Source organism: Hemicordylus capensis, chromosome 4 (genome assembly GCF_027244095.1).
Source record: "Hemicordylus capensis ecotype Gifberg chromosome 4, rHemCap1.1.pri, whole genome shotgun sequence".
NCBI classification, from domain to species: domain Eukaryota; kingdom Metazoa; phylum Chordata; class Lepidosauria; order Squamata; family Cordylidae; genus Hemicordylus; species Hemicordylus capensis.
The window spans coordinates 33,966,199-34,525,169 of record NC_069660.1 but is presented as its reverse complement, the minus strand read 5'-3'; the positions used below and the strand labels follow the sequence as shown (position 1 = coordinate 34,525,169).

Sequence of the window (558,971 nt, the reverse complement as noted above, 5' to 3'; positions counted from 1 at the left end):
AAAATTGTTTTCCTTCCAACATAATCCATTCCTTCTCTTCAGACACCACACTCACATGGACAGCCACTTCTGCAATTATTTGAAAAGCAGTTTGGACTCAGAAACCCATGCATATGCCCTAAAAGAACTTCCTGGCTTCTTATGCCAGTTTCTAATCTAATTAGTCCAGTCTTACAGTTTGCTGTTCCTTCCAGTGTTTTATGGCATGTCATTTTGGGAAAGGGCCATAATGTTTTGCATACAGATCTGATCAAAGAGCAAGGGAGAGAAAACAGAGGTTGCATTCCTACCCTCCAAACAAACACAAAGAAGCCAGGAAAAGATCAGACTTACCAACAGCCAGCCTACCTACCCTCTAATCAATATAATTGGATTCTTCTGAGTAGCTAAAAGAAAAAGACTTCCCCATGCTCTGGGCACTGTGGCTGTCAGAGGAGTCAATCATCCTAGTCCCTCTCTGATTGGTTTATAGGGCAGTCCTAGGACTGCCAACTTTGCAAAACAAAAGTGAGCATGCTTATTGAAACTGAGATGCAATATATCTACTTCATTCTCCTTATCTATCAAACCAGTTAAGTTTGGTACTATCAAGGCAGATGAAAAGACCAATCTCACAGATCTTTAAACTAGAATCTATTTAATGCATTAGCTACTAGCATTTATTAGTTCTAGTTCAGGAATGAATTTATCCAAAGCTATAATGAAATAGAATAAGTAAGGCTATTTAACATGCACTGTTGGGAAAAGTGATAATTTGATTCATTTGGATCAAAGCCAAGATAGTGTCAGCATAAATTTAGCTCTCAGAAATTCTTGCCAATAAATATTACTCTGCCTACAGGCTGCCAGGAGATTCAGAGGTTAAAGAGCACTCTGCCAAAACCAGCATTTTTGGAAAATCGTGTGTTCATGTTGACTGCTATAGCAGAACATTGGGGATAACTTCTGAATCAGAATTGATATTTTGCATTCAGTTACTTCTCTTTTGTTTTGTACAGCATAACAGAACAAGCAGATGGTGGGTGGTAGGTAGGGCTGTATGAACCGGTTCGAGCTTGAACCGGACCCCCCAAAGAGGTGACATAAATAGCTTCCATGCATATGCAGAGGTCACACAAATGGCCTCCATACATACATGGAAGCTGAAACTTGGGCCACCCCCACCCCCTTTGCTTGTAAAGGGGAATACTTACTGGATTCCCCTTTAAAAGTAGGGCACTCGAACTGGATCGAACTGGGTCAGCCCAGTTCAACAGCTCAAACCAAACTGCTGCCAGTTCTATTAAACCAACTCGCAGGCCGGGCAGCTTGGTTCAAGTTCAGTTCAAGCTCGAACCAAACGGCCCATTCCAATTCCATGCACACCCCTAGTGGTGATGGTGGCGGGGTAGGGATGTGCACAGAACCGATCCAGCACTCATTTTCTGGAGCATGTCATATGCACACGCACGTCAACCATTTGCATAGCGATACAGAATGGGGTGCAGAGAGGAATGCTGCAGTCCTCCGTGCCTGCTTTTGGAGAGAGCACCAGTGGGGGAAGAGTGGCGGGGGGGGGGACTGGCAGGTAGGCAGTGCCTCTCCTGCCTCTTCAAGTTACCCCTCCCACCCTCCCGGGTGTGCACAAAACTGGTTCTGTGCACATCCCCAGTAGGCGGGGGGTGAGGGGTCCCACCAATCTCTTCTATTTTTAAATATGGCTAGTTGAACATGTCTTCTTGTTTGAACAAGTAAACATAAAATAAATAAAATACATATTCAGAGCAATGTCTTGATATTTTTTGCAGAGAATTCTATCACATTGAGGACTTTTTAATAGAATGAAGAACTTTAGAATTTTACTGTAATTTTGATCCTAGGAGCTAGAATTAACATGCAATTGTATTATTTGTATTGCTCACTTAAATACAGAATTATAAGCTTATTCAAACATGTCTGCTGCCTGCATATAGGAATGAAAGTCACGAATACCAACAGCTATTAGACAGGATGCCCAGTGCATCTGTGCAGGGCTTTATTTGTCAAATTAGACTTGCATATTCTCAAATCATCCTGGAGATTGAGACTTCTCACCAATAAATTATCCTATGGAAATTATGACTTCTGACCCTGTCCTTAATTCAGGCTCATTGAGGGGATTCAGTGCTGCCCCTTAGTTCTGAGCAAAAATCAATCTTACATGTTCAGAGGAATTTGCCTGTCAACTTCCAGGTACAAAGCAACAAACATACTCGGCTACTGTCGAGAATGATACCAGAGATTTAGGTCCCATGAGCCCACATCAACTTCTGATTTCCCATCTCAACACCAGCTAGCCAGCCATTGCTCCAATTAAGCACAGAAAGAGAGTTTACTATTATTCTAGTTGTGACAGTTAATTAGTCACCATACTTGAGGAAGGTTCTTCTACATATCAATGCACCCTCTTGTGCAGACAGCCCTTAAAAAGCTCTGACATACTTGGCTGCTGAGTGGCTTTTAAAAAGGCATTGTTCACAGATGTACAGAAAAATCAAGGACAAAAATAGCCTCCCATCTCACAAAATATCCCCCCCCCGCCTGTCCAGCCATTGAGACGTAATAGAATGTGAAATTTAGAGCATAATCCCCAAAGGGGATGAGGTTACTGAGCTGTAAACTTACTTGAGAGGAAGTGTCACTGATTTTACCTCTCAGGTAAGTTTATAGCTCCACCCCTTCCTAAATTTGGGATGGAGAATAATAGGATTATTGTTGCTCCATATGCAGCCTCCAGCTTCTGCTATCTAAAAGCTGAAGGAAAGACTTGTGTAGAAGCAATATGAGCCATTACCAAAAAAAGGGGGGGGGGATTAAGCATCTTCCATTTAGGACTTCTTTTAAAATTTAGCCAAGAGAGACCCAGGAGGAATCAGTGTTTTGATATCTGTATCTGATAAGTTCCATCTCTTGCCAGTGGACAAGATGCATCCTAATTAGACTGCAGAGGACATGGTCCATGAAACCAGGCTCTGAACATCTCCCTACCACCTCTCTTAATGAGGCATTCTTGCCCAAATTGTGCAGTTGGCTTCAGCTCCTGGCTGCGGAGAGACCTCCTTAAAAGAGGGCCTTTCAGGTCCTCAATGCATACTCTAGTTTTGATTTTAACTCTTCTTGAGACCAGCAAACAATTTTAAAAATTCACAGAATGACCCTGTTCAGTCACCATTTTGTATCTCAACATTCTCTCCAAAATTGTATTGCCAGCTTTATTACTTTGCTTAAGTTCCTTTAATAGGAACTTGGTTAGCAAGTTCTCTCTATTTTATGAAAAGCTTCACCTGCTGAATTGCGTAGATCAAGCTGCTGTTGATCTACCTAAGAGCAGGCACAGTGGGTATTTTCTAGTCAGCTGGCAACCCAGTCTTGCAGATTTGCACACCAGTCATTCTATGACTCCTTCTACCATGTAATAACCATCTCTTGCTGTCCCCAAATATTCAGAGTGGTAGACTTCAGCCCTGGTTTAGACTTGGAATAATAAACTAACTAGAGAAGTAGGCACAATTGCTCACCTCCCGACCCACTTCTAAATTAGCCTCTTAGTATACAAAAGAACTACGGGGGCTGAAGCAGCAAGGTGGGTGGTTAGAGCACAGGTGGAGAAATCCAGTAGGTTACAGCACAGAGTGATTATGAAGATCTATGCTCAGGCAATACGTGCAGCAAAGAAGCAGTTCTTTTCTGTGCATATTGCATCCACAAGCTCATGTCCAGCAGAGTTGCCTAGGACACCTCTATTGATTTTTTTGCAGATAAAATCTCTCAGATGCGAGCCAAACTATATCCTGTGGTTATTGCATAGTCTATTATGGAGGTGTCCAGCAACTCCTCTTGTATGGATATAGGTTGGATCAGTTTCAGTTTGCTTTGTGGCTCCTGAGGATGTGGACAAGCTGGTTGAAGAAGTTTGCCTCACCACCTGGTCTCCTGACCCTTGTCGGGAGATGGCTCATACAATCTGGCAGGGAAATTATTGGAGAGGGTCTTGTTAGTATCACCAATGCTTCTCTGAGGGAGGGCAGGATGCCTCCTTGTCTTGTTAGACCACTTTTGAAGAAACCTGCATTGGATCCCTCAGAGCTAAGCTTGTCTCCAGTCTCCCATGGTTGAGCAAGGTGATTGAGAGGGTGGTGGCTTCTCAACTCCAGTCAGTCTTGGAAGAAGCAGCTTATCTGGACCCATTTCAATTTGGCTTTTGGGTGGGCTATGGAGTGGAGAGTGCCTTGGTCGGCCTGATGGATGATCTTCAACGGGAGGGAGCATGACTCTGTTGGTCCTCTTGGATCTCTCAGCGGCTTCTGGTACCATCAACCATGGTATCCTTCTGGCCGCCTGAGGGGGCTGGGGGTGGGAGGCACTGCTTTGCTGTGGTTCCGCTCCTACCTCTCGGGTAGGTTCCAGATGGTGTCACTAGAGACTGTTGCTCTTCAAAGCAAGAGCTATTATATTGAGTCCCACAAGGCTCCATTCTATCTCCAATGCTTTTTAACATCTGCATGAAACCATTGGGAGAGATCATCAGGAGATTTGGTGCTGGGTGCTATAGATATGCCGATGACACCCAAATCTATTTCTCCATATCAACTTGATCAGGAGATGGCTTAACCTCTCTAAATGCTTGCTTGGAATCAGTAACGGCCTGGATGAGGGAGAACAGACTGAAGTTGAATCCAAACAAGACAGAGTGAGGTACTCATTGTGGGAGGTTGGAACTTAGGAAGTGGTTTAGATTTGCCTTTTCTGGATGGGGTTAGACTCCCCCTAAAAGATCAGGTACGTGCTCAGGAGTACTTCTGCACCCAAACCTCTCCCTGATATCGCAGGTTGAGACAGTGGTCAGGAGTGCTTTTTATCAGCTTCGGCTGATACACCAGCTATGCCCATTTCTTGAGATAAACAACCTTAAAACAGTGGTACATATGCTAGTAACATCCAGGCTTGAAATGCACTCTAAGCTAGGCTGCCTTTGTACTAAGGTCAGAAACTGCAACTGGTGCAGAATGCAGCAGCCAGGTTGGTCTCCGGGGTCACCCATAGAGACCATATTACTCCATTTGAAAAAGAACTACACTGGCTGCCGATTAGTTTCCGGGCAAAATACAAAGTGCTGGTTATTACCTACAAAGCCCCGAATGGCTTGAGCCCAGAGTATTTAAGAGAGGGTCTTCTTCTTCATCAACCCCACCGCCTATTAAGATCATCAGAGGCGGTTCGGTTGCAGCTGTCAGCAGGTCACTTGGTGGTGACCCCAAACCAGGCCTTCTCTAGAGTTGCCCTGAGGCTCTGGAACACAATCCCAAAAGAAATAAGAATCTCCCCATCTCTGGTTGTTCCTTAATGATTTTTTGAAAACACACCAATGTCATCCGGCTTTTAGTTTATGATGCCCTTATACAAAACTATGGTGCGGCCACACCTGGAGTACTGCATACAATTCTGGTCACCACATCTAAAAGAAGGCATTGTAGAAGTGAAAAAGGTGCAGAAGAGAGCAACCCAGATGATCAGGGGCCTGGAGCACCTTCCTTATGAGGCAAGGCTACAACACAGGTGGTGGTGAGGTGTGTGGTTAGTTTAGAAAAAAGACGACTGCAGGGAGACATGATAGAGGTCTACAAAATCATGCATGGTGTGGAGAAAGTGGAAAGAGACAAATTCTTCTCCCTCTCACATAACACTAGAACCAGGGGTCATCCCATGAATCTGACTGCCAAGAAATTTAGGTCCAACAAACGGAAGTACTTTTTCACACAATGCATAATCAATTTGTGGAATTTTCTGCCACAAGATGTGGTGTTGGCTACTAATTTGGATGGCTTTAAGAAGGGTTTGGATAACTTCATGGAGGAGAGGTCTATACAGAGGCTAATAGTGTGAGGGCTACAGGCCAACTCCAGCCTCAGAGGCAGGATGCCTCTGAGTACCAGTTGCAGGGGAGTAACAGCAGGAGAGCGGGCATGCCCTCAGCTCCTGCCTGTAGGCTTCTAGAGGCATCTGGTAGGCCACTATGTGAAACAGGATGCTGGACTAGATGGGCCTTGGGCCTGATCCAGCAGGGCTGTTCTTATGACGTTTAAAGTTTTTTTTTAAAAAAAAATTAATGGTAATTTTAATTGGTTTTATATGATTTTTAGGTTTTAGTTGCTGTTTGTTAACATTTTAAAGCATTCTGAGATTTTATATAGGGCATTATATGTTGGTTGGTTGGTTGGGGCGTCGACTCGGTGTTGACTCCTGGTGACCACAGAGCCATGTGGTTTTCTTGGCAGAATACAGGAGGGGTTTACCATTGCCTTCTCCCATCCAGTATGAGACGATGCCTTTCAGCACCTTCCTATATGGCTGCTGCCCGATATAGGAGTTTCCCATATTCTGGGGAACACACCAGCAGGGATTCAAGCCAACAGCCTCCTGCGCTCTAGGCAGATTGCTTCCCCACTGTGCCATTAGGTGGCTTAGGCCAGGGTGTTATATAAATGTGTTTAAATAAACAGACATACAGACCCAGGCCCTCCAACTCTTGATGAAAACAAGGCTATAGAACACCCCTGTTCCCTCACCCTCACGTATCAGCTGAAGCTGATTAGAACACCCCTATTCCCTCACCAAAGATCACAGCCTGAGCACTCTCTTTCCACTCTTACACATGATTGAAGGCTAGTAGCCCTCTCCAGACATTACGCTGTGTGTCTGCTCAGGTGTCTGTACATATGTAAAATGCTTTTGTGTGAATGATTTGCTTTAATTTTAAAGCGAACCTGGGTACAGCCCCATCCATTGCAGGGTTAAGACAGGAGATGTCCCGCGATCTGTACATTGGACAGCATGTGTGAAGAACTCTCTTCAGACGTTAAATCAAAGATGCTGTACGTGAGTGCAACATCTAAAATGGGGCTGCAAGTCTTGCCTTGGCCCCATCATTCACCTCCTTGGAGGCACCACACATGGATAGGGCAGTGTTTAGCTGAAGAGGCAAATGTACTTTTCTGTGTCTGTTAACGCCCCAGCCTCCCAATCACACCGATGCCTGCTGCCCGCATTAACAGATACAGCATTTGTCTCTTCAGATGAACACTGCCTTATCCATGTGTGGTGCCTCCAAGGGGGTGAGTGATGGGGCCAAGGCAGGGCTTACAGCTCCATTTTATTTAACGTCTGAGGAGGGCTTGCATGTGTGTACAGATCTGTACATGCATACATTGTACAGCAGGGCTGTCCTTAGGGCACGGCAAGGAGGGCGACTGCCCCGAGCCCCGCTGCTTAATAACCTGCCAGGTCTGATCATGTCCTAATCTAAGAATTTCCTCATGGGAGAACCCAAATTCAAGAAGTTTATTTTTAACCAAGGTCTTCCACTTATAATTAAAGTCATCAATCATTACCAAGGAAGCCAGGCCTACATTGGCAAAAAACAGTCTCAACCAAAACTTTATAATACAGGTCAGACTATTGCTGCGGAGACCGTGAGCAGTGTGGGGGTGAAGGTGAGTGACAGCCAGGGCAGGACTTCCGGTGTGCTTTGGGACACTCTGCTTGTGTAGAGCGTCCTTTTCATAACGTATGATTAGGCCAAGAATGTACTGCATGGAGCACAACATGTGGACAGGATTCTTTCTTATATGTGATTGCAAGTAACATGTAGTTTGGCTCCTGTGAGCAACGAACTCTTCAGTTTGAATTTCACTTCTGGAATGAATTCCAGTTGGGTGTCCTTAGGCAAGGCACTCTCCTTTAGCTTCAGCCCCATCCATCTGGTATTTTCTGGAGCTGGGAACTGTAGCCCATTCATGTACAGACTCTGAAACCTCACAAAGCCAGAGAGTCTTGGTGCTGCCTGACTAGCGTCATCCCTCACACAATACCCTGAAAAGCATACGAAATCCTGACTGTTTATCATTCTGCTCACTTCCCTGCCATTCAGTGATGCCCAGAATCTCCTACGCATGCCACAGCCTATTTGTAGCCACAGTATTGGTTCTTTTTTCCTGTGATTTTCATCTTTGATCCAGGCCAGACCAATAACACACTTGCTTATATTAATCCTTTTATGGTTTACTGCAGGCCTAAATGGCTGGGGAAAGGATTTGGTGGGGGGAGAGGGGAGGGTTAGAATCTTAATTTGATTAATTTTGGCTTTGCAGAGAGCTGAAAGCAGTTTATAAACATGGGCTGTTGCCTGCATAGCCCTTGTGTTGCAATTGCTTTTGTGCAATAAAAAATAATCAAGTCATGGTAAAAATCAGACCTATTTTAGATTAACTCTTGTCTTAACCTTCCTCTTAAAATACATGCTACATTTTCTTATTTCCTTTGCACTTTTTCTAATGATGTTGAGATTTTGTTCAAAAGGTTTGGCATGCAATTGCATCTTTGATGTTCGCCTGTAGTGGATAATACATGATTAGGGCTATCACCTGATTAAAGAAATCTCATGATCAGTGAGAAGAGCTCGCAGACTGTCTGTGGGGAAGGAGGGTTAAGCTCATCTCCCCTGCAGACAATCGGCTGGCAGTCCCTGGGTGGGCGGATCGCCCACCCAGACAAGCAGTGGCTCGCTCAGCAACTCCGGCATTGCCCCTCCCTGCCCCCAGGAGCCCAAATAATGCACCCTGCGAGTGCACAGTGGATTACTGGGATCCACCCCCACCCCCCCCCCGGATGTGCCAGTTGTGGCTGCAAGCAGCCGTGGCTGACACATGATTTTAAAAAATGAGGGTAGGGAAGCACTTGCTCCCTTACCTTCATTTAACTTGGAGGCTACTTAAGTGGGTTTACCACCGTGTAGCCACCGGGATCAAGCCCAATCCTGGTGGTTCACATGAGCATGCAAAACCGGGCTGGGCTCCCTTCGCCTGGTTTTGCATGCTCGTGTGAATAGCCTGGTTTTGCATGCTTTTAGTCAATGCTTGTGTGAATAGTCTGGTTTTGCATGCTCTTTGTCAATTAACAAAATTACTTTTTAATCAATTAAATTTGCATATGGGTTTAAACCATTGTTCCTAGCCAAGAAGCATACTTTCTTTGTTTTTAGATTATGCATGGATGAGTTGCGGCAAGCCTCATTTCACAAGAGGCATTCTTGCCTTTGTGAGAGAAAACCTCTTTTAAGTCCTTGGTGGCCATCTGCAATTTTTATTAGTATTTGTATTTTTTAAAAACAAACAAACAAATAAATAAATAAATCTGCTGCTCTAATTAATCAGGGGGACATTTTAGTTGCTTAAACTTAACTTATGCACACCATCTAGGGATTAGGGATGTGTGAAACAATTTAGGTACAAAATGATTTGTACCCAAATCTAGCCGATTTGGGTGATTTGTAGACAAAACAAATCACCCCGTCCTCAGTTGTCCAGATTGGGTACAAAACAAATCACCTCCGATTCGGATCCAAAAAATTTGGACATTCAGACCTCCATTCTGTGGCAAAGTAGGTTGGGTGGTAGTGCCCAATGGGTGGAAGCTACCACCTACACTTCAAAGAAATTGGGCATAGGGGTGATTTTTAATTTTTTTTGAAGTTGACACATTTCTAGACTTTTCCCCACAGGGAATAATGGGGATTTCAGCAAACTTATAGCTCCATGTGAGGGGCACCAGGGTGGCCCAGAGCTGATTGTGGTGGGTGGTAGTGCCCAATGAATGCAAGGAAGCTACCACCCAGATTTCAAAGGAATTGGGCAAAGGGGTGATATTTAAATGATTTTTGAAGTTTACGTGTCTTCAAGCTTTTTCCCATAGGGAATAATAGGGATTTTAGCAGCCTTAGTTATAACTCCCCCCCCCGGGGGGGCACCAGGGTGGCCCAGAGCAAATCTCATTTGCTACCAGAAAATCTACTCTCAGAACACCTCAGAAACAACAAAACCCAGTGCCCCATGGGCTTGTGGGTTTGAGGGTGGTTGGCACCCTACGTGCATTACACCACCACTTGCTCTGGGCCATCCTGGTGCCCCCCAAGGGGAGTTATGGGGCTGCTGAAATCCCCATTATTTCCTATGGGAAATAGCTTAAAGACACACAAACTTCAGAAATTCTTTAAAATCACCAATTTATTTGAAATCTGGATGGTAGCAGGCACTCATTGGGGCACCACCACCTGGCCCACTCATCTGCCCCTGAAACTCATCTGCCCCTGAAACCCATTTTCTGCCCCAAATCTGCCCCAAAGACATGCCATCTTCAAAAAAAATTTTAAGATCACCCCTTTGCCCAATTCCTTTGAAATCTGTGTGGTAGCTTTCTTGCACCCATTGGGCACTACCACCTACCACAACTTGCTCTGGGCCACCCTGGTGCCATGCCTCCCCAGGGAGTTATAACTAAGGCTGCTGAAATCCCCATTATTCCCTATGGGAAAAAGCTTAAAGACATGTAAACTTCAAAAATCATTTTAGAATCAGCTCTTTGCCCAATTCCTTTGAAATCTGGGTGGTAGCTTCCTTGCACCCATTGGGCACTACCACCCACCCCACACTTTTGGCCCCAGGACCCTTTTGTAAAAATCCGAATTGATTCAGATTCAGATTCGGAAAATTCCGGTACAAATCAAATCTGAGGTGATTTGGGTGGGGACGGGGGGCAGATTCAAACCCAAAACAAATCAGGGGTGATTCAATTCGAGTACAAATCAAAACAAAACAATCAATTTCTGCACACCCCTACTAGGGATGCACATGTCAGATGGTATGAACAAACAAACAAGTTTAAAATCAGTAAATCTAACCAATTAAATGTTGCCGCCCCACATATAATTCTGTATTTGGCAAAGTACATAGTGGTTTATTTATTCTCAGCAAAGATGCTATATATCAGCTTTAGCTGGTGAAAATATCAACTATAGGAGTTTCCACCACCACAGGAGTTAAAGCCTCATCCTGCATATGGTTTCCTGGTCCACCCGATGTCTCTGTGGTTATGCTAGAACAGGGGTGTCCAATTCCAACTGTTTTTGGCCAACAACTCCCATCATCCCTGGCTACTGGCCACTGTGACTAGGGATGATTGGAGTTGAGGGCCAAAAGCAGCTGGAGGGCCGAAGTTAGAGACTCACCCTGCTCTAGGAGAACATGAGCACACACTCATAAGAACATAAGAACAGCCCTGCTGGATCAGGCCCAAGGCCCATCTAGTCCAGCATCCTGTTTCGCACAGTGGCCCACCAGATGCCTCTGGGGAGCCCACAGGCAAGAGGTATGTGCATGCCCTCTCTCCTGCTATTGCTCCCCTGCAACCGGTATTGAGAGGCATCCTGCCTCTGAGGCTGGAGATGGCCCACAGCCACCAGACTAGTAGCCATTGATAGACCTGTCCTCCATGTATCTGTCTAAGCCCCTTTTAAAGCCATCCAAGCTGGTGGCCATCACTACATCCCATGGCAAGGAATTCCATAGATTAATGATGTGCTGTGTGAAAAAGTACTTCCTCTTATTGGTCCTAAATTTCCCAACCTTCAGTTTCACGGGGTGACCTCTGGTTCTAGTGTTGTGAGAGAGGGAGAAAAATTTCTCTCTATCTACCCTTTCCACTCCATGCATAACTTTATACACTTTGATCATGTCTCCCCTTAGTCGCCTCTTTTCCAAGGTAAAGAGCCCCAGATGCTGTAGCCTAGTCTCATAAGGAAGGTACTCCGGGCCCCTGATGATTTTGGTTGCCCTCTTCTGCACATTTTCCAGTTCTACAATATCCTTTTTGAGATACGGTGACCAAAGCAGTGGCCACTCATGCTGCTTTTCTTGCTCTGTGGTCAATAAATAGCCATTGGATGGAAAATAAGAAGTTCTGCTTTCCATTCCATAAGTGCATGGAACTAGATGTAACTTTAATCATCATTATTTTTATATGCAATGCAGTGCCACCCCCCACCCCCAGCTATGAACCTCACCACCTATTAAGAGCATCAGGGGAGGTTCATCTGAGGGCGCCACCGGCCCGTCTGATGGTGACTCAGAGGCCAGCCTTCTCTGTAGATGCCCCAGAGCTGTGGAACACACTTCCTGCTGAGTTTAGAGCTGCTCCATCTCTGTTGACCTTTAGGAAACAACTGAAGACACATTTCTCCAGCCAAGCTTTTTAGCTCTTTAGTGGTTTTAATGGGTAGTTATTTTAATTTGAACTTCTATATGCTACAATTTGCTTTAAAAATTTCTTGGTTTGTTTTAATGTTGTAAACTGCCTAGAGACTTCGGTAGCAGGTGGTATACAAATATGCTAAATGAATGAATGAATGCATAAATGAATAAATAAACGAACAGATGAATTACATAGGGCCAATCACCATCTCTCAGTCTCACCAACCTCACAGGGTTGTTGTGAGGGCAAAACAGAGGTGGGAAGAATCCTGCTTACTGTCCTAAGCTCCTTGGAGGAAGGGCAGAATACAGACCAAAATAACTAGAGCAGAGCAAGGTTTTGCTGAATGAATTGTGGAGTCTTGCTACAGAGCTGTGTTGCAGTTGTGGCTTCTCTCAATCCTGTTGCCTGTCTTCCATGCCTTCCAACATTTCACCAATGAAAAAAAGGACATGCCTGGGAATGTGCTGGAAGCACAGCCAAGCAATCTGGGAGGGGTGGTGTACAATGTGTATGGGGTATGGCCAAACAACCGGGTGGGGGCAGGGTGGCATATAGTTCTGACTACAACCATGCCACAGATGGAAAGCACAAATCGAAAGCAGGTAATAAAGTTCAGGCAGAGCACATTATTCCAGATTACCAAAGCAGGTGAGCTAAGCCCATAACCTCCAACATTTCACAGATGAAAATACAGATACGTGTGTAACAACCCATCCTCATACCAAGAATTCCTGCCCAAGACCCCACTCACCACGCACCACTAAAATGGGATTCTGCCCATGATATGCTGTGAACTGCATAGAGCGTTAGTGTTGTGCACTCATTGACAGGAATGTGCCCTAGAGAGACACGATGCAGCCATTTACCCACTTGGGAATTTAATTTCCAAATCCTCTGAGGAAGGAGTTGAATCCTGAAGGACAGCCCCTAGTAACTCATGTGAAAAACACCTGAACAAGGTGTCCGCAAGAGGCACAAATAAGGGACAAAATAGGGTCAGTGATTTTCTAGGGTCAGAGCCCAGAAAACAGGGACTGTCACTGATAAACAAAGACAGTTGGAGCCTATGGTATTCATGGATCTAGAAACTACATACCTCATTGAGCAACAGGGTAGAATCATGCCTGTATACCACTTCTAATATCTCTGCAGGGGCGTAGCTATCTGAGCAAGGGAGGTATGAATGTTCTGGGGCTGCCAGTGAACTGACGCCTCCTGCTGCCTCTCCCATCCCTTCCTCCCGGGGTGTGTGTGGTTCTTGCACCCCTATACCAGGTGCCCTCTTTCACAATGCCTGTCGGGACATGAGCACTTTCTGGCCACCTCAACAACTGTGCTGGGCTGCAACTCCAGACGGGGCCTGATGAGGTCACGGGATTGGAGCGGCAGGCCTGTTTTCACTGGGATAGTGAGACCTGCACCTGGACCTGCACCGTGAGGCAGAGGCCACATTAGCCACCAGACCACATTGGTTCAATTGGAGAGTAGCCAGCATGGAGTTGGGCCGGGTGTGGCCATCAAGGTGGCCACAAAGACAGGCACCACCCACTGCTGCAAAGCAATGGGGCTATGTCAGACATAACAGAGAGGTCCTTAGAGGTCTTCTGCAGCAAATACATGGGGGCAGAGTAAGGTGGAGGGGAGCAGCACCTTCACATCTTGTGCCAAGCCTCACTCCCAACTGTGCCACATGCCTGTATCTACACAAATAAAAGATGAACATTCAGGGAAGCGGGGCTAGAATCTCTTGGAGGGGGGCAGGTCTCTACAACCTTCTGCCCTTTGGCTAAAGCCCTGCTTGTGCTTCTTTTAACCATTTGGGGGGGGGCTGAGCTTCCCTGCTTCAGTTCTAATACTCGCGAAAGATTCATTTCATTGGAAAGAAAAAGATTTTCTTCTGCTCTTGCAGTGACCAACCACCTATTTGGGGCATGCCAGAGTGGGCTGTTAGCAATGTGGGAAGCATTTAAAAAAAAATAAAAATAGGACCATACTCAGCCTTTCCCCTGCTCAGCCTTTCCCCTCCCCTCCTCTGCACTCTCTTTCAGAAACTGATGTATTGCACCTATTAGTGGAATTAGAAATGATGAGACATTGACATAAACGCTCATCCCGCCCCCGAGTTAATGGAATGGAACTGGAAACCCAGTGAAGCAGGAAGCCAATGTCATCTGGTTGCTTCTATTTATACCGGGTGCATACAGTAGCACCAGGAGGATTTCAAGCATTTCAATTCACTGTGTGAAGTGAATGCAAAAAGGGGATTGTGCTCCTCTCTTGGTTGAACAGCAGCTCCACCTTTTCTCCTGAAAAGGTCGGTGCTTCAAGGTAATGAAATGTTGTTGTTTCTGGCCTTGGAGGCATAGTGTAGAGAGGGATATGCAAGGACAGCAGCAGAGGTTGGCACTGCTGAGTAGCTGCAAAGAGTCCAGGCCTCCCTGAGACCACCTTTGTTTCTACGAGGGGGTGCTGAAAAGTTCTAGGCCCAACCAAGAAGGGAATGACCTAGAGCCACAAAACTTACATTCTATTGCACATATGCACCCTGAAGTTCAACACACTTGGCACATTGTTTTTCAAGTTTCCTTAACCCTTCCAAAAAAATTTCTGATGTCTGGTCACTGAAATACTGCTCTGCTGCTGCTCACCTCCCTTTCAAACTCTTTTTAAGGTTTGGGAACAGGAAATAGTCAGATGGAGCAAGATCTGGTGAAAAGGGTGGATGGTCTATGCACTCAAACCCAAGTTCTTCAAAACATCCATCATCTTGCCAGCCTTGTGAGCAGGTGCACTGTCCTGCAAAAAAAGAACACCTTTCCGCAGCTTCCCTCGCCATTTTTCTTTCAACGCCTCCTTTAATTGGCACAGCAAGTTAGAATAATAGTCTGCATTAACTGTTTGGCCCTTCTGGAGATAGTCAGTCATCAAAATACCTCCCTTATCCCAAAAACTTTTGGCCATAACCTTTTCTGTTGACCTTTGGGTCTTGAATTTCTTAGGCCATGGAGAACCCGAGTGCCGCCTCTGCAAGGACTGTCATTTGGTCTCCGGATCATAGTGGTGCAACCATGTTTCATCAACAGTGACTAGTCATTCCAAAAAATTATCAGTAGATCACTCAAAATGCTGCAAAATCAACTTGGAGGTGTCCACTCGATATCGTTTTTCGTCAGCATTCAAACATTTCAGCACCCACTTGGCTGAAAGTTGGCACACCACTTCTTCACAGTTGAGTATGACAGGCACTTGTCACTCATTGTTTGCCTCATACACTAATGGATTTCCTTTGGAGTTTTCTTCTGCAGGAACAGGAACTTCATGATGGCCCGGAGTTCAACACTTGAAAATTACACACTTTTTGTTGACATGGTTCTTTCAATGATCCGAAAAAGATTCAAAACATAGTGCTACGATCCTGCAAATTGGCACTTTACAATATAAGAGAACCCTCTTTCCAGCTACAGTGACAAAACTATGCACAGATTTTGGGAAGTGGGTCGGGCTGAGAACTTTTCAGCACCCCCGTATAGCCTTCATACAGTAGTGCTGGAACAACTCTCCTGGCCAAGAGTATCACCTCATTATTGCCTCTCCCATCTATGGACATAAGGCCATAGCTCAGTGGTAGAGCATCTTCTTTGCATGCAAAAAGTCCAAGGTTCAGCCCCCAGCATCTCCACGTAGGACTGGGGGAAACTCCTGAGTGTGAACAGCCTGTTGACACTGCTAGCCTCTGTGGCTCCTAAGGATTTTGTCACCACTGTAGCAACACTGCTCCTCCATTGGGAATAATGGAAGCAGTGTCACTACAGTGGTGACACAATCCTTAGGAGCCACGGAGACTCTGAGCATTTGCTAGCAGTGTCAACGGGCTTTCCACACTCACAGAGCCAGCACACATGCCTTACTCTTCCATGGGTGGCACACCATACTCTATGTAAGCCAACACAAGCAAAAAATTGAAGATCTGAACTAGGGATTGTGTCAAACTCCTTTCAAGGGACGCTGACAGAATTTCCATGTAACCATTTATATATCACATTCCCCCATGCTTATTGCTGACTGCTTCACATCCCACCCACAACCCACTGGGGCAGCCCAAATGACCAGTCACAAATTGAAAGTGGCAATGAAGCCTGAATCCTCCTGCTATGTGCAGCTTCTAGAAATGACTGCTCTATCATTATTTCCTAGTTAGATTTAAACTGGTTATTGTTCATTTGGTTACTGCTCATTTAGTTCCTGTTGTTATAGTTACTGAAACATCTGTCCTGCCCTCCCACACAGAAATGTGTGTCTTAGAATATTTACTGATCAAAAGGCGGGAGGCGGAGAGAGAAGAAGACACAGAGCTGGTCTAGATATTGACTAGACACAGAGCTGGTCTACACATGCAGCAAGATGAGGCAACAGAATGGACTGCATCACTTCAGGTTGCAATTAGGAGGTTCCATTGTTTTTAAAAAAGTATTTCCTAGATGAAAACTGCTGGGGTTTGTGATTATTTAGCAAAGCACCAAGGAAGCTACCACTCCAGTTAAAGAGTGCAGAGTTTAGTTCTTATGGCTATTTAAGTAACACTGTGCGTGGCTATAGGCCACCTTCAGCCTCAAAGGCAGAGTACCAGTTGCAGGGGAGAAGCAGCAGAAGAGGACATGCCCTCAACTCCTGCCTGTAGGCATCCAGCAGCATCTGGTGGGCCACTGCGAAACAGGATGCTGGACTAGATGGGCCTTGGGCCTGATCCAGCAGGGCAGTTCTTATGTTCTTACTGTAGAGTCTAAGTTACTTAACTAGTTTATTGGTGAAGTACATTTGGAATAGGAAAGACCTATCCTATCTATCAGCTACATAATGAAGAGAGAGAGAGAGAGAGAGAGAGAGATGTTTCCATCTTCTCTCTAGGAGGAAAGGATGAGGACTGACCCACTACAGGAAGTACCTGAGGAGTCAAAGCAGGGGTCATAGAGCAGATGCAAGCAGGGACAGGTAAGGAGACCCTCACTAACTACCTCTGCTCCCATTGTCCCTAGTGGTCATTAGGATAGTTGGTGCAAAAGGCCGATGCACTGGAACTCCTACTCCCTCCCTGCAGGTAGACTGTTAGCACATAGCACTAGTGCTACACTCATTTTCTACACTCAAGTTTGGGGTTCTTCTTCTTGGAGAGCAGAAAAAATGTGATTCCCTACATGCAGCCTTCATTCTGCTACCTCAGCACTCTTCCACCTCATTCCCACTTTATTCCACTGCATGGGCAAACCCAGCCTCAGCCTCGTGTGTAGGGGAGGTGGTTAGTGTGGCAGATGGACATATGGTTGGATTTGGTATGGATTTGGTAAGCTCTAATCCCAGCATAGGCAAGCATTTCACTGCTACTGGTGTGGCCTTGGTCATGTCGCTTCACCTTTTGGAGAGGGATGGTTAAATTGAGCTGAAAAGACCTGTAAATTATTTTGTATACTGGAACGTGCTGGGGAAACACTTGATAATAATACTACATCTGATGGAGTCCCGCCATCCTCTGCATTCAGTTTTCATTTGTTATTTGCATTTTGTTATTCTCCTTGGGTCCAGGCTTTTTCAGAGAGTGCCTCCTTTTTCATGAATCCTGCTGCCTATTATGATCTTCTGAAGAGGTCCGGTTATGGTTGCCACCAGCTCGTCCTGGTCCACCAGGACCAGGCTTTCTCTGTGGCTGCCCCAGGGCTTTGGAATATGCTCCCTGCTTAAATAAGAGCATCTCCTTCTCTGTTTGTTTTCAGGAAGACCCTCATGACTTTCCTGTTCTTGCAAGCTTTTAATTAGAATTAATTTTAATAATTTTAATTTGTTCTAATAACTGTTTTATATTATTGTTTCCATTTGTTTGTTTGTTTGTTTGTTTATTAAACTTCTATACTGCCCAAACTTTTGTCTCTGGTGGTTAACAGAAAACAATTAAAACACATATAAAAAGAATGCAACAATTCAAAATCAGCCATAAAATTAAAAACACACAATTTTAAAAAGCTGGGAAAGCTTGGATGAAAAGATGGTTTTTCAGATTTTTTTTTTTAAATTGCCAGAGATGAGGAGGATTGTATCTCAGCAGGGAGCACATCCCACAATCTTGGGGCAGCAACTGAGAAGGCCTGTCTCTGTGTAGCCACCAGACGAGTTGGCAGTAACTGGAGACAAACCTCCCCAGATGACCTCAATGAATTGTGTGGCTCATAGTGAAGAAGACGCTCTCTTAAATACCCAGGGCCTAAGCCGTTTTTAGGGCTTTATATGTTATAACTAGCATTTTGTATTTTGCCCAGAAACCTATTGGAAGCCAGTGCTCCATCAACAGAGGTGTAAAGTGGTCTCTCCGAGATGACCCAGAGACCAGCCTGGCTGCCGCATTCTGAACCAACTGAAGTTTCCGGACTACGTACAAAGGCAGCCCCACGTAGAGTGCATTACAAAAGTCAAGTCTGGAGGTTACCAACAAATGTACCACTGTTTTGAGGTCACTGATCTCAAGAAATGGGCACAGCTGGCGTATCAGCCGAAGCTGATAGAAAGCACTCCTGGCCACCGCCTCAACCTGAGAAACCAAGGAGAGGTGTGGATCCAGAAATACTCCCAGACTGCAAACCTGTTCCTTTTGGGGAAGTGTGACCCCATCTAGAACAGGTAGATCAAGATCGTCTCTGGAGTTCTGACCCCGCACAATAAGTACCTCTGTCTTATCTGGATTCAGCTTCAGTTTATTCTCCCTCATCCAGCCCATTACCACTTCCAGGCAGGCATTTAGAGAGGATATGCCAGCTCCTGAAGAAGTTGACATGGAGAAGTAGATCTGGGTGTCATCAGCATACTGGTAACACCTAGCTCCAAATTGTATTTCATGTATTTTAATCTGTAATTTTTAAATAAATTTTGTACCACACCTAGAGATATACATATCAGATGGTATAAAAATTAGATAGATAGCAAAGCTGAGCAAAGAATGGAAGCCAGGCCAGAGGCAGGCAGCCACTTTTCCACAGGGCCCCTTGGGCTCTGTTCTTAGAATGGAGGCACAAGCTTAGAAGAATCACGTGGAATACCTTGCAGCTCTTCTCACGCATAGCCTAACCCGGGCTACTGATGTCCAGCCCAGATTAGGCTGCTAGGATCGGGCCTGATCCTGGCAAGCCAGCGCCACCTAGCCCGGCTTTTAAGCCCGGCTGTTAGCCGAGGTTAAGGCAGCACTTGCTCCGTTACCCCCGGTTACCCACCTCCTCCCGCTTGGAACCTTACAGTATTCATAAGATTATATTATGTAAATAATAGGCTCCTGCAGCCTATGTAGAATGCCCAGTATTCCCATGTAAGGGGAAAGAGCTACATAAGATGTTTTTGGCAAGGACATTCAGTTGGCCAGTAGGCCCAATATAAAATCTCTTCATGAATGTACTACCATCAGCATCCATTCTTATTTAGAAAAGCCCCACATGCCTGGGAAGCCTCTGATATGGTGACATATTTATAAGTCCCTCTAGGACAATACAGGGAAGCCGGTGACCCCACTGTGTTTAATAAATGAAGATTTAAAAGAGCTTATGTTACAGCCAGACTTTTTGAAGTGAGTGGAGAGCTTTGTCGGGATTAGATTCCGGCTGGAGGCATTTGTCATGCGTCTTAGGCTGACTGTAGATCATTTGTACCTCCGAGAGTTTCCACACACTTGCACTTGTCTCACCAACAACCATTAAATGAGCCTTAGCCGCAGAGAAATTATGAAGTCAAGGAGACTCAATAACTCAAGTGGCATTCACTGTTTTTGTTTCCATTCGTGGTTCACATACCTGACCTCCTATAAACGACTCCTACTTACTCCGAAGTCAAAACAGTACATGCAGGGAGGACGCTTGTCGTTTCAAGTCTCCGTTCTGTTTGTGCAACAAAAAGAAAACACATCTACTTGGTTATAACATGCTGGAATGATTCACATATATTTTCCACCACACTAAATTTGATTGCTTTATTTTCCTCTGAAAGGCTCTATTTCTGTAAAAGGCAACACACGAGGCTGCTAAGATGTGGGCTGGTTACAAGTATATGAACAGATTTATCTGAGCTAATTTTGCCAGGATGATGTACCAATTCAGAATTCCTTGTTCCGTGCAATGCTCCTTAATTACATGTGCAACAAATTTGATATCGGATATGTTCATTTTAAAAAACAATAAGGAATGAATGCTCCCATTGGGGACTGTAGCCTCAGTGATGGAGCATATGCTTTGAATACAGAAGATCCCTGGTTCAGACTCTAGCATCTCCAGTTAGGGCTGAAAAAAGACCTGATCGGAAACCTTGGAGAGCTGCTGCCAGCCAGTGCAGAGTAGACAACAATGCTAGATGGACTAATGGCCTGACTCTGTATGAAGCAGCTTCATGTGTTCCATGATTGTCAGAATCTGAATAGATTTCATATTCAGTCTGGTCAACATTTATTCCAAACAGTTTTGCATAGATTTTGACCAGGAAAATTGCAGGAAAACAAGGGTAGATTTAGGGCAAAGGAGATCTGTCCAGAATTTTGAACATGGATTAAGGCCCCTGAAGAGAGACGTCTTGTGAACTAGACCTGTCCCTATCTCAGTATGATCTTTACATTGATAGCTGTCCCACACCATTCCACTTATGCCTGAGCAGCTTTTGGCCCGAATCACTGTGCACAAGGTATTGGCATAGAGTTAAAGGGAAGCACCATCCCAAGAAATAGCCTGGATGCATTTCTGTCTGATTGCCTATTACATTAGAGAATTGTGCACTGTATCTGCAGACACGTTGCTTATTCTGGAGTACAAGACAAGCCTGGAGTACATCGACAGAGGGAGTGTGACTCTGCTGGTTCTTCTGGATCTCTCGGTGGCATTCGATACCATCGACCATGGTATCCTTCTGGATCTCCTGGGGGAGTTGGGGGGTGGGGGGCACTGCTTTGCAGTGGTTCCGCTCCTACCTCTCGGGTAGATTCCAGATGGTAGAGCTTGGTGACAGTCCTTCCTCAAAATGGGAGCTGTTATATGGAGTCCCTCAGGGCTCCATTCTGTCACCAATGCTTTTTAATATCTACATGAAACTGCTGGGTGAGGTCATCGGGAGGTTTGGTGCTGAGTGTTATCAGTATGCTGATGACACCCAAATCTACTTCTCCTTTTCATCTTCAGGAAATGGCACTCATTCCCTAAATGCCTGCCTACAGGCAGTAATGGGCTGGATGAGAAGTAACAGATTGAAGCTGAAACCAAGCAAGATGGAGGTGCTCATTGTGAGGGCTCAGAATCTGAGGGGTAAGTTAGATCTTCCTGTGCTGGATGGGGTTACACTTCCCCGGAAGGAGCAGGTGCACAGCTTGGGAGTACTCCTGGACCCTGGCTTCACCCTGGTATCTCAGGTGGAGGCCATAGCCAGGAGTGCTTTCTATCAGCTTTGGCTGATTCGACAGCTGAGCCCATTCCTTCAAGAGGATGTCCTCAAAACAGTGGCGCATTAGCTGGTAATCTCCCAGCTTGACTACTGCAATGCACTCTACGTGAGGCTGCCTTTGTACGTAGTCCAGAACCATCAGTTAGTTCAAAATGCGGCAGCCACATTGGTCTCTGTGGCAACCCGGAGAGACCATATTATGCCTGTCTTGAAACAGTTACACTGGCTGTTGATATGTTTCTGGGCACAATACAAAGTGCTGGTTATTTCCTTTAAAGCCCTGAACGGCTTAGGTCTGGGTTATCTTAGACAGCACCTTCTTCTGCAGGATCCCCACCACACGTTAAGGCCATCTGAGGAGGTCTGTCTCCAGTTACCATAGGTTCGTCCGGTGGCCACTCAGAGGCAGACCTCTGTAGCTGCTCCTGGGCTGTGGAATGCACTCCTGGCAGAAATCCGTAATTTGAGATCATTACTGTCCTTCAGGAGAGCCCTTAAAACCTATCTGTTTGGCCTGGCCTTCCAGGGTTTTTTAATGACTGAAAAACTGTTTTAAATTGTTTTAAATGGTTGCCCTGGCTTCCCAGGGTTTTTTAGCTGTTTGAATTGTTTATTTGGTTTTATTCTGTTTTTATAGTTTTGATTTTAACTGTTAACTTGTTTTATCTTGTTGTAAACCACCCTTGGGAGTAGGGAGATTATCACTGTATGTGCGTTGACCATAATATATGAATAACTGTACATGCATATGCTGTACACAGATTGTATGTGTATTGGACACAATGTGTTAATAGCATTGTTTAACTCCCTGCTGTGAGAGGTTTCAGATTTTCTGCTGACCAAACTGCTGTTAAAGGCCAGCGAACAGGTTAGACCATTTTCTGGACATGTGGCAATCCTATAGCACACACATACACACACACACACACAAGTACTTCAGAAGAAACTATATGCCACACGTATTGAAAAAACATTCTGGAGCACCAGAATGGCCAACTGGCAGGTTGAATACCACTCCACAACACAACTTTATACCCAGTTGCTGAATGAGCTAGGAGGAAAGACCCTTCAACTCAGCTACTGCTTAGCACACAAGCACAGATGGCACCTCCAACCTTTGACAGACGATCAGCAAACGGGATCATCTCCCAAATTAGTGTAGGAGGCTTCTCTTACCCCAATTATGATTGTGTCAACTGCCCTAATAACCAGTTTCACCCTTAGTTGACCTCATGTACTTAGTACGTCAATCTGAAGAATATTGTGGCCCTTGAGAATCCAGAAGCTGGCCATTCTTCCCTGATGCAGCAGATCTTTCATTTAAGGATCTGCAGCAGGTGACACCTTCAGTTCAACTATGAGAAGGATGAGGCCTCTCCTGTACTTGATGAATAGATCTATTCAAAATGCATCAGGCACATAATTCCTAAATACACTAGGGATAGCACTGGCAGCACTTTTTCTGGATTCTTAAACAAACTATTCATCTCCATATTTGTTTGGAAGACATTACACAGATAGAGGTTGCAATGGATCACCTTCGGTCAGGATCTGCCCCAGTTCAGCTTCTGAGGCATCTTCAGAGGAGGAGGAGGACCCTGACATGGCCCAAAGAGATCCCTCAGGTGAAGACCCTAACATGGCCTCTGGTGAACCTCTGGCTGGGGAGAACTCTTGACTTCACCCAGGAAGAAACCGGGTCCAAGGTGGACCCCAAGAGGACCCCTGAGGAAGACCCCAGGTCAGCCTCTGCAGAGATTCAAACTGAGAAGGACCCCAAGAGAGCCCCCGTCAACACTCTGAGCAGTGAGACCAAGGATCCCCACTCATCCAACTCCTGGGGTTTCCCACTTCCTCCAGACCCCAGTAAGTTCAACATAGAGGAGCTGCTGAGCCCCCAGTTGCCATCAAGCCCAGGCCAACTTGCAGGAGCAGCAACAAAGTGCCCACTTTGCAGCACGACAATGCTTACTAGAAAGTAGGGGTGTGCATGGACCAAAAATTGTAGTTCAGTTCAAATTCAGACTGAATCCGAACCAAACTGTATGTTGTCAAACTGGTTTGGTCGAACTGACCAGCCAGTCTGGTCTCTGTTTGACTGAACCGGTTTGGTGGTTTGAGCATGGCTATACTTGTAAAGGGGAATCTGGTGAGGAGAGGGTCCTTCTCACTGAGTAAAGGGGCAGGGGTCCTGGGAGGCTGTAAGGGGCAGCCAGGGGTGGAGGCAAGAGAGGTAGTTAAAGTATCTTACCAGGCTGGCACCAGCTCCACCACGTATCCCCCCGCACTCACCACATAGCCCAAGTGTGCACCACGATGCCTCCTTTAGCAAGCTGGCCATGCAGCGGTGGCAAGTTGCAGCCTCCAGGCATCCATGGAGGTCAGAACCACACTACCTCTGCATGGGCAGGCATTAAAGACTTGGGCTATGGACTACCCTGGGGGCAGGGGGGCAAGCAGTGGCACCAGCAGCCATACCGATTGGTTAAGTCACTTTAAACTACCAATCTTGCTGTCCCCCCACTGCCCATTTGGTACTGAACTGGTCAGCCTGAACCATGCTTGGTTTGGTTTGATTGCAGACCAAACCACTCCCGGTTCAGTTCACAATCAAGATGCTGAACCGGCCTGGTTCGAGATGAACCAGTTTGACGTTGAATGGTTAGTCCACAACCCTACTAGAAAGTGGCCTTCTCAGGAGCAAGAGGTCTACTTGAGAGGAAGCTTAGGATCAGTTCCAGTTTCAGCTGTTGATGAGCCAGAGCCTAGCTATCAGCTGGAACCCTCTAAAAAGCCTTCAATAATCCAGAATCCCAAGACAGTTGCTGATACCACAATTCTGCTAGCTGTGCTGTCTTGCTCCAATCCCCTGAACCTAGTCCCCCTGCAGAACCCCACTCAGTTTCCTACTTCCCTCTTTAGTAACCTCAGTTCCAGACATCCTAGGAACCTGGTCTCAGCAACACTGTGCCATTATCTAAACCAGAGGACCAACCAGCCCATAATCCTGGCAGCAATGCTTCACTGGGTGAGTGTTCATCCACCTCTTGTGGACCTCACGTAGGTAGGGCATCTTCTCATGCTATTCCAGGGAGATCAAAGAAAGCAGAAAATAGCATACTCCCAAGGTATATTTGTGGATTCTGGGAAAGGCTGCAGGTGTCTCCACTTAGGTAAAGGTGAACAACAGAAAAAAGTGTGCCAGTGAATCTGTTTGATCCCATATATAATCACTTAAGAAAAGTGGGTGGTAGGGGAGATTTAACTCTGTTGGAAACTAACAGTGGAGAAGACTTCCTTATGCAGTTCTGAATCAAAGCCAAAAACCAGGAGTATTTCCAGACAGCAGGTTTTATTGTGGGTTACTGCAAGTTTGAATTTGCCCCCCCCCCCAAAAAAAAACCTAATATAAAGAATTGATTGTTGTTGTTTTTACCCTGGACATAAATTAGGCTATGCTCTAATGGGCAATGAAAAATTTGAATTGTGTGCAAAATGCTCCCCAATAGCTCCCAGGGACTTTGGGGGTAAATCTGGCTGATAATGTGAATGCACACCCTCCATTCCGGAGGAGATATGAACTAAAAGCCCTGTCTGGAAATGCTCCTGGCAAAGTCAAGATAAAATACTAACTTTGACAGAGTTGATCCATCAATCCCATCTTCCCCACCTCACAGTTTGTCTACCACACACATTTCCCCCCTTCCAGCAATCGGCACCATCTTGATCAGGACCCATGAGGAAGGGCTTGCTCTAGGATCCCGTGTATTGATAACCATGTTTTGCATCCTAACTAAAATGGATATTTTATTCTTGGTCTCAAGAGATTGCTAAGCAAGCATGACAGGCAAGCATGATAGCGATGTATTTTATGTCATGTGTAGTGTGGCCCTTAGTTTGTATTTCATTTCTCTTTTCTAAACAGATGCAGATGCTTAGGAACCACATGCACACCACATGTACCAGAGAAGTGGAATTCATCTTCTCTCCACAACTGATATATTTCAAAACTCTGAGTATGAAACACAATATACTTAAATTGGCTTGTCATTCCCTCTCCCCACAGAACCTTGGAAACTGTCGTTCAGTGAAGGGTGGGCTAAGGCAGAGGTTCCCAGATGTTGGGCTATATTTGTCAGATGTGTTTTGCCACAATGGCTGGTCTCTGGGACTACATGAAGATACCACATTACTTCTGTTTTAAAAGAACTACACTGGCTGCCAATAAACTTCCAGCCAAAATGCAAGTTGTTGGTTATTACCTAAAAAGCCCTGAATGGCTTGAGCCCAGGGGATTTAAGAGAATGCCTTCTTCATGAACCCTATTAAGATCATTGAGGGAGTTTCGGTTGTTCTCCAGTTTCCCCCGCCAAAGAAAGCGTGCCACTAAAACATTTGCTCCAGACTTGCTTTTGCTGACTTAAAGTTTTGATTCTCTATTACTAGACACATTGTCCAATAGAAATGTATTTTCAATTAGGAAAAGATGCACACCGCAAAGTATTTAATTGTAATGGACTATAAGTGCTTTTTGCCAGCTCGGGTTAGGGCACCAGCTGCTCCCCTTTCCTGGAGAAGACAGCTCTGGCTGCAGCCATTTATGCTTCAATTAACATGCTTTAGACCAGTGTTTCTCAACCACCGGTCCGTGGACCAGTTCTGGTCCGGAAGGTGTGGATACCAGTCCATGAGACATCACTAATAAAAATCTCTCTCTCTCTCTCTCTCTCTCTCACACACACACACACACACACACACACACACACACACACACACACCCCACACACAAAACCCCATTTCGGGCCGGCAGGAGCTCTTATTTCCGGGCAGTTCATTTCGAGGCAGCCCTCGTTGCTGGATAACGTCCATTTCACTTCCTCGAATTGAACATTATCCAACAGTGAGGGCTGCCTAGAAATGAGCTCTGGAGAGCAGCCCGCAATTGTTTTGGGGGGGTTCCAGGAGGGGGTTGGGGGCGAGGGTGGCGACCCCCTTACTAACTGCTGGCCCGGGAAAGTGTGCATGAATAATGTACCAGTCCATGACTCCAAAAACGTTGAGAAACACTGCTTTACACTTGGCACTCCCAACCTTCTTAAACAAGTGTACCCTTTTTGTTGCATAGAGATTGTGTCACACTCAAACCCCTCTCTCCCTGCTGAATCAGGCCCAAGGCCTATCCAGTCCAGCTTCCTGTTTCCCACAGTGGCCCACCAGATGCCTCTGAGAAGCCCATCGGCAAGAACAGAAGGCATGCCCTCTCGCCTGTTGTTGCTCCTCTGCAACTGGTATTTAGAGACATCTTGCCTCTGAGGCTGGAGGTGGCCTACAGCCATTGGACTAGTAGCCATCAGACAGGTAGACATGTCCTCCTCCAAATGTACCATAGATTTGTATAAGGGCATTGATATTAGTATTTTTATTTTCAAGCCCCTTCCTAATGTTCTGTAGCATGGAGTTTGCTTTTATCACTGCTGCTGTGCATTTAGTCAACACACACTCTTAAATGTTATCGTTGAGACTGACTACTCCAGTCATTGGCTTACATCCAGACTGTTTACTCCTAAGTACTCTCACTGAAGTTAATAGGGCAGGTAAAATTGTCCAGATAGACTGTTTATGAGTAACTTAATCTGGATGTAAACCAGTGACTAGAGTAGCCCATTTCATATCTGTAGTGTGTGTGTGTGTATAGGAGACCCTCATTATCTGCAGTTTCATATATCTGAAGATGGGTCTTAGACCTGTGAAATATACACATTTTCCACCTATCCACAGTACCCAAGTGGCCAGAAATGTCTTTTGATGTCATTTCTGCCACCATTTTGAAGCAAAGCCATTTTGTTGCTGTTTCTCATTAAAAAATAAATAAAACAAAAAATAAGATTTGTGAGGCATTCCTAGAGAACAAGGTACTATGCTTTTCTACCCTTTCTGCTTTTTTGACACTTTAAGAGTAAGGAACTTAGCCCCTGGATTCCCATAGGGGTAAGGTTTCTTTATTTGCAGTTTCCATATTTGCGCTAATTGGCAGGAACAGAACCCCTGCAAATCATGAGGGCCACCTGTATACACATTTATACATAAAAACACAAATTTAAGTGTTAGATTTAGGGAGATAGGCTACTTACAGTCACTGGCTCACATCCACACTAAGTTACTCATAAGTAAGCAATCATTTAAATTAATGGGATCTATTAATTTTTGGGGTTGCAGGGGAGGTATTGCTCAGATGTGTACATTGTTTTCCAGTTGGTGAGCTATTAGCATAGTGCCTCACCACCACCCCAGCTTTGGTATACAGCCTGGGTCAAGCCCAGCCCCCAAACACAAGTCTTGCTGAATTATATGGGCTGGCCTAGAGTCTTCCTGCAGGTGAGCTGTTACAAACTGCTCTGGCCTCTGGTATGGAGAGAGTCCTGTGAGGGGCCGTGGCAGAAGCTACCTCTGCCAAAATGTGTTGTCACATCATCACAGCCTAAGAAAAGCCACCCCCACTCTCTTTAAAAGAGGTTTCAAACCACAGTCGTAGAGGACAGATTTTCACCTTCTAACCTTGTTGATGTCTTTGGGGATAAAAACTTAGAAACAGCCCTGACGGATCAGTCCTGAGGCCCATCCAGTCCAGCATTCTGTTTCCCACAGGGGCCTACCTGAGGCCTCTGGGAAGCCCACAGCAAAGAGATGAAAGTGTGCCCCCTCTCCTGTTGTTGCTCCCCTGCAACTGGTATTGAGAGAGAGATCCTGCCTCTGGACCTGGAGGTAGCCTATAGCCATCAAGACTAGTAGCCATTTGCCTAAGTCCCTTTTAAAGCAATCTCAGTTGGTGGCCATTACCACATCCCGTGGCAGAAAATTCCATAGATTAAGTATGTGCTCATACTTAAAGGATGTACTTCCTTTTGTTGGTTCTAAATTTCCTGACAATAAGTGTGAGAGAAGAGGCCCTCCCATTACTTGTCACTTATTCCTGGCAAGCCATGAGCCTTTTGGCTGTAGCCCAAGTCGCACCTCCCTGTCAGAAGAAGGCAGAGAGAAATGAATTACTTAGGCCGTGCTTCATTAGCAAGAAAAATCAGAACAAACTTCATTCAGAGCAAAAGATGGCGGTGAACGTTCCTTGGATGTCAGCTTTCTTATTCATCGTGTTATTCCCTGCCTGTGTTGTATAATACAAATATGTATATGCCACTTTCCAACAAAAGTTCTCTATACGGTTTGCACAGAAAAATAAATATATAATAAGATGGTGCCCTACCCACAACGAGCTCTAAAAAGAAACCACTGGAAGGATGCCGTGCTGGGATTGGATAGGGACAGTTGCTCTTCTCCCTACTAAATGTAAGAGAGTTGCCACTTTAAAAGGTGCCTCAAATCCCCACTGGTATGCCTCTCAGACTGTGTCTAGTTAATATATATTTGTAGTTGCCTATATCTGGTGGCAGCGATATAGGAAGGTGCTGGAGGCAGATGATCACTTCAGTGACAACAGCAAAGGCATCATCTCGTACTGTACGGGAGGAAGGCAATGGCAAACCACTCCTGTATTCTACCAAGGAAACCATATGGCTCTGTGGTCGCCAGGAGTTGACACCAACTCGACAGCACACTCCTTTCCTTTCCTTTCTTCTTTCTTTCAGTAGCATGCCTCTGTGGCCGAAAGGATGTTACATGTTTGGATTTTCTGTGCAGTATATTTACCATAAAGATATGGAAACTGGGAAATAGAGGCCAACATGATGCACAAAGCATGGCTGGTATGCGCATCAGCCAGCATTGCTGCACACATAACAGGCAGCCCTCATGGTATTGTGCAAGTGGGCAATTGTGCCACTGCTTAAAACCACGCACCTGCAATTGCACAGCGCTAAATCCACTGCAAACAATGGACATAGCCCTCCACAACTATTTTAAGTAGTTGTGCAACTGCCTGCTTGCACAACATGATCAGGGCTGGCTGTCATGTGTGTAGCAGTGATGGCTGATGGGCAATGCCAGAATTGTATTGTGCTGCATGTTCGCCAGTGTGTATGTCTTGAGTAACTGTTTAATATGCACAAATCTGATTGACTGTGTCATGTATTTGTTTGTTCCTGTTACATGCCCTTTGGCTTCCTGCAACAAAATAAATAATAACTCTAAGCTACAAAACTGAAACTTATAGTTCCCCCAAGGCCATCTGGTAAGCTTTAAGGCTGAGTATGGATGGCATTTAACAGAAATCTCTCTCATCTCCAGTCCCAACATGCTATCAAATTCACTACATTGTCTTTCCCCATTACACTCCTGGCTTGTTTGCTTGCCTCTTTTCTAAAGTGTGCTTTTCTTCCACCGTGTGTTGTTTTTGAGCTGATCCTGGGTGTCTTAGTGACAAAAGTAAACATTCTTCTTGATCCCTGAAAACACAAGGGAAGATGGTAAAGAAGTCCAAGTCATTTCTACAACCATATTGGAGTACACACGTTTTTAATGAAGTCAAATTAGGCAATGGAGCCACAAAAATGGAAATATAAGAGCCGAGCTCCTAAATTCAAACTATCTGGAATGGAATATGTCCTAATCCCACACTGCAGGGAACTTCTCTCTGGCTTTCCATGTAAGGACATGTAAGTGGATGCCAAGTGTTAATCTCCTTTTTATGAGTTATTGGACTGTTTGAAAATGGGATGAAGACCATTTGGGGCCAATGTGGTGCAGTTTGTCAGACTCAGACTGAGGACAGGAGCTGGGCTCAAATCCCCACTCAACTATAAAGCTCATTGGATGACCTTGGGTCAGTCATTTTTCCAGGCCCACAATGCTTTGCTGCCTGGAGCACCAAATAAAATGGTAGACCCTCCCCTTTCTCTTTTTTCTATTAAACCACACCCCAGATATCCCCCTTTCAAATCTCTTCTCCACCCTTCCTTTTCCCATTAGAAAGGATGAGGGGAGAGAGGGAAGTGGCAACTGTGGTTGGAGTCATGAATTGTTTGCTCTGCCCCCTCCCTCCCCTTCTGCAGAGATAAAGGAATGCCTGGAGGCAGAGGGGTGAGCCTAAGGGTGAGAGCGCAAGGGCTCTTGTCCAGCATGCTTGTCCTGTGAGAACAGCCTGTGGCTTGCAAGGAACTGTGGGGAGTGTTCAGACTTCAGGTGGCTAGAAGGTTGCAACTTGTCTCTTCTTGATGGGCTGGGAATGAAAGATTTGCATGGCCCGGGGAAACTCTGTCTCTTTAAAAACTCTGCCCACCTGGAGGAGCTGGTGCTTAGCATGTCCCTGGGAGAGCGGGACACTGGGGGTAGGAACATAGGAAGCTGCCGTATACTGAGTCAGACCATTGGTCTATCTAGCTCAGTATTGTCTACACAGACTGGCAGTGGTTTTTCCAAGGTTGCAGGCAGGAATCTCTCTCAGCCCTATCCTGGAAATGCTGCCAGGGAGGGAACTTGGAACCGGTTTGCTCTTCCCAGAACAGCTCCATCCCCTGAGGGGAATATTTTACAGTGCTCACATGTGGTCTCCCATTCAAATGCAAGCTGGGTGGACTCTGCTTAGCTAGGGAAACAAGTCATGCTTGCTACCACAAGACCAGCTCTCCTCTCGAGAGGTAGTCTGGGGGCAGCTATTTCTTGGGTGGTGGGCAGAGGGAGATATGACAGTTGGAGTCAGGCAGGCCATTACAGGGGGAAATGGTGTAGGCACCTGAGGCGTATTACTTTTTCCAGCTCTTCTCCCAATCCTGCAGCTCCAGGGAATTCTGGGAACACTCCCTCAAGGATTAGGGTTCTGCTGCTGAATGCCAGGTCAATAAATGCAAAAACATCTCTCATCCATAATTGTGGATGACAGGGGTGTAACTATAATAGGGCAAGGGGAGACAGTTGTCTGGGGGACCACTGCCTTGGGGGCCCCCCAGAGGCAAGTCACATGACTGACTCCCCCAGCCACGCATCCCCCCGGGCTTCCTTCAGTTGTATTCATCCTCCGAAATTGACGTGGGTGTTAAGACCTGGAACTACCAGAACAGCATGTCTTTCTCTAGTACCATTAAATGACTTGCATCGTCCACAATTTACAAAACCTTTTTAAAAACAACTTAGGATAAATTTTACTGTGCTTTTTGTTACCACTATTCAGCCTCATTTAAGATTTGTTTACTTCATGAGCTGAGCTTCAGTGAGGGGGCGGCCCATTTTAAAATCTTGTCTCTGGGCCCACTCCAACCTTGCTACACCCTTGGTGGATGAGCATGCTGACCTGGTTGGTGTGACTGAGAACTGTTTGGGCAAGCTTGGTGGTGTGGGTCTCTCCCAGCTCTGCCTTCCAGATTTCATGATCCTACAGCAACCCCACCTTGAGTGTTGGGGAAAAGAAGTTCTGGTCATCTATTGTGAATCCATTCCCCTCTCCAGATGCCCAGTTAGGCAATATCAGAACTTCAAGTGTTTGTCCCTGTGGGTGGGCCGATGAGGTACTGTACCATAGGGATTCTGTTGGTGTAGTGACCACCCTGCTGCACCTCAGCCTCTCTGCCTGAGCTGGCAGGGGTGGTCTCGGAGGTGGCGTTGGGCTCCCTTAGGCTTATTGTCCTGGGGCACTTCAATGTCCACACTGAGGCCCCCCTAGTAGGAGCGGCCCAGGGCTTCATGGCTGCCATGACAACCATGGGCCTATCTCAACAAATATATGGTCCTACTCATGTGGTGGAACATGTGCTGGATCTGGTGTTTGCCCAACAGGAACGGAATGATCTGCAGGTGAAGGAGTTTGATCTAACTCCTTTGTCATGGACAGATCATCTGGTGGGGTTTAGTTTGACTGCTATAACAAACCTCTGCAGGGGTGGTTGGCCAATTAGAATGGTCTGCCCCCCAAGGCTTATGGATCCACTCGGTTTCCAGACAGCCCTTGGGGAGTTTCTAGTGTCCAGAACTGGAGACTCTGTCGAGGCTCTGGTGAATCTCTGGAATGTGAAGACAGCCGGGGCTATTGACATGGTCACTCCTAAACATCCGCTCTAGCCTGGAGCCCATTCTGCCTCTTGGTTCTCCGTGGAACTTAGGGCAATGGAAGAACTTGGATGGCTAGAGCAACACCGGACGGAGACCCATAACAAATCTGACCAAACATGGCTAAAGCCCATTTTAGGGGTATTTTTGTTACGTGACAGTGGGGGCAATGAAGGAATCTTTTTCTCTGCCTACACTGCATCTGCCCAGTGTAGACCAGCAGAGCTGTTCCATGTGGCAAAGTCACTGTGTCACACAGGCCCCTGTGTGATAGGGGAAGATCCATCAGTAGCCAGCTGTGACCAGTTTGCTTGTCACTTCACAATAAAGTTGCTCCTATTTGTGCCAATTTGGACTCCAAAGGGGTAAGATGCCATCGAGCCTCATGCAGGTAGTGGTAAGACCACTATTTAAAAAGCCCTCTCTTGATTCCAACCTTGATAACTTGATCTTGTTACAACCTTGATAACTATCAGCCTGTTTCAAATCTTCTGTTTTCAAGCAAGGTAATAGAGTGTGTGGTGTCTGTGCAGCTGCAATGGGTCTTGAATGACACAGATTATCTAGACCCTTTTCAATCTGACTTTTGCTCTGGGTTTGGAACTGAAGCTGCCTTGGTCGCCCTGGTGGATGAACTACACCAGGGACTAGACAGGGGGAGTGTGTCCCTGTTGGTTCTGATGGTCCTCTCAGTGGCATTCGATACCATTGACCAAGGTATCCTTCTAGAATAGGGATCAGGGGTGAAGCATTGGAGTGGTTCTTGTACTTTATTGGGGGGAGATTCCAGAAGGTGGTGCTGGGGGACTTCTACTCAACTCCTTGGCCCCTGGCCTATGGGGTCACACAAGGCTCAGTATTGTCCCCCATGCTGTTTAACATCTACATGAAACTGCTGGAGAGGTCATCAGGAGGCTTGGACTGAGATGCCATCAATATGCAGATGACACTCCTCTCTACCTCTCTCTGACATCAGATCCTAGGGAAGCAGTGGATGGGCTGAAATGAGGGCTGGGGGGTGGGTGGGCTGCAGGTGGGCTTGCAAACTGAGGTTAAATCCAGTCAAGACAGAGGTGCTGCTGGTCAGTAGAAAAGCCAATCAGGATAGGTTAATTCAACCAGCTCTGAATGGGGTTGTACTCCCCTTGAAAGAGCAGGTGTGCAGCTTGGAGGTGTTGCTGGACCCAGCTCTGCTTTTGGATACTCAGGAGAAGATGGTGGCCAGGGGTGCCTCTTGCACAGCTTTTGCCAGTGTTCCAGCTGTCCCTTTCTTGAGAAGGCAGATCTGGCCATGGTTACCCATGCCTTAGTCACATCATGGCTGGATTACTGCAATGTGCTTTACATGGGGCTGCCCTTGAAGAATATTCAGAAACTTCATTTGGTGGAGAATGCAGCTGCCAGGGCTTTCTCTCTGGAACTGCTCACTCAGACCATATTACACCCATTTTTAAAGAACTGCCCTGGCTGCCAATTTGTTTCCGGATCCAATTCAAGGTGCTGTTTATTACCTTTAAAACCCTTAACAGTTTGGGTCCTGGATACCTGAAGGTTGTCGGAGGGGCCTTTGCTCTGTATACTGACATTGAGTGAAGCTAAATTAAATCATACATGCAGGACTGGGCCTTCCCTGCTGTTGCCCCCAGGCTCTGGAATGCTCTCCCAGTGAATGTCTGCTCTTTGACATCTGTGGCTGCTTTTTTCAGAACAACTGAAGGAGCACATTCCATAGCCCAGGAGCGGCTACGAGGAGGCCCGTTCCCAAGTCACTGCCAGACAAAGGCATCTGGAGACAGATGACCTTAATGTGTGGTGGGGATCATGCAGAAGAAAGCTTTTTGCTTTGATGTCCCCCCCTTGTGGGCTTCCCAGAAGCATCTGATTGGCCACTGCTGAAGGCAGGATGTTGGCGTAGATGAACTCCAACATTGGAAGTGTTTGACTTCTCTGCTTGTGATCTGGCTTTGTAGCTGGGCATATCAGTCTACTCCTTGTTTACAGGCTGACAGGGGTTCTGTTAGACCTCAAGCCGGCTGGCTTGTGCTCATGCAAGTTTAAAACAAGTTAAACAACCCATCACAGAAAGCTGTAAATGTTTTTTTAGTTGTTATCGTGAGCTATTATATACTGTCATCGTCCATACGAATTGAGGGTCTGGTTTCTATTGTGCATGTCACAGGAGAGTCTGTACACATTTGATATGATAAATCTGTACTCTATTTCCAAACATGTGTCTTAGCAGTTTGGCAGACATTACAAGCCCAGCTAGCTTTTATCATGAAGAAAACTCTTACCCAGACCTTCAAGCCCAGCTGCTAAAATAAACTGTTTTTATAATTTCGGAACTCTTTGAGCTGCTTGAAATGGAGAAAGACAAATAAAGATGAAAGAGAGGTTTGTACATTGTGAGATCTTCCTTATTATGCCGCAGATGTGTGTTCTTTGAGGTGATCCACATGGAAATTAATCATTGACTTCTGCTTCTGCTGGTACAGTGTTCTCTTGCCTTTTGTTGCAATAGAATTTGGCCTCCTTTTTCCTGTTTGTATCATCTTGAGATGGGCTAGAGGCCCAGACGCAATAGAGAGTGCAATATAAGTCAAGTGATGTATTAAATAAAAGAAGTAGAAATGGTTGGATATGTCATCAAGAACAGCTTTTGCATTTCACCCAGTTGGTAAAAGTCAACAGAGGATTTCTGTGGAATCCTATGCCTGTTTACTCAAAGTGGAGTTAGGCATTCCAAGACACACACACAGCTGCCACTATGTTTAATTTTCCCTTCTTCCTGATACACTAATGTATAGCATAACACGCTGAGGACATTGACACAATCAAAAACTGTGTTCTACCCAGTTTTGGGAACTGTGTGTACTCCCAATTTTTGATTGTGTGGAAGCAAGGTTAGAGGAAAACCTGGGTAGAAGTGATTGTGTGGAAGCAAGGTAGGAGAAAAAGCTACCCAGATTTTCCTCTAACCTTGCTTCCACACAATCACTTCTACCCAGGTTTTCCTCTAACCTTGCTTCCACACAATCAAAAATTGGGAGTACACACAGCTCCCAAACCCGGGTAGAACACAGTTTTTGATTGTGTGAATGACCTCAATATGGGATGTCTTCAAGATCACACATTAGAGAGGCTTTTAAAATCTTTTAATTATAAATTGATGTACTTCTTGTCTTATTTTATTGGGTTGTTGTTGTTAATTAGGTTTGGTTTAATTGATTTTATTCTATGCTGTGTGTTAAATTTTATATTGTGAGCTGCCCCAAGCAGTATAGTACTGGAGGGGCGGCATATAAACCTTTTTAATTGAATGAAATATGCATTTCCTTTCCCTTCTCAACTATGTGAAGTGGGAGGCAGGGCAATAGTCGGCACAATGACATCACTGGGAAGTCGGGAGATGGGAGCACAACAGTAGGTATCTCTGTTTGTTGGTTGCAATTTCAATTTCTATCCTTAGAAACACCACTAAATTCAATAGGGCTTGCTCCAAAGTGTCTGACATCCTGATCAATGCTGTGCTTGCACAAGAACATTGCACTAGTGCAAGGCTGTTCCACGAGCTAATTGCACAGAGTCTGGAGCTTCCATGCCAACTAGTGTTGTGCTGGTGCACACTTGTTTGCAATTGTGCAACAAGGTGAGCAACTGGTGGCACTCCTCAGGGCAGTGGCAGCTGGTGTGGGTGCCGTAGGTGGCAGCAGCGGTGGCGGCAGCAGGCACCTTTAAGTCTAAATTAGTAAGTGCTTACTTCCCATACTGCCGCACCTGAAAGCTCTTCCCAGCAGCAACACGCCGACCAGGACCTGCTGCACCGGAGGATAGACTCCACCGACTCCCCACATACATGGAGGCCATTTGCTGGGCACACAAATGGCCTCCACCAGCTGAGTGGCAGAGCTGATTCTCTGCCGCAGAGGCTGCTGTGTGGTGCAGTGCTGCTAAGAGCTTTCAGATGTGGTGGCACAGGAGGGAAGCACCTACTAATTTAGACTTAAAGGTGCCTCCTGGCAGCACCCATACCAGCTGCCACCGCCTCTGGGAACTTTTGGGAAATAGTGCGAGAGAACAGTTTCAGAAACTCCAGTGACTTTGCACAACTGTGCAGTCTTTTTGCACTAGCACAGCTTTGTTCGTTGCACAAGTGCAATGCTGGTCAAGATGTTGGCCAGTGTGAATAGTATGCCCCTCCACCACACCATACAACTTATTTTGCAGGGAGCATAAAATACTTGATTCTCATAAGAACATTTGAAGACATTCTGCTGGATCTGGCCCAAGATCTATCTAGTCCACCATCCTGGTTCCCACAGTGGCCCAGCAGACACGCCTGGGAAGCCCACAAGCAGGAAATGAAGTCATGAGGCATGTCCTCTCTGCTGCTGTTGCTCTTCTGTAACTGGTATGCAGAGAGGCATGTTGCCTCTGAACCTGGAGGTTGCATGTAGCAGTCATGACTAATAGCCATTGATAGTCATGATTGCTACATGCTACCAATCTAATAGCCATGCATTTGTCTGACCCTTTTCTAAAGCCATCTAAGCCAGTTACTGTCACCAAATATTGTGGCAGAAGATTGAGAGAAGCTGGATTGGAAGAAGATGAGCATGGTTTTAAAGTTGGAAGAAGAAACATCAATAACCTGTGCTATGCTGATACCACTCCGATAGCTGAGAATGCAGATGATCTGCAAGTTCTAGTAGTGAAAGTCAAGGAGTACCGTGAAAAAATGGGACTAAGACTAAATGTAAAGCCTCAGAATTGATAATGAAGACATTGAAGTGATGGATAGCTTCTGCCTTTTAGGATCGACCATCAACAGTAAGGGATCCAGCAGTCAAGAAATACGCCGCAGACTAGCACTTGGTAGGGTTGCAATGAAGGCCTTGGAAAGAAAATTTAGATGCTGTGGCATGTCTACACCTACAAAGATTAGAATCATTCAGACAATGGTGTTCCCCATGACACTCTATAGATGCAAAAACTGGACTTTGAAGAAGCAAGATAGAAAAAGTATTGACCCTTTTGAACTTTGGTGCAGGAGAAGACTTTTGAGGATACCATGGAATTTGTCTAAGCCCCTTTTTAAAGCCATCCAAGCAAGCAGCCAGCACCACATCCTATGGTAGAGAATTCCATAGATTAATAATGAGCTGTGTGGAAAAGCACTTCCTTTTGTTGGTCCTACATGTCCTGGACTTCAGTTTCATGGGATGACCCCTGGTTCTAGTGGTGCGTGTGTGTGTGAAATTTCTCTATCCACTCTTTCTACTCCATGCATAATTTTATACACCCCTACCATGTCTCCCCATAGTTGCCACTTTTTCAAGCTAAAAAGCCCCAGATGCTGTAGCCTTGCCTCATAAGGAAGGTCCTCCAGGCCCCTGATCATCTTGGTTGCCCTCTTCTGCACCTTTTCCAGTTCTACAATGTCCTCCTACAGTGACCAGAACTGTATGCAGTAGTACTCCAAATGTGGCTGCACCATAGGTTTATAGAAGGGCATTATAATATTAGCATTTTTATTTTCAATCCCGTTCCTAATGATCCCTAGCATGGAGTTTGCCTTTTCCACTTTTTCCACACACTGAATTGACACATTCAATGAGCTCTCCACTACAACCCCATGATCGCTGTCCTGGTCAGACACTGACAGCTGAGACTACATCAGTATGTGAAGTTGGGGGGGGGTTGCCCCAATATGCATCACTTTACACTTGCTTACATTGAACTGCATTTGCCATTTTGTCACCCAGTTTGGAAAGATCCTTTTGAAGTTCCTCACAATCTGTTTTGGATTTCACTAAATAGTTTAGCGTCATCTGCAAATTTGGCCACTTCACTGCTTAACCCAACTTCTAGATCATTTATTAACAAGTTAAAGAACACTGGTCCTAGTACAGATCCTTGGGGGACCCCACTTATTTCCGTCTATTTTGAAAACTTTCCATGTATTCCTACCCTCTGTTTCCTGTCCTTCAACCAGTTCCCAATCCACACATGCACCTGTCCCCTTATTATTGATTTATTTTATTTCTATGCTGCCTGATATATAAATCTCCAGGCGGTGTACAAGTTAAGACATAATATAAAAATATAAAACATTTAAAATTCATGAAAGAGATAATCTCAATAAATAAAACATTAAAATTTCAAATTCAATTGAAAGCCTGAGAAGACAGGTACATCTTCAGGGTCCTCCTAAAAACAAACAGAAAAGAAGATGCTCTTATTTCAGCAGGGAGCGCATTCCAAAGCCCCAAGCCCCAAGGCAGCCACAGAAAAGGCCTGGTCCTGAGTCACCACCAAATGAGTCAGTGGCAACTGTAACCGAACTTCTCCAGATGATCTTAATAGGTGACAGTGCATGACCAAGAAGACATTCTCTTAAGTACGCTGGACCCAAGTCACTGAGGGCTTTATAGGTAATAACCAGCACTTTGCATTTTGTTTGGAAACATATTGGCAGCCAGTGCCGTTCTTTTAGAATCAGTGTTATATGGTCCCTTTGAGCAAACCCAGAGGCCAATCTGGCTACCACATTCTGTACCAATTGTAGTTTCCAAACCATGCACAAAGGCAGCCCCACGTAGAGTGCATTACAGTAGTCAAGCCTAGAGGTTACCAGCACATGTACCACTATTTTAGGGTCATTTGTCTCCAGAAATGGACATATCTGGCATACCAACCGAAGCTGATATTTATTTATTTTTATTTTATTTGGATATTTATTTATTTATTTATTTATTTATTTATTTATTTATTTATACATTTATATCCCGCTCTTCCTCCAAGGAGCCCAGAGCGGTGTACTACATACTTGAGTTTCTCCTCACAACAACCCTGTGAAGTAGGTTAGGCTGAGAGAGAAGTGACTGGCCCAGAGTCACCCAGCAAGTATCATGGCTGAATGAGGATTTGAGCTCTGGTCTCCCCGGTCCTAGTCCAGTCCTCTAACCACTACACCACGCTCTCCTGGCTACTGCCTCAACCTGAGAAACCAGGGAGAGTTTGGGATCCAGGAGCACTCCCATTCTACATAACTGATCTTGTAGGGGGAGTGTAACCCCTACAACACCAGGCCATTTTGGAGGCTACCGTGCATGTGGAAATGGTCTCTGTGAGGCCTGGCATGGCCCAGGGCGTCACAGAGACCATTTGCGCATGCGTGGTGGCCATTTTTTTGGCAGCCATTAAAAAAAATTAAAGATGGCCACCACACATGCGCAAATGCTCTCTACGAGGCCCTGGGCCATGCCAGGTCTCACAGAGGCCATTTCCACATGTGCGGTAGCCTCCAAAATGGCCACCGTGCTGATCTACGGAGGCCCAAATGGACTAGAAAGGCAGCTCTGGACAGGCTGCAGTGGTGATGTGAGAGGCCGGTGGGGAGGGGGGGAACCCTCACTGCCCCTCCCCCGTGGCCTACAGGAAGCCCCCCAAAGGGGCTGAAGGTAATTTAAAAATTAAAAATTAAAAAAAAGTGTGAACTTGCATGGGGGTTCGGTTCCAGTCTGGAAGAAAACAAAGCGGGGTTCAGTTCAACCCCCAACCATCAAACCAAACCCCTGAACCGGTTCTGCACATCCCTAACTGCAACAGACCAGTATAACAGCCCAGCTACCATGGCTGGCAGTTTTTAGTAGCCTTAAAATGAAGTACCAGGCCCATTAGGTGCTAGACACTGGGCTGGTTCACACAGTCAAAAGCTGGGTAAGAGCAGCATCCAGCCAGACTTCAGGATCTGTGTGTGTGCCTGAGAAACAGCCATGTGTTGGCAAGAATTGAGTTAGGAAGATGGGAAAGTGATCACGTGGTAGCCACAATCCAGGCAGGATGGCCCAGCCAACCAACATCATTTCCCCAGCATTTTGTTAAGGGTGGAGGTAAAGCACATTCTGTGCCATCCTACCCAGACTGCAACTAGCACACGATCAGTTTCTTGTCCTCCTACCTTGGTTGTTGCTGACACTTGGCCAATTCTTGGGCGCGCTTAGGTCTAAAAGCCTGGCTCGCTGCTGCTCCCACCCGGCTTTTGATTGTTTGAATGAGCCTAATAATGGCTTGTTTCCCCATATTTAGAAAATCTAGCGTCACTCTGTTCCACCCTTAGCAGTAATTGAAGCACACAGCCTCCTTGGAAGGCAGAGAGCAGAAGTAAAGGGAAATGTGAGGTCTTTATATTAGCACCCCTGGGGATTATTAATAAGAAATTTGCCTCGAAATGGATGCTGCAAACTGTGGTTCCTTTCCTAAGCCAACTGCCACAATGATGTGACACAGCAAACCATTACTGTGCATATACAGCTGCAAAGCATTTGTTAAAACACTTGCCCTAAATAAAAAGGCAAAGACAGACTGTCAAAGAAGAAGTCTTTAAAATAAATTAGGAGCTTCCTCCCTTCCCATCACAGTTAGGCAACAGCCATCCTTGGACATTCTGCAGAATTTATCCCATACTAGAGCAAGGCTTCCCAGGACTCTTAATAGTTGTCAGCAGCAACCTCATTTGAAGAACGGATTGTGCATTTCCACACGATGACTTTCCAAAGGAGGCATATAATATCACATGGGTTGCATCTGGGTGGGAGACTACATGTGGGCACTGTGGGATATTCCCCTTGGGGGTTGGAATTGTTCTGGGAAGAGCATCTAGGTTCCAGGTTCCCTCTTTGGCATCTCCAAGACAGGACTGAGAGAGATTCCTGCCTGCAACTTTGGAGAAGCCACGGCCAGTCTGGGTAGACAATACTGAGCTAGATAGACCACAAGTCTGACTCGGTATATGTTGCTTCCTATGTTCCTAATTGTATATATCCTGTTTTGAAGGAATTGTGAGGCCATGCCCATGAAAACAGCAATAAGAGTAATATTACAGTAAGAGTAATATTCCCATACAATATGCCAACTACATATTGCATGGGAAATCTGTGACTTGATCTCTAACTTGTATATTTCTTCCCACGGGATCAACAGCAGCTTGGTGCAATTTTGAATGGAGGGACATGTTGGGGGAAAGGGTTAGCACTCTTCCTTCTCTGCTGTTTTGATCAAATTTACAGCCTTCCCTACAGCAGCATTTCACTTTTTTTAAAAAAAGGAGGGGAGAGCCAATAACAGATTTCCTGTGTAACATGTAGTTTGGCTCACAGGTTAACTGGAGCACTGCCTTTTAGAAAAACTGTAGTACAGATATGACCGCAGATGCTGTAAATAGGATAGAGGTTTCAGGCATTAGAACAGTGATTTCCACTATTTTTTAAGCAGGGACCACTTTGCTTTTAAAAAACAACAACTCTCCAACCATTTCCCACTGTGCTGATCTCCAAAGAGTAGTGCACCTTTCTCAGTACTGGGAGGGCCCTTTAAGAGAATGGAGCCCTCTCTTCAAAGCTCTATAGGGAAAGCTCTGGGAAGGGCTACACTTCCCGGCACTCTGTGCATGCCTTTCAAGATAGTGCAGGGGCTCAAGAGGGCCCCATTTCCCTTAAAAGAGCCCCGCACTAATGCTTGACAAAGAACAGCCCCACTGCACAGGGAGAATGGTCACCTCCCTTGGTGCCAGGGGGACTGTGCAAAGTCTTCCGCTTCAGCCAAAGCTTCACATGGGGCCAATGAACAATTAGTCAGGGAGCTGCTCTTGGGGCTGATGTGGGCCACCCTGAGCCTTACAATGAAGAAGGCTGCATGAGAAGATCCGGTTTGGTACTCCCCAGGAGATGAATGGCTAGAGACCCTTCGTATCCAGTCTTTGCATGTCAAGGACAAAGCACAGTTCAAATGCATCGGTTTCCAAATACTAGAATACCAGATGCAAGATATCCGTCACAAATATCAGCAGTTAGATGTCTGGTTTTGTATTTGTTTTGCACACACACTTCTTCCCTCTTCAGCTGTTGAAACACTTGGCCAGATCTACAGCTGTTTCAGATAGTAACCCTCACACCAGAATGCAAGGAGCTTGCCCATGCCAGTTGAAGCATATGGTGTCACAAAGTCCCACATACCCCAATGAAGTTTATTTACACGCAACCCACCTCTAAATATGTAGGGGGGTGGGGATATATTAGACTTTTTGCCATCCATGCACAAACATTTTTTCCAGGGCAACCCAAATCATCACTGAACCTTCTTCATAACCGGCTTGGTGATTTTAAATCACACACTTGAACAGGGGTGTAGGGAGCTTTCTGGGGGCCGGGGGACAAAGTCTGACCAGCAGCCCCCCCGCCCCCTGAGTCTTCCACAATGCCCCAAGCCACGCCCCTGCCCCTGATGTCAGATGCAAGGGGGCGGGGCCAGTGAAGAGAACCGGGCTGTCACAGCTCTGGCATAGTTCTATTCCCCCTGGCAGTGGTTGGTGGAATCACTGAAAGGGAGCTCTTTCCCCTGGAATGAGTTCCTTTTCAGCCATTCTACCAAACGCTGCCAGAGGAACTGAGGAAATGAAACTATGCCGGGGCTGCGACAGCCTCGCTCTCTGCATTGGCCCCACCCCCTGCATCTGACACTGGGGAGGGGCCAATGCCCAGCGAGGGGGAGAGGAGAGTCCATCCCTCCCCAGCTAGGGTGAAATGCTGACTGGAAAACAGAGGGGTGTGCCTGGTGCTCCCAACCAGCAGGTGCTTTGTGGGAGGGGGCAAGGGGGCACCCGGGCCGAGGGCAAGGGGGAGTCTTGGGGGGACCCCAGACCCTTGGGGCTTGGGGACAATTGCCCCCCCCGCTCAATGGTCACTGCACCCCTGCACCTAGAAATGAAAACATTTTGTTAATAAAATGGTTTGGATAAAAATAACAGCTTTTGGCACATTACAATATGTGCATAGCCTCCTGCTGATTAATGTGTTTTGAGATAAGGTGACTAAAAGCATTTGCATTATTACGCTATCTTGCTCTCTCAAAATAGCTGAAAAATAGTGTGACCTTTTCCCCATTCTGCCCACTGAAGGGCTGTGTGCATTCCAGAGGCTTGCACCTTCTTTTAGCCACACAAAAATAAAAGTCATTGCTTGATCTGCTTTGGAAGTATTTCTCACGTGAGTGGTGCACTTAATGGGGGTGACCTTAGACCTGTCACTATCTTTCAGTCTCACTTATCTCACAGAGCTGTTGAGAATAAAATTGAACAGTCCCATGCTGTGCTTGCGCTTCTTCAGGGAAGGGTGGGGTAGGTCGCAGACAGAAAGGCCAAGATGGAGATTTTTTAAAAAGACAATTCTGGAAGACATGGGACAGCAGAGGAAGCTTTTTGGGCAGAAATACTTACAATGAAAGAAACCAAAGTCAATTTGGGTGAAGCTGTTAGCACCAGAAGATAGCACACATCCATGTATTTCACCATGTGTTAATCTTAAAAGTTGCCATGACCCCCAAAATTCCAGATCTCATCTGGATTTTAAGCATCTTGTCCAGATTGCTTAGCCCACCCAGATTTGCCCGGATTTCAGGTTTCTTTTCTTTTCTTTTCTTTTCTTTAAAGCTAAGCTCTAGCCCTTGTAGAAGCGGAGTTATGGAGCAAAACGTGCAGTCACTATTCTGCTCAAAAATTATTTTCAAGCCTATTTACATAATATGCAGATTAGGCACCCAGATTTGGAAAGTCAGAATATAGCAAGCCTAGTTCATTTTACTGGTAAAAAAATTAAGCTGTGGTGTATAAGTTATATGTTATCACTTATCACTTATCACTTTTTAAAAACCTTGTTCTGGGTGATGGTGACAAGGTTTGCTCTGCACCAGACAGGCTAGTGGCAATCTACTTGTGATAACAACTTGGCTTGAGAGCTCCCTTCTGAAATTTGCCCTGGAGCAGGGCTGCACAAATATGGCCCTCCAGCTGTTTTTGGACTATGACTCCCATCACCCCAATCGCAGTGGCCAGTAGTCAGGGATGGTGGGAGTTGCAGTCCAATAAAGCTGGAGGGCTGAAGTTGTGCAGCTCTGCCCGAGAGGTTTCTGATTCCGTCCAGTCCTTTCTGTTGTATTCCTTTGGCCCAGGGGCATAGCTAGCGGAGAGGGGGCCTGTGCTTGCCCCTCTCCCTGGCCGCCCCTCGGAGTGAGGGAGAGAGATAATGAAGAAAATAGGGAGGGGTGGAGCTGGGGGCCCCGTGTTCTTTGAACCCATCCGCTCAGTTATAGCTACACTCCTGCTTTGGCCATTGTGGCTGGGGATTATGGGAGCTGTAGTCCCACAACAACTGGGGTCCCCAGTTTGAGAATCCCTGCAAGCTGTTAAGCAATGCCCACAAGCCAGCCTAAAATAAAACCTCTTTATCTGTCTGCAACCATTGCAGAGAAAGATTTAAGGCTGCATTTTAAAATCTTGTCATAAACACCAAAGGAATTTTTATGAATGAGGAAATGATTCCAGCACAATTATCTTTTTCCACAGTGGTCACCATCCATACTGTCATTCACATGACATTAAACTACTTTAATGGGTATTGTCACTTCAGGGTATACTTCGGAGCACATTGTGATGCAGTGTAACACCTGAACTCAACCTCACAAACAAGCCAAGGCGCTCTTACCCCTGGACTTCCAGGCTGAAGTCCAAGGGGCCTCCACAGCCCCTGGGCTCCCCCAAATCCTCGTGAGTCTCTCCCAGGTGGGGTGGTCGCCCGGCAGAGCATGATGATGCTTAATTTGCAGGGGAGGTGGGGGGATGCCAAAGGCCTGTAGGTCCAGGCTCCAAAATTAGCTAGGTGCACCTCTGCAAACAAGTCCACAAGTTTCCAGCCTCAAGTACCAGTTCTCACACACCTCAATTAGTTACTTTATTGGTGGCCTAAAAACAAAGAAATACCAACTTTTGCAAAGCTTCCTTGCCTGGTTGCCAGGACACAATAATTATTTGCCATATATTGCTGGGCCTTTTAAAAAAAAAGAACTCCCATAAGTGTTTCTATTTCCACATGCATTCATCACATGACAAGGAATGGCAGTGGATTGAAATCAGCTTCCTATGGCAAGACATTAAAGTGCTCAAAGTCCTGAATCTTATAATAGTTGCCATTTTGAATGGCCTTGGCATGCTATCTTTAGGATGGAAGGAAAAATGAACATTTTAACAGGCAACTGAAGGAGGCATATACTAAACGTATCTGGATATAGGTCCTGTTGTGGTTCCTACCGTTCTTCACAAAGAATTGGTTATCTACAAACATAGACTATTGCAACCCTCGATATAGTTAGGCGGCTTAAGTCTCATTGGCTTCAGTAGGATCTGAACAGCCCAGCTGCAAAGGATTGTAGCCATAGTGAGAAAGCCTATAATAAACAAACAGGTGTAGGGCTATAAAACGGAGTAAATGGATAATGCAGGAGGCTTTTCAGATAGCAGGCTTTACCGTGGGGTTACCACAAGGCTTTACTGAGAGTTTGGGGTATAACGGATACTCCAACGCAAAAAGCGGATTTTTTTTACCCCGGACATAAATCAGGCTAGGTTCCAATACGGAAGGGGAAACTTGAATCCTGTGTTAAGTGCTCTCTGAAATATCACATGGACTTTGGGGTAAATCTGGCCGACAGGTGAACGCACACCCACCCTCCCAAAGTAAAGTCGTGGTAAAGTCACCGTCTGAAAAAGCTCCAGGTGAAGAACAATGGTATGGGACTATAACATTTAGCTGTGCATTGTACGCCTGTTGATAATTCCTTCTGTTTCAGTAACATACTGCTACAGTATTAGCAATAGCAATAGCAATAGCACTTACATTTATATACCGCTCTATAGCCAGAGCTCTCTAAGCGGTTTACAATGATGTAGCATATTGCCCCCAACATTCTGGGTACTCATTTTACCGACCTCGGAAGGATGGAAGGCTGAGTCAACCTTGAGCCCCTGGTCAGGATCGAACTTGTAACCTTCTGGTTACAGGGCAGCAGTTTTACCACTGCGCCACTAGGGGCTCTTACTATTAATGTTGAGCATCTTTCTTTCTTTCTTTCTTTCTCTTCCTTCCTTCCTTCCTTCCTTCCTTCCTTCCTTCCTTCCTTCTAATTTGTAAAACAATTGTATATAATGTGTACATAAAATTATTTTGCAGTGCAGCAGAAATAAAAAGACAATATTTTTGCTTTTTAAAAAAACCCCTAAAAATGCATATTCACCCTTGCATTACCACAGTTCTCATATTTAGCTATTTCCTGTACATGTCATCTTTCTTCCATAGAACTCAAGGAGGCCAGCAAGGGGTTCTCAGCCCATCTCCTATCCAGGCACTGATCCAACCCAGACCTACTTAGCTTCAGCAAAGAGGCTGCATCCTGTGCCCTTAGACCATGCCCTCTGACCACACCCTGGTTTCAAAGACCTGTAAAGCCTGTTTGCCCTGAGGTGTCAGCGGAAGAAAAAACACTGCATTAATGCTTCATTGTCAACTGTTTTGAAAACTGTTCTCTCTCTCCAGTCAGAGAGAAAAGGATGCTACCCAGAAGGGAAGCATCTCAGCTATGCCAATTTTTGTTTCTAATCAGTGCATTCATATCTGTGGAGCTGCTTCCAACTGAGTCAGAACACTGCTCCATCAAGCTCAGCATTGTCCACCCCACACTGACTAGCAGCAGCATGTCCGGATTCCAGACAAGGGTCTTTCCCAGCCCTGCCAGGAGATGCCAGTGGTTGAACAAAGCATGTATTCTCCCACTGAGCTACATCCCTGTTCAGTCTCCTCAGAGATCATCAGACACCTCCTCACATTCTTCATTGAGCACAATGCTTAATTTATTTTGGTTGAAATCTTGCCGGGTTGGGCTTCGCAAAAGAGAGCCCAGGCTCTGCCCAACCCTTTGACTGAAGGTCCGTAAGTGTGTCACAATTTCCTCACTGGCCAGTAGGTACAGCAGGGGGTTCAAAGCACTGTTGAGGCTGGCCAAGCCTCGAGTCACTTGATAGGAGACATAGATATTTTTTAAAGTCTGCGTGCAGAATCCCTGGAGTTGCCACTTTCGGGACAACAAGTTAAGGTTCCTGAAGATGTGATAGGGTAGGAAACAGACCGAAAAAAGCACCATCACCAGCACCGCCAGCTTTATACTCCTCTGCTTGAGTTTGGGGTCCATGTTTCTGTTCCTCCAGAGGACCATGACCACATGGCAGTAGCATCCAGTAATGATGATGAAAGGGACAACAAAGCCGGTCACCGTTATGGCCAGGGTATAGGGCAGGTAACTATCCAGGTGCTTGTGCTCGGTCGTGTCATGGCACTTGTTCCCCGCGTGGTCCATTTTGCTGAAAATGAAATCAGGAGAGATCTGAATGATGACCCAGCCCCAGACCAGGATGCTAAGAGAGAGAGAAGGGCCGAGTGTCTGGCATCTCCCCAGCATCCTCAGAGGATGTACAATGCCCAGGTAACGATGCACGCTGATGCAAGTCAGAAAGCCGATACTGGCATAAAGGTTGAGGTGGAAGAGGGCCCGAGTCATCCTGCACCAGTCTCTGCTAAACATCCACACACTGCCCTGGAGATAGTACGACACCAAGAAGGGCAGAGTAACCACATACAGCAAATCGGCCACCCCTAAGTTACACATCAGCACGCTAAGGGCACTCCAGTTGCTCTTCTGAGAGGTCATGCACAGATTCCACAAGCCCAGTCCATTTCCCAACAGCCCCAGCAAGGAGACCACCAGGTAAACACAGGGCAAGAACCACTGGGTGAAATCCGTGTTCACGGGGCACGAGAGTCCAAAGTTCTCAGTAGAGTTGGCCAAGGTGGTCTCCTGTGTTCCTTTCTGCAAGTCCATAATGATGAAGCTGTAGTTGGGCAAAAGTCAGGAATCTTGGGAAGAGGATCCTTCCAGGGGGAATGACGCAGCTGGGGCAGAGGGCATGCCCACTCAGGATGGGTCTACTCTCTGGCTTTCCAGAGGAACTGGTGGGAAAGGAGACTGCACTGGTGAGCCCCAGAGGAAGCCTGCTGAAGAAGGCTCTGAGGATGGACACAACGGCTCTTAGCAACTCACCACGATGAGAACTAAAGACTTGGGCAGTCTCGTCATCTGGGATCGATGCGGGGCCCAGGAGGGAATTCAAAGGGGAGACAAGGAGCAGTTAAATTTCCAGGAGAGATTTACGGGGGTGGGATTGGAAGCAGTCTGGAGAAGGCTGCCAGAGGATAAGGATTTTCGTCGACGGAGTTAGTGACAGGCAGCAGCAGCAGCCCCTTGAAGTGCGGGGGGGGGGGGGATCAGGGGAAGATCGGGGGAGGAAGAGGGTACAGGATGGACCCCACCACGGACAGCGGCTTGGTACTTGCGTCCCGCTCGCGCCAACTTGACTCGTCCTGGGCTGGAAGGCACAGCAGCCGCCCTTCCGACGTGCTGGTGGGGAGGTCGAGGCGCCTGCCGTGTTTCGGCGCGGTAGGAGCCGCCTGCTCGGACTGGAGCTCCTCCGGGGCTGCTGCGAGGCTGCCGTCGAGGGTCGAGATTTCGACACAGGGCAAGCGAGACGGGACCGGGCTGGAAAGGAGGAGCGAAGGAGGCGGTGGGTGGCCGAGGAGAGGCTGGATCGCAGGGAGGAGCCGAGCTGGAGAGCGAAAGTGCAAGTCGGAGACAAAGAAAAGGACGGGAAGAAGACGGGAGTGGGCAGCTGCTAGCGCGGCCAGAAAGCCCCAAGTGCCTCGCACCCCTGCTCTGAAGTTTTCCTTTAAAACAGCATCGACAACACCTACAATAAACTGGCGTTGCGTGCCACTGCTTTTGCAGAGATGCTGATTCTCCCCACGTGCTCCTCCTCCTCTTCTTATCTGGAGTTCAACGCTTCTGTTCCCAACAGCCCAGAATTCTGCTTTGCACTTATTATTCTTTGAAAACAACAACAAAAAACTGTTTCATGATTTCATTGCTCTTGCAAAGATGTTCCTGGTGCCTGCCCCTGCCTGCTCTGATTTGCAAGTTGTTGTTGTTGTTGTTGTTGTTGTTGTTTTATTATTTTACACAGTCAGACAGGTGTTATTGACTGGTTTGTTTTATGCAAACATCGAGTCCTTCCCAAGGACCTAGGATGGCTGAATTTTATTGTCAATTGTTATAGATATTGTCGCAGAATATAGGCTGTTCCCAGTAAAGCTGCTTTTTGTAATTGGCTGATGGTGATTTCTGTGGCCCCTATGGTGTTGAGGTGCTCTTCAAGGTCTTCTGGAACTGCACCCAGGGCGCCAATGACCACTGGGATTATTTTGGTCTTTTTCTGCCACAGCCTTTCAATTTCAATTTGTAGATCTTTGTATTTGGTGATTTTTTCTATTTCTTTTTCTTCGATTCTGCTATCCCCTGGTATTGCTATGTTGATTATTTTCACTTGTTTTTCTTTCTTCTCGACTACAGTTATATCTGGTGTATTGTGTGGCAGATGTTTGTCTGTTTGTAGTCGCAAGTCCCATAATATTTTTGCATCTTCATTTTCTTCAGCTTTTTCAATTTTATGGTCCCACCAATTTGTGGCTATAGGTAGCTTGTATTTTTTGCAGATGTTCCAGTGTATCATCCCTGCTACTTTGTCATGCCTTTGTTTGTAGTCAGTCTGTGCGATCTTCTTACAACAGCTGATCAGGTGGTCCACTGTTTCATCTGCTTCTTTACAAAGGCGGCACTTGCTGTTTGTTGTGGATTTTTCGACTTTTGCTCTTATTGCATTTGTTCTTAGTGCCTGTTCTTGTGCAGCCAGTATTAAACCCTCTATTTCTTTCTTCAAGTTGCCATTCTTAAGCCATTGCCAGGTCTTGGTGATGTCTGATTTTCCACTTATATTGTGCAAATATTGACCATGCAGTGGCTTATTTTTCCATTTTTCTGCTCAGTTCTTGACTTGTTCTTTCTTGTAGGCCTGCTTTCTTTCATTGGTGTTGAATAGTTTCGCATTATTGACCATTTGAAATGCATCTTCTTCACTGTCCTTGATATATTCTTCAAGGCCTCTTTTCTCCTCCTCTACTGTTTGATGGACTTGCAGAATTCCTCTTCCACCTGAGCTGCGAGGGACGTAGAGCCTATCGACATCACTGAGGGGGTTGAGAGCATGATTGATGGTCATGATTTTCCTGGTCTTACGATCTATTGTCTCTAGCTCTGCCTGGGTCCAGTCTATTATTCCTGCAGTGTATCTGATAATAGGTATAGCCCAGGTGTTTATGGCTTGTATGTTGTTCCTGCCATTGAGTTTGGACTTGAGGATTTTTCTAACTCTCCTGATGTATTCACTTCCAATTTTTCTTTTAACTTCGGTTTGTGCAATGTTATCAGACTGGAGAATGCCCAAGTATTTGTAATGTTCTTTCTCTTCCAGGTGCTTGATCTTGCTTCCATTGGGCAGTTCTATTCCTTCTGTTTTTCTTATTTTCCCTCTGTTCATTATTAATGCAGCACACTTGTCTAGTCCAAACTCCACTGCTATATCGCTACTGAATATATGGACAGTGTTTAGCAGTGATTCGATTTCTGACTGGGACTTTCCATACAACTTCAGATCGTCCATGTACAGCAGATGGTTTATTTGACTTGATGTTTTAGATGTTTGGTATCTGAGGCCTGTTTTGTTTAGTATTTGTGAAAGTGGGGTCATGGCGATTACAAACAACAGAGGGGATAGTGAGTCCCCTTGGAAAATGCCTCTTCTAATGCTAACCTGTCCAAGTGTCTCGCCATTGATTGTTAACTGTGTACTCCACATGCTCATTGCTTTTTAAATTTAATTTAATTTAATTTTTAATTTTTATTATTATTTATTATTTACTATTATTATTATTTTACATTTATATCCCGCTTTTCCTCCAAGGAGCCGAGAGCGATGTACTACATACCTGAGTTTGTCTTTCACAACAACCCTGTGAAGTAGGTTAAGCTGAGAGAGAAGTGGCTGGCCCAGAGTCACCCAGCTAGTTTCATGGCTGATTGGGGATTTGAACTCTGGTCTCCCCGTCCTAGTCCAGCACTCTAACCACTACATCACGCTGGTTAAGTATCATCCCCCCACACACACTGTGACACACATGGGTTCTTGAGGACACAAACAGCAACTGAACTCACAAGAATGTAAGAATATAAAACAGGTATATTTATGCAAATATGCATTAGCAGAAATATTTCAACACACAACTTAAGTTAACACATTCCCATCCCACGTATTTCTTTCCCCACTCCTCCTCTGTCTCCAAAGCAGAGGTCACACTTGGCACCCAGCGCAGATCACAGTCACTCTCAGCTGCCTGCCACAGCCTGGGCTGGTGGACTGGCATGGTGACCATATTGGAATTTGGAACTGTGTGAAGGACTTGGTGGTACTTCATTGCCAGTGTGGTGGCTGCCAAGCAAAGGGAAGGGACTTTGCTCAACAGCCGTGGGAAAGAAGAGGGTAGGGGTGTGCACGGATTGGTGCACACTCAAACCAGGCTGGTTCGATGGTTCAATCACAAACCCAAACAGATGTGGTTCGGACCATGATCAAAGCAAACCGGGCCCAGTCCGAGGCGAACGAGTTCCAAAAGGCTTCTAAAGGCCCTTACTGGTCTGACAGTGGCCATACCGCCACTGCTAGAAGGCCTCCAGAGCTCCGCAGCAGACCGCCCAGCTGCACAATGCAGCGGGGCTCTGATACCGACATTGTCTGGCCTCTGTGCATGCGTGGAGGCCAATCAATGTCAGTATTAGAGCCAAGCTGCATGGCTGGGCAGATTGCTGGGGCATGCTGGGGGCCTTCTAGCAGTGGTGGTACGGCCACCACCAGACTGGTAAAGGCCTTTAGCAGCCTTTAGAATGATCCCCACACACCTGTGCTTGTAAAAGGGAATCCTCACCCACTTCCCCTTTACAAGCATAGCCCCCACAAACTGCTGAACCTTGGTTCTGACCTTGCTCTGACCTTGCGCCTTTCCCACATTCTCTTTTCAATGGAGTATGTGCTTTCTGAGTATACGAAGTAGTTCGGCAGTGGCATGGCATAAACAAACAAACAAACAAAAATTCTGGTCTTTGAGATTGAAAACTACCTCAATAATGGTTGGAGATTAAGAGGTTGAAAACTACCAGTATTAATTGTTCGAAAGGATGTGGTCCAGACTGCAACGTTAGATAAGCTGGATATGTCACGAACACCCGTACCTTAATGCAAACCCACCAACTTTGTCTGAAGATCATGAAGATGATGTTGACCAGAATGACATCTCCCCACCACTTCAAAAATGTCTTCAAACAAAGAAGTAAAGTCCAACATGGCCAATGACAGCCAACATTTGACTTCTTGCAACTAATAGTAAATGTCATGCTGTTTAATTTTATTTATATTCAGTTCTGCAAGAAAAGTTGACATAAGTGAACTACAGACCAAAAGCAGGGACGGCAGAGTTGCCATGGAGCACCATTTCACATAAACCTTCATTTTATGGCAAAATTGTTTTTGCTTTTTAAAATTTTATTGGTTTTTACAATATCTTAACAATCCCATTACATCTAATTAAGTAAATATTGACTTCCCGCTCACCAATCTGTGCGATTCATTAACTATACAAATCAACCATTGCTATAATAATTCAAAACATATATCCTACACATTACAAACTCAATTTTACTCTACCCGACCTGCTATTATTACTAAATTTCAAACCCTGCTGAAAAATCGATATTAGAAAAATAGTTCTTTAAGTATAGTAAGAATGGTTTCCAATCTTCTTTAAAACATTCACACCACATATGAAAAAAAGTTTCTTCACAGTGTCCACATTTCCAACATTTGTTTGGAACATTTTTATACATTAATGCTAATTTTTTGAGTGTCAAATACCACCTGTACATCATCTTGTAATAATTTTCTTTAAAAGTATAACATGCAGTGAACTTTAAATCCATTTTCCATAATTTTTCCCAAGCTGCCATATCTATATTATGACCCACATCTTAAGCCCATTTTATCATAGTCGTTTTAACCACTTCATCTCTTGTCTCCTCCAGAAGCAGCAGTTTATACATCTTAGAAACTAATTTTTCATCATTTTCACACAGCTCCTTCTCAGATCTCGACATTTGATCCTCAAATCCAACTTTAAGATCCTTCTTATAAATTTCATTTAACTGATGGTACTGAAACCAGTTACTAACCAAATTTTGTACTTCAATTAGGTTTTTTTTAACTTACAGCCCTTTTCTTGGAAACATAACAAATCCCTATAGGTACCCCATTCCGGTTGCATATTTATCTCTTTACGTGCTAAAGCTTCAATTGGGGATAGCCATAATGGAGTTTTAAATTCCAACCATTTTTTATATTTTACCCACACTCTCATTAGACTCCTTCTTACATAGTGATTAAGAAAATCTTTATGCACTTTACTTTTATCATACCACAGATATGAATGCCATCCAAACCTTCTATCAAATCCTTCCAGATCAAGTATTCTGGGATTTTTTAATGTTATCCATTCTTTTAACCACGTCAAACAAACAGCATCAAAATACAACCTTAAATCTGGCAGGGTAAGACCACCTCTTTCTTTAGCATCTGTTAAATTTTTAAATTTAATTCTTGGTCTTTCCCCTTGCCAAACAAATTTGGTTATGTCCTTTTGCCTTTGCTTGAAACAAGTTAAGGTGTTAATTATAGAAATAGTCTGAAAAAGAAACAGCATTTTAGGTAAAACATTCATCTTCACAACTGAAATTCTTCCCATTAAAGATAAGTTCATTCTAGTCCATCTTTGCAAGTCAGTTTTTACTGTATTCCATATTTTGGTATAATTATTTTAAAACAACAAAGAGTTTTTGTTTGTCAACCAGATGCCCAAGTATTAATTTTCTTCTCCACTTTCAGTTCACTTATTTCAAAAAAAATCTATCATTAGATTTCTGGTCCATATTTTTTGTCAACACCTTCATTTTAATCTTATTTATATAAAACCCGGCCAGTTGGCCAAATTGTTGTATTTTTTCCAAGAGTCTTCCGATCTTCTCTAATGGATTTTCTAGAAAAAACACTACATCATCCGCAAAGGCTCAAAGTTTATACTCCTGTTTCCCAACTTTCGGGCCTTGTATTTGATCATCTTCTCTTATATTTCTACAGAGCACTTCCAGAACTAATATAAAAAGTAAAGGGGAAAGTGGACAGCCTTGTCTAGTTCCTTTTTGTATTTTACAATTATCTAATAGTTCCCCATTTATAATAATTTTAGCATATTGCTCCGAATATATTGTCTTAATAGCCCTAATAAAATTATTAACAACTCCCATTACATCCAGTAGCCTCCACATAAACCGCCAGGAGACGTTATCAAATGCTTTCTCTGCGTCCAGAAAGATCATAGCTATCTGTTTATCATTGTGTTTTTCTTAATACTCCAATACATTCAAAACTGTTCTCACATTATCCCTTAATTGCCGTTTTGGCAAAAAGCCTGCTTGATCTTCATGAATAAAAAGTTTTAATACAACCTTCATTCGCCTTGCCAAAATGGCAGCAAAAAGTTTATAATCATTATTTAAGAGTGAGATTGGCCTGTAGTTCTTGACTTGCGTTAAATCTTGATCCGGTTTTGGAATTACTGCAATATTGGCATACTTCCAAGATTCCGGCATAATTCCTCTTTGCAAAATATCATTCATTGTCCATTGTAAAGGCTGTAATATTTGATCTTTAAAAGATTTGTAGTACGAAGCTGGTAACCCATCGGGCCCTGGTGCTTTATTGGCTTTGCTTTGATTTATTACTTCTGTTATTTTCATTATTGATATTGGTGCATTCATAATTTCTATATGATCCTTAGAAAGTTTTGGAACATTTTATGGCAAATTTGTTAGTTAAATTCTACACTGAATTTCATATTTTATAGAGAATTTGATGCTCTACCATTTTCATATTTAATATTTTCCCATCAGAGCTAGGGTTTGTGATATATATGTGGGAAATGATTTTTGGCCACCATTTCCCCAAGATGGTGGTTGATGCCCAACTCGGACTGTTTGGTACTTCTAGTATGTTACTTACAACACTGTCCTTGGCATCTATACCAGTTTTCAAAACTTTTGGGATCCCTCCCTCACTCTTTGCTAAAACGAACCTAGAATGACTGGACTACAGGGGCAGGGGCCAAAGTGATGGGACTGTGAATATAATACATGGGCAAGTAATACTTTGATCACCTTCTCTTTGTCATTTATGCTGCTCCTAGAAACTAAGATGGAGTCACCGCCCTGAAACTGTTTAAGGTTAGGGAGTAGACAAAGAAGCAAATAAAAAGCTTTCACCATTATATTCCTTACAGCCTCATAGTCCTACAATCATGTATCTCTGCCATGACCTTGGAGAAGCCTTGTTGGGCCCATAATATCAGTCAGGGTCCCTCTGCCCCACAATGTGCAACTGACACAAAATGTGCCATTACTGGGGTGGGGGAGTTTTCACAATGGAGGGAAGTAACAAGTGAGATCCCCCAGGGATCTGTACTGGGACCAGTGCTCTTTAACTTGTTCATAAATGATCTAGAAACTGGGTCAAGCACTGAAGTGGCCAAATTTGCAGATGACACTAAACTATTTAGGGTAGTGAAATCCAAAGCAGATTGTGAGGAGCTCCAAAAGACTTTCTCCAAACTGGGTAGGTGGGTGAAAAAAATGGCAAATGCAGTTCAGTGTAAGCAAGTGTAAAGTAATGCATATTGGGGCACCACCACCCCAACTTCACATATACACCAATGGGATCTGAGCTGACTGACCAGGAGAGTGACTGACCAGGAGAGAGATCTTGGAGTTGTAGTGGAGAGCTTGTTGAAGGTGTCAATTCAGTGCACGGAAGCTTTGAAAAAGTTCAATTCCATGCTAGGGATCGTTAGGAAAGAGAGTGAAAGGGGGCTTAGGCAAATTCGTGGAGTGCAGGTCTATCAATGGCTACTAGTCTGGTGGCTATGGGTCACCTCCAACCTCAGAAGCAGAATGCCTCTCAATACCAGTTGCAGGGGAGCAAGAGCGGGAGAGAGGGCATGCCCCGTAACTCTTGCCTGTGGATTTCTCAGAGACATCCGGTGGGCCACTGTGTGAAACAGGATGCTGGACCAGATAGGTCTTGGGCTTGATCTAGCAGGGCTGTTCTTTGTCCTTATGGATGGGTGACTACATGTGATTGCTGTCTGCTGTAAGATATTCCCCTTAAGGATGAGGCTGTATCAGTGATAGAGCATCTGCTTGCATGCAGATGGTCCCTGGTCACTCTCTGGTATCTCCAGGTAGGGCTCAAAGAGACTCCTTCCTGAAATCTTGTAGAGCTGCTGCTAGTCACTGTAGACAATACTAACCTAGGTGGATCAGTGGTTTGACATGGTATAAGGCAGCTTCATATGTTCCTAATATTTGAAGCTAAATTGTAGTAGATCATACTTAAGGATGTTCATGAAAATTTGTTTTTCTTATCTATGTGTTGGTGTCCAGACCTTATGAAAGGCACTGGAGGAAATTGTCTTTGATCATCAGCAGAATTAATTTATAATAATCAGAATGCACAGGTGTGTGAGGGCAGCATGTACTGTGTGCAAAAATTACCATCATATATCACTGTTTCAAATTTTCCTTTTAAAAAGCCCGGATATAAAACACTCTACAAGTGTCTTGTAGAGACACTTCAGTGAATCTTGAGAAAATATTTCTGATCTCCATGTATGATTCTCAGTTCCTTTTCCTTTTTGGTGAGGAAGCATGCTGTTCATTGCAGCTTGACATGCTAGTTGAAACCATGGTGGGAGAGGTGTAACATCTCCAACAGAACTAGCTCTGTTCTGTGGTTCATCTTGCAGAGGATGTGGTGCACTGTGGTTAGTTTGGTGAATCAAAAGTTGTGCAGGTCTGCTTCTAGCATGAAATCGGGGAAAGAAGCTGCTGCAATCTGAAATGTTTAGAGATGATGATGATGATGATGATGATGATGATGATGATAACAACTTTATTTGTTAGCCACCCCATAACAAATTGCTCTCTGGGCAGTTCACAATACAGCATTAAAACATCAAATAAAAACTCATAACACATGAAATCACAACAGACCAAAAGGGGAAGAAGAAGAAAAACAAAATACAAACTACAATACAATTTTAAAAAATATTTAAGCCAGGAGGCTAAGCGCACCTGACTACAGCCCCCAGACAGTGTGAAAGTTAGGGGCAGTTAGGTCCTCAGCAGGCCACCTGCTCCCTCCTTCTTTCCTAGCTGAACATAAGAGGCCCCTTTCTCCCGTGGCCAGCTCTGCCTCTGCTGGCCTTGGCTGCTGCAAACATCTTGGCAACCAGAGGCAAGGACATATGCATCAAGATTGTTTGGTGAATGGGGGTATTGGTTTTGCCCACATTCTTTGGCAATGCTAGAGGATCTCCACTGGTAGTCTATGGACTGCTGGGCTTGCTGTTACTATCAGGGCATAGCAAATATGATGCAGAGAAGCAAGGATGGGGCCATAGCTCAGTGGAAGAGTATCTGTTTTGCATGCAGAGGTCCCAGGTTCAATCCCAGGCATCTCCAGGTAGGGCTGGGAGAGACCCTTGTCTGAAACCTTGGAGAGCCACTGACAGTCCGTGCAGGCAACACTGAACTAGGAGGACCAATGGTGTGACTCAGGATAAGGCAGCTTCCTACGTTCATAAGCACTCCAGGGGAAACCAAGGAGAGCTGAAGGGCTTGGAGATCCATGACCCCAGTGCACACCACTATCTGTCCTGTAAAGCACTCAACGTACTGTATATACACAATCCTGTCATCTGTGATTGAGCCAAGAGTAGTCTTAAAAGGGATGCTTTCTTAGACTTATGGCATCAGGAACTTCTCAGCACTGATCAGGGATGTAGTTAGGGGAGAGGGGGTCCATCATAATCCCTCTCCCCAGTGGCCCCTTGGAGTGAGGGAGATAATGAAGAAAATAGGGAGGGGTGGAGCTGGGGGACCTTCAGGCGCTGGGGGTGGGTGGGTTCTTTGTACCTATCCACTCAATTATAGCTGCACCCCTGGCACTGATGGCCTTTGAAGCCAGAACACAGACCATTAGCTTTCTTTTAAAGTTTTCCTTTATCTGAAAAGAAGAATTTCAAATAATGTAAAGAATCAGAGGAAACCCACATGCAATTGTTTATCAGTATCAGCCTCTGCTTATAATATTTTTGGTCATTGCAGCAAGGAAGTAAGTGCCTGGAACGAGGCTATTTCTGGCATTAACGCGTGCTTTGGCAGCAGTGAGGAGGCAGGGAGGCTGAGAAGCAATGAGTCTATATTGAGACATAGGATGTGCCATGCTAGTTGAGACCAAAGCCATCATAATCAGAATAGCAAGAGCCAGAAGTTATTGTGCCATCTATGTGTGCATGTCTCTGCGATCCGCCTTCTGCTGCCAGAGAAGGTTGAGGTGGCCTCAGAGTTTTTGGCTTTTGAGGCTTACAGGAGGGCTTGCTCCATTCACCAGCCCCACCCTAGTATTGCTACCCCGCAAGGCTCAGTTAGCACCCCAGAGATCCTTCCACACCAAGCCCTCCTTTTAGACTGGCCCCTCATCACTGGCTAGTCCTCTCTTATATAGCTTCTGACAGCTGGGGCATATCCCGTGAAATCCCACCTAGAGCTCTCACGAGAGCTGCTCCCGACCCTGTGAAGCTGTTGGGGGTTGTTAATTTTTTTACCCCCCAGCAGATAATCAGCAGGGCACAAAGGAAGGCACCCACTCCAGTTACAGAGAAGTTGCAGAGTTTAGGTGTTGCAGCTATTTCGAGAAGACACATGGAGATTCTTGTAGAATAAATACTAAGTATTTATTGGTGAAGTACACTTTTAGATAGGAAAGACCTAACCCTAATCTAAAGAGCTGCATAATGAATAGGTAGGGAGAGAAAGAGATGTTTCCATCTGCTCTCTAAGAGGAAAGGAAGGGATTTTGAGACTCAACAGGAAATACCTGAAGAGCAATATCAGGGGTCATAGAGTAGAGACAGGTAGAACAGTTAGGGAGACCGTTTCTCACTATCTCTACTCCCAATGCCCCTAGTGGTCATTAGGATACCTCCTGAGGGGTATACTCGTGGGTCAAATAGGCCGTAACCCAAAACTTGGCTTTAAAAAAGCCAATCTGGTGTAAAAAGTTTATGCACTGGAACTCCATCTCCAACAGAAGCTACGCTGTCTGTTGATGGTGAGGCAACATCTCCCTGCTGTGGCCGGTGTGAACACTTCCTGGTGGGCATATTGATGTCTCCTTCTTCTGATAAGGTCCTCCCTGTAAGACCCAGGCAGGAGAAGCCCTGACATGAAGCTCACTGCATTTACCTGTGGCGATTGGCTCCACCTTGAGGATTCCCCTACAGTCACCTTACAAGAAATGAGAGGACAAGTCCCCGTCCCAAGGGGGTTACAAACTAAACTGACACCCAGGAACCATGGATGTAGAGAAGGTGAATAGAAACTGCATGAACCGGACAAGAACATGCAATTGCAAGAGTGACACTAGGGGGTGGCCCATGGGGTGCAGGTCCCCAATGATTTGCTCAGAGCCCCAAATCTCATCAGCCAACTCCCTCCTCCATGACTTCTTCCAGCAAGGAAGTGCAACCATGGAGGCACCTGCACAGAGCAGGGGAGAGAGCTCCCCAACCAGGGGCTTATCTAGGGTAGGGCAGGCAGGGCACGTGCCCCGGGCACCACTTGAAGGGGGATGCCATTTTTTAAAAAAAATTTAAATGGCTGCCAAAAACAGAATGGCCACTGTGCATGCTCAAATGGCCTCTGTGAGGCCCTAGGCCATGCCAGGCCTTGCAGAGACCATTTGAGCATGCACGGAGGCCATTTTGTTTTCAGTGGCCTTTTTTTTAAAAAAAAATTCTTTTAATGGCCACCGCACATGCTCAAATGGTCCCTGCGAGGCCCTAGAGGCCAGTGGGGGGAGGGGGAACCTTTGCAGACCTCCTACAGCTTTTAGGAAGCCCCCTGAAGGGGCTACAAGTAAATTTCTTTTTTAAAAAAACACGAATATAATATAAGTCACTGTACACATATTCAGATTGACACTATGTACAGAGAATCAGGGCTTGTGAATACTGAGCTGAAGCTTATGAGCTAGGATTGTATTCATTTGCTCTTACTTTGCTTCTTATAATAAGTGAGTTAAATGTGATGTCTTAATAACATGGCTATTAATGAGGAGTCTTTGAATCAGTGTGAAATCCTTAGTATTAAGGCCCACTGGGAGTTTCTTACTCTCTTTCTCTCATTTTAACTGTCTTTCTGAAATACTAGGATATATTCCAAGCAGTGACACAGTTTACTCTGCATATCCTTTAATTATTTTCAGAGTATCTGGAGAAAGTCAAATTCTCCATTTATTTTTAAAACTTATGTAATAGTGATGCTACAATGCATAGTAGAAAATTAGACAGGCACTTCTGTTTAGTTTCTGAAGTACACCTCCACATAGTATTTGGGTATTTAATGAGCCCCAGCATACTGAAATTTGTAATTTTCCAGCATTTTTTGGTCTGGCTACATCCACTGCTAAATAGTTTTTGAAATATTAAAAGATTAATGAGCTTGACTTGTATTTTTGAGCTGATTTTATAGTAAAGCTATCTGAAAGATGGGTGTCAGGTGTTTGGACAGGGGGCGCAATTTCAGTGCTTGCCCTAGGTGCTATTTTCCCTAGATACGCCTCTGTCCCCAACCTCACCTTGCTCTCTGCTGTTTCCACATTATATGGCACAAAATAATAAAATAAATATGCTGCATTATAATAGAGACCTAAAGAAAAATACATGATTATTCTTGTGGGGTATGATTGAGTTTAGTTATCAAAGCGGGGACTGTGGACCCAGGCCCCAGATCTTTTAAGTATCTAGTTGTTTCATTTAAATGTACTAAATTCAGCTAGAACAGGAAATGAGGACAATTCAGTCCAGCATTCTAACAGTGGCTAACAGAACATACCGTGTTTACCCGAATCCAAGACTAGATTCTCCACCCGCCCCAAGTTCTTTTATATTAGAAAGCAGAGGGCTATGTTAAATTCAGAGCCTGCTTTCTTTCAGGTAAATAAAGGTATAGTCTTCATTTAACCTGTATTTTTAAGGGAATTGTCTTAAATTCAGTCATCTTCTATTTGGATTAGTATGGTACCAAAATGAATGACAAAGAATGGCCTTTGTAATGCATTGCTTCCTTCCAAATGGCCATAGGAATGCATTGAATTTCTAAATGACTTTTAGAATCCATTGGCTGGCATGATGCACAGTTCTTAGGGACCCGGAGGGACATATGGAGCTGCTGCTGCAGAGATGGAAGCTGTGCCTCGAGTGAAAATTCTGGATTGATTTGTTCTATGATCCATTGGTTTGTTTTCCTGGCTGTCTATGGTATTCTCAAAAGTCTTCTCCAGCACCAAAGTTCAAAAGTGTCAATGCTTTTTCTATCTTGCTTCTTCAAAGTCCAGCTTTCGCATCCATAGAATGTCACGGGGAAAACCACTGTCCAAACGATTCTAATCTATGTAGGTATAGAGACACGTCACGGCATCAAAATATCCTTTCCAAGACCTTCATTGCAACCCTACCAAGTGCTAGTCCTACCCTGATTTTAATGGTTGTGTGAACCAGTTTAACATGCAAGTAACCAACTACACTGAGCTTAATGCATTCCAGTAATCATTTGGAAATGCAACTCAGAAAGAACAATGCATTGCAATGGCTATTCTCTGTCATTTGTTTGTCCCAGGGCCAGTCATGAGGAGCTGACAATGCAAAGCTGGCAAGTAGGGCAAGAAAAAATATGACCAGATCCTCTTTCTTTCTGGCATCTAGTCGTGAGAGATAAACTGCCTCTGAAGATGAATGTTCCATTCCTCAGTCAAGGCTAATCGCTACTGGCAGACCTATCCATCACCACATCTAGTAATTTAATGGTATCTATAAGTAAATTTTGTGCTGTGTGGAGACATGTCTATTTTTATCTATTTAGAATGTATTGCAGCCTTTGGCTGCTACCCTTTCCTTCATCCATGGGATGCCAAATGCAATGGAGGGCAAAAGATCATGCTGGATTCTGTATGTCCAGGAAGATGAAAGGGGTACCCAGCCAAAGGCTGCAAATGGAAATATCTCCTTTCTTCTTTTTCTTTTTTAAATTGTTCAGTTCTCACGAGAAAGTGATTACAAGTCACCTGGTGTTTTCTTCTTCTTCTGAAAGCTGCTCATAGGCAGCTGAAATGAAGGCTTGCCTTGGAGTTCCTATTTGGCCTGGTTTTTGGCTAAAAACAAGCAGCAGCCATATTGACTGTGCTGTGATATCACACTTGCTGTCTTTCTTTGAGGCCTGGTGAGTGGGTATAGTGCGTGGAGTTTCCTGTCATAATGTGACCCAAACCACAGTGATTCTGAAAAATCCAAACGGTTCTAGTGGTTTATACGTACTTACTATTACATACTTACCATTGTGTAAGAGTACAGCAAAAAAATACACTGGAAAAAATAATTGTATGAGTTGCTAAGGAAAGAATTGACAGAAAGCCTGGGTAGATACTATGAGAAACGAAAAGTTGTTCAGTGGGAAATGTGTTTTTCATGCGTCAGGACCATGTCACTGTTAGTACAAATAACTTTTACAATGTTTATTCCCTCCAACATTGTTATGTTTTTTAAAAAAACAGCATTACCAGATCTCTTTATTAAAACAAATTTACAACGCTGAACAACATTGTTCCAAGCAGAAACAGCAAAACATAATACAACAAACCCTGATTCATCAATCCATCCAAACTCTAATATTGTCTAAAGAAGGAAAACAACCAAAAGATTTGGTGTAGAGAATAAAATCTGACCCTATAACATAGAAAGCATCATTTGTAGTCTGGTTTGAACAGGACCAAATAATATGGGTTAACTTTTCTGAGATTGTGATATGTCATCAACTCTTATACCAGATGTCCATTGTCATGGTTTGATTTTTCCAATGTTTGGCTATAGGTAACCTGGCAGCAGTTACCATAAACACAATTAATTCTTTTGATACTTTTGTATTTGACATTTTTATTTCATTTGCTTCATTTTGCCTCAGAACTGCTAGGCCTCAGTGCTTTTACACCCACCAACCTTGAACCTCAGAGGGGAAGGGGCCACTGAGTTCCTTATAAGAGACAGCGGGCCCAAGATTTTTAACGGTTGTGTGACAGGCAGACATTCAACAGGTACAATTTTATCTAGCATATGAAGGTGGAAGCAGCAGCACCTGTTGATGTTCTGGCTGTCTGCATGACAGCCAGAACTTCAAGTGGTGATGTTCTAATCTCCAAATGTTGGCCAAAATCACCTACTGAGCGCTGCCTGTCATACAGCTGTTAGACACAGATTGGCGGGTAAAAACTCAGTACGTGGCATTGAGGTGTAATGGTTGCCCTTTATTTTCAAGATATTTCTCCTTCCTTGGGGGTGGGGCAGGGATGATTTCACCAGCCTTGACTCAAGCCCTTCTCAGCTTTTTCCAGGGGTGAAGACAAAGAGAGCAGGGGGTCACTGGCCAGCCAGTGTTTGCTCCCCCTTCCTAATCCACACAGTCACTCCCTTCGAAAAGGCGGGGGGGGGAGAAAGATCAAATCAAAGTGTTTTCCACCCATATTGGCATGCCATATGGGGCGGGGGTTGAGTTCATCTGGTGGCTACAGGGGGCGGGCCTTCTCTGTTGCTGCCCTGAGACTCTGGAATGCACTCCTTGTCGAGATGAGAGCCTCCTCATCTTTGACAACTTAAAAATTTTTCTTAAAGACCTACCTTTTCATCCAAGCCTTTTAATTTAATTGTGGTTTTAAACTGTTGCAAGGTTTTTATTTCTGTGTTTTAACTTTTCGTGTTGTTGTGAGCTGCCCAGAGATGGAAGTTTGGGGCAGCATACAAACAAACAAACAAACCAGGTTTTTTATTTACTGATTGATGGATGTACTTACTTACTTACTTACTAACTACATTTGTATCATGTTCTTCCTCCACAGAGTCCAGAGCTGTGTAAGGTAAAGGTAAAGTGTGCCGTCGGCTCCTGGCACCCACAGAGCCCTGTGGTTTTCTTTGGTATAATCTCTGTACACAGAGCTGTGTACAGGGTTATATTTACACCCCTGAGAGAGAAGTGATTGGCCCAGAGTCACCCAGTGAGTTCCATGGCTGAACAGGGATATGACCTTGGGTCTTCCCAGTCCTGGCCCAACTCTAAGCCTGTTCTCTTCAGTCCTCTCATCTCCACCACCCCCATGTAATCTTCCTTGCTAGCAAACAAACATGCTGTCATGCAGGAATCTGCAAATGGCAGATTTCCTGAATTTCCTAACCCTTTTTTAGTTGTTTTATGGAATTGGTGCACAAGAAGTCGCAGAAAAAAATGACTAGGCCTGTTGAGCAATGCTGAGGGAGGAGAGCTGATCTTGTGGTAGCAAGCATGAATGGTCTCCTTTGCTAAGCAGGGTCCATCCTCATTTGCTTCTGAATGGGAGACTACATGTGTGAGCAGCGTAAGGTATTCCCCTTAGGAGATGGGGCTGCTCTGGGAAGAGCATCTGTATGCTTGCATGCATAAGGTTCCAAGTTGTCCCCCTGCTCCCCACATCTCCAAGATAGGGCTGAGAGATTCCTGCCTGCAACCTTGGAGAAGCCGCTGCCAGTCTGTGTAGACAATACTGAACTAGATGGACCAATGGTCTGACTTGATATAAGGCAGCTTCCTATGTCATTATCACCTCACCCAATGGGAGAGTGTTCTTGCTTTGCCATGGAAATGTGACTCTTTAAACAGGTTTTAAAAACAAAAATGCATAAGCCCTATTAAGACATTATGTTGTACATGCATTCAGGTGTCCATGTTTTTGTGTGAATGACTGTAAAGTGTGCCATCAAGTCAATTTTGACTCCTGGCGCCCACAGAGTCCTGTGGTTTTTCTTTGGTAGAATACAGGGGGCGGTTATCATTGCCCACACAGTATGAGATGATGCCTTTCAGCATCTTCCTATATCACTGCTGCCCAATATAGTGCCAGTGGGGATTCGAACTAGCAACATTCGGCTTGTTAGTCAAGCATTTCCCCGCTGCGCCACTTAGTGACTGACTGTACATGTGTTCATTTTAATGTGCACGGAACAGAACGTGTGAGTAGGGCTCAGATCTCCAAGCTAGACAACCACCCTCATTCCATGTACAAGGTCACAGGACCCGATTGAGTTAGATGGTGGGCTTATACAGCAGGGCGTTTGTTCAACAAGTAAATATGCCTCCTCCCATGATGTGACATGCCCACACAGGCGTTTATTTTAGGCTCAAAGAGCCTGAAAAAAGTGTCACATACACTGTTAAACAAAGAGTTTCCCTTAGCATCTTGTTTAATTAGATGTTTATACTCCTCTTCTCTTATCCAAACATACTAGGCAGCAGATTCCTATGTAATGTTTTTAATATACAACAAAAGCATCTGTACTCCAACTGGGAGATAATGGAACACAACCTTCGCCATTTAGAATCTAAACTGGCCCCGGGTGCAGCACTTGACTTTTCCTCCATGGGAAGGAGTGGTGGTGACTAGACTAGTCATTTACATGGCAGGAAATAAAGGACTGCCACTGAGTGAGAGTTTGACCTGCCCCTGGATATCCCAGCTTCTCTAGTTCCCTCTTTTGAAGGGAAATGCCCACTCTTAGGATCCTTCCAGATGGCAGCATACGGCAGGATGTGAAAAGCTCTTGTGCAAGTTCTAAGCATGACTTCACTCACATTCCATGTACTCATGCTGGCTTCAGGCCTCCTTCCCAGGGAGAACTCACACTCTGTTAAGACGCCCAACAGGGACCTCACACAATTTCCACAGCGCCACCTGCCAGCAAGCTCTTGTTTTCCGAGAAAAATTGACCCCTCTTGCATTACTGCTTTTCTGTAGTATGGAAGATGGAATCAGCCCTTCTCAGAAAGCAATTGCTGGCCAGAAGGTGACACTGTGGAAATTGCACAAAATGCTGGACGTTGGAACAGAGCATGAGTTCTTGCCGAGGAAGATAGAAGCCTGTGTAAGTATGTGGAGGGTTAGTAAACTGCACAAAAACTTTTCACATCCTGTGAATTACTGCCTTTTGGAAGGACCCTTACTCACTTGTCTTGCAGGTCAAAGAACTTGCTTTCTTGCTGGAAAAAACGCCAAATAGATACAGTACTGCTGATATCCAGACTAACACTGCACTTGTGCAAACATGTTGTACTAGTGCAAGGATGTCGCCCTAGTTAGTCCTGCTAAATCAGGGACATTCATTCCAGACTAGTGTTGTACCAAGGCATCAAGATGTGCTTGTGCAGCCTGTGGGCACACTTCCTTTTCCTCAGTTCACATATGTTGCAGGAAATGATGCAAAGCTACCTACTAGTCTTGTTGCGCAAACACAATGCTTTCATAAGTGGACTGAGAACACAAGAAATTGAGCAACTTTGAGCATCTGCTGAGTGACCTTCTTGCATGTACCCAGAATGTTGGGGGCAATATGCTAAAAAAAAAATCATTGTAAACCGCTTAGAGAGCTCCGGCTATAGAGCGGTATATAAATGTAAGTGCTATTGCTATTGCTATGTGTGTATCTTTGTTCATTGCATTAGTGCAGCATTCGTTTGGATGTCAGCCACTATCAATAACAAGTGAGAAAGGTTTAGGGCTGGAGTCTGGTCCATAGTGGAATTCTTAAACTGAAGTGGAATTCCTAAACTGAAGTTAAACTGAATTCCTAAACTTGCCCCTTTTAATTTATAAGCCAAATGTAATATTTCAAACTAGTTGAACCAGGTGCAGAGCATCTGCACCTCTAGTTCACCACCACAACTGCCCCCACCACACACACACCCTGCTGCCATCACCGTCTTCTTCCGCCTCCACTCTCCCCTCCCCCTGGCCGCCAGCCAGCCAGCCTCTGCTGCCATTCCCCCCACCCCCCAGTGCTTCCTCCACCCTCCTACTGGCCGGCCGGCCACTACTTCCCCCTCCTGCCCACCTGCTGCTGCCACCATTTTCTTCCCAGACAGCCAGCCAGCCACCCACTCACCCACCCACCCTCTTCCCCCACCTGCCCAACCGCCAGCTAGCCAGCCAGCCAGCCGCTGCCACTGCTGTTTGCCGCCATTTTGTTTCCCCGCTGGCCAACTGGCCAGCTGCCACCGCCATTTTCTTCCCTCCCACCCATCCCCATCACTATCCGGCAGCTGCTTGAACTCTTGCGAGAGCTGCCACTCATGGGATTAGTGACGGGTGGGAGTGCCTAAGAGATATATTTATAAAGATAGCAAAAAGGAGTAGGAGCTTTTCTTTCTCTCACTTGGTAACAATTTTCCTAGGAAACGGTACTTTCCTGTGGGCTAGGGGATACTTTCCACCCCATCCCAGTTTTCCTGGTTATTTTTTTTCCCCTCCCCCCCCCCCATTTTATTGAAACATAAGCAAAAGAAAAGAAAAACAGTGTCATGATATTTCTTTAAGCAAGTACTAGTAAGAAAACATTCTGAGTATTTTAACAGTTCTAAGAAAATTCGTCAGCAATGATCAACGTTTGATTACATCTGATCAACACTTGGTTGCATAAAGCTGGGTACATAAAGCTTCACAAATCAAATCCAGACAACAGGAACAAATGATATCCTTGTCAGATATTAAAGTTTATAAAGGGATCCCAAGTTGACATAAATGACTCAGTTGAGACTTCATTCATATAAGCTGAAACTTTAGAAATTGAGGCATAATCCCATAATTTCAAAAACCAGTCATTTAAAGAGGGGACCTGGTTAAACGTGTGTGTGGGATTTGATCCATCACCTGTGACCAGAACCCATGGACAGGAGAAAGATTTCCCATAGAGATACTGATTAAATTCCTTAATGTTGAATGTTATTGTTTTTTCCACTTGGGAATAACCCCATTCTAGTTTCTCTTTATCTAGTGTCCTTGAGGCATATCCAATTAGCCGTTCCTCTCTATTCCCCATTTTAAAACAGCTTCCTGCTCTATGAGATGAAGCATTAGAGGGAAAGGTATTATTTTCTCCCAAAATGGAGAAGATCAAAATGAGCCAGGTGTTCAGAGGGTTTGTGTAACCTTCTAGATCAGGGATTCCCAACCTGTGGTACTCCAGATATAGCAATAAATTGTGGCTAGGGATGATGGAAGTTGTAGTTCAGGAACATCTGGAGTACCACAGGTTGGGAACTCCTGTTCAAGATTATTGGAATATTTGTTATTTCTTTCCTCAATGCAATGGGGGCCGCTTAAAAAGTGTTTAAGGGTTCAAAAAGAGCTGGAAGATTTGAGAAGAACGTGTGACAACAATTTAATATATCTAAGAATGCTCAGAGCTCTGAAGGTTTTTCGCAGGGTAAGAACTTTTTCAAAAGATGTGCCTTGTCAATCACAGAGTAGGTTGCCTCCTTTTCAGTCTCATAGCCCAAGCAGTCTACTTCAGGCCTCATGAAAAAGGGCTTGTTTAGTTGTAAGCATAGTCCTCTTTCCTCCACTTCTCGCAAGTGGGGGAAAGATGTTCCCAATTGCTTCTGCTAGTGATGAGAATATCATCAGTCCTCTCCACAATTCCAGGAAAACCCTTCAGCAGATTTTCCATGGCTTCCTCAAATATCCCAGGTGCAGAACTTCACAGAGCCGTCTATTTTATTAGTATAAATATTATGCTAACAATTCATAATAACAATGTGGGTTTATTTTTGGTAAATTGACTACAGTCCTCCTCCAGTTCATCTGCTGAGTGGCACTGCACGTGTCCAAACTGCTGAAGTCTTCATCTCCATCAAGCTCTCTAGGCAGATCCTTGTACATCCACTACTGGGGTACTGTAATTTTAACCCATTTTGGCTGAACGGATTTGGCCCCTTTCCTTTCATCATTAGGTCTTTAAGTCCTTCTGTTGCCCTTCATATTTGACAGGGACACATATCAAACCTCTCACAAGAATTGTTTTCCCAATGTAAAAGTTTCACTTTTGTCTTTACCAGTAGATTCAGATCTGCTTTACAACTGGTGACAGGGCATTTTAAGCTGCCTCTTAGTGATTCAGACCATTGGTCTGTCTAGATCGTTGTTGTACACTGACCGGCAGCTCCTTTCCAGAGTTCCAGGCAGGGGTCTTCATCTGCTCTATCTGGAGAAACCAAGGGTTGAACCTGGGAACTTCTGCATTCAAAAACTCCTTCCCAGGCGATGACACCCGCCCTGCTATCTTTTTGTTAATTACTGTAACTGATGTTTCCATATCCATCTCTATGCACACAAGTCGACTAACTCCAAAGTTTCTTAATAAAGCCTCATAGGAACATAGGAAGCTGGACTATACGTTGTCTCTTGTCTCAATGACATAGGAGGACAGACTAGTGAGTCAGAGGGCTAGAGGGTCAAGACATTGGTCATCCCTTCTCTACTGCTCTGACACTATCCCTTGATATGTAGATTGCTATTCTTAGGGACTTCCTTCCTTCCAGCCACTTCCTACTTCCTCTCCCTTTCTTCTTCCCTTCCTTCTACCTTGCAACATGCAAGCTCCTCTCCCTTGCACCATGTGTGCAGAGATGCAGAATCCATCTGCATCCAGCTAGATAGATAGATTAGAGAGTCTGTCTCCTCACTTTCCTATCTAGAATGGAGTTCTCTAATAAATACTACTTATATTGATTTGAAACTATGAACTGGCTCCAAGTTACTTTACTCTCAGCATACATGCATACCTAACTAAATTCCGCTGTGTTGTGCCTCTGTGCACTCTGCTATAATGAAAAAGGGTTTCTCTTACCAGAGAGAATTCCCAACAGCTGCCATATACTGAGTCAGACCATTGGTCCATCTAGCTCAGTATTGTCGTCACAGACTGGCAGCGGCTTCTCCAAGGCTGCAGGCAGGAATCTCTCTCAGCCCTATCTTGGAGAAGCGAGGGAGGGAACTTGAAACCTTCTGCTCTTCCCAGAGCGGCTCCATGCCCTAAGGGGAATATCTTACAGTGCTCACACTTCTAGTCTCCCATTCATATTCAACCAGGGCAGACCCTGTTTAGCTAAGTGGACAAGTCATGCTTGCTACCACAAGATCAGCTCTTCTCGCCTTTTTTTTTAGTTACACGGTACATAGTGGGCTGCTTCAGATGTAATACCATACCATGGTTTGGCCCTGCAAGAACAGGTCTTGGGCTAGCAGACGCCTTTCCACCCCTCTTTGCTGCCTTTGTGCATGGCATTGGCATTTTCCTTTCCTGGTTTGAGCCACTCATTAGAGTGGCCCATATTTGTGGTGCAAGAAGTGATGTGTCGAATGCTGCCTTACAACACAGGTGGGGGCCAGTCCCAAGAATGGATCCAGGGGGGCAAGGGGAGCTAGGGCTTCCTCAGACCAGTAGTGTGCTCCCACCTGCCTCCCCATTTCTGCTTCAGAAATCTAACAACTTGTGGGACACAGCTGGCCCACCCATAAATCCACAGCTTCTCGGATCCCTCTCAGGTTTTTTGCTGGTGCCCACATGGGCCAACCCCCTTTCAAAACAACCCTTGCAACTCTGAAGGGGAGGCTAAGGAGGTTTGCCGTTTGCCAGGCTCTGTTCCGTCCCAAGTCAAGTCAAGTCTTTATTTCGGTCTATGACCAGCATAATAGCAAAATAAACTAGACACTATGAAGACAATCGACTCCTACAAGGTAATAGGGGATTTCTATAAAGTTACCTAAAACACCTAAAACATAATACAGTGAGTAGAGCAAGCTGAAAGTTAAGACTATGAGCAGAAACTATATAATATTAATCAACACTGAGGTCAGAATGATACTGAGTGTAAAGGTGGCAAGATATCAAAATTATGTGCCTGATACAGAACGATGTTAGATCTCATACCATTTTGTATTCTATACTATGTATGACAAAATCATATCCAACCAGTGGATGCAACATACACACATAAAGGCGTTAAAATGTTCATTTCTTATTAAACTCTAAACGAATTTTGCAAGCTATCAAACAAAACTTGGCCACATTATAGGTTCTAAAATCATTCTGATCTGTCAAAAGAAGGTTAAGATTAAAAAAAAATCAGAACAGCCTGGATATGAGCTAATGTATGGGGAGATAAGCTTATGCTGAGAGTCATGGTAGTACTGACAATACAAAAGTACATGGGCCGTTGTTTCAATCTCACCAGAGCCACAGGGGCAGATATGCTCTCCATATGGAATTTTCTGGTATCTTCCTTCCATCACAGCTGTGTGCAAGGCATTGCATTGGGCCAATGTCAGAGCCCTGCGGTACTTTGGGACTGTTATCTGGTTTAAATAATTGGCAGGGAGGAGAGCTGGTCTTGTGGGAGCAAGCATGACTTGTCCCCTTAGCTAAGCAGGGTCCATCCTGGTTGCATATGAATGGGAGACTAGAAGTGTGAGCACTGGAAGATATTCCCCTCAGGGGATGGAGCCACTCAGGGAAGAGCAGAAGGTTTCAAGTTCCCTCCCTGGCTTCTCCAGGATAGGGCTGAGAGAGATTCCTGCCTGCAACCTTGGAGAAGCCGCTGCCAGTCTGTGAAGACAATTCTGAGCTAGATAGACCAATGTTCTGCCTCAGTATATGGCAGCTTCCTAAGTTCCTATGTTCCAGGGGTAAAGCTCAGAATTTGATTGCCAAAAAGACACTGGCCAGGATGGAGCCCTGATCAATTTGCCGCTCCATATCATAAACATTTTCTCTTATTTTGACTCTGGTGCTTTCATAACCCAATGTTAGCAATGCGGTGGGAGAAAAACCATAATAATATAGCTTCTTCTCCTCTATCCCTCTTCCCCACCTTGAGTGATACATGTCCTTTGGCACTAGAGGAGCTAAACCAATGGGATGTAAAACTAGCTTAAGCCAGAATTCAACAATAATAATCCAAGCTCTAGCCCCCACTTTTAGCAGCCCTGCTTCCAGCCATAGGACAGCCCTAGTTCGGTCCCAAAGATCTGCTCCAATGGCAGCAGCAAGAAGCATTTTGCTGCCCTGCTGGCACTCCAGTAATTTGCCACCTTAGGCAACTGCCTTCCCTCCTTGCTTCATCAAAGGACTGCCCCAGCAACCCATAGTTCGCTAGTGTGGATGAAATGACAGATTGTAGTTTGCCTTGAACCAGGACAGGGGTCAGGGAAGCACTGTGCATGAGGAGGGAGGAGGAAGAGGGAGCAAATAAGCCCAAGGCTCCTTGAAAGCTCATTGCTATAACACCACAGCATGGACTGGCTGTGCATCGGGCCCATCCCACAGCGCCCAGCTTCCTCTCTTCTTTCCTCCTCCTCTCCTTCTGTTTCATATGTTATTATCTGGCATGGTGGGGGGCACCCCCATTGCCTGACTGTGCCATCTGATAGCCCCTTCCACATTTTCTGGCAGTGTCCAGTTTTTAGGTACTGAGACATCCTATACTTGCTAGCCGAATCTGAACAAACTCCTCCACAATGGAGACACCTTCCCAGCGCCTGGACCTTTTGTTGTGGGCTTTGTGTTTTGTTTATAGGCTCCCTCTGGGTCTCTTTGTTTCCTAGCTCTAAATCCTTTTAAGTTCCTCACATAGCTGTCGCCAGTTCTACAGTTCTTGGCTCAGGTCATGTTTTCTGTTGCCAGCATTTTCTCATCATTCACTTCCCAAACAAACCTATCTCGCAACATATGTTCCCCCCAGGACTTTGCTAAATGAGCAGCATTTGTTTAGCTTGTAAAGCTCAGCTACATTTTCTGATGTCGGCTCTCCCCTTTTCTCATACTATTGTGGAATTTAAAATATTCCACAAAAATGTTTGACTTGGAAGTATATCATGTTCTGTTAAGGTCTTGTTCAGGTCTGCTCAACTCTGGTCTCCTGAATTCTGCGGCTGCAACAACTTTGTAGAGAGGGGGGTATGTTTTACTTCCACAGACACTGAGCAATTTTGCTTCCCATGTCTCCTAATCTGTGATCTCATTTGCTAGAAAATAGCAGCCCAGTCATTCAATATAATGCTAGGAGCTCTCTTTTTCTGCATCAAACTCCTGAGTTTTTCCATAACATGCCATTGTTAAATTTTCTCACTGATGCTTTTAATCACAGCCCCCTTTGGATGTAAATTTTATATTATTAATGTAAATTACACATTAATTTACATTGTATGTAAATTACACTGCCAAAAGAACATCCTGTCATCCAGATTCTTGTTGCTCTAGTGCAGGGTTTCTCAACGTGTGGGTCCCCAGATGTTATTGGACTTCAACTCCCATAATCCCCAGCCCCAGTGGTCTTTGGTTGGGAATTATGGGAGTTGAAGTCCAATTACATCTGGGGACCCACACGTTGAGAATCCCTGCTCTAGTGTAAACAGGTTGCAATAGTGCATGGATATTGCACTGGCTAGTTCTGCTAACTCGGGAATTTGCATTCCATCCAGACTAGTGTTGCACGGGTGCAAAAAGGTGAGCTTGAACAAGCTGATAAGCACTTTCTGCTGTGAACCCTCTTCCTCAGTCCATACATGTTGCAGAGAATAATGCAAAACTATCTGCTATCCTGGTCGCAGAGGCAGAACACTTGAATAAGTGGACCAAGAGCAATAAAGACTGTGCAACTTTGAGCCTCCACTCTGCTACATGACCTTCTTGCATGGATGCCCTTTGTTGCACTAGTGTTAGTCTGGATACCAGCCATTGTTTTATTCCTGGAAAGAAACGAAAGGTACCGATTTGACCAGCAGGAGGTGCTTGTGTTCACCTCTGCCTCCTTCACATGTAAAGCAGGAGGAGGATAGAGCTGGAATCTAATTCTTTTTAAAAATTGTATTAGTTTTCTTTTTTAAAAAACAACATACAGAAAGATCCAACTGAGCTTCAAACATCAGTTATGTAAAGTAAAGGTAAGGTGTGCCATCGGGTCGGTTTCGACTCCTGGTGCCCACAGAGCCCTGTGGTTGTCTTTGGTAGAAAACAGGAGGGGTTTCCCATTGCCTCCTCCCATGCAGTATGAGATGATGCCTTTCAGCATCTTCCTATACCGCTGCTGCCCAATATAGGTGTTTCCCATAGTTTGGAAATTACATCTGCAGGGATTCGAACCAGCAACCTCTGGCTTGATAATCAAGTCATTTTCCCGCTGCGCCATTAGACAGACCCATATCAGTTATGTACATACATGAATTGAAAAACAAACTTATAACGAACCAAAGTTATAACAAACCAAAACAAAGACCTCATAATGGTACATTCACATTTCATATTGCAGAAAACAATGAGTAGGGATGTGCATCATCACTGGATCATTCCAAAAAGATACAAATCTTTCATCATTCCAAAAGAGACAAAAAGTGACAATTTATTAATAGAGTCATATATCTGATTGTCTCTAGCTCTTATATAATAAGTGAAGTAAAGTTGTGCCGCCGAGTCAGTGTCAACTCCTGGTTTCTTGTTGATAACGCCAGAATAGGACAAAATGCCCCGAACAGGCTTTTATATCAAAAAGAGAGGCAGTGGTAGATAACATATTGCAAGAATTCAAAGTGCTAGTCATTTGCTTGAAAACTCTCAGTGACTTGGGGACAGGAGATGTGGCCCTTTGAGGAAGCACTCAGTACCAGAGCATCTGCTTTGTATGCAGAAGGTACCAGGTTTTATCCCCAGTTTCTCCAAATAAAGCTGGGGAAACTCCTTGGATGAGAAGATCAGGGTGCTTTCCAGACTGTGCATAGGAACATAGGAAGCTGCCATATACTGAGTCAGACCATTGGTCTATCTAGCTCAGTACTGTCTTCTATTGGGAGGATGTAGTGTAAAATTCCATAGCTTTTACCCTAACATTTTGAAGCCCCCGGGAGATTTAACACCACTTCCTTTGGGAAAGAGCGAGGGGAGGGGGTGGGTGACTGATGTCTTTCCCTCGCCTCCCTCCGCCCCTGCGGTGAATTTGTGCCTGGGCACCTTCCGTCCTCTGGGGGCTCAGTATCCACCACGCCTCCCCACTGTCACTACTGCTAAGTTACTAGTAACTCCCTGCTGTTACTAGTGCATTCTGAGTTTCAAAAGAGGTTTGTGATATTTTTGAGGGGACAGGGAGAGAGCAAGAGAAAGGAGGAGAGGAAACAATCCCCACACATGAGGCAAATCGGTGAGCTGGGGTGTAGTGGAGGGGGACACGCAGGGATGGAGAGCTGGTCCTTCTCGGCTCCTCTGGCTGCTGGGGTGGGCATGGCCATGATGGGGGATGTCATGGAGAGCGCCTGCACTTCTGAATTTGCAACTACTTCACTGTCAAGGAGGGAGACTGCAAAGTTGGGGGGTGGCAGTGGGGGGAGAAAAGAACGGTGAACAGTGAATTTGTGCAAGGGCACCACCAGGGCTCACAGGGAGAGTTGTGGTGGGGTGGTTGTGGGGAGAAGAGACAGAGCGAGAGAGAGGTGAGGGGCAAGAGAGACAAATACACACCACAAGGAGGGAGGGAGAGGCAGAGATGGAAATGGGGGACCAGCGTACGCCTGCAAAAAGGTGGGAGGGGGAGAGAAAAACAACCTGCAATTTTCTCTCTCTCACACACTTACAACAATTTAAGCCTGAAACATCAAGATAAGATCTGATTCATGCTGTGGCTTTGCGAACATTCCCCCATGCAAGACCGTGTCGAAATTTAGATCGTCCATACAGATATCGGGACTATACATTGCAAAGCAATTGTAAGCACACTGGAGACAGCAACTGCCTGTTAATGTAGACAATACTGAGCTAGATGTACTAGTGGTCTGGCTCCGTACAGGGAAATGGGGCTGTGAGTCACTGATAGCCCATGTGAGGTTCCAGGTTCTATCCCTGGCATCTCCAGGTAGCTGGAAAAGAGACCGCTGTCTGGAACCCTTTTCAGCTGCTGCCTGTAGGCTGTGCTGGTTGTAATGTTTAATTCAACATAAGGCAGCCTCCTATGTTGCTAACTAAAGGACCATCTCCCATATGATTCGGCTTGCCTAGGGCTTTCTAGGGGGTTGGCCCTAGAGGATGTGGAGCTCCAGCTGGTCCCTCCTCTCCTGCCTTTTGGCACTGACTGAACCCCTGGCTATTTTGGCAGGCCCTTGATTAGTTAGCTTTGATGTTTGTATATTTTCTGACTCTTGACTGTGTGTATTTTGGTTTCTCTGCTGCCGTTGGTAGAGTTTGCTTTTATTTTTATTGGATTGCATTTTGAGATATTTTGTTGTTTTATTTGATGTAAATCACCTCCTTTGAAGGGAAAGACAAGATTAAAATCTGCTAATAAAGTCACCTTAAGTGGGGCAGCGGGGAAATGCTTAACTAACAAGCAGAAGGTTGCCGGTTCAAATCCTCACTGGTACTATATTGGGCAGCAGCAATATAGGAAGATGCTGAAAGGCATCATCTCATACTGTGGGTGGGGGAGGGGGGGCAATGGTAAACCCCTCCTGTATTCTACCAAAGAAAACCACAGGACTTTGTGGGTGCCAGGAGTCGAAATTGACTTGACGGCACACTTTATCTAACAAAGATGTATTTTTGTTTTCAAATACACATTATGACCATTAAAATATGTATATTTGGATAGATAGATAGCTGACCTACAAACATTCAGCGATAGTGCTCTAATGCTGTGCTGGTGCTACAGGAGAGGGACTATTTTTGTTAATACTATTTTTGTTGAGTGTCCACTTCACTCTGACGTCCACTGTGTCCAGGGGTGCAGACAGAGGGAAAACTTGAGGAGCAACTCCTGAGTTATCTTTTTTCTTTCTTTTTTGGTGCGGGGGGTGCACATTGAGGGAGATTTGGAATATTAGGTTTGGTGGGGGAGAGTTCAGGAAAATGAGGGGGAAACTCCTCATATGCTTAATGAGGGATCCTTGACTGTGCCTCCCAAAAATATGTTCCTGAAGGCTGTGCAGCCCTCAGGGACATCTTTTTACAAGATACAGTGAGCTTTAGAATGAAGCAGATACACAAAAAATTGGACCTCCCCTGGAGCACTAGAGCAGTTTTGTAGCACTAGTACTGCATTAGTCTGGATAGAGGCCACTGCTTACCCTTCACTAACATTCAAATGTCCATGCACAATTTTCTACTTTTCTGCCTGCAGATATAGCATGAGGCCATTAGAGGGCATTTAAACTTCACTTTTCAACCCAGTAAACTCTCAGTCAGTAAATTCTCTAAATAACCCCTTGACCTTTTTCAAGTGATCCTTTAAAAAAATGTGTGCTGGAGTACCCTCTCCTCTTTGCAATGTGTATACCCCTCCTTTCCCCCCTACTTATTTTGGCTTCAGATAATAAAACATTTGGGCCTGGACATTAGGTAGTGTGCTTGTTGAATTGGGAAGGTGTTGTTTGCATGTGAACTCCATATATTTCTGAGAACTCCACAAACTCAGTTAACAACGTGAAGATACTGAGAAGGGGGTATAATTTTAATATTGATTTTTCAAAAAGACATATCAAAGGCAGTGGGAGGAGAAGGGCCTACTTGTTTTGCTGACAGTTTGAGCACATTCTACTGTTTATTTTTGGTAGCTGCTGAATATAGCTGGATAATTGCTGTCTGATTCCTTGGAGACATCACAGAAAATAATTGACTGTTCCCTAGAAACAGAGACAGTGAAACTTATCATATTAGGTCTCTTCCTCTGGGCACAAGACCTTTTCGTTTTAGTCCAGTTTCTTAAAGTTTACTTGCAATTCATTCTGGTGCTTGAATAATAAATATTCTCAAGTCATGGTCAAAGAGCTGATTGAAGGGGTGGGATGTCCAGCTTGAGGTTCTTGTCCTGAAGGAGACACCCAGCCATAAAACAATGAAGAACCGGCGGGGGGCAGAGCCAGCAAAGGGATGAGGGAAAAGGGCCAGGGTGGGCAAAGATAGATCAAGCAGGAAGAACGGGAAAACAGAATGTAAACTATGTGTGTGCAGTGGCAGGGTGGTGAATTGCACAACTGAGGAGTGAAGTTCTGGGAGGACCTTCTCACACACTTGGCTTGTTCACAACTCCCAAAACAGGGTCAGAGGAGCACCCAGCCAGGGTAGGGACGTCGTGTGCACTTCTTATCAGCAGTCATGTGAGCTCTAAGATCAAGGGAGGAGGAGGGAAGAATAGTCATGCAGGAGGCAGGAATTGAGCAGTAGGGATGTGCGAACCAGTTTGGGGGTTCAGGGGTTCGGTTCAGGAGTTCAATGGGTCGGGGTTGAACTGAACCTCTCCCTGGTTCCATCTGTACCGGGACACCACCAACACCCGGCCGCCGCGCGCCAGTTTGCAATTTAAAAAATAATAATTTTTCCCCTTTACCTCTAGCCCCTTCGGGAGGCTTCCTAAAGGCCTTGGAGGGGGGATGTCCATGATGGTTCCCACTCCCACCGCCAGCCTCAGTAATCACTGCCACGGCCTGGTTTACCACTTTGGGGGGCCCTTTTGGTCCTGAGTATTTCGGCACTGCGGCCGTTTTGCCTGCTGCCGCGCATGTGCAAATGGCCTCTGCGGGGCCTGGCATAGCCCAGGGCTTTGCAGAGGCCATTTGTGCATGTGCAGTGGCCATTTAAAAAAATAAATAAAAATGGCCACTGCATATGCGAACTCTCCCCCGGACCAGACTGGGGGCGTTTCTAAGGGGTTCCGGACCGAACTGGTCCAGTTAGGTTTGAGTCCGGTCCAGACACCAGGCTTCCCTAGCCTGAGGCAGGGCACCAAATGCCACACCCTTCTCCCCCTTTCCTTTTTTCTAAAGCAGAGGGCAGGAGGGCATTTTGCTGCCTTGCTGGTGCCTCAATAATCTGCTGTCTGAGGCAACCACCTCATCTTGCCTCATGGAAGGGCCGGCCCTGGTTCCTCCCCTTGACTAGGAACCCTGGCTGGCTAGGGTACTGAAGCTCTGGGGGAAATTACTGGAAATAACGGGCTTCTCATGTAACATATTTTCATGGTTGCGTGACTAGCACCATGGCACACTTAGCGTGCTCATAAGAATACTACGCTTCCATGCCACTGTGTGGTATGTGAGCCACAGTGTGGAGAGACTCTTAATGGTTACGACCAGCTTTGGTCCAAGTCAGGTATGCACATAAAAGGTTGTAACTAAAATACTCTAATATGATCCTGACTTGGGGGAGCAGTTAGCTTTTTCCCCTCCATGGGTTGCTTTGGAATGATTGTCTTGGAAATATACCTATGGAAAATATGCTGGGAAAGAAAACCTTACACATCGAAGCACTTGATTCTTGAGACACATGTCCACTGAAACTCTTGAGCATTGGGGTAAGAGCAAGGGAGAAAGAATGTGAGCAAACAAAGCTTAGCAAACTGTGGCCAGTTATGAAGTGATGGTGATGGGTATATTTTGGGGAAATGGGATGCAATTAATTGTAGGGACAATGAATGTAGCTTAGTTGTAGAACACATGCTTTGCCAGTATTAGGTCTCGGGTTTATTCCTTGGCAATTCCAGGTAGGGGCCACAGGGCTGAGGAATACTCACCCGAAACCCTGGAGAGCCACAGCCAGTCATTGTAGATGGCCTCGATTTCCCAACCTCGGGTCCTCCAGCTGTTGCTGAACTACAACTCCCATCACCCCCAGCCACAATTTATGGATACTGGGGATGATGGGAGCTGTAGTTCAGCAACATCTGGAGGACCCCAGATTGGGAACCCCTCATCTAGATGGAACAATAGCCAGACTCAGTATAAGGCAGTATCTTGTTCTCCTTTGGAATGTAGTCCAGGAATGAGGATTGCTAGCATCCGTTCATTTTTTCTGTGTTTCTCTTCTGCTACATCATGCTTTAGGGAAACCGCCTCCAAGATACTAAGATCAGCCATTGTTTCATATTGGATTCTGTATGAGCTCTTCCACTCAGCATGGGGTGTGAATGAATGTTGTCATACATGTCCTTCCCCTGTACAGCTGCTTTTGTGGACAGCCCCTACTTCCGGAACCTGATATATGAAGAGTGGAAAGAGGGGCCCTGTTCAGACATTGAGGCTATTCCCACAACCACCTTAAACCGGGCTAAGGGAGCCCAGCCCAGTTTCAGCTGGTCGTGTGCCACAACGGGGGCCATTCAGCTCCCAGAAGCAATCCAGCTTAAATGTCCCCAACCACCCAATGAGGTTAGTGGAGCACGTGCTCTGCTAACCCCGTTTCCTTGATCATGTGTTGCTGTGGCACAGCTCCACACCATGGCGACTCATGAGCGGCCCACCGATCGGGAGGCTGCAACAAGCTTCCCGGCATCGGGGAGGGGTGCTCCCCAGCATGCCCCGTGCACTTGCTGCCCCAACCCGCTCTGTGACGGAGCCAGTAATCATGCGGGCAGCCAATCCGGCTCCCCAGGATGGGCTACCTGCTCGTGTGCAGGATGGGCTACCTGCTCGTGTGTGGGGAGAGCAGGCTTGACCCACTCTCCCCGCAAACCCCCTTATGCCGTTTCACACTGCTCATGTGAAGCACCTCCTAAAGTTGCGACTGTGTTCAGATGTCTGTACACATGTACATGTTTTTGTGTGAATAACTGTACCTGCATTCATGTTAAAAGTGAACCTGGGTACAGGTCCCTCAAATGCATGGTACCGATTGGAAGTGTACTGCTGTACTTGCATTTAATGTAACATGTGAATAACTGCACCTGCGTATAGATCTGTACCTGTTGTTGCTAGCACTGCTCTTCTGTGGGCTCCCAGAAGCCTCTCTGCTTATGCTTGAGACCACAGGCTTGTGGATTCTCACTCTTGACATGCTCAGGAGCCTCGTGGGATTTTGAGCTCTCCGTTTGTTGGCACATGGGGATCAATCACTTAGTAGGCAATGGGACAGTTGCCCTCAGATTTAGCAGCTGCCAAAGCCAAATTCAAAGGGAACTAGCTTCGTGCCTTCTCTATGCTGGGATACCTAAGTAGACTCCAGAGTTAACTCACAAAAGTTAGTTTTTCATTCAAGGTCTCTCTCTGCACAAAGATTGATCCCCCTTTGGTCTACTTCTCCTCCATTGATGCTTCAAACAAGCTAAAAACAATTACTTCAGCAGGAAAGTCAGATAAGGCTGTGCGATGAAACTCCCTTCCTATCAGAAGTAAGCTAAGCGGACGATAGAAACTCAGAGGTGTACTCATTGAAATACTGATTAGTTTACTAGATCCTTCCAACCCAAGAAATACCATGTTTGAATGTCCATTCACTCAATGTACATAACAGGGTACGCTTGACCCATTCAAACATTGTGTTGTAGTGCAGCACAGCAAACACAAACAATGGAACCTTTTGAGATTCCCTGGAACTTCCCTATTCAAGAAAGAAGAGCAACTGGAATGTAGGGATGTGCATGGAACCATTCGGCGCTCCATTCCAGGAGCGCCATACTGCTTCCATGGACCAGCGTTTGAGCCGGTTAGAAGATGGGAGGTAGATAACTTTAAGGGCAGGAGAAGGTGCTTACCCCTCCCGTCGCATTTCCCCCACTGGCATTGTGTATTCAAACGGTCTGGTGGGGTGGCGGCATACTTCCCTGCCTCCCCCATTGCTTCCTCGGACCGGAAGTGACCAGAAGTTTCCAGTGTTCACATGCACATCATACATGCGTGTGCATGCCCTACGCGTGTGTGCGCGCACACACACATACACACACTATGTGCCCACTGGGAACTTCCAGTCACTTCCAGTCCGAGGAAACAATGCAGCAGCAGGGAGGTCTGCTACTGCCCCGCCAGACCGTTTCAATACACAGCACCAGCAAGTGAAATGCAGCAGGAGGGGTAAGAGCACCCTCCCCCACCCTTAAAGTTATCCACTCCACCTTCAAACAGGCAGGTGCCAGTTCTGTGCACATCCCTACTGGAATGTTGCCCCAGGACACATTTTGGGCTTTAATTGCCCCTGGTTCCTTGAGCCAGTGTGCTCCACTTGGCTTCCCATGTGCTCCCTTGTGTACTCCATTTGGATCCCAGTGCGGGTCACCCACGATTTGGGTGCTAGATCTAGTTGCCATTACTTTCGGCCATGTTTTGCTCTGCGTGCTAATCACGCTTCCAGACGCCAGACTGGCCCTTTTGCCTGGCCTGATCTGCCCAGCCCGCCTTGCTGTTATCAGAAGTTGGCTACTCAAGAGCAGACCCTTTTTGGATCTATCTTTGCCATCGAATCCCCTTGGTTCCCTGCTGCTGTCTGCAGCTTAGAAGTTGCACCTTTGGTTGCACCTGAGCCACGAGGGTCCAATAACTGCTAAAAGAAGGACGAGGTTGTATAGTCATCCCTGCGCCCCTCTGGGCTCCCTATCCCTGCTTAAATCCAAAAACCTGTTTCTCTCCAGCCTCCTTTCTCTGGTCAGCCTGGAAGTTTTTTTAATTTGGACACTAAGCTAAATTTCCTCTTTGCAGTTATCTGGTTAATCTTACAACATATTTATAGTAGTAATATTGCTTTAATTGACTCTCTTACTCCATCATACCCCTTACCCTCAAATAAAACCTTCTTTGTTTTTGAACTTCTGCATCTCTCTTTTCATTTCCCTGACACCAAAGATTTGCACTAAAGTTATTCTGATGTGGAACTACTCCACTCTGAGCTAATTTCCCCACACAGTGCCCCAACACAATTTTGGGGTGTTCACCCATCACCCCGGGGCAGTTCTGTTAACAGAGTGTACACTGTACACAAATTGTACCAGTGTTGAACATAAAGTGTGCATAGGGCTAGGGTGGCCACGTTTTCTTTGAGGAGTTCTAGCTGCGTTCCAAGGGCAGGAGTGCCCTCTAGGGGCGATCAGAATTCTTCTCTCTGTGCCTGAGGGAAGGCAAAGCTGTCTTATTGTCCACATTCCACCATCTCCCCCAGTTGGCGCTCTTCTGACCACTTCCCTAGGACTCAGTCTTCAGGAGGGGGCTCGTGGTCACTTGTTCTCCTCCTCCCCTATCTGGTCTCTCCTCTGGTGTGATGTGAGACTCAGGGGACCCCTCCTTAGCCCCTGCTATGCCAGGCTGAAATCACCACCAAAAGACTCTTCTATGGCCTCTCTTCATCCCACAAGACATCCAGGGTCACTCACCCAGGCAGCTGAAATGCAGGATGTTTGGGGGAAACCCAGGACTGGATTTTTTTCTTGAAAGGCTTGTGAGCCAGAGACACAGGGAAGACCAGGAGAGCTGTTGGATCAACTGCCATTTAAGGCCTGAATTATTTAGAACAAGTTAGTGTAAAAATATTGTAGAGACTGTTCAACGTGAGTTAAAATAGAAGATAGTTTGTCAGGAGGTTTGCGTGAGAATGGTCCATTGTATTCTGTCACTTTGTATGTTTTCGTCCTGTGTTGGCATTTATAACAGTGAACAGCCATTATTGAAGAGACTTTTGGGCTTCTCAGCTGCTTATAATTTCTTTCCAGCAGTCAAAACAAAGGCTTTACTACTAGCAAGAAACTGAGAGAAAAGACCCACAAGGATACCTTCAACTTTAGCCCAGCTTTGGAAGCTCTTAAAAATCCACTGTGTGCAGTAACATCTGATCTGTGGGCAGTTTTTTATTTTTATTTTTAATGAAGAAACCTCTCCCTGCCTCCCTCTCCCTCCCTCTTGTTCTTGAACTTATTGTATCATAAATTCTGGCTGACATGCTGACTAATGCTGTGCACATGCTTCTAATGACATGCAGGCAGTGCTAGCCCTGTGTGCTTCTGAAGCACGAGTGCTTTTGTGCAAAAGTACGACTATATTTGGTGCTCTTCTCTCGCTCTGGAGGCGCTTCTTTGTGAAAACAGGGGTGTCACATCCATTGGATTGGGAGTAGAGGGAAATGTCCCTGGGCCATTATAGTCCAGGGTGCACCCCAGGGTCCACCCTTGCCCTCTCTCACACCCAGCCCCCAGACTGTGAGGTACAGCCCCATATCTGCTCCAGGCAGCGCTCAGGAGAGAGAGAGAAAGGTGAGTGAAGCACCAGCTGGGAGTGAGCAAGAAGCATGTGTGAGCCCTTCCTGTTCCTGGCCATGCCCCCTGAGAGTCATTGGATGGTTATTGGAAACAATTGCCATCCACTGTGCAACTGCATCTGACAATTTGACAAATTGTCTGACAATTTTTAAAAAGCACTTGAAAACCCACCTCTTCACCCCAGCTTTTTCAGCTTTTAAAATTTGAAAGTTTTAATCTGTTTTGACTTTTAGATGGTTTAAATGGTTTTAAGATTTTTGTGTATGTTTTAACTTATGTTATTGTTAACCAACCAGAGACAAAAGTTTGGGGTGGTGTACACATTTGATTGATTGATTGGTTAATTGATAAATAAATAAATTTGCATGATCCTTGTGTTTTGTGCAAGAGCACTCTTGTGCAACTGTGCACATATTCCATCTACGGTGCTGATACAGGCGGTGTGGCTACAGTGGCAGATTAACGCATAGGCAAAGGAGGCACTTGCCTTCAGTGGCAAATTTTGAAGAGTGGCAAGTTTGTCTATGTGTTAATCTACCACTTGCACTTGGGGGGGAAACTTAAATCTACTTTGAAAACATTTAAAACCGCCGCTATGCGAAGGTGGCAGGAGCTCCTAGTGGGCTGGCCTGCCTGCCTGCCTCCCAAATCATGACAGGTCAGTGGGCCATCTTCATACGTGCGTGTGGCGAGATCATGGCAGAGACAGTGGCGAGAGCTCCTCGCATGGGCCCACCTGCCTCCCAAATGACAGGTCAGGCCATTTCCGGGCCATTTGGGGCCTCTGTGCACATGCATGTGAGGCTTGAAATGGGCTGAAAATGTTTTAAAAGTAGATCTGATCCCCCCTGCAAGCCCTATACTTGTAAAGGGGAACACCTGCTGGGGCAGCAAATCTTTCATTGCGTATGGGCGGCAACTAGCTTAATCTGCCCCTGCGAGGCTAGTGTGCACAGGGGTACTGGGCCTGGCTGGCAGCCTGTCACTAGGCCTTCAGCAAACCCCCTACGTGGCTGAATAGAAACACATCCCTGTTCCCCAGGGACATGTTTCCGCTGTAACAGAGCACTTCTGGAACATGGGGAGGATACGAAAAATAGCTGTGCTCATGTGCAAGAGCACCTGTGCTTCAGAAGTGCGAGGGCTGCTGCTGCTGCATGTGTCCTGTTAGAAGCACGCACGCTGTGTCCATCTAGTTTCTGTTTGCCTTTGAACATTATCTCTGCTGTGGGTCCCCTGAAGTGACCCTGGTCAATCCATCCTCAGGCGGTTTGTTGTTGCATTTTATTTATTGATTTCTAGCAAGACTCTATTTTGAAAAATGGTGGCTCTCTCACCTGCCCAGTCACCAGGATTATTCTTCGCTGGAGGGATAATGTAGAGGAAATAGCAAGGCAGGGTTCCATGAATTACGGTATCAGCAAAGCATCATTTCCCCAACAGATGGATTTATAATAGTAGCCACAAGCTGGCAAGGAACACATCAGCACTGCACAGTATAAAACATAAGGTCTGTTTTTTCTCACGGAACGATAACATTGTCTGGCGTAACCGCAGTGGAATCAAGGAGGAAGATGGATGTCGGCTGTGATGAGAAGTTGCTCTTGAGTTTTCTCACTCCTTTCCAGCTATGGCTAACAGTCCTGTCTCCTCTCCATTCCTAGGCAAGACTCTCATCACCAGAGAAACAAGAGCAGCCTGGGTTGATAACGATCCAGCTGCTGGGATAAAGCCAGGACAGCAACTTCTGAATGGGGCAGAGCAGTTTACAAGCGGCTTCCTCTTCCTCTCTGCAGAGACAGAGTGCTCAGTATCACTTTTCCAACATCCTCGGGAATTGGACAGAGATGTAAGGCCCAACTAGACCTTACTTTTGAAAGGCCGTTTTTGAAGTGGGGGCCACTTGAGCAAACAAAGAACAACAACAAATATTTATATATCGCTTTTCAACAAAAGTTTCCAAAGCAGTTTACATAGAGAAATAACAAACAAACAAACAAACAACCAAACAACCAAACAAGTAAGATGGATCCCTGTCCCCAAAGAGCTCACAATCTAAAAAGAAACAGACACCAGCAACTGTCACTGGAGGTACTGTGCTGGGGGTGAATAGGGCCAGTTACTCTCCCCCTATTAAATAAAGAAAATCACCATGTTAAAAGGTGCCTTTTTCAGTGCTGGGGGGCCTTTTAAGAGAGATGGGGCCCTCTCTTAATAGCTCTATGGAGAAAGCACTGGGAAGGGCTCCACTATTCCTAGCACTCTATGCACACCTTCCAAGATATGCAGAGGCTCAAGTAGGCTCCGTTTCCCTTAAAGGAGCCCCCACCCCAAAGCTGGGCAAAGTGCAGCACTACATAGTGGGAATGGTAGTCTCCACTTGCTCCTAGGGGACTGTGCAGAGTATTCAGCTTGGCTGGAACCTCACATGGGTCCATTGAGCCATTAGTCAGGGAGCTGCCATGGGCCCCCACGCCTTGCAGTGAAGAACGCTGTCCTACCTTGTCTGTGTGGGGGAAATCTAGTGGCAGCTCAAGACTTTGGCAGTCACTCAGGCAGGGCACCAAATGCTGACCCACCTTGTGCACTTCCTCTCCCCCCGCTTATTAAACAAAAGGACCTCTGCTAACTGAGCAAAGACGTACCTTTTAAAAGTGGTGATTCTCTTTATTTAGCAGGGGGAGAGCAAGTGGCCCTCTCCATCCCCAGCATGGCTGTTTCTGGTGTCTCTCTTATGTTTCTTTTTAGATTGTGAGCCCTTTGGGGACAAGGAGCCTCTCTCTATACACACACACACACACACACACACACACACACACACACCACTTTGGGAACTTTTTGTTGAAAAGAGGTATATAAATATTAGTTGTATATAAATATTACAAACAAACAAATGCCAAAAATTATATTTATTATTATTATTATTATTATTATTAGTCATAAAAGCGAGGTGAGGAGAGCACCTTGGCACTTTGCAGGCACCCCAATAATCTATTGCCTGTAACAACCACCTCAGCTTGCCTCATGGAAGAGCCATCCTGGGAAAATATGCGTGCACCACAATGCTTCAAGAGCAGCACGAGTGGCTTTTGTCACAGCAAGTATGCCATCCACAGTCACATCCAGCATCCATGCAGCACTTCAGACCTTACACTTCTTTCCTATAGGGAAACTGTCAAGTAAGAAGCACTCCAGGTTTAGCCAGAGGCTCCTCAGTCCAGTAGCAAAGAAGTCCGCCCCAAAGTAAGCCCATTTAAATTCGGCCAGGCGGTTCATTCAGTGCAAGCTGTGTCAATAAATCAAACAGCTGTATTTTGGGTCATGGAGGGGTCTGTTCTTATTTTGGGATTCAGCTGCTCACAGAACTTGGCAGCTGAATTGGAAGTATTGATTTTGTTGGAACAATTTATGCCTGACTGCAGGAGAACTTCTTTCTCAAGATCTGGCTTTCAAGCACACAGATAGGTTTGTACGTGGAGAATTTAGGTCGGAAGGAGGGGTGAGACATGTCGCAAGGCCAGTCATAGGCATTTGGAGGCTGCTAGAAGCAATATTCAAATTGCACCCTGCTGCACTAGATCCGGGGTGGTGGGGTGGTGGTGGTTCTGTGGGCAAAAGGGCTTAGAATCTAAAAAGAAACAAGAGGGAAATACCAGCAACAGCCACTGGAGGGTATGAATAGCTCCAGTTGCTGTGCCCCTGCTAAGTACAAGAGAATTTCTACTTTTAAAGGGTGCCTTTTAAATATAATTGCTGACATGATGAGGAAAATTACTCAAAGTAGTCCCACTGAAATTAAAAGGACAACTTAGGCAATGCCTAACTTGTCCTTTTAATTTCAAACGGTCTACTACTTTGAGTATTTTTCCCATCATGCCAGTCAATATAATTTATATTATATTCTATTACATTTAAAACAATGTTTAGCTGTCCTGGCAAAGATTTATCACTCTTGTATATAATACATTTTCCTGCAGCATCTTTTGGGGTTCCTCTTATATTTGTTAGTTTGTAATTAGTGCTGTCTTGTGTATAAGCAAGCCCAGAAAGCTTCACGATGAGAAAGACCATATGAGAGAACTGGGGGGAAACCTGTTTTAGTTTGGCAGCAGAAGCCTGTGTGATCTCCTCGGGGGCCCAAAAGGTCCTTGGCCTAGATAGACTAGAAACTAGAGACAGTCTATAGATAAGTTCTGCTTGGTTTTTTTGTTTTGTTTTTACCCAGTCTAAGTTTCATTGATTGGGCTTTTCCAATGAAATAAATAGTAATTAGGAGAGGTCTGTTCCGTGTTACTGTTTTCACAAATATAATACTGGCCCCCTTTCCCCTAACCCTCCTTACTGCCCCATAGCCTTTCATTCTCACTACTACTTTTCCTAAGCAAGTAAAGTGACTGGCTGATATACTGTACAACAGTATATTAGTCTAGTAATATTGTGTTTTCACTGAAAATAATGAGCCTACTCTCATGTAACACAATGTGTGCAATTTTTGCACTGGCACAGATGCAACTTTACTAGACTGAGGCACTGTTGCACAGTATGTCAACCACTGGACGACTTTTAATGGAATATGTGCTCAGTTGCGCAAGAGTGCTCTTGCACAAAACACAAGGATCATGCAAATACAGTTGTGCAATGGACGGCAATTATTTTCAAGGGCCATCCATTGCACCGCTGTGTTTGCCCAGTTCCGAAGTTTTGTGTAGGGCCACTTTTGCGCAACTGCACATTTGTTCCATTAAAAAGCAGATGGAATGTCATGCACTTATATGACCATCTTTTCTCTAGAGATGGGCACAAAATGGATTTTGTGTTTTGTTTCAAACTTGAAACAAAATGCAGGTGGCCCAAACATTCCATTGAAACAGCAGTTGACCTGGTTGTTTCAATGAAACTAAACTTGAAACGTTTTGAGTGTTTCAGACATAGGAAACAATGGGGAAATTGAAACACCCCATTGTTCCCCATGGGTAGCTCCTAGGGACACCAAAGTGGGTTGGGTGGTAGGGCATGATGGGTGGTAGGGCATGATGACCCAACCCACAAAAGAAATAGGCAAGCAGGCAATTTAAAACAATTCTTTAACCTGTCTCCCAAACCCCCATAGAATCGGAAGCCAATGCCAGAATGCCAGCCAACAAGGGGAAAACTGGCCTCCAAAATAGTGCTCACAATGTCAGAATATTTCAGATTGAAATGAGGTTGTTTTCTTCTGAGCTTGAAACAGGTCCTTTATTTTAAGGGCATTTTTGTTTCAAGAGCGAAACACTCAAAACAGTCCATTTCATGTCAAAATGTTTTGATGTTGAAACATTTTGCACATCCCTACTCTTCTCTGTTGCTGCAGCAGCAGCAGCAGCAGCAAAGTTATAGTTACCTGGGAATGCCAGTTACTAAAGGAAACCAGCTGTTATTGTTTCCCCAACTCAGAGTGGCAGCTAGGTAATTTTGGACCTTGGACCTAATGAGCTTACAGTACACTCCCTGCAAAATAAGCTTCCTCTCCGTATATATAAATTCACAAACTAACTGGAACAAAACACGTGTCCCTTGCTCCACAGTTCAAATATAAAACCAGGTTGGAAATGTATTCATTCATTCATTCATAAGTGGGGGATGGGATTTAAACGACAACACATGCCCCTTGCTTCACAGTTCTCATTTTCTTATTTTGGATACAAACCAACTTGAGCACAGTGCATTTGTTTTTTTAAAAAAATGTTTGTTTATTCAGATGTAACAGTTCCACTTTCACTAGAGGTGAAGTACTCTATGGATAGAGACAATTCTTTCAGGCAGCTTTACTGCATTAGGGAAAAATTCATTAAAAATCACAGGATTGACCAATTTCCTTGAACTAAAAATGCACAAAGTCCTGCCATCTTGGAGTACATGTGTGCTCAGTTTCAGAACTCTAATCCCAGCCATTCTGGAAATGTAAAGGGTTGGCGGGGGGATGTTGCCTTTATGAAAGCAAAGGGCAGATTCCTTCACATGGGGGTGGAATGATGGTCCAAGGAAGGGCGGGGCTTCGGTTCCAGAAGTTTTTGTAATTTTCTGCCATTAAACAAGCCACTTATAGAATTTATTTGGATGTTTTTAAACAACAACCCCCCCCCAAAAAAACCATTGCAAATCAATGGATTGACTGATCTACTTGAAAATCAATACACAATCCTGATAACCTGTACTGCATCTGAGCCCAATTTCAGAATTCTAGGCCAAGCCATTCTAGAAATATAAAAGGGGATGATTTTTACCCTTTTTATGAAGGCAATGGGAAGATAAGTCCACATGGGGAGTGGAATATAGTCCAAGGAAGGGCCTATGTTTCAGGAGTTTTTGTAATTTTATGCCATGAAACAAGCCAGTTATAGGACCTCTTAGGGAAGTTTTTTTAAATTCAAAAAATCATTAAAAATCAACAGATTGACTGACATGCTTCAAAATCAATACACAGAGTCTTGATAACCTGTCCTATATCTGTGCCAAACTTCAGAAATCTAGGCCAAGCTATTCCAGAAATATAAAAGGGACCCCTTTTCCCTTTGGGGAAAATCTTGGGGCCCTCTAGGAGACCTGGGCCACAAAGTCCATGCCTAACAGCACCCCTGCCCGACTGCCATCATCACTCCTGGTGGAGGTTTCTCTTATCTTGCCAAAGTCCATCACTTACTTACCATGCTGGCTATTCCAAACAGACCCTGGCAAGGTCCGTGGGTGCACAAGCGCCTCTGAGTTTCAAGCCTGCAGTACGGATTCTGATTCGACACTCGCGTTGAAATCCCTATGCCACACGTAGTTGAGCAGGCAGACCACGCAGTGCTCCATGCTTCACATGGATAGGGGATGGCTATCGATGCTATCCCAGGCTGCCTGTGTGCTGAGGGAGGGAGGGAGGGGAGTATTTTAAAGCTGATATTAAAGAATTTTATGGAGAGTCAGAGCTGTGGCCTCAGCCAAGTCAAAAGTTTAAAAATGGTGCAGGATGGAGGACCATACAAAATTCATATTCTTAGATTCTATAAGCAGAAACTCTTTTGAATGTGCAGTCAAAATGCACATTGCAAGTTGTAAGTCTTTCTCTCTAGCCACAGAAACATATAATCATCAACTCATAGAATGTTAGCGTTGGAAGGGGTCTTAGAGGTCTTCTAGTCTACCCCCACTCAGTGCAAGAAACTGCTATACCATCTCTGACAGAGGGCTGCCCAACCTCTGTTTGAAGATCTCTAGAGAAGGAGAGCCCACCTCTGCACGAGGAAGACTGTTCCACCATTAAATAGCTCTTTAAGTTAGGAAGTTCTTCCTAATGTCTAGCCTAAATCTGCGTTCTTGCTGTTTCAGCCCATTGGACCTTGTCCTGTCCTCAGGAGCAACGCAGGGATCGGAGGTCCTAAAATCTGCAGTGCAATGGTTGTTCATCTGTGTGACCTAGCAGTATTCTAGACGTCAGACCCGAATGCCTGTAATGAACACCCAACAGCTCCCCCCACCACCACCAATAAAAAACAGCATTGGGAGTCTGAAGATCTGAGTGAAGAGGCTGTTGATGAGGAGTGGGGGCAGGGAGGATACTTGCCTTTCCCCATCAGCTGCTTTTCAATGCACAAAATCACTCATTCCTAAGTTGCTTTACTTTCAGCATTTACCCTTCTAGCTTGAGGAGGGGTTGAGTGGAAGAACATCAAGCAGGGAAAGAATTAAGCAACCCCTCTGCTCAAAATCACAGCCTCTTGATGCTGCTTTTGGTTTTTTAGTTTTTAAAAAGAAAATGTGTGTGTAGTGCATGTGTGCATGAAATCTGCCCTTTATTCCTACAGCTTTGATGGCAGAATAGGACTGGTATTAGTGGGGTGTATTAAGTTGTATCACATTCAACTTAGTAGGAGTGCTGTCTACACAAAGTGCACATATTCTATTAAGATATCTAAACCCAACACAAAATATTAAAGGAGATGTTACTGTTAGAGTTCCAGATAACTGCAGTTACAGTTGTAGAATCTGGAGACACCTTTATTGGGAGGGAAGAATAAAATTCATGAAAACCATCTTCCCATTCAAATTCCAAGGCATCCAGGATGACATTTTTTCTGCATCCTGGACAGGACGTCCGATTCCTGGATTGCCCAGTCCAATTCTGAGCATGTGGAAACCAGCGTCCCCTGTAGCAGGGGTTCCCAGATGTTGTTGACTACAACTCTCATCATCCCCAGTGCCAATGGCCTGTGGATGGGGGTTATGGGAGTTGCAATCAACCACATCTGGGAATCCCTGTTACAGGGAACGCTGGTGGTAGTCCTAGGTATACTTTGTGGAGGTGGATTTTCTCCCCAATACTTTGTGGAGGTGGATTTTCCCCCTTATCTACACGAGCTCATTAGAACAAGAGCTCTGTACACACATTTGAATGAACCTGCGTAAGCTGTGGGAGATGCCTGCCGCTGTGATGCTGAAAAGGACTGAAATATCACCCATAATCAAAATACGGCAACAATTCAAGTTTCAAGTTCAACAGTTCACATTTCAAAAATTGCTCAAGTTTTGTTTCTGAAATTTGAGAGTGTTTTTTCCCTTGCCAAAAGTAACAACTCTCAGAAGGATAGCTGTGTTAGCTTGTTGCAGCAAAAACAATCAGGATCCTGGTGCACCTTAAAGGCAAACACATTTATTGTAGCAAAAGCTTTCAAGGACTTCATTTTTCTGGTGCTTCGCTCCAGGCATTGTAGCTACACAGTATCAATGTTTAAAAGACCCGTATTCCTACCCAGGCTGCCGAATGGCAAGTTTGGTTCCCTATATGGCTCAGTAAACCTCTTCCTCTCCTTTCTGGATCAACTCTAGACGGAGCAAGTTAGCTTCTGGACTTAGCTGTGCAGTATGTGGACAGAGAGAGCTTCCTTTTCTCTAGTGGCATTGTTGATGACCCACTTCTCTCTAGAACACTCATTTGCTGATTAGGCACCTGCAGTTTTGTGAGAGCCCCTTTTAACCAACAGAAAGTATCTCCTGTGTGGAGCAGCAGGAAGAATTGCAAGGAGCAACAGGTCTTAAAAGACAACTGCCCTTTATTGTTAACAATACGAAAGATGAAGCTCTGCAGAAGCTCCACCTCCCAGCTTCTGCTCCCCAAACTTCTAACCCTCTCCTGTACAAACAACACGGGGGGGGGGATGATGCACAAAACAGTAGGGGTGTGCAAACTGGTTCAACTTCAGCTGGGGTTCGAGTCGAACTGACTCGGTTTGACCAGTTTGAGCTCGAACCAGACTGACCCTCCAAAAAGGGGGACTGGTCCGAGCTCAACCAGCTGAACCAGGCCCAGTTCACCCTGGTTCTCCCTGGTTTGGGGATGCTTGCAAAGGGGAATCCCATAAGGATTCTCCTTTACAAGCACTGGGGGAACCCTACTAGTCTGAAAAAGGGGAGCAGGGGCAGGTGGGAGGTTACCTGATGTGCTGTGGCAGCGCAGGTCCTCAGCGGCGGCGGATTGCAGCTCCCCTAGGTTTCGCCGGCACTACTCCTATCAATGTGGGTCAGCAGGGGCCCAGTTTGGCTCCTCGACAGCCGACACTGATGGGGGGAGAACCAGTGGGGCCTAGGGGAGCTACCACCAAGGAGCCACGCTGCCGCTGTGGCACATCAGGTGACCTCCCACCTGCCTGCCTTTGATCAAACTAGTAGGGTTCCCCCAATGCTTGTAAAGGGATACAGCATCAGGGGAACCCCAGTCAGCATCCCCAAACATGCTAAACTGGTTTGATCTGGTTCAAGGCATGAACCAAACCGCTGTTCGGTTCTAATGAACGGGCTTGTGGACAGGGCAGCTTGGTTTGACTCCAGTTCAGACATGAACCGAACTGCCCACAGCGGTTCCGTTCAGCGGTTCCAGTTCAGATATGAACCGAACTGCCCACAGCGGCCCCTACAAAACAGCCATCAAGTTCGACCATCAAGCATTCTTTCTGATCCTGGTCAAAAAATAGGGTTTTTAAACTCTCATCTGCCCACCCCCAGACTTCTGACTATTGTGTCCAGGAATTCTCTCTGACAAATGTGGCAACCCTAATGCTATTCCACACATAAGCACACGTGAGTTCATTTAGCCCTAGATTAATGCCCGAAAAGAGTTTGTGTTTAGTCTGTAATTGTGGCTCAGACAACAAAATGGCAATTGCAAAAGTAGGCTGAGGCCTGAGGGAGTTACCTGCCATGGTATTCTGCAAGATCTGCCTCTCTTGCCTCTCACAAATCCACTCCTGGCAACACTTCCCTGGGACCTCCACACGTCTTGGATGAGGGCAGTCTGGAGAGGGGAGGCGAACGTCCTCGCTGCAGAGGGGGATGCACGTGAACCCTCCTCCTGTGCAGCGGCACTGAAGCTTACAGCTTGGCTGGAACACTTCCCCATCCTGGTAGATCTTGCCATTTGCTTCGCAGCTGTCATCACCCTCCTCGACTGTAGCCAACATTCAGAATAATCAGAGAGAAGAGGACAAATGAAATTTCATTCAACCTGCGAGTGAGCTCCCACCTAATATTAATTGAGGAATCCTAATCACACATCCCATGTGCTGAAATGGAAATTTGCTCCGAGCTTTTATGCATGGACTGTCTATTTCTATCTGTTCTTTTCTAGTCAAAACAAAAATTCCAGGAGGTGTGATCTAAAACCTGGTCCCTTGAGGGCCGGGATTTTCCCTATATAAACATTTCCGCACATTACGGTTAGGGCCTGCTGTGTGTCCCTCCACTGCAGGGGGTAGTTAGAACAGGGGCTTTTCAACAGTGGCACTGAGGACATGGATTACTCTCTTTCCACAAAACTTTGTCCTTCTGCTCCAACTCTGCTGGCTTTCAGGCTCCAAGTGAAAGCAGTTCTATTCCAGAGGGCTTTGGGAGGAAAGTTGAATTTCTTGCAGATCATGCTTTTGCTTGGTTTTTACTCATTAGTTATGATTTTTTGTGGTGTGTTTCTTGTGTGTGGTTTTTAAAAACAAACAAACAACCTTTTGGTAATTTATTTTGTGAAATGTATACGCTGCCTTGGATTTTGAAACAGAAGGTAGGATACAAATATTTTAATCAATCAATAAATACATATTTTTGGAGCTGAACACTGAACCTAAACACCAAAACCATTATGCAAAATTCAGAGCTTTGGTCCTAAAGACAAACCTGATGATCAGGAGAACCCAGCTGTGTGCCAGTGCCTTCTGCCACCACGACAGCAAGCAGGAGGTAGCTTGCTGCTGTACTGAGAATAATCCTTGTTGTGTGAAGGATTCCCATGGAGACAATATTCCCCAAAGCAGAAGACAGGTGCATGATTGAAAGAAAGGTTGTATTGCCATCTGGCTATTTTCTTTTGCTGTGTCAGAGTCTTCAGCTGAGAAATCAATCTGTAACATTTGAAGGGGGAGTGCCACTTTAGAAACACCCAGATTTAGAGTGGAACCCAAATCCATGAATATACCCACACCTTATGCTCTGTTTACTTTTGAATCTACTTTGCATCCAAACAGGTCAGAGTGGGTTTGACCAAAGAATATAAGAACATGTGGAGCTGCCTTATGCTGAGTCAGACTATTGGTCTATTTAGCTCAGTATGGTCTGATCTGACTTGTAGTGGCAGTCTAGCTCTCCGGCAGAGGTTTTCCCCATCACCTGCTACCTGATCCTTCTATCTGAACCTGAGACCTTCTGCAAACAAATTATGTTTTCTACCACTGAGATGGCATCTCCCCATTATATTAAGGCAGGGGATTTCAAACTTGAGTCTTCAGATGATGTTGGACTACAACTCCCACTGTCCCCAGCTACAATGGCCTGTTGTGACTGGGGATGATGGGAGCTGTGTAGTCCAACAATATCTGAAGACCCTAGTTTGAAAACCCCTGCCTTAAGGCTTTCCAATGTAGTAGTAGTAATAAAAGTACCAAATGCAGTCGATAACATCTGGTAGACTGTGGAGCTATTCCCATGATCAAGCAAAATCGAGCTAGGGGAGCCTAGGCCGATTTTGTCTGATTGTGCAAAAGGCGAGCCCATGCAAAAGGCGAGCCCGGTGGCTTCCAGGCAGTTAACCCGCCTAAGTACCCCTCCCCTAAAACCGGGTTTGCAGAGTGAGCACTCCGCAAACCCGGTTTTCAAGATCGTGAGTAGCTGCAATGCGGCTCCGCGCTGCAGCTACTCACAAGGAAACCCCCGGAGGGGAGGCGAAAAGCCGCCTCCCAGCTCTGGGGGTCTTGCCAGCATGCCCTGCGTGCTCATGCAGGGCATGCTGGAGCTTCCAGGGGCTAATTAGCCCCCGCTCCCCCCGGCCCCCACTGGATCCGTCACGGAGCTGGCAATCGTGTGGGCGGCCGGATCAGCTCCCTCCCTGATCGTCTGCGGGGAGAGTGGGCTTAGCCTGCTCTCCCCGCTCTGCTGCACAAACTAGGTCTCACTGATCGTGAGACCTGGCTCTGTGTGTAAATAGTGTAACAACAACAATAATAACAACTAGGGATGTGCATGAGACCGCGGAGCTGCGGTCCGGCACTGGGGTGGGGGGCTCTTTAAGGGCGGGGGAGGGTGTACTTACCCCTCCCGCTGCGTTTCCCCCGCCGGCGCGTTAGTTTCGGAAAGCTCTTGGGGCGGCAGGATACCTCCCTGCCACCCCTTCCCCGTCGTCAGCAAAAGGCTTCAAAAAGCCTTTTGCACATGCGCAAGTCATGTCTCAGTGACGCACGCGCGCACGTGACACGGAGACGTGATGTGTGTGTGCAACGTGCGCACGCGCAAAAGGCTTTTTGAAGCCTTTTGCCAATGATTGGGGGAAGGGGCGGCAGGGAGGTATCCTGCCACCCCAAAAGCTTTCCGAAACTAACGCGCTGGCGGGGGAAACGTGGCGGGAGGGGTAAGTACACCCTCCCCCGCCCTTAAAGAGCCCCCCCACCCCAGTGCCGGACCGCTGGACCGCCCTCATGTCCGGACCGGTCCGGAGGCCTTCAGAATGGCCTCCGGACTAGTCCATGCACATCACTAATAACAACAACAAAACAATAGTGGTGTCAATAGTTGTTGGTGCCCTTGGTGCAGTACTAAAAGAACCAGAACGCCATCTCAGCACCAATAAAATTACAACACATCAACTACAGAAGGCCACACTACTCGGGACAGCATGAATACTATGATGATATCTTTAATTCTTCTATAGTTATCCTAGACCCTTGGAAAGGGTGCAATAATCAAAGTACCAAATCCAGTCAATAACATCTGGTAGACTGTGTGTAAATAGCATAACTACAACAACAAAAAGAATCATAACAACAACAACTTTATTTGTTAGCTGCCCCATAACAAATTGTTACCAAATTGTTCTTGTTATTCCATGTTCCTCAAAAATTGATTCCCACTTGTCTGAAACCGTTGTTTATTATCTTAACTGCATCTGCATTTTTCAGATCGCAAAACAGCCTTCCTCACTACTTTATTTGCCCACCAAATATACTAACCCCCAAGATATGTCTCAAGAATCCTCAAACTGTAGTATTGTAGAAAGAAAGGCCCACGAGCTGATCACAGTTCTTTTGCCCTTTCTTGAGAGTTTTCTAAGGGGGAACAGTGATTTTGTTCCTAGTTAGGTCACGTTATTTTGCAAAGGGCTGATGTTTGTTTAGCTCACATCCCTGTCAGCTGACCTGAACTCTCCAAGCAGGACAGGAAATCAGGGCATATTTGCTAAGTTTTGTTTGCGTTCCTGCCAGCTACCATGGGAGCTCCAGAGAAAGACTAGAGAAGACACAGTTGTGATGTGAAACCAAGCTTGCACTGTGTACCTACTTCCTGAACTGTAATCAAAAATGTTGATTTATGTGACTGTGATAGCATTATCCTTTTCTAGCGAGATAGCTCACCAAACAGTGGGAAAGTCTGAAATCTGCAGCATGGCCCATTCAGAGCTCAGAAGGTTTGAAAATGCAAAATGTGGGGAGGGCAAAGGAAGATTATTGGTTCATAGGCTGCTGATATCACAATGGCCCTTAACTCTCCAGCGATGCAGCTGTTTCCTAACCAAGGCCAGCTGTCTTCCAGGCAAACAAGGCAGTCACCTACGGCGCCAAGTGGGGAGAGGTGCTAATGACCCAGGTAACGTGACACCCCCACAGGTGCGAGCAAACAAGTGGGTAGGTGACTGAGCAGGCCTTCCCATCCCTGTTGTATACCTGGCTGCCTATTTACTCCCCTCGCCACTTCTGCCTGCTGCTCTTGCCACTTCTGGCTGCTTCTAGGTAGCCAGCCTGCTGTGCGGCGTGTTACAATCACATCACCATGTCATGCGGTAATGTCATTATAATGCACCACGGCAGGCCAGAGGTAGCAAGGAGAGCATGTGGGCGACCAGGCAGGTGGCAGGGACTAGAGATGTGCATGGTCCGGAGCAGTCTGGACCAGCACCGAAGGGGGGCCTTTCTTTTAGGGCGGGGAGGGCTTGCTTACCCCTCCCACCTCTTTGCCCCCTCCAGCGCCCATATTCTATTGTGTAATTGGGGCGCTGGAAACCAGCCGCCCCAGCCACCCCCCCAGCGAGCGGATTAGGGGCAAAGGAAAGCTACTGCCGCCCTCCCACCCTCCCGCACGGAGGTCTACCCAGCCTCTTCCCGGCGGGTAGACCGGGCCTCTGGCGGAAGTTCCATTAGATCAGGTGTCCTATCGCGCGCGCGCACAAGGCCCCAGTTGGGCCTGAGAGTTTGGCGAGAGAGGAGCTCTGTTCGCGAGCTCCTCTCTTTTTTTGGCAAACAATGTGGTGAGCACTCGGGGGGGGGCGGCAGGTGGGAGGGAGTGGGGCGGGAGGCCGGCAGTAGCTTTCTTTTGCCCCTAATCCGCTCACGGGGGGGCGGCGGGGGGGGGCTGGGGCGGCTGGTTTCCAGCACCCCAATTACACAATAGAATACGGGCGCTGGAGGGGGCAAAGAGGCGGGAGGGGTAAGCAAGCCCTCCTGCCCTTAAAGGAAGACCCCCCACCCGGACCCGGACCAGCCAAGTCCGAACCGGTCTGGACAGTTCGGAGGCCTTTAGAATGGCCTCCAGACCGGTTCGGACACACCCCTAGCAGGGACCACACTCTGCATAGCCACACTCTGAGTTTTGCTTCTACATCATGAGGCTAAAGTGTGACAAATAAACTGAATTCAAGTCATTCCCTGGCATCTCCAGGGTGCTTTCCAGATTGCACGCGACAACAGCGGTAAAATGCTTTGGCTGGGCAGGATCATATTGAAAACATAAAGTAAAGGTCCAGCCGTTTGTTGTGCAAAGCCACCAGCAGGGGGAGCAGACTTTTCTAGCTTGCGCAAACCTCCTAGAACGGGAAAATACAGCTACTTTTTTGTGGTGCACATGCAACATTGTAGCACTCTAATGCAAAGATAAAATCTGAGAGAAGGCATTGGAAATGTGAACATCACTTTGCTGACAGTGCAGGGACTGCAATGTCACAACAATCCAGGAAGTACGGAAGCACACTTAGCAGATACATAGCGACACTGTTGTAGCATGTAAACTGGAAAGCACCCAGGTGGGGATGGGAGAGAAACCTTGGAAAGTTACTGCATTAAACCTTGGAAAGTTACTGTCAGTCAGTGTAGACAATATTGAGCTAGATGGACGAATGGTCTGACTCGGCATACGGCAGCTTCCTAAGTTCTGGAGTGGCTTTGATGTATCTATAGCCTCAACATTGGCACCCTTTAGACAAGGCATCAGCTTTGAATCCTATTCTGCTGCTTACACTTGCTGCTCCATGTCCTCTCTGCTATCAGCGACTAGTAAAAATATCTCACTTGTCCAGTGTTAGTATTTGGCATTTAATGGAGCCTTTTCTCACTAAATGGAACAAACTGATTCCTAGATGTAACTTGGAATAGAGTTGGAATAGGGTTGTGTTTCTGAGTTTCTAGCAGCCCTAGAAAATTCTAGGTGGGGAAGGGTTCCAATCAGACCATGGCGCAGTGGGAGGGTGGATTAGGCTGGTGCTGTTTTCCTAGCTGGATACACATTTCCTGAAGCTGTATGATACCTGCATGTTTTACCCTGCATGACAAAGGAGGACAGCATCAAGGGAGGAATTCTAATCTGAAAAACATTTTAAAATTCCTCCAGGACCCCAGCCCTAATCCGAATCTTCTCCTACCAGCCCCTGCAGCTGCTGTTATCACTGGCTGACATGCTATGCAATGTCATGCAAGCAGTGGGACGTCACATCCATACACAGATGACACACAAGAGCGCTGCTGGGCAGGTACAAAATTGCACCCAGGGAACTGCATGACAGTGAAGCCAATAAGGCAGTTCATACAATTGGTAAGAGGGTAGGACAAGTCTCCTATGAAGCTTTGAGAGCTGTGTGCATGCTCCTGGTTTTCTATCAGGAAGGAGAGCTGGTCTTGTGGTAACAAGCATGAATGGTCCCCTTGCAAGCAGGGTCTGCCCTGGTTTGCATTTGAATGGGAGACTATATGTGTGACCTCTGTAAGATATCCCCCTTAGGGGATGGGGCCACTCTGGGAAGAGCACCTGCTTGCTTGCATGCATAAGGTTCCCAAGTCCTCTCCCTGGCATCTCCAAGATAGGGCTGAGAGAGACTCATGCCTGCAACCTTGGAGAAGCCTCTGCCAGTCTGTGTTGACAATACTGAGCTAGATGGACCAATGGTCTGACTCAGTATAAGGCAGCTTCCTATGTTCCTATCATCTGTTAGCATCCCCTGCTAACTGGGCAAAGAGGCACCTTTTACCATGGTGATTCTCTTTATTTAGCAGGGGGAGAGTAACTGGCCCTATCCACCCTCAGCACACTACCTCCAGTGACTGTTGCTGGTGTCTATCTTGTGGGGTTTTTTTTAAGAATGTGAGCCCTTTGGGGACAGGGAGCCATCTTATTTATTTATTATTTCTCTGTGTAAACTGCCCTGAGCCATTTTTGGAAGGACAGTATAGAAATTGAATTAATTAGTTAGTTAATTAATTAATTAATAATAACTACATAGAAGGAGAGGGAAGTGATCATCTGTGAGACAGGAGATGTATTGGATGGTGCTGTCCTCCTACCCAGCACTTATACCCAGCCCTTTAATGAGGTAATGTCATGGCTCTGACTTCTGACTCAGAAGAGTCAGAGCAGGAATGGGAGGATTCGCCTGCTAGTGAGGGCTCAGTGGCACAGCAACAGGATTTGGCAGGGAGACCAGACTCTGGAGCTGAGGATTTGCAACAGCTGCCAGACATGATTTCTGATGGGGAGGAGCCTGGGATTTCACCTGTCTTGAGAAGGTGTCTCAAGAGGCAAGCTCAGTGGAGTCATGCAGGCGCAGGAGATCACAAGAGAGGAAGCTGAAGTGCTGACTCAGGGAAGCCTGATTGGCTGCTGGTTCTCTTGAGCCATATATATTTAGCAGTCTCTCAATTGCTCAGATGCTGTTTGCAACTTTCGCTGGCCACAGACAGTGTGCTATTTGAATTCCTAACTTTTCCAAGTTCCAGTTTGCCTTGTTTATGCTTTCCTGTTTTGTTCCAATAATTCCTTGTTTCTGGTGTCCTTCACTCTTTTCATTCTTTGCTCTGTGTTTTCTTTTCACTTATTACTCAGTTATTGTTAGAGGGGGGTACCTAGTTCAGTTCAGGGGGACTTAGTTCATTTACTATTTTCTTTGTGAGCCTATTATTTTCTTCACGTAGCTTCTTTGCTACTTTATGTTAACTCACAGGGGGAGTGCTGAAGTGGGTTGTAAATCCTGTTGGGTGAGCCGAGCTAACAGATTTACGACAGGTAAGAGGAAAAGCCATCCAACCCAGCTCCTTCTTCCTTAGAGACTATCACCCCCCTCCTCTTGCCTAGCCATTTGCTAACAGCCAATCAAAATTCAGGAGCGCACATAGCTTCAGAAGCTTCGTAGGATACTTGTCCTACCCTCTTAGCAATTGTGTCAACTGCCATATAATATATAATGGCTTCACTGTCACACAGCTCAATTTGTGCAATGTTTTGCAATTATTCAACAGCACTCGTGTGTAAATGTTAGGTTATACCTCATGCCTAATGATGAATAGCATGTCAGCCACTTTTTAAATAAAAAGACAGGAAATCTATCAATATTCACATCTAGTTTGGCCCCAACATACACGTCTAGGAGAGATCTTGTAGTCAAATAAAGGCGTGAAAGCTTGCATAATATTATGAATGCAAGGGAAAGCAAGGGAATGCTTGCATAATGTTGCATAATATTCACGTCTAGTTTGGCCCCAACACACATATCTAAGAGAGATCTTGTAGTCGAATAAAGGGGTGAATGCTTTCATCTCAGAAACATCCCGCGTTTTTCCTAGCCACATGGCCATTCTTTCTGCATGCAGTAGACTCTTATGGCTCCATTCAGTTTAAGGGAGCCAATTTTGCCCCCTAAGCTGCAGGGATTCCTCCTGAAAAGAGTAACAAGGGTACTTTGCTCACAGTTGCAGGTTCCTCTCCTCCCCATAGGAGTGTTGCTGTAATCACAGATAAGTCCCTGGCTCTTATCGCACACGTGAAGGTAGTTGCAGGGCTCTCCCAGCCTGCGGGCACAGATGTTGCAGCAGCCGCATCCATCCAGAACCAAGGGGGAGCCGGGAGGGCATTGGGGAGGGAGCCAAGGGCAATAGCATGGAGTTGGGCAGAGCTGAGCATACACCTGGGAAGAAAGAAGGAGGGAGAGCAAACTTCTGATATCATGGTATTTTTAGGTGCTTATTTAGGGTACAGTCTCCTGGATGGTGTCCCTCAGTGTCCCCTGTAACAGAGATTCCCAGAGGTTGTTGACTACAACTCCATCATCACCAGCTGCAATCAATGGCTTGTGGCTGGGGATTATGGGGGTTGTAGTCAACAGCCTCTGGGAATCCCTGTTACAGGGAACAGACATATAAGCCCTCCTAGAAATGAGTGGGAACAGCTCAAGAGAACAGAAGGCCTCCAGAAAAAGGTATAAAATAGGTTTGGCAAGAACTGTTTCTTGAGAGACGAACTCCACAAGTAGTTTAATTCACAGCAGATCAACGGAAGCCAAAAGTATGCAGCATTTTGCATGATCCTTTACTAGCAGCACTGCATAAGCAAAGGTTACTTCTCTACCAAAGGTCAACTTTGATAGATGGAACCAAGGAAAGTGTGACTTGATTGTATTCGCATTAGGCTAGTTCACACGGTCCCTATCAGGGTAGGAGCAGCAACCAGCCAGGCTAGAAAAGTCGGTGCATAGTTGGGGGGACTCAAAAGGGAAGATAGAAGGAGGGCGCTCTTCCCTCTAACAGGGATTCCCAGATATTGTTGACTACAACTCCCAGCATCCCCAGCTGCAGGGGCCTTTGGCTGGGGATTTTGGGAGTTGTAGTCAACAACATCTGGGAATCCCTGTTAGAGAGTACACTGGAGGAGGGGGAGTGATTGTTGACTGGGAGTGGTGGTTTTTCATCCACCCTTGCTTAAATGCTGGGGAGATAATCTCCCTCTGACCCAGCTCCTGCCTCCCACATGATCCTCCTGCCTTGTTCTTGAGTTCACATGATGGCAGATCATGTGACAGCAGAGCACGCCCGGCTCTTCCTACCCCGGCTGGATGCTCTTCCTACCCTGAGTTGGGTTGTATAAATCAGCCTATTATTGATCACCAGCTTCAGCATATAATTGCACAACTGAACTACCTGGCCATGGAATAGACAGTTACGTATGTTTGCATAAGTTCCTGACTGAGCATGCTGCCAGTTAGGTGCTGTACAAGTGCAGAGTCCAGCAGGTTTTCCTCTGCATAGGCAGAAACAAGAATTCATTCATTATCATTCTGTACATACAATTTCCCACCTACTGGCATCATTCATAGAAAATGCTAGAAAAGCAATATTGATCTGTTCTTAATTTAGATTCAGTGCTGAGAGGAGCAAAAAGAACTAGAATCGTCCGCCACCCTGCTATGTGGGTAAAGAGGAAACTTTAAAAACATAAGAACAGCCCTGCTGGATCAGGCCCAAGGCCCATCTAGTCCAGCATCCTGTTTCACACAGAGGCCCACCAAATGCTGCTGGGAAGCCCACAGGCAGGAGCTGAGGACATGCCCTCTCTCCTGCTGTTACTCCCCTGCAACTGGTACTCAGAGGCATCCTGCCTCTGAGGCTGGAGGTGGCCCACAGCCCTCAAAGTAGTAGCTGTTGATAGACCTCTCCTCCATGAAGTTATCCAAATCCCTCTTAAAGCCACCCAGGTTATAGGCTGTCACCACATCTTGTGGCAGAGAATTCCACAGGTTGATTATGCGTTGTGTGAAAAAGTACTTCCTTTTGTTGATCCTAAATTTCTTGGCAATCAATTTCATGGGATGACCCCTGGTTCTAGTGTTATGTGAGAGGGAGAAACATATCTATCAACTTTCTCCACATCATGCATGATTTTATAGACCTCTGTCATGTCTCCCCACAGTAGTCTTTTTTCTAAACTAAATAGCCCCAGGTGTTGGAGCCTTGCCTCATAAGAAAGGTGCTCTAGGCCCTTGATCATCTTGGTTGCCCTCTTCTGCACCTTTTCCAGTCCTACAATGTCGTCCTTTAGGTATGGTGACCAGAATTGTATGCAGTACTCCAAGTGTGGTCGCACCAAAATTTTGCATATGGGCATTATAACATTAGCAGTTTTATTTTCAATCTTCTTCCTAATGATTCCTAGCATGAAATTGGCCTTTCAAACTGAATTGAACCTTCAAAGTGGTGGATCTCTTATATTTAGCAGGAGAATCACTCTCTTTATTCAGCCCAGCAGAACATATCTCCAAAGGCTGGTGTCTCCTCACAGTCACTCCATGAGGCGAGGTAAGCTGGATGCCTCAAGCAGAAAATTATTGGGGTGCCTGCAAGATGTGCCTCGCCTGCCTCCTCCTGCTTCCTCCACCACCCACTTTTCTCCTCCTGCTTCTCTCCTCTTCCATTGCTTCCTGCCTTCGCTTAGCATATTTTCACAAGCGCTTTGTTAGAATGTTGGGCAACCTGTGTGAACACAGCCTGAAGTACTTCTTGCTCTCTGAAGAAACCAGAGGGGGATTCAGTATCCATGACAACTCACGCTTAGGCTACTGAGTTGACAAGGGCCAAGAATTGTATGAGAAGCTGCCTGAAGATATCCTCTTACAATGGGTGACTCATCTGCATTGCTTTCCTCCTCTAACCCATTTATATGGTTTATATACAGGAAAATTATGCAGAAAACAATAGCCTCAACATGAAAAGATTTTCTTTTGGATGCAAATGGGTTTGCAAACTGAAAAGGGGGGAAATGCATTTTATTGTGATGCTATTGTTTGCTGCATATAAATCACAGAATGGGGTCATTTATCTCCCTCATAGGACTTGGAAGCAAAACATATCCAGTCATTCACAAGAGCCCTGTTTGAACACACTGGCTGACATTCAGAGCAAGAAGCTGTGGTGCAGAGAGAGGAACAAACTAACAGCACTTCCAGGCTAACTGCACCAGGCAAGGGGCGGTTTTTGAAGACCTCTCCTTCCCCAGGAAGTGGCTGTGCAGACCTCAGAGACATGTTTGGGGTGGCCATTCCCATGGTGGTGGGCAGTCAACAAGGCCATGGTGTTGGCAGGTCAGCAGGCCATTACAGGGAAAGGGAAATCAGAAACTTAATAGCTGTTTCTCCTTCCAGCTGGCCTATTAGCTCTTTGACCTTGGGGAGCAGTGCCAGTGACCCACAGCACCTTACCTTGCTCTTTTGTAATCCCAGGTCAGTCTAAAACAAACCAGAGATCATCCATGATTTGATTTTGGATGAAGGAGCTGACCTGCTTTTTGGATGCAGGAGCTGTACGGAGACCTGGTCGGGGGAGGCTAGTGGTCCAGTCTGGTCCCAGCTTCCCCCAGCAGGATACTCTGTGCTGGAACAGGTGAGAGGATGTGGGCAGGGAGGTGGCCTGGCTGTGGTATACAAGAACACTGTCTCCCTTACCAGGATCCCTCTCAGAGAATTGGTCCATATAGAGTGTCTATACCTAAGCTTAGGGACCAAGGATAGATTGGGACTACTGTTGTGTATAGATTGCTTCGTTGTTCAAGAGAGTCTCTAAATGAGCTGAAGGACCTGGTTGCAGGATTGGCATTGGAGTCATCCAGACTGTTGGTGGCAGGGGACAGCAATGTTCACAATGGGACCGGGTTGTCAGGAGCAGTTCAGGAGTTCATAGCAACCATGACAACTATGGACCTATCCAAAGTGGTCTTTGGACTGATGCATGTTGCTGGTCACACACTCGATTTGGTCTTTTACTCTGATCAGGGTAGTGTTCTGTGCATGAGGACTCCTGTAATTTCCCCATTGTCATGGATGGACCACTCTGGTTAAAGTAGGATTTGAAACCACAACCCACCTCTGCAGGGATGAAGGACCCATTAGGTTATTCTGCCCGAGAAGGTTACTGGATCCAATAGGATTCCAAGAAGCCTTGGAAGGGTTTCGAGCTGGTTTCATCAATGATTCTGTCGGTGCTCCAGTGCAAACTTGGAAGAAAGAACTCACTAGAGCAGTAGGCACAATCGCTCCTAAGTGTCCTCTCCAACCTGCTTCAAAATTAGTCTTGTGGTATTCAGAAGAGTTATGGGATTTGAAGTGGCGAGGTAGATGACTAGAGCACAAATGGAGAAAGACTCGACTCGAATCCGACAGGTTGCAACATAGAGCACATCTGAAGATCTATGCCAGGCCTGCTCAACTTGGGCCCCACAGCTGTTTTTGAACTACAACTCCCATAATCCCCAGACACAGTGGCCAATAGCCAGGGATTATGGGAATTGTAGGCCAACATCTGCAGGAGGGCCAAAGTTGAGCAGTCCTGATCTATGCTCTGGCAATACATATGACAAAGAAGCAATTCTCTTTTGCCCACATTGTATCCTCAAGTTCACATCCAGCGGAGTTGTCTAGTGTTGTGAGAGGGCTAGTATGAGCCCCAACTCTCTTGAATCCAAATTTGTAACCATCACTTACCCAATGTGATGCTTTTAATGATTTCCCCCCTGTGGACAAAATCTCATATTCAGGCCAAAGTGGGTTCTACAATTAAGGCAGAGTCTGTTATGGAGGTATCCTGCAACTCCTCGTATGTGGTCAAGTTGAATCACTTTCAGTTTGTGACTCCTGAGGATGGGGTCAAGCTGTTTCGGACTGTGCATCCTACCACCGGCTCTCTTCACACTTGCCCAACTTGGCTTATTTTATCTAACAATCAGATTATCTGAGAGGGTCTGGTAAACATCATAAATGCTTCTCTAAGGGAGGTTAGGATGCAACCTTTTCTTCAGGAGGCTATCATTAGACCATACTTGAAAAAACTTACATTGGACCCCCTCAGAGTTAGGCAGCTATAGGCTCGTCTCTACTCTCCCATGTTGGGCAAGGTGATTGAGAGAGTGGTGGCCTCTCAGCTCCAGACAGTCCTGGAAGAAACTGATTATCTAGACCCATTTCAAACTGCCTTTCAATCAGGCTACGAGGTTGAGACTGCCTTGGTTGGCATGATGGATGATCTCCAATTAGGTACTGACAGAGGGAGTGTGATTCTGCTGATCCTTTTGGATATCTCGGCAGCTTTTGATACCATCAACCATGGTATCCTTCTGAGTCATTTGAGGGAGGTGGGATTAGGTGACACTGTTTTACAGTGGTTCCATTCCTAGTTCTTGGGTAAATTCTAGATGGTGTCATTTGCAGACTGTTGCTCTGCAAAGCAAGAGTTACTGTATGGAGTTCCACAAGGCTCCATACTGTCTCTAATGCTCTTCAACACCTACATGAAACTGCTGGGAGAGATGATCAGGAGACTTGGTGCAGGGTTCTATCAATATGCTGACGACACCCAAGTCTATTTCTCCTCTCAGCTTCATGAGGAAATGGCATAACTTCCCTAAATGCCTGCCTGGAGGTAGTAATGGGCTGGATGAGGGATAACTAATTAAAGCTGAATCCAAATAAGATGGAGGTACTGGTTGTGGTGGTCAAGACCTGAGAGATGTTTTAGATCTGCCTGTTCTGGATGGGGTTACACTCCCCACAAAATATCAGATATGTAGCTTGGGAGAACACCTGGATCCAAAACTCTCTCTGGTTTCTCCGGTTGAGGCAGTGGCCAGGAGTGCTTTTTATTAGCTTCAGCTAACATGTCAGCTATGTCAATTTCTGAAGGTAAATGGCCTTTATAAAGTAGTAAATATGCTGGTAACTTCCAGGGTTGACTACTGTTAATGCACCCTATGTGGGACTGCCATTTTTATCTAGTCCAGAAACTACAACTAGTACAGAATGTGGCAACCAGGTTGGTCTCTGGGACAACCTAAAGGGACCATATAACTCTGATTCGGAAAGAGTTGTACTGGCTGCTGCTATGTTTCTGAGCGAGATACAAAGTGCTGGTTATTACCTATAGAGCCCTGAACAGCTTAGGTCCAGGGTACTTAAGAGAGTGCCTCCCTTGTCATGAACTCTGTTGCCTATGAAGATAATCTGGGGAGGTCCAGTTCCAGTTGCCATCAGCTCGTCTGGTGGTTACTTGGGGCTGGGCCTTCTCTGTGGCTGCCCCAGGGCTTTAGAATGCACTCCCTGTCAAAATAAGAGCTTCTCCATCTCTGGTTCCTTTTAAAGAGACCCTTAAGACACACCTGTTTTCTCAGGCATTTTAAAATTAAAACTAATTTTAAACTGTTTAATTGTTTTACTCTGTGAAATAGTTTTAATTATTTATTCTGTGAATTGTTTTTATTATTTTTTTAAAATTCGGTGGAAGTGGTTTATTTTTTTATTTTTATATTGTATAAATAAATATTTTCAATTGGCACAGAGGGCTTCTGGAGAAGGGGAATCATCAAAAATGGCTCCTTCCCTAGTGCACTGGTGAAGTTAATCTGGATGTTAACCTGCTCCTCTCACTGTATTGACACTTCCTTGCTCTGAACACCAGCCAATATTAATTATGAATGGCACTCGTGGCTGTATCAGGGCTTAATGTGCAGCAAAAGGTTAAAAAAAAAACCCTCTCATTATACTATCTAAGATAAAAGCACAAGAGCTAGCAACCAATTTTTTTGTCTGGGAATAAAAGGATTCTGTCATTAGGACAGAATTGACCTGCCTGTACAGCTAAGTTATAATTGTTGAGGGTATATGATTTATTTTAATGGGCTTTCTTCAGTCCACTACATATTATACTTGGATGGAAATTTGTTGCAAATTTGGTACGATCTGATCGGTTTTATCTTTCCCTGGTTTAGAGAAGTGTCCTTAAGTGACACTTAGTCTAATGGTCACAGGCCTCAAGTCTGTGTCTTAGGATTCAAGTAGGCATGCCATTATAACAGTCTCAGCACTTGCAGTATGTCCAAAATTTGGAATTCAAGCAGCAGTCCAAAACCACTGGAAAATGTCTCATTTAAATTGCTTTTTGGGCTCCATTCTCTCTCCCTCCCTCTCTCGCCTATGTTGTTCATTCTAAGCAATTCTGCAGGAGGCATCAGCTGTACATGTGGCTTTCTGTATTTTTGGAGCAAAAATTGGACAACAGTTGAGCAATCTTGAAAAATAATGCCAGCTGCTTGGCATTCTGCCGTTGTAGGGTTGTAACACAGAGAACTAAGCATGCAGAAGAAACTATTTAATTGATTGTTGTTCAGAATCCTAAGCTAAGCTAAAAGAGCATGCCTGTGAAACCAGCACAATTAATGAAGAAGAGCCAGATGTGGGGGTCCCACCAAAATATGGGACCACAGATGCTAAAGCAGTTACACTGGATGTATATTTTGGCCAATGAATTTTAAAAGTTGGCTTTGTAACATGTATTCTCGACAGCATGTTCTCCATCTTCTGCATACACATGACACTTAAGCATGCACATTGAAGACCATTAGTCTTTATGACATCCTTGAATTATTGCAGTTGCCAAACTGGACTCTCTTGATTATAAATTACTTTGTAAGTGGAGGAGGCAATAAATAAATAAATACATCCTGACCATCTAAGCTAACATTTCCCAGCTTCCTTACCTTGGAAAGGAGACAGAAGGAGATCAAGAGAAGTTGGAGTTTCATTCTGACACTTCACATCCCATCCCAGGCAGTTTAGAGACAGCCTCGTGTCTGCCGTTTTTAAAGTCTGCGAGTAAAGTCCTGCAAGTGTTTATATTCTTCCCTGCTCTGATGTCACTCCCAGGCTCCAGTATAAACATGAGTAGGTTTGGACAAGCATCAAGTTGTTTCTCCCCCCTCCCCCCCCCCCACAACCACATTCCAGTTAACGTTTCCATTCACCTCAAGGTGAGAACATGCAACTCATTGACAAAGCACACAGAAGGGAAACTTTGCTGTGTGCAGGTTACAGAAGCAGGAGAGGGAAGAAAACAGTCAAGATATCAAATGGATAAGGTGCATCTCTGACTGGGCAGGTTTCTCTTGGTGTGATAGTATGTTTTCAGGAGACACAGAGCTCTTGGACGGGCAAAAGTTCTGTGTAGTGTGAAAGCTTGGACTCCTGGAGCCGATTGGCATCCAACAGCAGTTCATAAGGTAGGGTTGGATAGTTGTAAGCAGACATTGCTGATGATTGGAGACCAAGGAGAGGAAGCAGGACAGCCATTCTATGAAGTGAGGTGGTTGCCCCAGGCTTATTGGGGTATCCATGTAGCAGCAAGATGCCCTCGTGACCCTGCATTTTTAAAAAGGGGGAGGAGGTGGTGCACACAAGAGGGGTGCATTTAGCACACAGAGGTCTTGAGCCGCCACACTTAGGAACCTAGGAAGCTGCCTTCTACCGAGTTGGACCCTTGGTTCATCTAGCTCAGTATTGTCTACACCAGGGATTCTCAACGTTGGGTCCCCAGAGGTTATTGGACTTCAACTCCCATAATCCCCAACCAAAGGCCACTGGTGCTGGGGATTATGGGAGCTGAAGTCCAGTAACATCTGTGGACCCAACATTGAGAATCCCTGGTCTACATAGTCTGGCAGCAGCTTCACCAAGGTTGCAGGCAGGAGTCTCTCTCTCAGCCCTATCTGAAGATGCCAAGGAGGGAACTTGGAACCTTCTGGTGCTCTTCCCAGAGCAGCCCCATCGGGGAATATCTTACAGTGCTCACACATGTAGTCTCCCATTCAAATGCAGACCAGGGCAGATCTTGCTTAGCAAAGGGGACAATTCATGCTTGCTACCACAAGACCAGCTCTCCTCACTTAGTAATGCGAGACTTCCCTAGTTAGAAGTGGGGGCCACTTGGTGATAGCACAGAGGCAGGGGCAGCACCACACAAAGGCATGGCTGCTGGATGACCAGCAGTGCCCAGTGTGGCACCACCAGCCTATTCCAGGTGCTACTGGTCATGCACTGCATCACACTGGTAAGGCCAGGGGGCCCCTTTCTGCTTTGGTCATTACTAAAGCTTAATGCCTGCCACCCATCCCGTTATATGGGCCACCACTATTTGCATGCACCCTGTCTCTCCAGTTTAGACAAAGGTCTGGTTTACATATGCAGCAGAACAATGTGAGGAAGAAGTGGTGGAGTGGACTGTACCACTTTAGAATACAGGTTGGGGGGGGGGTGTCATGTTTTTGAATTTCTGCTGCATCAAGTTTCCCTGCAAGTAGAAAACTAGCACAGCAGAGAGTGGACTAGCCTAGAACTCTCCCTCTAAACCTAATTTGCTGGTTGGTTGGTTGGTTTTACTTGAAGGGTGGACTTTGTTTTTGTTTTTCACATAGGAAAGAATTCAAAAAGGTCTTACCCACAGCCCGAAGTGGCACAGTCCATTCTACCACCTTATTCTGTGAATTTTCTATACATGTCTAGGTCAAACACTTGATGAATCGCAGATGAATATGCCAATTCCATTGACAAGAATTGTGCCCAAGGTGATATCGTAGTCTTTGACTTGTGATGGCTCAGTCACACATGCAAGCTGTCACAGCCTGCAGCAAGCCAATGAGCATGCATGTGTGAGGCCAGTGAAAGGGCTACTAATAGTCTTACTTGCTTCATTTCTCTTCTGTTTCAATTTTACCTTCATTGTTCGATAAGATCCCATTGATTTTGGCAGGACTGATGTCTGAATAATGAATTTCGGATCAGGGTGTTGCTCTCTACAAGTCCTAGACCATCTCATGAGGAAGCTGGGGGAGAATCAAGAGGTATTTTTCATTGCAAAAGGAATGATGACAGCATTTAGGGTTGTTTTTTACAGAGAATGCTGGAGGATTAGATGGTTGTTTTGAAATCGACTCAGCTGGTTGTCTCTGGTAAACATCACAAGATCTTGTGAGGTCTGGATTGTGTGAGTGTGTGTGATTTGCTACTGATATTTGCATGAGAGGGGATGATCTGCACTGGAATCTGTCATGATTTGCACTCCACTTGCTGGTTTCTTTCATGCATAACCACGTACTTCATTAGGCTAAAAAATGGTGTAACATTTTAACCATGGTCACATACTCTTCACAAAGATCCCCAGCTTTACAATTTTCCCTACCCCCATATATATCAGACAGTCAAATGCTGGATTCACCCATCAGTCTCTCTCTCTCTCTCTCCCACCCCACCCACACACACATTGACATTCAACTTCAGCCAGGCTATCTGCCTTTTAAAAATAAATGAAGTGGCTTACATAGATTTTTACACAAATACTGTTAACTTTACCTTAATAAAACACCACATATATTTTTGAAACTGATTCAGGGGCTGGGGAAGGGTGTTGTGTTGGTAAAATCACAGTTGTTAGCCAATACATGCTTTCCACAGCAGACTTTTCCTCAGTTCAGACTGAATCTTGCTGAAAACTTGCAGAACTAGTTTTTCAGAGCATGCATAGTACAAAAAAAGTTGTACTGAATGTGGTGAGCATGCTTTCAAACTTGCCCTACTGCTTTAAAATGTTATATTTGCCTCTGCTCTTTCATAGTTGATTTTAATCTGAATGGAAAGCTTGTGCTGTCCTCCTCCTTGACTACAATTCCTTCTTCACTATCAGAGCCTTTTTGTTTTCTTATGGTGCATCTGATCTTGTCCTGCTTCCAAGTGGGTGCCCTCAAGGAACAACAAGGTATACTTGGGAAAGCACAGCAAGACTGGAGGTGCAGGACCTTGGAGAGCTCAAAGTGAGCACCTTGCTCCAATAGGATCCAGAGTTCAACCAAGGCCTCCAATGACCTGAGGACTAGATTCCTTCCCCCAAGCTCCACCCACTGTTTAGAGAGGTAAGTGTCTTAAAGGGACAATCCCCTGGTCTAAGTCTTGCACTCTTTTCCAGCAAATCCTTCCTGGGCCCCTGCCTGCACGGGAGAGCAGGCTTGGGGGAGTGTGAGATCCCCAATATAGGTGGGGATAGTTCTTCAGAAGAGTCAGGCTCAGGGGTTGTGAGTTGTGGGGACTGTGCAGTCAGGTTGATGGGCCTCAGCTCTTGCTTAGTGTCAGGGCCTGGGTCCGAGTCTAGTACTGGTCCAGCTAGCCTTTCCAGACTTTGAATGCTGCTGAGGATGTGGGTCATGACAGTCCAGTGCACCTGTGCATAAATTCACCAAGGTACCTGTTAATTTCATCTGCTAATCTTTGAGACTGATGAATTATTCCTGGCTGCAATTCAACTTTGATTCATTTTCAGCCGGTGGCAGAGATGCTAAGCATAGACACCAAGCACTAGGAACACATACAACAATAGGGATGTGCACGGAACCACACGGCGCGGTCAGGCACTGAGGGGGGGGTCTACCTTTAAGGGCGGGGGGGGTAGAACTTACCCCTCCCGCCGCTCTTCCCCCTCCAGCGCTGCGTTTTAAATTGACGTTTTCAGGGCGGCAGCGTTCCTCCCTGCCGCCCCTGCCCCCGTCGTTGCCCGGAAGAAGGAGTAAGACGAGCATGCATGCGCGCGCCGTGCGCGCCACATACATCACACACAGCGTGCGTGTGACGTAAGTAGCGTGCGCGCGCATGCATGCTCATCTTACTCCTTCTTCCAGGCAATGACGGGGGCAGGGGCGGCAGGGAGGAATGCTGCTGCCCCGAAAACTTCAATTTAAAAAGCAGCGCCGGAGGGGGAAGAGCGGCGGGAGGGGTAAGTTCTACCCCCCCCGCCCTTAAAGGTAGACCCCCCCCCTCAGTGTCAGACCGCCGGACTGGTCCGTTTCCGAACCAGTTCGGAGGCCTCCAACATGGCCTCTGAACCATTTCGTGCACATCCCTATACAACAACCTCAGTCCTAAAAACATAAGGAGAGCCCTGCTGGATCAGACAAAAGTCCATCTAATCCAGCATCCTGTTTCCCACAGCAGATACTTCTGGCAAGCTCACAATCGGAGCACGAAGGCAACAGACCATTATGTTCATCAAGCCTTTTATGGAAATGTATACTGAAGCTAATTTGTGTGTTTCCTTCTTGTTCTCCATGTCTTCTCATTCAGTACGTTAGTCCTGTACCTTCAGTACAGTACCTTCAACTACTCTTTGCTTTGCCATCAAGAAGAAAGGGGGGTGGGTCCCTCTTGGTATTCCCTGTAACAGGGATTCCCAGATGCTGTTGACTACAACTCCCATTACTCCCAGCTGCAGTGGCCTTTGGCTGGGAATGATGGGAGTGTGGTCAATGGTATCTGGGAATCCCTGTTACAGAGAACACCAGGCCCTATTATCTTGCAATAAATTGGAGAGTGTGGAAAATACTGCCTTACAAAATGGTATGCTATCGAATCAGTTCTATCTAAGAGGACCGAGTTGCTGGTGCTACAACGACGATGACAACAACGATGATGACGGATATTTATATACCACTTTTCAACCAAAGTTCTCAAAGCAGTTTACATAGAAAAATAAAGAATGCATAAATAAGATGGTCTCCTATCCCCAAAAGGCTCACAATCTAAAAAGAAACATAAGGCAGATTCCAGCAACAGCCACTGGAGGGATGCTGTGCTGGGGTTCGATAGGGCCAGTTGCTCTCCCCCTGCTAAATATAAGAGAATTGCCACTTTAAAAGGTGTCTCTTTGCTCAGTTAGAAGTACTTGTCTACTCTAGAACACTCCACACTGGCTGACATCCTGACTAATACTGCCCTGAGTCATTTTTGGAAGGGAGGTATAGAAATCAAATAAACAAACAAACAAATAAGATTTACTGTGGGAGGTCTGGTTGGCTGGCATACTGCGCAAGGGTATGTCAGTCCAGTAACATTGTGTGTGCACAAGTTGCACGGGTAAATTTAGTCAGGATGTCAGCCACTGTCTATTATTGTTTCCCATGAGATTCTTGAAACTACTCTGGATGTCCACACTAACAATGGATGTGTCCTGATCACAGTTAACATCTGACACATGGTAGATAGTCTGTTAAATTACTATCTACCACAAGTCAAATGCTAACGGTGATCAGGACACATCCATTGTTAGTTGCAGCAGTAATATTCCAAATGGAGGAACCAAAAGTCCAAACCTTGTTTTACTATCCTCTGTGCTGACAAGCACCAATAGAGACATTGCACGTGCCTACCCAGGAATCCCTGCTCCATGTGGACTCTTTTTCCACCACCACCACCACCCATCATAGTCAGGCATTTTGCTAGAAGGAATGAAGGAAGAGAGACAGATGACTAAGCCATAACTGGTCAGAAGAGAAGCAGCTCGTGGACTTTAAAGGATTACGGGTGTATGATCCAATACAGGAAAACCTGTTTCATTCTGTGTGAGATTTTTTAAAATTCTTTTGCAACATTTTAAAGCTACTTTTCCAAATGGTGGAATGTCTTAAAGTGGCTCACAGCATAAGAACAGAACTATAAAAACAAAGAATAAATACCACCAAATAAATCAGCTACACACAGTATTAACAAGACCCAGATCGGTCAAATGCCTGTTGGAAGAGAGAAAGTTCTTGCACTCCAGCTGCAAGCTTAAAGAGGGAGCTTTTCTAACGTCTTCAGGAAGACAATGCTATACTTTCGGAACCATCATAAAAAATGTCTCACTCTTACTCATTGCCATTTTAACTGCCTGTGAGGACCGAACAATGCCTGATGACTAGACCTTAGTTGGCAAGTGGGCTCATCTTGTGACCATGAGATGCATGATTGGTTGAACTGCTAATCCCTTTTGCCCTTCAGTTGGAGTCCCGCAAAATATGATCTTAGGAGTGGGAGTTGTTTGCTGAGTGACTATTCCTTTGTTAGGCTAATTGTCCAGGATGACTGGCTGATATTCTGGAGGGGAATCACCTTCTCCAAGCATGTGTGTGTGTAAAGGCTCTTCCACATTACAATAAAATGTGAGATCTGTAAAGCTTTTGTGTAAGTTCTAAGTGCAACCATGCAGCTGCTTCTGCAGGCTTCTGCATTCCTTCCCAGAGCAATCTAGCCCTCTGTACACACACCAAGCAGAGACCTCACACGACTTTCACAGTGCCACCTGCCAGCCAGCTGTTGCTGTCTGACAAGGGAAGAATTAGTCCACTGCTTTTGTGGTAACTGGGGAAAGGGACAGGTTCTGCATGGAATGCAAGAGCTAACCAGCATGTGCTGCCACAAAAATCATGCAAGGTCCCTGATCGGCATGGGTGCATAACTATGCTATGCATAGCATATTGTGTGCTAGGAAGGAGCATGGCAGCCTGCAGGAGCATCTCCATGGTGAGTAAGATCACAGCTAGAACTTGTGTGAGAGCTTTGCAAATCCCACATTTCATTGGCATCTAGAAGAGCCATAGTTTTTGGTCAAGAAACAGAGGCAAAGGGAGAGAGAGAACTAAGGGTTGCCATTTGGTGGTCGCTGAAACCGAAAGAACAGTGGGAGACTTACCTAAGTTGGGGATCTCCTTCACTGGAGTGCCTTTATGCCTCCAGTCATCCGCTGCTTGTATATTTGAACATAAAGCACTGGTCCGTCCAATGGAGTGGCTAAGTTACTGAGCTGCAAATGAGAACTTTTTTGGTTCAGCTCTCACCTCTACCATGAACTAACTAGGTAGCCTTAGATGAGATACTTCCTCTCAACCTCAACTTTAATATAGGGGTAATAGTTACAGGGCTGTTCTAAGGGTAACATCAAGCACTGCAAAGTGCTTTACACTCTCAAACAATGATATATGAGTACAAATTGCTAAGTGGTATTACCATGGCAAAGATGCTACAAGTCTTCAGTGATTTCTCATCCAAAGGCGACTAAGCTCAGTAGCGCTGCTGTCCCTAGAATATCTTAAAGCGTGAGGAAGTGGAGTGCCTGTTTGTTTGTTTTTAAAAAGGAGACCTGATGGTCCCAGGGCATGGGTTCAGGGCATATGATACAGCAGCCTTGGTCAATGTCTGCTCGTTGTCTGGATAGGTGACTGCCTGGGAATCCCATGCCAAGCGACTTGTGTTCCGTGATGGAAGCAAGGCGGGATATAAATATAAGCAACAAAGTGCTAAGGATGAGCAAACAGGTTCGACGTTGAATGTGTTCGATGTTGAACCAGTTTGGTTCAATGGTGCAGGGTCTAAACGAACCACCCCCTGTTCGGTCTGACGCCAGACTGGAACCCGCCCTCCCACCTGTTCGGTGGGGGGGAGTGTCCGTGGAGGTCCCCTCACCCCCTGCCAGCCTCCCTTCGGTCCAAAACTGGCCTGTTCGGCCCTTTCCCCCCAGCACAGCAGCCATTTTGGAGGCCTCCACGCTTGTGCAATGGGCCTCTGCATGGCCTGGCATGACCAGGAGGAGGTAAGTATATTTAAAAGTTATACATTTTTTAAAAATATTTGCAAACCGCGCCCCCCAGACCGAACCAAACTTGGAGGGGGGGTTTCGAGCGGGTGCCAGACTGAACTGGCTCAGTCCGGTTCCAGTTCGGACTCAAACCGAACTGGACCAGCTGGTTCCATGCACACCCCTATAAAGTGCCCCCTAGATCTTGCAGAGGTAACAGCCAAGGAAGGAGAGTTAGAAACCAGTGTGAATTCTGTAGCCTTTTGTGCCGTGAAACCACCCTGCTGAGATCAGGAAGTGAAAGGAAGCGGCTGCAGTTTTGTGAAAAATACCGAGGCAGAAAGAAGGCCAAAACCACAAAGGAAAGAACAGCCAATGGCCCATACTTAAGATTTTATCAGGGCTGTTCACTGACTAAGTGTCCCCCAGAGGGATTTGCTCCCGCCTCATTGGATTTCATAGCAACTCCAGGGAAAGCAGCATGGGAATCAGGCAGAAAGTCAGTCGCTGCTACCCACAGATTCCACTGCCTTTCTCTGCCAGGCAGAGCCATGTCTGCTGGATTAGCTCATTTGTTGCTACGCTAGGTGTCATTTAATGAGGTCCCAGAGACATGGATGGGCCAGATTGATTCCATGTGTAGACACAGACTGAGACACATCTAACAGGACTCAGACATCCATTCTAATGAATAAGGGCATGTGCATATGAGAGCCCCAGCCCGCTTTTTGTCACTGGCGTGGCACAAAAGCAAGTGCCTTGAAAAGTCAGATCCTGCCACACACACACCCCACCCCCGCCAGCCTCTGAATATGATTGCATATTAGAGCAAGGGCCAATCCATACAACTGTGGGTGTGATCTCGCCCAATGTAAGCACTTTTAAGCATGCTTAAAATGCTCAGCCAGAGCATTTTCAGACAACAGGCTTTACTGCAAATTTACTGCGAGGCTTTACTGTGAGTTCAAAGTTACAAAAGAAAAAAAAAAAAAAAAACCACACACAAAAAACCACCCCAATGCAAAAGGTGGATTTGTATACCCCAGATATAAATCAGGCTACACTTTAATGTGCAACAAAAAACCCAAATCGTGTTTGAAGTGCTCCCTGATAGCTCGCAGAGACTTCAGGGTAAATCTTGCCGATATGTGAACACACACCTCCATTCCTATGGAGATGCAAGCTAAAAGCCCTGTGTGGAAAAAGCTCCAGGATACTTATGCACATGTTAAAGGTGCAGGTAATCAGGATGAGAAATGCACTGTTGTATTTCCATCTTTTAGGGCTTAAAACAGCTTGGGCCCGGGGTATTTAAGAGAATATCTTCTTCATTATGAACCCCACCGTCCATTGAGATCATCAGGAGAGGTCCATCTGCATTTGCCACCGGCTCATCTGGTGGCTACTCAGGGACGGGCCTTCTCCGTTGCTGCACCGAGGCTTTGGAATGTGCTCCCTACTGAAATAAGAGCCTCCCCATCTCTGACAATTTTTTAAAAGTCTTTAAAGATGCATTTGTTCACCCAAACTTTTAACTGATACTGTTTTGATTGTTTTTAATGTTGTTTTAGAATATTGTTTTAAAATTTTTAAATTGTTGTGTTTTAAATTTCTTGGTTTTGTTTTTAATTAATGTTTTAATGTTTTATCTTGTTGTCAGAGGGTCTGCAGAGAACTGTGGTGGGTAAAAGGCAGCCAGCGCTGGCCACTCTGCCTGCCTCTTTCCTTCCTTCCTTCCTTCCTTCGGCACTCAAGTTCAGGCTTCAGGGAGGCCTGCAAGGAGGCCTCTCTGGAAGCCCCGCCCACCCGCCGATCAGCTGAGAGGCGGGGAGAGAAGGAGCTCTGGCAGCTTGCAGGCTGCTTAGATTGCCAGCCCAGAGGGCAAGCAGGGGAGAGGGCGAACAGGGCAAGGGGGACTGGCTGAGTGAGGGGCCTTGGGGCTGGGTGGGTGGCCGGGCAATGGTGAGTCATGTGACATGTCTCTGGGGTGGCCCTCGAGGCAGTGGGGCCCCCAGACAACTGTCTTCCCTTGCCCGAACGTAGTTCCGCCCATGCCTGGCATCTCCAGATAGGGCTGGGAAAGGCATCTGCCTGAAACCTTGGAGAAACTGCTGCCAGACAGTGTAGAAACAATACTGAGCTAGATGGACCAATGGCCTGACTCAGTATAAGGCAGCTTTCTCTGTTCCTAGTTTCGAGGATCTTGGGAAAACACAGCACTGAGGTCTCGATTCAGGAATGGCCCCAGCCTAGCCATTACACAGCCCTAGCAATAGAAAGGTCTTCTCGTGGGCAACATAAGTTAGGAACAGAGGAAGTTGCCATATACTGAGTCAGACCATAGGTCCATCTAGCTCAGTCTTGCCTTCACTGACTGGCAGCAGCTTCTCTAAGGTTGCAAGCAGGAATCTTTCTCAGAGATTCTATCTAGGAGACATCAGGGAGGGATCAAGATCCTGTCTTGGAGATGCCAGGGAGGGAACTTGGAAGCTTCTGCTCTTCCCAGAGCAGCTCCATCCCCTAAAGGAAATATTTTACAGAGCTCACAATTCAAGTCTTTCATTCATATGCAACCAGGGCAGACCCTGCATAGTTAAGGGGACAAGTCATGCTTCCTACCACAAGACCAGCTCTCCTCTCCTCGTGTGCCACTATTGTTGTGTGCCACTATTCTTGGGAACACTTTACACAGTAACTTTACAACCTATTTTGCATGCCAATTCATTGTTATTCATTTTTTGTAATTGTGTATTAGTTATGAGCAACCAAATTGCAATGTCTGAAATAGGAGCCAGAAGATTAGTGGTAATTGCATGCAGTATTCTATTGTCCAAATATCAATTATATAATAGTAGTACTTAAGTTTTAGCTTTCCTTCATCACCCCATATGTCCCAACTGTGTTCTATATCTTCCATACAACTTCATTATCGGCTTAATTAAATCCTGATGTTATTGTCTACATTTCCATGGTATTCAACAGCTGGAATTTCTTCCTGTGGCTGGTTGTGTAAGAGAAGAGTTGACACAAGGACTGGAAAAAAAAAATCCCTTTGCATTTGGAATTGGCAGGTTGTCCTGTGTTACTATAGGAATTGGGAAACCAATGCAACAAATCCAGCTTTTGCGTAGCTGGTTCTTCAAGCCTGCACCACTGGACTCGAATGCTGATTCAATTTTCAACAAGATTTGCCAATCAGCGTCGATACATTTGCTTTACATTAAGCAAGGAAGCATTTATTTAAATTATGCAAGCCATATTGTTATGCAAGTGGAAAAACAGCTTTATGATTGCCACGTTTCTCCAAATAATGTGGGAAGCCTCCGTTTCAAAACATACATTCCCCTTGCACTTTGAAAATGCAAATATAGTTCCCAAATGCATCAATGTCCAGAGTTTCAAGTACTCAAATACATTAGCAAAGTTGTTAGGTCTGATATAATAAAGCAAGAAATTCTAATAATATTCTAATAATATTCTAATAATATGTAACATGTACCTTCAAAACGTTCACATGGCTTCTTCACATACATCACCTCAGGCCATCTCTCTCTCTCTCTCTCCATCCCTGGAGGTAACAAACCTGGGTGGAAAAAATAATTTCCCCTCTTGTATTTTGGAGCTCACGGTGGCATTTTAGTCTTTCTAGGGTCAGTCTGAAGTTTCAAGGGGCCCTCAGCAAACTGCGGGGTTTGCTGAGGCTCCCTCTTGCCTGGATGGGCCCGAAGAGAGCGGCTCCATCACCACCACATGGAGGCCATGGGCACAGAGGTGCTCTCAGGAATCCACAGAGGGTCCTGCTACAAGACCTGGCCCCCAGCAGCTGCCCAAGGAACATAGGAACATACTGAGACAGACCATTGGTCTATCTAGCTCAGTATTGTCTACACAGACTGGCAGTGGCTTCTCCAAGGTTGCAGGCAGGAATCTCTCTCAGCCCTATCTTGGAGGTGCTGCCAGGGAGAGAACTTGAAACCTTCTGCTCTTCCCAGAGTGGCTCCATCCCCTGAAGGGAATATCTTACAGTGCTCACACTTCTAGTCTCCCTTTCATATGCAACCAGGGTGGACCCTGCTTAGCTAAGGGGACAAGTCATGTTTGCGACCACAAGACCAGCTCTCCTCTCCCTCGATGTCAACCCCAGTGGCTGCCAGTAAGTTCAGGGTCGGGGGGAACAGAAAATGAGCTGCAGGTGCAGCTTTTTAGCTCATTTGCAAATACCAGGCAAGTGGGCTGGTATTTGCCAGGTTGGGGAATGCATCCCCCAATGCAGAGAATACCAGCTTGCATGTCTGGAATTAACGGTGCAGCAGGACAAGGTGAGAGACGGAGGAGTGTGAAAGAGCCAATGCCTTCAGGCTTGTTTTCTGACCCCACAGCCACACCCATAGCAGCTGCCACTGCCCTTGACACTGGCTCGAAGCCTTTCAGTAAGTGTCAGAGAGGTGTGAGAGAGATAGCAACTGCCCCAGGTAACCATCTGAGCTTCAGAGCAGGGGATTTGAATATGCACTTCAACTTACACCTGTGCTTTCATTCTCTACAGTTTTCTTTCAGTAGAGAATGAAAACTGGCCGACATTCTAATGAGTGCTATATATCTACAGCCCAATGATACACACCTGGTCCTGGGTGCTTTCCAGCCTAGCCGCTCATCAGCAGCAAGATGCCTCCATTTGGGCAAGTCACATTCAAAATGCAAACAGTAGGGGGAGCAGTCTCGCAGCAACTAACAACCCGAAAAAACCAGCAACTTTTTCACTCCGGATATACAACGTCCCAGCTCTATTTCGCAGTGATTAAATTCGAAACAAGGCATTGGAAATGTGAACGGCACCCTCTTGTCCATGTAGGGACTGCGGTGTCATGATGCAGAAAGTGTGGAAGCACACTTCCGAGATACGTCCTGACCCCGTTGTAGGTTCTAGTCTGGAAAGCGCACGGTAGTGGCTCCGCTCTCATTTCTGAAGCACAGGTGCTGCGTGTGTAGGGTGTGTGCAGGGTGTCGTGGAGAGGAGAATGCATAGGGACGGAGTGCTGGTATTGGGGAGATGGGCATGGCCATGGGGGCGCTGTCCTGGAGAGTGCCTGCACTTCTGAATTTGCAACTACACCATTAGGTGTGTGTGATTTTTGCTGATCATCTCTTCCCCCAGAAGCACTCAGTAAAATGTGTAATTGCATCCCTGAGGACTGTGCCACCCTCAGGGACATAATTGCACATTGCACAGAGCACTTCCAGGGGAAGGGGAGATCAGTGCAAATTGCCCCCTCCATGTGTGCACACCTGTGCTTCAGAAGCAGGAGTGGAGCTGTTGTGGGCTTGCATCGTTTGGCGGCATGCCTGCAGCATTAGTAAGGATGCTGGCCACTGTTTCTGAAGCTTCACAGAAAAGTGGGCATTTTGAGGTGGGTTTGAAAGAGGGGCAGCATCATATAGGTGTTCTGAGTAAGGGGCAGCACTTGAAAAATGGCAAAGTCTTTTAAGGCAGCAAGAGACTTTGGCCCGCAAAAGACAATGAAGTCTCCAATTTCAACGCAGAGATGTATAAATGTCCCATTTTCAGAACTTGAAAGCAATTAAGGGGCTTCTTTGGACAACATTCTGATCAATTTGTCCCAATCATGTGGGGGTGGAGTGGGGGTGCATTATCTCACCCCTTGTCTGAACCAGCACGCTATCCCACCTGCCAGTGCACTATCCCACCACTTGTCTAAACCACCCCCAATGTGCAGATGAAATATAGGAGGCCCTCATTTATTGCGGGGGTTACGTTCTCAGCTACCACCGCCAATGCTGAAAACCATGGTAATTGAAAGCTTGAGGACCTACCGAGTACTGAGAAACCCCATAATTCCTATAGGAACAAGGTTTCAATGACTGTGTTTTCAGCATTTGCACCACCAAATATACATAGCCTCACAGCAAATAGCTGAAATCACGAATGGAGAATCCCCCCAAACAAGGGTTTCTTGTAATACTTTAGAGTTGTATTTAATCCACGTGCAGAGAGGTGTTTTATCCAGATTGCCCTACACATAATTAGGTGGCAGGGAGCACATTGTACCAGATAGGGGAGAGATTTGTGTGCTTATGTACCTCTCTATGTGACTAGGATGGACTGGCGGACATATAGTCTCGGACTATAAGTGGAACAAGTTTCACGACTCTCAGTCAAGCTATGTCTAAGTATCAACAATGCGTATAGTTCTTGAAGCCCTAATGTCATGCATATTACAGCATTTATCATTTTCGATAGATGAAAGAAAACATATTTGAATTACCATTCCTTTCATAGTGTCTGTCGAATAAAGATGGGGTTATTACATTGAAGATCCAATTCTCCACTACACTCAAGGATTCCCCAGAAAATTACCGTTAATTTTAAATGAAAGTTGAAGCTTTTTTTATTCTAGCAAGCCTTCCCCTAATTTTAAGCATACTTCTTGTTGATTGTCTCATTTTAATGACTACTTTTTATCCTGTGCTGCTATGATTTTAGAAGTGACTATGCTTTATTATGTTGTGTTGAATTGCATTCTTACTGTGCTTTTACAAAAATTATTTTGTAAGCCACCTTGGATTCATTGATGAAGAATGGTGGCATATAAAATGTTTAAATGAATAGACTCGGGTCGGCTGTGGGCATGAACCTTGCTCTGGCACCGGGGTGCAAAGGGGCCTCTAGCAATAATCAAAGAGCAAATTATTGAGGAGCAAGCAAGCAGGCCCTTTTGCACTGCATGCTGCCTTTAGGAGATGCTCATTGCATACCTCCCACCCTATGGCCATGCTTGTTGTCTACATTGTGGTCAGGAAGGAGCATGAACTCCTGGCCAGTGTTATACCGTAGAGGAATAGACATGCATTGGGTTTCTGTTCCCAGACAACTGGGAAGAAACAAGGGATGAAAAAGAGGAGGCTAAATTCAGTATTGCAGCAGGAAAGTCAGCAATAAATAATAAGGCAGCCAAAGACAAGAAGGAATCCATAATCCAAACCCTCAGGGACAACTATTTTAATATCAGTGTGTCCATCTGCTCATCATTCATAGTGAAACATGCTTTCAAACGGCTATCTCAAATCCTGGGTAGTAATTGTCTATCATGCTTTGCTGTACTTACTACACCATCATGGGCAGTCCAAACAAGAATGAATGTATGATCCTTGCCATCAATTAAACAGAATCCTTTGATAAGCTCTGTCTGATACTGTTACATATCAGGCAGTCCAATTCTAAAGGGGGTTGGTTTCTGCTGCAAAACATTAAACATATTATTCTTGCTATACAAATGTTTTGTCTTTTCGCATGACTCTAAAAACCAAGAGATTGATCGTGGGAATTCCACAGGGCTTTGCGGAGGAGTTGAATTGTTAAACAGGCTCTGATCAGACTGCAATTCCGGCTGCCTTTTCCCCTTGGCAAACCTCATTTTCAGAGAGATCGCCGTTCCTCTGCTAAATTATTTATAGCAGGATTGTGTCATGAATGTTGTGTGCTGGATTTCCTGTACACCATCACTATGGTGGACACATTTCCAGAGGCCATGTTTATACAGAGTTTTTAAATATATCATCATAGGCCATGTCCATGCTAGAAGTTACCTTACTTCCATCTAAGAATATAAGAACAGCCCTGCTGGATCAGACTCAAGGCATATCTAGTCCGGCATCCTGTTTCCCACAGTGGCCCATCAGATGCCTTTGGGAAACCCACAAGTAGGAGATGAAGTTGTGCCCTCTCTCCTGCTGTTGCTTCTCTACAACTGGTATTCAGAGGTATCCTGTTTCTGAGCCTGGAGATAGTCCATAGCCAACAAGACTAGTAGCCATTGGCAGATCTGTCCTCCATGAACTTGTCTAAGCCCTTTTTAAAGCCATCCAAGTTGGTGTCCAGCACTACAGCCCGTGGCAGAGAATACCATAGATTAATGATATGCTGTGTGAAAAAGTATTTTTTTGGATGGTCCTAAATTTCCTGGCAATCAGTTTCATGGTATGACCCCAAGTTCTAGTGTGTGTGTGAGAGAGAAGAACCTCTATCTACTCCCTCCACACCATGCATAATGCCATAAGGAGAGACTCTATCATGTAGCTTCTTAGTCACCTTTTTTCTAAGCTAAAAAGCCCCAGATGTTGTAGCCTTATCTCGTAGGGAATGTGTTAGAGCCCCCTGATCATCTTAGTTGCCCTCCACACATTTGGAGTACCGTGTACAGTTCTGGTCACTATAGCCTTTTGAGGTATGGTGACCAGAACTGTACACAGTACTCCAAATGTGGTGCATGTGAGACAATCTGTACCGTAGACAATCTGAGGCAGATTGTCTACAGTACAGACATATTTGTTTGCTTCCCTTTCTGTGGCCTCCCATATGGAAGCACTTCCTGTGTATTAGGTTATTCTGAGGAAATGGGCTAACTCTAGGAGTTAGAGCCAGCTCCAGATTTCAGGGGGATCTCAGCAAACTGTTCTCCATGGGCCCCCTCTGGCCTTGGTGGGCCCTGACAGCAGCATTCCACTGCCGCCACCCCCCACCGCCTGACCCCCACCCAAAGGCTACAGGCACAGAGAGAACTTCAGGAATCAGCAGTGAGTCCTTCTGAAGATCCTGGGCCTTTGACAGCTGCCCAATGAGGACGGCCCCTGTTGCCAACCCTACTAGAAAAGTCTATAAATGGGATATTAAACCAGTTAACATAAATGAACCAATTCCATCCTTTATAGACAGGGTTGCCAATTCTGAATAAAGCTGTTCCTGGAGATTCTGTCCCCACTCCCACGCCACCCAATATATTTCACAGCATCACACCATTAAAATCTCCAGTATTGCTTTCAGTAGTCACCCTGCAGACCGATGTTAATTCTTGGAGTAGACCAGGTGTGAGTCTCCAAGGGTAGACCAGACCAAGAGTAGGCAACCTTTGGTTCTCCAGCTGTTGTTGAACTACAACTCCCATCATCCTCAGTCACAATTTATTGTGGCTGGGGATGCTGGGAATTGTAGTTCAATCGCAGCTAGAGTGCCAAAGGTTGCCCACTCCTACTCCAGACCAATCCTAGAGGGTTGGTAACCCAGCCATAGAGTTAGAAAGGACCAACATACTTATCCTGCCCGCTCATCATAAAGCAGAAAGCACCACAGGGAGATTGCAGCCGAGGGTTTATGGAGCAATAACTGCACATGATTTGAGGAAGCGAGATAAGCTACATTCCTCTTTTCCCCCCCATTCTTAAAAGCAGAATCAATTTCTAATGCATCCATATATAATGTGCATTTTAAAATGCAATATGCATGTGTCAAGAGGCCACTGGGCCCCATCTCCACCGACACATCCAAAGCAGATGGAAAACTTCAGCCAGCCTGATTAGCAGGCAGAGCCTGAGAGAAACAACGGTGAAGACCAACAGGAGAAGGGGTATCAGAGTACTAACCAGTCAAGAACTCAAGACACCAGGAGGCCTGCAGGCCGCAGCACAACTGAAGAGAAAAGGGGAAAGAAACAGCTACTAGGGCAAGGCAGGGCTGAAATAAGGGAGGAAGCAGGAAGAGAGGGATGGGGCAGAACAAAGAAGGGAAGGAACAAGAAGGCAGGGTCTTGTATGGCATCAATGAAAGCAGGGCCGACCAAGGATGAGGGCAGCTCCCAGCTCCCTACAGGCAGAAAGAGATCAAGGGGAATTACAGCTGAGCAAGAGCTGGGCCGATTGGAGGGTGACAGTGAACAGAACTGCCACCCTCTGAAATTCTGAAGTAAAGCAGCTCAGCTACAACCTACAACATGCAACTGACTGAGAGCAGGGAGTGGCTAGCATCTACTTGCATGTGTCTTAAAAGAAAAATCCTCAGTTCATAACTGATGCTATATTCTACACATTGGCCAGTTTTCTAAACCATGCTGTGCTGGCACAACAAACAAAGTTGTTCTTGCACAAGAAAATTGCGTGGCTGCACATAGTCCTTGCGCTGTTACAAAAAATAAATCCTTTTAAAATGCACGAGGCAAGCCACACAATTTGCACACCTGTTGTGCAAGTACAAGCATGCATGCACTCGCACAACACAAATCTGGGGCATAAGCTTTAGACTCAGCACAACTAGCTAGTGCAATGTCTTTGTGCAAGGGCAACTTCAGGATGTTGGCCTGTATTTACAGAGGAGCACTTAGCCATGGACCGTGGGGATTTGGTCTGTGGCCTCCCATCTTCTGAGGGGCCTCCAAATGTTCTGGGGGGCTCCTCAGAACCTCCGCCGCTTCTCCACACTCACTGGGCAAGTCAAATCTTTTTTTAAAAAAATTTAAAGCGCTGCTGCATGGCAGGGATGGAAGCTGCCAGTGGGTGTGCAGGCACTATGGAGAGGGAGACGGCGGCAGAGCTCCTTCTCTGAGCCCGACTGCCTCCCAAATGACAGATCGGGCCATTTTCAGCCCATTTCAGGCCTCTGCGCATGCGCCTCCCTGCCCTGAGTGCCTGCCTGCACACCTGCTGGCAGCTCCCGTCCCCACCACGCAGCAGTGGTTTAAAAAATGTTTTTAAAAGAGAGATTTGACTTGCCCTCAAACCCTCCCCCAGCCCTCAAGTGGGGTAGGGGGCTCCAAAGCCCTTCAGGTCCAGGTTCCAAAATTACCTAGGTGCACCCCATAGTATTTAGATAGGGACAGGCCTGCTCAGTTTTGGCCCCCCAGCTGTTTTTAGACTACAGCTCCCATAATCCCCAGCCATAGTGGCTAATACCAGGGATGGGAGTTGTAGGCCAACATCTGCAGGAGGGCCGAAGTTGAGCAGGCCTGAGATAGGACTTGAGTGAAGGTGAGGGTTTGCAGATACATTCTACTGATAATAGGGATGTGCTGAAATGTGATTTGGCGTCTGAATCACAGACACATCACTTTAAAAATGAGGGCTAACACAGCCCTTTTAAAGTGGATGAGAGCAGATCCATACCTCCTGCACCTCTTCCAATCACCACCATTGCTGTAATCCCAACACTCCCCCCCCCCCCCCCGGTATGGCCGCGTACCAGCAGGGCATCTCCCAACTCCCCCTGCACGACACCGGCACACACATGGTCTCCATGCATGTGTGGCAGCCATTTGTGTGGTCAGCAACGACGCATGCACAGAGACCAGCATAGCTGGGGGGACGCATGCACAGAGACACAACGACGCATGCACAGAGACACAGCATAGCTGGGGGGGGCGCTGGGATTAGGGAATGGCAGTGATCAGAGGAGGAGCCGTTATGGACCTTCTCTCATCCACTACAAAGGGGCCCATGATTCGGGCGCCGAATCATATTTCAAGTACATCCCTAATGGATAATCTTTAAAACAGCCTGTAAGGTAGATCACTATCATTATCATCCGCATCTTGTATCAGTGCTTCAACACTCAGGATGTCAGCCAGTGAATTCAATCAGCAAAAAATTAAACACTCTGGTTCTTGGCATAGCACGCCATCTAGTGGAAACATTGTAAAAGAAATTATGTTGCCATAAAAAAATCATAATTGTATTTGCTCAGGATCACGTATTTAATTCTGCTCAAGAAGCACTTGCATCACAACTTGTTGCAAAATGGCAAAAAAAAAAAAAAAGAGGGGGAGAAGGAAATGGAGAGGAATGTGAGTCAGGCAACAAATGTGTGTTTCATTAGATTGGTAAAAGCCTCCGTGATGTTTTTCAATGACATTTTTATCCCACCCTTTGTCAAAGGTGCTCAGGGTGAATTACATGATCACATCTTCACAACAACCCTGTGTGGTAGGCTTAGAAATAGTGACAGGCCCAAAACCATTCAATAATTTTCAAAGTAAGATAATTATTTTCACAATCATCTGTTGCAGCAGCAACCATATTTTTATGGGTTATGATCGGGAGCCAAATTCACAGGGATTCTAGTTTATAACTAAAACTGTGTCTCTTCTAGGGCTGTGTGGGCATGTCGGTCCAACAGGCATGACAGACCCAATATTCTCTCTGTCAGGCATTATCGGTGTGAATTCAGTTACGGCAGCAGCAAACCCCAACAGTTAGAAGCTCTGAATGAACTTCCTCCTATGTTGGAGTTCCAACATTCCTGTCAGACCCATGTTAAATGATAACTTTCAAATAGTCCACGCAGTGCCTCTCAGCTGAGAGGTAACTCACTGGGCATTTAGGTTGGAGCCAACACCAGGAATGTCGGGAAATGTCAGATTTTTGATCTAACATGACCAGATCTGACAATTTGGGTGGGGTCCATGTTAGCCTCTCTGTCGAATCGAATCCAACATTTTTTTTAGGCTGAACAGTCTCTTCCTTTGGTTATGCCATGCCAGGACTTGATTTCTAAAAGAAGGCATCTCAGACTTGCCTGCCTTCATCTTATGGCCTTTACTGGAGACATTTTCCTCTCTAACTCCAGAGAGGTTGAGTATAGTGGTGGTTGTGTAGAAAGGAAAGTACAAAGTAACTCCAGGCCAGGTTCTGGATTGGAGGGCTGGATGCGGAAAACAGAAAGTATGCTGGTCTCCCACTGCATAGGCCACACATGATTCACTACTCTGACTTAACCTTCTTCCAATCAGCCTCGTCTGGGATTAGGTAAATGTGCAGTATTTGCTCATCAGGTGAGATGGAGTCAAATACAGAGACATTAAAAAAAAAATTAGCTGTCCTATACCTAGAACAGTGATTCATACCATAAAACAGGGAATGGCCTTCTCTGAGAATTGATTATTTTTACTTACACACTCTGGAACTAATTCTTTTCAGGGTTAAGAGTAAAGAAAGGCATATTCATTTTTAATTCACATACACAGAAATATGCCCCAGGTATTAGAAACATAGGGCACTCTTGTACCTACATATCTACATCAATACAGCTGGTTTAAAAGTCATTCCCTTCACAGGGGGCCCTGGGAACTAGAGTTCTGTGAGGTGGAATGCTAAGAAACTTCAGTAGAGAATTTCCAGCATATTTAGTTATCTTATGCTGTATTTGTGTGTGTGTGTCTTTATACATGTACACGGAATGTATACCAAAGAGGACGAAAGGTGCCACCAAGTTCAGGAGGATGCCAGCATGGCTAACAAGTAGAGTCAGGGAAACTATAAAAGGGAAGAAGATTTCCTTCAGAAAATGGAAGCCCTGCCCAAATGAAGAGAACAGAAAGGAACATAAACTCTGGCATAGGAAATGCAAACAGTCAATAAGGGATGCAGAAAGAGAGTTTGAGGAGCATATAGCTAGAAGTGTCAAGGTGGGTAACAAAAACTTCTTTAAATTTATCAGCAGTAGAAAACCTGCCAAGGAGGCTGTTGAACACCTAGATGATGAGGGCGTGAAAGGGATTATTAAGGAGGATAAGGAGATTGCAGAGAAGCTGCATAAGTTCTTTGCATCTGTCTTCATGGCAAGGGATACTGACCATATCTCTGCTCCAGAACTGAGCTTCTCAGGCTTGGAGGCTGAAGAACTGGGCCAATTCAAGATGACGAGAGAGGATATTCGAAACTGTCTTGGAAAAACTAATAATTAACAAATAGCCAGGGCCAGATGGCATTGGCCCAAGAATTCTGAAAGAACCCAATTTTGAAATTGCTGATCTCCTAGTAAAAATACGCAAGTTGTCCCTACTATTACACTCTGTACCAGAGGACTGGAAAGTAGCTAATGTAAACCCAATTTTCAAAAAGGGATCCAGAGGGATCTGGGAAATTACATGCCTTGCCTTCTGTGCCTGGTAAATTGATGGAAAGCATACTTAAGGACAAAATTTTAAAACTTATAGAAGAACAGGCTTTGCTGAAAGACAACCAGCATAGCTTCTGCAAGGACAAGTCTTGCCTCACTAACCTTTTGGAGTTCTTTGAGAGTCTCAACAGGCATGTGGATAAAGGTAATCCAGTTGACTTCCAAAAAGCTTTTGACAAAGTTCCCCATCAAAGGCTCTTGAGTAAACTTAGCAGTCATGGAAGTGACTTATCACAATGGAGAGAAGTAAGAAGTGGTATCCCGCAGGAATCTGTACTGGGACCAGTGCTCTTGTTTATAAATGATCTAGAAGTTGGGGGAAGCAGCAAAGTGACCAAATTTGCAGATGACACTAAACTATTTAGGTTAGTGAAATCCAAAACAGAGTGTGAGAAGCTCCAAAAGGATCTCTCAAAACTGGGGGAGTGTACGACAAATGGCAAATGAAGTTCAATGTAAGTAAGTGTAAAGTGATGCATATTGGGGCAAAAAAACCCCAACCTCACATATGCATTGATGGAGACTGAGCAGTCAGTGGCTGATCAGGAGAGATCTTGGGTTCATGGTGGTGAGCTCGTTGAAGATGTTGACAGGTGGCTATAGGCCACCTCCAGCCTCAGAGGCAAGATGCCTCCAAATACCAGTTGCAGGGGAGCAACAAGAAGAGAGAGGGCATGCCCTCACCTCTTGCCTGTGGGCTTCTCAGAGTCATCTGGTGGGCCACTGTGTGAAACAGCATGCTGGACTGGATGGCTCTTGGACCTGATCCAGCAGGGCTCTTATGTTTTTGTGTGAATGACAGAAGATGTGTTCATTTTAAAAGCAAATCTGCTTACAAGCCTCCACAAATGCAGACTACAGATATAAAGTTTACTACTGTATGTGCATTGAAAATAATGTGGGAACAACTGTACATGCCCACAAATCTGTACATGTGTACACTGAAAACAGACTGTATATGCATTCACACATGAATAGGGGTTTTATGAAAGTACAGTTCCCAGAATTTCTTAAACTAACATAGAACCAACTTATGGCCTTACTGTTGCTGGTGCTTACACCTACTCTCATTGCTTTGGTGCAACATGTCGGGTACTGAGGCGTGTACGGAAGGCAGCCAGCAGGTTTACAGGCCAGAGTAGGGCCATTCTTAGGGCGGGGCGACCGGGGCAATTGCCCCGAGCCCCACTCTGGCACAGGCCCTGCTCTGGGCACACTGCAGTGCAGCCTGCCCTCCTCTCTCCCCCAGTCCCAGCCACTTATCTTTCCCCACAGCCCAGCTGGAGCCCATATTTTGTGTCTGTGTGCAGCTTGAAAGGCTCCCAGGCAAACTGCTTAGTTCATTCTCTCCCCGCCTCTCAGCTGTGCGGCAGGGGAGAAAGGCAGGGCAGAAAGGCAGGGCAGAAAGGCCTCCCTGCAGGCCTCCCTGAAGTCTGAAGCTCAGGAAAGAAGCAGGCAGGCAGGCAGTGTCCAGCACCAGAGCTCTCTGCAGACCCTCTGCCCTGCCCAGCCTTAGTAATGAAGGTATGATATGATTTCCTTTTTGTGGTTATCTCCCCCCGCCTTGAATATTTAGGGATTGGCTTGTCATAGGGCTTTGGTATTGAGCAGAGATGTATGGCAGGGTGGGAAGAATATGTATATTTAAATTGAAGTGAATTGGACAAATTGTTGGTTTTTGTTTGTTTTTTTAATTAAAAACCCCATCCAAAAAGTCCTATAAGTGGCTTGGTTCATGGCAGAAAATTACAAAAATGTCTGGAACTTAGCCCCCCCCCCCCCCCCCGACCATCACGCCACCCCCATATGGAAGAATCTGCCCTTGCCTTCATAGAAAAGGGTAAAACACTCCCCTTTCTGCTCCAGGTTTTTGTTCACCTAGAATGACTTGGCATAGGGCTTAGGCATTGAGCAGAGATGTAGGGCAGGGTGGGAGGAATATGTACATTTTCGACTGGACAAATTGTTGGGTGTTGGTTTTTTTTTTAAATTGAATTTTAAAAACCCATCCAAAAAGACCAACAAGTGGCTTGTTTCATGGCAGAAAATTATAAAAACGTCTGGATTAAACAATATATAATATTTATTTATTTATTTATTTATGAATGCACTATGCTCAAGTTGATTTGCAACCCAAAAGGTCTGAGAACTGTGAAGCATATGTTGTGCTTTTTATTTTTATTTCTTTAGAAATCCATTATACGTCCAAGCTGGCTGGGCATGTCCCAAAACCTCACTCACACTATTTTCACTGTATGTCATCCATCAGTATGATTCTGTAATGATATGAAATGTTAAGGAGGCCCTGCATATGCTGATTTGCCCCCAACCCTGCACCCCACTAGGGACGGCCCTGGGCCAGAGACAGATGGGCTGGACACAGATTGGCAAGTGAGCAGAAGTCTGGTGGTGGCCCAGGGACAACCAGGCAGCCACCACCAGTTGCCAAGGCTGAGAGAAGTCAGCAGGTCTGCAGTACTTGATTGGCCCTTGAGTGTCATCTGACTTCTCCAGTCAGGAAAATCATGGTTTGTTATAGCAACCTTCTGGCTGGAATGGCCTCCTCTGACCAGCAGCCTTGGTGGCACAGGGAGCCTGTGCTTCATCCAGAGGAGAGCTGGTCTTGTGGTAGCAAGCATGACTTGTCCCCTTCGTGTCTAAGCAGAGTCCAACCTGGTTGCATATGAATGGGAGACTTGATAAGTGAGCACTGTAAGATATTCCCCTTAGGGAATGGAACCGCTCTGGGATGAGCAGAAGGTTCCAAGTTCCCTCTCTGGTTTCTCCAAGATAGGGTTGAGAGAGATTCCTGCCTGCAACCTTGGAGGAGCTGCAGCCAGTCTGTGTAGATAGTACTGAGCTAGATGGACCTATGGTCTGACTCAGTATATGGCAGCTTCCTATGATCCTAGGGTTTTTGGTACAAGGCCCACAGTACCTAAGTGGTGATGGGGATGGGGGATGGAAGGGCAGATGACCCTTCCCCAGAGAAGCAGCATCTTATAGACATATGCACATTAGTGCACCTATAATCTGTAGATGCACATACAGTTGTTCACACTTATTCAATACAGATACAGTACGACACTTCCTATCTGTACCCTGCATTTGAGGCGACCTGTAGCCAAATTCATCGTTTAAATTATTCACACAAAAACATGCACATGTGTACAGACATCTAAACACGTGCACAAAGGATGGCCCTTTTGTGAGACAAGGTGAGGTGGTTGCCTCAGGCAGCAGATTATGAGCAGTGTGGTGTTGTGGTTAGTTAGAGAGTTGGACTAGGACCAGAGAGACCTGAGTTCAAATCCCCATTCAGTCATGAAACTCACTGGGTGACTCTGACCCAGTCACTTATCTCTCAGCTTAGCCTACGTCGCAGGATTGCTGTGAGGATAAACACAGCCATTTATTATGTAAGCTGTTCTGTTCTCCTTGTTCTTCCTCCAAGGAGAACAGAGCAGCTTACATAATAAATGGATACAAGTGTAGTAAATACAAGTGCAGGATACAAGTGTAGTAAATACATAAATAAACCTGACGCAGGGAGGGAAGAGATGGTTCTCCTTCTGTTTCATATCCTTCCTTTCTTCTTTTCACCCCTATGGTGGTGGGATCCTGGCCTCAAATAGCACATGAGGCAGACCCTGGTGTCCTATTGATTTTCCACTCTTCAGAGGCCTTATGGCTGTCATCAGCACCTTGAGTGAACTATGAACATTGCGGACTATGAGAAGCAGGAGTGCCAGACTGCAACCCACAAAAATATATTTACTCTTTAACGGTCCTGGTCTGCATTGAATCAGGTCAGAGGCGATGCAAGCTCTATTGGAGCATTTTTTTCTCTCCAGAAACAATTCCTCTGATATTGGGAGCTGATTGTATCGGAATTGTATCGGTATAGTATTGAATGGGCTCACCACCTCACACTCTGGGCTCCTTAGAGGAAGTGCAGGTTAGAAATGTAGAAATAAAATAAATTTAAAATAAAATAAAATAAATGGATCACCAGCAAGGTGGCAAGATGCCCTCAACTGCTGCCATTGGAGTAGCAATGTTGGACCAATTGAGCCAATGCAAACTTTCCTTGCAAAGTTTGCATTGGCTCAGTTGGTCCAACACCACTACTCCAATGGCAGCAGTTGAGGGCATCTCAACTGCAATTAAAACTTTGCAAGGAAAGTCACTCCCCACATTCCTTGCAAAGCTTTCAAGAAGCAGGAGGAGAGGAGAGGTGCCTGCTAGTAACCTTCCCTCCTCCCTACCTCCTGCACCACTTCCCAAGCTTTCAAAAGTCAGTTTTGAAGTTGGGTGGACCCCATAGGGTCACGGGCCAAGGCAGCATTTATTGACTCACCTCAGGCACCACAGTCTCTTTGGCCATTCTTGCATGTACAACCTAATGTCTGAATGGGGCTTATGTCTTTTTGCACAAACTCCATTATCCTATCCATTCAACTAGGAGCCCCCTACCAGAGATATTGCAGTCGTAGGTTACTTTGAATATATCCTTCCTTTGCCTTCCACCTTGAAGACACTGGAAGGCCTCTCACCCATACACAATTTACATCAACCAATCCAAGGAGGGGCCCCATTCTCAACATCCCGAGCCAAGTCAATAAAGCAGCAGCTGCAACCTGTGTGTGTGAGTGTGCCTGTGTTATGTGTTTGTATGATTCAGCTGAGAAAAAATAAACTTTTGGTCTAGTCTGGTTATGAAAGCAACGATGTCGCCTGGAAACTATGTAAGGCCAAGAGAACATCCTGTATCGGGGGCGGGTGGGAATGGGAGGACGGCAGCTCAGATAGAATTCAAAATCAGTGGAAATCATTTGCGATGAAACATAATTACTCTGGCTCCAGCCATGATCAATCTCAGCAAGTGAAGGGCCTGTAAAGCGGCTGAGAATTCAAAGTATGCAGGGTAATTTGGAAAAGGTGTTTGGCTTAAAATACTACGGCTGTCGCTGCATTTGCTGTGAGAGATTGGATGGATCTGACTTCTCACAGACGGTTGCTTCTGAACTGTGATGCAGGGCTTTGTTGCTGGAGAAAGATGCCAGCATTCATAACACCCTGGAAAGAGCACCCTCTAATCTGGAATCCCTCTCCCTCAGTCCCTCCTATATCAGAACTCTTCTTAGTTACTCAGTGAAGAGGCAAACACTCTGCATCTGCTCAGGAGCACTTCTGTCTATTCTTCATATATTCCAGGTTCCCAGCACATATTCAGTTTTGAGGTAAAGAGACTTTCGGTATCCCATACATATCTGCTCAGAAGTAACTTCTATTGAGTTCAGTAGGGCTTGCTCCTAAGTAAATGTACATTGGATTGCTACCCTAGGCAAGGATTTGGCCCCTGGAAAGAAAACACATGGGGACACCAAGAAAACACATGAGGACACCAAGCATGCAAGGTGTGATCAAAACCTTTCTCAAGTGCACTGCATTATTAAAATCAAGAATGTATACAATCTATGTTGCTGTGAGCATGAATTTTGGAACACGGAGTGCAGCAGTCTGGAAATATTGGGTCCACCCCCACCTTTTAATGCAAGTTGCTAGTTGTTCTAGAAAGGGTAGCATCAGTGATCAGTCAGGCTGGAATGGACCAAGGGCTCATGCCCATTGAAAGGCCCATACGACCGATCCAGTCTCCAAAGTGCTGCTGTCACTGCCCACTGCTGTCCAAGAAGCCTCCCCATTGGGCCCTGGCTGACTGGGCAGTGGTGGGCAGCCACAACAGACATTCTTCACAACAGTGGCACCATTTTGAATTTCCCATGTCCTGTCCTCTGGGACAGAACAAGCAGGGATGTCCTTAGAGAGCGCTGTCAGGGGGCGGGGCCTGGGGGAAATCAGCCAGTGCAGGGGCCCCTTCTAGTTACTTTTAATGGTGGCAGCAAGAGCCCAGGGGCTGGAGGGTGCTAAGCAGCATGTACAATCTTCAGGGAGACATCAATACACTGCATAAGTCCCTATGTTAACTAACTAACAAACAAACAAATAAATAATGAACAGTTATGGAAATATACACAGATCTAAAGAAGACAAACCTAAAGAAATATACACAAATTATAATAAGATTATGAATGAACAAAGAAGTTCATCTTTGGTGCAAAATGAGAAATGAACTTAGAATCCATTATTACTGCTCATCTTTGTTCATCCATAATCTTCTTTGGTGCAAAACAATGAATGAACTTAGAATCCACTCTCATTTCCCACCAAAGAATCTACTCTCAGGACACATCAAACATTGAAAACAACAAAACCCAGTACCCCATGGGCTTGTGGTTTGCGGGGTTGTTGGCACCCTATGTGAACTACACCACAACCCGCTCTGGGCCACCCTGGTGCCCAAGTGGAGTTATGGGGCTGCTGAAATCCCCATTATTCCCTACGGGGGGAAAAGCTTAAAGACGTTTCAACTTCCAAAAAAATAAAATTAAATTAAGCATCACCCCTTTCACCAATTTCTTTGAAAGCTGGGTGGTAGCAGGAACCCACTGGGGCACTACCACACAACCTACTCTTCTGCCCCCAGAACCTCTTTTCTGCCCCAAATCTGCCACAAAGACACACCAACTTTTTTTTAAAAAAAGTTAAACATCACCCAATTTCTTTGAAATCTGGGTGGTTGCTTCTTTCCACCCATTGGGCACTACTGCACCCACCACAACCCATTCTGGGCCACCCTGGTGCCCCCACATGGAATTATAACTAAGGCTGCTTAAATCCTCATTATTCCCTATGGGGAAAACTTAAAGATGCATGCAAAAAAATGTTAAAAATCACCCCTTTGCCCAATTTCTTTGAAATTTGCATGGTAGCTTCCTCCCATTGGGCACCACCACCCACCCTACTCTTTTGCTCCCAGAACCCCTTTTTTGCCCCAAATTGATTCAGATTTAGATTCAGAAAATTTTGGTACAAATCAAAACTGGGGTGCTGGTGGGGGGAGATTTGGACCCAAAACAAATCGGCGGTGATTCAGTTTGGGTATAAATTGAATTTTAAAAAATCATTTGTGCACATCCCTACTTTTGAAGAGTATCACTTTAGAGTACCAACAAGCTCCAAAATGGCAGCAATGAAACTAAGATATGCAATATATCTTCCCAGACCAGGAAGCTCATTGTAGCTGGGGTGGCCAAACTAAGGCTTTCCAGCTGTTGTTGAACTACAGCTCCCACCATCCTCTGCCATAATTTATTGCAGTTGGGGAAGATGGGAGTTGTAGTCCAACACCAGTTGGAGAGCCTCAGGTTGGCTACCCCTGTCTTTTGGAGACCAGCACTGTCTTGAGGAAACTGTTGGGGCAGTCTCCCTTTCACCTTCTTAGGGGCTATTTGAAGAACAATGCTTCCTAAAGGAAAAGCAGAAAAGGCACCCAGCCCAGAGAAGGAACACTGCTTACTGGAGATAACTATTTTATCTTTGGTAATGTTGTTATTGTAGCGTTTTAAACATTAAACATTTCTTTGCCCAAAAGTCAATATAAAAGTGCAACAAATAAATATTCAAAATTAATCAAAATTCCCAATTGTTTCCTCTCAAATACATTTGGTACAAAATTACATTTTATAGTGAGATAGCCAAATTTGCATTTTGAATATGAAACCCCACATTCATGCCTTGTGGAGATTCTAGCATCTCCTTGGTTGATTTATTTTGATGGGCATGAAAAATAACAACTTTATTTGATAGACGCCCAATAACAAATTATTCTCTGGGTAGCTCACAATAAAACAACAACAGAATAAAACATACAATTAAAACACATAAAACAAACAAAATTACAGTACAATACAAAATGCAATACAATGCAAAACTATTTTAAAACGTATTTTAGAAGGCCTGGGTTAAACAGAAAAGTGAACAGAAAATATGAAATCTCATGTACTGTCATATAATAGGCCATTTGTCCTCTCTCTGTTGACGTTCCACCATAAAGCAAAGATCTTTTTGTTCTGGCAGGCTTTCTGCCTGAACAATATTTGATTTTGTTGCTGGCTCATCTCTTTCTGTTTTTACATGTTTGTATGCTATGATTGATTTCTTGTTATCTGTGGGCATTATTTTATTTTTATTGTTTTTATGCTTGGCTGTAATCTCCCTTGACTGCTCGATATTTGATAGGGTTATTAAAAATTTCATAGCAATGCATCCACCACTTCTGAGACCATGTCAGGAACTGCCAGGGAACTAATAAATCTTTAAATGGTGCTCCATGTAAGACCACAATGATTATAATATGGTTGTGAAATTGCCAGTTATCCAAGATTGGTGAGGAGTGGGGCATAACCAAGGTAGCCCTGGGACAAGATCTGAGGATGGGCCCTGTTTTATAGCTGCTTCTCTCATACACACAAGGAAATCTTATGTAGATTTAACTAAAGGTTTATTTAGCAACACCACCATTTTCTCCTCCTCCTCCCTTTTCCTTTATGACTCTGACCCCACACTCTCTACACGATGCCCCCTGGGACAAAGGTCCAAACAAACAAACAAACAAACAAACAAACAAACAAACAAACAAACTGTAAAAGATTACTGGATAGAATATAACACATCTCTACCCTTTATAACAACCAAAAATTGAACTGATTTAAAATCTAGGGACAAAGTCTTGAAGTCTTTTAGGTGTTCTCCTGTTACACAAAGTTCTCCTAAGCCTTGGGTTCTTTGGCACAGGAGCTGTTTGTTTTTCTGGCATCAAGGATTGTCCATCACTTTCATCAGCCTCCTCTGCGAAGTCAAAACTGGAGGCAAAATCGAATTCCTTTTCAGTTCCTCTCTTGAGATCAGTCTCCATTCCCTCTTGACTCATAGTATGCATGCCGGAAACACAAATCTCTGCATCCTCAGGGTGAGATGGCATGGAAAGCCCTATCAGGTGTTGCCATTGGGTAAGTTTGGTGGTAGCTTTGTGTCTTCTCAGTAGTTCAAGAGGCAATTTTCCTGTAGTAGAATGAGGAGTGGTGCAATAAGCAAACAGACTTTCATGAATTGCCGCTTTCCACAGTTGTTGCGTAGTAGCCAGTTGTATACTTTCTTTCAATAATCTGTTCATTCTTTCCACTAAGCCATTCCCTCGCGGATGGTACAAGGAAAGTGTCTTGTGTTTTATCCCATGCAAGTATTATGCAAGTATTGCTCCATTTCAAATGAGGTAAACTGGGTCCCATTGTCAGTCACTAGTTCTTTAGGAAGACCTTGCCTCACAAAAACTGCAACCATGAACTGGATCACCTTGTTTGTAGTAACATTGTCAGCTAATGAAACTTCTGGCTACCTGGAATAGTAATCCACCATCATTATAACATTTTTTTGTTTTGCAGGTTGGTTATCAAAATGCCCCATTATATCCAGAACAAGTTTTTTGCAGAGACCATTGGGATACTCTACTAGGACCGGGGAGACCCGAGTTCAAATCCCCATTCAGCCATGATACTTGCTGGGTGACTCTGGGCCAGTCACTTCTCTCTCAGCCTAACCTACTTCACAGGGTTGTTGTGAGGAGAAACCTAAGTATGTAGTACACTGCTCTGGGCTCCTTGGAGGAAGAGCGGGATATAGAATGTAATAATAATAATAATAATAATAATAATAATAATAATAATAATTTGTTGGAGACAACACAAGCCATTCAGTGCCAGATTACATTTTCAATGTCTTTGTCCATACCTGGCCACACCTGGCCACCAGAAAATTTCTCTGATTTGCCTTTTAGTCAAATTCAAGCACAGGAGCTTTACACACATGGCTCTTAGTTCGAATCTCCTCCAGAATGGAGTGTACCAGTCCACATATCATCTGGATTTACCCCAAAGTCACTGCGGGCTATCAGGGACCAGATCAGAAACTACTCTGTTTCCCCCTGCATTATGGCTGCACATTCTGGCTTAACCTGAATTATGTCTGGTGTAAAAAAAATTCCTCTATTTCCAGCAGCTTTTACAGGGAGGGGAAACCAGAGACTTCTGGTCAATCCTAAACCCTTATGGAGGGGCTATTGCCAATGTTTCGGTTTCCCCCCCGAACTCACACTTGCTTTCTTTTTATAAAATGTTTGCTGGGTGGATTTCTGGAACACAGAAAGGAGAGTTTGACAGCTCTGTCTGGTCTGCTTTTTGAGTGATTTGCAATTGCAAGGACTGGGGGCGGGGGTGGGGTTGTGGCAGATTGGTGAAATTCTGTGGAGGAAGTCCAGAAGGGGAGGGGGCATAGTGGGCAGAGCCACAGCAATGAGCCAAAGGTGAGTGGACGAGCCTCTCCCTGTCATTTGTTATGCTTCCTGCCATTCTGTTATGCTTCCCAACAAAAGCAGTATACACGCTCTAGCTTTTCACCAGTTAATGCTCTGTTTCCCTTGTCCAGTTCAGATTGCTAGGAGAGGAGTCTGTATTTGTAAGAACTCTAGAGAAGAGGAATTTGATGATAGGCCAAAGACAAGCCCAAAGTTATGAACACTGAGGCCTCTTTCAGAGTAGCAGCATTTCATTGATATTGGGTACTAGTGGATGACAATTTATTACCATGTTGGAGTTCACATCTCTTAAATCCACTCACATTCAAAGTGTACCATTTGATTTCCTGACAAGAACAATGGGAGAGACCCGTTCTGATAAACGAACAGGCTCTATGATATCAGCATGCTGTGTCTTAAGAGCTCCTCTCTAAGTGCTTGGCACAATGCTATGGGTGTATTCCTCACTTTGTATTGTGCAGGTATTCCATTTGCCTTCATCTGAATTTTATGTTTGATATGTATGGCAGTGCCAGGAGTATTAGCAAAAACATCCAGTGCCAGGAGTATTAGCAAAATCATATCAGCACATGGATGCTCCATCATCTGTAATAGGGGTTTCGTGCTATTTGGGTCTAACATGACTGTAGATCTTTCTGATGGTTTCTAGCCCAGTATTAAGACTTCTTTTTGTGACACATACACTTCTCCTTCTGCAGTATGTCCTTTGTATTCCAGGACAGCAATGAAGGATCAATTTATGACAAAAGAGGAACATCCTCATGGGTGGATGTCTGAAGACTGCAAGCACAGATCTGATTACTGAGGAGTTTCTTGTAAAGTAGATGGGAAATGATAGTGTACGGAGAACCAGAATCAGCCAGCACCCAGACTTCATGGCCATTAGGTTTAACTTGAAAGTGCCCCATTTTGTTGCACCTGTTGCAAGTGACCTTCCATACAGGACAGTGAGCGAAATTGGCTTTGTGGGCAGTCTCCACATCAGTAACATTGGTGGCTCCTCCTTTCTTTTGCTGCCACTTTCTGGGGCAATGCCATATGAGAAGAAGATTGGGTTTTGCGTGGTGTAGTGGTTACAGCGTGGTGTAGTGGTTAGAGTGCTGGACTAGGATTGGGGAGACCCGAGTTCAAATCCTCATTCAGCCATGATACTAGCTGGGTGACTCTGGGCCAGTCACTTCTCTCTCAGCCTAACCTACTTCACAGGGTTGTTGTGAGGAGAAATTTAAGTATGTAGTACACTGGTCTGGGCTCCTTGGAGGAAGAGAGGGATATAAATGCAAAATAAAATAAAATAAAATAAAATAATAATAATAATACTATAACAACAGCAACAACATTGACAATAAAATTCTGGCATCCCAGGTCCTTGGGAAGGACTCGATGTCTGGATAAAACAAACCAGTCAGTAACACCTGTCTGACTGTGTAAACAAGAAATAATAATAATAGAACAGCCTGGATTTCAGGAGGTGGGGCTGAGGGTCCCAAAGGGAATGATTTTGAGGTACCAAAGGGAATAGCAGTTTCCACTCTCCTAGCCATCTCTATAATGTTATCCAAGGTACATTTCCGTTCCAATAGCAATTTTTCACACTACTTGGAACAGTTTGTTTTTATAACCATCTTATCCCTGACCATTTTAGGTTATACTTAAGGCACGCAATGCTGTGATATACTGATTGATAGATTCACCAAGCATTTGGGTTCTAGACTAGAACCTGTAATGTTCAACAATCACATTCAAAGTAGGGTTAAAATGATCATCTCAAGCTTTAAGAGCAGCTTCATAAGAACTGGCATCCCTTTCCAAGTTGGCCTGTGCCTTGAGGGCCCAGGCAGTGAAGCAATATAGCCTTCTGCTTTGCTGGAATACAATCAGGGCTCTGTGTGGTGAGGAGGTAATTGCAGAAATAGGACCTCGATTGTTTCCAGGGAAGAGCAGGTTCTCCTGGGGTGGTGGGATCTGAGCCATGCTGCAGTGGGCACCCAGTGAACAACAGAGTCCAGGATTGATAAGGAAAAAATACCTTCAGCAGTTGTACAGGTCAGAAAGCTGGACAATCAATCAGCAGCAGTGATAGTAGAAAGCAGTGCAGGAATATAGGCCCAGTAACAGGGGCGTAGCAAGTTTGGAGTGGGCCCAGAGACAAGATTTTAAAATGGCCCCCCCCACTCACTGAAGATTTATATAGATAGAGATACACACACACACACACACACACACACACACACACACACACACACACCAATGTGCCACAATAGAACATCATCCTAAATTTTTTTTAAGTTTTTGTAAATTGTGGACTATTATTATTATTATTATTTATTCGGACAATGCAAGTCACTTAATGGTACTAGAGAAAGACTTGCTGTTCTGGTAGCTCCAGGTCTTAACACTCACATCCATTTCGGAGGATGAATACAACTGAAGGAAGTCTGGGCAGGTGAGCGGCTGGGGGAGTCATTCATGTGACTTGCCTCTGGGGGGGCCCCCAAGGCAGTGGGCCCCCAGACAACAGTCTCCCCTTGCCCTATTATAGTTATGCCCCTGCCCAGTAATGCAATGAGATGAGGTTGCAGGAACATTCACAAACTTTGCAGGCTCACACACTCAGCTGGTTCAAAATCTCTTTGCAAGATGTTTTATAGCTGCTTCCCTTATACACACAAGGAAATATTGTGTAGATTTAACTAAAGGTTTATTCAGCAACAAATCCATTTTCTCCTTCTCCTCCCCTTTCCTTTCTGACTCCTCCCCTACACTCTCTACAGGATGCCCCTGGGACAAATGTCAACAAACAAAGTGCAAAAGATTACTGGATAGTGTCATGTATATGACACCCTTGAAGGGGAGAAGTGCGATCCTGCCAAGAACATATACTTTATTCCAGTCGTGCCTCTCAGCCAACAAAATGAACATCTGTGGTCCTAGGCTAAGCTAGGCCAAGGATAGTCCAGACAAGAAAAAAATGAAGAAGAAGAAGGACTCTTTTCTCCCCTAATAAATCTTTTATTGCAAAAAGGGAAAGCAGCTTGAGAATATAATCATTGACATCAAGTCAAGGCACACATGTAAGTAGATGTTTCCAACTGCAAGGACAGTAGCAAGAACAAATAGACAAAACCAAAAGAAAATACAAAAACAAGCTCCAAAATACAAAGTATTCCCTTTCTCTCCCCCAGAGGGTCTTACTAAAGGAACAGCTTGTAGAGCTGATATTTCCTTCCCAGATATCTCCAAGCCACATTGGTATGTGGCTTGGAGATATCTTCAAGATATCTAGCCACACTAGATCTTTCCCTTCTGCGCCAACACTCTGTTTCAGGCTGTAGTTAAAGGAGTTCACTCTCACTTTCCCTCCTCCGGATTCAAAACAAAAAGCGCTGGTGATCTCATTGCTTTGACTAGGAAGGAAGAAGTGAAACCCATGCACAAAGAGGACAACAACAGGAGCTGTTCTCAGCAAAAACAACAACAGAGACTCACACCAAGACTGCACAAAATGGCTCTACTTAGGCCCCTCCCTTCCCATTTCTGATCAAACATCCTCCAAAAATTGAACGCTGACCATAACCATAGAATACAACAGGCCCCTTGGCTGCCCCCCACCATTCAAAGCCCATTCCCCCCCCGCCCCACCCCCGTCCACTCCCCTGCCTTTGTCGCCGCCACCTGCCAGGTTGGCTGGGTGATTGCCCTTCACCTGCCTGCTTTCATTGCCTGCAGCAAAGAATAAGTCTGATTTGTGTGTGTAGTGGGTCCCAGGATCTCGAAGGGACTTCCAAGTTATTGCTGGCAACACCAGACTCGGAGTGATCAGCAGTAATGGGTAGGAGTAACAGGCACCCACTGCTTGATTGATTGCCCTCTCTTTCTACTCACAAACAAATGTTGGCTAACATGCTGGACAGCCCTCTGTTGATGTGAGGAAACTGTTGGAAATTCTCTGTGGTGAGAGAATCCCTTTCTCATTATAGCAGAGTGCACAGAGGCACAACACACAGCGGATTAGTTAAGCATGCATGTGTGCCGAGAGTAAAGTAACTTGGAGCCAATCCATAGTTTCAAATCAATATAAAAGGCATTTATTAAGGAACTCCATTCTAGATAGGAAAGTGAGGATTTAGGATCTCTAATCTATCTATCTAGCTGGATGCAGATGGATTCTGCATCCTCTCTGCACATATGGTGCAGGGAGAGAGGCTTGCCATGTTGCAAGGTAGGCGGGCCAGGTAGGAAGAGAGAGAGAGGAAGGAAGTTCCTGAGATTAGCAATCTACACATCAAAGGGATAGCATCAGAGCAGTGGAGAAGTGATGACAAATGTCTTGACTCTCTAGCCCTCTGACTTACTAATCTGTCCTCCACTGTCTGAGGCAAAGAGACAGCGCAAAGTCCTTTAACTTCCAACAGAAACTGCCAGGGCTGCTGCACAACTGGAAAGGCAGCCCTGCTGGTGCAGCACAACTGGGCTGCTGTGGAATGACTTAAAGCTGCTTACAGGCTGCATTTCTTCCATGGTTTCTATTGGAAGGAGCAAAAGCATTAAGTCATGCTGCAGCAGCTCCATTGTGCCATGGATGTTCATGGGCCAGGCCAGAGCCCATTCTAAGGGCCTCCGGACCTGTCCGGACCTGTCCAGACCTGGAGCCAGTTTGGCAGTTCGAAGCCAGGGGGGTTGACCTTTAAGGGTGGGTGAGGGTCTACTTACCCCTCCCACCGCTTTTCCCCCTCCAGTGCTCCCATTTTTTAACGCATTTGGGGTGGCCGGGTACCTCCCTGCCTCCCCTTCCCCCGTTCCTCAGCAACAGGCTTCAAAAGCCTGAATGCGCTGCACACATCAGACGTGACGCGCATGCGCAATGTGTGCATGTGCAGTCAGGCTTTTGAAGCCTTTTGCCGAGGAACCCTGCCGCCCCAAATGCGTTAAAAAACGGGAGTGCTGGAGGGGTAACTACACCCTCCCCCCACCCTTAAAGAGCCCCCCTCCCCAGTGCCGGACCGTGGAGGTGTGGTTCCGTGTACATCACTACATTGTGCTACATCAACTGGTCCCTAAAGTTGACAGGCAGCCCTGCCAGGTCTCTAATGCTAGTGGAGTGCTGCCTGTCATGTCGGATACTGCAAACAGGAAATACTCATAAGGGGAAAGAGAAGAGGCAGTGCATGGCAAATACGTAAATATGCCTCACTGGCATAATTTATTCCAATTGAAGTAGGATAAAGGAACGAATGCAGAATTCTAAGTCTCCTAGTAAATGTTCCTCTGCCTCCAAAGAGTTCTATATGTCACTGCTGGTTGGTTCCATTGCATTTCTCTGCCTCTATTGGTTAGGTTTCCAGACGGGAAGAGTACAATGTGAAATAGCCAAAGCAGGACCCTGGGGAGGATATGGAATTTGAGGAATTTCCTGGTGGAATGGGGTAGCTGAAGTTTCCACTGTCTGGATCTCCAAATAGGAGATGGCAAAAGAGTTCAACACCAAGCAAACATCGGTACTGTGGAAAGCAGCAATCTGAATGCCTGTCCCCAAAGTCTTCAGAGAGGAGAGTACATAAGGAACTAATAGGAGGACCCACCAACTTCCCTGTCTATATGTGAAGAGTTTTAAACAATATGGAGTAACTTCTGTGACAGAAGAGTGGGGAGGACGATAGCTTGGAACATGCTGAGACACAAGCAGAGGAACAAAGGAAGCCACCTGACACTAAGTCAGATCATTGGTCCATCTAGCTCATTATTGGCTACACAGACTTGCAGCAGCTTTTCCAAGGTTACAGGCAGGAATCTCTCTCAGCTCTATCTTGGAGATGCCAGGGAGGGAATCTAGGACTTTCTGCATAAGGATGTGTGAACCACTGGTTTGGCTTGTTTGGTTCCCTATCCTAAAAGCCAGGAGGGGGTGAGAGAAGGGTTAGCAGAGGCCGACAGCAGAGACATTGGCGGCGGTGGGCAGTGTCCTCCAAGTCCTGCACTGGCCTCCTGAATGACAGCCCAGGCCGGTGGCCATGTGTGTGCCACTGCCACATGAGGGCTGCTAGGAGGAGTGCTGCCGGCACGTGCTAGCTGTTGGGGGGCATGCTGCCGCATCAGGAAGCTGCATGGAGCAGCAGAGGAGCAGGTAAGGACCTACTGTTCTCACTTTTAAAGGTGCCACTTACCACCTCATTCAGCACCACCCTCCACCAGTTCAGCAACTCCACAAGCTGGTTCGGCTTCAAATCTGTGCATAAATCTCAATTCGTGCACATCCCTAATTCAGTTTGACTCCTTGCATTTGTATTCTTCCCCTCTAGGCAAAAAAGGTAGACACGCCTTACTGCCACCTGTAGATTCTTTCGCTTGCTGGACCACAGACTCACTTGACATAGAGAGAAAATATACTGCTATTGTTTTCACTGTCTGCTGTTGTTTCTGTGTCCTTATTTCCCCTCTTCTCATTAGAGCACCATCTTCCTAGACTATTCAAGTGAGCAATCCCAGCCAATCAGGGATCACATAATGAACAGGATGATATGATGACGCTACATAACCCAATTTGGCTACATGCTCATATAACTTGGCAAACAAAGCCAATTCAGAGTGAGAGCTCTTCCTAGTTAGACAAACGTTCTCTATCCTTTTCAAGCCATCATCCCAAAATTGCTAAAGTGAAGCACTTATCAATCCTGCTGAAAATGTTCATGATATATGTTTCCCCTTTTTGGCTTAGCCTACTTTTATATCCCATAGAGTTAAATGGGAAACCTGAACATCCTTAAATTCTGCCCTTCACCCCTGAAATCAAAGGGTCTTTAAAGTGTCCTATTTTCTGCCCATTGTTTGTGTGCTCGGAATATCTCTACCTATAAAATGTTCTGTGCCACTTGGAAGCTCCTTTTCAGCAACGTGAGTTGGCACAATAAAGGTAGCTTCACTCTTGCAGAAAGGAAAAGAGGATGCAGGTGTTGATCCTGGGTTAGAGATGGGCCCCACCAGCATAACAGCCACTTGGAGGTGATGAACACCTGTGCCTTCATAGCATCTTGATGGATGACAAGGATACAGACAGCTGTTAATTGCCAAGGAAGTACATTCCTTTGGCTGTGCAATATATTTGCTTAATTTTTCTCCTTCCAAGCATTAAACCATAAAAACACATGCTGGGAAATAGCTGAAGAAAGTGTTGAAAGGAAAGGCAGGAAGCCCTCCGTTTTCTTTTCTAAATTTAGTCCGGCTGAATGTGTTTGTAGCATTTAAAAATAGCCACGAAGGGAATCTGCCTAGTTCCTGTTTGCTTCCATCTTCCATCCTTTTTTGCCTCTCTCTGCACTCCTTCCAGCTATGAGAAATAAACTTGGGCATGTAAAACAAACACTGCAAGATCTGGGTAATCTTCCAAGCCACCTGAAAGGGGAGTGTCTGAAAGTTCCCTGTGCTCGGGGACAAGTATGCTTGCTGTGGAGGAAATATTCATGCCAAGGCCTGTCAAATTCTATACCCAGTTCCTCTCAACTCACTGCTACAGCTGCATGCCCACCTTATTGATTTATATTAGCACATGTGTACCACAGATCCAGTGCTCAAAAAGATTAACACAATTAAAAATGAATTAAAGTATCAGCCATGCTCTGCAGCACACCGCAGGCTGCACACCTCCTGCACTGCTGTGGGTGTAAAACAATGCTGACACAGTTACACAGGAACATAGGAAGCTGCCTTATACAGACTCAGACCATTGGTCCATCTAGCTCAGTACTGTCAACACAGACTGGCAGCGGCTTCTCCAAGGTTGCAGGCAGGAGTCTATCTTGGAGATGCCAGGGAGGAAACTTGGAACCTTCGGCATGAAAGCATGCATTTGCTCAGTGGCGCACCTAGGTAATTTTGGCACCTGGACCTGAAGGTCTTTTGAGCACCCCCATGCCGTGACCCCCCACCCCACCGCAAGGCCCCTCTCAAATTTTTTAAAAACCAAACCTCCGTCTGGAGGGGGGCTCCTGTCCTAGGGGGCCTCCGTCCTGGGGAGCCACACCGCCGCCATGTGCACAATACTCCCACTGCGCAGATGCACTCAAGGCCCAGATGGATGGGCACCAGCTGCTGCACCCATCACCACTGCCACCATGGGGGTGACCAAGGCTCACTGCCCATGCCCCACCCCCAGCTGCGCACATGGGAGTCACAAAAATGGAGAGGAGTGGCGCGGTGGGGCAGCGACAGAGTGAACACAGGGCAGCAGCAGTGCAGGCAGCAGCAGCATGGGTGCCTCTGCATGCGCTCTTCCCAGAGCAGCCCCATCCCCTAAGGGGAATATCTTAGTGCTCACATGTGGTCTCCCATTCAAATGCAAACCAGGGTGGACCCTGCTTAGCAAAGGGCACAATTCATGCTTGCTACCACAAGACCAACTCCCCTCCCCTCCCCTACTCCTCTCCTCCCCAACTCTTGCACAAGTGTGACACTGTTGCTGGTTGTATTTACTGCTCATATGGGGAAAGGCAGTCTTAAGGGATGAGGGTTCCAGGCCACACATAGCTTTACAGATTAAAAGCAACACCTTGAATTGGGTCTGAGAACACACTGGCAACCAGTGAAATTGGCACTGAATAGACTGAATATACCACCTCCTAGCCAGAAACAACTCATCCTAACAAGCCGGGGAAGGGCATCAAACAAGGTGCAGCTGACCCTGGTTCCTGGCAGCTCCAGTTGCTCCTCTCTCTCCCATCCTGCCTCTCCTGGCATTGATGTTAATGGACCTGCACAGTAGGCACGTGTACGAAACTGATCTTGTGAATGCAAGATCCGCAAAATGTTCAGTTGGAACATTCCGATGGGCCAGTTGTTCTGACGGAACGGCCCTGTTCTATCGGAATGTCCCAAGTGCCATTTTGGAATCCAAAATGGTGCTCTTCTGGCCTCTGTGAATACGCGGTGGCCATTTGCATGGTGGTACTGACCATGTAAATGGCCAGCACATGTGCAATTTAAAGGGTGTTCTATTCCAAGCTCAGAACACTCAGAACAGCCTGGTTTGCTGCCAGAACATTCTGACCGTGAACCGAGGGAACTGCACAACTGCACATCCCTCTTGCACAGATCTACTTGATGAATGATTCTTGTTAACGCCAGAACAGGGTGGGATGGGAGAGACAGCAGGAATCAGAGGTAGATGTGTCTTGTTTGCCACCCTCCTGGCACATTAGGATGAGCTGCTACTGCTTCCACCACTAGTTAGAAAGCACAGAGTGGCATTCTGTAATCCTCACCACTTGAAGCTTCTGTTGTCTTTGTTGCTGTCTGAGACCATGAACAGTGGGACTGCTGCCCATAGTTTGCGAGGTAAAAAGGCTGGCAATCTTTTAAGACACAGTGTGGTGTGATGGTTCGTGCGTTGTTGTAAGGATAAACATAATCATGCAAACCATTCTGGGCTCCTTGGAGAAAAAAATGGGTTATAAATGTAGTAAACAAACAGACCTGAAACAGGGAGGGGAGAGATCATCCCCTATAGTTGTGGGAACCTGACCCAAAGAACCGGTCAAGCCATTCTACTTGTGCAAACCTAGCAAGAGTCTAAAATAACACTCCTGTGTGACTTCGTAATGTTCAGGCCTTTATGTGCATTTCCATTTGGCCAATCTGCGCAGCCTGTGAGTTCTACATATACAGCGGAAGAGACCATGTGACCACCCTGGCTTCAAAATACAGTAATAACTCATGAGACAGACCCTGGTGTCCAATTGATTTCCCACTCTTCAGAGACCTTACGGCTGTCATCAACTCCTTAAGTCCACCCAGAGGTACTCTAACCCCCTGGACCTTGGGGCCCTGTTCCATGGCCAACAAGGTCCAGGGGTCTCCAAATGGCCGGTGGGGGGCTCCTACAGCCACCCTGCTTGGCTGACAGGTGGCTGCGGGGGGGGGAGCCAAGTAATTGACCTCCCCCTCCCCCCAGTGATGGAGATGGGGGAGCGAACGCTGGGCATGTCCTCTCTGCCCAGCGGTTGCTGTGAACTGCGAGGTGCGCCTCCGCAGTTCAGAAAAAGATCGCCACATGCCTGGGACATCACAGGGAAGGAAGAGAGACAGCCTGGGTGGGGCACTGACAAGTGTGTTACCCTCTGCCCTACCTCCTCCAGGTGTGTACCATCACTAGGGCTGCTGCTGTTGCTGCTGCTATAAGTAGCTGGCTGGGCTGAGGGCGCGAGCCTCTTGGCCTGAGCCCAAAGGCAAGAGCACAAGGGCTCTTGTCCTTGTGGCTCTCAGCCTTGGCGTGAGCAACCTGGGGCCTCAGATCCTTCCCGCCTCACCAGGAAGTTGGGTGACCAAGCTGGTGATGTGAAAGCTCCAATCAGTGGGAATTCTCCCTGCACCCTTTTATTTTTTATTTTTATTTTGGCCTATGTCTGGACTTCTAAAAACCTTTTTAATGCTGTTTTATATATGGACCCTCCTAGAAGAGGATTTAACTAGTTTTAGGTCCCCCCCCCTTTAAAACTCTGCTCCTCTGCTTGCGGTTTGCCTTTGGGAGGAGTTATGCACTCAGACAGCTGGAGCACTGTAGACCAGCTGGCCGGCCAGTCAATTGCTTAGTTTTTGTTTGTTTGTTTTTCCCCCTTTGGATTATTTGGTTTTTTATAAAAGACAACAGATTATTTTCTGTTGTAAACTTTTGAGCTAACCAAAACAATGGGCAAAAAAACAAAAACAAAAAGGCAGCTATTAGCCCAGAAGTGCAAGGATGGGTGAAAACTTTGAAGCAGACACGTTTGGATACATTTATGGCAACGAAGGTCAGCAAGACACCAAAGGAGCCTGTAAGTTTGAACCACCCTGTTCCCACATCAAACAGATATGCACTCTTGGAGCAACAGGAAACTGAGTTAATTGAAGCAACAGTTATCAAAGAAAGACATTTGGAGGGGGATAATACCTTGGTAAATGATAAAGAGCTTTTAATGAAGCTATCTTTTGCATCAGCTGGAGGGATGGATCTAGAAGAGTGCCCCAAATTATCAATAGATATTCTCAGAGAACAATGTTTACTAACAGCTCAGACCGTCCTTGCAATATTTGAAAAATTAAACTCAATTAGCCAGAAGGTTGATTGTATTATGACTTCAGCTGACGCCCTTATGCAAAAGCACTCATTTAGTGCAGCTAGCTTTATCACAAAGACTTCTGTGAACAGAAATGCGGTGGGCACAGGGAGTGACTCTGGCAAGATGTCTGATACCAGAATTCTTCAGACTAAACAGGTTTCACTTCAGATAATTATTAATAAATACAATATAGGAAGGTGTTGGTCCACCCGGAAGGCTATTAAATTCTCTTTAGGTCAACTATTTTGTTGTCACCCTCAAAGTGCCGATATCTTAGAAACTGAATGGTTGCCCTCCTCCCTGAAGGGCAAAAGAATTCTGTTAACTTTCAGTCAATCTACTGTTCCTTTGATGCTTTTCAAAATGAGAGCTTCTCTGGCTGGCTATCAAATATTTCCTGTCCGTGTTTTTCAAAACACCTCAATTTTCTCATTACTACCAGCAAGGGTTAATACTGCAAGATCTTCAACAGCCAGTCTGAATTGCATAACATTGAAAGCCCACTGCGGAAAATGTGCTCCCACCACAGCCAGCTGCTGAGATAGTTTCACATAAACAAGGCCTTACAGCTGAAACTCTGGACCGCCTTTGAGAGGATAGCTTAACCTTCTCCTCAAATGATTCGGCAAAGGAGATGCAGCAAGGAATAAATGAAATCAATAAAAAATCTGTTTAATCTGAAATGGACTCTGTCCTCAGTCGAATTGTTCGCCCTCTTGCAAAAGTTGGTCAACAGCACGCTGCATGTAAGCTATTTAATAACTCTGGAATTTCAACTCCTGGAGAAATCGAGGTTGTAGGGAAAGGCTTGCAGCGATCTTTTTCTGAACTGCACAGGTACACCTTGCAGTTCACAGCAACCGCTGGGCAGAGAGGATGTGCTCAACGGTCTCTCACTTCACTGCCGCTGCTGCCACCACCGGGCAGGGGAGGAGGAAGTCGGCTACTTGGCCCACACACATACCCTGCAGCTACTCCTCAGCCGTGCGGCGGCTTTGTTTTTTAAAAATCGCAAATAGGTTAGCCATAGGGGTGTGTCCGAACCGGTCTGGAGGCCATTCTAAAGGCCTCCGAACTTCCAGACCGGTTCGGACTTGGCCGGTCCAGGTTCGGGTGGGGGGTCCCCCTTTAAGGGCGGGGAGGGCTTGCTTACCCCTCCTGCCTCTTTGCCCCCGCCAGAGGCCGTATTGTATCTAATAAATGGGGTGCTGGAAACCAGCCGCCCCCGCCGCCCCCCCCGCGAGCGGATTAGGGGCAAAAATTAGTAAGGTACTGCCGCCGTCCCTGCCGCCGTCCAGCCCCCCTCCCCCCCGAGTGCTCACCGCATTGTTTCTTAGAAAAGAGAGGAGCCCGCCAAACAGAGCTCCTCTCTTGGCAAAGACTGTGAAGCAACTGAGGACTGGGGCACGCGCGTGCGATACGACGTCTAAACTTCCGCCGGAGGCCCGGTCTACCCAGCAGGACGAGGCCGGGTAGACCGGGCCTCCGGCAGAAGTTTAGACGTCGTATCGCGCGCACGCGCGCGCCCCAGTCCTCAGTTGCTTCACAGACTTTGCCAAGAGAGGAGCTCTGTTCGGCGGGCTCCTCTCGTTTCTAAGAAACAATGCGGTGAGCACTCAGGGGGCGGGGGGAGGGGGCGGGACGGCGGCAGTACCTTACTAATTTTTGCCCCTAATCCGCTCGTGGGGGGGGGCGGCGGGAGCAGCTGGTTTCCAGCGCCCCATTTATTAGATACAATACGGCCTCTGGCGGGGGCAAAGAGGCGGAAGGGGTAAGCAAGCCCTCCCCGCCCTAAACGAAAGGCCCCCATTCAGTGCTGGTCCGGACTGCTCCAGACCATGCACATCCCTAGTTAGCCACAGTAGGTTCTAGGGCCCTCATGGTGATGGGGGGGCATCTGGTGCGGGAGCCTTGCGGAAGGGTTGGTCTGGATGCCAAAATCATCTAGGTGCATCCCTGAGTGCACCATGAATGTTGCTGACCATGAGAGGACTGCAACCCACAGAACCCTCCTGCCTCTTTAACAGCCCCACAATAGGGCTGTGCATCACACTGAACAGATAATCAGGTCTGAGGCAGTGCGAGCTGTATCAGAGCATTGTTCTCTAGAAACGATTCCTCTGATTCTGGGAGTTAACGTGATACCACATCAACTCAGTCTGGTATAGACTAGGATTGGAGGGTGGGGCACCTTAAGTGAAGAGCCGACTTCTGCAAAGTAAGTGGCTGCCTTCTCACATCCACAGCAGTGACATTTCAAAATGCCACCTTTCCTTTTCTGCTACTGCCCTATAATGAAATAGGAAAGGAAGCAATGCCATGAGGTTGCATCCTTCTCTTGGTGCATTACTGTGGGGGAAAACATTGCCACACCCTGTAACATTAGGCCATGGTTTTCCAATTTTATTTATTTATTTAACATATTTTTAAAACTCACGTCCCTGGGCGGTTTACAACAAAGCAAATAAACAGAAAAGTTAAAATGATAGCAACTTAGAGTGGATTCATGGTGTCTCATTGAAAATCTCATTTGCTATCATAGAATCCACACTCAGAATACCTCAGAAACAACAGAACCCTGTACGCCATGGGTTAGCAACCCATGGGGGTGGTTGGCACCCTATGTGCCATACACCACCACTCGCTCTGGGCCACCCCAGCACCCCCCAAGTGCACTTATGGGGCTGCTGAAAGCTCCATTATACCTTATAAGGAAAAACCTTAAAGACGCATAAACTTCAACAATTCACCAAAAATCAGCCCTCTGCCCAAATCCTTTGAAAAAATTCAGGTAGCTTCCCTGCCCCTAACCGGCACTACCACCAACCCCACACCGCTCTAGGCCACCACTTTCCCCCCGACGTGAAGCGATACACCCTTCATTATACCTAATGGGAGAAAACCTTAAAGACACGTAAACTTCAACAATTAACCAAAAATCACCCTTTTGCCCAATTCCTTTCAAATAATTCAGGTAGCATCCTAGGAACTACCACCCACCACACTCCGCTCTACGACACCCCTTTCCCCCCGACGTGAAGCTATACATTTGCTGACACCTCCATGCTTCTTTATGGAGAAAAACCTTAAAGACGCGTAAACTTTAAAAATCACTTAAAAATCATCCCTTTACCAAATTCCTTTCAAATAATTCTGATAGCTTCCTTGCCCACCCTAGGAACTACCACCCACCACACTCTACTCTACGACACCCCTTTCCCCCCAACGTGAAGCTATACATTTGCTGCAATCCTAATTATTCTCTATGAGGAATTCAAAAATACTTTAACAATTCACCAATAATCAGAGGAGTGTCCAATTGCCTTGGGGTTTAGTGGGTGGTAGGCACCCCTGTCTGTCTACCACTCACCCCGCTTTTGTGCCCCTAGGGGATATGTGCTCCACAATAGGGGATATGGACTGGTTCAGGTCCCATTATACTCTATGAGAAAAATAATTAAAAATATTTCAAATATCCATAAAAAATCATAGGGGTGTCTTATTGCTTCGGGGTTTGCATGGTTGTTGGCACCCATGGGTGCTCCACAATAAGGAATAATGGGCTGGTTGGAGTCCCATTATATCCTATGAGAAAAAAATAAAAATAATTTTCAAAAATTCATAAAAAATCATAAGAGTGTCCAATTGCTTTGGGGTTTGGGTGCCAGCTACCATCCTACCAATTTTTGGGTGTCCGAACCAGTTTGAACTGGTTCGAATTCGAACCGAACCAGGGGGTGGTTCGAACAAAACCAAAACCGAACCACCCCCTCCTGGTTCGAACCCGGTTCAAATTCGAACCGAACCGGGCGAACCGGTTTTGTGCACATCCCTACTTGTGAGACTAATGCAGAGAAGAGTGTGTAGAATATTCTGGCCCTTTGGAGAACAGGGTGCAGTACAGGAGGACTTCGTTACTCGTAGATCCAGCACCTGTAATTTTGCGTATCTCCGGTAGGGTAATTGGCACCTGACCTTGGTATATGTGAGGAAAATATGGCATTAAAGGGTTAAATCTACGTATCTGCAGATCGGCAGCGGGGGGGGGGGATTGCAGGAAATGATCTCCGGGGTCATTTCCAGCTGCCATTTTGTGTTCTGGAAACATTTTGTGGCTCCTTTTCAAATAAAATATTAAACAAAAAATTTTTTCTTTTCTTTTCTAAAAATGGTGGATTTCAGTCTTTTGGGCAGCATTGCTGGAGTGCTGGGGACCCGTGGAGCACAATAGAGCACTTTACTGTGCTTTTTTGTGTTTATTTGCCATCCCCCCACCCACCAAGCAACCTCACCCCCGGATTTGCATTGTCCCAGTACCTGAGTATTTGTAGTTTCAGCATCTGCGGCACTAGCTGGGAACAGAATCCCTGCGAAGACCAAGGCTTTCCTGTATTACATCTTACATTCTTACGCCACTGTGAAGTATGTCAGGGGTGCACTAGAAGAGGGAGAAAAATAATAACTAGCAGTGCTACATTGTGGCACTATTTATGCCCTTCAACAGAACTGGTGCCCCAGGCAACCACCTAGGTCTGCCTAGTGAACAGACCGGCCCTGTGTGCATGGCCCTACCCCTCCACTGCAAGTGCACAGCTTCTCTTCTCCCACTCCCACAGCTGGTGGCCCATTGTCCACCCTCTGTCTTCCCCTGCTAGGGCAAGCAGGACAATCATTTGGTCCTGCAGCAGTCAGAGATGAAAGATGGGCAACAGACCTGGGGAGGAGTAGAGCAGGCAGCAGAAGCCAAGGCTGCAGCCTCCTTCACAGCTTTAGAGACAAGAAGGTTCTCCAGGTTGCAGCCTGGCAACCCTCATGAAGATAGACCAGTGTTGATTTCCCCCATCAGGACACATCAGATTCACAGGCCCTTTGTAAGGGGGACAGGAGTGGGATTAGCTGTTCTCTTCCAGTGCATCAGATCTCCCTTTCATCCGACCAGACACAACACCCATGTTGGTCCTCCACCTAGGTAACGCCTTCTGCACCACTTTAGGAACATAGGGTTTTCTAGCATCACTTAAGCCCCTCCCCCTCCCAGATTTAGTGTTAAAAGGCAGCACTGTCAGGAGCTTCTAAGTAGGAAGACTTCTCCTCATGGGCGTAGATTCTATTGGACAAGGGGAGACAGTTGTACCTGGGCCCACATGGTTTGAGAGGCCCCCAAGGCAGTCCCCATTTGTCCATGCATCCCTGCTGCCTCGCCACTACTGCCCATCTTCACCGCCGGGGAAGTGGCAGCAGGGGGGCTTCCTCCCACTCTACTACCACTGGCGCATAGGCTTCCCTTCCTCCGAACAGTGTGCCTACACTGTTTGAGATTGGAGACCATGGCATGACATGACACCACGGCACACAATGGTCTCCATACTCAAAACAGTGCAGAAATGCTGTTCGGAAGAAGGGAAGTCTGTGCGCCAGCCAGTAGCGGAGTGGGGGGAAGCCAGGGAGAAGCCCACCCACCGATGCCACTCTCTTGGCAGTGAAGATGTGAAGTAGCGATGGTGCAGTGACAGCGAGGCCTCTCACCCCTAGAGTTAATTAATGGGGGGGGGCTCACAGATGAAGGGGTGTGGTTTTGGCACGGAGGGGCCCTGCCTAACTTTGTCCCCTGGCCGCCGGAAACCTTGCTACGTCCCTGCTTCTCCTTAATCAATGGGAGCTGTCACTATTGTGGGGGTGAACAGTGGTAAGATAATTCCATTGTTGTCCATCAACAATGGAGGACTCCATTGTTGCCTCCTCAGCGTGGTCTCTGTAGTAGGCATTCCCAGCTGCTGTTGACTACAACTCCCATCATCCCCAGCTGCAGTGGGGATGATGGGGGTTGGCTGGGGATGATGGGAGTTGTAGTCAACCACTACTGGGAATCCCTGCTACAGGGAACTCTGCTCCTCAGAACCTACTTGCTAACCCCTGCTAACTTGGCAAAGAAGCACCTTTTAACGTGGTGATTCTCTTTATTTAGCAGGGGGGAAGTAACTGGCCCTATCCACCTCCAGCACAGTACTTCCAGTGACTGTTGCTGGTGTCTGTCTTATGTTTCTTTTTAGATTGTGAGCCCTTTGGGGACAGGGATCCATCTTATTTATTTATTATTTCTCTGTGTAAACCACCCTGAGCCATTTTTGGAAGGGCGGTATAGAAATCAAATCAATCAATCAATCAATCAATCAAATAAATAAATAAATAAAACTTTTCCCTTGAAGCCATATCTTGAAAGAATCCAAGGATCATCATTAAGAAGAGGTGCCCTATATACTACTAGTATTTTTAAGCCCGTTATAATAACGGGCGCTAGGTTCCCCCCCCCTTTATTCCTTCTTCCTTTTCTCTTGCCCTTTTTTTTTGTTTGTTTCTTTTTTATTTATTTCTCTCTTCCTTCCTTTCCTTTCCTCTGCAGTTACCTCTTTGAAACTATGGTCTATTTTACATTGGCTGTGTAGGAAGTTGTATATCAAGTCAGAGACCCTTGATCCGTCCATCAACCTCACTATTGCCTACTACACTGACTGGCAGCATCTCCCCAAAGTTCCAGGCAGGAGTCTTTCCCAGCCCTCCCTGGAGATGCTGCCAGGGCTTGAACCTGGGGTCTTCTGCATGCAATAACTTACTATGGAGTAAGCCTTGTTGAAATCGGTAGGGCTTACTTCTGAGTAAATGTGCACACTGCAGACTCAGGCTGGAAGTATTCTACACACACCACAACCCATCTCCTTTGCAAGCTGCGGTGCGGGCGGTGACGTGACATAGACACACACTAAGCAAGCCAGCCTTGCCTGGTATATGCTTGCTGTAGTGTAGTAGAGAGAGGCTTGGGTTCGCGGGGAGAAAAAGTGCTGGTGTTTCTCTCCGGTGGGGGAAACAGTGCAGAGAGCCTGACTGAGCTTCGCCCTTGCTGGAGTGAGAGAAGTGCAAAGAGGAAAGAGTTACCTCCTTCAGTTACCTCCTTGTTCTCTCACCTGCTGGCAAACAAATTGAGGAGGCTGGGAGCAGAAAAGCCTTTTTAGAGGAACCCCCCACCCGGAAAAGGAGGCATAGGAAGAAGCTGGGCAGAGGCGCCGCTGCGGCCGGCGGCGGCGGACAGGGTGAGGAGGCGGTGGCAAGAGGACTGCCTCCCCCGCCTTCCTCCCCGCTGAATTGCCTCCCTGCGGCCGGGTAGGGTGTGCCGTCGCTGCCTCTGTGCTTCTGGTCAGATGGTGAGTGCTGGCCCCGCCGCCATCAGTGCCGCCCGCAACTGCCGTCTTCCCCTTGGCCCTGCCTCCCAGAATGCCGCCCAGAATGCCGTCCCGATTGCTGCCCGCCCCCGCCGTCTTTCCCTTCCCGGTGTCCTTTCCTCCGGGCAGACAGACGCGGCAGCAATAGAACTGGCCAGCATGGCCGCCTGGTGTCGGTGGTCCTGTCTCCCTTGGGCTGTTCTGGGCCTGCGCTTCGCGCAGGCCCAGAACAGCCCAGGGAAGCAGGGACGCAGATCCCCAACGTTCCAAGGCCACGGCCACTCACTTAGCCTTTTATTATATAGGATGATGCTGGTGAAGCATATTCACTGATATTAACAGCCATGTGCTCTATTGTGTACCATTTTGCAGTTAATAACTTGCAGCAGACTCACAATAACAATGGGATGTTCAAAATATGAAGTAAACATGCCTGCCTGCAGAAACAGATAAAGTGCTAAACGAGTAACGTTGTACTGTTACATGCTCCCTCTTTTCCTGGGCAGTGGGAAATCCAAGGGCAGCTTTACAGGGCCTAGTTTCTTTTGGATGAAAGGAGACATGGGTTGTCTTTGTCATATTTGCTTGTCCACAAATAAACAAGCAGCGCACTGTGAAAGGAAACAGACTCCTGCAGCAGGCTTCACAACCAGTAGGCCTGATTCACATTCCCAGAGAAGAAATGTGCTACTCTTCCTAGCCAGCAAGGCAGCACACCAGCCAAATCCAGCTGAAAGCTCTCTGCTTTCTGACTCTGCTTCGAGATTCAGATGGCGACTCCCTTATTTCCTGCCAAACATGCATAGTGGCAGAACACAGATCTCAGGTCTTGTGGTAGTAAGCATGAACAGTCCCCTTAGCTAAGCAGGGTCTGCCCTGCTTGCATTTGGATGGGAGACTACAGGTGAGCACAGTAAGATATTCCCCTCAGGGGGTGGGGCCACTCTGGGAAGAGCACCTGCAGGCTTGCATGCAGAAGGTCCCAAGTTCCCACCCTGGCATCTCCGATATAGGGTTGAGAGAGACTCCTGCCTGCAACCTTTTGGAAAGCCGGTATAAAAATTGAATAACAACAACAACAACCTTGCAGAAGTCGCTGCCAGTCTGTGTAGATCAGGCCTGCACAACTTAAGGCCCAGGGGGCAGACCTGGCCCACAGGGACTTTTTTGCAGGCCCGCAGATGGAGCATATTCAGCAGCAGGAGGAATATTCTGCAGCAGGAGCCATGAAGAACTCTTGGCCTGTCCTGCTGATCAGCCCAGATGCCCCCCACTTTTCTTGCTGACCCCCATGAGCTACAGCCCACTGACACTCTCCTTCATCTCCCTTGCCTTACCCTCTGACTCCAGCCTGGCATGCAGTCCAGGTGCCCCATTGACTGAGCAGGGACAGGGCCTATTTTCTGACCACTAATCTTGGTTAAAATTGGGGGTTCCTTGATGCAGATAAGAGATCCACAAGTAACTAACATATGTTTTCCTTAATATTTTAAATTATTTTTATGTAAATTAATGTGCCTGGCCCATGCAAACCAAGTCATGGGTGGTTCTGGCCCACCAAGGCATTTGAGCTGTGCACACCTGGTGTAGATGGACCAATGGTCTGACTCGATATAAGGCAGCTTCCTTTGTTCCTATGACTCCACTTCTTACTTCCTTTTTATTTCAACAGCATTGGCTACCAGTTCATTTCTAGGCACATTTCAAAGTGCTGGTCATCACCTTTAAAGCCCTAAAGCTCCTCACCACACCAGGGGCGTAGCTATAATTGAGTGGTGGTGGACAAATGTCCCTGGGCCCCTGAGAGAGGGGACCCATGCCTGGGCAGCGGGTTGCTCTCTGCTCCCCACCCCCACCTCTCCCAAGAAGAAGATGGGAGGCCAGAGACCCATCTTCACTTTTTGTCCCAGGGCCCAGTCCAACCTTTCCACATGCCTGCTGGAAATGAAGAGAGGGAAGTGAGCACCAGTTGAAGGCACCGTGGGGTGCAACAGTGTTCCTCTTTGAGGATCTGGATCAGGTAGCAGACTGGTTGCTTTGTGGGAGTGTCTCCAGCTGATGCTCTATTTGTAATAGGCTGCATCAGCTGAATGCTGCATCAGCAGAATGAGGCAACCATATGCTGAAGTGATAGAGTCCCAGAGCATGGTCCAAGGCAGGGGTGGGGAACCTTGGCCATCCAGCTGTTTTTGAACTACAACTCCCACCATCCCAAATTGTGGCTGGGGATGATGGGAGTTGTAGTTCAAAAACAGCTGGAGGGCCAAGGTTCCCCACCCCTGGTCTAAGGAGACATGATACACCCGCTTTTCAGAAGCTAAGCAGGTCTTAATGTGGTCAGTGCCTGGACTGGAGACCCATAGTTTTGTTGTAAACCACCCAGAGACTTGCATTTTGGGCGGTATATAAATATTTACTTATTATTATTATTTTTACATTTATATTCCACTGTTCCTCCAAGGAGCCCAGAGTACATAGGTGTACATAGTTTTCTCCTCATAACAACCCTGTGGGGTAGGTTAGGCTGAGAGAGAAGTGACTGGCCCAGAGTCACCCAGCAAGTATCATGGCTGAATGGGGATTTGAACTTGGGTCTCCCCGGTCCTAGTCCAACACTCTAACCACAACACCACGCTGGCTTATATATGTATTTTAAAATAAATAAATAATAATAAAAATATGCCCGCTTTGACGCACAGTGGTAGAGCATCTGCTTGCATGCAAAAGGTCTCAGGTTCAGTCCCTGGCATCTCCAGGGACTTCCGAAATCCTCCTGAAATCTCCAGGGCCTTCTGCTGGCATCTGCAGAAAGATTTCTGCCTTAAATCTTGGAGAAGCCCTGCCAATCAGTGTAGGACTGCACAGTTCAGCCCTCCAGCTGTTTTTGGACTACAGCTCCCATAATCCCCAGCCACAGTGGCCAATAGTCAGAGATTATGGGACTTGTAGGCCAGCATCTGCAGGAAGGCTAAAATTGTGCAGCTACTTAGCTAGTTAGATGGACCAATGGTTGGATTCGGTACAAGGCAACTTTCTATGCTCCTACAGTGGATTGCAGCACTCCAGACTGCAGGTGAGTCATCATATTTATGGATGCTCTCTCGCATAAAAGCAAAGCACTCCTTGCAAACAGAAAACTAGCACAACAGGTAGCAGGCAGGGCTAGAACCTTTCTCCCTGATGTTATAATTTCCTGTCGGCCGAAAGTATTTTTTTAATGGGGGGTGAGATATTCAAAAGAGGTATGTCCCACCTTTAGTAGGAAATGGTACAGTCCATTCTACCAGTTCATTCTCCTGCATGGATAGACCCAGCCAGAGAAACTCTCTTTTCTTGTTTATGAATCTTGGCAAGAACACTTTTTAAAGAAACTGAAAACGTATCACTGGGGAACGAACGACTGTAGCCTGTAGACAGCCAACAGTCTCTCGTGGAGCTGGCGCCCCTTCTGACCATTCCTCAGCTGTGATGCAAGTCTAGGCTAAAACAAGTTTCCCCCCAGAGGCAGCAAGGCAAGCTCAGATTCAAAGAGAAGGTAAGTGCCTGGGAGCAGCACTGGGTAAACGCCAGCGTTCCTCTGTCTTTGGAAAGGCATCCACTGGGGTCATGTATGTGCTTCCCAAACAGTGCATAGCTGGACTGGCAAAAACAGGAAGAGTTCAGTCAACTTCAGCTTGTGGAAACAGAATTTTAAATTTGCATTTAGAAAGCTGGGTTTTGGCAGCCATCAGCAGAACTTTACAAGGATTAGAGTGACGACTTCTTTCAAACTCAGACAAAGGGTTTGAGAGCACTCATGTCTTGGGGCTGCCTCACACTTCATGTGGCTGCATGCCTGTGTTAGTCTGGAGGGCACTCTACTCAGAAAGCTATGGCAATGGTACTGGGCTGTCATGACCCACACACCCATCCCACCCACCCCGCCCCACCTGCTCTGGATGAGACCTCAGATGAGGTGGAAGACAGGGCACAGAATCTGGAGTTGGCCTCAGAAGATCAGGACCCTCAATGTCACCGGAACATAGCAAGCTGCCATATACTGAGTCAGACCATAGGTCCATCTAGCTCAGTATTGTCTACACAGACTGGCAGCGGCTTCTCCAAGGTTGAAGGCAGGACTCTCTCTCAGCTCTATCCTGGAGATGCCAGGGAGGGAACCTGGAACCTTCTGCATGCAAGTATGCAGGTGCTCTTCCCACAGAGACCCCTTCCCACAAGGGGAATATCTTACAGTGCTCACACTTGTAGTCTCCCATTCAAATACAAACTGAGGCAGACCCTGCTTAGCAAAGGGGACAATTCTCCAAGGCGACCTATTGGCCAGCTCATGCCAAAGGTGATGGACCTTTAAGGGTGGAGGGGCTATGCCCCCCTCCGCCCCCCAACAAAAACACATACAGGATCCAGCCAAATATCAGACTTACACGCAGCCAGAGAACTCTCTCAAGCAGGGAGCTTTCCCCTACCCCTCCTCACCATGGCTGTAACTCCCTGGCTGCAGCAGCTGCTAATCAAATTGCTCCAGCATCTGATCCCTAGTGGGCGGCTGCTGGCATCGCCCACTCAAGGAAGTAGAAATTGGGTTGAAAACACAGCCCCTGAAGCCAAAAGGAACTGTATTTTTTCACCCATTTTTACTGCCTCTTGGGGGTGGGGCCAGGCCAGTCAGTGCCTCCTAGCAATCAGACTAGCTGGAGCAGCTTGATGAGCAGGCTGTTCCAGCCAGTAAGAGCAGAACAGGATGTGAGGGGGAGGAGTTGTTGGAGGAAACTCTCTGCTCAGGAGAGTTCACTGGCTGATCTAGGTTTGTTTTGTTGGGGGGGGCAGGGAGCAGGCAAGAGAGAAAAAGAGACAGGGGGCGGGGTTGGATGGCAAGGCTTGAGAAAGAGAAAGAGAAAGAGAAAGAAGAGGCTTGGTGGAGGGGGGCTTGTTGAGAGAGAGGCTTGGGGAGAGGAGAAAAAAGAGAGGCTTGATGAAAGCAAAAGGGGCTTGGTGTGAGAGAGAAATAAGGATGTATGGCAAAAGTTGGTGAGTGAAAATGAAAAGAGTGAATTGGTGGGGTGGGGGTATGTGTGTTTGTATGACAGACAGACAGGCTTGGTGAGGGGGGCATCATGGCAAGGCTTGGGGAGAGAGAGAGAGAGAGAGACCCACAATTGGCTCCACCTCTCACTATCTCTGGCTCTGTGCATCACCTGCCCTGCCTAGCGCCCGTCCCTGCCACCCAATCTCAGGCGCCACCAGCTGTCACTGGCTCTTGTTTTCCAAGAAGAACCCACCCTTCTTTTATTATTACTTAACAAGCAACTTATCAGAATGCAAGAGCTAAATGGCAGGTGGTGCTGCAAAAATCACGCACAGTCTCTTCTTAGTGTGTTTGTAGAGGAAAAGATTGCACTAGGAAGCAGCAAGGAAGCTTGCAGCAGCATGTGCACAAAGGTGCCAAGTGGACATCCTGCAATTTATTGCTGTCTGGAAAGACTCTGGGATAGGGGTGTCCACAAACTGTTCAATCCTGAACCAGTTTGCCTCAAACTAGGCTGGTTCATGAGTTTGATCACGAACCAGACCAGAGTCGGTCCAGTCTGCAATCGAATCTGTTAGAGGTTGTTGATTTTTACCCACAATAGGTAAAACAGCAGAGCACTAAGGAATGAGCACACACTCCAGTTACAGAGTAGGTAGCAGAGGATGGTTTGGATATTGCAGCTATTTAGAGAAAACACATGGAGATCCTTCTATGACTAAACACTAAATATTTATTGGTTAAATACACTTAGATAGGAAAGACCTATCTCTAATCTAAATGACTACATAGTGGATAGGTAAGGAGAGAGAGAGATGTTTCCATCTGCTCTCTAGGAGGAAAGGAAGGATTGTGACTCAGCACTGGAAGTGCTGCAGAGTCAGTTCAGGGGTCATAAGTAGGGACAGATAGGAAGACCCTGACTCACTGTCTCTACTCCCAATGCCCCTAGTGGTCATTAGGACAGTTGGTGCAAAAGGTCGATGCACTGGAAGTTCATCTCCAACAGAATCGAACCGAGCTGAGCCTGATCTGTGGCAGACCGGTTCAGGATCAAGGTGCTATGCTTGTAAAGGGAGATCCAGTGGGGATTCTACTTTACAAGCAAAGAGGTGGGGGAATCCTTGAAAAGACTTTTAGGGGACATCTGGGAGAGGGGGTTGCAGAAGGGCACTTTTAAAAGTACGGTAGATTAGTTACTGCCCAGTGGCCACCGCCACCACTCCTCAAAGCCCCATGGCGCAGCCCAAGCACATGGCGCACCTTCTAGCAACCCACCTGCACAGCGGCCCCGTGGTTCCGTCCTCTGTGAATGCACTGAGACCATTTGCGTGATCATGCAAATTTTTTTGACCACACTGTTCCGGTGCATTAACCTTTTGCACTGACTATTCTAATGGCCACTAGGGGCATTGGGAGTAGAGGGAGTTAGTGAGGGTCTCCTTACCTGTCCTTGCTTGCTTTATGACACCTGCTTCGACTCCTCAGGTCTTTCCTGTAGTGAGTCAATCCTCTTCATTTCCTCCTAGACAGAAGATAGAAACCTCTCCCTCTCTACCTATTCCTTATGTAGCTGATAGAAAGGATAGGTTTCTCCTACCTCAAATGTACTTCACCAATAAATCAATTTGGTTTAGAATCTACAGTGATCTCCATGCACTTTCTGTAAATAGTTACAACAGCTAAAATCTGCACTCTGTAACAGGAGTGATAGCTTCCTTGGCACTTTACTAAATAATCACAAACCACAAATGGCCTCTGCACATGTGAAGATACCACACAGTTGGTCTCTGCACATGCGTGGAGACTGGAACCAGTTGCTGCTGAGCAGGTGGTTGCTGGAGGGAGTGCCACATGCCTGGGTCGCCGGACCAGTAAGAACCTTAATCTAATTTTAAAGGTGCCCTTTCACCACCACCACCCTGGTGAAAATCTCCTAAAGGCTGCCCTTTAGGAGATTTTTCAAGGATTTCCCCACCCTTTTGCTTCTAAAGAGAAATCCTCATTGGATTTCCTTATTAATAATAATAATAATAATAATAATAATAATAATAATAATAATAATTCAATTTCTATACCACCCTTCCAAAAATGGCTCAGGGCAGTTTACACAGAGATATAAGAAATAAATAAGATGGATCCCTGTTCCCAAAGGGCTCACAATCTAAAAATGTTAGGTGCAGGCCTATTTACTTTACAAGCATAGCTGCTCGAACTGGTGAAACAGTTTGGTCAAACGGAATGGACCAGTTGGTCACTTGGACCAAATTGGTTCACAGACCAGCAGTTCAGTTTGAATCTGGCCTTAATTAGAACCAAACTGCACATTTTGGTTTGTACACACCCCTAATCTTGGAGATGAAGGTATTTTCCAGGCCACTCCACTTATACTCAACTTTCCATGGAGAACAGTTTATGTTGGCCAACATTTGGTAATGATCTGCCAAACATAGCAATTGCCTACTTACTACTCGCTTTGGCCACACCATACCAGTCACACTGAGTTCATGCAACATGCCTAGCATAAGAGCAATAACACTGCCTTTTTAACCCAGGAAACCTCAAGGCAGTTCCTAATCCTGGAACTGGAGCCAAGCCCCCGTATGGCTTCCTCAGCTCAGGTGCAACAATCTTTCTTGGAGCAGAGAGTGCAAGCCAGTAGTGGTTAAGGTTATGCACACTCCATACAGATACATTATAAATAGCTGAATAGAGTGGCCTATAGACAATATGCAAAGCAGACCTCTTAGCCTAGCTTCTTTTACAGACAGGCCAGCATCCTGTTAGGTGCAGGCCTATTGACTTCACAGGAAGGCCAGAGAGCTGCAGACAGCTTGTGGCTAAATGAAGACACGATTGCCAAAGTGCAGGGCAGGACTGCAAGGCAGTGAGCACACAGTGCCCTCTAATGGCCACTTAGGAAAGATGCAGCCAGAGTCATTCGCTAGTGCAGGGATTCTCAAACTTGGAGTTGCGGCTTAACAACACCTGGGGACCCAAGTTTGAGAAGCCTTGAGCTAGAAGCTATGGTCAGCTTTAAAAGCTGGGCAGGGATTCCAAAATGCTTTATTAATCTTTAATCAAAACCAATCAATAGAATTGCTTGATCAAACTTGCTCTGCTCAAGTTATCTAATTGCCCCTGCTAACTTGGCAAAGAGGCAACTTTTAACGTGGTGATTCTCTTTATTTAGCAGGGGGAGAGTAACTGGCCCTATCCACCCCCAGCACAGTACCTCCAGTGACTGTTGCTGGTGTGTGAGGCACTGCCTTGGCGTGGTTGTGGGGCTTACATGCTCTGAGGAAGGTGAGAGCTATGCCAGAGGTCCAACCATACTGGACAGGTCTCACCAGAGCAGCCAGACAAAGAGTGCCTCTCCCATCAACAATATGGTGAGATGTAACTTTAATAAATTTATACCGGATCGGTCATCGCCCGAGTCAACAAGGACCGCGCCAGGTGCTGGAGTCCCTGGACATCTGGTGGCAAGTGGGCTACAGGACTCAGGATCTTCAGTTGAGCAACCAGGGCTGGAGACTGCAGGGTTACTGGAAGAAACATCGCTTAACCGGAAAAAATATACGGAAAATGCAAACAAAGAAATAATGATCTGCTATTACAAGTCTAGTCAAAACTAGAAGAGGTTATTTTAAAAGAATGTACCAAATTTGGAAAGAGAAGCATCCAGATACAGAAACAACAGAACAAAGGCTAGCAGACCAGAGAAGATTCATAATAAGAAATAAAGTATTCACAGGAGTTGAGCTGGAAGAACTGCAAGGAGCAACACAGGCTCAAGATATGAAAGAAGAATTATCACCAACTGAAGAAGTTGCTCAGGCGCAGGTGGAGGTGGTGTTGGAAATAGAGGATGCCACTGTTGCTGAACTCTTTCAAAATCAAAACCAGGCAACCTCCCCGTTGCCTTCACCTCAAAAATCTGAATGCCGTTTAACAGAAAAGCAACAAGAACTAAAGCAAAAAATAACTGAGCACATGAACCAAACAACCACCAGGGTTCGACTTCCAGCTCTAAAAACAGTTGCCAAAAAACAACTTGCTCAGGCATTAAAATGTGTCAATGCTGCACTTGCAGAAATAACAACCAATAATGTGCAAGAAACAAACCAACTAATGTACACTGCATCAACAATAACAACACAAGAGCTTGGATATAAGATCAGTGGACCTGTAAAAAAAGAAAGTAGTACATCACCTCAATGGAAGATTAGATTAGAGAATAAAATCTCCAGGCTTAGATCAGATGCTTGTAAATTGAAAGATATGAAAGACAAGAAGCTGAAGAATGAAAACACAAAACAGTATCTAATCCAAAAATGCCATCTAGATTCAAGGAAAATTAGAGAAGTCCTGGAAATAATAAACCAGCAAATAACAGCAGTGTCAAAGAAAATTAGAAGATACGAAGCCAGAATTACACAACACAGGCAGAATCTCCAATTCCAGTTGAATCAGAGACGTTTCTACCAAAGCATAGAAGGAGAAACTGCAAGAAACCTAGAAACACCAAATAAAGAAGAAACAGTGCAATTCTGGGGGAAATTATGGGACAATCCAATAGATTATAATTAAAAAGCAGGCTGGGTGAAAGAGGTCAAAAAATGTAACCAACAAATGCAAGATCTAATAATAACACCAGAATTAATAAGTGAAAGAGCAAAGAAAATTAAAAATTGGACTGTACCAGGCGACGATGAACTGCATGGCTTTTGGCTTAAATATCTAACAAGCCTTCATAAACAACTATCAAAAGAGTTCAATCACATTTTGCAAGGAGGTGATATTGAACAATGGCTAACAACTGGGAAAACTCATCTCATCATGAAAGACCCAGCAAAAGGTGCAGTTCCAAGTAATTATAGACCGATAACCTGCCTGCCAACCATGTTCAAATTATTAACTGGAATAATAGCAGATGAAGTAATGCAACACTTATTAACTAATAAGCAGGTTCCAATTGAACAGAAAGGAAATTGCCTGAACACCAGAGGCACAAAAGAGAACCAGCATTGTGTAGTGGTTAGAGTGCTGGACTAGGACCGGGGAAACCCGAGTTCAAATCCCCATTCAGCCATGATACTAGCTGGGTTACTCTGGGCCAGTCACTTCTCTCTCAACCTAACCTACTTCACAGGGTTGTGAGGAGAAACCTAAGTATGTAGTACACTGCTCTGGGCTCCTTGGAGGAAGAGCAGGATATAAATGTAATAAATAAATAAATAATAAAAGACCAGCTGCTGATTGACAAAATGATTTTAGAAAATTGCAAGAGAAGAAAAAACAATCTAAGTGTTGCATGGATTGACTACAAGAAAGCCTTCGATTCATTGCCTCACACATGGATACTAAAATGTTTAGAAACAACTGGTGTTAGCAAAAACATTCAGATATTTATTAAAAAAGCAATGAGTATATGGAGTACACAGTTAACAATCAATGGCGAGACACTTGGACAAGTTAGCATTAGAATAGGTATTTTCCAAGGGGACTCACTATCTCCTCTGTTGATTGTAATCACCATGACACCACTTTCACAAATACTAAACAAAACAGGCCTCGGATACCAAACATCTAAAACATCAAGTAAAATCAACCATCTGCTATACATGGATGACCTGAAGTTGTATAGAAAGTCCCAGTCAGAAATCAAATCACTGATAAACACTGTCTGTATATTCAGTAGCAATATAGCAATGGAGTTTGGACTAGACAAGTGTGCTGCATTGATAATGGACAGAGGAAAAATAACAAAAACAGAAGGAACAGAACTGCCCAATGGAAGCAAGATCAAGAACCTGGAAGAGAAAGAACATTACAAATACTTGGGCATTCTCCAGGCTGATAACATCGCACACACTGAAGTTAAAAGAAAAATTGGAAGTGAATACATCAGGAGAGTTAGAAAAATCCTCAAGTCCAAACTCAATGGCGGGAACACCATGCAAGCCATAAACCCCTGGGCTATACCTGTTATCAGATACACTGCAGGAATAATAGACTGGACCCAGGCAGAGCTAGAGACGCTAGATCGTAAGACCAGGAAAATCATGACCATCATTCATACTCTGCACCCCTGCAGTGATGTCGATAGGCTATGCCTCCCTCGCAGCTCAGGTGGAAGAGGAATGCTGCAAGTCCATCAAACAGTAGTGGAGGAGAAAAGAGGCCTTGAAGAATATATCAAGGACAGTGAAGAAGACGCACTTAAATGGTCAATAATGAAAAACTATTAAACACCAATGTAACAAAGCAGGCCTACAAGAAAGAACAAGTCAAGAACCGAGCAGAAAAATGGAAAAATAAGCCACTGCATGGTCAATATTTGCACAATATAAGTGGAAAATCAGACATCAGCAAGACCTGGCAATGGCTTAAGAATGGCAACTTGAAGAAAGAAACAGAGGGTTTAATACTGGCTGCATAAGAACAAGCACTAAGAACAAATGCAATAAGAGCAAAAGTCTAAAATTCAACAACAAACAGCAAGTGTTGCCTTTGTAAAGAAGCAGATGAAACAGTGGACCACCTGATCAGCTGTTGTAAGAAGATCGCACAGACTGACTACAAACAAAGGCATGACAAGGTAGCAGAGATGATACACTGGAACATCTGCAAAAAATACAAGCTACCTGTAGCCAAAAATTGGTGGGACCATAAAATTGAAAAAGTTGTAGAAAATGAAGAAGCAAAAATATCATGGGACTCCCAACTACAGACAAACATCTGCCACATGATACACCAGATAGAACTGTAGTTGAGAAGAAAGAAAAACAAGTTAAAATAATCGACATAGCAATACCAGGGGATACCAGCAGAATAGAAGAATACCAGCAGAATAGAAGAAATACCAGCAGAATAGAAGAAAAAGAAATAGAAAAAAATCACAAAATACAAAGATCTACAAATTGAAATTGAAAGGCTGTGGCAGAAGAAGACCCAAATAATCCCAGTGGTAATTGGTGCCCTAGGTGCAATTTCAAAAGACCTTGAAGAGCACCTCAACACCATAGGGGCCACAGAAATCACCATCAGCCAATTACAAAAAGCAACATTACTGGGAACAGCCTATATTCTGCGACAATATCTATAATAATAACAGCAACAACATTGAATAAAATTCAGCCATCCCAGGTCCTTGGGAAGGACTCGATGTCTGGATAAAACAAACCAGTCAATAACACCTGTTTGACTGTGTAAGCAACAACAATAATAATATTCAAACCCACTCCAAGGGAGGTGTTGTCTACTGATGCTAGGGGAGCTGTGCTTTGTTTTTGTTATAATAAAGAATACTGGTCGTTTGTGAAGTGCTTAAGTAGCACCCTAAACTTGCTACTTATCAAAATATAGGTAAAACAATTTTTATTTCTAAAGGTTTCACTTCTTTTTTTTTTTAAAGCCTTTTAAATTGTAAGTGGTGCATGCTTCACATAGGTACATATCTGGGTACCACTTCTTGCATTCACCTAACCTGGAGGAGTGGGGCCCAAGGTTATCCTATCTACACTACAGTTTGATGTAGTGGTCAGAGTGTTGGACTAGGCTGACGAGACCTAAATTCAAATCCCCATTCAGCCATCAAACTCATCATTAGTTGCCACTAGGCTAGTCACTTATATCTCAGCCTAACCTACTTCACAGGGTTGTTGTGATGATAAACATAACCATGTACACTGCTCTGGGCTCCTTGAAGGAGAAGCAGTAAATAAATGTACTAAAGCCACCACTGAGGTCCCTCAACTCACCAGTCAAGAATGGGAAATAGGGGTGAGGGAAAGAAGCCAGCTAGAGTGGCATCCTCTGCCCCCACATTTCAACCTCATCATCATCCATACCCCACCCCTTATGGATGGGGGGAGGGAGTGCAGCTCACCATGCAGAAAGTTGAATATGTAAAGGTTACTTTTGTCCTTATGAATCCCTGGATGGCTTTAAGAGGGGTTTGGATAACTTCATGGAGGAGAGGTCTATCAACGGCTACTAGTCAGACGGCTATAGGCCACCTCCAGCCTCAGAGGCAGGATGCCTCTGAACACCAGTTGCAGGGGATTAGCAGCAGGAGGGAGGGCATGCTCTCAGCTCCTGTCTGTGGGCTTCCCAGCAGCACTTGGTAGGCCACTGTGTGAAACAGGATGCTGGACTAGATGGGCCTTGGGCCTGATCCAGCAGGGCTGTCCTTATGTTCTTTAACACTCATGTTTGGAGGAGAGCAATACAGAGCAAATCCCTTCCTTTTGCTGTAGGAGAATCAAGTACTCTGCTCATGGCTTCTGGGAGGAAAAATCATATTCAGTCTGCTAAACTGAAAGCTGACCTGACTTGAATAGTACAATCCTATGCATGCTTATTTGGAAGTAAGTCCCACAGTGTTTAATGGGATGTAGTCTCATATAAACGTGCATGGGATTGTAGCCCAAGTATTCTGGTGTATTCTCATATATTTTGATGATTAAGAGGTGGGTCGCATTTCTCCAGTGTTTAAGATTGTCAACTGTTGGCATATGGTGCAGAAGCATGGAGATCTTGTACTCATTTCAGTTTGGAAATGATGATACAAATGATGTTGAGAGATGTGTTTTGGATGCTCCGAAGTGGATTCCCAATGGACTTTTCTGGACACGGACATATTTTGTCAACTCAAATTACTATGAAATATATAACAGGGAATTCCACACTAGGAAGGAGATTGTGTTATATTCTTAGCACCATCTGCTGGCAATTTGCAGCAATACATGAAACAACCACAGAACAACTGTTCTTTTTCAATAAAAGTGGTATGAACAGTAGATGATGCTTGTTTCACTTATTGCCACAGATTGTGCTAAGAATACAACACAATCTCCATCTTTTTGTGTGGATTCCCCATTTTATTTTTCATAGTAACTTGGGCTGGTGTTGGAATATATCAGTGTCTAGAGGAGTCCAGTGTCTTCCTGCAGCACAGAGAGGCTTGAAATCTTATTTGTTTGTCTTTAGTAACCGGATTAAACTTCAGAAGATGAAAGAAAAGAATAGAGAGGCTCAGAAGTTATGCTTACAGGAGCAATCATCCCATGCCTTTAAAGGTTTAAATCTTTAAAGCCCTAAATTGCTTGGTATCTGGTTACCTGAGAGCATGCCGTGTCTCATATGTCCCAAATTGGACTTGAAGACCTTCTTGAAAGGCACTGCTCCGAGAACCCCTGCCATATTAGGTGAGGTGGGTGGCTACTAGGGAGAGGAGCTTTTCGTTGGTGGCGACCCATCTATGGATTAGCCTCCCCAGTGAGACTTGTCTGACCTCATCACTTTGTCCTTTTAGATGCCAGGTGAAGATCTTTCTGTTGACTCAGGCTCTTTAAGATTATTTTTTGTTACGTTTTAAAAGGTTATTTACTGTATTTTTAAAATATTTTATTGTAATTTGTTTTTGTGTTTTAATTTGTTTTTGTGATTTAATTGAATGTGTTTACTGTTGTGTTGTTCTGAGCCACCCAGAGAACAATTTGTTATGAGGCTGCTAACTAATAACATTTATTAATTATTATTATTATTATTTTATTAAAGGGGAAAGTTAGCTGCAGAAGACCATTCATTTTATTAATGATTTAGGCTTTCTTTTAGCTTGTTTTCACAGTTTGCCCTTAAGGTAGCTAGACCATTTAAAAATAGTCTAATAGATGTATTGTTATTCAGCAGGATTTCTTGGCTTTGAAAAGTTAAAAATTTGCCCTACTATGGCTTTGCATGTCCAAATTTAAATATATTTTGTCACAAAGACAGGTCATGAAATGCTTAAGAGCTCAGCAAATTCAGATACAGAAAGGTTTATTTTGCTTAGAGGCATTATGTAAAAATACATGGTGTCCTGCTTCAAACATGCATTTCTTAGCATGATACAAAGCACACAGAAACATTATGTTTCAAGAACATTAAAAAGTCAAGGTAAAGTTGTGCTGATGAGTTGGTGTCAACTCCTGGAGACCACAGAGCCCTGTGGTTTTCTTTGGAAGCATACAGGAGGAATTTACCATTGCCATCTCCCACACCATGTGAGATGATGCCTTTCAGCATCTTCCTATATTGCTGCTGCCTGATATAGGTGTTTCCCATAGTCTGGGAATATATCAGTGTAGATTCATACCATTTACATTCATACCATATTCATATAATTTATATTCATTCATAAACATACCAGCGGGGATTCAAACCAGCAACCCCTTGCTCTCTAGGCAAGTTATTTCCCTGCTGCACCATTAGAAGAGCTCTATTGGACCAATGCCAAAATCCATCCTGTCAAGCATCCTGCTTTCCAGTGGCCAACCAGATGCCTCCAGGAAGTCCACAAACAGGACATGCAGTCAATAGCCCTCCCCTGCTGTTGTCTTCCAGTTGGTATTCCAACGTACACTGCACCTGAACATGGAGGTTCTGTATAGTCCTCATGACTAATAGCCATTGATAGTTCTATCCTCCTCTGTGAACTTGTAATACATAGTCAAATTGTGAAGCACCCTTCAGTGCTGGGTGAAGATGCCTAGCAGTGCCCTGTCCTCATTGGTACCCCCCAAATCCATTACTAGCATTGACAGTTTATTGGGGGGGGGGGGTCTTCCAGGTCCTTCCTTGGCATTCAGTAGTCAGCACTTGTGCGCACATATCGGATTCAGAACATCAGCAGGCTGTTCAAAATTCACATGTGAAAGCGTCCAGCATCAAAACAGTCCAGTGCTGATTTTGAGTTGAGTCTCTGATATGAACAGGAGAGAGACTCACTGGGCTGATGTCAGGACCCTTTATCAGCCTCCAGAAAGCATGGTGCAGGTTGATAAACCCTGCTCTAACCCAAGCAAAGGCCCCAACCTTGCTGGAGCTGAACAAAGGAGTTGTGCAGGTTTAAGCCTGGCTGCTTTGGACTCATTAATTTTGGGGGGCAGGGGGATAATAAATGCAATGGTGAGGACTCCAATGGACCCCTTTGCAAGGGCAGACCACCACCACTGCAAAATATGGATCTGATTCTGTTCCCGGTCATACCATTGGAAAATCTGCACTAACAGGAACAGGATGGAACCTATAGACATCATTCTCACAACCAATAGTCCAGGGGTTGGGGAGATATGGGGGAAGGCAGGAACGTTCTTACCTTCCCCCACACAACTGGCTGTCAATTCCCTTCTCACCACGCCGTGTGGTCACACAAACACTGCTATAGTGAGCAAAGAGAGAGGCTGGTGTGTGGCCTCCCGGAATACCACAATGCACTGCACCAGCAGCCTAGTGCGATTTGGCCATTCTAGAGGCTCCTTCTCCTGGACTCTATGGTAGGATAGACAGCTGGCCGAATGAACAGGGCTGCCTCATGAAAGAGAGTGATGTGGGAGGACACACATGTGCCCTCCTAACTCACTTTAGCCCTGGTATTAAACCCAGGTGGGTCTCAATCCTGGCACTCCACATGACCTGTTCTACCCAGGTAGGGCTATGCAAGCCTGGGTAGGGCTGGTCATGTGAACGGCCCCATAGTCTCTTGGGCTCACTGTTGACTGACAGCTGTATTTGGTTTTATGATGAAGGTCTGCTTTGGAGGGTTTTCCCACGCTGTTCTGGATTGTACCTAGAGAGAAGCAGGCCTTGGTCTTATGTCCTTCCTTCCCACAATCTCTCCCCTCAAGGATGGTTCCGGGGTGGGGGGGACATGCACCCCTCCAGACAAGCAGTTTGCCCCCCACAGGAACATAGGAAGCTGCCATATACTGAGTCAGACCATTGGTCCATCTAGCTCAGTATTGTCTACACAGACTGGCAGCGGCTTCTCCAAGGTTGCAGGCAGGAATCGCTCTCAGCCCTATCTTGGAGATGCTGCCAGGGATGCTCCCTGGCAGCATCTCCAAGATAGGGCTGAGAGCGATTCCTGCCTGCAACCTTGGAGAAGCCGCTGCCAGTCTGTGTTGAAAGCTAAATGCTGTTCCCAGAGCAGCTCCATCCCCTAAGGGGAATATCTTACAGTGCTCACACATGTGGTCTCCCATTCAGATGCAACCAGGGTGGACCCTGCTTAACTAAGGGGCCAAGTCATGCTTGCTACCCCAAGACCAGCTCTCCTCATCTGCCCTTTATTTCTTTTTCAGAAAACTAATATGTGGGATGCAGCTCATCCACCCAGAAATGCACTTTGCCCGATCTGTGCCCCACCTCCCTGTGCCACCATTTCCTGCCCCTCATGTCACCATCAGAAGTGAATACTTAATGGTCATTGTTAGAAATTTTAATTGTTGGGGTTTTTTTTTCTTTGTCAGCACTGGGTTGTGGGAAGCCTCAGGGAGCATGAATTAACCCCTTTGCTATGGAGGATGTACCTTGGTTTGCATTTGGATGGGAGACTACATGTGAATGCTGCAAGATATTCCCCCTCAGGGGAAAAGCAGAAGGTCCCTGGTTCACTGCCTGGCATCTCCAGGTAGGGCTGGGAAGGTCTCCTGCCTGAGACCTTGGAGAGCCCCTGCCAGTCAGGGCAGACAATGCTGAGCTAGATGGACCAGTGGTCCGACTCGGTATAAGGCAGCTTCCTATGTGGAGCCTGACCAAGAACTGGGGTCAGGAAGCAAGCCAAGGGCTAGGTGGCCAGATTTGGCTTTTTAAAAGCCAAATTCTGGCTTATGGCCCATTTGACTCACGAGTATACCCCTTAGGTTCTGGCAACCCTGGCAAGGGTGAAACTGAAGGAGACAAGCCCTGAAGCAATGCTGAAGGGTCGAACCCCAGAGTAGGTCACACAACCCAATGGGGCCAAGGAGGCCTTGAACTGAGACCAAGCCTGAGCTCAGACAGAAAGCCTTCACATCCTTTCTGTCCTGAACTCCATGCCTGGCAAGGCTGCTGTAGTTTAGTTGGCTGCTACAAGGGGCAGAAGTAGGCAGGTTCTCCAGTTCCTAGTCTTAGGGTCCATACAGATGGTGATATATCCCAACATCAGTTCAAATAGCCATGGAGAAAAACGTGGGGAATCCACACCAAGAAGAAAGAGGCCATGCTATATTCTTAGCGGCATCTGCTAGCAATGGGTGGCAATCTGTGAAACAAGGGCGTATCTATAATAGGGCAAGGGGAGACAGTTGTCTGGGGGCCCACTGCCTTGGCCCCCCCCGAGGCAAGTCACATGACTGACTCCCACAGCTGCACCCCCACCCAGGCTTCCTTCAGTTGTATTCATCCTCCGAAACAGATGTGAGTGTTAAGACCTGGAGCTACCAGAACAGCATGTCTTTCTCTAGTACCATTAAATGACTTGCATCATCCACAATTTACAAAACCTTTTAAAAAATAATTTAGGATGATGTTCTATTGTGGCACATAGGGTGTGTGTGTGTGTGTGTGTGTGTGTGTGTGTGTGTAAATTTTACTATGCTTTTTGTTACCACTATTCAGCCTCATTTAAGATTTCTTTACTTCATGAGCTGAGCTTCAGTGAGGGGGGGCCATTTTAAAATCCTGTCTCTGGGCTCACGCCAACCTTGCTACGTCCCTGCTGTGAAACACAGGGAAATAGCTGTTTGTCCCACCCTTTATATCCACCTAATGGCACAGCGGGAAAATGACTTGACTAGCAAGCCAGAGGTTGCCGGTTCGAATCCCCACTGGTATGTTTCCCAGACTACGGGAAACACCTATATCGGACAGCAGCGATATAGGAAGATGCTGAAAGGCATCTTCTCATATTGCGTGAGAGATGGCAATGGCAAACCCCTCCTGTATTCTACCAAAGACAACCACAGGGCTCTCTGGTCACCAGGAGTCAACACCAACTCAAGGGCACACTTTATCTTACCCCTACCCTTTATTGTATTCATTCATATAGATAGATAGATAGATAGATAGATAGATAGATAGATAGATAGATAGATAGATATAGATATAGATATAGATATAGATATAGATAGATAGTCTTTTCTTTCACTGTCAAGAATTGCCAGAGATCGCCAGCAGATGGCACTAAAAATATAACAACTTCTTTCTTCGTGTGGATTCCCTTTGATTTTCTCTGTGGTAATTTGCATTTATGTTGGAATATATCAGCATCTGGAAGGACCCACAAATACAGGCATTTCCCAATAGCCTTTTGCTAGCCACCTTGAGAGTGTTACTCAAAGACAGGATACAAAAATAAAATGATAAATAAATGATTCAGCCAGGAGATAATGTTTGTATTCTAGCTAGGAGCACCATTTCAGATTTTGGCCGGGAGGGGGGTTGGGTAGATGCCCTGACAAAATTCAAAGACCTGCTCTGGACACTTTTCAAGATTTCATCTGAAATCCTGTGCTGCACTCTTCCTGGAACTAAGGGTCAAGCTAGATGTTACCTTAAGCATGTTATTGGGGACTACACACAGCTGGATAGGGGAACCCATTAGATCTAGACTATGGTATAGGAACAGGGCGCTTAACCAAATATTTATTTATTTATTTATTTATGCAGACCACCTTCTGTTATACAATACTATTATACAATATGCAGACAGCCTACTATTAGATATGCAAGAATAGCAGCACACACTAAATTTCTTCTAATAATCCAACTATTTATTGCTTACAACTCATTGGGAGAAAAACGAGCATCTCCAAGATGCTTTCCAGATTACTGGCTACAACAGTGTCACTACATGTCCTCCAAGTGTGCTTCCATACCGAATGTGTTTCAACATTACAGTCCCTGTGCTGTCAGCATGGTGCTGCTCACATTTCTGATGCCGTCTTTCAGCTTTTATTGCTGTGTCACAGTCCTATAACACATGTACATTGCAAAAAAAAAAAAAAACCCAACAAAACACAACAAAGCTGTATTTTCCTATTGTAGGAGTTTTGCGCAAGCAAGCAAAGACTGCTCCCCCTGCTGGTGGCTTTGCGCAACAAACAGCTTCAAGCCTTTATTTATGTTCTGAATGCGATCTGCCAAGCCAAAACATTTTACTGCTGTTGTAGTGGGTAACCTGGAAGGCGCCCAGGTAGGGCTGAGAAAAATTCCTCCCTGGAGAGCTGCTACCAATCAGAGCAGACAATACTGAGCTAGACAGATCAAAGGTACGACTCACTAGATGGCAGCTACCTAATTAACAAATATTCTGACTAGCCATTCCCAGCCCTACCTAGCCAGGACTCAGTTTACACCATGGTTGTATTTTGGGAGCTCTTTGTCAACCTGTGTCTGTTGCTCTTGGCAGACACGTCTGCCTTTGATTATAACAGCAAGACTTGGATGAGGAAAGAAACCTTTGCTTAATAGCTTGGTCATGGAAGCCATAGCAACACCTGATTAAAGGAAGATAAAAATAGGATCAAGGTCAGGCCAGTTAAAAATCACCCTGACCCTAACTGCAAAGCTCTGGGCAAGAGGATTGTGTGTACTATAAACAAAAGGACCCATGTTTACGTTCTTTGGGACGTATAGCAGCGCATGCTTTGCTGTCTCAGCAGAACCAAGACCCAGAAATCTGCAGCTCTAAAGTCTCTGTCCCAGCACGTAATTCAACCTGATTTGTATCATTCTGCTCAGCTGTTATCATGCTGCAGCTGCTCTTAACAGAACACACACATGTTTTTATCCAAATAGACAGCCAAAGACAGGAATGAAGACCTTTTGCATTTCAAATGTCCCTATCTCCTAGTGAACCCTGCAATAGATAATCTTCTTTCCATTATCTAGTGCCGTCACATTTACATATTGATAATGCTTGTTCAAAGATGCTGTGCTGTACGTGCATATGAATAAGAACATTTCCACTCAGCACAGAGAAAAATATTCAGTGGGATTTTCTTAGAATTGCAACAGGTTAGCCATGCTATTCTGTTTGGAAAAAAGGCAAAAGTAACAATAAGGTAATGCATTTCTACATGCTATATCATATTGTGACATTTACTGGACAATGACATGCAGAGCCCCAAACTATGTCAAGCTTAAAAGGCCCCATAGGATTACAAAAAACAAACCAAAAGGAAAAAAACAAACCCTAATATTCTAACAAGAAGGACAATGAAAATATAAATAAAGCCTTATTTTTACTTGGCAAAGATGTAATGGAAATCTAATAAGCTAACAAAAACAGTCATCTTGCAGTAAGCCTGTTTGCATTAGAAATGCCTTTGAATGAAATTTAGTCATTTTTTTTATTCAGAGGCCCCTCATAATGCGAAACCCCAAGCTGTAGTTTACTTAGCTTGTGCCTAAATCTGGCACTGACTGTCACTATGTTTACAGCCTCATTTTAACCATGCTTTTTCATAGGATTGAGTGCAGTGAAAATTCTGCCTGGGTTTTTTTATTTATAAAGAACAGATGAATACGCCACAATGAAATAAGCAAGCTTTCAAGTTCATCAACATTCTTCTTCGGTCTGAATGTAAAAAAAAAAAAAAAAACAGTGGGTAGGGGAAGAGAAAAGGATGATACAGATTGAGATTTTTAAAAAGAAAAAGAAAAAAGCCCAGGACTACTGATTGCGATAGTCTTAAAATGGAATGGGGGAGTGTTAGGTTGGTTCCACACTAGCCTTTTTCTTTGAAGTGACCGATCCTTTGTTCACTTTATAAGGGGAGTCCTTAAGTGGCACAGCGGGGAAATGCTTGACTAACAAGCAGAAAGTAGCCAGTTCAAATCACCACTGATATGTTTCCCAGAATATGGGAAACACCTTTATCGGGCAGCAGTGGTATAGGAAGATGCTAAAAGACATCATTTCATACTGTGCGGGAGGAGGCAATGGTAAACCCCTCCTGTATTCTACCAAAGACAACCACAGGGCTCTGTGGGCGCCAGGAGTCGAAACTGACTTGATGGCACACTTTACTTTACCACATGATGATGTCACCACTTACACTGACGCTTAGGAAACTGCCTTATACCCTCAGCCCATTGGTTCATCTAGCCCAGTATTGTTCACACTGACTGGCAGTAGGGGTGTGTGAGCTGGCCATTTGACCAGCTCGGTTCAAATCCGAACTGACCTGATCCAGGCTTGGCCTCAGCCAAACCAAGTCGGCCAAGCCCGCTGGCAGGCCAGCTCGGGGGGGGGGGGTATACTTGTAAAAGAGAATTCCCTAAACTTAAGTGAGGGGGATGCAAGAGGGGAATATTTACCTTTGGTTTCCTGCCACTGGTGACGGTGGCAGTGGCTGTGACATCGGAGGCGGCAGTGGGGCTCCTCCAACCACCACCACCTACCGCTGGCCTCCCAAATGACAGGCTGGACCTCTGCATATCTCTTCGGACCTCTAACAGGCCACAGCCGGCCCAGCCTGTCATTTGGGAAGCCATGGGGGGGGTTGGAGGAGCCCCCATCGCCGACGCCAGGTCCACTTGTGGGAAACATAAAGATAAATATTCCCTTTGGGGGGGCCCTTCTTTGTCTAGGGAATCCCCCTTTACTTGTAAAGGGGAATCCTAGCTGAATTCCCCTTTACAAGTTGTCATGGATCCGTGCTGCCACCGCTTGTCACGGCCGAGTCCCCACCAGCCCTGTGACCTTTAAGTTTAACTCCTGCCGCCACCAAGTAGACTTCTAGGCTTACTCTGGCTGAGTCTACTACAACAGCCTTCCAAACTTCTGTTGCATTAAAAAAAAAAGGTAGAGTGGTAAGGGCTTTGGGGTGGAGAAAACAGAAGCTATGGTTTTTCTCTAAAGATAAACAAGTAACCTTACTTTGAAGTTAGTTCACTTTAAATTAATAGTTCCTTTAAAAGTTTAGTACAAAACCAGCAACCAAAAGAGCATATGGAATAAACAAAAGGTGGTCAAAACACATTCAACTGGCCTGACTCTCACAGTGCCCTGACTTGGAGTCCTTTGCAATCCTTTCAGCTTTTTCAGCAACTCTGGCTTTTCCCTTGTTCGGCCTCCGGTCCAGTTCTTCACAGTTCTGAGGTTCAGCCCAGACTGTTTCTTCTTGCCTGTGGGTGTTCTAGATTAGGGATGTGCACAAACAGGTTTGTGCATTCCCGGGAGGCGGGAGGGGTCCTTTAAGGGGCAGGAGGGTGCCCTTAGCTGCTCTGCCACTCCCGCCGCCCCCGCTGATGCTCTCCAGGCCCAGTGAGTGCCTGCACATGTGTCGACCACTTCCAGTACGACACTGACTGGGGCTTCAGGAAGGTACACTGCAGCCCCACACCAAAGCTTTTGGGTAGAGCGCTGGCAGGGCAGGTAAGGGCACCCTCCCTGCCCCTTAAGAAGCCCCCCCCCACCTCCAAACTGGCTCAAACACTGGACTTTTGAACTGGTTCAGCGCTCCAGAAAAGGAGCACCAAACCAGTTCATGCATATTCCTATTTTAAATCTCTAGAGAGTTTCCACTCTCTGCCAGTGATTTCACAGCTCTTTTTAGCCCCGATTCTGATCTTGTGCCAGCAATTCTTCAGTTCTGTGCTCCTTCTTGAACTCCTTTTCCAGCTTTCTTCTGGATGCTCAGCTTACACAGAAGAGATTACAACTGTATCTCTTTCTTCCTCTGAATCTGAACTCTTCCAGCTCACCAACATGTAACTTCAACTTGTACTCCTTGAACTTCTTTTTCAACACTGAAACTCTGCGGAAGGCAGCCTCCTATATATAATATACACAAGCTTTCCTCCTATATTTTTCAAGATACCCAATCAGCCTAACACATGTTCCCTCCATTTTCCAAACCATGACTAATAAAGTCAAACTCCCATTTCCCTCAGAAATCAAACCAGTACATTTATCACCCTCAAAAATGAAACTGCTGGACAGAAGCCATAACTTTTGACCCATGCACATCTTTCTTAATACACTGAATAGCAATGCAAATTACAATACAGACAGGGGCGTAACAAGGCTGGAGTGGGCCCAGAGACAAAATTTTAAAACGGGCCCCTCGCTGATACACACACACTTAACATGTGACTTGCCTCTAGGGTGCCCCTCGAGGTGTGGGGGCGCCCAGGCAGCCGCCTCCCCTTGCCTAATAGTAGTTACGCCCCTGAATACAGAGTCTTATTTTTAAAAGAAGAGGTTTAGGCCTTGTTCCTCCACACAAGTATACCCCTCGAGCCAGTTCTTTGAAGCAGGGGATGGTCCAGTTCAAACTCGGACTGCCCAAACCAGACCAGCTCGATGCAAGCCAGCTCTCACATCCCTAACTGGCAGCAGTTTTTCCAAGGTTCAAGGCAGGTATCTCTCCCAGCCCTAACTGGAAAGACAGGGAGTGAACCTGGGACCTGAGACATTCTGCATGCTCTTCCACTGAGCTATGGCTCCATCCCCTAAATATCTTATAGTGCTCACATATAATCTCCTATCCAAATGCAAATGAAGGCAGACCCTGCTTAGCAAAGGGGACCATTCATGCTGGTTACCACAAGACCAGCTCCCCTCCCCTCGCTTGTTGCATTCCAGGTGCCATATTCTGAGTCAGACTATAGGCCCATCTTGCTCAGTATTGTCTACACAGACTGGCGGCACCTTCTCCAAGGTTGCAGGCAGGAATCTCTCTCAGCCCTATCTTGGAGATGCCAGGGAGGAAACTTGGATCCTAGATACTCTTCCCAGAGCAGCTCCATCCCCTAACGGAAAGATCTTACAGTGCTCACACTTCTAATCTCCCTTCCATATGCAACCAGGGCAGACCCTTCTTACCTAAGGGGACAAGTCACGCTTGCTACCACAGGACCAGTTCTCTTCCTGTGTTGTCTTCCTACTTTTCCAAGATCTCAATTGTGGCTTAAAAAAAAAATAACAGCCACCTTAAAATGTCAGTGCCACACCAGCCTGTCTAATATGGTCAAGCAAACAGCTATTGAGACTTTTAATTGCTACTGTATCTTTAATGAAATGCTTCCTCCATGTAGCTTCTCTGTCCTAATTATTTCTTCTTGTTCAGTGCAGCTGGGAAGTTTGTGACGAATTGCCTTTTAATTAGTCCATTTTGGGGTTTCCATTTCATTGGTTTCTATGCCCCCTTCTATAGCAAAATAATGCTATTTGTTCATGAAAGAAAGAAATCTCTTTCTCCCCATCCTGGCAGCCTTGCTCTGCCTCACCCTGCTCAATTGCAGCATTAAATCTTGGTGGACAGGCTGGTCATTTGCCCAGTTTTCCACCCAGGGAACTACCAACCCATGCACAAGGGGTTAACACCACAGCTAGGCATGGCAAAAGACAGTGGGGCAGCTGGACAGGTGGGGCAGACTGCTCTGTTGCCAGATTTGGCTTTTTTTAAGCCAAATTTTGGGTTACGGCCCATTTGACGCCAGAGAACATAAGAACAGCCCTGCTGGATCAGGCCCAAGGCCCATCTAGTCCAGCATCCTGTTTCACACAGTGGCCCACCAGATGCCACTGGAAGCCACAAGCAGGAGTTGAGGGCATGCCCTCTCTCCTGCTGTTACTCCCCTGCAACTGGAACTCAGAGGCACCCTAACCATCCGACTAGTAGCCGTTGATAGACCTCTCCTCCATGAAGTTATCCAAACCCTTCTTAAAGCCATCCAGGTTGTTGGCTGTCAGCACATCTCGTGGCAGAGAATTCCACAAGTTGATTATGCGTTGTGTGACAAAGTACTTCTGTTTGTTGGTCCTAGATTTCCCAGCAATCAATTTCATGTGATGACCCCTGGTTCTAGTGTTATGTGAGAGGAAGAAGAATTTCTCTCTATCCACTTTTTCCATCCCATGCATGATTTTATAGACCTCTATCATGTCTCCCGCAGTCGTCTTTTTTCTAACTAAAAAGCCTCAGGTGTTGTAGTGAGAACAAACTCACCTGAGGCTCATTTACTGCTAGCCATCACTGGGGGTGATGAGTCAATGGTAGGAAAACTTCCATCTATTCATCTTTCCTGTTTTGCAGCTGATAAGGAGAAGGATTCCTGCAAGGGGTGGAGCAGGTGAATGTAAGCCAATTTGGAGTACATTTGATTGTTACCTTTGTCTGACCACTTTCCACCATGCTTTTTCAGAAACAGGGCTGTGTGGAAAGACATACAGGAGGAAGAGACCTGCCGGTGTGTCTTGAGGACTACAGCCTTAACATCTCAGCTTACAAATAAATGCCTGTCTTGAGTGCCCAAATGGAAGGATCTGGACTGGGATGTCTAAAATGCAAGGTCAGGCAGATTGCCCTAGTTCCTTCTGCCACTCCCACCTTTGAGCTCTCTGCTGTCCTAATTGCTATACCAGGAATTGCTTCCCTGGGGCCAAAGATGGTCACTCTAGGCATCGTTCCTGAATTTATAGCTTTTTAAAAGTCCCTAGCCTTTTTCTTTCTCTCTTTTAATTTTAATAACAATTTGCTATGCTTTTCTCACAAATTGCAGCTCAAAGGTCTCACAGTCTTCAAACCAATATACCATAAAGAACTGAAGTAAAACCACAGTTGTACAGAGCAAACAAAGATACCTAGTTAACAGCAGCAACCTTCATCCCAAATCAAATGCCTTGCATAAAAAGGTCAGGTCTCCACTGAATGCCAGAAAGAGCATAGTGTGGGGGCCAAGTAGGCCTCCAGTGGGAGAGAGTCCCACAGCATCAGAGCTGCCATAGCAACTATTCTGGAGAGGCCCCCATGATTGAATACTCCGTACCAACAACCCCTCTCCTTCCACCTGAAAAACTAGTGTGTCAGGAAGAAAGATCTCAATCCAAGTTTTCCCCTCACACAGTATTTTTCTATATGCAGAGATGTGTGTGTGGAAGAGGATTTAATCATGAGCTCCAACTGTAAGATATTCCCCTTGTGGATGGAGGAGCTGCGCTGGGAAGAGTATCTAGGTTAGGGCTGCATATTCTGGCTTTCCGAATCTGGGTGCATAATTTGCATATTATGTAAATTGGCTTGACAATAATTTTTTAGCATTTTTTTTAGCACATAGAACAGTGACTGCATGTTTTCTTTTAATTAATTAATTAATTAATTAATTCAATTTCTATGCCGCTCTTCCAAAAATGGCTCAGGGCAGTTTACACAGAGAGATAATAAATAAGATGGATCCCTCTCCCCAAAGGGCTCACAATCTAAAAAGAAACGTAAGATAGACACCAGCAACAGTCACTGGAAGTACTGTGCTGAGGTGGATAGAGCCAGTTACTCACACACACCCCTAAATAAAGAGAAGCACCATGTTAAAAGGTGCTTCGTTTTTTGCCAAGTTAGCGGGGGTTAGGGTTTTGCTCCATAACTCTGCTTCTACATGGGCCAGAGCTTAGCTTTTAATTAAAAAAAAAAAAAAAAAGCTGAAATCCAGGTGAATATGAGTGGACTAAGCAATCTGGGTGAGATGCTTAAAATCTGGTTGAAACCTGAAATTCTGGGGGATATGGCAACTCTAGGTTCCAAATTCCCTCCCTGGCATCTCCAAGATGGGGCTGAGAGAGACTCCTACCTGCAACCCTGGAGAAGCTGCTGCCAGTCTGTGTAGACAGTACTGAGTTAGATGGACCAATGGTCTGGCTCAGTATATGGCAGCTTTCTATGTCCCTAACTTGCAATCTGAAGTGGTACAGCCTAGGCACAGGCTAGGCTGTACCACTTCACCTAGTACAGGGGTTCTCCAACTTGGGTCTCCAGAAGTTGTTGGACTACAACTCCCACCCTTTAGGCACTGTGGCTGGGGATGATGGGAACTGTAGTCCCAACAACACCTGGGGACCCAGACTGGAAAGCTCCTGCCATAGTACATTGTTGGCGCTAAATAACAGCATGTTAATAGCCGCTACAGTTTCTACAATTATATGGAAGGCAGAAGTTTCTAAAGACTTTGTAGATCTCTTTGCCCAGATATTCCAACACTAAGGAATTGGGAAATGCAAAGAAAAACTGTAACTTGCTCCCAAAAAACCTATACCTTTTTAAAAGAAGCAGCTTGGGGGTGTGTGGTTTAATCAAGGAAAATAGAAGTGAGACAGAAACACTTAGTGAGTGTGGTTGATCTTGGGTGTAGTATTGTATGTGCAGACCAGACCAGTTGGCGTCAGAGGGTGTTTCTGGGCATTCGTTTTGGTTTTTGAAGGCCTGAAAGTGTTGCGACATCTTAATTCCAGCAGGATGTGATAGATAATCCAGAGGGGTAGCTGTAGGCGCCTGCAGCAAAACCCATTGTCTTACATATGACATTTCCATGAAAAGTTCAGATGTATAGGTGCAGTGACCACTCACAACAGCAGTACTTGGCAAAAACACTATCTTCCTAGCTTTGGTATGTTAACTTTTGCTTTGAGATTGTGCAAGAGAAAGAACAGCTTGTTTCCACAGGAAACCCCCCCGCCCCACGAATATTTACATACTGCTCTTCAACCAAAATTATCAAAGCGGTTTACATAGAAAAATAAATAATACATAAAGATGGTCCCCTGTCCCCAAAGGGTTTATAATCTAAAAAGAAACATAAGGTAGACACCAGCAACAGTCACAGGAGGGATGATGGGCTGGTGTTGGATAGGGCCAGTTGCTTTCCCCTAACTTGGCAAAGAGGCACCTTTTAATATGGTGCTTCTCTTTATTCAGCAGGTGGAGAGTAACTGGCCCTATCCACCCCAGTGACTGTTGCTGGTGTCTATTATTTTCAGACAGCAGGCTTTAAAGTAAAGGTAAAGTGTGCTGTCAAGTCAATTTTGACTCCTGGCGCCCACAGAGCCCTGTGGATTTCTTTGGTAGAATACAGGAGGGGTTTACCATTGCTATAGTACCAGCGGGGGTTCAAACCAGCAACCTTCTGCTTGTTAGTCAAGCATTTCCCCACTACACCACTTAAGGTGGCAGGCTTTGCACAGCAGGCTTTACTGTGAGTTTACTGTGAAAGGGGAGGTGTGTAAAGGTGGGAAGGGGAGGAAAGGCAGCAGGTGTGCTGATATGATCCATGTGGATTTTCCCCCACTCTCTTCCCTCTGACTGCCCCTGTCTTTTTAATAGCAGAGCTCAGGACGGGAGCAAACGAAAACTGCTAAGAGACTCTTGAGGTGCCTTAGAAATGAGCACATTTAATGTGTGTCGCCTTTATTGAGCTTCCTGCTTAAAACGGGAGTTCCAGAAACAGAACAAGCCTAATCTAACAAAGGGGCGTGCGGGAGAGGGAAGCCAACAAATCCCAGACAGCAGATTCTTTTCGGCAACCTGATAGATTTTTGTAGGAATTCCTTCTGAACAAACGAAAAGAATCACTAACTTTAAAAATACAAAACTGTCAGAGCTCTTGTATCTTTTACAGCCACACATTAGGCAGTTAGGCAAAGTGGTTTTTTCCCCGTTTGTTTCATTTCCTTGTCAGAAAGCTTCATATTGCTTTCTGCATATTTGCCAGCTATGCAGATGTTAAAGGCACAGAAGCCGTGCCAGATAAGCTTATTTTGCAACCAAGTATTTTCTGGAGAATTCTGTTCACACAAATAGATATATATCCATTGATCTACAGAGTGGACTGGTCCCATTGTTTTACGGCATCATAGAATTGTGGGTATTGTGTTTTGTTTTGTTTTGAAGTTATGTTCTTTTACCCATGAAACTCTCAAGCACGTATGCTACCTCATGACTGAGAGGGAGAATATATTTATTTTGACACACTTTTGAAGCCAAATGCTGTAATTTTTTTTTAAACACTGTTTAGAAACTAGATCGAAAGTACTACTCATATCAAACTCCCTTATAACATAATGCAAATGTGTGTTTGGAATCCTGTGTCATTGACGTAAACTGGTTTATTGCAAATGTTAGACACACTTGTTAAATTGACATATTATTATTGACGTATTATTATTTAAATTGACATATTATATTATTTGCCACAGGCAAATTCCATGCTAGGGATCATTAGGAAGGGGATTGAAAATAAAACGGCTAACATTATAATGCCCTTATACAAAACTATGGTGCAACCACACTTGGAGTACTGCGTACAATTCTGGTCACCACATCTTAAAAAGGACATTGTTGAACTGGAGAAGGTACAGAAGAGGGCAACCAAGATGATTAGGGGCCTAGAGCACCTTTCTTACGAGGCAAGACTACAACACCTGGGGCTTTTTAGTTTAGAAAAAAGACGACTGCGGGGAGACATGATAGAGGTCTATAAAATCATGCATGGCGTGGAGAAAGTGGAGAGAGAGAGATTCTTTTCCCTCTCACACAACACTAGAACCAGGGGTCACTCCATGAAATTGATTGCCAGGAGGTCTAGGACCAACAAACGGAAGTACTTTTTCACACAACGCATAATCCACTTGTGGAACTCTCTGCCACAGGATGTGGTGACGGCCAACAACCTGGATGGCTTTAAGAGGGGTTTGGATGACTTCATGGAGGAGAGGTCTATCAATGGCTACTAGTCAGAGGGCTGTGGGCCACCTCCAGCCTCAAGGGTGTGCCTCTGAATACCAGTTGCAGGGGAGTAATGGCAGGAGAGAGGGCTTCCCCTCAACTCCTGCCTGTGGCTTCCAGCGGCATCTGGTGGGCCACTGTGCGAAACAGGATGCTGGACTAGATGTGCCTTTAGCCTGATCCAGCAGGGCTGTTCTTATGTTCTTATCTACTCTGCTCCTGCAGACTAAGTTGCACAGGTGCTGACTGGGAGGAGAGCTGGTCTTGAGGGAAAGTTGTGCCGTCAAGTCAGTGTCGACTCCTGGTGACCACAGAGCCATGTGGTTTTCTTCAGTAGAATACAGGAGGGAGTAACCATTGCCATCCCATGTGCAGTATGAGATGATGCCTTTCAGCATCTTCCTATATCACTACTGCCCAATGTAGCTGTTTCCCATAGTCTGGGGAAACATACCAGTGGGGATTTTGCTCCCTCTTGCTTCCCTGCTGTGCCATTAGGTGGCTGGGTCTTGTGGTAGCAAGCATGACTTGTCCCCTTTGCTAAGCAGGGTCTGACCTGGTTGCATTTGAATGGAAGTCTACATACACAAGCACTGTAAGGTATTCCCCTTAGGGGATATCCCCTCCCCCTCCCCAAGCTTGAGTCTCTTATTTGGGCAATGAAGTGATGGCAACCCAACTCCCAGCATTGAGAAAAGCACAATAGTGTGTGGAGGTCAGGGATGTAACTATAATTGATTGAAAGGGTTCAAAGAACCTGGGCCCCTAGCTCCTGAAGGCCTTCAGTTCCACCCCTCCCTATTTTCTTCATTATCTCCCTCACTCCTAGGGGCCACCGGGGAGAGGGGTGAACATGGGCCCCCTCTCTTCTAGCTACACCCCTGGGTCAACACAGTGGGAAATACCTCTTACATGGAAGGGTGTTTGGTTTTTTTTGCCAAAGTGACCCCTGCTTGAAAAACAGTGAAGATCAACAATATGGGGAATAATAAGGAGACGCAAGATACTGTGATGTAACAACACGCTCCAAAACTTCCTTCCAAGAGAGATTTCTGCTACCTCCTCCCTGCTATCTCTGAAGGCAGACGGAAACCCCGCTCCCTCAAAGGGGCCTCCCTGCTATCTCTGAAGGCAGACGGAAACCCCGCTCCCTCAAAGGGGTTTTAAACAATGGATTACTTATTTGTTTTTCCATTCTCCTTTACTCTGCATTTTTGAATATGCTGCCTTTTTACTTATTTTGTTTAATTATATTTTTGCTTGTCTCAAATACTGCTTTTTAAAAACCATTTCAGCGTTGCAGAGTGCTTTGAAATTGCATATGAAATGTACATACATGATTCTAAATGGCCCTATTCACCCCCAGCACAAGTACCTCCAAGGACTGTTGCTGGTGTCTATCATGTGTTCTTTTAGATTGTGAGCCCTTTGGGGACAGGGATCCAGGGGCGTAACTATAGGGGGGCAGGGGGGGCACGTGCCCTGGGCGCCATCTTTTCTGGTAACGTGGGGGGCGCCGCCATGACCAAATTTTTTTTTTTTAAAATTAAATTTTTTGTTAACACAAATGTTTCCTGCTCAGTGCAGCAGCACTGCAGCAGTCAAGGGAGCCCGTCGGTGCCCCCTTCCCCACGAGCGGTCCCTTCTGTGCCTCCTGCGGGCCCCCCCCCATTGCTTTGCTGGCACCTGGCGGCCAGTCAGTGGCCTGGCTTGGCAGCGGCGGCGGGCGCTTGTAAGGAAAAACCTAAGTATAATGTAGTATGTTGGGGGGGCGGCGGGGGGGCGCGGTGGGGGGGGCACCATTTCAGTGCTTGCCCCGGGCGCCGTTTTCCCTAGTTACGCCTCTGCAGGGATCCATCTTATTTATTTATTATTTCTCTGTGTAAACCGCCCTGAGCCATTATTGGAAGGGCGGTATAGAAATCAAATTCTTATTTATTTACACAGTCAGACAGGTGTTGTTGACTGGTTTGTTTTATCCAGACATCGAGTCCTTCCCAAGGACCTTGGATGGCTGAATTTTATTGTCAATGTTGTTGCCGTTATTATAGATATCGTCACAGAATATAGGCTGTTCCCAGTAAAGCTGCTTTTTGTAATTGGCTGATGGTGATTTCTGTGGCCCCTATGGTATTGAGGTGCTCTTCAAGTTGTTTTGGAATTGCATCTAGGGCGCCAATTACCATTGGGATTATTTTGGTCTTTTTCTGCCACAGCCTTTCAATTTCAATTTGTAGATCTTTGTATTTTGTGATTTTTTTCCTATTTCTTTGTCTTCTATTCTGCTATCCCCTGGTGTTGCTATGTCGATTATTTTAACTTGTTTTTCTTTCTTTTCGGCTACAGTTATATCTGGTGTATTGTGTGGCAGATGTTTGTCTGTTTGTAGTCGGAAGTCCCATAATATTTTTGCATCTTCCATTTTCTACAACTTTTTCAATTTTATGGTCCCACCAATTTTTGGCTACAGGTAGCTTGTATTTTTTGCAGATGTTCCAGTGTATCATCCCTGCTACCTTGTCATGCCTTTGTTTGTAGTCAGTCTGTGCGATCTTTTTACAACAGGTGATTAGGTGGTCCACTGTTTCATCTGCTTCTTTACAAAGGCAGCACTTGCTGTTTGTTGTTTATTTATTATTTAATAATAATAATAATAATAATAATATGGATTAATAATTGTGGACATCATGCCAAAACAGTGCAGCTAGAGCAATTTGGCAGTGATGGGGGCATGGAAATCATAAGCACTTTCAAAACGATCATTTGGAAAATCCCAGGGACTTTCTGAAGCTGGTCTCTGGCTTCCCTAAAAAGGCCAACATGAACCTTTGCCCTTCCTGTTCCTTATCAGTAATTTCATTCATTTCACATATGGGCATATATGAAGCGGAGTCAGACCATTAATCCATCTAACTCAATGCCTGTCTGCACTCACTGGCAGCAACTCCCCCGGGTTCCAAACAGGGGTCTTTTCTATCCTATCTGGGGATGCCAGAAATTGGACCTGGGACCTTCCACATACAAAGTATGTGCTCTACCACCAAGCTGCAGCTCCATCTCAACTAAAACTGCTCGAGCGGTGAATCATTCGTTATTTGTAGCTTCTAGATCATTCTCATAGTGGTCTGTTGTAATTACTCACCAGAATCCGAACCAAGCACTCAAAGTAGCATACAACCCTTAGGGTTGATGCAGGGACGTTGGCAGCTGGCCTCCCCCAGCCAACCTGTTTGGGAGGTGTTGCTTCTGGGTTTCAATGCCTTGCACCAGCATCAGTGTGTTGATGCAGGGGGTGTGGCCACCACCAGAGCATGGCTGCACTGCCTGCCACCCACCCCTCTCCTAGACAGTGAGCGGTTCATAGGAACATCGGCAGCTGCCATATACTGAGTCAGGTCCATGTAGCTCAGCACTGTCTACACAGACTGGCCGCTTAAGCAGCCAACCAGCAAATTAAACACTTGCCAAATGGGAGAGGAGTGGGCAATGGGGATGGGGTGGCACAGCTGTACTCTGATGCCAGCCGTGCCCCCTCTGTTGACATGCTGGCACAAGGGGCGTGACTGGTGTCGCAGTCCCAAAACGATGCTTGTTGCTGTCCCAGTTGGCAAGCAGTTCATTTGCCAGCTGGCTGGGTGGCCTGAGGAGTGCAAGGGGGTATCTTGGGGGCTGAAGGGGGCCTGGACCCCAGCAGCTCAGGGACATTTATTCCCCCACTCCATGGTGGCTATGCCACTGGACTGGCAAGGGTTTTAGTGAAGCACTACTCTTTTTATGAGCAGACATTAATGAGCTTGATCTCTTTTGCCTAGAACTTGAGGATAGGGATGTGCATAGAACCAGGCGGGTGAAGTTCGAAGGCGGGGGGGAGGGGTCAACTTTAAGGGTGGGGGAGGGTGCACTTACCTCTCCCTCCGCTCCCTGTCCCCGGCACTTCATTGCAAACAATGAAGTGCCTTCTGGTGGGGCAGCAGTGTACCTCCCTGTCGCCTCATCCGCTCCTCAGACCGGAAGTAAGCAGAAATACCCAGCACGCATGCACACATTGGGTGCGTGTGCAACATGCATGCACAGATGCCCAGTGTGCACGTGCACATGCCCAACGTGCACATGCGTGCCGGGTACTTCCACTTACTTCCTGTCTGAGGAGTGGACGGGGCAGCAGGGAGGTACACCGCTGCCCTGCTGGCCTGGTTTGCAATGGAGCGCTGGCAGGGGGAAAGCGGAAGGAGGGGTAAGTGCCCCCCTTGCCCTTAAAGTCAACCCCCCGCCCGAACCGGTGGGCATTTGAACCGGTTCAGAAGCCCATACAGGGCCTCCTTAACCAGTTCCGTGCCTATCCCCACTACATGTTGTGAAGAATGTATGTGATGCCATTGCTGACCAGTGACATTCCTCTGTGTTGTCATGCTGTCTTGTCTGAGACTTGAATTGTGGTGATTTGTTTTTAACTTCCGTTTCAGTTGCAACAGCAGTTTGCTCAGCATGGGTTTGCAAAGAACTATTGAGGCTTTTCTGGGCTACTGTGCCTAAAATCAGTAGCATCTTCCTCACAGCTTCAGCCTCTGTTACTACTTGCTGTTCAAGCAGGGGTGGCTATTCCATGAGGCCATTAAAAGCTTCTAGCCACAGCCATAGCCTCCAAGAAATAAAACAGAGTTACAAGTAAGTTCAAAGATTACGATTTCCATTCCTAATTATCAAGATGCCTCATACTCATATTTCTTAGACCTGATCCTGCTCTAAGAAATTCTAACTCTAACTCACCTAATCCTGTTCTAGTTCTCCATTCCCTCTCTCTCCTATTTCCCTGCATTTTACATCTCATTTTATTTATTTCCAAGTGGCCTGCGGGGAATTTGGGGGGTTCTTCTTTTTCTCATTTCTCTATAGCTTCATGATAGTCAGTCTTGCATTATTTGTCTTCTGTCTTTCCCCCTTAGCATAGGATTATAGGAGTTTCAATCAATCTTTCTTATGGTCATTGACCCGCATAAAGCTGATTACAATAAAACAGCATTAAGGGAGCAATAAAAACAAGCTATGCCTGGAACCGTGAAGACAGAAGAGAGGCTAAAAGCTATACACTGTTATACAGCTACTGTTACGCTGCAGTGAGCGATCATAAAACTACAGTTAAAATGGGTAAAATTAATGTAAAATGGGTAAGACTATATAAAAGCTTTAAGTGGTTAAAAATCTTAAAATCAATCAGTTAAAACTATAAAATGCTATGGAGTTTACTACTACTATGAATTTTTACATAGCGCTCTTCAAAACAAAGTTCTCAAAGCTGTTTACATAGAAAAATAAGCAATACAAAAATAAGCTGGTCCCCTGTCCCCAAAGGGCTCACAATCTAAAAAGAAACATAAAGTTGACACCAGCAACAGCCACTGGAGGGATGTTGTGCTGGGGTTGGATAGGGCCAATTGCACTCCTCCTGCTAAATATAAGAGAATTGACACTTTAAAAGGTACCTCTTTTCTCAGTTAGCAGGGCTTAAACTAAACTATGTAAACATACACTGTGTCAGGACTGCTGACTGTCAGAGGAGTCAGGACCCACCTGATGAATTTTACATGCTGCTCTGCCACGGCATGCAAAACTAAACTTGGCAACGTTTTGTGTAGTAGCAGGGTTAGAGTCAGAGAGCAGGAGAGAGATGAAGAATTGGCTTGAGTGCCCTGGAGACTCGATTAATAGCGGAGGGATGAAGGTGATACAAATGTCTCCTATATACAGTGTAGGAGTTTTGCATGGAGTTTAGTGGGGAAGTGTGTGGGAGAGCTTGAAAAGGAGCCCCTCTTGTTCATATGGAGCCCTGGGGGAAGATAAGGTAAATACTACTCCCTCTTTTATATTCTTGGGAAAGAAAGTTAAAATGTTGAATAGCTAGCAACTTATTTATTTAATTAGCATATTTTTATACTGCCCCAAACACAAGTTCTCTGGGCACTTTACAAGACAATAAAAACAATCAATAAAAAGATTAACATATTTCAACAATTAACAGTTTAAAAGTTAAAACTATTAAAACACAATTAAAACAATATCTAATTCAAAGCCTGGGTGAACAAATGTGTCTTGACTGCCCTTTTAAAAGTTGTAAGAGATGAGGAGGCTCTTATTTCAGTAGGAACTGTATTCCAAAGCCTTGGGACAGCAATGGAGAAGGCCCGTCCTTGAGTAGCCACCAGACGAGCCGGTGGCAACTGCAGACGAACCTCTCCAGATGATCTCAATAGGCAGTGCAGTTCATAGCAAAGAAGACGTTCTCTTAAATACCCAGGGCCCAAGCTGTTTAGGGCTTTATAGGTTATAATCAAAACCTTGTATTTTGCCCAGAAACTTATCGGCAGCCAGTGTAGATCTTTTAAGCTAGGAGTGATATGGTCTCTCCTAAATGACCCAGAGACCAACCCGGCTGCCGCATTCTGGACTAACTGCAGTTTCCGGACTATGTACAAAGGCAGCCCCACATAGAGCGCATTGCAGTAGTCAAGTCTGGAGGTGACCAGTAGATGTACTACTGTTCTGAGGTCATTTATCTCAAGAAATGGACACAGCTGGCGTATCACCCAAAGCTGATAAAAGTTAGCTAAGACCTAACTTTCAAAGAAAAAAATTCCGAATACTCTAAACAGCCAACAAAACCAGTCATGAAGGTAGGAAGACAGCAGGAGAGGGGGCACTTCCCAGTGTATTGAACAGAGTGTTGCATGTATGATCAATGGGCAGAAGTAATGGATGTGCGCTCGGTGCAAAGAGCTCCTAGCTCTCAGGGAACAAGTTCATTCCCTCAAAGCCAAGGTGGCTGACTTGGAGAAGCTCAGAGAGACAGAGTGGTACGTGGACAAGGCCTTCAAGGCTGTGATAAAGGCATCCCACTCTCAGGCTAATGGCTCCTTTGCTGTCATGGAGAATGGTGGTCCCAGAGAAATGAGGACATCATTCCGAGGAAGAGGGAAATGCTCCCTTAGAAGGGACCCTTTCTGCAGATGATGGCCCCATAACCTCTCACACGGGGGATAGTCCTCCGGTGGGGGGGGGGGCTCCTAATAGTGAGTGATGTAATCATTAGGAGTATAGACAGATAGGTCTGTGACCTGCGTGTAGACTGTATGATGACTTGCCTGCCTGGTGCAAAGGTTGCAGACATCACTCAGCATCTAGATAGGCTATTAGGCAGTGCTGGGCAAGAGTCAGCTGTCATGATGCATGTCGGCACCAATGATGTTGGGAAATGTAGTCAGGAGGTCCTGGAAGCAAAATTTAGGCTGCTAAGTAGCATATTGCCTGCCTACCAATATGCAATAAAATTGCATCTTATTATTTATTTTTCTATGTAAACCGCTTTGCAAACTTTTGTTGCACATAAATATTAGTAGTATAGTATAAGTATACATTGAAGTTAGAACCCCCAGGGTTGTGTTCTCTGAAGTGCTACCTGTCCCATATGCAGGGCCTGCGAGACAGACAGAGCCGAGGGATCTGTTGTATTCTATCCAGAACACTTTGCAGTTTGTTTGTTTGTTTGTTTGTCCCAGGGGGATACTGTAGAGAGTGTGGAGTAGGGACGTGCGGACCAGTTCAGGGGTTCGGTCCGGAGATTCAGGGGTTTGGGATATAACCTGCTTTTCTATTGTCGCTTCTGCTGATTGTTTCTCCAGCTTTCTGACCTGTACAACTGCTGAAGGTATTTTTTCCTTATCAATCCTAGACTCTGTTGTTCACTGGGTGCCCACTGCAGCATGGCTCAGATCCCACCACTACTTTTTTTCCCCTTGTCCACCCCAGGAGAACCTGCTCTTGCCTGGAAACCATGGAGATTGTATTTCTCCAATTACCTCCTCACCATACAAAACACAGAATTTACTCCAGCGAAGCAGAAGGCTATATTGCTTCACTGGCTGGGCCCTGAAGACCAAAGAATATATAAACATTTGCCATTTCCTACGTACTTGGAAGGGGATGCCAACCCTTATGAAGCTGCTCTTCAAGCCTTAGATGATCATTTCAACCCTACTTTGAATGTGATTGCTGAACATTACATGTTCTATTCTAGATCCCAACTGCCTGGTTAATCTATTGATCAGTATATCACAGCATTGCGTGCCTTAAGTGTAACCTGTGAGTTTGTCAACTTTACTGATGAAATGATCAGGGATCAGATTGTTATGAAAACAATCTGCTCCAAACTGCATGAAAAACTGCTACTGGAAGGGAAACCTTGCATAAAGTTATAGAGATGGCTAGGAGGGTGGGAAATGCTCTTCTCTGTGACAAATCGCTCTCTTTGGTACCCCCAAACCCACCTCCTGAAATCCAGGCTGTTCAGGCTAAAGCCTTCCAAATCCAATCTTCTCATATGGCAATGCCCCAGAGAGTGGTGCCACAGGGAAAGAGGAGCTACCAATACTACCAATGTGGAGACTCTGCCCACAAAGCCAATTTTGCTCACTGTCTTGCACAGAAGGTCACTTGCAACTGGTGCAACAAAAGGAGGCACTTTGCAAAGGTTTGAAAGTCTGCTGCCCACTCCATTACTGATTCTCCATATGGTCAGGATGAGGTGACTGTACCACTTCTTCCTGACAGTGTTTAAAGTGTGACAGAGTCAGAGTCTGTGTCTTCACATAGTCAAGTTAAATGTAATGGCCATGAAGTGTGGTTTCTGGCCGATTCTGATTCTCCATTTCCCATCTGCTTTACAAGAATGTTCTCAATACATCAGATATGCACTTGCGGCCTTCAGACATCCACCCATGGGTATATGGAGGTTCCCTATTGCTATAAATGGATCAAAGGACGTACTGAAGAAGGGAAAGTGTACATGTCACAAAAAGGAGTCTCAATATTAGGCTGGAAACATCAGAAAGATCTACAGATTGTGTTAGACCCAAATAGCATAGAACTCCTATTACAGATGATGGCGCATCCATATGCTGATATGACTGCTGAATGTGGAGATAGCCCAGGCTATTGTCACAGTCACTCCTAACTGCCCTCTCTGGCTTGCTGGCCCCAGTTCTGCTTTTGGTGGCGGTGGCCAGAGGTGCTTTTGCACAGCTTTGGCTGGTGGGTTAGCTGTGCCCGTTTCTCGAGAAGGAAAATCTGGCCACAGTTACCCATACCCTAATCACACCACAGCTGGATTACTATAACACACTCTGCGTGGGGCTGCCCTTGAAGAATATTAGGAAATTGCAGCTAGGGCAAAATGCGGCAAACTGGGATTTTATCCGGAGCTGCTCCCTAGGATCATATTGCACCCATTCTGAAAAAGCTGCACTGGCCACCAGTTTGTTTCCGGGTCCAATTCAAGATGCTGGTTTTGACCTTCAAAGCCCTTTATGCTTTGGGCCCTGGATATGTGAAGGACCGCCTGCTCCCAAGAGTTTCTGCCCGCATGACAAGATCATCAGAGGGGGCTCTGCTCTGTGTACCGACAGTGAGAGAGGCTCAGTTGTCGAGTACGCGGGACAGGGCCTTTTCAGTCATTGCCCCCAGGCTTTGGAATGTTCTCCCAGCTGGCCTCTGCTCCTCAGTCTCCATGTTTTAAAGAAAACAAGTAAAGAAAACAAGTTTCAGTTTTAAAGAAACAAGTAAAGATGTGGTCTTTACCCAGGCTTTTAAATGAAGGTATTGTTTTTACTGCTGCTTTGTGTTTTTATGTATTGTTTTTAATGGGCTTAAAAAAATTTAAATAGAGATATTATTTTTTATATTTATATTATCTGTACTTCTGTGTTTTAATTATGTATTGTTTTGATTTTATTGTAAATTGTTTTGAGATTATTTTAATGAAAAGTGGTATATAAATCAATCAAAAACAAACAAACAAATGCTAGGTAAAGAGCAGACAGGATATTTTAGCTGGTCAAAAAGATCAAATGGCCATACGAAAGATAGTATACACCAGGAAAGAGGTTCAGTGTATAGGTGCTTATATGCCCATGCCAGAAGCCTCCAAGCCAAGATGGGCGAGCTGAAGTACTTGGTTGCTAATGAAAAGATGGAACAGTGAGAACCAGTCAAACAAGGTTATTCCGTCCTGGATATAAACGCTATAGAAAGGACAGGGAGGGGTGAATAACCGAGAAAGACCAGAGTTCTCCACAGATACTCTGTGAATGATAATACAAGGCCTGAAAGGAAATGTGTTACTAGGAATGTGCTATCACCCTCCTGATTAAAAAAAAAACACCTCACAGTGACTGGGAGCTGCAGAAGGAAATCAGGGAATCATTATTTTATATCGTTATTTCAGCTTGTATCAATGGGAAACAGCCCCTGATGAAGCGCCTTGCGAAACAGCTACTTATCCCAGGGTGGCTGTAGTGTGCTCTCCCCTATTTGATTTGTCATCTACCATCAGTCATCACAGAGCATGTCGCTTGCTTTTTCTTGTATTAAGGACTTACTAGCCAACTTGCACAGAGCATCTGTGCGCTCTTTGGGGCTGGCTGTTCCCTTCTCCCTCCTGCCCCACTCTCCCTTCCTCCCTTCTGCCCCACACTCTTGCCTCCCTTCCCCTCCCTCCCTCCCACCCCACTCTCTCTTGCCCTCCCTCCCCTCCCTTCCGCCCCACTCTCTCTTGCCCTCCCTCCCCCTCCCACCCCTCCCTTCCGCCCCACTCTCTCTTGCCCTCCCCCTCCCCCTCTCTCTCACCCTCCCCTCCCTCTCACCCTCCTGCCCCAGTCTCTCCTGCCCTCCCTCCCCTCCCCCTGCTCCTCTCTCCTGCCCTCCCCCTTCTCCACACCCTCTTGCCCTCCCCCTTCCCCACACCCTCTTGCCCTCCCCTCCCCCCTGCCCCTCTCTCCTGCCCTCCCCCCTTCCCCACACCCTCTTGCCCTCCCCCTTCCCCACACCCTCTTGCCCTCCCGTCCCCCTGCCCCTCTCTCCTGCCCTCCCCCTTCCCCACACCCTCTTGCCCTCCCCCTTCCCCACACCCTCTTGCCCTCCCCTCCCCCCTGCTCCTCTCTCCTGCCCTCCCCCTTCCCCACACCCTCTTGCCCTCCCCCTGCCCCACACGCTCTTGCCCTCCCCTCCCCCTGCCCCACTCCCTCTTGCCCTCCCCCTCCCCCTGCCCCACTCTCTCTTGCCCTCCCCTCCCCCTCCCCCTTTAAAAAAGTTCTGCTTACCGGGCTGCCGCTCCTCCTCCCGGGCGGCAAACAGGAAAGTCCCGCTGCCTGGTTCCCTCCTACTCCAGTCTCCCACAGGCCCCTCCTGGCCTTGACGGCTGGTCCCGGTGCTGACTGGCCGAGAGCCGCCTCCACAGCCTGTCCTGCCAGCGGGCCCGCCACACCAAGTGCCGCCTCCGCGGCCTGCCATGCCCACTGCCACCGCTTGCCAGTCTTTGCGGCCGGCCACAGGCCGGCTACCTCTCCCCCACCCCCACCTTCTGCCCTGGTATCAGGGCCGGCCGCCGGCCGCCTTGCCGCCTCGGCTGGGCCCGCCACTGCTTCACCACGGCCAGGCCAGGCCCGCAGCCACCACCCGTCGTCACGCTGGGCCCACCAGCGGCCCAGGCTCGCAGCCGGCCAATTCTCCTCCTCCTGGGTGTGCCAGCCAATCAGGCGCCTCCGCAGCCCAGCCAATCTGCTGGGCTGCCGGGACGCATTTTCCCTGGCACACCCAGGAGAAATATATATAGAGAAATGGTGTTTTAAGGACTCGTGATCTACACTGCATACATCACAGAGCATGTTGCTTGCTTTTTTTTTATTCAAGGACTCATGACCTGAACTGTATGTACTTATCACATTTCTTTATCTGGAAAACATCTTGGACTCTGCCTGGATATTTATATATACCATTTATCAGTTTTTTCATATTTTTGTTGTTCTGTAGATTTATTGGTTCTGTATGCTGCATTTCTATGCTGAATTCAGTTATTTAATTTCTGTATGTGTTATAAGATGTTTCCACTGTGGAATGGCAATCTATGTGGTTTGACCACAATTGGATAAGGTATCAGTTTACCACCATTTCGGCGTCATGCCTGTCTTGAGTGTCTATATTTGGCCAGGCGGCTTTGTCAATTTCATAAAAATGATCTTTGTTACATATTTCATATCAGTTTATTCCATATCAGTTTGATTGTTTTCAGTGTGTTGAGAGTTGGTTCATTTATTTTTTTGTTCACGGGTTTTTTTGCTCTTCTTTCTTTGAAGGAAATCAGGGAGGCATCAAAGAGCCTTTAAGACCCATCTTTTTAGCCTGGCTTTTAATGATATCTAGTTTTAATTTTAATGAGTTTTAATTTTGGTTTAAGTTTGTTTGTTTGTTTAAAGTAATTATTTTATAATGTGTTTTTGATTTTAATGTAAACCGCCCTGAGCCACTTTAGGAAGGGCAGTATATAAATCAAATGAATGAATGAAATCAAACAGAGACAGAGTTGTCATAACTGGTGACTTCAATTACCCACACATAGAATGGGTAAATTCACATTCAAGAGAGGCCAAATTTCTAGATATGCTGAACAACTGCACTGTAGAACAGTTGGTCATGGAAGCAACCAGAGAGAAGGCGACCTTGGACTTAATCCTGAGTGTGCACAGGTCCTGGTATGAGATGTTAGTGTCATGGAACCTTTAAGGAACAGTGACCACAGCAGGGGCGTAGCTAGGGGAGAGGGGGCCCTCTCCGGGGGGGGGCCTCAGAGTGAGGGAGATAATGAAGAAAATAGGGAAGGGTGGAGCTGGTGGCCCCTCAGGAGCTGGGGGTCCTGGGTTCTTTGAACCCATCTACTCAATTATAGTTACACCCCTGGACCACAGCGTGATCAAATTCAGCACATATGCAAGGAGAGAATTGCCAAGGAAGTCTAACACACTTTAAACTTCAGGAGAGGAAACTTCTCTAAAATGAGGAGTTTGGTGAAAATAAAACTGAAAGGGAAAATTAGGAGAGTCACTTCGCTTCAGAATGTATGGAGTTTGTTTAAAACAGCAATAATAGAAGCCCAGTTAGAATGTATACCAAAAAGGAGAAAGGTACCATCCAGTTCAGAAGGATGCCAGCATGGCTAACAAATAAAGTCAGGGAAGCTATAAAGGGGAGGAAGAATTCCTTCAGAAATGGGAAGGCCTGCCCAAATGAAGAGAACAGAAAGGAACATAGATTCTGGCAAAAGAAATGCAAGGAGACAATAAGGGAGGCAAAAAGAGAGTTTGAGGAACATTTAGCTAAAAGCACCAAAGTGAATACCAGAAGCAGGGAACCTGTCAGGGAGGTGGTTGGTCTGTTAGATGATGAGGGAGTGAAAAGGAAAGGATTATTAAGGAGGATAAGGAGATTGCAGAGAAGCTAAATGAGTTCTCTGCATCTGTCTTCATGTCAGAGGATACCTGTGCCTGAACCAAGCTTCTCGGGGACAGAGACTAAAGAACTGAGTCAGAGAGGTGACGAGAGAAAACATTCTAAACTGTCCGGAAAAAAATAAAAATTAACAAATCGTCAGGACCAGATGGCATCTACCTGACAGTCTTTAAATAACTCAAATGTTAAATTGCCAACCTTTTTGTAAAAATATGTAAGACCCCTACAATCAGGCTGTACGAGAGGACTGGAAAGTAGCTAATATAACACTGATTTTCAAAAAGGGATCCAGGAGGGATCCAGGAAATTACAGGCCAGTTAGCTTAATGTCTGTTCCGGGCAAATTGATGGAAAGCATTCTTAAAGATAAAAATTTTAAGCATATAGAAGAACAGGCCCTGCTGAAGGAGAACCAGCATGGCTTCTGCAAAAGTAAACCTTGCCTCACCAACCTTTTGAAGTTCTTTGAGAGTGTCAACAGGCATTTGGATAAAGGTGATCCAGCTGACATAGTATACTCTGACTTTCAAAAGGTTTTCTAAAAAGTTTCTCTTCATATAATTCCTCCTCGTTAATTGTGGACCTGGTATCCGTGGTTTCACGTATCTGTGGTTTGGGTAAATGCCTCTGTGGTTTGGGTAAATGCCACCCGATCTCGGTATATGCCCCCAAATTAGGTGTTTAAGGGACTAAGAGTCACATATCTGTGGGTCAGGATGGGTGGAAATGACCTCTGAGGTCATTTCCACCTGCCATTTTGAGGACAGGAGGCATTTTGTGGCTCCTTAAAAAAATAGAGGAGGGAAAAAGCATGGTTTTTCATGAAAAGACCACTGTAAAAAAACTTTGGGGGGCATTGCTGGACAGCTGGGGACACACAGAGCATGGCAGGGCACCCCCCCCCCAATTTCAGTCCCATTTTCGCCAGTCCCTTTGCACCGTTTTCTCTATCCCTTTTGCACCATTTTCATCCTTTGTCCTAGGCAGCCCTGTTTGTGTTCTAAACATGCTACTTGTAAAAAGGATAAAGAAAATTCTTCCCCCACACAAACACCAACAGTGGCCGTCACTAATCAAATGTCTGTTGGCTGACTCCTAAATTTTGGGGCTGACTTAGATCCAAAGAAAAATGGTCAAGGCCTGACATACAGTCATCCCTCCACCCCACCATCAATATATTTTCTCTCTTCTTGTGGTTTTATTGCTGTTAACTCCCTTTCCTATTTGGCACCGTTCCCAGACTTAGCAGTTGTTTTTTCTCTCTTTTCTCTTGCAGTGTTTGCATATTTTCCCTCAGAGGGTAGAAAGTTTATTTACCTCTTGTCCTCCTAATTCATAGGCCTGCTTTCTTCTTTATAACTTAATTAATAGGGAGAGGAGAGCTGGTCTGGGAGAGGAGAGCTGGTCTTGTGGTAGCAAGCATGACTTGTCCCCATAGCTAAGCAGGGTCTGCCCTGGTTGCATATCAATGGGAGACTTGATGTGTGAGCACTCAGGGGCCTAGCTAGGGGAGAGGGGGCCCGTGTTCATCCCTCTCTCTGGCGGCCCCCCAGAGTGAGGGAGATAATGAAGAAAATAGGGAGGGATGGAGCTAGAGGGCCCTCAGGAACTGGGGGCCCGTGTTCTTTGAATCCTTTCGCTCAATTATAGCTACGCCCCTGTGAGCACTGCAAGATATTCCCCTCAGGGGATGAAGCTGCTCTGGGAAGAGCAGAAGGTTTCAAGTTCCCTCCCTGGCTTCTCCAAGATAGGGCTGAGAGAGATTCCTGCCTGCAACCTTGGAGAAGCCGCTGCCAGTCTGTGAAGACAATACTGAGCTAGATAGACCAATGGTCTGACTCAGTATATGGCAGTTTCCTATGTTCCTAATACCTATCTTATCATATCCTAAATCTTACCTGTTATTTATCTACATGGCATGTCCCCCTTTCACATGATTCCACTGAAATATTCATAATAATGGTTAACAACAATTATGGACCCACGACAAAATATGGCAGTATATCCCTGGGGTGCATGTGTTACTCAGGCCTGTGGCTGAACATGGTGAAAAAACAAAGGCAGGAGTCCCTACTCTTAACTTCATACACATTTCCCCCCATTTTCTGGAGATTTTTGTGGTGATACTGGTGGGGCACTGGAAGGGGCATTGCTATACCCCCAAAGGATACAGGTCCAGGCATGGCACTAGGACACCTTTTAACCTTATTTTTAAGTTACGACGAAGCTCACTGCCACCTTGCTGCTGCCGCTGCTTACTGCCACCACCTTGATGGTGGCAGTGGAACTAAACAGCATGCCCACCACCACTTCCCTGCTTTGCTTTTCACATGCCCAGAGGCGAGATGCTTAGTTCGAGGTGGCAACAAGTGGTGCTGAGGCGAGGTGGGGGAGATCCACCCCCCCCAAAAAAAAACATTGGGGGCCCATGCCCCCTGGGGCCCCCTAACAATGTCAATGGGGACTGGTGCTCAGTCCCAGCTCTTTTTCATCCAGGGGTCAGTTTAGTATTTTCACCAATATTTGCTGAGGTTGTAGGGAGGGAAAGGGGTCCTAGAATAGGTTTTATTTAATGGCAACTGTTTATTATTATTGTGTGACTGTGTTTGTGTGCGTGCACGCATCTACAATGAACAACAGATTAACAAATTCAGTGCACAATTTCCCCATCTGTTCCTCAGAATTCACACAAGACAGCTGTTTTTGTGTTATTTTCTCAGTTTGGAGGGGAAAAAATGCTAGATCCGCATATAATATTTTAACATCTATATTGACATCAGAATTAACACAACTGTCTGTTAAGATTTAATTATACTATTGATATACTATTGGTTTCACTTCCAAATATCAAGTCTGTGAGATGCTAAGAGGAACAAGATGTTGGTAATACTATCTATTGAGAACCTTAGCTGAACAGTAAATATTCCTTGCTTGTAGAGCAGGGGTGGGCAAGCCTTCAGCTGTTGTTGAACTACAACTCCCATAATCCCCAGCCGTAATTTATTGTAGTTCAACAACAGCTGGAGGGCCAGGTTTGCTCAGTCCTGTTGTAGAGGATGGGAAGTTAATTCAATGGCCATACTCTCCAGCCAGGCTGTCAGCAAGCTAGGAGATGGCAATGACTTATGGGGCATTAGGGAAGTGCATGGAACCAGGCGGGGTGGTTCAAAGGCAGGGGGTGCATCTTTAAGAGTGGGGTTGGGTGCACTTACCCTTCCCTCCGCTTCCCCCCCGCTGGCACTCCGTTTTCTTAAAGTCCATCGGGGTGGCAGCGTACCTCCCTGCCGCCCCATTGCCCCCTTTACTGGAAGTATCCGACGTGCCCGCATGCACCAGGCATGGGTGTGTGCATGTTGCGCCTGTCACACACACGCACCTGCCGTGTGTGCACATGTCTGCCATGTGCACGTTCGCCCGCAACGTGCGCATGCCTGTGCCCGGTGCGCACAGGCACATCGGATACTTCCAGTAAAGGGGGCAATGGGGCGGAAGGGAGGTATGCTGCCGCCCTGATGAACTTTAAGATAATGGAGCACCGGCGGGGGGGGCGGGGAGCAGAGAGAGGGGTAAGTGCACCCTCCCTCGCCCTTAAAGATGAACACACACCACCACCAACCCCCGCCTTCGAACCGGCAGAACCGCCTGCTGTCTGAACCGGTTCCGTGCACATCCCTATGGGGCATATGTTGATTAAATTTTCAAGTCAAACAACAGGACCACCATTGTCCATTGAAGTCAAGGTAAATGGTGTGGGTGGGGGTGGGGACACAACCCAAAATACTGAAATAATTATTGAACCTAGATTCCTGGCGTTCTATTTTAGCTTATTAGTTTTACTGCCTTGAATGAAAAAAATTAATCCGATCCTTTCCAATACTGAACCATACTTTGGATGGGGGGGGCTCCATATGTGGGGCCTGGGGCAATTGCTCAAAGCCTGGGACTGGGTGAAACAGGTATTTACATAGGCTAAATGAACAACCTTTCATAAAAGTGTGAGCATGATGGGATTTATCATGCTTGGAGACCAGTAACAGTATATTTCTATGGGTTTACTGCCCAGGTTTAACCTGCTGTTAGTGCTCTCTGAAACAATCTCTTACGTTCTTTACTATATCATTTTTTGAATCCCTTTTGTTTCCATGAGTATATGTACAATATGTTTACAATATTATAAAGTGAAAAATATTTAATAATATGTTTTTTAAAAAACAACAACAACCAGGTGAATTGAATATCTCTTGGCAGAGGACTCCCTGCAAGTTAATTGCACCCTTACACTGTTTGCATCATTCCATAGTGATTTGGAATTACAGCTCAGAACAAGCTACTGCCTTTTACTTAGGTTTCCCTGCGTAGGATATCCTGCTGTGTTGTTCTTCTTCTACTGCCAGTGTTGCCTGCCAGTCAATGGATGCAAGGATCTCTGCACCCTCACATGTGGAGCTGATTATTGGTGTTGGGTTGAGAAGACAGCATTTAGAATAAATTTACAAGGAAAAGTAGAGTTCAAAACCATTTGAGAAATGCTGCCCTACACCGAAAGCAAGGTGGGGAAGTGGTTATACAGTGTGTGCTGCATATGTGCAGCACATATACAAGTTCACAACATACAAGCCATGTTACATAAGTTCTTCTGCCCCTGCCCCACAACCCCATTTCTACTTAATGTCAGAAGCCACTTTGCTCTCTCTTTCTTCTTCTTCCCAATAACAGCCTTCAGCTGAAATCCTATGCATCTTTACTTGAGAGTAAGTGCTATTAAATCACAGGGACTTACTTTCAAGTAAGCAGCTTACAGGATTAGGCTGTTGGTGATGTAAATTAGGGCCTACAAATGTGCAGATTTTGAGAGCATGGTGTTCTCTTGTATGCCTGTACTATTTCCGTTTTATGTGTATGTGAGTTGCTCGATTGCAGGTCCAGCCATCTGAAAAATCACACCCCACATTAAAAGTGTTCACACCCTCATCACTAGAGCATTAACTTTTAATATGGGTTGTGATTTTCAGGGGGGAGGTTAAGGCAACACAAATACACACCTCTCAGTGTGTACTCTGGAGGGGTACTGTTATGTGAAAAGATTGCACCTGAGTAAAGAGGCACCTTTTGAAGTGGTGATTAGGATCATAGGAAGCTGCCATATAATGAGCCCAACCATTGGTCTATCTAGCTCAGTATTGTCTATACCAGGGGTTCTCAATGTTGGGTCTCCAGATGTTATTGGACTTCAGCTCCTATAATCCCCAACCAAAGGCCACTGGGGCTGGGGATTATGGGAGTTGAAGTCCAATAACATCTAGAGACCCAACGTTGAGAATCTCTGGTCTACACAGACTAGCAGTGGCTTCTCAAAGGTTGCAGGCAGCAATCTCTCTCAGGCCTATCTTGGAGATGCCAGGGAGGGAACTTGGAATCTTCAGATGCTCTTCCCAGAGCGGCTCCGTCCCCTAAAGGGAATATCTTACAGTGCTTACACATCAAGTCTCCCATCCATATGCAACTAGGGCAGATGCTGTTTAGCTAAGGGGACAAGTCATGCTTGCTACCACAAGACCAGCTCTCCTCTCCCCTTGTATTTAGCAGGAGGAGAGCAACTGTCCATCCAGCCCCAGCACAGTATCCCAATAGGAGCTGTTGCTGATGTCTAACTTGAGTTTTCTTTTAGACTGCGAGTCCTTTGGGGAGAGGGCACTATCTTATTTATTACCCCTGCTAACTGGGCAAAGAGGCACCTTTTACTGTGGTGATTCTCTTTATTTAGTGGGGGGAGAGTAACTGGCCCTGTCCAGTGGACAGTGCCCACCCCCAGCACAGTACCTCCAGTGACTGTTGCTGGTGTCTATCTTATGTTTCTTTTTAGATTGTGAGCCCTTTGCGGGCTTATCTTATTTGTTTGTTATTTCTCTGTGTAAGCCACCCTGAGCCATTTTTGGAAGGGCGGTATAGAAATCTAATTAATTAATTAATAATTTTTTAAATGTAAATTGCTTTGAGAAATGTTGAGAAGTGGTATATAAGTAGTAGTATTATCATCTCAGAAATGTTATCATTTGCTTGTTGTTCAGAGTGAAAGTATGCCGATTTGTACTGAATCACATTTTTGCCATTGTGTGGTTACATTTTTTAAAAATTCCACATTGATCTGCCTGCCTGAGCTTGTCAGCTGGCTGGGCAAGGTGACCCAACTGTGTCAGGATAATCGATTCCTTGTTAAGGTAACCTGAAGGTTGACCCTTGGTTTTTGCCTGGTGGTGTGTGTCTAGTAGCCAAGGCAGTCCTTGTGTGGACTCAGTGGAGTGTAGAGACACCAGCCCTGAAATGGAAGAAGCTCAAGTCTAAAGTCCAATGCACAATGGAGGGAAGAGGAGTCAACACTGCACCATTGAAAACATAAAAGCTGTTGGTGTGGAACTATCTGTGCATTTATTGGCCTCTTAATTCACACAATGCATTTCAAAATACATGCTGTCTTAGGAGAGAGTATTTACAGATTTCAGTTTCCTACATGTTGACGACAATTATCCTATGCACATTTTCCTATGTGTTTAATACAACAGGACTTTGAATTACATGCATAGGGATGGTGCAGTTAAAGTGCAGTGTTTAAGAGGCTCCACTTCAGATGTAAATGGATGGGTTCTGGTCTGGAGTGGTTAACAAAGACAGATGTTGAGGTTGTTCAGAGAAGCAATCAAATTGGTGTGAAGAGAGAAATTCCATGCAAAGCGTTATTAGGAAAGGGACTGTCTGAAAATAAAACTGCCAGTATCATAATTGCACATAGATCTATAATGTGGCTGCATTTTGAATATTGTGTGCTATTCTGGCTTGTAGATATCCAATCCAAAATAATCAGGGGACTGTTGTATCCTCTCAATGAGAAAAGGCTACATAAAATTAACACATTATGTGCAATACTCATAAGCTGTGTGCAGTGTATACAGGTAAGAGCTGTACATAGGTATAGTTATTCACGCGTTATGTTGAATGCAGGTACAGCAGTACAATTCCTATCTGTATCCTGGATTTGTGGGGGCCTGAACCCAGGTAAACATTTAAAATGAGTGCAGATAAAGTCATTCACACAAAAACAGGTACTAATGTACTGACATCTGAATAGGGCTCACGTTTGGTGCTTCTCAGTTTAGAAACTAAGGCAGGACATGATAGATCTCTTGTCATCCCCTTCTGGTGGATTATGGTGGGAAACAGGATGCTGGATTAGATGAAACTTCAGCAAGTTTCCCTGCAATCCTGGGTATATTCTTAGTTTGTGATGGGAGTCCTCCATGCCAGAATTAACATGAGAGATCAGGATGAAAGAATACAGAAGAATCTCGTTAATTGCTGGTTCACTCTCTGTGGCTTTGCGTATCCGCAGCCAGGTAATAGACACCTGACCTCGGTATAGGCGGCGACGGGCGGGGGAGGGGGGAGGCAAAAAAGAGTTAGGTCTGCATATCCATGGATTGGAGGTGGCCGGAAAGGACCTCAGAGGTCATTTCTGATCTCCATTTTGAAAGAGAGAGCCATTTTATGGCGCCTTTTTTTAAGGGGACAAAAGAAATGGCAATTTTCAGCCGATTTTCAACTGTTGGGGGCATTGCTTGACTGCTGGGGACCCATGGAACATGGTAGGCACTCCCCTCACATTTCTACAGCCTTTTAGCCCCATTTTTAAAAGGGCGAAACATGCGATTTTCAGCTGATTTTCTGCTCCTGGGGGGCATTCCTGAACTGCTGGCAGCCTGTGGTGCACATTAAGCCACCCAGTATTTGCGGTTTCCATATCCGCAATAGTAGATTTTTACTTTTACATTTTACTTTTACAGCAATTGCCCTCCCAGAACTATCCCCCAGGGGTTTCTGGGAGACACACTTTGTACAGTGAACCAGGCAAACCATGCTCAAAGCAGTGTAAATGTGAGTTTTTTTAGACAGCAATAAAATGCAGGATCTGAAAAGCTCTTGCGCAAGTTCCAAGCATGATCTTACTTACCACACAGATGCTCCTGCAATCGTACCCTCTGTATGCATGTTGATCAGGGATCTCATGCAATATTTGCAGCACCATCTGCTGGCCAGCTTTTGCATTTCAAGAATAATCCATCCTTTTCCCAGTTGCTACAAAAGTAGTAATTAAAAGCAAGAGTTCTTCTCTGAATACTAAAGCTGTCCAGCAGGTGGCACCGAAAGAGAATCACATGAGGTCCCTGTTCAGCTTGTGTACAGAGGGTAAGATGGCACTAGGAAAGAGAATGGAAGCCTCTGGAAATATCTGTACATTGAGTAGAATTGCACTTGAAACTTGTGTGAAGGTTTTGCAGACCTCACACTATTGCTGACTGAAAAAAACTCTTAATAGGACAAACAGCCCTTGTGGCCGAGCCTGCAACCTAGTTTGCCTATACAGCAAAACTGGGCCATTAATTTTGGTATGTGCAGTATTCTTAAACTCCACCTGCTTTGAAGCTAAAGTCTGTCATTCCTAAAGCACACCCAATGACACAAAACATTGTTAATGTGGAGTCTTTAGAAATATACCACAATGCAAAACCAAACCAAAACCAAACACAGAACCAGGAAATGCAAGAGCCAAGCCAATTCTTTACTTTTAGTAGAATTACTATTAGCCACAAAATCATCCTAATACAAAGAATGAGAAACAATCTTGTGATTGTTTCACAATCCTGTGATTGGGTGAGTGTGCTAGGAAAAGAAACTAAAAGATATGACAGCTTTTACTCATTCGAAGTATTGTTGATTTTATCTCCGTGTCATATGTTAAACAGCAGGGTAGGTAGCTTCTAATTCTAGGATTAACTGAACTTTTACGTTCTTAGCTGTCACTTCCATTGTAACTACCAGTACTCTTTGTGTTACTGAATGCATGGCATAATACATAATTCAAATACTTCATTATGTTTCTTTGCAAAGATTATCTCAAACCAGTTCAGCTCGTATCCTGACAAATTGCATATTTGTAGAATGTTGTCAGTGCCTTACTATAAAAGTGTATGTTATTTTTATGAGTATAGGGACTGGAATAACTGCAAAAATAAGTTTGGAAGCTATGCCGCACAGTATGCTCTTGAGAATTAAGAGTTTGATTTTAAACTTCCTTCTCTTGCATGTAAAATGTCCTTCTCTTTGGCAGTTATAATTAGTCGTCCACCCTGCCAGTGCACACTGGTGGACACGATTCCCTCCCCCAAACACACTAGTAGCAGGAATCAGGGGTACACATCCACCCCAAGCATTTGAGGAGCTCCTTCTCATTTTACTCTCCCTTCCCAAACTTCAAAACCCATGTCGTCAATCCACAAAGGAAACATCTCTCTCTCTCTCTCTCTCTCCACCCCCCCCCCCGCTCAGAGGTATCTTTCCTCCTCCCCTCCCAAAGTTTAAGTAAGGAGTTGCTCTTCAAAGCTTCTCCTCTATCTGCAGCCCTGGCAAGAATCCTTGATGTGAGTGACAGAAGAAGTACATTCATAAATATATAAAATGTACTACCTTGAAATAAGAGTTTTGTCATCCAAGTTCCTTCTGCAAATTTTGGGTATTTTAAGGCTGGTTGCGATTATGCAGTTGTAAAGGGAACACACTCATACTTTAAAAAACAAACAAACAAACAAACAAAAAAAAAACCAGCCTAGGGGCAAAATGGAGTAGGGGGACCTAACTGATGAATAGCTTAATATAGCTTATTAACTCTGCACAAGCCTAGGGACATTATTAATTTTACAATTATCTCTTGCGTTCTTGGTACCGGTATTCAAAACAGGCACTCAGGCTGAACCCTGGTGTGACTGAAGTACTGTACTGTCAGGAATTCCACCAAGAATGTTCTTCCCTAGTGAGGGAAACCACCTCTCACAGTAACAACTTCCAGAGGGGTAGCCTTAATTGTTGGTTGCAACAAAAGCTAACAGAGTCTGGCGGCACTTCACAAGACGAATTTGCTAACTTTAGCACAAGCTTCCATGGACTACGCCCATTTCACGAAGTGCATCTGATCCTCCACTGCTCAGGTGTGCATATTTTCCTTATGCTCACAAGCTTTTTTCAAGACCTCTTTAATGTGCAGATAAAACAAAACAGATGTTAAAAACATCTGATGGTGTGTATATGAGTATAACGCTGGTATAATAGCAATGAAATACACATTCTCCGAAAGAACACACTATGTTGGCATGCAGCTGCTCTATATATATTAGCTTCCCTGATTTTCTGCTCCCTCACATCTGCCTGCACAGCCAAGGTGAATATCTTCAGAGCAGTTGTTACTATGAAAGGGGGTTTCCCTCACTGCTTGTGGTCTATAGAGCAGCTGCGTTCCACCATAAACGTTAAAGAAGAAATGGAGTGATGAAATGCATTGGCTGAGTAAGTTTTTACTCTTTCCCTCCCATGATTACCCTCCCTTCCTATTATGCGAGGGTGGAAATTTTTACTCTCTCGCTCGGCTAACGAGATATTGGGGGTGGGGTGGGGTTGTAATAGGACTGATTGACACTGTAACAGGATTGGCAAATTACTCTCAGTTTTGCTGGGTCATGATGTTGCGTTATTAAGAGCACGTGTCAGCTACCACTGTATTGCACCGATGCTGATGTGTAACGTCGAAACGTTTGTGTATATATATATCTGTGCGCCTGTTTTCGAGAGGTCTTGACAAAAGCTTGTGTTCCTTTGGAGAATGCACATTACATCGCCACTATACCGTCTTTATACTCATAATATACACACTTTCAGATGTGCGCGCGTGTGGGTTGCTTGGCTGACAGTTTCCCCAAAGGAATCATGACCCACATCAAAGTGTTCCCATTAGAGGGGCACCCTCTGGCCTCTTCTCTAGCAGACACACACTTTCAACACAGGAAATGTGATTTCCATGAGCGGGAGGGGAGCGAAGAAAAAGGCACATGACACACGTGCCAGTGCGACATCTGAAGTGGTACAGTGCGGCGAGGGAAGAGGACTGTACCACCACCTCAGAAAGGGCATCAGCTCTGATTGGCCTGTGTCCAAGCAGAAGAGGAATCTGTCCCCTAAAGCTGGCCCTACGCCACGGAAGCTGGGGGCATACGGGGGTTAGTCCGCAGTATGCCCCCAAGCAAGCAGCTGCCCCTCCTTCCATGAGTCAGGCAGAGTTGAGCAGGATTTGCAGCCTGTGGAGCTCCGAGCATGATTGGCACCGTCCTATTATTGGCGGGGAAGCAAAAGCGCGGGGAGGTCTCTTCTTCCTCCGCCGCTGCCGCCCTTCCAGCCCCCAAGTCCCAAATCAACCGGGCGGGCTGGTCCGGCGGCGGGCAGCCCGCTGGGCGGAGCCAGCCCCGCAGAAACACGGCAGGGCGGGCCAGCCGCCGACCACAAAAGTCCTGGCTGGCTGCGAGAGACGTGCAGCAGGGACGAGATTATGGGAGACAGCATGGAGTCGGTCTTCAACAAGCCCAAGGTGAGCTGGTGGTGGGGAGAGCTGCTGGGAGCCGGGTGACATCCTTGCCCGGGCGAGGTGACCTCGGGGACTGACGCCCGCCGCCGCACTTTTCCTCCCGAGGCCACCCCCAGCCCTCTCCTCCACCGCAGGTACCACCCCCTCTGCCCTTCCGTGCCGTGTTTCCCAAGCGAAGCGTGCCTCGGGTCGCCTCTCAGGCAGGCGCCACCTGTGGCGCTCTCCTCCTGCTCCTCTTTGCACTCCGCGCCTGGCTGACCCGAGGCAGGGGCTTGGCTACCTCTGGCGTGGCTCGGGCTCCCCTGCCCCACGCGCGCCCCTCCGCCTGTCTTGGCTCCCAGAGCCCCCTTAGCCCCTTCCTAGCCGCGCGGGGACTACCTGCCCGTTGTACTTTTCCTCAGCCACCCGCAGCTCGCTCTCTCTTTTCTTCTTCCCCTTATTATGTATATACTGCTCTTTTTCCCCCAGCTTAAGTGCTGCTCTGCCACCCCTTGCCCAAGAGGTTCTGTTGCCTGAGGGTGAAAATGCATGTACCTCTGCACCCCCAGGGGCAATTTAAAAACAACAAAACGCCAGTTATTTCATGGCAAAAAAAATTGACCTTCGGTATGACTCCAGGAGCTCCTGCCTGAGGTGAGTTACCTCACCCTGCCTAATGGTAGACCTCGTTCTGCCCTTCCTTGTTCCTCTCTAAGCTCCCCTTTTAATATATTGCCCATCTTGAGTGCCCCTTCATGATTCTGCCCCCTCACTCCTTTTCCTTGAGCCTTGCCTGAGGCCCCCTTCAGTTCAAGTTCTCTGTTATTTATTTATTGCATTTCTATACCGCCCTTTCCATCCAAAGGTTCTGGGAGGTGTACAACAACCGATAACAAACAATCATTTCAAACCATTGGCTTAAAACAATTTTTAAAACACAATTTAAAACCAGTTAAACATTAAAGAACACTTTAAAAGCATTGGAAGGCCAGACCAAACAAGTTTTCTCTTGAAGGCCAACAATATTACCACTCTCAAAGGGAAGAAGGCTGGATGAGTGCTTCAGCTGTGAGCTTGGCCAGGGAAGGGAAATATTACCACTCATAAGCAAGACCTTTTTTTTAACCAAATACACTCAATGGAAGCTTATACTAAAACAAAAATGTATGTTTTTCTAGGGTGGTTTTGGGCGGGGGGATGTTGGGATCCCCCGTTGACCAAATCAGCTTGTCTGGCAGCCCTCCATCTTAAAAAAACCATAAATATGTTAAAAAATAACAAAATATGCCCTGTTTCTCTGATGCTTAAGATTAGGTTTTTTCCAGGTTCTTTGAGGTTAGAAATTGGCTGAGGTTGTCTTAAATTCATAGTCATTTTCTATTTAGGTAAATAAGATAACCAAACATACAAAAATGACTTATAGAAATTAAAATTCCCAAATTCTTCCACTATACTCAATCATATCAGTGAACCTAGATTAAGTGCTACATAAGAACAGCCCTGCTGGATCAGGCCCATGGCCCATCTACATCCTGTTTCACACAGTGGCCCACCAGATGCCGCTGGAAGCCTACAGGCAGGAGTTGAGGGCATAACCTCTCTCCTGCTGTTACTCCTCTGCAACTGGTACTCAAAGAAACCCTGCCCCAAACGTACATGTCTGTGCACACATGCACACATATATATGCTTCATATGGTCCCCTCTTGAGGGCTACCATCCCATAACCAACAATAGTAGTTTTTCTTCAAGGGATTGTTGCTTAGATGAAATGCAAAAAAGAGATCTGTAGATGCATTAGTTCAAGTGTTTCCTGTTTGAAGAACCTTCCTTCTGTATTACAAAAAATCTCCCCTTAGACACTGAAAAGTGCTGTAGGGATGGTTACCAAATAATATCAAGATCTTCTTTTGTTCTGTGGCTTCTAGTCTTGCCGGTAATTAAACAAGTATGAGTTGATTGCAGGCTAGATACATTTGAAAGAACTCATTTTTGAGGCCAAGTGAACGAATGATGTGATGTGATCAAAATAAAAGTTCAACTTTTTGGGAGACTTGCATCCATGTGGATATGTGCATGAAATGACTGGATAAAATCATGATGGCATGCAGGTGGGAATTGTGCTAAAATTGCAGTACCTAGTACGTGTGTTTTAGTGACTCCTGTTGCATCTAAACTGCACACGCCAACTACAATGTAGAGTTTTGCCTGCATCAGCTAATGTCATGTGCTGAATGTGTATTTTTGTCTAATATATGAATCTAATCCATTCAGCATGAGCAAAGCTGCATCCATTGCTGATGACCCTGCAGCTTTTTTTCAGGAACCAGGCTCATAGGCAACAAGTTGGAGTGAAAATGAAACCCAAGCTTACCTCAACCTAAGCAATAATTGATTTGGGTTATAGATCTCTGACATCTTCCTTGTCTAGTATTCAGTGACAACACATCCTGCCAGTCTGTAAGTTTCCAGATAGGGGTAGGAGGAAGTTGCATATGTTGATTTGCAGCAATTAAGTTTAAACGGCTTTTCTTCTCTGATTTTGTCAGCTTTTGAGATAGGATCTTCAAGTTGTGCACCATCTGACATATTTTGTTTGAAAATGTATATCCTGTTTTAAAAGCTGCCTAAGAAAAGAGAAATTAAAAATAAAACCTTACATGACCACAGATTAAAAATTAGATCAAATAGCAATACAGGAGTTCAGGGCAGAATAGGTAGTTTAAAAAGAGAGAGAAATAAGATGCGCAAGAGATAAAACAGCAAAGCTACAGATAAAATCAAAGTCATTGTTCATTAAAAGCTTAGGTAATTGGAGGTCTTAACCTGGTATCCAGATGTCTCTTGGGAGGGCATTTTCATAAAATAGGCACCACCACCAAAAAGATTATTTCCCCTATTACCATTACCAGAGGTGCACCTAGGTAATTTAGGAGCCTGGACCTAAAGGCCTTTGGAACCACCCCCACCCCACCCCCACTGCAAGTTAAGCATTTCTCTCACACTCGTACGTGACACACGCAGTATCCTTAACATGTCCATTAAAGATCATGTATGAAAGATTAGGTATGCAGTTTTGGAGTGCTCCTGGACCCAAAGCTCTCCCTGGTTTCTCAGATGAAGGCAGTGGCCAGGAGTGCTTTTTATCAGCTTCGGTTGATACGTCAGCTACGTCCATTTCTAGAGGTGAATGCTCTTAAAACAGTGGTACATATGCTGGTAATCTCCAGAATTGACTACGTAATGCACTCTACGTGGGGCTGCCTTTGTATGTAGTTCGGAAACTACAATTGGTACAGAATGCAGCAGCCAGATTGGTCTCTGGGACAACACGAAGGGACCATATAGCACCGGTTTTGAAAGAACTGCACTGGCTGCCTATATGTTTCCGGGTGAAATACAAAGTGCTGGTTATTACCTATAAAGCCCTTAATGGTTTAGGTCCAGGCTATTTAAGAGAGCACCTCCTTTGTCATGAACCCTACCTCCTGTTACGTTCTTCTGGGGTTAGGGTTGCCATCAGCTCATCTGGTGGTGACTCGGGACTGGGCTTTCTCTGTAGCTGCCCCAGGGCTGTGGAATATGCTCCCTGCTGAAATTAGAGCATCTCCTTCTCTGTTTGTTTTCAGGAAGACCCTCAAGACTTTCCTGTTCTTGCAAGCTTTTAATTAGAATTAAAAGCAAGGGAGGCCCACTATCTCCCAAGAGTAGTTCATGTGTTAATAAATGTGACCCCAGCTTAGTTGTCTTTCGGTTCCAGGTAAAGACTTATTAGCCCAAATTAACATAGTTTATCTTGGGTTTGGTTGTAGTATTTCTGTGGGTGCTGTCTGTGATTCTGATTGTTTTGTTGTATCATATTTATATAATATTTTGCCATATTTGTCAGAGGCCCTTTTCCAAGTGTTTTGCACTACAGGGAAGCCTATAAATTGATTAAACCAATATATATTTATGGAGCACTTCTCTTCCCAGTGGTATTGGAGGTGACGTACAACACTAAAACCAAAAATACTGTACACTAAATTACAATAAAACACATCAATAAGAGGTTACTGCTTTAATAGATAATAAAAGCAAGCTACAACAAAATACAGAAAAATGAAAATCAAATAAGCTATGAGAAGTAAGGAGCAGAGTAGAGGAAAAAGCCAATTTCTTGATCTTCTGGAAGACAGAAGTGCATAATAGTGCTTGATACTATATATTGGTGTACTTCATGGCAAGGCCTGAGAGCCAGTGGTGGCTCCCATTAACTCTAAGTGCAGCTTAGAGCAACTATGTTCATGCATGAGCACTGCAGGATATTCCCCTTAGGGCATGGAGCTGCTCTGGGAAGAGCATCTGCATGTAGAAGATTCCAAGTCCCCTCCCTGACAGCTCCAAGATGTGGCTGAGAAAGATTCCTGCCTACAGCCTTGGAGGAGCTGCTGCCAGTCTGTGCAGACAATATTGAGCTAGATGGACCAGTGATCCAACTCTGTATATGGCAGCTTCCTATATTCCTAGATTAAAGGACTACAACCACTGAACGAACAAATACAGGATTTCAGTTGCACAATTGCAGACTGCTAAGGACAAAAGCTGTGAATGGTTCAATATGTGGGTAGCAATAAGAGCAATAATTTTAGCAGGCATTGGTGCTCAACTCATTTAAAAAGGAAAAGGACAATAAAAATTTGCCAAGCACTAGATGGAATTGTCCATCTCCGCTATGGGCCTTTGAGTTCTTCACACAGCAGGCTTTACCCCGAGTTTACTGCCAGGCTGTAAACTTGAAGTTGTCCCCGCAAAAGATGCAAAAAGTGGATTTATTTACCCCAGTATAAATCAGGCTACATCCTAACACACAGTGAAAAACCCAAATTGTGTGTGAAGTGCTCCCTGATAGTTCTCATATCTGCCTGATATGTGAACACAAACCTCCATTCCGGAGGAGATGCAAGCTAATGGGCTTTTTAGATTGTCAGCCCTTTGGGGACAGGGATCCACTTTACTTATTTCTCTATGTAAACTGCTTTGGAAACTTTTGTTGAAAAGCGGTATATGAATATTTGTTGTTGTACACTTAAAAGTGTGACATGTCCTTAAAAGTGTGACATCCAGAACTGAGCACAGTACTTCTGATGAGGTATGACTAATGCAGAATAAAGTGAAACTATTTCTTTCTCTATTTTTGCTCAGCAGACTGCCATGTTTTTGCTTGTTTTTTTGCACAGATGTTCCTGTGTTTGACACAATTCTGCTATTCTTTCTTTTCTGTTGCTTTTTTTAACCAAGAAAAAAGGCACATGCCTTGCTTTATTGTAAATTGTACTATCACTGATGTGTCAAACTGAAACAGGCATCATCTGCTTTCTTCTGATACTGCATCACATGGATTAAGTTACATCAGTGGTTGGTTTCAAAAGCCACACAAAAATTTTAAGCATCAGATTTTGATATCGGGAGAGGAGAACTGGTCTTGTGGCAGCAAGCATGACTTGTCCCCTTAGCTACACAGGGTCCACCCTGGTTGCATATGAAAGAGAGACTAGAAGTGTGAGCACTGCAAGATATTCCACTCAGGGGATGAAGCTGCTCTGAGAAGGGCAGAAGGTCCCAAGTTCCCTCCCTGGCTTCTCCAAGATAGGGCTGAGAGAGATTCCTGCCTGCAACCTTGGAGAAGCCACTGCCAGTCTGTGAAGACAATACTGAGCTAGATAGACCAATGGTCTGACATAGTATATTGCATCTTCCTATGTTCCTATATGTCACATTTAAGTATAGCATAAATTGGTGGATGGTTTCTAGTGCTTAATTTTTTTAGAAATAAGGTGTGTTTTTTTTCAATATTGGCAAAAGTTGTCATAATACATGGAGACTTTTGAACTTGTACTGAAGGCAGGCAATTTGATTAAAGCTAGGAGAACTTTAATAATATTGCTTTTAATTCTTTTTAAAAATATGAATGTGTTGCATGAAGTGTAGCTTGCAAAACCTCATTTCAATGTAAATATATTCAAAGAAGGGTTGTGTTATAGAGGTTAAAATATTTTACATGTACAGATCAAATCAAAATAAGAAGAAAAATAATTATCTCCTAATGCAGAGTCTCATCATGCGATTTGGTACAGATTATCTTTATTCCTAAGGGAAATTATTAAAAAGCATTCATGTTTATTTACCATCTTATAATCTGGGGTATGTGAAAATTTGATTTGCATTTGTTATTGGCTTAGTTAAATCTTGGCTTGGTATGCAGTCTAATTCCTAAGTCTGTAGTGGGGGCGTGGGAACCCTTGGCATCTATTTCACTGTCTAGACCAAAGGAGATGATGGTTCATGTTTTCTCTGCCAATATCTCAAGTTGGAAATCTCAGTCACACTCATATCTTAAAATCATTTTGGCCCGCCCAGATGGGGAGGAGGCAGCAGTGGCGGGCCAGACTAGACTGGTTGCCGGGAGGAGGGAGGGAGGGAGCAGCCGGTCAGCTGGCCAGTCAGAAAGCCGGGTGGGGGCACGGCTGGGCCCAACTAGAGGCGCAGATGCTTTGCGCCCGGGCCCACTAGTGTCATTAATTTGCTGTGCAATTAGTCAAATCCTGCATTAATGAACCAATATGAAAAATAGAAATGGGGAGAAAGAAACATTGGTAGACTTACCGTGAAGGGTTCTTTTTCTGTTATGGGGAGGGCATCCGTTACTTGATGGGTTGTCAAGCTCTGCATGCTCCAAGACAGGGCCAATGAGAAACGAGCACTCCCTCTGACCTGCCCCCTACTTCCCAGTTCTGGTCTTGCGGAGCACAGGGAGAGACAAACAGCGTATTTTGCAACCATTGCATACACAGTAATAATAACAAAGTACTGGACCTCATGAAATATCACCATAGATAAAGAAGGAATGAAAGTAAGAAGAACCAAAGGGATAGCGTCAACTAAACTCCCCAGGAGTTGCTCCACCGCCGCATGGGTCCCCACCTCTGCATCCGCGGGCGGGCCGGATGCCCTCCCCATACCAGAAAAAGAACCCTTCACAGTAAGTCTACCAATGTTTCTTTTTCCAAGGTATGGGGAGGGCATCCGTTACTTGATGGGACATACCCAAGCTAACAACCGGGGCGGGAAGTGGATGCTTCATGACTCACACCACTTTGTAAAATTGTACGGGCAACCGCCACTTGGGGCTCGTAAAAAGACGGGATTTTATAGTGTCTGACAAAAGGGGACGAAGACGACCAAGTGGCTGTCTTACATATCTCTTCTAGCGAAACCCTAGCCGAGAAAGCCGCAGTAGTGGCCACACTCCTAGTGGAATGTGCAGTGATCTTCGGAGGAACCTCCAAATGTAAAGCCTCATACGCCAAGGCAATTGTGGCCCTCAGCCACCATGCCAGTGCCACCTTGGATACTTTTGAACCTAGGTTCGAGGGCAAAAAAGATATAAACAGAGAATCTGACTTCCTGAAACTACCTGTCCTTTTAATGTAGATGCGGAGAGCCCTCCTAACATCCAAAGTGTGCCAAGCCCGTTCCTTCTGATGGTGAGGCTTCGGACAGAATAATGGTAACACAACCTCTTGACTCCTGTGAAATACTGTATTCACCTTTGGCAAAAAGGTCGGGTCTAACTTTAACACTACTGACTCCTTCTGGAAGACACAGAATTCATCCCTAACCAATAGTGCCGCCAGTTCTGAGACGCGCCTGGCCGAAGTGATAGCCGCAAGGAACAAAACTTTAAATGAGAGAATTCGTAAGGGTACCTGACTTAGAGGTTCAAAGGGTGCCTTAGTAAGCGCATTCAGAACCTTGTTTAAATTCCACGAGGGGAACCTATGAATTGGCGGAGGATGCAGATTAACCGCTCCCTTCAGGAAATGACGGACGTCTGGGTGCAGATGTAAAGAATCTTTGGACGAAATGCTTAGGACCGAAGCTAAGGCTGATGTTTGGCGCCTCAAGGTGTTGGGGCGGAGGCCCTTGTCAACCCCTGCCTGTATGAAGGCAAGGACAGCCGGTACATCCGCACGTAATGGGTCCAACCTCGCCTTACGTGACCATGAGCAAAAAGCGGACCATGTAACCTCATAGATCCTAGCGGTAGATGGGCGTTTTGCCGCCAGGATGGTATCTTGGACTCTCTCCAAGTACCCCTTGGCAATCAACGTTGAACGCTCAACCTCCAAGCGTGGAAGTGGAGCCACTCTGGGTCTGGATGTAAGATTGGGCCTTGGCTCAATAAGTCCCTTCTCAATGGGAGCGCCCATGGTTCTTGGGTAGAAAGCGCCATCAGGTCTGAGAACCTCGGCCAGTAAGGGGCTATTAGAATGACGTCGGCTCTTTCGACAATCAGCTTTCTGACAACCGCCCCCAGGATTGCCATTGGTGGAAAGACGTAAAGTAGGCCTTGAGGCCATTTGGTGACCAGGGCGTCCACCTGTTCCGTGTGGTAACAGAGGTATCTTGAGAAAAACCTCGGGAGTTTGGTGTTCTGAGGTGAGGCAAACATGTCCACCGCTGGTAGTCCCCACCGATACGTCAACTGCTCGAAAACCTCCGGATGGAGCGCCCACTCCGCCGGGTCCAGAAACTGGTGACTCAGCCAGTCCGCCTGATAATTCAGTAGGCCCGCGAGATGTTCTGCCATTATTGACTTGCGGTGCATTTCTGCCCATATGAACAACCAGTCCGTCTCTCGCATCAGGGAACGGGATCTCGTCCCGCCCTGGTGATTTATGTGAACTTACGTCGTGATATTGTTGGTCTGTATTAGCACGTGCCGACCCTCCAGAAGACCCCGAAATCTTTCCGGTGCTAAACGCACTGCTTTTAGCTCCAGCCAGTTTATATTGTGACCCAGGTCCTCCCGAGACTAGCTGCCCTAGGCCTGGACAGTGTGCCCCCCATCCCGAGAGGCTCGCATCGGTGGTCACTATGATCTTTTCTGGGGTATCCAATGGGAGACCCTTCTTTAGGGCAGTTGAGGTCCACCAAGTGAATGACTCCTTGACTTTGCTGGGAAGCGGGACCCACAAGTTTGACCTCTCCATAATGGCTTCCTGATATGGCAGAAGTAGCCACTGAAGGTTTCTGGAATGCCACCGTGCCCATGGCACACAGTCTAGGCATGTGATCATCAGGCCCAGAATATGTGCCAATTGCATCAGCGGAGCTTTTGACTTGACTAGATAAGGGTGGAGAGTTCGATAAATTTTCATCCTCCCTTTCTGACGGTAAACTCACCAATGCCTCTTTTGTATTGAACAGGGCCCCCAGATGCAATAGACGTTGCGACGGTTGCATTTGGCTCTTGTTCAGGTTGATTATGAAGCCATGGGCCTCCAGGGTATGGGCAGTGTGCTCCACATCCTCCGCTGCTCATGCCTCCGACTTTGCTCGTATCAAAATGTTGTCAAGATACGGGTATGCGTGTATCCCCCGTATCCTGAGGTGGGCTATGATAGCCACCAGCAACTTGGTGAAAACCCGTGGCACTGACAACAGGCTGAACGGGAGGGCTCTGTACTGAAAGAACTGGTGCTCGTACGCGAACCTGAGGTAACGTCGCGATGATGGGTGAATCGGTACGTGCAGATAAGCTTCGGATAAGTCTAGTGACGCCAGCCAGTCCCCCGGGAGAATCGCAGCTTTTATGGTTCTGAAGGACTCCATACGAAACGGTCTCTTCCGCCCGTACCAATTCAGCCTTTTTAGGTCGAGAACCGCCCTCCATGAGTCGTCCATTTTTGGGATGAGAAAGAGTAGAGAAAACACTCCACCGGGGTTTTGGGACACTGGAACAAGCTCTATGGCCCGAATTTCCAATAGGTGCTGGATTGAATCTTGCATTAATTTTTTCTTTACGGGATCCCCTGATGTAGGAGTCTTGAAAAAGGTATCCGGAGGAGTGGACAGCAAATCTATGCGATATCCATTGTTTACTGTTTGTAACACCCATCGATCCGAAGAAATTCCCCCCCATGAATGCGCAAAAACCCGCAACCTGCCTCCGACAGGGTACGAGTCATTGCTTACGGTTCCGACGTTCCTGCGGGGGACCAAAGGAACCTGCCTTTTTGCCATTCCCTCTGGGCTTGGGATTCCAGGATTGGCGCCACGGCTGTCTGTATTGCGCTCCTCCGAAGTCCCTATCTCTGAATCCGTCTCGGAAACCGGACGATCCCATTCGGTTGAATGACCTGTAGGGACAAAAGGAACTCTGAAAACCTGCACCTCTGAAGGATCTCCTGTCCCCCCGTCCCACAGGCATTGCTTTTTTCTTGTCATGAGTTTCCACCAGAACCGGTTCGAGAGCTTCGCCAAAAAGCTTCGTGCCTCGAAATGGGGTGGGGGCTAGAGCCGATTTAGATTTTGAATCGACCTTCTAGTGTCTGAGCCATAAACCTCTTCTAACTGCCACACTGGCCGCCATGGAACGAGCTGCATGTTGCAAGCAGTCCAAGCTAGAGTCTGCCATAAGGGCAGAAGCTCTGGCTATCTTATTCAGACCTTGTCTCAGCTTGGTATTATCTGGTGGGACCAGTTTGGCCAACTCTTTGGTCCATAATATTGTTGCTCTAGCGAAGACCGAGTTGGTCGCCGTCGCCCTGATAATTGTCGCTGAGGCCTCGTGACTCTTCTGTAAGAGGTGGTCTGTTTTCTTTTCCTCAGGCGACTTGAGAAACTCCTTGCCTTCCTTATTGACCAAGGCACCAGTCACCAGCTGGGCCACCGGGGCATCTACGACAGGCACTGCTAATAAAGACATAATCTCAGGAGGTAAGGTATATAACTTTTTTGGAAAATGTAAAGCGGGCTTTGACGCCACCGGAACCCCCCCCCTCTGCCAACATCACTTCTTTAAACAGAGAAGGGAAAAGTACAGTGGCCGGAGAGGATGAAGTTGACGGGAAGACCTCCTGATCTAAGCCAGCCACAGGTTGAGAACCAGACTCACTAGAAACATCTTTAATAGCTCTTTTCGCCTTAGCCAATAATATTTCAAACTCAGATACAGAGAACAATCTGGTAGTGGTAGGCCTATCTGCCGGTGTCTGCTCATCGGAGAGCACCCCCTCCTCTTTTTCAGACTCCTCGGAACTCGAACCCATGTCCCGTGGTACAGTCAAGGCTTGTGGAGCGCTAGATGGTAACGTCCCTCTCGCCACAAGCTGGTCCGCCCTGGTGTCCCTAATGCCCCGTGTTTGTTCTCCTAAAGGAGTAGGCGCGGCAGACTCTGGGGGAATCTTTTCCTGGGAGATCCCTTCTCCTGCTAATCATGAACGTTTTGGCTGGGGATAAGGCTCTTGCTGACAAAGCTCCTCTTCAGAGGAGGAGATGTCATAAACCCCGCGGTGGTGTCTCTTTCTCAGCTTTCTGGCCATCCAGACACGTTCCCCCAGGGGAATAGACTGTCTAGCCAGGCTAGAACCCGGAGACGAAGAAAAAGATGGCCGACGGCCCCTCCGCGGTGGAGCCACAGGGACGGGAGCCCCTTGAGTGCTTTGCGCCGTTCCTGCGCTCTGTACCATCGTTCCCTTTCCTGACTGAGGGAGGAGAGGGATGACAATCGCCATGCATTGTTTCTGAATAAAAGCGCTCGGCCAAGAGAGTTATTTAACCAACAGCAATTCCCCGCTGGGGCCTGACGACTCTCCACCTGCCAAAACTGTTCCCCCAGTAATGCTCCCCGCTGCCTTACTCATGAGTAACAGGTTTTCCTGGTGCGCCCCGGTAGGCATCGGCACCCTCGAGTGTTCTGCGGCCGCCGGCGGGATCATAAGCTCAGGAACAGAGATAGCGGTCGGAATGGAGCCCGACAAAAGAGCGGGCGCGATTTCGGCGGGAAGAGCCGTTTGCCCTTTATCCCGCTGTTGGCTCCTAACGGCCCGAAGCTGTAGCCGCTCGCTAAGAGGGGCTTTCGCTGAGGCGGTTTTCTTTGCCTTCTTCCGCTGCTTAATCTTGTCGCCATCTGCCCCTTCCAGGTGCTTAGATTTTTTGAGCACTTTGGCAGGCTTCGATAAAGGAACAAGCTCACTGCTCTCCCCCGTAAGCGGGTTCGAGAGGGCTGTGGCGATAGGACTTCCTCACTCCCCAACTCCCGAAGGAGTTATTGGGGTCTCCTTAGGGGTATCTGATAGAGGGCCCTCTGACAGGGAGCCTCTAAGCATGTCGCCGATATGAGCGATCTCCATTGTAAAGGTAAGTGGGTCGCGCTGAGAAGGCGAGCAGAACGCGGCTGAGGCAGCGGAGGGGAGGGGATCAACACAAATGCAATCAAGGTTTGAGCAAGGTAGAAACTCACAAGGGGAAAAGACAAAAGGGCAGCAACTCACGAGACTGGGCACAATAAAGGGTCAGCAACTCCTCCCCCCCCCCCCCCGCACACAGAGAATCAAGAAGGAGAGAGAGGTCCAGCACAACGAAGAAATAGAACTGTCCTGGAGCAAAGACAGGACCAGAACTGGGAAGTAGGGGCAGGTCGGAGGGAGTAGACGACGTGCTCTTTTCTCATTGGCCCTGTCTTGGAGCATGCAGAGCTTGACAACCCATCAAGTAACGGATGCCCTCCCCATACCTTGGAAAAATTATCTTTCCCATCATAGGGGGGGAAATGCTTTTTCTAGTCTAGGGGGGGAAACCCTTCCTAAATAATGAAGACTTGCATTGTGCTCTTTTAGAGTTGCTTGCATCATAGGAACAGCATATAAATGTGATACTTCCTTTGTGCTAGGTGGGTAATGCTCTGAATTCTCCAAGTTTCAGGTTAGGTAGCTGGTAGACATCTTTGAATCAAGTGACTAAAAGCATTTGCCTCTTTAACAAATATTTCTGCAGAAGTTATATAATCAAATTTTGCTAGATAATTTTTTTTGAACACAGGCTACATAAGAATAGCCCTGCTGGATCAGGCCCATCCAGTCAAGTGTCCTGTTTCACACAGTGGCCCACCAGATGCCTCTGAGAAGCCCACAGGCAAGAAGTGAGGGCATGCCTGCTCCCATGCAACTGGTATTTAGAGGCCTTCCCTTGAAAGCTGGAGATGGCCTATAGGCACCAGACTAGTAGCCATTGATAGACAAATTCACAGAGGACAGGTCTATGCCCCTTTTAAAGCCATCAAAGCAAGTAGCCATCACCACATCCCATGGCAGATAATTCCACAGATTAACTATGCCCTGTCTAAAAAAGTACTTCCTTTTGTCGGTCCTAACATTCCCAGTCTTCAGTTTCATATGATGACCCCTGGTTCTAGTGTTGTGAGAATGGGAGATACATTTCTCTATGTCCACCCTCCCTATTCCTTGCATAATTTTATATACCTCTACCATGTTTCCCCTTAGTTGCCTCTTTCTCAAACTAAAAAGCCCCAGATGCTATAGCCTTGCCTCATATGGAAGATGCTCCAGGCCCCTGATCATCTTGCTTGCACTCTTCTATACCTTTTCTAGTTGTACAATATCCTTCTTGAGAGATGATGAACAGAACTGTACACAGTACTCCAAATGTGGCTACACCATAGATTTGCATTAGGGCATTATAATACTAGCATTTTTTTATTTCCAATCTCCTTCCTAATGATCCCTAGCATGGAATTTGCCTTTTTCACAGCTGCCACACACTAACACTTTCAACAAGTTGTCCATCACGACCCTAAGATCTCTTTCCTGGTCAGTCACTGACAATATACTATGTCAACTGGATCACCTCGATCCACATGCCTGCTGACGCTCTCAGAGAACTCCAAAAGGTTATTGAGGCAGGACTTCCCTTGCAGAACCCATGATGGTTCTCCTTCAGCAAGGCCTGTTCTTCTATATGTTTTAACCATTTTGTCTTTAAGTATGTGTTCCATCAATTTACCTGGCACAGAAGTTAAGCTAAATGGCCTGTAATCTCCCAGATCTCCCCCCTTTTTGAAAATGGGAGTTACATTAGCTACTTTCCAGTCTTCGGTACAGAGCCTGATTGTAGGGGCAAGTTATATATTTTTGCTAGGAGATCAGCAATTTTGCATTTGAGTTGCTTCAAAACTCTTGGGTGGATGCCCTCTGGCTCTGGCGATTTGTTAATTTTTAGTTTTTTCAAGACAGTTTAGAACATTATGTCTCATCACCACAAATTGGCTCTGTTTTTCAGCCTCCAAGCCTAAGAAGCTCAGTTCTGGAACAGGTATATGGTCCGTTTCTACTGCCATGAAGATAAAGAACTCATTCACCTTCTCTGCAGCCTTATCAGTCTTTTTCATGCCTGTATCATATAAGGGTCCAACTGCCTCCCTGGCAGGTTTTCTACTTCTGGTATATTAAAAGACGTTTTTGTTATTCCCCTTGACACTTCTGGCTATACGTTCCTCAACTCTCTTTTTGCTTCCTTATTGTCTCCTTGCATTTCCTTTACCAGAGTTCATGTTCCTTTCTGTTCATTTGGGCAGGACTTCCATTTTCTGAAGGAAGTCTTCTTCCCTTCTATAGCTTCTCTGACTCTACTTGTTAGATATGCTGGTGTCTTCCTGGACTTGGTGGTACCTTTTCTCCTTCTTGGTATGTATTCCAACTGAGCTTCTATTATTGTGGTTTTGATTAGGTTCCATGCTTCCTAGAGTGATTTGGCCCTCCTAACTTATCCTTTCACTTCCTTTTAACCATTTTTTAGAAGTTTCCTCTCCTGAAGTCTACAACATCTGTTTTGGACTTCCTTGGCAGTGCTCTACTTGCATATAAGCTGAATTGGATCACACTATGGCCACTATTCCCCAATGGTTCTACAACTCTGACATCTTACATCAGGTCCTGTGCACCACTCTGGATTAAGTCTAAGGTCTTCCAGTGGCATCTGTTAGGCTTCCAGTGGCATCTGGTGGGCCACTATATAAAACAGGATTCTGGACTACATGGGCCTTGAGCCTGATCCAGCAGGGCTGTTCTTATGTTCTTAGGTTAAAGTCACCTTCTCTCTGGTTGGTTCTGTGACCAACTGTTCTAAGGCACAGTCATTTAGCATATCTAGAAATTTGGTGCCTCTGTCAATACCTGAACGGGCATTTGCCCAGTCTGTGTGAGGATAATTGAAGTCCGTTATTACAGCTCTGTTGCTCTCTGCCTCTCTGATTTGCTTCTCCATCTCCAGGTCACTCGGCGTTTTGATCCAGAGGGCGATAGCATGTCCCTAGTAACACATTTCCTTTCAGTCCTTGTATTGTTACCCATAATGATTCTGTGGAGGACTCCAGTCATCCTAGGTTTTCTAGCTATTCCTATTTTCTGTTCTTTCCCTTCTTTAATATACTTTGCTACTCCACCCCAAATCCACCCACCCCCGTCCTTTCTGTAGAGTTTGTACCCAGGAGTAAGTGTTCTGCTGGTTCTCACCATTCCACCAGGCTTTGGTTATGGCAACGATATCTGTTTCCATTGGCAACTAAGCACTCCAACTTGCCATCAGACTAAAAAAATATGTTTTAAAATGAGAGGAAATGGGAAGAAAAGCTCTAAGACTGGAAACACAAATGTGACAATGTGGGCAAACTGAAGGAAAAACCAATCTAGCTAGTGGGAAACATGGCTAAGAATTACAGTTAAGACTGAAGAACAGCAGTTGCAAAACAAAGTTGTGGTCCTTTACATTACAGGAAGATCTCTTAACCTGGCATTAGCTATGCACTCCAATTCTGTGCACGTTTGCTTAGAAGTAAGGTTGACAGTTTGCCCCCAACAAATCCTGTTTCTCCAGCTTTTGGCTTTGTCTCTAGTGGACAAGTGGCAATCTTGGGCCATTTGGAGGCCACTGCTAGCTTTTCTAATACCAGATCTCTTCCCCCTTCCCCACCATTATTCAAAATTTAGCAGGCTTGTGTGATATGACCAGGCCACACCTTGGAAATCTTACGTTTTTGGATGCACTGGATCTGGAAATCCTACTCCTGAAGTTAGTCCTGCTGAGTTCAGTAGCACTGACTCCTCCTGCATGTTAGATGTGCAAGTGGCAGTGTTAGATGTGCAATTCGATCTGTTTGTGAATCAATTCATGCTGAATTGGGGTGATTCATGTGATTATAACATGAATCGAAATGCCCTTAAAATAAAGTGGCTGGTTTGCATTAGGATTGAATTATCCCTGATTAGATGTGAATCAATCCATACAATTTGAGTGTCTGTTTTGGCAGGCTTTTTGCCCTTGCTGATTGGTTTTCTGGCACTGGCTACTGATTGGCTCGAGATCTTCTTGATTGGCTTGTTCAAATCAAATGTCATGGGCAACTGTGCCCCCATTGGTTGGCTGGCTGGAGGGAGAGGGAACAAAAAAGCAGGGAATATAAAAATGTATTCAAAGGGCCTGGAAAGCGGAGAGAGCCCTTAGTGTGCCCTTGAGGAGAATATATCAGGAGAGGAGGAAGGAAGGAATAGAAGGTTTGGTTTTGTGGTTTTTTCTGCACTGAGTATAATATGCTATTGCTGCTATATTAACTGGTTTTGCTGGATCTCAGATTGACAAAGGCAGAACTTGGGTGCTTGCCTGCCTTGAGTCATGGTTTGGTTTGTGTTGTGGCAGAGGGGGTGTGTGTGAGAGAGATTTTCTTGGTGATTGCTGTGAGATGAGCTTCATGTCTGGCCTTGAGAGACCTGACTTGTGCTTCATGCTCTGCAATCTGCATTGCATGGTGTACTCGCTCAAAATGTGCCTGAAGGCATTGCTGTAGTTTAGCTTATGGCTATGCTTGCTGTTGCTAAGGGTGCTACTGTGGCAGCTGTTGCAATGCTGGAAAGCAAAAACAGAGTCATAATTGTGTGTGAGAGAGCAACTTGTGCCAATGATAGTGCCTCTCTGCAGCAACATGACTGGTGGGGGTTCTGGGTCAGTGATTCCTTTTTGACTAACTTGGACTCTGTGTTTTGCAAAGTCTGTTCTGTTGGGAGGGACTGCATGTGCTTCTGTTCTGCAATGTTTTTTCAAGACAGGGTTGCAAAATGTGTGCATTGCCTATTTTTCCCATAGAGAACAGTGAGGAACTCAAATTAACCATGGGTAGATCCTACGGACACCAAAGTGGGTTGAGTGGTATAGTGTGACGGGTGCTACCTACCACCCAGCCCACAAAAGAAATGGGCAAGTGGGGGATAAAAAAATAAAATAAACAAGACCCCATAAGATCCTATAGGTTTTTTTGGGGGGAAGTGTAAGTATTTTTTAAAAAATCATCACCTTAAGTGACGCACAGGGAAATGCTTGACTAACAAGCAGAAGGTTGCTGGTTCGAATCACCGCTGGTATGTTTCTCAGACTATGGGAGACACCTTCATCGGGCAGCAGCAATATAGGAAGATGCTGAAAGGCATCATCTCATACTGCACATGAGGAGTCAATGGTAAACCACTCCTGTGTTCTACCAAAGAAAACCACAGGGCTCTGTGGGTGCCAGGAGTTGAAATCGACTTGACGGCACACTACCTTTACCTTCAAGCCCCATAAGATTCTGTAGGTTTTTTGGCGGGGCAGTTTAAATATTTTTTTTAAATTGTCCACTTGCCCATTACTATTGTGGGTTGGCTGGTAGGTAGTACCCATCATGCCCTACCACCCAACCCACTTTAGTTTCCCTAGGACCTTCCCATGGGAATAATGGGGTAATTAGAGTTCCCTATGGGCAAATCATGAACCTTTGAATCAATTTGTTGAATCGGCTGGCTGGTTTGAATCAATTCAAATTTGAGAGATTTGAGATCGAATTGCAAAAAAGATTCATGCACACCTGTAGTTAGTGTGTGTTAGATACGTGTGCATTCTTCCAATTGGAATGAATGCACTGTACTGTACTACTTTGATTTTATCAAAGTGGTTTCTGAACTACCCAATTCTTAACCTCCCACTAATTCTGTGGAAATATTGGATAGCGAGGGAACAATTGCATTTAAATAAGCATGGTAGAGGAATGTTTTGGTCACTTCTGGGAGGAGAAGGGATGTATGCAAGCTTAATGGAATACTGTGTTAGGAGTTCTACATAGTAGGGTGGGGAAGAGGAGCTTTCCCAAGGCTGACAGTGCTCATTTTTACCAGTGGGAAATCCAATGATTGCAACATTCCATAAGGTTTGCAACACTCCTGCTCTCAATTATAAAAGGGTTGGACCTACTATTTCTATTACTAAGACTTCTGATTGGATGACTATACATGTGTGTCAAGCTGTAATTAATGGAACTGAATGAGTGGATGTAGATGGCACACACAAACTGGATAGGCATGTGCTCAGGTGCTGAAACCTTTCAAGTATGGCAAAAGCATATGGCAGAATTACTGTTCAATTTACAAAACATTACCTACAGCTGACAGTCTTCAGTGACGGTGCTGCTTCTTTCTCAGCTTTGGATCAACTGCAAGATAACTTCTATTGCAGTTTCTCCTAGAGCCTTTCTAAACGAGAGGGATTGCTGCAGTTGGATCAGTGGATTCACGCACTTAATTTTATTGACTGCAGCTTGTGTAAACACTCAAAGGTTTTTCTGTTGTTTCCTGTGGATGCACCTCAGTGTTCTGCATGAAAAAAAGCTGGGTTAATGCTCCTTTCGTGTAGCAGAGTACCAACCTGCTTTCCTCTCTGCCCACTGTGGCTGCCGAGTGTTGCCACAACAGTTGCATGTGCGCTGTGAGCAAACAACACAATTATTACTGTTACTGTGTAAGAGTCACATGAAGTGGCGCAGTAGGGAAATGCTTGACTAACTAGCAGAAGGCTGCTGGTTCAAATCCCCACTGCTCCTATATTGGGCAGCAGCAATAGATGCTGAAAGGCATCATCTCATACTACGCAGGAGGAGGCAATGGTAAACCCCTCCTGTACTCTACCAAAGAAAACCACAGGGCTCTGTGGGCACGAGGAGTCGAAATTGATGGCACACTTTACTCTGTAAGAATAAATGTGGTGGTGGTGGCCCATGTTCTCATTTCTCTCACAACTTAAAAACAAATTCTAAGTAGAGTGCTCACAGGCCATCAAAAGCTGCTGTGTGTTGTCTGAACACTTCAGCACTGCAAAAATGAATAACCTATTTATTTATTTATTTTATTTATTTAAAATATTTATACCCCACCCCTCCAGTACATTACTCCTCAGGGTGGCTCACAACATTCATAAAATAGTTACAATATAAAATCAGACTGATAAAATTAACCAATTTAAACAAGTTAAAAATCCAAGCTAAAACCACAATTGGAATCGGCTTTTAAAATTCCAAATTCTTTTTTAAAAAGCTAAGAATTATAAAAACTAGACTAAAAAAACCTACCAGATATATGCAACAGGTGAAACATTAAAAAGCCTCTTTAAAAAGATGTGTTTAGTTTTTTTAAAAAACACTGAGGGAGGAGTATGGCAAAGTTCTTCAGGGAGAGCATTCCAAAGCTAAGGTGGAGCCTAGGTGCAGAAGTGCTCTGCAAAGTGAGGAAGAAGGGGGAAAGGACAGAGCGGAGCACATTTCTGCTGGACGGGATAGGTGACTGGAAGAGGAGGGGACCCATTGCACTAAGGTGGATACTCTCCCACTCCTACCTCTTCAAAATAACAATCATCCTGCCCATGGTTCCAACAGCATTAGGGTGCCGAAAGGCATTATCTCAGACTGTGTGGGAGGAGGCAGTGGTAAACCCCTCCTGTATTCTACCAAAGACAACCACAGGGCTCTGTGGGCGCCAGGAGTCAAAATCAACTTGATGGCACACTTTACATATAAAATAACTTTCCAATGCAGATACTTCCCTCATGCCCATGTCATTTCTTGGTGTCCCAGGTTGAGACAGCGGCCAGAAGTGCCTTCTATCAGCTTCAGCTGATACGCCAGCTACGTCCGTTTCTTGAGTTAGACGACCTCAAAACAGTGGTACATCTGCTGGTAACCTCCAAACTGGATTACTGCAATGCGCTCTATATGGGGCTACCCTTGTACATAGTCCGGAAACTACAGTTGGTCCAGAATGCGGCAGCCAGGCTGGTCTCTGGGTCATTTAGGAGAGACCATATTACTCCGATATTGAAGGAGTTACACTAGCTGCCAATATGTTTCCAGTGTTGCTCATAACCTATAAAGCCCTAAACAGCTTGGGCCCTGGGTTTTTAAGAGAACGTCTTCTTCGTTATGAACCGCACCGCCCATTGAGATCATCAGGAGAGGTCTGTCTGCATTTGCCACCAGCTCGTCTGGTGGTTACTGAGGGAAAGGCCTTCTCCATTGCTGCCCCAAGGCTTTGGAATGCGCTCCCTAGTGAAATAAGAGCCTCCCCATCTCTGAAATCTTTTTAAAAGTCTCTAAAGACTTATTTCTTCACCCAGATTTTTAAGTGGTATTGTTTTGATTGTTTTAATGTTTTTAGAATATTGTTTTAAAATTTTAAATTGTGTTTTAAATTTCTTGCTCTTAAATTTTTTTTGTTTTTAATTGTTTTACTTTTAATCCTGTTGTAAACCGCCCAGAGATGTAAGTTTTGGGCGGTGTAAAAATATGATAAATAAATTCAGATTGCTCCAATTTCATTGCTTGGGATGGACAACTGAGGGAATAATGGTGTTTGCATTTGATGATGGAGGATTTACTCTGTAGCTTTTAAAGATATATCTATTGGTTAAGGGAGACTTAGTATAACGAGTCATTTCATGTCAAGGCAGCCCCCCAAAAGCAACATTTAAGAGAAATCAGAAGATGGATTAGCCTACTTGGAAGACAGTCAGTTGCACTTAATCCTTTATAAAACCAAGAAAAGATATCAGTGTCTGTGCACCTTTTATGTCTCTTTTGCCAGACAGGAGCCTGTTCAGGAGATCTGTAGTGCAAGCAACAGTCCTCTTTCCCCTCTCCCACACATCAACTTTTTTTACACTGCATGATGTAGAATCCAAGGGAAAGAGTTGTGGTATGCAAGGACACGACAGTAGAGTTGAATCAGAAATATGAACAGTTTAATGAAATAGGTATTATGTACAGAAAGGCAAGTGCAGTCTGACTTCAGTGCTCTTGCTACTGGCTGTTACTTAGCCCCTACTCCAGGTCTGGAATACAAGTAACTAAAGCCCCATTCAAAAGCTGGCCTGGATCAAGGAATGGATTAACCAAAAACATAACAAGACACTTTTTAAGTGGAAGGGATCTCAAAAGCCCCTTGTGATATCTCATGGAGGGGATGTTTGCTTCTCAAAGAGTTAAAAAGGCCTACTGGGTACAACTTGATTTACATTAGTTCAAGCATTGCACTGTGGACTTATCAGATCCAGAGTAGAACAGGCCACCTGATAGAGCTTCCATTTCAAGCAGCTTTAATATTTTAAAGGGGGATAAAATCTCTCTCTCTCTCTCTCTCTCTCTCTCTCTCTCTCTCTCTCTCTCTCTCTCTCTCTCTCTCTCGACATTGAACATGCTATGGTGAATAGGCTGAATGATGCCCCAGCTCTTCACTATAAGCAGAAGTTTCTAGGGTGATGACCTGTACTGCTCTTTCACACAGCTTCATGTGACTATTCATAATGGACAGTTTCAACTTGGCAAGACAAAAGAGCACCAGGAAACTGATGGGTTTGAGGCACCATTTTCTATTTGTGGGGCTGTTGCACATTGATTTGCCAATTGCTATGTGTGTAGGCAAACATTAGAGAAGTGAGAATTGTTAGAAGTGAGAATGTGATATGTGCTTTTATTTAGGGCTCCACATTAGGGCAATCATATGTTCTGTTGAGATCTTGCGGTTCCAAGCAGAAAAACCTCTGAATACATCAAACCCATGTGAATGAGTTTTGAGTCACTGCAGTTTAATCTCGAATAAGAGTGCAAAAAACTCAAATTTATCTGTCCCCTGCTGCCTCCATTTTTCTAACCATATGGCAGTGGTATTACAATAGTTCTGCCAAACTAAAGTCAGACTTTAGTATGAGTTCAGATATAAGCTTCTATACTTTTCAAACAAGCTTCAGGAACTACTGATTAGTCCACCTATTCTTAGCACTAGAAGAACAAGGGATGCTTCCATGATAGCACTTCACTCTAGAATTGTCATCCCCCCTCTGCTTTTTAATAAGTATCCACATGATGATATTGTCAAATCATTGCAGTCCAGGTTTTTTGAGTTGTTCTCCTGCTACCTTTTTCTTTTTCCAGACCTGGTTTGTGCTGATTGTGTATTTTTCTATAAAATGCAACTGTAGTGCCAGCCTGTCTAGTAGGGACAGGCGAAGGGCTGTTAAGGCTTTTAAGGGGAAACTGTTCCTTTACACGGAAAGCCTCTTGTTTGCACGTTCAACATGTTTTTGTTTCCCAGCACAGCTAGGGCTAAATTTCCCCTTATTTAGTTAGATGCTCTTGCATGCGGCATATGTAAAGTTACTGGTTTCTTTCCATCACCCCCACCCCACTCCCTTCTTTCTTTTTGGCAAAACAGTGCTATTTCATCATAAAAGAAAGAAAAGGAGGGAAGGGGAAAATGTGCCGCTACTTCAGCTGAACAGTCTACTGCCCCACCTCCACAGGGCACCTAAGACCATCTGCTCTGCGAGGGAAGAGCAGAGAGGCAGGCAGGCAAAGACATCAGACAGCAGCTCCTGCTTCAGCTGGACTTCTCTAGGTCCCTGGTCTTAGAGAGGTCCGTAGTACTAGGGCCCGTGGAAGGGCTTTCTCTGTTGCCACCCCTTCAGTTTGGAATTCTCTCCCCCCGCCTAGATTCGGTCTGCCTCCTCCCTTTCAGCCTTTAAGATCTTATTGAAGACATTTCTTTTCTGCCAGGCATTTGCCCTTTAAATCTCTCTTTTTAAAAATTCTAAATCTTGGATGCTGTTCATGTCTGTCCACTCCCCTGAGTCTGTGGATTGGGTGGTATATTAAATCTCTAAATAGATAAATAAGACTTAGGTGATGGGTTTTGTGTTACACTGGAATGTATTTATTGCATCTTATTAATATTGTGAACCCACTTTGAGAATACCACTTGAAAATAAAGGCATACATCAGAAATTTTGGATTTGCCTTATTTTGTTCTGTATTTAAATGGTTCATCGTATCTTAGTCATCTTCATTCTCATTTCCCCAAACATTCTCCTATGATTCTGAGTTTTGTATACTATATTGTGCCTCTTGACTGCTGTGAAAAGTAGTATTTAATGTTGATTTGCAGATGTTTTGTTACACTACCATGCCGGTAACTTGAATGGGGTTTAATTGACTTCTTCTGGGCTGGATGCTATTTATACAACCTTTGGAGTGTTTTCTGTGGACTGTAAATATTTTATGTGTATGTGATGGACCCGGACTAAAAAAAAAAAGGCAAGCTAAAGACCAGTTTGTGACTAATACACATGTCGGTTAGGTTATATTAGTACAAAATCATAAGTTGGTGTAGTGTAGGGCTGGAGTGTTTGACTTAAATTGGAGAAATTAAGCTCTAATACCTGTTCGTCCACAAAGAGCACTGGGTAAGCATCGGCCAGTTCTCTCGCAGCCAGGGCACCCTCTCTTTCTCTGGCCTACTTCATAAGGCTTTTGGGAGGATAAATGTGTGAGCTGAGACCACGTGCTTCATTTTAAGCTCTTCGGAAGAAGAGTGGGATAAAACAAAGTATTGAATACAAAGATGCTCTGTGGTATCTACACACACTTGTGAACTTGGCTTTGCACTGCATTAGCCATCTGTAGTCAAACCCTGCTGTTGAGAATTCTGAAGGCTCCCCTGGAGACAAGCAGATCCATTTATAAACACATCTGCAAGTTAATTCTAGTTCTTCCTTTTTTGACCTAGGAATGCCCTATAAAGCTGTACACATATACTCGCTTGAAACTTGACCAAATTTCAAAAATAGCTTGTATTTTGGAGGGTGAGAGGAGAGAGCTGCTGTGCTAATAAACTGCACATAAAGAGATGTCATTTAATGGATTTCTCCACCTCTGCCGCAATGATTTGAATATCTAATATTCTTTACATTCTTTTTATTCTGTTCCAGGTAGAACTTCATGTCCACCTGGATGGAGCCATTAAACCAGAAACCATTTTATATTTTGGCAAGTGAGTGTATAGCATTGAGTTTTAGCTTTATCTCTTATGATCATGTATCAATTTGTATTGTTTACAGAATGTCCCTTGACCTACTATTTATTTTCAGGCAAATCAAATGAAATATACTATCATTTGGTTCAGCTTCTGTATTGTTGGCCATATTTTTTGTGTGTGCCTGTGGATGATAGGAATAGTAGTTCATCAATAGCTGGAGAGCAAAGATTGCTTACTCTTAGTCTAGGAGAAAAAAGCCTAATGTAGCAGAGTGTAGTAAGATAAGACAGAAAAAATGGATGGGTTTTACTCCTCTCTCCTGCATGAAAAAGACGCCCACACACCCTTTGTGTTAGATAACTCAGGAGGGGATATTTCTTTATCTGCCCCAGCTACAGCAGAAGTGCACAGGTAATAGCAGTGCACTGCTAATTAATGTTGTCTGGAGACATGGAGTTAAAGTTCCAGATCAATCAGGGAGATAGATTGAGACCTACATTCATCATTGCTAGCTACATACAGGAAAAGAGAAGAAGGAAGTTGGTTAGTCTCAGGTTTTCACTCTCTCACCTGAGACACAAAGGGGAAGTAGAGAAGAGAAAGCATGATCAGGGAGGAAGTGCCCTCATTGGCTGTCTCTGCCTCAAATGCCCCTAGTGTTCAATAGGTTTGCTGGTGCTAAGAGTTGATGCCAGGCAGGATCTGCATCTCCAACACTTCATATATGAACATGAGGACATATGGATCGCTTCCCCACTTAATTTGACCCTATATGGCAGTGGTGACATGGTTAACATCAGTTTGACCACCCCTTTCCCTACTGTCTAAGCTAAACAAGAGGGTGGTAGAATCTGAGAGTCAAGGAAAGCAAACTGACAAGAGGATATAAAAGCCAAACTCCATCGCAGATGGCAAACATTCAACTCAGTGTCAAACTTTCAATGATCAATATGATTTGTTTCAAAACTTTTTTCCAAATGTGAAAACCTGCCTAAAAGCTAGAGCACACTGGCAGATATTAACTGTTTATAAATACGGATTGAACCCAGCTACTGCAGCAAGATGCTAGGTAGACTTCAGCAGCTGGAGGGCAGTGGAGGTGGGGTTGGTATACCAGTGAGCTACATTGCAAAGCCAATGTATTCTGTCCATAACAAAAAACAGTTTCCACTCCATTAGAAGCCTATATGTTGCACAGGAAGGTCACTGGATTTAGAATTCCTCTTTGGCTCCTAAAGCCAAAAATGATACTTCTGTTTACTTACACTCTAGTTTCTATGCCACAAGGAAGCTGCAGAGCAGAACTAGAAAGAAGGGACAAAAAACATCTGGAATTCCTATATATAGTTTACTGGAAACTTTATCCCAGAAAAGGAAATGGCTATCTTGCCGATTAGCCATGTCATGCTTGATGGTTCTTAAGCAAACTTAGTGACCTAGCTGAGGATCCAGATTCTATACTAAAAATTCCTACATATGTCCTTTTGATTTTGTAACTTGTTGGGTTGGTGGTCTTTCTCTCCTCTTTCCCTGCCCCCCCCCCAGTAGATATGTGGTGGTCTCTTCTTTTCCCATTAACTGAAACATTTTTTGGAGTGATTTCTGGAACATTGGTAGGGAAGAGCAATTGGATTTGGGACACAGGGGCAGCTGGGGACACTGTACTGAGTACCATACGCCCATAAACCTGACTGCTGAGAAGCAAACCTGGACCTTCTCCAGTTTCTTTTACAAAAACTGTCCTCAGTGTTCTTCCTTTCACTACTTATAAGGTCAAGAAATCTCCTTTTTAGAATTAACAGATTTGAGAATTGTGGCTCTCCATCAGCACATTAAATTGATCCGATTCAAAACTAACCCCAATATACCTTTTGCAGCTGACATGTTTGTTTTTAACCTTCTAGGAAAAGAGGAATCAAGCTCCCTGCAGATACTCCTGAAGGCCTCCTGAAATATGTTAGTTATAAAGAGCCGCAGAGTTTCACAGAGTTCCTAGAAAAATTTACTTATTATATGCCAGCAATTGCGTAAGTAAAGTAACTTGCTTTTTTTGTGTGAACCACTCACAAACCTCTTGTTGGTCTCGGATGGCTGCTGTCAACCCGACAATACCAGTCAGCAGCCATTGGGAGCTAACAAGAAGTTTGCCATGTTATGGGCTTGTGATGTTGTGGCTGATGAGCAAAATTTGCTTTGTTTTTGCTCTGGCTTAGTTGATGGCAGTGTAGAGTGCAATAACATTTTGCTTGCCTATCAAAACAAAACAGTATAAACCTTCATTTGTAATGTGGCTTGGTGGTTAACACTACTCGTCCTGCTGAGCAAGTAACAGCCTGATCTATGTGACTTGCTGGTGCGTGACGACCCTGTACCCTTCCCAGAGGTAAGCAAACAGAACAGCTTCTAAAGGGTATTTAGAAACTGTCCTCCTCTTGAAGCCCTGTGTGGGCTGTTCTGGAACTGCTGGCACAAGACATGGATTCACTGGGGCCAGCACAATGTGTCTTCAGTATTGCATACTAATCTCCAAACCAGTATAACGCTGATGTGGCTGGTACAAACACCAGTGCTTCCTGATTTTGAGTTCTCGGTAAGGCCCTAATGATGAAATCTCTTCTAGTAAGTGGAATTTTGGCATTCTAATAATTGGATTCAGGCCCACACAGTGATCTAAACCACATTACAAGCTTGTTTGCTCTACTGTGGAGCCAAGCAGAGGAAGAATTTTCTAGAAATTCTTCTAGAATTTCAGTTTACCAACTCTAGAAATTTGGCTTGTGTGGCATCTTGACCTCAGCTATACTGTACTCTAACAGTAAAGTGGGTAGCTTCGTGCCAACTAGTACAGGAGTGAAACAGGGTGACCCGGAGAGAAGTGGGTGATTTCAGCATACCTCTGGGATACCCAGGATTAAGGGCAGAGCACATTCACACTGCCCTCATGCTGCTGTGACCTCCTGGCAGCATGAGAGCAGCCCTGAGTATGATGGCCTTTAGGCTCCAGAGAAGCACATGGTAACCTGCATGCTTCTTTTCAGCTTAACACCTAATGTAGGGGAGGGAAACTTAATATGGGGGGAGTTAATGGCTAACTGTTACATTCCCCCACCCAAGATCCTCTAACTTATTGGCAGATCTGTGAACCACTCAAAGGGACATTTGTGGATGATTGATTGAACTCTGAGGGAGAGTTGCTTCCTCTGATCCACATTAATTCCCTCTTAGGACTACTTATGTTGTGAAGTGGGCAAAACAATTAGGGGTGTGGTGATGGTGGAGGTTGTACACCACTAGTCACATTTTCCCTCTCCAACCCCAAGTTCCTGCCAAACTGTCATACAGTGTGCCCAGGGGCCTAAGACCCCCTCCACACACTACATCCCAGCCCCAAACCTAGAGACTATTGTACTATAGAGTATAGGAAGGGGACATCTGCATTGTTCCTCCCAAACATGTTTCATTGGCTGCATTCACATGTAATGCGAAATTGGAGTTGAGTGGGCAGAGGCTTCTGGATCATTACGTCCGAATGAATGCCAACCCCTTGGAACTCTGGTTCCACACAGAGCGAGAAGAGCTTCAGCTCTCCAAACTCCAATCTGTACCCTCAAGTTGAAGTGAGATTTGACACTCCAAACCAAGGTTTAATGCAGCCTGAATGCAGAAAAAGTTGGGCTGTGTTTCCTCAAACTGGAGTTGAGGGAGGAAGCTCCTCCTTCTCTCCTGCTGTCATTGGCAGTGCGGACTGTCCTTCATGAAAGAAGGAAGCCCGCACAGCCAGTCCCCGTTCAACTCCGCAGTCTGGCTGACTGCAGGCTCCCTGCTCCTTATTTTGTCCAAATTCAAACAGGAGAATGGGGTGGGGTGGGGGGGAGAGGAACCGCAGGTGTTGCATGGAAGTGCAGCCATTGTGCTGTTTCTCTTGACTGAATGTCTTTAAGCAAGATGTAAGCTGCTTGCACAGATTGTGTTGCTGTTTCTTAAATATTGCTTTACTATCCCTTTCCCAAGAAGTTGTGTTTGTGCTTTATTAATGTCTTTAATGTAATGTCTTAAAAGATGTAAGTACAGAACTGGGTGAAAAATGCACCTTGTCCTTCAAAAGAAACAGGAGGCGGTTCCCATCTTTATAACTGGATTGGACATACAAAATGAATACAGGAATATAAAGTTGGAAACATCACCGAAAGATGGGAGGTTCAGAGGAGGGAGCAAATGCAATCTTTGTGAAATCTATTCTCTTCTTGGAAAAGGAGTGAGTGATCAGCAAGGCTGACTGACTAGTTGACTAGTTGAACGTTAGCACTGAGTTTCAGAACTGGGTAGAGGGACTTGCATGTTTCTTTGGGGACCCATAAATCCTTCTCCCCCCTCTCCCCCACCCACTTACATGACCTACTTAAGCACCGGAAGCTCTGGCTGCTTCTCATATTGTTTGTGAAATCCTGATCTAGAAATGACTCATAACTAATCGACCCCGCCTCTAAGCATTTAGACACTCATCAACAGCAGAAATTGCAGATTAAGTTGCACAGTAGGAAGATATTGGCAAATAGAACTGGTGCGGTATAGTGGCTGAGAGACTGAGCTATGAATTGTGAAGTTCATGGTTCGGATTTGTCACACACTCCCTAGATGACCTTAGGAAAGTCATGCCCTTTAAGCCTCAGCTTCACGTCTGCAATGTGGGGATAAAAATACTCATGTGACAGCTGGGGTTCCCAACCTGCACTACTCCAGATGTTGATGAACTGCAACTCCCATCATCCCCAGCCACAAGAAATTGTAGCTGGGGTGATGGGAGTTGTAGTTCAGCAACCTCTGGGGTACTGCAGGTTAGGAACCCCTGCCTTACAGAGTTCTGGTATGGATTACAAGGCATTTTGAGCACTTAAGTACTATACAGATGCTACGTGTTTCTTATTGTTACTACAAAGAGTACTGGTCCCAAAATAGACTTGGTGCAGGGACTGTATCCCAGTAAATTCTGGGCACACTTGACTGTTTGTTTCTCCTTTAAGCATCCTGCTCAGCTAGAGCCAAAGCCACTTTGCCCCAGCACCTGTCTGAAACCTGTGTATAACTACTAATTTGCCACATGGAATGTGAAAGAAATTAGACTCCCCGCTGCAGTTAGTTGGCTGCTTAAAGATCCTGAATTTCCTCATTAACCAGTGCTTGCCTGCCTAGCAAAAGCTCAAACGGGGGAAATGTGTTTCCTGCCTTGTTCATGCCAGACATAGCTAGGCCAGTGCATCCTATTCTGGGGTTTAGAATTGGATCGGGCCATGCTTCTGTGTTTTCATAGCTTTAATGATTGTAAGCCACTTGGAGTTTTTTTGGAGAGCCAAGATACAAATATGTATCAAGAACACTTTATTGAGCTGTGGTCAGGTCAGGCTTGCAAATAAAGAAGGGCTTTAAACTTCGTGGTGCCGAGACTTAGGCCTTGGTCTGCTGGGAAGGCCCTCCACTCCGACAGCACAGCAATCCATCCTTGAGAGTCTTAACTGTTAGCTGATCACAGCTGTTTTAAAAATCGATCTTTTTACCTTTTTTCAGGGGTGACCGCGAGGCTGTGAAAAGAATTGCTTATGAGTTTGTGGAAAGGAAAGCGAATGAAGGTGTTATCTATGTTGAGGTCCGCTACAGTCCTCATCTCCTTGCCAACAGCAAAGTAGAACCTATCCCCTGGAACCAGAAAGAGTGAGTAACCTCCTAAGAGAATGCCAGCATTTGCAGTGCTAATAAGTACTACTGGCTGACAGGATGTAATTAAAGGCAATTTTGTTGTCTGGCATGGAATGCATTTCTGGTAACGCTGACACTGTGTTAATCCTCCACGTGCCTTCATATCACAGATCAGCCCAGTATCTTGCACTGGCTGTGTAGCATGCGTGATCCACATGTTGCTATCTGAGTAGGTAAGAGCTTCTTGAAAGGACTCTTCCCATGCATTTCTCACTTTCCTGGCTCAGTGCTCAAGTACTAACTGGCATGTGACTGCATATCTTCTTCTTTATATTTATTTCTCTAAGACTTACCCATGGCTAATCCCTGTGTGGCAGCTCGTGCAAGAGTTTGTGAGCAGCTGCCAGATAGCCACGGGTACAGGGAGAGAAAATGGTGGCCGGTGGGGAAGGAGAGCGGCCACGGGGGGGGGGGGGAGGGCAGAAATGAACATGGGGAAAAGAGATAGGGAGAACAAAGGGTGCAGATGCTCTGCGGCAGGTTAGATAGTATCAAAACATAGAGTACAGCTCAGCTAAAGTTAAGCACCTTTATGTTCCATTGGGGTCAACAGAAGAGAGTTTAGAGTATTTTAACTCTCACTGAAATCAACAGCAAAGTGCTTAACTTTGCCTGGGTTGTGCCTTAGGTAAGGTGTTGCACTTCTTGCAGGTCGTTATTGCAACCACTTTTTAAATTGAAGCAGCTTCTGATGGGGAAACAGCATGCAGAGTTATCAAGCAATATATAACTCCTTACCGGGCACAACAGAGATAATTCAACTCGGCTATCAAACAGAAAAGTTATTTAGGAATGTGAGCGTTTGTAACTGCTTCAAGTAGATAGTGATCTAGTAGTAAAACCTTTTAGCACCTCAAATATGACACAACACTGCTGGAGACTAGACACTTATAACTGAAGATCTGGTTTTCTTGGTTGGTTGTGCTTAATGAGTTGGCATGACTCGTATTTTTTTTAAAAATGAATTCAAAGGTCTCGGTGCTACTGCCAGTTGTAGAATGTGAAATCCAAAGTGTTTGTATTTAGAGCACCAGCAAGACATCCTCATCTGTATTTGCACTTTGGAATGCAGGCCTGGTGGCTTGTGTTTCTCCCACACATCTATCCCAAAGTCCTTTCTCTGAAAACTGTTTCATACACTGCCCTGTTAGTGGGACCTCCTGCCCTGAGTACTTTATCCATCTTTTCTGTGTGAAGCAGCTGTAAGAGTTTTTGGCAGAAGCTGCTCTTGGCTGAAGAGAGAATGACAGAGTTAAAACAGAAGAGTGTGTGTGTGTTTTATCCCGGCGGTGGGGGGCGGAATAGTAGCAGTTTTGGCTCTTATAGCTAATGGGTTGAGACCTTGCAGGTGATCTTTATAGTACTCCATTTGTTAAAAAGAATCAGAGCTCTGTCTGACAATACATTGCTAATTTTGTTTTGAACCAGCTTTGGACATAAGCTTCACAAGGTGGTGCAAGAAAATAAGGGACGAAGGAGGTGCTGGTGCTGACTTATAATTTCTGCCAGCCTGAAGCTGTGAATGCTAATAAGTCTTTCTGGGGAATATAGTGCGATCTCCAAGTGGAAGACCCCATTTACTAACAGAAGTACACAGTATATATAGCCATTATAAAATCATATCACTGGCCGCTAGACAGCCCAAACAGTTTTGCAGAGCGGCTCTCAATCTCATTTCCAAAAGAGGGGTATAAATGGCCCCTCTTCTGCTGTGATAAAACAGAGTTCTACATGAACATATTGACAATACAAGTGTGTGAAGTGTGGTATGTTCTTAATGATTAAAAAATGTTTGGAAACTACTGCATTTGAACAAAGGAAGGTCGTTCCATGACCTGGTCTATCCGCACAGCCCTACTCAGATAGACCTGGTCGTGAGAAACTCTGGGACTAGGACTGATCCTAGGTTTTTTTACCCAGGCTAAAAGTGAGGTAGGAGTGCACATTCATGCCCTTTGACCTCACCGCCCAGTCATGTGGGCATAAGCTGCCGGCAGCCATTAAAACCAGAGAGGCCAAGGGAAAGAGTGCCCTGGCCTCAGGGATCTCTATAATGTACCACATGGCTCTCATGGTGCATTGTGGGATATCTGGAGGCTGGGCTTTGTTCCCCAGGCTTCTAGTTGGCCATGCTGCAGCGGTGATCATGTGAGCTGCATGTCTTGCCCAGACCCAGAGGTCATGTGGAGGAACATAGGAATGATCCTTCCTCCCCCCCCCCCCCCGTCCTACATGCAGTGGTCGTTGCTCTGGAGTTTCAGTGGGGTGGGTGGTCAGTTAGCGAGAGGTGGGCTACCTCAATCCTTGGGAACAGCAGGGCAAATCTGAGTGGGGTTAATGTTAAAGGCTGAACGAATGTTGACCTGAAACATACCACTGGCACTGAACAAAAGCACTGCCTTGGGAGGGGTTTTCATACTCCTTTGAATGTCCTGAAGCTTCTTCCAGCTTCTAGGGTGTTCCTTTAGGCAGTGATATCCTCCAGTGGCCAGGCTATTGTTTCAGATGAGCTGAATAGCCTAAGGGAGGTGATTAGTGTGGGGGCGGGGGGAGCGGCGGGGGTAGATCATCCCTTGGAGATTGTACTCTGGTCCTCAGTGTGCATTGTATACATTGTACAAGTGGTGGAGAAATGGGTTTTACACTTGGATGGGAAGATTGCTCTATAGAGACATTTTACTAGTGATTCCCTCTAATTTCCTGAGGGAGGTTTCGTAGGATATGCATAGCAAGTTGCTTCTTCCATGTAAGGTCTTCCCAAGTTATCTGTGTTCAGCCCTCTTGTATTCCAGAGGGGAGAGGAACATGGCTGTCGAACCATCTATTGCCAGATTTCTTTCTGTTTGGTCTCTGGTAATGCCAACATGGGCTTGGGAATACCTGGGAGACCCGTAAGCCTATCGTTCTGGGACTGAAAAAGAGGGTTACTCCTAACACTTTGAGATGCAGCCAGCCTGGGGATGTGGTCATTGAGCAGTGATCATGGGGGAAATGAGATACTAACTGTGCACTCTTTCGCTCTCTGTTTTACACAGGGGGGACCTTACTCCAGATGACGTGGTTCACCTTGTTAATGAAGGCTTAAAACTTGGAGAGGAGAAATTCGGCATCAAAGCCCGGTCTATCCTCTGCTGCATGCGCCACATGCCAAGTAATATATTACAGTTCGCCTGTGGCTCTGCTTCCTACTTTTCCGAATCTGTGTCTTTCTGTCTCTCTCCTGTTCCCCCAGTGCACACACTGGCCCTGTTCAGATGTAATGTGGAACTGTGGGTTCAGTACCCACCCCGCCCCACTCTCCCGTCCGCTTTCAGACATTCGGGAGAGGGGCCTCTCTGCAGTCAGACAGATTGCAGAGAGGTGGGGTGCTGGTTGTGCCTCTTCCTTCTTGGCAGGACGGCCTGCACAGCCAATCAGACCAGAGGGAGGGATGAGCTTCCTCCCTCAACTCCACTTCCATGGGGCCCAAACTGAGGCTCCAGCATTTGGATCTAATGCTGATGCCACAGAAATGGAGTTTGCAGTGCCCAGTTCTGTGGGGGTTTGGGGAGGGAAAACTCCAAATGGAGTTTGAGGAGGGAGGTGAAGGGACCTCCAATTTCCTATTGCATCAAATTCAGTAACTGTAAAGACTCTTCAGAATCTAGTACTTCTGAAACATATTGAAGTAATTCTTCATTGTGGTTTAGATGCTAACATAACCTGAATAACTATTACTGCTGAAGAGTGGTACATGGAAGAGAGAAATATTGACCAAGTAGAGGCAGAAGGCCTTTCTCTAGCCATGTGTACAAGTCTTCATATATTCTCTCTCTCTCACTCACACACACACACACACACACACACACACACACACACACACACACGATACACATAATGAATGAGAAACTTGTACAGATGACTAATCAGGTTGATTCTGATTTTGTGACTCTTGTAGTGTGTAAAATTAGTTGAGATATAGGTGACTTTTATTTAAGTAAAAAATTGAGACCCTGCACTGAATACAGTATTGCACAGCTGCTTTACACTTGACAGGGGGAATGTTTTTGTAGGCCCCAACAGTCTCTGTTTAGCTAGGTGAGTGGTATTTGAGTGCCCCTTTAACCTTTCGGGTCACTTGTCCCAGAGAAAGTCAAAGCATTTGCTATTCATTGCAAATTTATATCAGTTGTGATCTTCATCGGTTCTGCCAAGTCTGCTCTGCAAGATATATTGGGACTCTTTGTGGACAACACGGGTAAATTCATGACCCCCCAAAAAACTTGTGAAGTGGCTGCATGTGGTGTTTAGACTATGATGGTGTGGCCAAATGTGTGCTTAATGTAAGGATCCACAAGATGGATGTAAATAGGAGCAGATTCTTGCCGATCTAAGGTAAAGTGTCTATATTGGTTGACATCCTGACTAATGCAGCAAAGGAAGGGCACATCCAGCGAATGCAGACTATAATGGCACAGGTGTTTGTGTGGCGAGGAGGTGGGCAATTTTCCTTTCCATCTGAATTGCCTTGTGCTACCCCAAAGTAAGTTTGCTGTGTATCCCTCAGGGGTGCTCATTTGGGTGGCACTTCAGAGGGAAGAGGAAATTGGTAGAAGTTGCCACCCCTCCCTCTGTACTGGTGTAGTCTGGAATGCTGCACTTGCCCTTTGGTCTGGATGCTTGCCTCTCTTCTTCACTGATCCAAATAAGTGTTGTCTGGCTTTGGATTGTACCTTTTTTTTTTTAAAGGACCAACATGGCCATCTATGAATTTGTAATCTTAAAAATGTTTGCTTGACTGACTTCCTAGTAAATTCTTATAGGATTCAGAACAGATAAGAATGATGTTCATATATGAAGAGTGCTGTAATTGGTCTTGAAGTTTATCATTTATCTTTTTAAAATATATATATTTGTTGGAAAAATGGAAAAGACTCACTCTTGGCTATCCCTGAGAAATATGCAAGACTTATACCTTTGTTTCCGATCACCTTCATATGCCGAATTTCTCCAACTGTGCAAACAGTCAGTATCTTGGCATACTTAATGCTTGTTTGTACATCTGCTAGTAACTGGCTAAAACTTCAAGTACTTATCTGTGTAAATTTTACTCGTTGTATAGCTGTGGCTATGCTTAAACAAACATATGCTCTTGATTCTGTGCTAGTTCAGGCAAATATAACTCTTAATATTGGAATATTTTGGTTTCCATTTTCAGAGTTTTATCATTAAGAAGCTAGCATAGGGATGTCTGATTACACACTATGAAGTCTGGACAACTTTAGTAGCAGCAAAACAAACTTTTAAAACCTTGTAGAATAATGCCTTACTTTCTGGAATAAAATTTGTTGGTATTAGAGATCATAACTTATCACCTTTAAAAGAAATAGTAACCTGAGAACCAGAATCAGTTCAATGTACTTGACGTTTTTGGAATTATGTACAAGTTTGGGGTGGTTATTTTATTAAGTAATGGAACTTACACTTTCCTGAGTTGTATTGTGAGCATGCTTAAAGAAGCACAACAGGTGTATGTTAATTGATAACTTGCTATCTTATCTCTGCTTCTTGCTTTCTGCCAAGGTGAAGAACGCCATTGGTTTAAAACACATTATGTTCTATGTTAGGGTCAGCATTTCACCTAATCACAGATTGCTCTGATCTAATGAGAATATTCTGTCTCCAAGTTCTGTGAGTGCAGCAGTAAATTAAAGATAATATTAATGAAACCTTGCCCATGCAGAGAAACTTTGGCAAATATTTTCAAACCAATGCAATGAAGTTGGTAATGATGGTCTGATACCTGTTTACAGCCCCAGCCTATGCAGAATTGCTTGATTTCAGTAGGCTTGGGCACACTCATCTCTGCATCAGTTTGGGCTGCACACTTAAATGAAACTTCAACCAACATACAGATTCTCTATGAGCCTCTTGATCCAATCGGTCTTGTTTGGCTTTTTAAAGTGGAAGATCCTTATCATGAATCTTCCATGCCATGTTTGAGTTCTGGAGGCAAGATAAGCTGCAATATAGATTCACATATTTTCATACCTGAGTCTACTGTTACTTTGCTTGTCTGTAAGACAGGTATTCTGCTTGTCCAGAACTAAAACAACTAAAGCAGCTTTCAGGCCAGCAGTAGAACTGTATGGTGAAAAGTAGGGATGTGCACAGAATACTTGTGTTCCGTTAAGAGCTCAGAACGCAAATGCCTGGAACATTCTGTCAGAACAACTGGTTGAGCCGGTGGTTCCAACGGAACGAGCTCGGAACATTCTGAGCGCCATTTTGAAGTCCAAATTGGCCTTGCAAGACTTGACACGTTCGGACTCAGAATGGAGTTCTGTTGCAAGCTCTGAACAGTCCTTCATTTGAAGGGCATTCTGTTCAGAGCTCAGAACACTTGGAACTGCCAGTTTTGAGTTGGAACGTTCTGAGCTTGTAACATCCCTCGTGTTTCAAGTTAAAAACAAAACAGATGGCCAAAAGGTTTTGTTGAAGCAGCTGTCTACCCAGTTGTTTCGATGGAACAATTTTCAAAACATTTCGAGTGTTTCAGCCGTAGGGAACAATGGCGAAACTCAAAACACCCTCTTGTTCCCCATGGGTAGCTCCTAGGGACACCAAAGTGGGTTGGGTGGTAGGGCAGGTTGGGTGCTTCCTACCACCCAACCCACAAAATGGGCAAGCAGGCAATTTTAAAGGGATTTTTAACCTTGCCCCCAAACCCCAATGGACACTTTGCTTCTCAATCCTTTTTTAAATACATTTTGAAATTGCCTGGGTTCCCTCTTCCCTCCCCCCAACCAATGAGGGCACAGTTGCCCATGACAACACTTGATTTATATGATCACAAGCCAACCAAGAACATCGCAAGCCAATCAAAGCCAGTGCCAGAAAACCAACCAGCAAGGGAAAAACAGGCCTCCAAAATGGCGCATGAAACATTTTGAATCGAAACGGGGTTGTTCTTTGTTCTGAGCTTGAAACAGGCTCTTTATTTAAAGGGTGTTTTTATTTTGAGCTCGAGACACTTGAAATGGCCTATTTTGAGTCAAAACATTTTGCACATCCCTAGTGAAAAGCATGCATGAGTCTTATAACTGCTTCTCTCATAAACACAAAGTAATCTTAGGTGGATTTAACTAGGATTTTATTCAGAACAACTCCAGTTTTTCCTTCTTCCCTTCCCCTTTTTTTCCTTTGACTCCACACACCCCACATACATTCTCTCAACAGGCTCCCCACTGGACAAACTTCTCAATGACACAACATAAAAGATTACTAGATATAATGCAGTAAGCCACTATAGCTTTCTCCTGAAAACATCTTTCTGAGGGAGTCCTATGCAGTAAAGTCCAGCCCTTGTTTTTCAGTCTAGCAGCAATGTGATTCTGTAACATACACTTGTATTTGTACTGTTAAACAGTACTCCAGAATAGCTGGACTAAATAGGCCAGTCTCTGATGAACCCTTTTTTGAGACTTACGAAGGAGTCTATTGGCAAAAGTACTTTGCGAAGAACAACTTTTTGTGTGCAGTTAACTGCCATATGCACTGTGACCTGAAAAGAGAATTTGCTTTCTAGAACATGTCCTCCTTTATTGTTCTTGCTGTTAGTTGGCTCAGGGTATCAGTGAAAGAACCTTTGCAACCAGAGATAAGATAATGATTCCCTTTCAAGGGACCTGATGTCTGTGACTTTCATGCATGGTTTAGGAAAAAGCATGCAAGCTGGCTGTTAGACTATTGCACCTATGTTTTGCTGCGTGGATCTTGTGTAAATGGTCTCTGGGATCAATGAAGACCATCTTCTTGACTGTATCCTGCATTCCTCAATTTCACATAGCATGCAGAGCAATAGCATAGCATATTGAAGCTTGTTCTTGCTGGCTGCTCCACTACGGTGAAACTCTGTTCCCTTTAGGGGTCTGAAGTCCAAGCATTGTACTACATACCTTGAAATGGGATTCAGTAGCTAGAGATTAATAGGTATCTGGCAACTCTTATTTTCTGTTGTGTTGTAGTGTAGTTTCCATAAGGCTCACCTTAAGTGGCGCAGTGGGGAAATGCTTGACTAACAAGCAGAAGGTTGCCAGTTCGAATCCCCGCTGGTACTATATCGGGCAGCAGTGATATAGGAAGATGCTGAAGGCACCATCTCATACTGTGCGGGAGGAGGCAATGGTAAACCCCTCCTGTATTCTGTCAAAGACAACCACGGGTTTTGTGGGTGACAGGAGTTGAAATCGACTTGACGCTACACTTTACTTTCCATAATTAGTTCCGTACCTTGGGAAGTGGCCTGTATTAATAAATTATATTAATAAAGCTACATCCGTGGCCTACTAAATGGTAGTAATTTACGTCCTGACTGAGGTGGTGCACGTGTTACTTGAGATGTGCCCATACAGCGGAAGCCTTCAATGAAGGCAGCTATGGCAATAGCATGTGGGGAGGAAGGTAAATTTTCACTGATCTCCCTCTTTCACAGAAGTGCTATGTGTCACCTGAAAATATGTCCTAGAGGGTCTCACAGCCCTAAGGGACATTTTTGGATGGTGCAAGACACTTCCGGGAAAGATCAGTGCAAAATCTCATCTCCCCACCCCCTGAGAACTACTGCTGCAGTGGTCAGGAAATTTTCAGAATCACAGATGCTTCTTCCCACTGTGTGCATGCAGCTTTAGTCAAGATGTCAATCAGTAATTGATTGGAGCCCTTGAGTTGTTTTAAAAAAATTTGATGCTGTTGTTGCATTTAGAATTCCCCTTATTTCTCCATGGTGAAGAATAAAATAGTCACTTTGCCTTCCAGTAAAATACAAAAGCTTTATCAGATTTGACTTCTAAAAGTGTAGAGTCTGAACTATTTGTATGAGGGATGCCTGCAGCTAGGAGCAAGAGATCTGAAGCACCCAGGAGTTCTCCTGGCTATATCTCATACTCCTATTCAAACATTAACGTGGTATGTGTGCTTTATTTTTAAGAGCTAGGAAGTTCTCCCTTCCTGGCTACCCTCTCCTGTGCCAGGAAAATTTCAAACAGAGTTTACAGAGCTATGTGTTAAACAAATGAAAAATATAGTTGGACTTTATTAACCCAGCAGTACAACCAAAAAGAGTTGTTGAAACTAGCAAAAAGATGAATTGCTATAGTTCCGCTGAGAAAACTGTACGGTTTAACTTTCAGTTTAGTAATTTCAAGCAGCTTCTCGCTAAATAGTCAAGACCCACTTACTCTTCAAGCCTGTGAACATAGCTGTCATATGCTCAGAAGGGTTGTGTGAATTAGTGCAGTGACTACCACTGCACTGAAGATACAGTGAAGGCAGTGGAATGGAAGATACTGAAGCAGGTTCTTTCTGTTCCAGTAGGCCAAATGCAGAGCGAGAAAAATGAAAATGATGCTGTGAGGAATTGATCAGACTTAATATAGCAGTCATTCATGAACTAGGAAGCTGCTGCACATGAGTCATGGCTAGAAACTGAAGAAGTAGGGCAAGATCATTGGTTTTCAAAGTATGTGTTGGCACTCACTAGACAGACGTGGACTCTTGACCAGAATGACTTCTTGACTCATTCCCAATGGATGTCTTGGTTGGGCTGTGAGACAGAGCAAATACATAGGATGTGTCCCTCCAATCAGTTCTAAATCATTTTATATAAAGCTTTTTGCTACTCTTTATAGCTAGGGTGCCCCTTATAAACATGATCTCACACAGATATGCTCCTCCTGTTTCCCTTTGCATAGCCTAGAGATTGAGGGCAAGAATGGTAAAAGCTAAGTGATCCATCTTCCCTATATACAGGGAGGCTTGTACAGTGTGTTCTTCTGCATGGTCACTGTACCTTATCCAAATGGGCTTCAAGCACACACAGAAGCCTAGTTTGGGAACCTTCCAAGCTTTGCTACATTTCTGGTTGTAACCCTTCCCCCCTAGCCTAGCCCTACATGACAGTGTGGCTATCTCCCCCTCTCCAGTTCTTCATCGTCCACCGCACGACTTGCATCGCTTAGACTCGGACAACTTGTTCTAGCTTGCTAAGTGCTATTCTATGTCTATATCTTATTTCTCCTAAAGGTTTTTCTTCTCCCTATCTATTCTAGTATCACTTCTGGCTTTCGTGTTACTGTTTTGGTTTAGCCAGTCTCTCCCCCCCCCCCCCAGTTTTCCCTCAATCATTACCCCTGTTTATGGGGACTCAAGTCACATTTTAAAAGTGCACAAATTGTGGGGCTAAAATCCCCTCTATGGACAGCCATCAGTTCTGCTTGCCTTCCCTGTATACAAGGGAGTTTGTGCAGTGTGTTTCCTCTAAGAACTTCTGCACTAGATACAATCTACTACCAAACTAGGAGGGAAGACTGGTTGAAAATGTACTCAGGGTTCATACAACTGATCTCCCTCTGCTGACTGACCTTCTAGGGATCTGTCACCTCCCCATGTTCTTGCATTGTGTGGTAATCAGCTATTGAATCTGAATTGAACCAATATAGTGTCTTGTGCACACACTATCCCTGGCTCAGGATAGATTGCTCAATTAGTGGCTTCCTGGTGTGTTTGGAATAATAACAATGGCAGGTTAGGCAACTGCTTCAGCTAGTGACTCCTGCCAGAAAGTCGTCTCTGTTGTTCTAGTGCCAATTTTTAATGAATACCTTGTGTTATGCATGAAGCTTACTAATGTTCAGTTCACTGGCTGCAGCCTGGATTAATGAGAATGAACTATTACCGCCCACCTGTGAAACAGTACAGCAATATTTGAATGTGGGTAGGATTCTAGATTGTTAAAACCTAATCACGATCCAAGGTATCTGTGTCCAGAATTTGCTACTTTTCTGTAAATATATAGTAATGTCCCTACATTATTGAGGAGCTGTTACTCTTTGCAATTCTCTCTCAAGGTTTACATTTATACAGGAGAACACTGACTCTGTCATTAAAATATCACAATATTTTAGGAGAGAAGTACTGACTGTTCTCCACCCCATTCAATATGTTCCCTATTTGGTCTGGCAATATGACCCAATCACCAAATTAAATCACAGTTAGCAAGTTGCCTGGAGTTTGCTCAACTCCTCCTCACCCTTTAGTGTGTTCATCCTTCCTTCTATTTATCCTGTGAGGCCTAAAAAGAACAAACACTTCTACATATTGCTGCTGTTAAACTGCTTCCTTATTTCACAGGAAGTAATCATAGGGGGGTGTATTTTTCTTTATGGTTCTGGATAGTTTAGTAAAGTGCTTTCTATGGAACCCTTCTATGGAAAGGGAGGAGAGCTGGTCTCATGGTAGCAAGCATGACTTGTCCCCTTAGCTAAGCCCTGGTTGCATCTGAATGGGAGACTTGATGTGTGAGCACTGCAAGATATTCCCCTCAAGGGATGAAGCCACTCTGGGAAGAGCAGAAGGTTCCAAGTTCCCTCCCTGGCTTCTCCAAGAAAGGGCTGAGAGAGATTCCTGCCTGAGAGAGATTCCTGCCTTGGAAAAGCCGCTGCCAGTCTGTGCAGACAATACTGAGCTAGATAGACCAATGGTCTGACTCAGTATATGGCAGTTTCCTATGTTCCTAACCCTTTTTACTGGTTTCTATAAAAGCAATCTGCAGTAGGAACACTCCTCGAGTAGTAAGCTTATCTGCTGCTGTTCAGTGTATTGCAATGGGTCATTGCATTAAGAGTTGGAAGAGATATATATAATATAACTTTAAATCACTTCCTTTGATATGTAGCCTGTTCCCTAATTTGAGCAGTGCTATTTCACAAAAAATGCACACTTTCTCTTGCAACAGGTATTATGTTGACTAAGGCTGATTCACACAAGACTAGGAATGTTGAAATGTGGACTAAGTTTGAGAACATGATCAAAAAGGCGTGCAGTTGCTTCCCTGTATGTTCAGATTCCTTACTTTGCAATAGGTTTGGACATTTTGCTCTGCTTCTGCCAAGTAGTGATTGGGGCCAAATATATGTGCATGCTGAAATTTGGGGGCTGGGTGTGTGGTGATACAATAGCAGGATTGCTTTATTAAACATCTAAAGTTAACCTATACTTCAACTCACTCTACAAGTCATATTATGGACATACTTGTAGTGTCTATGGGAGATTTGCCAGCTGTCCCCCCTCTTCCCCACCCCATCTAGAAATGGTGTGCCTGTGATCATAAGAACATAACACCTGAGTGCACTGCCATAGATGAGCTCTGCTGCAATTCCGTCTTTCAAAGTTCCTTAAACTGCTCTAGAGTTGTTTGTAATCTGTGCTGAATTTCAGTTTTGCCCTTGAGTCAGAATACTTGGACAAGAGCTTCGCCATGACTTGCCTGGCATAGATAGAGGTCTGGCACAGAAAGAAAATAAGTGGTAACCATTCAGTGAAGGGTCTTAGTACTTGGCTGTGAATCAACACTGAAACGGAAGGGGGAGTGATGGAAATAGATAAGTTGGTAAACTTCTCTTCCTATTCCAGCTCCTATACATTGAACAACATCCCTCAACAGGCACCAGCCTTCAACAACAAACACTGACTCTTAACTGATCAGGTTGAGGTTGTGCCGTCGAGTCGGTGGGAATTACTGGTGACCACAGAGCCCTGTGGTTGTCTTTGGTAAAATACAGGAGGGATATTGCCGCCTCCAGCGCAGTATGAGATGATGCCTTTCAGCACCTTCCTATATCACTGCTGCCCGATATAGGGACTTCCGGTTAACGACGCTGAGGGAAGGACGCTGATTCTCTCTGCTCTGCTTCTTATCTTAGTCACTATTTGTTTTAGTTTGTTTTTTTCTACTCTATTGTCAGCGTTGAAGCTGATAAGGTGGCTGAAACCTTAATTGCAACATGAGAAGAAAGCTAAACAAACGAACTACAAAGTTAAATAAGCAATTAGAAGAGAGACCTTCAGCTCGGGAATCCCTGGGAGAAGAGGTTACTGCATCTCAAGTAAATCAAACATTCCAAGCGGAGAAGGATATACTCTATGAGCAACCGGGACAGCTGCAGCAACCTCAGAACGAAAGTAAGCTGAATTGCAGATATTCTTGAGGGTACTCACGCTTTTGATAAATTAGGTATTAGAGTGAGAAGCAGCACGGTGGGGAGTTGTTCAGAATCAAAGTGTGAAGGCTATAAATCTTCTAACCCGGTTAGTAATCCAAGTGAAGCGGATGAGCCTTTCTTGATGCTCTTGAATGACTCAGCTGATTTACCTCCCTCTACTCCCAGGAATGCGTCCTTATCCAGCTTTAGTGAGGATTTCTCCTCTAATTTGTCTTTATTAATGCTGGAAACTTTGAAATATCTTTTCCAACGCCTTTCTAAAGTCTCAGAACAGATGGAACAGCTGGCTTTGGAACTGAAGAAACTATCTAAGTTTATTTTAAAAGATAAATGTAGGGCTCCTATAGCAACAAATCCGAAGGAGAACCACCAGCCTGTGGATGCTGGCGTGCAGACAGAATTTCCGCCCCCACTCTCAAGTCAAACACCACTGTATGTTGGTTCCAGTACTCGTGGAGGGGTCTCCTCTTCGGCTCACTCTGGATATCATAATTATGGGGGGAATGTGAGAACACTTTGGCTAGTATACCAACCTAAACAACTAATTCTGGACATTTGCTTGAATTCAACCAATTGCCAGAGGTGGTATTCAAAAAAGCAAATTTGTAGGGGTCTCGCTCAGATTTTGGCTTTTCCTGTACAAGCCATTGATTTGATGATGTTCTTAGAACTAAGACCTTCCAAAGCGCATATGCTTAAACTCCTGCTTACATTTGATCATGCTTTGATCCCTCAATCATTGATTAGAATGAGGAATCATTTGGCTGTGTGGGAAATTTCCCCAACGAGGGTCTTTGAGGAGTTTGTGGACATGGATGTGAACCGGTTGAACTCTCCCAACAAGGCTGTGAACCCTAGTCTGCCAGAGTGGAATTACACGCAGAATGAGATCCCCAGAAGGGAGTTCTAGGGAGACACTCCTTTTCTGTGGCGCAGAATCCTCCTCAGGACTGTTGGCCCGGAGACTCTGTCTTGGATGGCCATGTTTCATCTAGCCCGATTCTCCCGCCTTCTGATGAATACAAAGATCCACTTTTTACAACAATTTCGGAAGTTGGAACACTGTCAGCAGATTTTAATTTCTTGCAGATTTTGGAGGACGAGGAGTCTCCTGAACCAGAAGATTTGAATGGTCTAAACTCTAGGGATCCTTTGATAACTCTTGGGTCTCAGAACTTTTGCTCCCCTTTTATTCCTTCTAATTCCAGCTCATTGGGATCCCGAGCTGAGGATAGCATTTCTGAAATAAATGATGGATCCCTTCTTAAGGATGGACTTTGGGCTAATATCAGGAAGCTATTCTCTCTTGAGAACATTTTAGCTGAAAATTGTAAGCATAGAAAGAAGTTGCCTGAGGAGGCTAATGGGAGACCTGTATTGATGGAGAAGGCCCTTGCTGCTTCCTCTAGTCAATTGAATAACTTGCCTATTTTAGATTCCCACCATCTTAGGCAGACTAAAATCTCCAATTTCTTCTTCCCCTCTACAAATATAAGAGGAGTTCTGGCAAAGTTCCCGGAATCCCCTGTGCAGAAGTGACATCATCTGCTAGGTTCTTCTAAGCGGGGATTTTACAATTTAAACGGTGATTCTGCCTTACTTGCTGGCGGAGAGTCCAGTCTTCCAACAATGTATCCCCTGATGGTTACATCTAGGCTAGGAAGTGGCTCTAGATTTTCACCTATAGAGACTCCATCCGATCTACATCCCCGTGCTGAATTGGAGGAACATATCGCAAACTGCAGGCAATCTGATTGGAAAATTCTTAGTTGGAACATAGCTGGGTGGCTTGGGAAACGGTTTGATATGGAGTTTATTGCCTTCTTGCAACAATGGAACATTTTATTGTTTCAAGAGACTTGGTCCAAAGAAGACTTGAACATTAGTGGTTATATTGTTCATGCACTAAAAGCTCATTCGGATAACAATAGGGGAAGGTCTAAGGCGGGTTTGGCATGTCGTGTCTCGTTAGCTCTCAATGTCGAATCTATCCGTTTGCCTGATCTTCCTCCATATGCTATGACTATTCTCCTCAAAGGTCTAAGTGGGGATATTTTGTTGTTCCTATGTATATATTCCTCCTGGTTTAATCTCCAGTCTGTCCAATAATATTTGGCAACAACTAGATCTATATATATTAGAAGCAACACTAAAGTACCCGCATGCTGTGGTCGTCCTTATGGGCGATTTCAATTCTAGATGCGGCACAGATGATAGTGCCTTAATGGCTTCCCACTTATGGAACTGGGGCGATTGCTTTGTGAGATTTTCTGTTCCAACACGGCAATCCAAAGATCAAGTTATCAATAGGTCTGGAGTCCAACTGATTCACTTGGCTAGAATGTTTGAGCTGGTATTGTTAAATGGCACTATTTCGCCGGATATTCCAGGCGAATATACATTCATTTCTTTGCGGGAGAGTAGTGTAGTTGACTATGTTATGGTTTCTTGCTCCCTGCTCCCCTGGTTGCATCTTTTGAGGTGGGCGAGCAAATCTTTAGTGACCATCTTCCGATGCTCACTTGTTTAGCTCTACCTCAGGTGAGGGGGGATACCCCTTTCCCTTGCCTGTATGAGCAAAGATCAGCTAAGCTGGGTTGTAAAATCAAGTGGTCAAAGAAAGTTGAAAATGAGTTGAATACCTTATATGATTCCCCTGAGGGAATCAATTTGTATAACTTAATTGTATTAGATCAACCAGATCCCCGCTTGGATTTGTATGGAACACTGAGCCAAGCCAAGGAAGTTGCTGCCTGTTGTGTTGGTCTCGTTCAAGAAGGAAAGTAACACATTTGGTTAAAAAACACACAACCATTTGCTGTTTGTTTTGTGTGTGATTTGTTCCCCTTAGCAATTACTGCATATGAGGACCTAGAAGGTATGGTGTTTCAAAAGATTTCATCTTCTAGATACCCACACCCTTCTTATGTGCATAATGGAAAACGACCTAATAACTGGTATGACTCGCATTGCAGGAAGCTGCGTGATCAGTTGAAAGGCATTTATCAAGATTATAGACTGAGTTTAGATCACAATCTCCCACCAACATATTTTTTTATTAAGAAGGCCTACAAAAGGAGCCTTAGATCTGCCAAGACTCAGGCATTAAAAAATACCTGGGGTAAGCTAATATTGGCTACAAACCAAAAAGACAGTCGTGCTTTTTGGAATATTGTTTCGATGACGAACCATCCTAATATGTTGTGTAGGATCCCAGCTGAAACATGGGAATCCCATTTTTATGCTCTTTATAATGATGCTCAACCCGCGCAGCTTTCTGCGTCACCCTCATTTGAGAAGTTACCCTTATGGTCCCCGGTTGTGCCAGATGAAATAGTTGATCTGTTTAGCTGTCTCAAAACTGGTAAAGCCCCAGGCCCTGACGCTATTCTTCCTGAGGTCTTGCTAGCCAATGTGGAATGGTGGGCCCCCGTCTTAGCCAATCTGTTCACCTCAATAAACAGTACAGGTATTTTCCCTGCTAAGTGGAGAATAGCAATAGTGGTTCCGTTTTTTAAACGGGGTTCCCATCTTGACCCGTTTAATTACAGCCCCATTAGCCTGCTTTCGGTAGTGGGCAAAGTATATGCCCTTTATTTGCTATCCAAACTTGAAACATGGATTTCTGACCAGCAGATCCTAGGAACCGAACAGGCAGGCTTCAGAGCTGGTCGCTCTACACTTGACCACTGTATGATTCTGAACCATCTTGCATGTAAATATTCTAGCCTTTAATTATTTGGGGGTCCTCTTCCATGCCTCGGGCTCTAGGAAGCTACATGCTACCTATGTGTCCCAGAATGCTCAAAGGAGTGCATCCGCTATTCTCAGGTTTTTTTGGAGTAAGGGGGGGCGTTTTATACCCTCTGCTATCAAACTTTTTCTTGCCAAATCTCTTGCTCAGCTTACATATGGTGCACAGCTAGGGCCTTTATCTAGTTTTCAGCAGGTGGAAAGAATTCAATCTAAATTTCTTAGATCTGTTCTTTCGACCCCCCCGTTGTGTCTCTAATGCCAGATTGAGACTGGAGACGGGTCTACTGAAGGTGGAGGCTAGATATTGGATACTTACGATTTTTTACTGAATTAAAATCCATCACTCCCATGGTAGTTTAGTATTTCTCACATTACAAGATTCATTTCATGCCTCCTGGGAACGCAGAATATTTACTAAACTGGCAACATTGGGGTTGCTTCCGCTTACCCTGCTTAAAATGGAAGTATCACAAGCCCGTGCCTTGGTGAAATAGAAAATATTAGACACGGAGCGGCAGGAAGATTTATCTAAGTCTCCGGGTTTCTACTGTAACGATACCACAAGGTACCTTGTTGCTCCTTTATCTTATGTGCAACAGTTAGACATCCCCAGATATAGGTTGGCTTTTACACAGGCCAGATGTAGATGCCTTCCTTCTGCTGTCCTTGAAGGTCACTACAGCAGGACTCCTTATGCGGAACGTCTATGCCCCTGTGGCGATGGGGAGGTTGAAAAATCGAACATGTTTTGCTTTATTGCTCCTTTTATAGGGACTTACGTTTAGAACTAATATCTCCACTGTTGGCTCATTTCCCAGGAAATTCATCTAGCCAACAAGTGGCTTTCCTGCTTGAGGACAGCATACCTGCCACTACTCGTAAAGTGGCGGGCTTTTGTGCAGCAGCTCGAAGAGTGCGCCAGTTTTTAATTAATAGTCCTAGTGCTGCTCTATAACCTTTTAGTTATAATATTGTTGATGGGTTAGACTGTTGACTTGCTTGTTTGTTTTTAAAATTATTTATATATTAATTGTATTGTCTCCCCCCCCCCTTGTTGTGCTGGTCGTAGACCGTAATAAACTTTGATTGATTGATGTAAATATTCTAGCGCGCCCAAGGGTAGACTTTTTGCAGCTTTCATGGATTTAAAAGCTGCTTTTGACCTTATTTCTAGGGAGTTATTATGGTCTAAGCTTGGAAAATCTTCGATGGACAAAAGACTGCTGTTTCTGATTATGCAGCTTCATGCTAACCCCTCTATCCGAGTCAGATATGCTTCTAATGGGGCACTAACTGATTTAATCCCCGTCACTCGCGGGGTTAGGCAGGGCTGTGTTTTGGCCCCTACTTTGTTCAATCTTTTCATCAATGATCTAGCGCAGTGCTTAGAAAAGGTAGATTCACACGCCCCAAAGCTGGCTGACATTCGTGTGCCAGTGTTGCTGTACGCGGATGATGCGGTGCTATTATCCCAGACTCGACTCGGTCTTCTTAGATTGCTGACAGCCTTTGCCCAATATTGCAATGACAACAATTTATCCATTAATTATGAGAAATCTAAGGTCCTGGTTTTTACTAAAGCTAGGAAAATTTATAAGTGGGCGATTAATAAGGAAAATATCGAGCAGGTTTATAAATTTAAATATCTTGGTATATATTTCCAACACAATCTCAACTGGAAATCTCAAAGATTGTATTCTATCTCTATTGCCCGTAAAACCCTCAATGCTTTTTTGCGATTTTACTATTCTAAAGGAGGCCAGTATATGCCTATGGCCCTCCAAGTTTTTCGAGCAAAGATTGTAGCCCAATTACTTTATGGAGTCCCACTTTGGATTCAGGGAGTAACATCAGAGATGGAAACGGTTCAGTCATTATTTCTTAGGGCTATCTTTGGGGTTCCCAGGTGTGTACCTTACTCTGCATTGTGTTTGGAATCTGGACTTTTTACTGTTCTCTCTAAAGCATGGGAACTTACTTTTACCAGATGGATCAAACTCTGCTTGGATACCCAGGAGCGCTCCTATTTTTTGTTCCTATGGAGAGACTCCTTTCCTAGCCTTTGGTTGTCATATGTTAACAACAAAATAATGCAAATGGGCCTATCTCCCTCTGAAATTCTACTCATGGGAATTGAGAAGGCGAAGGTTACACTTATACAACGCCTTCATGATATTGAGCACCAAAATCTTGTTTCTAGGGGAAACGGGACCTGTTCTCCCCTATTTTTGGGCATCGTGCCCCCTTTGGGGAATAAAGGTGCTAAGTATTTAGCTTCCCTACACTTTCCTAAGTTTAGGATAGCTTTTACTAGGGCCCGCATGAACGTGTTGCCTTCAGCCCATCTGGAAAAAAGATTTTGCAAGGGATCTTCAGATTATGGCCTATGCCCCTGTGGTGCAGGCCTTCCTGAAACTGTTTCGCATGTGCTGCTCTATTGCTCCCTGTATTCTGATACCAGAAAAGAACTCATATTCCCTCTATTGGAGCATTTTCCAGGAAGAGCTAACCCCTTTTATTTGAATTTTTGTCTTGAGGATCTAGACAATGAAATTACCAAGGTGGTGGCGAAATTCTTTTATGTTGCTATTAGACTAAGATCCTATTTAAGATCTAAATTTTAGGAGCTACTGTTCATTATTATGTACCATACTACTGCTGGTATATTCTGTTTTTAATTTTCTTTTAATTCTTGTATGTTTTCTGTATGGCCTACGGCCGCAATAAATTGATTGATTGATTGATTGATTGCTGCCTGATATAGGAGTTTCACCAGCAGGGATTTGAACCAACAGCCACCTGCTTTCTAGGCAGACTACTTCCCCACTGTGCCATTAGGTGGAACAGATAGGATTTCTAGTCATGGTTAAATTTCTGCCCTTCCCTCTGGAATGCATATTTTGTAGGACTCGTGTCTCATCATGTTTGCTCCTTCTGCCTGTTTCTTCTGAGATGCTTATCTTGCACACTTCACCCCAACATGCACTATACAAGGCAGGTGACTATCAGAAATCTCACTCTTAATGCTATCAGTAAGTGAGGTGGTTTATGTAGGGAGTGAGGTGGTTTATGTAGGGTCCTCAAAGTTTGTATTTAAAAGAACTTCTGCTTATAATTATTTATTTTTTTTCAGTTACCGCAGCTGTAGTGTCCAGAAGTTACTTATTTATTGGGGGGCAGGCGGGTGGAGGAGAGACTATAATTCTTTGAGATGTAGCAGAATGACTATTTCCAACATCTGGCTGTTCTGCTTGGAAGGCCTAGTTGGGGGGGGGACCCTGAAAACTGTTGTCTTCGCATGACAAACATTTTCCTAAGACGAATGACACGTTTAACTGAGACTTTGGGAGACACACACACTAACCTTTGTTGCTCTTCTTTCTAGGCTGGTCAGCCGAAGTGGTGGAGTTGTGTAAGAAGTATCGGAATGATTCAGTGGTAGCTATCGACTTAGCTGGGGATGAGTTGATCAATACTTATAACTGCCCAGGACATCAGAAAGCTTATGAGGTTTGCAATTAACATGAAAGCTCAGCTGTCAGTATTGAGGGGTAAGAGGTAGGCAGTTCATGCCGTGTGTCATCTAGAAAGAAGAATATTGAATGGGGATTGGAGCTGTAGCTCAGTGGAGGAACATCTGCTCTGCATGCAGAAGCTTCCAATTTCAATCCCTGACGGAGCTGGGAAGGACCTCTGTCCGAAACCCTGGAGAGCCTTGCTGTCAGAGTACAGTGGTCCCTCTACTTACGAAATTAATCCGTTCCGAAAGCACATTTGTAAGTCGAAAAGTTCGTAAGTCGAAAAGCGGTTTCCCATAGGAATGCATTGGGAACGGATTAATGCGTTCTGGAGCCTAGAAAAAAGACCCAGACCCCCAGTAAGGCTTGCAAACTGCACAGGAACATTTCTTTTCAAGAATAAACAGGCAGGCAAGTCAAGGAAACCGCATGTAAAATTCGTAAGTCGAGGAAACGCCATCTAAAAATTTGTAAGTCGAAAAAACCGCATCTAAAACTGCCGTTTGTAACTCGAAAAATACTTATGTCGAGTAGTTCGTAAGTCGAGGGACCACTGTAGTCAGTACTGAGCTAGATGGACCAGTGATCTGACTTGGTATAAGACAGCCTCCTGTACGCTCCTGTTAGTGTTTCTATCACTGTACCAGGACCAGGACTGCTGAATCCCTTGAGCATCACTGAAGTGATGTAAATGTACAGGAGCCAAACCCCAAACTGTGTGCAAAGATTCAATCACCGATTGAAACTTACTGCAGAAGAAAATCTCTATTTAGAACATGACAAATGGGACTGGCATGGTTACTCCTCTCTTTAGATTTCCCTCCAGTAAAATTTCAGGTGTTGCTTTTTGTCTGATACCTTTTTGTCAAGCAGTTTATAGTTAGAGAAGCATTTTATGCTCTCATTTATGAGGCAAGAAGACTAGCAGAAGAAGCTGGAGTAAAGTTGAGTGGGGAGGTGGAGCGGAAAGTAAGGTTTTGAGCTCAAACGCTCTACCAGAAGAGCCCTACCCATCTTTTCTTGAGGTCACCAGCAGCAGCTAGACAATCCTAGGCACTTTCCAGATTACCTGCTACAACTGCAGTAAAATGCTTCGGCTTGGCAGGATCAAATTGAAAACAATCCCCAGAATCTAATCTCCCTACAACAGGAAAATACAGCTTCTTTTTTGCAATGGAAATACGTCATAGCACTAAATCTCAGCAATAAAATCTGAAACAAGGCCTCCAACGTGTGAATGGCACCCTGCTGACAGCATAGGGACTGCGGTGTCACAACACAGGAAGAACGGAAGCACACTTAGCAGATACGTTGTGACGTTGTAGGGGTTAATCTGGAAAGCACTCTCATGAAGACTGAAAACGATGGGAGGTGAGAGGAAGTTTCTCCTCCATTTTTAAATGCACCTACTTGGCAGTATGGCTTTGTTTGTTCTGAGCTCTGCAGCATTTTCTTAAAGTGTAAATGCCCAGCAGCACACTTCTCAACATTCAGTTTTCCATTTATTGCCTTTCCCAGAAGCACTGAATGATAACCGATTACTTAACTAGTAGTTTCTTATCTCTCCCAATGTGCTGGCGTTGCTGCCATAAATTGGGCAACAGCAATATACAGTATGAGCTGGCTGTAGAAACACATGATGGTTACATATGCGCCGACTTCAAAAATTGCTAGGATCTGGGAGAATATGCAGATTTCCTGACTTTGGTATCAAAGTCCAAAACAATGAACTCCAGCCAATGAAGCCAGGCTTGTACTTGAGTCCAGTGCAGAGCTGGCTCTTCATTCTGCCCATTTCAATTAATTGCTCTTCTCATCGCAGAGAGAGAGAGATGATTTGGCAGTGGAGTCATGCGTCTCACACTCACTGACCTAGTCTTTCCGATCTAGGTTTAATATGGCTTACTGACATTTGTACAATTGTGTGAACCTGCACCAGGGTGGAAATCTCATATTCATCTTGGGTCATAAACCACCTTGGCATGGACTCACACAATCCTGCTGAAGTTGGTATACCAGATTAAACCTTGATTCGAACAATTGTGTGAACCAGGCCATTATCTGTGCTATTTGACAGTGGAACAGCCTGCCTCATGATGCAGTAGTAAGAGATTCTTCACTGGAGGTTTTCAGACAGAGGCTGGATGGCCATCTGCCAGGAATGCTGTAGTGGATTCCTGCATAGAAGACCTCTGAGGTATATTCCAAGTCTAAAACTCTGTATAGTTTCTGACTTGGTTGACCTATAGCTTGGTCCTAGGAGAGGAGAGCGGGTCTTGTGGTAGCAAGCATGCCTTGTCCCCTTAGCTAAGCAGAGTCTGCCCTGGTTGCATATGAATGGGAGACTAGAAGTGTGAGCACTGTAAGATATTTCCCTCAGGGGATGGAGCCGCTCTGGGAAGAGCAGAAGGTTCCAAGTTCCCTCCCTGGCTTCTCCAAGATAGGGCTAAGAGAGATTCCTGCCTGCAACCTTGGAGAAGCCACTGCCAGTCTGTGAAGACAATACTGAGCTAGATAGAACAGTGGTCTGATTCCGTATGTGGTAGCTTCCTGTGTTCCTATGTGTTCCTATGTCCTAAGCATGCTTACTCACAGGTAAGCCCCGCTCTGTTCAGTGAGGCTTACTTCCAGGTCTGTGTGTGTAGGGTTGAAGTTCCTAACGCTTCTAAAATCACATAATTGTCCCTCTTATTTTATGGCCAAGGACTTTGCTGTTTCCCCTCTTTGAGGGGGGACAGGTGGGTGCAATGGATACACAATGCTGGGTAGGATTGTTCTGTGCCTATATACCAAGTTCTAGAAAGGACAGTTACCTTAAGTCTCTAGATGATAAAAGTTGAGATAGCAAATGCCGTGCTCACAAAAATGTTGCCCTCTCTGATACTTGCCAGTTAAAACATTTTACTCCCTCTGCCTTCTGTTCAGGAAGCTGTAAGGTGTGGTATTCATCGGACTGTTCATGCTGGTGAAATTGGACCACCTGATGTCATCAAGGAGGTAAGAAATTGCACCACAGAGCAATAAAATTTAGATCCAGTTAGGAAATCTGTATATTCACACTGAATGTATAGCAAACTATAGAACTTGCTTTCCAGAATGGAAGCTGTTAGGACAGGATTCCATTGGAATCCCTGAAAATGCCCATTAAGAGAGTGTGTGTCTCTAGTAAGTAAAAGCTGTGCCTGGATATCCTCCAATAGGGAAAGCTTTTAAAAGCTGGAGGTAGGACCGCCTTGTCCTCTTCATGAAGTCCAGTCCTTTCCCAAGCAAATTGTATCCCTTAATTCTCATCCTTTCCTGATCATTATTCTAGTTCTGACAAAGATTTTTTTAAAAAACACCGGCCAAATCATGCCTGCCAATGTTCTAGGGACAAGTTCCAAATGTTCGTGTCCAGGTCCAGCAAGGCAACAGCTTCGTTAATGTGCTATTGACCCAGCAAAGACTAGCTCCAAATGGGAGAGTTGTACAGTAGCTAGGAGCCCCATCTCTTCTTGGATCTCAGGCTGGGCCAGAGCTGACCTCCCTCTCCTCCTGAGCAGATCCATTGAGAAGGAAATCCCAAGCAGCTCTGCCTCCAGGGCTAGAGCCTGGCCCTGCACATCATTGCTTCTCTTTCCAGGGCTAGTGGCAGAAGGTAGGGCAGGAGCCCAGCTGAGCAGTACCAGGCTCCAGGGTTCCTCCAAGGGTCTGATTGAAGGAGAGGTGATGGATCTTGGGAGCTTTCATGGGGACCAAGAGTCCTGGTCTTGGTGTGCTCCTCCTCCTTTGGGTTGGAGTCTGGGTGAGTTCCAGCACTAAAGGGCCATGTATGGTCTTCTAGAGACCCTTTTTATAAGCCTCTTCCTCAAGCAACATCCCCTCCAAAAGCTGCCCCTGAATGTCAGGGAGCCCTTTGGAGCAGCATTAGGTATGAAATCTCCTGCCAGAAGGGAAAAACAGCAAGTTTCCTAGCACACAGAAGTGCTTTCTGCACACATGCAGTCCTCTGGATCCCAGCCTGATTCTGCATAATCTGTTCCAGTAACGGAACTGGAAACTTTTGGTGCCATAGTTTGCGGAGGAGATGGTTAATGCAGAATTGTAGACATTTTGACTTCCACTGTGTGCATGCTCCAAATTGCCACGCGAATGCAGTGGTAGTCCCCACCAGTGTTCCCTCTAAGGCGTGCACATGTGTGTGCGCTCACACATTTTTTATGTCCGCTCAGTTAATTTTATATCCCGCTCAGGTATAATCAGGAAGGTCTCACTCTGAACGCATGTGTACGTACACTGCCTTGATACTGCCACCCAGAACAAGACTTATTCCTCACACAGATGAAAAAAATTAGAACACTGGTTCACACACTTGCAAAACACTCATGCACAAAAAACATTTTTAAACATTTGGAGTTCCCCCATGCTCCAGAAGTGTTCTGTTAGAGTGGGGAAATGTTGCTGACCCTCAGGCAAATATTCAAATTGGCAGGTATTCAATATTCTGAACCTGTAGTGCTCAATTTACTGCTGTGAGTGTGCTTCAGTTGCTTTCTGTGATTTGGATTCTGTGACTTGTCTTGAATCCAAATCAGTGCACTTAAATATTTGTGTGATGTGATGGGGAGGATTACTAAAAGGCCTATAATGTGTTCTTTTCTTTGCAGACTGAGATGTAAAATGCAGGAGGTGATAGCTCCTTAAGTGGGCATTATTAAGTCTGCAAAACTTCAAATAGGTGCAGGGGTTTTCTGTTAAGACTGGCAAGTTAAGCCAAGCCACACAGTGAACAGACCACACGCACACTCACTCTCTCTCTCTCTACCACTCTCCAATTTAGTCTAACTATAAAATTCAAATTTATTTATTTATTTTTATTACATTTCTATACCGCCCAAAACTTGCATCTCTTAAATTTAGCTATTTAATAACCTGAATCTCAGCCAAAGCAAATAGCAATCCCAAGCTTGACAGAGCCCTAGTGTCTTAGTGGACAATACGTTGAACATGAGCCAGAAGTGTAGTGCTGCTGCTAAAAAAGCTAATGCAATCCTAGGCTTCATTAACAGAAATGTAGAGTCCAGATCATAAGAAGTAATCATGCCACTCTATCCTGCTCTGGTTGGAACTCACTTGGAATACTGTGTCCAAGTCTGGGCACTGCATTTTTAAGGAGGATACTGCTAAACTAGAATGGATTCAGAGGAGGGCAACAAAGATGAGGGATCTGGCAACCAAGTCCTATGGGCAACGGTTGAAAGAGCTGGGTATGTTTGTCCTGGAGAACTGAATGCTGAGGGAGGATATGATTATAGTCTTCAAATATTTGAAGGACTATCGCACAGACGGCAGGGCTGGAACCCATGCTTCAGCTATACATTTGGACAAACATTAAGAGCTGTCTGACCGTGGAACAGTCTGCCTTGTGCAGTGGTGGGCTTTACTGTGCTGTCAGTTTTCAAACGGAGGCTGGTTAGCCATCTGCTGAGGACGCTAGGGAGATTTCTGCACTGATCAGATGGTTGAACTAGACTTCTCTACTAAAGTCTTCTATGTGTATTAATTACTTAGCTTCCAATGCTCGTGTTAAGCTCTCAGCACTTGATTGTGTTTGACTTGACTTTTTGTTGAAGAATCGGTATAAGCTTGATTCGTGTGTAATGCCAGACTCATTTGACATTACGGTAGGGGACTTTGGGCTTGTACTTTCCCTCCTTCTCTCCCCTTCATGGTTAACTGCAGCTTGCATGGTAAGTGAAATCGTAGTCTGAATACTACTTCCATGGAAAACTACCATTCTCTTGTGGTTTTCCATGGAAGCAGTAGTGCAGGAGAGTTCAAAAAGAGGAGGGGGTATGTTGGCCTGAGACTTGCTTGCATTATACCAAGCCAAACTTTCTACACACACACAGCCCCACCACCACTTTCCTTTTTATAATCCAGGGAATGATAAATAAGAGCCATCTTATTTATGTATTATTTCTCTGTGTTAATCACCCTGAGCCATTTTTAGAAGGGCGGTATAGAAATAGAATTGATGATGATGATGCATGGGGTGGCCCTGCAAGGGCCATGCGAGCAGAACTGTACCTACTAAATGGCTTTTTCGTTTGTCACTTGTACCAATACAGTACAACAAATATTTATATACTGCTTTTCAACTAAAGTTTCCCAAAGTGGTTTACACAGATATGACAGACAGACAATGGCTCCCTGTCTCCAAAGGACTCACAATCTGAAAAGAAACATAAGACAGACACCAGCAACAGCCACTGGAGGGATGCTGTGCTGGGGCTGGATAGGGTCAGTTGCTCTCCCCCTTTTAAAAGATGCCTCTTTGCTCAGTTGGCAGGGGTTAAGTACTTAACCCCTTAACCAAACAATCATGTAAATATATATTTGTGAACTGCCTAGAGCCTTTGGAGTCAAGCAGTCGATAAACTGAATAAATAAATAGGAGTAATCATTCTAAACCCTCTTCTTTCTATTTTCAGGGATGTAGTTTCGTGTTAATGGAATAGCTAGAGTAAACTTATCTCTAAAGACCTTATTCTTAGTCTCTTCCTACCCCTGTATCATTTTAGGCAGTCCACCTCCTAAAGGCAGAACGAATTGGCCATGGCTACCACGTTTTGGAAGATGAAGATCTCTATAAAAAGCTGTTGGAAGAAAAAATGCATTTTGAGGTAACTGAATATTTTGAAGGCCTGACATCTCTGTAGTAGCAATATCCATGATCATTGTGTTGCAGCACCACACTCTGGATAGGTATGTGAACTCTGTGGGAAGAAGTTCTTGATGTGCAGTACGAAGATGTCTTATCCTTTTTGGCTGAAATCGCAGCATTGACTGTAGAAATTTTGACAATTTGAAAATGGAGACTCAGTGTGTTTCATATTGCTAATCATGTTATGTTATGGGACACGGACTATGTAAGTATGATTCTTCTTTGTCCTTTTGCATGCAATAGATAGATAGTCGTACATATACAGGACTTCCCTGCTCAACTTTTAAAGAATGAAAAGCCTTTTAACCCTGAAACAGTGATGTGTTCAGGTTTTTTGTTGTTGTTTTGCTAAAATCATACTGAATAGGAACAGCACTGAAACCCTATAAAGGCAAATGAGATTCATGAGTTCAGGGCCATAGTTCAGGACTGTATACGAGCCAAAGAAAGTGGGAGGCAAGGAATCCCCAGTGGTGTTGATAAATGATTAATAAATAGTTTATATACAGTATTGCTCTTCTTCAGAGGAAACTGTCCGTTCTCATGAGTCTCTGGAGATACCAACAGGAATATCTCTTCTATAGTGAAAATAGGGTATTTGGGCTGGAAGGGTGTTGGGACTAGTTAGGAGTTGACTTATGAGCTGCTCTTTAAGAACCAATTGCATCCTCGGTGTTTGTAGCAAACCTGGGGTTAACACTTTCAGAGTACAGAAGCATTTTAAAAGGAATGAGTATTCATTTTTTTCCTTTTTATGGTAAACATATAGGTCTGCCCTTGGTCTAGTTACCTCACTGGAGCATGTAAAGTTCCCTTCAATAATCATCCAGCGATAAGGTAAGGCTTTCTATTTTAAAGCAGGATAGATAAAAATAAATGAGTCTTCCCCCAAATCAGTTTCTATTAATGGTTTCTGTTCTCTAATCTAACATACTGTATAATTTCCATGTGTGTGCCATGGGTTGGTTACTCATGCTCCAAAACCCATAGTTATCACCTTACAAGACATTTAAGGATTTAGAAAAGTCAGACCTGACACATACCCTCGTCTCCCTGCAGAAAACAGACCCCTCAGAAGTTGAATTGCCTTTAAATACCCTTAAAATAAGTACTGTTTTCATTAGAGAGCTGAACCTCTGGAAGGCAAACAGCCACCAACATTCTAGTGTTTTCTGTTTTAGGGATGTGCACCAGACCGGTCCGGGGCCATGGTAGAGGCCTCCAAACTGGTCCGGTGGCAGGGGCTATGTAGCTTTAAGGGCGGGGGGGGTAGTACTTACCCTTCCTGCCACTTTCCCCCCTCCAGTGCTCAACTTTCTAGCAAAGTTTTCGGGGCGGCAGTGATCCTCCCTGCTGACCCTGCCCCTGTTGTTGCCTGGCAAAGAGGGAAGTTGAGTGCACGCATGCGCCCGTTGCGGCACGCGCCTGTCGCCGCCATGTGCGTGCCTCACACGTTGTGTGTTCACGCAATGTGTGACATGTACAGCGGCATGTGTGGTGACGGGCGCACACGCGCCACAACGGGCGCATGCATGCACTCAACTTCCCCTTTTGCCGGGCAACGACGGGGGCAGGGGCGGCAGGGAGGAATGCTGCCGCCCCGAAAACTCTGCTAAAAAGTCGAGCGCCAGAGTGGGGAAAGCAGCGGGAGGGGTAAGTACTACCCCCCCCCGCCCTTAAAGCTCCATACCCCCCAGTGCTGGACCGCGCCTCCGTGGTTCCGTGCACATCCCTACTCTGTTTCAGGTCCCCACATCCTTTCTTTTTTCAGTTCCAGTGACATCTGCTGGCCATCTAAGAAACTGCATCACTGACTTACCAAAACAATTAAAAATATAGCTGCCCACAAAGGGAAACAAGACACACAGAACCAACAACTGTGTTACCAACAGCCAAAGGAAAAGAGGGGTGGAAGGAATGAAAGGATAACAGAAAGGTAGAGCAAAAACCACACTCAGTGCAGAGGAGGAAGAGAAGGAGGTCTTCTACTGGCACAAGGAGGAAGGGAGCCTTGAGCCTCCAGCCTCAAAGACAGGATGCCTCTGAGTACCAGTTGCAGGGGAGTAGCAGCAGGAGAGCACCGCTGGGAACTGATTTAGAGAAAAACGGTTATTAAATACTCCCTAAATAAAAGTGCGTGATCTATACAGGCTTTTACATTCCCAAAGAATACACTATTTGTCATAGTTGCCCTGTTCCATGCCAAATCATCTCAGCCAAAAGCAAGAGCTGGTAGTCGTTAATTGGTAGATCAGTTCTTTCTGTGACATAACTAAATGTTGCATGTTAACTGGTAGTGGAGCTATAAATATTTATAACTGAAGGCCTGTCAGGCAAGTGGAATGATCGGGAACAATTTTTGATTGTAAGGGTCACTTTTCTCCCTCTCTGCTTATGTTAGTCTCCTTTCCCTCTCATAAGAACAGCCCTGCCGGATCAGGCCCAAGGCTCGTCTAGTCCAGCATCCTGTTTCACACAGTGGCCCACCAGATGCTGCTAGAAGCCACAGGCAGGACTTGAGGGCAGTAGCTGTTTTGAAGTAACCATTCTGCATTACACACTTGTACTGCATTATTGCTCAATACTTGATGATTAACATATTTCACTTGGTTATGAAAATGTATTCTGCATTTGTTCTCTTGGTTGCTGGTGTAGATTGTTTAATACAGGGAATATATTGCTGCATGTTTTGCTTTGGGAGGCAATAAAATGCATTTTTGTTCATCTGCTATCGCTCTATGGAGGAGGGCCACTGGGTTTAAACACAAATTGTTATGCCCTTCCAGCTGTCCTGCCCTTTCTCATAAGAAGTGGGGAAGGGATGTGTTGAAACAAAGAAAACTGCCATGCAGCTGTGCAGTTAGCTATAGTGTTAATGGAAATGTTTGTGTAAGTAGTTACAAGTAGGGTAGAAACCTTGTGGGGAGTAGGTTTAAATTTATTTTTACTTTTGGAAAAATGCATACTTTAGACTCCTAAAAACTGTTCCTTTTTCTGATTTTCTAGGTTTAGGAAAGATGGTGCAAACTACTCGTTGAACACAGATGATCCACTCATTTTTGGGTCCACAATTCACACAGATTACAAGATAGCTCAGGAATCCATGGGTTTCGATGAGGCAGAATTCAAGAGAGTGGTAAGTCGGTGTGGGATTTTTCCTTTGTCAGTTCATTTTTCATGCTGTTCTCTTACAGTAACTTACAGTCAGATTCTAAACCCGTATGCTTGGAACTAAGAGCACTTGGGATTGCAACCAACATAGTTGTTCACAAAGTTACATCCCCAGCATAGAGATGTTCACATGGGAACTTACCAAGGTTGCCCTACAAACACATGTAGCCTGTCACTTGTAGAGTTCACCCTCATGATAAGGAGAACTATGCCACACATCTGTACCCAATCAGAAATGTGGGGAGCAGAGAGATGCCGCCTTGCCTTATGGGCAGATGCTGTCAATGGTTAGTACCTCTCATGACTGAAGGCCAACAGTAGTAAGTTACTGCTCTGTAAATGCTCATCTTTATTCACCCCACATGTGGACACACTTTCACAAACTGCCCCATTGAGACTTGCATGAGCAGCTGATTCGTCTCATTCCATGCTGTCTTGATAGGTTTGCCCCTTCTCTTCATCTGAAGTAACTATGAAATAGAGTAATTAACTCATTACAGAGCTCATGATAACTTTAATTTTTCTTACCAATTACATCTTGGCCATTCCACACACCCCTGCCTCATTCATTATTGGAGTCTTTTTTCTCTCCAAAAAAAAAAAAATTAAGCCAAATTTCCACTTATTCAGCCCCAGCCTCCATTATTGGAGGTTTCCTGTTCTCAGTCATTTTGAAGAGATAGTTCCATAAAAAGAAACGCTCACTCCCATAGGAAGGAAAACTGTGTGTGTATGTGTGTGTGTATATATAAGAAATACACAACTCCCCCACCATATCTGAAAGTGCCCTTTTTTATTTGTTCTTAGACAAAAGGCCTGACTTGACATAAGGCAGAATACACAATGTTTTTATATCAAGCAAGGTGATCACCAGACTTCCAACATGTGTCTTTGTGTTCTTGCTCTAAAAGCCTATTTTTCCATCTAAAACCTAAAAGAAGCTGGAAACAGCACTGTTAATGGTCATTGCCCAACAACCTGACTAACGTAGCATGCATGCAGCAAAGGAGCCACAGGTATGGCAGCTAAAGCACTCACATGGTGGCAGGGTTTTTTTCCATTTCTCTCCCTTTCTCTCTGAAGGGCTGCATTGATAGCAATAAGACTGTTATTTTGCTCATAAGGAAGCTGTGGCTTGACCTAATGTTTTGTATAGGCTTGGGTAGAAATGCAGGCCTCTATCCTTAAAATGACCTTGCAGGAATTTGTGACTTGGAAGCTGCCAGTGCTGAGCAATTGCATAAGTGAGAGCAAATGGGTAGTGAATTAAGGAGGCTTACAACATGGCTTCTCATAGCTGGAAATGGGTGGGTGGGGTGGATTTCAGCATGGATACAGAAAAACAAAAACTGCAGACATATTCAAATGTTTACAAAGCGAAATAAAACAAATCTGGGAGAAATCCTTAAGGAGCACATATGGAGCTTGTGATCAGGTAAGATGGCCCATGAGAAGGGCATAATGGGGAACCCGGAGACTATCCGATCAAAGCACCTGAAATTAGGACCATAGAAGTGGCATAAAAATAACTGTTAGATTGAAGGAGGTCTTCAGATCCTCACTAGAAGTCTGTATACCTTCAGCTGGTTGAATAGGCAATTTCACTGGCTTGCTACTTATCTGGATTTGTTGCACAGTGCTGAATAAACGGTTTGTAAAACCTAGTAAGGTCTGTTCACTTTTGTGGAAACCAATAAGGTAACTAGCCTGGGAAGAATCTGTCTTCTGAACCTGAGCGTTTCTGCTGAGGCCAAGCCCAGAGAGAACTATTTAAATATTGTAATTTCTCACAGCATGACCCTTAGGAACATATTTTTGGATGGCTTGGAGCACTTCAGAGAGAAGGGGATACACACACCTCCCTGCTGCTTTAGTCTAGATCTAGAACAGGGATTCTCAACGTGTAGGTCCCCAGATGTTATTGAACTTCAGCTCCAAAAATCCCCAGCCCCAGTGACCTTTGGTTGGGAATTATGGGAGTTGAAGTCCAGTTACATCTGGGGACCCACACATTGAGAATCCCTGGTCTAGAACATAGCCACTGCATCCACACTGTGTTAATCAGGATGCCACTATGTCCACTTAAATTCAGCTATGATGCAGCAACTATGCATGAAGATCTGTTCATGCAAAAACAGTGGTTCATACTAGTATGAGATCGAACATATTTTTAATGTCTATGTTTTTCTGTTCCCAGAACATAAATGCAGCCAAGTCCAGCTTCTTGCCAGAGAAAGAGAAGAAAGAGCTTCTCTACAAGCTGTATGATGCCTATGGGATGGTAAAAAGCACAGAGTTCTAATCCCTTCTGTGTCACACAGCCATGACCTCTTCTCATGACGTCTCTTTGCTTCTTGGAAAACGACGCACAAACTTAGTATTACTATCTTGTTCACTATTCTATCCACAAAGTGGGGCATGCAGTATATATACAGAACAGTATTCCCATGGTGTACATATTATATCTGCCTATAGCATCCAAATAGCATAGATTGGATGAACTGACAACTAACAATAGGCCAGCCTATATTAAGTTTACATGACCACTCCTTAGGCAGAAGACGGGCAACTTCTCTCTCTTGATTTGAAGGTTTGGAAAAGGGATTGCTGCTTCTGGTGTTTACAATCTTCACTCTGGTTTTGCAGGTTTTTATATTTCAAAAGCCTAATTGAGCAGAGTAGGGGTGTGCATGAACCACGGTTCGAGCACCAGTTCGGCACCACGGGGAGCAGAGGAGCTTTAGGAAAGAGGAGAGCAGGTCCTTACCTGTTGGCCGCCGCCCCATGCAGCTTCCTACTGGGGCGGCGCTCTGCCCATGTACCCCTGCATGGCGCCAGCCAGCACATGGCGTCTGTGCCTGTGTGGGCACCATTTGTGTGGTCAGCATGCTGACCATGCAAATGGTGCCGGCGCATGCACAGACACCATGTGTGCTGGCACCATGCAGGGGTACATGGGCAGAGCGCCACCCCAGTAGGAAGCTGCATGGGGCAGCAGCCAACAGGTAAGGAAGGACCTGCTCTCCTCTTCCTTAAAGCTGCCGCTCCCCTCCCTGCGATGCCAAACTGGTGCTCGAACCGTGGTTCATGCACACCCCTAGATCAGAGGTGACACTGAAATGAAATCGATAATTATACAGAAGGAAAAACAATCATCCTCAAACCGCTTTTTAACCTTAAAAACAATTGCCTGTCTCTGGTTTTTGCAGATATTTTTGTAATTCTCTCTGTTCTGGGTGCCCTTACATGTAAGTTGCATTTTCCCAAAGTTTGTCATGTTCTGGTGAAACGCTTCTGACTTAATTATATCCTGGTGTCATTCTGTGCTTGATCCTACATGGCCTGAATGCTCTTTTGCAATATCTAATTCAACTGAGCTATTTCTATAGATAGTAGTTCTGATCCAAAGATAACCGGCAAGTGGCCTGGGGGAGAGAATTCCTATCCATATATCAAGAGGACAGGGAATGTGTGTCACCATACAGACAGTTCAGTATGAATGGCGATCTCACTGGGTGATTCATCGCCAGATGTAGATGTGCATCTGATCTGTGCCATCATTCCCAGTCTAGCAAGAGAACCGGGCATGAAAAGGCTGCTTATGCATGCAGATATCCCTTGCTGAGTTGGGGTGAGTAGTCGTACTTGTCACACATTCAGCATGTGTCTTTCCCAACAATCTAACTTGTTTAAGAAGTCTTAAGCTGGGTGTGTGCAAAGATTAAAAGCAAAGATGAAAAACAATGGAAAAGCATGGGCTTTTAAATAATATATACATATTTAGAGTTCAAAGAAAAGTTAACAACTTTAAACTTTCATTCCATATAACTGCTGAGACAACAGCCTTGTCACCTACATGCATTATGGTAACTCTGCTGTCCAAGTGCAGTTTTGCCTAAGCTATGTTATAGCTTAGTACTATAGTGCTAAGTCATATAATGCTCTGTTCTAGCAAATGCTTATACTCTGTGACCAACAGTAAGACTTTGTTCTCAAATGATGCTCAACTCTCTTGTGTTAACCATAATTGGTGCTTAACTAGATGTTCTGTTTATCTCAGTGGGACTAACTTAGCTTAAATATAAGGACTCTGAGTTACAAGTTGGGCTGTATGTAAACACCTTAAATGATGCATCTGTTTCATTTTGATGTTGATACTATATTTTGCATTCCTGCACAAAAACAGAATTATTCTACTGAAAGAGCACAAAGGCAAGATTCTCACATAAACATGAAATTTCTTTCAGTGGATGTAATATATTATTTTGCACTTCTAAAACACTTGTTGGAGAGTCTTAAAAAATACCTATGTCTATGAGCAGAAAGTTAGGTTTAAATTTGGAAACATTGTACATAAAAAGATCAAGCTGATGTTCAGAATTTTTTTCACTCTGGAATTGTACACTCCATATCTCTGGGCTGACAGGTTCCACGGTGTTAGTGGGTGGCACAAGCCTTGCAGAGAGGCTGCCACAGAGCTCAGCCAAAGCCTTGTAGTGTCAAGCACACGTAGAGTGGGGGAAAGCAATCTTGGTTTATCTCCCCTCCTTCCAAAAGTACTTTTTTGGCTTTCAGAAATATGTTCCTGAAGAATGTGCCACCCTCAGGGACGTACTTCTGGAAGCCAAAAAGTACTCTTAGAAGGAAGGGAGAAGAGTGAAGAAATCACTCCCCTCCTCTTCTGCCTTCGCCTGAGCTCTGCAGCAACCTTGGTGCAAGGGCACAGCTCTTGTGGCATCTTCTTAATGCTGAGGAACATGTGGGCTGTTGTGTTTTTTAAAGCTACTTTTCCCACCACCACAAGCTTCCTGTAAATATGAAGCACCAGAGAAGACTCAAGAACAACATGATTTGTGCTATGGCTGAACTTCTATTAAAGTAGTCGGGTATTTATTTTCCTGCTTTATTTTTACAGAATAGTTGCAGAGTCCCAAATTCAGCATTGCACTAAGCTAATGTGACCACATCCTTTGTTTCTCCGCTTCTGTAACATGTAGTGGAACCTACCTGTGCCATTTCCATGTTTCCTCACCCTCTACAAGTGGCAGTCATCAAGGTGAAAGGGGTAGAAATGCAGACTGTGGTGATGTCAGGACACATGTAACTTCTACTCAGTGGGTGGCTTTCCACAGTTGCCCCATAGGTAGGAGGAAACCAGAAGTTTCCACAGTGAGCACACTCTCGTGTGGTATGTCCTCAGAGTCCAGCTGGCAACTGGCCAAATCAACGTGTTACTGGTTTTGTCAAGCCAGCTTCAGCCTTGATCACTAATCTTGGGTTGAGGTTTGTAACAGGTCAGCTTGGCTGGTTGCCAGTTGGACTTGAGTGGATTCAGATAATGTACTACATGGTGGGAATGTGCACTGTGGGGAAACTCCTGATACCCCCTCACTTTGTGAGTATGTATGGCCAATCATGTGAGGCTACCTGGTGTAAAAGGGAGCTAACACTTTTTGCAGCAGCTGTGGAATTAGTGTAACATCTAGGTTGGCTCAGATACAGTTCTTCACCCATCAAACAATGAATTTTCATAGCCACTCTTTTCCCCGCTCAAGCTTTTTTCCAGTCAAGCTGAATTTGCTTATGTTATCCTAGTTCCACAAACATCTAGACTAAAGTACTTATGAACATGGTTCCCACAATGAGTGGGTTGAAAAGTTAATTCAAGTTTTAAAAAATTGGGGGGGGGGATGTGAATTCAGAAGCACTGCTTGAGAAATTTAATTGGGAGAACTCCCATACCATTCAACAAGATCACACGGTGTTAGCCAGTTGAACAGATCTTTGTGCTTTATTTAATGAGAAGAATCCACACCAAGGATCTGGTTTACATACAGGTTCTCCATGAATAAAAGGTTCTCTGCAGAGGAAGTCTGAAATCAGCCTTGCTTTCATTGTGACAAAACCAAAAGTGTTGTTGCTGTCCATATTTGTAGCAGCTGCTATTGGTCATGTTGCAATTAAGATTTCACAGCCAGACTTCAGCAACTGAAATCCATCCAGCAGAAGAAAGGACTGTAGTCCCAGTGGGTCAGCGATGCCCAGAAATGGCTGAGACCAGTTTTGGAGTAAAATTTCTGTTTCATTACATTTTGTGCATACAGATGATTGCCATTTGGGTTATGTTATTACTCTGTAAAGTTAATAAACTAAGTTGAGGAAATAATACATGGTGCTGCCATGTCTCGGATGGCTGTAAGAGCTAATATTACAAAGCTTCAAACACCAAAAATCTGCCTCTGATAAATGGCTTTAATATCACTATGTTCCATGTGGGGGAAAGACCGAGTTTCGAATAGCACTCATCTTGGAAAGCGAGCCATGACTGATGGCTTACATTAGTGATAGGGAAACGTGGTGGTGTGTTAAACAAGTGTCTGTCTAGGAATATATATAAAGGAAGTATTTTATTTTTATAATGCCATGGAAAAGTTATTCTGCTTGAAAATCATTCTAGTACTGTAGTCTACTTATTTTGTAAACTCCAAGGTTTCTTGTTGAAGAAATTGTTCACATCCTGAAGAACAAAGCAGAATGTATCTTCTGGTTTAATGAAATAAATTCTGTTTTATTACACATGTGTTCATTTTTGTCTTAAGCATGACAGGAAAACTGCCAAGCCAAAAATCTGAACCTGTAGTTCAGTGTCTAAAAAATAGCAAAAACTGGATTTCAGTGAGGGGGTCATAGCTATAACCCCAAGGGCTGTTCACTTGGCAAACCAGACGAAACCATCCAGCACCTGGGCTGCAAAAGGCTATAGGGTTTGTAGGGGCTAAATCATGATGTGTCGCTCTGAGGGGAGTTGGGAGTGGGGTGGAATGATCGCTGCTGTGAGGAAGACCACTATAGTAAAAAAACAAAACATGCCTGCCTATCTCCACTTCACCGCCTGTGAATGAGGCAGGAAAATGGGGGTCATTTCAGTCCAGACCTTAAAGCAGGGGGGCTCTAGGTTACTCTTTGAGTGCCTATGAGGATTATGCATTAAGGAGAGGAAATGGGAACCTGCTTCCTTTTCTTCATATGCCTTGTGGCCAAATGATGTGACATACAATTGCATGCTGCTTTTTTAGCCAGTAGTTGGCTTTTTTAAAAAATGAAGAGACTTGGGTTTTGAGTAGTACATTGGGTGGATGCAAGTTTGAGAAGAGAAATTGGGTGGGGAGTGGCTGTGGAGAGAGAATGCATGACCCTCCTGTTGTCCTGCTACTTCATAGATTATCACCTAAGGGGAGCAAAGCAGCGGAGTCTGGGGTGGGGGAGGATTCTGAGCAAATAGAAAGGGACTGGGTCACACTCCTGGTCACAACTTCTCAAATCTGATTTCCATGTAAAGGAGAACAAAGCGGGGCAGAAATTTTGTTTGACCCAGAGTGTCTGAAACTGACACATTTCCCTCACTACCTGGATCGACCACCTTTTTGCATTTGGGATGGAGCAAGGACCTGAACCTTACTACAGGATGCTAACCTAAATGCCTGCAGTTCCTTCACTAAAATATTATATGGCTGAGCCTGCTCTTGCCATGTTAGCTCACTAGTGAAACCTGATGCTGACCTAAGTGTGGCTTCCTGCCAGTTCACAAGGGATTTGGCTAAAAATAATACTTAACCCAAGCATTCTTAACAGGTTAAAAGAACTAAATTTAGCCTATCTCCTGTGATATTAGTTACTGGTGAATATCCTGCTGTCTGTCTTGCTTTCAGAGGGGCATATGCAGGAGACTAAAACAAGAATTCTTTTAGAGAACTGCTCTTGGTTACCAAAAGCTCTTCCATCACTGAAATCAGCCCTCACCCCCTCACCCAATTCAAGGGCAAGGGAAAAGGGTAGATATTAATAAGAAACAAAGAGAAGGCTTAAAGGATGCCAGCTGAGAGTGAAACCTTACTGAATGTCTAGTGGCTTTCTGGGAAGGGTGGGTGTAACTCTCATCTTACTGGGAAGAACTGGGCAGAGGGGCTGCTGATTTCTTGGGAAAGACCAGGGTTTGGATGCTGGAGGTAGAGCGTGTTGGGCGATCATTCCCTATGAGCTTTGCCAAACAGACGCAGGAGCTGGTGTCTGCTCTTCCTCTAACCCACCACCGCATAATTTGCCTTACAAATGCATTTGGGGCCTTTGCTAGATATCTTAATCCATGTCATTGTTCCAAGTGTACTTGCTCCCCACCACACCCGCCTGTAGGTAGCACATGGGTGGGGGGCAGTCCAGGTCATGACAGCATCAGGAAAGAGGGGCTTTAACCCTACCTGCCTCAGGCCTGATACAGATCAGCCCCACCACCACCACATGAATATTTGCCCTGGGGTGGTGGAGCTTCCATTCAATTATGTTGTAAGTGGGGCAACTCAACTGCAATTTCCCCCCTCAGTTTCCTCCAGGTAGGTGCACAGATGCATAATGTGTGTTAATACCAGCCACAGGCTGGTTTGAGAACGGCTGTGTTCCATGAATAGCTGTGACAGGGACTCTGGTCCTAAATAGTTGCACCAACGCATTTTCTTGCAACACTAGATGAGTGAATGTTGCATTGGCAGAGTACAGCAGTCCAAATGCTCCTTCCAAAGCTATTGTTGGCTGGCATATTATTACTCATGGGCAGGACATGGGACCAGCTGAGCATTTTGCAGGCTTAGGGATAAAGAGGGAGGGAAAGAGCCAAAGCACGGCCAAAAAAAAAAAAGAGTTGCTGAGACTTCCTTAACAGAAATTTACGCATTGCATACAAATTTCAACCAGAGATATGAACGTTCACACAGAATGCAAAAGTAACTAATGAGCTAGCCTACAGAAGTGTCTGCCTACCTTTTTTCTAAAACACCTTCAAACCAAATTTTACATGCCCCTGCAGTGCTAAACAAATTGGTGCAGTGCTAGTGTGGGCCTGTGAGCATGAAAAAGCAGAAGCATTGAGTTGGTGGAACAAAGAAGTAGTCCACATCCATTGATTGGGAGCATCTCCTGTACACTCCCCACTGAAGTGAATTGGAGTTGCAGAAGACCATGGTTACTCTCACACAACTGCCATTGATTTCCATGGGGCTTGCACTGGAGCAGCGCCTGGTGGGTCCTCCTGACCTCCATGTTCATAGTCCAAAAGATAGTATGTGCATGGGCATGAAGCAAGGATAAGACTCCTAATAACCTACAGGGACTTGGAAATAAGCAATAGATTTACCACATGAGCAAAATGTACCTTGTATAGTAAACTCTGAAGTGTATATTATTATTATTGAGACTGAGCTTTCCAGTATAGGAAAACAGTTACTAAGGCTCCAAGTGACTCAAGTCACTAAAACATATCGTGCTTTGTACTGTTATAGAAAAGAGGTCTTTCGAGGTACCAGTGTCCGAGAGATTCTGATGGCCACAGCAGAGACCTTTAAGTGAGGACTCCTTGTCAGATAGAAGAGTCGTGGTGGTTGCCATCCAGCCTTCTGCAGGCTAAATCACAGAGATCTCACAAGGTGGAGCTGCCACCTTGGCTCTTGGGTACCTTCTCTGTAGTACAAGACCCTGCTTGGTTTTCTGTAAAAAGAAAGGATTAAATGGGTCATTGCAAAAGAAAAGCAAACTTTTTTTGTCGGCCTGTCATGCAATTAAAGAAATAATTCCCTCTTCAGAAATTTATTGAGGTTGTTCTCATTACAAGCCTAACCCAGCCTAGGGAAGCCCAGCTGGGGTTAGGCTGAAGGTGAAAAGCAGCTGGAACCTCGCAGATCCCACCGCTCCCCACCCACCTAAACCTCTTAAGAAACCCGGCTCTTAGCCAAGGCTAAGGTCACGCTTTCACCCTTGCCTTGGCTACTGGGTATCGTGTGTCTCCCCAGGCTGAGTTCAGCCCGAGGAGAAAGAGACAGGTGCATAGGGCACCCATCTAAAGGAATCCCCAATCAGTGGTGGAGGAAGGCTGGTGGTGGCCCGTTTTCAGACCCCGTGGCCCTCTGGCCACATCCCCGCATCTGACATCAGATGCAGAGACCATGCCCAAATGAGGGCATGGTCTCCCTCCCAAATGGAGCCACAAGGCCGTTGGGGAGGGAGATCAGCCTATGCTTTGTTGGGCAGCATGGGCCAGAGTGACTCCCCCTGGCTTTAAAGGCAGGGAGAGCTGTTCTGGCAATGCTGCCAATGCAGCGCTGGCTGGTCTCCCAAAGAGGGCTGTGTGGCCCCATTTGGGAGGGAGACCATGCCCCCATGTCTTATGTCAGATGCGTGGGGTGGGGCCAGAGGCCCACTGCGGCCCCATTTGGGAGGGAGATCAGCCCCACAGCGAGGCCAGGAGAGGCAATCCCTGCCTTTAAAAGGCAGGAAGAGTCACTCCAGCCGTGCTGCCAACGCAGTGCGGACCAATTGCGGTCCCAAATGGGGTTGCGCAGCCCCATTTGGGACTGAAATAATACCCCCCCCCATGCCTGACGTCTTTGAACCCATTTGCCCAATGGTGGCTCTGCCCTTGTCTCCAATGCAACTCGTGTGTCACACATTGCATTGGGGGATGCCAAGAGGCTAGAACAAGAAGTTCCGGCCCCAGATCCCTCTGCCCTGCTATGTGCCTCACGGAGCTGCACAGTGCAGGGCTGCCTGTGTAGGCCTGTGGGAGGCACACTGAAGATGGATGGTTTGGTTGTCTGGGGGGAAATTTGGGTAAGAGCAGCTCCCCCACCCCGTGCCCTCCCAGACTGAGATCTCACAATTGCCTCACTGAAAAGAGCAGCGTACTCATGTACACCATCCTAAGAGGAAAGTCCCGCCCCACCAGTGTGTCCATCATTTCCCTCACTCCCCTGCCATGCCACTCTCACTTACAGCGTTTGCCGCTACCAACAAAGGCTGTAAGCATGAGCTGTGTAGGAGGGGGAGTGAGGGAAATGATGGGCACACTGGTGGGGGTGGGACTTCCCTTTCCTCTTAGGATGGGGTATGCAAGTGCACTGTCCTTTTCATCAAATGTCTGAAGAGAGCTTTTAGTTGATTAATTAGAAGGGTCTTAAGGAAATAAATCTGCGCATGGGTAAAAGCAACAGCTCTGAAGCAAAGATCACACTGTTAAACTTTAGATGATATCCTAGCAGGCATAATCTCTGGAGAGAAAATTCCCTATTAAGGTGGCATTTCCTATATGCAGCTTTTGAAAGTGCTTGAATTATACAATTTGCTATCTGATTAATAGGGGCCCATTTCTTGTTGATTAAAAGAGAGTTTTATTCAGTTACTCAGAATGATTCATTGATTAAATGCTGCTACTCTGCTTTTTCAATAGACTGAATCTAATGAACTTTAATTTCTTTGATACATGAATTCCAGTTTGACCAGTGGCAATGATTACTACATATTAATATTATTATTATTATTATTTACACAGTCAGACAGGTGTTAATGACTGGTTTGTTTTATCTAGACATTGAGTCCTTCCCAAGAACCTGGGATGGCTGAATTTTATTATCAATGTTGTTGCTGTTGTTATTATATCCCAGTGGTAATTGGCACCCTAGGTGCAATTCCAAAACAACTTGAAGAGCACCTCAACACCATAGTCCGACTACAAACAGACAAACATCTGCCACACAATACACCAGATATAACTGTAGCCGAGAAGAAAGAAAAACAAGTTGAAATAATTGACATAGCAATACCAGGGGATAGCAGAAAAGAAGAAAAAGAAATAGGAAAAAAAATCACAAAATACAAAGATCTACAAATTGAAATTGAAAGGCTGTGACAGAAGAAGACCAAATAATCCCAGTAGTAATTGGCACCCTGGGTGCAGTTCCAAAAGACCTTGAAGAGCACCTCAACACCATAGGGGCCACAGAAATCACCATCAGCCAATTACAAAAAGCAGCTTTACTGGGAACAGCCTATATTCTGCGATGATATCTATAACAATTGACAATACAATTCCGGCATCCCAGGTCCTTGGAAAGGACTCGATGTCTGGATAAAACAAACCAGTCAATAACACCTGTCTGACTGTGTAAACATGTCTGATTTTCCAGTTATATTATTATTATTATTTACCGGAGTACCAAAGTTCAGTACTGAACCTGTTTGCACATCCCTAGTGCAGAAGACAGCAGTAAAAATATGCTAAAGACATGTGCCACGGCATAAGGGTCTTTCCAATAGCCATTAATTCTCTCTCCCTGCCCTCCTTTAGTCTGAAGATGGGCCATTGTGAGTACTTGTAGTATTCTCATACTTGGGCCACACTTTGCGTGGACATTCAGATGTGGCCCATGTGAATTGTACAGACCATACAGTCCTGAGCTTCCTGAATGAGACCTTCTGCCTGGGAGGCTTGGGATGGTCTTGGGGAAGGAGGAACTTACCTTCCTCTTCAATAGTAATCTCATCCATGGTGCCTGAGAGTTTCTCCATGTGAATTCTGGTTGCGTCTCCCTGGAGGTCGGGGACTGCGTTTCTCCGGCCACTCCGGGGGCAAGTGATGAAGTCAGAGTAGTTAGGCTCACTATCCATTGTCTCATTTGCATTGTATGTGACAGCACCCCTGCATAATAGAGATGGGTGTGGCTGAGCATTACAAGGGCATGGGATACTGAGGAGAACATTGTACGCACCTGATGCAGTGGGCTCGGAAGCACCAGCTACAATACACTTGTCAGTTTTTAGGACTCTCTAAGACTCTCTGTTGTTTTTGCTGCAACAGACTAAAAGCATCCATTAACATTTTTAGCATTTAAGAATTTGGCTAGCCCTTTTTTAAAGACAAAAATTTACAGTTGCATTATTATTGGCTTTCACTGAATCCCATGGTAGTGAATTCCCATGTAATAATATTTTGCAACTGTTACCGCATCCCATGGAATAATGACCGACCTTTTGCCACACCTCTATTCCATTCCACACACAAGTGCAAGAATGACACTTCTCTAGCTGTGGTCTTCTGCATCAGGTGAAGAATGATGTTAGAAATGGCTAGACAAAAATGTCTTATTTTGCACTTAAGAGATATGGTCACACATCAAAACAATTTTAGAATATAAATATTTGAAAAGGGTGCAATATAGCTGACGTAAGGCCTTTTCAGAGGCTGAAAAATCACTGGATTTTATTCTGCTATACTCACGCTAACCCTGATCAACAGCGGCAAATATAGACACAAGCTAAGCAAGCTACAGCTCAGAGCTTCATATTATGAGGAGCCGCTGAATAAAACAATAATGATGATGATGATGATGATGATGATAATAAATAAAAGAGCAAATTTCCAGTTTACATTTAAAGTTTTATATAATTGGTTAGAAAATACAGAAGGAAGGAAAAAAGACGAAAACAGACATTATTGGTCTGAAAAGACAAAAATACACTTATATGGCTACACAATTATTTATTATATTGAGTTTATAAATCTGTGCAGAAATAGCTGTAAGCTATATCAAAATTTAATTAAACCAGTGTCTGGTTTTTCTTTTTGAAAGAAAAAAAAATTTATCCACGATCAGCTTTATCCTGGGATCCTGAAATCAGTTTGATCTTTGCCAAGTATATATGTAAAAACAAAGTGTTATTGTTTCTATTATCATTGCTCGTTTAGTTAGTTAGTTAGTTATATTTAACTAATTTCCTGAAGCCTTTTGCAGCCGAGAGGGGGAAGGGGCGGCAGGGAGGTATCCTGCCGCCCCAGTTGCTAACGAAAAAAGGCGTAACGGAGGGGGGAAAGCAGCGGGAGGGGTAAATACACCCTCCCCCCACCCTTAAAGGAACCCCTCCCCCAGTGCCGGACTGCAGCTCTGCGGTTCCATGCACATCTCTATTCTGTACCAACTGCAGTTTCTGAACTACATACAAAGGCAGCGCCACACATAGCACATTGCAGTTGTCAAGTCTGGAGGTGACCAGCAGATGTACCACCATTCTGAGGTCTTTTATCTCAAGAAACAGACGCAGCTGGTGTATCAGCCAAAGCTGACAGAAGGCACCTTTGGCCACCATCTCAACCAGGCACACCAGGGAGAGGCTTGGATCCAGAACCACCCCTACACTTCATACCTGTGGGGAAGTTTGACCCCATCCAGAACAGGCAGATCAAACCCACCTCCCAAGTTCTGACCCCACACAATAAGTACCTCTGTCTTATCTGGATTCAGTCTCAGTTTGTTATCCCTCATCCAGTCCATCACCGCTTCCAGACAGGCATTTAGGGAGGTTATGCCTTCTCCCAATGATGCTGACATGGAGAAATAGATTTGGGTGTCATCAGTATACTGATAAAACCCTGCACCAAATCTCCTGATGATCTCTCCCAGTGGTTTCATGTAGATGTTAAACAACATTGGAGACAATATGGAGCCCTGAGCAATACCATACAACAGTTCAGATTTAGAACAGCAGTCTCCAAGGGACACCTTCTGGAATCTGCCGGAGAGGTAAGAGCAGAACCACTGTAAAGCAGTGCCTCCCACACCCCAACCCCCTCAGATGCTCCAGAAGGATATATATTACAGGAATTGCACTGGCTGCCGATAGGTTTCCGGGCAAAATACAAAGTGCTGGTTATAACCTATAAAGCCCTAAACAGCTTAGGCCCACGGTATTTAAGAGAGAGTCTTCTTCTGCATGATCCCCATCGTCCACTACGTTCATCAGGGGATGCTCGTCTGTGGCTACCTTCATGTCGTTTGGTGGCCACCCAGGGACGGGCCTTCTCTGTTGTCGCCCCGAGACTTTGGAACACACTTCCCGTGAGAATAAGAGTCTCCCCATCTCTAGTGGCTTTTAAAAGGGATTTAAAGACTCATCTTTTTACCCAAGCTTTTTAATTTTTTAGCTTTTTAGCTTTTTAACTTTTAAATTTTTAAGCTTTTGATTGTTTATTATTTGTTTTAAATTGTTTTTAGTATCTGTTGTTGTGAATCGCCCTGAGATCTTGGGTTAGGGCAGTATAGAAATGTGTTAAATAAATAATAAATAAATAAATAAATAATAAGGATACTATGGTCGAAGGATACTTTGGCTGAGAGGTCCAAAAGGACTAACAGAGATGCTTTCTCTGTCAATTCCCAATTGGAGATCATCCATCAGGCCAACCAAGGCACTCTCCACCCCATAGCCCATCTTGAAAGCCAGTCTGAAATGGGTCTAGAGAATCAGACATGAGAGATTTTCTGGGACATCAAAGGACATTGCACTGTTTTTTAGTGTCATCTGCTGGCCATTTGCTGATAATCTGTGAAAAAACCATGAAGAACACATCCCTATGAAATGCTACTTTTGAAGCAGTATCCCAAAGGAATGGTTCTAACAGATTGTCAGCAAATGGCCAGGATGTGGTGTAAGTGTGACATCCTTTGACACCATCTGGATTCCCCAGAAAAGGTCTCATCGCAATCTGTGTTCACATTAAAATAAATTGCCATCTGGAAATGCCTGAAGTCTGAGTGAAAGAAACTGCAGCTCATCCTCTTTCCTAGTTATGGCACTGTTAAAGACCTGGAAACTTCCACCTTTGATTTCAGATCTCCACCTCTGTTCCTCCTTCTGTTTTAATGCAGAAAATTTTCAGTTTTAAACATGCATTATTTCATAGAATTACAAAATGAATAGATACAATACTGGTCAGTTCAAGCAGTTTCAAAGTTGGAATTAACTCCGCCCCACTCCCCACCCCCAGGTAAGTATCCCTAGGAAGTAAAACCAGAGGAACACTTAATGGAAACAAAAAATTAAGCTACAAATCCACCAGATTGGCTACAAGTGAAAACAAAAACAAACCTATTTCAATTCAGTGACTTGGCTATTAGAAAAAACTGTGAAATATTTATACAAAAAATTAAATCACATCTAAATCAGCTTCAGGCATGGGAATTATTTCCTGAAAGGACCCATCATTCCCTTTCCTCTATTATATCCAATTTTAAAAATGATTATGTTTTCAGTGGCTGATATGATGAGGAAATCACTCAGAGGAGTCCCCTTTAAATTAAAAGGCCAAGTTAGGCCTTTTCATTTCAAAGGGACTCCTTTAAGTAATTTTCCTCCTGTTCGCCAGAGTGGTTTTATTAAGTGGAGTATTTTTTCTATGTATGGAGAGCCAGTGGCTTGGGTGTGTGAAAGAGCACATTTCTCAGTATCAAATGCAGATGGAATTCCTTCTGGCATGATCAAGGCTTCATTATTTACAAGATGTTTAGCTCGTTACCCGTCAAGTCAATCACTACAGTCCCTGTTCACCAATAAGACTACTTGAGTTCCAATGCAAATTCTCCCAGTGCTGTGATTCTCAGACTGGTCAAGAGACTTATACTAGTAAGAGGCACCAAAGGGGAGTTTAGTCAATGGGGCTGCTAATTGCTCCCAAATGGTATATGGTGAAGGTCAGTTAATGAAACAATATGCTCCCCTCCCCCTTAATCAGGGATTCTGGCCTTTGGGGATTGAGATGAACCTTGCATGAAGGATGAACCCTGCACAGCCGTGCAAAGACGAAGGATCAGCTGCCAAGCAACATAACCCCCTTCTGCTGGTTTTAGTTGAACAGGTTTGCTGCAAAGGTACTCCACTTTCCTGGGCGTGAATATCTTCTTCCCTCCCTGTCTCAAAGAAACGGCTGTGAAGGCCCATGATTCATGAGGTGTTAAAGGGATGCAGTCTAAAAACTGGCTGCCTTTGAGAAATGCTTTCACCTTTAGCATTGCAAAGGCCGCCCTTTCTGAAAACAGGCTGTTGTGGCTGGGGGGTGATGAGAGTTGTAATCTAACAATATTTGGAGACACCACTACCACCCCGCCCGTCTAAGAAGTTAAAACAGCAGACTGAGCCAACCCTCTACTCCCACTATACTTTTTGCTCCCTGCAACAAGCTTCTGTTTAAGAATGGGAAGTTTAACATGGACATTGACTAACTCCGTATAGTTAGTATATATACTGAGTATATACTAGTTAGTATATAGTTATCATATACTAACTCAGTTTAGTTAGGCAGTATAGTGACTGCCCTTTCAAATTCTTGTTTGGCTGGCTTTGATCCTCTGAGTCTGGCTTGTGGGCTGACTTGAGGCACAAGTGCAGAAGACCTCTGTGATTTCAACCTCTGTGTAGAAGAGGGAGTTTTGACAAGTACGGCAGGTGGGTGTGCCAAGTGGCCCCTGCTGATTCTTCTACTGACTGCTTTCTTGATAAACCCACAAGGACAGGTAGGTTTTTGACCTTCGAGAGGCAAGTGGAGGCTTGTTAATTTCAGCAAGCACTGGGCTGATTTACGGTCTGATTGTATGTATTATTTCCTCTGTTTAATTGCTGCTGTGCTTTTAGTACATATTTTAAAAGTGTTGTACATGTACTGAACTGGATAGTCTTTATATGAATTCTAAAAGGCAGGATAAAAGATTTATAAGAATTTATGAGACAAATAAAAAAGCAGATGTGACACTACTACTGTACATAATGCTGTACATAATTCTAAAGAAATAATCTTGCTTCTCTTTTTACTTTTCTTTTTGTATTTATATCCCAAAGCGGTTGACATGGTTGTTTATCCTCACAACAACCCTGTGAGGTATGTTAGGCTGAGAGGCAAGTGACCGACCCAGAGTCTCCCAGTGAGTTTCATAGCTGACTGCAGATTTGAACTTGAATCTCCCCCTGTCTCTAACGTTCTAACCACTAAACCATGCTGTTGTAGTGCACCTTAAAAACATTTTTCATGACACTTTTGTAAGCTAGAGCTCATTTTCTGTCAGATACTTTTCAAAGGACTTTTCGTTGCTTTTGGCAGTATATTTGTTACATTTTGAGGGAAACAGCAAGGCAATAACTAGGAATCCTGGCTTTGATTTTCAAACTGCTAGGGAAGCATACAGTCTTCCTTGCTGGATTCAAGACATGCTTGACCAGCAGATGGCATCCTTGAGCAATAACAATATCAACAGTTAATCTATTTGCAAGATGTCTTGACTAGACCCCCGTTTATGCTGTTCAGTAGAAAAGTGGTGGCTGCTGTTGATAAGCAGCATATCTCACCTATCTGAATTGCACCGGAAGCTGCTTCATACAGCTAGATTCCCATGTCAAATGTTGCCCCTGTGATTTTGGTTTCAAGCAATAACCCCACTGCTACTGAATATATTGATTGCGCTTGATGATGTCAGGATCAGGGGTGAAAAAAGGGCGGGTTTGGGTTGGGACAGTGAGTGCCCCATTCCAGGACTGATGTTAGGGGTCAGCATTGTTGGGCAACTGCCAAAGGCCCTAGACCATGCCTGCTCAACTTAAGCCCCCTAGCTGTTTTTTGACTACAACTCCCATAATCCCTAGCACAGTGACCAATAGCCAAGGATTATGGGAGTTGTAGGCCAATATCTGCAGGAGGGCTGAAGTTGAGCAGCCCTGGCCTAGGGCCTTCAGAAGAGATGAGGTATAGCTCAGAGGTGGAGCATCTGCTTTGAATGCAGACGGTCCCAGGTTCATTCCCTGGCATCTCCATGTAGGGCTGGGAGAGACTCCTGCCTGAAACCTTGGAGAGGTAGTGTATTGTCTTCACAAGGGATTCTCAACATTGGGTCCCCAGATGTTATTGGACTTCAACTCCCATAATCCCCAGCCCCAGTGGCCTTTGGTTGGGGATTATGGGAGTTGGTCCAATAACATCTGGGGACCCAACGTTGAGCATCCCTGGTCTACACTACCCATCAATACTGAGCTAGATGGAGCAGTGGTCTGATTCAGTACAAGGCAGCTTTCCATGTTGCTACGTAAGGACTCACTGAGACCATCTCTATGCTCATAGCCTTGTGCAATGATGGCGAAGGGGCTTTCTCAGCTAAGAGAGCTACTCTGCTGTCACTTGCACTCCCTCATCCCATCCACCAGGGTTAGTTGCACCACAAGTCTTGGTGGGGCACCCAGGTAGGAGATGCCCCATAGAGGATGGTTTTCTGAGGGACCAGCCCTGTCCCATTCTATCTCCTCTGTAAAGGTGTTTCCAGACAGCAACAAAAAGCACTGAGACAGTTCCTTGGCAAACATGATCTTACTCACTTTTCTCATGCACCAGCAGGTTTCTGTTGTCTGAGCCTATGCTAATCAACATGTTGTCCAGATTGACAGCAGGATCCTAGCACAATTTTCTCTGTGACACCTGCTGGCCAGCGTTTGCATTCTGTGAAGAAAAAGTCACAATACAAGTAGTAATCAGCTCTTCACAGAATGCAAGAGCTGGTCAGCAGGTGGCGCTGAGAAAATCGTGCCAGGACCCTGCTGTCAATCTGGACAAAGCATTGACTAGTTAATGGCCATTGTGGGTGCGGATGATGGGAGCTGTAGTCCAGCATCAGGACTCAAGTTTGTGAACCACCAGATTAGTAAATCTAATTGTATGTATCCTGGACCAATTTCCTGGGCCAGTTTCAGAAGGCAAAGTGACACAAGATGTCTTTCCCATTACATTTTCACCTGATAAAGAGACCATGCCTTACATACTGTGTAATATTCCATCTGGTAACAGAACATGCGGACTGTTGGACAAGAGTGCTGTTGTGCTATGCACATGCTCTATTAAAAGGCAGGAGCTTTTTCACACTGGGCTTTTACTAGGGATGTGCAAATTGATTTGCGGTCTAATTGATTCAACTTGAATCTGGTCAATTTGAGTGATTCAACCTCGAAATGAATTTGCCCAGTCACTCCTGGACAAATTTGAGCTCGAAAAGAATCTTGCCAGATTCAATTTGAATTGATTCAAGATTTGAATTTCACCTATTAATTCCCTTGGATCCCCAGCTTTTATTTTATTTTTTTTTAAGCTAAATTCTAGACTTCATAGAAGTGGAGCTACGGCTCAAAATGTGTAGTCACTATTTTTAAATCTATTTTAAATTCTTTGGTGTCTAATAACTTTTCCTCATAATTTATTTATTTATTTTTGCATTTCTATCTTGCTCTTTCTCCAAGGAGCCCAGAGCAGTGTACATGGTTATGTTTATCCTTACAACAACTGTGTGAGGTAGATTAGGCGGACAGAGAAGTGACTGGCCCAGAGTTACCCAGTGAGTTTCATGGCTGAATGGGTACTTGAATTCAGGTCTCTCTGGTACTAGTCCAACACTCTAACCATGACACCACACTGGCTCCATAATGAATCCCTATGAGGAATCATTACACATCTTCATTTCTTCAGCCCACAAGCCAGTGGGGTATTCAGTTTATAATTTGGGAATTTTTGAAGTGTTTAGACTCTTTGGTATGTAATGAATCCTCATAGGGACTTGTTATGAGGAAAGGTTATTAGACACCAAAGAGTCTAAGCACTTGAAAAAACTCCTAAAAAATAAACTTGAGTACCCCCACTGCCTTTTGGGTGGCAGGGGGTAGTTGGCACATGGCAGTTATCATTTGGCACTGTCCAATGACAGTCAAAATGAACAGAAGAAATGAAGGTGTGTAACGATGAACCCTCATAGGGATTCATTATGAGGAAATGTTATGAGACACCAAAGGATCTAAATACTTCAAAAATAGTGACTGCACATTTTGCTCCATAACTCCACTTCTACAAGGGCTAGAGCTTAGATTTTTTTAAAAAACTTAAAGCTGGGGGTCCATGTTTATTTTATTTTATTTATTTATTTATTTATTTTTGCATTTTTATACCGCCTTTCGTTAAAATATAGCCCCAAGGCGGTTTACAAAAGTTAAAAACATACAATAAAAACACAATAAAAACAACATGCTAAGAGTATAAAAACATATAAAAACAGGCATAAAACAGTACAACAAATAAAAACACCCAGAAGCAGCAGTAAAAACGATTATGTAAAAGCCTGGGTAAAAAGCCAAGTCTTTACAAGCTTTCTAAAAGCCATGATGGAGTCCGAGGAACGAATGGCCACTGGGAGAGCATTCCAGAGTCTGGGGGCAGCAACAGAGAAGGCCCTGTCCCGAGTGCACGACAGCCGGGCCTCTCTCATTGTCGGCACCCGGAGCAGGGCCCCCTCAGATGTCCTCGTCAAGCGGGCAGCAACCCTTGGGAGCAGGCGGTCCCTCAAATACCCCGGGCCCAAACCATTTAGGGCTTTAAAGGTCAAAACCAGCACCTTGAATTGGACCCGGAAACGAACCGGTAGCCAGTGCAGCTCTTTCAAAATGGGGGTGATATGTTCCCAACGGGCAGCTCTGGATAAAACCCTCGCTGCCGCGTTTTGCACTAGCTGCAGTTTCCGGATATTCTTCAAGGGCAGCCCCATGTAGAGCGTGTTACAGTAATCCAGCCGTGACGTGACTAAGGCGTGGGTAACCATGGCCAGATCTGCCTTCTCGAGAAAGGGACGCAGCTGGCGCGCCAGCCGAAGCCGTGCAAAGGCACCCCTGGCCACCGCCTCTACCTGAGCTTCCAAAAGCAGAGCCGGGTCCAGTAGTACCCCCAAGCTGCGTACTTGCTCCTTTAAGGGGAGTGCAACCCCATCCAGAACTGGTAAAATCTCCTCATCCCGATTGGCTCTCCTACTGACCAACAGTACCTCCGTCTTATCTGGATTCAATTTCAGTTTGTTAGCCCACATCCAACCCATCACGGCCTCCAGCCCCCGGTTCAGGACATCCACCGCCTCCCTAGGATCAGATGACAAGGAGAGATAGAGCTGAGTGTCATCCGCATATTGCTGACAACTCAGTCCAAATCCCCGGATGACCTCTCCCAGCGGCTTCATGTAGATGTTAAACAGCATGGGGGACAAGACCGAACCCTGCGGGACCCCACAGGCCAACGGCCACGGGGCCGAGCAGTAGTCCCCCAGCACCACCTTCTGGACCCTCCCCTCAAGAAAGGACCGGAACCACTGCAACGCAGTGCCTCCGATTCCCATACTCGAGAGGCGGCCCAGAAGGATACCATGGTTGATGGTATCGAACGCCGCCGAGAGGTCCAGCAGAACCAACAGGGACGCACTCCCCCTGTCTAGTTCCCGGCGTAGGTCATCCACTAGAGCGACCAAGGCAGTCTCAGTCCCATACCCGGGGCGGAAGCCAGATTGAAAAGGGTCCAGATAATCCGTATCATCCAAGACCCTCTGCAGCTGGGACGCCACCACACGCTCTATCACCTTGCCCAAAAAGGGAAGGTTAGACACAGGTCTATAGTTGTCCAGGCTGGAGGAATCAAGGGAGGGCTTTTTTAATAGAGGTCTTACCACCGCCTCCTGCCCTCCCTTAATGAAGCATTAACGATCACCTCCAGCCATCTGCCTGTCCCCTCCCTGGCAGCTTTTATTAGCCATGAAGGGCAAGGGTCAAGAGCGCACAAAGTCGCCCGCACACTGCCCAGGATCTTGTCCACATCCTCAGGCCACACCAACCGAAAAGAATCCAACACAACGGGACCAGATGGTACCAAAGGCACGTCTGCTGGAACTGCCAAAACTCTGGAGTCCAGGTCAGCACGGATGCAAGCGACTTTATCTGCAAAGTGACAGGCAAACCGATCACAAAGAGCTGTAGATGACTCCTCCCCCATTGTCCGGGGGGATGTGTGGAGCAATGTTTTCACCACACGAAACAGCTCTGTTTGCCTACACTGAGCAGACGCAATGGAGGCGGAGAAAAAACATTTCTTCGCCGCCCCCACCGCCACGGCGTAGTCCCTAAAATGGGTTCTAGCCCGTGTTCGATCGGATTCGTGACGAGTCTTCCTCCAGCGTCGCTCCAGCCGTCGTCCGAGGGTTATGGATAAGGGTTGTTAGGGTTATGGATAAGGCTGCTTCAAATCCCCATTATTCCCTATGGTGGAAATATACAAAACCAGTAAAAACAAACAAACAAACAAAAACCAAATGCCCCTCTGCCTTGAAAATTGGGTGGTGGGTGGCACCCATGAGGATCTACCCACCACCTCCATTTGGTGCCCCCGGACCTTTAAAAGTGGGTCAAATCAATTTGAATCCAAATAAAATCTAATCCAACTCGAAGTGAATCTGATTAGATTCAAGTTTGCAGATTTGAGTTTGAATTTAATCTAGCTGATTCAATTCAACCTCAAATCAAATTGCAAAAATCAATTCATGCACATCCCTAACTTTTATCTCGAATCTCTGCTGGAAGGGAGTGTTTGTGTTTGCACATCAGTCAGATAGTTGCTGAAGTCCATGTAAGATCTTTGGGAGCATTTCACACACAATTCCATTTTCCGAATTGGAACTTAGCCCAATTTGTGTCTGTGGTTTAAAAAAATCCTGGATTTCAGTGATGAAGAAGAGCTGTTTCCGTAATGCTATGATTCTTATTCAAAGAGGCTTCACTCATCAGATGAGAGCTTAAAGCCTGGTGTAAAAAAGCTCCAGGTGGATCTGTGGAAAAACTGCACACTAAAACCTGATTGTTTTCTACTCATTTTCAAAAGCAATATTTTTTTTTTGTTTTATCACATGGGAACACCTTCACTTTGTCACGGAAAAGTGATAGGAGGTAGTCCAACAACATCTGGGGGCCAATGTTTCAGAGCCCCATTTAATGAAATCCTTCTTGTATGCTCTGTAGCTACGTGGCAACAGATTGGAATGGGTGAATAATCATCTCTGACTTTATGACCATACGAAAAAAGAAAAGCCTGCTGGGTCAGATCAAAGTTCCATCCAATCCAATATTTTGTTGCCAACAGCAGCCCTCCAGATGTGCCTAGGCAGCTTGTAAGCAAGATATAAAGGCAATGCCTCCCATAACATTGTTTGACTGCCGTATTCTGGTTATTCATAGGTATACTGTCTCTGGTATTCAACGGTATCTACGAAAATCAGAAGCAATATACATAGGTATCTGGTATTCATGGGTATACTGCCTCTGAACATGGAGGTTCAATCTTGTTTTCACAGCTGATGGCCGGTGATAGATCTATCCTTGAGTAATTTGATTATCTAAAGTCATCTAAGCTACTGGCCATTGCCACATCTTGTGCTATAGTAAATTCCATAGGTTAATCCAAAGCTTATTATTACTCTACCGTGCCCTTACCTCTTTCCATCCTGACTCTTTTGCTGCTCCTTTTTTGGCTGGGCTTTGCAGTGAGGACACAGCCCCTGAGCATCTAACATGTCTCCATTCATGTCCACCTGGCACTCCTGACACTTTTTGAGCACAGTTCCCTTCCTGCTGTCAGACATTCTAATGGCTAAAGAGGCCAGTTCTGGACTGCTGGGCTTCTGGACTTACTGCAGTGAGGGGGAATTTGGAAAAGCATCAACAACTTGACAAATAGGTTTGCTGCAGAACTATATTTCAATTAAACCACCTGCTGCTTTTCCTTTTTATAGTCAGAAACCACAATCCAAATCAGCTGAGTGTGCTGAAGCCCACTGAAATCCCACTACTAGGCCATAGACACGGCATGATATACTGCCTCATCGGTGGGAGAAGCCAGGGAAACGCTGGCTGACATACCATGCAAGGGTACTCCAGGCCAGTAAGGCTGCAGGCACACAAGTTGCACAAGTTGTGCAAACACAAAAATGGCACATATGCTGTTACACATGCACAAGTCCTTTATTTCCAGTGGGCTTTGAGTTTGCACAACTTGTGTACGTACCATGTTACTGGACTGACGTATCCTTGCATGGCATGTCGGCTGCCATCTTTCACCTCCTAGCATTCCTCTTAGAGGCAGCCCAAGGCGCCAAATGCTGCCTTGTCCCACACTCCTAGTGGGGGCCACCCCTAGGGATGTGCAAATAGGTTCACCACCTTTGGGAAAGACCCCAAAATGGGCCGAAGAACTAAGGGAGGTCGGCAGAGGGAGGGGGGTACCTCCACGGACACACACACATCCCTCCCCTGGAGGGAGTAAGTTTTTTGGGGGAAATTAAATAATAATTTTAAAAAGCTCATGGACCCCGCCCCTCGGCTGGGACTGAACCAAACTCAGCAGGGTGGTTCAAGGGGGTGCTGGACCGAACTGGCCCAGTCCAGTTCAGGTTTGGACTTGAACCAGACCAGCCGGTTCCATGCACACCCCTAGCCCATCCCCCCCTTTCAAAAACAACCTTTGCAAGCTTTGAGAGTAGTGCTGGTGGGGACAGGGAGGATTAAAGCTGCCAGCAATCTCTTCTCTCCTTGTGCTCCTTCCAAAGCTTGCAAAGGTCAGCTTGGTCATGAAAAGCTGCTCCAATTTCCCTGCTGGGGCCCCAATAACATCTGAGGTGACTGCCTCACTTTGCCTCATGTAAGGGCTGCCCCCTGATTCCTCTTAAGAGAGTCACCTGCAGAATTGCCCATCCAAAATACTGATAATGAAGGAGACTATTGTTCTTAAGGATCCATATAGCTATCAAAGTAGTTCACATAAGCAATCCTGTAAGGGAGCGCAATATTATTACCCCATATTACAGATAAGAGGGCAGTGGTTGAGAAAGCGTGACTTATCTAAGGCCTGTGGAACTCTCATGTCGCTCCTCTTGTATATTTTGAAATAAGGTGCATAGCTTAAACTGAAAACCAGCAGACAAATTGAGTCCCGTGGTTACTCTTTTATTCTGCCATTGTGGGAAGTTAGAGAGCTCCGACTTTGTTCCCAAAAGCTGTGCGGCTCCATTCAGCCTAATCACATATTTCCAGGTCCAAATGGTCCACCTGTGCTCCTCTCACCTCGGATTCCAGCTGGTGTGGTGTATGTAGGCCAGAAGAGGGATGTCTTCCTACATAATGGCAGCCATGACTCAAGCACAGGCCCAAACTAGGCCTCAAAGGAGACCTACATACCCACCAACATTTCACCAATGAAAATAGGGAAGCTCTCGTGAATGTCTGAGGGGCCAAGCAACCTGGGAGGCATGGCATATGATGTGTAGGGGGTGAGGCCAATAACCTAGCAGGTGTGGTGTACAATATGTAGGGGGCATGGCTGAACAACCTGGGAGATGTGTCCTACGGTTTCTGATGACAAGCATGCCACACATGGAAAGCAGCTCATGAACTTCATGCAGGGCACATTATTCCAATTTACCACAGCAGATGAGCCAAGCCTATACCTGACAAAATTTTACAGATGAAAAAAGGAGCTGACTTTAAACACACACACACACACACACACTTTTTATATCCCGCTCTTCCTTCAAGGAGCCCAGTGTGGTGTACTACATACTTGTTTCTCCTCACAACAACCCTGTCAAGTAGGTTAGGCTGAGAGAGAAGTGACTGGCCCAGAGTCACCCAGCAAGTCTCATGGCTGAATGGGGATTTGAACGCGGGTCTCCCCGGTCCTAGTCCAGCACTCTAACCACTACACCACGCTGCGCAAGGGTACGCCAGCCTTAGTAACAGCTCGTCCTAATGAGCGGAGGGAGTGCAAACGAGGCCCAGCTGCCTTTTGTTCCCGGCAGCTCCATTTGCACCTCGCTCTCCCATCCCACCCCGGCACTAATGAGAGCCACACTGCCTGCAGGCTGGCCATTCGTCAGGCAGAGCTTGACTGGCCAACCTGCAGGCAGCACAACTCTCAGTAGCACCGGGATGGGCGAGAGGGGTGCTGCTGGAGCTGCGAGGAACCAGAGGCAGCTGTGCCTCGTTTGGTGCCCCCATGGCTTCTTAGGACCAGCTGCTACTGATCCGCCTGAGCCAAGTAATGTTGTTTGCACAAAGTATGTTACACAAGAGTAAGCCTACTGAAAATAATGAGCTTGCTGTTGTGTAATGTATTATATAAATTTTACATTCGCAAAACTTGTGCAAATGAGGCACCTTTTAATGTGGTGATTCTCTTTATTTAGCGGGGGGGGGGGAGGAATAACTGGCCCTATCCCTTCCCAGCACAGTACCTCCAGTGACTGTTGCTGGTGTCTGTCTTATGTTTCCTTTTAGATTGTGAGCCCTTTGGGGACAGAGATCCATCTTATTTGTTTGTTATTTCTCTGTGTAAGCCGCCCTGAGCCATTTTTGGAAGGACGGTATAGAAATCGAATAAATAATAATAATAATAATAAATGCAACCTTACTACGTTGACGCGTACACTTGCCTGGTATATCCGCCACTTGAATGTTTGTACTAGACAACACAATTGTAGCACCCAGTTGTCTGAGGATTACCACCCAAGACCCCTACACACTTGAGCCACCCTGAGCAGTATTGTACTGGACGGGTGGGATAGAAATATTGTTTAATATGTACAATCATACATAGATGCACATGGCACATGGCTGAAGACTGGATTTCACCCCACCCTCACTATGTGCCGTGCATAGTACCTTTGTGTTGTGCCACCCACCCACCCTCCCACTTGGAGACTTAATTTCTAGAGACTCCAGAAAGGAAGGAGTTGAATCTGAAGAATAATAATTCAAGCAAGCCACATGGAAAAAATAAATCCAAGATGGCATCCCCTAGTGGCAAAAATAGGGATAAAATAGGAACAGTGGTTTACCAGTGAGAGAGTCCAGAGAATAGGGACTGTCCCTGATAAAGAAAGGCAGTGGGAGTCTATGGGCCCATCACTAAGCGCATGAGGAAATCAACCAAGGCTTGATCAGACCCCTGCATTCACATACCTCTTCCCAATTATCGCACGTGAGACTTCCCTCTCCCCATGTAGGACATCCCCTTTTTCAAATGGTGTGGCAGTTAGCCTCCAACGGCCTCAACTGTGACCCTGGATGGAATTATGCATGTGGTTCTTGCCGCTCTGGGAGTTCTGAGTGGAATCTCCCCCCCCCCCTCACTTTTTTCAGAACAGGTTGCTAAGCAAGATAATTTACTCAAGACATTTTTAGGCTGCTTTGGCTTTTAAGCCCAGCTGTTAGCCAAGGGTAAGGGCGCAAGTGCTCCCTTAACCAAGGCTACCTGCTTGTGTGCAAGCACGGTCTGCTTCTAGCCCAGCTGCACACAGAGAGCGTCCATCTCTCTCAGGGGAATCCCCCAATGCATGGTATGTGTTGCACAGTGCATTGTGGGATTTCCGGAGACCTGGATATCTGGAGATGTTGTCCTGGCCTCCAGAGCTTCATGCTGCACCACACAGTGCTGCTTGTCTGGGAGCATGGTCTGCACTCCCAGGAACATGAAATCGGAAGGTGAGCTTAAGCAGCCTTCCCTCCCAACGGGCTGTTCCACCTGTTCTTTATTTTGGAGCTCTTCAGGTGGCAAGCCTATTTGGATGGCTTTAAAAGGGGCTTAGACCAATTCATGGAGGACAGGTATATTTATTTTAATATTTTATATCCCCCTCTTCCTCTAAGGAGCCCAGAGCGGTGTACTACATACTTAAGTTTTCTCCTCACAACAACCCTGTGAAGTAGGTTAGGCTGAGAGAGAAGTGGCTGGCCCAGAGTCACCCAGCAAGTATCATGGCTGAATGGGGATTTGAACTCGGGTCTCCCCGGTCCTAGTCCAGCACTCTAACCACTACACCACGCTGGCTCTCAATGGCTACTAGTCTGTTGGCTATAGGCCACCTCCAGCCTAAGAGGCAAGATGCCTCTAAATACCAGTTGCAGGGGAGCAAGAGCAGGAGAGGAGGCATGCCCTCAGCTCTTGCCTGTGGGCTCCTCAGAGGCATCTGGTGGGCCACTGTGTGAAACAGGATGCTGGAAGAGATAGGCCTTGGGCCTGATCCAGCAGGGCAGTTCTTTTGTTCTTATGTACTCTTGCACAATATGTCAGGCATTGTAATCTCCAGGTTGCAATCTGACAGTGAGGGGTGGCTCTAAGTCTGATGAAGCCCCCCTGGGGTAAAGTGATGCACTGCCCAGTAATCCAGACCAGGTCCCACTAGCAGCCTCGTATGCTAGAATCAGTGGTAATGGGCCCTCCTGGGACACTGCTCTCCCAGCATTTGCCTGAGGGTGCCTGTGGAGGAACGGGGCCTAGACCTCTTGGGTTTCTGTAAATAAGCCCCTGTATTGTCTAATGTATTAATATTCCCTTTTCTTGCAAATAAGCCTTGATAAATGAAATGTATTATAGTACAGTATATTCCTAAAACCTCTGCATTATTGCATATGGAATTTCTGTGCTTGCAAATCCCTATGCATGGAGAAGGTGCAGGGTCGAAAGAAACAATGATTGTGTGGGGGAAGGGAGGTAGGATCCTGCCTCCGCTCTCAGCCCTCCCCAGCCCCAACCCTATGGGTCAGGTGAATGACCTTTATGTCTGTCTTCAGCCATCATCCTTTCAGATCACAGCCCCAAACTCTCAGTTAAAAGCTGACCAACAGACTTGCCTTTCTTATCACTACATATAAAGGATGGATTCAGACAACAGTCCAACACGCCCAGAATTTAGTGACAAGCCCAACTTCCCAACTAGGTAGGGAGGTAAGTGTGTGTGTGTGTGATAGTGATTTGCCAACCTCGATCGTATCATGCAAACCTGCCATTGTTGATACATTCTGCCCAACCTTCAATTCTGAACCCATTTGGAATGAAGGGTTGACACTGGTTACAGATGTCAGGTTTGGAACAGAAAGTTGGGTGGAAGATGCAGACATGGGTAGGTTTGCACAACACAACCAATATCTGCATCACCACCACCACCACCACCACCACTGGAAGTCAAGCTCTCTGTCAGACTCTGGGAACCAGCAGTTTGGCTTTTGGTGTGTTGTCTGAACCTGCCCATAGTATGGCTGACATACCTATGTATGTTTCTAGAATACTAGGAAAAGTCATTTGCAGCTTTCCAAGATACGATTTCTTTTTTATAGGAAGTGAGTTTCAAATCTCTTGTAGAAAATGAATTTCAGTTCACCTGCAGAAAGCAGCAAACTCATTTCACTCTGAGGTTTTGCCTGTACCTCTCAGCAAACAGAAAGAAAACTGGGCCCGAGAGGATGTTGCTATGGAATGAAGTTGTGCTGGGTGGCAACAGGGAGAGCTCTTCTTCTCTCCCAGGACATTCCCACTTGTATTTCCTCCATTTGCTTTTTTTTTTTTAAAGCAGAAAACAACGTTGCCTCTTTTGTTTGCCTTTGAAAGAACTGGGAATTTTCTCATTTTGGCGATGCTGAAGCAGTAGAATGAGGAAGTCCATAGAAGGCTGTGGAGTGGCAAGAATGTAACTGAGATCCAATTTTTCAAGGATGGGTTAGGGTAAATTACACCAGCCACACAACAAACCAGGGTATTCACAAGGCAGAGAATTCAGGGCTATATTTAGAGACCTTCTCAATCCCGCACTCCGATCAATGGGACAAATTTTGCCTTAGCAAGAGCAGTTTGGTGCAGCATGAAAGAAAGAATAGGATTTGCATACTTGGGAGGGACACTTTTCAGTACAATTTGCTCTCAGGTTCTTACATTTTAGTTGCACACAAGCATTTGCTATCAATGCAGAGGCTGCAGAACATGGATTCTGTTGTAATATACACTGTGGGGGTGGGGGGACTCATCCCCACCGTGCCAAAATCCCAGATGCTGGAGCAGGATCCACTGGTTGGAGGCAGGGGCAACCCTTTCACGAGGCAAGGTGAGGCAGTTGCCTCTGGCAGTAGATTGGGACGCCAGTAGGGTGCAGAGTCTCGGAGCAGCTCTTAGAGACCCATCTAACCCAAGCGCTTCTCCTCCTCACACTCATTGCAAAACTTGCAAGAAACACTAGAAGAGAGGAGGAGTCTGCTGGCAACCTGCCCTTGCTCCCTCCGTCCACACCACTTTCAAAGATTACAAGAGTCAGTTTTGAAATGGCGTTGGCCCCCACCAGGGGAATGGAGCAAGGAAGCATTTTATGCCTCATCTCAGGCACTGCAGTACCTCAAGCTGCCCCTGCTTGGGAGGAAGAAGAAAACAGAAGGCATAGCAGAAAGGGGCAGCTTAGGAAAAGCTGCAGTCCTGCTGTGAAGGTTGGTGAAGGGCAGTCAACGCTTCCTGTTCCCCACCTCCCTTGAGCCTGGGGTTGCCAATGATTTCCTGGAATCGGCATCTATCTCCAGGGTGACTCTTGAAAACGATGTTAATGGCTTTATATGGTGAAAAATATGAGGTAGAAAGAATATCCAGGAAGAGCTTCAGTCAGAGTTGGCAGCCCTTCTTAAACCTGAGAGAGGAACAGCCAACTTGAGTAATGGCCTGCACATGAGGAACAACCTGCTCAAGGCAAGGCAAGGCAACGGGTAGGGCTGAAGGGCTGCAGATAAAAGGCAGAGGAGGAAGGGAGAAGCTGAGAAGGAAGGAGCTCTTGGGCTGAAGGCAGAAGGAACTCCCAGGGACTCTGGGAGAGGAAGGAACAGGATGGGAATAGCCTCCTTTCCTATGGCTTAGGACAAAGGGGCCCAAATCTTGAGTCATTCCATCCAAGGTATGTAGTTGAAGTGGCCCTCAGGGATATATTTTGGATATTAAAGAGCACTTCCAGCCAGGGGAAGGAGAAGTCAGCAAAAATGGTCCCCCACAGCATGCAATGGAACTCTTGGTTATTAAATGCCGTGGAGACACTTTGAGAGGAGTGTCTAAGAGGACAGCTGGTCTTGTGATAGCAAGCATGACTTGAACTCTTAGCTAAGCAAGGTCTGCCCTGGTTGCATATGAATGGGAGACTTGGTAGGATATTCCCCTCAGGGGATGGAGTCGCTCTGGGAAGAGCAGAAGGTTTCAAGTTCCCTCCCTGGCTTCTCCAAGATAAGGGCTGAGAGAGATTCCTGCCTGCAACCTTGGAGAAGCCTCTGTGCCACCAGTCTGTGAAGACAATGCTGAGCTAGATAGACCAATGGTCTGACTCAGTATATGGCATCTTCCTATGTTCCTATGCATGCGGTGCCTCCACACTATTAGTGAGGAAATCAGCCCTGTTTCCCTAATCATAAGGAAAGAATTACATTTAAATTTTTCCCATGACTGCTTTAGTTTTACTGCTCTTATATTAAGAGCAGTACTTCCTTGATATTTTTTAAGCTGGATGAAAATAAATTAGTGTCCAGCCGAATTTTCACTTTAAGCCCTACAGATTCCCTCACAGATATTTGGGACCTGGAAATGTCTTTGATAAGTTTCATCACACAATTCACTACCCAGTAAGACCAATGGAAAAATCCCAATGGCTTTAATGACTTGGGATTGCATCCAAGATTTGTAAACTTCTCCTGTGTTTTCTGCATTTCTTTGCCATTGTCTGCAGCTGGATATTGTTATCTGTGTTCCTAATGTTCACTCAATATATTTCCTGTTGTTTTTGGTAACTGCTGGTGCATTGCATTCTTCTGACAAGGTCTTAGCCATCAAGGATTCATCTTTAGTTCTTCAATTGCCCAACCTCTTCACACACAGATTTTACGTTCTCAGAAACAGGCGGCAAGTAACCTTCAGTGGGTACGAAAGCTAGCATGGATGAAATAATTGGATTCAAACTGATCCTGATGTAATTAATGAATCATGTATTCAATAATCATACCAGCCCAAAATTAATTGTTCGATGCATAATTGTCAGCTCAGTTGCATCATTCCACATGTAATAATAGGAAATCATCAGAATTCAATACAAGACTTAATAACATAAGTCAGAATTTGATTTTTTTTAAATGGGGTATGGTAGAACTCTCTTAGGGTTTATGGTCGACCCTTCTTAGGGCTTGATACCACCCCTATTTCACGAAGAAGTGCCAGGATTTCAGAGAAGCTGGCAAACCTCCCCACCGCCACCTATTTTCACACTCTTTCATTGAATATATACATTCAGATGAGGTCAACAAAATCCAATTGCAACCTGTCTTGGAAAGCAGTACCATCCCAAAGTTCTTCTAAAGCAGAGGTGAGCAAACCTGGCCCTCCAGCTGTTGCTGAACTACAACTCCCATCATTGGGGATGATGGGAGTTGTAGTTCAACAACAGCTGGAGGGGTCAGGTTTGCCCACTCCTGCTCTAAAGAGTCACTCACAGAAAGATGGAGCTTTGGTTCATATACCTTGTAACATACAATTCTACATCCCTCCCTTCAAGCACTGTGACTGACAGGGAGATTAACCAACTACAGTATGCTTGCAGTGGTTGCAAGCCTAAAGCATTGCAGCAGAGATGTCAGTCACATCATTGCTCCCCGCCCCCACCGGTACAACATAAATGAGTCCACTAGCAACATTTTTTTTACAAAAAGACATCCCTCCAAACTCCTTGAAGAGCAAAACAGGACCAAATTGGAGGCAAGGGCATGTTGCAAAAGGAAAAAAGGGGATTGTCCTGATAAATAGAGACCTCTGAAACATATGGGACTATAGTCATAGAAAGAATAATTAAGCACCTTATATGGAAGGGACTACCTTGATTCATATTGTCCTCTTCATCACTATTATAATCACCATCATCTCCAGACAAAGCAGTCAATCACTGATAGTGTCCTCTGTTAAGTAAGCAAGGACATCTTAGTATACAGAGTGGTTGACACTGCCAGTAGCTTTTGAACTAAAATATATTAATTTCCTGCAGTCTTAGCCCATCAATGGAAAATGCACATATTTATATGTCCTAAATGGACACAGGTTTGGACATATATTTTCCCCATCCCAGTACTAACCTGTTCAGAGCCTAACAAAGTTGTCCTCAAGAAAGATGGATTGGTTTTAGAGCAGCAGGTTGGAATAGGTACAAATATATCTGGTTATAAAACTGGAACAATTACGTAAGTATAGACAGAGGATGTAAGGATTGTTATCTGAATTTCTGTTAAAGCAATGACCTCAGTGCAGATGTTGCAAAAGTGCAGCTGCTCAAAAACAAAAACAACTGTGTGGACAAATTTTCATTCCAGTGAGGAAATCCTTTTATGCTATAAGCCAAGGTAGCAGCAGTATCTGAAGGTCATCCTCACATCTCTTGTTTAATTTAATTAATTAATTAATTACGTTTATAAACTGCCTCATCCAGAGGCTCTGGGCGGTGTACAACAACTTTTTAAAAAGACATAAAACCCACAATTCAAACACAATGCTAAAAACAATATTAAAACAATTCAAAAATGATTAAAACCAATTAAAATGCTTTTAAAAAACAACAACACTTTACAAGCCTTGGAAGGCCAGGCCAAACAAATAGGTTTTTAGGGCTCTCTTAAAAGGCTGACAGCATTTTGTTGAGTAAACCATGAAGTTGACATGAACTGCTGCATCCGTGTATTTTCAGGAATTAATTTTCCAAGAGCTTCCAAACTTGGAGCCCCAGATGTTGTTAGACTACAGCTCCCATCATCCCCAGCCACAGGCCATTGTGGCTAGGGATGATGGGAGTTGTAGTCCAATAACATATGGGGCCCCGAGTTTAGGAATCCCTGATCTAGTCCACTGCCCAGACTTGCTCTCCAATGCCCAAACTTTCGATCCACAAGCAGTAATAGGTACAAATAGATCTGGTTATAAAAGTGCAGCAATTGCATCAGTCATAGAACTCAAGTGTATTTGGTTTAATTGCCATGGCCTCTCCCTAGGAAACCCTGAGCAGTGTGGTTCTATTCTGTGAGAGGGCAGAGAGAGTCCTTACTGGGAATTCTGGAATCATGTCCTCCCAGTGAATGTCCATTCTTTGACATCTGTGACTGCTTTTAAAAAACAATGAAAGACCTTTTTATTTGTTCAGGCTTTTACCCCTTAGGGGCTGCCAGGCCTCTCAGCTCTCCTGCTTCTGTTGTCTTTTTTTTATGGTGGTTGTTTTTTGGCATTTCATGGTTTTTACTGTTTAACTGATTTTAAGGTTGTAAATGGTTTTTTTAATGGAATTTTATTGTATTGTAACTTTTGTCAACTGCCTTGGAATGCTTGATGAAAGGCAGTATAAAAATTGAACAATACAATAAAATAAATAAATTTCCAGCCTCTCCACTAAATTAAAATTCCCAGGATTCTTTGGAGAAAGACACAGCAGTTAAAGTAAGGAGATTAAGCTGTGGTGACAAGCATAAATTCTCCCCTTTGCTTAGCAAGGTTTGCCTTGCTTTGCATTTGGATGGGTGACTGCATGTGAATGCTGTAAGATATTCCCCTGAGCATCTGCTTTGCATGCATAAGGTCCCAGGTTCAGTCCCTGGCAGTATCTCTAGAAAGTTTTTCACAACCGGCTTTTAGTTCGCATTTCCTCCGGAATGGAGATATGTATTCATATATCAGCCAAATTTACCCCGAAGTCTCTGCAAACGATCGGGGAGCACTTCACACACAATTTGGGTTTTTCATTACACGTTTGAGTGTAGCCCAATTTATATTGGGGTAAAAAAAAAATCCACTTTTTGTTCCAGTTTTGGGGGGCTACTTCGAACTCACAGGCTACTTCGAACTCGCAGTACAGGTTGAGTATCCCTTATCCAGACTGCTTGGGACCAGAAGTGTTCCAGATTTTGGATTTTTCCAGATTTTGGAATATTTGCATAATGATTTTCTCTCTCTTAAGTCTCTCTTCTCCACCCTGCTTCCTTGCTCCTACCTGCCTCCATTACGGCCCTTTTATTTGCATGGCAAGACCCCCCAGAATGCTTTACATACCAGTGCCAAGGGGGTCTCGGCTACCCACCCTGCGGGCCCACTCTGGGTCGCCCGCAACACCGTGGCAGAGTCCGTGTTCTCCAGCGCCCTTTTTGCCCTGGCCAGAGGGAGGCCTCTGGAGCACGTGGATGCCACTGATCAGCTGTTCAGTGGTGTCCGGGAGCAGCAACGGCCGGCGGGCCCATTCTGGGCTGCCCGCAACACCACCTCAGAGCCTGTGTTCGCCGGTGCCCTTTTTTCCCTGGCTGGAGGGAGGCCTCTGGAGCACGTTTCTCTGCCAATCAGCTGTTTGGTGGCGTCTGGGAGCAGCAAAGGCTGCAGACCTATTGTGGAGAAGGCGGGAAAGCATGCCGAGCAGTGCCTCTGCTTCCGCTGTCCCCAGCTACCTCTCGCCGGCCACCAACAACAGAGAGACCGGCATACCCACAACCCCCACTCGCCTAAGTAAGTTTTGACTGTATGTTCAAAAGCAAAACTGGGAATCTGCGAGCGAGTGAGCCGAGGCGTGTTTTTGTTGTGGTTACGGCATGGTGCCTGGATTTTGGAGCATTCCGGATTTCAGATGTCCGGATAAGGGATACTCAACCTGTATTGTAAAGCCTTGCAGAAAACCCACGGTAGAACCTGCTGTCTGGGAAAGCGCCAGGTAGGGCTGGGAAAGACTCCTTCCTGAAATCCTGGAGAGCTGCTGCCAGACAATGTAGACACTATTGAGCCAGACGGACCAATGGTCTGACTTGGTATAAGGCAGCTTCTTATACTCCTGTGAAACCTATATAAATATCTAGTGTGGATATGCCCAAAGATGTTTGAAATCCTATAGCAGGGATGGGGAACCTTGGCACTCCTGCAGATGTTGGCCTATAATTCCCATAATCCCTAGCTATTGGCCTCTGTGGCTGGGGATTATGGGAGTTGTAGTCCAAAAACAGCTGGAGTGCCAAGGTTCCCCACCCCTGCTAGAGGCTCATTCTGGAACATCCTGCCACATGAGCCTCTATAGGATTTCAAACATCTTTGGGCATACTTATTATTTATTATACTTATAATATTATTTATTATACCATTACTTATTATTTAGTAGCAGGAGATCTATTTTTCTTACAAAATTCCCACCAAAGATTGAAGTGTTCTGATATTGTATTCCACCAATCGATAAGACAAACTTCAATCCCCAAAACATCAATGAAGCATGAACTAGAAATCAGTGATGATCCATCATGAGGGTTGCTGATGAGCTTTTCTGATCACTAAATGTTGGAGTGGCCATAAGACCCAAGCCACTAACTTCTTTTTCCCACATGCATTTGGAAGATGTTTTAAGATGCATAGCCGAGAAGTAACTTTCCTAGTGAGCAAGAGGTTGCCGGTTTGAATCTCGGCTGGTATGTTTCCCAGATTATGTGAAACACCTATATTGGGCAGAAGTGATATAGGAAGGTGCTGAAAGGCATCATCTCACACTGCGTGGGAGATGGCATTGGTACACCCCTCCTGTATTCTACCAAAGACAACCACAGGGCTCTGTGGTCGCCAAGAGTCATAGGAACATAGGAAGCTACCATATACTGAGTCAGACCATTGGTCTATCTAGCTTGGTACTGTTTTCACAGTCTGGTGTCAGCGGCTTCTCCAAGGTTGCAGGCAGGAATCTCTCTCAACCCTTATCTTGGAGAAGCCAGGGAGGGAAATTGAAACCTTCTGCTCTTCCCAGAGCGACTCCATCCCCTGAGGGGAATATCTTACAGTGCTCACACATCAAGTCTCCCAGTCATATGCAAGCAGGGCAGACCCTGCTTAGCTAAGGGGACAAGTCATGCTTGCTACCACAAGACCAGCTCTCCTCTCTCGAGTCGACATACTCGAGGACACAACTACACTTCAATGAAGCAAACAAAGAGTATGAAGACCCTTATATGAGAATATTGGAGTAGTCCGACTTGAGTCTAGGAATCAAGCTAGATACAAACACAATGGCTGACATCCAGATTAACGTTGCATTAGTGCAAGGATCAACAATCAATTGTGTTAGTATTCTTGCGCATAAAGTTGAATAGTTTCCCTTCATTCAGTTCACTCATCAAGAGAATATCATCATTTGTACCATCTTAAATGCAACATGATCACTGGAGCCAATCACCCACGCACCCCACACTAATGAGACAGAGACAATCCCCCTGTTGCTAATAGCAGATGAATCCTGATGCTTTGACAACTTGAATCCACCTTTAATTTGTGCTCAGCTGCATCAAGCGATTTCTGATCCTGTGTTTCAGAGTGCTAACCATGTCTCCCTAATTTAATCTATGAATTTAATCTATTCAAAAGTGCTATTGAAACGAATTCCCATTTCCTATCTAGTCATCGTATAGGAAACTAAAATTCAGTTACACAATTTATAGTGAGCAAGGTTCTGCCAATAGTTCATGCAAAAAAAAAAAAAAAGTATATATTTATTCTCAGGACCCCATGCAAGCACTCTAAAGTGACTTTGGACCAGGTTGGCTTTTCAACACAACTACATTTTGTTCCATAACAATCACTTATTTCTACTGCCCAGCACTGTTCAGCAGCACGTAAAACTGTACTTACAGAAGATGGCTTCAACAGCTCCCAGCATAACAAGGGAGAGATCTTGACTGTTAGAACTCAGCGCTCAAATATAGCACAGCCTGACATCTCCTGAGCATATGTGCCTGGGAATGGCAAACAGCCAAAGTAGCCACTCAGAGGTTCAGACTTACTGTTTCCTTGTACTAAAAGCGACTCAATGGAGTTGCATTGCTAGCCTGAAGGAGGCGTTTCCTCACTCCCTTGCCAAATAAGTCCCTGTTTGTTGTAATCCAATGCTCAGCCGAGGTGATGTCAAACAGCTCCTCGCTTGGCTTCCACCTCACCATACACAGGAGGAATCTGCTTCCTTTGCTTTGTTCCACTTCACATTGTTCCCTTGTCTCCCAGTAACTACGTGCATCGAGACATCCTTCCTCCAATTTTCTGTTTGTCAAGAGAGGCTTCCTACTGACTGTAGTGCACCCACCTGTGCTTGAGGCACAGACAGATCTTCTCCAGCCTTGCCAGATGGCAATTTTCCTTTGGAAGGGCAAGTGTCCATTCACAGATCGTCCAGCGTTATGTCAAAGTCCCTGCAAGCTATCGGGGAGCACTCCATGATCTGGGTTTTTCATTGCACATTGGAGCTCAGCCCAATTTATGATGGGGTAAAAAAACCTAATGGCGCAGTGGGAAATGACTTGACTATCAAGCCAGAGATTGCCGGTTCAGTTCCCCACTGGGATGTTTCCCAGACTATGGAAAACACCTATATTGAGCAGCGGTGATACAGGAAGATGCTGAAAGGCATCATCTCATACTGCGTGGGAAGAGGCAATGGTAAACCCCTCCTGTATTCTACCAAAGACAACCACAGGGCTCTGTGGGCTCCAGGAGTCGACACCAACTCAACGGCACACTTTGCTCAAAAACCCGACACAAAAAGTGGGATTTTTTAAAAAGTAAATTTGAAATAGCTAATATGCCCCATAACTTGCAGTATTTCACCCCTCTTAATCCTCTTAGTGCCTGTTTGTAAAGCCTGTTGTCTGGGAAAGGCCCTGGTGCTTGCTTTGGGCTAAATATATTTGAATAATAAGATCTGACACTGCAGCCCCTACAGTGGACTATGTGATTATTGCAGTGCCCAGAGCAGAGCTGACCCTAGGGCTTTTGTTGCCTATTTATTTATTTTTGATTGATTGATTGATTGATTGATTTCATTTCTATACTTCCCTTCCAAAATTGGCTCAGGGCGGTTTACACAGAGAAATAACAAATAAGATGGATCCCTGTCCCCAAAGGGCTCACAATCTAAAAGAAATACAAGATAGACACCAGCAACAGTCACTGGAGGTACTGTGCTGGGGGTGGATAGGGCCAGTTACTCTCCCCCTGCCAAATAAAGAGAATCGCCATGTTAAAAGGTGCCTCTTTGCCAAGTTAGCAGGACCCTAGGCAACATTTGGCTTTGGTACCTGCCCCCAGCTGAGAAATGTGGAGACCCAGCTTTAACACATTACCAGGCCTGGCCAAACTTCTGCTTGCAGCTTGCACATGGTGGCGGGTTGCTGAGCAGGAGAGTCCACAGGACCTTTTCCGGGGGTGGGGGAAAACCAGTAATCAATACTTGGAAATATACCCCAATTGAATTCAATGGGAATTGCCTCAATCCAGCGGGGGCCAACTGTTGCCTCTTGCCCTCACCTCTGGATGCCCATGTCGCTGAGGGAAAAGAGTTGAGGAGCTCACCTCAGAGTCCACCCAATGCCCGCCCTTCCTCTATTGGTGCTGCCCCCCCTCCCTTCAGTAGTGCAGGCCCTGAGAACCTCAGAGCAAATCAACTTCTCTGTCTCCCTTAAAGGCAGCTTAAACATGATTTGTTCCCTCAGGTGGGTGGAAGCCCCCAAGAATTGGTGCCTCAGGTGACCGTCTAGGTCCGCCTAGTTGACGGGATTGCCCTGGCTCAGAGTTCTTCCATAGGAAAATTCCTCCTTCATGGGCAAGAACCAGGGGGTGGTCCTTTCATGAGGCAAGGTGAGGTAGTTGCCTCAGGCAGCGGATTATTGGGCTGCCAGCAGAGAGACAAGATGGCCCCCGCTGCTGCTATCAGAGCAGCTTTTTGAGGCCAATTTGATCTTGTAAGCTTTACCAGGAGTGTCTTTCACTTTCTTTGCAAAGTTTGCAAGAAACATAAGGAGAGAAGAGGAGGCTGCTGGCAACCTCCCTTCCTCCACACCACTTTCAAAGCTTGTGGGGGTCAGTTTTGAAATGGGACTGGGCGCCACCAGAAGCATGGGGCATGGCAGCATTTGACTCCTCATCTCAGGCACCACATCACCTTTGGCACCCCTGGCAAGAGCCTACTGTACACAAGCCAGTTTCCACGCTACCCATTATTCAGTATGTCCCTTGCACTTATGTAAGGGTGATGTCACTTGAAAGAATGGTCTAGCCTGCCTTTTACCACATGGTAGGGATGTGCAAGCCAGCCGTTTGGCTGGTTCAGTTCAAATCCAGTCTGGATTTGAACTAACCCATCCTGGGCCGTCTTTGGGCTCAGCCAAACTGGGTCCAGTCCAGTTCAGCCATCGAACCAGGCCAAACTGGTTCACAGGCCAGTTTGGGGATACGTGTAAAGGGGAATCCTTGTGGGTTCCCCTTTACAAGTAAAGGGGGTATTCCCTAATTCTCTATGCCTGAATTGGCCCACGAACCGGTTCTTAGAACTGAGGCTGGGCCAGTTCAGTTCAAATCAAGCCAGCTCACACACTCCTACCACATGGCCACAAAGCTCCTTTCACCCCAGAATTGTCTGCGAGTCTGTGCATCTGTCCAAAGATGGGTCCTTGGGTCTGGTTTGAAACCCTTTTATGAAATGAATATTTAAACCTAAAATGTTTTCCATGCGTCACAGTGCAGGATGTATAATTGGCTTCAAGAACAACTAGGAGCCAGAAGTAGTGGGTTATCGGATATTATTATTTTTAATTGCTCTAAGCTTTCCATGTGGGAGCTGATGTAACATAGCAATTAAAAATGAAAGCTGTGAATTGGGCATAATCCTAGCAAACACCTTTCCTTACTGCTGTTAATATTTGGGGGAAGTATATCACATATAGCCACCTAACGGCACAGTGGGGAAATGACTTGACTAGCAAGCCAGAGGTTGCCGGTTCGAATCCCCACTGGCATGTTTCCCAGACTATGGGAAACACCTATATCGGGCAGCAGTCATACAGGAAGATGCTGAAAGGCATCATCTCACACTGCGCAGGAGAAGGCAATGGTTAGCCCCTCCTGCGTTCTACCAAAGACAACCACAGGGCTCTGTAGTCACCAGGAGTCGACACTGACTTGACGGCACACTTTACCTTTTATATCATACTAGTGTTTTCAGGCCCGTTGTGATAACGGGCGCTAGTAGGGGAGAGTTTCCCCCCCCTGCCCCACTTCCTCTGGCCTCCCCCCCCCCCACGCCCTCCCAGCTGACCGAGACTTCCTTACCCAAAGCAGCCCGCGACAGTCGGGCGATCAAAAATCCATTTTTTGTGAAGAAGAGAGGAGCTCCCGAACAGAGCTCCTCTCTGTGCTAAGCCAATGCCCAAACTGCTGCTATGGACGCAAAGGACGCAATAGGCGTCCTTTTCGCCCAAAGCAGCAGTTCGGGAAGAGGCTTAGCACAGAGAGGAGCTCTGTTCGGGAGCTCCTCTCTTCTTCACAAAAACTGCTTTTAGTTTGCCCGACTGTTGCGGGCTGCTTTGGGTAAGGAGGTCTCGGCCAGCTGGGAGGGCGGTTGGCGGCCATGGCGGCGGCCGCGGAGGCATTCTTCTGGGCCGTTTTGGCCCTTAATCATTTGCGGGGGGGAGCGGGGAAGGAGTATTTGGGCAGCTGGGAGGGCGGGAGAGTGGGCGGTGGCGGCAGCCGGGCAGACTCTGGGGGCGCCGCTGCCGGTCCGGTCCGCCCCCGCCTCACATTCCCGGCCGGTCTCCCCGGACGGGCAAGGGCCCCAAGGACTCGCAGCCGTCTGGCTGCGGCGGCAGCACCAGGCCTCGGCGGCGGCTCTGCCGCCGCCTCAGCCGGCTTACCCCGTTGCATCCTCCCCCCGCCTGGCTTCGGCGGCGCGGCTCCACCGCCGCCTTGGCTGCGCTGCGTCCTCTGGCCGAGGCGGCGGCTTTGCCGCCGCCTCGGCCAGTCTCCTCCTTCCCTGCATTCCCGGCTTCTTCGGGGCGGCTGCTTCTGGCCGCCCAAGATGGCCACCGGGTGCCGGCCGTCATGTCTCCCTTGCCCTGTTCTGCGCCTGCGCTTCGCGCAGGCGCAGAACAGGGCAGGGAAGCACGGACACACACTTGGTGTCCGTCCACGGACGGACACCAAGCGTTTTATTAGAGAGGATATACACACAGAGGCACTCTTACCTCCAGACCTTAGGGCGCCAGTCCATGGCCTCCTGAATCTGGGGGGGGGGCCTCCAAATGTCCTGGGGGGGCTTCCTGCCACCACCCCGTGCCTGTCTGTGCACACACACCCTGCCACTGCCCTGCTAGGAAGAGTTTGCAATTAAACCAAATTGCATTGCAACAGCCCTCTGGGCACTCCTTCTTGCATTTCCTTGGTTGTTCCCATGACCTCTTTCTTCCTTCCTCCTACTGCTCCTCCTCTCTTCGCTGCCCTCTTTTCCTGCCTGGACCACCTCCTCCTCCTCTTCTTGCATCTGGCTGGTGCTGCTCCATCCTCCCTCTGTCCCAGGCCAAGTCCTCCCCGGCTCTTTCCCTTCTCTGGCTTCTTCCGGGCTCTTTCTTGCTGCTGGGGCCCGGTCACTGGTCTGTCCTCATGTCCTAGAGGGCCACGGCTGGCCTTCCTGGATCCCTTCTCACACCCTGGGTGCTCTTCCGCCAGGCTCTGGTCTTCCACTGATCATCTCCCTCTCCTCCCCACCCCACGGTCCCTCTGCCCAGGCCAGGATGGTCCTCCCTCCCTCCCCCCACCTTGGTCTGTTGCCACCACATGCGGCTCCCTGGTGTCTGGCTGATGCAGGGTTGGTGGGCGAGGCGAGGCAAGGTGGAGAGCGGCGAGAGCGCTTACGAGCACTTACGCCCAGGGAAGTGTGGATTCAGGATCACAGCCAGGTGCGGCTGGATCCGAGACAGAGCCACCCCCAAAGTGGGTCCAAGCGGGCTTATTCGCGACTCCGAGTAAAGTGCCCAGAAAGATTGCATGTGTTGCAAGGATGACAATGTGGGAGAGGAAGACTGAAATGCTTTGGGGGGTGGGCCAGAGCGCTCTTACCCCTGCCTGATGGCAGGGCAGCCTCCAAAGCCTTCAGGTCTGGGCGCCAAAATCACCTAGGTGTGCCACTATTTACACAATGTATACCCCTACTAACTGAGCAAAGGGGCACATTCTAGAGTGGTGACTCTCTTCTATCTAGCAGGAGGAGAGCAACTGTCCCTATCCAACCAGCACAGCATTTTCCAGTGGCTGTTCCTGGCATCTAGCTTATGTTTCTTTTTGGCTTGGAGGCTCCTTTGAGACAGGGAACCATCTTATTATTTATTTATTTTCTATGTAAACTGCTTTGAGAATTAAAAAAAAATTTTTTTTTGCTAAATAGTAGTATATAAATATTGGTGATGATCAGGGACGTAATGAATGAATGATGACGATGTCTTGCAGATCAGTCATGTATTCTTGCACAAATATTTAAGATTGTGGTCAATGCAGAGAGACCCTGCACTAGTACCACTGTGCCAGCAAAGTAGAGGTTCATTGCACAGTTACAGACACTGAGCCCTTTCTCAATGCAGGCAGGCGGGGAGGAAGGTCTCGTTACCTTCCCTTCCCCACAGAGGATCCATGTGGGCCCAGATGATCCTCCACTACCTCTGGCAATGCGGAGGGTCAGGGGCTGGAACGCGTGGTTCTGCCCTCCTGGAACTCCCATAGTGCACTGCACAAGTGCAAGGTGCATTGTGGGTATCCCCTGGCACCCGCTGGGACTGGCAGATTATTGAAAAAAAACAGGGCTAAGGGCACTTGCTCCCTTAACCACGTTTAAGCTCAGGCTCCACAGGCAGGTTTGCCACAGTGGCGGTGCTGGCAGCCGTCTGCCTCCTGATGCTTCTCATGAGCAGTCAAGAGCAGGTGTTGTGCAAACCTGCCCAAGTCTGTTTCCCAAGACCACTGCCGGACTTTCTCCTGGGCTTCCCTGTCCAACTTCGTATCTTGGATACGGAAATCAGGCAGAAGTCAGGAGAACATCCAGCGGAGGCCCCAGGAACTGGACTTGGGTGGGCATGTCCAACATGCCTGCCAAGACTGCATGCTGCCAGTTCCCAACACTCCCCCACCTTCCTTACTTGCAGAAGGTCGTCAGAACCCACCCAGCAATCAGTTATCTATCCATTTTCTAATTAGCTAAATGTTTTAACCTTCCTCCCAAAGTGCTATACCCAAGCATGTGGAACCATTTCCCATTAACTCATGTACAGTCCTATCTTTCGCAAATGAACAAGAAATATGGACTTTTGAAAAGTGTGGGGGGTTTGCAGCCAAATAAAGTTCTTCTCCCCTTAAATCTTAAGGATCACCCTCTTTTAGCAAAACAACTGTGACAAACATTTAAAAGCGTAGCTTGCTAGCAAGACAGGAGTAGGGAGATAAGAGTTTCTCGGGAAGTGGCTGGGATACACTTGTGGAATGAAATTCCCCAGAGACACAAAGAACAGCCTCTCACTCGGCCCCCTAAAGCTTTATCATCGCAGTACAGATTGTTGGGGCTATAAATAGCTCTTTAAGAGTAAACATTTGGGGAGAGCTCTTTGCCTCGCTCCTTAGAATCTTACAAAATGACCATCTTTCCCTTTTCATGTCCACATATCCCCAGTGACAGAAAGCTGTAAATTTAGTGATTGATATGGGGCTGGTTCAGACAATATTCCCCCACATAGTTAAGAGGGGGAAAGTGCCAGAGCTTACAAGGCATCTGAAAATCCCGGGGCCATTTAAGATGGCAGAGACATGAGTTTGGGGCACTATACAAATACAGGAGCCCCTTGGATATTGTGGGAGTAAAATTCACAATATTAAAATGCTATATTGAACCTGAAAAAAGGAGTTAGGTTCTGCATGGGCTCCTCCAGGCGGGTTAAAGTTTAAATACTCAATCTCTTGCTGCTTCTCAGCTGGTGCAAGGGATTGGATATTAGACTTTAAAACTCCTGAAGCAACCCACACCTGAAACCTTGAAAAAAGGAGGGCTTGGGGGTTGCAGCAGTGGGGTGTGGGCTTGGGGGAGTGAGGGGTTGTTGAAGTTTGTGTGTCTTTGGGACAGATTTGGGACAGAAAAGGTACCAGAGCAGTGGGTTGGGCATTAGCACCCCAAGGGGTGCCTGGCCACCACCCAGATTGCAAAGGAGTTAGCCAAAGGCCTGATTTTAAATTAATTTCTGAAGTTTATGCATCTTTAAGGTTTTGTCCTATAGGGAACAATGGAGGTTTCAGCAGCCCCATAACTGCACTGGGGGGGCGGTGTTGGGGTGGCCCAGAGTGAGTGCTGGTGTACTGCACAGAGAGTGCCACTGCCAACCACCCCCATGGGTTGCTAACCCATGGGGTACTGGGTTTTGTTTTTTCTGAGGTGTTCTGAGTGTAGATTCTCTGGTAGCATATGAGACTTTCAGTGACAAACCATGAATCCTCTCTCATGTGCTACCAGAGAATCTACATTCAGAACACCTCAGAAACAACCAGACCCTGTACCCCATAGGCTTGTGGGTATGGGGGTGGTTGGCACCCTATGTGCACTATACCACCACTCGCTCTGGGCCATCCCAGTACCCCCCCACAAGCTGGAGTTATGGGGCTACTGAAACCTCCATTATTCCCTATGGGGAAAAGACACATGAACTTCAAAAAATCACCAAAAATCAGCCCTTTGCCCAATTCCTTTGAAAAAATTGTGGAAGCTTCCTTGCCCCCACTGGGCACTACCACCCATCCTACTCTGCTCTGGGCCACCCCTTACCCCCACCCCCACCCCAATGTGAAACTATACTTTTGCTGAAACCTCTATTATTCCTTAATGGAAAAATCTTAAACTTCAAAAATTCACCAAAAATCAGCCCTTTGCCAAATTCCTCTGAAATTTGGGTGGTAGCTTCCACCCATTGGGCTATACCACCCCCACCCACTAGTTTTTCCCAGGGCCATTTTTTAAAAATACAAAACATTTCAGATTTGGATTTTGAAATTTCAAACAAAGAACAAAATTGGGGTGTTTTGGATTGGTTGATTTCGAACAAAGAACAAAATGGGGGTGTTTCAGATTCAGGCCAAAACAAAACGGGGGGGGGAATGCACGATCCTACTTCTGAGGCTGGAGGTGGCTTAGAGCCACCAGACTAGTACCCATTAATAGACCAGTCCTCCATGAATCTGTCCAAGCCCCCTTTAAAGCCATCCATTCTAGTAGACATCACTACTTCCTGTGGCAGAGAATCCATAGAATAATTTTGCACTGTTTGAAAAAATACTTCCTTTTGTTGGTCCTAATTTTCCTGGCTATCTGTTTCATGGGATGACCCCTGGTTCTTGTGTTGTGAGAGAGGGAGAAAAATTTCTGTCTACCCTCTACTCCATGCATAATTTAATATACTTCTATCATGTCTCCCTGTAGTCACCTCTTTTCCAAACTAAAAGTGCCAGGTATAGCCTTGACTCCTAAGGAAGGTACTCCAGGCAGAGGCGTATCTAGGGAAAATAGCGCCTAGGGCAAGCACTGAAATTGTGCCCCCTGTCCAAACATCTGACACCCATCTTTTAGATAACTTTACTGTAATATCAGCTGAAAAATATAAGCCAAGCTCGTTAATCTTTTAACATTTCAAAAACTATTTAGCAGTGGATGTAGCCAGACCAAAAAATGCTGGGAGACTACAAATTTCAGTATGCTGGGGCTCATGAAATACCCAAATACTATTTGGAGGTGTACTTGGAAAACTAAACAGAAGTGCCTATCTAATTCTCTACTATGCATTGTAGCATCACTATTACATAAGTTTTAAAAATAAATGGAGAATTTGGCTTTTCCCAGATACTCTGAAAATAATTAAAGGATATGCAGAGTAAACTGTGTCACTGCTTGGAATATATTCTGGTATTTCAGAAAGACAGTTAAAATGAGAGAAAGAGAGCAAGAAACTCCCAGTGGGCCTTAATACTAAGGATTTCACACTGATTCAAAGACAAACTCACCATTAATAGCCATATTATTAAGAAACCACATTTAACTCACTTATCATAAGAAGCAAAGTAAGAGCAAATGAATACAATCCTAGCTCATAAGCTTCAGCTCAGTATTCACAAACCCTGATTCTCTGTACATAGTGCCAAACTGAATATGTGTACAGTGACTTATATTAAATTATTATTTTTTTAACCTGTAGCCCCTTCGGGGCACTTCCTATAGGCTGTGGGAGGGGGGCATCTGCAAAGGTTACCCCTTCCACCGCTGGCCTCTAGGGCCTCACAAAGACCATTTGAGCATGTGCTGTGGCCATTTTTAAAAATAATTGTTGGGTTTTTTTAAAAAAAAATGGCTGCTGGAAACAAAATGGCCACTGCGCATGCTCAAATGGCATCTGCGAGGCCTGGCATGACCTAGGGCCTCACAGAGGCCATTTGAGCATGTGCAGTGGCCATTTTGTTTTTGGTGGCAATTTTTTTTAAAAAAAATTAATTTTAAGAATTTGCACCCCCCTTCAAGTGGCGCCCAGGGCACGTGCCCTGCCTGCCCTACCCTAGATACGCCCCTGGCTCCAGGCCCCTCATCATCTTGGTTGCCCTCTTCTGCACCTCTTCCAGTTCTACAATGTCCTGCTTAAGATATGGTGACCAGAACTGCACGCAATACTTCAAATGTGGCTGCACCATAGATTTGTATATGGGCATTATAATACTAGCATTTTTATTTTCAGTCCCCTTCCTAATGATCCCTAGCATGGAATGGGCCTTTTTCACAGCTGCTGCGCACTGAGTTGATACTTTCAAGCTGTCCACCACGACCCCAAGATCTCTCTCGTGGTCAGTCACTGACAGCTCAGACCCCATCAGCGTATATGTGAAGTTGGGTTCTTTTTTGCCCCAATATGCATCACTTTACACTTAATAACATTGAACTGCATTTGCCAACTTGCCCACTCCCCCAGTTTGGAGTCCTTTTTGAGCACTTCACAATTTCTTTTGGATTTCACTACCCTAAATAGTTTGGTGTCATCTGCAAATTTGGCCACTTCATTGGTTACCCCAACTTCTAGATATTTTTTTAACAAGTTAAAGAGCACTGGTTCCAATGGGGTACCCCACTTCTTACTTCCCTCCATTTAGAGAACTGTCCATTTATACCTACCCTCCGTTTCCTGTCCTTCAACCAGTTACCAATCCACATATGAACATGTCCCCCTTCCCCATGACTGCTAAATTTTCTCAAGAGACTTTGATGAGGAACTTTATTGAAAGCTTTTTGAAAGTCCAAGCCCTATGTCAACCGGATAACCTTTAACAACACACCTGTTGACACTCTCAAAGAACTCCCAAAAGTTAATAAGTCAAGATTTACCTTTGCAGAAGCCATGCTGGTTCCATGCACTCTAGGCCTTTGGAGGATTCTCTATGCTTGCAGCTCCAGATCAGCTCAATTTCAGCAATAGAAGCCTCACCTGGCTTACCCATGTGTTTGTTGACCCAAACAGAGCATTTTATCATCTGTGACTTAACCCTGCAGCCCACCCCCGAATGGTTGTGTGAACAGGCCTAATGGCCAACTTCCTCACCATCAAAGCACTTGTGAAAGGATGTTGTAGAAACACAAAGCTGTTGCACTAGCTATTTGCACTAAACCTGGCGCTTGTGTTACACAAGTGCTTCATTGGTCAGGAAATCAGCCAACAAAATAACAACGATCCACTAGTTTAAAACAGAATAAAACAGGAATCAACTTTAAAGGGGCCTGGCACAATAAAACGTTAAAGTCCTTGGACGACACAGGACTGAGCTTGCTAGCACCTAAAAGATAAAGAAGGCACCAAGCAAACATGTGCATGAATTCCTTTATTAAGGTGCCATCACAGAAAAGGGCCCTCTCTGGTAGTCACCTGCCTAATCTAAGATCATTTGGACCATTTGCCAGAAATGCAAGGCATAAGGCTATTTTCCTCCAGTTATGTATTTTGTAAATGAAAATGGGTTACCTCACTATTTGGGGTACTATTTGCAGCTCTACGTATCCACGGTCCACAAATAGGCACCTGACGTTGGCATACACAGGTACAGAAAGGGTTAATATCCACATATCTGCAGTTCTGAGGTGGTTGGAAACCACCTTTCCGGCCAGCCATTTTGTGGCTCTTCTATTGAAAAAAGGGACCCCCACCAATTTTTCATGGAAAATTTGCCAAATTGATGGTTTGGGGGGGCAGTGTTGGATAGATAGAGACCCGTGGAGCATGGTACGGAACTTTCAATTATTTTCACCATTTTTCAGACCTTTAAATTTTTTTTTGCCTTGCAGGAACCTACACTCCACTTCCCATTCACTCCATGACACGTTATGGAGTGTTATGCACTGTTTCATTACTTGTGGAAACTGGCAGGAATGGAACCCTCGCTGATAATGAGGTACATTTGTATTTCTCCTGTCCCTTATAAAGAAAGCCAAGATGGCTTACAATTGTCTTAAACCCTCTCTATATGAGCAAAGAGGCACCTTTTAACGTGGTGGCTCTTATATTTCTCAGAGGGAGAGAAACGATCCCTATTCTATGTTCTGGAAAAGATTCCCAACATTTTACACAAAAGTTCACCAAAACTATTTGTTTGAAGATATGTTAGCTACCTAGCTAGCTAGCAAGTATAGTGAAAATCTTTGTTACCTGGGCCTTCTTTAACTTCTGTTCCATGATGAAGTCATTGCCTTGAGTTTGTTCCATAAACCAAATGTGAATCTGTTTAGCTATCGTCTTTGTCTAACCATGAAAACATTCAGAAACTGAGTGGTGACTTGATTTTTTTGGGCTGAAAATGTGGATGGGTGGGGAAAGACATGTCAATTTCAATAGCGCCAATTATCCACAATTATAGAGCTTACTACTGAGAGCTTCAGTTCAAGCTTCCCCCTGTTCTGGTGCCCTACAGGTTGGCTTAGCTATTACCCATTGGTGCTGTCTTCTGTGACCTCTACGGCACTTACATATGTCAGTCCTTATGGGGAAAGTACTGTGTGAACTGGAAATACCTCACCTGTGTGAACTGGAAGTACACAGGAGTGCCATTGTGATCATGGGGAGTTGGGGGGCCTTCCATTGTGTTTACTAGTATGTGTGAGTAGAGCGTGCAGAATTCTTCTCCCAAATGATTGGGGGAAAGTGTGCATGAGTGTCCTGTTCCAGACAAGAACCCATGAGGCCAGGCCAGGAAATTAGGATTGCAGAACCCTGGAGAGCTCCAAGTGTGCAACTTGTTTAGGCAAGAGCAAGAGGAGGAATGAGGCCTTAAATGCCTCCAAGCTCAGATTGCCCCTGCCAGGTTCTGTCTCCCTGCCTGGAGAACAGAGAGAGTAAAAGGGCAGCCCTTTGGCCTGAAGTCGAAGTACTTCTCCTCTATCAAATCCCTCCTGGCCTGTTGCCAACACTGGCATGGAGGCTGGCGGGAGTACAAGGTACTTGGCATGGAAGAGGCTGGTTCATTGGGAGGCTCCGTCTCAGTGAGTGCTGGTTTCAGGGTCTCTAGTTCTAGGTTCTCTAGCTCTGCAGCCTCCCAGATGAAAGGCTCATGTCTAGCCTGCTGTCAGGGCTTAGAACTGGGCTCCTCCTGCCCAGTTCCTTCCCTGCTCTTCAGAGATGGGTTCTACATTATTGCTCAAGGCTGGGGTCATGGCAATGAATTTTCTCTATCAAATGGAGAAAAAAATTGCATTGATGGAAAACATCTCAACCAACCTAAACACATTCTTGTTTATAGGATAAATAAATATATGTCTGCCATATATACACTCATCTGTCAGAAAAAGATAATAAACAAGAATTATTTATCTGTGATACAATTGGTATTACAATAAGAAGGTGCAGAAGAGGGCAACTAAGATGATCAGGAGCCTAGACCACCTTCCTTACAAGGCAAGGCTACAACACCTGGGGCTTTTTAGTTTAGAAAAAAGATGACTGAGGGGTGACATGATAGAGATCTATAACATTACGCATGGAGTGGAGAGAGAGAAATCTTTCTCCCCTTTGTATAACACTAGAACCAGGGGTCATCCCATGAAATTGATTGCCAAGGAATGTAGGACTGACAAAAGGAAGTACTTTTTCCACATAACACATAATTCACCTATGGAATTCTCTGCAACAGGATGTGGTGACAGCCACCAGCCTGGACAGCTTTAAGAAGGGCTTAGATAAATTCATGGAGAGCAAGTCTATCAATGGCTACTAGGAGGCTATATGTCACCTCTACCCTAAGAGGCAAGATGCCTCTAAATACCAGTTGCAGGGCAGCAACAGCAGGAGAGAAGGCATTCCCTCAGCTCTTGTCTGTGGGCTTCCCAGAGACATCTGGTAGGCCACTGTGTAAAACAAGATGCTGGATTAGAGAGGCCTTGGGTGCTGGGCCTGATCCAGCAGGGATGTTCTTATGTATAGAAAGTCATAATGAACTAAGCTGTTTCCTTCCACTATATTCCTACTAGGGATGTGCAAACAGGTTCAATGTTGATCATGACCTGGCCATGCAGAGGCCCATTGGGCATTTGCGTCAGCCTCTAAAATGGCCATTGCGATGGGGGTGAGGCCCTAAATGGGCCGAAGATCAGCCGAACAGGGCGATTTTAAACATAATGGAGGCCTGCAGGGCAGGGGGAACCTCTGGAGACCCCCCCCCCCGTGGCCTCTGAGAGGCCCCCTAGAGGGGGTTAGTACAAAAATAAAAACATATATTTTTTTAAAAGCTTGCGAATCTGCCCCCCTGGACCAGACTGAAGTGGGAGGGAGGGGGTGCCGGACCAACCTGGCTCGGTCTGTTTCGGACCCGAACCGGGCCAGCCAGTTTTGTGCACACCCCAATTCCTACAAGTGCCTTAAGCTGGTGCCAATAACATAATAATGCTTGCCCATGACAAGGGTCATAGGCCACCCAGCACACTGTGTTTATATAAGAAAAGGAAGGAAATGTCCAGTATATAAAGTTAGGGGGGAAATGCATCAGCTGTTAGTGGGGACGTGCAACCTTAGCTGAAGGTTTGGAAGAAACAGACTGGAAAGGATACTATGACAAACAGATGCAGGAGACGACTGCTAGGATGTGATTCAATGCACAGGTTCCTTTATTCCATACGAAACATTTGCATGAGAGCAATTAAATGCTGCCTGCATTTTTACCTCTTTTGAAAAAATGTTTGCCATTATTTTGCTTAGTCCTCTTCAGCATATTTTCCTCTCTCTCTCTTCCTTGTTCAGTTTATAAATTTCATAAAACTCATTCCATGTGCTCTATTGTAAGAACTTGATGGGCATTGGTTAGATCCAGCAAGGCAGTTCTAATTCTCATTTTTGATAGGACATCTGATGTTGAAATGATAAAGTTTTATCTGAGAGCCTTATTGGCAAATTTTGTATGCTCAGCTCACCCATTGTGAGCACTGCAATTCCCAGCACTAAGAATTAGGAAGGACATTTCCCATAAGTCAAACTGGATGAAGATTCCTAGGATATGGTAGAATGGACCTTTTCCTTCTTCACTTAATGTAGCACAGCTTTCAGTCATCTGAATAGATCTTCCAAAATGTACTTTTTGTCCAAAAGACACCTCATATTACTCCAGTGGCTGATGCTGGTGAGAACATTTACACAATCATATGGGGGTGGTTTGGTGGGGATGGTTTGGTGGGGAGCTCCTACCCTATTCCTGCCAAAAGAGCAAAGCCCTGCAAAGCCTGCACCCAGACAAACATGGCAGCCACATTCCCCAGTACATTCTCCCAGTAGGGAGCTGGGTCCTCCATGGATTGAAGGAGATATCTCAGAATGCACTGCATGCCCAGTAGAGAGGTAGCCTTCACTGCGCCATCAGCTCTCATCTGCTTGGCCTTTCTCGCTGCAGCACTCTTTAACAGACATGGCCACGGGCTGCTCAGGCCTGCTGGAAATGGCATTTTCACCCACACGATCAAACTCATTACTATTTTCATCCTACTTCAGTAAAAATCAAGGTGCAAAAGGGGATACCCAGGTTTGAGCGAGTTTAGAGGGTGGGATTCCCACGGGGTCTCATGAGCAGTAATAGATGGGTTTACTGCCTCCCACCCTCTCATTCATGATTGTGTGAAAGGGCTTGGTGTCTTCCTTGTTTTTCTTTAATACTGTGAACCCTTTGGGGACAGGCCACCATGTTCTCCCCATTCTTTTCTATGTAAACCACTTTAAGCACTAAATTAATCAATGGGAATAAGTAATTTCCCTCAACTTGTCAGCCAATATACTTAGGTTTAATCATAGTATCCTGTTCCAGGTTGAGCTAAGGTCTTGGCCAAGGCAGGGATCCAGGAGTGCACCAGACCCTGGACAGCTCCAAGAGCAAGAGCCTCTGCCAGCGCTGAGCAGAGAAACAAGAGCTGGGCAGTGCAACATAGAGGAATGTTGCTCCAGTGACTTCTTGCAGTGGACTGCCCGTTTTTATAGCTGCTGCTAAGGCAAAATGAATTGATCCTGTCCCTTCCCTAGGAAAGCTTCTTCTCTTAAAAGGGCCTTTCCTGATTTCTTAAGCACTGGCTCCAGCAACAATGGGGGGCCCTGCTAAGGATAATCGGTCCTCAGGGGACCCCTGAGTATGAAGAAAAAGGCCGGACTGTGTCCTTGGGTCACTCAGGGCCTGGATGATAGGTTCTTCTCACCTTGTTGCATCTCCTGAATTTTCCATATTGTTGTCCAGTTTGGGTTCTCCTAGATCTGGGATCATGACATGTAGCATATATTCTTCTGTTACATGAAGCCAGTCTGTTAGGGATATTGGGGTGGATCCTACCATCCAGAAAACTAGACTAGATGGCTTTTTTGAGAACTCTTTCTGACTAAAATTCCATTTGTCTAGTTTTCACGCATCTCTTTTTAGGCTGGGAGATTAATAGGGAGTTTTGAAACTGCAAAGTGTGTGCAGGCAAACCTTGTTACTCGTAGGGCTTCTGTTCCCTTCCTACTACTGCGAATAACAAAACTACGAGTAACGAGGCATGATGCCTATGGGGAACGTGGGGTTAGGTTCCTGAATGGACCAAAAAGGTGGGGGGGAAATGCTTTAAAAACAGTGAAAAAACATGGGAAAAAGCAAAAATAATTTAACCTGTTTGCTATACCATGCTCCCATGTGCTCAGGAATGCCCCCCAAAACTGAAAAAAAGCCACAAAGTAACAAAATGGTGGCCAGAACTGACCTCTGTGGTCAATTCTGGCCCTCTAGGAACCACGCATATGTGGTTTTTAACCCTTTAGTATCTGTGGATAATGAAAACAGGTGGCAAGTAGACACCTGAGAATACGCGGAGCTGTGAATAGTGGTTCTACGTATAACGAAGTTCTACTGTATTGACAACTAAATGAAAATGCCAGAGAACATTATTTCAGTAGAATCCGGGGTTCTCAAGGTGGGAAATGAGAAATGAGCTGCCTTAATTGATGCACAGAATTATTACAGGATGCATCAACTCTTTACTGATTCCTACCCAGTGGGGACACAGAAGGGGCAAAGGTGCATGAGCTGTGTCCCACATGTTAGATTTCTGAAACAGAACTGGGTGGAGGTGGGGGGCACTTGCTCACCCCCTTGCCTCCCCTCTGGAACCAGTCATGTTCCTATTCCACATCTCTTTCCCCACATACAGTCCAAGTGTTTGCCTTTCAGCTGTGTACATTGATCATGGGTTGAATAATTATTGACAGCAGTCTCTGAGTTATACTGTTTTTCATAACTATCTACTTCCCCAAGCAATGGGATGTTTTAGGGCAAGAGTACAAGGTCAGTTTCCTTGTGCGGAGAGCGTACTTCAAATCAATTGTATTTTTATTTTATTATTTTATTTTTCAAATTAGTAGACTGCTCCAAACTGCCCCTGAGTGGTTTTTGTAATGTCTGATAATTTACCACTGTTACCACTGAACATGGAGGAACAGACAGGCATCCAGATAGATAGTTTTAGTCCATAAAGCAGCATCAGAAGTGTTTGGAGCCCTACTAGGTTCCTGCCTGCCAGTTGCAAACAATCCAGACTTCTGTTTTCTTCACTGTCTACCTTTCAACTCCCAAACTGTTTCACTCCAGCCCTCATCCAAGCAGGTGGGCTGAGGCCACTAGTTAGTAGGCACCTTACATCCATGCTTATTTAAGCACTCATCTTCTAGCCACTAGTGGTCTTTAAAGAAGCAGCCTCAGATATTAGCTCTACAAAGGCCTGGAGACGGTTTATTACCTCTTCACTTGATACAACACAGCCTGTCCTGCTCTTCAAATCCTGATTACACATATCCAGTTCGGGACCGTAAGTAGGTTAGAATATGTTGACATTAGCAAATTCACATGACATGCCCAATGCCAGCATATCCTTCCCAATACCAGATGCCGGGCTTGCATGCACAATCCGAGAACTGGAGGCTTCTTCATACTATGATGTACGAAGAAGACATTCAATGAAGTCATTCTCACGACCAGCCCTACCCGGGTAGGGCGTTGCTAAACTGGGTAGGGTGGGACATGAGAAGCACCAGGATCACTTTGATTCTGGCGCTCCTCTGCTGAGTAGCCCAGGTTTGAAACCCAGGCTAAATGTGAGGCAGCATGTGCATGTGCCTCCTGCCTCACTACCCAGCAGTGTGGGCGAGTGGGCTGCCAGCAGTGCCTTTGAGGTTGCCAGCAGCCATACCTACCATAGAGGCCAGGGAAAGGAGCGTCCCAGCAGGCATGGATATCCCAGTACACCACGCTACTCATGCGGTGCATTGTGGGATATCTGGTGGCCGGGCTGTCATCCCTCTGCCTCCCGCTCACGGCATCGGTCACCGCCATGCTGCTCTTGTGGAGACATGAGCGGCAGAGCCCTCTGCGGGCTCAGATTTTGTGGGGGGAAGGCAGGTAGGCTCTACCTTCCCCCCAGCCGGCCCCAGCACCTTTGATCATGTGAATGACCTCTATGACTCCTTAAATGCTATTTCTTCTTTCTTTTCTATATTTTTTATACTGCCCAAAACCTGCATCCCTGGGCGGTTTGCAAATAATTTTAAAAAACTAAATGATTAAATTAAAATCATTTAAACATTAAACATTAAATATTAAAATCATTTAAAACCAACATTATAAATTAAAACCACAAATCTAATTAAAAGCCTAGGTGAATAAATGTGTCTTCAGTGCCTTTTTAAAAGTTGCCAGAGATGGGGAGGCTCTTATTTCAACAGGGAATGCATTCCAAAGTCCACGGGCAGCAACGGAGAAGGCCTGTCCCCAAGTAGCCACCAAACGAGCTGGTGGCAACTGCAGACAAACCTCTCCAGATGAACTTAACAGGCGGTGGGGCTCATGGTGAAGAGGACATTCTCTTAACTCCCCAGGGCCTAAGCTGTTTAGGGCTTTATTGGTAATAACCAGCACCTTGTATTTTGCCCGGGAACGTATCGGCAGCCAGTGTAGTTCTTTCAACACAGGAGTAATATGGTCTCTCCTAGATGACCCAGAGACCGACCTGGCTGCCGCATTCTGGACCAACTGTAGTTTCCGGACTACATACAAATGCAGCCCCACATAGAACGCATTGCAGTAATCCAGTCTAGAGTTTACCAGCATAGGTATCACCGTTTTGAGGCCATTCATCTCAAGAAACAGACGCAGCTGGCGTATCAGCCAAAGCTGATAAAAAGCACCTCTGGCCACTGCCTCAACCTGGAACACCAGGGTGAAGTTCGGATCCAGAAGCATCCCCAGACTGTGTACCTGTTCCTTCTGGGGGAGTGTGACCCCATCCAGAACCGGCAGATCAAAATCATCACCCGAGTTCCAACCCCATACAATAAGTACCGCTGTCTTATCTGGCCTCAGTTTGTTATTGCCTCCAGGCAGGCATTTAGGGAGGTTATGAGCCCCTGGTGGCACAGTGGTAAAACTGCTGCCCTGTAACCAGAAGGTTACAAGTTCGATCCTGACCTGGGGCTCAAGGCTGACTCAGCCTTCCAAGGTCGGTAAAATGAGTACCCAAAATGTTGGGGGCAATATGCTAAATCATTGTAAACCGCTTAGAGAGCTCCGGCTATAGAGCGGTATATAAATGTAAGTGCTATTGCTATTGCTATTGCTTATGCCTTCTCCTGATGATGCTGACATGGAGAAATAGATTTGGGTGTCATCAGCTTACTGATAGCACCCTGCACCAAATCTCCTGATGATCTCTCCCAGTGGTTTCATGTAGATGTTAAACAACATCAGAGACAATATGGAGCCCTGATGGACACCATCGGAAAGTTCAGATTTGGAAGAACAACAGTCTCCAAGAGACACCATCTGGAATCTGCCCGTGAGGTAGGAGCAGTACCACTGCGAAGCGGTGCCTCCCACCCCCAATCCCCTCAGATGTTCCAGAAGGATACTATGACCAATAGTATCGAAAGCTCCTGAGAGATCCAAAAGGACCAACAGAGTCACTCTCCATAATAAATGAAATTTATTATTCATTTACGATATATTGGACAGACTAATGACAGACACCCACTTTTTAAAAGCATGGTGCTCATCCTTACCTGATGGAGCATTCTGATAAATTAGGAGGTTTGGATGGTACAAAACCTTTGCCTGTCCAGATGAAACACCATTCACAGTGAGCTGAAATACAGATCTGAGCTACTCTTCTGAAACTTTCTGCTGTCTGCTTTTGTTATCTCAGAAGTATTTCTGGAGCTTATGCTTTGGAAGCCAGCCAGCTCTGGGTAAATAAATAAGCCCCAGGAGAAATGGTTCATGTTGATATTGTGGTCAGGAATGTTTGGCTGCTAAATCTTTTTAAAGATCTTTAAAAGTTTAGATTTTGATCTACTGAAGATACAAAAGAAAAGGAATAAGAGATTAGAAAAAGGCAAGCAATACAGTTAGTTTAAATGAGGTATTCTCTCTGTGACTAATGTCATTTGGTCTAATTCATTAAAAGACATGGGAAGAGATTTGTTGATGGAGGACTATTTAGAAAGATGACATAAATCACCCTTTCTTAGTCAGAGACAGTTAGTTGCAAAACTTCATAAACAACATGGAGAAATAAAACATGCTAAGTGCTTCCTAGCATTCCTGCAAGATCTGGAATCCAAAATGTCAGCTAGGCTACCATGGAGAATGTGCACGATTAAATGACTTGGGTGTCGGGGAACTATTAACTTTTTAATTGGAAAGATTAGAGTGAGTGGAAAAGCAAGTGAAACAGCAGCACCTCTGTCAAAGAGGAATGGTAATCATGGAAAACAACAAAAAGTCTAATGAACCAATGTGTTGTTGCATAAGCATTTGTGGACTACAATGAGTTTCAATATTGCTTCTTTGTTCTCAAATTTGGGTTCCCAGATGTTGTTGGATTACGAAGCCCATCAAGCCTTTGGCCATTGTGGCTGGGGGATGATGGTAATTGTAGTCCAACAACATCTGGGAACCCATGTTTGAAAACCCCTGCTTTAATGGATATTTATGTATGTGTATGGAATATGCCTCTTTCCCTTCAAATGCTCATGGGTTTGGGAACAGTTCCGAAAGAAGGAATACCTTATGGCATGATCCAAAGTTTACAGTCCTAAGAATACCTACAAACTAGTACACCAGGCAAAAAAGTAAAAAAATATCCATCTTTTCCTTATTTATTACCACATTTACCTGAATCCAATGCTAGTTTTTTTTCCTAGTTTTTTGGGTATTAGAAATTGGAGGGGTCGTTTTAAATATGTTATTATTTATGTTTCTATACTGGCCTTTGTCCTAAGAACCCGGGCAGTGAACAAATTAAAAACTGCTTAACTGATTAAATGTTGTCACCCTATTCACTTTTGTTAAACAAGGAAATAGAAGAAAAAGAATAGCTAATATAGACTTAAATGCAGTAGCAAAATAGAAGCAGACATTTCTAAGGCTTGAGTTTTACATCTTCTTATAATAACCTGCAGATTACTATGGGTTGTATAGTTTGTTCATTCTGTCAAAGGGGAATTTATATTTGACAAGTTATGTACTGCAGGCTCAGTCAATCAGGATAACCTTTTAGCATATTCTGTTTCTTTTCCCACAACAGTCAGAAAGCTGATTTCATCCTTATCTCTAACTAAACACATGTGGTTTGAGATGATGTTGAACAGGATCAAGACACCTTGTGTTGGACAAGAGCTACCAGAAGTCTCTTGTAACACATGCAGACAAAAGGAATTTGTCTTTTGGTATTTTTATATTTTAGCTTAATATTTTAATTGTGTAATTTTTATAGTCTTATTTTAACTTTTGTGTGAACCGCCTTGAGATTGCTTTAATGAAAGGTGGTATAGAAATTTAACAATAAATAAATAAAATAAATATGCTGTATATGTAAGTAATTTTCCTTTCAACAACATATGTTGACTAAGCACAATGTGAGCCTATTTTAGTTTGATTGTCATTATATCTGCACTTTTGTTGGAAGATGAGTGAGCTAGCTTAGTGTCCAAACACTGCAAGGATAAAGAAAGTGTAAAAAAATAGATTCAGTGGCTGACATACAGAGGCAGACCAAACGTGCCCTGTTGCAGAGAGAGAGCAGCCTGACAGAACTCACCAACTAACTGCAGCGATGCAGCAAGGGAGCAACAATTTTTGATGCCCTCCCTTTCCTGAGGAAGCTCTCTGTGTCACCCAAAAATGTGTCCCCAAGGGCTGCACCACCTTCAGGGATATATTTTCAGGTGGCACAGAGGGCTTCCTGGGGAAGGCATAAAAAATGGCTGCTTCCCTGATACACCAATGCAGTTAGTTTGGAAGTTTTGCTAGGCTGCGCTCTTGCTGCACTGATGAATCTTTGCTCTGTATGTGTGCACTGTAATTAAGATTTCCAAAATTAAAAAATATCGAGAGGCTAAAGGGCTGAAGGTTCATTTCCCCCCAAACTCCTGTAAGGGGGCACTATTTCCATAACCATCACCACCATTCATAATATGATAGCAAATCCTACATCTAAGTGGTGCAGCAAGCAAATGCTCGACTAAAAAGCAGAAGGTTGCTGGTTCGAATCCCCACTGGTACTATATCGGGAAGAAGCAATATAGGAAGATGCTGAAAGGCATCATCTCATATTGTGCAGGAGGAGGCAATGGTAAACCCCTCCTGTATTCTGCCAAAGAAAGGGTCGCAAGGAGTCAAAATCGACTTGATGGCACACTTTACTTTACATGCAGATTATAGCATTCCATTAGCAGAAAGTAGAAACTACCAAGATGTACTATGCCAGAATTACATGAACAACAAACAAACAAATAAATATCCCTATCCAAAACAATCTTAACTGCAGTATTTTAAACTTAGAATTTAGTGTCTGACGTGTCTGCAATCTAGCACACATTTGTGTACTTACCCCTCCATTATAAGCCATGAGTGCACTTGACTGTGTTTCGGTGTGCAGTCAAGTACCAGGTTATGGAATTCCCAGTTAAACCGGTTTGTGAATCAGCTCAGGAAGTTTTTGGATATCACATTCACTTGACCAGGTGGACATCCTACAATAAATATATCTGCACACAGCATTATTATAATTCACCCAGCATTTATACTGAATATTGAATGAATATTGAGGGAAAAGGTTTGTTCTTCTTTGCTAGGCTTCCTTGTAGCAGGCATTGACAAAACACATTGTTTTATCCCAACTGGATTCCCGTATAGCCCAGGTCTGCCTATGACCTGAATTCTCACCATATTCCACAATTTGGCCACATCTCAGATTTCTATACTGGTTAACATGAGGGAACACAAACTTAAATTTTGAAAATAAAACATCATCTATGTTATAAATTAAAGCACTGTGACAGATTCCAAGATCAATAATCTAGGCAAGACAAAATTATGTTATTTTTTATTATTATTATTATTATTATTATTATTATTATTATTAATTCAATTTCTATACCGCCCTTCCAAAAATGGCTCAGGGTGGTTTATACAGAGAAATAATAAATAAATAAGATGGCTGGATCCCTGTCCCCAAAGGGCTCACAATCTAAAAGAAACATAAGATAGACACCAGCAACAGTCACTGGAAGTACTGTGCTGGGGGTGGATAGGGCCAGTTACTCTCCCCCTGCTAAATAAAGAGAATCACCACGTTAAAAGGTGCCTCTTTGCCAAGTTAACATGGGGTTTCAGGAGCTCTGACACCATAATGCTTACCTACACCCATTGCTTATAATGTCATTCATAAGAGAATATGGCATCACCTCAAATTACCATTCCAGTCAATGTAAGATAATATAATTGTAATATGTCATAGCAAGCTCATTATGACTATACAATGCCCAGTAATGCGATCATGTTAATGATAAGCTTCAGACGCCCAGATAAGGGATGGCATGGTAATGGGATGTCATCATATTTATTTACTAATTTCCTATATTTATATCCCATCTTTCAGTAACAGAAACATCACAAGGTAACTTACAATTAAATGATTGATTGATTAGGTGCTGTCAAGTCAGTGTCAACTCTTAGCGACCACAAAGATAGATTCTCTCCAGGATGATCTGTCTTCAACTTGGCCTGTAAGGTCTCTCGGTGGTGCATTCATTGCTGTCATAATTAATTATGACCTTGCTTCTGGTCATCCTCTTTTTCTCTTTCCTTCAACTTTTCCCAGCATTATGGACTTCTCAAGGGAGCTGGGTTTTCGCATAATGTGTCCAAAGTATGATAGTTTGAGCCTGGTCATTTGTGCTTCAAGTGAAAATTCTGGATTGATTTGTTCTTTGTTTGTTTTCCTGGCAGTCCATGGTGTCCTCAAAAGTCTTCTTCAGCACCAAAGTTCAAAAGCATTAATATTTTTTCTGTCCTGCTTCTTCAAAGTCCAGCCTTCACACCCATAGAGTGTCACGGGAAAAACCACTGTCAGAACAATTCTAATCTTTGTATGTATAGACACATCATGACATTGAAATATCCTTTCCAAGGCCTTCACTGCAGCAGTGCTGGTCTGCGGCATATTTCTTGACTGCTGGATCCTTTACAGTTGATGGTCAATCCTAAAAAGGCAGAAGCTATCCACCACTTCAATGTCTTCATTATCAATTCTGAGGCTGGTTGCCATACTTGTTGTCATTAGTTTAGTCTTCTTTACACTTAGTAGTAGTCCCATTTTTTCACTGTGCTCCTTGACTTTCACTGCTAGAGCTTGCAGATCATCCACATTCTCAGCTATCAGAGTAGTGTCATCAGTGTAGCACAGGTTATTGATGTTTCTTACTCCAGCTTTAAAACCACACTCATCTTTTTCCAATACAACTTCCCTCAGTATATGTTCAGCATATAAGTTGAATAAATAAGGAAAAAGTATACAGCCTCGTCTTATGAAGCAAATATTGACTTATTTTTGGCTTTCTCAATTATCCAGCACGCATCAACAATAATGTCTCTTGTTCCTCGGCCTTTTCTGAAACCAGCTTGAACATCCAACATTTCCCTTTCCACGTTAGGCTCTAATCTGTGTTGGATGATCCTGAGCTTTATTATGCTAGCATGTGAAATTAAGGATATTGTGTGATGGTTTGCGCAATCTGTTAAGTCTCCGATCTTTGGTATTAGTATATATACTGACCTTTCCCAGTCTGTTGGCCATTGTGTCATTCTCGAGATTTGCTGGCATAGTTTGGTTCGAGCCTTGATGGATTCTTTTTCTGTTGCCTGCCATATTTCTATAGCTATTCCATCCATTCCTGTAGACTTCTGACTTCATAATGACCAGAGTGCTGATCTAACTTTATCTTCCCATACTAGAGGTTCTTGCAAGTGGGGAATATCTTCTAGAGAGTATCTTGGATGTTGATGTCCCTGCTGTACTCCTTTCAGTATACTCCTTCCATCTCTGTTGGATCTTCTCTGAATCAGTTACTATCTGATATCCTTTAACATATCAATTCGAGGTTGGAACCTCCTTCTGAGTTATTTATTTATTGTTAAATTTATATACCGCCTTTCATTAAAGCAATCTCAGGGCAGTTTATAGCCAAAAAAATTTAACACAAGATGGTAAAAAAGACACAATTAAAATATTAAGTGGGGAAAAATATTAAACAAATCTGATTTAAAAATTTAAAACAAAAAGCATAAAAGCAGTAAGATTATAAAGAGCAGCAGCAGAGAATCAAATAAATGCCTGGGCAAAAAGCCAAGATTTTACATTTTTTCTAAAAGCTGTGATGGAAACTGAGGAGCAAATAGCCACCAGGAGAGCATTCCAGAGTCTGGAGGCAGCAACAGAGAAGGCCCTGTCCCGCATGCATGACAACCGAGCCTCCCTCATTGTCGGCACCCGGAGCAGAGCCCCCTCAGATGACCTTGTCAAGTGGGCAGCAACCCTTGGAAGCAGGCGGTCCCTCAGGTATCCCGGGCCCAAACCGTTTAGGGCTTTAAAGGTCAAAACCAGCACCTTGAATTGGACCCGGAAACAAACTGGTAGCCAGTGCAGCTCTTTCAAAATGGGTGTGATGTGCTCCCACCGGGCAGCTCCAGATAAAACCCTAGTTGCTGCATTTTGCACTAGCTGCAGTTTCCAGATATTCTTCAAGGGCAGCCCCACTTAGAGCGCGTTACAGTAATCCAGCCGTGACGTGACTAAGGCATGGGTAACTGTGGCCAGATCTGCCTTCTTGAGAAAGGGACGCAGCTGGCACACTAGCCTAAGCTGTGCAAAGGCACCCCTGGCCACCACCTCCACCTGAGCTTCCAAAAGCAGACCCAGTTTAGAGATCTTTTGGAAAACTTGCCTTGTTTTTCCATGTCTATTTCCATCCTCAAGGTTTTTACAGATGTCATTGTAGTACTGCTCCTTGTCTCTTCTAACAGCTTTCTGAAATTCCCTATCAAGTTCCTTCCTGAGGTCTTTATCTTTCTTCTTTGGCTTCTCTCCTGTTTTTGGCAATTTCCAACATCTGTTCTGACATCCATTTTGCTTTCTCCTGTTTTTTGGTCTTTGGCAGTCTCTTTTCACATTCATCCTTAACAACTTTCATTCTACAGTTCCTTTGGTTCCCTATCAATGAGGTTCAGAATTTCAAAGTGGTTCCTGGTGTTCTCCTTGAAAATGGTGGGTACATTCTCAAGATCATATCATGGAAACTGGATAGCTTTGTTTTTCCGCTTTAGCTTGACTTGGAACTTGCACATGAGCAGTTCATGATCTGTTCCACAATTGGCCCCCAGCCACATCTTTGTTGTTCTAACTGAGCTCTTCCACCTCCTTGCACCAATAATGTAATCAATTTGATTTCTGTGTACTCCATCAGGTGATGTCCATGTGTATAGGTGCTGCTTTAGTTGTTTGAAGAGTGTGTTAGCAATGAAGAGATCATTGGATTGGCAGAAACTAATAAGTTGTTCTCCTGCTTCATTTCTGTTTCCCAGGCCATACAGTCCAACTGTGTTTTCCTCCTTACCGTTTCCAACTTTGGCATTCCAGTCTCCAACCACCAGCAGCTCATCTTGCTTGCATGTTCTGTCAATTTCAGACTGAACTTGAGCATTAAAAACTCATCAACTTCCTCTTCTTCTGCATCAATCATTGGGGCATAGACTTGAAAAACTGTCATGTTAAAGGGTTGTCCGCAAAATCTAATTGATATTAGTCGTTGGTCACTGACCGTATTGTACCCAAGTATTGTCATTGCTATATCCTTCCTGACTATGAAAGCAACACCGTTCCTTCTTTGTTTTTCATGTCCTGTGTAATAAATGGTATGATTTTCTGACTGAAAGTGACCCATTCCAGTTCATTTTAATTCACTGATGCCCAAGATGTCAGTTTGTAGTTGATTCATTTCATCTTTCACTATGTCAAGATTTCCCATATTCATGCTTCTTATGTTCCACATACCTACTGTAATTCTGTCTTTGCAGCTTCAGATTTTCTTTTCCTGCATGTCAACATCAGCAGCTAGACATCCAAAAGGCTTTAACCTAACTGCGTCATAAACGCCATTGGTACTCTGAAAGATCCTCAGCTCTTTCTCAGTAGCATGTTGAGTACCATCCGACCTGAGGGGCCCATCCGACCTGAGGGGCCCATCCTCTGGCACAACATGGACAATCATTCTATCTTGTCTATCTATGTGGTTTTCCTGATAAAATACAGGAGTGGTTTACCACTGCCTTCTTCTGCACAGTATGAAATGTCTCCAGCACCTTCCTATATCGCTGCTGCCCAATATAGGTGCCTGTCTGCTTTAGCTGGGCAGCTGGGATGACATTCATGCCTCAGGTGACCCTACTGGGAGTATACCTCCTAGTGTACTTTGCTCATCCCTCCAAGGAAACCCTCCCCCCTCGCCACAATGAGGCAGCATAGCAGGACTTTGGGGTAAGAAACTAATACAAAACATTGAAAACAATGTTTTAAAAGAAAACAATGAGAGCTCTAAAAATGAAGGCAGTTAATAAGATAAAACAGCAGCAAAGATTCATAATCACAACTTGATATTAAAAGCCTTTGCTTATTCCTAAAGTGTTCACCTTCCATCTGAAAGCAGGAAAAGAGGAAGCCAGCCTGATCTCCCTGGGAAGGGAATTCCAAAGCCACAGAGTGCCACCACTGACAAGGCCCTGCTCCTGGTAGCTCCAACTTTGCAATTGATGGTAACAGATTGGAGAGCAGGGCCTCCGTAAGTGATATCAAAGTCTGGACAGGTTCATATGTCAACAGGCATTGTTAAGCCCACTCCAGGCTGTTTCGGACTCTAAAGGTCAATGGCAGCATTTTGCATTGGCCCCAGAAGCAAAGTGGTAAACTTTGCAGCTGGGTAAGAACAGATGTAATATGGGCCCATTGAACCGCTCCAACCAATAGTTTGGCTGCTGCATTCTGTACCACTTGAAGTTTCCAGATCGCCTTCAGAGGTAGCCCCAAATACAACACTTTGCAGTAATCTAGCCTGGATGTGACCGATTAAGGGATAATTGAAGTCAATGCCTCTTCCTCTAGATGGGGCTGTAGTTGGTGCACCAGCCAGAGCTGGTAAAAGATGCTCCTGGCCATAACAGCCTCTAAGGACAAGTCTGAGTCGAGCAGCATCCCCAAACTGCATACTTTTCAAGGGGAGCACAACCCCTTCCAGGACTAGATGAAGATTGAGATGACCCTCTCTATCCGGAGAAGATAAATCAGCTATTAACAGAATCTCTGTCTTATCTGGATTTTGGCTTATTAGCCCTTATCCAGATCAAAACTGCATACAAATACTGGTTGAGGAGGTTCCACTGCAGCCCTAGAGAGACATTACAAAAGAAAGGTAAAGCTGGGTGTCATCAGCACATTGATAGCATGTCGTAATGTGTCCCCAGGGCTGCCTTCTAAACATTGCAGGAAATAATTTATTAAAGCATTTTTATGCCATTCTTCAGACAAGTCTTGCAGAGTGACTTATATAAAATCAGTAACAACAGCAAATCATTAGAGGGGTTTTTGTTTGTTTCCATTACCAGCTTCTGAGGTTCGACTGCAAGTAATTACTTACTAATTATCTAATTTAATTACTGCAAGTAGCAAGTCCAGTTGATTTCAGTGAGAATTTAATAGCATTATTACTAAATATTTATATAGTGCCATGAGGGTTGCCAACATTTCATTGCCAGAATGAGGAACAGAAGTTTGGGGGAGCTGGTGGGGGCTGGCTGGGGGCGGGGGGCGGGCTGCAGTGGTAATCAAGAGCCTGAGTATCATTGATGCATATGTAATTGAATTATATGCTACAAGCCGACCCCGCACAGAGCATCTGTGCGCTCTTTGGGGCCGGCTACCTCTCCCCCCCACCCCAGTCTCCGGCGGGGCCAAGTGCCACCGCCACCAGCGGGGCCACCGAGAGCCGCCTCCACAGCCTGTCGGGCCTGCCAACCCCCACCCCAGTATCAGGGCCCGCCACGCTGCCGCCTCCTCGCCCCTTGGCCTGTCCTCCTCCTCGCCTCACCCCCTCGCCCCACCCGTCGCTGCCAGGCCGGGCCGCGCCAGTGGCCATGGCTCACAGCGGCTAATTCTCCTCCTTCTGGGTGCGCCAGCCAATCAGGTGCCTCCACAGCCCAGCCAATCAGCTGGGCTGCCGGGACGCATTTTTCCCTGGCACACCCAGGAGAATGATATATATAGAAGATTGAATAATGGCCAGCATTGTTATTATTTAGAACATACTCAAACTATACCACATTTCTATCAAAAACTTATCAAAATAAGAAGCTGCTCGCCCCACCACCAAAATGAGGGACAAATGCTGTCCCTATAGGGGCCAACATTTCATCCCTGAAATGAGGGACGTCCCGTGTAATGAGGGACAGTTGGCAACCCTAACCCCACATAGTCAAGCAATTTTTTTTAAATTGACAGGTCCCTGCCCCAAGGAATCCAAAACCAATAGTGGCCAACTAGAAAGGATCAGGGATACGTGTGAACAAATACAGTTACGTTAACATGACGCGGAGTCTGAGCGTGGGTAGGGAAGTGGCACACAGGCTGGTGCCAGGCAATGACATCCTTCAGAAGCACCTCATCACTGATCATCAGACTCATTCCAGGAGCCTACGGCAACATTGTTGCTACAGCAACCACTGCCTCCGACTTGTGGTCGCGAAGCTGTTCCTGGCAACCAGATAGGCGGAAAACATCCCAGACTGCTTCACCGGGCTCCTCCTCCATCTCATCTTTCTCTCCTCTGAGACCAACCTCGCTCTCTCATAGGTCGCCTCTAACAATAGTAACGACCCCTTCAACAGTTTCTGTCCAATCAGCACTTTCTACCGTCATTACGTCGTATACTCCAACCACCGCCGCCGGTGTCCTGCTCCGCCTCTCTGCGCTTTCTCTTTCTTTCGTTTCCGGTCTCGAGACAGGCTTGGCTACGGTCCTCTATTGGTCGAGCTCTTGCACTCCTTCCCTTCCCCTCCAAGCGGGAGCTTGAGACAGGCGGCCAATCAGTGCGGTGCTGAAGGGTGGCAATAACAACCGAACCACCGACAACGACGTCATTTGCAGTTGCTGCTCCTGCGCCTGGCGACTGAGGCCGGAGGGGAGGGGGACGGGCGGAGAAGGAAGCGGCCGCGCTCGGAAAACACTGAATCGCCATCATGGGGGCTGTACTGGGCATCTGTTCTCTGGCCAGCTGGGTGAGTACCGGCAGAGGGTCAGGCGCCGTCTGAGTCGGCCCCACCACACTGAGAGCTTCGGGGTGGAGAAGCAGGCCGGGTTCCCTTTCCCCCTCCCCCATCGCGCTCGGTGTGTCTTTTATTTCTACGGTGGGGAAGCTGGAGTTAAACTCCCGTGGCCGTTTCTAGGCATCGTTGTAGCTGCCCTGTGATGGTCCATCCCCAGAAGATTCCGGGTTGTTGTTTTCCTAGAGGGTGGGCTTAAGTAGAGCGTCCATGTCCAGGGGCAGTCTATCTCCTAGATACCAGATCCTTGGGACAAAAGGGGGAAAGCTCTTATGCCACGCCTGTAAGCTTCCTCCTAGTGGCATCTTTCTGGTGAGAGTGCTGAACTATGTGGCTGTTTATTTTAGTCTGACCTGGTCAGTTATACTTAAATATAACTCCATTCATTCATTCATTCATTCATTCAAATTATATATTGCTTTCATTGACATCTCAAAGCGGTTTACAATATAATTTTAAAAATGCATACTTAAAATATCCCCCCCTCCACCTTCCCAGGAGTACGGAAAGACCATGCAAGGAGGCACCCAGGCCAGGGGAGAGCATAACATCGGCCCCCATAGAGACCAGCTCAGGCCTGTGAGGACTGTTGGGGCAGCCCCTCCCCCCCACCTTCCCAGGAGTACCGGAAAGACTAGTGTGCCCTGAGAGGAAGGCAAGAAAGGAGGCACCCAGGCCAGGGAGCTCTTGTCCTCAGCTCCTGAAAAGATCAACAGCCTGGGACAACGCTTTATTGATCTGTTATTTGCATCTTTCTGTGTTTATCCATTTGCGTGTATCTATTGTAAACCGCTTTGGGTGCCTTTGTAAAGGCAGAAAGGCGATATAAAAATGTTGCAAATAAATAAATAAATAAATACATAAGTGCTGTTCTTGCTATTGTGTCTTAGCTGGTTAGTCCTTTTATTGTGAAGCAAAGGACCTTTACACTACAACATGAACAAAACAGTAAATTGCAGAGAGTAATAGAGTAATGATACATTAACATTAAAGCAGGATAAGGGTTAAGTATTTGTATATTTTACCCTTATGATATGCTATATTCATACCCAGAAAGCATTTTTCTAGTTGATTTGAATAGTTCTCTTCAACTTCTTCTTCTCTTCTTCTCTTATCTGTTGCTGGCTGTTGTTTCTGGCTTTTTTGTTCACTGTTTTGGTTTTTGGCAAGGATGGAGGTCTCTAGAAATTGCTCTGTTTCCTCTGCTTCTCACGGACAGTGATTCCATCTCAAGGAATGATGTTGTTCCTCCAGCCAGGAAGTGACTGCTGAGTCATAACCTCCTAGGTTCCTTCGACTGTTAAGGTTTATCTGTGATCTCATAGTGCCATTGTGTAAGAAAATATTAAATGGCCGGTCTTATGTCCTTTTTGTCTTGCCTCGCTTGCTGTAGTCCTATGTTTGGTTGCTGAAGCATCAAGCCTTTAAAAAGGCCTCCTGAGAACTGGGGTGTCTGCAAACACTGCAGAACAGTGACATGCTCTGAAACGAGGTAATCTGGCCATTAGTGGCTCACTCTGAGGCATTTAGGACAAGCTTAGAAGAACTTAACTCAGTTGAAAGATAGCAAAGGGGCAAGATCTCCTCCTCAAATGAGAGAGCCGGCTTTATGAACAAAGGGTGCTTTCATAGTTCTGTTCTCTGGAGGGGTGTGGCACTTCACATAACACTCTTAATGCAGTATAAAAGTCAGGTGTTAAAATGTCCACTTGAATGTCTGTTGAAAGCTTGTTTTTGAGTTGAGGATTTGCTAGTATGGTGTGTGAGTGTGTGTGTGGGAAAAGCTTTAAGTTGCTATCTCACATGTGTGCATGGAGCATGTGCATAACTAATGAAATATGTGTTACAGCAGTACTCTAGGCTTCTCTCCAGTAACTTCCAAACTACTGGCATGCGCTAATATACCATGAGAGCTGCTTGTATGTCACAAAGAAATATGTTTAATTAAAGATGTCTGTAAGTCCAAGGAGTCCACTGCTGAGATGGTGTTTTGCTGTGTATCTGCATGCTTTGTTCATTAGCATCCCACTGAGCAGATACTTTTGCCTCATTGGGGTTTGGGTACTATATGGTTCTGCATTCCCATTGCAAATATGAGCTAAATGTGGTTGCTTTTTCTTATTCTACCACTTCTTTAAATATATCAGAAGCCAAAAACTTGCCAGGGAGGCGGTTGGACTCTTAGATGATGAGGGGTTATTAAGGAGGATAAAGAGATCGCAGAGAAGCTGAATGAGTTCTTTGTATCTGTCTTCATGGCAGAGGATATTGACCATATACCCACTCCAGAACTGAGCTTCTCAGGCTTGGAAGATGAAGAACTGGGCCAACTTGAGGTGACGAGAGAAGATGTAAACTCTTGAAAAACTACAAATTAACAAATAGCCAGGGCCAGATGGCACCCATCCAAGAGTTCTGAAGGAACTCAAATGTGAAATAGTTGCTCTCCTGGCAAAAATATGTAATGTTCATACAATCAGGCTCTGTACCAGAGAACTGGAAAGTAGCTAATGTAACTCTAATTTTCAAAAAGCAATCCAGGAAACTACAGGCTGGTTAGTTTCACATCTGTGCTGGTAAATTGATGGAAAGCATACTTAAGGACAAACTTGTTAAACATACAGAAGACTAGGCCTTACTGAAGGAGAACCAGCATGGGTTCTGCAAGGGCAGGACTCGCCCCACTAACCTTTTAGAGTTCTTTGAGAGTGTCAGCAGGCCTGTGGATAAAGATGATCCGGTTGACTTGGACTTCCAAAAAGCTTTTGACAAAATTCCCCACCAAAGGCTCTTGTGTAAATTTAGCAGTCATGTAATAAGGGGACAGATTCATGTGTGGATTGGTAACTGGTTAAAGGATAGGAAACACAGGGTAGGAATAAATGGACAGTTTTTACAATGGAGGGAAGTAAGAAGTGAGGTTGCCCAGGGATCCATACTGGGATTACTGCTCTTAATTTAACAAATGATGTAGATGTTGGGGTAAGCAGCAAAGTGGCCACATTTGCAGATGACACTAAACTACTTAGGATAGTGAAATCCAAAACAGACTGTGAGGAGCTCCAAAAGGATCTCTCCAAACTGGGGGAGTGAGCAACAAAATGGCAGATGCGGTTCAGTGTAAGCAAGTGTAAAGTGTTGCATATTGGGGCAAAAAACCCCAACTTCACATATACACTGATGGGGTCTGAGTTGTGACTGACCAGGAGCAGGAACTTGGGGTTGTGGTGGACAGCTGGTTGAAAGTGTTGACTCAATGTGTGGCAGCTGTGAAAAGGTTAATTTCATGCTTGGAATCATTAGGAAAGGAATTGAAAATAAAAATGCTAATGTTATAATGCCCTTATACAAATCTATGGTGAAGCCACATTTGGAGTACTTTGTATAGTTCTGGTTACTGTACTTCAAAAAGGACATTATAGAAATGTAGAAGGTACAGCAGAGGGCAGGGCAACCAGATGACCAGGGGCCTAGAGTAAGGCTACAACACCTGGGGCTTTTTGGTTTAGAAAAAAGATGATTGAGGGGAGACATGATAGAGGTCTATAAAATTTTGCAAAGAGTAGGGCACTGTTGCCAGAACCTGAGGGGTATACTCATGAGTCAAATGGGCCGCAACCCAAAATTTGGCTTTAAAAAAGCCAAATCTGGCAACAGAGCGCTGGAGCCAGGGGTCATCCCATGAAACAGAAGGCCAGGAAATTCAGGACCAAAAAAAAAAGTGCCTTTTCACACTGCACACAATTAACTGATGGAGTTCTCTGCGACGGAATGTAGTGATGGCCACTAACTTGGATGGGGGCTTAGACAAATTCAGAGGATGGGTCTGTCAGTGGCTACTAGTCTGGTGGCTATAGGCCACCTCCAGCCTAAGAGGCAAGGTGCCTGTAAATACCAGTTTCAGGGGAGTAACAGCAAGAGAGAGGGCATGCCCTCATCCACCTCTTGCCTATGGGCTTCTCAGAGGCGTCTGGTGGGCCACCACGTGAAACAGGATGCTGGACTAGATAGGCCTTGGGCCTGATCCAGCAGGGCTGTTCTTATGTTCTTAGCACCTGGTATGACTGTGTTCCCTATCCCCCTGTGTATAAGATTTGCCTTTGGATGATCCAGTGTGGTTTTCTCTATATTCCTGTGGCTGTCCAGGAACACTTCTGACATGACAGGCTTGTTCTTGCTGCATATTGCATATATTTCAGTCTTTTTGTATGGCTCTGTAAGCAACTCATACAGAATGGCCATAGAATCTCTATATGGACTTCAGCTTTTGATAACAGCAATTAACTGCATCTGATTGTAATATTTCATGTAAGTAACAAGATCAAACTGCTCTTCTAACTTTGCATATACTGAGACATTTCCAGAATGTAATGACAGGATTATATCTGGCCATAGCAGATCAGCAATACCTCAAGTGAAGTCAATACTTGGCATAAGTGTGTTCATGTAATGGGTTGTTAAGACCTTTTAAAAGGTTTTGGGTTGGACTTCAGTGTGCAAAATGCTGTAAGGCAGGCCAACTGTAGCAAGGAGGGCACAGGAAAAGCCACTTCTAGTATTCATATACCCGCTTTTGTTGGCAAGTTCGTAAGGCGGTTTGCATAGAAAAGGAATAAAATTAATATACATATTGTATAGAGCTTTTCACTGTGATATAACTATGTGACCATGCTGCAATTCTTATGAGATGATAGATCTTTAATTTGGAGAACTGTTCTAAAGCTAGAAAATGATTGCCAAACAGATAGTATAATCTGGGCTTGTCTATAAGAAGCAAATTTACCAACCTTGAATATTCTCTGTTGCAACCTTGGCTCTCCAACTGTTTAACTACAACTCCCATCATCCCAAGACAATGGTGGCTGGGGATGATGGGAGTTGTAGTTAAACAGTTGGAGAGCCAGGGTTGCCTACCTCTGCACTATTGGATATGTTGTATCCATAAATGTGATCCTTATCTTTTAAAAGTAAATAAACTTGCTATGAGGAAGGATTATGGACACATAGGATTCTACTTGCAGAGTTATGCACAGAAGCTCCATAAATGTGTGTGGTTCAAGGAGTTTCCCATTTACGCACATAAGGCATTCCCCTTTGCAAATATACAGGGGTGCATTAGCACAAGAGATGACTTTCTTCATACAACAACTATGAGTTGCATTCTTCTGCTAGTGCACCAGCATTTACGCCACCAGAAGACAGGATACCGCCCACAATGTTATACCTTATATGCAAGAGAGAAAATGTCCTTGTTCTCATTTTCATGTCCATTCTGCAGATTCCATGTCTCTGCAGTGGTGCATCATGTTTGCTGTGCCGCTGTTGTCCCAACAGCAAGAATTCTACAGTGACTCGCCTTATCTACGCCTTCCTACTTCTCCTCAGTACTATTGTTGCTTGTATCATGCTGGCACCAGGAATGGAAAAGGAGCTGAAAAAGGTACTGAAGTTCTTTCAGTCTTGCATGTATCACAAGTCAGTGGACACCCATTCACCAATTTATATGTGGCTTGCAGCAGACTGAGAAACAATAGATGGTATCTGTTTGGGGCTCACTGGTAAGAGGAAAGAGGCTCTGTCTCGCTGAGCTCACGTTCCAGTGTTCTAGGCTGCTATCCAAGTGCTACATTCCAAGTGCAAGCTAAATATCTGTAGGGCGACATTTGCTGGTTTTAAGGGAATAACGATGTGTGGTGTAGAACTTTCCATTTCTAAAAATACTAATAAAAACCAAAGCTGCAATTCCTATTCTGTCTTGGATTGCAAGCAAAATCAGTTTTGGTTTTGAACCGTAAGAGCGATGCCAGTCTTCAGTTGCTGGGGTTGTTTATACAGAATATTCTTCTTCATTGTCCTTAAAATTTTACAAAGTATTCAGTGTGAATCAAACATGCCTGCCCCATCATGCCCATTTTGGACCTTAATCTTGGCTGTGTAGGTAATATTTGTAAAATATATTTGTGCTCTGGCGAAGCGGTTGCCTTGGTAGCACATTCGTAACCCACAGCTTAATCTGGAGCAGTTTGCTTGCATTCTGATAAAACTGCTGTAGAGGAAATGGACTGTAGCATGTAGTAGGGATGTTCTCAAAGCATTTCGGCACCTCTATTTTCAGGTGCCGAAATGCTTTGAGCTGCCCCAGCCGAATTGTTTCAGTGGGGGGCGAGCGGGCACTCTAAAAGGAGGAAGGCAACTCTGTTGCCCCTTGCTGCCCCAGAGCAGCACGGTCAGTATTAAGCAGCCAGGCTCTGTTTGCTTGCTGTTTCCCAGCAGGAAATGGCATCTGAGCATGTGCGGACACCATCTTGAGAGCTCAGCACTCAAAATGGCATCTGAACTTGAGTACTGAGCTTGAGGACTGAGCGCTCAAGATGGTGTCCAAACACACTCAGATGCCATTTCCTGCTGGGAAACAGGGAACTTCCTATTCCTAAGCAAATGCACCTGGCAAACAGAGCTTGGCTGCTTAATACTGACCACTCTGGGTTGGCGTGGGGCAACAGAGGGGCAGGTAAGACCTGCCTTCCTCCTTTTTTAAAGTGCCTGCTCTCTGCTGCCCCAGATGTACACAAAACGCTTTGTACACATCCCTAGCTTATCCTTATCTAGAACAATGGAAGTTAAGAGTTGCTGATAGTGGCTGATATCTTGACTAACAAGGTGCATGCACTTCAAGGAACTGTGGGGGCCCGCAACTCTCCTGGTCCCTTGCACCCCTACGCACCTGCTGTTGTGCAAGAACTCTTAGTGTGGTTCTGCCTGCATCACAGAAGTGCTCAGTAAGACTGACATTCCAGTCCTGCAGAGCACTTGTGGAGCATGGCCAGCACTCCACACTCCCAAGGCTCCTGTGCAACAGTGTGGGTGCAGCGGCCTTGGGTGGTTGCTCAAGGGCTCCCAGGGCATCTGCACAGCCCCTTAAAGCATGCACACATTGTTAGTCTGGATGTCGGCCACTATGTGTAATCCATATTCTTCTGACGGAAGCATTTGTATTTCCTGATATCTTTTTCTTAGGTGCCTGGATTTTGCGACAAGTTTGCTGACTGTGAAGCGTTAGTTGGATATAGAGCAGTCTACCGAGTCAGTTTTGCCATGGCAGTGTTCTTTGCCCTCTTCTCACTGCTTATGATAAAAGTGAAATCAAGTAAAGATCCAAGAGCTTCTGTGCATAATGGGTATGTTGAAATTGGAGGCAGGTCTCTTCTTTGCTTAAAATGCCGACAGCATGAAATCCATAGGCGTAGAAAATGAACAGCATTCAACAGATGAGTTTATGCATTCATTGTTTTTACTGCAGCTGCATTCACGCAATCATGGTGATCCTAGTTAAAGAGTTATCAAGGATTGCTGAGCCCTGCAGAGCTGATTGTGAGAACCCAGATTTTCCCAGCAGTCAGCCCCATGGGACTCTGCGATCCTGCTTAACTTTTTAACCAGGATTGCCATGATTGTGTGAACACAGCTAGTACTGCCTAACCTGGAGATATCTTTATTGCTCCTGCATTGATGCCCATAGAAATGCAGTCCCATGAGGTAAAATATGAGTATAATAACCACTAACTTCAGCCATACAAATTTAATCATGGAGGATGTATAGAGATATCTAAATTCTTGATTTTTCATTCCTTGCTTTGAAAAATGAAATGTGTAATTCTATTTCTTGATCAGTGGTGCAGATTATGAAGTTAGCTGCAGTCTATTACATATTCTGTGTAAACTTATTTAAATCTTTTGTTGAAAAACAGTATATAAATATTGGTAGGAGTATATTATACATTTTAAAGTTAAGTAGCTTGCTGCCAGTAAAGCTCTCAAAACTCATGCTTACCTATAAATACCAGCTTTGCCTGGGGTGATGCCTAAAATATAACAGTTGACATTAAGGATGTGCTCGAAATGCGATTCGGCTTCCGAATCACGGCACAATCCCTTTAAAATCTAGGGCTTACCCAGCCCCTTTAATACCAAGGAGAGCAGATCCATCCCTGTTCTTCCTTCTGATCGCCACCATTGCAGTAATCCTGGTGTCCCCCCCCACCCCACCCCGTGCCCATGCATTGGCAAGGCTCTCCCCCAGCAGCCTGCATGTGATGCTGGCCACACAAATGGCCGCAATGCATGTGCAGAGGGCATGTGCATGCTGGTGTCACACAGGGGAGCTTGGAGATGCCCCACTGGTGCACGGGCATAGCTGGGGTAGCACTAGAATTACTGCAGTGGTGGCAGTTGGAGGAGGAGCAGGGATGGACCTGCTCTCCACCTTGAAGGGGCTGGGTAAGCCCTCGATTTTAAAGGGATTGTGCTGTGATTCGGAAGCCGAATCGTGTTTCGGCACATCCCTAATTGACACTCAGAATAGCTTACTAAATAGTATTACTTGGGGAGTAGGGTAAAGAACTACTCAGGAGTAACGTAATCTGGACTTCAGCCAGTGAATCTTGCTAAAATCCTTGCCTAAACTGATGAATTGCCTTACATTCTCAGAGCATATATGCTAGACCTCTGGCCAATATATCCCTTTGCTAGTATAAGTTCTTTTATTGTCTGAGAGCTAGAATATGAGGCAAGTGCCTTCTTAAGTTGCTGCCTTGTCCATTCTCTGTTAAAGCACTAATTCTGTTGAGGCCCATATAGGTATCCGCCTCAAGCTATTTTCTTCAGCTTTGCCTTCTTTATACCAGTTTGACAAGTTGGGGAATTATTCTACATGTCTGTAAAATGGGAGAAATCTAACATTAATTTATTATCAGAAAATAAAAAAATATTTATGGAAGCTTGTTATAGTGTCAGCTTGCCACACAAGACTATTTTTGTCAGAACGTGCATACACCAAGGAGTGTGTTCCACTGGATTGTGTATCATTATGTAAACCTGTGTGTAAACTAGGGATGTGCACGGAACCACAGAAGCATGGTCCGGCACTGAGGGGAATGTGTCTTTAAGGGTGGTGGTGGTAGTACTTACCCTCCCTCCCGCCGCTCTTCCCCCTCCGGCGCTGGTGTTTCTAAAAATGTTCTTGGGGCGGCAGAGTTCCTCCCTGCCGCCCCTGCCCCCGTCGTTGTCTGAAAAGCGTAAAACTAGAAAGAGCTGGCGGCGTGCATGTGCCCTTTGCGGCACGCGTGCTTGTCTCTGCCGCTGGTGCGCGCGCCGCCAGCTCTTTCTAGTTTTATGCTTTTCAGACAACGACGGGGGCAGGGGCGGCAGGGAGATACTCCTCCGCCCCAAGAACGTTTTTAGAAACACCAGCGCCAGAGGGGGAAGAGCGGCGGGGGGGTGGGGGGTAAGTACTACCACCCCCCCTTAAAGACACACTCCCCCCAGTCCCGGACCGCTGGAATTCCGGACTGGTCCGGAGGCCTTTTCTATGGCCCCGGACCGGTTCTGTGCACACCACTAGTGTAAACTTTATAGAAAAGCTTTGGTTTTTAAGACAGGCCACCACATTGCAATAGTTGGAGGCTAATGGAGAAATTCATCTTCTCGGTTGCTGGGGTCAAGGACATCTCGCTGGGTTATCCCCCTCGCGTGCTCCAAGGCAGGACTATGCTAATTAGCTGAAAGAAAGAAGCCTCTAGAGCCTGAGGGGGATGACCCTGCCCCTGTTCTTACAGTCCTGCGTTGCTCCAGGCAGACTTTTTTCCTTCTCCTCAGATCTCTTATCTTGCCCCTTCTTTTTCTGCTATTACTCTCTAAATACTTCACTACCTTAGACCTTGGTGTACCCTTTTTTTCTTTAAAAACAAACAAACAAACAAACACCCTTCTACCTCCTTTCATCCCGATTGCTCCCTTCCCCGCTGCTTCCTGGCTGTATGGAGCACGCAGGAATGCTGAGACACATCTGCGTTCCAAGAGGAAAGGCACAGAGTGAATTCCCCAGTGCAGCACGAACACTCAGATCTCCATTTTTGGACGTGTCTATGCCGGTTGCTTTTCAGCCACCCGGCAAGATGCTTAAAGGAGCCGCTGCGAGTCTCCCGCATTCGGGCCGTGAGACCTGAAGTAGAGTGGCACAGAGAGCTGGCGAGGGAAGCAAGGTCTGTGAGCAGGCAGGGACACTTGAGCCAATCTCCCTGCTGACTGCTAGGATAAAAGCGATGGTGGCGACCCCACTCGCTAATCCACCCCCAATGCAAGCACAGCTCAGAGCCTGGGCAGGGGAACGTCCGATGGATGTGGCAAGTAGAAATGGCGGCCACGACAAAAAGGGCGCGAAATCTAACTGTGCTCCAGGAGGATCGTGCAAAGGACTCTTGCGGGGCTCAAGGCACCAAGATCAAGGGCAACAGGGAGAAAGGGTGAGCTTGTCCCAGGAGGAGAGTAGCTCCACTGTGGTTTCCACCAGCTATGCCTTTAAAATGCCTAAATCTGTTCCACCTGAATGGCAAACCTGGTTTAAAAACGCTATAGTCGAAACGGTGCAGCAGCTTAAGCCCTATAATAAAAATAAAAGATCAAAGAAGCGTAAACTCTTATGATTCACCCTCTCCATCTCCACAAAAGGCAAAGAAGAAGAGAAAACATATCAGGGCTTCTCACTCTAAAGGGGAGAGAGACCTGAAACCTGAAAAGGAAAAGGTCAATTCCTCAGAACAATCAGGTCTAGATTCTGGGGACCCTACCCCTTTGAATCCCAGGCCCCCAGCTCATGATAAGCCACAAATTTCTATCATTGACGTTGAGGGAGAAATTGAGACAGATCAGACTGGCACCTATGGGGGCAACTAAGACCCCAACGTGTCAGGAAAAGGAGGGGGAATGGTCAGGGGGTGAGGACCCTGAATCAAACAATATCTCGCAACACCTATTCATTCATTCATTCATTCATTCGATTTCTATACCGTCCTTTCAAAAATGGCTTAGGGCGGTTTATACAGAGAAATAATAAATAAGATGGATCCCTGTCCCCAAAGGGCTCACAATCTAAAATGAAAAACAAGATAGACACCAGCAACAGTCACTGGAGGTACTGTGCTGGGGGTGAGTAGGGCCAGTTACTTTCCCCCTGCTAAATAAAGAGAATCGCCATGTTAAAAGGATGACAAAATAACGGCTATAGGCTTGCAAACAAAGGTTACAACAGAAACTGCCCTGACGGCCAAGGGGGACTTGGTATTCCCAAAGGCCAGGCCTAGAGACATGCTGCTTTGAATGCCCAAGTGCTTCACGGAGGCTATTAAACAAGAATGGCTGTTACCAGCCACTAATAGGAAACCTATGGCGGTAGCAAACCGCTATTATGCTTTTCAACAAGAGCCAACTGACTTGCTAAAAACTCCTAACACTGATGCATTGGTGGCACCATTAGTATCCGGTTCGTTATTTCCCAGGGATGGGGAGGCTTCCCTGAAGGACCCTTCAGATAAAAAAGCGAACTTGCTCTATGAAGGGTTCATAGCAACCCGAGTATCTGCAGCCACCTCTATGGTGGCTAGAGCTAGCTTGCTATGGGTTGATGACCTCAATGACACTCCTGCTGACCCAGTGAGAATGCGCCAGCAACTGTTAAAAATTCAAAAGGCCCAGGCCTTTGCAGCAGATGCCATACTGGATACCATCAGATTTTTGTATAGGGCATCAGCTGTAGCAAATAGGAGACACCTCTGGCTACAGAACCGGCAGGTAGATTCTACCTCCAAGACTAACTTAGCAGTGCCATACAATAACACAAAGCTCTTTGGAGAAGTGGCACTTAAAGATATGCTTGTAGAATCCAGAGACAAGAGAAAGACTATGCCCTCAGCTTCCCATAAAATAGATAGATAAGTTTATAAGAGGCCCTTTCAAGGGTCCCAGCCCTCCTTTAGGGGCTGGGAAAGGGAATTCAGATCCACCTGAAGTGCATGGAACCGCCAGTGTTTTCCAGCAAGGGGTGGGGCAAATAATAGACAAGCCTTTAATCAGGCTAAACAGTCAAAGTAACAACTGTGACTTGGAAATGACCAGGCTGAGGGGCCATCTTTTGGGCAGTGGAGCCCATTCTATCAGGTCAAGAGGGCGTCTATTCTATTCTGTTTACCATCCCCAAAAGGGACAGGTCGAGAAGAGCTATATTGGACTTGAAGTACCTAAACAGATGGGTACGCCACGGAAGATTCCGGATGGAGTCATTGAGATTAGTAGTGGAGGCACTGGACCACCTGGACTGCCTATCATCAGTGAATTTGAAAGAGGCATATCTTCATATTCCGATACATCCCAAAAGTCAGCCTTGCCCAAGATTCAAATATATAGGAGTACATTATCAGTATGTGACCCTGCCGCTTGGTCTGTCCTCAGCTCCAAGAGTTTTTACGAAGGTCCTGGCACCCCAGATGGCTCACCTGCGCCTTCAGGGGATCAGGATCTTTGCTTATCTAGACGATCTGTTGATTCAATCAACAATAAAGCAAACAGTAGAAGCAGACCTACAGTACACGCCAAGGACTCTACAGGAACATGGTTTTCTTGTTGACTTCAAAAAAAAAAAGTCAACTGGTGCCAGTATGCAGACTTCAACACCTGGGAGTAGTAATAGATATGGAGCAAGATTGACTTTTCCTACCACAGAACGGATACCAGATGCTCTACACATAGGTGAATCAGGTGCTTTCAGAGCCACAAGTGCTTCTACTTACCTTAGCAAGACTTTTAGGTCTGATGGTGGTGACCCTGGCTGCTGTACCTTCAGTGGTTTCTCTTACCCTACCTACCAAATGGCCATTGCCAGCAAAAGACGGCTGCTGCTTACACTTCCAATCCATGTGCACCAATCTCTTCGCTGGTGGCTGTCACCATTAAACCTGCTCAGAGGAAGAAAATTCCTGGACCCTCCGAGAATAATAGTTAGAACAGATGCCAGCAACAGAGACTGGGGGGCTCATTGCCATCACCTCTTGGCACAAGGGAAATGGATGGAAAAAGGAGAAGGGGCATTCCATCAACTAACTAGAGCTCAGAGCCATCCTCCTGGCACTGGTCGCCTTACAGCAGTCCATACAAGGGCAGGATGTCCTTGTCAAAACAGACAACACTATGGCAAGAGCCCATGTGAACAGACGGGGGAACGCAATCAAAGGCATTTCACGCAGATGTGGTATTGCTAATGGAATGGGCCGAACTACATCTTGCATTGCTGATGACTCATCACATAAAGAGAGATATGAACCATCTAGCCGACTGGCTCAGCAGGGAGGACCTGATGCCAGGCGAATGGTCCCTAAACAGAAAGATCTTCCATCAAATTGCACACCTGTGGGAGACTCCACATCCAGGTTTAAATTTAAAACACCACATCCAGGTTTCCTTGCAGGGGGACAGAAGACACAGACGCTCTATCAGCCACGTGGCCTCTGGGTGTATTGTACGCCTTCCCTTCAACACCACTGTTGGCGAGAGTCCTGAGGCGCATAAGAACCCTGCAGGTAGAGGTAATTTTGGTGGCTCCATTCTGGCCAAGGAGACCTTGGTTCGCGGAGCTACTACATCTCAGGACGAAGGGCCTATGGTTTCTTCCACTCTACCATATCTTCTCTTACAGGGGCCGGTGCAACACCCCAACCTGAGCTGGTTACGGCTAGCCGTATGGAGACTGAGCGGCGGATCCTATGGGGTCAGGGTTACTTGGAAAAAGTTTCCAATACCATCCTTGCTTCTCATAGAGATTCTACCAACAGAGTGTAGTAATGTACTTGGAGAGCCTTTTTGAGATGGTTGGCAAGACACAGTGTTCCTTGGGGGCAAGCAAACATCAACCATCTTTTACAATTTCTCCAGGAGGGCCTTGAGAAAGGACTTAGGCCCAATATATTGAAAAGACAAGCTGCCTCATTGGTGGGACTAATTTTGGAAAATTCACTAAGATCAAGTCTTTCACACCCGCATTTAAAGAGATTCCTAAGGGGACCGACCCTACTGCCACCAACCATGCTACACTATTTTCCCACTTGGAATTTAAATACTGTTCTAAAGGCGCTGCAATTCTCACCCTTCAAGCCAATTAAATCAGTGTCACTAAGGATATTGTCAGTTGAGCTGGCGTTTCTAGTTGCTGTGACATCAGCAAGACACATTTCAGAATTCAGAGCTTTGTCTGTCCACAAAAATTACTGCATATTTGCAAAAGACTCAGTTTGTCTTATACTTGATCCCTTTATTAGGACTAAGGGGAGCTATCAGTTTCATCAGTCTCAGGATGTTTTTCTCCCATCCTTCTGTCAACATCCGAAACATCCGCAGGAGAAATTGTGGCACAAGTTAGATGTGAGACTGTGTCTAAGGTGTATATCGAACGTACAGCAACATTCTGAACTACAGACTATCTTTTTGTGTCCTTCCTTCCAGGAACTATGGGTAGGGCAGTATCTTCATCTGTTATCACCAGGTGGATCAGAGCTTGTATAGCTCTGGCATAAGAGTCATAACACCTTCATCCACCAACACGGATAATGGCTCATTCCATGAGAGCAGCGGCTACGTCGGATGCTTTTTTAACTAATGCACCAGTCCAGGAAACTTGTAAGGCTGCGACATAGAAGAATCCTCTAGCTTTCACAAGACATTACAAGATGGACACTTATGAGTCCGCCCAGGTGGCTTTCGGAAGATGGGTGTTGCAAAAGGTGCTTCCCTAGGAGTAGTCTAAAGCGCATCCCTCCCTTGGTACGGTACAAGCTTTGGTAGGTCCCAATGGGATGTCTTTGACCCCAGCAACTGAGAATGGAGCATTGGTTCACTTACCGTGAAGGCTTCTTCTTGTTGCTGGGGTCAAGGACATCTCTGCCCTCCTGGCTTGGCGCTACTTGTCTACTCCTGGGGGAAGAACATATCTTCATTTCACCTTTGGGTGGGAAGGATGGAGTCCTATTCTTCAGAAAAGAATTGTTCCAGTCAGGAGATTCCCTTTGAGGACATGGTTTGCTTATTTGCTTATCCCTGACTTGCTGAAACTTAGTGTTCTAATTTTTACAGTTCATGATATTTGTTTAAACATGTTATACTCTTAACTTAGGAACTTGGCCTATAAGAACTGGAGCGGGGTCATCCCCCTCAAGCTCTAGAGGCTTCTTTCTTTCAGCTAATTAGCATAATCCTGCCTTGGAGCACATGAGGGGGATAACCCAGCAAGATGTCCTTGACCCAGCAACCAGAAGAAGTTTTCAAGGTAAGTGAACCAATGCTCCATTTGCTGAGAGCCTGGGCCCCCACCCTGTCCCCTTTAGGAAGTGTTCACCAAAACAATCTCTGCTGGCAAACAGAAGCAAAAGAAACCCTTGTCAGGGACTACTAATGAACACAAGTTTTTACCTATCGTTATGAATAGATACTTGCCTTAAAAGTACTTAACTTCATTAGCTTTAAGGATGTAAACAAAGAGATGTAAACAAAGAAATGTTCTTGGGGTTTTTTTTTTTTACAGGTTTTGGTTCTTCAAGATAGCAGCAATTATTGGCATCATGGTTGGTGCATTCTACATTCCAGAAGGGCCTTTCACAAAAGGTAAACACACACAGTTAAGAAAATACAAACATTTCTTGAATTGTAACAAGAGTTCAGGGTTTTCTATATGTAGACTTTCATTTGATGCCCTGCTTTGTTCTGAAGAAAGATGTTGATATTCAAGATAAGGTTTCTAAAGGGTTAATTCAGATGAGAATTTGTCATGTGGTATTAGCAGCTTATAAGCAGTCCATAAAGCAGTCACGAACATGACGAGAGCCATCATCTAGCATGCAACCATGTGGTGAAGCCAATTTCACTGGGCCAGTCCTGTCACACATTCTTAATGAGTTTATGGAGAGAAAGAAACATTGGTAGACTTACCGTGAAGTGTTCTTTATCGAGGTATGGGGAGGGCATCCTAACTTGATGGGTTGTCAATCCCGACATGCTTCGAGACAGGGCCAATCAGAATTGATTTCTGCTATCACTATGCCAGGCCAGCCACCATTAACCCAGTTCCGGGACTGTGACTGTGGAAGGACAACGATGCTCTGAAAGGAGGCTAATCAGAACTACACATAGGAAAAAAGGGCAACAGGCAAGCAAACAGAAGGTAAGAAGTAACAGGGATAGCCAAACTATAACCCTGGGAGTCGGCCACCACCCACAGGCAGAAAGAAAGAAGAACAAACGAACTCCCTTCCCACCCTGCACACAGAGAAGAAGAAGAGAAGGTAAAGAAGGAAAATTCCTACTGAGGAAGGCTGGCCACAGACTACTGTCCAGAAGCAAAGACAGGACCGGAACTGGGTTAATGGTGGCTGGCCTGGCATAGTGATAGCAGAAATCAGTTCTGATTGGCCCTGTCTCGAAGCATGTCGGGATTGACAACCCATCAAGTTAGGATGCCCTCCCCATGCCTCGGAAAAAGAAAGGCGGGGGGGGGGGGGCGCAGGGGACACGACCTTGCCATGTGCGTGGGCACTAGACAATTGGTCCCTTGCGGTGAGTCTGTCTGGTGCCCGTTTATAATCTGCCCTAAGCCACGCGTTGAGGTGTATTCAGGGAAGCAGTGTAGGGACACTACTTGGGGTATGTGTAACAGAGAGGCAACTTGCTTTTGAATGATTGGGTTTGAACTGTTGCTTCTTAATCTCATACCAGGCAGAAAGTAGTGAAAACATGCATTCCTGTTGTGTTTAGGAATGCCATATTCGTTCCAATTGTCAGAGAAATCTCCAGGAGTTGGTTCTAATGAGCGGAGGCCACACCATCCATCAGGTTTAGGGTTTATTATCATGACATGCCAGGTGCCTGCACACCCAGTAGACTTGGCAAAAGTGCTTTATAGTTACAGATCTTAATGCAAACATAGGGCCACCAATTAGGGGCTCACAGCACACTGTCTGAACCAATCATGAGAGAACAAAGTATCAGCATTATGCAAAGTAAGGATTGTAAAGTTTCCCCCAATCAGGAGCTTATAACATAACCAGTTACTCAATAATAGTAAAGGTCAAACATCAGACCATATAACTAGTAACATTGAGAGTATGCACCAATCACCATTGGCCAGCAGTTCTTAACGCTCCAATCTCTATGGTGTCCCAACTCCTTCAATTCCCTCCAAACAGCATATTGATACATTATGTTACCATAGCAACCCTTGCAGCAGTACTGAAGTTCATAACTCACAGGCCTATCTTAGATACTTGACTAGGCCTGAACCAGACACGAATAAAGCTTTTCTTCATCACTTTTCTCTAAGAAAAATTGACTTTCACATTTAAAAAATACATAGATTGAATATCAAATCTATATAGGAAGCTGCTTTATACTGAATCAGGCCCTTGATCCGCCTTCCTCAGTAGTGTCTACTGACTGGCAGCGACTTTCCAAGACTTCAGGCAGGAGTCTGTCCCAGCCCTGCTTGTCCATGCTAGAGATCTAATCTTGGACCTTCTGCATGCAAAGCAGATGCTATCGCCCAATTCCCTCTGGATGTAGTCATACACGATTCTCCCTCCAGAACTAGTCCCCATAGGTTTGCATTCTGTAGGATGCATTTCTTATTAATGTGATAACTGGAGGAATCTGCTGCTGGAGAGATTGCTGCTGGTGCATGAAAATAGCATGGTGTTTGATCCTTTCCTGAAGGGATTCAGAAATGTAATGGACTCATTTCAATGGAACCCTGGGAGAAATAAAGTTAAGCACATTTTAAACCTCTTTACCCCTGGGGGCTTGAAACGGATATATCCAATATCTTAAAGCTGTGACTTCGCCACACATACCTTCTGGGTGCATGAGTGCTCTTGCCCCAAATCCCTAAGCAGCCTTTTGAATTCAGTAGTTGAAAGAGTAATTTAATAATTTCAAAAATGTAGGTGTTCAGATGCCCCACCCTTGGTTCACAGACGAAAGCTGTATAACATCTCTACTCCATTCAAATATCCTTGAGCAGAAGCTGCCTAATGTTGGCCAAATATTAGATTAATCCAGGATCCACTCTCCTTCTTCCCAGCCTTCTTTGTCGTTGGTGCTTTTGGCGCCTTCTGCTTCATTCTCATCCAGTTGGTGCTGCTGGTAGACTTTGCTCATTCCTGGAATGAATCCTGGGTTGAACGAATGGAGGAAGGAAATGCCAGATGCTGGTATGCTGGTAAGTGTATATTTAACTTATTTATCATACATATATTGCCTGAGAGAGACCTCTCTAGGCAGTGTACAGCACCCAAAAAAAGTAGCAGAAACTTGACAAGAGGCAAGAACTTGAATGGGCCAAACTTGGCAACAGTATTGACAGTATGCATAACCAACTTATGTTGTGTACAATCTGAGACCAGACCAGTCCTGATAAATACTGTTGAAGTGCCACAACTGAAATGTAGGAAGCTGCCTTATACCAAATCAATATTTGGTCCATCTAGCCCAGTATTGTCTAGCCAGACTGGCAGCAGCTTCTCCAAGGTTGCAGGCAGGAGTCTCTCAGCCCTATCTGAGAGAGGGAATCAATCTCTCTCAGCCCTATGCCAGGGAGGGAATAGGAACATAGGAAGCTGCCATATACTGAGTCAGACCAATGGTCCATCTAGCTCAGTATTGTCTGCACAGACTGGCAGCGGCTTCTCCAAGGTTGCCCTATACTGGAGAAGCCAGGGAAGGAACTTGGAACCTTCTGCTCTTCCCAGAGTGGCTCCATCCCCTGATGGGAATATCTTCCAGTGTTCACACTTCTAGTCTCCCATTCATATGCAACCAGGGCAGACCCTGCTTAGCTAAGGGAACAAGTCATGCTTGCTACCACAAGACCAGCCCTCCTAGGACCTTCTGCATGCAGATGCTCCTCCCAGAGCAGCCCCATCTCCTAAGGGGAATATCACAGTGCTCATTTGTTATTTCCCATTCAAATGCAAACCAGGGCAGACCCTGCTTATCAAGGGGGACAATTCATGCTTCAGTGTTGCCCTTAGTTACAGTCTGAGTGAGAAGTTCTCTTACTTGAATTCTGGCTTGGCCAGTGTCTTCCCCATCTTTGAACAAGTCAGACAGTTGCTTTTCCCAGTCTTCCGATTGCCCGATTTCATATTGTAATACTTAAGATGTTGATGGGATTGTAAAGTACTCTGAAGATTAAATATGCTTCATAGTGAGCAGAAGTGAAGGTAGCCATTTGATTTAAACATGTGTTTTATATCTTCTGTGGCGTGTGTGTGGGATATAATAAAATCCTCACAAATGAAAGTCCTCCAGTGCACAGAGGTGAGAGATCAAACATCTTCTAACCTGACACTGGCTACAGCCCTAGTAGTTATATTGTAAATCTAACTATAAACTGGAGAGCTTTGTGTAAATTCAGTGTTTCCATATTGTAATCAGGGTGTACTTTTTATCTTCAGCTCTGCTGTCGTGTACTGTCTTGAACTACTCCCTGTCGATTATTGCTGTGGTGCTCTTTTATGTCTTCTACACAAAACCTGACGGCTGCACTGAGAACAAGTTTTTCATCAGCTTTAATATGATCCTGTGCATTGCTGCATCCATTGCATCAGTTCTTCCCAAAGTCCAGGTATGATGCATTCTCAGTAGGGCTCTTGTCTGACTTAAACAGATTTACATAGGAAGCTGCCTCCTACTGAGTCAGACCACTGGTCTGTCTAGTTCAGTATTGTCTACACAGACTGGCAGCAACTTTTCCAAGGTTGCAGGAGGGAGTCTCTCTCAGCTATATCTTGGAGATGCCAGAGAGGGAACTTGGAACCTTCTGCATGCAGGCAAAGCTGACCTATTTGGATATCTCCTCTGTGTGAGAGAGTGTACATAGTAAAATTGTATGTATATATGTATAATATATATAGCAAACACAACCTGCAAACACTCATGGGAGTATATAGAGGGTTGGGGTGTGTGTGTGTGCGCACAACCACAGACAGTTTAGTCTTGTAAAGTTGTATAACTTCTAGAACACTTGCTGATGTTGCTAGAGGGTTTGATGTTCTTGTTTCATTTTTTTCGGTTTCACTGAATTCAGATAACTGAGATTCTGTCCTTTTCTTTGTTTTCTTTTTGAAAAACAGGTCTTTTATCTCAGCATAGCTGCTCTTAAAACATGACAGCAGTTGCCTTGCAGGAAGTGTGTAGGAGTCCAGTATCTAGATCTGGTTATGAATGACCTATGGGCAGGAATCTTGAAAGCGCTTTTTAGAGGCTGTGCTAACATGCATGCAATTTATGTGGGTCAGGAGTATGGCTGAAGTGACTCCTGCCTGTTGAGATTGAACTGATGTGCTTTGGTTCTCCAAGTAACACCTGTTCCCCTCAGCATGCTTGATATTGTGTATTATGCACAACTCTAAAGCTGTAGCAAACCCAGAAGTATTCCCCCCTTAAGGCTTTTAACTGTAAGAGTTGAGCTAACGATCGACTTACCATGGTTCAGATTTGATTAGATTCTGCTACTCAGATTTGTTTGTCATGGCCTGTTTTGTTTGTTTGTTTGTTTTCAAAGTTGTAGACCACCCTAAACGTCCGCCTGTTCTTATTTTGTGCATAATAGGAACATCAGCCCCGATCTGGCCTTCTCCAGTCATCTGTCATTACCCTCTACACCATGTATCTCACTTGGTCAGCCATGTCTAATGAGCCTGGTAAGTGGTTCCATAAGCACAGAAAGTAATATATTTGAAATGAAGAGATATTACTCTTCATTTAGTGGCGGCAGCTGCTAAAGATGCAACATCTACTGAATCTTGGGAGGGGTTCAGAGGATATTGGGAAATGGAGCTGTGTAGTCTTTCAAGAGGTGCACGGTGTATGTTAAGGAATATATGCGAAACATACATTGCATTCTGTACTTCATATTTGTACTTTTACCTAGAGAACAACACACTCCTTGGAAAAATTAATGGTGGAGAAAGGAAGGAATTTGAACCAATATCTTGGGAGGACCTCTTTGTAGAGGAACTCTAGGATGACACAACCTAGAGATCCTTAATATATTTGCTAACGGAGCAAAGAGGCACCTTTTTTACAGTGGTGATTCTCTTGTATTGAACAAGGGGAGATAAACTGTCCCTATCCAACTCCAGCACAGCATTCCTCCGTTGGTGGTTGCTGGTGTCCATCTTAAGTTTGTGAGCTCTTTGGGGACAGGGAGCTGTGTTATTTTATTTAATATTTATCTTTCTAGGTAAACCACTTTGAACTTGTGTTGAAGAGCTGTATATAAATATGCATAGTAGTAGTATTACCAGGTGACAGATGCTCCTAACAATAGCCCTCTTCTGGTGTTACGTAACTATATCTGCTGTACATTGGTAAAACTCTCAACAGGAATGCACTGATGAACTCTGAAAGCACCTCCCTCCTCTCTCCTTCAGTACTGCATTGTCTGCAGTGTTTGACCTGCTGGCATACTTCTGATGGCAATGTAGTCATGGTGTTGAGCCAGCGTGGTGTAGTGGTTAGAGTGCTGGACTAGGACCAGGGAGACCCGAGTTCAAATCCCCATTCAGCCATGAAACTAGCTGGGTGACTCTGGGCCAGTCACTTCTCTCTCAGCCTAACCTACTTCACAGGGTTGTTGTGAAAGAGAAACTCAAGTATGTAGTACACTGCTCTGGGCTCCTTGGAGGAAGAGCAGGATATAAATGTGGTGATGGTGATGTAGGAGTGTATGTGACCTACTACTGCTACTATGAGTATTTAGATACTGCTTTTCAACAAAGTGCTCAAAGCTGTTTACAAAGAAAAACAAATAAGCAAGATGCTTCCTTTCTCAAAAGGGCTCACAATCTAAAAAGAAAACGAGGGATGCTGTGCTGGGTTTGGATAGGGCCAGTTGCTCTCCCCCTGCTAAATATAAGAGAATCACCACTTTAAAAGGTGCCTCTTTGTTCAGTTAGCAGGAGTGTGAAGAGGACTAATGAATGCTGCCGAAATAGTCTCTTAAAAATAGATATTGAGATGAATGGGTATGTATGTTGATCTCTAGCATTACCTTCCAGATCGTACCTGCAACCCAAGTCTCCTGAATATCATCAACCAAATAGCTGTGCCGACTATTGCCCCAGCGAATACAACTGCTGCACTTATTCTGCCTACTACTCCTGCGCCGCAAAAATCCCCACAGTGGTGGGATGCACAGAGCATCGTTGGGCTCCTGATATTTGTACTTTGTCTCTTGTATTCCAGGTAAGAGCATAGCATCTGTGAAAGTAGTCTGAGTCCACTGTCCAGGTTGATATGGCTTGTAAAAGGGCATCTTGTGTTTAGGTGTATTGGCTAGGTAAATGTTTTATCTCTGTTTGTTCCGTTTAAAAGGAAACTTAAGTGAACAAAAAACTAATTTACATAAGAACAGCCCTGCTGGATCAGGCCCAAGGCCTATCTAGTCCAGCATCCTATTTCACACAGTGGCCCACCAGATGCCTCTGGGGAGCCCACAGGCAAGAGGTATGTGCATGCCCCCTCTCTCCTGCTATTTCTCTCCTGCAACTGGTTTGGAGAGGCTTCTTGTCTCAGAGGCTGGAGGTGGCCTATAGCCCTCAGACTGAAGAGTTGCTGGAGCAAGATGGCGTTGATGCCATTGGTAAATCCTACACTTGAACTGGTCTTCAAACTGTCAATTATATTAGTGCTAGTTTTGCAGACACAATCAATTCTAGGTTGCAAGGTGATCATCGTGGACTTTTCTACACATTGTAGAAAGGGAAAACCCTGTTGTGTTAATATGTTATACCAGCAACCCTAAAAGGAGCTCAGAGCAACTTGCGTATGTTTTCCCAGGCACCTTATATGGCCAGACCTGTTTAGCTTCAGCAGTAGAATAGCATCTTGCCCCTCGGTCTATTCTCTGGTACCCAAAGAGTGGGGACCCAAGGAATTCTTGGAAAGTTTCAACTCTGTGGTTGCAGCTTTCCTATCCATGAATCGACATTTCAGACCTTCTTTTCTTGGAATGCTTTGCAGTATCCGGTCCTCTAACAACAGCCAAGTGAACAAGCTGACCCTGTCTGGAAGTGACAGTGTCATTCTGGATGATGCTCCAGCTGCTGCTGGTGATGTAGAAGATGGAGAATCCCAGCGGGTGTTGGACAATGAAAAAGATGGTGTCCAGTACAGCTATGCCTTCTTCCACTTCATGCTGTTTCTTGCCTCCCTATATATCATGATGACGCTTACCAACTGGTACAGGTGAGAATGGAGTGGGAATTTTCATCAGGTTTTTATAGCATCACCATTTGATAGTGGATTTTTAAACTCAAGGTATGGAAGTGTTTATAAAACCAAAGCATTTTTGGTGTAATTTATGTATTAGATATGTATATACTGCCTTTCTTAAAAGAATATCCCAAGGCAGTATGCAAAATGAATCTTAAATATTCATAAAACCATAAAAACAAAGCCAGCAGCACCAAGAGTTGAACACCATGACCCACTAAGGGTTGAACAGAATGGTCTTCATCTGAATCCGGAATTTCTCCCTACCCTCATCTCCTTGCAAAGTCTGGGGGGTAACAACTGAGAAGGCCCTGTCCCATGTACACAACTATGGAGCTTTTCTTAATATTGGCGTGCAGAGGATAGACTTGCATTATAGAAAGGAAAGATTGTGCCATCGAGTCAGTGACTCCTGTCAACCACAGAAACATGTAGTTTTCTTGGTAGAATCCAGGAGTGGTTTACCATTGCCTTCTCCCGTGCAGTATGAGATGATGCCTTTCAGCTTCTTCCTATATCGCTGCTGCCCAATATAGGAGTTTCCCATATTCTGGGAAACACACCAGCGGGGATTTGATCCAACAGCCTCCAGCTCATACACTATAAAACTGCTCCTCTTTGCAATTCTGACCATAACCAGGTTAGTAGAAATGTTTTGTAGCACTAGTAACTCTCATGGGCTGGCTGGCTTAATTCTTGCCCCAAATTAAAGACTAATGTCTTGAGTTCATATCTGGTTGGTGATGCATTTTGGTGGCCCAACTTCTCCCAGCATCACAGGGTTGTTCAGAGTTAAAGGGGTAGGGCTGTAGAGTGCTCCAGTAAATGTTGCAAGAATTATTGGTGGTGATCGCAGATGAGTTATTGCTATTTGCAGTTTGAGTGTAACACATAGGCAAAGCATCACTGAAAGCTAGTGGCATAATACCTGTTTTTAGTACGAGTGGTAACTTTAGTTGATAAAGGTGCTAAGGTTTAACCCAGCCCAAATGTACTCCATAGTTGACTAACCTACAACTTGTCATTTAGGAACTTGTACCATATGTCTGGGTAGAACACTTTCCTCCAAACCGTTTTAATATCCAACTTTAATTACATAACTTCCCTTTTAAATTAACTCTTTGCTCCTTTAATTTACATGCATGTTTCCCTTGCTCCATGGCATTGAAGAGGGAACTTTTGTTGCTTTTGGATGTTGCTCAGATCTTGGGGTTGTTTTTGATGAAAGGCGGTATATAAATTTAACAATAAGATCTCCTCTTATAGCTCACCATTGGCTTCATTTAGGGCTGTCTGACCACTTTGGGAGATGTAGGTTCTTGCCCTGATTCTGCTGGTACAGGAGGTCTCTGCAGGCAATCTTCCCAGTCCCACTGCCTTAGATCAGGGCTGCACACCTTTGTCCCTCTCACTGTTGTTGGACTACAACTTCCAGCAGCTACTGTGGCCAATGATCAGGGATGGTGGGAGTTGGAGGGCCAAATTCCAGCAGCCCTGCCTTAGATAAACATCTCTGGAGCCTTCTAAATAATCTCATAGCACATGCAAGGACTGGAATGGGGTGGGCATACCTCTGCCTTGCATGCATTCTGTTGAGCATGGTAACCTGCAAACAAGGACACCTTGCAAACAGTGATCTAACATAAGCAACATAACAACATCTAATTTCCTTTCTGACTGATTTGGTTATGCCATAAATCAAGAATAGGAATTCAGAAGCTTTTCATCTACAGCTTTGTTCATTAACCACTCTTATTCCTTTGCAGTCCTGATGTGGAATCAAAAACTCTGACAAGCAAGTGGCCAGCTGTCTGGGCAAAGATCTCCTCCAGTTGGGTCTGCCTCCTTCTTTATGTCTGGACCTTTGTGGCACCTATTGTCCTTACCAATCGGGACTTCAATTAAACAACTTCCTGGAAAGGATGGAAACATGAAGTTCTCTCTGCTGAAAGCCAAATGTTCTGTATTGCTTCTTGGAGCTAGGCTCCAGTCATCTTTCCTGCAACATACTGGTGGCTAGAAAGTTGCTAACTCGCATAATGCTTGATGCACAATCTAAGCCGTGTACATTTTGATGTGTTTAAGTCAAAGCTAACTTTAATATTAATCTTACAGCTGTGCTGTTGAAAGTTGTTTTGGGAAATGCCTGTAGTGTCACATCAGACACTATTGGAGAAAAGCTTGCTTGATCTGAAAGTAATATATTTTAAAAACTCTTATTCTTCAGTGTATGGAGGTGAAAGCCATACTGCAAGTGTCTACATTCCAGTTCAGGAAAATGTGTCCAATTGATCATCTTTTTAAATGGGCAATCTGTTGCTCTTAGTAGGGAACAGCATGTTAATGTGGTGGTGTGGCATGCTAAAATCAAGTTTTAGATCATTGTAGAAAGTTTTTAGATCATTGTAGAAGAAAGATAGAAACATGGGGTCTGCTAGATGTTAAGTGTGTTGCTGGTTAATTTCAAAAGATGTTGTTCAAAAAGCTTTAACCATTATATTAACAAAGAATTTGCTCAAGTGCTGTTTTTCTAATATGGACAATGCTTGTAAAAGCCTGTGCATTGTTAATCTTGACATTTAATATTTGCACTATAAACATGGTTGATTTAACATGAAGTGTTCGGTGTCATGTTTCTAGTGGGGTAATCTGAACAACCCTGTGTGTAACTACTGTCAAACCCAATTCAGTCCATATGTAGAAATAGGCTTCTTGCACAGGGGTCATTGGCAGGACATGAAGAGGAGAAACTGATCTTGCATTCCCACAGGACTATTGGTTAAGTGTCTGCTCCCATTACCGCTCTTGTAAATGGAAGTCTTGTGACTTATCTATTGTATTCTAAAGCCACAGAGCATGTAGTGTGACCACAACAGTGCTTTTTACAGAGTATATTGCACTTGAGTTGTAAATAACGGCTGACACGTTACACAGGCTCACACTAGAGTTTCCAATTAGTTCATGCTGCTGTGGGTGTCAAGGAAACTGCTGTCTTGCACAGAAACTTAAACCAGCATGCACACACTTCAGGAGCGTAACTTCCATGGCTTCTTGCACAGGAACAATGTTTTCTTAAACACCCACAGGAGTGAGCCTGTCTGACACAGCGGTTATTGTCTTCAGTGGTACTTAATGACACATGAAGTGTTCAACTTGGTTAAAAATAATCAAAATATTAAGAATGCTTTAAGATAGGATGGTTTAATATCCAGTCATGCATGAAGTCACACTATAAAATGCAATATAAAAATAAATTCTCAAGGGTATACTGTAACCAAACACCTGAATTCCACATACAGCAAAAGGCAAAACAAATCTCTCTGAAACAATTGCTGAGCAAAACGCCAAAAGTGACTGAACAGTAGAAACAATGCACTGCTACCACCCTATGGGAAAACCTCAAGCTTCCTAAATGCCTGTTCAGCCACAGTATAAATTCAAGTATTTTTATTTACAGATACTGTTTTCATACTAATTATGTTAATAGACTTAAAAGGCAATTTGACCCATTGTAGTAAGCTACCAATGTCTCCTCTTTAAGGCCTTATACTCTGATACAAGTGATCTGCTTTGAAGTTGATATTTTAAAGTTGCAATACTGCAAGAGCACTTTCTAGTGCTAGAGGGGATGTAAAGTGTGTGGTGTTCACTTTTAAAACAAGCTTGTGCCATAATAGTATGTGCATAACACTTTCATTTATGAAACACTAGCATAACCCTTCAGTGATAATACATTTGCCTCCATCTCCTGTAGGCTGTTTGTTAGAGTGACCCTCTAAGGCAGACACTACAGAATTGAGATTAATCAAGACACTGTAGAGAATACGTAGTCAATTGAGATTAATCAATACTATGTAGAGAATGTGTCTGCTGTAGGCTCCAGCAGACACATAAGATAGCCAGACTAGAGAGGTAAATACCATCTCTACAAACCTACGGTTCCTCATCCTACACATGTACTTGGAAGTGGCACAGTCAGCATCAGAAAAATCCAAGGAGAGGCAAACCTCAAACTGGTCCTAAACCAGTAAGTTATTCTTGTAGACTAAGACCATGAAAACTCCAACACTCTTTTAAAATGCTCTGGGGAGCAAACTCTTGGAACCTTTCCTTCAAAGGACCATTTTTGAAGAAAGATGAAAAACAGAGGAAAAGTTTAAACTAGCTTTTTTCTGCACTCATTTGAGACTTGCTGCTCATTTATAAGCCATGTTCAGAATAAGATGAAATCTGTTTACAATAGGTTCCCCCACAAGACATTAATCTGAGCCCAAATTTAGGGTAAGAATGCCTTTCACTGCTGCTTGGATACACTGGAGAGGCCATCCTGCTTCCCCAGAATATTTGATCAATGGAACTTCAACAGAAGCAGCACTTTGTATTCAGAATTGAAACTAAGATCCCTGCCTGCTGGTAGTTGTAGTTCAGGTGGCCCATTGGTTGAATTACAACCATCTGTGGGTCATTTCAATTGTTTTTCTACATGAATATTGCTTTCATGGAAACAAGGATGTACAGTGTCACATGTAATACATACACAGCTTCAGAAAAATCAACTGCCACATGACTGTAGGAAAAAACCATGTATATGAAGTAATATCCATGTAGGAACATGTGTGAAGGGAGACTCACAATAGGCATTGGTTCTCCTGTTGAAGGCTAACAGTATCCTACATTACAGTCAAGGGAGAACAATGGATCAAGCACAGCAGCATTGACCAAATTAATTGCTTCACCTTTTGGCAACACCAAGGCAGGTGGTTGTGACTTAGAACAAATGAAAAAAAAAATACAATTTTTGGCACTCTGACAGTAAAGTGGTCCAGCTTCTGAAGACCTTATTTCATATTTACAATAAGCACCAGTTTCTGGTCTGTAGTTGGCACCAAGTAAAAGCCCCTCAAATAGTCCCAACCATTGTAAAAGTGCTGCTTTAGAAGTAGTGGTATAAATGTTGAATGGCTGCTCTGTAAGCATGAAACAGCAGGCAGCGCATTCAGGGTTCTAGCCTGTACTTTTTAAAGGTATGCAAAGAATGTGCTCAACACTGACAATTCTAGACCAGGGGTTCCCAGTGTCAGGTCCGCAGATCTTATTGGACTAAAACTCCCATGGCTTTTGGCCACTGTGGCTGGGGATGATAGGAGTTCTAGTCCAACATCATCTGTGGACCTAATGTTGAGAACCTCTGCTCTGGACTATGGGACAAGAAATTAGCTACATATAGTAAGTACTATGTTACTGAAAAGGTAAAATGCACCCGTCACATAGAAATTAAACTTCACCAATATAAATGGAGCTAAAGCACTAATGTACTCAGTGGCCTTCAAAAAGGAAGTTAAGGCCAAAACAGCACTAAGGTCCAAGTAATTACAAACTAAACAAAAGCTATGTTTACAAATTTGATATTGTGCTTGTAAAATACCCTGTCTACATTTGGCTTACAGAGACGGTTTCAAAACTTCTATCCCAAAAATAAAGATACCAAGAGGAAAGCATCTCTTTCCCTTACTAGAGATCTACAACTATCAACCATTTATGTTTTGTTTCTGAGATCTACCTTAATTCAAATTCTAAAGCTAAGGCAGGGTATGACCTGGTAGCTGAATAAGTGTGCAAAAATTACCTCTGTCCATCTCAGCTCGTTTTTGCACAAGTTAAAGTGCAGGTTAAAACAAATTCACAAGATACTTCTGGACAGTCTGTGAACTTCTCTGTGCAGCAGAGTTCAGATGTGCTTCGACTGAGCTTTAAGATTCTAACCATGCCATTTGCTAGCCTTTTCTGCCAATGGCCTTCCTCAGTGGTAACACTCACTCCTGAAATTCAATTACATTTGTGTGTGTAAAGAACGGAATGTTAGGGATGGCAATAAGTATAAAGATGACAGCCAGAAGGACTTTTGGAAGCTTATCTGCCATAAAAGAAATAGTCATTTATCCTTACAGCACCTCAACACTTGGGTGAGAGCACAATCTACGAGTTTGTTCCCTTCTCCACAGAAAAGTGTGAGCCACTACATTTCTGCTGTGTCAAAGGTGTAGGTTATTTCTGCCCCCTTTCAGCCTGAGAGAGTCTAGCACTTTGATCCTAAACTCATTTGAAAGCAAGTCCAATTGATTTAATGCAGCCTAGTTTCAAGTAATTGTGTTTAGGATCTCAAAGTTAGCAAAGTGCCTTAATTCACACATGGACGCAACACTGAATCTTCAAGGGATGTTTCCTTCACAAAGGGTCAGTAAGTCACTAAACATTCAGTCTGGCTCAACCACTCCCCTTCTGCCAGACTGCCACAGAACTTCAATTTGTCCCATGGCTTCTGCTTCTTAATTTGCTTTGGTTCCAATGTAAAGTGCCTCAGCTGTCTCTACACATAGGGTTGTACATTAAGGTTTTCTTCTTCTGGAGGAAGAAAGGCTTAGGATACAACCTACTGGCTACAGCCTTAGCAATAAGGCAGAGCTAATTCATCCCTTTGTGAACAGGAAGGTGACCTTCTGGAAGTTTTAAGTGCTATGTTAATAGCAATAATAGAGCTGTGTTTTTAAGCTTCGCAAAGAATCATCACATTGCTTCTCATCCATCTCTCCACTCATTAATGGATCACGAGGTGATGAGTCACTGGAGGGAGCCAGTTGAGAGAAGTCATACAGAAAGTCTTCCTCTGAGGCCAGCAGTCGTTCATTCCAGACAGAGATGTCCAGTTTCCCTGCAGTGCCGCCATATTCTTCAGGGAGGATCCTTGGCAGGAGTTTGCGATGAAGAGAGTTCAAGTCAGACCCATGGAGAAAGAACTGAAGAAGAAAACCCAGATACTTCAATAGCACTCCAATTCAAATTAACATCTACAAATATTCTTGATATGACCATAAGGGATCTGTTTCAAGAGGCCAGAGTTCAGTGTGCAGGATTGGTCCCTGTCCCCAAATGGCAATGGAGACAGAGGCCAGGCAGATATTCCTGTCTTTGGAACTTATAGAACTCATCATAATGTCATACCAATTTCCTTGTTTATTATCCTTACATGTATGCAAGCCTATTTTAAAATGTGCAAAGATTCAAAGGGGTATTTCCTGTAAATGGGCTTAAAGAACACTGTATAATCTATATATTTTGTTTTTGAACATAGCAGTGAACAAGATGGGTAAGCAGATGAACTACAGCTGTTGGATAAAGATGGACCATTCAGGGTTTATGAAAGAAACAGTAACAGAAAATTATGAGCAGCACTGGGTTTCTGAAGTAGGAGGGGAAGAAGAATACAGTCATCCCTTGCCAACCGCTATGGTTACATTCCCACAAAACCCGATGGCTGGCAAATCTGTGGTTGGCGAGACATAGGAATGAATGGGAAATGGGGTGGGTAGGGGAACTACGATTGCACACACACCCCAAAATAAAGGAAAAAATGCTCAAAAATCACTAAAAGTCAGCAAAAACCCCTTAATATCATCAAGAGGAATGAGCAGATTGAGCCTCTGGAATTTTTTTAACTCCTAAAAGTCACTCGAATGCACTTGAAATCACCAAGAGTCACCAAAAGGAATGAGCAGATTGAACCTCTGAACCCATCCCCCAAATCACTAAATTTTTATTTTTTTATTTTTTTTAAAGGTCAAAATTCTTTTTGCAGCAGACTTATGTGACGGCTTCTGACCCTGGAACACAGTCCACACGGCCATAATCACCACTTACCCGATTTGCTATTTTCTCCTTCAGAAAAGGCTTGATGATGGCAAAAATGCCCTTGAATATGCGAGGCTCATTGATAATATTAACAGCTTTTATTCGAATAGGAAAGCCGTCCTAAAGAGAGAGAAAAAGCTAGTTATTTTCAAAGAAAACCAACCTATTTAGTCATAAGAAGCCTCATTTCCACTGATATATGAAGTCATAGGTAGATAAAAGCAGTTTGTTAAACAAACAAGTTCTTCATGCTTCCTGAAAAGCAAGAAGAGATTTTAACACCAACCTACAGGTGAAACTCGGAAAATTAGAATATCGTGCAAAAGCATGATAGCATCCATGCCACGCCGCATTGAGGCAGTAAGTGCTGCAAAAGGGGCCCAAACCAAGTACTGAATACATATGCATGCTTATACTTTTCAGAGGTCCGATATTGTTTTATTCTACAATCCTTGTCTTCTTGGTTCCATGTAATATTCTAATTTTCTGGGATTGTGGATTTGGGGTTTTCATGAGCTGTACGCCATGATCATCACAATTATGACAAATTAAGGCTTGACTTATCTCGCTTTGCATGTAATGCGTCTGTCTCATATATCAGTTTCACCTTTTAATTTGTATTACTGAAATTAATGGACTTTTGCACGATATTCTAATTTTCCGAGTTTTACCTGTATTCTGTCCAAAGAAAGGGCCACAAAAGGTAAATATTTTCAACTCTAAAGCACACATATATCTGGCAAAGTGGATACTGATTCTAGCCAGGGTGGGAGACAACAACTGAGAGCAGGATGTAATAAATATTTGTAAGACAACAATACTGACAATACAAACCTCCGCATGGATCTCTTATAACTGAAATCAAAATTGCATTTAAAGAACTGTCTTGAAGATTTTTACACATTTGTTGGCACCCATAAGCGGCTTTGTCAATGCAGTAGCTTTTAGGATCAGGCTGTTAATAGCAAGATTCAGTGGCCACCTACCCTGTTGGTAATCATTCACACCAAGTCAAAAGTGAAACTAACACCTTGTTCGTTCAGAAAAATATATTAGTAATATTTAAGATATTACTGCACTGGAGTTTCCCCCTATCATGATAAACTATAACTAGACTGAAGTTCCACACAATGTTTTGTTCAACTGCAACTATGCAGATGCTAGAATGAGGGCTAGAAATGTGATTTTAGGCATTTTTGTTGTTTAAATTAAAATACAGAGATTTCCCCAAAAAAACTTATATTTTACAATTGATGCTATATTCTGTGCCCCATGATCAACTGCAGCCATGCATGGTTCTAGAGCCTAGGGTTTTACACTAAAAGTGCAACCCATTTTGACTGTATAATTAAAATATACTTTTTGATCCAAGATAGTGGTACTGTTCAGCTTCCCTTTTACTATATAAATGCACACTGACTCATCTTGGAAGCTTGATAGTTTAAAAGAGAGAGAAAAACTAATTCCAAAAGAGAATGCCCCTAAGGCCTTCACAATTCAGGTTACAATGAAGATCATATTAAGAGAGAGCAAGAGTGTGTGCACTTGCCCCATCTTCTTTATATACAGTTCTCGAAGGCATACTTGTGGCTAATCCCATGCATGGCAGCTCTTGCGAGAGTTTGGAGAACTGCCGGAAAGCCACGGGACAGGTGGGGGGAAGAAAATGTCACCCCTGCTAACTTGGCAAAGAGGCACCTTTTAACGTGGTGATTCTCTTTATTTAGCAGGGGGAGAGTAACTGGCCCTATCCACCCCCAGCACAGTACCTCCAGTGACTGCTGCTGGTGTCTATCTTATGTTCCTTTTAGATTGTGAGCCCTTTGGGGACAGGGAGCAACTTATTTATTTATCTATTATTTCTCTGTGTAAACCACCCTGAGCCATTTTTGGAGGGGCGGTATAGAAATCAAATGAATGAATGAATGAATGAATGAATGAATGAAAATGGTGGTGGTAGCTGGCCGGCAGGCAAAAACCCAGCAGTAAATGGTGCTGGCCGGCTCAAGGAAATGGTGGCAGATGGGCAATCAGACGGCTGGCGGGCGGGGAAGGAAGAAGACAGGCGGGCGGGGGGGGGGGGAGAATGCAACGTTGAACTAGGGGCACAGATGCTCTGCACCGGATCAGCTAGTCTTTATTATTTATTTATTTTTCAAATGTGTAGACCACCCCAAACTTCCATCTCTGGGCAGCTTACAACATCAGATTAAAAATGAATCCCTTAAAACAGTTTAAAACCACAATCCAGTTAAAAAGCTTGGGTGAAAAAATAAGTCTTTAGAGACTTTGAAAAAGTTGTCACAGATGGGGAGGCTCTTATTTCAGCAGAAAGAAGCCTCGGGGCAGCAACGGAGAAGGCCTGTCCCTGCGTAGCCACCAGGCGAGCCGGTAGCAACTTCAATAGTTATCAAACTGCTCCAGTTTGATCATTTAAATTTGCTGAAGAAACAAGTTGCCCCTTCTCCTCACTTTCTTGCCAAATGCCCTTCATTTAAGTATGAGAGAGGCCCTTTCATTTAAGTATTAGGGAGGAAACAGATTCCCATTTCATCAGTGCCTCCAAACCTGTTGCAGAAAATCTGTGTGACACCACCTATATTTGTCCAATATTCATGGAGCCTCTCCCTCACATAACCATGACACTCCTCTCAAGGCAGAGGACAATTTTTACCACATTAAAGATACTCGACAGGATCCAGACTAAGACCCATTGAAATTAATGGGACTTAAGTGAGTTATGAGTAACTTATGTCATGGATTTAAATCGGAGTACACAAGTCAAATGTCCCAGGGGGGCAGAAACAACCACGAGGATGCATGGGGGGCCCAAAGTCAATTTTCAGTGCATCAATTATTGCAGTAAAATTAATTATAAAGATAAATATGAAAGCAATTACTAGTTAGTTGTGTCCTTCCCTCCCTCCATGGGCCCACAATTTTAACCAAGTATAGAGGACAGAAAATAAGCCCTGTCCTTGCTCAATCAATGGGCACCTTTCCAGACCCATACAAATGCCAAATTTTGGGGCTCCTGCTGTTGCTGGCTACTTGGGCCATCAAAAATGTCCCCGTGGGCTGGATCTGGCCCCCGGGCCTTATGCTGTGTGATTTAAATGGTGCTTAGCCATGGTGCTTAGCCATGACTAAAAAGAGGAGAGCTGGTCTTGTGGTAGCAAGCATGACTTCTTCCCTTAGCTAAGCAGGGTCTGCCCTGGTTGCATATGAAAGGGAGACTAGAAGTGTGAGCACTGGAAGATATTTCCCTTGGGGGATGGAGCCTCTCTGGGAAGAGCATAAGGTTTCAAGTTACCTCCCTGGCTTCTCCAAGATAGGGCTGAGAGAGATTCCTGCCTGCAACCTTGGAGAAGCCACTGCTAGTCTGTGAAGACAATACTGAGCTAGACTGACCAATGGTCTGACTCAGTATACGGCAGTTTGCTATGTTCCTAAATAGTCAAGATGCTGCCCAGTGGCACTCATGAAATGAAAACAATTTGGGTTTTTATAGAAATCTTTCTTCAAATAACCTGCCTTCATCTAGAGGATAGAGAGGAGCCCACTCCAGTGTTTAGACTACTTGGAAGTTACAAGCAGGGAGAAGCAACAGTTCACAATCTATCCCCCCGCCAGCCATTGATTCATCTCTTACCTGGAGAATTCCAATCACTTTTTTCGCTATAAAGGGCCCAAAATGAGATGCTTTCGATAAGCTGACTCCTTTGTAGTCTGCAAGAATTACTATTCCATTCACCTGGGTCTCTTCTGACTGAACGAGCTTTTCTAATGTTAAGTATATGGCACGAATATTCTCAGTAATCGGGTAGTTATTTGGTGTCCATCTGTCTATGGTTAGAAGACAGAGATAGTAAATTGCAAAGCTAAATAGAACAAAAACACTTTCCAAAACTGAATGCTCTATTTGTCTTATAATTATTAGCCATCCTACAATAGTCTTTGCCCTAGTTCACTTTAGTTCTTGCTTTTAAAAAAAAAAGCATGGTGATTTAGGGAAGATAATCTACCATTTTTGTACCAAACTTCACATATTTGGAGCTCGGCAGTAGAAGCAGAAGGCACATATTTGAGGAGTTGAGGGCTGAGGTTTACAGGCTTATTATTCAAACACAAGCTACTTTAAATGAAAATACAAGACTGGATTAAGGAAGAAAGTGGAATAACTCACAGGGCAAATGTATCTGCACATCTGTTGCCAACTACTGTGGAGCATTTCATTAACCTCTCAACAGTTGTGGCAGAGGCAACTCTATCAATATGCTGGTGGGTGCGGGAGAGAAAAGGGTCATGAGGTGATATGGTCAATCAGGGTCCTCCTAAGGGCCAAAGCAGCTTGGCTGCATGATTCATGCAGGCTTGGTGCTGGGCTGTGACCACACAGGATGCTGGCTAAGGCGTGGCCTGCAAGTGGGGGCCAGCAGGAAGTTTTAAGCAAGGAAGAGGCCAAACCACCAGCCTTTTTCAGGACAGTTTAGTCAATGCTCTATGGCTGCATAACAGGCTTTACCCAGTTCTTCTCTCAAGCAAATGTTTCAGAACCAAAACATTACTGTATACTAGCCAAACTGCTTTAGAACTCGCAGCAAAAATCTCTTTTAAACCTGAATACTACAAGGTCATTAGCTGTTAGCCTATAGTCCAAATCATTATTTTAAAGGTGAAGTATTCTGTCCTTTGATGGTCTGTTTAAACCTATCTACTCTGAAACCAATTGATTTCAATAGTACATCTATGTCTGTGAACTCAACACATTATAATATGAAACCTTGATACAATCCCCTTGCTGATAATACATGTCTGAATAGGGTGTGTGTGTGTGTGTAAGTAAATAAAAAACACTTATACTATGCTATAGCATAATGAGCCAGTATTGGATCATGTTCTTAATGTACAATCATTATTTAAACATTCAGCAAAAATGGTGAGATGGTAGATAAGTGAAAAATGCCCAGAAAGCCCGGCAGCAAAACACACAGATGTACGATCTCAACTATAGAGTAGAAGAAAAAAATTATTATTATTAAGGAATTAATAATGGGTTGAATCCCAAGGTCTCCCTCCCCTGAAGCAAAAAGTCCTAAGGATACAACCGATTAAAAGATGCCTCATCTCCTCATGAAGGAATTGCAGAGATATCAAAAGGGTTCTGAAAGTGGATCCACATAAGAACTCTGACAAAATTTCACTGGGATTTACTAGAACTGTAGAATTTTTAGTACTGTACGGGGGGGGGTGGGGGCGGGAGGATGCAAAACACCTTAGTATGAAATGAGCAACTTATATCTGAAAGAAACACAAACTTTGGTACAAGCAGACATACTTTCACAATTGTTTGTCACAATGACAAACCAATTCTATCCAGTTAATCAGTACACAAAAATACCTGGACGAATGCAGACAACATGACGCCCTTCAGAATCTAAGTGAGGAAGCACAGTGACGAAACCCGACTCTAAGACAGGCTTTATAGCAGATGGTTTCAGGTTCGTAAAGACCTCAGGCCAACTCCTCCTACAGCAGTGGTAGTTCACAAGAAGCTGCAGTGCCCGGTCATAATCAAATTTCCTGGCCCTAAGAAACCTGAGCAAGAAAGCATCATCTAGGCACGTTCCCAGGTTAGGATAGTCCTTGCACACCATGTCTCTGAGGGCTTGAACATCTCGAAGCCGCCACTCAGGTTTTTCCTGCAACTCTTCACGTGCCTTGGCAATGAGCTCAGCAGACAGCCTGCACACATATTTGGGTCGATTTGGCAGAACCTCAATTTCTGAGAGAGATGCCTCAGAGGGACTGGTAATGGTGCGGTCACCATTTCCTGACATTGGTTAGTGGGAAAATCTGCAATGATAGACAAAACATATACTATGTACAAACAGTCATCTAAGATTGTAAGGCGGCCTGAAGCATCTGCCCGGTCTTACAGATAAGTCTTAAGAATTACAAAAGAACAGCAAATACAACGACCAATTCACTTTAGGCATAGTGATCACTCTGAAGGAAGACTCCTTAGTCAGCTCTGAATCAGAACAATGTCTTGTATTTTATACATCAAACACTCCACTTCAATTCAGGATAACAACTGAATTGCTTATGATAGTATACTGTTAACCACAATCACTTACAATGTACACTGTATATCTCTGTCCTGACTCTAAGGACAGCTTCTCTTTCCTTTATGAAGCTGTAAGGTAAAGTGAAGTGTGCCGTCAAGTCAATTTTGACTTCTGGTGCCCACAGAGCCCTGTGGTTTTCTTTGGTAGAATACAGGAGGGGTTTGCCATTGCCTCCTGCCGTGCAGTATGAGATGATGCCTTTCAGCATCTTCCTATATGGCTGCTGCCCGATGTAGTACCAGGGGGGATTTGAACTGGCAACCTTCTGCTTGTTAGTCAAGCATTTCCCTGCTGTGCTACTTAAGGTGACTTTTATGAAGCTGCAGTTACTCTGAAAATTATGCAGAATCCCTCCTAGTAAACACAACCACAGAGTGAAACTGGGGAGTTTTCTTCCATGGGCATCTGGTCTCACCATTTTTGGTACTTAATAATAATAATAAATTAAAATCTCTCTTAAAGCCAGTTTAACAGCAGCTCTGAACAGGAAAGAAAAAGTGAGTGTTAGATGCCAGAAGCATTACGCCAAAACATTCACAGATCTATTATTGCTGTGCTGGGAGCCAGTCTTGGCTATTTCCCAGGTATTATGAAGCTTTAGAAAAATTATGACAGGACAGAAAAATGTGTGCCATTGTGGGCAATCGCAGCATTACAACAGTATCTCATAAGAGCATAACAAAAGCCCTGATGAGTCAGACCAAAGGTCCATCTGATTCTAGTCCAACACCCTGTTTCCCCCAACAGCCTGTGAAATTCTTCCAGGAAGTTCATTAGCAGACAACGAATGGCACAACTAATCCCCACTGCTATGCTGGTACACAGTGGCAAGGGAGGCTCCATAAGCCATTGTGCATTCTATTTATTTTCTGAATAATATATTGAGGGACATACTGGGGAGGAGGGTGGAGGGTAGATAGGACTTTTAGGTTAGGAATAGGTTAGGTCATAGGTTGACTCATTTGAAACTCACCCAGTTCACATACAGGTATAATCTCTGTACAGTGTATGTACATATAGATCTGTATACATATACCATATGATTATTCACACAGATTCACCACACAAATAGCAATTGTTTTACACACTTTTAAAATGAACACAAGAACAATCATCCACATCAAAAACATGTACATTTGTACAGGCACCTGTATGCACATACTACTGTACAATCAAAATTAAGCTACTGGGTCCATCTAAAAAAAGAAAACAGACAAAAAAGATACCTGAAACTAGTAACATTCACATGCATGAACAAATATACTTCTTGTTACTGAATGTTTGCCATTCTTTAATGAATAACTTATTAACTTTGAGCGATCTTCTCCAAAATCCATATACCATACTACGGTTTGCACACCTACCCCAAATTGAAGTAACTAGCACGGTAAGACTAGACTGTGACAAACTCTCCTCCCCCATCTGGTGGTGGTGTTTTTAAATTCTATGTAAACTGCTTTTCAGAAGCTTTTAGAGGCTGTGGCCTTTAAGGCAAAGCACAAATAAACAAATGAAATCGAGGCTAACGGCCCCTGTTAGAGATATCTACCCTACCCCCACTTCCACCCCCCAGCTTAAAAGACATCTAAGCCAGTGGCATCATTGCAACCTATGGCAATGTATTCCACATACTGATTATGCAAAGAATTGTCTCTATTGCGGGGGGAGGGGGGATCGTTTCCTGAATTTACTGTTCCTCCATTTCTTTAAGTGACCCCAGATTCTAGTAGGTATTATGAAAGAGGCAGGGGGGACGACGACTCCCCTCCACCACCCTTTCCCTCAAGACCCTCCAAGATCTGAGACGCCTCCAATGCCCGTGTAAGCACAGCCTTCGCCAAGAGAGCTGCCAATCCGAAGGAAAGAGCCCAAATCCGGGGCAGGGCACAGCAACAACCTGCGAAGCCCGATCACAACCAGCCAGCCCCACCTGAACTTCGTCCCCAAGCAGGGCAACGAGCAGCCTAACCAGGGGCGATGGGGACGACAGCCGCCGCAGCGACAGCGCCCGCCTCGAAGCCTCCCGTCACCACCCCCCCCCCTTACCACAGCGCCAATAAAACAGAAGGGGTGGGATCGCTTCCAGGAAGAAAACGCGACCTTGACCCGGAAGGGCTCAGATAACACCACACGGCGGAGACGGAGAGCTGAAAGCATAGATAGAGCTAGCAACTCAGCGAGCAAGCATGAGCGGAGAAACAGGTGAGACCGAGCATGCGTCGAATGCTCGGAGGAGCGCGAGCTGGGAAATAAAGGGCTACAGTCTCCGTGGTCTTGTAGATGTAATTCCGGTTTCTCGTTTCGGCACATAGAGTTCTCCAAGTGCGAGGCAGGGATTTCGGTAGGGTTGGAGGCTCCTTTTTCTTGCAATATTTTTATAATTGGGCCATGCCCTCTACTTCTCCCAATAGTAGAAAAGAAGCTGAATAGGGATGGGATTCAGACAAGACTCCTTCTAAATGCGTCGGTCGTGGCATGCTTCATCAGTTAAATGTCTACAAGTCTTTCAGATTTTGTTGCAGTCAGACATTTATCCTTCCTTAATATTCCCCCAAATGGTTAATAAAGTTTCGTAGGAAAACAAGGTACATAAGGTTGAAAACTACTTATAGACGATCCCAGTGCCTTTAAAAAGCAGTGTGACAGACAGAAGTTTAACAGGTGCAACATTTTCCTAATTATAGAAATAGTATTATTATAACAGCCTATTTATAGGCAAATAGAGAGGGCATGCCTTGCTTGTGGATTTCCTGGACACATCTGGTTGGGCACTCTGGGAAACACGATGCTGGATCTTTAGTATGATCCAGCAGGGCTCTTCTTATATCCTTTATAACAATGTTGTTCTGCTTCTCAAACGGTACTTTTAAAGCATGGGATTCTTTCCCAGTGACATCCCAGCCCTCTATCTGTGATGCCAAGCCATATTCCAATATGCTTTTGATACATCCTTACACCTTAGTAATTGCATAAAAGCATCACTGCACTTCTGAGGAGGCATGAGTATCCAACATGCAACCCCTGCTAACTTGGCAAAGAGGCACCTTTTAATGTGGTGATTCTCTTTATTTAGCAGGGGGAGAGTAACTGGCCCTATCCACCCCCAGCACAATACCTCCAGTGACTGTTGCTGGTGTCTGTTTTTTGTTTCTTTTTAGATTGTGAGCCCTTCGGGGACAGGGTTCCATCTTATTTGTTTGTTATTTCTCTGTGTAAACCGCCCTGAGCCATTTTTGGAAGGGCAGTATAGAAATTGAATAAATAAATAAATAAATTTATATTTTAATAGCAATCTGTTCAGCAGTTTCATTTCTACCATGCATGCTTCTCTCTTACTTGTGGAGGCTTTGATGTGTATTATAAATTAGGGATGTGCATGAAATGGATTTTCCATTTTGTTTTGAGCTCGAAACAAAATGCAGATGGTCGAAACATTTCATCAAAACAGTGCTCAACCCAGTTGTTTCGACAGAACAAATCTTGAAACATTTTGAGTGTTTCAGTCACAGGGAACAATGGGGAAACTTGAAACACCCCATTGTTCCCCGTGGGTAGCTCATAGGGACTCTGAAGTGGGTTGGGTGGTAGGGTATAATGCGTGCTACCTACCACCCAACCCACACAAAAAAATTGGCAAGAAGGAAATTTTAAACAAATTTTTAACCTTTCCCCCAAATCACCATATGATTTGGGGGGAAGCCAATGCCAGAAAACCAACCAGCAAGGGAAAAACAGGCCTCCAAAATGTTGCTTAAAATGTTGAACTATTTTGAATAGAAACAGGGTTGTTTCGTTCTGAGCTCGAAACAGGCTCTTCTTTGCACTAGGGGTTCCCTAATACAATGTGCCTTGATGTATGTGGTTCTCACTCACTGCCCAGTTAACCGTGTCAGTTTTCTGTCTCTCTGGCAAATGGTGCCATCTGATTTGGGATTAAACTGTTCCTTTGGAGTCAGTTGGATGGCATTTCTTTTATAACATTTATTTATAAACAAAGCAAGTAACTCACATGCAAAGTGAGGCCTTCTCACTTCGTCACTGCTGCTTGTTCCTTCCAGCACCCACCAACTGCCTAAGCACTATTTTCCTTTTTCAAAAGATCACCAGCGTTCTATTCCAACAGCTAGTGAGAGAGCAGGCTCATTCCGAGAGCAAAAGAAGTTCACTGCATGAAGAGAGCATGATTATTTCAGAATAAAGTAAAGTGTGCCACTGCCATTGAGTTGGTTTCGACTCCTGGCAACCACAGAGCCCTGTGGTTGTCTTTTTGGTAGAATACAGGAGGAGTTTACCATTGCCTCCTCCCACGCAGTTTGAGATGATACCTTTCAGCACCTTCCTATATCACAGCTGAACAATATAGGTGGATTTGGACCGGCAACCTCGGGCTTGATAATCAAGTCATTTCCCCGCTACACTGTTAGGTGGCTGTTATTTCAAAGTACTAAAATGAAAGTAGCACTACAACGAAAAGTAGCTTTTAGATCTACTTGTTTTACCTGAGGTCTTTAATAAACAGTGCCAACCCAACCCTGAGCCCTTTTTTGAAGGGTGGTATTATATAATAAGATGCTTGGTGTCTGCGTCCGTGTCTTTTTCGGGTGTTCTGCGCATGCGTGGTGCGCGTGTGCAGAACACTGCGAGGGAGACACGGACGCAGGCGCCGGCCGTCATGTTGGCCGGGTGGCGGAGAAGCGGCGGGCCGAGGAGAAGCAGCCACCGCCGACGCCAGGCGGGGGGAGGAGCGGCGGCAGGCCGAGGAGAAGTGGCCACCGCCGGGCAGCCGCACCGAGGACAAGCAGCCGTCGCCGACTCCGGATAGCCGGGCAAAGCGAGGAGGTGGCGGGGGAAGCCAGGCGATGCGGCAGCAGCCCCGGATGGCGCCGGCCCTGGCCGGAGGAGGCGGTGGGCCCGGGCGGGAGGAGGAGCAGCGGCAGGCCGAGGACAAGCGGCCGCCGCCGGGCAGCCGTGCCGAGGACAAGCGGCCGCCACCGACACCGGACGGCCGGGCAAAGTGAGGAGGCGGCGGGGGAAGCCGGGCGAGGCGGCAGCGGCCCCAGATGGCGCCGGCCCCGGCCGGGACGAGGTGGCGGGGGAGGGCGGAGAAGGCTACTAGCGCCCATTAATTTAACAGGCTGAAAGATACTAGTATCAAATAAACAAATAAATAAATAACACTTTTCTGCCTGAAATAAAGCACCAAGTAGTATCTCCTCCCCTCTCCCTTTCTCTTTTTATTCTATTAAAGTCACCTCTTTCAGGTTAATTATTCATTTTTACATTGATATCCTGCTCTTCCTCCAGGGAGCCCAGATTAGGGTACATGGTTATGTTTATCCTCACAACTACCCTGTGAGGTAGGTTAGGAACATAGGAAGCTGCCTTATACCGAGTCAGACCCTTGGTCCAAATATCCCACTACCGTCAGCCCAGACTGGCAGCAACTTCTCCAAGGTTGCCAGCAGGAGTCTCTCTCAGCCCTATCTTGGAGATGCCAGGGAGGGAACTCGGAACCTTCTGCATGCAAGCATGTAGGTACTCTTCCCAGAGCAGCCCTATCTAAGAGGAATATTTTACAGCGCATACACATGCAGTCTCCCATTCAAATAAAAGCCAGAGTGGACCCCGCTTAGCAAAGGGGCCAATTCATGCTTGCTACCACAAGACCAGCTCTATTAGGCTTAGGGAAATGTAGAATGTTTTGTTGAAGCCAGCTTGGTGGAGCAGCTGAGCTGGTCTTCCTGAAGGTCAGGCTCCCCCTGCTGGGCTATCCAGAGCTGGCCATGCAGGGTGAGTGACTCACCCACTGCAATACCACTGGCAGTTCACCTACCTGGCCAACCCCAAAATCAGATGTGTCAAAGCCTGCCCGTTAGTGTTGCTGACTTACACATACATGCAGACACACCACTTCCATGGCCCCTGATGAGATGGATTGGTGCCCTGACCCATGTGTCAGGCTGTCATTCAGGGCCCAGCACCAATCTGCAGTCATGGTGTTATCCAGACACAGGCAGTTAGTCAGCAGTGTAACAGGATATATACTGGAGAGGAAAGAAGAGTTCTTCACATGGTAAGAGACTAGAAGCTTTGTTCCTTTGTTCATTGGTCCATCTAGCTCAGTATTGTCTACAGTACTCTGTCCTCCTGTCTCTTTGTGGCAGGCAGGATGATAGGAAGGAAGGTATGATTTTGTGGTTTTCTCAACACTGAGTATAATATGTTGTGCTATTGCTGCTATAACTATCTGGTTTTGCTGGATCTCAAATTGACAAAGGCAGAACTTGGGTTCCTGCCTTCCTTGTGTTGTGCTTTGTTTTGTTAGTGAGATAGTGTTGTGGTGAGAAATGGTCAGTGGCAGCTCTCTCTTTCTCTTTAAGATTTCTTGGTGATTGCTGTGATGAGCTCCATGTCTGGCCATGAGACTAACTTGTGCTTCACTCACTGCTCTGGTCTGCTCTGCAATCTGTATTGCAAGGTGTACTCACTCAAAATGTGGCTGAAGTTGCTCTAGTTAAGCTTATGGTGATGCTTGCTGCTAAGTAAAGGTGCCACTGTGGCAGCTGTTGCAATGCTAGGAAGTTAGGAGTCCTGATTGTGTGAGCAACGTGTGCTGGTTACGTTACTGTGGCTGGCAGTGGATTCTGGGTCAGCGATGCCATTTTTGGACTGTGTTTGAAGTTCTGTGTTCTGTGTTGAGAGAGACAGATATTCCCGTTTACTCTGTGCTTCTGTTCTGTAATGTTTTTCAAGGAAGCGCTGCACCTTATGAGTGCAGCTTATTCTGGCCATAGGGAACAATGGGGAAACTCGAAACACCCCATTGTCCCCCATGGGTAGCTCCTAGGGACATCCAAGTGAGTTGGGCGGTAAGGCATGATGGGTGCTACCTACAAAAGAAATGGGCAAGTGGGTGATTCAAAACAAATGTTTAACCTTTCTCCAAAACCACCATAGGGTCTTCGAGGAGGCAAGGAAAGGAGCTCCCAGTCAGCGATTCCACGAGCCGTTGACTGGGGAAGCTCTGCAGGGACTGATGGGCCCCGTTGCTGGTATTGGCTCTGCGCCTTGCATCTGATGTTAGATGTGGGGGCGGGGCCACTTCCCGGGAGAGGGTCCGTCCAGACCCTCTCCCGTCCTCCCCAGTCAGCACTTCATTGAAATGCCAGCTGGGGAGAAGAGGCATGTGCCTCACGCTCCCAGCTGGCAAATGCTTCGTTTGCCGGCTGGGTACAGGAGGGAGCAAAGGGGCACCCTGGCCAAGGGTGAGGGGGTGCCTTGTGTAGAATCCAAGGGAAAGAGTTGTGGGAGGGAAGGACAAGGCGGTGGATTGGAATTGGGAATATTAATAATTCAATGAATAAAATTATGTACAGAGAAGCACGTGCAGACTGCCTTATAGTTAGTGCTCTTACTGCTGGCCCGTCCTCTACTCCAGGATTGGAATACAAGTAACTAAAACCCCAATCAGAAGCTGACCTGGATTGAATGGGAGACTTGATGTGTGAGCACTGTAAGATCTTCCCCTCAGGGGGTGGAGCCACTCTGGGAAGAGCAGAAGGTTCCAAGTTCCCTCCCTGGCAGCATCTCCAAGATAGGGCTGAGAGAGATTCCTGCCTGTGACCTTGGAGAGATTCCTGCCGCTGCCAGTCTGTGAAGACAATACTGAGCTAGATGGAGCTATGGTCTGACTCAGTATATGGCAGCTTCCTCTGTTCCTAAGGAATGGATTAACCAAAAACACCACACCTTGGATGCCACCGCCCCCCACCCCCACCACAGACCCTGGTGGCCAGGGAATGGTCGTCCTCCCTTGCTCCATTGCCCCTACCACATTTTTTTCCGTTTAGGAAGGGAAGAGGGAAAGTACTGTGGGGCCATTTTGCCTTCCGTCCTCTGCAGGCCATGGGTGGGGACATGTGTTGGGTGGGCTGCTGTGTCACCCCAAGACGTGGCTCACCATCTACTGCTTAAAACCACCCATTTCATCCTCCTTCATGGCAGGGCCAGCTCTGTGCACAGACCTCCAAGGGTTTCCACCACTCTTGGCCGGCATGTAAATTTTATGAACTACAATAAAGAACCAGCTGTTATGTCTAAGCGGGATTCTTTTTCTGATAAGAATGCAGGCCAGGAAGATGCTCGGACTAATTTACATTCTCAGCACATAAGCTGGGTCAGATTTTGCAGCTGTTTGTTTTCATTTGTCTGATCATGATGTGGCAGCGGCTTATGAAGTATCCATGTTTGCCCTCACAGCAAGGAAAATCAGAGCTAAATTTGTTGGGTTCTTGGGACTGGAAGTTCACTTCTTAATTTTAATTTTGCCTGTATTATTTTGTTGGATTTGTTCTATATATTTGCCTTTTGCTTTTGCCATGGCCTTTGGCTTATTAAAACAAAAATAAGTTTGATGGTGAAGATAATTTATTTTCTCAGCTTTGCAGGGTTTATTTCCTAACATGCATCATATCCTAGTTGTAGAGGAGAGCTAGTCTTGTGGTAGCAAGCATGACTTGTCCCCATAGATAAGCAGGATCTGCCCTGGTTGCATCTGAATGGGAGACTTGATGTGTGAGCACTGCAAGATATTGCCCTCAGAGTATGAAGCCGCTCTGGGAAGAGCATAAGGTTTCAAGTTCCCTCCCTGGCTTCTCCAAGATAGGGCTGAGAGAGATTCCTGCCCTCAACCTTGGAGAAGCCGCTGCCAGTCTGTGAAGACAATACTGAGCTAGATAGACCAATGGTCTGACTCAGTATATGGCAGTTTCCTATGTACCTGTTGTCCTACTTGGGTATTAGATGCTGAAGTGGGGAGGGAGGAAGCTGGCTTAGGACAAGATATGCAGGAGGCTTTACACACTGGGCTTCTACCCCGAATCTTCTTCGGAAGAGAGTGTGTGCGTTCACACACCAGCCAAACCTACCCCGAAGTTCCTTCAAGATCCTTGGACCTGCTCCACACACAAAGCGGTCTTTGAGATGTGAATTCTAGCTTATCTTGGTGTATGTCCGGGTTTTTAAAATGCTAGCTTTAAGCGACTTTTTCTGAAAATGCTGGAGCAAATGGGAGAGGCACTGACGTAGAATCATTAACATGATAAGAGGCATGCTTTCTTCAGAAATGCAGATCTATCTCAGCAGGAGATCTCCCCCCCACCCACAATTGGCTAGAAGGAAAACACGGAGCATGCCATGTTGACTTGTTTAAAAATAAAACCAAGAGCAGATGGGAGGGGCTGCTTCCCTCAATGCCGCAAGTATACTTCGAAGTGGCTTCGCTCAATGTTTACCCCGGAGCCTGAAGCCAAGTGTGAATAACTCCCGGCTGAGCAGGACGTGGTTCAAAAAGCCAGTAGGCGGACAAGGAATTTGACCTTTAAAAAATCTGTGTTCAAAACCTGCGTCTTTTTTGGGTGAGAGGAAATTTAGCAAATCCTAAATTTCTTTTCTGTAAAAAATTGGGGGCAATTGTGTTTTGTGTGAATTAAATAAATCTAAATATTTATTTCTCCTAGGTGTACCCACTGATAATCTCATGTGTGGCATCTCTCGTGAGAGTTCACAAGCAGCTGCTGATTAGGGATGGGATGGGAGAGAAAACGGATGTAGCCGCTGGCGGGCCAACCATTGGGAGCAGGTGGTGGGCCAGGCCGGCTGCTGGGAGCAGATGGCGGTGGGCTGGCATGGCCACTGGGAATTGGCAGGCAGGAGGAAGGAGGTGGTGGGCTGTCTTTCCGGCTGGCTCGCCAGCCAGAAACTGTGTGTGGGTGTGGGTGGGAATGAATGAATAAATAGTTTATTACGGTCCATGACCAGATAATAAAACAGAATACAGCATAACACAAGAGCTCAGAACAATAATGTAAATAAAAGTCACTTTAAAAACTCACTTACAGCTGAATTATTCTTGTCTCAATTTGCTAGCCGCTGCACAAAATCTTGCTAACCTCTCTGTGACCTCTGTGTGACTATCCATTAAAAAGTGAGAAACATAATCATCATCTGAGTGATTCGGCCTATTTTTTAATAATGGTTCTATCCAGATGGAGCAAATGGTCTTATAGAAAGCACAGTGTAGTAAAACGTGGGCCACCGTCTCAATATCACCCCCACAACATGGGCATAACTGATTCCTTAGGGGAATTCCTTTAAATCTCCTGTCTAAGATGGCAGAAGGTAACACATTCAATCGTGCTTGTGAAAATGCTCTGACTTAATGTGGTCACGAGAGTGAGGTATGCTGCAGGCTGAGGATAATTTGGAAAGCTACCTAGGGTCTTTTTGTAAGTAACCAGGCTTAGGTCCCTTTGTTTCTCCATATCTAACACTCTCCGATTGACGATCTTTTTGGCAACATCAGGGCATAAAGATAGTAAATATTGCCCTGAGAACCCACAGTACCTAGAGTAACGTGCAAGCTCTTACTCCAAGATGATTGAAATTTGTCTTTCAAAACTAAGGGCACAAGGCCCAATGGGTGGGCGTGGAGTTTGAGCCAGAATTAACCATACAAAGCCATGCCTGTGCTTTGATTCTGATTACTCCAGATTTCAGACGCAGAGCAACATTCGAAACACATCTAGAAACATGAAAAATGGCCTGGAAAAATCCCACCTGGACAACTTCTGGACAATCAATGGAAATTACCTGTGGTGTAGATCTGAATCCCATATAACATTTGAGCCAAAATTTTGGTCTGGTATACCCTAAGCGCCGCCGGTATGTAGTGGCCCCCTTTGGTGTAAATTTTTTTAAATACCACAGCTACACTCCTCTGTGTGTTTGCTGCCACATACATTGAAGTTTCCGTGATCCCCTAGCATGGAGGACAAGGCCTAAATATTTGTAAATTTTGACCTGTTGAACCCTGCAGCCATTGATTACCCATTTATGAATTTTTGGTCTCTTGCCAAATACCATAAGTTTAGACTTCTGGGTGTTAATAACAAGAGACTCCTCATCACAAAATTGTGTGAGTATTCTCAAAGCTCTCCACATGCCGATGAGTGTTGTGGATAATATAGCTGCATCATCGGCATAGAGTAATGTAGAAATGGGTCTACCTTCTAGTTTTGGCTGGTGAATATCAGGGTTATCTAGAAGAGGGATTAAGAAATTAATATAAAAATTAAATACGAAAGGGGCTAAAATACAGCCCTGCTTAACCCCCTTCTGTGTAGAGACTGGATCTGACAGATGATCAGTATTATCGCACTTAACGCTCAAAAAGGTGTTTTCATACAGCATATGAATGAGAGAGAGTAAACTTTGATCTATAGAAGTCTTGGCCAATTTGCTCCAAAGACAGGATCTATGAATTGAGTTGAAGGCAGCTTAAAAATCAATGAAAGCCACATATAAAGGAGAATTGTTATTGGAATACTTTTCCACAAGGTGGCACAAAATCAAGGCCTGATCCAATGTAGGCCAGCCGGCTCGAAACCCAGCCTGTTCATCTCTAAGGATATTATTCTGTTCTGCCTGATCAATAAGCTTGTGGCACAGATGTCTCACATATATTTTACTAATTATGCTCAGCAAGTTTATTGGGCGATAGTTGGAGGGGCTGGAGTGCTGACCGCTCTTGAAAATGGCGACAATAACATCTGTATTCCAATCTTCAGGGATACGGCCGACCTGATCAATATTTGCTAAGACTAGTGCCCACCAGCCAGTCTCTGCCTTTAATAACTCCCTGGGAATCAGGGAGCCTTGCCAGGTTTTAATTGGGCAATCAGACTGGTGGCTTCTTGGGCTGTGACCGGGGGCCAAGGGGGAAGCATATCCAGATGATATGACCAGGGGGAGGCCCAGGGGAGTGGGAAGAAGCAGGCTGCTCCCACCAGTGGCCAGCCGGCCAGCGGGAGCAGGCGCCCACCTGGCTTGCTAGGAATCGCCTTATGTCTCAGGTACCCTGCCCCAGAATTCCCTGCTGCAGCTAATTTGCATCAGGCGTAACCAGCCCGAGAACATAGAATCCTCCCCTGGTCTTTCTTTATCTGCTTAACCAAAGCTGCTTGGGTACAGAGAGCAGCCCAGACACCTTGGAAGTCTGGAGGGTTCAGTAGTGAGGGGAAGGTCTGGCATGTGAGGTCTATCTTATACCAGAAGTGCCGGGAGCCCCACATAAGTGGGGGCCCCTAGAACAATGGGTTAGTTCAAACTCTCAAGAAGGGTAGTCTACTGGATTGTTGGGAGTAGTTCATGATGTCCCCTCTTCCATGGATTCAACCTCTCATGAGAAGACTGATCCATGGCTGGCCGGCCGGCTGGCTCAAGCCTGAGAGTATGTTGGGTTTTCCCTGGCTTCTTGGCCCGGGTCAGGCTGCCTCAGGGCATCTCTGGTTATAGCGAACTACAGCTGGCCCAAACCCTGAATTCTTTGCCTGCCTTTATCTACATATCCCCGCCTAAGAGGTCAAACATAGGCCTTTCCATAGAGTGCAAGGTAACTGGTTCTCCCTGACCTCTCTTAGGTCCGGTACCCAAAGCCCCTCAGGAACCGCAAGTCGCACCACTTCCTGGTTCCTCTGCTTCAATTTAAGTTACCACCAGAGAATCTAAACGCAGAGAATCTAAACCACCAAAGAGTCTACTTGTATTTCCTGTGCAAGAATCTACATTAGATTAATAGCAGTTATGGTTTTGTATTAGCAAAAAGTGAAAATCTTTAGAACATTGATGCTTTAACACACGTTGACCTGCTTGTACCATGTCATGTGGGAATGCCCTACATGTCACGTGCTTTTCTCTTCTTTTAATTTTTTTCAATTAAAAAAATATTATTGGATCTTTGCTGTGTCTTTCCTTGTCTTGGATTAAAATCGCCTGTTTTATAACTCCTCTTTGTTAGACGCCAGGAAGGGCATTTTTCTATGGCCAGGTTGACCAGTTTTAGGTGAAACTAGGCTTTGGGGCCTGTGATGGCAGGAACATGCCCTCCCTGCTGTCTCTATTATGATACGGGTTTTTTAGAAAGAAATTTCAAACAGTTTCCAAATGTCAAGGTGTGTTCTTTTAGGGGCACGCCGAAGGGCACGACCAAGCGTATCTTGGCAACTTTCCCAGTTTAGCCTGAGTTCTACTTTAAAAGCAATTTGAAGGGATGGGGCATCTTTACAGGATGAGCATAAACCACAGAAAGTTCTGTATGATGCAGTTGTGATATAGGTAGTTTCATTAAAAACACCTAGATACAGATTTTGCAGGTATCGATCGCACAAATTCTACACACAATATGATTGACCAATTGATTTATAGGCCACAAAGGGGTGATAAATTAGGTTATAGGTTATCAGTGGTCTGAATTCTTCTGACCAATTATTATTAAGACAAACAGGGAGACAGAATTGAGTGGGTGACTCTAAGACAGGATATAAGGGAGGAGGATGAGAGAACAAGACACACATCTTTTAGGAACAACACCTTCAAGTAGGAGAGGAGAGCTGGTCTTGTGGTAGCAAGCATGACTTGTCCCCATAGCTAAGCAGGGTCTGCCCTGGTTGCATATGAATGGGAGACTTGATGTGTGAGCACTGCAAGATATTGCCCTCAGGGGATGAAGCTGCTCTGGGAAGAGCAGAAGGTTTCAAGTTCCCTCCCTGGCTTCTCCAAGATAGGGCTGAGAGAGATTCCTGCCTGCAACCTTGGAGAAGCCGCTGCCAGTCTGTGAAGATAATACTGAGCTAGATAGACCAATGGTCTGACTCAGTATATGGCAGTTTCCTATGTTCCTATGAACCACAGAAAAGAGAGAAGGGAGGCAGACAGGAAGGGGAAAGGTGTGAAGGTAGTTAGCTTTCGATTTTCAGACAGCCAAATTTCTGATCGATGCCAAGAACCCGGTGCCTGAACTCTGAAATTGTCTTTTACTGCTGTTTGCTAAAGGCTGCCAAGATTTGGGTGAGAATAAACGCTGTTAATTTTTAATCACTTGTCTGTGTGTTTTCATGGGTCTTGGAGGAGCAGAACAAGCCAAGCAAAAGGCAAAGCATGTAGGCTTCTGAATGCTCTTTTCCCCTCTGGGAAAGAGGAATTCTGATGTTCTGAACTCTTAAACACCTTCAAATCCCAGAGGGATGGGATAGCACCCTAACCGCCACCGTAAGGGCTTTTCCAGATGTGGGTTTATTAAAGGCTTTAAAAAGCTTCCACAGCAGTTACTTTTGGGCTTTTGCGCACAGTCCAGACGCTTGTGTCACCTTCTGTAGATTCTCATGCTCCCGCATAGCACTGGCCACACACTGAGCATGGCCTTTCCACTATCTTCACAGCACCACCTACCAGCCAAGGCTTAAAAGTAGGTCTTTGGTTTAACTGAATATCATGAATCAATGGTCAATAACAATCTGATGTAATCAACTTGCGATAGCAGTTTCCTGCACTGAGCAGGGTGCTGCACTGGAAGAACTCCCGAGTTTCTTCCTGCTCTAAGATTCTGTGAATTGGAGATTTGGTGTAAGAATAAGAGCCAGTGTGGTGTAGTGGTCAGAGTGTTGGACTAGGACCAGGGAGACTCCAGTTCAAATCCCGGTTGAGCCATGGAACGCACTGGATGACTCTGGGCTAGTCACTTCTCTCTCAGTCTGATCACACAGACTCAACAACCTTGCAGGGTTGTTGTAAGGATAAAAATAACCATTTTTACCACTCTAGGCTCCTTGGAGGAAGAGCGAGATATACATGTGAAAATAAAAACTAAAAACAATGCAATATGCTTTTACTCAAAGGTGGTACAAGGACATTTCCCTTTGTACATAACTTGAGTAATTCTTACCACTGCAATTATTATTATTATTTTTAAAAGATGATTTAAGTAACAGTAGCAACTAGGCACTCGCCTTTACTAGGTTAATAGGAAAGACTGGAAATTTGCTGCTTTTATTACCAAAATATTCTGTTCTAGCAGTGCACTTTTAGTATTTTGTCAGCAGAGGGAGCCAAACACACTTGGAAAAATGGAAGCATGGTCTAAAATGTCTTAAATTAAAACCGGAGTTTTTTATTTTTTTAAATTTCCCTGTTTAGAACAAAATCAGCTAACAATGTTAAAAATACACAATAAAATATTACATTGTAAATTAATAAAATACAAAATAAATGCTAATACAAGGCAAATTAAAGGCAAAACAAAACTTTCCAGCATCGAAGGCTTTCTAGAAAAAACAGACTTTTGCCTGGTACCTAAAAGTGTATACTATTGTGTCATAGTTTCATTTGATGTATAGAATTGATAGATATTCAGTTTTATGGTCTCTGATTCTGAGTGTATAAACGTATAGTCAGATTCTGAAAGAACTAAAGACCATGAATGCACGAGAAGAGCATGGCTGTCTCAGACCAACATTCATCCAACCAGGAGTTCCCAGCCTTAGGTCCCCAGATATTATTGACTACAACTCTCATCATTTCCAGCCTATTGTGGGAGTTCTAGCCCAACAATAACTGGGGACCCAAGGCTGAGAACCCTTGGTTTAAGGTAACATTCTCTTTTTAGCAGTGGCCAACCAGATGCCCCTGGGCTTTCTCAAGCAGAGCACAAGGGTGTTGCCCTTCCTCTTCTGTTTATTTCCAGAATCTGATCTCTACAGCTAGTATACAGGAGTATACTCCCTCTGAAACATAGAGGATCCTTGAAACCATCCTGGCTAATAGTTGCTGATAGTCTATCATTGTCATGGTCCAGGAGTCAGATCCTCTGTTATGAGAAGCAAGATCTGAAGACATAGAAGATGCAGGAGCCTGCTCCAGCAGGAACCTTGGAGTGCCCTAGAAGTCTCTGCTGGCATGATCAGAGGAGGTGGCCCTTACTCCAAGGAATTTTCCCCAAATCTCTGAGAAATACAGGAAACTCTCCAGCACCACTGGAGCCAGCATTTGAAAAACAAGTCATGGCCCCTTTAAGCACCAATCGTTCCTGCTAGCAGGGTAGAGCTGGACTTATCAGTCTGAGGACAAGACTATTTAAGCCCTTATTTAGCTCCAAACCACTGCTGGAGCAACATCCTAATATCTTGTATCCAGCCTGCTTTTACCCGATGAGCTGGGATGCCTTGTATCCAGCCTGCTTTTTCCCAGTGAACTGTCCATGGTCCTGATTCTCTGCCTATATCTTTGCCAGACTCTGGTAACCCTATGAGCCCACAACCTTGGAACAGCATAATTCTCCATACATTTGTTTAATTCTCCTTCTAAAGCCAACTGTGCTATTGGCCATCCTCACTTCATGTATTAGTTTGATTCCCTAAATTAATTATATCTTGTGTAAACAAGTATTTACACTTTTTCTTTCTTTCCTGAGTTTACTGCTGATCAATTTCACTGGGTACCTCTGAATTCTAATGTTACAGAAAAGAGAGAGAAAATGTGCTGTCGTCCATGTTAGGAAAAGCACAAAAAGAAGAGCTACCAATAGCCCACCAAGACCAGAGAGTTTCAACTGACTGAGGTCATAGGAGCACTTTGTGATTAAAGCATGGCTTATCTCATCCTAGTTTTCCCACCCTTACCTAGACCAAGCACCACATAATCACATAAATGATGCTTAACTAATCCTTTTGTTTCTGGGAGTCCATTCTTCACAGTGCCAAACCCCATAATTCCCTGTGATAGGAGGCCAGCACTGATGGCAAAGAATAGTTTTTGGAAGTTGATAACTAGGAACCAGATAAATGACAGGCTTTTGCTAGTCACATATTGACTTGCTAACCTTTTGAGTTAACAGCGCGGTCTTGTGTAGTGTGGTACATGGTGTCTAGCTTCAGTGATGCTGCCTTGGAAACTAGACAGGATTCCAAGCCTTTCCAAAACATGACAGCAGCAGCACTCAGCAGATGTAGACCCATTTACTGACCACAAAAAGTAATAATAATAAGCACTAGGCTAGAACCAAAGCCTGAGTTGGTAGCAGCCATCTGTAGAATTTTATTTATTTTTATTTATATAACATATTTTAATACTGCCCAAAACTTAAGTCTCTCTACTGCTGCTTCTTTGTATTTTGTACAGTTCTTATGCTTGTATTTTAAATCTTTTTAGTCAGATTTGTTTTATATTTTAGCTTAATATTTTAATTGTGTCATTTTTATAGTCTTGTTTTTAATTTTTGTGTGAACCACCTTGGGATTGTTTTAATGAAAGGTGGTATACAACTTTAACAATAAATAACAATAAATAAAATAAATGTCTCTGGGTGGTTTACCACAAAACAAAATAAATGACAGCAGAAAAAAATTAAAACGTTAGATAAAATAAATGACAGCAAAAAAGTTAAAACATTACAACAATTTAAAATTTTAAAACAATGTTTTAAAATAATGTTAAAACTATTAAAACAGTATTTAATTAATACTGTTAATTATTAACAGTAGAATCCAAGGGAAAGAATTGTGGTATGCAAGGACAAGGCAGTGGAGTGGAATCAGGAATATTAATAGTTTACTGACGTAGATATAATGTACAGAGAGGCAAGTGCAAACAGCTGTTCAGTGCTCTTGCTGCTGGCTGTTTGTTAGCCCCACCTCTACACCAGGACTGGAATACAAGTCAATAAAATCCCATTCAAAAGCTGGCCTGGATCAAGGAATGGATCAACCAAAAACACCACACCATTCAGCCTCCTTTTAAATAAACAGGAGCTTTAATGGATTTTGACTGAATTGTCTATAACAGCTTTCAAACTTAGACAGATGCTTTGGACGTTCTCTTAAGATGGCATGTTATAACCAAATGTGGCTTTTTCATACTTTCACAAAATATCTTTATAAACACATCAAGTGCTCTTCTGTTGTTGACAGAACAAGTGTGTTTTATTCCAGCAGTGAAGACATCCTTTGCAAATTTCCATGAAACATTTAAAGTAATAATTTAATTATTTTACTTTCTGGTGTTTTCTTTTCCTGTTACCAAGATGAGTCCAAAATTCAGGACACAATCCAGCAAAAGTAAAGTTATTTCAAATTCCACTGAAATAAATGGAGATTGAAAACCTGTGGACTTACTTGGGTGGGGGTGAGTGGGTTGTGAGTGTCCTGGCATGGCTGCTGGCACACCTGATATGTTACCTCCAAGCTGTGTAACTTGTCTTCTTAGATCAGATAATCTAAACTGCAATCAAATTAATTTACTAATAGAAGACCACCTCAAAGTGGGAGTTCTTCTGATGTATTCTTAATCAGAAGAGCTCCTGTCTTGCAGTGGTCTTCTCTTTGTATACAGACATTGCCCACTGATCCTTCTGTGTGCTGAGACATTGGTGATCTTCCCTTTGAAGTCCAGAATACTCCCAATAAGCTCCTTCTCAATCAACAACACAATCAATGCATTTTGTCAATATTTGCTCATGGCGTTCCACAGAATTGTCTTGATCCTGTTTAAAGAAAGAAACATCTCTCTGACTTCTCCATTGTTATGGGTGTGGTGATATATATATTTTCTTGGAAATAAAAATAAATGTTATTATAAATTTGCTATTGGCTGCTTTGACAAGCCACTGTGACTTTCCTGAACAGTATAAGAGAGAGTACTCTGTGCAACCTTATATAGCCAGTTGTCTTCATGGAGACAACGAGTGAGCGTAAATCAATACAGACACAACTCAGCAACCCCCGCTGTAGTTTTCTCTTGGCTGCACAAAACAGGTAAACTAGGATGCCAAGTTCTCTTGCAGCATTGGAACCATTACCCTGGTTATCAACCCTCCCTGCAAAAGTCCTTTTGGTGTCCATGGCTAAATTTCTGTCAGTAGCTATAAGAATGAGGAAGCCTCATATTTTGAGTTGTATTTATGTACTATACTGCTGTTTTTTGTTGCCATACCTTTTGCTGCAACTATGACTGTTCATTTTCTAGTCTTGGTCTATTGACCACAATAAAAACTTGATTGATTTTGGTGTCCCCGAATATGTCTATGAGTGCTGCACAGCCCTCAAGGACATATTCCTGGGCATGAAAAGGACTTTGCAGGGAGGGGAGAGAAGTGAAATTCATTTCTCCATCTGCGCACCCAGCTCTGTAAAGGAAGCCTTGTGTGCAGTTAGATTCATTGTTCCTTGTGAGGACATAGCTTTTGCTGGACTCTTGTAAAGCCTACCTGCACAGCATGTCAACCAGTGAAGATTTCAATAGCCCTGTGGAGCCTGAATTCAATAGTTAAGGTTCACAATACAAAACTAACAACATAAGGAGTGGGGAGACTTGAGTTCAAATCCCATTCAACCATGAAATTCACTGGTGGACCCTGGGCCCATCACTTCTCTCTCAGCATAATCTACCTCACTGGATTGTTGTGAGGGAAATCATACCCATGTACAATACTCTAGGCTCCCTGGAGGAAGAGCAGGGTATAAATGTAAAAATAAATAAAAATGTCTGGACAGGATTTTGCACCCTGCCAAAAACAAAACAAAACCATCAATCCTGTCAAGACTAGTTTTTTTAAAAAGGTGTATGTGGGGGAACTAACCTATGAAATTATTGAATAATGAATATACTGCTACATTAATTTATCTCATCTGTGAGAAATGTTAGTGTCATTCCACAGTAACAAAAGTCTTTTTTGATATATTTCTTTTCCATCTGAAAGATTTGTTAGTCCATATGAACAAGGTGCTGGATCCAGCACATGATTTCGAGATGATTTACTTTGTGAAGAAAGATTTCTGTGTCCTCAGCAATGTTATTTATAATCCTAAATATTTGAGGGCAGGAGCTATTTGCCAAAATGTGCTGTCTAAAGTTCAGCAAGTTGCTTCTGGAAAATGACATCATGAAAAAAATTACACGTTCTTATTGCTGACAATATGCCTCAAAGACGCATCCATTTGTTTCAAATTATTCATTTTTTAAAACGCTTTAACCAAACAATAGTCATTCTAGGAAATTTTGCAAATACCCAAATAAGCATTCTTCAAATCACTCTAGAACACTCTTGAATTCTACATTAAATCTAAACTCCTTCACCAAATGCATTTCAATAGGTTCAGTTTTTCCAGAGTGCAAACGATATGTTGTCTTTTCAAGAAGAAGCAAAAGAAACAAACAAATAAAAATAAAAATTAAATGATTGCAAGATGGCCCTGTAAAAATTGAAGTTGGCAGCAAAAGTTTCAAGAGTTTAGGTTTGTGTTTGGAGTAATTTGGACTGTGGACGGAATTGTCAGCGGTACTGTCTGTGATTGCGGGTTGTTTCACTAGATGTTTTTGTATGATCGGCAGTTTGGTCTCTCATGCTCCAGCAGTAAGCCATAAAATGTCAGATAAATAAAATGGGTCTTTCATGCCAAGTTACTTGTGGCTAGGGTTTGTTTAAGGCTGCTGGCCAAAACCATCATTCTGAAAGGGATGGGCTATCACTCAGTCCAGTAATAATGGGCATTGGGGGAGGTAAGGGGGCAGTCCCCCCACCCGGATTGAGAATTTCCTATTCAATGGGGCTTACTCCCAAGAAAGTGGGTATTAGGGACAGGCAAACCAGTTCAAGCTCGTAAGGTAAGGATTCACCTTTACAAACACCGGGGGAGGGGGACCCTATGGGGTTTTGAAAAGTCAGGCAAAAAGGCAGGCAGGAGATTGCCCCACCACCACCACAGCGCAGCTCCTCGGGGTGGTGGCAGGGCAGCAGCGGCCCCCCTAGGCCCTGCCAGTGCTTCCCCATAATCTAGGCTGGCAGGGACCCGGTTCTGGCCTCTGTGGATATGCGGAGGTCACTCTAATGCCTTGCGTGGAGGCCCAAACTGAGCCCTGCTGGCCCAGATGATGGGGGGAGAGCTGGCAGGGACTAAGGGAGCCACCCCCAGCCTCCAGCCTGCCAGCCCTGAGGAGCCACACCACAGTGGGTAAGGTTATTTCTCTGTGTAAACTGCCCTGAGCCATTTTTGGAAGGGCGGTATAGAAATCAAATGAATGAATGAGTGAATAAGGTAACTTCCTGCCCGCCCCCGTCCCTGGCCTTTTAAAACCCCTGTAGGTTTCCCCTGTGGTACTTCTTACCAGATTCCCCTTTACACGCACTAGAACCGGGGGCAAACTGGTTCGAAGTGTTTTGACCCCAGTTCTAGACATGAACTGAACCACCAGCTTGTTTGGCAGAACTGGTTCATGGACTGGGTGGCTCAGTTCGAGTCCAATTTGGACTCTAACCGAACTGCCCAGAGCAGTTCCGTGCACACCCCTAGTGGATATAAGATTGCAGCTTCCCTCCCCCACACCCGAGAAGGATTTCTGCAGACCCCCATGTCTCAAGAGTTCTCAAACTTGGGTCTCTGGATGTTGTTGGACTCCAACTCCCATCATCCCCAGCCACAATGGTTTTCAATCATGATGGTAGTTCAACAACATTTGGGGATCCAAGTTTGAGAGACCCTACTTAACTCCATCTTCAGTTCACTCATCATCTTGTCGTGGCCTGACCAACACTTACTAGGTGATATGTGTTGGTAAGTGGAATATGATATGTAGAATTAGATGGTAGAATCTTGAGGTGGTAAAAAGGGCTGGACCATTTTGGACAGTACCAATGAATATGTCATTTTTGAATGCTCCTCCACATTAAAAAATTAGAACCAAAACTAGCACACCAGAGAGAAATAATCTAGTGCTACTCATTGTCTAGTTGTAGGAAGTTTTTGTTCACTTATTCCAAATGTGAGTTCCCCACCTATGGTCTGAAGTGGTACAATCCATTCCACCACTTCAGGATTCTACCATTCTACCGCATTCTGCTGCATGTGTAGACCAGGCTGTTGCATAACAGCTCTAGAGAGCAAGAAGGATGGATAGAGATTTGCCATTCAAGACAATGACTAAATAATTGCTGCTAGCACCACCCATGTTTCAGGTCTATCAGAATTATTCTGCTAGGGCTGAAAGAATTGTTTATGCCCTGTGATTATTGTGACTCTGCAGGATGCACACCCTAACTCTTCCCTAGTCCTGTTCACCTGTCAGGCCTATATAAAGTATGGCTCACCATGCTGGACTATGCGTCAACCCAGAGGTATATGGGCAAATTGTGCTGTAAATGAATGGCAGTTGGAGTTGGTTTATATTTAATGTGTTCATTTAATGATCTTTGCTTCTTTACTTATGTCAGGTTCTCAGCCTGGGAAAAACGCGTCGCCATCATTAGCAATAAACCTTTTACAGTCCCAGGGAGGTGGCTGATTTGAATAGTACTGAAAACGGGGCGCAGCTTCAAACAGTGCTGGGAGTGGAGCAGATATTTAATCACTAAGCTGAACAAACATAACAGTCCAGCAATAAAGATAATTGATATGCATTGCAAAGAACCTGGGGGCCCGCAGAAGATTCTAATTTCCCTGGAAGCAGGGGCGTAGCAAGGTTGGAGTGGGCCCAGAGACAAGATTTTAAAATGCCCCCCCTCGAAGCTCAGCTCATGAAGTAAAGAAATCTTAAATGAGGCTGAATAATGGTAACAAAAAGCATAGTGATGTTATATATATATATATATATATATATATATATATATATATATATATATATGGTTTTTGTAAATTGTGGACAATGGAAGTCATTTAATGGTACTAGAGAAAGACATGCTGTTCTGGTAGCTCCAGGTCTTAACACCCACATCAATTTTGGAGGATGAATACAACTGAAGGAAGCCCGGGTGGATGCACAGCTGGGGAAGTCAGTCATGTGACTTGCCTCTGGGGGGGTTGGTCAAGGCAGTGGGCCCCCAGACAACTGTCTCCCCTTGCCCTGTTATAGTTACACCCCTGCCTGGAATGGTGGGACAAGACTCATAAATGCCCTAGATGTGCTGCAGGTTGCATAGAAAACCATCCATCTGGGATTTGTGTCTCTAAAATTAGGTCCAGGATTGCCAAGCCTAACTATCCAAAAGTTATGTCCATTTAAAAAATGCTGCAAGATGGCCTTAGGAAGCAGAGTGACAGCTATAATGCTATAGAATAGATGGGGAATCTTCTGTTGGCCCAGATGTGTCGGCAAAAAAGTATGTAAGCTTCTCAGTTGACAGCACTCTTTGCCAGGCAGAATGGAAATGGAGCCCGTTCTTAGCTCAATAAAAGATTATTCCCAATAGGCATCATGTTGAGAATGTGCAGCTAATTTTCTGCAACTTTAAGAAGGCGTGGTGGTGCCATTTTCTGCAACAGCGCGCGCAGGTGGTTACACCCACACAGCAGCACGTGCAGCGCAATAGCACCCATGAATTGATGCACTGTTTGTGAGTGACCATTTATTGTTGTTTTCAACTGTGCAAACAGCACTAGAAGATTTTGGATTCAAGTGTTATACTGAGTCAGTCCATTGGTCTATCTAGTCCAGTACCACCCACCCTGTCTGGCAGCAGTTCTATGCTAGAGGCCTTTTCCATCATCAGCTACCTGATCTTTTAACCGTGAATGGCTGGAATTGAGGCTAAGACCTTCTGCATCAGAGGCTTCTTAGAGGCATTGGATTCCCAGAGCCATCTGGTAGGCCACTGTGGGAAACAGTATGCTAGACTTGATATGCCTTCCTTGCGCCTGATCCAGCAGGGCTGCTCTTCTTATGCATACAATGCACATGCTTTACCACTGAGCTCCAGCTCCAGAACCACATGGATTGTCTGAATAGGGTGTCAATTCAATTCATTATGAAAAGTGGGGAAATGAAGATAAGCAAGGTTCTCTTTCATTTTGGAAAGATGTGGGCATGCTGACTTCAGTCTTCATTTTGTTTAATTTAATTTTTAATTTGCATATCACTTTTATGCATTGCTGTACACAAAGTGGTCTATAGCCCAAAGTTATAACAAATAATATTATCCCCGCCTAATTCAGTACAATCACTCAATCATAATGAAAAGTATAACAAATAATTCAATATAAGGCAGTTGAATTTGTTATATTGAATTGCCAATATAACAAGGATTGTGCAATCCAGCGATTGAACCTGGAACCTTCTGCATGCAAAAAACAGATCCTCTACACTGAGCTGCAGACCCTCACCATCAGTCTTGCATTGTCTATTCAAAACCAAAACCAAAACCTAGAATCCCCACCGTCCACTGATACATTCCAAGTTTAAAAAGCAATTTTATTTTTGTATTTATTTTACAAGATCTGCATACTGCCTTTCATAGGCTAAAAGCAATTTACATGTAGATACAACAAAAATATAAACCGCAGCTCTGCATAACAATAGAAACAATTAAACTCAACAAGATGATGAGGAATTCAGCTCAGCAGCCCAAAATACCACCATCAAAAGAGTTCAAATTCAAGACAGGGAGTTAGGGAAGCTGATTATTTAACCATTGTGGGGAGCTGTGCCAAAAGCAGAACAGGTTGCAGTTTCAAGGCTTCAAGGAAGAATAGACTTTTTGTTCTTAAATATGCTCCCTGTGGTGTAACCACTGGGTAGAAAAATAAAAGGCTTTGATGTCAGTTTGTGGGAGGGAAGAAAGGAAGAAGGGAAATTGTGGGGTGGGGGGAGAAAAACAATAAAAGAAAACTCTTTAGGATCACAATGCAAGATATTCAGTGTGAGGCTTCACATGTAACAGTGACAAGTAAGCAGGAGAAAACCGCCATTCCCAGCAAATGCACACTCTTGATACTGCCACCTCTTCCATGTTGTTGTCGGAATACTCCTATGTCAGGTCCCCTCCACTGCCCGACATTTGCCTGACATGTGTGACCTACCTTTGAAGCTGGGCAGAGAACATGGGGGGTGGGGCAGAGGGCACCTGACATTATCCACCCAACATTGGTGGGTTCAGAAGACATGGAAGACGTAGCAATATTGGGAGTGAACCAATAGTTTTCTCCTACTTACTTGCCGCCATTATGTGTGAAGTCATCCAATAAGTATCCTTGAATTACAGGCTAATACAGGGGTTCCCAACCTTGAGTTCACAGATGTTCCCCCTTGCTAACTGAGCAAAGAGGCAACCGTGTGAAGTGGTGATTCTCCTTATTTAGCAGGGGGAGAGCAACTGGCCCTATCCATCCCCAGTACAGCGTGCCTGCAGTGGCTGTTGCTACTATCTATCTTTTGTTTCTTTTTTAGACTGTGAGCCCTTTTGGAACAGGGAAGTATCATCTATCTATCTATCTATCTATCTATCTATCTATCTATCTATCTATCTATCTATGTAAACCACTTTGGGAACTTTTGTTGAAAAGTGGTATATAAATATTCATTGTATTGGCCATCATATTCGTATGTTGTAGGATTATAACTCCCATCATCCCCAGCCACAATGCCCTTTGGAGCTGTAGTCCAACAACAACTGGGACCCCAAAGTTGAGAACCCCTGGGTTAATACACATAGATAATAATAATAATAATAATAATAATTCGATTTCTATACCGCCCTTCCAAAAATGGCTCAGGGTGGTTTACATAGATAAATAATAAATAAATAAGATGGATCTCTGTCCCCAAAGGGCTCACAATCTAAAACAAACATAAGACAGACACCAACAACAGTCACTGGAGGTATTGGTGCTGGGGGTCGATAGGGCCAGTTACTCTCCCCCTGCTAAATAAAGAGAATCACCATGGTAAAAGGTGCCTCTTTGCCAAGTTAGCAGCGGGTGGGAACTAATTGATTGATTGATTGATTGATTGATTCAGTGCCATCAAATCGGTGTCAACTCTTAGCAACCACATAGATAGTTTCTCTCCAGGATGATCTGTCTTCAACTTGGCCTTTTAGGGGTCTCAGTGATGCATTCATTGCGGTCTTAATCAGTCCATCCACCTTGCTGCTGGTCATCCACTTCTCCTCTTTCCTTCAACTTTCCCCAGCGTTATGAACTTGTCAAGGGAACTAATTACTAGAGTAATTTTGCTCAACATTTGCGTGTGAACATCTGCTGTATTATCAGATGTTGATCAGAAGCCAAAAACAGGCCCAGTTAGTTTACCCTCATCCCTTTCAAGTGGGTCTTCCCCCACCACTTCTGTTTTTCTACATTACTTTTATTTTAGCTACTGTTTTCACTAGCCTTCATTCAGTTTTAGTCTGCAATTAACAGAGAGTTGTTTTTCACACACACCTAAAGGTAAAGTGTGCCATTGAGTCAGTGTCGACCACAGAGCCCTGTGGTTTTCTTTGGTAGAATACAGGAAGGTTTCACCATTGCCATCTCCCATGCATTATGAGATGATTCCTTTCAGAAACTTCCAATATCGTTGCAGCTTGATACAGGTGTTTCCCATAGTCTTGGAAACATACCAGTGGATTCGAACCGACACCCTCATGCTTGCTAGGCAAGTCATTTCCTTCTGCATCATTAGGTGGCCCTCACACACACCTACTGGTATTAAAACATTTATTTATTTATTTATTTATTTATTTATTTATTTATTTATTTATTTATTTATTTGTTGATTTGTTTGTTTGTTTGTTTGTTTCACTTTTATACCGCCCCAAACTTGTGTCTCTGGGTGGTTCACAATGATAAAAACACATAAAAACAATTAAAACTAATAATTTAAAAATCAATCACAGAATTAAAAACCTATACATTATCAAGAAGCAGAAAAAGCCTGAGTAAAAATATGGGTTTTAAAATATTTTCTAAAAATTGTCAGAGATAATTTTAAAAAATTTGTCAATATTGTGCTGCTGCCATCTGAGGTTGGTGGCGTGGCCTTCTCTGTAACAGCACAAGAATTATAGAATTGGCTCCCCACTGTGAAATAAAGAAGCTCTTGTCTCTTCTGTATTTGTTTCTAGACACTGGATGGGTATTGTTTTGTTAGATAGGATGTTTGTGGTCAGGGGCGTAGCCACTGTTGTGCCAACGGGTTCAAAGAACCTAGGCCGCCAATGAAAAGGGCCGCCGAAGCCCTGTGGCTTGGGATCCAGAGAAGCCCAGAGCGAACTTGCCCCTCCCACACCCGGGTGAACTCTCCGTCAGTTATTTCAGGCAGTGCCGGCTGCCTGATAGGACATTTCCCCTTTTTCTCCGGAGGGAGAGAAAGGAGAGAAATGTCCAGAGGGAGAGAAAGGGGGAAATGTCTGGAGGGAGAGAAAGGGGAGAAATGTCTGGAGGGAGAGAAAGGGGAGAAATGTCCTATCAGGCAGCCAACGCTGCCTGAAAATGTCCTATTGGGCAGCCAACGCTGCCTGAAATAACAAACGGAGAGTTTGCTCGGGCTCTCGGTAGCCTGGGTGGGAGGGGGGAGTTTGCTCTGGCCTCTTCTGGAGCCCGAGCCACACCCCTGTGCATGTGACATCACACGCACGGGCATATCTGGAGGGGGACATCGAGTGGGGTCAGACCCAGGCTGCCGTTTGGCTGGCTCCACAGCTGTTTGTGGTCCACTGAGTACCTGAAATGGTGTTTAATTGCTGGTTGCTTCTGTTGGAATTATTGATTTATAGTTTGTTTTATTGGTTGTTTAGTGATGATAATTGTATCCCCCAACACCAAGCTGCTTTGTGGAGCCAAAAAAGAGGGATTAAAAAATAATAAGATAAGCAATAAATACTTTTTGGCTGCATCTGTCCATTTTGAGAGCATGTTTGTGCTCTCAAAGGCTGATGATCTCCATTCTTTGAAGTCTAGCAAATAAGAAGCTCTTAAAATGAATGCAGTCTATGAACACAGGAACACAGGAAGCGGACTTATACCAAGTCAGACCATGGGTCTATCTCGCTCAGTATTGTCACAGACTGGCAGCAGCTGTTTCTCCAAGGCTGCAGGCTGGAGTAAATCCTTCAACAAGGACACACCTATACATTTGGCAGTTCCTTCTTCATTGCCATTCTCCTTCCATCACTCTGCCTCCTTGCTTGCAAGGTGAGGCAGTTACCTCAGGCAGCAGATTATTGGGGCTCCATCCAGCAAAATGCCCGCATTTCACAATCATCAAAGGGTGTGGGGAGGCAGGCGAGAGAGAAAGGGAGGGAGGGGGCTAATTGCAAGAAGGAGCCGTAGTTGGGACCCAGCCAGTCAAACAAACTCCTGTTCCTTCTGCCACGAGCTGTAGAGTGAGGAAGATTTTTGTTTTGTGGGAGGTGGGCATACCCCCCCCCTTTTTGTAGTTTTGGCTGTTGTTGTGCCCTAGAAATGAGAGACTGTTAGCAGTGGGCATGCTGCTTTTGCTGAAACACCTTGAGCAGCGAGAGATAAACAAGCACTTGTGAATTGGGAATTTCTTCTGACCTGTCCTGATCCCTTTTCAAGTGCTTTTCAGGCTGACATCCTTCCATTCAATCCAGGACATAATTCATTAGCTAAGGTGATTCCCCTCACTGTTGTCACACCTGCCAGACTTCCAAAATCAAGCTTTGGCTAACCCTTTCCCTGCCTCTTTCCTCATGGGGAGATTGGTCTCCACTGCCTACTGGTTGTCCCAACCAGCTGCAGAGACAGAGCCATGAAAAGAGCAGGCAAAGTTTGGGCAAAGATTCTGTCAAACTCCTGTTGTGGAAGTTTGGCAAGACAAATTGCGAAGCAGTGCCCTCTGCTCACACTTGGCGTTCCGGTAATCCACCCAGCAATTTAAAAAATAAATAAATCATGAAAGTGCAAGTTTGGGGTGGGGAGCTGAATTATTGTCTGTGGCCCCTTTGCACATCACAGAGAAGCATTGGAGCATACCAGAAACATCGTCCATTCGTCCCCCCCACAAAGAACCCACCACAATGAGAGGATTTTAAAAAACCTGGACAGAATTCAGGCTAAGCCAGAATGCATAGCCATAATTCAGGGGGAAACAGAGTCGTGTCTGAACTAGGTCCTGATAGCCTGAAGGGACTTCAGGGTAAATCCAGCTGATATGTGGACTCGCACCCTCCATTCTAAAAGCAGGTGCAAACTAAAAGCCATGTGTGTAAAAGTTCTTGAAGTTTTTCATATAGGGTTTTTAAAGCCCTTTAGCTCACATCTCCTCCGGAATGGAGGATGTGAATTCACATATCAGGCAGATTTACCCCAAAGCACCTGCAAACTATCAGAGAGCACTTCACACACAATTTGGGTTTTTCACTGTGTGTTAGAGTGCAGCCCGACTTATATCCAGGGTAAAAAAAAAGAGCACTTTTTGCATTGGGTTTTGGGGATAAAATTGAGTTCGCAGTAAAGCCTCCCAGAAAACTCACAGTAAAGCCAGCTGTGTGGAGAACTCCCTGTTCACAGGGGAAGGGAGGTGAGAAAGAAGGGGCTCAGCGCACCACAGAAACAGTGGGCCTGAGACAAAGTGGGGGAGAAGCAGAGCACAAGCATCCAGAAAGAAATCTCTCCTCAGATCACCTAAGAATGCTATAGCTGATAGTGCAATAGGGCCTATGCAAAGTGAGATAGTTAGTTATCTCCTCTGCTATGCTTTGGACCTTTTTAAAAGAGGGGCCATGAGCCATGAAAATAGTCCCAAAAGTATAGAGGCCCTTGACGCAGGGCATGTGATATGGTATGTATGGTTAATCACAGTTAGAAGTGAAATGGATGAAAAATGATATGTTGATATGAAGAACTGATACGCTGCATTAGTACTAATATAACAGCAGCAATAAAACAATGGGTTTTTTTAAAGCACCATCAGAACAATCCAGATAATGATTTTAAAGCCTGGGTAAATAAAAAGGTCTTTGCCTGGTGCCTAAAAGACTGCTAATCAGGGCCAGCTTTAGGGGTGGGTGAGCCAGTCGTTCAGGGTGCCTACCTGAAGTGAGCACCAAGCTGAGTTTGGTGGCTCACTGTTTGTTGAATGTACTGTACTAACCACCAGCAGCAAGGGAGTGCCAAAAGAACACACACACACACACACACACACACATGCGTGTGCGCCAGGTGCTATTTATCTTAGGACTGACTCGGCTGCTAATATGATTCCATTCTACATTCTACAAACCAATGGTGCAGCCACATTTGGAACAGTGTGTGTGTACACCATAGCTCAACAAGAATATTACATAAGTGCAGAAGAGGGCAGCCAAAATAATGAAGGGGCAGAGCACCTTCCTCATGAGGAAAGGTCACACCATTAGGGGATTTTTAGTTTAGGAAAAAAGCAACTAAGGGGAGACATGATTTGTAAATGTACACATGAACATAGATAGGGGAAAGTTCTCCTCCTTCTCTCACAACCCTAGAAGCAGGGGTCACCCCCTCATGAAAATGATTGGCAGGAAATTTAGGAGTGAGAAAGGGAAGTACTTCTTAACACAGCACATAATTAATCTATGGAATTCTCTGTCATGGGATATGGTGATGGCTGCCAACTTGGATGGCATTATAAAAGCGTTAGGCAATTCACATACCTGCCAACATGTCCCTATTTGAATGGGGAAATGGGGACATGTTGGCAGGTATGAATTCATGGTGGACAAATACATCAATGGCTACTTTTCTTGATGGCTATATGCGACTTCCAGCTTCAGAGCAGTAAGTCTCTGAATATCAGCTGCAGGGAAGCAGCCCCAGAAGAGGGGGCATGTCGTCTTCTGCTTGTGGGCTTCCCAGAGGCATCTGGTGGGCCACTGTGGGAAATGGGATGCTGGATAAGGTAGGCTTTGGGAATGATCCATCAAGGCTTTTCTTATGTTAATGTTCTTATCCAAATAGGTGTGAGGTGAACTACCCTGAGAAAAGCATTCCAAAAGGGGTGTAGCCATAACTGAGCAGATGGGTTCAAAGAACCTGGGCCGCCCAGGTACTGAGGGCCCCCCAGGTCCATCTCTCCCTATTTTCTTCATTATCTCCCTCACTCTGAGGGGCCGCTGAGGAGAGGGGCCAATACAGGCCCCCTCTCCCCTAGCTACGCCCCTGCATTCCACAAATGAGGTGCCAGCCCTCAGAAAGCTGTGAATCCAGCCTTAGGTCATATCTATCTTATAATAGGAACATAGGAAGCTGCCACATACTGAGTCAGACCATTGGTCCAACTAGCTCAGTATTGTCTGCACAGACTGGCAGCAGCTTCTCCAAGGTTGCAGGCAGGAATCTCTCTCAGCCCTATCTTGGAGAAGCCAGGGAGGGAACTTGGAACCTTCTGCTCTTCCCAGAGGGGCTCCATCCCCTGAAAATCTTACAGTGCTCACACATGTAGTCTCCGATTCATATGCAACCAGGGCAGACCCTGCTTAGCTAAGGGGACAAATCACGGTTGCTACCACAAGACCAGCTCTCCTCTCAAATATAATCATATTTGTATTGTTACAAATATCTTGGTAACTGTCATGACATCTCTCAAATAATCATGGGAACTGTAGTTTGATAATGCACCGAAGATTCTCTGTTGGAGATCTCTGTTAGGCTCTTACTTTGCCCAGCTATAATTCTCAAAGTTTCTTGGAAAGAGGAAATAACAATTAAACCAGTTCTGAGTCTATGGTGTAGATAGGCCCTTAAAACTCAAATTTCTCTGGAAGTTGAGTCTGAATATGACAGTGCTCTGGGTACTAGTTTATTGTACACACACCCACATCCAAAGTGAGACTCTGACCAGTGGTGGATTAACGGAGAGGCAGAGTAGGCATTTGCCTACGGTGGCAAAATTTGAGGAGCAGCTAAATTTGCCCCTCCTCAAATTTTGCTGTCTCTCTCTGTGGGCAGTCAGTGGTGGCTGCAGCAAGGGTGGAGTAGGCAAGGAGAAAGTCCCCCTTTTTACCTTAAAAAAAAAAAGAGGCAAACCTTTTTTGTTTAAGGTGAGGCAAAAGACTTTTTGCTTATAGTCGGCAAAAAGCATAACCCGCCCCTGACTCTGACTCTGTGATTTGTATGGGTTGAGTTGTGATCTTCATCTCCCGTGGCAATGTTTGCTGTTGACCATATCACACTTTTCCATAAAAGCTGGATTAGGTAGGAGCTTGAAATGTTATATGCAGTGCTTGCCTCCTCCTTGGCCATTGTTCCTTCGGAGGGAAAGAAGAGACCTGCTTTGACCTAAGGCAGCCAAAGGAAATGTTACAAAGCAAACGGTACAGAAATCAATGGCACTCAACCTTGAAGGAACTGAACAGGCTGGCACACAGGAGTGCATACATCAGCATTGCCACGTCTCCAGGCTGTCCCCAAAGGCTCTCCACTTTTATGGCTATCATCAGGCCTTGGAATAGGTGTAGGTTTTTATAGCAGTAATAGCTGCTTTTGTCAAGCCTAATATACAGGGCTTTAAACCTCACTCACCAGCACTGTTTTCCACCAAGATTTGAGTGCTCTTGGAATAAAAAAGGGGAAGGTTTTTGGCTAACTCAGAGAAAGATTACAGAAGAATAATGAAACGCTATTCATTTCACAGTAGTGTCTTCCTTGCTTCTTAAATACCTTGGGCACAATCCAGCACTTTTAAGACTTGCCAGTTTCAAAGGGAAAGAATTTAGCATGTCCTTAATTCTTCAGTAAAATTGATGGTGTTGATGAGGATCCTCCCTCACTTTTTCAGAGGAGAGAAATTGCACAGCTGAATATACCATTGCAATGGAAAGAAGCTAAAGGACAAATGCATTACGTGTATCCCACAAATGCCTGCCCTTTTTGAGAAGGAAATGCTACACATATAGAGACAGGGGTGGCCCTTTCAGGAGGCAAGGTGAGATGGTTGCCCCAGGTGGCAACATTATTGGGGCACTAGCCAGGGAGTTATTCACACATGGCTTCATGCTGTGGAGTAAATGTTGAGCAAAGCCACTTCAAAGTACATTCGTGGCACTGAGGGATGCCACCCCTCCCCTCTGCTCTCGGGTTTGCTTTTGATGAAAGTTCACATGTTTCCTTCTAGCCAATGGTGGGGGGCGGGAGGGAGAGAGTGCTGAAGAGCTACATTTGCATTTGTAAAGTGAGTATCCTTCTGATCATGCTAATGATTCTACCTCAGTGCCTCTCCCTATTTACTCTGGTGTTTTCAGAAAAAGTAGCTTAAAACCAGCATTTTTAAAACCTGGAAATACCTTGTGATAAGCTAGAATTCGCAAGACAAAGCCCGACTTACATAAGAACAGCCCTGCTGGATCAGGCCCAAGACCCATCTAGTCCAGCATCCTGTTTCACGTAGTGGTGGCCCACCAGATGCCACTGGAAGCCTACCGGCAGGAGTTCAAAGTATGCCCTCTCTCCTGCTGTTACTCCCCTGCAACTGGTACTCAGAGGCATCCTGCCTTTGAGGCTGGAGATGGTCTATAGCCCTCCGACTGGTAGCCGTTGATAGACCTCTCCTCTATGAAGTTATCCAAACCCCTCTTAAAGCCATCCAGGTTGTTGGCTGTCACCACATTTTGTGGCAGAGAATTCCACAAGTTGATTATGCGTTGTGTGAAAAAGTACTTCCATTTGTTGGTCCTAAATTTCCTCGTAAAACTTGTGTGTGGAGTGGGTCCAAGGATCTTGAAGGGACCTCGGGGTAAGTTTGGCTGGTGTGTGAACGCACACATTCTCTCCCGAAGGAGATTCAGGGTAGAAGCCCTGTGTGTAAAGCCTCCAGTTGTCAAAATCCCCCCCACACACACACACACAGCCATCAGAGCAGCTTTTTGAAATGGAAAAAAGTCTCTCCTTGCATTCCTTTTGAAGCTTGCAAGACAAATGAGGAGAGAAGTAGAGGTTGCTGCAACCTTCCTTCCTTCCTTCCAACTCTCTGCATCTCTTTCAAAGCATGCAAGGGCTGGTTTTGAAAGGAAAACGGACCCTACTAGGGGAAGGGGGAAGACAGCTCAGGCACCACAATATCTTGGGCCACCCCTGTATGGACAGGTCAACTGGGGAATGAAGAAGTGGCAGGAAGCAGGGGTGGGGCTTAAAACATTTGTACCCTGCACAGGGAAAGGCCACTAGGGTGGGACGGGGTGGGTGGGTGGGGAGGCGCTGAGAGAAAGAGAATAATTTCCTGCTCTCTTCATATTTTGTTATTGGCCACCTTCAGACACAGTGTGAAACCTCTGGTAGAGGAACCTGTGGTTAATCTTTGGAGCTGGGAATCATCCCACAGATGATCGTCCAACCATGGTTTCGCAGCCCCCAGCTTCTGGGCAGAGGGAGCCTTCCCTCTTCTTGGTCTGTCTATTCTGCTTCCAGCAAGCTCCTCGCCACTCTCATCACCAGACTGTGGGCAAGGTGTCAGGACATGAGCAGACGCAGCGGCGTAGCTAGGGGAGAGGGGTCGTGTTTGCCCCTCTCCCTGGTGGCCCCTTGGAGTGAGGGAAATGATGAAGAAAATAGGGAGGGGTGGAGCTAGGGGCCTCTCAGGAGCTGGGGGCCCCGGGTTCTTTGAACCCATCTGCTCAATTATAGCTACACCCTTGGAGTAGAGCAGCAGGCTTTCTTGATTCTTGAGGAGGCGTTTCCGGAGTGATCATGCCCTTTCTGCCCACCTGTGGCAGGGAAAGGGCATTTCAACACTCTTCCTCACAGCACTTTCACCTCGTAAGAGCACCACAACCATACAGTCTCGCACAAGCACAAGTACTGGTACTGGGGGGTGGAGAGGGGCATTAATTTTATGTCACTCCGGGAGGGGCTCACAGTGACTTCCTGGGAGGGAATATGTATATGAGGGCTGGCAAAGGATCTTGGGGTTTGGTCCGCAGTGACAAAGGATGCTCTTGGGACTCATCGACCTGGGCCAAAGAGTCTAGGAAGCCCCGAGACACTCCTGCCCCTGTGTCAGGTTAATGGCTGGGGATTAGCCTTCTCATGAGAGGGGCAGTCCACTGGGAAGGACCAGAGGCTCCATGAGCTTCAGGTCCCCATCAGACTGCGCTCTCATGAGATTGCCCATCCAACTACAGGGGGTCCTGCTGATGTAGGGCTTCTGTTATCTCTGGTTAATAATAGAACTGATACTCCACGCCTTCCCCTCTCCACTCAGCCCTTCCAGCCTAATCAGCAGTCCGGCTCGCTCCATGTGTTTGGGTGGGTCCGTGTGGGCAGAGTTGGGTAACAACGGGGATGGTAGAAACTAGAAAGACTAGAATGTACTACATTCTACATGTACTACAGTCTACATTCAAACTTCCCAGGCTGGAACTGACGTATATAGATCAGCCGCTGTGGGGCATCCTGGGGCCAGGCACCTGCTGCATTCCCTGAAAACTTGGCAAAGAGGCACCTTTTAACATGGAGATTCTCTTTATTTAGCAGGGGGAGAGTAACTGGCCCTATCCACCCCCAGCACAGTACTCCTCCAGTGACTGTTGCTGGTTTCTATCTTATGTTTCTTTTTAGACTGTGAGCCCTTTGGGGACAGGGATCCATTTTGTTTATCTTATTTATTTGTTATTTCTCTGTGTAAACCGCCCTGAGCCACTTTTGGAAGGGTGGTATAAAAATTGAATACATAAATAAGTAAGTAAATAAATAAATAAATTCAGCGATCCCTGCCAAAGCAGGTGGCAGTGCTGGGCAAAAGGAAAACCTTGATATGTGTTGCAGGGAGACCATACTGCCAGAGAGATCACTGGGACTGAGTGAAGGACTCGGTTCAGAAGGGGCTCAGTCCCTGGCATCTCCAGTGAGGCATGGGCAAGACCCCTGCCTGAAATCCCACAGGGCAGCGGCTAATGGCCCCAGGCCCTCAGAAGTACCCACTCCCAATCCCCTGTGCTCAAGTCTCCATAGCAACGGAATGCCTCACTCAGCTGAGTCATTCCATCATTGCCTCTTTTCTCCTGTTCCATCCTCAAATAGGAGCTCCACCGCTGCCTCCTCAAAACACACCAACCCCTCCCTTTGACGACATCAAGATAAGTTCCCTATGGGCCTTGAAGGGCATGTAGATAGAAGGGGGCTCACAGATAGCATTTTTCGGAGGGCCTCCTGAAACCTGGAGCCAGTTCCGGGACTAATGGTTTGACCCAGCTTAAGGCAGCTTCATACATTCAAAAGTGTGGTTATCCCCTTTCTTTAAGGGGGCACTCTCTATTTGGTGTATAGGCGGAGCAGAATGTTGCCTACTTGAAAATGTAGTGGCGTGGGCAGTGGGATACAGGAAGAGTGTGTGGATATTTAAAGGGGTTTGATATAACCTGTGTGTATACTTCCTTTCTGTCATTCTGGATGGAATGTGGATTGGGTCTGGAGTTTTATGATAGCCCTATCCAGACATTATGTTGTACCTGTGTTCTGTACACACATACATGTTTTTATATGAATGAGTGTACCTGCATTCATTTTAAAAGTGAACCTGAGTGTAGGCCCCCTGAAATGCAAGGTATAGATGGGAAGGTTACTGCTGTACCTGTGTTTATCATAACATGTAAATAACTGTATCTGTGTTGTACAGATCTGTACTTGCGTACTATGTACACAGAAGCCATATTCATATGTTCTAGTCAAAAGCAGGGCCAGAAGTCCTGTCTTGGCCTGTTGCTTACCACCTCCTCCACCACGCTGCTCACAGATATGCTGGCATTCATCCGAAAAGGGAATGTCCTATCCATGATGACGGTGCTTCCATGATCAGGAAGTTCAGACCCCTAAACCTCTCGATCATGGATGTGCTCACCATCATGGATACAGCATCCGTCTCTTCAGTTGAGCGCTGGCATATCTGTGAGAGGCATGGAAGAGGAGGTAAGTGATGGACTGAGGCAAGACTTCTGGCCCCACTTTTAATGCACACCCTAATCATTCAGTGGAACTGATCAGAGGTATTGTTCAAACTGGCCCTGTCTCTAGCAAACATCCCCAAGGAAACACCAATGAATAGCTGGTGGATCTTTCAGCTCAGCAGTAATATAGCACCAATTATGGTTAGTCTCACATGTGTGCACTCTACAGTGGGAGGATCAGGACCTGCACTGGAGAGAAAAGTCAGTGATTTACCATTGCAAGTACACCCTTAAGTCTTCCAAATGGCTGAACCTCTTTTCTCCAGGTGCTGTGCAAGTTTTGACATATCTGGCTGGTACACGAGAGAGATTAATGATCAGAGGAGAAATGCTGTTTACCATCTTTCCTAATCTTCAGTGTATTTCTTCACTTTTACAACCGGTAACAAATTAACTTTCACTTTATCTTGTTTTTGTGCTTTGGTGGCTCTATCCTGCCTTCGGCGTCACCCACTTAACTCAACGGCTATGCATAGGATTAGGGCACACAGACAGCCTGCTAGGTTTGTGTCAGCATTTGTGAAAGATGGGTTCTAGTTCTGCTGTGTATCAATATCTTTGTAAAGGAATGCAGTTTATTGCACTGATATCCCACCTTTTCTCCAGGGAGCTCAAAATGGTGATTTCTCATCCAGACACTGATCAGAACCTGCTTAGCTTTAGCAATGCTTTCAGGCCACTTTCTGGGACTTACCAAGTAGGACATGGGTAAAACTCACCAGTGCTTTCCAGGATCCCAGTTTTAATAGGAGAAAAATATGTTGCAAGTAAATCAATGTACTGGGCACAGCTCAGGCATGCCAGGGCTGATGGAGCATGGTTGTTAAGCTACCAGGGAGTTATTCGCACATGGCTTCATTCTGTGGGGTAAATGTTGAGCGAAGCCACTTCAAAATATACTCGTGGCATTGAGGGAAGCAGCCTCTCCCCTCTGCTCTCGGGTTTTGTTTTGAAACAAGTTCATATGGCATGTGTCCATGTTTTCCTCCTAGCCAATGGGGTGGGGGAGAGAGAGAGCGCTTCCTAAAGAGCAATATCTGCATTTCTAAAGAGAGCATCCCTCTTATCATGCTAATGATTCTACATCAGTGCCTCTCCCTATTTGCTCTGGCAGTTTCAGAAAAAGTAGCTTAAAACCAGCATTTTTAAAATATGGAAATATGTCGAGATAAGCTAGAATTTGCATCACAAAGCCCGGTGTGTGTGTGTGGAGTGGTTCCAATAATTTTGACAGGACTTCAGGCTAAGTTTGGCTGGTGTGTGAATGCACACATTCTCTTCTGAAGGAGATTCAGGGTTGAAGACCTGTGTGTAAAGCCTCCAGGCTATGTATCAGGAAGTCCCCAGTTCAAATCCCACCCCTGCCATGAACTTCATGGGTGACCTTAGGCAAGCCTCTCCTCCTCAGCCCCCACCCCCCATCTGCAATACAGGGAAATAATGATGACCCACCTCACAGGTATGACAAGGTACACAAAGTGTTCTGAATACACCAGTGATCTTCACTATCTTTCAAGCGGAGGGCCACTTTGGCAAAAAAACCTTCGATGTGAGAGCCATTTCCCACTGTACTGGACTTTTCTCAGTGGTGGGAGGGCCCGTTAAGAGATATGGAGAGCCCTCTCTTAAGAGCTTTATGGGGAAAGTGCTAGGAAGGACTACCCTTCCCAGCACTCTGTGCATGTCTTCCAAGATGGTGCAGGGGCTCAAGAGGGCTCTGTTTCCCTTAAAGGAGACACACACCCCCGCCTGGCATTGGGCCAAGCGCAGCACGGCATGGTGACAACTGTCATCTCTGCTTGCTGCCAGGGGGACTCTGCAGAGTATTGAGTTTTGGCCAAAGCTTCACACAGGCCCAATACACCATTTTTCAGGGGGCTGCACTTCGGATTGGTGGGGGACTGCCACTGCCCCCAGGCCTTACAATGAAGAACACTAGAATACAATAAGGATCTCTCTATATGCTAAGCTTTATTGGCTCAGCCACCCAGTTAAAAATGCCTCTTTCAACTCACACATGAGTGTTGATGGATTTAATAGTTGGAATCTGCATACATTCCCATATGGCTAAACACGACTGACATTCAGTGCACCATTGTGTGTCCAAAATGCTGCACTGCTGTTGTGGGGATCAAGGGAAGCAATGGTTATGGGAATGGGGCTGTTTTGCATGCAGCACTTTGGCAAGTGTTCCCATTGTTCCAACAGGATTTGTTTCAGTGCCAGGTTCCAGAACAAAGTACTTTTGATCTGGTGTCTTTTCATCATCACAGGATTAGCCAGATTAGTGTCGCCAGATTAACTCTGATGCAGGAAACACAAGAAAGCCCTATTCAGACATTCTGTTGTACCTGCATTCAGATGTCTGTATAGTCATACATGTTTTTGTGTGAATGACCGCACCTGCATTCATTTTAAAAATGAACCTGGATACAGGCCGCCTGAAATGCAGGATACGGATAGGAAGTATGCTCTGTACCTGTGTTCAGCATAACGTGAATAACTGTACCTGTGCACAGATCTGTACCTGGATACACTGTACACAGATGGTATGAGTGTTGAACATAACATGTGAATAGGGCTAAAGACTCAGATTTATTGTGGCTTAATCATTCATGGTCTAGAGTTCATTCATCAGACGCATGAATTTGGTCTTGGTTGGCAGACACAAGTATTTTATTGCTGAACAAAGGCCAGGTTTTCATCCCCCCTACAGGTGTTAAATTAGTATAGGAAAGCCAGAAAGATTGTGTTATTGCCAATTACTGCACTTTCATTAGAAATGACACCCATCCAGGAAAGGTTAGAAAATATTTTTGTATTTATTTTTGTTTAAAACTAATAAAGAAATACAGCTCTGTTTCCATTGGAAGGCAGTAGTCAACAAAAATTAATGTACTGTACTTGGAGATGGTTTGCCCGTAGTAAAACTAGACCCAAATGTCTTCCTCCAAATATCCCTACATACAGAAAATGTCAATGCAGTTGGAGAAGCAGTCTGATAATTTACATTATTCACATTAAATTTTGTGATCATAAATAATCAATATGATTTACATAATAATTTAGGGGAAAATGATTATGCCTTTCATTGCAATAAATTACATAGCATAACATGGTCATGTCTGACAAACATTACAATACTTTGACACTCACAAAGGTCATTCACACTACCATTTTTGGGCTATGAAGGGTGGGTGGAGGGGAAGGCGGGAAATAACCTATCTTCCCCACAGATGATTCGCCGGAGTCCTGAACCTCTGTATGTTGCAGTGCACTGTGCAGCATTCTGCAGGCCAGCCCAACCTCCGGAGATCCCACAATGCACTACACAATTATGATCACGGGGATATCCCCATGAGATGGGCGCTCTAGGTGCCCATCTCTTTGGTTGCCTGGGTTGCAAGCAGACTGGGCAAATACATGATCATGGTGCTTGGGTTAAGGGCCCACTTGCACCGTTAGCCCCGACCAACAGCCGGGATTTGGAGCCGGGTTTAGCAGCGTGGCAGCGTTGCGATCCACATGGATCCTGGCAGTTCTCACAGGCAGTCAAGCCCGGGCTTGGCTGCTTGTGAGAACAGCCTCACTGTCTGCTGCCAGGCTGTTTATTTTTGTATCTAACATAAAAGGACTAGCCCCCAAGCAGGTATAAACACGAAAAGCTCCAGTAAAATCAATAGGTCAGTTTTACCCCAGTTAAGACTCTGTTTGAGATCTTTTGGCAGTTATTACTCCAATTCTCCTTTGCATCCTTACATGGAGATGACTCTCCAGAATTTATGCTTGTGGCCAACATGAGCTAGTAGTTCCTCAAATAGCATTGTCATTCTTAAATGCAAGGAGCTGTCACTAAGATTATCTAAAGCAATGGTTTTCCAACCGTTCAAAGGAACCTTAGGGTTACTTAAAAACAAAACCATCAGAAATGGCGAACTAACTTCCATGCCACTGGGGAAAAGAAGCCATAGCTCAGTGGTAGAGAATCTGCTTTGCATGTAGGAGGCCCCAGGTTCAATACTTTGCTTCATCAGTTACAGGTATTTAAGTAGCAGAACATGGAAAGACCTCAGACTCAGGAGAGTCAGGATGGACATGCAACTGAGTGCCAGGAAATTTAGGTCTGATGAAAAGAAGTACTTCTTCATGCAGTGCATAATTCATCTTTGGAATTCTCTGCCACAGGATGTGGTGAAGGCCACCAGCTTGGATGGCTTTAAAAGAGGCTTAGACAAATTCACAGAGGACAGGTCCATCAATGGCTACAATCCTGATGGCTAAGGCTATCTCCAGGCTCAGAGGCAGGATGAAATACAGTTACAGGGGAGCAACAACAGGAGATGTCTTCATCCATGTCTTCATCTCCTGCTTGTGGGCTTCCCAGAGGCTCCTGGTGGGCCAGTGTGTGAAACAGGACTAGATAGGCCTTGGGCCCGATCCAGGTGGGCTGTTCTTATGACAATATTGGGTAGACTGGAGCATTTGGCTTGACGTCATGTCATGCAGCTTCAAATGGTCCCTAAAAGATGTTTATCCCCAGTGTCATTCTTCCTCTGCAATGGGCACCTAGGGAGTGTTCACATGGTGTGACTGACAACAACTTGTGTGAACATGGTATGCTCCCATTCCTCAAGAAACACTGGGATGTGCAGGGTCCCTTGGCATACAGGGTACGTGGAAACTGAGAGTGGAGTTTGAAAACCTCCACTCTAGAGTTTCTAGAGCACAGATGCAGTGTATATAATGAAGACTACAGTTTTTCTTTCCTGGAGCTTTCCCAAACAGTGACTGAATGCAGCTTTGTTAGTTAGGCTGGGGGCAGGCGTGTTCATATGAGGGAGCCATTTACAGCAACATCAGGATAATAACAGAAGGTGCCGTTCATACAACCAATGGCATTATTCGGCTTTGCCCCCATGATTTGCAGTTCCTGAGCATTCTAGGTGTCCTTTAAAAAAAGAACACTTTGGTGCAGTGCTCAAAAGAGCTTAACTTTAGGCATTTCTTGTCACAGTAAAGCCACCAGCCTGAGAAAGCTGCTGGTTGGAGCACTCCCCTCCACCCCCAGCGATTATTTTGATTCAGTTGTGTCAGAAACAGGGCAGATGTTCAGCAAAAGGAGCTGCTCTCATCATCCAGGAGGGGAAGGTCAGCACCTGAAGACCTTTATTAATTGTGGCCTGGAGGGTTGCCAGACAGCAGGCTTTACTGTGAGTTTGTGGCATAATGGATACTCCGATGCAAAAAGAGGATTTTTTAACCCCAGACATAAATTGTTCCAATACAGAGGGGGAAAGGTTCCTAGGTTCCAATACAGAGAGAAAAAAACGAATCATGTGTGAAGTGCCCTCTGAAATATTGCTTGGACTTTGGGGGAAATCTGGCCAATACGCAAAAGCACACCCACCCTCCCAAAGTACAGTCGCGGTAAAGTCACTGACTGAAAACGCTCCAGGCTAAGGGGAGGGGTCTTTTAAACATGTCCACTTGTGGCATCTCCCAAGTATATGATGCATCTCTATTGAATTTCACAGCAATGACCATATACCTTTGGCATCTGATGGAGCACCAGGGCCAGTTCTGTACAGCCTACAGTGTCTCCTCAGACTTTAGAGTCGCCGGCCTTCAGGATGAGGAAAATTACTCAAAGTAGTCCCAATGAAATTGAAAAAGACAAGTTAGGCAGCTTACTACTTTGAATAATTTTCCTCATTATGTCAGCCACTCTCCCCTGCCTCCACCAAGTTCCAAGCCCTCATGGTTCCCTGCATCCAAATTCAATATGATTTTCAAATCTCATTGTTGCTTGGGTTTTTATTTTTAAGGGCCAGGGGTGCAGGCAGAGTAAAGTTTGGGGAGCAACTCCTCACTTACATTTCTGGTGGGGAGAGGGAAGACAACCTGGGGGGGATATATTTGGGGGGGCAGAAAAGTGCTGTTGGGGGAACTCCTCGATGCTTGCGGGGGGGGGGGGATCTGCACCCCCGAAAAGGGCTGTAGGTTACCACATTCATGGGAATGGGCTCAATGGCACAGCATATGCCTTGCATGCAAAAGGTCCCAGGTTCAATCCCTGCTGTCTCCAGTTTAAAAGTTCTCAAATAACAGGGCTGGAAAAGACCCGTTTGGGGTCTTGGAGAGCCAGGGCCACTCAGAGCAGACAATACTGGGTGAGATGGACCAGTGCTCTGACTTGCTATAAAGCAACTTCATATGTTGTTTGTTAGTGGGTGTCAAGCGGGCTTCCATAACTGCCATTCATGGTACTGGGAATTATCAGGTAACAACTTTACACTAACAAGAGAGCAGGGGCGGATCTATAATTGGGCGGCTGGGTTCAAAGAACCCAGCCGCCCTGCTCCTGGGAGCCGCCTGGCTTGCCCCTCGCTCCAGCCAGCCTCATTCCCAGCCGGCTTTGTTGTCGACTGGGTATTGTCTTCGTTCGGAGCGACACCAAAGCCGACTGGGAAGTGAGCTCTGGAGGGCCGTGCTGGGCCTTCTGGGTGCTGGCCACCCCCCCTGCATATGATATCACATGCAGGGGGCGTGGCTGGCACATGAAAGGGGCCTCCAGAGAGTGGGGCAAACCGCTCTGCCTTAGCTACACACCTGCAGGAGAGTGCTTGCATTATAATGCAATGACCATGAATCCTGGCAAAATGTGTTGTTGGTCTTTATAGGAGCAGTCTACGGGCTGCTTTAGGCTATGAACTCTGTTGGCAATGGTGAGGCCTGTGGCGTGAGGCCTTGGGCCTGGGCCCTCCACATAATCCCCAATATAGTAGCACCTGGGGTTGTTACAAACAGGGGCAAGAAATGGATGGAGCTGACACTGCTTCGCCTGAGCATGATATTCACCGAAGCACATTTCCCCACCATCGAGCCATAAAACTAAGCAACTGTGTCTTGGATGAAGGAGAGGAATGAGGGTACCATCATCAGCCTAACTACTTCAGCCCAGAGACATCCTCCTACACAGATAAACTTTGGTCTCTTCCAGCAAAAGAAATCTCATATTCTTAAAAGAGATTAGACACATTCATAAAAGATGGGTTTAGCCATGATAGTTGAACAGAACCTCATGCACTGAGGCAGTATACCTGAGTATCAGATACTGAGGATAAACAAGAGAGGAAGGCCATAATTGTTACACTGTGTTTGTGAGCTCCCAGAGGCATCTGGGTGGCCACTTTTGCCAGGAGAGAATGCTGGACTAGATCAGGGATGGCCAACTGGAGGCCCAAGAAGAGTGTTGCTGGACTACAACTCCCATAATCTCTGGCTATTGGCCATTGTGACTGGGAATGATGGGAGTTGTAGTCCAGCAATAGTGATAGTGTCTCAAATTGGCTATCCCTGGCCTTGATGGCCCTTGGTCTAACCCAGCAAGGCTATTCTTTAACCAAACATCCTTCTACTTCCTCCCATCAATCACCAGTAACTAAAGCATCACCATATAACTATGCTTAAGAACACATTTTTGGCACTGAATTCAGTTCCTTGCTGAAGATCACTGGAAGCATCTAGGCCAGGCATTTGCTGCTGACACTTCCCCAAGGCAGTGGAGCTATGGAAGAGGAGCTCTGTGATTCAGCAGCGCCCAGTTCAACCTCTCCACATCTTCCTCCATGGGGACTGTGCCCATCAGGGATTGTGTAACTTTGTAATGTCACTGGAGGGCTTCAGGCTACTTAAAGATGCTCCAAAGAACTTGAAGGTGTATCCTCCTCAAAAATTCAGATGTCATTTTTAAAAAGTCAGATTTGTAGAAAAGCAGAACCAAAAGTAATTAAGAACTCGGTGGCAGTGAAGAAAGAGGCAGGTCAGTGCAATTTCTGCAATAATCACCATATGGCATATGGAATCCGGCTCTGCCAGATCAGGCTTGTATCGAGACTAGTCTATCTGTTCTGCAATGCTCAGGGGCAGATGTTCTCTGTAACTGAATTTGGAGATGGTTTCTGCCATGCAATTCCCAAACAATAAATGGATGCATTTGTGCCCTACGATTTCTCAGCAAATATCCCAGGTCCAGAGTGGTCAAGATGAGGTCCCCACCTCTCCCACATAGTCTTTGCGTCATCAGGTGTCTTTGTTCAGTTGGGTGCTAGATGACCTCTTGCTTCGTGATGGCGGGTTGAGGGATTGAGCTGGGGTGTTTGGCAACTGTTACAATGGCCCCCGGAAGCAGTTTGTATTGTTCGGCTCCTGAGCCAGCTGGTGGGGAAGGCTGAGGAGTTTCAGGAGTGGCTGCGGGGAGGAGAAAGGCTGTGTTACCAATAAGCCATTGCGTAGATTCAGTCAAAGCACAGAGGTCAGAGCAGAGGCATTTCTACACTTGTGCAGTTTGGCTTTCAAAGCGGTTAGCTACACAAATTAAAAACCTTTGTTGGCCAGCATGCACATTGGACAGGACTCAAGCCACACATGGTTATGGCTAGCAAAACCTGCTCCTCACCTCTACTATTACAATAAGCACTCTAGTAAAAGGAGTGAGAAATGTAGTTCAGTGTCTGCCATGGGTAGCTACTGGACAGTGCTCGTAACATCACTACCCACACCAAACAACTGCATTCAACTCATGGCTCTGCAGTGTGTGTTTGCTTTTAAAAATATTTTCCCCCTTCACTTTTTTGGAGGGTGGGTAGGGAGGAGTTGTGCAAGGACATGTACTTATGTACCATGACAGAGAAGTAGTTATGTGGGTGGGAAGTAAGCATTGTCCTATCGATATCTGAGCCCTTCCCTTTGTAGGGTGTGTTTTCGCCCTTCCCAGTAAAGTACACATTTCCTACACAGTTAACAACAACAACAGAGTGAATGAGCAGTGAGACTCTCCCTTACTCCATTCTATTTCTACATATAAATTCTACTACTCCTATCTAGTAGCAATGTTGAATAGATTATTGATTTATTTACAGATAGATCTCAAGGCAGTTTACAAAATTAAAATACAACACAAATGGGAAACAATTAAAATATTTTAAAATAGTTAAAAACAATTCAAAATTTAACTAGATGAATTTGCTTTCAATACTCTAGCAAAAAGATCATCTGTACACGACCTTACACACTCAAACTAGATGTGACATTAAATATGCCATTGTCTTTCCATCTCTCTCTCTTTTTAAATAGCATCCACATGAGGCTCTGTTTAGAACTGAAGCATGCACAACCCTTTCCCATTGAAAATTGCCACTCCCTAAAGATGCTATAGATACCAATTGCACCTATAGCAGCTTTTCCTCCTGGGGCAAATAATAGTCCATGAGGAAGAGGTGATTTTCACTGGGACCATGGCACAATTATAAAAGACATCCTCCCTGTGTGGGTCAATAGTCCCAATCTTGATCAGGTTCCGCCTGGAGCTGTCTCTTAAAAAGACGAAAGGCTGTAAAGACAATGAGGTGTTGTTTAGCGTCATGTCCAGTTTGATCCTCAGTTCATCACGTTTGAGAACAAACCTGGCATTCTTAGAGAGGTGGACCTCTTGTGATGAGATACTCACACAGCTGCCCATTGTGCATCTGAGCAGGCATCGTGTTGGCCACTATGACGTTTGTCCCCAGATTATCCTGGATAAGGTGAGGGTGTAGAGCATGGTGGTGAGCATGAGGCGTATCATTCGACGATCCTAAAATTATTGATATTATTCTAAGTATTGTACAATATTCAGTGCACAAAAAAATTTATAATTCTTAAGCCAGGGTCAGTAATCACCCTGAAGGCAGAAGAGAGCGTGAATTATTCACCCTGAAGGCAGAAGAGAGCGTGAACACTACACTACACTACACACACACACACACACACACACACACACACACTATGGGCCATTATCCAGGCGATTCAGATATTTCATTATCCAGGTAATTCAGATATTTTCTGCAAATTCAAGTTGGGTGTCTGGGGTCACTGGGATGAGCATGGAATCATCTTGATCAACACCTGTGAGGTACATTCTGGTAGGATCAAGGCTGATTACCAAACCAGACATCACTTTTAAATGCCTTGTGGAATCCCATATTCTTTCTTTTAACTAAAGCCACCAGCAGCTGATCTGATCTGTGTTAAAGGCATAGGGCTCCTGTCCTGAATTGAACTGGACAAGCCAAATTCTGCCCACTCTCTCACCCTGGGAAGGAGAAGGGGGAAAGGAGCCTGTTAAGTAGACCAATCAGGCTCTGTCAGTTTCTGATGATGTATACCTCTCTACAGGCTGGTGATGGAAGAATGTACTGTAGATAGCGCTCTCATTATCAGGCAGTAACCTATTTGCTGTATAATGATCACAAACCCTGGCCTCTAACTGAAGATACTGAAGTGACTTAAATCTTGCATCTATCTGAATCCAGAGCCAAGATCCAAGAGACTCTTCAGCGACTAACAGGTAGCTGAATTAGTTGATAATACTGGTGATGCAATACACATAATAGATGTACACCAAATTCTTCTCTCCAGACCTTTTTATTGCATAAATCAAAATATCTTTTTTAAAAACCCTGCAAATAAGGTATGGACATTTTAATGTGTTTCTCAGTGTTCCATGTCTCACTGTTTAAAAATCCACACTCTTAAATCCCAAACCCTCTCCCTAAGTCCAATCAGGCACCTGATCAGCACGTGAACAGATAGCTGCCTTCTACTGCATCTGACCATTGGTCCATTTAGCTCAGTGTTATCTATTGCCAATCAGTATGATTGGCAGCAGTTTTCCGGAGTTTCAGATAGGTATCTCCCCGCCCTACCTGGAGATTCCAGGGATTGAATCTGGGACCTTTTTCTGCATGCAGAGCAGGTGCTCTACCACAGAGTTACAGTCCTTCAACTCCAGCCATTTGTTTCTTCTTTGTCTGAAATGGGGCTGAGTCTATATCCTCCTCCAAACCCAATGGTAGCAAAGCTTTCTGAAGAGCCTAGCATCAGTGCTCACCTCCCAGCAGCATCTCCTGTAGAAGGTTGTCGATCTTGGCCATGCCGAAGAGCTTGACAAACTGGATCTGCTCAATCATCTGCCAGGTGATGCTTTGGAGGGTGGGCAGGAGGAGGAGCAGCTCTCCAAAGCGTCCCCTTGAATCGTATTGCCGGTCATTGATGTAGTCCTCCAGGCTGACCTGGACTTGGTACCGCATCCTTTTGATCTTGGCAGGGTCACTTAGGCCTTTAGCATCTGGAACAAAAGGCAAGAAATTATAGACTATGACATTTCTCAAGGCCATTGAAAGGTGTGTGTGTGTGACACTGATCCAGACTGATTTGGCCATGTGTGTGCCAATGTTGTGCAGGGGCAATTGGGGGAGTGCGCCACTGGTGCATGATGAGCCATCCTGTTATAGTGGTTAGAGTGCGGGACTAGGACCGGGGAGACCCGAGTTCATATCCCCATTCACAGCCATGAGACTAGCTGGGTGATTCTGGGCCAGTCACTTCTCTCTCAGCCTAACCTACTTCACAGGGTTGTTGTGAAAGAGAAACTCAAGTATGTAGTACACTGCTCTGGGCTCCTTGGAGGAAGAGCGGGATATAAATATAATAATAATAATAAATAATAATAATAATGACAGATGGGTGGTGCGATCAAAGAAGTGGTGCAGGAGCAGGTATGGACCTGCTCTCCTCCATGTTAAAGGGGATGTATAATCCCTCTGTGTTATTTATTTATTTGATTTATATACCAACCCTCCAAAAATAAAAACAATAAAAACAATTAAAATCAATTAACAGTTAAAATCAAAATTAAATCAATTAAACCATTAAAATCATTTAAACATTAAAAACATTAATATTAAAATAATTTAAAACTAGCATTAAAAATTTAAACCATAAATCTAATTAAAAGACGAATAAATGCATCTTCAGTGTCTTTTTAAAAGTTGCCAGAGATGGGGAGGCTCTTATTTCAACAGGGAGAGCATTCCAAAGTCCAGGGGCAGCAACGGAGAAGGCTCATTCCTGAGGAGCCGCCAAACGAGTTGGCAGCAACTGCAGGCGAACCTCTCTAGATGATCTCAACAGGCGGTGGGGCTCATGGTGAAGAAGACTCAGTGAGACTCGTCAGATGGGGTTAGGCGGAGAGAGGGGGATTAGCCCGCTCTCCCTGCAGACGAGCAAGCCTACAGCCCTGCGCGGCCGGATCAGCCACCCACATGACTGATGACTCTGTCACGGAGCCGAAGGGGGCTGCGGGGATCAGGGGCCGTGCAGATGTTCCAGGATGCCCCACACGAGTGCGCGGGGCATCCCGGAGAGACCCCCGAGCCCAGGAGGCTGCTTGCAGCCTCCTGGTCAGGGGCCTACTCATGTGTCACTGCGCTCCGCAGAACAGAACGCTGAGGTTAACAGAGCACTTGCTCCGTCACTGCGCTCCGCAGAGTAGAATGCTGTGGTTAACAGAGCACTTGCTCCATTAACCTTGGCTAAGGGGAGGGGTAGTTTTGGCAGTTTTCTGCCAGGAGCTTGTGGATTCCGTGGCAGCACACGATCGCCAAAAAGCGGGCTAGGCTCCTTTAGCCCGCATTTTGGCTATCATGAGAATCACCTCATTTTCTTATATACCCAGGGCCTAAGCTGTTTAGGGCTTTATAGGTAATAACCAGCACCTTGTATTTTGCCTGGAAACGTATCGGCAGCCAGTGTAATTCTTTCAACACAGGAGTGATATGGTCTGCACTAGATGATACAGAGACCAACCTGGCCACCACATCCTGGACCAACTGCAGTTTCCAGACTACGAACAAAAACAGCCCAACATAGAACACATTGCAGTAACCCAGCCTAGAGGTTACTAGCATATGTACCACCGTTTTGAGGTTGTTCACCTCAAGAAATGGATGCAGCTGGTGTACCAGCCAAAGCTTATTAAAAGCACCTCTGGTCACCACCTCAACCTGGGACACCAGGGAAAGGTTAGGATCCAGAAGAACCCCCAGACTGCCTACCTGTTCCTTCCGGGGGAGCATGACCCCATCCAGAACCAGCAGATCAATATTGTCTCCCAAGTTCCGACCCTGCACAATAAGTACCTCCGTCTTATCTGGATTCAGCCTCAGTTTCTTATCCCTCATCCAACCCATTACTGCCTCCAGGCAGGCATTTAGGAAGGTTATGCCTTCTCCTGATGAGGTTGACATGGAGAAGTAGATTTGGGTGTCATCAGCATACTGGTAACACCCAGCACCAAATCTCTTTATGATCTCTCCCAGTGGTTTCATGTAGATGTTAAACAACATAGGAGACAATATGGAGCCCTGAGGGACACCATAGGAAAGTTCATAGTTGGAAGAACAACAGTCTCCATGGGACACCATCTGGAATCTGCCCGTGAGGTAGGAGCAGAACCACTGCAAAGCAGTGCCTCTCACCCCCAATCCCCTCAGACGTTCTAGAAGGATACTATGGTCAATAGTATCAAAAGGCTCCAAGATATCCAAAAGGACAAACAGAGTCACACTCCCTCTGTCAATTCCCAACTGGAGATCATCTATTAGGCCGACCAAGGCAGTCTCCACCCCATAGCCTGCTCGTAAGCCAGTTTGAAATGGGTCTACATAATCAGTTTCCTCCAAGACTACCTGCAGCTGAGAGGCCACCACCTTCTCAATCACCTTCCCCAGCCATGGAAGATTGGAAACAGGCCTGTAGTTGCTTAACTCTGAGGGATCCAGGGCAGGCTTCTTCAGAAGCTGTCTAATGATTGCTTACTTCAGACAAGGGGGCATCCTGCCCTCCCTCAGAGTAGCATTTATAATCTCTACCAGGCCCTTTACAACAGCCTCCCTGCTGAATAGTATAAGCCACGTCATGCAAGGATCAAGAGAACAGGTGGTAGGCCGCACCATTCCAAGCAACTTGTCCACATCCTCAGGAGTCACAAACTGAAACTGATCCAGGGTCATCACATAAGAGGAGCTGCTTGACACCTCGACATCAGACTCTGTAACAACTGTGGAGTGTTTAAGGGATGTGCTGTGATTCGGCATCCGAATTGTGTTTTGTGCATATCCCTACTCACTGTAGCAACCCAAGCCTATGGGATGCTATATGGAAGACAGTGTCCCTGTGCCCTTAATAGTTGGGTAGAGGAGAGAATGTTGGCATGTGCAGCCTTGTCACATGATATGCTGCAGGAGTGAAAGGAACAGCACCCATTTATTTATTTGCCACCAATCCTAAATCTCGCCACCACTGCAACTTCCAACAGTTACCACAAATACAAACAATTACAAGCAATTAAAAACTTCAACTAAAAGCCTGACCAAAAAGATGTGTTTTCAAGGCCTTCTTAAAGGTCACCAAAAATGTTTAATCCTTGTATCTCAACAGGGAATGTGTTCCAAAGCTCAGGATTGGTTGCAGGGAAGCCTTGATCTGACGAGCCAGTAGCAACTGCACATGGACCTCATCCCCAGATTACTTTAGTGGGCGGGTGGTGGAAAACACGAAGTAGGCCTTCTCTTAGGTACTCCACTATTAAAGGCAAAGGTGCCCTGGTTTGCTTTGCAGCTGGCTACCTTAATCATATCTATATATTTAATTCTCTTACGGCCGACTGAGGAGAGAACTGCGTGGGGATGCGTGGGGATGCTTGGCAAGATCCACCCCCGCTGCAGCCATGACCAATGAAAAGGCGGGGGTGGAGCTGCTGCTCAGTGCCGGGACAGACAATGGACTTAGGAGGCGACGCGTCGGCAGCATGCCCACCCAAAAATGGTTGCCTGGCTGGCAGAGAGGGAGGGAGGGAGCCAGGCGGTGGGCAAAGCCCCGCCGCTTGGAGGAGGTCGCTGGCAGGCTTAGGAGGAGGCACGGTGGCGGCGGGGGGAGAAGTGGCCTGGCAGGGAGGGGGGAGAAGCAGCCTGGTTGGGTGGGGGGGAGAAGCCCCACCGGCCTCAGGAGGGAGGAGGCGGGAGGAGGCAGCGGCGGGCCCGGGTTGAGGAGGCGGCTGTTGCCGGGCAGCCGGTGGCCTGAGAAGAGGGCATGGGTTGAGGAGGCGGCTGTTGCCAGGTCGGCCGGTGGGCTGAGGAGAAGTGGCTGCTGCCGAGCCGGCCAGCGGGCCGAGGGGAGAGCGGGTGCCGGCGGGCTGAGGAGGAGGACTGAGTTGTGGGGGGAGGGGGAGAGCGGCCGCCAGTGGGCCAAAGGAAAGAGGCTGCCGGCGGGCCAAGGATGGGGGGGAGAGTGAGTGAAGCAAGTCATGTGGAGGAGGGAGGGAGCGAGAGGGTTTTGGGGAGCAGAGTTGTGGGGGAAGACAGACAGAGAAAGCAAGTTGGCAGGGGAGAGAGTGAGTTGTGGAAGTGGGGGGGGGGGGTCACAGGCTCAGTGTACTGTGTACTCAGTGTACAGTGTACTCAGTGCACTGATGCCACAGGCTCAGTGTACTACCACACAGATGCTCTGTGTAGGTTCAGCTAGTTTATTTTTGTTTTTCACTCATTTTTCCACTCATTCATAGAGCAGGTGTAATGTAGCAATTAAGATACTTAGCTGTGCACCTGGAAGTTCCTGGGTCAAATTTCCCCTCCGCCATGAACTTACTAGCAGCTTCAGGAGACAGTGTCCCACGGGGGACAATAACATCAACCTACCATGTAATGGCGCAGCGGGGAAGTAACTTGCCTAGGGGACAAGAGGTTGATTGTTCGAATCCCTGCTGGTATGTTTCCCAGACTATGGGATACACCTATATTGGGCAGCAGCGATATAGGAAGATGCTGAAAGGCATCATCTCCTACTGCATGGGAGGCGGCAATGGTAAACCCTTCCTGTATTCTACCAAAGAAAACCACACGGCTCTGTGGTTGCCAGGAGTCGACATCGACTCGACGGCACAACAACCACAACCACAAGATTGTTGTCAGGATTACTGAAATAATGCATGTGAAACATCGTGAAGCATCCTGAATAATCCAGACTGCTATATAAATGTGGGCTGACAATGCGCTTGAGCAAATGTGTGGCACTAGCACACTGCTTGTGATAAGTCTGGCACATGCATTCCAGACTAGTGTTGTGCTGTTGTCTGCTTCCGTTGCATGGATAGTTTCTGCAAGAGCGCAACATTCAGATTTTGTGTAGCTACACAGTTTTATTGCAGGAACACAATGTTGTTCATTCGTAGCCACTGTTTATATATCTTTAGATTTCTATTCCACTCTTCCTCCAAGCAGCCTGGAGCAGTGTACATGGTTCTGTTTTTCCTCACAATAACCCTGTAAGGTAGGTTAGGCTGAGATAGAAATGGCTGGTCCAGAGTCACCCAGTGAGTTTCATGGCTGAATGGAGATTTGAACTGGGGTCTCCCTGGTCCTAGATCGACACTAACCACTACACCATGTTGGCTCCCTATTATCTATATTATATTATCATTGTTCTTGGCTTATTACCATATTATCACAAATATAACCTGCATGCAAGTATAACCCACAGGTGATTGTTGCTTGTGTAAACAAACAAACTCCTTTGTATTGCCTGCACCTGTGTATTAACCACACACGAAAGTCTCTGCAGTATTTTAATTTCTTCAGCAAGAGATTAAAGGACCTACCATAGTTTGATATACATTTTATTTTGATATACAGTGTGGTGTACAATAAAGCGATCTTTTTGTGTATAGCCTAACAAAGTTCTCTTTGTTATAATTCTTAAGTAAATAATAATAATTTAAGTAAATAAAAGGGGATTTAAATCCAGCTGCTCCTATTTGAAAATTATGTGGTATACTCTGCACCCACTTAATTTCCTGCACCCTCCCCTCCTGGGAGGCAAAACCCTGTACATTTCATGGGGTACTGTATATTTGCAAAAATACAATACTAATGCTGGACTCAACTCCATTTTCACCACTAATTCACATGGCAACAGGCCTTTTGAGAGTCTTTGTTCTTTACTTGCTCATTGCTTCACCAACCGAGCTGGTTTTACTCTGGGACACCCTTTCCAGTTACTGAAGAACTACCTGGATCAAAGAAGATGATGGCTTTCAAACAAGCGTATTCGTTATCGTCAATCTGCAGCTCCTGGAAAGTCAATACCAGCTCGTCCAGGATTCGCACAGCCACCCGGCTGACCTCCATCAACTCTGGGCAGTTTCGTGGAATTATGTGGTCATTTCCTGCAGGAAAGTGTTTTTATTTAAAACTTAAATAGGCAGTGTTTCTGTTCTCGACCTGCTCTGAAGGTTGTAATCCACTACCTCTCATTATAATTTCTGACCTTTCCACTTCCAGATAAAAAACAGTGGCAAAAGAAACTTATTGAGCTATGACTGAAGAATTCTCTTTTTCTTACTTTATAATGTTATTTTAGAGGGCATACAGAAATGACAAACATAATTTGGTTTTGCCCCCTCCCCAGAAAATCAATCAACTGTGAGAAATTTAAATGTCTTATGGCTTCAGTTTTGGGCTTGTTCAAGGAAAAAGCACTTACTTTGGAGCTGTCTTACTGAAATCTTCCAGGAATACTTATTTACTAACTTTATTTATTTTATGAATTTATACCACACCTTTAAAAGTATCATTTCTCTAAATGATTTCAGAGATTACAATCTCATGTAATCTAAAATGGATTACAGACTACAAGACACAATACAATCAATAATAAAAATCAACTTCCAAAAATCACACTACAGTATTAAAACAGATCAGCATGTTAAAAAATACAATTTGGGAGCCAGTACAAGTAAAATACAGTTTAACGATTTTATTTTTTCTAACTTATTTTCTCTTGTCAATCAGAATGTTTCCCATCAGCTCTTCTGGTCTTTAAACAGCCCACCCTTTCTCTCTCTTCCAAAATCAACTACAAATCATTTTCAAAAGCTGGACTGTAAAAACATTTTATTTTCAGCAAACAGAATGAAGGCTTCCAGGCCTGCCATAGTAAAAAATCCCACTGCTGATGTTCTGTCTGTGGCCTTGCAAAAAAATGAAAGAGAAAAAAAGAGCCCGGGTAGATGGCAGGCCTAACTAATCTAACATCAAGCCGAATGAGGTGCTTTAATGTTTCCTTGTGTAATATTTATATATATGCACAGCTGAGTCTGGGCTAGGCTATAACCTTTCTTTTCTGATACACTTGATTTTATTTGCAAAGAGCAATCCCCCCCCCTTTTTTCCTTTCATGAGGGAGCATTCAAATATGGCATCCACCATCTCAGGATTTTACCACATTATCCTGCTATATGTCTAGACCAGGCCATTGTTTTCTCTCTCTTTTAGAGGCTGAAGGCACTTTGAAGAAGGAATCAGTGCTCATGGTGTATATTCTTCTTTCACCTCTGGTAAACAGGTCTTTCAGTTTATTTATTGTTTCAAAAACCCACAAATGCTGTTTGACCAAAGATGGCAGCGGGACAAAGAAATGGGAAGCAATGCCTCTCCCAGCCCACATGCACCCCCTTGAAAACTAGTGTTATGTTTCCAGCCTCACTTTTGAATTGCTTGCTCACAGAGCAGTAGGAATAATTCAGATCCACAAAGAGACTCATAAAGCAGGCAAGGAAAATCAATGCCCCTTTGCTTCCAAATCCTCACATAGAAAACTTCAGACAATGGCACTTTTAATAGGAGGAGGCAGAAGCATCCTGGGATAGGGGCAAAGAAGTGTCTTACCTAGTAGCAGGATGTCTTTGAATACCATCGACCGTTTGGCTGCTCCCAGTAAGAGGTGTTCCCCTGCGTGAGCCCGTAACAAAGCCACCTGGAGGAGCAAAGGTCCAATATTACTTGGCTGATAATGGAAAGGTAGCAGGCAGGGCAAACACCCAGAAGAAGAGTGCAGAGAAAACTTCACCCTACTGCCTCCTATGAAGACCATGTCATTGGAGATATCATGAGAACAGTACGAGAGAGGAAGCTGGTATCCTCACCCACACCTTTGGGAAGCAATCCTGTTTTTCAGGAACACGTAAGAGAGAGGAATAGCAAAGCCAGAGCAATTTTACTTGAGGGAACAGTCCACAGCTCAGTGGCAGACAGAAAGTTCCAGTCCCTGGGAAAGACCCCTCCCTTGAACTCTGGAGAGCTGGTGCCAGTCAAATGAGTTAGATGGATCAATAGTCTGACTCAGTATAAGGCAACTTTGTATGCTTATTTGTTTAGGACACAATCCATCCCCATAAGTGGGCCACAGGAGGGGATCAGCATAGATCTCAATGGAGTCCTCTTCCATCTTCTCCCTCTCTGTCTGTGTCTTGGCATCAGCCATTATGCATCAGCCACTACATGCAACAGGAAGATGGTAAACACCTCCCATTAACTGGAATACAGGGGGTACTCCCTGCCTGTACATGGTGATATATCACATTTTAAAGAGGAAAGCTTGTCAATTGCTTGATGGCATTGCTTGAGTTTTCACCAATACCTGTGAAGGATAGTAAAATAAAGACATGACCATTTTCCTCATTCAGTGCTATAATGTTTTGAGATTCTGGGGCAGGAGTCACTTGCAAGACATCCTTCTGCCTGGGTAGCAGAAGAATGGCTGGATGGGTATATAGGAGGTACTCCCTGTGATGCACTGTTCCTTTAATAGCAATAGCAATAGCAACAGCAATAGCAATAGCACTTACATTTATATACCGCTCTATAGCCAAAGCTCTCTAAGCGGTTTACAGTGATTTAGCATATTGCCCCCAACATTCTGGGTACTTTAAAAGAATTGTAGGATGAGTGTGAAGATCAAAATCAAAAGTGAAAGCTAGTTGCTCAGACTTAGAAAGCTCTCTTTCTTTCTCTCTCTCTCTCTGTTCTTATGTATGTTGTCCAGATATAACAAAAGCTGTTTCTTAAGAGGGAGACTTGTGATACTGGTGTTTGTCACCCTCATGTAAGAACAACAGACATTACACTCTCCAGTCTCCTCTTGCAAGGGTGTGCATATTGTGTGTGTGTGGATCCAGAAGCAGTTGGGCAGGTGGAAAGAGAGAATAGGGCTTCATAGGCTCAGCTACTTATGCGTGGGGATAGACCTTAAATCAGAGGTTCCCAATTCCAACCTTGGGTCCTCGGATATTGTTGGACTACAACCCCCATAATCCCCAGCCACAATGGTCTTTGCCATTGTGGCTGGGAATAATGGGAGTTGTAGTTCAAGAACATCTGGGGAGTGGGACCCAAGGTTGGGAACTCCTGATTTAAGTAAATAAGTAAGGACAATTATACAGGTCCTCCTCTTCAGCTGTTGTGGGTCAGCAACATTAAGTCTGTTAGAAGAAGAAGACATGGGAAATTCACACAGAATTCAGCACCTGAGGTTTGTGCATGTTCCTGCAGCACTGGGAGCACACACTCCCCTCAACTCCGTGCACATGCCTATTTCCATTTTAGGTTACAGTAGGCCAAGGTTATGACATCTGAACCCACAATCACAGCTTCACAGCTATTTGCTCCAGGGAAGCTGAGATCTGAAACTGAGATCTGAAGTGAGTTTCAGATCTCAGGTTTCCTAGAATAAGTAGCTAGGATATGCTGAGACTGGCGGGTTCAGACATCAGTACCAGCATCAGCATACCATAAGCTACAGTGGAAGTAGGCATGTATGCAGAGATTGGGGGCAATGTGTGTACTCCCAGCACTGTGGGGGCTCATGCAAACCTTGGGTGTCATGTTATGCGTGAACCTGCCTCCTTAAGGTCACACAAAAGGCCTACTTTTACCATCCCTGTCCTAATGGAATTAATTTCTCTAGTGACTGTGGACATCCTGATGTGAGTTTCTGAGTTTGTGGTGTTCTTTAAGTGTCTCTCCTTGGCCTGTTGTTAATGATTGCATTGTGTCACTTCTACCCTTCAGTGACTCTCAAGAATGTTCCAAATCCTGTGCCATTTCTGTTAAAAAAAATTATGTTGAAACAAAGGTTAACACTAAGACGCAGCGTGACATGGATGCTTCTTAACGTCCGCTCGGGACTTTAGCTGTGTGGCAAACAACCACTAAACATTAACTGGAGGATTTGGGAAAGGGTGCCTTTATGGGGATGGGCCAATATGTATGTGCTGAACAAACACAGAAGGAGAAATATCTTGTGATGAAAGAGGAAGAGATTGCAGTTTGCCAGAGCTTTAGATCTCTGCATGAAGACAAAGTAAAGGGAGCTACATCTGACAGAAGAGAGTTCTGATTTAAAAGGGTCGTGATGCTAAAGGCACAGATTTTTCAAAGAGCCATATTTATTAATTAGATTAAAGACTGCTAACGTTCTTAAGCCTCTAATATCCATAGGGAGTGCATCCCACAGCTCAGGAATAGCTACAGAGAAGGCCTGATCCCAAGTCACCACCAGGCAAGTTGGGGGCAGCTGGAGACGGACCTCCCTGGATGCGCTTAATGTATGGTGGAGATCAAACCACTCTGTAAATATATTGGTCAGGATCCAAAGCGGTGCCGCACTAGTGAAAGACTGTTGTGCTAGATAGATCTGCAAAGTCAGGAGCAATCATTCCAGATTAGTGGCACACTAGCATAAGAGGGTGCATAACCCATGGCACGCCTCTTGAAGCATAACCCCTTTGTTAGTCCATATATGTTGCAGAGAATGATGCAAACCAGATCAAGCAGATCAAGCCGCTGCATGCTAGCTTGGAGTTAAGGCTGCACAGAGGTAGACATCCACTACCTGTTAGAAAATAAGAAGCTGCCTTCTGCCGAGCCAGACCATTGGTCCATCTAGCTCAGTACTGGCGTCTCCAAGATGGCAGGCAGGAGTCTCTCTCAGCCCGATCTTGGAGATGCCAGGGAGGGAACTTGGAACCTTCAGCATGCAAGCATGCAGGTGCTCGTCCCAGAGCGTCCCCATCCCCTAAGGATGAGGGCATGTAGTCTCCCATTCCAATACAAACCAGGATGGACCCTGCTGAGCAAAGGGGACAATTCATGCTTTCTACCACAAGACCAGCTCTCCCCTATTGTGCAAATGCAAGCAGAATGGAAGTGGGAGGGTTTGAACAGCGCTGAGTTGCCTCTGTTCAGCTCAGCAACCGCCTTGTGTGAATGTTTGTTGCACTAGTGCAGCATTACTCTGTGCCAGGGAAGGAACCTGCTGGGGCAGCTGTACATCTTGAAAGGTAGCCCCAATGGTGTAGCGCAACGGGGCAGTTGAGGGACCTAAAGTTGCTTCCAGACAGTTGCACAGTGCTACTTCCATGCAAAACAATGAAAATAGCGCTGCTCGACTGCCTGCAAGTGGTTTTAAGTGTATAAATGGTTCTTTTATCAAGAGCAGGCACTTTATTAGACATAATACAAACTTTTCTATTTCTCAGGCCTACTCTTTGAGATCTAGTCTAAATAATTCAGGATTCTGCCACAAAATTACCTGGAAATATACTCTCAGGCTGTGGAAAATCACTGTTTTTCCTGTTGATGGATTTATTTTTATTTTTTCCAACTGAGGTCTCCTTGTGCCTGTAGCTGTGATCCTTGTGTATGAGTAGTACAATGTACTCCACAGTTCATGGACATTTCCATTGTTCAGCTTGCCAAAGAGTCTGAGTCTAGCTTCCCCAATTTATTTCTGTGTTGGTTCATTATTACTTATATTTAGGGCTGAGCTGAACATTTAGAGCAGTTTCAATTTTTTGGGAGAGTTGGAGGAGAAAGGGTGTGGAAAACTGACCTGGACTACAAACCTTAAACATTTAACCATATTTCTGAGTTTCATTAATTTGAGGGACACTTCTGCATTCTTAACTTTCTCAAAATTATGCCTCCTTGTTACTAAAATTTTGCCAAACAGTCAAGTATCTGCGTGTGCCAATGATAATAATGCACATTTGCAGTATTACAGTTGGCTTGCAGAATTCTTAGTAATGGAATAAAGAACATTATCTATCTATCTATCTATCTATCTATCACATTTGTATACTGCCCAAAATGCAAGTGTCTGGGCGGTTTACAACAAAACAATAAAAACAACAAATAAAAAGGTTAAAACATTACAACAATTTAAAATTTAAAACATCAAAACTATTAAAAACACAATTAAAACAATATCTAATTAAAAGCCTGGGTGAACAAATGCATCTTTACTGCCTTTTTAAAAACATGTATTTCCCACCTGAAAATTACAGCTTCATGGTAGCTAAAAAATAAGAGTCTAAAAAACCTGGGAAAGGAGCTCACCTGATCGTCCAAAGGAAGCTCACAGAAAGCTGGGATGTACTTGGCCCACTCCACTAGAACTAACAACTGCTGTTTCATGGACTCACACACATCGGCAATATTTGCAATCTTTTTCCCTCTGATATCTCCACTGATCACAGAAATTGGTGATGATATCTGCAAGAGTGAGAGAGAAGTTTCACATGGCATTGCTTAGGGAGGGACAGAACTAAGGCACCAATGCAAACTGAGAAGAGCCATAACATCTGAAACATAGCTTGTGATAAACTGAAATACCTTTTCTAAATCGGGGTACACATTCATTTCATAAAATATGCAAAAATGAAACTAATGGGGGGCATGGCTGCTTTATCTTCCATTCATTACACCAGGGGTTCCCAAACTTGAATCCTCCAATGTTGTTGGACTACAGCTCCCATCATCCCCTTTGGCCATTGTAGTTGAAGATGATAGGAGTTGTAATCCAACAACCTCTGGGGTCCCAAGGTAAGGAACCCCTGCAATACGTAATGAATAACAAAAGCCTTCAGTCAGTTTCAACTCACCTTCATTTTTGTTAGGTCCATCCATTGCTGTGATCCCCATTTGTTCTTTTCTTTCTCTAAGCTCATTCTGGCAGCCCCATTTTTTAAAAACCAGAATGCCTGGGCACTGTATTGTTCCAGGGTATTGTGGGAAAATAAATTAGGGCTGCCAGTCAGGGACTACCATATTTTTGTATTAGATGCCATTTCCCCCAGAATGTCCTGGAACAACATAACCTCGGCAATCTGGGGTTTTTGTTTTCTTTTTAAAGGCAGTGTCAGGAAGTGGCTACCAAAATGAACTCCACTGCCAAAGTTCAAACAACATCTAGTAGAAAAATGAATATGGATAATGAAAGTGTAATTTATTCTGAAATGAATGTGAGTACATGTGAACAAATAACTAAACTAATATGTTTTTAAAGAGGAAAAAACAAAAGGTCTTGCACATCTTATTCCTAGCGCTTAATGTGAAATCCAAAAGATCCTGTCCTCTACTCAAGCAAAACTCTCTTTACAGCAAAGCTGAAATCTACAAATTAGGGATGCACACGTACCGAGGTTCGTGCACTGGTTCGGCGCCAAATCGGTTTGGACCATGGGGAGGGGAGCAGCGTGCGGGATCTTTTAAGAAGAGGAGTGCAGGTCCTTACCTGCTCTCTGCTGCCGCATGCAGCTTCCTGCTACAACAGTGCTTCCCCCAGGAACCCATATGCAGTGCCAGCACACACAGGGCATCTGCACATGGGCAGGCACCATTTGCATGGTAAGCACAATATTCATACACATCCCTCCTACAAATGTTTGTAGCCTTGTCTCTCCTTGTTTAAACTCTTATACCCTTTGGCCTACAAACAAAAGAGGAAAGTGGAGTATATATTTTATAAATACAAACCAGTTTTAATCCAAATATTAAAGAAGAACCTCTTTGTGATTTTCTTCAATTATATTACCAGTTTTGTCTCTAATGCCTCTGGCTAGATGTTTTGAGGGTGAATGGTACTTACAAAGCATTGGGTTTTTTTAAAAATTTAAAGCCTTCTCACTGCAGTAGCTATTGCAAACAGTGCCTGAAAGTGCTGAGAAGAATGATCCCACAGCCAGCTGTAGCTTGTTGCCATATTTCTGTAGTCTAGAATGAGGCAGGAAATGATTCTGGGTCATTTCCTGCCTCAATCTAGATTTTTTTTTTTTTTTAAACTGAGTGGCAGTACCCAAATGCCAGGATAGTTTTCAGCAATTCCAGGCACTCTCTGAATTCAGCGATTTCAGGCACTGTGGAAGTTGGCTCCAAAACTGCTGAGTACTTCCTCCTTTCCTTTATCCCAACAAGCTTCATTTGCTGGAAGAGAACACCTATAAATACCAATTCTGGGTGAATGACCCTGGATCACAAAGAAAACAGCTCTTCAGTAGTATCTGTGCTAATTATCCAGGCTTACAATGGGCTTTCCTAATAGCGCTGTAAATGCAATATTGTTACATTGGTTCCACACAATCCAGGTGCCAAAGTGATACCCTTGAGGTTGCACTTTAGTTGCATTTCCTCAGCACTCAAAAGTGCAGTTTTTTCTACCTGCAGCATGTCCATTCTTCTTATGATTGTTATGTGAAATGTGGTTGCATAAGTATGTTGGGCAGCTATTGGATGTCATCATGAGTAGCAGATCTAGTCAAAATAGAAATTACTCTTCTAGAGACTAAGGGTTATTTAGGGAATGGGTCGTGAAAATGGCATTCAATTTCTATTGAAAAGAAAAAGAAAAGAAAAGAAAATGAGAGTGATATGGACATCCTGTATTCAAGCATTCTGGCCAAACAATTTATACAGATTATTTCACAAAATGCCAAAATATTTTATTCTAAGCCACGCAGAGACGTGAGTTTTGGGTGTTATATAAATATGCTAAATATGCTAAATAAATAAATAAATAAATAAGAACAAAGAAAGTACCTGTTGTGAAAGTACTTCTGCTTGCAGTAAAACGTTGATGGAAGGCAGGCTGCTGTCTTCATAGCTGGATCTCCGGGTGCTGATTCGATCACGTTCGTTCTGTACAGCTGCAAAAAAAGAACAATCCAAAATAAAAACAGAAAAACACCTTTAGATTACTATCCAAACCCACATAACAAGACAAATAGCCTTCATAGGTTCACACTCTTTTTGCCATTGGCCAACATCTGGACTAAATCTGTGCTTGGGCAAGGACATTGTGCTAGCACAAGGCTGTTGTGCGAAGTCTGGAGCTTGCATTCCAGACTAGTTTTGCACTATGACAAACATGTCTGTGCTTGCACAAGCAGCTGTGCAACGGGTGCTTCATATATTTTACACTGGACTTTTGTGCAAGAGGACAATAATGCAATTTAGAAAATCTCCACCATTTAGTGAAGCTACACAATCTCCTTGCACTAACACCACCTTGTTGAAGGACTGCAGTGTAAACCATTGCTTTTACACAGTACATTCTAAATTTTATGGACCATTAAATGGCCGAGTAAATATTACGATTGTTGCTATTATTATTTTATCACCTGCCACCGAGGGGCCTGTACGTGTAAATAAAATATGCACCAAACATCAAATGAAAGTCATATTTATACCCCTACTATTATAGATGTTTATGGAAGTAAGTTCAGTTGAAATATCCCCTTTTTGAGGTCATTATGGTAAGCCCCCTGAAGATTTTCACCAGCACCTTTAAAACTATCTCAAATAAGAATGAATAAGACGGGAGTATAAATCTCCCACATGTTAAATCTGGACTGGAGATCCAGTGAGAACTAGCATATATGAATCACAAATTTCTACCAATAAAACTCAGCCATGGTGGCCTAAAGCCCTACTAACTTCTATTTCAATAGGACTTTCACCCCAATCTTATCCATATTTATTCAGACAGAAAGTCAACTAATTTCAGTGGGTCAGTATGCACAGGATTGCAAGTATATTCCCAAGCCAGTATGTACAGAACTGTGTTCCAAGTCATGACTAATTTTTGTCGGCTTGTTCCCAATGCCAGTTCATACATATGGCTGAGCGATCAAGAGATGTACATGCCGTGCTAAAAACCAACATTAAGCTCAAGTTTCAATGAAGGCACTTTTAAAACTCTCTCCCACTGTGGTGTAGATGTATGAAATAAATGTAATTTTAAATGTGCTTGTATCATGTTTTTAAATTAGTTCATCGCCATGCAGGAAGGTGAACTTACAATTGTGTATCATTTTTCCAGTGTTTTGTGTGCTACCTTGTAAATAGATGTGTTCCTTCTAGTTCTTTCAGTTTTCCACTGAATTGTACACACTTGGCACTGTCTTTTTCAGATTTGAACTTCGCCATCCTGTATGGAACTGTTTGTGTGGAAGGAAAGCCCTGTCAGTTTCACTGATGCAAATTCCCTTCACTGTGGCCGCATCCGCACATAACATGAAACTGGAGTTGAAGGGGCCTCCGGTTACAATTTGTGTACATTCGAATGTGGCCAACTGCAGTTCTGACTGAAAATGGACCTGCAGTTGCCCTCCCCAGACTCCAGTTTATACCTTCGGTCACTGGCGCTCTTAACCCTGGACTTCAGGGCTGAAGTTCAGGGCCTCCACACTCCCTGGGGGCCTCCAAATCCCCTTTAGACAGTCCCGGTGGTGTGGGTGCTGCTGGCCTGCACTGTGCCAGGCAGCTGAGTGTGATTATTACCTGTACCAGGTGCTTTAGAGACAGAGGGGGGGGGGAGTGGGGAAGTAAAAATGTAGGATGGGGATATGTTAAGTTGCATGTTGAAATATTTCTGCTAATGCATATTTGCATAAATATATCCCACATATTAAATACTGTGTTTGTCAAGGTGTGTGTGTGTAGAGGGATGATGCTGAACTTGCAGTGGGAGGGGGGCCTCCAAAGGCCTTTAGGTTTAGGCTCCAAAATTACCTAAGTGCACCTCTGCCTTCGGTTTGTACCTTCAAGGAAGGAAGCTCCTCCCTTGCTCTGGCTGGTATTGGCTTCTGGGTTTGTCCTTCAGTCAAGAAGGAAGCCCAGGCAGCCAGTTCCCCCTCCTCTCTACAGTCTTTCTGACTGCAGAGAGGGAGCTCTCTGTTATGTCTGAATTTGGATGGAAGAGCTGGGGGGGGGTGTAGAACCATGGGTCTATTGGACCCGTGGTTCTGTGTTGCGTATAAATGTGGCCAGTCTCTCTTCAATGGTAAAACTGATAAGATTGAGTGATAGCCAGTTTCATGGGTGACAATCTTGTTCTGCCCTCTGGGAAACTGATGTTGGCAGAAGGCCTTGCCAGTTTCACCAATGCTAGAAAAATGTTATGACCTCATTTTCCTTGCTGCCCTTGCTGCTGCTGCAGCTCTGAGAAGGGGTGAGGGCATTTTTTCTCTTCAGAGGGCATGTAAGTGCACCAGCTCTGGTGCAGACAGCAACAGTTTTAATTAAAAAATAAGGACTCTAACAAGACATTGATGAAACAGACAAGGCTTTCCCCAACCATGTCAGGTGAGGGAAAGGTGGAGGGAATGGTGGCAGCAACTTGTATGGTGATTAATGACACACTCAGTGAAGTTGTACTTTCTTTTAGGAACATAGGAAACTGCCTTATATCGAGTCAGACCATTGGTCCATCTAGCTCACTATTGTCTACAAAAACTGGCAACAGCTTCTCCAAGGCAGGCAGGAGTCTTTCTCAGCCCTATTTGGAGATGCCAAAGAGGGAACCTGGAATCTTCTGCAGGCAAGCATGCAGATGCTCTTCCCAGAGCGGCCCCATCCCCAATGGGGGAATATCTTACAGTGCTCACAACATGTAGTCTCCCATTCAAATGCAAATCAGGGTACACCCTGCTTAGCAAAGGGAACAATTCAGGCTTGCTACAAGACTAGCTCTCCTCCCTATGTATGACATGAATCTACTTCCCATCAGTTTTATTGGTGATCCTGCATTTTAGTATTATCAGAGAAAAAGAAAATGACCCCTACGTACTAGCTCCACACTGTGCACAATTTAAAAGATCTGTATCATGTCCCGATTTAGTTTTCCTTTTGCAAAACCAAATAGCCCCACACTCTTTAGCCTTTCCTTGTAAGAAAGATGCTCCAACATTTTGGTTACCCTTTTCTGCACATAGAAGTTATATTTCAGTATCACCTGACAGTACATGTGGTGTGACTGCCGCCAATTTACTGGAAGATAAACCAGGTTGCCAAGTCATTCAAGTGCCCATATTATCAGCCATAATTGGATGTGTATCAAACCTCTCTATGGCTAATCATAAGAATATTGGTCTGAAACAATATCTGATAGTTACTATTACACCTGTAGCCCTCCACATTCATTTTCCAATCATATCTTTCACCCTGATAACAGGGCTATAGTGAAGCAGTCATTAATGAAATCAAAAACCCTGCAGTCAGCGGCAGTTAATGGGAGCGCTCAAGGTTACACCATTTGTTATCAGGATCCCCTCCAGCTCAGTCACGGCACGATGTATTCAAAATGTTTACTCAGTATTTAGCTGGTCATGGACCTAATGTAACTTCTATTGAATATTAACAGACAAATACGAGAGAGGTGAAGAGAGAAGAGGATTCCAGGCAAACCTAAGGCAAGTTCTTGAAAATACCTGAGCTCATGGGAACAACTCAAGGAGGGGCCTTCACTCAGTGGTAGAGTACCTGCTTTGCATGCAGAAGGACTCAGGTCCAAACCTTGGCATCTCCAGACCAGGGATTCTCAACGTTGGGTCCCCAGATGCTATTGGACTTCAACTCCCACAAAGGCCACTGAGGCTGGGGATTATGGGAGTTGAAGTCTAATAATATCTGGGGACCCAAAGTTCAGAATCCCTGCTCCAGACAGCTCTGGAAAAGACTTCTGTCAATGGTCCAATTACACAGAAGGCCCCTATGCTGGTTTTCTATTTGCAAGACATTTTTACATTTACAGGTTATCAGCCGATGCCACCTTCCGTTTGAAGTGCATTCTAACACTTTAGCACTTCACCTCCTCGTTCAGCTGCATGTGTGGGCCAGGCCCAGCACATTTATTATGGCATAGACTTTCATGAAACAGAGCCCTCTGTAGAATCTGAGGGAAAGAGTTGTGGTATGGAAGGCAAGGCAGTGGAGTGGAATCAGGAATAGTAATTGTTTAATGAAATAGCTGTTATGTACAGAGAGGCAAGTACAGACTCCCTTTTAGTGCTCTTGCTGCTGGCTGTTTGTTAGCCCTGCCTCTACTCCAGGACTGGGATACAAGTAAAAGCTGGCCTGAATGAAGGAATGGATTAACCAAAAACACCATGTCCATGTCATCAGATGCATTTGGGCCGTAAATCAGGGCAGGCTGGCATAAATAAAAATGCTTAGAATATATACAGTGAATCTCAAAGTGCTCCACTTACATATGCTAATAATTCCCATAATACCCCATTTGTTCCTGAGAATCTAGACAAGATTTCTCCTAAACTATTGCATTCCCATTTTTCCCCTGACATTGATTCTGTTTTTAAAAACTGATTCTTAGTAGCTATTTTCGGAGCTTTCATCACAACTGTAGATTAGACTTTTCAGATGAAAACTGAAGTAATACTATTGTTTCACCTGGTTTGGAGGAGTGGATTGTGATGGGAGGAGAGCTGGTCTTGTGACAGCAAGCATGAATGGTCCCCTTTGCTAAGCAGGGTTCACCCTGGCTTGCATTTGAATGGGAGACTACATGTGAGCACTGTAAGATATCCTCCTTAGGGGACGGGGCTGCTCTGGGAAGAACACCTGCTTCCTTGCTTGCATGCAGGTTTCAAGTTTCCTCCCTGGCATCTCCAAGATAGGGCTGAGAGGCTCTCCTGGCTGCAACTGCGGAGAAACCACTGCCAGTTTGTGTAGACAATACTGAGCTAGATGGATCAATGTCCTGACTCAGTATATGGCAGTTATCAGCCTGCCTTCTGCCATTAAACTCTTGAATGTCTATTTTATGTATAATAGGCTACAAATCCTCCTCCTCAGTGCTGCCCACTTTGCCTCATGTCCTTCCTTTCCCCACTTTTTTCTTTTCCTTCAGATTAAAATATGTACTCCATCCAGCCCAATACTGGCTACAGAGACTGGCAGCAACTCTCCAGGGTTTTTGGCATCATTTGTCTGTTTCCCACACCTGCTACCTGATTCAGGCACTAGATAATTAATAGGGCTGTGCATGAACACAAATTTCAGATCAGATCGTGTCCAGCCTGTAACCACAGATGTCAGTTTTGAGTCCTTTGGACCCTTTGGGATATTGGAATTAAATGCAGAGTCTGATGTTTTAATCGGCGAAAATCCCCATAAAAGTCTATGGGGAGGAATTTAAAAATGCCGGGGGAAGGAAGAAGGTGGCGGGCGGGTGGGGGTGGGGGGGGACAGGACACAATAGCAACCAGCCAGAAAGGGAGCTCTGAAAGTTGGCACAGAAATAGTTAAGGATGGCCAGGCTCTGTTTGTTTAGTTACAAATGAATCTGGCCATCCATTATTTTAAATTTTTTTAAAGTAATCAAAAACTGTACTCACAAAGAATCGTGGAAGAGAAATTATGTCACATTCGAGAATCTCAGGAGAAGTTATTTAGCATCTGAGAATCTTCTGCTTTATTTTTTGATTGTGAGTAAAATAAATGGTAAACACTTTTAAACATTAAGAAGTAAAGGCATGGGTAGGCAGGCAGGCAGGCAGATAGCTGCCAGAAGATGGCTTTCTTCCCCTCCAGCCATGATGGGGGTGGTGGTGGGGAGCGGACTCCTGCTACCATTTGGAGCTCTGCAATGCTCCAAAATCCCCCCCCCTCCAAATATCAGAGAACTCTGAACCAAAATAGGCTTTCCTAGGTTGGGTTCAGATTATCTCCCAGTCTCTCCAAATTGGCCCAAATAGTACAATTTCCAACCCTCCTGAGCTTGCCCAGGCCTAACAATTAATGCTGGATGTGGCAGAATGTTGAAACAATTCCTCATCTTAACTATACTGGCTACTGTGTCAGCATAATATGCTCAGAAGCAAGTTCCGCTGCATTCAGTGGATCTTAGTCCTCTTGTAAGTATGTTTAAGATGGCAACTCCAGGTACAGCCCCATATAAGAAGAGGCTATCAGAATAAGAAATACACATTAAAAGAAGCACAACAACCCAGCAGCAGTTAAAAGAGTAGACTGCCAAACTGAAAACCAACATCATTCAACCCAACATCATTCAAGTCTGAGCTGCTGTAGACTATGGGCTAAGCAAACCCTGAGTGTGTATATACATTGCGGGAGTACAAACAGACATCTGTATGCAGATGTGCAATGTCTGTTTTTAGGCACACAGACACATATAACCACCGTTGACCTTAGACACATCACTACATCATCTGCTCTTGCTGCGGCTGTTGGAGTGAGTTCTGTGATTTTTGTACATTTTCACAAGTGTCAAGGGGAAAGACTAGAGCAGCAGGAACCTGCTACATAGATTTACAGCATGTCTAACTTTAAAACTGCTCTGTAGCTTGGCTGGTGAGTCAAGGCCAAGCAATACGGGAGAAGCTGCAGTCACTGGTGCATGAAGGGACCTCACCTTCTTTCTTCATCCCTGCTCGAAAACATTTCTTTAACCTGCAGTACCGACACTGGTTTCTTTTGTCTTTGTCCACAACACACTGCCTGTTAAACCTGGGAAGAGAGAAATAGACTTGTGAGTCCAAAGGCGACAGACTGGAGGAGCTATCAAGACACTTTGGAAATGCCTGTTCAGATACCTCTGCCACATGGCCGACATACAGATTAATGAAGCAAAAGCCCACGACAAAGTTGTGCTAGGGCAAGCAGATCACACAGCTGCACAAAGTCATGAAGAATTGCATTCTTGTGCAAAAGTTCCAAGCAAAGCATGCCAGAGGTTGAACACCTTGTTATTCCAGCACAAACATATTTGCACTAGCACAACACCAGTCTGGGATGCAAGCGCCAGACTTTGTGTAACCGTGCAATCGTCTCGTGCCAGCGCAACACATTTGCACAAGTGCTTTGTTAATCTGGATGTCAGTCAACATTCCTAGAGTGTGTCTTTTACCAACTGTAAGCCTCTGGGGACAGCCATACTTTAATTTTATTCTACAGTGCTTTGTATAGAAAACACTTTCCATGCTGCGTTCTGGCTCACTTCCAGGTTTTTTAGTCTTTTCTTTTCTTTTCCTTTTCTGGCAGGAAAGTGAGTGAGTTAAAGTTATTTATTTTCATAATTTGTGGGCCTCTTTCCTGTGATCCTAGTCTACAAAGCAGCTCACACCATGGAACAATAAACATTCATGAAATAATAAATCATATTAAAGCCATCAAACAAAACCAAAGTGGTGCCACCCTAAGTTTTCTAGGGAGGGGATTCCATATATGGGGTGCCACCATTGGTGAACAGGGCCCCTGGTTGCCAGTCCCATCACAATGTTCTTTCTAATGTCTGGATAGACTTAACATAACACCAGGGGCTTGTTCTCAGGATACATGTGATGTTAGTTAAAGGGTTAACTACGATTGCTGAGCAAAGCACATTCCCAAAGAGCATGATGTGAGAACCTGCAGTTTACCAGGAATGGTAGCCCTCCTACTGCAGTTAATTAGGATTAAAGTATGATCAGCAACCAGCAGTTAACTGCGGTGGCCCAGGGACATGTCCCTTGCTCAGTTATAGCTATTCTCTGCATTCAGGCACTATAGAACAGAAGTTAGCTTGTGAGAAAGGCAGATTGACAGTTAGGAACATAGGAAGCTGCCTTATATCGAGTCAGACCATTGGTCCATCTAGCTCAGTATTGTCTACACAGACTGGCAGCGGCTTCTCCAAGGTTGCAGGCAGGAGTCTCTCCCAGCCCTATCTTGGAGAAGACAATTGGAACCATCTGCTCTTCCCAGAGTGGCTCCATCCCCTGAGGGGAATATCTGACGGTGCTCACACTTCTAGTCTCCTCTTCTGGTCTTTGTGGCATGGAATGCAAATATGCCAAGAGCAGCATAGGAATGTAACAGGATTGGGAAGGCTGAGAAAAGGAAAGGGAAAACAAAGCGAGGTGCACTGGCACTAGGGTTGCCAGGCCACAACCCAGAGAAGAAGCCTTTGCCTTTAAATACATGGCTTTCCCTCCTATTTCATGGGTAGGACAGAGCCCTCCTATACAGCTGCCGCATCACAGATGATCTCTGCTGGCATTTCTGACCTTGTTTTACGTGCACACGAGCAGAAAACAGCTCCCAGACTAGGGTAGGACTCTTGTCCTATCATATTTATCACTGTGTGAACTAGCCTAAAATGTAGTTGGGTCCTCTGTCTGAGATCTTGTAGAGCCACTGCCAGTCAAAGTAGACAAAACTGTACTCGGCAGGCCAATCAGCATATGGCAGCCTTGTAGTGTAAAAGATTTCTCATCCAGTTCAACAATGGCCTTTTCTTCTTACTCCAGAGTTGTCTGTTGCCTTGAATGATGTGGCTCGGGAGTAAAAGGTTGTGGATTATAGCTAGGAGAAAACCTTCTATTAATCTGTTGCTTCTTTTTAGAAGCATCTCTCTTACCAATCTAAAAATTAGGGAGTTCTGTTGGGATATTCTTGCAGACCTCCTCAGCTGGTTGAGAAGATCAATCCACAAATAAAAGAAAAAGACTTCAATTTAATGCCCCCCCCCCTTCCAGAAGAGTTCAGTCCACATCTTTGGCACAGCCCTCGTTTCAAAAGTATATCTCACAACAGGAAGGACCTACCAGGTCCTCTCCACCTGCTTTACCTGCAAGAATACATGTGGTTCTTTCTGACGCTTCTCCTGAAAAACCCTTTGCAACCATCACAGCTAGAGGCTCCGTAGTGTTTCCCCGTTGCACGGTCCCCACAGATGGCACACAACACGCTGGCCCCCAGGCTGTTGGAGGCATTGAGGTTTGTCACTTCAGATGGGGAGGTGTCTGTTCAGCAGGGGAGACATGGAGGATGACAGTGAAATAACTGAGACACAGTTATGTAGGCCACGGCTACTGACATGCAAGCTCACATAAGCCATGGAAATCACAACCAGCAAAAATAGATCTGCACTCCTTCTTGCAAAGTGCATACTCAACATAGCATGAATCTTGTTTTCAGCACATCCTTAGGCATTTCAAAGCAAAATAACTTTTAAAGGAATGAAAACAAACAAACTCCCAAAGCATACTCTTCTTCCCCTCCCAAATTTTGGAAGGGACTGAGAGGAAAGGCTTTTCTGTATGAAATATGCTGCTGCAGCCAGAGCCAACTAGGGGTGTGCACAAAACCACCAGGCCCCATTCGGTTTGAGTTTGAACTGGATCCGAATTGGACTGGGCCAGTTTGCTTTTGCCCTCTTCATTCAGCGCCTAAAGGACATTGAGTACCAACGCCTAGTTGACTATGGAAATAAATGTTGTTCCCCTTTATATCTTGGAAGCGAGAACAACAACAAAAACCCGTGGACAAAGAAAATGATAAATATAAACTGGAATATATATATATATATATATATATATGAAATAGATAACTAGCTATCAGCACACATAACAACAAATGAACACATCTGTAACACATATATAAGCATACATTAACATAATACCATATGAAATTGCAACATGCAAATGAAAAATACAAAAACAATATGTGCAGATGCCCAAACGAGGTCCAAGATGTCTTCAAATATGGGAATTTAAAAAGTACATACAAAATGAATGACAAATTCTCAAGTCCAGAAGGAGGAGCCGAAGGAGGAGCAACATCTTCCTGAGCACATCGGCTCCTCCTTCTGGACTTGAGAATTTGTACTACCTTCAGCTTTGCTTCAAAGGAGGTTCTCTAAAGAACCTCCTGTTTGGGGGTTATGTCCATGTGAGGAGGGTAGCTTGGAAACAGTCACTCATACTCTTATATACTGCTCCCTTTATTGTGATTCTAGGAGTGAATTACTGTACCCATTACTAGAGCAATTCCCTGGTAGGCTTGATTCCTTCCATCTTAACTACTGCTTGGCTGATACTAACCGAAGTGGTCACCAAAGTGGTAGCCAAATTTATTTATGGGGCGATGAGACAGACATCCCGCCACGGTCTTTCATAGGTTTGATTTTATGGTAGTTTTAGTTCTATCTGTATACGTATTGTTATATTTACTCTATTTATTGTAATTCTGAATGGTTGTGTTATTGTCACTTTTGTTTCTGTTTGGCCTATGGCTGCAATAAAAGAACTACTACTACTACTACTACTACTTTTGCCCTCTTAGAAAACCTCCCCCCACCCCCCGCCGGTTCAGCTCGGTTCAGGGGGTTTGTCAAGCCTTTTTGTTAAAAAAAATACTTTTTTGGTTTTTTTTAGTTACCCCCTCTGGGGTCTTCTCCAAGGTGGTGGTGTGTGTGCGTGTGTGTGCGTGCGTGTACGTCCACGGAGGCAGGTATGGTAGCCTCCAAAATGGCCGTCGTGCAGGGGAATAGATTTGGAAAAGGCCGAAGATGCCCGAACCAGGCAATTTTTTTAAATGAGGAAGGCGGCAGGGGGAGGGGGAACTTCCATGGACCCACCATCACCACCTTGGAGACACCCATGGAGAGGGTAAGTATTCAGAAAAGCCTTTTACAAAAAGCCTCGATGAAACACATGGGAAGATATGATTCCATGCAGAATACTTTAGCCCAGAGTGTGCTGCTTGGGCTGTGGGTTCTAAACCTGCCTTCGGGGGGGCAGTCATAGCTCAATTCTAGAGCCATGTTTCCCAACCTTTTTCATCCTGAGGCACACTTAATTTTTTTTTTAAAAAAAAAAACATACTTTTTTTGGTCATGGCAAAGCTGCCACACTGCTTTGATTTATTTTACCATGATTCAGAGATTATGCTGTACGAGTGTACACTCATACATGTGTGTGTGTGAATGATTGTACCTGTGTTCATTTGAAAATAGGAGCCTAGATACAGGCTCTTCAAATGCATGGTGCAGATAGGAAATGTACTTCTGTACCTGTGTTCAACATAACGTGAATGGCCGTACCTTTGTGTGGTTGTGTACCTGTACATTGTAACCCGTTGTCCAAGTGTTCAACATAACATGTGAATTGACCTTTTGAGTGAGCACCAAAAGTGGAGCATTTAAGCTCCTCACCTTTGGAGCCAATTCACCCCATAATGCACTGGGAAGGGCACATCTTTTCCATAAGCAGGTGAGCTGGCTTCAAAAGAATGTCATTGAGACTCCCTGCTTTTGGACCTGACTCAGAGCAAGTCAGCCCAGCACACCAGTGAGCTGCTGTAGCACACCAGTTCAGAAATGCTGCCCAATGCTGCCATTGTTTTGTATGGAGAATCCCTCACATTCAATCCCTGGCATCTCCAGTTAAAACATATTTTGTGCAGGAGTGGCTGGGAAAGACGATCCTGTCTTCCATTGGTTTTGATGAGACTCACAATTAAATTGATGGAGAGTGCATGCATAAAATGTACATCTGGATATGTATTTATATATCCCATCTGCATTGTCAGTGTGTTGCATGCTGTGTACAGGGTTCTCAATCTGCTAACAGGAACTACATGCAGAACTTTGATTGCTGGATATAGCCATTGATCCAGTGGGGCTCTGTGTGTAACACGCTTTTTTATTCATGGGTCCAATCCAGCCAGGGGATCTGTGCATGGATTTCTCTCACTGGATCTGGCTGAACTTGGCCATGCTACCGCCAAGGCCAGCCAAACCTAACTTTCTGAGTTTCAATGAACTCTAATTTCAAATACTCCTATCATTTTCTTCTTCCTTCACCCCATCATCTTTCACTTTTCTGGCCTTGTGATTTTTCTTAGTGCCCCTTATGCCATCATTTTACTTGTGAAAAGCTGCTCTTTAATTTCTTCTGTGTTAGAGGAAACAAAACCTGAATGAAATATGTGTAATGTACAGGATTGAGCAGCCAAAGATAATAACATTACAGAGCCGGTTGGGGCTGGATTCTAGTCCTGCACAATGCAGGAATCTGCTACAGCATTCCCTTTATCCTGTTTTTTAAAAAGATAGTTTAAAACCTTCAGAGAAACAACTGAAAGAAGGAGATAGGGTATCATAAAGTTGGCCGCCTTCACACGTAATGACAGATCAGAGAACAAGCCTGAGGTTTTGTTTTGTTATGAAAGCGACCTGAAGTTTCCCTCCCCAAACCGTAATGTGAACCTTAGATTTGTAGTGAGTTTCTCAGCTCGAACTTCAGGTCTGAAGGCGGTGGCATGTTATCCGAATTGTGCCACCATCATAACCTGGGTTTCGTGGTTGCTCCCAAAACCATAGAGAAGAGGGCTCAGACCAGACCAGAAATGTGTCAGCTCAATGCCTGCCATGCTTCTCGCTGGCTGCCTCTTGGAGCCTGTCCCCCGACCTCTGCCTTCTCCTTTCCCCTCCCACTGTTGCCTGGCAACAGAGATGATGTGTCGCTTCAGTCACAGCATTTAAAGGGATACAAGCACATTGGTCGATGCCTGCTGTGTGCGTCGGGACCATGGTGCTTTATGGCATGAAAGGAATGCCAGGCGGGGACAATGACGAGAGGAAGTTCTTCTGTGACCTATTAAACATGGGGCCTCATGAAAAGCAGACATGAGACCGCTGCAGCAGAAGTCATGGAGCACACCTCATGTCAAAAGTCTCCTTCACCCCCAACCCACCCTGTGCCCCCATAGTTAAAATCGGGGCATCCTGGATTGTGTTCTCCATTGTGTGCTGCTCCTTCCAACACCCCTATCCTTTACGCCACAAATGGCACTCCTGCTATGCTGTCTGTGACTATGGCCCACCAGACCTGCCAAGTGTGCCCACTGGCCACTGGTGCACAGTAAATATGGGATGTTGCCTCGATGCAGGAGATCAGTGTGATGTGCCAGTGAACCCAGGGGCTACAGACCTGGTGGACAGTGCATATCGCATAGGGCACAGCAGGGATGCTTTCTGTAGTTTTCAGGTGGTTTCGCAAGTTAGAAGAAAGGCAAAGGACTGCCTGCTCATTCTATACAAGCTCCAGTGCTACAGATGCTCTGTGGAGGGGTGCCTATGTACTGGGGCAGAACTGGGAGGAGGGGATGCTCAAGCTGTGGTGGGGGTGGTGGGCCCTGTTTGCCTGACAGCATCCTTCTGCAACCATTGCTTTACATTACCCTCACAATGGCAGCAAGGTTACATATTAACACCTTAATCTGTGGATAGAATGGGGTGTGCGGGTTGGTGCGGGCCAAGAACCATGGCCTGGTTCAGAAAAAGGGCAAATATGTGCTGCCCACATGCCACCTTGAGTTTCCCCATGAAGCTTGGCTAGCCAGACTTGTCACCCCCAAAGGACCCTCCATGAATGTTTCAGCACTATCCATACTGGGTGTCCTTGGTGTATCTCCTGCCCTGCAGCTGCCTGTGAGAACAATGCCTCCAGTAAGGCTTGCATGGGCAGGGCACAGTTGATAGTTCTTGAAAGGCCTTGAGGGCAGCTCTCTGCACCAGGACCACTGTGTGTGCATGAGGTGGCTGACCACACTCTTCCCATGCAGTGTTGGCCAAACGTGCACACGGCAGACACCCACATCCATCCATCTTCTGACTCGCGTGAGTACAATGTGTTGGAGTCCCATGCCTTGCTCCTTCAACACCCTACTGTGGAAGTTGGCATCAGCCCGCATCCTTCCACCACCTCACTACTTACTAGTAGCACTGGCACTGCCATTTCTGACATCTTGTTGTGGGTTGTGACCTCCTAGAATTCCTCCCCACCCCCCAGGTGCTGGAGTCTCTGGGCACCAGTGCACGAAGCAGGGATTCCAATGCACTGGTGCCCAGTGCAAGGAAAGACTGCAGGTGGTGGGGAATCCAAGGAGGTTGCAACCCTCAACAAGATATGACCAGCTGGCATCAGTCCTCCTGGATAGGAGGGATGTCACACTTGGGGCCACTGCAGGGACTGGGCACCCCGTTGAAGGCAGGAGGCAAAGGGCAAGCCAGATGGCGGCAGCAACAAGCGCTCAGGGGAGCAGCAGGCCACTTCTGCAGGGAGCTGCCCTGGCCACTGTCCAAGCAGCCACCGCCACTGCCTCATCTGCCCATCCTGGTGGTCCAGGGGTAGCAACTACCATGATGCCCTATGCAACCATGCCCACATTCCTGGCTAGGGCCACAGAGGTACCAAGCTGCAGGAAGGCAGAGAGTGCTGTGCACCCATGCTGGTGCACTTTGTGGATGCCATGGGACAGCCCCTCCAGACCATGCTGTACTCCATGGACTCATGTGAGGACGATGACAAGACACAGATCGACTCCCTACAGCACCTCCCTCCCTCCCACTACTTTGGCGAAGAGAGCCAGGGTTCCCTGCTAAAGTGGAGCTTGTGCAGGGTTCAACACTTGGTGCAAGCAGCCCCCTGGGGCAAATACTTGGACATGCAGCAGTCAAAGGAACTGTTCACACACATGGGATGAGGTTTGGGAGAACCTGCTGGAGGTTGCAGGCAGGCCTCTTGCTGGAAGAAGGAGCAGGTTCTGATGAGTGTGCATGTCTCCAACTACAGGAAATATTGGGGGGGTTGAATTGGGTGTGTGTGTGGGGGGGTCGGCATGGGGCTGGTGAGGTGGGGGTGGGGGTGAGTTTTCCAGGGTACAGCAAAGCCCCCCCCAAAAAAGAGATCCAACGTAAGTGTTGCAAAATTTCCCACACGCACACATAATTAGCCCGGGAACCCCCAGTACATCAGAGGGCTTTCCCTATCCGCACCCTACTTAGCTGTCCATTTGCTGTTGGTGGGAGCATGTACCCCTCCCCCTGCAATTATGTAGACTGCTGTGAGTGCCTCCAAAGGGTTTTGAACCTTTGTGACTTGCAGATTCACTGGAAGGAACCCTTCGGTCCCCCCCCCCCAATCTGAACAGTCTGCAGAACTAAGTTCTACAACGCTCAATGTGGGCAATCCCAACCTAGGCAGCACCTCAACAAAAATCCACCTGCCACCACAGAATCTTTCACCTTTGCATCGCTGGCCAGATAGAGGTGGCTGCTTGGAGCACTGCAATGACCCATTTCTGGTCCAGGGCCCAAACTCTCTGGGGGAACCATCATGACACAACAGTCCTGCTGCCTGCAAATAACACTACATCACTGCTTGGGGGTTCCCTAGCAAAGGTTCCTACTGCTTTCTCTTTCCACCCCACCCCCTGAAGGCTCACCAGCTCATGAGCAGCCGGAGCAGCTACTGACACTGGAGGAAGCACCTGCCCACCCTGCAGCACCACAAGAAGAGCCATCACCTGCATTAATAAGGCCACTGTCCAACATGGAGCTTGCTGTACAGCTACAGAACAGGAGGCGCGTGGACTGCCTGCAGTTCGCAAAGGAGCTTGCCTCCCCAAATGCAGAGAGCTGCCAGGCGACCTGCTTCCTGCTCCAGAAACTGAGCCTCCCACAGGCTGGCAACACAAGTGGCCTGTGGCTTCCTGTAATTCAGCCTCGGTGGACCAGGAAGAGGGAAGGACTCCTTTGCCCAGAAATTGGAGGTTGCTGGACCGCAGTTGGGTGATCATCTGTGGGACAATTCCTGGTTTCACAAATTAACCACGGGTTCGTCAACCCACAGTTTCATGCTATGTCCGAAAGCGACCTTAATCCCCTTATCCTTGCTTCTGTTTTTCTTCACTTCCCTCCCTACCATCTATTGACTCTCCTATGGTCCCCAGGGCAAGGGCCTGACTCTTTCTGCTTATTTTACACTAAAACAACCACACATATTTATGGCACAATAATGATGATGATGATAATTCAATTATTTGAGCAATTCACTTTCCATTCTCGCTAGCTTTGAGTCAACTTCTCCCATGCTGCTTGCTAACCCAATCTTTCCCTCTTTCTGCGTAGCGATTGTTTTCTTGATGAAGTCTTGGGGTCTATTTCCAAGGATGAAAAACACATCTCATCCTCCAATTTTTGTATTTGGGCTCCTGCAAATCCAGCACTAATTAACATTTCATCCTGTTCCTGTGGAACAGAAAGAACAGATAGTCTTGCTGGTAGGGGTGGACGTGTGTGGATGTGCATGTGCAGAAACGGGGAACAGCTATACTCCTGTGCCTCTCTCCCCTGCTCCCCGCTGCAACTTTACATCTGATCCCCTGCAAAAATATTCAACAACAACAACAACAACAAAAAAGAAAGAAAGAAAGAAAAAGGGGTGGTAAGGAGAGGGGCAAAACTGACAAGAGTTTGGTGACTTTAAAATAGGAATCCTAATTACCAGCTCCATTAAATCAGGGCTGTTTTAAATCTGTAATCAGTTGCACCAATTAAGTAATACTGAAACAAGGAAAGAGAGGAAAGATAAAGGGCATATCATAAATCCCATGGCTTATTATTTTGCAGAACCCACCAGACTCCTCCCTGATGAGATCAGTACTTCACTATGTGGTGTTTTCATGAAAGTGGTTGCCTTGTTAGTCCCAAAGGCTGGCAGACAAAAATAGTTCCGTTCACCTTCCAGGTGCGTTTATCTAAGAAGTACATGTTTAGCTGTTTTCTCCCTATCTACAACAATTTCTGGAGTGCATCAGATATGTACATAATAACATAAAAATAAATACATTTATAGATAAGGTCATTGTCCCCTATTGGGGGGATGTAATTTTGTGCAATGCAAAACAAAGCTACTCATTTTCATCTGATGGATATTCAGGGGTGAAAGGAGGATCCCAAATGTTTGAGATAATACCTTTTTCTGGAGCAGCAATACTGGTAGGAGAGCAAGCTTTAGAGGGGCATAGACTCTAGGCTGGTTCTCACAACCAGAGAGACAGTAGGGCAAATGTGCTACCCAAGTTTGTGAGCTGTGTGCACTCCCGGCGTTTTGTGACCATGAAGCTCTTCTCGCGATCGATTAGATGGGGTTTGCAGGGAGAGCGGGCTTAGCCCACTTTCTCCGCACACAAGTAGGCAGTCTGCTCTGGGTTCTGAAGCACGAGCATGCTGGGCATGCTGGAGAGACCCCCAAGCCAGGAGACTGCTTTTCAGCCTCCCTGTCGGGGGTCTACTTGTAAGTTGCCATAGCTCGGAGCCGCACCGCAGCAACTCACGATCGGAAAGCCCGGGTTAGCAAAGCGCTCACTCCGCTAACCTGGGCTTAGGGGAGGGTTGTTTAAGGGGGTGACCCACTTTCGTTAGACCGGGCTCGGCTGCAAGCTCAATGGTTCTCACGCGCATGCAAAATCGAGCTAGGCTCCCTTAGCCCGATTTTGCATGACCATGAGAATAGCCTCCATGTGTGAGTAAAAAGCAAGGTTGGAGGTGGGGGAAAATGATCGTGTGCAGGGCTTCTGCTGCGTAGGAGGACTCTGTCCTACTCAGCAGCTGTACCCAGCTGTTTAATGAGGTGGGAGGAAAAGCATCCAGCGGGAACATTGCACACAATCAATACCCCCATCTCCTACCTCATACCTGATCGTAAACAGGAGTGTGCACAGACCCCAAACTTGCTGGTCATGAGAACAAGCCCTCTGCTTCTTCTCTTGCTTGAAGAATGGTTTTGTAGGACTTGAAGATTTGCTGTTTTACCAACATGCTTGGCCCAATGTCAGGCATTGTAATTGTATGAATCATTTGGGATCTCTGGTGCAGTGGAAATTCATTTAAAAAAAAAAAATACAACCCTTCCCCAAATGAACATGCATACTGACTTCTTCTAGCCTTTAAAAAAAAAATCAAATATGAGCTGCTTGTAGATGAGCACTTTTTAGGCTTTTCATAGCTAGTGTATAGACAACCCTATACGTGCTTACCCAGAAGAAAATTTCAATTGAGCTTACTCCCAAACTTAATCCATGTCCTGATAATTATTTAGGAAGCACCATGGGAACAACTTATCTTGATCTGTTATTGGTAGCTGTACAAGCTGCATAATTGTACAAGCTGCATTATTATTTACATTTCTCAGGGTTGAGTTAGAGACATGTCACACCTCTGCGTCTCTTCTGCCTTTTCCCTCTTAATGAACATGGCAGCTGGTATAACATCATTGTGGAACACAGGAATAAAAGAAGCTGCTTTATACGAAGTCAGATCATCTAGCTCATTATTCTCTTCACAGACTGGCAGTGGCTTTCCCCTAGAGCTAGAATTCCCAGGGTTCTATGTTTGACAGCTATGACAGACTTAAAATACATTTGAAATTTACATCTGCAGTGCAAATAGTATGATAGCGAGCAAGTCAGCTATCATTCACTAAAACATTAATGGACATGTCCTGTAATGTTTTGAAATGCAGACTCCCCTACAAACCCATAAATGAGTCATAAATGAGTACTTTTTTTTTGGTCCTATAATATGCTTTCCCAAATACTAAAATGTTTCAAATTTCTTTACTTGCTTACAAAGTTGTGAGACCCAGTTACAAAAGAAGATGGGTTTTGTGGCAGTCACATCAAGTGTGGGTAGCAAGCATTAGGTTCATATTCAGAATTTGCAACATACAAAGCATCTGTAGCCAGGGTCAGAAAACAGATACAGATGGAGAGAATGAAACACCAATAATATTTGTTTGTTTGTTTCTTAAACCTCTGAGTGAAGTTTAAAGCCCTATTTACCTGCTAACTTGGCAAAGAGGCACCTTTTAACATGGTGATTCTCTTTATTGAGCAGGGGGAGAGTAACTGGCCCTATCTACCCCCAGCACAGTACTTCCAGTGACTGTTGCTGGTATCTATCTATGTTTCTTTTAGATTGTGAGCCCTTTGGGGACAGGGATCCATTTTATTTCTTTATTTCTCTGTGTAAACCACCCGGAACAATTTTTTGGAAGGGCAGTATAGAAATCGAATAAATAATAAATAAATAAATAATAATAATAATAATAATGTTCAATACATGTACAATCTGTACTGTGTATGCACATACAGATCTGTACGCTTGTACAGGAGCACCCTTCCAGTCCCTCACAGGCCTTAGGGCCCCCCAAATTCCCTCCCGGGTGCAGAGGAGTGTTAGGCTGCTGCTGACCTGCTCACATCGCCCATGCCGTGCCGAAGGCCGAGCGCAAGTTGTGCCGTATAACCATGCCTGTGCGTGCCTCTGTGGCCAGCACTCTGGGATTTTTGCAGCAGGCACACGAGGAGTGGGGGAAAGGAACAGCCCCAGCGAGGGGGTGGAGTGTCACCATTTTGGTGAGTGGTGGGAGAAACGGCAAGGCAATGCCATGGCAGAAGGGGTGGAGCCTCAGGAGGGCTGGCTGTGTTCTGACTTCTGGGGCTGGAGGATGGGGAGGGAGGAGATTAGCTTGTTTCCACGTTTCTTCCCTCCCCACCTGGTGAAACAGGAGCATTTCTGATTCTTCCCCACTTGCTGGGGCTGGTGCCTTCCACTGCCATGTTCCTTCCCCCTATCCTGACCCTGGCTGCACCTGCTGAAGAGTTACTTCCTGGCCTGCCTCAGTATTGTGTTTCTCCCGCCCGCCACCCCCACCACAACCACCACTTGCTTTTGGGCTCTACAGAGAGGACAGTGGCTGGGCTGTCCATACATAATTTGTATCTTCAGGTTTGTGGGAACTGTCTGATTCAAAATTTCTTCTAAAAATATTCCCCCAAAAATGTTTCAACCTTTCCTTGAGCATTTTGTGGTGTGAAAAGTAATGTATTCAACTCATTTAAGTGGCAGGATTGTCCATGCAAAATGTGGTATCTGCAGGTCAATGGGAACAGTGTAGCTCTACAAATAAAATAAAGCTTCAACCTTTTTCTAAGCATTTTCTGGTGTAAAAAGTAGTGCATTCAGCTAATTGAAGTGGCAGGACTGTCCATGAAAAATGTGGTATGTGCAGGTCAGTGGGAAGTATCTTATTCATATTTTCTCCTAAAAATACAAAAAATAAAATAAAATGCCAGCTTTCCCTGAGCATGTTCTGGTGTAAAAAATAGTGCATTACACCTTATCTTGGGGGGTGGGGGCTGGAGGAAGCAACAGGCCTTTAGATCTGGGCTTCAAAATTACCTAGGTGCCCTTTAGATGGGAGTTCCCTCAAGGGGTTGCCTTTACTTTTAAAGATAAGAAACATAGACTAACCGAAGACCTAAAAGTAAAACAATTTCTTCGTAGGTATAGGAATGATCTTCAGATCTCAGACGGCGTTCAAAAGACATAAGGCGCTAAATAAGGGAAGAATTAGCAATATAAACAAATAGTCAGTATGGAATTAAAACCCTTTTAAAAAAATGTAAATGGCTTAAATATAAAAACAAAACGCCAAAAAATATTTCACGATTTGAGAAAAAGAAAACTAGATTTGATTTGCCTACAGGAAGTGCATATAAGAATGGAGAGATAGAAAGTATTTACAAAATAAAGCACTAGGTTAGCAATTTGAAACCCTAGACATTAAGAAAAAAAGGGGCATAGTCTCTTATACAAAAGACCTTTTAGAGCCAAAATTGTTATATAAAGATGATTATGGAAGAGTATTGGTGGTAGAAATAAAGGTTGGAGATCCAAAGTACATAGTAGTGGGCATATATGCCCCCAATCAGGGGCGTAGCAAGGTTAGAGTGGGCCCAGAGACAAGATTTTAAAATGCCGTCCCCCCTCACTGAAGCTTAGCTCATGAAGTAAAGAAATCTTCAGGTAGCTCCAGGTCTTAACATTCACATCAATTTTGGAGGATGAATACAACTGAAGGAAGTCTGGGTGGGTGCGTGGCTTGGGGAGTCAGTTATGTAACCTGCCTCTGGGGGACCCCCCAAGGCAGTGGGCCCCCAGACAACTGTCTCCCCTTGCCCTATTATAGTTACGCCCCTGCCCCCAATGAGGCAAAAGTAGAATTCTATAGAAAATTGGAAAAGCAACTAACAGAGATAGATAGGCAACAGATTATATTAATGGGAGACTTTAATGGAATTCTCTCAATGCAGGCTGATAGAGATACAACAGATTTGAGGAAAAATGATGGGAAATCACCAAGAGTTTTTCTTCAATATGGTTGACATGACATATGGAGAATCAAAACTTAGATGCGAGGGAGTATACTTTCTTTTTAGATAGATATAAAACGCATATGAGAATAGATGATTTGGGCCAATGCAGACGTGTTGATAACAATTAAAGATATCGTTACATGAACTACTGGGGAGAGAATGTTTAACCTATAGGCAAGATCTTGGTTATTGTTAACAACATTTGTTCCAAGGATGAGATGGAAGTCCTTATTGTGTGTGTTTGTGAGTGTTTGTACTATTTGTGTTTGTCTTTTGATGTTGTAAAAATTGAATAAGTATATGCAAAAAATAATAATTACCTAGGTGTACCTTCTCGCATGTATAGTTATTCACACATTATGTTGACAGTACGAGTCCTATCTGTATCCTGCATTTCAGGAGACCTGTATCTAGGTTCACTTTAAAAATGAACGCACATACAATTACTCACAGAAACTCATATTCATGTGTACAGACACCTGAACACATATAAAACATTGCGTCTCAAGAGACGTTCATATCAGAAGAGTATGGCCATAAATTATACCTTTCCTTTGGACATGCTTCTGAATTACACAGTATGTATGTATGTATGTATGTATGTACAGTATGTATGTATGTATACATAAGAAATTTCTCAAATTTGTAGACCACTTCAAACCTCCACCTTTGGGCAGTTTACAACAACATAAAACAAATTAAAATGAAAACCCTAAAACAATTTAAAACCACAGTCAAATTCAGACTCTTGGGTTAAAAAAATGAGTCTTTGGGGACTTTTAAAAAGAGATAGGGGGGCTCTTATTTCAGCAGGGAGCACATTCCAGAGTCTTGGGGCAGCAACAGAGAAGGCCCTTCCAGTAGTCATTGGCCTATTAGAAGACCTGAGGTTAAGTCTAGCAAAGAATATACTTTGAGCTTGTGAATATCGAACAAAAAATGAATAATCTGATAACATTTCAAATCAAATAGTGAAATAAAGTCACAGCTTCTGAAGGAAAAAGATAGCCACTCAGGCATGGGCCTGCCCATTTCCCCACTCCTGGCAATAAAACACACTGAAGCTATTTGCATTTGAGGGCTTCCTTTTAGAGGAATCAACCTGGTTTATAATATTATTAGCTGACATCCTGGCTAAATTTACTAGAGGAAATCCAACTGAAATTTAGTAGTCCTTTCGAGTAACTTCTGAGTAGTACTATTCAGTAATTTGGTCTAGGTGTCAGCCATTATCTGTACATTTCTCCGTAATCAAAGCAACAAAATCAGGCAATCCATAGACTTGGCAAGGTTATCTCCGAATTGAAGTGATCTAATGTCTAAAGATATGAGTTGTGAGGCAGAAGATCATGGGTTCAAATGTTACCTCAGCCACAGACTCACTAGGGGGTCTTCAGCAAGCTACTGCCTATCAGCTTCTATCCCACTGTCTACAATAGCGGGATAATTCTGACACGATTATTATCATTGCTTGCATCACTTTCCCTTCCCCTCAGCTGCTTAATTTGGTCTCCCCTCCCTCGCTATCCTTCTTTCCCTCCTTCTCAATATTTGTTGGGTTTGGGTCATGGGAGTGTGGGGGGATATCCAGGGAAGGAGAGTACTGCTGGAGATTGGTTTGGTTTGTTTGTTATTCTGATATTAACAAAAATGTTGAAAAATTTAAATAATAATAAACAACAATAACAAAAAAACTATGTGGGGATAATAAATGTGGGCCTACTATAAAGGGTTGTTGTAAGGGTTACTATTTAGAAGAGGCACACTCAAAAAGCACTATATATAAATACTAAATATTATTGTCTGGTACACCAATGAGATCTGATACCGAACATTTGAACCCATGATCTTCTGCCTCACAACTCATCTCTTTGGACATTAGATCACGTCAGATCTGGTATGGAGACCCAAGTTTTGGGTGCTATAGAAATATCACAAATAAATAAATAAATAAATAAAATAAAATAAAATAAAATAAAATAAAATAAACCCTCCTGAATCCTGAGTTAGCTTCATTCAAATGGCACCTTTGAATGGCACACTGCACTGGAAAATCAAATATTTCCCCCCTATACTTTGGCATAAGAATAATTTTCTGTTCTTAGTGGATCCTTATACTACAGCAGTCTCTCCAACCATCTACAATCCTCATCTCATCCTTCCAAAACAGTCTCAGCAGGAGATATTACCAAACCCTACACCCTTCCTTTCCCTCGAGCTCTCACCACTCATGCCACTTTCCAGGATCGTTTCTGTGTCATCTGCAGCCAGATATGTAGTGTGGGAGAAAATCTATAATACTCTTTCAGATTTTTTGTATACTACACTCATCCCTGGTCAATGCCAAGTGGAGCACTGGTCAGGCAAAAACATGTCACAAACAGGGAAAAGGGACGACGAATCCAGAAACCTCCTCTGACATGGACTTGGAAAGTTTTCCTCATGTCAAGGAAACAGTTAAGAGAAAGTACAAAGCCTTCACAATCTCCGGCAGCTGCCAGTACGTAAATGCACCTCAGAATCCTGCATGCCTCCCCCCAACTTCAAGAGAGGGAAGCAAAAAGCTCTGAGTTGGACTTACCGCTGCCGATTGCCAGGACTTGCATGTTCTCAAACTCCAGAGTTGTGTAAGCTGGGTCTAACGCCGCACTATAATCTGCCATCTCCATGTCTATCAGGGCTTTGGAAAGGCGCATTATCATCAGCAAACACAGGCCCGATTGCAGTGATTCTGCAGCCAGAGGTTATTGGCCCCTCAACCTCTCCAACTGATTTTGCCCGGCGTCCCCTATCTGTTGGCCTTTATTTCAAATATTTCTCTGAAAGGATCTGCTGAGCTTCAAGGCCTATAGTACCCAGAGGGGTGGAGGCAGGAGGCAAGGGGGGTTAATCTTTAATCATCCCACCCACTAGTGCGTACTGCTCTGCTCTGCTTCTTCCTTCGTTCCTCTTTTGGTGGAGCAGTGTCAGTTTCGTTGTTTATAATCAGACTAGTCAGCAGTATATTCCCCGTTTCACCTCCGGGACAGGTGCAAACACAGAAGCTGTGCACTGGGGCAAGCTATCTAGACGTAACCTTCCTAGGATTTGCTGACCTTACCCCTCATCATTACAACTGCCTTATTTTTTTTTAGTAAAAACCACTAAGGATCGGATAAAGGGAATGCAGAAAAGCGTTCTTCCCCTCTTCCCACTTTGTCGCCATTTCGCTAACCTTACAACAGTCACTTCTTTCTCACTCTCTTTCCTCTCCCACACCCTGTTGTCTATTTGATGAAGGTCGGTGTAACTGGGATTGTGATTTACACTCTGTCATACACTGGAACAATGTGGAACGTTCATTTTACTTCCCCATAAAACCATGTTTTACAGGCCCTGACTTCATTACAAACAACTCTCGCTCCACAGCATTTACCTACAACAGACCTTTCAGGGCCAGGCACGCAAATGCAAAATGGGTTAACTTAACTGTGTGTTTGGTGCATTTTCCAGCATTGACACCTTTCATGGCCGTGGGAGGTTTTTGCTTGTTTGTAACCTTTCCCTTGTAAGTCTCCCTGTGCTGCACTGTATAGTATCTGGGCTAAACTTGATGTTAACGGAAGAGAAAGGAACATAGGAACATAGGAATCTGCCATATAATGAGTCAGACCATAGGTCCATCTAGCTCAGTATTGTCTTCACAGACTGGCAGCGGCTTCTCTAAGGTTGCAGGCAGGAATCTCTCTCACCCCTTATCTTGGAGATGCCAGGGAGGGAACTTGGAACCTTCTGCTCTTCCCAGAGCCGAAGGGGAATATTTTACAGTGCTCACACACATCAAGTCTCCCATTCATATGCAAGCAGGTGGACCCTGCTTAGCTAAGGGGACAAGTCATGGTTGCTACCACAAGACCAGTTCTTCTCTCCTAAGGTTGATGTTAACAAAATAGCTCCTATCCTGATATTTATTTAAAGCTTAAAAGCAGTCAGGATCTTCCAAATTGGCTTGGGACAGCCACACTAAATGTGAAAGGGAGTGTTTAACCCTACCCTCGCTCACTGATGCCATTTTCCTGAATGAAATTGCTCGTCTTCCAGAATAGCCCAATGGCTTTATCGGGGGAAAGATGGGTACCATTTATATAGATATATGAGAGAGAGAGAGAGAGAGAGAGAGAGAGAGAGAGAGAGAGAGAGAGAGAGAGAGAGAGAGAGAGAGATGCTAACAACTGTGGGGACAATTTTGATCAGGGAAATGTTGTAATCTCCTCACACCCATCCCAGCACAGCTCCCCTGGGCCAATTGGAAGGGGATTCTCCTCTTCAGCTGCTTTAAACTAAAAAAAAATATGTTAGGACAGCCTAACAATCAATTGTAGACATACTTTTTGCCTGATATGCCAATATAGATCTGAGTCTTCTGCACCAGCTTGGTGGGGTGGGATGCATAACTCAAATGCCCCAGTGGGCCAGAACCAACCATGACATGCTGTGCGGGGGCCAAGGTCAACTTTCAGGACATTATTACATTAGAATTAATTACAGGTGGTCCTTGTTATTCATGGGGGTCCCTTCTTGCCTATAACCATGAGTACACAAACTGCGAATAAAGGAACCTTACTCCTATGGGAATCTAGGGGTTATGTTCCTACACAAACACAAAATGCTAAAAAAAAGGGGGGGAGGGGAAAAAAGAGAGTAGAAATGAACAGTACTCTGCTCTCCATGGCTCCAGAAATGCCCCTGAAAACCCCCAAATGGTTGAATTTTTTGGTGAATATTCAAGAGCCTCGAAATGGCTCCATGTTGTAAAATGGTGTCCAGAAGTGACACCAGAAGTCATTTCCGAGGCATTTCTGGGCACTCAGCAACCATGAATAGGTGAAAATAACCCTATTTTCACCCCACACTCTCTAGGACCTGTCTGCAGATATGCAAAACCATGGGTGCTGGGACTGCAGATAACAAGGGCCACCCATATTAAAAAATGATGAAAGTGATGGGCAGAGGGTTAGAGTCAGCGGAAAAGGCAGGGGAAAGAGGGATGGTGTCCTGGTCTCAAGCAGCCAACTGTGTTGCGCCACTGCTGCTCATCAGCAGGACAGGCCAAGGGCTCTTCCTGGCTCCTTTTGACGCTGCAGGATATTCCTTCCTGGGGGTCAGCAAAAAAGTCCCTATAGGCTGGATCTGCCCCCGGGGCCTTATGTTGTGCAGGCCTGATCTATGGTGAAGGTGATAAGCCATTGAGAACACACCTGCCTTAAAGGGGCCACCTGTTTGCACTGGGATTGGGACAGTTCTGGGATTGGGGTCAGCAAAGTTCACAGAGCAGGGGTTGGTTGGCGGGAGGGAATTGCTGGCTTGTAGACAGCGTTAGCCCCAGTGCTGCTGCAATCCCATCTCACTTGTACCTACGCCCCTGAACCCTTCCTCACTGTTTCGTTTCCAGGCATTCACTCCCTAGCCATCCAAACAATGCCAGCCTTGTATATCTCTTGTAGCAAGAAGTCAAAATCACACACTTCTGCATTTTAAAAACACCCTCTGAAATCTGTTGTCTTTAGTGACTCTTTCATGGCCTTTCAGATGGAGAATGTCCTTGTCCTCAGAGCAGGCGCGGCTCGTGAACGTGCCTCTGGGGGTGCGGCGGGCGGCTTCATTAAGGTAAACGGAGCCGGTGCTCCGTGCCACCCAGCAGCCCCCGCAGCGGGGAATCACCTCCTCCACTCACCTGGCTCCCGCAGAGGCGAGTCCCCGCCAGTGGCCAGGTGAGTGGCAGAGGCGATTGGGCTGCTGGGTGGCATGGAGCACCGGCTCCGTTTACCTTAAAGAAGCCGCCTCCCCCCCGGAGGAGAGTTCACAAGCCGCGCCTGCCTCAGAGGAATTTAGAAATGCTACTGTCTCTTTCATTAAGGTTGCCACCTCTTCCAGAGTGAAAAGGGGGGCATTAATTTGAGCCTTTTGGAAGGGCGGTATAAATTTTTTATTAATAAAATAAAATAAAATAAAAATAAATAATTTAACTTGCACACAAAGTAAAGCTTGTCCATTAACCAGGAATGAGTCTAGGGTTGCCAGCTCTCCAGAATTAGCTGGGAGTCTCCAGGGATCAGCATCAATCTCCAGATCACTGTTGAAAGCAACTCTGGAGATTTTAATGGCTTTGTATTGTGAGAAAACATTGAAAAATATTAGTGGGGTAGGGGGAGGTGGAATCTCCAAAGACAGCATCAGTTAGGAGGTGACAATCCTAAGGGAGTCTGAAATGAAGTGGTGGTTCATAATGCATGTTTATGAATTGATTTATCAGGACATGATTGATTGTTTAATCAGTTCTAAATTGCTTTTAAGATTTTCATTTTTAATCTGTTTTATGTTGTAAACCACCCAGAGGCAGAATTTTGGGACAGACTACAAATTTGAAAAATAAATAAATAAATAATGTGCACTTGATGGGTGTCTATTAAATAAGTGAACCAACTCCATCTAAAAATGGACTTGTTTGGACAATACCTTTGGGCCAATCTGGCCCATTGGGTGGAGTACTGCAAAGGAGTACTTGTCCTCCCTGACCACCAGGGGTGCCAGCCCCACCTCTGCTAGCCCAGCATGGCCATGCAGAGATGGAACATATGCATGCAGCAGGATACATGTGTATAATCTAACATCTTTAGGCCTAGAGTGTGGCTGACATCTAGGAAATATCTGGGAACTGACCACACAACTGAAGTCTACATTCATAGGCTTTGGCCACATTTGCACGTAATGTGAAACTGGAGGTTGCTGAACCCACGGTTAATTTTTGTAACCATGAATCACATTACAGACGTTTGTCTATCCACAGCCCGGCAACCACCATTTGCAGGGCAGGAGAGCCCCTCCCTCTACCTGGTCCACCGAGGCCACATCCCAGCAAGCTCTATAGTGCTCATGTTGTCAGATTGTGGGCAAGGTGTTAACACGACTGCAGGGTGGTAGCCATTGGCCATGATCTGCAAGAGGGTGTGCTAAGCATGATCATGCCTTTTCAGAATGGTCCGTCCACCCTTGACAGGGAAAGGGCACTTAATCCCTTTAAGTGCCATTCAAGCCCTTCATCTGAAAGCAACTGCACCACCATCCTCATAAGAGCCCTACAACAAAACAGTCTCACATAATCACAATTTCTGGCAGGGTGGGCAAGGTGAGGGGCACTTTCCCCCCTGTTACTCGGGAGAGGGCAACTTGATGACTTCCTAGGAGGGGATATGTATATGAGGAAGGGCAAAGGATCCTTGGGTCTGGCCCACTGTGACCAAGGATGCTCTTCAGATGGCTCACCCAGGCCAAGAAGTCCATGGAGACCAAACCACACTCCTGCCCCCATGACAGCTTGCCACCAGGGGACAATTTATTTATTTAATACATTTCTATACCGCCCGAAACGCAAGTTCTCTGGACTAGCACTCTCATGAGAGGGCCAGTCTACTGGGGAGGACCTTAGGCTCACCAACCTTCAGTCTTCCATTCGACTGCAAGCTCATGAGTTCAGCTATCCATAAAAAGTGGACCCACTTGCGTGGGGCCCCCATTCTCTCTGGTTAAGGATAAATCTTTTGTGTTGTGACTGATGGGCGGACGGGCTGGCAGAGGGCCCACTTTGATTGCTTCTTCATGGCAGTAGCCAAGACAGAGAGAGATGTCGCAGGGGTACCCATCCCCATGGCTTGTTTGAATCAAGCAACCAGGCTGGGTGGCATTGGCCATCCGGCCTGCATGCATGTCTTCATGGACTGACACTCTCATGAAAGAACAGTCAACGGGAGAGAAGAGATACCATCACAAATTATTAGTGATTCTGCCTGACACCCCTGTCCCCACAGACAGTCCTTCTCATTAGTTGTGAAGAGTTATGCCATGGCCTTACACTCTCATGAATGAGCGATCCGCTCAGTAACATCATCCGTCTCCATCACAAATGTAGAATGGTTCCTTTCACTAGAGGCAATGCTGATCCTGCTGCCCAGCCCTTCTCATGAATAAGCCAAGGGACCGTACATGTTCATCCAAGGGTAAGGGGCTGGGGCCCCCTTCTGCAACATCATTTTGCAAAAAAAAAAAAAAAAAAGACCTGAGCCATTCAAGAATTACTAATTGGGGCTGCCCTTTAAACCTGACCCCAGGTATCACCATCCTGCCATATGTTCCTGTCCCAACAGTCTAACAGGGTTGCCCTGTTTATGTTGCCACGATGATTGTGTGTGCTTGTGAACATACATCTTTATCACTTCATCTTCAAATAGCTAAGCACACAGTGCCCATCTTGCCATCCAGTCCCCTTTCTCTCCTGTCTGCCAAGAGGTGGAAACAAGGGACACAGTGAGAAGAGGAGATGCCCCTGTGTGACTTCCCCATTTGACAGGCTTGGAGGCTTGGGATGGGACCTGACATTGTCTCTGTTGCTGGGCAATGGCTTGAGTAGATTGGAGACAGGGGGCGGGGGAAGTGCTGGGAGAGGCAGGCAGCGAGAAGCACACAGGCATGGTGCGTGCACAATCCTGGGTGGGTCTGGGCCACCGTCTCTATGATTACAGTTCCAGAAACAGCACAAAATCACAGTTATTGCAGCCTCTAAGTTCAGATGTTATGCTGCCACTGAAAAACCTCGGGTTGCGGCATCAAAATCCACTAAAAACCCAAAGTTCGAATTAGAGTTCGGTGAGACAAACCACAGGTTGCTTTTGCCACAAAATGGCAGTTGCATGCATTCAAATGTCCACAGATTTCAACCTCTGCCTCATTTAACTATGGTTTTGCGTTACATGTGAATGTGGCCTGTATGTGTCCCTATGGGGTCATGTGGGACCAGCAAAGGAAGAGATGGACATGAGATGGGCCAGATCAGCCAAAAGGTGTTGTCCAAATCAGCCTTTTGAGGTGAGATGAAAGTTTTATCAGCATTTGAGTGACTCATTTACATAAACAAATCAAATCCTCACTTGATACAATAGTCATCGAATGATAAGCTTGCATGTGTAAGCCACACTTCAGTTAGGAAACAGAAAATGGTCACTGACTTAGGTCAGCTTATTTTATTTACACGAGCCGACATCCTGACTAACAAAGCATGTGTCCTTTCCCAGCATTCCAGAGTAAAGTAGCACAGGCCCTGGCCCAGGGAGGACTTTTGCCAATCTCCCCTTCCCTCTCAAGTGCTCTGTGACTCCTGAAAATATGAGGTCTGAGCCAGGGACAGTTGGTACTGATGAGCTGGAGGATTTCAGATAAAGAACAACAGCTGTATCTCCCGATAACCCTCCCCTCCCCACACTCGCTGCTTCTCTCCCATATGCTGCTTGCCCTGCCCCGAGCTGTGCGAGCTGAGAGAAAGGAACGTTAGTAGTTTGCTTTGGATGCAACCGGGCAAATAACCAGCCTGTGCAGCTTGGGGTGGGGCAAGAGGCACATGACAGAGAGGCAGTCAGGCTAGGGAGGAAAGGGAGATTGGGAAACACGGCTGCTGCTTGTTCTTTGTCCCCCCACTCCCACCCCATCTCATTGGTCGCGGCTGCCCCTGGGTTGTGTGACCTTCAGGGACATATTTTCAGGGTTCACAGAGTGCTTCAGAGGGAACGGGAAGGGGAGGTCAGTGAAAATTGCCCAGCACAAGCACCTGCGCTGCTTTCTTCTGAAACACAGGAATACATACATGCTTCCTTTGCTGCATGCACACTCTGTTTGGATGTCGGCCCATGTTTTTATACCATATTTCAATGATCTATTTTACAAAGACCTATATACAACAGTAAAAAATGTAAGTTATTAAAAGTAACATAATCATCCAGCTGTCAACAGATTGACAGCAGCAGGATCAATACTCAATACCTATCAATAAACAGGAACATTTTCAAAGTCCTAGTTTTTTTTTTTTTTAAAAGGTATTTTACTTGCTTTCAAAAGGAGGCAAGGGTAAGGGTAAACAAATGTCCTGGAAAAGGACATTCCACAGTATGGGAGCATAAATGAGGCCCCTACTCAGGGTAAATGCTAATTCTTGCATCCACAGGAGATGGTACCCCAAGTAGGCCCTCCTTAGCAGATTCTAAAGCATGGGTGGTGATGGGAGTGGTGGTGTGCATCAGTCATACAGATAGCAACTTTATCTTTCACCCTGTGCCACTTGCATTACAAGGTTATCCGCAGGCCTACAACCGTGGATAATGGAACTGCAGATAACAAGACCTGGGAATGGGGGCTTAGGTTCCTCAGGGCAAAAAAAGCAGGGAGGAGGCAGAAATAGGTGAAATAATGTACTGTGCCATGCTCTCCAGGCGTCCAGCAATCCCCACCCCAACCCCAATTCTTCTGATTTTCCACAAAAATTCACGGATTTTTAAAGGAAGAACCACAAAATGGCTCCGTTCAGAAAAATGGTGACCGGAAAATTCGCCTGTTTGCAGTTCCGTCCACCCAGGAACTGCAAACAGGTGAATTTTCACTATTTTTGTGTCTGTGAATAATGAAGTCGGGCCTCCATTGCCTGACCATGGATACATGAAACCATGGGTTCCGGGACTGCGGATAACAAGGTCCATCTGTATATTGGAAGTGGCTTTCATTGGCTTTCAGCAAGGACTCTCAAACTTGGGTCCCCAGATGCTCTTGGACTACAGCTCCCATCAGTCTTTAGCCATTGTGTCTGGGGATGATGGGAGTTGTGATCCAAGAACATCTGGAGACCCTGGTTTGAGAAGCCCAGCCCAGAGTCCAACATCCTGACTGTCCAGAGGAACTTATATTAATATTCTGAGTCATTATATCCTCTTTCTGCCCAAGATTTTCTGGCCGGGACCTGGCTTCCACTGTGTCCTGATAGTTGTGCTTGGTGCTGTCTTTACTCAGGCCAGTTTGATCCTGCTGTCCTTGCTGGCAGAACCCCTGTTTGTTTGTTTGTTTGTTTGTTTGTTTGTTTGTTTGTATCTGTGGTGCTATCCTGCCTCATGAAGTGCCTTTTTGGGGGTATGAATTTCTAATTTGATTTCTTAAACATATATATGATTTTTCCACTCCAAGAACTACTCATGGCCAGATGGATCTTCTGGGTCACATCCTACATGTATACATATTTAATAGATACAATGCCTACTCTATAACATCATGGAGAACTAGTAGCTGTTAATTATTACTGGCTTTTCAGTGCACATTTCAGCTGATGCTGTTAACTGATAAATTGCACTTAATTTGCACTTGATTCTGAAAATCACATGACAGCAGGCATGACAATACATCTTATTTTGAAATGCCATCTCAGAACTTGGCTGGAATGTACTAAATTATCAGTCTTTCAGCGTTTAGAGAGTGAGAGGTATGTCAATTAAAATGTGCAAATTTGAAGCATCAGCATATGATAATATGCTTTCTGGGTTGTAGGAAACATCTTATCTTGGAGGCAGTGGCTGACTGATGCACACAGCTACACAGAGATGCTGTGCACCACCTTGGGGCTGCTGCAGACTCATAAGGCAGGCCTGATGCTGTAGAGAATGCAAGGTCGTGCAAGCCGCATTGCTGCAGTAGCCCCCATTTTTGTGAATGGCAGAAACTGCAGCAATGCTGCTTGCACAACTGTACATGCTGGGGCTGCAAAACTGTACTGCACAACTGCACATGCTTGCATAACTGTACATGTTGGCTTGTACATGCTCTACATGCTGAGGCAGCATTGACATGGTGTGCAGTGGTTCACCACCACTGCACATCATGTCAGAGACCATTATTTTGAAAAGGCAGGTTGTTCCAAAAGAAATGAAGGGGCCTATTTGGTATGGTTAGGGCTGTCAGATCAGAGGCATCTTAAAACCTGAGATTCAAGAGGTGGGGCCTGGTGATGTCACAAGGCTGCCAGCTTAGGAACATAACCACCACAGGCTGTGCACATTGTTGCACAAGTGCAGGGGTGTAGCGATAATTGAGCAGATGGGTTCAAAGAACCCAGGACCCCCCGCTCCTGAGGGCCATCCATCCTCCCTCCCGCCCTCCCTCCCTATTTTCTCCATTATCTCTCTCACTCCAAAGGGCTCCCAGAGATAGGGGTGAACCCTCTCCCTTAGCTACACCCCTGCACAAGTGCAAGGATATTTGTGGTAGCGCAACACTAGTCTGGAACCTAGGCTCCCAACTTAGCAAAGCTCACCAGTGCAACATCCTTGTGATTGTTCCACAAGTTTGCACATGCGCTTTGTTAGTCTGGCTGTCAGGTGGGACATTTTCCCCACCTAATTTTGGGAAGGATATTTTTCAAGTGGAAAAATTTGGGTGGAGGAGAGATGGAATTACAAGTTACATATATGTTTTAAAGCAGTGTTCTAATGTAATATTGTTACAGCCTATCACACTGCTGCCAAACTCCTCAATCCAAAATTTAAAGGTAGGAACACAGGAAGCTGCTATATACCGAATGAGACCATTGATCCATCTAGCTCAGTATTGTCTACACAGACTGGCAGCCCCTGCTCCTGCTGCAGAGATGGGGCCTCCAAAACGTGAGTCTCAGGCTGAACAGCTGAGATCTGTAAGCCAAGGTGTGCTAGCTAGGAAGCTGGACTGGAGAGATCTGGGTTGAAATCTCTGCTTAGCTATGAAACACAGTAGGTGACCTTGGGCCAGCCATGACCTCTCAGCCTAGCCTATCTCATTGGACCTGCCATGAGGCTATAAAATGGGATAACCCCATGCATGCCATTCTGAACTTCTTGCGGAAAGAGTGGTGAATTCCAGAAGAGAGTCATGTTAAGTCTGTTGCACCAAATATTATTATTATTATTACATTTATATCCCACTCTCCCTCCAAGGAGCCCAGAGCAGTGTACTCCATACTTGAGTTTCTCTTTCACAACAACCCTGTGAAGTAGGTTAGGCTGAGAGAGAAGTGACTGGCCCAGAGTCACCCAGCTAGTTTCATGGCTGAATGGGGATTTGAACTCGGGTCTCCCCGGTCCTAGTCCAGCACTCTAACCACTACACCACGCTGGCTTCACGTACAAGAGTGGCACCACAAATAACACATTTATGATGGCACAAACATCTGTGAACTAGTCTCAAATGCAAGAGCCAATGTCCAAAAATGTGATAAAGCAATAAGTAGAGCCATGGCCGGGACAGAACCATTGTTCCAAGAACCTCTTCTGCATTTAATATCAAACAAGAATATCTTAAGGTCGTTCTCAAGGGCGGGCCAAGGAGAAGGCAGCAGTGTTCAGTCTAAGGAAGCAGTGTTCCCTCTAAGTGTGCGCTCACAAGTTTTTTTTAATGACTGCTCAGTTCATTTTAGATCCCGCTTGGGTTGAATCAGAAAGGCCCCACTCGGAATGCACATGCGTACACACTGCATTGATACTGCAACCCAGAACAAAGCTCATACGGCATAGAGTGATGAAAAAATTTAGAAGGAACATGGAGAGACAGGGCTCAACCTACCTTTCCCTAGACGATCAAACTTTGTTTCTTTGGCACGCGAGCCACATGCCCACATGACCCGTGCTGCTAGGAGCAGTGTGGATCACTCTCCGTGCTGTTCCAGGCAGCGTGGATCAACAGAGGCCGGGACTCATTTTCCGGGCCTCCAGATGTCCCACAAGGCACTGGACAATGACGGAGAATTACCTCATCAGATGGGCGCTGTAGTTGCCTGTCTCTGTGTCTCCTTGGGCTGCATGCCGGCTTAAGGGTGTACTCACGCCTAAAAGCTCGACTAAGGAGTGGGGTTAGGCTGGGTGGGAGCGCCAGGACCTGTGTGGAATTGTGCACCACGCAAGGGGCTTAGCCCAGGCTAGGCTGCCTAGCTTGGTCTAGGCTGCTTGTGAGAACAGCCTCCTTGTCTCCTCAGTCATGTTGGTGGGTACGGTGCTTCTGCACTATTAATTTGACATTATGTTATGCATATTTGAGATTATTGTTATGTATATATATTGCTATATATTTGACATTATTGTTATACATATCCCCATATTCAGAGCAGGAGTTTCACATTACTACATTTGTACATGATCTCTCATACGAGAGCCAGTGTGGCATAATGGTTAGAGTGTTGGACTAGAACTGGGAAGATCTGAGTTCAAATCCCCATTCAACCATTAAACTCACTGGGTGACTCTGGGTCAGGCACTTCTTTCTCAGCCTAACCTACCTCATAGGGTCGTTGTGAGGAGATCTGGTCTTGTGGTAGCAAGCAGGGTCCACCCTGGTTGCATATGAAAGGGATGACTAGAAGTATGAGCACTGTAAGATCCCTTAGGGGATGGAGCCACTCTGGGAAGAGCATCTAGGTTCCAAGTTCCCTCCCTGGCATCTCCAACTTAGGGCTGAGAGAGATTCCTGCCTGCAACCTTGGAGAAGCCACTGCCAGTCTGTGCTGACAATACTGAGCTAGATGGACCTATGGTCTGACTCAGTATATGGCAGCTTCCTATGTTCCTATGTTGTGAGAATAAACACAATCATGTACACCACGCTGGGCTCATTGGCAGAAGAGAGGGTTATAAATGTAAAAATAAATACATACATACAAACATACACTGTAGCACTTTTCAAAAGCCTATAGATATACTTAGAGCAGTTCCAAGTCCCACAGAAGAGTTTTTCCATTGAGCTGACTGGCCTTTGGATCAAATTCTTGAATAGCAAATATACAGGATACCCCAAACTGTGTAGTGGTTCTCTACTCTGTAAGAGATCATCTTATGTAGTGAAGTGGTTGCAGTGGTTTGTACTGGAGAAGAGTTTTATGATCCACTCTTATTTCTGTTGTGTAACCACTGAAGATTAAGACACACATACCAACTTATCATTTAACAGCATCAGCTGAATTGCACTGAAAAGCCAGTGATAATTAATTATTATGGCCTGCTCCTTACATAATTAAAATAGAGCAGCTTTATTTTTTGCAACTCACATGATTTAGTCTGCAGATAATAAATTAATGATCCTGCGCTAGTTTCAGTCATTCAGCACTAGAGAGCAGCAACATGAAACCCCTCGGCTAAATCCAGGCCCCCAAGAGGTCCTATTTGCCCCTCCCAAATGCCATTCCGCATGCAAAAGAAATATATGCAGGGAGTCGTGACCAATTCCCCAATGCATTTCCATCACTGTTAATGTTGCCAAGTGTCCGTTGTCTGGCTCCTAAATGTATGGGCAGGCTCCTCAATCCAAAGAAAATGGTGGCTGTAGCTTAGGGGCAGAGTAACTGCTTTGCATGCAGAAGGTCCCAGGTAGGCATCTCCAGGTAGGGCTGAGAGAGACTCCTGCCTGAAACCTTGGAGAGCTGCTGCCAGTCAGTGGAGACAGTCCTGAGCTAGGTGGACCAAGGGTCTGACTCAGTGCAAGGCAGCTACCTATGTTCTATACTCTCTATCCCAGAATCCTCTGCAATGAATAAAGATTCCTCAAACTATAATTAGGGAGAGCTGATAGCAAGCATTAATTGTTCCCTAGAATGGGCACGGCCCATTCTGGTTTAGATTTGAATGGGAGATTATGTGTATGAGCACTGTAAGATATTGGCGGCGCTCTGGGAAGAGCGTCTGCGTGCTTGCATACAGAAGGTTCCAAGTTCCCTCCAGGGGAAGAGCCACCATTGGGCGAATGGGTTCAAAGAACCCGGACTGCCAATCAGGGGCCATGCCTCGCTGGCAGGACTCCAATTCCAGCACCGGCCGGACACGGACTCCAATGCCTGGATGGAGCTGTGTGGCTCCATTCAGGAGTCACACCACACCCACCGCGTCTGACATCAGATGCGGGGGGCGGGGTGAGCGGGGCCGCTGCCCCGGATGGACATGGGCCACTGGCGGTCAGGCTCTGCGTCTGTTCCCTCCCTGGCATTTCCAAGATACGGCTGAGAGAGACTCCTGCCTTCAATTTTGGAGAAGCCGCTGCCAGTCTGTGTAGACAATACTGAGCTAGATGGATAAATGGTGTGACTCAGTATATGGCAGCTTCCTTTGTTCCGGTGTGTAGGGCCTTGCACAGGCACATTATGGGCAACAATGCCTCTTTTGTACCATTTGGAATGCTAGAACACTTGGCTACATCCGAAGCTTGCGTTCCAGACTAGGGGCCTGCTAGTGCAAACATGTCTGCGCTGGCACAACAAGGAAGGTACACAACTTGTGACACGCCTCATTGGTGTTGCTGGGAAGTTTTGCATTATAGTGCAAGAATGCAAGAGCCCAATTTTGAGCCCAATTTTGAGCTGTGACGTTTTGCAGCCACGCAAGCTTCTTGCACTAGCACCACTTTGTTAGGCAAGCACTTGGTTAGGCTGGATGTCAACTCCTGTCTCCATCCTAATACGACTCACCCTGCTGGGCAGATTGATCTGAAACCGGAAGCAAAGGTAAGTGAAGAGGAAAGTCATGTTTGTCCAGCACTTCCATGGTATGACATCAGGACTCTAAGGCTCATGGTGAATGATCATGAAATGTTTCACAGGAACATGCTATAATATTTTGTTAGCACTCAGTGAGGTCATTCACACGACCATTTGTGCAGGGCTGAGGGGAAGGCAGGACACTACATACCTTCTCCCCAGAGGTGCACCTAGGTAATTTTGGAGCCTGGACCTAAAGGCCTTTGGAGGCCCCCCCTCCCCTGCAAATTAAGCATCATCATGCTCCACCGGGTGACCACACCACCCAGAACAGACTAAAGAGCATTTGAGGGCCCCCAGGGGCTGTGGAGGCTCTGGACTTCAGCCCCAAAGTCTAGGGGTAAGAGCGCCTCTGATTCTCCCACACGATCCTTGCCACTCCTGGGCTCCACTGTGCCATGTATCCACGGGGCAAGGGGGCCCTGGGAGGGGAGCAAGTAGGCCCTCCCCCTGCTCCATAGTGGCTATACCACTGTGATCCCCTCATTTTATTCGCACAACAACTTGTAAAGTAGGATAGGCTAAGAGAGTGTGATTGGCCAAGGACACCCAGTGAGTTTCATGGTTTCATGGGGATTTGAATCCAGGTCTCTTATTGTGTCTTAGTCAGAAACTCTAACCAGTCTACCACACTGGCTTCCAAGATCTTCTGTAGGTCTTCTGATGAGGACCCATTCCAGGTTGCACCTGTTGAGGTGGCTAGATCAGCATCCAACATAAGCAGGGCCTTCTCTGAAGCAGCTGGGCTTCCGAAGGAGGTTTACACTGCTTCCTCCATGATAACCTTTCAAAGGCATGTTAAAACCCCTGCTAACTTGGCAAAGAGGCACCTTTTAACGTAGTGATTCTCTTTATTTAGCAGGGGGAGAGTAACTGGCCCTATCCACCTCCAGCACAGTACCTCCAGGGACTGTTGCTGGTGTCTATCTTATGCTTCTTTTTAGATTGTGAGCCCTTTGGGGACAGGGATCCATCTTATTTATTTGTTATTTTTCTGTGTAAACCGCCCTGAGCCATTTTTGGAAGGGTGGTATAGAAATCAAATCAATCAGTCAATAATAAGAACTTTCCTGTTTCAGTTGGCTTTTGGAAATTAAGGTCTGGTCACAGTAGGCCCTGCTTAGTATTGTTTTATTGTGTGTATTTTGCTGGGTTTGCTGCTGTTACCGATCTGTTTGGTTTTCTTGTGTTCTTTTATTATGAGTCTTTATGTTGCAAAGAGCTATGATGCAGAGCTTTATGAACAACAGCATAAACATGATTTTAAGTAAAATCAATACCAGCGGACATCGCCACTGCATTTTGTGCCATTGCATTTGGCTTGGGAAAAGACCACCACAATGGCACAAGTCCTGGTCTCTGCCTTTCTGCTGCTCCTCTGTGTAGAGGGAGCAGGCATCTGGCATGTGACCTTTCAGGACATCATGGTTCCTTCTTAAATTAACATGGCTGGTATTTCCCCTTCAACCAGGAGTGCACTGAGCCAATAATTTATTTACTTGATAGAAAGGAACAATGGAGCAAGGGGGCAGTCAGTCAGGGAAGTGGAGAAAGAGCCTTAACAAACCCATTGAGGGATCTTCCGTCCCAATGCAGGCTTGGATAGAATGATCCCTGTGATTAGATAAATGCTTACAGACATCAAGTTAAATATGTGCAGGATTTGCCATCGTGTCTAGTGCAATATCGTAAATCCCCGGTCTGTTTTCTTCAGTTGAGCAAAACAGGCCTTTGCTCAAATAAACGCCTCACTAAGTCAGGCCGAAATAGCTTCTTTCCCCGCATACAAGGTCTGAGGGAACTAGTTCCGGAAGGATTAAGGACACTACAAATAGCAAACGAAAGAAATGTATGCACAGAGGGAGCAGGATGGGGTGGGGAGCTTCTTCAGGGGAACAGGAGGATTACCTGCCTGGAAATGGTCAATGGACCATGGAGCCTTTCACCTCTAGTGGCAATAACTCAGATCTACCACTGGGAGTGTCTGCAGTCCAGTCCCTTGAGAAGAGGTGTTCTTCCAAAACATTTCTTAGTATTTAACAGTGATGTGCATACCCCTTTCCCTGTGATATCCTCTCTTGCCACAGAGAAATAGTTGTCCTTCTGTGCCACATGTTAAAAGTAAAAAAAAGTCAGAGATGTGCACTCCAGGACAAGAGAGGGGGAGTGTACAGCCTACAAAGAACTAGACACAAAAGCTGAGAAAGCTAAATGTCCATAAAACCGGAGGCCATTTCTGGGGGATGAAGGCAGGGCTGGGGAGAACCTTGCTCGTGCTTTCTGGGTCTTTTCCCCAGCCAATTTGCAATCCCTGGTAATCAATGGATTCAGGAGAAAAACACACCTCAGTAAAAGCTCACACCTTGCAGTAGGAAGATAGCTGTTTCCAGAGCCCCCTCTCTTTAATTGTTTGAAATGCTCACTGCAAAATATGAGGTTTCCAGGCATAGAATTTTAATGGACAGGGCAAGACAAAAGACAAACTGGAACAGATGGGAAGCATCCTATGTAGCTTGCTGTTTTTTTAAAGCCAGGAGCCATCACCATCACATCTTCACAGGGGCCGTCCTTTCATGAAGCAAGTGAGGCACTTGCTGCGGGCGGTGGATGAAGTGGATGGCCCTACTAATGGAGCAAAGAGGCACCTTTTAAAATTGTGATTCCCTTCTGTTAAGCAGAGGGAGAGCCACTGGCTCTATTCAGCCCCAGCACAGTGTCCCTTCGTGGCTGTTGCTGCTGTCCACCTTGTGTTAGTTTTTTCTGTTCTTTGTTTTGAATGAAATTGGCAGGCATGTCCTCCAAAGATTACTCCATGGAGAGAATACAACATTTTGTTCATTCTGACCCTGACCCTGACCCTCGCCCTTTCCTTTGTGCAAAAATGATTATGATGTTACCCAAACTGCAAAAGTTTGGGGGGTAGAGATTAGACTTGTAAAAGAATATTCTCTGATACATTTAACAGAATGGGTAGAATAATTCTCCAAAATATTCTCTCCTATGCTAAATAATGCAGGAGAATATTCTTGTTCAAATCTCGTAGAGATAAAGAAGGGGTGATAAAACAGAGAATGCTTTTAAGCACAACAATGCTATCAGCTATTTTCCACCTCTAGTGGGGTAGATGTTGCCACTATGAGCATTCAACGCCTTAGATGGTACTGATTGCCAGAGTTTGTGGGCCTGGCTCATGGGCATCAGATGCTCCTTGGGAGGAGTTGGAGAGAAGCTCAAGTCTCCCCCAGTCATAGATTGCACCTCCCTAAGGAGGCCTGCCTTTCCCTTCAAATCATTTGTCTTTTACTTTTCTTTTGTGGAGGTGAACATAAGCCATGTTGCAGCTCTCAGTATTTAGTCTACCCTCCATATGTGAGAAAGCAGCCTATGAGACTATTCAGTCTTTCATTCACCAGGCCGTGTGGCAAGCCTGTTCGGGCACAGCCTTGAGTTGCAAGACAAAGAATTAAAGTCCTAGGGGAATCACGCCAGTACAATCATCTCTGAAACTGTCCCTTCTGCTTCCCGCCCCCTTTTGAAATTTCAAATTCCAGTTTGTGGACAAAGTCCTACCTATCTGAGAATATAGATCTCCGACCACTGACCAAATTCCATTCCCAGCGACAATCTAGTTATGCTTTTCCCCAGGCTCTGACATGAAATGCCTGTTGCTGCTGGGAGGACTGTAAACCAATTTTTCTTGCTGGAACAGCTGCACACCTTAAAATAATGGATTTCCCCCATTTTTGGTGACTCCAAAGTCAGGAAGAGAATACCTTCTGATCACCAGTTACAAACCAGGTAGGAAGATCCTTGTTGCTTGCAGTTCCTGCATGCTTCTTTTTCAAAGGAGAGAGAAGAAGAACATCTATTGTGCTTAAACTAGCTATTTTGGGCCACTCATTAAGATTAAAACAATGTAAAAGGGGTAGGGTACTGAGATAGGAAGATTGAACTCTTCCAATTGGAGGCACTTGAAGTGGTTAACTGATAACTCCAGTTCAGTTTTCTCACTCTCATCTTTTCTGATTCTGTCCAGATTAGGTTGAACTTGCTTTTGTGCTAATCATTTCTTGGTCTGTTTATTTGGCATTAAAAAATTAACAGAGAATAGTTTACTGCATGACTTGCTCACAACTGGAAGAAGTGGGATATCGGCTGTCAGGCATTTTGTCAGCCCTTGTGCAAGATTGCATATTGAATCTAAACACCTTAAAAAAAAAAGATTTCCCAACCCCCTCCTCATTGAAGTCAATATTTTGTTCCTGCCCCCTTTCCATGACCTGAGTATGTATTTGCTCTCTGGCTGTTTCCAAGTGGAGAAGATAAAGCCCCCAAAGAGTTGTATTTTGTCAGACTTTAGTAAACAGGAATCTTCTTTCCACATCATCAAATCTCTTTTGCCTTTTGCCTGAATTCGTGTTTTAAACAATTACAGAGCAGTTCCTCCCCTCCCCACTGTGTGTTAATAAGCACCCCTGAGGAATTCAGCTGAATCAGAAGGAAGGGTGCAGAGCATTCATGGATCACTACCTGGTTGAAAAAAGTGTCAGGCAGAGGTGTCTGGGAGTACTGCAGTATGCAATGCTGATACTCCAGACGCATGTAGGCTTTAACCTGCACTGATCTTTGCTCTTGCCAGTTGCATATGGCTGGTGGAAGCACCTACGAGACCACCATAGGCTCTGCAAGTGCCATGGCTGGCACTGAGAATCCAGTGTGCAGAAAGCATCTAGCGGGAGCGGGGGCGGGGGGAGGGGACCCTGCCTTTCCCTAGGTTCGTTCCTGTACTTCTGGGTTAAGACATAAAAGCTAGATCAAGAATTTGGTGACAGGTTGTAATTTCTTCCAGAAAATAACATTATTTGTGTACATTTCAGACCCAGATGGGCTAAAAGAGAGCATTTATTTATCAGGAGCTTTAATCAGGCCTAAGAGTCACGTTATATATCCGCAGCAAACACAAAAGTGAAGTTTTTAATCCTAGAGCTCCCTTTGCTCCTCTGACCTCTGCATTAATAGCTTATTATTATGCAGCACCCCTTTCAAAATTAAATTAAAAAGATTTAAAAACAACAACAACAGCAACAACCATAACAACTAAACATAATGTGGTAAAAAAAAACATGGCCAAGTCAATTTAAAAGTCACCACATCCCTTCATATGCTTGAAAATGAGCTTGTGTTAGAGAGGATGGGTCTAGTTTTTGAAATAGGTCGGGCAGTGCGTTAGGGAAAGGAGCACAGACAGCTTCCTTGTGTGATTGCAGCATCTTTTTGTTCATGTCATATGACTGGTTAGTATGGTCTGACATGGTTGTTTGTTCCCGTTTTAAATTCCTGTGAAAATATCTGCTGATCTGGCCTTGGCTGTCTAGACTAATTCTTTCTAGGAGGTTCCTATTTACTTCAAGAGAAGCAATGTTTACATCTCTGTAAAGAGTGACGAAGGAAGTGTCATGGCTACCACAACAGCCTGAGCATGGTTTCTTGACAAGGCCCAAATTACATTATACAGTTAAACCAGTTTTAAATCTCTTTAGCATGACTTCCACCTAACCAGTCAACTCCTGATTCCAAAAATATGTATTATTTATTTCATGCGGTAGTTGCCCATACAGCTGGAGTGGGGCGGGGTGGTAAACAAGCTGCAGCTCATGTTCATTCCCATTTACCTTTCCCCACTCCAACCGCCTTGCCTTGCCTTCCCAGCTGTCGTGTTAACCCTAGGCAAGCTGCTCATTCACCTGGTTCCCCAACTTGTAAATGATTAACCTGCACGCCTGGGGTTAACATGGTGGTGGAGGAGGTGAGTCAAAATAAGACAGCTGAGTGGGGAAAGATGAGTGGGAATGAGACTCAGCTGCCACTTGTTTAACACGCACAACACACACACACATACCGGCTCCACCCATATGGGCTGCTACTGATTTCATGTATATCCTGCCCCTTCCTCAAGGACTTCAGAGTGGTCTACATGGTTCTTCTGCAACCCTTTTATTTTCACAGCAACCCTGTGAACTAGCTTAGGCTGGGAGAAAGTGACTGGTCCAAGATACCCAGTGGGTTTCAGTGGAGATTTGAACCCAGATTTCCTGTCTTCGTCCAACCACTACACCACACTAGTGCTTCCCCTGGGCAAAGCCAGAGTGTGGAATCAGAACAGGCGGAGTCAGGAGAGAATGTTGTAAGCCAAGGTGGAGCTTGCCTTGATGGAATCTGAAAGATAATGGGTGGAGTCAGGGTAGAATCTGGAAGGTCAAGGGGCAGAGCATGGGCAGAATTTGGAATGTAATGGCTTTTCAGTCCCTGCCACTGTGGTGTTTTTGGATAATCCATTCCTTCATCCAGGCCATATTTTGAATGGGGCTGTAGTATTCCACTCCTGGGCGTTTTCCAGATTACATGCTGCAACAGTCCCGTAACGTGTTCACTAAGTGCCTCTCCATTTTTATGACATTGGTGTTGCTGGGTTGTTGGCAGGGTACCGTTCATATTTCCCATGCCCTGTTTTGGATGTTATTGTTTCATTATGGCCCTAGAAAGTGGCAAAAGTGTTGCAGGAAAGTAACTGTATTTTCCTGTTGTAGAGAGGCTTGTCACGTAGTTTATGCATTGCAGCGTGTTGTGGTGTGAATGGTTATTTTCATTCCCAATATAATTTCTATTTGACTTGTAGGGAAAAGTGTTTTTCTGGATGGCCCCATTTTGCATCCAAATTAAGCAGTGATGCTGCAAATGCTTTTTACTTTAACAAGCGAGCTCCTAGAGGAAGCAGCCATTGTGTTACAGTAAAAGGCAATCAACGGTGGTGGTGGTGGTGGGGGTGGAACTTCCTAAGAGTAAGTTCATGGCCAGCGAGCCAGAGAGAGGCAGAAAACAAGTGGGCAAGCGGGCGCCTGTCGTGGTGAGGGCGAGGCTGGCAAGCGGGAGTGAGGTGGCAGGGGAGACTGCCCAGTGCTGATTGGCCAGCTCAGCACTTCGGAGCGCCCACTCGCAGTCTGACGCCTGGCGCTCCCTCCTCCTCCCTCGGCTGGCTTGCTCCAGGCCAGCCGTCCCACCAGCCGCAGGAACAGCAGCAGATGAGTCTTTTTAATTTTTTTGCTAGAATTACTTGTGCAAGGGGAAATGAAGCATCCCGCCCCCCGTGACTCCATTGGCCAAAATGAAGCAGCAGAAGGGGCAAATAAATGCGTTACAAAGGAGGAAATGGAATGTGTGAATGGCAAGCAGCCTACAATGAAACATAGAACAATCCTTTTCTCTTGGTTTCAAAACATTTCACTATTCCGTGACACTTTAGTATGCTTTAAGTGTTACAAATCTCATAGTCTGGAAAATGCCCTGGAGCAGAGGTGGGCTAACAAACAGCCAGCAACAAGAGCACTGAAAAGCAGTCTGCATTTGCCCCTCTGTACATAATAGCTATGTCAGCACACTATTAATATTCCGGATTCCACTCCACTGCCTTGTCCTTGCATATCACAACTCTTTCCCTTGGATTCTGCAGTCACATTCAATTCCTCTAGGATCCCCCCACCCCCGGTCTCCCTCTCTTTGCTGTCCCTGCTCCTGCTCCACATTTTCCCTCTCAACAACTCACAGCTGATTGGTGGTTATTATTCTGAATCCTCTGTAGACTGGACCTCAGCATTGTATTCCCATTAGTTGCAGCCAGTCCACTTATAACCCAATGACTACTTTAATTTAGCTTCCTGGCCAATTCCAATTCACTGATTTTTCAGTCCCCAAATCTGAATAATATAATGTGTGTGTGCCAAAAATCACCTCAGTCATGACACTTTCTAGACCACACTCAGTTTGCCTACTTGACAGCTTCCAATGTAACAGTTTTCACCGCTGGCCTACCTGACAGGTTTCTGTACCTCACTCAGACTTTCAACAACAACAAAAATTCTAGTAAACATGTTTAACCCTATATTAGATTCTCTACTGTCCCCGATACTGGTTGGCTCCCAATACAGTGAACTCCACTTTTAATGGCATTGAGAGTTTTGTTAGAACTCGCTCCCTCACAGAAGTACAATCCTGGGGTAACTGCATAATTTAAGTCAGTCATTAACAGACAATCAGTGATGGGCTTTCATGTAATGTGTAGTCTGGCCTTTCAAAGGAGTGAATACCCCATAACATGTCTTTAGTGCAACATTTTTAAATCTTGGACTGGAAAAGACATGAGCCTGATTCAGTCATTATGCTGTACATGTGTACAGATGTCTGTACACTTGTACACATGTTAGTGTGAACCTGTGTGCATTTTAAAAGTGAACCTGGATACAAGCTTTTCAAATGCATGGTACAGATAGGAAGTGTACTTCTGTACCTGCATTCAGCACAGTATGTGGATGACTGTACTTGTGTACAGATCAGTACCTTTGTACACTGTATACTTATTGTACAAGTGCTGTAGACAACGTGTGAATGAGTGTATACTTACAAAACAGCTGAGACAGAACACTAAGAATATGCCCCTTATTAGAACCTGGAAGAAATAATGGAAGGGAGCATTTCTATACAAGACACTCCATGTATGAAATGGCGTATTCCACATAGAGCACATGAAATTTGGAGAAAATATTAATTCTTACCATTTTTAAAATAACTCACAGATGTGTATGTTTGCTGTTGTTTGCAGGGGCGTATCTAGGGCAGGGCAGGCAGGGCACGTGCCCCGGGCGCCACTTGAAGGGGGCGCCATTTGCTAAAATTAATTTTTTTTAAAAAAAAAGGCTGCTGAAAACAAAATGGCCACCACACATGCTCAAATGGCATCTGTGAGGCCCTAGGCCATGCCAGGACCCACAGAGGCCATTTGAGCATGCACGGTGGTCATTTTGTTTTCAGCGGCCATTAAAAAAATAAAAAATAAAAAATGGCCACCACACATGCTCAAATGGTCCCTGTGAGGCCCTAGAGGCCAGCAGGGGGAGGGGGGACCTTTGCAGACCCCCCCACAGCCTTTAGGAAGCTCCCCAAAGGGGCTACAGGTTACAAAAAATTGATTTAATACAAGTCACTGTACACATATTTAGTTTGGCACTATGTACAGAGAATCAGGGCTTGTGAATACTGAGCTGAAGCTTATGAGCTAGGATTGTATTCATTTCCTCTTACTTTGCTTCTTGTGAGTGAGTTAAATGCGATGTCTATTAATGGTGAGTTTGTCTGTGAATCAGTGTGAAATCCTTAGTATTAAGGCCCACTGGGAGTTTAACTGTCTTTCTGAAATACTAGACTATATTACAAGCAGTGACACAGTTTACTCTGCATATACTTTAATTATTTTCAGAGTATATGCGAAAAGTCAAATTCTCCATTTATTTTTACAACCTATGTAATAGTGATGCTACAATGCATAGTAGAGAGTTAGACAGGCAATTCTGTTTAGTTTTCCAAGTATACCTCCACATAGTTTTTGGGTATTTCATGAGCCCCAGCATACTGAAATTTGTAGTTTTCCAGCATTTTTTGGTCTGGCTACGTCCACTGCTAAATATTTTTTGAAATATTAAAAGATTAATGAGCTTGACTTGTATTTTTGAGCTATTATTATGGTAAAGTTATCTGAAAGATGGGTGTCAGATGTTTGGACAGGGGGTGCAATTTCAGTGCTTGCCCTAGGTGCTATTTTCCTTAGATACGCCTCTGGTTGTTTGGATTAGGAATGAATCTAGGAGGGCTGGATATCTTATGCGGATGAAAATCTGTTTTTCCTTAGGGAGAATAATGCTCATTGGACTAGTCCAGTTATGGCTAAAAATGACTGATCATGAGGAAATGCAAGAAAATACCAGATTTAAGCCAGAAACCTTATTTCTAACTTAATTCTACCATTCCCTAGCTATCTGGCTCTTTCAGCTTTTATTCCTACATCATCAGGCAGTATAAATAAATAGAAGAGAATAAAAGCTTTTCTTTCTAGGCCTATTCTAATTCTCATGACTCTCCTCTGAATATTTTCCCAGTTTGTCAACAGGAATCTTGAACTATGGCATTCAGAACTAAACAGGCAGGACATGTCCACATTGACAGTTCAACTTTGTTCTGACATCATGACATGAGAGGGAAATATCTAGCTGCTGTTCCAGCCGGAAGCAGCCTCTGGATTGGAACCAAAATGGATATTAATGAGCTAGAGCTAATTAAAGGCTCCATAGTAAGTAAATGCTACTGCAGAAAGGAGAATGAAAAAGAAATGTTGGCAATGAAAGACAGAGAGAACAAGATGAACAAGTAATATTACCATGGATAGCACTTGGATTGCTTTTTGACACTTATTTTGACACTTTGATGGCTTGTTGATACTCAGTTGTAAGAGCTTCTAAATGCTCAGTGGTGGCAAACAAGTAGGAATATTCAGAGGTGCACCTAGGTAATTTTAGAGCCTGGACCTAAAGGCCTTTGGAGCCCCCCACCCCACCCCTCTGGCTTCAGGTCAAGCATCACACACACACCCCACACACAGATACTGTGATACACGCAGTATTATCATCATGTGGGTTCTTGAGGGCACAAACAGCAACTGAACTCCCAAGAATGTAAGAATATAAAACAGGTATATTTATGCAAGTATGCATTAGCAGGAACATTTCAACATGCAACTTAACATATTCCCATCCCACATATTTCCCCCACCCCACCCCACCCCCTCTCTAAAGCAGAGGTCATGCTTGACTGTCCCACACAGCACAGTGCAGCAGCCCGACCACCTGGAACAGACTAAAGTGGATTTGGGGGGCCCCAGGGGGTGTGGAGGCCCTGGACTTCAGCCCAAGGGTCCAGGGGTAAGAGCGCCTCTGAGAATATTCATGGTGGTGTTCGCTGCTCCCCACTGAAAAACTGAAATATCCAATGGGCTGATTGTGACTCACCTATAAAAATGCTGGCGCTTTTGTTAATCTGATTCCAGTGTCTATGTGCATAAAGGTCATAGGATGACATAGACATAGAAGAGGGAATGTTGTGTCACTTTTACTAATGATGTCATAAGCACTGTCAAATAGATGCCATGGCACTCAATAACTGCCCGAGGCAATTACAAAACCAGTAGGTGGGTGAACTAGGGAAATAATTGCATTTTCTCCACAATTAAGTATTGCACTTTGTGTGCTAGAAAAATGCAATATTGCTGGAACAGAAGCACTAGTGTAAGGGAAGTTAGCTTGGTTCCCTGCCAAAAATAGTGATATCATCGAACTTCAGGAACATAGGAACATAGAAAGCTGCCATATACAGAGTCAGATCACTGGTCCATCTAGCTCAGTACTGTCTACCCAGACTGGCAGCAGCTTCATCAAGTTTGCAGGCAGGAGTCTCTCTCAGCCCTAACTGGAGATGCCAGGGAGGAAACTTGGAACCTTCTGCATGCAAGCATGCAGGTGCTCTTCCCTATATCTTCCAGTGCTATATCTTCCAGTGCAGCTCTATATCTTCCAGTGCTCACATGTAGTCTCCCATTCAAGAGCAGGTGGACCCTGCTTAGCAAAGGGGACAATTCATGCTTGCTACCACAAGACCAGCTCTCCTCAAACTGAACTTTGCAGTTCCTTGGCTCAGAATACAAATGTTAGTAACATGTAACCCTCGCCTTCAATAAGATGGTGAACATTATGGCCTCTGAGGTCTTCTCCAACTCAGATGGTCTCTAGCTCCTACTGCTCTGGGGCAGTTCTCTTCCAGCTCCTCTAGTTTGTCATTGGAAACAGTGACTCTCTTCCCATTTTCTCCTCTTCCTCAGTAGTAGTGATGCTGTTGTGGCAGTGATGGCTGCCAATACACCAGGGAGGGAGGAGAAAGAGTGGTCTCTCTTTCTTCCCTCTCCATGGCACTATAATGCTGCTATGGCATGTTACAGGTACCAGGTGCCTCAGAGCATGTAATATTCCCAGGGTGCCTGCTATCAGATGCTTTAGGAAAATTGCCTTGTCTTAGGGCTTCTGATATTTGTAGTATGTCATAGCAACCAGGGGGGAGGAGAGAGACGTCCCACTGAAACAGAGGGGGAGAAAGGATGGGGGGATGAGAGAGGCAGTTGCTGGCAATGCCAGGGAGGAGGAGCAGAAATAGGGCTCAATTACCACAGCAATGAATGTACCACTGAGAGACCTTAAAGGCCAAGTTGAAGACAGAATATCCTGGAGAGAATCTTTCTATGTGGTTGTGAAGAGTCAACACCGACTTGATGGCATTTAATCAACCAACCAACCAACCAAGTTAAAGTGGGGGCAGCTTTTGGAGGCCCCGGTCCTTACAAATCAGTTTAGAATTATTGGAAATTGCAAGTTCCAATCCAAACTGAATTTGGGGGAGGTCGCCCATCATTAGACACACACAACAGAATAAGAATATGCAACCATTGCATAGGTGTGGCACTAAAAATACTCCCCTCAACAGCAATGCCCTTTTAAAGAAACATTTTTTCTTTTAAGGTTTAAGTCAATGCCCTTTTTAAGGAACTTTTTTTCTTTGAACGTTTAAGTCAAGGGATTTTTAGTCTTCTTATTAAGTGCTAAGCTGAGAAAGAGCCATCTAAATCGCTTGCAAGAAACGCACGTAAGCAATAATAGCCAGGCCCTCTTTATGAATTACTGAGTTAGCAGAATAACATTATTTTCCACTAGCTGGTCCTCCCAGCAAGCACCCTCAGCTAACGCCCTGCTCTGCCATAAAATAATTAAATTATATTATAACCATAAATGGCATAATTTAAGTCAACCAAGCATTTCAACAAATTGGATCATGGTGGCAAGCTGAAGCCATGAACCTTTATAAATCAATCATCAACTGATAAACAATGCAATGATTAACTCCTAGAACTGGCATCCCTGAAGCAGGTTTCATGGAAACATGCTGAGGGTGGATGATATTGGGTAAGTTAATTGGGGGAGGGAGGAACGGCTGTAGGGGCATGAACCCTTAGCTGCTATTTAAAGAGACCAGGCAGTTGCACGTAATTTGAGAGAAGGAAGTGGAAACATTGTGCAAAAATGCCCTGAGATCTCCAGCATGTTTTCCCCAATTGTATGAGTAAAATAGATTCTAGTATCACTTATACGACCCATTCTGATGTTACCCGAACAGTGTGAGAACTGCAGCAGCAGCATAACATGGGGAGGGGGGCATCAGAAACACGGGACTCATGGGAGGACATGGAACAGCCCCACAGCAGAGTTGCTCCCCCCCAAATGATGCTGGGCTGAGTTACCCAACAGGAGCTCTGAGCCAATGGGACTAGGGTTGCAGTGAAACCACCTCACTCTTTTGCATTTTTGGGGGGCGCACAATTTTTGCCTGAAACTCCCCAGCATGCCTCCTGGCTCCTTTTGGCTGGCAGCCACCATGTTTTTCTTTCCCTAGAATGCCACCAAACATGTCATGATATAACATTCTTCCAACAGGCACCATGGCTTCCATTTCTCCCACAATACTCCTTTGGATGATGCTGTGGGAGGTGGGATGTGACAACCTCCTGCTGAAACAAACTGGGTAGAGTGCTGGTTAGTCTGGGGCAAAAAGCATGTCCCCCCTCAAAAATTACCCAAACACCCTTTTTGTAGGTCTATGAAATGCTGTGAAATACTCTAAAATTGGAGTACCATTGGCATGGGGAAGAGATGCATTTGGACTTTTTGCCCTGAGTTGTTACATAATGAGGCTGTTATCACGTGCAGCCTAACATGGGCTAGGGATGCCCGGCCCAGGTAAGGCTACATGTGAGAACCGCCAGGATCATGCCCAACTTACCCAGTGGGGTAAGCCCCACTGCTTACCCCAGCTGTTAGCCAAGGTTAAGGGAGCAAGCATTCCCTTAACCCAGACTAACTGCTCATGTGTTATGTTTAGCCCCAGTGGACAAAGAGATGGGCACCTAGCACACCGAACTCTTGGGGGAACCCCCAAATGCAATGCATGTGTTGCACATTGCATTGTGGGATTCATGGAGCCCGGAACACATTCTGGCCCCGAATCCCTCCATCCTGTTCCATGCTTCATGGAGCAGGGCTGCTTGTGTGAGAGCATGGAGTGCGCTCCCACCACCAAGCCCTCGATAGTCTGTGGGGAAGGTAAGTTTTTTGGAGCCTTCCTCCCCCCCCCCTGCTCTTGTGATCATGAGAATCTCCCCAATTCCTATTAAATGGATAGTACAAAGGAGCATTGAAATCTGCAATCCCTCACATGTGGTTCCAAGTGGCCCAGTTCAGACAGGGCTGTGCCACATCCTGGGCGACATGAAGGGCACCCCTCAGTTGACATTAGGGGCCCACTGCAGCTGCTGCACAACTTAAAAGGCCGCCTCGATGGTGCAGCACCAGGGCCTGGTCCGGAATTACATGTCATGTCAGTCAATATAAGAATCATTCCGACTGTGCAGATCTATTCTTAGGGCAAGTCAGAGCAGGGCTTCGTTTTAGGGATGATGCGCTCACAGTGTACATCCGATCCTCTCAGTCCACAAGTACAGAGCATGATTACTGGACCAGCAGGGGTTGTGCAGACTCCCTGGGCTGGTTTGTGACAGAGGTATGTGGCAAGTGAATCCTGAGTCTCAAGAGAAAAATATGACTTGATCTTTCCAGAAATGTTTCCTAGGTTTTAGATTATCAAGTGGTATACGTCTCGAGGGGTCAGCGGCAGCAGCAGAAGCCCTCATCAGAACTAAGTGTGGCTCCCTAACTAATGGTTATTGGGCCTGTGTGACATTTCAGCCAAAGCTTAGTACTTGCACAGTCCGCCTGACATCATGCAGAGACAAGCAGTGCTGTGTTTTGCCCAGTGCCAGGGGGCTCCTTTAAGGCAAATCGAGTCCTTTTGAGCCCCCTGCATCATCTTGGAAGGCTTTCACAGGGTGCTGGTGCTTTCCCCACAGAGCACTTAAGAGAGGGCTCATCTCTCTTAAAGGGCCCTCCCAGCACTGAGAAAAGCACAGCTGTCGAAAGGCTGGAATCTTCTCTGGCACCTGAGTGTGTGTGGAGGTCAACACAGTGGGAAATGCCAAAGTGGCCCCCGCTTGAAAAATAGTGAAGATCACGGATATAAGCTCTCACTAAAGGTGAGAAGGGTATTACAACAAGAGATAGGGCCATTGGGAAAGGGCACCGTTCATTTACTAGTTTTTAAGGCACTGTATTCCAAAATTTGAGCTCTGTGGATGGGGTCACACACATCTGCTCTCAAGACTGATAATTCCGCCCAGCAGCCCTGCACTTAAGCATGGGCAAACTCCATGGGAGTGTGCCCTATCAGAAGGTGTGATTTTGGTTCTCCTCACATGTAGTTTGCAGTTCTAGTACTTGATACCACAGAAATATTTTAACAGCTGAGAATTCAGCAGCACATTCCAGGCAGTGGCTGCTTAATGGCTTTGGGGACCGTATGGGGGTTTTGCTTCACTGAGCTATTGCAGGGAATTTCTAATGAATAGACAAAAAAACGGAGTGCTCCTTCTCCACAGTTCTGGGAACTTTAAACATCTGGAAGAATCTAAAGGCCAAACGTGGGATTATTGTGAGATGTTGGCTTCAGAGAATGTTTGCCCAGAAATTACCGGACAATAAACTAGCACAGAAAACTTCCTGCTAATCAGATTGAAAAACCCAGAGTGCTTATACTCACAAAACAGCATCATGTTTGACTCTTCTTCAAGGAGCTTAAAGCTGTTAATATGTCTCCAAAACTGCTAACATTGAGTGTTGTCCTGTCCTCTCATTTGAGGGGTGGGGTGGGGGAGTCTTTCAGGGGAACCCCTGAGCGCATTTTCACACATGCCACAGGAAGCGTCTTACAGCCTTTCTCACAACATTTCAATGCCTGTGTGAATGATGTTATACAGGATAGGAAGTGGAGGAAAATCATTTCAAAACTGAATGTACATTCTAACCAAAGTAGGATTTACTTTTACATTATCAATGCAATAAGTTGTTGTTGTTTTTTAGTGGCATGTGTGAAAAAAGGTGCCCTCAGCCTCAGTTCAGGTGTGGGACAGCCGTTTGTTCAATTCACTAGATTAAACTTCAGCAACACTTGAACAGAGAATAGTTTTTCCTCCCCAAATAGGCTGATGGTCAAAAGAAAAATCCTAGTACCCAGTACCTGGTGTTTCCTGAAGCAAAGCATAGCCATTCATGTTCCAGATGGACCTGCTGGTTCTCCAAAAAGGAGCTAGAGGAACTTCACACCCAGACAGGGACTTCTGCCCAGCAAGTAGCACAGGGGTTGTGAACAGGGAGCCATGTTCTGTCTGACTAAGCAAAAGAGAGGCCAGCTGGAGTGTGGGCTGCAGGGATAAACTAATCCCCTTAATGCCGGTCACAATGAGATTTGATTGGAAAGCAGGAGTTCTCCATACGGTGGAGTTACAGGCTTTAAGGAGTTCTGCTGAGCACTGGAGCAGGTTTTATAAGGTAGCCTGAGAGCTAGATGTGGATGGCCATGTCCCTTGTCGGTCCTGTGCTGTCTGGACTACATGTCCAAAGTGGCCACTTGAAGAGCTTCTTATTTCTAGAGGTGCACATACTTCTTTTGTGGGGCTTGGAATCAGGCCCTTTGGGGGGGGGGCTGTTTGATTCGAGGGGGGTCTCAAACTTGGTTCCCCAGCTGTTATTGGACTTCAATTTTCTCCATTACTGTGTTAGACTACTATTCTCACCATACATAAGAACAGCCCCGCTGGATCAGGCTCAAGGCCCATCTAGTTCAGCATCCTGTTTCACAAAGTGGCCCGAGATGTCTCTGAGAAGCCCACAGGCAGGGGGTGAGGGCTTGCCCCCTTTCTTGCTGTTGCTCCCCTGCAACTGGTATTTAGAAGCATCTTGCCTCTGAGGCTGGAGGTGGCCTATAGCTACCAGACTAGTAGCCATTGATAGACATGTTTTCCATGACTTTGTCTAAGCCCCTTTTGGAGGAGGTCATTGGACTACAATTCTCATGATCACCAGGATGGTGAGAGTTGTAGTCCAACAACATCTGGGGAATCCAAGTTTGTGAGCTCCTCAGGGGCGGCTCTTTCATGAGGAGAGGTGAGGCAGCTGCCTCAGGTGGCGGATGATTGGGGCCCCAGCAGTACAGCAACAGGTAAGGCATTGGAGCAGCTTTTCAGGAACAATCTGACCCTTGCAAACGTTGCAAGGAGCACAAGGAGTGAAGAGGAGGTCCTGGCAATCTCCCCTCCTCCCCTCCTCCCCTCTCCCTATGCTGCTTTCAACATTTAAAATGGTTGCTTTTGAAAGGGGGCTGTCCATCACTAGGATTGTGGGGCATGGCAGCTTTTGGTGCCTTGCCTCAGGCACCAACCTTGGACCACTCCTGGAACTTCTGGATTACACTTTTGAACTCAGAGAACTGGTTTGCATGTTACAGACACGAGGGAGACATCACCAAAAAAGGCATTCCCTTGAGTCTTAGCAATACTATGGTGGCTAAGAGACAAGTTAAGACTGTTTAAAAAAAAAAAATCTCACCTTATACTTCCTAGGTGGCCATAAGAAAGTTACATACTTTCTCTCTGCCCTACCCATCTATAATATGGAGATATAATAATGCTGAGTCACCTTGAAAGATTGTTGTAAGGATTACTGACAGAAACAGTATACATGTTAAGTATTTGTTTTGTTTGTTATATTCCCTCCTGCCTCCAACTACAACATTTAGAGGCTTTTATCGTGGTAAATGGAATTATGTGAGGATCCATGTTAACTGCAGCTGTGGAGGCCCTAGCTCAGAATTATCTACACCGAGTGAGAGCGACTCTCCATGGTTTCTGATGGGGGTCTTTCCCATCCCAGCCCTTCCTGGAGATGCTGGGGATAGATGGAACCTGGGGCCTCCCGCATGCAAAGCCTGGACTCTGTTACTCAGCCCCAGCTCCAACTCCATGGTGATGTTGTGTTTCAGTGCAACAAGGTCTTGTACGTGTTGCAGTTTAACATAGGAACATAGGCTGCTGTCATAGTCCAAGTCAGACCATTGGTTGATCTCGCTCAGTATTGTCTACCCAGACTGGTACTGGCTTCTCCAAGGTTGTAGGCAGGAGTCTCTCTCAGTCCTATCTTGGAGATTCCAGGGGTGGAACTTGGGACCTTCTGCATGCAAACATGCAGATGCTCTTTCCAGAGTGGCCCCACCCCCTGAGGGGAATATCTTATAGTTCTCACACATGGCTCCCATTGAAATACAAACCAGGAGACAATTCATAGCAAAGGGGACAATTCATGCTTGCTACCACAGCTCTCCTCCTAGAGAGTGTATGGAGAACCCACTATGGGGATGCCATTTTTATGACATTCTTATGCTGACTCTAAGAGGAAGAACAGCTCAAAGACCAACACTGGATGGCTACCTCCCCTTCAAGCAATGGTTGGTACCTACAGGAGAGGTTCAATGATCGTGGTGCTATTCCGTCACTCTTTTGTGGGCCAGAAGGCTTTGGCTGAGCATTTCCTGTAAGGTTACACATAGAACACACAAGCCTGGCTTTTCCACTAGGCAGCAAAGCTTAGAAGAGTCATTGCCCATCTGATCTTGGGCAACTGGGGGGCCCATGTCCTCTGCTGATTTTTCTTTTTCTCTCTAGAACCAAAGCATTTGTGTGACTGCCTGGCAGCTTTTCCTAACTGGCCTGAACCCAGCTGGTGAGAGAAGGGAGGTTGAGTTGTGCAACTCTTGCCATCACAGGATGTGTGTTGATGGGCAGAGAGGAGGCTGACCTCTTAACATCTCCTTTATGCAAAGACAAGATTATATGGACAAAAGAGTGGACAATAGCAGAGTCTGGGTTATTTTGCTAAATTGGTTTTGGTGAACTGGAGATGACACAGGCAAAGTAATATCTGACTGAATCGGCTTTTGTTAGAAAAGAGCTTGCCAGTATTGAGTTATAAATGTCATCGACCTTTTCTGGGAAAGTGAAAAGACTGAAGTAGATCCCAGGCTTGTATCTGACTCAAAGATAGTTTATTGGCCTAGGAAGGTACACACAAGAGTGGCCAAACAAGAATGCTTTGGAAATTGCATCTTGCCGCAGGGCAGAGAATTCTATTGGTGATCTAGCAGAATTAAGAATGTTAAGACTCACTCTCAGAAACTTTGGGCTAATAAATGCCATCTTATCCAATGCATCTATCAGAGGACTGGAGGTGGAGGAGGAGATAATTAGATGATACACACATGCTGTCTAGTTCTTATCGGTATCATTATTATTATGGCATTTGCTTGCATGGTGATTTGCAAAATAAACTTTTTATTGGCTGGTCTTTTATACTGCATATGCTGCCAGCACGCACGTCCTTTCCCCTCTCAGTGTGCTGGGCTGCCTTTCCCTAATTGTATGGTGGGAGGTGTGGTTTGTTCAAAGTTTAAACTGGTATTTGCTGTGCAGGTACAGAGGCAGTTTAGATGAATGGACAGCCCTGTTTGATTATGGGAAAATGCCTCTGTGTGCTGGGAGAGAATGGGGGGACAGATGTGCATGCACATAGCACATGCATATCCTTATCACATATGCAAAGGCCAGTGGATGAATTATTGTCCAAACTGGTCGTTAATTGATTTGTGTGTGTTTTGAATATCAGTTCATCCCATTGCATCTTGCTAGAATTTATTTTTATGTGGTTTTTTAAAAATATTGAGCAGTTTTAGTACATCTCAGCATCTTTTTTGCATCTTACTGTATTTTTCTCTCTTGCTGTATGCAGCCTTGAGCACTTTTATGCAAAGTGGAAAGGCAGTTCTGACGAGCTTACAGTCTAAGATTCAGCACTGGGGAGGCAACAGAGGGAAAGAAGGTGAACAGGGGAAGAATGTGTTCAGTTCAGTTGCACATACTCAGGGTTGTCTCAGAAAGGGGTGAGGTTTAGTGGCCTGAAATGAATAGTGTGGTGTTTTTGATTAATCCATTCCTTGAGCCGGGCCAGCTTTTGAATGGGGCTTTAGTTACTGTATTCCAGTCCTGGAGTAGAGGCAGGGCTAACTAAACAACCAGCCGCAAGAGCACTGAAAATCAGTCTGTACTTGCCTCTCTGTACATAGTATCTGTTTTATTAAACTACTAATATTTCTGATTCCACTCCACTGCCTTGTCCTTGCTTACCACAACTCTTTCCCTTGGATTCTACTGATAGGTGGGCTTTGAAGAAAGGTGGGAAGGAAGGGAAGGAGGAAGTGTCCAGGCACTCTTGTAATTCTGCATAGTGCAAATGGTTACAAGATCGATGGAAGGGCCCTTCCTGCCACACCAATGCATGAGGTAGCCCCGTCTCCCCCACTGACCTACCACAAGTGCAGCATTTCTCTGAAGAGACCAACACTATATGCAGGGAGAGATCCTCCCCATGAGAAGAAATGGGGAGGATCCCTATGATAAGAAATGAGAATGGGGCCATGGCTCAGTGGAAGAACATCTGCTTTGTAGGCAGAAGCTTCCAGGTTTAATCCCCTGAATCCACTGTGCCTTTCCCAGACTGCGGAAGCTAACCGCGGGATTAAGTGAGGTAAAGTAGAGTGAGTTATAAGGTAATATACTAGCTGCATAGAAGTGCAATAAAGATAATTCCAAGAAACCTGGGGGCTGTTCACATAGGGTTCCTTCCCATTTCTTTCCGTGCACCGTTCATACTGTGCACCATGTACGGTGTACCACGCCCAGTGGCACTTTATGGTGAACATAAGAACATGACTAGGCTTTTTTTCTTAAAGCCTTGCTTTTTTTCTTTCTTTTCTTTTCAAAAAGATTTGCTTGGTGATCTTGTGAAACATCGTTCTATGCACTCACACCTGCAAGATCACCAAGAAATTGTTTTAAAAAGAAAACATTTAAGAAAAGCCTTCTTATTTGTTCACCATAAAGTACCACTGGGAGTCAAACAGAGTCAGGAGGCTTTTCAAAAGGAAAAAAGAGAGCGAGAGATAAATGTTATTAAAAGAGGAAAAACAAAATGTACCATTCAGGTACATAGAACGATGTTCATTCACAAGATCACCAAGCAAATGTTAAAAAAAATAAAAATGTCAAAAACAAAGCTTTAAGAAAAGGTGCCCTATCAGCATGGCCCCTCCATACATCTCAGAAGAAACATCAATGATATCAGATATATTGAAGTATCCCCCAAAGCTGCAGTTAAAAGTGGAACTTCGTAGTGCAGGGATAATGTGGGCTAAGCTCCAACGCTCGGGGGAAACCCAAAGTGTATGGAATGTTCCCCAATATCTTCCACAGACTTCAACGTAAATCCGCCCAATGTGTGAACATACACCTTCCCCTCCCATGGTGAAGCAAAGTGAAATCACCATCTGGGAACGGCCCAGGTGGAGCTGGGGGAAACTCCTGTCTGAAGCCTTGAAGAAGAAAGGAGAGCTGGTCTTGAAGTAGCAAGCATGACTTGTCCCCTTAGCTAAGCAGGGTCTGCCCTGGTTGCATATGAATGGGAGACTAGAAGTGTGAGCACTGTAAGATATTCCCCTCGGGGGATGCTGCCACTCTGGGAAGAGCATCTAGGTTCCAGTTTCCCTCCCTGGCATCTCCAAGATAGGGCTGAGAGAGATTCCTGCCTGCAACCTCGGAGAAGCCGTAGCCAGCATGTGAAGACAGTACTAAGCTAGATAGACCAATGGTCTGACTCAGTATATGGCAGCTTCCTATGTTCTTCCTATGATCCTAATCTGCTGCCGTGTAGTGTAGACAATACTGAGCTAGAGCAACCAATGGTCTGAATCAGTATAAGGCTGCTTCCTATGTTCCTAAATGCTGGTGCCACAACATTCCTAATCTCAGTGAGTGTCTGTATCTTCAGACAAACATGTATTCATATCAGCACTGGGGCAGGCCTTGTAACTGTGTATAATTAAAAGAATACCAAACAGGGCAGTTAGAGTTCTGGAAATCAGAATTTACATTACTTGAGTTTAGCAGGAAAGGTAAATAAAGATGGAGAATCCATGATATATTTTTATTCCTATCTGCCTTGGAAATTATGAGGTCATTCACACAATCAAAAACTGCATTCTACCCGGGTTTGTGTGTGCTCCCAATTTCTGGTTGCATGGAAGCAAGATAGGAGGAAAAGCTACCCAGGTTTTCCTCCTACCTTGCTTCCTTACACATAATCACTTCTACCCAGGTTTTCCTCTTACCTTGCTTCCACACCTCCGGATATTGGGAGCATGCTCAGCTCACAAACCTGGGCAGAACACAGTTTTTGATTGTGTGAATGACCTCTATTTATACGAATTTTTCAGATCTTAAGCATTAAAAGTGGTTCCAGCTTCAACTGATTTTTTAATGGAAATGTAAAACCGGCACTGGCTGGAATGCTCATTCACATTACAAAATACAAAATGGCTCTCTTCCGCATGAACAAAAAAAAATCTGATATTAAGATAATTTGTGTAAGAAAGGCTTAATTTGTGAAAGAGGCTGAAATGCAGTTTAAACTTGCTGTGTGAAAATGTCCACTAAGTATTTGAATACTGAAATTTGCACTAACTCCCCAATGACCAATTAGGGTTCTTAACAGCATCTTTTAGTCTGGAGGTTGAAAACTGCTCTTGCTTTCATGTAATTTTTGAATATAAATTTTGTACATTTTTAAGGCAAATGTAAAACTTACCTTCACCAGAATGTTCATTTGCATTACAAAGCGCCCCCACTCCGACTTTCTCATACATGGAGAGAAGAGGTGGTCTTGTGGTAGCAAGCATGAATTGTCCCTTTAGCTAAGCAGGGTCTGCCCTGGTTGCTTATGAATGGGAGACTTGATGTGTGAGCAATGTAAGATATTCCCCTTAGGGGATGGAGCCACTCTGGGAAGAGCAGAAGGTTCCAGGTTCCCTCCCTGGCATCTCCAAGATAGGGCTGAGAGAGATTCTTGCCTGCAACCTTGGAGAAGCCGCTGCCAGTCTGTGTAGGCAATACTGAGCTAGATAGAACAATGGTCTGACTCAGTATATGGCAGCTACCTACGTTCCTATGTGAACTGTAGACATTCACATGAACTGCACAAGAGTCTCAAAGTCTATTTAAATGCTCTGAATAATATATGGGGGGTGGGGAGTTCCTCATCTAATTCATTAAAAAAAATTTTTTTATGTCCAAGGCTGCCTAATTAATATTTATTTAAAACCTTCATCCCGTCTTTCCCCCCACAATTCCATCATTGGTTATAACTTTTATAAGCAAAGTTAATTTAACCTGACATCTTACAAATATCAAAGTAGGCATTTCACAGTCAAGGTGCCCAGAGCTGCTCTTACCCCTGGACTTTGGGACCGAAGCCCAGGGCCACCACACCCCCTGGGGGCCCCCAAATCATCTTTAATCTGTCCTAGGTTGTATGGGTTGTGCCCTCAAGTACCTACGTGTTAGAAAAATGATGCTCAACTTGCAGCAGGGTGCCCTCCAAAGGCCTTTAGGTCAAAGCGCCAAAACTACCTCGGTGTACCTCTGAAGGTGCCTCAAGGGAAAAGGCCCTGCCCCCAAAGCCATCTACCTCACCCCTAAAGGTGGAGACACCAGCAACAGAGTCTCTGCTGCTGATCACAATGCATGGGCAGGTTCACAGGGAAGAAGATGGTCCTTCAGATACTCAGGTCCTGTCCAAACCCAAGTCAGGAAAGCAGTGAGGCAAGAAGCAAAGGCTCTGGAGGGAAACAGCTGGACTAGCAGAAGGCTGCTGCCCACTGAGAGCTTCGGTAGCCAGCGAGAACCCCACCCCTTCCTGGATCCCAGCTCGAGAGGAGGCACCCAAGCTGGCCTCCCCCTCCACCCCTGTAGGCCCATTGGCAGGGAGTCAAGCAAGCACTCTGCTTTCTGAGCCGGAGTGTATGAGAGCCAGTGTGGTGTAGGGTTTAGAGGGCTGGATTAGGACCGGGGAGACCCGAGTTAAAATCCCCACTCAGCCACGGTACTCTGGGCCAGTCACTTCTCTCTTAGCCTAACCTACATCACAGGGTTGTTGTGAGGAGAAACTTAAGTATGTAGTGCACCGCTCTGGGCTCCTTGGAGGAAGAGCGGGATATAAATGTAAATAAATAAATAAATAAATACATAAATGAATAAATATTATGCCCTGATGCAGCGCCACCTCTGCTCCCGGGAACTCAGGGGCAATGGGGGGGTGATCTGAGGAAGGGGCAGGAGCCCTGCTGGGAGGGGCACCAAGTCCGCAGTGTTCCAGGGCTCCTCTGAGGGGGTGACTGGCTCCAGCCCAGTCCTGAAGGATCTTGTCGGGGACGTTATGGGCCCAGGGATCTGGGGTAAGCTCCTCCTCCTCCTCCTGCTCCTCCTCTAATGGAGACTCCTCTGGGTCGCTATTTGGGTGAACCCTGACAGTTCTAGAACAATGTGAATTTCAGTGTGAACTACAAATGTGGGAAATGCAAAAGGAGGAAAAAGTTAAGCATCACTGAAAGTGGTCGTAGGTGCATTAAGAGTCGGGCTGCTTTTAAAACCAGCCAGGAGGAAACTCTGTTCCCATATGCAGATGGTGGACTGGTGAAAGCCCTTCTTCCACATCCCAAGAGTTTTCCCAGGGCTCACTACAACTGCACCGTATCTGATTGTTCCTGCTTTCCCAAATGCTTTTTGACAATGGGAAGGGTTTGACTTGTGGCATGGACACCAACACTTCCCGTTTTCTATGATATATAACAACACTGACGGGAGATAAGACAGTTCACTTCTCGCTTAGTGAAAAGCCTTTTGTTGGCATGGGATGGGAGACGTGCCACCTAAAACAGGCACCTAAAACAGGCACCTTTGTTTGTATGTGTAGAGTGCCACACCCTTACAAACAGAATATGCTCAGTTTTGCACATGGGAATCCTCAGTCTGCAGAAAGAGATAGGAGTGACTGACCCCTACTGGTGCGCTGGTGATTTGGAAATGTGCAAAGATGGTACAGGAAGGAATCTATAGTTCATCGGGTAATGAAATATGATTTCTTCAAGTTAATAAATTATTATTTTTTAAGGTTGTGTAAGGAAAATTGCTCCTTATTCCAGACTCAGCAGGGAAACCCTGAAGAATATGCGCTACATCTCTATGTGTAGTGATGTTGCCAGATCCATGGGTCTTGGTCAGCACAGTGCCTTCCAAATATGGACACAGTCTAGACAAGTGTACCTTCAGTGTGCCTATTGCCAGCCACTGGGCATTCTCTTTCACTTCCCTTTTGTGAACGTCTCACTGCCCCCTAGTGACAAGCTACAGAATCTCTAGACAATTTCCCTTACAGTGATTTCAGGATGCATTTAAAGTAACTTTCCACTCACAGGTACTTGAACCCTCTTGTAGTTTGGCAATATACAAAGTACACATGTAGAACATCAAATGTGAAAGATGCAAGCATGTGAGAAATAATTGCACTTCCTTTTAAAATTTGGGCCCTGATTCATATTTAAAATATGAATGGGCCCTGATTCTTTCCTGTTTGCTGTCCATGTGTGATCTTATGGGAAAACAATTACTACACCTGTGCACCCTTCAGAATTGATGCACTGTAAGTGTATCTTCTACTTAGATATCTATGTGTGAGTGCAAAAAAGTATAATAAGAAGTGGCCCTGAGCCCTACTTAGTGTAGTCAGTCGAGAATCTATACTGTATTATATGTGCGGGGGTGAAGCCTCTGACACCGATTGACTGGGCTGATGTGATGGGCACAGAATGTTCACAAGTATTTCAAGTGCTCTGGGAACAAGCTACTGGATGTTTGCATTTCAATTTCTGAGAGAGATGAATGTTCTCAGTTTTGCTGGAATTAAACCTCATATCAGTCCTAAGAATGAGAGTAGCTTTGCGGGCCATACTGAGGCCCACAGTGGGGCTGTAGGTGGTAAGAAATCTAGGATGCATTTAAACAGGGCAGGGGCGTAGCTAGGGAAGAGGGGGCCCGTGTTCATCCCTCTCTCTGGCGTCCCCCCAGATTGAGAGAGATAATGAAGAAAATAGGGAGGGATGGAGCTGGAGGGCCCTCAGGAGCTGGGGGCCCATGTTCCTTGAACCCTTTCGCTCAATTATAGCTGCGCCCCTGAAACAGGGGTTGCATTTTATGCATTAATTTGAAACTAGCCAACCAATTCGTTTGACACAGCCAGCTTCTAGTAATATAAAATGCTCATACTTTCAATATTAGTGACCAGTAAATTTACGGTTTCTCTTTAAGTAAATACAACTGTCCTACACTGAGTCAAATCATTGGTTTAGCTAGTTCAATACTGTGTACTCTGACTGGCATTGACTCTCCAAGTTCCCAAGCAGAGATCTTTCCTTGCTCTGCTTCCTTAAGTCCTCCTAACTGGAAATGAAAAGGGTATTTGATATGTGTTTGAGCTGATCTACAACCTTCTTCAATGGCCTTCAGTACTTGGCTTCCGTACAGTGCTTTTCAAGTGTTTAGAGTTCTATATACTATTTTGGTGGATTCCTTACAATAAACAAGTAAAGTAAGTATATTTACTTAGTCACATATTACAGCTGAGTTGGAGTAGCTTGGAGTATCACTGCCTGGGTGTTTTTGACACAGGACCTTTAGCTTGGTTGAGGGTGTGCATTCACATATTGGCCAGATTTAGCCCGAAGTCCCTGTGAGCTATCGGGGAGCACTTCACACACCATTCAGGTTTTCCATTGTGTGTTAAGAGTGTAGCCCAATTTATATCCAGGGTTAAAGAATCCACTTCTTGCATTTTGTTTGTTTGTTTGTTTTGGGGGGGGGGACTTTGAACTTGCAATAGACTTGTGGTGAAGCTTGCTGTGAGAAAACACCTTGGTGAGTTTTAATGGCAAAGGTGAGATTCAAACCAGACAAGTCCTGATTCACAGTTCAGTCTCTTAGCCATTATGCTACCTCATTGCTCAAATCAATATAGCTGTCTTACTTTAATTGTAAGGGCTGCTACATCTCTTGATAATGGGAGGAGAGCTGGTCTTGTGGTAGCAAGCATGACTTGTCCCCATAGCTAAGCAGTGTCTGCACTGGTTGCATCTGAATGGGAGACCTGATGTGTGAGCACTGCAAGATATTCCCCTCAGGGGATGAAGCTGCTCTGGGAAGAGCAGAAGGTTTCAAGTTCCTTTCCTGGCTTCTCCAAGATAGGGCTGAGAGAGGTTCCTGCCTGCAACCTTGGAGAAGCCGCTGCCAGTCTGTGAAGATTAGATAGACCAATGGTCTGACTCAGTATATGGCAGCTTCCTATGGAGGAGGATGGGGGGAAATGATGAAACCACACCAAAATCAACAGAGAATTCTCACAAATGAGGCCAAGTGCAATAACTGTCTTTGCAGCCAGGAGGGTGCAGAGCATAAAAAGCAAGTGATTCTGAATTATGGAGCTATAACTTTCTTCAAGGTTTACTACAGCATTGCTAGTAGCAAGGGGCACTGTAACCTACTGACCCCCTATTCAACATGTGAGTCAGAATAACATAGTTCACCCTCTTCAGCATCCCAAATCTCTACTCCCATTTTGATGATGTGAATTATAGTCCTATTCACATGTTATGTTCAACACAGATACAAAGCTGGGTCACACGATCATCTGGGGGTGGTCTGGGGGAGGTAAGAGCTCTTACTCTGATCCCCTCAGACAAGCAGACCCTCCGTTTTGATCAGCAAACTCACCACCCAGATGATTACCTCAGCCATGGTCTCTGTTATGGAAAAAGGAAGCTGAGTCCTCCAAGGATAGAGGAAGGTGTCACAGAATGCATTGCACTCACAGAACAGAAGCAGCCCTCAGTGCACCAGCACTCTTCTCTGCTTGGCCCCTCTAGCTACAGCACTCTATGACAAACATGGCAGCCAGCTGCCAGGAGCTGCAGAGAAAGGCAAATGCCAACACATGAGCAAACATCAAGGTCGGACAGTTCCTCTTTTCATCCTACCTTAGAAAGAACTCAGGTACAGGGTCTGGGCTACCCACATTTGAGAAGGCTGAACGGGAAAGCTTCCTGTGGGTTCTCAAGTGCAGTACTAGCTGGGTTTTCTCCCTCCCACCCTCCAATTCTTGGTTGTGTGAACAGGCTTACTGTCTGTATACAGTGTCAATAGGTGCAGATCAATACACACATAGAGTCATTCACTACATTATGCTGAACACACGCGTATTAGACAGCAGTACACTTCCTATCTGTACCATGTATAAGAGGGATCTGTGGCCAGGTTCACTTTTTAAATGAATGCATATACAGTCATTCACACAAAAACATATTCACGTGTACACAGCATGCTTTTGGAATTATTATTATTTATATACCACTTTTCAACAACAACAGTTCTCAAAGCAGTTTACATAGAAAAATAATAATAAGATATTTTCCTGTTTCCAAAGGGCTCAGAATCTACAAAGAAAAACAAGATGCTTTTGTTCTCGTGGCTTGATTTCCTTACACATCTGCATTTTTTCCTTGTGAACATGACTTGTTTTTGCATCCCCTTTCCCCCCTTATCTGATAGAATGGATATTTCTCCTCTCTTTGCAGAACTGAGATAATTTAATGAAGCTTGGTGTACACATTTAGAACATAATTCCACGTTTTAAGTTCAAAAATGGGCTAAATCAATCTATCCATTGAACAGGTCTTCCAATAGCTATAGGGCAGAATTTAGCACCTTACGCAGCTTTTTAAATGTGCCCCCATGGGTAGTGGAAGCAGGATAAATTATGCAAAACAAGAGAATATATGCAAATGTACTGCACAACCTATCTAGATCACAGAATTTGGCCTCCTTGGTACAGGATTTGGAATATCTTATCATAAAGTGTTTGTCTTCACATTGCACTGAATATGGACCTAGCTGCCTCTGCCAAAGAACCCACCCTCTCCTTTGTCCTCAACAAAGCAATTTAGCAGATGAGCAAGGAAGGCTGACAAAGAGTGAGGATTTTGGTTTAGGGGTGTGCACAGAACCAACTGGTCCAGTTTGGTTTGACCAGGCCAGTTCGGTCTGGCACCGCCTTGAACCTTCCCCCCTCTGGTTTGGTTTGGTCCGGGTGTAATTACATTATATGTATGTGTATATATATTTAGAACTTATCCCCTCTGGGGGACTTGCTCTAGGTGTGTGTGTGTGGGAATCCACGGGGTTCCCCCTCCCCCTGCCAGCCTCCTTGCCTCCCAAACTGGCCCGTTCGGCCAGCTCTTTGGCCCATTCGGGCCTTCCCCCTCCAGTGTGGAGGCCATTTTGGAGGCCATCCGCCTGCACAATCGGCCTCTGTATGGCCAGTTTGGGAGGAAAGGAGGCCAGTGAGGGGAGGGGGAACCGCCAAAGGACCCCCACCCCTACCTAGAGCAAGTCCACCGGAGGGCGTAAGTTCTAAAAATATATATTATTATTTTAATCGTGAACCCCCCCGCACACCAACAGCCATGGGGGCGGGGATTTAGTCCAGGGTCAGACCAAACAGGCGGTGGTTCGGTTCAACCCGGAACAGTCGAACCAAACACCACTATTTTGGGTGCCTCATGCCTTCTCTTAACCAAACCCTGCAGTTCCAAGGACTGACAACCCAGGTCTGAGGATATGCCATTTGCTATGTGTAGAGATTATTAGTAGAGCCAGTGCCACATGCAAGCAAAGGCAGCTCTGGGAGGTGGGAGGGAGCAAACGCCCCCCCCCCCGTAGCTTTCCTGCCCCCGTTTCTCTTTCAGAAATCTAATTTGTGCATCACAGTTGAGCTTGTCCACCCATATGTGCACTTTGCCCCTTTTGTGCCCCTCTCAATTTTTTTTCTGGGTCCCACCACTGCACTTAAGGCACCCACATGTGACGTGGTCTCCATGATGCTTATAAATCTCCAGGCATGGAAATAATGTTTTAAACATCTTTTTTTTAAAAGAGGACTGGTGGCTGCTTAATAGGAGTCTATTTAGCAAGACCTGGGAGGAAGAAGGCCTGGCTCGGCCTCAGTCAGCTCGCTCGATTAGGAACTCTGGGCTTTGAGTCATAAATCTGGGGGACCAAATGGTGGTGCGTGTCATTTATGTGTCAGCAAACACTCTTAGCAAGACCTAGTTATTGACATGGACACAGTATAAAAAGGCTGTTGGGCCACTTGTGCAGGTTTGCGCAGGTTTTATGACTCTTGTTCTGAGGAGTGTCAATGTGTTTGGTTTTGCCCTATTCCTTCAGGTCTCCTGTTGACATTGGCTGTGTTAAGTGGTGTGTGTCAACGCAACTCCTGGAAGCAGAATGTCGGGCTGCCTTGTGCTCTGCCTCTGCTTCTCCATCCTCCTTCCTTGGAGGCTACCTGCTTTGACACACCCAGGCCTCAGCCCCAGCTTTCTAGGCGGGTGAAAGGTACCTTTTTCTTCAGAGTGTGAAATGACAACAGATTTTCTTGTATGCATTTAATCAAGGGAAGCTGATGAAATGGGGAAACAAAATGATGGTATCTCAGTGGAAAAGCATCTGCTTTGCATGCAGAAGTTCCCAGGTTCAATCCCTGGCATTGCCAGGTAAGGCTAGGAAAGATCCCACCTGTAATCCTGGAGGGATGCTGCCAGGAGGGATGTGGTTCTTGTGAAAACAAGCTAGTATCATGGCTGAGTGGGGATTTGAACTCGGCCCCCCCCCTCCTAGTCCAGCCCTCTAACCACTACTCCACACTGGCTCTTATGTGAATGCACTATGTGAATATGATATGAATATGTGAATATGATATGTGAATGCTAGGGATGTGCACGGAACCACAGAAGCGTGGTCCGGCACTAGGGGGAGTTTCTCTTTAAGGGGGTGTGGTAGTACTCCCCCCCCCGCCGTTCTTCCCCCTCCGGCACTGGTGCATTTAAAAATCTTCTTGGATTTCACACAAGAAATCTCTCGAATCAGCTAGATTTGTGTACAAATCTATTTGTACCCGAATCGATTCACACATCCCTAGTGCATTCACTAGTAGTGTGCATGGTTCGGTTCGGGCACAATTAAAAAGCCCTCCGGACCGGTTCAGCATACTGACGGTCCAGAGGTTCGGAAGGGCGTGGGAGTCTCTCTTTAAGGGTGGTGGTGGTAGTACTTACACCCCCTCCCGCCGCTCTTCCCCCTCCGGCGCTGGTGCATTTAAAAATCTTCTTGGTATCCGCAAAGGGCACATGTGTGCCGCTAGCTCTTCTCTGTTTAAGGCTTAAAGGACAACGACGGGGACAGGGGCAGCAGGGAGGAACTCTGCCGCCCCAAGAAGACTTTTAAATGCACCAGTGCCGGAGGGGGAAGATCGGTGGGGGGGGGGAAGTACTACCACCACCCCTTAAAGAGAGACTCCCCCAGTGCCGGACCACGTACTACAACCACGACCCTTAATGAGAGACTCCCCGGCCCTTCTGAACCTCCGGACCGCCAGAATGCCGAACCGGTCCAGAGGGCTTTTTAATTGTGCCCAAACCGAACCATGCACACTACTAGTGAATGCACTAGGGATGTGTGAATCGATTCGGGTACAAATAGATTTGTACACAAATCTAGCTGATTCGAGAGATTTGGAGACAGTACAAATCACTCCGGTAGTCCATTGGGTACCCAGTGAGTACCCAGTGGCATTTGGGGTAGTTGGAACATGGGATGCCATAAATTCCCCACCCCACCAAAGCAGTGGGGTCAAAATGAACAGAAGACATGAAGGTGTGTAATGAAGACAATAAAGAAACTAAACTCTTCAAAAATTCCTAAAAATTCAACCGTGGTGTGTGTGTGTGTGTGTGTGTGTGTGTGTGTGTGTGTGTGTGTGTGGGGAGGGGGTGTAGTTGACACATGGCAGTTGACAGTTGGCACTGTCCAATGACAGACAAAATGAACAGAAGAAATGAAGGTGTGCAATGGATCCTCATAGGGATTCATTATGCCAAAAAGTTATTATACAGCAAAAAAATCCAAACACTTGAAAAATAATGACCACACATTTTCCTCTGTAACTCTACTTCTAGAAGGGCTAGAGCTTAGCTTTAAAAAAGAAAGAAAGAAAGAAAGAAACCTGGGCATCCATGTTAGTGTTAGGATGGAGCTGGGTCTAGTGCCAGAGCTGGGTCTAGCACTGGCCCTCCTGTCTCCACACTACCTGACTCAGAGCTGCTGCTGGGAGAGGGGGCTGTGACAGGATGGCCCATGACACCTCAGAGTTTAGTCAAATATACAGCGGTGTAGGGAAATGACTTGACTAGCAAGCCAGAGGTTGCTGGTTCAAATCCCCACTGGTATGTTTCCCAGACTATGGGAAACACCTATATCGGGCAGCAGCGCTATAGGAAAATGCTGAAAGGCATCATCTCACACTGCGTGGGAGATGGCAATGGTAAACCCCTCCTGTATTCCACCAAAAGACAACCACAGGGCTCTGTGGTCACCAGGAGTCAACACTGACTCGAAGGCACACTTTATTATCCTTTGCACCACCTCAAAATGCACACATGTTTGAAAGGACTATCAGCTCAAAAATTCCCATTAAGGGATTAGTCCTGGGGCCCTTTTTTGAGACTAACAATCTGCTTCATGGCTTCTGACATGGTACAGGCCCATAAGAGGACTATACCATGTGCACCTCCACATATCTGTAGCAACACTATCAGAAGTGATATACTGTAACTCGTCTGGGCCCACAATGAGAATTCATTATGCAGCGGGACACGGATCCTCTGACATGTGCCTCTCATACTAACTTCAGTAGAGTACCTTAAAACTGCAGCAGCCATAATCATCTCTTGGAGACATTCATCCCACGCACTTATTACTGCTGCTCCAGTAGTGTGCTTGTGTTTTTATGATATGTGCATGGCACACATGTTATTTCTGTGCTGATGAACATATGCAGTTAAGGAGCCATTGTGTCACACTATTTGTTTTCGAAGCACCCTCCCCTCCGGGGTCACTGTTTGCTTTGAAGTTCTCTAGATTACTGAGTGCAATAAAGCATCCATCCTTCCTGTGCCATTTCTGTATGTATCTCTGGATTATCCTGCACCAGGCACTATATAAGAACCTTATTGACAATTGCTGTAACAATTGGTGTAACAACATTTACCCAGTATTCAATTTGGGCAGGTGAGAAGGACAAGTCTAATCTCTATTCCCTTGTGTTACTGGAGGAAGGAGTTTTCCCATTTGCCCAATTTCCCTGGAGCACAGCAATTGCTCCTGAGAACTGCAGTCCTCAAATGCTGCCTTTATACGCTGCTTGTGGGTTTCTCAGAGGTCTCTGGCTGGCTCCTGTGGTAAGAAGAATGCTGATGGACTTTTTCACACAATTAATGGGAAATATTCATGACCCAAATAGAAGTGTATGATTTAGGAGGATCAGGAATACAAATTGTATTTATCAGATGTGTTTATTGACCAATACTGTAATTGATTATAAATATGTAGTTATGCAAATATTAAAAAAAAATAGTGTTCCACAAAATATTGATCCACATAAATAATGGTAGGTAGTTCTTCAAAACATTAGTCTAACAATCTTGCTTATCAGAACCCAAAAAATCTTGTAGGTCTATAATGATAAATTCAAAAGAGCCCTTAAGACACTTTTTTAAAAGCCAGGCTTTTAGTAATCTCTGAATGTTTTACATTTTTAATTGCTGTTTAGATGTTTTAATTGCTGTGATTTACATTTTATAATTCCTGTTTTGATAGATAGTTTTGTTTGTCTTTGTTTTTGTGAACCACCTGGAGCCTTTGGAGTCAGGTGGTATATAAATTAAATACATAAATTAATAAATAATAAAACTAATAAATAAAAATAAATGCTGCCATGATGTCCAAAATAGTCTGATGTCCACAAATTGTCTTGACTACTACAAATCCTTTAATCTTCCTGATTTTCAATGCACATCAGATGCATTTTGACATAGCAGACTTGTACACACAATCAGTAATTAGATGGGATGAGTGACCTATCCGGGTTTGAGAGTAGTGCATGTTCCTGATTTTTTGCCATCTGTCAGCAAATGCTGAGATAGGAGGTAGGAGGAGTGATCATGTGTGCGGCTCACACTGGGTAGGAGCACTTTCCCTCCCATCTCATTAAACAGCTGGGTGTTTAAAAGCCCTCCTACCCAGCGGGAGCCTTACACACGATCACTTCCCTTGCCTCCTACTGTGCAAAATGTGAGTATGCACAGCTTCTGAACCTGAATGGGACACTTTCCTACCCAATTACTGACTGCATGAACAAGCCTAATAACTTAGAAAAGTAACTGGGAAAGCTGACTTTTCAGAAAAGCTTTGAAAAGTCAAAGTTTCATTCACACAAAGGCCAATTATTCAATTCTAATTTTTCTCTTGGGCAAAAAAGTTTATATATTCTCCATTATAAATAATCACAAGTCTCTTATTAATGTTGTTTCTTTGTATGATAGGTTGACCCACAGGCTACCTCTCATTCAAGGAAACAACACTAGTAAGATCGATAAACACATTTGATGAATGTCATTGGCTGGGACAAAGCCGCGTGGCACAGACACACGATCAGCCAGTTTTTTGGGCATCCTCGCACCCAAAACCTGGGCTAAGTGGTTGGCTCGCGGCCATGCCGCCATGAACAGTGCAGTTCCCAGTGGTACACACGCACGGCACAAACCGGGCTGGGCTCCCTTAGCCTTGGTTGTGCTGGCGTGTGAATAGCCTCAGTGACTGGCAGCGGTGTCTCGAAGGTTTCAGACAGGAGACTCTCCCAACCCTACCTAGAAATGGCAGGGATAGAACCTGGGACCTTCTGCATACGAAGCAGATGCTCTACCACCGGGCTTTGGCCCCATCTGCCCTCTTCCCTGAGGTGGCTGCTGCTACACCCTCCCCGGTTCATCTCCTGATGCTGCAGGGTACCACAGACTACACCTCTTGCACTTGTGGTCATTTGACTCCTCTGTTTTCAGTCCTCCCCATGTAGACCTGCCCACTGAGGATGACACTTCATGCATCTGATGAAGTGGGCTGCAGTCCACGAAAGCTTGTGCCACAGGCATTTGTTAGTCTTCAGGTTTAACTTGAAGGGGAAGAGAGCCGGTCTTGCAGTAGTGAGGATAAATGGGCCCTTTACTAAGCAGGGTCTGCCCTGGTTTGCATTTGGATGGGTGCCTGCATGTGAGCACTGTCTGCTGTAAGATATTCCCTTTAGGGGATGTAGCCGTAGCTCCATAGTAGAGTATTCACTTGTATGCAGAAGGTTCCAGGTTCAAGCCCTGGCATCTCCAGGCTTATTCTAAAACAGCTGTCCCTCGGATCAGAATGATCATATATTTTCCCCAAGTCAGGGTTTCTTAACCTTGGGCCCCCAGATGTTGTTGGACTACAACTCCCAGAATCCCCAGACATGGCCTTTGTGGCTGGGGATTCTGGGAGTTGTAGTCCAACAACATCTGGGGGCCCAAGGTTAAGAAACCCTGCCCCAAGTCATTTTTGCCTTTCTGAGGACATTCCTAAAATGCTTTCTGTGGGGAACTTGCTTGGACAGAGAGCCACCTACCCACGCCATACTGTCCCTAACCAATATCAGGCAGAAAGGACAATTCGCACAGCCAAGCTGAAGCACTCCAAATCCTTGGAGTCTTGGCATGGGAGGGGAAGGATGTGTGGTCATAGGGATTGCCACCCCACATGCCCGATTTGCCAGCCACACTGCACACCTGCCAAGCTGACCCCCTTTACTACTTCACAACTAACCTGCCAGAACTGTACTGAGTTAGCAGGGGTTAATATGATTCTACTAGCAGAGGTTAAAAAAAACCCCCAACTATTCCAAAGAGTTCAGTCTGACATGAGCTCATGCAGAACAGAGATTCCTTCATCCTATTCCAAACTCCCTTTGGCATCAGGCCTATGGACTCCCTGAATCCATGCTCTGTTTTTCTCCATCCAATGTTTGGATAACTTTCTAACCTAACTATTTAGAAGGACCTGCTGTCCTCCTGCCAACACTCAATTGCTCTTCTGCCATAGCTCCTGGAGCACCATCCCACCTCCTCTCTGGCCTCCCACCCCTCCCTCTCCAGGCTTCAGACTCAGTGAGACTTGGCAGGCTCTTCTTATGACAGGCATTTAAACAAGAAGAGTCTGGGAAGAGCACTCCCTTTGTCCAAGCAGTGGAAACAGATGGGGAAGATTTGGCTGACTGCTGAGATGTGAAGCATTTCTTCCCCAGTCTGGCAGATATGGCAGGAGTCTCCTGAACAGAATGTGTTCCCACTTAGGGCTGCTGGATCCAGAACACTCGCCTTTAAGAAATGTGTGGAAGAGGGAATTTCAGGAGGTGCAATTTCTCCTGCCACTGGCAGGCTATGGATGAAGAAGCAGCTGCACCTGCCCAAATGGTGTCCTTCCATGTGTATGTTAAAAGCACAGGAACCCAGTCCGGCATTGAGTTTGACAGCTCATCTCTCTACCCCCACTGACTGCCTCTTTCCCCTTGTTTCCAGGTTTGGATCCCGATCAAAAACGAGTGATGAGACCACATCACTAAATGTGTTTCAGCCCCAGTAAATGATTTCAGTGTTGGAAACAGGCTGGTAGGCAGCTGCTTCCTCTAAAGCCAGGCCAAAATGGACATGGTGACCTTATCATAAATCCTGTCCTGGCTTGCTCAGCAGTTTGCAGGATCAGCTGCCAAATGGGACCCAAACCAAGCCTGATGCTCACTGTCAGAGGGTGTTTTCATGGGATCTCTTTTTCAGGGAGCCATCCTTAGCACGTCAGTGAATTCGTCAGTTCAGATGACTGTGGGTCTTCGACCTGCACTCATTTCAGTGTCTAGCTCAGGGCTGCTCAACTTCGGCCCTCCTGCAGATGTTGGCCTACAACTCCCATAATCCCTGGATATTGGCCACTGTGGCTGGGGATTCTGGGAACTGTAGCTCAAGAACAGCTGGGGGGGGGCTAAGTTGAGCAGGCCTGGTCTAGCTAGATGGCCTAATGGTCTGACTCAGTATTAGGCAGCTTCCTGTGTTCCTATGTAAGTGTCTGTTTGGTAGGTGAGAGGGCACAAAATGTTAGGAACATTGGAAGCTGCCTTGTACTGAGTCAGACCATTGGTCCATCTAACTCAATCAGCCGCAGAGTGAAGCAGGTGACGGCCCATATTCAGCCGCTGCTGCCCCTGGCCCCACGTCTGATGTCAGATGTGGGGGCATGGTCTCCCTCCCAAATGGGGCCATGCGGCCCTGTTTGGAAGGCAGATCGGCCCATGCTGTGTTGCACAGCGCGGGCTGGAGTGACTCTCCCTGTGTGAGAGTCGCTCCAGCCCGTGCTGCCAATGTAGCGCAGGCCGATTTCGTTCCCAAATGGGGACCCGGGGCCCTGTTTGGGAGTGAAATAACACCCCCCGCGTCGGATGTCAGGCACGGAGGGCATGTTGGGGCCGCGAGGCACAGCCCCTGATTGGCAGCGTCCTGGGTTCTTTGAACCCATTCGCCCAGTGTTGGCTCCGCCCCTGAACTCAATATTGTCCACACTGACTAGCAGCGGTTCTCCAAGGTTTCAGGCAGGAGTCTCTGCCAGCTCTAGCTGAAGATGCTGCCACAGGTACTGAACCTGGGACCTTCAACATGCACAGCAGATGCTCTGAGCTACGGCCTCATCTCCGGCCTGCCTCTTGATCCTTTTCCATGGCATTCATTTTTGTTGCCGAAAAGAGAAGACGAGCTATGACACACTAGTAGAATACCTGCTTTGCATGCAGAAGGTCCTAGGTCCAATCCTTGGCATCACTGCCAGGCAGAGTGGGGAAAGGCCTCTGTCTGGAAGCCTGGTGAGCTAGACGGATCAATGGTCTGACTCAGGATAAGGCAGCTTCATACATGCATACAAGGAAAGACATGTGTCTGCCTGGTTGTCAAGAGTTAATTGGACTGCCCATTGACGGGAAGCTGGTTTGTTAAACTGTTTCAATATAACACCATAATAATGAAGTTCAGCAGCAGCACAATATGATATATTGACATTCAATGCAAATATAATTCTGGAATGTAGCTACTTCTCTGCATCACACCCCAGAATTATATTTGTACAAGTTGGTGGCCCATGAGTAGCGTTCCCATGCCCCCTGGAATTCTGGGTGTCACCAGGATTTTAAGCATCTCACTTGGATTGCTTAGGCTACCTGGATTTGCCCGGATTCCAGCTTTCATTTTTTTTTTTTTTTAAAAAAGCTAAGCTCTAGCCCTTGTAGAAGCGGAGTTATGGAGCAAACGTGCTCAATTGCTGGGCTTGGACTGAAAGAAGAAGAGCACAGTAGCTGGGATGGTTTCACTTTCTCAAGTACAGTAATCCCCTGAGGAATGTTACCTTCTCTGTTATTAGCAGGAGATCTCTAATTGGGCAGTTGAGAGGATACCTTGCTTTTGATGTGAATCACTACCTGCCTACCAGGCTGTGTATTGCAATATTTAAGGACATCCTTGGCTTTACATTCAATGCATGCCTACTTAGAAGTAAGCACCCTTGGTTTCAAGCAGATCTTCTCTCAAATAAGTGTGTACAGGATTGCAGCCTTAATTAAAAAGCTGTGCTTTTTTTGTTTTTTATTGCTGCCAAGGAAAATGGTCAGGCAAAGATATCTTCCCCAACTATTGTTGGTAGATATCAAGAGCAAATACAAGTCAACTGGAAAGTGCAGCTGCTAATTTGCATATGCAAATTTTTTACAAGCCAATTTACACAATATGCAAATTAGGCACCCAGATTTGGAGGCTCAGAATATGGCAACCCTCAGAATATGGCAACTCCAGGATTCTTGGATGAGCTCTTTTGTCCTAAAGTGATCACTGGAGGGAGGGAAGCAATGGGTCGGGGACAATGATCAAGGTGGCCCCCAGCCCAAGCAGTATGCTGGGGGGAGAAATTCCCACCCTGTGCTATTTCACCAGCCCCGAGCCTGAGCACCATAGTTCTGAATTGCTATAGGGGGGAGATTTTGGGACTGGGGGCATGCGACTTGCAGAGTTCACATGCATTGCATGAGTACAATAGATCCATTGGGCAGAGGAAGGCCCATAGAGACACCCTCTGACCGTGAAACTTGGTTTTGGTTTCCTTTGGCAGCTGCTACTGTCCACAGCTGAAGAATCTGGTTTTCTGGTAAGGTCACCCTGTCCACTTGGGTCTGCTTTTAAAGGAAGCAGCTGCCCATCAACCTCCGGCACAGAAATGATTTACTGTAACTGGAAACTTCCTGCAGGCTGAGCAGCCAGACAGACAGCCACAAATGAGAGCCCTGAAGGGTAGGAGCTGGAGAACTTTGGGGCTGCAGAGCAAACTGGGCTGCTTTGGAGATGTAGAGCAAAGTGTACTGTCAGCACCCATCCTGACCAAAAAAAAAAAAAGTCACAAAAACACGCAAAATTTTAAAACCTTTTTAAAGAAAAAAAAGGGCTGCAGATCGCAGATTCTTTGCACATAGGACCAAAAAGAAGTCAATGCTGGTTTTTTTAATTGGAGAGGCTGTGGAGAATCCAAAACTTTAAAAAGAAAAAAAACAAATTCCTCCATCCCAGCACATTGAAAAAGAAGTTAAAATAGTGTTAACTTATATACTCGCAGCCATAGAGGCCATTTAAGGGAATAGTGTGGTGTTTTTTTCGCTAGAACACCAGTGTTTTTGCACAAAAGCACCTGTGTTCTAGCTAAAAGAACCTCCAGCTATCCCTTTAGATGGCCTCCCCATGCATGCACAGAGGCCATTTAAAGGGTTAGCCCAGTGTGAGCAGTTAGTGGAGCCTCCCCACCTCTGTGAGCTCTGCAATTACCACGCCCAGGAGTGGTTCAAAGGGACCTCCATGCCTCTTGTTTTTAAATGTAGAGGATGGCAGGTTGGGTCACCCCCCCCACCCCCACCTCGCACGGACTCTGCACATGAAGGTGATTTCCCGGCACCCTGGTGCCTTATTTTTTTAAAAAAAATAAAAGGCTGAAATGAGGATCTCCTCCCCCTCCCCCCCATACAGATCAAATCAATTTGGATTCAATTTGAATAGAATAGAATCACGTCCAAATCAAATAGGCCTGTCTAAGTCTGATTCGGTTCGGGTTTGAATCGAAACAACATGTTTTGTTTCAAACTCAGATTGAATCACGATTTTCTATTTGTGCACATCCCTACACTAAATCAGGAGGTTGTGTTCCAGACTAGTGTTGTACTTGCACAACAGCTTGCACAAACTTGTATAAGAGAACATTATTGCTAGTGCAACAACATCACAAAGCACCACATCTTCACATGACTCCACAACCTTAAGTGTGCCCAACTTCTCTCATTGTGTTAGCACAACTCTAGTCTTGATGTCAGCCCCTGTTTTGCTATCCTTGTTGCTCAAGCACAACCTTTGTGCAAGCTGACTGAGGGATCATGCAATTGTGTGCATCCACACAACTATGTGATCTTCTTGTGCGTGTGCACAATTTTGCTCACTGCACTAGCTGGTTGACATTCATGAGTATGGATGTCAGCCAGTGGTTTTTTCAGCGGGGCCTTTTTGGTGATTTTTTGCAGGGTGGTGCTAAAGAGAAAAGACAACCCATGGAACATACTCAAGTTGTCCATACAACCCTCCCCATACCTGGCATTCAGAGGGACGTGCTATTGTCAGCCTATTTTGAAGGCACTATTGTCAGCCTCTTTGGAGACCTGATTGGCTACAACTTGGGCACATTTTTAAAAACGTCAAATCACCCTTCTTTGTCAAAATAACAATGACATCATCACATAACTAGAGTTGACTCTGTGAAAATATCACTGAGGGCAAACAAGGCTCAGAGTAAGGCCAGTGCTTCCTGAACAGGAATTGCACTAACGCTGAATTTGCTTTGTTTGCACTTACTGTTTATCATGTAGCCAAATGTAAATGGTTGTGTGACAATGTCATCGGTCTATTTTAGACTAAAAAAATGGCGCCAAAGCAACAGCCGATCAGGACAGTGAAGACTAGAGAACAGGAGCAAACAAAGTAAATGGAGAACAACCTTTCATAAAAACATAAGAACAGCCCTGCTGGATCAGGCCCAAGACCTATCTAGTCCAGCATCCTATTTCAAACAGTGACCCACCAGATGTTCCTAAGAAGCCTACAGGCAGGAGTTGAGGGCATGCCCTCTCTCTTGCTGTTGCTCCCCTGCCACTGGTATTCAGAGGCATCTTGCCTCTGAGGCTGGAGGTGGCCTAGAGCCACCAGACAAGCTGCTTCAAAAGTCCCTTCTTTTTGCGGTAAAAAGGTTTACTGGAAAGTATTCTGCTCATGCCTATGTTCAGGGAGGGGTGGTAGACAGGATTGCCATATGTCCAGGAATGGCCTGGATATAGTGAAGGAATCAGACATCCTCTCCATGATGTTGAAAAAGTGTGTTCTTCGATATGTAATGATGTCCAGGAATGTGTGCGGGAAGATTGATTTAACGCATTTTACCAAATTTTCTGGTGCTTGTCTCCAGACATTGTAGCCACGTGGTTGTCTGTGTTGTCTGTGTTGAAAACCCCATATTCTTACCCTTTCTATGCTGCTGCTGGCTGGCTAGTTTGTCTTTCTGTCTATGGCTGGCTCAGTAAAGCCCTTCCCCTCCTTCCTGGATCATCTCTAGCATTGGCGAGGGTTTGCTGAAGGCAGCAATAGGGCCGCCAGGGATAGAATAAATAAAATAATGTTCCAAGTCCAAATGTATTTAAACAACAGTTGTTTTATATGTGGTTATTAAACAAAGTAAACACCTAATACGGCTTTCTTTCATTTCTCACCTGCAGTTGTGCTACAGCCGATATGATGTGCATGTTGAGGATGTGACTCCCTAGGCAGCAGCTCTCAGCACCAACCCTTCCTATTGGCCACTGGGGACATTAGGAGTGGAGGTAAAGAGTATAGGACTGCCCCCTTGTTCTCTCTTGATTCTTTATCTCTGCTCTGATTGGTAGACTGGTTCTCCTAGGACACTCCCTTCTCTGTCCTTTCTCTGTTACTTCCTTCTTCTTGAGGTATCTAATAATAACCATGAGGTAGCTAATACGGGGTGCAGGCTTTTCTGTCTAAGTTTGTAGTTTCTTTGCATAAACCTTTACATCAAGCGTGGAGCCAGACCACCAGTGGCCTGTGTCTGGCCGTGACTGCAGCACCGCTCACCCCGCCCCCCGTGTCTGATGTCAGACGTGGGGGCTAGCCACACCCCCACGTCTGATGTCAGATGCAGGGGGCGTGATCTGGCTCCTGAATAGAACCACACGGCTCCATTCGGTTTAGAATCTGGCCGCCAAGAGCAGCTCTTCCCTGCCTTGGGAAGAGCTGCTCCTGGCCACGCCACAAATGCAGCGCCAGCCATTTAACTCCTGAAGGGGCCGTGCAGCCCCTTCAGGAGCTAAACTGGGGCTGGCGCTGCATTCGCAGTGAACACAGCAGTCATTTAACTCCCGAACGCAGCCCCCGCTTAGGAGCTAAACCAGCAGCCCTGCATCTGATGTCAGACTCGGGGTCGTGTTGGGGCTGCGAGGCATGGCCCCTGATTGGTGGCGGCCTGGGTTCTTTGAACCCATTCGCCCAATGGTGGCTCCGCCCCTGTTTTACATGTTTTAGACTTTAAGCAATGTTATGTTGTTGTTGTTGTTGTTATTATTATTATTATTATTATTATTACATTTATATCCCGCTCTTCCTCCAAGGAGCCCAGAGTACTACATACTACATACTTGAGTTTCTCTTTCACATCAACCCTGTGAAGTAGGTTAGGCTGAGAGAGAAGTGACTGGCCCAGAGTCACCCAGCTAGTTTCATGGCTGAATGGGGATTGGAACTCGGGTCTCCCCGGTCCTAGTCCAGCACTCTAACCACTACACCACGCTGGCTCTCTGTTCTCCTGATCTCCAGTGTGAACTCTATTCTCTTCAAACTGGGTTTAAATAAAGGGTTGATTCAAATTCTCTCCTACAGTGCAATCCTACTGGTAACCGTGAGACTTGCAGCACTGCTGCTGCAGACCTAGAAGCAACAGTACCTCTGGAGAGAACCAGCAGTTGCCCTATCAGCATTAGGACAGGTCTTCCTGTTCATGACAATGGGATAAATACAGCAACGCTGCTAGCACAATGGCTTGTGCTCGAGGCTGGCACTAAAAGTCCCTTCATTACCATTAGGATTGCACATTGTGTTGGCCAGTATATTTATTTTGCATATTTGGTTTCTTTTATTGAAATGAAACACTGCTAAATTTCCCCTGTGCAGAGAATGTTATAGGGGGAAATTTGTGAAACAGCTGCCCAGCTCTATTGTCAAGCATACTTTCCAATTGTGGTAGGGAAAATAGGGTTTTTAATTTTGTGACCGCTGCCCTTTTGATGGCTGTATCCAGGAATTTTCTCTGACAGATGTGCAACCCCAGTGGTAGAGCACCTGCTCTCCATGCAGAAGGTCACCAGTTCAGACCTTGGCATCTCCAGGGCGCTTTCCAGATAAGCTGCTCAACAGCAGCAAAATGCTTCCGTTCAGGTAAATTGCATTCAAAATGTAAATAGCAAAGTGCCCAGGAGGGGGAGCAGTCCCGTGAAAACGAACAACCTGAAAAAACAGCAACTCTTTTACGCCAGATATATGATGTTATAGCACTATATCGCAGTGATTAAATTCAAAACAAGGCATTGGAAAGAAGAACAGCACCTTGCTGTCAGTGTAGGGACTGCAGTGACACAACCCAGGAAGTGCGGAAGCACACTTCAGAGATTCCTCGTGATCTTGTTGCAGGGTCTAATCTGGAAAGCGCCCAGGTGAAAGCGCCACGAAAAACAAAATCAAAACCCTCTCTGAAACCCTGGTGAACCCTGGTGAATACAGAGCCCTTTCTCATGAAATAGTGAGAGGGCTTGAGGGCGGGTGGCAGGGAAAGCAGAAGAAGCTTGTCTTCCCCGCAGATATTCCCCTGGGAGTTGCTGGGCATGTGGGTCATGTGCCCAGACTGTCCAAGGCTGCCCCAGGCAGCATAGAGGTGCGGAGGTCAGGACACATCATCACAGCCCCCAGAAATCCCACAATGCACTGTGTGAGTGTGCGGTGCAAGCCCGTTCCTGTGCCAGCGCTGCTGACGCCAGCTGCTGCTGACGACACACAAGCAGTTAGTCCAGGGTAAGAGTGTGCCTCATGCCCTTAACCTCAGCTAACGGGCAGGCTCCCTAGGCTGGTTCGCCACCGAGGTGATGCCGGTAGACCCGCAGCTCCCGGTGGTTCTCACAGGCAGCCAAGCCTGGGCTTAACTGCCCTAGCCTGGCCTTGGATGCTCGTGAGAACAGCCTCAAACAATGGTAGCTTAGACGAGCCAATGTCTGACTCAGCAGATGGAAGTATCCCATGTTATACGGATATTGACCAACTTCCTTTTGAGGCATGAGTATAATCTGGAATTATTAAAGTGACTATATACTTGAACACTGATATTTGACATTTATATTGAATTATTGAATTGCAGGTCACCTTCCTGTGTTTGATCTGCCAGTAGCAGGTGCCCTGATGGAGGCGAACATGGATCCTGCATATTCTTTTCTCTGTTCAGAGTGGTAGTAGAAAGTGTCTCTGAAATGGACTGTTCCAGGATGATCCTCTAAAACAACTATATTGACACCCTATGCTGCACTGTTTCCTTTACCACACCTTCATTTACATAGCAGACAAGACTTCCTGTGGAAAACACACACACACACAGAGTTTAAGGCTTAGGAATAGTCTGTGTGCCGAGGGCAGGGAAGGGGAGACAAGCAGAGCGGGGTGAGGAGGAGAATATAGACAAGCAGAGCGGGGTGAGGAGGAGAATATAGACAAGTGGGGTGTGGAAGGGTCCTGGCTTCCAAGAGATGGAGCTATAACTTGATAGCACAGCACCTATTTTGCATACAGAAGGTCCCAAGTTCAGTCCCCAAGGAACCTCTAAAATGGTGACTCTCTTATCTATATATTTAATTCTCTAAGACGTACCCGTGGCTAATCCCATGTGTGGCAGCTCTCGCGAGAGTTCGGAGAACTGCCAGACAGCCATGGGTATGGGCAGGAGGGAAGAAAATGGTGGTGGCAGTTGTTCAGCCGGCTGGCCAGCAGAGAAAAAAACAGTGATGGCAGGGACCCATGGGTGATGGGCGGGCAGAAGAAGGTGACAATGGCAGGGGGATGGGATAGTGGCGGGTGGGCCAAAAGACAGGAGCACCGGTGGGGGGGAGGCGATGGCAGTGGAGAGAGCGGTGCAGCTTTCCTCTCTGGCCTGCCTGCCGCCCAAAAGACAGGCACACCGGGGTGGGGGGAGATGATGGTGGTGGATGGGTGGGTGGCAGAGAGGGAGGCACAGCCTCCCTCTCCAGCCCACCTGCAGGCCAAAAGACAGGAGCGCCCGGTGAGGGGCAGAGGAGGGGAAGCAGCGGCCGGCCATGGAGATAGAATGAGCTGGTGGCGGGGAGAACGAACTGGGGCTGGAGGGGAAAGAATGAAATGGTGTTGAAGGGGGAGAGACAGGGAGAACTAGGGCGCAGATGCTCTGTGCTACATCAGCTCGTATTTATTATGGCCCCTGTTATTGCCCCTGTCCAGCCCCAGCACAGCATTTCTCCCGTGGTTGTTGCTGGTGTCTGCCTACCTTATCTTTCATTCGGTTTATTTATTGGCTTGCTTGCTTGTTACAGTTATATCCTGCTCTTCCCGAAAGGCTCAAAGCGGCTTACAGAATTCTTTAGAATTTAATAATCCTTCACAAAAGGCCTCACCATCTTCTTTAAAAAATCAAACAAAAGTTAAAGAGGGGTGGGAAGAGTGGTCAGAAGGGAGGGTCCAGAAGGCACTTGGTTGTCCTCAGGCCCTGGTTAGATTCTGAGCCCCTTTGGGACAGGGAGCCATTTATTATGTATTTATCTTTCTATCTAAACTGCTTTGAGCACTTTGAAAAGCGGTATATAAATATTTGTTGTAATCGTATTATCTCCAAGTCATTCTAGGGAAGACCACTGTCTATAACCTTAAAGACCTGCTGCCGATTGCACTAAACCCCACTGGGCTATAGTTACCCATGGTCTAAATTAGTAGCCATGGTCTACTAATGGTCTACTACATGGTCTAAATTAGTAGACATGGTCTACTAATGGTCTACTACATGGTCTAAATTAGTAGACATGGTCTACTAATGGTCTACTACATGGTCTAAATTAGTAGACATGGTCTGCTAATGGTCTACTACATGGTCTAAATTAGTAGACATGGTCTGCTAATGGTCTACTACATGGTCTAAATTAGTAGACATGGTCTGCTAATGGTCTACTACATGGTCTAAATTAGTAGACCTTCCCATGCCCTAATGGCTGTCTGTGTCGCAGCAGCAAGGGCAGCATGGGAAGGGAAAGTGGTGGGTCTCTGATACACTTCATGAGGAGCCCCTCCTCTTTCTATTCTCTATGTATGGAAGGGGCTGATGGTGTGTGTTAGGGATGTGAGAGCCGGCTCGTATTGAGCCAGGCTTGCCATCGGGCCGGCCAGGTTCAGACAGTCTGAAATTGACCCGGACTGGTCCCCAAAGGGAGGGTGCAGGTCCAAGTTCAAACTGGACCACCCCCTGGTTCGCGGAACTGGCTTGCGGGCCAGCTCAGGGTAATGGTGGTGGCGTACATGTAAAGGGGAATCCAGCTAGGATTCTCCTTTACAAGTACAGGGAATTTCCTAGCGTAAAAAGGCTTTCCACTAAGATTAAAGTGATGGGGTGAAATGCTCACTTTAAAAATGAAGCCCTGCTGGCAGAGGGGGCAGCTCCTGTAGCCGCGGGGACTCAGGAGGCGGTGGGGGGGGCTCTTCAAACCACCCTGCCAGTGGGCAAAATACTTAGTTTTTACATCTTTAATATGAAGCCCCACTGCTGGTAGGGGTGGCCGCTGTGGTTGCTGTGGCCGCGAAGACTGAGGAGGCGGGGGCAGGGGCTTCTCCAACTGCCCTGCCACCCTCCCAAATGACATTCTGGGCCAGTTGTGGCCCAGTTGGAGAGGCCTCTGCACACGCACCGTCATTTGGAAACCGGTCTGAGGCCATTCCTTTTTGGCAATGAATGCTGAGGTAAACAATTCATCACTTCAGGGAGTGTGGTTGATGAGACTAGCTGCTTATTGGGGGCTGAGGTGCCAGGAGCAAAGACTGTGGATTTGGGGGTACAGAATGTGCAGGCCCTTTGAGGAGTATTACATCTTATATTCTTACACCACTGTGCAATGCTTCAGGGATGCAATACAAAAGGAAGAGAAAGAATAACGGGCAGTGCTATATTTTTGCACCGCCGCCGCAAGAAATTGGTGGCCTAGTCAACTGCCTAGTGGATGGGCCAGTCCTGGGGCTTAGCTTGACAGGTAGGATTAGAGAGGGCAGGTATCTTCAGCCAAGAGAACCACTCTGTCATCAACGCACAAGGGCTATAGGTCTAAAGGTAGCCTTGGGAACTGGCACTAGTCGGCACTTCAGAGGACCGGGCTCCTCGGCAGCTGCCCAACTATGTCAACTGCCAACTCTGGCCCTGACTAATACTCAAGTAAGCAAGCGAGATTTGCTCAGTCGTTACCTCTGTGCCCGTAGCAGCCTTTGTGCAGTGGCGGCAGAACAGTTCTCGTGGCTTTAAATGTATCATCTGGTAAGGAAAACCATAATGAGGAGTTGTTCTAGAACAACAACTCTTGCCATTTTGTAGTGACTTGGATGCTTGGAGTTGTTTGCTTAAATCCTCACTGCCAAATTGCAATTGCTCCCTCCCGCCTTCCCTCCCAAAGTGAATTCCAGTGCCACAAGAAACCAAAACAAACGTGAAAGAACAAATATACTGGCCACATAGTATCGTTTCCACACCAAGCCTGAGAAGGAAGCTATGCATATGTATAGGTAACTCACAGTGGCCCTCTTACCCCTGGACTTCAGGGCCAAAGTCCAGAGCCTCCATACCCCCTGGGGACCCCCAAATCCTCCTTAGTCTGTCTTGGGTGGTGCGATCACTGCTGGCCTGCACTGCGCCAGGCGGCCAAGTGTGATTATTACCTGCACCAGGTGCTTTAGAGACAGAGCGAGGAGTGACGGGGGGAGAAATGTGTGGGATAGGAATATGTTAAGTTGCATGCTGAAATGTTTCTACTAATGCATATTTGCATAAATAAGTGTTATATTCTTACATTCTTGTGAGTTCAGTTGCTATTTGTGCCCTCAAGACCTCACGTGTTAAAAATGCTTTGTTTGTCACGGGGTGTGTGTGTCTGTGTGTGTGTAGGGGGATGATGTTTAACTTGCAGTGGGGGGCGGGGTCCAAAGGCCTTTAGATCCAGGCTCCAAAATTACCTAAGTGCACTTCTGGTAACTCAAGGATTTAATATACTGGGATACTGGTGGGGACAGCAAGGCACAGCACTAGAATGAGTTTTTGGTTCAGGCACATCCTTATTCTCTGCAGAGCATGAGCAAAATGCAACATCACTACAGTTCTGAAACAAACATTTTCTACACTTTCCCTTAAACTAGAAATAGTATATTCTGCAGTACGTCCGCCGATCACCTGTCTTCTTAGAATAATAATGTCACCATTCTACAGACAGGCAGCTCTGTCAACAAATACAGACTATGGCTTTGGATGAAACCTACATTGCTATTTACCTAAAAGGAATAGCATTAACACCATCAAGGTTCATCGCATAATTATTGTCCGCATTGTGCTCTCGGAGTGCATAGCATGTTTTAGAGTAACTAGCACAAATTCTCAGCGAGTTTGCAACCTAAATGGTTTAAATTCCATTGATAAAAGGGGCAGCAAACACACTGTTAACGTATGTTGCAGTTTGTTAGATGCTGCAGACACAGCAGCCTCTGCACTTATATGATGAAAACATATCATCATATGTGAGAACATATCATGCACAAGTTGGGTTCACAACAAACCTGTGACCTCCACAGTTTTGGAAGATACTCTTCAATCTAGTTCATTAATAGATGGCTTAAACAGATCATTCGTCTTCACAACAGATGTTCAAAGCACAGAGCAGCCTACTGAAGTCCACAAAATGTGATTGAAAATGTAATATGGGCCAGGGTCTCTTGAGAATACTTTTGATCACTCCAGCTGCAAATAAAGGAAGTCCCCTTAAAGGGACATATCCACCAAAGGGGATCTGTCTTTATGCTGATAGATATGCAAAGGGGCCTTCTAGCAACCCGCATCAGTTTCCTAAAAATATCTGGCTTTGCTTCCCATTCACCCCATGTAAGGTGAACCAAACTCATGCCAGTTAAGAATGACTTTTAGCATCTCTATATTCAACTTTGCAAAGTTTTATTCTCAGATCTCTCAGGTTGGAACTAATCTAGATATCTTCCTTGAAAAACGTATTTCTGTCTCAGTCTCAAATGAGAGCACACACACACACACATCATTTAAAGAATCCTCTTTTGGAGTTCATGTTGGAAGATCATTAACATTCCCAGGCCATCTTCCTGGATCATTACATTGCATTCCTAAAATCTTTGCTTACACAGGATTTAAAAGGCACAGACTCCGTTTTTAGGAAGGCTAACTTCTCACTGAAGTCAACGTGAATATTGCATACTTCTTCAACACACTGGATAGAAGCAATGACATTGAAATCCATGGGGCATACAGGCCAGTAACATGTTTTGGGCTATGGCAAAAGGGCTCTAGATCAAAACCGATGAGTGTGTCTAGCATGTTCTCATTGTATTCCTCGCCCATAAACTCTTGGCTTATACATTCTTTCTTATCAGTAACAAGAGGAGAAAGGAGAATGGTAAGCTGTGTACTCACCAAATGGAGCCTCCATCTTAGCACTTAGCTGTGTGGTAACATTGACCATTTCTCATCGGTATAATTCTAGAGAAAACTGAGAAAGTGTAAAATTACAAGAAAAGGAGCTGGGTGAAGGAGGGCGGGCGGGCGGATGAGGAAACTTGCCTTGCCTGTTATCATATTGATTCGCTTAATCAGGCCTAATGTGGGTGGAGATGTTAAATAGTAACCAAGCTCATATGGAAACCAATCTGCAAGGTGCCGTCTGCCACCGTAGCTATAGTAACTGCTCCCAAGCCAGAAACTCAAACATGACTTTATGGCACTCTTTGGGGGCTTCCGTTGACACCTGGTTTCAGGCCCCGGGTGACCCCAGGACCAGGAGACTGCTCTCCTCCTCAGTGCTTCTTGAAGCCGATGCTAAAGGGAACTGGTTGCAGAGCCTGGCAGACCGAGAGGACTCCCGAAGGGGAGGTGTGAACTAGGTCTGTTTCACAGCTGCGGAGACATGGGACATTTTATTGCCCTCACTACGCAAACACAGCGCACAAGGGCCCTGTGTCTGTGGGTGCGCATGAGGATCTGCACATCACACTCACTGATGTCCCGTGCATACACACCCAGTGTACATTTGATTATATGCAAAAGCATAGGCAGCTGAGTATGAATTGGTGGCAGAGCGCATGTCCACTATACAGTAGTCTACATATGTATTTATTTGTGTTTATTTATACTTATGTTGTTGTGTTTTATATATGCATTAAAGAGGTCTTTGAAAAAGAAGACTGTGCATTTGGAAGATGCATATCTCATCGCTGTTATACCATCATATTAATATTTATATACCACCCTTCGTACGAAGACCCCAGGGCACGTAAGATAAAAACAATCAAATTCAATACAACGTAAAAAAAAGATAAAAGAATAAAACTCCATACAAAACATAAAAACAGAACAAGACGCAGTTAAAAATTTTAAAAAGCAGCAACAGCTCATTCGCCAAAAGCCTGAATAAAAAGGGCAGTCTTCACTTTCTTCCTGAGGGCTGGGAGAGAGGGAGCCATGCGGGTCTCATCCACAAGCGAGTTCCACAGCCTGGGGGCAACAACTGAGAAGGCCCCATCCTGCGTACTCGACAAACAGGCCTCAGCAGATGTCGTCACATGGAGCAGAGCCCCATCCCTCCATCTAAGCAGATGGGTCGATTCAGCTGGGAGCAGGCCGTCCCTCAGGTATCCGGGGCGCAAGCCATATGTGTGGCCATACAAACAAGTACGTGTGGCTGTGAATGGGCATGTCTGAGGCCTGGTGTCTGTATGTGGTCACCACATCTTAAAAAGGACATTGTTGAACTGGAGAAGGTACAGAAGAGGGCAACCAAGATAATCAGGGGCCTAGAGCACCTTTCTTATGAGGCAAGACTACACCACCTGGGGCTTTTTAGTTTAGAAAAAAGACAACTGCGGGGAGACATGATAGAGGTCTATAAAATCATGCATGGTGTGGAGAAAGTGGAGAGAGAGAGAGAGATTCTTTTCCCTCTCATACAACACTAGAACCAGGGGTCATTCCATGAAATTGATTGTCAGGAGGTCTAGGACCAACAAACGGAAGTACTTTTTGACACAACGCGTGATCCACTTGTGGAATTCTCTGCCACAGGATGTGGTGACAGCCAACAACCTGGATGGCTTTAAGAGGGGTTTGGATGACTTCATGGAGGAGAGGTCTATCAATGGCTACTAGTCGGAGGGCTGTGGGCCACCTCCAGCATCAAGGGCAGGGTGCCTCTGAGTACTAGTTGCAGGGGAGTAATGGCAGGAGAGAGGGCACGCCCTCAACTCCTGTCTGTGGCTTCCAGCGGCATCTGGTGGGCCACTGTGCGAAACAGGATGCTGGACTAGATGAGCCTTGGGCCTGATCCAGCAGGGCTGTTCTTATGGTCTTATGTGTATACCCATCTGAACAGAACCCCAAACATGAATGACTTTTAATTAGAGCAGCTCCATTTACAGCATACAACCCTTGGCTTAGGGTGCTTTTGCACTGACAGTTTACAATTGGTTTGTTGTGGGAATTAATGCTGAATGTGCTCCTATAGTTGCAAGTCAGTCTGCTGATCAGCAGTTGTTTGGTGTTAAATTATTCCCACTGTACAATTCAGCAGTAGTTTCCTGCTGTTTCCCCTGAGATGCTCGGAAGAGACCTCACAAACAGAAGGTAACTGATTGGGTAAGGCAGAGTTTCCCAACCTTGGGTCCGCGGATATTCTTGGACTACAACTCTCATCATCTCCAGCCATCCTGGACAGTGACTGACCAGGAGAGAGAGAAATCTTGGGATTATCATGGACAGCTCGTTGAAAGGGTCGAAAACTGTGACTCAGGGATCATCCCATGAAAGCCAGGAAATTTAGGACTGACAAAAGGAAGTACTTTTTCCACACAGTGCATAATTAATCTATGAAATTATCTGCCCCAGGATGTAGTGATGGCCACTAGGTTGGATGGCTATAAAAGGGGGCTTAGACAAATTCATGGAGGACGGATCTATCAATGGCTACTAATCTAATGGTTATAGGCCACCTCCAGTCTCAGAGGCAAGGTGCCTCTAAATACTAGTTGCAGGGGTGAAACAGCAGGAGAGAGGGCATGCCCTCACCTCTTGCCTGTGGGCTTCTCAGAGGCAACTGGTGGGCTACTGTGGGAAATAGGATGTTGGACTAGATAGGCCTTGGGCCTGATCCAGCAGGGCTGTTCTTATACCTTTATGTTGGGAAAACCTGGGGTAGTGTGTTCTTTTGAAACGATAAACCCTTCACCCTCCCTTAGCTGTTGCAAGGAACTATGGGATAGCCATGAATTTGCTTCTCAGGAGGCAAACCAGAGAAAAACCAGAGCAGTAGTTTACTTCCCACTAGGAAGTGGGAGTGTTTGACTGCTGAAATGGACTTTTCAAGAGCTGCTTGAAAAGGTAGGTGCAATGAAATTGGATGGAACCAATGCCATCCAGTGGCTGAAAAGCTACACCTTACCAATCAAAATGCATGCTGGCAGACCATAATATGTTGCAAGCAGAAGAAAAGGGGTACTTTGGAAGGTGGCTTTGGATAACTGAAAAACAAAAACAAAAACAACCAGCATCATCTCTGGCTTCTCTCTCTCAAAACTAGATCATCAGCTGACAGGCAGAAGGGCACCTGCTGGACCCACAAGGATAGAAGGTGGCATCTGCTTAGTCCTATTTACCTACTGCCAGCAGACCATATCTGTTTTCCCTTCAATTAAAGTTTTAAAGGCCTCCTCCATTCCTCCCGCGGGACTGCAGTACACCTGGGCACTTTCAAGAATTTTGGTCTATGACCGTAAATAAACATGATGATGATTCAAGATTAGACCCTGCAACAGGGTCACGACGAATCTCTGATGTGTGCTTCCACACTTCCTGTGTTGTGACACCACAGTCCCTATGCTGACAGTAGGGTGCCATTCATACTTCCAATGCCTTGTTTCGAATTTAATCACTGCAATTTATTGCTATAATGTTGTATAGCTGGCATTAAAAGACTGCTGTTTTTTCAGGTTGTCAGTTTTTGTGAGACTGCGCCCCCTGCTGGGCACTTTGCTATTTAGTTTTGAATGTGATTTGCCTGAATGGAAGGTTTTTGCTGCTGTTGAGCAGCTGAACTGGAAAGGGCCTGTATAAGCTTTCTCTGATTTGCTAGCAAAACACATGTTCTTATGCTTAAGTCTGGTGAGCTCTTTGCTACAGCTCCTGCTCCTGGACAGGAGAACTATGTAGTGTCAATTATTGTACGGTACTTGAAGCTTGTCTTAAATGCAAGTGCTTAAAGGTAAAGGTAAAGTTGTGCTGTCGAGTCGGTGTCAACTCCTGGCGACCACAGAGCCATGGTAGAAAACAGGAGGGGTTTACCATTGCCATCTCCTATGCAGTATGAGATTATTCCTTTCAGCTGCATCTTCCTATATTTATTTTATTTTATTTTATTTATTCAATTTCTATACCGCCCTTCCAAAAATGGCTCAGAGCGGTTTACACAGAGAAATAATAAATGAATAAGATGGCTCCCTGACCCCAAAGGGCTCACAATCTAAAAAGAAACACAAGATAGACACCAGCAACAGTCACTGGAAGTACTGTGCTGGGGGTGGATAGGGCTGGTTACTCTCCCCCTGCTAAATAAAGAGAATCACCATGTTAAAAGGTGCCTCTTTGCCAAGTTAGCAGGGGCTATATATCGCTGCCACACCAGCAGGGATTTGGACCAGCAACCTCTTGCTCCCTGGGCAAGTTATTTCCCCACTGCCCCATAGGTGGCACGTGCTTAAAGCAGCTTAAAATCACATCCCTGCCCAATCCTGCAGAGTATGTGGGAGAGGGAGAGATTTACCTTTCCTAGGCTGTTTACTAGAGCGACCAGATGCAGAGAAGGACCAGGGCACTTTCCAAGTTCACCCTTACCACAGTGTCACTACAGATCTGCAAAGTGTGCTTCCGTGCTTCCAGTGTTGTGGCACCTCAGTCGCTGTGCTGACAGCAAGGTGCCGTTCACATTTCCGATGCCTCACTTCAGATTTTATTGCCACGTTACAGTCTTATAACGTCACATGTGTTGCACAAATAAATAGCTGTATTTCCCCATTGTGGAGTTTTCGCAAGACTGCTCCCCCTGCTGGTGGCGTTGCACAACAGCCTTTATTTACAGTTTCAATGTTATCTGCCCAACACTAACACATTTTACCTTTATTGAGCGGGTAATCTGGAAAGCACCCTGACTTCTGTGCCTTTTATATTCTGGACTTGGGGGCATCATTTAAAGTGGTGACTCGTTTATATTTAGCAGAGGGAGGACAACTCTCTCTATTCAACCCCAGTGCAGCATCTTCCCAGGGACATTTGCTAGTGGCTGACATGCAGACTAACACAGCACCAGTGCTGCATGAGAAATGCAGGTGCTGCAGCAATGCAGACAACTCAGTTCCATTGTTCGCACACAGGAGTCCCCACTCTCCCTGTCCCCTGGAAGCGGTCTGTACAATGCAGAAGTAGTTCCACGGGGACTGCATGACCCTCAAGGATCTAGTTCTGAGTCACATCATCATCATCATCATTATTGTTGTTGTTGTTGTTTACACAGTCAGACAGGTGTTATTGACTGGTTTGTTTGATCCAGACATTGAGTCCTTCCCAAGGACTGGGATGGCTGAATTTTATTATCAATATCGTTGTTATTATTATAGATATTGTCGTAGAATATAGGCTGTTCCCAGTAAAGTTGCTTTTTGTAATTGGCTGATGGTGATTTCTGTGGCCCCTATGGTGTTGAGGTGCTCTTCAAGTTGTTTTGGAATTGCACCTAGGGCACCAATTACCACTGGGATTATTTGGGTCTTTTTCTGCCACAGCCTTTCAATTTCAATTTGTAGATCTTTGTATTTGGTGATTTTTTCTATTTCTTTTTCTTCTACTCTGCTATCCCCTGGTATTGCTATGTCGATTATCTTAACTTGTTTTTCTTTCTTCTCGACTACAGTTATATCTGGTGGCAGATGTTTGTTTGTAGTCGGAAGTCCCATAATATTTTATTATTATTATTATTATTATTATTACATTTATATCCCGCTCTTCCTCCAAGGAGCCCAGAGCGGTGTACTACATACTTGAGTTTCTCCTCACAACAACCCTGTGAAGTAGGTTAGGCTGAGAGAGAAGTGACTGGCCCAGAGTCACCCAGCTAGTTTCATGGCTGAATGGGGATTTGAACTCGGGTCTCCCCAGTCCTAGTCCAGCACTCTAACCACTACACCACGCTGGATCTCACATGGAATGCTTTTGGGGAAGGGGAGATTGGTGAAAATTGCACTCCAGTGAGCATGAGTGCTATGAAAGTCTGGAACACAGCAGGAAATTTGTCACACCCGGCTTTTAGTTCGCATCTCCTCCAGAATGAAGGTGTGTGTTCACATATCGGCTAAATGTATCCCGAAGTCGCTGCAAGCTATTGGGGATCACTTCACACACAATTCAGATTTTTCATTGAGCATTAGCGAGTAGCCCAAATTATATCTGGGGTAAAAATATCCACTTTTTGCATCATTGGGGGGGGGGGCAACTTCAAACTCACAGTAAAGCCTTGCAGTAAACCCCTGGCAAAGCCTGCTGTCTGGAAAAGCTCCAAATTGTGAAGTGTCAGCACTTCTCCTGAAGTGTCTGTGGTTCAGTAGTCTGGAAGTTGGCCATACCTCCTTTGAGTTGTTGTTTTGTAGACTGTGAGTCATTTTGAAAGAGAGAAATATATTTTCTTTTGCTACGAAAAGCCCTCTAAGAAGCATTTTTGTTGTTGTTTAGGAACAAAGGAAGCCACCATATACTGAGTCAGACCATTGGACCATCTGGCAGCAGCTTCTCCAAGGTTGTAGGCAGGAATCTCTCTCAGCCCAATCTTGGAGAAGCCAGGGAGGGAACTTGGAACCTTCTGCTCTTCCCAGAGTGGCTCCATCCCCTGAGGGGAATATCTTACAGTGCTCACACATCAGGTCTCCCATTCAAATGCAACCAGGGCAGACCCTGCTTAGCTAAGGGGACAAGTCATGCTTGCTACCACAGGACCAGCTTTCCTCTCCTTTCTCAACTATTTATATTGTTTAAATACACTATATAAATAAATATTTTAACAAGAAGAAGTCAATATGTCTGCGATGCAATGTTCATATTAACTCCAAACGCCCAACAAAAAGACCTTTTATTGCACAAAGAAAAACTAAAAGTTGGTAAACATAAAACCATAAGATGTTTCAGTGTGACACACCATCCTCAGTTAAGTAAAAACAAATGAGCACAGATGAAAACCTCCATTCCCCAGCTGTTAAATTCCTTAGACATAATAGCACACAGTTCCCTGAGTGGCGGAGAGATCATGAGCAAGTGGGGGCAGGGAGAGAGAAGGGGGAACACCTGATTCTTCTCAGAGGCTAATAAACACCATCCCTTAACTGAGGATGGTGTGTCACACCGAAACATCTTATGGTTTTATGTTTACCAACTTGTAGTTTTTCTTGTTTGCACAAAAAAGAAAGGTGTTTTCGTTGAGAGTTTGGAGATAATGTGCACATTGCATCACTGACATATCGACTTATTCAAAGCTTTGGGCTGGGCCAGCTATTGCCCGTGGAATGGCTTACACAAGTCTACACAGCCTTGTACACAGCCTTGCCCTTGGAATATATCTATATAAATACAGAAAGACCTCAATTCTGTATTCTGATATTCTGTATTCTGAAAGACCCTGATATTCTGGATTTCAGATTTTCCAAACAGTATTTAGGGAACCAGAATTTCATCCATATTGTTTCCTCATGCAGAAAAATAACTTTCTGTGTTCCAGAGTGTTTCGTATGGTAGTGTACACAAACCTCACTGTACTGCTTTCATACCTTATTTTAGCTTATTTTTTGCAACTTTTGTGACTGTGCTTCACCTCGATTTTCCGGACAATCGCCTAATCTGGTCTGACCTACTCTCCAGTTAGTACAGAAACATCAGGTCTCTCTGTGGTTACTTTAATATCTATCTGCAAAAATGTTTCATCAGGGCGCTTTCCAGACTAGCTGCTCAACAGCAGCAAAATGCCTCCATTCGGGCAAGTCACATTCGAAACGTAAACAGGCAGGGGGAGTAGTCTCGCGGAAACTAACAACCCCCAAAACAAGCAACTTTTTAATGCCAGATATATACGACGTTCTAGCTCTACCTTGCAGCGATTAAATTTGAAACAAGGTATTGGAAATGTGAACGGCAGCCTGCTGTCCGTGTAGGGGCTGCAGTGTCACAACGCAGGAAGTGTGGAAGCACACTTCTGAGATATGACGGGACCCCGCTGCAGGGTCTAATCTGGAAAGTACCCAGGATAATGGAGCAAGAAAAAGGGTTTAACTCCCATGCTGTGGTCCCAAAACTGATTGTCTGCCCCAACCTCCCATCCCATCCCACAGTTGCTATTTTAAAGGAAAAGGCAGTGCATTTAAGGTAGCTTCATAAGCTCATATGGAATTTGAACAATGTTGCCCCTTTCAACTGTATTTGACAATGTGAGCTATATTTTAAATTAAATAAACCAATCAACAGAAAGGCAAGATTCAAGGTATTTTATTGCAGCCATTTGAACAAGAAGGCCATTTGTGGAGGGCTGAATGGGGAACTTACAACAGAGACTTGTGTCTTCTCCAGTTCCTCTCCACCCCAAAGTCTGAATCCTTCCTTCTTCAGGCTGTTTGTTGGTTTGCTTTTTTTTTTTAATGATATTTATTATTTATAGCACCACCAGTATCTATGGTATCTCCAAGGATGTCCTTGATGGGGGGGTGTCCCTCAAGGAGCAATTACCCCCCTGGATTCATGACCTGCATTTAGATTTCTGTTTACATATTTTATATACATATTTGTAGTATACATCTTGTCTCCCCTGTGATATAATTGCTGCAGACACACATGGATACATGCAGAGTTCCTTAGGAAAAAATAGACAGGACCCTGCCCCCAATGAGCTTACAATGTAAAATTTTCTACCCTTCCACATTCCTAAGCCTTATAGGCAGGCTACAGTTTATAGACCCAAGAAATAAAATGTTCAGTCAAATTGGAGGAAAAGGCACACTATGACCTCACACTCAATCAAGGCTCAGCCTGGATTATTATAGAGGCACAGTCCTCTGTGCAAGGCACTTTTGCACAGCTCTCATTCTTTTCAATGGGGATTATGCCAGAGTTTGTTCCATATCCTCAGGCTTCCTGAACTCAGCACATAGGTGGGATAATTAAGAGGATGTCCATTGCTGATCAGTGGGAATTTTCGATGGAATGCATGAGAATCTGCTCTGCCCAAGTTCAAGCTTGATACTATATCTAGGTAGAAAACAATTTCAGAAGAATTTGGCAACAGCAGAATATATTAAACTCAAAAAACTGAGTCTGATTAGGTTAATTCACCAAGGGCCAAACTAGATGTGACAGCAGGTGTTTTAAAAGCTAAATGCAGCCACTGGGTATCCATATGGTGCCTGTATGTTAAATAGCAACTCTGGGAGAGGGGTATGAATGAGAAAATGGCATGAAAGGAAAGAGCCAGCCGCCTTCCCCAGCATCACAGCTTTGGTCCCCTGGAGGGGTGGCTGCAGCTGCATTTAACATTTTTAAAAAGCCAAGGGAGATCCGATCACAGATCTCCCACTGTTTAGCTTGGCCCTCAATTGTTTCATAAAGTACCCTTACCCCCCCCCCCCAACAACGCCCCCCCCCCCGCAAAAAGCTCTGTTGGTTCTGTTCAACAATCAATTAAAGCTGAAGGAGATTTGGTTATTATTAATAATTCAGATAATCAAACTTAAACTCGACAGTTAAGAGAACAACCTCAAGGTACTCAATCAAATGTGAAAGGATAAGTCCTGCACGTGAGAAGGCAATGGTCAACCCCTCCTGTATTTTACCAAGAAAACCACAGGGCTCGGTGGTTGCCAGGAGCTGACATCGACTCAATGGCACAGCCCTTCCTTTTTCCTTTAATGGTGTATTTGGGTCCAAAACAAACCTCTTCTGCGTTAAAAATGTGTGGATTCCCCCCTCCCCGAGGAACTGCTAGGCTGGTTTGGAAATACTTTGAACTGGTCCTTTAAATGTGTGGGGGAGAAATCCGGGCATGGACAGCTCCCCCCACCCAGCTGGTGCATCATCATGCTAATGCACCGTTGTCTTAATCGCATAGGGTGGTTCAAAAGTAATATTAAAACCACACATTCAGGGACGGTTCGGAAGAACCATCACAGTATGACTAGGCAATGGCAAACCAGGTGGAGGGGGAGACATGTGCACCAATATGTGCATGCTTCTGCCCCGTGTGTTTAAGGGGCTAGTTCAAAGTATCATCCAAACCAGCCCATTGACATAGAGGCTGTTTTCATGAGACAATTCTGCTTAAACCTGGGCTTGGCTACCCATGAGAACAGCCAGGATCTGTGCAGATCCCAGTGGTGCTGCAGCGCTAAACACAGAGCCGAAGTCCGGCTCTTAGCCAAAGTTAAGGAGGCAAATGTACCCTTAACCCGGCTCCCGGGATCATGTGTCAGTGTGAGCTGCTTGCAGCTCATGCAGTTAAACAGACGGGCTAGTAGGGGGTCCAAGTTTGAGAACCTCTGCCATAGGGGAAAGGTACTTGAAGCTTTATCAATATGTGGCACAGGGGTCAAATGAGAGGGCAAGAGAAAGCAGGCTAGGATGTCACAAGTATAAATAATACATCTCTTTTCCCATATGCCACACTTCTCCCATTTCCAGCAGCAGTCCTATGCACAGATGCTCCAGCTGTTGCAGAGCGCGAAATACATGTGTCATGTTCAGAACCAGCTCACTTTATTGGATTTGAGTCCGGAGTAACACATGTTATTGCTGCAGGTACTTCCATAGCTGGGTGGGCAGGCAGAGCAGGGTCTCCCCATCTTGTATGGTGCTTCTCCTATCCAATTTCCTCTAGGGACAGAGAAAGGCAAAGCATTAAGCATGTGGCATTGTTGGACACCTGGACGGTACATTTCACTCTTGCACCACCACAAAAAAAAAATCCCTTTATTCCAACATGGTATAAGGGGCTGTAGCTCAGTGATAGAACACATGCTCTGCATGCAGAAGGTCCCAGGGTCAATCTTTGGCATCTCCAGATAGGGCAGGGAAGGACTCCTGTCTGAAACTCTGCAGAGCCACTGCCAGTGGGTGTAGCAATACTGACTCAGGAGGACCAATGGTCAGCAGAAGGTAGCTGTTTATATCCCCACTCAGGCTGCATTAGCACATAACAGGGGCCCAGAGTTGCCGGGACCTGCGGTTTACTTACTGTTATGTCCAAATGCATGCAGCCTAACTTAGTGTTATGTCCAAATGCATGCAGCTCCAGTCTCATCAGTTGTATGACCCGAGGTTGCTCTCAGGAGACTCTAATTTGAACCCTTGGTTTGTAGTGACCTTTGCTGCTCCAAACTGCGGGTCCACGGAGCTTGTCTGAATGCAGTGGAAACTGCATTTGGCCAGATTGGAGTTGAGGGAGCTCTTCTTATACAGCATTGCCCCAGAAAGTAGCAGCACAAGAAAAGAGGAGCTACCAATGCTACTGATGTGGAGACTCTGCCCACAAAGCCAATTTTGCTCACTGTGCTGCATGGAAGATGACTTGCAACAAAAGGGGACACTTTCCTAAGGTTTGCAAGTCTGCTGTCCACTGCATTACTGATTCACCATATGATAAAGATGAGGCAGATGAACCACTTCCTGGTAGCATTTTAAGTGTGAGAGAATTGGAGCCTGCTTTTCCGCATTGTCAAGTTAAACCTAATGGCCATGAAGTGTGGATGCTGGCTGATTCTGGTTCTCTGCACACCATCATTTCCCATCTTCTTTACAAGAAACTCCTAACTACATCAGATCTGCACCTGCAGCCTTCAGACATCCACCCAGGGGATATGGAGCTTCCCCTATCACCATAAATGTTTTGGGTGCTGTCTTGACCCAGAAAAAAGTTGATTTTTGCTTCCAGAGTTCTTACTGCATGGGAGAAGACGTAATCTGTCATTGAAAAAGATACTCTAGCGTGTTTCTGGGTGATGAGGCACTTCAAGACTTACTTGTGGGTAGAAAATTCACTTTATGTTCAGACCATAAACCCCTATCTGCTTTATTTACTACTTGGGGATCAAGATGCACAGCCCCAAGAACAGCCAAATGGATCACCAGACATATGGGCTTTGATTTCCAAGTGGAATATTTGATAGGAGGCTGTTCTGCCAATCTGCTTATTAAAAACAAAACAAAACTAGAATCTGAGTGATCCATCAACATGTTTTAAACGTACAAAGCAAGAGAGCATGCTCAGTATTTCTCAACAGTCAAGAAGTAACTCTTTAAATTAAGACACACTAAACATGTACTATTAATTAAAAACTTTATGAAGTGCCTTTTGGGATCAGACCAAGGATCACCTAGTACCCAACATTTTTTGCTAGAATATCAGCAAATGACAGGCAGATGGTTCATCAGAAATTGGCCAGTGGACCCCCAATAGATTATGAGCTGTGCTCTGCCCACTGCTGCACTAGAGAACCTTCCACCCTACCATAACGATGCTGCCTGTGTCACAATAATCCCTTCTGCGGGCTACTTACTTGATGGCATAGTTGCACACTAAGTAGACTGCTCGTCGCCATGTGCTGCCCCACACGTTCATGTTGGTGCATGTATGGACGGCACAGCCAATTCTGTTGGAAGAAGCCCAAACCATCTGTTTGGGAAACAGAGAAACAGCCATTATAAGGGAAAGTTAACCCTGAAACCATTGGAACACTAATGACCATAGGAACTAATCTTATATTTATCTAGTCTGTGATCAAAATAAAGATTCATATTCATTCTCTCTCTCTCTCTCTCAACTAATCTTATAGACCAGTGTTTCTCAAGCTTGTGTCTCTAGGTTGGGCTACATCTCCAGCCACAATGACCCTTGACTCTAGAGGTCAGTATCAGAGCAATCATCATAGACTTTTCTTTATTGTTGCGCTACAAACAGGGTGCTCATGTGATGGGCATAGGGCCACCAAAAACAGCCAGGGAGAAGCCACTGGCAGCAGCAAGTGGTAGACCAGCCATTCTGGGCTCTCACAAAGTTCTGGAATGTTAAAAAACAACAACTCTGGAACATAATGTAATTGTACCACTTAACACTCCTAGGTCTGTTTGTTCAGAATCTATACAACTGCCACTGGTTTGTTTTGTTTTTTTAATGGTAAGATATTCCTGCACCTGTTTGTCTATCTATGTGGTTTTCCTGGGAAGATATCGGAGTGGTTTATCATTGCCTTCCCACACGTAGTATGAAATGATGCCTTTGTTGTTGTCACTAAAGTGACCATCTGCCTCCAGCACCTTCCTATATCGCTCCTGCCCAATATAGGTGCCTGCTTGCTATAGCTGGGCAGCTGGGATGACCTTCATGCCTTGGGTGACCCTACTGGGAATATACTTCTCGGCGTACTTGGTTCATCCCTCCCAGGAACATCCCCACACACATTGCAACGATGAGGCAGCATAGCAGGACTTGTGGGGGATGAATGTGGTGAAACAGACTGTTTCCAGATAGGCAAAGGAGTAAGACAAGGCTGTATACTTTCTCCTTATTTATTCAATTTATATGCTGAACATATGCTGAGGGAAGCTGGATTGGAAGAAGATGAGCGTGGTTTTAAAGTTGGAGGAAGAAACATCAATAACCTGAGCTACGCTGATGACACCACTCTGATAGCTGAGAATGTGGATGATCTGCAGGCTCTAGTAATGAAAGTCAAGGAGCACAGTGAACAAATGAGACTACAACTAAATGTAAAGAAGACTAAGCTAATGACAACATGCACAGCAGTCAGCCTCATAAATGATAATGAGGACATTGAAGTGGTAGATAGCTTCTGCCTTTTAGGATCGACCATCAACAGTAAAAGATCCAGTAAAGAAATATGCCGCAGACGAGCACTTGGTAGAACTACAGTGAAGGCCTTGGAAAGGACATTTAGATGCCGATGCCATGATGTGTCCATACCTACAAAGATTAGAATAGTTTGGGCAATGGTTTTCCCTGTGACACTCTATGGATGCGAAAGCTGGACTTTGAAAAAGCAGGACAGAAAAAGTATTGACGCTTTTGAACTTTGGTGCTAGAGAAGACTTTTGAGGACACCATGGACAGCCAGGAAAACAAACAAATGGATCACAGAACAAATCAATCCAGAATTTTCATTCGAGGCACAAATGACCAGGCTCAAGCTATCATACTTCGGACACATTATGCGAAGACCAAGCTCTCTTGAGAAGTCCATAATGCTGGGAAACGCTGAAGGAAAGAGAAGAAGAGGTTGACCAGCAGCAAGGTGGATGGACTGGATTACAACAGCAATGAATGCACCACTGAGAGACCTTAAAGGCCAAATTGAAGACATATCATCCTGGAGAGAATCTATCTATGTTGTCGCTAAGAGTCGACACTGACTTGACAGAACTTAATCAATCAATCCAATCAATCAATCAATCAATTCCTGCACCTTTCAATAGCTGCATATCAGGGGGATATTTAACAAGTGCTACTTTTCCTATGCCATCTAATGGCACAGTGGGAAAGTAACTTGCCTAGGGAACAAGAGGTTGATGGTTCGAATCCCAACACCTATATCAGGCAGCAGCGATATAGGAAGATGCTGAAAGGCATCTTCTCATACTGCATGGGAGATGGCAATGGTAAATCCCTCCAGTCTTCTACCAAAGACAACCACAGGGCTCTGTGGGCGCCGGGAGTTGACACCGACTCGACGGCACAACTTTACTTTACTTTTACTTTCCCTATCCCTGAGTCTCCAAGTTGGAATAGGCTTCTCCTCTTGGATTTTCACCTTCATGCAACTGTTCAAGGTACAGAAGCCGTTCAAAGGAGAGAAGAAAACATAGCAACCTCAGAGGAAAGGCTTTCCTGTTCTTCCCAGCACTTCTCTCACCTCTAGTGGCTTTTAAATGGAAGCTGGAATCATCTTATGAAGCAGTCTTGTCTGCACTGACTGGCAGTGGCTCTCCAAGGTTTCAGAGAGGGGTCTTTCCCAGCCCTACTCAGAGATGCCAGGAATTGAACCTGGGACCTTCTATATGCAAAGCATCTGCTCTCTCAGTGAGCTAGAAGGGGCTGGCTCTACAAAGGTAGGATTGATACTTTCATAAATATCGACCCGTCTTTATTTTCCAATTAACTATGCATGTAAAGAACTCCCCATTATGTGTGTAAAGGCGGGGCAGTGGTGGGGCAGGGGCAGGGCAGCGGAAGGCCTCTGGTTAGGCCCCCTGAACATTTGGAGCCCCCCCCTGCACCTGAGACAGCAGGTCACTGCCCAGATCCCCAAGGTCAGTGGGGATCATCCTAAGTGGCAAAACCTGATGGTTCCCAGGTTTTGGCACTTTGCAACCACTGGCATTTTTTGCCCCAAATAAATTATATACAATCTCTTAAATGTGTCCAGAGGGCTCCCTCAGTGAATTTAGAGATAAACCACTACATAAAAACAAAGAACAGCTTCTTTGAGGACACTTTGTGGTCTCCTAGTGGGTGAAATTCCTCAAAGAGACTATGATATTTGTCTATGCAGCTGAATGTAATGCTTAATAAAAAGCAAGTGACCTTTTTAAAGTTTGCTTCCTGTCTCATCATTGCCATTTCTCCACACACAACACTGGAAATGAGATGATGTAGGTCTCAGATGAGTGTGGTAGAAAGCTGAAAGTGTCTCCAAATGCCACAGACATCCATGCAAATATGTGGCCAGGTATTTCCAGAGACCAAACTGGTGGCGTAGAAATGACTCCATTCTGGAGCTGTGTAGCCTGCTATTGATTATAGGGTGGAAATGCTGTGCCACAGCTCGGGTGATACAAGAAGGTTTTCCACCTCGGGCTGGCTGTGCATACAGGGAGGAGCAAATGAATTCACTGCATTCACTGAGGCGCCCGACTTTTCAGCAAAGACCTGTCACCATGGAGGTGATTCATGATGAGCGAGGCTGGAAGGAGCTGTACTTTATTTACCTTGCCATGGGTATAATAAAGAAAAACAGAGGCCAGGATTTTCCTTCCTTCCTTTCTGTTTCTCAACAAGCACTACAGCCAGTTAGCCAGAACCTTTAATGTGTCCCTGCATGCTGAAGTGAAATCTCCAGCTATAACTGGACGTGCCAACTTTTTACTGCCCCCTGCTCTTGTGCCTTATCCTTCTGCAGCCCAAATTGCTAAAGATGCAAGAGCAAGCCAAGCTGTAAGTCTCTGCACACAATGGCATTCACGGCAAAGCAACATCTGTGGGGAAAGTGTGGCTTCAGATTTGCTAGCCAGCAATGGGCAAAGTCGGCAATGAACTGCTATGGAGTGTCTCCCAGAGTCTTCAAAGCAAACGGCTTGTATAAGTGTCAAATCCTGCATTCCTTCAGCCTGATCTTTGTAATTTAAAGCAGGCCCTCTCCCGGCAAGGTCTTCTTTCTCTGGCTTCTTCCATCCAGCTCCTTCATCTGGAGCCGATGGCTCCGGTAGCCGTGGACGGAGCAATGGAAAAAGCAGGCGGTACTTCTAGGAAATAAGCTGAGATTTGGACAGTGCAGGATGATTGCTTGCAGGGAAATGGGAGAGACAGTGATGAGAGGTAAATTAATGAGGTGGGATTGGTAGAAATGGTGATACTTTGCTTTCTCCCTGTGCCTAAAGGACAAGGCTAAACATGACCTGCTGCTATTCATAACATTTGCTAGGTTTGAAGGCTTCCTTGTCCCTTGTGCCTTCATTGCACAAGAGTGGAGACCTTAGAACTGATATGGCATAGAGGTTAAGAGCATGAGCTATCAGCTGGTTCAGTCCCTGACTGAAATTTACTCTCCCCAACAAACCTTCTGGTTTACATAGGAACATAGAAAGCTGCCTTTTACCGAGCCAGACCATTAGTCCTTCTAGCTCAGTATTGTCTACACCAGGGCTGCACAACTTCGGCCTCCCTGCAGATGTTGGCCTACAATTCCCATGATCCCTAGCTACTGGGCACTATGGCTGGGGATTATGCGAGTTGTAGTCCAAAAACAGCTGGCGGGGGCGGGCCCGAAATTGAGCAGGCCTGAAGACAGTATTGAGCTAGATGGACCAATGGTCTGACTCGGGATAAGGCAGATTCCGATGTTCTTAGTGAGATACACATACAGGGGCAGGAGTGTGTTGGGGGTTCCTGGGCTGCTCTGCCTGGGTCTGCCATCACAAGAGCATCCTTTGCCACAGTGGGCCAGACCCCAGGATCCTTTGCCTGCCCTCATATACATATTCCCTCCTCTGAGTAACAGAATAATAGTGACCCTCTCCCCCCACCCCCAATTACCAGTAATTGTGCTTGTGCGAGATTGGCTATGGGGCTCCTGCAAGGGCGGTGGTGCAAGTGGTGTGGGCAAAAGGAGAGAAATGCCCTTTCCCTGTTGAGGGCAGGTGGTTCATGCTGAAAAGGCACAGTTGCACTGGGCACACCCCTTTGAAGATTGTGGCCAGTGGCTGTCACCCTGCTGACCCTTGCCTGCACTCTGATGACACAAGCGCTACGGAGCTTGCTGGGATATGGCCTTGGCAGACCAGGAAGTGGGAGAGGCTCCTCTGCCCTGAAACCGGAGGCTGCGGGACGATTTCTGGTTTCAAGAATTAACTTCAGGTTTGCCAACCCACAGTTTCATGCTACGTCCAAAAGGGCTCTTTCTTTCAGCATCAGGTATGACACAAAGAAAAGAGTACTTATCTTACAGCAAGATAATGTGTGTGCAGAGCTCCGAACACTTGGAAGTGCTATGCAAATGCATTTGATGCATTTGATGTTTCTTTTTAGACTGTGAGCCCTTTGGGGACAGGGATCCAGCTTACTTATTTATTATTTCCTGGTGTAAACCGCCCTGAGCCATTTTTGGAAGGGCGGTATAGAAATCAAATAAATAAAATAATTATATACCATATAGGTACCTGGGTATAATGGCTGCAGACAGAACCACTGCATTTGGAAGGGCAGCTGGGCTTGCATTCGTGGGGATAAGGGAAGGAGTAATGCTGCTTCTCGTAGTACCAAGATTTCATAAGGTCCACAACTGAATGGTACCTGAGGAAAGCCACACACAAGGCACATGTTATTAATTGCTCTGCCAAAGATGTAATCAAATCTCAGTAATACAAAGAAACCTGCCTGACCAAACCCAGAAGTCTAAGGCCTGAATGACACAATTTGTGAAAATGAGGGGACAGGGGCATAGCTAGAATTGAATGGATGGGTTCAAAGAACCCAGGGCCCCCAGCTCGACCCCTCCCTACTTTCAGAGCGCCGCTGGGGAGAGGGGTCCCCAGACATGGGCCCCCTCTCCCCTAGCTACATCCCTGTGAGGGGATGCTCCCCACCTGCATCTTTTTCCACTTCTTTCTGGTAATATGTAGCTGAAAAAACTATGTATGATGTGATGTCGTCACATTAACATTTCCACACCCACTGCAAGTGGCAGCAAAGCTGTGGAAGGCAAGATAATACTTCTTCTTCCTCCTCCTATTATTGTTGTTGTTGTTGTTGTTGTTTACACAGTCAGACAGGTGTTATTGACTGGTTTGTTTTATCCAGACATCGAGTCCTTCCCAAGGACCTGGGATGGCTGAATTTTATTGTCAATGTTGTTGCTGTTATAGATATCGTCGCAGAATATAGGCTGTTCCCAGTAAAGTTGCTTTGTGTAATTGGCTGATGGTGATTTCTGCGACCCCTATGGTGTTGAGGTGCTCTTCAAGGTCTTTTGGAACTGCACCCAGGGCGCCAATTACCACTGGGATTACTTTGGTCTTTTTCTGCCACAGCCTTTCAATTTCAATTTGTAGATCTTTGTATTTTGTCATTTTTTCTATTTCTTTTTCTTCTACTCTGCTATCCCCTGGTATTGCTATGTTGATTATTTTAACTTGTTTTTCTTTCTTCTCGACTACAGTTATATCTGGTGTATTGTGTGGCAGATGTTTGTCTGTTTGTAGTCGCAAGTCCCATAATATTTTTACATCTTCATTTTCTACCACTTTTTCAATTTTATGGTCCCACCAATATTTGGCTGCAGGTAGCTTGTATTTTTTGCAGATGTTCCAGTGTACCATTCCTGCTACCTTGTCATGCCTTTGTTTGTAGTCAGTCTGTGCTATCTTTTTACAACAGCTGATTAGGTGGTCCACGGTTTCATCTGCTTCTTTACAAAGGCGGCACTTGCTGTTTGTTGTGGATTTTTCAACTTTTGCTCTTATTGCATTTGTTCTTAGTGCCTGTTCTTGTGCAGCCAGTATTAAACCCTCTGTTTCTTTCTTCAAGTTGCCATTCTAAAGCCATTGACAGGTCTTGGTGATGTCTGATTTTCTACTTATATTGTGCAAATATTGACCATGCAGTGGCTTCTTTTTCCATTTTTCTGCTCGGTTCTTGACTTGTTCTTTCTTGCAGGCCTGCTTTGTTTGATTGGTGTTGAATAGTTTTTCGTTATTGACCATTTGAAGTGCATCTTCTTCACTGTCCTTGATATATTCTTCAAGGCCTCTTTTCTCCTCCTCTACTGTTTGATGGACTTGCAGCATTCCTCTTCCACCTGAGCTGCGAGGGAGGTATAGCCTATCTACATCACTGCAGGGGTGTAGAGCATGATTGATGGTCATGATTTTCCTGGTCTTACGATCTAGCATCTCTAGCTCTGCCTGGGTCCAGTCTATTATTCCTGCAGTGTATCTGATAACAGGTATAGCCCAGGTGTTTATGGTGTGTATGGTGTTCCCACCATTGAGATTGTTGTCACATTAACATTTCCACACCCACTGCAAGTGGCAGCAAAGCTGTGGAAGGCAAGAGAATACTTCTTCTTCTTCTTCTTCTTCCTCCTCCTCCTCCTCCTATTATTATTATTATCTATATATATATTTCTCCTGGGTGTGCCCAGGAGAAATGCGTCCCGGCAGTCCAGCTGATTGGCTGGACTGCGGGGGCGCCTGATTGGTCCTGGCGGCACACCCAGGAGAACCAGCGGGCCAGGAGTGTGGGCGGCCATGGTGGCCGCGGAGCCGAGGCGGCGGGCCCGGCCGGGTGAGGCGGCGGCGGGCCCGGGTGGAGCCGAGCCAGCGGCTGGCGGGCCCGGCTGCGGAGGCCCGGCTGCGGAGGCCCGGCAGCGGGCCAGGCGGCGGCGGCAGGCCCGCTTGAGGCACAGATGCTCTGTGCCCGGGCCCACTAGTTATTATTATTTTACATATTTATACACTGGTTTTTTTTAAAAAAAGTTCAACATGTCTAGCCATGCACATCTTTTCAATGACAAATACACATCTTGTATTTGTGTACAATACAAATATTGTGCACAGTATTTTTGTCCAACATATGTATGCAATTGTACAATTTGTGTACAAATTGGTTGAACCAAGGAGACCCCAGAATGGTCACTGCTTGTTAGTGTCTGCTCATTTACCACAATGTGTAACTTGGGCATAAATGGCTGTTTCACCATGAATTTATTTGTATGATAAAACTGTATTTTGTAATGAGCATCATCAGGGTAGACAGATATAGGGCCCTTTCTCAAGATCAGGGACCCGGGCAGGAGAGCATGTGGGGAGGAAGGTTACAGAATCTGACATCCCCCACAGACGACCAGGTTCCAGTTCCTGGTCAGTTAAATAGGGTTAAGGGAGACCTTGCTCCCTTAACCTCATTTAACAGACAGGCTCCATAGCCAGGTCTGCCACCAAGGCACTGCCAGGAGCCACAGCTCCCAGCAGTTCTCATGGGTAGCCAAGCCCTGTCCTGTCTTGGCTGCTAGTGGAACAATGGGACATAGAAAGCTGCCACCTACTAAGTCAGACCATAGGTTCATCTAGCTCAGTACTATCTACACAGACTGGCAGCGGCTCCTCCAAGGTTGCAGGCAGGAATATCTTGGAGAAGCCAGGGAGGGAACTTGGAACCTTCTGCTCTTCCCAGAGCGGCTCCATCCCCTGAGGGGAATATCTTACAGTGCTCAGACTTCTAGTCTCCCTTTCATATGCAACCAGGGCAGATCCTGCTTAGCTAAGGGGACAAGTCATGTTTGCTAACACAAGACCAGCTCTCCTCTCCTAGTGAGAAAAGCCACATAATGTGTTGAGACTGATGGAAGCATATAGAGTTTGGAACATGTCTGCTTCACTAAAAAGGCATGTATGTTTTTAAAATACTGAAGTAAACTTGGGGCGGAGGGTGGGATTAAGCTGTACAGAGTTTGCATCTTTTCAGGCTAAACTGAGCAAAACTGATTTCTTCGCTGATGTTGACCGTGTCATGGCTGCGATGGGCTCCCATTGGTTTGCACCTGCTCCAAGTGTTGATTACTACAAGTGCTGGGAAATTATATCGTTGGACACTACTGAAAATGATATAGAATTGTGAGATGGGAGCATATTGTTCATCTGAGCTTTGTTTTTGATGAAGCAACTGTTGGAGATGAACTTCCAGTGCATCAACCTTTTGCACCAACTGTCCTAATGACCACTAGGGGCATTGGGAGTAGAGACAGTGAGTCAGGGTCTCCCTATCTGTCCCTACTCTATGACCCCTGAACTGACTCCGCAGCACTTCCTGTGCTGAGTCACAACCCTTCCTTTCCTCCTAGAGAGCAGATGGAAACATCTCTCTCTCTCTCCTTACCTATCCACTATGTAGTCCTTTAGATTAGAGATAGGTCTTTCCTGTCTAAGTGTATTTAACCAATAAATGTTTCGTGTTTAGTCACACAAGGCTCTCCATGTGTTTTCTCTAAATAGCTGCAATATCCAAACCATCCTCTGCTACCTACTCTGTAACTGGAGTGTGTGCTCATTCCTTAGTGCTCTGCTGTTTTACCTATTGTGGGTAAAAATCAACAACCTCTAACAGCAAGTCCGCAGGAGTTCTGGCTGTTTCTGCCAAGAACAAAGGGGCCAGCCTTCCTTGATGCCACATGCAACGTTCAGGTATCGCCAGGGGACACTATCAAGTTGCTTACCTGCCTGAGTGAATGGCAAGATTTTGACCCATGAATTTCATCAGGTGTGGAGGCCCATGTTCCCATATGCACTGTTTTGCCCAGGCTTCTGCAGATCTGGCTAGCCTCTCATCCCACATCTAGTCAAGAAGGGGACAAAAAAGAAGAAAGGGCATAATATAGAGTGGGCTATAAACAGAGTGCTGATTCCCTTCACTCTTAATGCCACAGGACAAGGGGAGGGATGTAAATGTTTTGCACTCGAGGATGTTGAGTTCCCAGCAGCCAGAGGCAGAGCCATAACTGAGCGGCTGTGTTCCATAAACATGGGCTGCTAGGGGAGGGAGACCGAAGAGGAGTTCCCAAGCACCCTCCCGCCCAGGGCCATAGCTAGCCATAGTGAGGGAGATAATGAAGAAAATAGGAGGGGTGGAGCTGAGGGGCCCTCAGAGCTGGGGGCCCCAGTTTCTTTGAACCCATCTGCTCAATTATAGCTAATAGCTATACCCCTGATCTCCTGCCCCAGGCCCTGCTCACTCACTGCCTCTCCTCCCTGTATCTCTTGAGCCACCATCACCTCCATGGTAGTGCCACAAAACCTGCAGTTCCTAGGAAGCTGCCTTATACTGCGTCAGACCATTGGTCCATCTAGCCCAGTATTGTCTTCACAGACTGGCAGCAGCTTCTCCAAGGTTGCAGACAGGATTCTCTCTCAGCCCTATCTTGGAGATGCCAGGGAGGGAATTTGGAATCTTCTGCAGGCTAGCATGCAGATGCTCTTCCCAGAGTGGCCCCATCCCCTAAGAGGAATATCTTACATTGCTCACATATAGTTTCCCATTCAAATGCAAACCAGGGTGGACCCTGCTTAGGAAAGGAGGCGGCGGCTGCAGGTCCCAGTGGGAGAGCGCAGCACAAAGGTGGCAAGTGAGGAGGCAGCTGTGAGACCCAAGGGGAGGTGGCAGGTACGTGAGGAGTGGCTGCAGCGGTAGTGGCTGTGGTGGTAGCTACCATATTTTGAAGTCAGGCCACCTCCAGCATTGCTATGCCACTGCCAGCAGCAGAGGTCCACTAGGGTAATTTTGGAGCCTGGACCTAAAGGTCTTTGGTGCCCCCTCTCCACACTGCTGGAGGCCCCCCTCCCACAAGTTAGAGGTTGCCCTGTGGTTGTCTTTGGTAGAATACAGGAGGGGTTTCCCATTGCCATCTCCCACACAGTATGAGATTATGCCTTTCAGCATCTTCCTATATCACTGTGGCCAGATATAGGTGTTTCGGGGATTCGAACCAGGTTGCTCTGGCTTGCTAGTCAAGTCATTTCCCTGCTGCACCATTAGGTTGCTGGGTGTAGTAAAGTACAAATGTATTAAATAAACATTTGCTTTTTCTAACACCTCCCCAATGACAATTATTCCTCCCTTTCCCAATAATAAGCACAAAGAAAACTCACCATATACTCCATGTTGGCAGCTGGTGGAGACACTTGTGCCCGCACTTGGTTGTGGTAATCCAAAAGCGCACTCACATCCCTGGGAGAAATATAGCGCTTCCTGCGAGTCCTTGATACTCCAAGACTAGACGTGAGGCCTCTCTCAGGGCCGTTGGATGGGTAAAGGACTTCAGTAGTATTGGGTGGCACAAAGGAGCTGGATTTCTGTATCATCCAGAAGACCAAGCCAGTAAAATATATGTGCATGTGCAAGAGAGTCATTTTTTAAAAAAATTATAGACTTTTTAGCCTAAATAACTGGCAGTTTGGTTTTTTTTTTTTTTTAAGCAATCAAGAAGACAAATCTTTTTCCTTCTGGCTTGGGTATCTAAAAAAAGAAAACAATAAATGCACTGTTTTATTTTGATTCAAAGAAAGAAAGAAAGAAAGAAAGAGAGAGAGAGAGAGGAAGGAAGACAGAAAGAAAGAAAGAAAGAAAGAAAGAAAGAAAGAAAGAAAGAAAGAAAGAAAGAAAGACCAGAGCTCAAAAAAATAGAAATTGAAATATACCAAGAAGGACTTTACTAAGAACAGGAGAATAAAGAGTTTGGATAAACTGCATTTGTAAAGAGCAAATTTCCTCTAAGACCAACTGTGAAACCTCCAGAGGTATTTTATTTATCACTGCTGTCTGAGAGGGGGAAAATCCCCCCCTCCTGCCAAATCATTCCAAATATTCACATGTACCTGCCAAAAGGATGCTAATTAATAACCTGCTGCTGCAGAAGCTTTACCTCCTTCCCACTGGTTTCGCAGAGATTTGGTCCATCAAGAAAATCTGCTGGATAAACTGAAATCTTATTGGAATAAGGCAGAGGGCGGGAGGTGGGGGGAGTTCTAAAAAGGTTTAGCATGAAAATAGAGAAGCTACACTTTTTTTCCTCTCTGAGAGAGGAAAAGAGAAAGAATCAAGCTTGTCATTCTTTTTCAGTACCAGAAAAGCCTTCTAAGATATTATTCCCTAAAGAAACTGAGAGGATACATTGCCCAGACTACATACCTTGCAAGCTAAGCCAAGAACAGCTGAGAAATCTTAGTTGCTACTGCTGCTGCTTCAGTAAATGCAGAACTTGACCTTTGCAAACAACCTGCCCAGCCAGATGTGGCAGAGAGGTTTAACATCTCAAGCAAAATCTGCATCTGGACTCTTCCCTTGGGGAATGTCCTAACTTCTGGAAAGTCCTCAGCGGGCCATTTATGGTATTTTCCCTGTGTGCTCATGGCGCTGTCTCTAGTGAGCTTCTCTGCTTGTTGTGAGCCACAAAGTAGGGAAGCCTGCAAAAACCATAACATTAATAAACTAATGAATATCCTGTCACCATTCCATGTAATTTCTTTACAGCTATAACATGCATGTGCAGCCACTGCATTTAGAAAACGCTTTGCACTTAGAATTTGGACACCCAGAAAACCAAGCCTTGAAAACAGCCTTTGGCACAGAGAGGTCCTAGCTTGGGGGTGGGGGGGAATGGAACAAGTATAAGGGTAGCAAATATATAATGGCACAAATAGAAGGTAGCACAAGTAACAGATATAAGCACAGCCAAGTTGGCCCACTGTTTCTCCATGTCTTTGTCCTGATGAGCTGTTCAGAGTAGAATTGTAGCAGTAGAACACACAGGGATGTGCCTATAACCATTCTTGCGGAGAAATGTGGAGCCATTGTCCTCACAGACCCCAACAGCTACCTCAGATTGCTCTAATTCATTGCCAGGGATCTGGAGAAAATGATAACTGATTTTGAGAAAGTGAGGCCGTTCTGATGATCACCAGAAAGCGGGCTAAGGGAGCCTAGCCCACTTTCTGGTGATCGTCGGAACCACCGTGCTCATGGGTGGTTCCAAGGCGGCTAGCCTACCTAACGACCCCTCACCCTAAATGGGGTTAACGGAGCGAGTGCGCCGTTAACCTTGTTTATTTGATCATGTGTCAGCAGCCGTGGCTGACACACTGGTGTCGGGGGGGAGGGGACTCTAGGGAGCCCCGTGTACTTGCGCAGTGCCTTCTTGGGGTTTGGGGGTCTGGGGTGCCACGCAGCAGCACTCCCCTTGCCCCGACCCCTGGAACTCCCAACAGAGCTGCAGGCAGGTGCAGGTACGCCCAACCAGAGCAGCTGCTCGTCCGGGTGGCCGATCCAGCCGCCCAGCAACAAGCGACTGCTTGTGTGCGGGGAGAGTGGGCTAAGCCCGCTCTCCCTGCGCAAAGCCCGTCTGGTGCTTCGCACCAATTGTGTGAAGCGCTTCAATGCGTTTTCCATCGTTACACAGTTTGCTGGTCTTATGAAATAACAGGCAACCTTTTCATCACACACTGCTAACCATCAGACAATGAGCCCTTTCTCATGGTCGAGTGAGAGTGGGGTGGGGTGGGGAAGGCAGCAGAAGCTCGCTGGGAGGGTCGGGGCATGTGGATCACGAACGCAGCCGGTCTGCTGCTGTCCCAGGCAGCGCAGAGGTTTGGGGGTCAGGACGCATCATACCTGCCCCTGGAAATCCCAGAATGCTCACACACGAGCAGTTAGCAGTTAGCCCTTGCGTCCTTCACCTCGGCTAACCAGAGGGCTCCGTAGGTGGGTTTTCTGCCACGTCACTGCCAAGAGCCATGCAGCTCCCACCAGATCTCACTGGCAGCGAAGCCCAGGCTGGTTCTTAAGATTTCCACCATGTCGTTCCATCAAGACAAGATCCTGGTTAGTGATCCCAGTTAAATGGCAGTTAACTGTGGCAATTTAACTGGGATTGCCTGAAAATTCGAGGTTCTCGTGACACACTCCTTGGCAGCATATCATGGTGGCCAATCTCAGTTAACTCTTTAAATGTGGTTGTTCTGATCATAAGAACATGGACTGTGTTATACATTTTATCTGAGCCTCCATTACCGTTGTTTTAAATACTGTCTAAGTTTCTTGAGGGAGACTACATGTGTGAGCATTGTAAGATAATTCCCCTTAGGGGATGGGCAGAGGCGTAACTAGGGAAAACGGCGCCCGGGGCAAGCACTGAAATGGCCCCCCCGCGCCCCTGCCCCCCAACATACTACATTATACTTAGGTTTTTCCTCACAAGCGCCCGCCGCCGCCGCCAAGCCAGGCCACTGACTGGCCGCCAGGGGCCAGCAAAGCAATTGGGGGGGCGTGGGCAGTGCGGAAGGGACCGCTCGTGGGGGAGGGGGCGTCGATGCGCTCCCTTGACTGCTGCAGCGCTGCTGCACTGAGCAGGAAACATTTGTATTAACAATTTTTTAAAAAAAATTAAAAAAAATATTTTTTTGTCATGGCGGCGCCCCCCATGTGACCAGAAAAGATGGCGCCCGGGGCACGTGCCCCCCCTGCCCCCCCTATAGTTACGCCTCTGGGGATGGGGCCACTCTGGGAAGAGCACCTGCATGCTTGCATGGAGAAGGTTCCAGTTCCCTCCCTGGCAACTCCAAGATAGGGCTGACAGAGATTCCTGCCTGCAACCTTGGAGAAGCTGCTGCCAGTTTGTGTAGACAATACTGAGCGAGATCGACCAATGGTCTGACTCGGTATAAGGCAGCTTCCTATGTTCCTAAGGGACTGGAATCCTTCTAACTGTAAGTTTTATTGTCATCCCTGGAAGGAGACAGCAAATGGTCAAGTTGTTGCAGAGTAATTTCTTATCTTGTAAAATTGATTACACAGGGAAGTTACTTTAACTTACATGAGTTTGATATTTATTACTAATTAAACATAGGCTAAGAAAACAATAAATCAACAGTCTCTTATTCCATGAAAGATAGAACTTCTCAGTTTGAAATTCAAGATAGCAAGTAAGAAGTAGACAAAGAAACGGAGAGGTACTTTCTCTCACTACATAAGAAGGCCAGGTGAGTGCCGATGACTCACGTCCACATGGGTCACTGGGGGGAGCACTGCTGCACCCAGAAGTTGTCTGAGCAGCAGTTGAACCAGTAAGGATCTGCTAATTTACTCTTAAAGGTGCCTCTCATTGTCACCCCAGTGCTGCCCTCACCGTCCTCGAACTGCTAAACCGGTTGAACGAGCCGAATGGGTTCGCAAACCCACAGTTGGGTCTGAATCCAGAACAAACCATGAACATTGCTCTGTGCACACCCCTAATTGAGATTAATAATCTCAATAATTTCAGAATTAGTAAAGGGATTCCACCAAAGAAATTGTCATTGGCAGCCAAAGAAGATAAAATGCCAGAACCTACATACTGGCACAAAATGGAATGTATGCCAGATTCAGAATCAGATAAATTGCTGCAGTCAGGAAAAGAAAAGGCTGCATCATACCATAAAACAAAATGTGGGACTCCGAACTCAGGAATAAGACAATGAGAAGGAGGATGTTGGGATTTTGCCAAGGACACTGCCTCAGTTCTTTATGTGGCGCGTGCTTGTCCTTGTTTGAATGTGTCTAGGTACTGGCTTCTATGTACTGGTTTAGCCACCTAATGGCGCAGCAGGAAATGACTTGACTTGCAAGCCAGAGGTTGCCAGTTTGAATCCCCACTGGTATGTTTCCCAGACTATGGGAAGCACCTATGCTGGGCAGAAGTGATATAGGAAGATAGTGAAAGACATCATCTCATACTGTGCGGGAGGAGGCAATGGTAAACCCCTCCTGTATTCTACCAAAGAAAACCACAGGGCTATGTGGTCGCCAGGAGTCGACACCAACTCGACGGCACACTTTACCTTTATGTACTGGCTGGGGGTGGAGTCACAGTTTGTCTGCTCCTCACTTGCTGCCCTGAATTCAAACTGAGAGGTTCTCCCTCTCCTTGCATAAGAGACTGTTAGTCTGTTTATTGTTACCTTTGCCTATGTTCTAGTTAGTAATTAATATCAAAGTCTTGTTTCTCAGTCAAAGTGGCTTCCAGTACAATTATGTATAGAGGAGAAGTAATTTCTCTGCAACATGAGTCACATGTTCCCTCTTAAGCCTATAATCTTTATACTGCAGCATCCATTTAACCTTCTAAATGTATTACATTTACGAGAAAACTTTTGGTTTCTGTTTGACATTGCCTGGATTGGGGGGGGGGGGGGCACCTGTGGTTGTTACTGATACAAAGCAACCTGGTTGAAAGGATCTCATTTTTAGGGTTTTGTGTTAGGTGCAGATTGAAAAGGGAAGGAAAGATTGTGCTGTCGAGTCAGTTTCGACTCCTGGTGACCACAGAGCCATGTGGTTTTCTTGGTAGGAGTTTACCATTGCCTCCTCCTGTGCAGTATGAGATGATGCCTTTCAGCACCTTCCTATATTGCTGCTGCCCGATATAGGCGTTTCCCATAGTCTGGGAAACATACCAGCAGGGATTCGAACTAACAGCCTCTTGCTCCCTAGGCAAGTTGCTTCCCCTCTGTGCCATTAGGTGCCTTAGGAGCTGCTTAATCAGCACTCTCCCAGACAATCTAAATTCCAGGAACTGGTAAGTATTGTGTCCCTGCCAGGTGTAATATCCTGCAGCCTAGACTGTCCCGTCTGCCAAAGCACACGGTATCTGCAGAGAGGACTTTAGAGAGAGCCAAAAGGCACACACAATTTGACTGGATTCAGCAGCAGTCCCAA

At 45.2% G+C, this 558,971-nt stretch overlaps 9 protein-coding genes and 2 long non-coding RNA genes across 37 annotated transcripts; 5 read left to right on the top strand and 6 right to left on the bottom strand.

The window, feature by feature from the left end:
- Window positions 1-45,306: 45,306 nt before the first annotated feature.
- On the bottom strand, window positions 45,307-51,797 carry LOC128322367 (P2Y purinoceptor 1-like). Its single transcript, XM_053243487.1, has 3 exons — window positions 51,722-51,797; window positions 48,796-49,081; window positions 45,307-47,782 (listed from the first exon to the last, which is right to left on the bottom strand). The coding sequence occupies exons 1-3, from the start codon at window positions 51,795-51,797 to the stop codon at window positions 47,224-47,226; spliced, it is 921 nt and encodes a 306-aa protein (XP_053099462.1). The 3' UTR covers window positions 45,307-47,223.
- A 33,928-nt stretch (window positions 51,798-85,725) lies between these two features.
- CCN5 (cellular communication network factor 5) lies at window positions 85,726-202,442 on the bottom strand. Of its 7 annotated transcripts, none has more exons than XM_053242862.1 (8): window positions 202,046-202,441; window positions 157,660-157,780; window positions 121,738-121,821; window positions 112,581-112,689; window positions 102,970-103,186; window positions 94,685-94,936; window positions 91,158-91,360; window positions 85,726-86,195 (listed from the first exon to the last, which is right to left on the bottom strand). In XM_053242862.1, the coding sequence occupies exons 4-8, from the start codon at window positions 112,680-112,682 to the stop codon at window positions 86,151-86,153; spliced, it is 819 nt and encodes a 272-aa protein (XP_053098837.1). In that variant the 5' UTR covers window positions 112,683-112,689; window positions 121,738-121,821; window positions 157,660-157,780; window positions 202,046-202,441; the 3' UTR covers window positions 85,726-86,150. The 7 variants fall into 7 exon arrangements, with proteins under 7 accessions (XP_053098837.1, XP_053098843.1, XP_053098838.1 ...); XM_053242868.1 differs by having other exon boundaries at window positions 85,726-86,264; window positions 202,046-202,438; XM_053242863.1 differs by lacking the exon at window positions 202,046-202,441 and adding an exon at window positions 158,057-158,170.
- On the top strand, window positions 98,559-114,932 carry LOC128322118 (uncharacterized). Its single transcript, XR_008305531.1, has 4 exons — window positions 98,559-98,610; window positions 112,617-112,707; window positions 113,547-113,772; window positions 114,842-114,932. It is a non-coding gene; the product is annotated as an uncharacterized LOC128322118 (long non-coding RNA).
- A 12,155-nt stretch (window positions 202,443-214,597) lies between the features above and the next one.
- Window positions 214,598-278,382, top strand: ADA (adenosine deaminase). 3 transcript variants are annotated; one of them, XM_053250129.1, is made up of 11 exons: window positions 214,598-214,616; window positions 239,615-239,676; window positions 241,566-241,688; window positions 245,224-245,367; window positions 248,448-248,563; window positions 265,594-265,718; window positions 268,652-268,723; window positions 272,290-272,391; window positions 273,202-273,269; window positions 275,439-275,568; window positions 277,801-278,381. In XM_053250129.1, exons 3-11 carry the CDS (start codon window positions 241,675-241,677, stop codon window positions 277,903-277,905), a joined length of 876 nt encoding a protein of 291 aa, XP_053106104.1. In that variant the 5' UTR covers window positions 214,598-214,616; window positions 239,615-239,676; window positions 241,566-241,674; the 3' UTR covers window positions 277,906-278,381. The 3 variants fall into 3 exon arrangements, with proteins under 3 accessions (XP_053106104.1, XP_053106105.1, XP_053106103.1); XM_053250130.1 differs by lacking the exon at window positions 214,598-214,616 and adding an exon at window positions 215,441-215,688 and having other exon boundaries at window positions 277,801-278,382; XM_053250128.1 differs by lacking the exon at window positions 214,598-214,616 and adding an exon at window positions 231,992-232,056.
- Window positions 278,383-281,367: 2,985 nt separating this feature from the next.
- Window positions 281,368-303,228, bottom strand: PKIG (cAMP-dependent protein kinase inhibitor gamma). Of its 3 annotated transcripts, none has more exons than XM_053250918.1 (4): window positions 303,090-303,228; window positions 299,568-299,764; window positions 287,942-288,120; window positions 281,368-285,137 (listed from the first exon to the last, which is right to left on the bottom strand). In XM_053250918.1, exons 2-4 carry the CDS (start codon window positions 299,714-299,716, stop codon window positions 285,070-285,072), a joined length of 396 nt encoding a protein of 131 aa, XP_053106893.1. In that variant the 5' UTR covers window positions 299,717-299,764; window positions 303,090-303,228; the 3' UTR covers window positions 281,368-285,069. The 3 variants fall into 3 exon arrangements, with proteins under 3 accessions (XP_053106893.1, XP_053106895.1, XP_053106894.1); XM_053250920.1 differs by lacking the exon at window positions 303,090-303,228 and adding an exon at window positions 302,966-302,989; XM_053250919.1 differs by lacking the exon at window positions 303,090-303,228 and adding an exon at window positions 301,194-301,373.
- Window positions 303,229-311,053: 7,825 nt separating this feature from the next.
- LOC128325284 (uncharacterized) lies at window positions 311,054-335,337 on the top strand. Of its 4 annotated transcripts, XM_053250915.1 has the most exons (4): window positions 311,054-311,436; window positions 325,115-325,221; window positions 333,031-333,153; window positions 334,898-335,337. In XM_053250915.1, the coding sequence occupies exons 1-4, from the start codon at window positions 311,121-311,123 to the stop codon at window positions 334,907-334,909; spliced, it is 558 nt and encodes a 185-aa protein (XP_053106890.1). In that variant the 5' UTR covers window positions 311,054-311,120; the 3' UTR covers window positions 334,910-335,337. The 4 variants fall into 4 exon arrangements, 2 of the variants coding, with proteins under 2 accessions (XP_053106890.1, XP_053106889.1); XM_053250914.1 differs by lacking the exon at window positions 334,898-335,337 and having other exon boundaries at window positions 333,031-333,808; XR_008307348.1 differs by lacking the exons at window positions 311,054-311,436; window positions 333,031-333,153 and adding an exon at window positions 315,360-315,437.
- An 8,328-nt stretch (window positions 335,338-343,665) lies between these two features.
- Window positions 343,666-369,776, top strand: SERINC3 (serine incorporator 3). Its single transcript, XM_053250913.1, has 10 exons — window positions 343,666-343,974; window positions 349,298-349,459; window positions 351,037-351,197; window positions 359,420-359,499; window positions 361,967-362,104; window positions 363,342-363,511; window positions 364,499-364,589; window positions 365,949-366,135; window positions 366,913-367,137; window positions 368,931-369,776. Exons 1-10 carry the CDS (start codon window positions 343,936-343,938, stop codon window positions 369,067-369,069), a joined length of 1,392 nt encoding a protein of 463 aa, XP_053106888.1. The 5' UTR covers window positions 343,666-343,935; the 3' UTR covers window positions 369,070-369,776.
- Window positions 369,777-370,346: 570 nt separating this feature from the next.
- On the bottom strand, window positions 370,347-385,061 carry TTPAL (alpha tocopherol transfer protein like). Of its 4 annotated transcripts, XM_053248379.1 has the most exons (6): window positions 382,912-383,027; window positions 382,346-382,465; window positions 380,252-380,706; window positions 378,503-378,696; window positions 374,860-374,970; window positions 370,347-373,958 (listed from the first exon to the last, which is right to left on the bottom strand). In XM_053248379.1, exons 3-6 carry the CDS (start codon window positions 380,688-380,690, stop codon window positions 373,683-373,685), a joined length of 1,020 nt encoding a protein of 339 aa, XP_053104354.1. In that variant the 5' UTR covers window positions 380,691-380,706; window positions 382,346-382,465; window positions 382,912-383,027; the 3' UTR covers window positions 370,347-373,682. The 4 variants fall into 4 exon arrangements, with proteins under 4 accessions (XP_053104354.1, XP_053104355.1, XP_053104351.1 ...); XM_053248380.1 differs by lacking the exons at window positions 382,346-382,465; window positions 382,912-383,027 and adding an exon at window positions 384,991-385,061; XM_053248376.1 differs by lacking the exons at window positions 382,346-382,465; window positions 382,912-383,027 and adding an exon at window positions 383,028-383,163.
- A 38,819-nt stretch (window positions 385,062-423,880) lies between these two features.
- On the bottom strand, window positions 423,881-467,060 carry HNF4A (hepatocyte nuclear factor 4 alpha). Of its 10 annotated transcripts, none has more exons than XM_053250393.1 (10): window positions 466,735-467,060; window positions 451,933-452,107; window positions 449,737-449,831; window positions 443,103-443,209; window positions 440,625-440,780; window positions 436,116-436,203; window positions 434,459-434,614; window positions 428,444-428,680; window positions 427,022-427,147; window positions 423,881-425,763 (listed from the first exon to the last, which is right to left on the bottom strand). In XM_053250393.1, the coding sequence occupies exons 1-10, from the start codon at window positions 466,853-466,855 to the stop codon at window positions 425,621-425,623; spliced, it is 1,404 nt and encodes a 467-aa protein (XP_053106368.1). In that variant the 5' UTR covers window positions 466,856-467,060; the 3' UTR covers window positions 423,881-425,620. The 10 variants fall into 10 exon arrangements, with proteins under 10 accessions (XP_053106368.1, XP_053106371.1, XP_053106377.1 ...); XM_053250396.1 differs by lacking the exon at window positions 466,735-467,060 and adding an exon at window positions 466,379-466,631; XM_053250402.1 differs by lacking the exon at window positions 466,735-467,060 and adding an exon at window positions 466,181-466,294.
- Window positions 467,061-484,172: 17,112 nt separating this feature from the next.
- LOC128324999 (uncharacterized) lies at window positions 484,173-525,274 on the top strand. Its single transcript, XR_008307212.1, has 3 exons — window positions 484,173-484,341; window positions 522,258-522,362; window positions 524,957-525,274. It is a non-coding gene; the product is annotated as an uncharacterized LOC128324999 (long non-coding RNA).
- Window positions 525,275-538,428: 13,154 nt separating this feature from the next.
- On the bottom strand, window positions 538,429-554,682 carry R3HDML (R3H domain containing like). 2 transcript variants are annotated; one of them, XM_053244665.1, is made up of 7 exons: window positions 554,412-554,682; window positions 553,373-553,739; window positions 551,944-552,062; window positions 547,892-548,024; window positions 542,500-542,615; window positions 540,700-540,817; window positions 538,429-539,200 (listed from the first exon to the last, which is right to left on the bottom strand). In XM_053244665.1, exons 2-7 carry the CDS (start codon window positions 553,631-553,633, stop codon window positions 539,195-539,197), a joined length of 753 nt encoding a protein of 250 aa, XP_053100640.1. In that variant the 5' UTR covers window positions 553,634-553,739; window positions 554,412-554,682; the 3' UTR covers window positions 538,429-539,194. The 2 variants fall into 2 exon arrangements, with proteins under 2 accessions (XP_053100640.1, XP_053100639.1); XM_053244664.1 differs by lacking the exon at window positions 538,429-539,200 and having other exon boundaries at window positions 539,618-540,817.
- Between the last annotated feature and the right edge of the window lie 4,289 nt (window positions 554,683-558,971).

Bases quoted from the DNA above. Each gene is read 5' to 3' on its own strand.
- LOC128322367 (XM_053243487.1), bottom strand. From the start codon at position 51,797: ATGGTCACCATGCCAGTCCACCAGCCCAGGCTGTGGCAGGCAGCTGAG. The intron at 49,082-51,721 runs GTGTGACCTCTG...TTCGCTCTCCAG, and splicing joins TGATCTGCGCTGGGTGCCAA to CTCGGCTCCTCCCTGCGATC. The intron at 47,783-48,795 runs GTCCGTGGTGGG...TTTCATTTTCAG, and splicing joins GACGCAAGTACCAAGCCGCT to CAAAATGGACCACGCGGGGA.
- SERINC3 (XM_053250913.1), top strand. From the start codon at position 343,936: ATGGGGGCTGTACTGGGCATCTGTTCTCTGGCCAGCTGG. The intron at 364,590-365,948 runs GTAAGTGGTTCC...ATTACCTTCCAG, and splicing joins AGCCATGTCTAATGAGCCTG to ATCGTACCTGCAACCCAAGT. The intron at 366,136-366,912 runs GTAAGAGCATAG...AATGCTTTGCAG, and splicing joins CTTTGTCTCTTGTATTCCAG to TATCCGGTCCTCTAACAACA.
- HNF4A (XM_053250393.1), bottom strand. From the start codon at position 466,855: ATGATAATGCGCCTTTCCAAAGCCCTGATAGACATGGAGATGGCAGAT. The intron at 449,832-451,932 runs GTAAAGCAGGTG...CTCTCTTCCCAG, and splicing joins AACCACATGTATTCTTGCAG to GTTTAACAGGCAGTGTGTTG. The intron at 440,781-443,102 runs GTACTTTCTTTG...TCACTCTTGCAG, and splicing joins CAGAAGTACTTTCACAACAG to ATATCATCACCAATTTCTGT.
- TTPAL (XM_053248380.1), bottom strand. From the start codon at position 380,690: ATGTCAGGAAATGGTGACCGCACCATTACCAGTCCCTCTGAGGCATCT. The intron at 378,697-380,251 runs GTATTTTTGTGT...TTCTAACCATAG, and splicing joins TGTTGTCTGCATTCGTCCAG to ACAGATGGACACCAAATAAC. The intron at 374,971-378,502 runs GTAAGAGATGAA...CTCTCTCTTTAG, and splicing joins AAGTGATTGGAATTCTCCAG to GACGGCTTTCCTATTCGAAT.
- ADA (XM_053250130.1), top strand. From the start codon at position 215,650: ATGGGAGACAGCATGGAGTCGGTCTTCAACAAGCCCAAG. The intron at 245,368-248,447 runs GTGAGTAACCTC...TGTTTTACACAG, and splicing joins ATCCCCTGGAACCAGAAAGA to GGGGGACCTTACTCCAGATG. The intron at 273,270-275,438 runs GTAAGGCTTTCT...CTGATTTTCTAG, and splicing joins AATAATCATCCAGCGATAAG to GTTTAGGAAAGATGGTGCAA.
- R3HDML (XM_053244664.1), bottom strand. From the start codon at position 553,633: ATGACTCTCTTGCACATGCACATATATTTTACTGGCTTGGTCTTCTGG. The intron at 552,063-553,372 runs GTGAGTTTTCTT...CTTCTTGACTAG, and splicing joins CTGCCAACATGGAGTATATG to ATGTGGGATGAGAGGCTAGC. The intron at 540,818-542,499 runs GTAAGTAGCCCG...CTCTGTCCCTAG, and splicing joins GTGTGCAACTATGCCATCAA to AGGAAATTGGATAGGAGAAG.
- LOC128325284 (XM_053250914.1), top strand. From the start codon at position 311,121: ATGCCACTGATCAGCTGTTCAGTGGTGTCCGGGAGCAGCAACGGCCGG. The intron at 311,437-325,114 runs GTAAGTTTTGAC...TTTGCCTTGCAG, and splicing joins CACAACCCCCACTCGCCTAA to GAACCTACACTCCACTTCCC. The intron at 325,222-333,030 runs GTACATTTGTAT...GATCTCTCCCAG, and splicing joins GAACCCTCGCTGATAATGAG to TGGTTTCATGTAGATGTTAA.
- PKIG (XM_053250918.1), bottom strand. From the start codon at position 299,716: ATGTCTGACAGCAGGAAGGGAACTGTGCTCAAAAAGTGTCAGGAGTGC. The intron at 288,121-299,567 runs GTAAGGGCACGG...TCTATTATGCAG, and splicing joins AAGAGTCAGGATGGAAAGAG to GGGTGCTGTCACATACAATG. The intron at 285,138-287,941 runs GTAAGTTCCTCC...TTCTTTTTACAG, and splicing joins GATTACTATTGAAGAGGAAG to AAAACCAAGCAGGGTCTTGT.
- CCN5 (XM_053242862.1), bottom strand. From the start codon at position 112,682: ATGAGATGGTCTAGGACTTGTAGAGAGCAACACCCTGATCCGAAATTC. The intron at 103,187-112,580 runs GTAAAATTGAAA...CTTTCTTCCCAG, and splicing joins GATCTTATCGAACAATGAAG to GTGTATGCTCAGCTCTGCCC. The intron at 94,937-102,969 runs GTGAGCAAAGTA...TGTTGGCTACAG, and splicing joins GAGGAGAGGAACCTGCAACT to TCGAGGAGGGTGATGACAGC.